The 502,618-nt window shown below is 39.7% G+C and overlaps 7 protein-coding genes and 2 long non-coding RNA genes across 40 annotated transcripts; 3 read left to right on the forward strand and 6 right to left on the reverse strand.

Moving 5' to 3' along the window:
• Positions 1-9,726: 9,726 nt before the first annotated feature.
• SWAP70 (switching B cell complex subunit SWAP70) lies at positions 9,727-45,278 on the forward strand. The gene is made up of 12 exons (XM_039552468.1): positions 9,727-9,882; positions 18,193-18,333; positions 23,061-23,234; positions 31,003-31,230; positions 33,727-33,873; positions 34,128-34,236; positions 35,486-35,667; positions 39,027-39,134; positions 40,314-40,480; positions 41,260-41,458; positions 42,801-42,897; positions 43,220-45,278. The coding sequence occupies exons 1-12, from the start codon at positions 9,784-9,786 to the stop codon at positions 43,327-43,329; spliced, it is 1,761 nt and encodes a 586-aa protein (XP_039408402.1). The 5' UTR covers positions 9,727-9,783; the 3' UTR covers positions 43,330-45,278.
• Positions 30,442-92,705, reverse strand: LOC104688162. Of its 5 annotated transcripts, none has more exons than XR_005601977.1 (7): positions 92,310-92,705; positions 81,249-81,396; positions 64,180-64,315; positions 56,271-56,342; positions 52,317-52,479; positions 48,548-48,644; positions 30,442-30,736 (listed from the first exon to the last, which is right to left on the reverse strand). It is a non-coding gene; the product is annotated as an uncharacterized LOC104688162 (long non-coding RNA). The 5 variants fall into 5 exon arrangements; XR_005601978.1 differs by lacking the exon at positions 30,442-30,736 and adding an exon at positions 44,839-47,395; XR_002044411.3 differs by lacking the exon at positions 30,442-30,736 and having other exon boundaries at positions 44,839-48,644.
• A 5,694-nt stretch (positions 92,706-98,399) lies between these two features.
• On the reverse strand, positions 98,400-332,732 carry SBF2 (SET binding factor 2). Of its 6 annotated transcripts, none has more exons than XM_039552225.1 (42): positions 332,533-332,732; positions 286,370-286,458; positions 231,498-231,635; positions 218,768-218,881; positions 217,080-217,190; positions 214,652-214,757; positions 197,558-197,690; positions 196,455-196,563; positions 195,602-195,715; positions 194,724-194,801; positions 192,889-193,002; positions 192,230-192,358; positions 191,422-191,520; positions 188,994-189,198; positions 186,626-186,735; positions 184,965-185,114; positions 163,474-163,542; positions 147,969-148,139; positions 146,843-147,099; positions 145,419-145,591; positions 145,096-145,169; positions 144,529-144,724; positions 143,741-143,868; positions 141,352-141,527; positions 140,280-140,425; positions 136,298-136,496; positions 134,525-134,721; positions 130,281-130,418; positions 129,266-129,361; positions 125,763-125,834; positions 123,484-123,668; positions 120,967-121,143; positions 117,991-118,092; positions 116,694-116,879; positions 110,652-110,778; positions 109,676-109,803; positions 108,920-109,153; positions 104,614-104,718; positions 103,365-103,558; positions 102,849-102,936; positions 101,265-101,396; positions 98,400-100,981 (listed from the first exon to the last, which is right to left on the reverse strand). In XM_039552225.1, the coding sequence occupies exons 1-42, from the start codon at positions 332,585-332,587 to the stop codon at positions 100,883-100,885; spliced, it is 5,703 nt and encodes a 1,900-aa protein (XP_039408159.1). In that variant the 5' UTR covers positions 332,588-332,732; the 3' UTR covers positions 98,400-100,882. The 6 variants fall into 6 exon arrangements, with proteins under 6 accessions (XP_039408159.1, XP_039408160.1, XP_039408162.1 ...); XM_039552226.1 differs by having other exon boundaries at positions 100,434-100,981; positions 286,370-286,455; XM_039552228.1 differs by lacking the exon at positions 125,763-125,834 and having other exon boundaries at positions 100,434-100,981; positions 286,370-286,455.
• A 714-nt stretch (positions 332,733-333,446) lies between these two features.
• LOC120410005 lies at positions 333,447-374,025 on the reverse strand. Its single transcript, XR_005601903.1, has 5 exons — positions 373,867-374,025; positions 372,991-373,065; positions 342,652-342,780; positions 337,408-337,668; positions 333,447-334,047 (listed from the first exon to the last, which is right to left on the reverse strand). It is a non-coding gene; the product is annotated as an uncharacterized LOC120410005 (long non-coding RNA).
• Positions 338,571-341,486, forward strand: ADM (adrenomedullin). The gene is given in 5 exon segments (XM_019284758.2): positions 338,571-338,709; positions 339,290-339,403; positions 339,686-339,826; positions 340,326-340,458; positions 340,460-341,486. Coding segments are annotated over 4 exon segments (543 nt in total). The 5' UTR covers positions 338,571-338,709; positions 339,290-339,305; the 3' UTR covers positions 340,631-341,486.
• A 125-nt stretch (positions 374,026-374,150) lies between the features above and the next one.
• AMPD3 (adenosine monophosphate deaminase 3) lies at positions 374,151-407,602 on the forward strand. 4 transcript variants are annotated; one of them, XM_039551830.1, is made up of 15 exons: positions 374,151-374,249; positions 377,414-377,639; positions 380,065-380,260; positions 380,706-380,871; positions 382,941-383,160; positions 385,657-385,786; positions 393,779-393,973; positions 394,222-394,353; positions 395,258-395,421; positions 396,542-396,668; positions 397,420-397,583; positions 399,585-399,705; positions 401,613-401,786; positions 402,872-402,982; positions 403,906-407,602. In XM_039551830.1, the coding sequence occupies exons 2-15, from the start codon at positions 377,419-377,421 to the stop codon at positions 404,080-404,082; spliced, it is 2,298 nt and encodes a 765-aa protein (XP_039407764.1). In that variant the 5' UTR covers positions 374,151-374,249; positions 377,414-377,418; the 3' UTR covers positions 404,083-407,602. The 4 variants fall into 4 exon arrangements, with proteins under 4 accessions (XP_039407764.1, XP_039407763.1, XP_010391570.2 ...); XM_039551829.1 differs by lacking the exon at positions 374,151-374,249 and adding an exon at positions 374,535-374,649; XM_010393268.3 differs by lacking the exons at positions 374,151-374,249; positions 403,906-407,602 and adding exons at positions 374,783-374,864; positions 402,010-402,093 and having other exon boundaries at positions 402,876-402,957.
• A 647-nt stretch (positions 407,603-408,249) lies between these two features.
• Positions 408,250-422,759, reverse strand: RNF141 (ring finger protein 141). Of its 11 annotated transcripts, XM_039551841.1 has the most exons (8): positions 422,669-422,757; positions 421,192-421,277; positions 420,570-420,772; positions 418,984-419,092; positions 417,826-418,007; positions 414,721-414,828; positions 409,689-409,804; positions 408,250-409,505 (listed from the first exon to the last, which is right to left on the reverse strand). In XM_039551841.1, exons 3-7 carry the CDS (start codon positions 420,752-420,754, stop codon positions 409,726-409,728), a joined length of 663 nt encoding a protein of 220 aa, XP_039407775.1. In that variant the 5' UTR covers positions 420,755-420,772; positions 421,192-421,277; positions 422,669-422,757; the 3' UTR covers positions 408,250-409,505; positions 409,689-409,725. The 11 variants fall into 11 exon arrangements, with proteins under 11 accessions (XP_039407775.1, XP_039407774.1, XP_039407768.1 ...); XM_039551840.1 differs by having other exon boundaries at positions 408,250-409,804; XM_039551834.1 differs by lacking the exons at positions 408,250-409,505; positions 409,689-409,804 and adding an exon at positions 410,289-413,098 and having other exon boundaries at positions 420,570-420,769; positions 422,669-422,755.
• A 2,847-nt stretch (positions 422,760-425,606) lies between these two features.
• On the reverse strand, positions 425,607-435,892 carry LYVE1 (lymphatic vessel endothelial hyaluronan receptor 1). Its single transcript, XM_010405456.3, has 6 exons — positions 435,373-435,892; positions 431,134-431,293; positions 430,888-431,027; positions 428,331-428,624; positions 427,496-427,574; positions 425,607-426,763 (listed from the first exon to the last, which is right to left on the reverse strand). The coding sequence occupies exons 1-6, from the start codon at positions 435,452-435,454 to the stop codon at positions 426,577-426,579; spliced, it is 942 nt and encodes a 313-aa protein (XP_010403758.1). The 5' UTR covers positions 435,455-435,892; the 3' UTR covers positions 425,607-426,576.
• A 2,681-nt stretch (positions 435,893-438,573) lies between these two features.
• On the reverse strand, positions 438,574-499,967 carry IRAG1 (inositol 1,4,5-triphosphate receptor associated 1). Of its 10 annotated transcripts, none has more exons than XM_019284769.3 (23): positions 499,576-499,967; positions 473,413-473,476; positions 470,754-470,832; positions 469,533-469,718; positions 464,515-464,615; positions 463,304-463,374; positions 461,741-461,914; positions 460,706-460,777; positions 460,181-460,230; positions 459,723-459,764; positions 458,556-459,146; positions 456,612-456,690; positions 454,068-454,188; positions 453,266-453,296; positions 452,020-452,160; positions 449,878-450,009; positions 448,982-449,123; positions 448,004-448,053; positions 446,330-446,437; positions 445,076-445,143; positions 443,547-443,666; positions 442,794-442,925; positions 438,574-441,815 (listed from the first exon to the last, which is right to left on the reverse strand). In XM_019284769.3, the coding sequence occupies exons 4-23, from the start codon at positions 469,596-469,598 to the stop codon at positions 441,575-441,577; spliced, it is 2,532 nt and encodes an 843-aa protein (XP_019140314.2). In that variant the 5' UTR covers positions 469,599-469,718; positions 470,754-470,832; positions 473,413-473,476; positions 499,576-499,967; the 3' UTR covers positions 438,574-441,574. The 10 variants fall into 10 exon arrangements, with proteins under 10 accessions (XP_019140314.2, XP_019140332.2, XP_019140336.2 ...); XM_019284787.3 differs by having other exon boundaries at positions 460,706-460,774; positions 499,500-499,580; XM_019284791.3 differs by having other exon boundaries at positions 438,574-441,812; positions 499,500-499,580.
• Positions 499,968-502,618: the final 2,651 nt, after the last annotated feature.

Here is a 502,618-nt window from a genome sequence, read left to right on the forward strand (position 1 = left end):
TTTTCAGAGGCCTGTAACATCAGTACAGGCATTGCTGTGCAAACAAGCTGTGCTGTGGGTTTGGAGAGCTGTGCTCCTGGCTGGGTGAGGAACTGCCTGGATTGCTGGGCCCAGGGAGTGGTGGTGGATGGAGTTACATCCAGTGGTGGCCGGTCACCAGTGGTGTCCCCCAGGGATTGGTGTGGGGCCCTGTTTAAATGTCTTTATCAATGATCTGGATAAGAGGACCCAGGGTTCCCTCAGTTTGCAGATGACATCAAGTTGTGCAGGAGTGTTGATCTGTTGGAGAGCAGGAAGGCTCTGCAGAGGGATCTGGACAGGCTGGATCAGTGGGCTGAGGACACAACTGCAGGAGGTTCAACAAGGCCAAGTGCCAGATCCTTCCCTTGGGTCACAACAACCCCAGGCAGTGCTACAGGCTGAGGGAGGAGTGGCTGGAAAACTGCCCAGTGGAAAAGGATGTGGGGGTGCTCTTTGACAGCAGATGAACATGAGCCAGCAGTGCCCAGGTGGCCAAAGTGGCCAATGGCATCCTGGCCTCTATCAAGAACAGCATGTCTGGCAGGACCAGGGTAGTGACTGTCCCCCTGTACTAGGCACTGGTGAGGCCACACCTTGAGTGCTGTGTCCAGTTTTGGGCCCCTCACTGCAAGAAAGACATTGAGGGGCTGGAGTGAGCCCAGAGAAGGGCAATGGAGCTGGTGGAGGGTCTGGAGCACAAGTCCTGTGAGGAGCGGCTCAGGGAGCTGGGGGTATTTGGCCTGGAGAAAAGGAGGCTCAGGAGTGACCTTATCACTTCTCTACAACTGCCTGAAGAGAGACTGTAGTCATGTGGAAGTTGGCTTCTTCTCCCAGGTAACTAGAGATAGGACAAGAGGAAACAGCTTCAAGTTGTGCCAGGGGAGGTTTAGATAGGATATTAGGAAGCGTGTCTACTCTGAAGTAGTGTCAAGCATTGGAACAGGCTGTCCAGGGAACTGGTGGTGTCACCATCCCTGGTGTTATTCAAAAGCTGTGGGGATGTGGCACTTAGGGACATGGCTGAGTGGTGGACTTGGCAGAGCTGGGTTAACAGTTGGACTCTATGATCATAAGGATGCCTTCCAACCTAAAGAATTCAGTGGGGTCTGTTCTAGTGCTGGTCACAGGTTTTGTGTGCCATTGTAGGGGTGCCTAGCTTAAACCATGTGACTGAAGTGACTTTAGATATTTTTAACTTTTTCCTGTATGCCAAGAACAGTATTTAAAAAGGCATTTCAGGGTTTTAAAGTAGTTTATGGGAGCAGTAAGAATGGTGAAATTTTATGTCAAATTTTCATGAGCCTTCCTGGTGCCAATGGTGAGGCAGTGAATCCTGGCTACAATGGTGGCTAGTGGGAAGAAGCAGAGAATTTGGGAAGTGTGTGTTAATGCTTGCCGTGAATATTCCCAGCACCAAGTGATTCATGATTCAGATGCTTACTGAGTAAGAAGTGGTATCTATTTTTACTGACATCGAAGGGGGCTTCTTTTTTTAATATGAACAATCTTACAGTAATTTTGGTGGCTTATGAATTTATTGCAAAAGCAGGACTTGGGCCAAGCTTGTCTGTAGTTCAGCAAGTTGTCTTTGCAGGTGGAAGAAGCAGCTTCTCACCTCTCGCAAAAATGTAGAGTTGGATATTAGTTGAAATTCTACCAAGAATTTGGTAGAATTCTTAGTGTAATGGGATGAGCTTCAGCACTTGAAGAGGAAAGCTTTATCTCAGTTTAAGAAGCAAGCATTGCAGTTGTGTGGCAAATGTGTTCTTCAAAATAGCTACATTTAATGTCTAACCATTCTTCTCCTGAATTCAGCTAGCTTAAATTTCCAATACAGATGTAACATAGCAGCTTACCTTATTTGATTAGACTGCATGACTTCATGGAGAACTCAAAGTGAATGTAAAAATATCTGAAAGCAGGTATTTCATATCCCCACCTCCTCTAGACATTTGTCTGCTCCTTTCTCTTCTCCATCTTCTAATGATACATTACTGGACAACACTACCTGCCTGGTCTTGCTCAGTCTTTCTGCATCTTCTGACCAAAGAGTGGGTGGTGTGATGGACTAAAGCTCTTACAGACTCAGTTTCCTGTAAAGACACGACACCATTTAACACTGAAAAATGAATTTCAAGTATCAAGGACTGATTCACTGTTTGGATAATTCATCTTGCAATTCAAACCTTTCCATTGATTGTAGAAATACTGATGGGTTTGCACGCTAAATTATTGAATTGAATCATAAATGCTATACTTCAAAAAATCTTGAGTCACATCTGGTGTTCAAATACTACATGAAATTCTGTTTCTGCTATTACTGTCAAAATATAATTAGAGGTCATCTTTGTATGTTTTTTAATTTTGTTTTTGGTAAGGTATTCCCACGCAGCAGTTCTCTAGAGTTTTTTGATGGTTTTTGTTAGGGTCATTTTTCAGTTTCCAAGTATCCTGTTGCCTATTAGTTGGAAAGGATCTAAATTGCTAAAATGTAGAACCTGAAAAGCTTACTGTCAAGTTGTTTTATTTTGGAAGTCACAGACAAGCTATACTTCCACTTAGAAATGGAGTTAGGCACTGTTTATATGTTCCAAAATAGGATTTCAATGTCACACCTTGCATTACTTTATAACATTGAAAAGTTTCATGAGTAAAAGTAGCAATAGGCACCCTGTCCTTGCTGATCTGGGGCAGGGGAACACGAGGTGTTTGACACCCTCCCAAGAGCTGGCCAGCTGGACCTTGTCTGAATGTGTTCTGTAGTCTCCAGCAACACCTGCTGGACAAAATTGTTAACTGTGCACTGAATTTTTGTCTTTGAAGTGCTTGTGTGCTGGTGGGACACTCGACCCTGATTGCTGGAAAGCATTATCTTGTTCTGCAGCAGTGACTGAGCATTCTTGCCAGCAGTAGCTCAGGTAAGTGTCTTTTAATTTGCACTCCTTTGGCTGTAGAGGCTTGGAAAAGGCACCCTCACCATGTGTCCTTATGTGTTGTTTGGTATGTAAGGTATCCACGTGTTTAATAAACCTCTGTGTGTGAGACCTACAAACATCCCTGCTATAGCTGGGCTTGAGGACCCGGGTCTAAACATGGCCATCAAGAGACAAACCTGGGCTGAGCCCTCCCTCCCTCCAGTGAAGCCTGGAAGCCCTCTGAGGGAGTGCTGCCGAGCCGACCGAAGGTTCTCAGCTCCAGAAACGCGGCACAGAGAAAGCAGAAGGGAACTGGGCAGGACAGCAGTCAGGAAACAGAGGTCCTGCTTCTGTCTGAACAGTTGGAATTGGATGAAGATTCTATCTTCCCAAAGTATAATGGGATTGGGCTAGGGGAAAGGGAGGTGCCCCAAGGAGAGAATATTGCTGTGCCTAATTAAACAGGAAGCAATTTATTATTGTTTAACATGTTGCTCAGAGATCTGAGGTTGTACACGCCTCAAAATGAATTTGAGATTCTGGATAGTCTTGAAAAATCTGAAGCATTGAAGATCTTCCTTTTGCTGCTCATTTGACTCCCTTATAATACACAATAAGAGCATTTAGCATGACATCTGAATTATCATGCTGGTCTAAACTGATGTCTGTTTGACTCAAGATGAAAGCAGACTATGTGGCCTGACTCTGATTAATGATCTTCTGTGTATCCCTAGGGTTGCTGCCAGACAAGTGGGCTAATGGACATAAAACCTGCTGCTGTTACTGAATTTACACACAGGAAGATTCTGTGTGTTCAGCCTGCATCCTGATGGAGAAGATCTTGTTCATCTATTGATTTACAGACAGCAGAAGGCACCACTAATGAAAGTATTTTAGGCAGGTGTTTCACAGGATAGGAATGGGGGGACAGGAGAAACAACTGCTATTCTCAACCTGCAGCTCTTTCCTCTTGCCTCTTTTCACTCTCATCTATGTAGGTGTTAAGATGTTCAGGGCAGAATATCCCCATATATTTTACTTATGGCTTAGCACGTGGGATTTTAAACTCCTTTGGATCTTATAGACATTGAGTCAAGGCTGGATTGATGGGCCAAGGCCACTGTATAAGGTTCAACAAGGCGAAGTGACAAGTCCTGCCCTTGGGTCACAACAACCCCAGGCAGTGCTGCAGGCTGTGGGCAGAGTGGCTGGAAAGCTGCTCAGTGGAACAGGACTTAGGGGGTGCTGGTCAACAGTGGTTGAACATGAACCAGAGTGTGCCCAGGTGGCCAAGAAGGCCAATGGCATCCTGGCTTGTGTCATAAATAGTGTGGTCAGCAGGACCAGGGCAGTGGTTGTCCCTCTGTACTGGGCACTGGTGAGGCCACACCTGAAGTGCTGTGTCCAGTCCTATGAGGAGCAGCTGGGGCTCTGTAGCCTGGACAAAAAGAGGCTCAGGGGAGACCTTATTGCTCTCTACAACTGCTTAAAAGGAGGCTGTAGCCAGGGGAGGGTCAGTCTCTTCTCCCAGGTAACAGTGGTAGGACAAGAGGATATGGCCTAAAGCTGCTCCAGGAGAGGTTTAGATGGGACATTAGGAAAAATTTCTTCACTGAAAAGGTTGCTAGGCATTGGAACAGGCTGCCTAGGGAAGTGGTGGAACCACCATCCCTGGAAGTCAAAAAACATGTGGATGTGGCACTGAGGGAAATGGTTTAGTGGTGAACACGGCAGTGCTGGGTTAACAGGGGGCCCAGTGATACTGGAGGTCTTTCCCAGCCTTAAAGATTCTATGATTCTGACTGTCTTCTACATTAACCCTGCTTAAGTGGCTTTTTCCATTGCTTATTTCTCCTTCTGGTTCCCATCCCAAAAGATGGTATCAGATGGTTACTACACACACAGGATTGAATTTCCTCTTCCTCTCTGCAGGTAAGATATCTGTGGTATTCTGTTCTATGGTGAGCTCTAGAACTTGATGAGAAATACCTTATCAGCTGAAAGTGTAGAGTAAGATGTGTGTTACCAGGGAAGAACTGAAAGGTAACCTAATGTTTTATCCCTTCATTACATTTGTTTTCTTAAGTTTAAATAAAAAGGCATGTATTGTGCACATGTGTATAAATAATAGAAAACCATAGTGAAATAGGCGTGTCTTGCTGTAATCCCTTTAAAGTTTGCTGTGGAAGTCTTAGAAGTGAATGAAAAATTCACTTTTTTTTTTAGGAGAGACTGAACTGCCATTCTGATTCAGCATCTAATGCTGCTTCCTGTTTCACCTCAAACTACTAAAGTATTTTAAAATAACAGAAAAAACAAATTCCTCAGATGGCATGAGGATTGGGTCATGCTATAATGTCAAATATACTTACTGCTTTTTACACTCTCCCCCAATGTTTCCTTGAGATGTTTTATGACAGGAGTAGTCTATTCAGAACTAACACATTGATAATAAACACTAGCATTTGCTTCACTTTTCTCCTGAAACATTGTTGTGAAGTGGCAGATACTGGAAACACAGTTTGCTGCAAAGTTGGCTTAATGGTCTTCAATTTCGGTTTGCTTCCATTTAGTTTTCCTGTGGAGAATGAAAACGACTGGTCTAGCCGAGGTTGGGAAGATTTTCCCTGGGCTAACAATGAGCAGAAAACTGAGTTACTGAAGTGCTGGAATTCTTTCCTTGATGTCAGTTTAACTGACTCAGTGGCATAAAACAAAATTAGTAACGGTTCAAGTGCGTAATCTTTCCTCTGGTTAGAACTTCCCTGACAAATACTTATTATTTGGCTAACAAGGAGTAATTAAGCTCCTGCAAAGAGGACCAAGAGAAAAGTGATTGACCCCTTAAGGCTGAGCCCCAGCAGGGTCTAACTAAAGCTCCTTCCTGAAACTGTGAGTCACTCTGTGAGACTGAGCCAGTTTTCCCTCCCTTCAGTCATGTTTTTAACTGTGGTGAGGAAACAAAATTAGAATAAGTGCAGATTTAAAATAAAGTTGCTGAGATCTCAGACAACTTTCAGGAAAAGCAGAAGTGTGTGAAGTTGCATCAGAACTTGCTTTTGTACCACGCAAGCAATTTAGGGTTTATGTAGTGCTATCAAGGGTTTCTTGGTTAAGTGTGATTGCTGTTAATTAATGTTTAATGGATTACATGTCAATCTTATCTTCAAAGGTTCGGAATGTAAAGTCTTTGATAAGCAAAGATCCAGACTAGCATATCAAAATAGAAGGGTTGCTTAAAATAACTCACACTTTGGGTGTGGATACACAGGATAGTCCTGTAACTTTGTCAAAGCTATTTTGGGTAAGCATAAAAAACAAAGGTTTCGTTCCACAACAAGTTTGTCTGCATATGAACTTCACTTTAACTGGTTTTGCTCAGTTAGTTCAATCCTATAAAAACGGTTTTAAATATGAGTATGACTATATAAAATCATATACTAGGTTTATGCGTAACTTTTAAGTAGCCTTTTGATTAACCTACCAAGTGCTGGAGCAGCTGAGATTTGTATAAACCACTCATTTTAATGAAACATTTAAGCATGGACTGCTAACCTAGTGACCTAAATGGAACTATTTATATTCTGAGTGGAAAACAAATCCTGTTCTGGCAAAGGATGTTAGCATGTCATTTAAATCAGGAATAACAGAAGCCAGCAAAAAGAATGAAGAGAAAATGTAAGGCAGCACACAGGGTTTTAGTGGGGGGTTTTTGTGGAAGTTTTTTTTTGGTTGGTTGGTTTTTTTGTTGTTGGTTGGTTGGTTTTTATGTGTGTGGGTGTGGTGGAAAGGTTTTGTTGGTCTCTACAATTTGTGGGGCATTTTGTTTTGATTTTGTTTTTCCACTCTATTGTTTTTACCAAAAATTCAAACTGCCAAAAAAAACCACTGTATGCTGTTCAAAGCAAAGATTAAGTCTGTCATTGAAGATTCATGTGTGAACTACATTAATTGCTTTTCTTCAATGACTTTTCACAGAATCTAGCTGTATTTTAATGCACTTTAATAAGGATGTTCTGATTTTACTGGTGACCTTGTGGGTGCTCAGCCACCAATTTATCTGCATATATAAAAGTTATCTCTTCCCTTCTTAAGTGGAATAGCTGTGCTCAAATTGGAGAAATGCTAATGTATTTTAAGATGGCAGATGTTTCTGTATAGTAACAGCTATAATATTAGCAAATCAGGTTCATTAGGAAATTTAATACAAATAATTTTTGATGTCAATCATATAGTTCACACTGTCTGTCTCGAGGAAGGAGCATAAATAATTTTTTGTGGATTCCAAAGCCTTGAATAAATTATGGAGAAAAAGGTTAAGAAAAAAGAGGAGGGAAAAGGCTGTTAGGATGTGTTCAGTGAATAAGGCAGGTTGTGTTTGACAATTGACTGGGAGACTATAACATCTCTAAAAGGTGTTTCTGAAGAATAAAAATCACCTGAAATCTGTGGATGATTCTAGTCTCCAATTCACCACATACAGAAAACTAATCTTGTGAATTATCACCTTTGAGAATTAGAATTACTTCTTACAGTGAACTTTGCTGTCTGCTCATCTGCCCTGGTCCTGGCCAGAAGCCCGTTGTACCTGGAGGATCAGTGATCCACGCAAGTTAGGCCCATGCCTTCCCAGCTTGTGCTGAGCTGTGCTGTCTGTCCAGCTTGGCCTCCAGGCCCACGGGGGACAAATTTCCCTGGCTGATTGTCCCACAGGATTTTTTGGGCAGCTCCTACATGGTACCTGTGATGACAGTGCTGCATGCCCTGCACTGTATCTGAAAATGGCAGCAAGGGGTTCTGGTGTGAACATCCTTTATGTTTGGCAATAGAAACAATGTACAGAGTTGTTTCCTTCTAAGAAAATCCCGTAATAGCTTGAATGACTGAAATGGTGTAACTTTTCCTGGGTAGGATCTGCGTGACATGCTGCACCTGGTTGATGCTGCACAGCCCAGGCTTCCTGAAGGCATGTAAGGTTATCTACATTGTTCTCTCCATTATAATGTTGGCTGCAATAAATGGCATTTTAAGTTACACTTCAGAATTTGAGTGCCTTTCTTACTGGAATCACAATAAACCAGCACCACCTGGTACAAAACAGTTGTCAAGCTGTACCTGCCAGAACTATTTCACTTGGAGTGCTCTTTTTGTTCTGATGATGCAATTGACTGAGGACTAAAACTGGGCAAAAACTAATTTTTTTCCCCTCCTGTTTATTATGTGTCTTGAGTTTGGGATCTTAATGATTCTGTGTGAAATCCATGAAAATAAAACCTTAGCGTGATCATGGGCTGTGCTCTGTGAATGACAGTCACATGCAGTGTTCAAAGCAATGTATGTGGGTTTGACACAGACAGAAAAGTGTGAGCTTTTCTATCAGTTGCAGGAAACAGTGCATGCAAGAGTCTTATTTCTCAGTCTTTGTCAGTCAGTTAAGTGTTAGAGAGTTTTGTACCTTCTGCTGCTAAGACCATGTCCATCATCCCTCACTTCTTCTCACTCATTGTCCTTTTCTGCAAAATAAGCTCACAGAGATGCTCTCAGTGGGTGGATCATATTTGGGCCTAAGGCTTCAGTGCCTTTGGGGTTTGGATCCTGGCTGTGTTGCTGACATGATTTATGGTATCTGCTGTCCAGATTGAAATGCCAAAGACATCCATCAAGTTGTACAAAAAGGCCATTCTATCCTTCCCCTCCCAAAGTTGGCCTGAAGAGGTATTTTTGGCTAAGGAGACCAACCAACACACCACTTAGCCAAAAAAATAGGGAAAAATACATGGAAAAAAAGACCCTTGAGATCACAGCACATGCATCATAAATAATAATTTGCTTTTCCTACAACATGCAGAAGAAATGATGCATAAATTCATTTTGTTTTAATAATCTCAGCTGAAGTCCTTGCACAGCTGCTGCCCTCACCAGTGCTTATTCCCAACCCACAGCATTAAAGAGGACTTAACACAAAAAACCTATACCAAACACCCAAAAACTCTCAAGAAAACTTCCAAGAGCACAATTCCTTCCTCGTGAACACATTTTGTCTGGCTTCTGCTCTGGAACTAGTGAAGAAGGAGGTTTTTTTAGCTCTCCCCCTGCACTGGGATTGCAGTGCACTCTCTCCAGCTGTGCGCAGCCTTCCTTCCAAGCTGCTTTTGGGGCAGAAATATTCCAAGAGGAAAGCTACTCTCCTCAGTGCTCACGCCTACTGGGAATATTGGACCTGAGACTTTCATAAATTCTATTCACAGACTCAACTGTATTCCTGTCCTTCAAAAAACCCCAGTTTTCTGGAGGGAAGTATTTGGAAAGATAGAAAAGTATCAGGCTCACTGTTATATTCACGACAGCTTTCATTACCATGCAGTACTTGTTTTATCTATCTAATAGCACATCACAGTGACGAGACTGTTTTATTTGCTATCTCAACAGAGGTGAAAACCCTGAACAGTGTTTTAACTGTACTGAAGAGCAGCACGGTGACAAATGTTAATTTATTCATCCACGTTACAGCGAGCCATCAGAAGTACACTGAAAAGGAGAAAATCCAACAAGCACTTTCCATTTAACAGTGCGCATTTTCCTATTAAGAAAAAAGGGCAGACCTGCCATAGGAGAGAAAGCTTCAGAAGGCCAGAGAACGAGACCCGGAGGCGCAGGGCGCTCCCGCCCGAGCGCTGCGCTGAGGGGGCGCTGAGGGGGCCGCCCCCGGGCTCCGCCGCCGCCGGGGCGGGACGCGGCTGCCGGGGCGGTGCCAGCGGGGCCGGGCCGGGCCGGGCAGGGCCGCGCCCCCGGGGCCGGCGCAGGCCGGGCACAGCGGCGGCGGGCGCGGGCCGGGAGCGGGCTGGCCATGGTGGGGCTCAAGGAGGAGCTGCTCAAGTCCATCTGGCACGCCTTCACCGCCCTCGACCTCGACCGCAGCGGGAAGGTCTCCAAGTCGCAGCTTAAGGCAAGCGGGGGGCGGCGAGCCCGGGGGCGCGGGGCCGGGCCCCGGTGGGGTGCGAGGGGCCGGGACACGGCCCGGGCGGTCCCCGGCGAGCGCTGACACCGCCGGCACTGGGACCTGCCTGGGGCGGCCACCTCCTGGGAAACACGGGCACTCGCTTTCGGGGCTCTCCTGGGCGCTGTAAATCGCGTTTTTCCGCACCGGGGCTGCGGTTCGTCCCACGGCATCGCTGTCCCTGCGGGCCCTGGACACCTCCGTCCCGCGGGAGCGCGGACCCGTCCTGGAGCACGGGCGGGCTGATTTTCATTCTGCCCAGGGAAGCGCTCCGTCCTCCCCGAGATGTTAGTGCACAAACCCTTGTTGTGCTTCTGGTCCGCTTTCAACCACATGTCCTTGCTACCCTTTCTGGCCAAAATCTTTTCTGGGGTAGCCACAAGGTCCCATCTATAGGGGTTGGCTGCGTCCAAGTGAAATTCACAGCTTGCCAAGGGGAGAGAGAGGTTCCACAGTGCCCTCTTATTTGGATATAAACAGGGGAATTAGTCAAGAGGCTCCAACTGTGCCATTCTTTCCTTAGCTTATACGCTGAAGTAGTGTTTGTGCTCTTAAAAGAGCTCTCAGGCAGCTCGCTGAATCCAGTCCCATCTTGGCCCTGCTTTATGGGACCATCTTGGCCTGGGAATAATAGCAGAAATCTGGCTAAATAAATATTTTGAATAAGAACGCAACACCTGTTGACATTCGAGACTGTGGGTCCTTGTGCTCGGTGCTGGGGCTGTGTGGGCCACAGCAATTAGCCGAGGTTTGCGCCTTTTGTGGGATTAACTCCACGAGAAACAGTGGCTGTGCTGTGGTGGTATTTCCAAGCGTGGCTGGTCGCTCATGGACTTTATTCTTAGCATTATGTAATGAGGGTCCAGAGCAGGCAACACGTTGCAAGCGGCCTGTTCCTCTTCTCCTTTTCTTCTCTTGGGGTGCTCAGGCCGTGAGATAGAGCTGAAGTCAGCCAGAAGTGACTGCGGGGCAGGAGTTGGGCGAGAGGCCAGACCTGGCTGTGAGCTCAAGCTGAAAATGTGTGCAGGTTCTGGGTTTTTCACAGGGGGTGTCAATAAAAGGGAGTATTTGTGTTCCACTGTTGCAGGACGAGCTGAAGCAGGTTGCAGAGAAGCTTTTTTTTATTGTCCTGCTCTTTATAGGAATCCTGTTTTCCTGTCATGCTGCCTACCACACCCTGTGTGCTCTGTGCACTCACCTGAGGGTGTCTGCAGGATGTGTTGTCATGCAGGCCAGTGGAAAACCTCTTGAGGTCCACATGTGCTGGGCTGAATGAAATGGCTAAAGAAGCTGTCAGTGTGTGGTGGGCTGGTGCAGCTGCTCTCCTGGTGTCACCGCTCAAAGATGAAAAAAAGTAGGGCTTTGTGTGTCTGTGCACTTCTGTCTGTGACATAAAGGCTCCTATGGGAAGTGTCAGGTGGAGGATCTGGGAGTGCAGAAACAAGCCTGAAATGAGGCTGCCACCTTCTCCTGTGGCCACCAAGAATTAGTTTTCAGGGGACACAGAAGGGGGTTGAGGGTGTTCTTACATAGACTTTTTCTGGCAAATTATGAATGTGGTGTCAAACTGATGGTTCTGCTGAGAGAAGAGCTGTGTATGATGGCAGTACCTCCACATGGTTAAAAAGGGCAGGCAGGACAGCAAAAGAGAAGTTCCTGTCTGATAGAGATAGGGCTATATTGTCTTAAAGAATGTGTTTCACAATGAAGTGTTTCTCATCATCATGAGGAAGATTTAGCACTCTTGTAAAATGGAGAGATGGTGCTTGGAGATGAACAGGCTAGTAGAGATCTGTGACATTAGAAAAATATGCTTAATAATTTAGTGGAACTGCTGTTTTAAAAAAAAAATTATAAAAACCTATTATTTTTTTGTGAGAATGGCGGTGTTGTAACCTGCTGAACACTTCCCTCCTCAATAAGACAACTTCCTGGCAATGGTTTGTGTAATCCAGTATAAGGTGGATGCCATCATGTTGCATGTAAATTCCTGAGAATAACATGTTTCATTGTTAAAGGCAGTGATTTCTAGTTACTCTGCCTAGAAGTGACCTTTGAGCCTTCCATAAAAATAAATAATTAACTTTAAATACTATGAGAAGAATAAATGTGTGTGTGATCTGTAGCTGAGGCCCTACTGTGAAGGGTTTGCATCACACATTTGTTTTCAATAGATCTAGAGCAGATGGATGGAAGTGAGTCAGTTGGGTCTGTTTCGTAGTCTGGAGAAACAGCAAATACTCGAGGGCAAAAATGGGACTTGCTTGGAATAGTAAGGGTGTCATGAGATATCTTTTATCCATTTGTATCTTCTGTATATGTTCTGAGCTGCTGAGAGAAGAGACACTTAAATCAGTCCTCTGTGTCATTTTGAATATTATCTTCTTCCAGTATGCACTGATTTTTTGTTTGTTTGTTTGTTTGTATTTTTCTACTTTTTTTTTTAACTGGTAATCTTCAGAAGTTCTACTGTTACGCTGTCTGCAGCTCTTAGTATTTTTTTCTACATCAGCAGAAACATTTGTGTATTCTGTTCTTAAATAAATCCAGCTTTAAAGCTGGACACGTTTATTGTTTTGCCAGTGTGTTTTGGCACATTCAAACACTGATACAGCAAGGCTCAGGTGTAAGTTCCGTGTATAATGTTACAGCTGCTGCTGTGATTCCAGCATGAGCTACATGCAAATTACCTCCTTTCCTACATTTAATTTCATCTTTCTTGCCATCTGCAATTTAAAAATTGTTTTAAAAGTTTCTCTAAGGTGTCAACATTAAATCCACTTTTCATCTGGATCTTGAAACCCTGTGGTTTTAAATATAGTTCCATTTGATAGCCAGCAGAACTGATTTTAGTGTGTGTGTATGATTGGATCTTGGAAAGAACACACACTGATTAGTTTTTACACCTTCTCTCGAAGCTCTTCCGTACGTTGCTTTGTGTCTTGTCTCTGCTTAGGCAGTGGGTTTATTTTGCTGTTCTTGTTTTGTCTTACATGCTACATTGGGGTGGATTTTCTAACTGTTGGGTCTTGGATTCCTGGATGATATCTGCAGATTGTGGATGGTGAGCCACTTGAATATCTCATTCAGGCCTGTATTATAACTTTGGGTGACCAAAGCTACTTGTCAGGCTTAGAAAGTTTATCCTGGTCTGTTCTCATCTGGGGTGTTATAGGGTTATTATACCTCTTAGCTTTGCTTTGCCTTTCCACTAAATGTGAAGTCAGTGGCCTGTGGGAAGAGGAAGAATGGTGTAATCAGGGTGAGAGGGATGGTCTGACCGGAGAGGAAGACCTTGAACAATGTAGCGAGGCAGGGGCAGGGTTGGGAGCCTGTGCCGAGTGGGCAGGACCCCGGCCGGACAATCGGCTTTGTACAGCGGTGGAGGGTGGTAGGAAATTAGTCACCGTGACTCACAGGGAGAGGGTCCTGCTCTGGTGCTATCAACGGGGCTCAAAGTGTGTGTGTTAGGATAGCCATGAGGAATCCTGTCAGTGAGGTGTGAGGGAGGGATGCTGCTCTGCCAGGAAAGCCCAGGCAGCCTGTAGACTAAAACAGGGAGCATGAGGAAATGATGGGGCCATGACACTGTGCTTAAGAGGAGCAGCTCCCAGTGGATCAGCAGCCCTCTTAACCTTTTGTCCCAGCAGTGTACCCAGGTGGCCAAGAAGGCCAATGGCATCCTGGCCTGTATCAGCAATAGTGTGGCCAGCAGGACCAGGGCAGGGATTGTCCCCTGTACTATGCAGTGGTGAAGCCATAACTCAAGTGCTGTGTCCAGTTCCAGGCCCTTCAGTTTAGGGTGTACATTGAGGTGCTGGAGCATGTCCAGAAAAGGGCAACAAAGGTGGTGAAGGGTCTGAAACACAAGTCCTATGAGGAGCTGCTGAAGGAGCTGAGGATGTTTAGCCTGGAGAAGAGGAGGGTCAGGAGTGACCTTACCACTCTACACCTGCCTGAAGAGAGACTGTAGCCAGGTGGGGGTCAGTCTTTTCTCCCAGGCTACCAGCAACAGAACGAGACCTTAAGCTGCACCAGGGGAGGTTCAGGTTGGACATTAGGAAGAATTTTTTCACAGGGGGGCTGATGAGCTCTAGGAATGGGCTGCCCAGGAGGTGATGGAGTCCCTGGAGGTGTTGAAGGAAAGACTGGATGTGGCACTCTGTGCTATGGTCTGGTTGACATGGTGGTGTTTGGTCATATGTTGGACTTGATGATCTCTAAGGTCTTTTTCAACCTAATTGATTCTGTGACTGTTTTGTCAGCTGGTTTCAGGGAAGATGTAGAAGAAAGATGCAGTGCATGGAATATGTTTACAAGGAGCTCTTCCTAAGCGCTGGGAGCCACAGGACAGAAAGGCAATTCACTTGGCAACTTGGGCAGATGCAGGCTGACACCAGTATGTGACTTGGGGCCAAGGGGGATTGTGCAGACAAGGAAGGCAAAAGGAAGGGTGAGGTTGTTGAAAATGGTGATGAGGGATGTGCAAATGCCCAGAGGCGAAGGAGTGAATGAAGGAACAGGAGCTGATGTGGGTGAGGGGCACAAGAGTCAGGAGCCTGAGCTGGTGGAGGCTGGACTGGAGCACACTGATCCAACTGCAAAAGAGGCTGCTGTGCTCACCCTGACATTAAATAATGAGGCTCCAAATGGGGTGTCTGCTACCTGAGTGGGTAAGGAAGCTGTACCTTGGGGATGGGGTGATGCAGGATATGGTGTGCTTATGCTGTACCTGGATGAAAAGACCTGGTGTTTGTGACAAGGGGCTTATATGATGCTACTTTAACACTGGTCATAAAAGAAAAAGGGAAAGTACTTGTGAGTAGCCTTATTTTGGCTGGCTGGCTGCTGACATGGATGTTAGGGAGAGATGAGCCAAGAATGTCTTGGAATGAATTCACACGAAACCACTGAATGGAGCTGCCAGGATCTGTGATGCCAACATTTTAAAATCTGAAAAAGAGATGGGGAGGGGGAAGACTCCCCCTGAAAGATGGAAAAGAAAGAGAAAACTACCAAAGAAGCTGACAATAGCTGCTGCAGGATTAGTCTGCCCTGGTAGTGCTCCCACTGTCATCTGGCCAAATTTTTGTCACTGAGCAATAGTCTAGCAGATCTTCCCTCTCCTTGTAGAAATGCAGATCACTTTTATGGACATGGTTAAATGGAACTACTCAGATGGTAACAATTCAACACGTGCTGAAAGTTTTGGAAAATGGGAGCTCAGAGGAGAGCAGCTATGGCAGAGTAGACCTGAAGGTAAAGCAGCATGAAACGGGGCATAAATAAAGTAAATGCAAAGTCTGTGATGACCTTTGGTGTTCAGCTTGCTTCTGTTTGTATTTGGAACAGAACACTTTCAGTGTTCCCAGGGAAAGATGGGATGCTACTAGGCATCTTACAAAACTTTTCCTTGAAAATGAAGAATTGCACCCGGAGTGCACTGGTGCCATGAAGCTCGTGCAGGCTGCTTGTGCTGTCTCACACTCCAGTTTGGGGACCCCCAGTGTACCCATGTGCTGCAGCAGAGATGAGTCTCTGGGCTGGGGCAGGAGTTGGCTTTGGCATGAAGGTGAATTGTTAAATGTGGCATCCAGGGCATAATAAATGCGGAAAGAGAAAGCTGCCTAGCAACCCTGTGGGCACTGGGGGATTAATCCTGACTGGTGCAAAACTTCCTCATGGTTGATGTAGCTTCTGCAAGGCAAGGTGATTTTTTTGTACCCCAGTTAACCTACTGCTCAGCTAGTTGTTGTTTGTTTTTTTTATATTTTAATTGTTAATTAACGTAGAGTATCTTCTGGTCCAGATAATGTGATTTGAGAGAACAAAACCAAACGAGACCTCAGGGCAGAATTTTTCAGGCTTACCCTGCAAGTGAAGAATTCAGCTGGCGCTTGGCCGCGTTAGAGAACGGCAGGCTTTGGCAGGCACCGAGGAATTTCCTGAGTTATGAAAAGAGGGCACTGGGCACAGGAGAGATCACAGATAAGGCAGATCTCAGAAAAGAATTGAAAGTGGAATTCTCTCCTGGTAAATTGGTCACTTGATGTGGAAACCACCTAGGTTTCTGACAACCCAAGCACAGCAAGAAGGCCAAAAAAAGGAGAAGACAGATATGTAGAAAGGACATGATAAGAAAGTATTTTACTGAGATTTTTAATTTACTTTAGTAGTAAGCTGCAATCCATCATGCTTTTAGAATATTTTTATTAGCTGAGTATTTTTTTAGTTATAGTATTAGCAACTACAGTGTTCTTGGAAAACAGTGATCATCTCTATCTCAGAAATTCAAGAATCCCTCAGGTTTCTATAAATAACAACAGAAGCCTTAAATAGAAGGGGAAACACACATGATAGTACGTTTCCCCAACCCCATATATAAATCACGTCACATGGACTCAAATACTTGATCTGATGTGGTGGTTAGAGACAAGGATAGATTGAAGTGAAATATACTGTTGATGGAGAGTGGTGTGAAATGTGATAACTTCTAAATGCTCTTTAGCTGCTTTGGGAAGTGCAGCTTTTGTTGTGCTATGGCTGATGCTGTTGTTTAACTGTTTTTAAATTTCTATAGCTTATTAACTGTACTATCTTAGTGTTAGCATACATCAGTGAAAATATGTATTTCTCATGGAAATATCTCTTTTTCCAAAAGCAAGTTTCACTTCAGAGGTATGTAGAAAGGAATTCTCCTCTGAACTGAGTATACATCTTGGGCTATGTTTGTAGTATTTTCTGCTAACTAACACTTAGATTCTGCTGTCTCCTTATCACGCATCAGAATAGTAAATGTACTTTTTCTTTTTTCTCGGGGGCAGGTGGGTGGGGGAAAGCCCAGACATTTTAAGTGTGTAGCTTTGGTTTGATTTCCTAGGCTTTGACAACTTCAGACTTTCACTTCTTGTTTTACAGCTACTCCATCTTTGACTGCTTTATGTCTACTCACCTAAATAGGCATGCTTATAACTTTTCTGCACTTTTTTTTTTTTTTTACTGTTTCCTCTTTGCATCATTTGGGTCTGTTTTTTAAAATTCTGTAAAACCCGCAAAATTCAGTCACACTCTGTTCCATGAAGTTCTTGATTTAAAAAAAAAAAAAAAAATCACTGGCAGCATACCTTTTCAAAAGATGTGATCTGTTTTACCTCTGTAATTTTGTTTAGCTGTATTTTTTGCCTTTGTTGCATGTTTTCCATGCAGACCATGGCAGGGCATGTGATGTTAAATCCTTTACGCAGCTCATGTAGGTGGTACGTGATCTTCAGAGGCTCAGCTCTGCATCTTGCCAAGGGAGAGAGCTCCCCAGTGCTTGAGGTGCAGTGGGCAGCCTGTTAAAGGTCTGACCTGACTCCAGACAGGGTGAAAAACAAAGGGAGGGATGGTGCTTTGCTTTTCCTGTGCTGGTGGCACAGGAGTCGCTGCTGCCCAGGCTCTGCCTTCCTGTTAGTACTGAGGTGTTGGTCTGTGCTTGCAAAGCTCAGGCTGAAGAAGTTGAGATGTGCTGGCTACCAGTTAGTTTTCAGTAATTCAGTACTTCCTTAAAATTAGTCAAGTGTGTAGTCTCTTCTTGAAGGTCATTTCTCAAGAACAGACGTGAGTGCTGGTGGGTGTCAAGTTCTTGAGATACTTCATGCAAATAGCTTTTTAAAATAAAAATTTGAGAAGCACACCTAAACCGTTCCCCTTTCTGTAACATTATTTTTCTTTGCCAACTGAAACATGGGGTCAGTGTTGAGATGCAGCCCAAAAGCAAGCAGATGAGATTAATCCATAGTTAATGCTTTCATCTGAATAGTAATTTCTTTGTAAACTAAGGCTACGTATTGAGTTGTTTTCTTTGTTACTCGTTTTCATTAGGTATAAATATTTATAATTTCAAGGGCTAGGTGTTTGTGGTTGTTTTGATAGCTATCTGACTTCACTCTGCAAATATTACTCTGGTGTTCCTGCGTGCCTCTCCTGGTTTGCAGCTGCATGGGTATATATGTACAAAGGGGAGCTTGTGTAGCTGCATTTGCAGTTCTCTAGGGCTGGACCTCTCTGTGCTCACATTGCCTCTGTAACGTGCAGCTCTCTGAAACCATTGAATCAGGATTTCTTTAGTTATGTTTTGCTTTCTGACAAAACTGTGGGGCAGAACTTGTGGTGACATCAAAGTGTCACTTTGCACATGGCTTTGGAGTCACAGGTCTGCTCTGGAGGGAACATGCTTAAGGCTGACAGCAGTGTTACTGGTTTCTCTTCTGTCCTTAGGTCCTTTCTCACAACTTGTGCACAGTGTTAAACGTTCCCCATGATCCAGTGGCCTTGGAAGAGCACTTTAGGGACGATGATGAAGGACCAGTTTCCAATCAGGGTTACATGCCTTATCTAAACAAATTCATCTTGGAAAAGGTAAGTTTTGAATTCTCACATTCTGTGCTTTCAGCTTTTGTTGTTAGAGTGTCTTTGCAGTAACTGGTGCATGCAGGAGGCTGCTGCTGGTGTGAAGACAATGGTTGGGAGTGTGTTTGTGGGGTCATCATAGGGCGGCTACTCTGGAGAGCCTGTGCCTAAAAATGGAAGGGTGCACTGTTCTCTACCTCCTCTCTCCTTGGTTTCTATTTCCTGTTACATCTGGCCCTTGCCTAAGCTGTGTTCATGCAGAACTGTGTTCATATTAGTAGAGCACCTCAGGTTGAATTTATCTGAAAGTGTCTGGGAGCTATAGGTTGACCCACTTTAAACTAGAGCTGTAACAGAATATTGTCACAGCCTCCTTTGCAAACAGAAAGGGCAAAAATATCTTCACTGTTTGTCACAAAGTATTGTAATAAGTAGATCCTTTCAGAGAGTTACAGTGGGTGACATTAGGGCATATTGTGAAGTTTTGTCTTGCAAATTCTTTCCTTACATGTCTGAGCACTTTGAGTCTTCCGTTGTGCCTTGTTTCGGGAGAAACTCTGGAAAGACAGCAGGGTTCCCCCCGCCCTCTTCTCCATCATGTTCTAAAATAGGTAGTCACTGGGTTGGAAAGTTAAAAAACCCCAAACAGTGATCTTCCTGCTTTTTTTCTGACTTCTGTTCACATACTGGGCTGGACAGCAAAAGCGGCTCATGTGATGTTGGAAGCATCAGCTTCAACACCACTGATTTCTCATACACTTGAGGGCCAACCCCAGAAAACCTCAAACTTTGATGTTGTGGCTGCAGAGATACAGAGCTGTTTGCTCTATTTTGCTATGTGAAAAAGTCCTGAACTGACATACTGCTGAGAAGTCCAATGCTGCAATTGCAGATGATGCAAACTCCTCAGCCCCATTTGCTGATTATTGCTCCTTCATTTAATAGCAGTGGGAAATGTGATATATATATAATGCAGTCTGGCAGCTTATATCTAGCAAAGACTTACCAGCTTTTCTGCCTCTCTAGTCTGTGTTTCTCTCATACCCAAAGACTGTGAGAGACACCCCAAGAGTGTCCTGTTTGATGTGTGGGAGTTGGCCTTTAATACATTTAAAGGTACCTCATTAGTGTCTTGGTTGTTTGATGCTGAGGAATCTTGCTTTGTCCCTAAGAAGTTGTAATCTCATCTTGGCTGTCTGAGATCCTGTAAGATTCAATGGAGACCAAGCAGTTTGTAGACAACTTCTGGGAAAAAAGAAAAGGCCTTAATTCATTTTGACCAAAGGATTACAGTGGGAGAGGCTGAACCACAGTGGGTTAATACTCTTTGTAGGCAGTAGCAACCCATTAAATAAAGAAAACCCAAAAGACATATGTATGGCTTTTTCAAATATAAAAATGCTTAATTGTTAAAGGTGTTTATAGGGATAATAGTTATGGAAATTAAGAGCAAAATTGCATTTAAGAAACACTTTTGTCTGAAAATGACAGACCTGGCTATAGCAGTAAATAGATATGAAAGGGGAGAGCATGACTGTGTGTAGTTTCTTGGTTTTATTCATATACTGATCTGGCTTCCAGTGATTGCCTGATATATCCATATCATCAGTTAATCTTAAAAGATGAAAGGGTTAAGGAACAGGATTAAACTACCTGTAACTTCCTGTTATTTGATCCTGACTAAATGCTTGTAAACAAGAAAATTAGTGAAGTTGTTTTGGCAGAAGGCTATCTTTTTGGACTGGAAAAATCTTGACTGTGACTTCTCTTCTTTTAGAGATGAGTTTACATCAGTGCCAAAAGACAACATGCAGAGGGATGAAGTCACTGATTCATAGTATGTCTCCTTTGTTTAAAACAAACAAGCAAAAAAAAGCAAACAAGAAACTCCTTCTTTCTTTATTTTTCCAAGGCGTAATCTATTCTTCTAGATGGGGTGATTGTAGAAAAATCACTGTTAGTATATTCTAGTAAGCAAAGTTACTAAACGAGTGATGCTTTATACCCCAGATACACAGGAAGTTCTCTCAATTTCCAGTCATGCATCTTATGGTGAATTAATTGATTCAAGCAAGAGCCACTGGCTCAAGGGAGGTTTTTTGATCTTAAGATATTTTGTTTTAAGACATACATAAAATATTTAAAGAATGACTTCTTAAATTTCTTTTAAAATAGATATGTAACTGTGACTTAGAATTTTATTGAGAGGACTTTGTAACCTCTGGAAATAACTTCCATTGTATTCTTAAATGCAGTTGTAACTTTTTGTGGGTTTTTTGTGCTGATTTACCCCTGCAATAAAGCCTCTTTATATAGAACCAAGAAATCATCACGAAAAGGCATCAAGAAAAGACAATTGTCAAGAAAGACAAGGTAGTTAAATGAGGTACATTCGCTGCAACTAATTTCCTTTATCCACATAGTTAATTTCAGTAAATAGTTTGAATAATTAGTATTGCCTAATTGATGATTTCTAGTGTTATGCATCTTGTTATTCAGCAGATAGATGTATCTAGGATTTTCTTGCATCTGAAGCAAAATCTGTCCTGTTCTGTAAATGTCTCTTTCAGGAAGGAGCTGTGATTTGCCAATACGATGTCTTCATAATTTGTTTTACTTGGTTTATTAACCATATTTTAGCATGTTCTGTTATTTACAATGTACATCTTTAAATACCAATTGAAAATGTTTCCTTTTCAGTGATAGCAATGGTGGTATTTTACAGCAGACCTTATTTAGAGCAGGGAAGGGTCATGGTGGGGGGAGACAAAGAAGGACATTGTTCAAACCTCAGGTTATCTCATCTTCCAGGCAACTTCATGAATGCAAGTTACACTACCAGTGCTTGTTATATTTTTGGAACTGTTATTTTGGAGAGCCAGGGTTTGTGTGCTGATGTAATTATTGTCCTGGATAATTCCTAAACAGTGTCTCTGTTCTGGATGACACGTGGGCCCCACAAAGTCCATTTCAGAATCAAGTCTGGATTGTGAAAAAAGGGCTTACATGTCTAAAGAGGGACTGCTGGCACCACAGGACCTGTTGCCCTGGGGTAAAATGGTTCTGAAGCCTCCTGCTCGACTGCCACACAGTCCTGGTGGCAGGGATGTGCTGCAGGTGACCTGTGCTTTGGCAGGAGTGTCTGAGGCGCTGCAGTCTGGCTTTGCTGTGTTAGCAGAACCCGTGCACCACTAGGACATTTCCAAGGTGGAACTGCTCACCATCAGGCTGGGAAAAGTGCTTTTAGAAAAGAGGTCATGGTTCATTGGGCAGGGTGGGGAGGACAGACAGGAAAACCACAGGCAGGGGTAGCCAAGGAGTGAAGTGCTGGTAAATAGAACGAAGAAGGAGTCCAGACTTCTTGCCCTCCATCCAGAGGGTGTTTGTTCATTTAGTTGGTGTTTCATTTGAAATCCATGTCTCGTGTGCAAACAAGACAGATGCTGAAATTGTGGCTGTAGTAGCTCTGGCTCCTACAGCTGTCATCTAATTCAAAGGACAGCTGTAGCCTCTTGCATCTCCACTCATGTTGGTGGCCTCTGCAAGCATGCGTAGTCTATGGTTTTCATTCATAGTCTCACTTTTATGCCTGGAGACTGTTCTTGTCATCAGGTTGGTTTCTTGTTTACTTCTGTCTTTCTTTTTTTATCTTTTTTTCTCTTTTTCCCCTCCACCCACATCAGTTCATCGACTTCCCATGTCTGTCGTTGACTGAGCCAGTGTGGTGTGGTCACTATATTTGACCACTTACCAGACTGGATAGGAAATCATACCGTTTGCATCGGTGTTCTTGAAGCATCTAAGATTTGTGGTTTGGCTTATCCTGAAAAAAATCACTGACCATTACTGGTCTCACTACCACAAGAGGTAGTGAGAACAAGAACCTGTTTTTTAGACGTTTTCCAAAATCTCAAAGGGGTTTCCATTACGGTGCCAAACATGCCTTTATCAGTTACACATTGGTAAAGAAATAGCATTGCTAAGTTGTGGGGAGATAATAAATAGGTTTAATGTATAACTTAAATGAGGGTTTAAAAAGAAAACAGTAAATCAGAGCTCTTGCTTATATAAATAATTCACAGATCTGTAGGTGCAGCTGCTAGGTATGACAGAGGGTAATGAAAACAAGAGGAATTTTGGTATCAATGAGGTGAAGATTTGCAAGCCTGAGAAAAAGCAAAGATTTTAAGTGGATTAGCATTTGAGGAAAAAATTATTCTGTGTTCATGAGTACCCTGCAAGAGTTAGTTTGAGTAATATGAAGTAAAAAACATGTTAAAGGTCCTTCCCAGTTGTTGCTCCAATATCCCTTTTAGCATATCCACATGTAGATTTGGCTATCCTGCTTTCCAAACTTGCTGTATAACATCTCAGTAAGTCAGTGCAATAGGAGGGCAGCTGGAACTAAGACAGTTCTGGGGATGGTTTGGAAGCTGCGAGTGATGTGCTAGAGGAAACATAGAGTGCAGTGTAACCTCTTTCTCATGGAGTCAGGGTGCAATTAACTCAACCAGAAATTGGAGGTTGGATGTCAGTTTTTCTAGAAGTTCTTTATTTTACCCCGTGCAGGAAGTCAGACTTGGTTGCTACAGTGCTCTTTTTGGGCCTTGATGTTTTGTGCAAACTGCAATTTTCTCAATGCTTTTTGTATGATGAAACCTGATAAACTTTGTCTGCTATTCTGTGCCATTTGTGCATATCAATTTCTTTGTTGTTGTTCAATTTCTTCTCTTTAGGTTCAAGGAAACTTTGACAAAGTTGAATTCAACAGGATGTGCTGGACTCTCTGTGCTAAAAAGAACCTCTCTAAAAGTCCCTTGCTGATTAGCGATGAAGACGCATTTAAAGTGTGGGTTATTTTTAACTTCTTGTCAGAGGATAAATACCCTTTAATCATTGTACCTGAGGAGGTAAGGAACAAAAACTTAAGCTCTTTAACACCAGTTTGCTTAATGTCCCAGTTGAACTATGTTAGTGTGGTACTCTCTAGAGATTTAAGAGAAAATATCATTTAATATAAAACTTCTTTCCACTCTTTCAGTGTTGTAAGGCCTCAGGTGCATTTCTCTGTCTTCCAGGGTGCGTATATGGGGATTTCCACAGGATACTTGAGATATTGATAGCTCTGTGTGCCTGTCATTTAAACAGCCTGGACTAAACAGGATAAACAGGACATGCATGGATGTGATCTTTCATCATTGCACTTGCTTATAGGTGGTTAAAATTTTGCAAGGTCAATACATCAATGTGATGCTGAAAAAAAAAATGCCCCCCTCTGTTATGTGTTACTGTGACTTGCAAGATGAGTCTTCAGTCTCATGTCACCCTCCTGATGAAAAGGCCAATACAAGCTTTTCTGATGATGTCTGTTTCTGATCCAAACCAGCTACCACCTGTTCACTCTTGCTTGAAAAGGAATAATACCAGAGAGATCTCTTTATACTTTCAGTTCATGAACAAGTATCGGCAGCACTCAAATAGGTATTTTAACCCTAAAGCAAGATTTTGGTATCTCCACTGTTCTCCCCTTGGGGATGGGTGGGGAAAGAAGCAAAAAGATCAGAACTGTTGGCATAAATAATCCCTTGCAAAACTGTGTACACATATTCCAGTGGTTTGCAGTTCAGCACTGGAGGACTGAATAATAAATATTTGCAAATTGTTGAACAGCCAGGGATCAAAACAGTCCTGTTAACACGCCACTGACAACGTAACTGTTGGACTCCAAGGTGTTGTGCCAAACCCTCGAGTACAGATAACTCTCTTATCAAAATAAACTGTTCAGTCTTGCTTTCTCACTCACTTTTTAGAAGGAGACTTTCACTCTACATTTCTGGTTTTGCCAGACTGGCCCATGCCAGGGCCCTACCTGGCATGCTGTATTTCCATGAGAAATGAGACAGTCTTCTTGCTTGCATTCCCATTTTTTTCTGTTGCTTCTGGGAAACAGGATCATGGTTATAGAAGCTAAGACAGCTCCTTTCTTAGTGGTGCCAAATTTGGCTTGGTAGGTCAGAGCCACTAATAAATGCCAAAACCAGGACTCAAATCCACGTCTCTGGTTTGTCAGTATGTTCCCCACTGTGCAGCCTGGCTTACCTGTGGGCAGACATTTCCAATCTCCTAAATTGCTGGCATGGTTCAAAGCTTCAGCCCTGCCAGCTGTGGGGCATTGCTCCCCACTCCTTCTCCACCAAGCAAGCCCCAGATTGGTGCTGCTTTCTGTAGCTGCTGCCAGGTAATGGCAGCGTGTCTGTGTATTGGCAGATGTGCTGCAGAGTCAGCACTGAGCTGAGGTTTGCCAGATTTCCAGATTTTTTATGTGCTGTTGTTTGCTTTCCTTCCCGTCCTTAATGTCCAGGTTAACCTGTATTGCTCTTCTACTTGGATTATTTAAAAAGTTCTGATTGTGGATCTATGTCTGCATCTCCTTGATTACAGCAAGACTTAAATGGTGCAATTTGTTTAAAGAAAGCTTACAGAGCCTGACTGACAAAGAAAGGCTGCTCTGTTCTTATCATATACAATGCCTGTATTCACTCCACCTTCACTCAGACCACACAGGTAATGTAATCAGCCACCGGAGGAATGCTGTCTGTTGAACACACTCCTTTCTGGTTTGCATTGGTCCTGCATCAGGTTCTCTGCACTTCTGGAAAATTTTGCATTTACTCATATACTCTTGGCACAAAATTCCCAAAGTAAAAATGCAAAGTCTCAATTTCAGTCAGTTTTGCTTTTTCTCAGATGTTTTGTATCTGCCTTATTTACAAAATGGCTTGCAGGTCATATATAAAATGAGGGGATTTTTACAAAGTGAAGAAGAGAGGAGAAGGGGAATGGAAGCCCTGCTGTTGGTGCTGTTGATGTTTTGCTGAGAGCAGTGTAAACCTCTCATGTGTGACTGCAGCTTCCCACCCAGGGAGCAGGCTCTCCTTCCCTGCATGACTGCTGCTCTTATCGTTGGCTGAGAATATTGCAACACACAATCTACTGCAGTTTCTGGCTTAGAGATCCAGCTGTTTGTGTGGGATCCAGCTGTTTGCCCTCCTCCCTCCCTTCCACATTCTTGGCTTTTGTTTTTCTTTTTTTTTTTTTTTTTTTTGTTTGTTTTCCACTTTATAAGTAACTGAGAAACTTGCCACATACTTTCAGGTTGGAAGGGTGATCCCTTGAAGATTTTTGCATCCTACCTTGTGGATGGCAAGACTTCTTAGGTCTCCAGTGAATGTACTAACACAACTTCATGTAGCTGTAAGGATGCCTTTTCTTTCTCCTTGGAAGGGCTGTTCTTTGAGACCTGCTTGGGAGTCTGAATTTCCTCTTTTTTTTTTTTTTCTTTTTGCAATTTTTAAAATAAGTGGTTTCTGCAGTCATTTTATAGATTTCATATCTCCTATCGGGAAAAGCCTCCTGCTTGAGTGCAGTTTCACCTTATTTGCAGTGTGCTGACCAAATATTGAAGCTGCTGTCCTTCCTTCTTGCCCATGTCATGTACTTTTGCACTGGTGCTACTGTACTGGGCCTTTCATATTAGACAGCTGAAAGTGGTGGGGCTGTTACCCCCAGCTACAAAGTGTAAAGTCTTGATTCCCTGCCCAAGTGTTGAACGGGCAGCAAATAGAGAATGGCTGAAGCTCATCCAGAGAAGGGAAGAGAGGCTACTTTGGCAAGGATTGGGAGATGCAGGCTGAGAAGAGCTTTAGAAAGAGCTAAGTGAGGAAAGGAGTTACCAAGAAAGAATTTGGAGCAGTGGAGAGGTGACACAAGGGCCAGAAGCTGCTTGTTTAGCAGAGGCCAGGCTGAAAGCCAGAGGCAGTGACTGGCCTGTGCTCCTCACCTGCCCTGGAAGCAGGGAAGTCAGCCCTGCACTTGAGGGAGATAAGGTTTGTAAAATCCAGTGTGGGGAAGGGCTTGGGTTGGGATGTGCAGTTTTGGAATGTGACTTCAAGTTTGAGAGGATCCCTCCGTGTTATGGGGAGAAGTCAGGTGACACAGACAGGAGCTGGTGGCTACTGGGAGCACTGGGCACAGCTGGCCTTGCACTCCAGTGTTCCTTCTGCTGCCTACTGGTGGGCAGCTGGGAGCACTTGGGAGAGCTGGGAAGGAACAGAGATCCACGAATGTCTATTTTGCAAAGGTGCTCATGTGCCGAGGCAGAAAGCGGGGGCCAGGTGGGAGCTCCTTCCTCTCCCCACAGCCAGGTTTTCCACTGGATCATCTGGGATGCAGACATCCAAGCATGTGTTTCCTTCAGCTCTTGCAAGCATTACCTCTTCCATGAGAAGGATAAAGTAAAGGAAAAGGAAAAAGGGTAGAGAGAACTGAAGCCACAAGAGGAGAAATATTTCTATTTTGTCATGAGCTTTCATTACAACTCCCCTCTTAGTTGTTACAGACTCGTGTGTGTCTCGGTATTTTTTAACTAGACGTTTTCTGCTTTATAAAAAGCTTTTCAAACACTTCCCCTTTCTTATTTCTGTACATGTGACTGCAGCCTTGGGAATGCTTTATCGCCCGAGAGCTGTGGTGTGTGGTTAGTTGTGTTTCTGGGCCATCCTTCCTGGTGAAACTCACAGATACACACACTGCAAGCTGCATACTCAGTGTTGTCATCCACTGTTCACAGTTTGTTTCAAATAAACCAAGCATATTTTCTGCTTTTGGCTTCATGAGGAGAGATTTGTACAGTCATTTTTCACTTGTCCTTGAGTCTTCAACTGTATTAACACATGGTATTTCCAGTCCTCCTGAGAGGACCAACCCTTGTGTGGCTTTTTGTGCATTTGAAAATGAGGTGATGTTTTCTTAGCCTGAGGAGGTGAGAATCTGATCCAGTGGTGGTTCTTCTGGAGGCATTTCTTGCAGAGAAAGTGTTTCTTATGACCACGCTTTCTTCCTTGTTTTGCATTCTAGTACCAGAAACTGAAACAGTGTGTGAAATACTGGGAATTGACCCTTGGCCCTTCAGAAATAACATCAAAACTGATACAAAGAGGATGAAAGCTGCTTGTGTGGGATTTTAATTGACCCATGATCTCTAAAAGTTTATGACTGTGGTTAGGAAGATTTTTAGACATTGAAGACTTGAACCAGTTCTTCCCATTTCACTGCCTGCTTCTGTGATTGCTGCATGAAATACAGTTTTCACCTTATGCAGCAGGTTGTTTTTTGGGTTGACCTTTACTATACTTAATACTGGTTTAATTTTGAAAAAAAGAAAGAAAGAAGGTAGTGGCTTACACTGGATAAGGAACACGGTTTTTCTGGTGGAAAGGAAGAAACAAATATTTGACTTAAATGTAAGTGATGTTCTGATGGGATGAGGAGAATGGGTTCATGATGACTGTGAGAGGGGATATGATTGCTTTCATGGCTGTTGCCCAGTAACATATACTCCCACAGAATTTTGTACAATGTGAGTAGACTTTCAACATCTGCTCTGTTAAAATCATAAACCTTATTTGAATAGTGTGAACCAGAATAGCCTTGTCCGCTGTGCTCTGCCAGGCATGAAGGCATTATTTTTCTTATTCTAAGAGACCCACTCATATAGCAGAATATGTGAAAAATCTGTGATGCTTTATTCCCTATGGAAGAAGGAATACCTGGATAAGGAAAACAAATAGGCACTGAAACATGGGGAAAAGAAAGTGCCCTCTGAAAGAGGCACCCAAACAGACTCATGTTAGAGCTCTGTTCTTCATATTATTTTTGATTTCTCTTGACAAAATTCTGGCTGAAAAGTTTCTGTTGATTTGAGATGGAAGCTGGTTTTAGTAGTGTGGAGCCACTTGGTCCCTACTGGTGTATGTAGTGTTAACAACTCCCTGGTATTTTTGCACCTGTGTTTTGCATATTTTTGACCTGAAAGCAAGGTCCCATCAGAATAGCAGCAAACTTTGCTTCACTTTTGCTTTTCAACATTGCTTTTTAACCACAAGAGTAGGTTATATTTGAGACAAGAGACTTAATTTGTCAGTTATTTGCTGTGTTGACATGTCTCTGTGGAGGAGGGGAAATGTCATTTGCTCTCAGAGGTTCCTCATTTGAGCATGTCTCTATTTGCTGTCACACTGGTGCAACTTATTTCTTTGTATTTACCTCATACTTCCATATTCATACTGTGCAACAGTCACTGTTACTGTTGAGCAGATATATCAGGTTAACTTTTTCTGGGGACTTTGGTTAGCCATCTACTTAACTGAATTCAAGATAAACCTTGAAACTTTTTTTTTTTTTTAATTTTAGAAATTGAATTGTAAGATGCACAGGCCATTTTTAAATTAAGAAGAGTTAATGTATTTTAAAATAATGAATATTTTATGTACTTTAGTGGGATTATAGGAGATTTCTGGTCATATCAGTGACTTGTAGATGGGGGTTAACAGACTTAAATAGTTAAATCTATTCTGTGAACCAAAATAAGATAAAATGTGTACAAATGACATTAAAGGAAACAATGTGTTGGGTTAGTTTTAGTGTATTATATGGTAACATGTACTAGCCAAGAGTTTGGCATTGCTTCATTTCTGGACCATTAGTTTGATCCACATTTTATTCATATGTCTTGAGCAGAAATGAGAAAAAAATAATTCAGGTATGCTCTTTTTGTGTGTGTATTCCATTGGCTGCAAGTGAGACCTGGTACTTTCAGATAATGAACCAAAGGAATTTGAGAGCTGCCATGCCTCAAGCAGTGTAAGAGGTTGTGAAATTCTGGAGCAATGCATTTTAAAGTTAGAGTTCATATTTTTAAATTTTTTTTTTATTATTACTGAGTAGCATTTTGGCAGTTATATTATCTACCTAGTTAAGCTTGAGTTGTTTTAGCTTTCCTTCCAGCTAAAGTCCAGGATTGTAGTTCAGAACTGATGCTGCTCAAAGGGAATGAGCAGAGTGGCAGAATGTGCTTTGGATGTGGGTAAAAATCAAGGCTTTAGGAGGTTTGCTTTGAAACAGCTTTGCAGTGCTCCTGTTCTTGCATGCTGTGGAGGCTTTTTTTGGGTTGCTTTTTTTTTTTCTATGAAACTTGTCTGGAGTAGGAAGTAAGCTGCTTCCTGCCCTTAACTGAACACTGAGGATTTATGGTAGTTGATGGTTGAAAGCCTTGAATTATTTTTTTAACTTAAGGATTTTGGAGAGTGAAAAATCAGCAAAGCTTATTTTAAAGACTGTGAATTTGGATGCCACTTCTGCAGAGGCCTCTGTTAGACCATATCTCTGCTAGTAAGAACTGCATGAGGAGCTAAAAAATACTGAAGTGCCTTACTTGGTGAAGCTGAAATGAAAGACAATGCTCTCTACAGTTTCTGGAGGCATATTCTGTGCCTGGCTGGGCTGTCTTCTCCTAAGAGAGGCTTGAGGAGGATGTGACAGCCACGTCTTGGAGGTGTATGCACTTCCCGTTCATTCAGTGGAACAGGAACTTTCCTCCTGGCCCTGCAGCAGCTTTGCAGCTTCTCCATTTTGCTGTAGCATTACCCACGTGCTGCTGGAGTAGGGGCTGTGAGACCAAGAGCAGTCACTCAACTGAAATAGTGGGAAAAGCACATCCATCTGTAGGGTGAATTTGGGAATTTACTGTTCTACTACACACTTGTGTTTCCTGACTCTAGACATGAGGGAAGGGATTTGGCTGTACCAGTTGCAGGAGAGAGAAGCAGCAGCCACAGTATTAGCACTTGTGCTGCATCAAAACCTTGAGGCCTGGGAGTCCTTATGGTGAAGTGGGGGGGGGTGGGGGGACAACAGGATCACTTCTTTTTTTCTTTGTGCTCCCAAATCTCTTGTGTAGAGACTTGTGCTCAAAATGCTGTTAGACCAGCTGAAAGGTGACTCTGAGCTGTAGCAGGAAGGCCCTCACCAATCATCTTGTTTAGAGAGTTATTAAAAGCATTTTGCATGTGCTCAAAGCTGTAGATGGGGTTAGTTTAAAATACTGCAAATGAACAGTGATGAGTTTAAAACCAACGTATAAGGCAGGCTAAAGAACCCCAGCCTTCTTTGCCTCTTTTTCATTCTTGTGTTTGTTTTGACTAGTGTTACTGGTGTTACTGTCCTGTGCATGGTAATGCTTACAGAGCGATGAAAGATTAAAGGACAAGGAGAGTTTATTTGGGAAACAATAAAAGCAGATGTGAAAGATTTGTTCTTTTATTTCTCTTGATAGAACTGCCAGGATTGTGTCCAGGGATGGAGTGCTTGAGAGCTAGAGAAGAGGGGACAGGTGTAGATCGTTTGGTCATTTTTCATTTCACTTCTTGTCCAAACGGCCTTCTTTTCTTATTTTTTTGTAATTTGTTTGCTTTTTGCTTACAGGAATACTTCCTGAAACTTCGTGCTTTCTCATGCTTCAGTCATCACAGTATGGAAGCTGTTGCAGGGAAGGTCCCATGTGTTTTGTAGGAATCTGAAATATTAAATGAGGCTGTCAGGTTCAATTCTTTGTTTTACTTTGGAGAGAGTAGCTGTGGGACGGGCTTGGCAGTCAAGAGTTCAGCTGAGACAGGAACTTAAAACCTTTGTTAATTAAACCACCTACGTTTATGGGCCTACATGTGAGCATAGGAATCTCGCTGTAATGAGAGTCTCTGGAGAAACTTACTTTACAGCTCTGAAACACTTGATTTCCAAGCCTGCTGCAAGTGATGGATTTCTGTTTGTGTTTCTGCACAGATTGAATATTTACTTAAAAAAATCACTGAAGCAATGGGAGCAGGCTGGCAGCAAGAGCAGTTTGACCATTACAAGATTGCTCTCAACACCAGTCGAGAGGGTCTTTCTGCGTGGGAGCTGATTGATCTCATCGGAAGTGGGCAGTTCAGTAAAGGAATGGACAGGCAGACAGTGTCCATGGCAATCAATGAAGTCTTTAATGAGCTCATACTAGATGTACTCAAACAGGTAAGAACCACAGAGAGGGGTAGAATGTTTTATTGCATTAATTAGAAAATGTTCAATTTGTACTCGAATTTCGTTACCCTATTGAATGATGAGCAGGAGGAAATTAGGTAAATTATCCATAAGGGTTCTTTAATATGAGCTTATTTTTATAAAAGAAATTGTACTACTGTTCAGACTGTTGTAATTGTAGCAGTATTACGAGTGAGTTGCTTCTTGGGAGAGCTTGCTTTTAGAAAATGAAAGAAAGAAGTGGGCTCTGACTTGAAATATGGCCTTTTTATATTAGTATCAGCTGCTTGTTAGTTCACAGAATAGCTGCATCATGCTCTCAGTTCCCAAACTGATGACAGCTCTTCAGCCTTTGGAAATGCTTTTCTGCAGTTTCAGTTATGTTGTAGGAAATGCAGCTGTGCTGGGCACCACCTCTGTATTCAAACAAGAGGGTCTGGGCCAGGGTATTCTCTAGCTGAAATGTTGGCTTCTAAGTTGCCCCACTTCAAAAGGGCAAAAAGGTGTGGAGGAACCAGAGGGCTCTCCCTTCTTGTTCTGCTTAGCAGGCTACATGGCCAACAAGTTATTTACCTGCACTCAGACTCCAGAAGTCATGCTGGCCTTTGTATTCTTAGCCAATTTCTTTCTTCAGAATTACCAGTTTAGGAATGCCTTTAAAAATTGCATTTCTTTCATGGGAATTGTAAGTACCACAGGGACCTGAGGGGTCACACCTAGAGAGCTCTTTAAAATTGACTTTTACCTGACAAGAGAATTTTTTTAGTCTTTGATTTCTTGGTGAGGAGAGAAACAAAGGCTTTCTTGGCAGGCTCTCCAAAGCTATTCTGAAGAAACCATCAGAAAGTCTTGGCACAGGAAATTATTTCAGAATACCCACAGAACAATGCAAAAGTCTATTTTTGTTAACTGCTGGTTGCCTGTTGGAGGTGAGGGCTGGGGACACACACACACACATAAAGTCAAGTGAGGGCAAAATGAAGTCATTCTGCTGTTTGATACCATGAAAATAAATTAACCAGTGTCAGTTCAGTCCTACTTGAAACTTGTGAGGAAATTGGATTTCTTTTCAGTTTTGATTCTGCATTGTGTGTCTTCCCCCACACCATTTTTTTGTTTTGTTTTGTTTTGTGTCTCCTTTCTTTCCTCTCTTGGAGCCTGGGATTCTTTATCAAGGATGTCTGAGTGCCTTTGAATGGTTCCTTGACACTTAAAAATAGTGTCAGGATTTGGCCCAGCGCCTCCTGGGCATCTGGGACAGTTACTGGCCCCATGGAGAGCAGAGTTCCCTGTATCAGTATCCTGATACCTTGTTGATTCACAGAATCATCCTGTTTATTGCAGTAATCATATAATTGCCTCAAGATATTAATTAATGATGCATGGTCTTGCAACCAAGCGTCGTGCTACCGTTTTTATTGAACACATCCTGGATCTCCAAGGCTTATTGCAGGTAGCAGCAATAGTTAAATCTGTGATATTTAGTGTTCTGAAAGATGTGTCCTTCGTGTGATAATAGTTGGTGTGGAAAAGCTTGTGCTTTTCAAGAGCTCTCAGTGGGCTCTTGGAAGATGAGAAGCAGCTGATACTGAAGTAATAGGTAAAGATTTTGCAGAAATTTGCGGGGAAAGTATTAGTCTGACTTGGCTTTGAAAGCAAATTTGGTAAGTCAGGAAGGGAAAAAAAACCCTGGCTATGATTTAGACTGTGTAAAGCATGAAAGACTGAAGCTGCAGGAGTCCTTCACATGACCTTGCAACCACCCAGAGCTCAGACCGGAGTCTGGAGATGGCAAACAAAGCTGTTTCTCTGTGCATTCCTGGTTTGGAGCAAGGGAGTGGGATGGCACATGGGAATAGGCAAGGCCTTGGCTCTGGACATGTTTAAGTGGCTAGAAAAGCTGAGCACAGATAAGCTGTATATGTAGGGGGTGGTTTGGGCTTTTGTTTGGCTTGGTTTGTTTTTTAAACAAAAACGCTTCTTCAACTGTTCTGAATGTTTTCTTTCTCCTCAGACCTGTAGAGGAAGATATCTTTGGCTTAAATATGCCACAGCACATTTCTTTATATCTCTGGTTTTTTTTAATACAAGCACATCTGCATGTATCAAAAACTGGTTTAGATGAAAGCCATTACAGAAAAATGTTCCTTGGTCTTCTTTCCAACTCCTTCATCCTCTTAATCTGGAATGTTTTGAGTGTATTTTCTGTATGGCTTGTTCATAGCTTATATTGATGTTGATGTTTCAGTTTCATCTGTGATGTGATTTTTTTTGAAGTTAGAAGTCAGACAAAAGTATGTAGGTATTTAGGGAATATGATTACAGAAATGGCAGGTATAGCTGAAATACTGGCTAACTTTGTAAGTATTTGGGGCCATGAGGTAACTTTTCTGTGTGCTCTAGTGGGTCTTTACACCTTTACATAACCGAGAGACCAGATGGTTCATCAGAAGCCAGGCATTTCAGCTGATCTGTTGCTTTTAACAGGGCTATATGCTGAAAAAAGGTCACAAACGGAAAAATTGGATGGAACGATGGTTTGTGCTAAAACCCAATATTATTTCCTACTATGTAAGTGAAGATTTAAAGGACAAGAAGGGAGACATCATACTGGATGGCAACTGTTGTGTAGAGGTAAAACCACTCCAAACACTATGTATGTCTCTAAAGATAAGAATTAATCCTTTTTTGTGGGGGATTGACTCCTGATATCTTTTAAAAGAGATTTTTTTTGTTTTATATAAAACCAGTTCATAAACATCCTTTTAATAAAGGCTATTAGTGCTGGTGTTTGTAGCTCTGTGACGCAAAACTGCATAGATGCTGCTTGACTGTATAATTTAGATTTCAGTGTTTGCAAAGCTAATCTTTATTGTTACCCATTGTAGGCCTTGCCTGACAAAGATGGGAAAAAATGCCTTTTTCTCATAAAATGTCTTGATAAAACCTTTGAGATCAGTGCCTCTGATAAAAAGAAGAAGCAGGAATGGATTCAAGGTGAGGTTTCAAAAAGTCTAGATACGTGAAAGTTAAGGTTAGTGGAATTCTTACAGCTGTGCTTTACTCGAATTTGAAATTTTTGGTCTTGGGATTTTTTGATGTCTGTGTTTTGGGCACATGGATCTTTACGGGGCCTGAGACTCAGGAAGGACTAAGGATCCAGGTAAGGGAAATTGATTTTTGTCATGTAGGTGCCTCAATTTATGCAGCCATAGCCAAACTAAAATGATTATAATAGTTGTTTTTTCTATCTTGGCTGTAATTCTAGGAATGGGGAAGGGAAGCAATCTTGTAAATTGTTGGTTTTGGGGAGAAAGGGAAAGTTTGTTCATTTTGGCGCCATTAAAATACTGGCTTTGCTTTTACAGTTTTGCTTAAAGCCATATGTTTTGGTGAGCTGAGAATAAGGCTGGGAGTTAGGGCTTGCTCTTCTATTCCCATGGTAAAATCATTCCTCCTGTGAGCCTTCTCAGATATGTGCTGTGTGATGGGTACATCCATCTGCAGAGCAAGACAGAAGCCCTTGCAAAGCTGTTGTTGCCAATGCCATTGAAGAATGTGCACCAGTTAAATATTTGGAGCTGTGGGCTTTCATTTGCACTTCCCTCTTTACCTGCAGCATGTGTTTCATTGCACCAAAGTCAGGTGTATGACAAATGATTCAAAAGGAGGTATTTTTTCATGGTTATGGTAGGTGAATAAAATACCAAAATCATGTGCCACTCCTCAGCTTTGCTGTCTTAAATATTTCCTCATGGCATGTAAGTGAATGAGAGCTACTGTCTTACTGGGAGAAAGTTTTCCCTTGGAATATCTGTAAGAATACAGGGTTTAAGGTTGGCTCTAGGGAAGACAGATAACATCCTACTTCTTGGTTAGAGTCACTGAGTCTAGGTAGTAAGAAATCACAAAGTTTTGGGATTTTTTCTTGTAGCTGGGCATATAAGGGATGCATATGTCCATGGCCTGTTAAAATCAATGTTGGAATTGATATAATTCAGTGGAATTGCCAGACCTTACCCCTGTGGCACGTAGCCAATGCTGAGAGCTAAGTGTCTCACTTTTGGTTCGTGTTGACAGCCAGCCTGATGAGAATTAGGACAACTGACAACAGTTCTTTCTGATTTAAAAATACATTAAATCCCCAACACAACAGACAGCACAGCACCACAGGTATTCATTCATGAAGTCTGTCCAGAAAGTTGAGCATTGCCCTTCAGTGGTGCTCTCTTCCTGTCCCTTCCAGCCATCCAGAGCACTGTGAACCTGCTGCGGGCGGGGAGCCCTCCTCCCCACAAAGAAGCGCGCCAGAAACGGAAGGAGCTGCGCCAGAAGCTGCTGGCTGAGCAGGAGGAGCTGGAGCGGCAGATGAAGGAACTGCAGGCGGCCAACGAGAACAAGCAGAAGGAACTGGAGACCGTGCGGAAGGTGGGATTGGGAGCTCAGTCCCTGTGGTTGAACTGGGCTTCTTGGAGAGTAACTGGGCATCTCTGTCCTGTTCAGGCACATTGAGCAACCTCCTCCAGAGGAGCTGCACTTGTTTCAGGCCCCTCTACTGAGCAAGGGATTGTCAGGCTGGTGTAGAACCTGCCAGCTCTGCGGATTGTGTCTGGGGATGGGAGAGACCAATATTTTCAGTTGCTTTGGGGTTTTTTGTTTTCCTTTTCTGTCAGACACATCTGTCAAACCTGGGGCTTTCCATGAAGATTTTCTTACATATTTTCCCAAAGTTGTCACATGATTTGTTTGTTTATGGGAACTGTTCTCTTCCCACGGATGTAATTTCTATAATTTCTGTCTTTAAAACAAAAAGATGTGGCATTTCTTGCTGTGAGAGCTTTTAGTGTGGAGTGTACCTTGAAAACAGCTTAGAACCCAATATTCAAATTCAAACCCTCCCCACTTGCTGCCTCACATTTTGGCTGCTGAGTCCCTGCTGCTGCAGCCATCCAGACGTTCCTTTGTGCTTACTCTACAGGTCTCTACTACCTCCTTAAATTAATATAAGTTTTTTGCATTCACATTTAGGACAAGTCTGCATCATTTCTTGAGTTTTTCGTAAATAAAACCTACTAATTTTAGCCCTTAGAAAATCTTCAGTGATCTTTGCAGCTATAAATATTGTGAGGGTATTAAGGGGTTTGAGTCTACAAAGCAAATAAAATAATTTTTAAAAAAGCATTTTTAAAAGTCTTGTCATTGTCACAATTTGTGGCAAGGAGAAATTTGTCTTTTCCAAAATTAATCTTGCACTGACTAGTACTGATGTAGGTATTATTCTGTGTGCCTTCAATGGAGTCTGACAGTGGAAAACCACTTTTTAATTTAATTTTGGCCCCTGTAGTCTACCGTGTGTTTAAGATTCAGAATGCAAAATAGACAGTAAAGGATAGCCTGTGTTACCTGCTACTGGTAAGTAATGTACCTGTTAACAGAAATCATAAGGTTGGATTTCTGCATTGTTTACTTTATGGAAAAATATTTAGGGGGGAGACAACATGAGAGCAACCCCAAAGGAGCAGTAGGATGTTGACAGGCTTCAGGGAGTTTTATAGAAATTAGAATGGGTAAACTAAAGAGAGTTGTGTCCAGAAGCATCTCTTGAAGTGGGTTGAGTTAAAATGACTTCTCAAGGAAAGTAGCTTAGGCTCTGACATGAGCTACTGCACTTTGCTTAAGTGGAACTAGGGGGGAGGTACATTGTTGGAGGAACTGAGAGTGTTTGATTAGTTAGAAAAATGTTCTTCAAGGAAAAAGCTTTGTAAATGCTTCAGGAAACTGGATTGTTCTGGGAAGCTTAGAGGTTGATTTGCTCCTGATGGCAGTGAGCCACCATTTATGCAGCATCTGCCAAAGTGTGCTCTGGGACTGGTTTGTATTCTCGTAGCTCCTGCAGTAGAGTATTTCAAAATGTCTAAAATAGATTTTTTTCATATTTTTAATGGAATTTTGACATGTGCACATTGAACTGACAGAAAGGTAAGGTTTTCTTTGTGTGAGAGCATGCCCAAATGTGTGCACCCTTTCTGTTTCAGTTTGGGGTCTTGCATGGGCTTTGGAGACTGTGCTATCTAACACCTGCTGGGGATGGTGTGTTCCTGTTGATTCCCCCTCCAACACTTGTGGCTTTTCCCTGACCTGCACAGTTCCCAGTAACCTACCTGCCAGGAACAGCTGGTGGTGGATTAAGCAGGAAGTTGCTGATACTGAGTGGACAAACAGCATTTTCTTGCTAAGCTCTCTGGCACTGGCCTGGCACCTGCCCTTGCCTGTGACTCTGCACGTTCACCCTCTCAGCTCAGTACTGGCAATGTTTGTTTAATTTCAGAGTGGGGAAGGAAATCTAGAGGAGATTTCACTTAAATAGGCATCCTGGATTTGACCACAATTACATGCTTTTAAATGTCCTGGCAGAGGCGGAGCGCTGCTTCTAAAACACTGGCATCATTTAAGCCTTGCAAAGGGGAGCAGTTCTGTGCTACGTTCTGCAACATAAACCCAGAAACTTGAGCCTTCTCCTTCACTTCTTCCCATTTATTTCAGACCAGAGTGATGTTACAAGCACTTAAAAGAGTGAAAGTTTTAGCTTGGCAGTTTTAATCATTGGGGCATCTCATAAGTTTGTCTAGGTTGGTGAGGGAGGATGGTTTAAATGGGGTACCTTCAGGAGCATTACAGAATCATAGAATGGTTTGGTTTGGAACAGTCTTCAAAGATCATCCAGTTCCAGTCCCCTGCTGTGAGCAGAGGCACCTTCCACTAGACCAGGTTGCTCAGAGCTCCATCCAGCTTGACCTTGAACACTGTCAGGGATGAGGTATCCACAGCTTCTCTGGACAAACTGTCCCAGTGTCACCTCCTCTGGGCTTGGTCCAACAGGTCCATGTCATTTTTATGTTGTGCCCTGCCCTTACTAAAGGTCTGTGGAAACATTTTCCACAGCCCAGCATATTAAGAAAGAAGCATCAAGTAAGTTTCTTAGGAAAATTTTGTGAAAGAATGGTATTGTTTTCAGTATTGGTAAAATTTTGGCTAGTGATTGAAGATTTCTAACCTTGCATGGATTGAAATCCTGATGAAAGGAAAAACTGTGACCACTGTCTTTATTTGCAAAATCAAGATTGAACAAAAGTAAAATAAGATGCAAGAAGGTGGAAAGGTACCAGCATCTGTTTCTTAGGCCTTAGCTAATGTTCCGTCTAATTTCAAGTGATGATTATCAACCAGGATTTTATTTACCTTACTTGGCAGTTTAGGGGATGTTAGAGGGATGATTCACAATGGCACAATCACTTATTCTAGCCAAAGTTAGTGGCACTTCTGCTTTCCCATGACAATTCAGTGCTTCTCATTTCTGTTTCTGTATGAACTCTGTGCGTGCTGGCATGTTTTCCCTATTGGAAGTCCTATGCAGTCCTGCCTGAAATGTGTTTTTTCATAATGGTTTTCTATCCCATTGAGGTAGAGAAAGAAATACAGTGATTTCTATCACTTGAGCAAAGCAGGACTCAGAGGAAACTTGGAGATAGTCAGGTAATTGCCTTTACATTGGTAAATTTAAAATTATTTTGCAAACAATCAAGATAGACAATTATATTTAAAGGCTGAGAATAGTCTCAGACATTAAAAAACCCAAGCTGGTGCCTTCATGATTTTGAAGGCTTCTTCCATTTTTGTTAAAACCAAAAATTGTTAAATCAAGTTCCATTCCCTCAAAATGATTTAGTTTTGCCAAATTGGTTTTTTCCTTCTTTTCTTTCCCCCTACCCCCCACCCTTGTCTTCCAGCAACTGGAAGCAGCAGCTGCTCGTGCTGCTGAGGAGGAGAAGAAAAGACTTCAGACTCAAGTTGAATTACAAGACCGCTTCAGTTTGGAGCTGGAGAGAGAAAAAATGGTGAGTAGTGCATGAGGGGTTTTGCTGCTATTACACATGGGGAGTCGTGTTCAGCAAGGGCTTCCCTCACAGGCAGCCACTGAAAGGATTCTGCACATTTTGCAGGAGGCTGGAGAACACCACCTGTGTTGCATTTATTTGAGATGTAGGAATAAAGTATTTTTACTGGTGAATTCAAATACTGGAACAGCCCAGCTACAATTTGTACAGCATTCAAAAGTTAAATACTATTGGAAAATTGGGGAAAAATTGACTGTTTGAAGGATAAATGCAGACTGAAGTTCTCCTTGCAGTTTTCAGAGATGGAGAACCTGAGACCAGTACTTGCTGTATGAATAAGCAAAATGAATCAGGCATAATCAGAATGCATTTTATGTCTTCCTAGAACAATTGCTTTTTTATGCTGTGTGTTCTTTTACAATTATACACACAAATATAAAAAAAGAAATATTTTTGCTTTACAATACTGTTACTACTCAGCTACACTGAGAATTCCCCAAAGAACTGGTTTTCAGTCTTCAAGGGCTTTGTCAGGTTGTTCTGTTAGCTGGGGAAAAGAAGGAGAAAAAGTAAAGTGGATGTGATGGGACATCTCAGAACATTAATGCACACAGTGCTGCTTGATGGGCTGAGCGTGAATTCCTGAATACAATCCCTTTCTGGGTCACTGGGATTTGGGTCAGCGCAGGGGAGCAGGCTGCAGACCAATGGGGCAGGACATGCCAACCTCCTTAGCTGTTTTCCAGCCCTTTATCCATCCTGTGCCATCATCCAGAGACGTAAGTGTATGAGATACACTGCTGCCAAGGGAGGGAGTGAAAATAGTGCCATTAAATCAGCCTGACCTTTGTGTCTGGCCTCTCTACAACCTTTGTCTTCTTCACTTTATCTGTAAATTAAGCAACAAGATCAAGCTGACTGAAATTAGGTTTGAACCCCTGTAAAAATCATGTGCTGCAGGAAGTAGGGCAATGTAAGTAGCCTGTATTATTATTTTTTTTTTAAATGCTATTAGTTCCGTATCTGCAGATCTGGCCTCAATTTTATCAGTTCTGCTCTGCAGACAGCAGGAAATGGTTTGTCTCTGAAAACATAACCTGAGGGAAACCTGGAAATTCCTTTAAAAATTGGAAACCTGAGTCGAATTGTAGCTCATGTGTCCTAAATTTATGCTACTAGGTAAGACAAAAAATGGAAGAGCAGGTTGCTCAGAAATCATCTGAACTGGAACAGTATTTACAAAGAGTACGTGAACTGGAAGAAATGTATAAACAGCTACAGGAAGCATTGGAGGATGAGAAACAGGCACGTCAAGATGAAGAGACTGTGAGGAAACTTCAGGCCAGGTATGGCTTTGACCAGGTAGAAAAGTCTTTCAGTTCCCCACCCCTCCCCTGCCAATAGTGAGTACCTGTGCCATGCTACTAATGACTGTTTGCCCCTTGGGTATGCTGCTGGAACGGGGGACTACCTTCAAGTCCAAACACAGGACAGGTTTTATTTTTCCTTAAGATATGAAGGCTGAAGCTGCTATTTATGATTTTTAGAATATGTCTGATTAGCCTTTAGCAGAGGGCAAACTCAGCAATTTTGGAAAAGCAGGTGCAGCTATTTTTCCATCAGGTGTTGTGCATATCAGCCCGTGAAAAGCTGAGATCTCTCTGTACAGGCTTTTCAGTTGTTTATTTTACAGAGCAGTAACTGTAAATACGACTTTCTGCTGTGTTTTATCACAGGTTCAAACTGTAATGATAAAGGGTTAAGTTTCCTCTTCCTCACAGGGGCTTTGTGGAGTGTGGTTTTTTTCTTCACATATTCAGTCCTCCTAAGACAATGAAGATAACTTATGCATGCTTGTTTCTTCTGGGGCTCTGTGCTGTGTATTTGCATTATTGACTACATTTTCTGAATAGCCCTTTGTAGCAGCCAGACTGCTTGCACTGCTGGCATGACACTGAAGGCAAGCCAACAAACAATAACTTTTTCCCTGCTTCCCAAGCTTTTTTTTTTTTAAACAATATTCTCTTTCCCTTAAAAAAAGAAAAAGAGGAAAAAATTAATTTTGCTTCCCTACGCAGATACAACTTATGTTTAAGTGCAGTTAACATCACAATCCCCATTGCAGATTGCTGGAAGAGGAGACAGCAAAGAGAGCTGAACTGGAAAAATGGCATTTGCAGCAGCAACAGACCATTCAGATGACAGAAGCAGAGAAGCAAGAGCTGGAAAACCAGCGAATGATGAAGGAACAGGCTCTTCAAGTGGCTATGCAGCAACTGAAACAACTTGAATTGGAAAGGAAGGAGGCCCTTGAGCAATATGAGGTGAGCTGCTCTGGTCATCAACCTCTCATCCTTATCTGTAGATTGACTGAATTTGAAGTTCTTCAATATTATGTTTCTTTAAGGGTTAGTATGGCACAAAAGTTAAAATAAGAGGTAGGATGGTTGGGTTGTTTCTGTTTTTTTCTAGTTTTTACTCGGTTTCTAGACCAGTAGATAGATTTGAAGAAGAGGATCTGTTTCAGACACACCTTTGAACCTCTTTTATTTATTTTTGTCCTAATTTGCGTGCAGGCCAGCTCAGTCATATCCTGAAATACTCTGTACATTTGTCTTCTGCTGCAGACTCCCTTCATGTGCAGTCCCACTGCTGCCATAACTGGGTGCATTTTGCTTCTGAGTTAGTAATTCTTGCAATGCTTTGATGATGTCATGGCATGGTATTGTCTTCTACAGATGAAAAGTCAATGTGTTACTGTTGGCACCTACTCCTCAAAAATGTATTTAAGTACTGAATGGATGTCAAGGATAGGTAGGAATTAGCTCAGATTCTCAAATGTGCAGCAGTGCCTCCTGTCCCAGATGCCAGGCCTACTCTCTGCTCCACCGAGTGTTTTTGGGGAAGGTCAGTAAGTGTTCATGGAAGAAATTAGAGCCAGAGTCCAGCAAGTACAGAGGCTGAAGTGCTGTACACTTTCCAGGGCTAGAGAGGTGTTGATCCTGCATTTATTTAGGTCAGGAAAGAAAGCCTGGCTGCGTTTGTATTTAACAGGGAAGGGTGTTTATGGGCTGAGCTCTGAAGGACAAGCCAGGGAGCTGTCTTGCCTGGCACAGAACACAAATGCTGCACTCACTGCAAGCAAGGGCCCAGCTGGGGTAGTTGTGGCCACTTTACAACTTCCCAGGGTGGTGTTACATCTCACACCATCACAGGATTGCTTCTGGCTAGTACTTGGCTTTTTTTTTAGGTGACATCTCAGGCTTTTTGTGTGTGAAACATCGTTTACTACTCCAAAGGAATGGCTGAATACAATAGACATATAAAACCACAAAAAATTCCACAAAACAATTATTTTAGAAATAATTAAACATTCTAGCCTTCTATTTGGAATTGCCCAAAAGACCAGTCTAGGCTTAAGAATGAAGACTGTCTTCATTACACAGCTACAGAATCTTGTAAAACCTTGTTATTTTGGGATTCTGGTTTGACACCTTTTTTTTGGGGGGGGGTTGTGGTGGTGAATAATTATTTAGGATGGTTCCACACTAAACAGAGGGCTGGGCGAATTAGCATGGTTCTGGCTTTTGGTTTGAAAGGTGTTTTATCTGTTTATATGAACAGACTAAGTTGTTGTTCTTTTCAAGCGGGCTGTGTCTTTTTCAGGAGGTTAAGAAGAAGTTAGAAACGGCAGCTAATAACACCAAGAGTTGGAAAGATAAAGTAGCTCATCATGAGGGATTGATTCGATTAATAGAGCCAGGTGAGTTATCAACAGAAGAGTTACAAAAATATGTGTTCATTCTGTCTCATGTACTTACATTATCTGGTGATTTATTGAAGTCTGCCTTTTCCTGTGCCTTACTGGTTTCGCAGCAGCCTATAAGTATCACCCTTTGTGACAACTGCTGATGGTAACTTTCAAGCCTTTACCTCTACAGGTCCTACTACATTGGTTCTTTCATCATTATTGTTTGTTTCTTTTATGTTTAAAACAAAGCAAGGATCAGCCTGAACATTGCACTGTTAGTGTGTGACATCCCTGTCAGAATTGCCTTACTCAAGTATTGCTCTCTGTCTTCCAGGCTCCAAGAATCCTCACTTCATCACAAACTGGGGCCCAGCCGCCTTCACTGAAGCTGAACTGGAGGAAAGACAAAGGAGCTGGAAAGGGAAAAAAGCCACTTCCGAGTGACAGTGGCAGCTGATGTGTGGCCCAGAACAGGAGCCCACCTCCCCTCATTCTGCTTTGCACAGAGCAGCCTCTCGCTTACAAAATTTAGTTTGCTCAGCAGGTTGGGCCTTTCTGCTCATGAAATGCTGTTTACCACGCTGGAGTGTCTGCTCAGAGCTCAGCCATTACAGTGTGTGGTGTCTGACAGGATGTGCTGTTTTCCGTCACGTTTCCAAGACTTTGCAACTGAAGATTTGTACTGAAATGTAGGTTGTGACAGAGTTGTTCCTATGCTAGCCTGTAACGATCTGACAGCAGCTAACCAGTCAGGCAGCAGCACTTTCATTCCAGAAAGTGAGGGAAGCAGTTGTTCCACTGGTTCAGTTAGTATAATTTCAACCCAGGATAAATCAGTCCTGGAGGTTGTGTCCAACTCTGAGATGGAGCATTACCTTTCCTTCCACTGAGCCTCCTTTCCCTTTTGCTCTGTCCCTCTGTTGCTCTCTGCACGGTGCTTAGTGCTCAGACACATTCCCTTGGCAAGGGGGGGCTGGCATCACTGGGTACCTGCTGCTTGCTTGGATTTGGTGTCCTGTTTCCTTCTCTTTGCAGGAATCCAAACAAAAGAACTGAGATAACCATGTAGAAAATGCTGCTGTAAGACATTCGGAAAAAGTAGTAGTGCAAGACTGGTTTTGTACTGTCTGAAACTTGAGAAGTGCTAAATAAAGCCTTGAGAGTTGTCTTCACAGTTCAAAAGATGCAGTTTTGGCTTACAGGTTTCTGAAGCAGATGAGTGGAAGGTGGTAGCACACACAGGACAAATATACTCTGTGTCAAGGCTGTGTTTGTGCAAGAAATCTGATTATAACATCCTACCATTTTTAGATGTAGCACTTCTGCCTTACTTTTAATTGGAGGCCAGATTAAAAAAAAAAGTACGAAGAAAACTTTTTTCTTTTTAATAAAAATGATAAATGTGTAGTGATACTGCTTTAGAAAAACCCAAGTAATTCCTGTCAATAAAATAACTTCAGTCTTTCTAGTCCCAACGTTTCCCAAAGAGCTTGCTCTGCCTCACAGTTCTCTCCTGGGACAAAGCCAGTTATTTGTGTTTGTGTAGGGAAAAGGAACAAGCCCGTGACTTTGCTTTGCAGATCTCCCACACCAGGCATTGCTCAGTAAAGCAGGATTCCTGCCAACTTGTACAGACATTTTGAAACCCCTCTCCTCGAGGAGCAGGTGCCCACTGGTGTGGCTTGTGAGCAGCTTTGACTGTCCCCCAGCCATCCATCCCTCACCTGCTTGTTAGTTCAGCTACATGTTAAATTATTTGTAGTAAATAGAGAGTAAAATTTTCAGGAGGATTAGCAGTGCCTTAGTGTGCAGCACTGTGATACTTGGGTCTTGGAAGAGCAGAAGCTGTACAGAAGTGGTGTCCAGATTTGGAAGTCAATAGCATTTTATTTGTCTATTAACTAAGACTCACTCAAATACTGAATCTTCTCAGACATTTATTCTCTGGTTATATTTTTATACTAATTGAAATCTTTAATGTTTCAGTAAAGGGAGTGCTGATTAGAATGGCAGGAAAATCTAGGATCTTCCTATTTATACTCACTGTACAGGAAAACCATAGTTCCTTAAGCTTGATAACAAGGCCTTTTTTAAATTGATCACATTTACAGAAGCAATGTGAAGAAAAATCCAACCACCTGTAATAGAATTACTAATGTACACAAGGTTAAACTTTGCTAAAGGAGCTGGAACAGTATTTATAACTACCAGACATTTTATGTGGAGAGCAGAAGGGATATTGGGGCTAAACTTGTTTAATTTTTCTAACAGTCTTTATTTTGGACAACAGTTTTTTAAGAACACCAAATGATGCATGTTTTCATATTTTTTACTGTTCTTTAGATTTGGCTGTTTAATAAAGTAATATAAAGTCATTTACATTTCGGAATTAATGGATGTCTTTTTGTCTGGATTTATTTTGGGCTGTTGGAGTTCAAAATCCAGTAACTGCTGTGTGGAAGAAGTTTAATGGTTGGGTCGGTGGTCACATGGTAACACACACAGACTTTGTTTTAGCAGCGCTCCTGCTCTTAAATGTTCGTATTCAGTACACCTTGATGCAGTCTGGGGCAGGGGCAGGGCAGCTCTTGGAACAGCCACACAGCCCCCCCTCACAACGTGTCAGCCCTGCCTGTCTGTGTCTCTCTGTCTGGGGTCAGCTCTTACTCACTGGCAGAAGAGGAAATGAGACAAGGTTCCTTTTAGCTCTGTCGTCCCGCTTGCTCTGACAAATTAAGAAAGCTTTGTTTAAAGCTTTGCTCAGTAAAGCTGGGGGCAGTGGTTGGTTTAAAAATTAAACTACTTGCATGCTGAGCAAAAATACCACTTGAGAATGAGCCCCTTGGAGCGACACTGAGCAGCATCCAAAGGGAGCACAGAGCTGTGAGTCACCACCGATCATGGATCAGGGAGCATGGAAAGCTTCATCCTGGTGTGCCATCATTTCCAGTGGGGCCAAGGGTTACAGCTCTCCTATTCCCACGAACCAACGAGCCCCCTCAGGGTGAGGATCTGACCTGTGGGGTTAGGGATGTCTCTGGTCTCCCCAAGAAGCCCTAGCTACACCCTGGGCTTACATAGAGGTGGGGGGAAAGCTGTGGCTGCTGTTCCTGAACCTTTGGGAGATGCACTGGAGGGCTCAGCCCACTTATTTTATCTGCCAGATTCAGGTTTAATTTACCTGCTGCTGCTGTAACAGCCCTGCAAAACACTACCCCAGTGCTGTGCTGTTCCTTCTAGGAAGAGGATGGGGTTTGGTTTGGGGTTGGTTTTTTTGGTTTTTTTCCCTGTGATCATTTTATGGACCTGATTTATGAGCCATGCACACTGGATCACACATTCCCAAACTGTAACAGGCTGGCTTCCAGCAGCTCATGTTATTCCTGTTCCACTGTCCTTCATGAACAGTCACAAAAGCAAAGCCTCTGTGGGGGAAAGGAACAGTGTCTTAGGATAGAAAGTGTATCCTAGGGGTTGGGGGGGACCCCAACCCCAAAAGAAGCACCTGTTTGTGCCTGTTAATGGCAGGGGGTTAAGCAGGTGATCATTAAGGCCCCTTCCAACTCAAGGCATCCTGTGATCCTATGGCTCAGTCACGCAGAACACCTGGAACAGGAGCTGCCCCATCCATCTCAGTAGAAGTGAACGGAAAATAACTGCTCTGATTTTTATCTCAAATATGTGAAGCAGTTACGCAAACAATTTTTGAACGAACCGGTGCAGGGCCAGGAAAGGGCCACAAGGCCTTTCAGCTGCTTCGGGGAGAGAGGTCATTATTTGTTAGCCGAAGGAAGGGCTGCAGAAGGGCGGCAGGTGTGCCGTACACTTGTCCTCTCACAGAACGACGAACTCCTTCCACACTTCACAAGATTTTTAGGGGCTTTCCCAGTCTGCCGGTACCATACTGGTTACTCGATAATTGTGGCTCTCCCTGCTTTTTTGTTTTTGTTTTTAATAAATCTTTTCGGGTCACTGTGGCAGCCCCTGCGGCCCCCGCCCGGCTGCCCACGCCGGCGCACGGAGCTCGGCGCCGCCGGGCAGGAGCGCCCGGGCCGGACCTGGGGCTGCCTCATCGCTGGGCTCCGGCTGCCACCTCGTGGTGGCCCAGCCCAGCGTCGCCCGCCCGCGATCCTGCGGTGTTCCCGGCCTGTGGAGGTGTCCCGGGACAGCCACCCCCTCCCCTTTCCCTCCCAGCAGCGGGTGCCAGGGAAAGGGGCTGTGCGCCGAGCCTGCGGCTGCAGCACCATCACCACCTCCCTGCCGTGGCCACCGCAGCTCTGTCCCTGCTCCATGAGCCCGTTCGGTTCCTCTGCTAGCTCAGTATGCCCACAGGCATCCCGTCAGACTAGGAAAAAATGATTTTCTTGTTACCACTGGCCTCGGCGCTAATTCAGACGTATTTTCCAAAGAAACCCCGCCGCACTGCAGGAGGACAACGTGTACAGTGGATACAGCATCCCGCAATCTCCGCAGGGGCAGCTCGGGCTGCCATGCGGCTTTCCTTAGGGTGCTAAGGCAGAGCAAAGAAAAATCTGTGAGGAAGGCTGCTTCCCTGCAAACAGCGTTTCCCCAGGTGCCTGCGTACATGCCCCGGGGCTGCAGGAACGAAGGACGTGCTCAGCATCACGTACTCCTCTTTTGGGAGCAGGGCTCGCGCTCATCCCTTCAAGCCACAAACAGGGTGGGCGTGTGTGAGGAGAGGGTATCAGCCCGTGGTGTAGTGCTAATGCGGCCGTGAGGGCCAAAATAAAATGCAAATGGAAACTTTGTGACGCTTCGCGAATTTAGAGACTATTGTGGCTTCCACACACTTACTGTGAACTCCAACTACTCGGAAATGCCAGGAAGCAAAAGTGAAGAAAAGCACCGTTTTATGGACTTGCTTCCTGAGTATGTCAGAAGTACCCATCCTTCAAAAAAAAGGAAGGTGCAGTGGTTGTTTTAACACATAAGATGAAACAGTATTTGGCAAATGTAGCTGCATCTCACCTCCAGAAGAAATTAAACTTGGAACAGGATGATGCAAAACAGTTAAATTAGAAACATCCTGAAAAGCCTTGAGAGGGAGATTTAATGAGGCAGTTTTTAACACCCTAGAAAAACCAATTGACAAGAGCCCTTCTTCTGCCTTTTTTCTTATATTTTAGCCTAATTGACAGAGGAAATGTAAAAGGATATGAGCAGCAGGGTCAGAGGAAAGCCCATGGCAGACTGGGCAGAATGTTGATAAAAAGAAAAAAAGAAAACATGATCTCCAGCACAATTGCACTCACTTTCCCCCATCAAACATTACTTTAAATTCCTTAATGAATAAAACCACCAAAAAAATAACCCCTTCTGCCCTACTCAGCCTGGTCATAGCTCACATCACTCTTCTGCCTGCCAAAGGATCTTGATCTAGCATCAGCTTTACACATTGTTATTAATATCATTGCTAATTAATAGAGCTTCTTGCCATGGCTGCAGCACACAAAAGGCTTTAACAGGATCTGGGCCTAACGATGTCTTCATGCAAACACTCAGCTGCTGTTATTCTTGTTATATTTTTTCTGAGCACACATTGATATCTCAGATGGGATTAAAAGCTCAGGCATAGTCATGAGACAGTTTCAAAAGCAGCCTGGACTTGGTGTTGACACAAATTATCTGTTTCAATGCCTACCTGAGCATAGAGATTTCTCTTCCCACTCTGAAGAGGCTTGTGCAGCTCAGCCCTGACTCGAAGTGCAAGTGCTGGGGTTCTGGTTCCTCAGTCCTGACTAAAAAAGAAAAGAAACTCAACAAACCACACTTTAAAAACTTTTTTATGGTCAGACTTTTCTTAGCCATTTTCAGAAAGTCCCTCTCACACTGGGACTGAAGTTTTGCATTTGTAGCAGTGCAAGGTTGTGTTCTCTGAACCATTTCCTTTGCCAGTGATGCTTTGGGCCATTTTACTCTCTCCGAGCCATAGAGTCAACCACCACATCTCTCTGTGAGGGAGGACCATGCCCCTTTTTCACCCAGGCTTTCCTCCCAGCCAGAAGGATTGTGTGGCCATGGGCTGCTTTTTCCCAGACAGGAGGTGGGAAATGACAGGAGCAGGGTACAGCCTGCTCACACCTGGGCCCCATCAAAAGCTGAGTGGTGTGGCACTGCTCCCTGTGGGGATGGAGGTGCCACCTTCTGTGTTTGCTGGTTTGCTTTAGCATGGCCACTGCCTGCCTGTGAGGGTTGCACGATGTCCAAGGGGGTCTCTGCTGGCTGATGGAGCTTCCTGGGGAGATGGCTGGCCCAAAACAACCAACACCTCAAGCCTGGTCTCACAGAATAGCTGCACGTGGTCCCTCCGGCAAAGAAAGCCACCTGCCCGTGCTCCAGCACACTCTCCTCACTGTCACCATGACAGATGGCAAGAGTCAAGCCTACAGCTGCTCTCACTGCACCTCCAGCCAGCAAATCCTTCCCACCAGCAGGAGAAAATCCAGAGCCTATATTCCTTGAAATCATGCTTCAAGGAACAGCACAGGCATGGGGTGTGGTAGGAGAACCAGCCTGTCAGAGGGAAAGGGGACAAGAAAACACTGCCAGGCGCTGAACACCCGTGCTGGGCCAGGCTGCTGTGAGCGCAGAGCAGGGAGCAGTCCTGCACAGCTTCGAAGGCAGCTCTGTCTCTGCCTCCGCCCTCGCCCTGTTCTGACCAGTCCCTGCCCCTGGCGTCCCTGGGGCTGCCAGCAAATCTGAGGTGCTCTGTGCTGCAGGCTGGCACAGATCTTGCGGCAGAAAGCTCCCGATGAGCGCTGAGCCCGGGGCAGCCTGTGCCGGGTCCAGGGGAGCGTCTGCTGAGCCCACACCACCTCCAGGAGAGCAGAGCTGCACAACCACGCTCTGTTCTTCCAGTTTTCCATTCTTTTCTCATTTTCATCTCGCCCCTCCTGATGAGCCCCAAGTCCCTACGTGCCGAAGCAGGATGAGAAGACTGACACGATTTTTCCAAAGCCCCCGGCGAGTCGTGGGACCCGCAGCCCAGGGCTCCGCCAGCTCCTGCCCCGGCAGGCCGGCCAGGCAGCGGCAGCTGCTCCCCCAGAGACGGGGAGAACAATAAGAAATACCAGATCTGCCGCAGGAATGCGGGAGATACCGTGGCAGGGGGCCCTGAGAGTCTGGGCAGGATTTGCTCACGGCTTGGCCGCAGCCCAGGGGATGCTACTCAGGCCGCGCTGTCGCCGGCCGCGGTGGCGGGGGATGCGCGGGGGATGCGCGGGGGATGCGCGGGGGATGCGCGGACCCCCCCGGGCGCCGGACACCAGATGGCAGCCGGACACCGTCGCACAGCCCCGGAGAGCCCGGGGAGCTCGGCCCTGCTCGGCAGGCTCCTAATGAATCACATCTGCGGCTCCCGCCCGGGGAGGCAGGGCCGGGGATGCGGCACCGCGCGGGGGTTTCGCGGCTGAGCCGGTCCCACGCTCGGAGCCGCGTCACTCGTGTACGTGCAGCACCACACTGCTGCTGCTGCGGGACGAACCCACACCCAGCAGCGGCCAAAACCTCTGCCCGGGGCTGCCTGACCTCCAAAGGAAGGAGGGAGAGGACTGGGAAGAGGATGACCAAGGCTGCCAGCACAGCTCGGGGGCTTCACCCAAGGCTGTGCAGCCGCGGTGCCCTCTCTCCCTCCTGTGGGCACGTTGTCACCCTGAGCTGCTCAAGTGACTGAAACCAGGGTCTGCACCCGCCGCTGCCAAGGCCTGACACGCCAATTAGAGAGTCATTACTCTGTTGGGTAACATTTTCCCTCAATGACTTAGGAACTTTAACCCAATTTTGAAATGTAGGGGAGGCTAAACTAGATTACCTTAGCTCAACTGCTCATGTCATAAGCCCTTGAGAAGTGGGACTGGAGAGTTTTTCCTCCAGAAACCTTTTGTTGGCTCACAAAATCCTCGTTTTTTTCTTAGCTCAGACACCAAGAGGGGGAGTTTTCAACTTCCAAAAATAAATCAAAGACACCACGATGCCTGTAGGGTATTTGTTTCTCCATTGGAACGTGAACCTGGTGGTTTAGTTTAAGGGAGGCTAAGCTAACTCTCACATTTTCTGCATTCCTCTTTTTCCTGATAGATCAAGATCGACAGGTTTGAACTGTTGTTTTAATGAAAACCTACTACTCCTGAGAGGGTTTCCTGTTTTAGAAAGATGATATTTCAGAGCTACAAAATTCCAAACAATTTGACTTGCTATCACCTTCGTCAGGTCCCTTAACCTCCTTATGCCTCAGCTGGGCATTGATGAAAGGTGGGTGATTTTTATCCACTAATAAAGAGACATCTACAAAATCATAATCCGTCCCTAAAAAGAGGGCTCTTTAAGTGATACCCTAAAGCTGTGTCCACAAGGTGCAAATCAGAGATTGTTGAGTGAGGCCTTGGAAGGAGCCACTTGTACCAGGGCACGACCAGAGCCCCTGGCACCAGCCCCTGCCAGCCCCTTGTAGAGTCACCTCCAGCTCCTCCACCTTTATTCCTGATGCCTGGCTGCCAGAAAACCTCATCTGCGCTTTTGGGTAACAACCACAAGTTGAAGCAGCCTTTAGCCTCTAATTAACTGGAGTTAAATCACCACATAGCTACCCCCAAAGTTTCATGGAAATTAGGCCAACACTCCAGCCAAGTCCTCTTTTTTCATCTCTCATCTCTCATTCAAGCTGCTGGTAGGTTTCCCCCTCCCTTGTGCATGTGGAACCCTGAAAACACTCTGGGGTAAATCTAAATATGACCAACCTCAACAGTGCATCTCTGGAGAGTTTTCAGAGCTTAAGCTCTGCAACTCAGAGTAAGTTTGGGGGTAGGTGCAAATCCCTTGTTGAAGGTTCAGGTATTTGTTTTAAAGTTACAAGTACAAGAGGACTCCCTGAATAAATTTTTGGTCCAGGAAACTGAGCTTCAGCTCCCAGTTTTGTTAATTCTGCAATCCAAAATGTTTTCTTTGCTGTTTTTTTCCCCTGACTTTTAAAGGCAATTAGGATTTTCCAACTGTTCTAACAATTTAGATGCTCTAATATGTAAAAACACTTTCTTGTGTTACAAAAGTTTCTCCAAATTGTAAAACGCGTTACAAAGGGGAGGGAGCCAGCCCCATGTACACTGTCTGGACTGCTCTTCTGGCAGAAAATGACAGCTGGCAGTGTGCAAGGCATGGAAAAATAACTTATCACCCAGATCCTTCAAACAGTCAAAACCGCCTTAGCTGGGCAAACCGGCACTGATTTCTCAGAACTAATCCCTGGAGGTACAGGTCTGCTGACGTCAAGCCTGCTGTGGTTATTGCAGGGCTCACAGCCCTTCTAACATTCTATCTGCAAGCCCCAGTCCAGCCCACTGCACAGAGAAGCTCTTCAGAAGTTTCTGATAGGGGTGGCTGGGACTGTCGAGGGCCCTTGACGCCTCCCCACTCACCTGCTCCAACTGTGCAGCCGAGGGTTTTAGGGATCTCTGAAGCTCACACTTCAAGAAGCCAGCTGTTGTCCTGCTTGACGCAGAAATCCTCCTGGAACTTTGCTGCTTCCTGTCCGAGCTCCTCTTTTAAAGCCACATTTTCTGCCTGCTATCCGAAAGAAGCCTATAATAAAGGAGAAGACAGCAAAGCTCAGGAAAGCACTTATCTGACATGTAAAAGCTCACAGGTGCAACAGGAAGGGATGCACATGCCCATCAGGAAAATGGGAAAGGCATTAATGATTTTCAGAGCTAGATTCTCACTTGTTATTTCTCTCTGGCTATTATTTTTGAAAGACTTGAGGATTCCTTTTATCAGGGAATGTTTCTGGAAAAGTTCTTGCAGAAAGAGCTTCTTTTTTTTTTAAATCCCTTTGCATTTCAGGTAGATGAAGCACTTCATAAGTACTGCTCAAGCGCAGGAGTAACTGGGATTTTGGGGGATGCTGAGACTTATCAGCTTGCTGGAGCTGCTGGAGCAGAGCCAACAGCTGTGATGAACCAGCCCTGTGCTGGTGGTGGGATGGTACATCCCTGCCCCACAGACCTGCCAGTGAGCTGCTTCCTTCTGAATGCAGAGCTGCACGTGGCCACATTTTCTGCTTCCCCCGTTCTGCAGCGCAGACATCCCCCGGGGTCCCAGAACTGCAGGATGAAAAAGTCATCCTTCCTTCTGGCCTGGATCCTGGACAGACATGTGCACATGCTTAGTGCTGAGCATGTGAGTAGCAACACTGATCTCCATGGAGCAATCCGCACGCTTGAGCCTCTGCACATTTGGGAGCAGGGGAGAGGAGGACACTGGGTTCTCTGGTTGCCTGTTTTACATACCACTCCTGGAGATCCCACCCAAAAGAGAGCTGCGCAGCAGGATGGCGCTGAGCTACACAGCTATTTTTATTTCCATCTCTTGTGGCCTTGCTGAGCCCTGCTATGAATTATCTGGGATATCACACCCCAGACGAGTCCAAACAACAGGTCTTGCTGCAGACTGTCTGTGTTTAGAGGGATGATCTAGTTACTGCTTTCCCCCCACCCCGTCTTCTTCCTTATTCCCATTAGTGACACGCTGGCTGCAGAGAAAAGTTATTCATGCTCCAGAAATGTAATATTTACTCAAAACAATTTTTATTTGGCTTGGCTTCTTCCCAGTGCCATAAAGTGATAGCCAGCCCCAAGTGCTTACATAGACAACATGTGCATCTGAGTCATATTTATGATCCCCGTTATAAAAAGCACACAACCTTGTTTTTTGGTGCAATAGGATGGGACTGAAGGCATCAGCACATCTTGAGCATAGCCTGTCTCTGGAATCTGCAGAAATTTGCCATGCTCCAAATTTAGAACTTGTGGGTGGAAGCTCGGTCAGGAGCCAACTTTTTATACCATTACATCACAGGAATTGAGGGCTTCGTGCCAAGGATCCAAGGAAATTAATAAAGAGCAGAGGCTGTCCAGCTGTTTGAATTTAAAGTCATGGCAGAGAGGTAATTATTAATAAATATGGCTTTATTCGGAACATCGTAATCTCGTTGCTTAAATTGAACATATCCCCTCTCTTTACTGCAGTTTACTATTCTGTTAGAACTTGCAAAGACAATAGGAAGGGATTAACATCTGTAAGAGAGAGGCCCAGGGAAGCTGGGATCCTTCTCGACAGAGGCCACGCTCCAGTGATGGCTCTCCAGCTGAGCACCGCTCCGCCGCTGCCAAGGGCATCGCGGCTCCCCCGGCTGCGGGAGGGGGCTGGAACGTGGCGTGCATTCTTCCAGCTAAAACACACAAGGTCTCCAATGGACGGGGATCAAAGCCATAGACAGCTAATTTGAAGAGAAATTCAATTTGTTTGACCTCCCTGTGCTGGGGCAGCCAGTGCAAGCTCAAATGTCACAGCCTCCAGGGAGCTGATGGTAAAGCACGGGGCCACGTACCAAGAGGCACAGGGTGACCTGAGCGACCTCCCATCCTGTTTAGGATGCACCGTGTGTGCCCATAGCCCTGGCAGGGCTTGGTCCTGGGTGCAGAGTGTGGCTGGGCTTGGGGAAGGGCCGTGCTGGTGCTGGGAGGGGGCCACTGCCCCGTGCCCCCACAGACTGTGGAGCCCGGGTCTGCCACATGCCGCTTTCGGCACCTCAAACGCACAGCGCACACGACAGGCACCTTACAAGCCCCAGCCCACAGCCCCAGCAGGACAGGCTCTGCAGGAAAACACCTGGCTCTGCACACAGAAAGGGGTCGGGGTCCCAGGGCTTGGTCTGCAAGCCAAGGGCTGAGCACAGGCTTGTCATGAAATACACAGCCAGGAGAATACAGCAGTGTCTTTGGGAAAGGGGCTCCCCTGATGCTTAAACCACAGAAATGTTGGTATGCAGCTTCAGAGATTTACAGCTTATACTCTCCTCAAGGGTATGCAAAAGCCATGAGTAATTAAAAATATGGCTCTGGGTTCTCTAGGAAGTTCCCTATTTCCATTTTACAGATAAACAAGCTGAGGTGAAAGCAACTGAAAGCTGCTTCAGTGGAACAATACTGCCAGCAAGCCAAACGTTAGAGTTCCCCGGGAGATGTTCCTGCACCCACAGACACCTCGTCGTGCTTGCACATGTATTTCTTGCAGCAGCACATACCAAACAGGTTTATGCATCCATCCCTCACCAGGAGCCAGTACAGCAAAGACTGGGACTTGCAGCTTCCAACAGCCCCAGCTTTTGTCTAATCACACACACACACAAAATATTAAAAAGTATGGTTTAAAAACCATAACCAGCAGGTTAAAAAAAAGTAAAAAATAACCACTTCAACGATGTGATCACAGGGTGACAATTTCCACAAAGGAAAGAAGACAGTCACTGATAGGGATAAAAAGCAGAAATCAAGTCAATTAAATTCAGTGATCTTAGAATCACAGAATAGTTTAGGTTGCAGAAACCTCTAAGTCATTCCTCACTTCTTAAATGTGGTGTTTCCACCAGCAACACAGGCATGGGCACGCAGGGGGTGTTACAAGAAGTCAGGCTGCTCTAGATTCAACAGGCTCTATTACTGGATAAACCTCTTGTTTTTTACCTAGAAAAATAATGATGCCAACCATTCATTCCTGCCAGAGAACCTCGGAGAGATCCTGGCCCTGCTCAAGTACAATGCTATGCATTTTTTGTCTCAGCATGTAGCTGCTCATGCTGGACTGTGTATTTTATGTTTCTGTGAACAGCTGTGAACATCTAAAGATTAAAAACCTCAGGTTTATTAAACATCCCACTTATGGTCAAGAGAAGCCCCCTGTGACGCATGACTCACAGAGGGAAGCTGGGACACTGCAGTGGGTGAGGAGAGCCTTTGGCTGCTGCTTCCCTGCAGGGTGGGAGACCTTTCTGGGTTCTTTCTGGTAATCTGGACTGGCTCCTGGAGCTGGCTTGTGCATGCTGAGAGCATTTTACATGGCTCTGAAGCTCCACCTCAAAACAGAATGGCATGAAGAGACTTTGAGGAGGGACAATACAGGGTTTTCCTCAATGGCTAAAAATACCTGTAATACAGGACTGAAAAGGACAAATGGACTTCAGTGATTGGATAACTTGAGGAAAAATTAAAACAAAAAATTGTTATTGGGGCAAAAAACTCCCCAAAAAGTATCACCAGATATTTGCCAGAGCAAAAAGGCAAAGGAGTCTTTATTTTCTACATGAGTGCCCCATGGTAGGTTTAGTTTGAGGAGTGAAGTAGCCATTTTACCTGCAGTATTATGCTGTTTGGTACCCCAAAGCTTGTTGGTGTGTGTGGTCCTCTTGCATGAGAGAGTCTGCAAAGGCAATGCCACTGCTCTTTCCACATGAGGATAAAGGTGGAAGAAAAATGTCAGCAAAATGAGCAGCCTTAGGGGTATCATCATGCACCCGAGAAGCTGGGAATGCCTACCTGTCAGGATGCTCATTGTCCTCAGCCCTTCCTTTCAGGTTCTGCAGGACAGTAATCCCACTTCCTGGAGTGCTGCATTAGACAAGTAATTGTAGTTAGCAAGTGATTCTATGGAAGTAGCTGAAACACTTCAAGCTATAGCCCAACAAATTTCTAACCCATGGCTAATCTCCAACTCTCTTCCCACCGAAGTCAGAAGAAATCCCTCCTGCCCCATCTACAGTTCTTAGAAATGCAGCCAGCATTTAAAATTTTGGAGATCGTGCCCATTCTTATAACTGGGCAAGAGTCAGATTTCCATAATGCTACTCCTGCTGCAGAGACACTTCCTTCCCAGAAGTTCCCTTGTCTCCAGCAGACCATCCCTTATTTCACTACTAGTTCTAGATGCAGCCAAGCATCATCCTATTTAAAAGCCCTCTTCCAACAGCGGTAGCAATAAACACATTTGGCCAGCTAATTCACCTTCTGCAGTCACGGAGCTGGACTAACAACCTGCCATATCTTCTGGCACTGTAGCTTGTAAAACCAACTCCAACTGGTAGCACAGAAGCATAGAAAACATGGAGAAGGGCTTTATGAGACGGTGGGTTTGTGGCTTCTTATTTTGACTTGTTTCCATGAGATTCTTTGAAGTCTCAAGCTGGAATGAAGGGACCTTGGTTGCGCCTTATTTTCCAGCAGTTTCTTTCAAAGATGAGTCATTTGGAAAGCACGGAAAGTATCACAGTAATTGCTTTGATGTCTTTAATAGAAATTTGGGATGGATTTGAAAGCAATGAGGGAAGTGCTGTTATTTCCTTTTGGAATGGCAGCCTGACATGACTGGTGCTGTTATACAACACAGCGACCAAACAGCAGTGCACACGCGAGCCTGGCAGCGGCCGAGGAGCTTGTCCTCCTAATCAAGTTTAGATCTGGATGCTGATGGACTCAGCAAACAAACACTCATGTTTATTATAACAGAATGAACAGAATGTACTACAGAGAATATGACTCACTTTTCCATAGGACGCCTGTCTATTCTCCGGGTTTGGATAAGGAAATGTTGCACCTCTCGCTTACAGTTTGTTTTACAAAGTTTTAATGAGCCTGTCCCAGTGAGCTGTCACCCTGCCACATAAAACCTGATCCATTTGCCTTTGTGAAAATAAGTGTGGCTTTTGACAGGACACCCTGCACTAGGCCCTACTAAATCAGCCAGCCAGACTCACTCACAGGTGGTTTTAGTCTGGAGTGCTTTTTGAAATGAAAATATGCAGCCAGCCTCAGCAGCATGTCGGCTGCTTTCCCTTGGGTGACAGGCTGTCCTGCTGCATCCAAAGTACCCCTCCTCCTCCTTCTCTGCGGGACAGAGCCTGCCTTTTAAAACCATGACTTTCCGTAAGAAAAGAGTTTGTTGAAAGCAGAGTTCGAGGAAGGGGCAATGAAGAAATGATCACATTTTTAATTCAAAACATGTAAAACTCAAAAAAAGCTGCCTATTAACTCACAGGAAATTCTGATTAAAGTAGGTGTCCTTACAGGACCCTCCTGCAAGAAATTCAAATGAAGGCAAGGGAAGGGAAAGAGATTTTTAAGTAAACAAGTGAGAAGAGCCAGGGAAAACAAGAGAAATAAGCAGGGTCTCAGGTGGCTGACTTGGCAGAGTGGGGCGTGAAGGAAGGAAGAGGCTGTGGGACAACGAACTGCTGGCGTTTACAGTAGTCAAGAAGTCTCCAGAGTTTGTGACTTTAACCACAAGTTACTTAACAATACTGTATGCTCATTCTCCTTCACATCCAGCCCCAGCCATGCCAGTAAATCCCTCTCCTAGTCAAGAGGGGGGATGCAGGTTCAGGGTGGTGGGGTTGGACAAAGCAGAAGGACTGGCAGAAAGGGTGTTTCACTGCCCCCTGAAATAACAGGAGTCATGATGAGAAATGATGAGCTCCTGGCTCAGGTCTCAGTCCCTGGATAGGAGAAGGCTAGTGAGTAACAAGTTTGGGACGCAGAGGCTGCCCTGTGGTGTAGACAGAGCCACTTACAGCTAGAAAGAATTGTTTTTCCGCCTGAAGTCAGTGAAGGCCTTCCAGTGCCAGAAGAGAGTCATGACAGAAGAGAAATGGTGCATTTGTCACTTCCCAGCAATGGGTGCAGGAAAGCAGAGGATCCACTAGTGAAGAGGTGAATTTGAACTGGCACTTCAGAGACCGACTTGTTGCTGTGGCTTTCTACCAGGCATTGAAAATTACTGTGAAAGGTACCCTTGGTCCATGTCTGTGGTGGAGATTAGCCTGGGGAATATTTAATTTCTGAAATGGTTTTCCGACTTGCAGAGTCTTAGCTAAGGTTAAAGACTGCTCAGGTTATATATCTCATCCCTATGGGAATTTGCATGGATCTGCAAATGCATTGTTTTAAAGCTACCAGCTGCAATAATGGAGAAATGAACTGAATGACAGAAAAAACCCCTAAAATAGTTACCATTAACCCCAGGAGGGCTGGGGGTGTGTTGAGCTGTGGTTTTCTGTGCTCGGTAGCGATGTGTCATCATAAAGAGCCTACATTCAATAGCAGAACAATGCTGTGCATGGTGTCACCTTCCCAGGGGTTCACTGTGCAACAGCTTCTCCAAACTTCTCCATTTCCACTGCTGAAGCAGCTCATTAAAAAAAAATCCTCATACAGCTGGGAATTATAAAACTCTACAAGAGCCTGTGACGCCGAGGACCTTTGTTTGGAGGCACACCTCCGTTTCTAGTGCTTTGGAAGCTGGTCTTTTCCAAAAATCTTTCTATAGATACTAAAGCAAGGATGGATCTGGCCACAGTCCATTCACCATGAGTGATTATATCTTAAAGGGATATTCCCTCTCTTTAAAAATTCCAATTCTTCACGTGTTTCTGGTTAAAAAAACCCAGCACAGAAGAACCAACCTTTGTGCCTATGTCATTGTCTTAGCTGTATGAATTTAAACATTCCATTGTAAGCTAAGATTATCTTGCCTCTTGCCCATTGAGACATGTGGGTTTGGCTTTTTAAGACTCCATAACTAGCCTGCTTGAACCCTGTCCAGCAAGTTTTCATCTAAATTGATTAGGACTTGGAACGTATTTTCTTGGACAAATTGTGGTCTAATGAATAGAACACTCCCTCACAGCTGTCCTGCCAGAAAGCCAAGATTTTTTCTGTCTAAAAATCATCCCAAAGTGACCCTTAGATAAAGTTCAGAATCCATTTTCATTTTTTTAATTAAGAAAAGGTTTGCTTACTTCCATTCCATACATTTCAGCGCTAGGCAGCTGACACACGATTCCCACTAAACATTTTATTTTAAAGAATTTGGTTGTGATGTCAGGTCTGCCACAGACAATACATTTCTAAACACACTGTTTACATTAAACACAAAGCAAGAGGATGGTTTTAGCAGGAGGAGAAGCTTCTCTCATCCCGGTACCTGTAGATGGCACATAGAGCAAACTCAAGGTCGGCTCTGCTCTCCACACGATAAATTTAAACATTAATGAAGACAAACAGGGAATATCATTGTAAAGCCTCACCCAAGCACCAGAGATTTCCACAGTGCCCTTCTCCAGGGACAAGGCTCCCCAAGAGACCCCTCCTCATTCCCAGTAAGTGCCTTCATGAGCTCACCTTCAAGTCCAAGAGTGGACTGGCTGGGAATTCCTGCCATTAATTAATGCTGGCCAAAAGAAGACAGCACTTCCCCTGGCCACTCCGGGGTAAAAGCTGTCCCACTTAGGATGAGTGCACCTTTTCTTTTTAGCATTTTGCTCCGTAGTTGTTCTCCCAAATGTCCCAGCTTGAAGCCTCAGTAAATGTTTGTGTTATGATTAGCCCATCTGGAAATTTTATTCTATGACCACTCTCATGGTAGACAAGGAGGATTTCATTCAATCCAGAATACCCGGTGGACATCCATGGTTACATCATATTCCTTATCTCCTAGCAAGAGTATTTCTAGGAACCAGGAGTACAATTTGAGACAAGATCAGATTCTTTCTAGTCTTGCAAAAGATGGTTCTGACCCATGTGGAAATAATGTGTCTTCACCACGTTTTCAGGACTTAACTGACACGTGATGCTCAGAAATTAAATATATGTGCAGGAATTTAAAGGAACTGGTCTCTCAAGAAACACAACTTCCCAAGTTTTTAAAGATTGGTTATATCTCTAACAAGATATAGGAAACTGAGGCAAAGTCATTTCTGCTCAGTCTTGAATGGAATTTGGCTACTTCAGCTACCAACTATGCTCAGAGAAGAAAAGTAAATGATGAGAAATTGCTCTGTTACAAAAGAAATGAGCATCATGGTACTTCTTGTGGAAAATGGGTCATAAAAAGACAGGACACATTGGGCTGCACAAATTTACCTGGAATTCCCCAGAGAAGATGGTAGCTGCTGCAGTTATTCTCCAGTGCCTTTACTGAAGGTTGGTTCAGTCACAACAATGTGATTAGTCAATATGCATCATTAGATAGCAAGATCTTACTTAAGCTTATGCTGCTTTGACAGACAGATGCAGAAAAATATCATGCACCTCACCTAAAGTCCATGTCATCTTTGGCTGTGGGCGAAGAAAACTGGGTACATCTGCAGCCATTAATTTGAGCCCCATTTTTTAAATTTCTGTGTGCTCTTAAACCATTAGAACCTAAATATAATGACAAGGAATGAGTACAACCAAGATTTGCTAACACTTTATCACACTGTATTCTGCAGCCTCTATTGTCTGGAGATGTGGTTATAATGGGCAGATTATACAGCATTAAACCCTCCTGAAAGCATAGACAGAAAATATGATATAATCTTGCTCGGAGCAATTATCTTTAAACACAAGAACAGCTTCAGTGCCCAGTGGAGAGTGGCAAGCGAAGTTATGAGCCCAAGGCAAAACAGTGACCAGCTGCCAAGAAACATCCTCGTTAGCCTTTGTTAGAGTTTGCCTTTTTAAAGTCATTGTGCAGCATAATTAAGTTGGTAACATGCAGATGAGAAAGTGGAAAAAAATGTGAAGACATAGGGAGATGAAATACTAAAGCACTGAAAGATGTCACCTCCTCTGCAAAATGCTTATATTGTGAAATAAAAAGAGAAGAAAGAACGAGTCATTTCAGGATATGTCTGGAATGAGAGATAAGAGAAGAAGATTACAATCTCCTGGTAGTCTCCCACAAAACCTCTTCATTTGCATTCTACATCACAAGGGCTGACTACCAACACAAAGCAAGAGGGCAAGAGGGCAGTAATGGAGAACAGACAAGATGAACTGCAGCCTAAGAAATGGGATTTCAGGACATGGTGGCTCTTTCAAGACCCTGAGAACTTGATCCACATGTTCCCTGAAATGGCAACAAAGAGAGCTGAAGGCTTGATCAAGCCTAAGTCGTGAGAGAATGATTAACTTGGAGATCAAGGATGTACAACGGGCTAAGAAAGCAGAAGAGGGAGCAGACCTTGAGTCAATCCTTGTGATCACCCTCTGGTGGCTCCTGTGTGCTACCAAGTTGATCACAGGCTTTAAGTCTTTTTTGGTTGTGTTCCAGCTTATTAAAGACTCTCAGTTCCTCTCACTGCTTATCTGCTTTGCAGTGTGGGATGTGTGAGTGGTTTTGTGACATTATTTAAAGCTTTTAAGGAGAGACAGACAAAAACCTTTAGATAGAGACAGCAAACTGTTTCTCGAGTTGAAGGGAAGATTTCAGGCCAGATCCCAGCTATCATGTCCAGGTTAAGTTCCCCTTGCACCATTTCCGATTTGGGCTGTCCTGGGGAGCAGCTGGGAATTTCCTGTTCCTGAGGTGACCCACGGGTAGCATAAGGCCAGACGAACCCAGACTTGTGCTGCCTGCTCCCCCCTGAGAAAAAATGGGGGCTCCCCAGCTTCTGGTGACAGGAGGGGACAACAGGCGTCCACTGTTGTGGTCCCCTGGCTAGGAGCCCAGCAGGCTGAGGTTCCAAAACGTTTCCTGCCTTCACCTCTGCTAAGAGCTGTCTCAGTGTGCCTGGAAACACAGGTATTGAAAAGGGGAAAGAAGTGGGATGCTACCAGGATTTGTGTGGCAAGCAGAGGGCTTTGCCCTGGCTTGTGCTCATGGCATGACTCAAAGGCTGGCATGGAGTGGCCCCCCTTTTCCAGGCAGACAGGCAGGAGACTCTGGCAGCAAGACCAGGCATTGCATTCCCTTTAACTCTTACAGACCCAGCAATTAATCAGCACCCAGGAGTCACATGGATTGCCAGCATCCCTGGCTTAGGCTGGATTTCCACTGTGCTTAAATGAGTTCTGCCCAGGGACTCAGTCTCCAACAAAAATCCCCCCAAAACAGGTGCTGAACACCAGATACACCAGATCTAAGCTCTTGGTGGGTGGTGTTTTGCAAGATCCATCCTTGCTGATGGACTGCACGTTTGTACCTCTGTGTTTGGATGGAGGGACAGAAGGGTTACAGGAAAGGCACAATCCAGCATGGTAGGGAATAAGCCAAAATGTCAGGGCTAAGCAAGCAGAACAGATAACCAGAGAGAGATGGGAATGGAGTAGAAAGCTCAGAATTATGGACAAATTAATGAACCAGGAGTACTGGAAATGGGAACAAGCTGTCAGACCTTCATCACTTACAAGGACCAACGAAAATATCATAATTTCTGATGATTTTGATAGAAATAGAGTTATGCAAGACTGATATTGTTAACAATGATTTAATTAAGACTCTGTCAGCACTGTCAAGCCTAATTAACCTGGTATTTAGCCTTTTATAGGAGTTCATAAAAATGTGCCCTGCACTAAAACCCAGTGTTCTATAAATGGTCCCAGTCCTAGAAGGGTCATCTTTTCGCACAGCTGGCTCTAGAGAGCATCCCACTAAGGTGCTAAGATATCTCTCTCTGAAAAGATTACAAGTTCATGCTGCATTCCTTGCCCACACAGTCCTCTCCTCAGAGTTTGTGGGAATCTCAGGTGTCCAAGGAATGCAGAGTCAAGCGTCCTGGCAGCATCCCATCACCAAAATTATTTCACAGAGAATTAATCCCCAATTCTGTCACTTCTTGTCATGTGAGATTCAAATCTCTGCATTTGCCGAGCTGTGATGAGCATGGAAAGGCAGAAACTACACAATGGACTTGCACCACTTGTGAACATTTAGGTTTCTGGGCTGGTTAGTGACAGAAGCAGTTCACTATGTGGAGGAACAGGCTCCTCTGGATGTCAGCAAGAGCCTATGGGTAGAGTATACCACAAACCTCAGCTGCTGTCATGGCTATTCACGGGGGCCACAGAACCTCTAGCACTACCTCCCGCAGCTGTGGGACGTGTTTCTCCGTGCCTTGTGGCAGCAAGCATACAGCAGCCTGGAGTCACCAGTGAAACCAGTTAGGTCTCTAGGGGGCTCTCTCAGAGGGTATTACAGATAAGATTCAAAGAGAGGCTGAAAAATTAATATAAATGAGAGCAAACAACCAACACTCCCAGAAAATCCCATGTTCTGCAACTGTTATTGCTTCATCAGTGACAGGAAAGAGCAGTGTTCTAAAATAGGAGTTCACTTAATTGAATTTCCCTTAAGGCGCAGAAAATAAGCTTCCATGAAGTGGTATCAATTGTTCAACAATAACATGTTCTCCCAGCTGAAAACTGGGTTAGGAATTTGTATTGTATTTTCACAAAACATAATTCCTAGCCCAGTTTCTTCCTCCTCCTCGAGATAACCAGGCAGACTCCACCTCAGTGACCACTGAGTTAGACTATGTGGGTCAGTCAACACGTAACCAATGTTCAGCTTCTCCACACTCCTACGTAACAGAGCCTGCTGGATCCACCACGGGGCTTTAGACACACAAAGCCATTAAAGGAGCTGTTTGCTTAAACACCTTTGCATTTAAGGGGTTTTTTTTGTAACTACCTCTGTATCTTTATCCTCTGTGCTGGGGTGCGAGGTTCATGACCGTGTCAAGCCCAGGTGAGGTCAGCTGCACACAGAACTCACATCCTTGTTCCTCCTGGGTTACAGGGCAGGCAGAACTGTACAGCTCAGGGTGCTGGAAAATACAAAGAAATACTCAAAAGCTACAGAGCAGTGAGGACTCATACCTTTTTCTGGTCATACAGAAAGTGTTAACAACCAACACTCATGTATTTACGTGTGAAATATTATCTTTCTGAAAGCTTGTCATAAATGTGGCTCACAGTGCAGGGATGGCCACGCTTTCCAAGTCTGTGCAGCAGGAAGAACATTTCCTAGGGAATAAGGTCAAAATATTAGCATTCAACTGAATCAGTACGGGCCAAATTAACGAAGTTACTGCTCCATCACAGACTTCCATACATGAAACCTGAGAAAGCGGTTGTATCAACAGCACATAAATCCATGGCACTGGTCAGCAGAACGAAAAACCCAACCTCCAGTTTCAAAGTTTCATTCAGCTTTGGCACAGAAAGGTTAACTGTTGTTTACACAATGCCTCTGAACAGATAATGTTAGTTAAAATGTTTGCATTCAAATCTTATTACACAGTGCAATAAGTTTGCTTTCTATGCAAACACTGCGCATCCCGTGCGGAACAGAAAGCTGGGGGGGCAGACTCTAATGAGTAATAGCTCAAGCCCATGGATCCTTTTAAAACTAAAGGCAAGGAGGGGAGAACGTTTACCATCTCCAGACTCCGTGTGTGTCCATCTCAAAGCTTCTTCTTATTCTCCAGGGATTTGCAAAATTATGTGTTTAAATATTCATTATCTTTCTACTCTAATACTGCTTAAAACTCCTTTTCAAGCCCAAGGATGACATAGCCAGTGGATGAAAATTATATTCTGTCAAAACAGAGTCTTGTGGCAGCACTGGGTAAGTCAAACGCCCTGATGTGAGGGAAGGCAGCTAAATCATCCATCCAGATGGAAAATGTTGACAGTCCCTTAACCAGAGCATGTCTGCAATACAGAGAGGTGTGCAATTTGGCTTTGTTCAGCAGACACCATGGAACTATTTATTCTGTCCTCAAGCTGAGCAGGAAGTTTATTAAGCTCGCCTGTTTCTGGACATATCACCTGGCTGCTGTGTTTGCTGTCGGAATGCAGAGTTGGATGGGCCCTTTCTGCACTGACGTAATGCACTGCCATGAGGAGGATTTCTCTGCGAGCCTGAGACCTATTCCTCTGACCCCAGGAGCACACTGCATGTTGTGCATCCAATTCCTGACAGGAATGCTTCATTTTGCTCTTGAGCAACCATTTCTGAGCAAGCCAGGAGCAGAATCCAGCTTTTCTTGGCTGAAAGAATTGGGATGTCCCAAAATGGGGCTTTTTAAACAGATGAGTGAAAAAGCAGAGAGCCCAAAGGACCATCACTCTCCAAAGAAAATCATACAAATCAACAAGGAAAAATTCCTCTCCGTAGTTAGACTTTCTACGATGGTCAAACAGCTGTGTGTTGTTGGGCTTAGCTCTGCTCCAGCATAGCCCTGAATATCCGTTCCACTGTCTCAGCAGGGTCCCAGGGGACACAGCGAGGTCCCTGGGCCTGCCTGTGCCAGAGGCTGAGCAAATCCACTTTGAGTGTGCCCTAGGTTTCCTGTGGGACACTGCCTTGGTCGGACAACTGCTCCTTGCACATCCCCTCCTGCTACCCCAGCGCACCATCATCCTCCCTCCCCTGGGCTGGATCTTCCCCTCTGCTGGGCTTGGCTGAGCTGTGGCTTCCTGCCCTGCCAAAGTGGTGGCTTGCAGCCCAGCACAGCTGCTGGGGACACCCTTGTGCTGCCACCAACTGCTCCAGCAGGCTGGAAAGCTGCAAATGTGGCACTGCTTCCTATGCAGGGGAGCTCCTACCTTCCCCCAGGCCCACGATGTTTGGGGGGTGCTGGACAATGGTTGGGAGCACAGCATTATATCCATCTGGAGGCCCAGGGAAGAGAATGGGGGTGATGACCAAGCTTTTCAGACTTCACGTGGTGAATCACCAAGTTCCCCTGCAAATGCATCAGAGAGAACAGGGGAGCCCTTGTTCTGTAGTTCCTCTTTTCTGTGCAGTGAGCTGAGCATGACCAACCCCTACTCACCAATATAGGCTGTGGGGCAGAATTGATTTTTCCCCACTTTATCTGCCCTCCAGAAATAACTAACAGTTCAATATAAATCCCAAATAATTTCCCTTTACCCTGATGAAAGTTTTCTCTTGAGAGCAAATAATGTTTTCAGGCCACTCTTAACACCACCCAACATGCATGTAAAATTTTGCTGAATTTAGCCAGCGGACATCTTTTCAAAGTGGATAATTTAAAAGATGTCTTGTTTTCAGCTATAACAGTACAAAATACACTAGGTACTTTGTCCAAAGAATCCCTCCCAGATTTACAGCAGGCCAACTGGATTCATAAACTGTTCACAGGCGAGTAATCAAAGAGATTTAAAATAGGAAACATTTTCTCCTCTGTTTGTGCTGAGTTTTTTCAAAGTCAGATGGCAGATACAACATCAGCAATGCATTTCTATTACATATATATAATATGTAATTTAGACAAATGTATAAAGGACCTTGTCTGGCACTTCCTAGCAGCCTGCAGAAGGTCATTTATGAGGTAGGCATTTTTTGAAATATGAATAGGGACGCACTCATCCAAAGCACACCAATATTTTTGGCTTGTTCTGAACAGAGAAACTTTAACTGCTATAAATATTTCAAGGAGGCTGGATATCTCTTGAGATGGAGCATTACATCTTTTTCACTTCCAGCTTAACATGGCGTAAGCAGGCAAACCCCAGCATTTGTACAGGCACGTGAACCCAAGTGCCACCCCTCAGCACCCCTTCGTGGCCTGATGCTGTTGTAATTATTCCTTCTGTTTCTGCACCCTGCCTGCTTGGCTTTGCATTTTGCTGGACCTCAGAGTCACCTCCATGAGCTACCACAAAACACAGGTCCAGTGGGTGTCACTGAGCCCAGCCTCCTGCTTGAAGCAGGGCTGTCACCAACACAGAGCAGAGCCACAGGTTCAGCTGCTGTCCCAGGCACCACCGGGAAGTTTTGGCATAAAACCTGCAGCAATATTCAAACTTCAGCCCTGCCTGAACTGGTGGCCACTCTAGGGACCACTTGAGCCTTTACAGTCCTGACAGGAGTCAGGAATTCCCTCCTCTGAAGAAAAGAGTGGGCAATGAAGGTCCTCAGCTACACTGAAGTGGCTATTGCTTCACCAAGCCTGACAACGTCATGGGTTTTTACAAACTGTAAAAACAACCAGATTCCAAGCTTTGAAGTGGGGAGAAAAGCTAACTCCATGCTATAATTACATTTTATTTGGACTTCTCTTTCTGTACACGAGAGCAGGGGCTGAAAACACTTATTACAAAGCGCAGAGGAACTTAAAGCACGCTCTTATTTAAACCAGCCTCTATCACTCTTGCTCAAAACAAATACACAATAGAGATAGAGTTTTAGTGTAACAGGACAATGTTTTCAAATTGCTGTCCTGCCTGTTCTCTTTCCAGAGGATTAACATCCACCTGTATGAATGTTTAACCTGTGCTGGCAGGAGGGGGACTGGCAGGGTAGGACTGCATAGGACGCTGCTCCTGTTGTGTTCACCCAGCCTCTGAGGCTCCCCACTGAAGAGTAGGCAGCACTGGTACCCGTTACATGAACACTTCTCAGCAGGTTCCTCATGCAGCTGCAACCAAAGAGGAAAGAGGATGCCCCCTGAGCAGCCTTCTGGGCAGGCCAGGTGCTAAGGAACAGACTTGTGACTTTTGACTGTGTGATGCCCTCATTTTGCTCTGAAGTTTCTCACCATTAGTCGTAAGTCCTACGCATTCCATTTACTTGCATGGTGAAAAGGTTTTTAGAGCAAAAAAATTTCAGATACTTTCTGCAAGTTCATTGAAGTTCAGTAAGCTGTTTCATCTCAGTGGTAGGAACATGTCCACTTCAGCTGGAAAACTTCCTGGCAGAGAGCAGGTCTTTAACAGAGGAGTCAGTACTTGTCAACCATGCAGGAAGCTCGAGAACTCCCTTCTCAGCAAACCTTACACCTTCCTCAACACTCACTGTGCCTCTGCACATGCCTGCAACTACATGCCCCAGAATAATATCCTAGTTTAAAAAGTTTTGGGGTTTTTTTTCCCAAGTTTGAACTTTGGTTTTGTTTTGAAACCTTCCCCTTTTTTTCCTGACTAATGCAGCTCATAAAGGAACACCTCCCTCAGGCCAAAAGCACTGAAGATGCTTGTGATGATCTGCCAAGGTTTTAACAAGGGTGTCCTCAGCACCTCGGAGCTGCACATCCATGGAATGTGGCCCATATTAATAATACTTTAACTTCTCTCAACATGCTCAGAGACAGCGTTGATGCCAACCCACAGGTTCCCAGGGGCAGAATGACAGCATCCACACGGGCTATTAACCTGAAAGACAAACGTTTGCATTTTTTGCTAATCCCCTCAAGTACTTAGTATTTCAGAATATCTTTCCTCATAGTCGCCCTCACAAGACCGTGGAATTACTTATTTTAGACTGAAGGAGGACAGTCATGTGATGGCATTAATTGTGAGACCTGTCACTTGTTTATGACTGTAGCACTGCTGGTACAAAGCAAACATGCCAGATTTACAGTTGAAGGGCTTTGCCCAGGAAATTGCTCAGACACATGCAAAACCTCACCAAAAAAGAGCCTTTGGGGGATGTAGGTGTGAATAATTCACAAAGTGCCTGGGGAGCATTCCTCTGCACATCCAGGAGCCAGCTCGGGAGGGATGGACCCTGCCTGTGCACCCTGCCTCTATCCTGGGGCAAGCCAAGGAGCAGAGCAGCCCTTCCCCCAGTGTTACAAAGGTATCAGCTGCTTTCAAAATACTGTACTGACATTCCAGCTGCAGGAGTGCAGGTGACCACTGCAGAAAGGGGGCCAAGGCTTAGTCTTTTCTACGGTAGATGCCACTATGGCATCGGGAGAGATGAAGAACCTCTCGATTTGGACATATACTTTTGAATTACTTCATCAGAAGGAATATTACGGGCAGCAGGGATCTAAGAGAGTCACGTAGCCAGGGCGATTTTATGCTGCTCTTATTGGAAGATGTTGCAACAAGATACTCTGTGCATTGTTTACATTTCCAAAATGACGAAACCAGAGGACAGAACAAATGATACTAAAACCCTGGGCTGCTTCATGTAGTTTCTACACCTTGGCAAATCAAGGTCAAAACAAAACCCCAAAATGTCTCCACATCATTTTCTCCCCTCTCACCAGGGGGTAAAGAAAGATTCTTAAGTGCTGTTAAAGGATGAACTTTTAGCATCACTTCCTCATCTCCAGTTTGTTAAGAGAACACAGTGGTCACCCCCCTTGTGCCTGGAGAAGAGAGCTGTCATGGGAAGGCGAAGAAAATACCAGCAGTACTGAGAGAAAGAACAGCAAGAAAGCAAATTTAGTGTTACAGACTTGTTGCCAAGTGGAGGCAAATCTTTTCTTGTTGACATGACACAGGCTTTACTCTTGGGTTAGGTGTGCTGTGCAGGAAAGAGCTGGGATCCCCCCCAGCTGCTCCACTGCTCTTGGTCTGGTTAATCTCTACCAGAAAGACACTTGCCAGCCCTCTCCCTTTTCCAACCATCATAAGTATCAAGGTTAAAGATCAAAATTTGAAAACAAAACATGTTGAAAGACTTGTCTTCTCTGCAAGTGAGAAGAAAGTATGTCTAACTCTCCAGTCTGTATGCTTTTCAGTGTGGGCATGCTGCACTATCAGAGTTTACATGATAGTCTTCATCAGGGCATCACACCACACCGTACAAACCAGCCACACGTTAACCCTGCCAGGCAGGAGTAAATGAACATCTTCTGTATTTCACTGAGCGGAAGATTGAAGAACTGGAGAAATTTAGGGATTTGTGCAGGATCACATCGAAGCAACAGCACGTGAAGGGAGCATCTGACCAAAGTAATGCGGATGCATAGGAAAAAGTCCAAACCCCACTTCAGAATTTGTCTAATTCCCATGGGATCACAGGCCCTAACATTTCATCAGGTCAAGCAAGTCACAGTCTGCTCAAGGATATACATTCCTTTTTTATCATGTAACCACTATGTGACCCTGACAAGAAGTTCAGAGGGTTCTTTTCTCTAGTGTAGGCTCTAATTGCCTTTCTTAAGGGGAGGAAAAAAAAGGAAACAAGACCCAGGTAAGCATACAACAACAAAGCAATCCCTCCAGCCTCACTACACTTCCCTTGCAAACAGCATCAGTACTTTTCTGGTCAGGTACATATACTTTTTACATACACTGTGTAGGTATAAACTTCATACATACTTTTGTGTTCTGGAACAATAATAATTTATATTCAGGGCACAGCCCAAGCAAGAATCTCACAATACAAGATAATTATCTTGCTACAGTCATGCACCAAGAAGCAGCTACTCTAGCATGGAGTGGGAGTATCCCATCTAGGAAAAGGAAACCAGAGCTTGGAATTGAAGATGCCATGGGGCAGACACCCAGTCCCAGAAGGACATTTAGTCCCCTTTAGTGCACAGAGCTGTGCTCCCCTATGAACAGTAGCACTACACTTCCCTTTCTAGGCCATGGTGGAGTGAGGGGCATGCAAGGGCTGGTCCTGATTTTGGTTCTAGGAACGTTGCAAGATAAAAACCATGTCGGTTTAGCAGTACTAAAGAATAATAAACTAGGCATCCCAAAAAGTCTATTTGTTTTGAGTAACATGTCTATTCCCAACATGTCTATTCACAGTCTTAGTAAGTGACAGCTTCTACCTTTTGCAGTCAGTGGCGTCAGCAGATGTTATGAATTTAGCAATCCAACATTTCAGTGAAGCGTAAACAAATTATAGTGAACAAATGGTCTTGAAATCTGAACTCAGAGATATTTTCTGTAACTCAGAACTTGATAGGGTGTGCTTACAGACCTAGCAGGGAGCTTCCATCAAACATTGTAGAAGCTTATGGGAAGTGCAGTCCTCTCATTTGCAGCAGATGTACTTCTTGGGAGATTCATTCTTCTTAAGCAGAAAACATTTTAGCCATTTAAAAACCTCTTAACTTTAAAGCTAGCAGGCATTCTGACACTGCATGCAGAAGGCTGGATTCTCACTCATTTCCCTGGAGTCTTGAAGACTGCAGCCAAGCACATGAGGATGCCAGAAAGATGCCTCCCACAGACTTGCAGGAACCCTTCTAGCTTTTTAAAACCTGAGAAGACCTTTGGTCCAAAGCTTTGCAGTGTGGAGTTCCCAGAAATGGCAACATGCAAAGAAAAAACACCAAGCCCTGGAGAGCTAACCTTATTAATAATCCGCTTCTCCCAACTTAAAGTTGGTTGGGATAGAAACACTGAATCTCAAACCCAGGAAATTATGAGTGTGAAGCTGTCATGCCCAAACAAGCATGGCAGAGCTCCCAGTGACTTCACACAGTCAGCTCTCAAGTTACAGAAGTTGGAGCTGGATTTACAAGTGGCATCAACCAAACCTCCAAATCCAGATCCTGGGGTATCTTCAAAACCTAGACACAAAGCTTGTGCCTTCTGCCATTGGCATGGACACATAAACAGTCAAAGGATGGAATGACGCTCTCGGTCCTCTTGGGTGACAAAGTGCACACTCATTGGAAAGGTCAGAGACTGAGAGTCTGTTCTGCACTTTTATCATACTTGAGGAGGAGACATGGGTGGATGGAGAACTGACTGCTGCCAATAGAAACATTGTTTCTTATTCACAGGGACATGCAGCAGCAAAACCAAAATTACTCAAAACAAATAGTACTGAAATTACTGGGGTCAAGGACAGTGGAGCCAAGAACACCCACGAAGGGTGGGACACAGGTACCTTACATCATCCTGACATTTAAAAGGGCTTTTTAGGGTTTAACTCTCCTGGTCTCATGAAGAGAGTCAGTGGTGTGAGAAAAACCTCTCCTTTCATCTTCTGGAGCTCTTTGAAAGGAACAGCCGGTGTCTCTGGTTACGAACAGAGGCTTTTCCTGCAGAGGAAGGCTCCAGCTGCAGAAGCTGCCAGGAGAGCCACACAGCAGCGGCAAGTGCAGCCACCACAGCAAAGGAGTGGCTTTCCTCCACCCATCAAAGCACTGCAGTAACTGGGCTTTTTGGCTGTGTAGTGGCTGCAACTGTGCGAGCCACAGGTGCTGACCCAAACCGTGGCAGGCCCCTGAATTTGCCCAAGTGTAGCTTTGCCTGTTATAGCCACAGCATGGGTCAAGCCATGGGCATGCAGTGTGTGTGCAGAAATGCACTAAAAAGTTTCAAGCTACCGTCCCAAGCAGCACAGCAACGAGCCCATCAAGGTCCCAAAACCACCCTCTTTTGGGCTCTGAACCTCAGTGGGCCCAGCGTGGCGAGTGCAGCTATTCCTCTGCTCCCATTTGCTGCAAAGCGAAGCAAAGCAAAGCTTACACAAAGCAGCTAGTTCAGAATCCCAGATTAGAAAGTGTCACCAGTTAATGTCACCTGATGGCATTGTTTAGCTAGGGGTATTTTTTTTTAACTGCGTGTTTATAGCACTCGTTTTGATAGAGTAATCACAGCACTTAGTGTTGGCTTTCATCTCCTTCATGTGACTCACCCCTTCCATTTTCCAGGGCTCAGCTGTGATTACTGGAATGGTTCAGCTATCTGCACTGGTGCTACAAACTGGCCTGTGCCACCAGGCTCAGATCTGGAGCAGAAGTGCTTGGAGTAGGTGGGAGTTCAGATCAGGAGGGTTTAATCACCCTGCCGAAGGGGGACTGGCTCTTATCTGTGCAGCTGGCTCTGCTGCCCGTCTGCTGACTGCAAAGGGACAAGGGCAATCTGGGGCTTAAAAGGTAGATTTGGCCTCAGTCTCATCTTTAAATATGTATGGTCAGAGATATCTTTATTTTACAGATGTGTATAGCTCTAAATATATATATATTAAGAGATACTTTTGTTTATATATCTACATAAATACACACAAGGTTTTGAAAGCTTCCCCTCTCAAACAACAAGAGAAAAATACCTTGTTTTGGACATACCAAAATTTCCCACAGGAGTCTGGAAGAAATATCTCTGTGTCCCGACTCAAAAGCATCCAGAGAGCCCTTGAGGAGGTATTCCCAGGTGCCAGGAGCTGGCAGTGCAGAGCAGAGGCAACCAGAGCCCCCCTGGCTCTGCCCTCGCACAGAGGAACCCGAGGGTGACAAAGCAGCAGTGCCCCTTGGCCCCAGTAATGAGGTGGGTGGCACAGCAGCTGCATTGAGCAACATAAAGGTGGTGGGGAAATAATTTCAGTTTCCTGTAGGGTTTCATCATTTTACATATTTTTGCATAAGCCAGTATAAAGCCTCTTGGCTTTTTCCAACAGCATTAGAAGCATAGATAAACATGCAGATTTCCATCAACACTCCTTGAGCTCACTTTCTTGCCAGTTTTCAGGAAAAACTGCCCATACATTACTTGTCAATTTTTACAGAATTTTGGCTCAAATATTTTTAACTGCTTAATACAGATCACATTTATTATCACCATCAGTGGAAAATATTATCTTCCCAGATTTCCTGGTAGTTTAAGCAGTGGGAATAAAATTAATTCACTCTGCAGTTACACAGATATGTAAATCCATTACAAATACAGCACTGACTGCATTTTCTCAAATTCCTATGCCGTTTGCAGCTTTGTTTCTGGCAGCACCAATATCCTTCTGCTGATGATTGGATTGCCCTTCAGCCTCAGAATAATTCCTGGAGTAAACCTATTGATTAATGCTCTTGTGACATACTAACTCATATGGCACTAGGGAGCTATTTTTATTGCTGGAGTCCATTTGTGCCTCATATGTGCACACATTTTGAGTTCACATTTGATGCAGTTCACAAGCTGTCCTACACTTTGATGATATCCATCACCCACTGCAGCTCCAGCACTCCTGTTAAATTCCATTAAGCACTAGGGGTCAGTCAACTGTATCAGAAACATAAAACAATTTACTAAAATATACATTTAATGAGGCTTCTGGGAGGGAAAGAATGACATGTACGAGCTACAGTTTTAGGAATCAGACCTAAACCTATAGTGGATATGATCTAAACTATGATGAGCCTCTGACAAATCCTCAGCATAGCCCCATGCCTGGATTTGATCAACATTCTATCACATGACCTACATTGTATCATGTGTTAGGACTTAACCTGTAGTTGTAACTTACCATGCACTTTCTCTTTAGATAAAAACAAACACCAAAGATATATAACAAATACATCAAACACCCAAAAGCTGTTTGTGAATTCAAATTTTGTTGCTGCTACTGATGAGCTTTCTAGCAGTTGTGCAGAAGGAGATGGGAGTTCAGTTTTCTTGCAGTGAAGCTGGAGGCGGGTTCCCACCCCAAAAACCTGAGTGGTTTTTGCCAGGCACCAGCCACTGTGAGGAAAAAATGCACAAAAGCAGATACCCTGAGGACAGTGCCAGCAGGACAAAACAGAGCCCCAGGTGACCCATGTGCTCACAGAAACCCAAACCTTCCTGCTCCCTGAACTGGGATATACCTCCAGTAAAACCCATCACATCACAGCCCTTTGCGGGTGCCACAGAAGAAATCTGTCCCTGCTGCAGGTGATTAGGGAGCCAAACAGGACCAATGTAACAGTGAAACCCTCAGGCTCAATACGTTCAGCCGGGGTAGAGGGGCTGATCAGTGGAACAGGATGCACACACAGCTGAAGGTGAGAATGTTTCTACTGTGTCAGAGCTCCTCTTGCCTTACCAGCTGTATCATTAAGGCATCCTGGTGGCAGGTAGCCTACAAGGGTATTCATCTACACCATCCCCACCCTCTGTTTTAACTAAAGGTGGTATCTCTAACTTGCTCCAACTAGAGGCCAGGCTGGAAAAAGTACAGGTTCTCTGGATTCCTCCTTACGATGAGAATGACCCCTTCACTTGCTCACATCCAGTGCGATCCAGCTGCTTACACCACCCTCCTTTTAACACTTCCTCTGTCGCCCACCCTCCATGGCCACCTAAACGAAGGTTGCAGCACTGCAGTAACCAAGCAAAGAAACAAGCTCTAACTGCAGTGGCAAAGCAGCAGCTGAGGATCAGAAGAAAACCAGCCAGAGTTTGCAAAAATACAAATGATTCAAGGCACGAGTAGGGTTTCGCATACCTCTTTCTGGGCTGCTGGGTCAATTAACTGTTGTGCAATTCGTGCTGACTGTAGTTGTTGGGAAAGGTAAGAGAACCAAACAATAGGAGTAACCTTAAGGAAATCTAGTTTAGGGAAGAGAATTGCACAGCAGTGCAGCTCTCTCGAAGTGACTCATGGCAGGCAGTACCATTCTGAGCCAGTGGTGTCCTTTCACTCCGGTGCAAAAGCTCTGTTTGTCCGATGCCTTTTGGAAAAGAGATACCTGCTTAAGTGAGGACAGCCGGTACCAATGTGCAAACAAGCACCACTCTGCAGGCACAACAAGCTCTGTAAGAACAGATGCAGACATTAGTCTGATTTGCACTGAATTTTACTAAACTCCTCTCCTCAAGGTAGACCAATGCCCCTCTTTCTTTAAAGGCAAAAGCATTTTGAAAATGCCTTGCTGTCTCCAAGACTGGGAAGAACCAGAACGCTAAAACAAAGGGGGAAGGGGGAGCAACCCAAGTTCTTTGTTCCAGTTGGCATGAAAGAATCATTCTTACAATAACTTATTTTCTCCTTCCCCCCAACAGCTGACAACTCATGGCAACTAAGGACAGGGCTGCTATTGTCGTTAAGCAAATACTTGTCCAATCTACGTAGGAAAAAGAAGAGCTCCAGAGATGACGACATGTTCAAAATGCTCAAAATGCTTGCAAGGGCATCCCAGGAGGCAAATAAAGAGACAGAGCAGTGGAGGAAAGGGTTCCTGAAGCAAAAACAGGGGACAGAGAAGTGGCCTTGCAGATGCAGCTGCTGCAGAGGTTGAAGAGTCAGACTGCTTGACCCAGACAGGGACTCAGGCTCTAAGAGTCACCACAGATGCCAGACTGCTGTCATCCTCTGCAAGGCCCTGCTTCTGCAACCACGTTTTCTGGGGCACACCACACCCATCAGCATTCATTTCTGCATGAAGTGATGGCAAAAACTATTCTGAGCACTGGGAGAGCCCCTTTTCCTGAATCCTACCAGTAGGACAGCTTATCTCAAGCATTCAATGACCAGTGTGCACTGAGGACACATACTTAAGCTCTTTCACCAAAAATTGTTTTAAAAACCTGTGAACAATCAAGCAAACAAACAACTCACCACACTCCCACACAAAATGTGTTTATTGTTAGAAATCTCCTCTTTTGGTACAAAGCCTGAACTCTCCCCCATATAAAGCATTTCTGCATGTTCACCACTCCAGCCACACACTTCAGGGGAGGATGGGGGCTATACATCACAACCTTAACATGCGGGATGAGTTCCAAACAAAGCACAACATACATTTTTCCATAAGCAGTCCTAATCCTCAAAGCAGGAGCATGGATGACTACAGCCCAGCCTTGGCAGCATTTGTTTAGTGGTTGGAATAAGGGCAAGTCTGCCTTCAAGGTTATCAGCCTCTTCCCCCCACCTGTCCCATGAGGCTGCAGCCCTTCCTTTCATGACAAGTTGTGCAGAAGAGCTCCTGCAGTCACACTGGAGCTCGGTGGTGATGTGCCTGACATGGAGACAACAGGGACACAATTGTGTGTCTCCTCTGCAGCGCCAGAGGCTGCAAGGCCAAGAGTCGCAAGCGTGGTTGTGGGAATCCTGATACAAGGGGCTTTTCAAGACCCTCATGCCTTAATACAGGTGAACCTTCAGCTGGGCAGGCTTTGTGGGCCCTTCTTTATGGAATTATTCCAGAGGCTCCAAGCATAAGCAACAGAACCATGCAAATCAAACAACCTGGGGGCTCCCAAATGCACAGACTTGCAAGTACCAATTGTGGATTGTTCAGCCCTGTAGAGGGCTTTGGTCACCAGGGATTTTACCCGTTTGCAGTCCCAGATCTACAAAACTAACCTGCTGCCAGTCACCAGGTAGAGTCCAGGCAGACCACGCTCCACAGAGCAAGGCTGTCTGGTAGGGGCAGGGGTGACATCCCACATGCCTGGTGCCAGACTCCTCCTTGGCTGCCCTTATTGTCCTGGTCCTGACAACTTTGCATGTCTTCAGACGTGCTTGCAACAGCCTGTTTATATTCATCACCACGAACATCTCGATGCTTGCCAATGTTTTTAAACTGGTGCTGGCTGGGTTGCAAAAAACAAGATGGATGTGAGGATAAGACGAATCATGAGAATTTCAATTTCACTCCAAGCCTCAAAATTCCATCTTCTTCCAGTTGGATGCCACAACACACAGTATGTAAAGTCCCGGGATTTTATACACAGCAGTGGCAACGCATCTGGGGAAGCCTGGCTCAAGAGCCCAATACTTCTTTAGTCACACTGCAACACTGGATGGTTGTGGTGATCTGCAGCTAAGAGATCTTCTCTGGCTGCAGAATGGCAGCATTCCCTGCACAATGTTTGTGGATGTACAAGTCAACTCTACAAAACCATTGTGGGTATCTTGTTACCAGCCTCATGCAAACACTTCAGCAGAATGTTGGCTACAGACAGCTGTGCTCTGGCAGCAATGAAGTGGTATATGCAGCACCACAAGAGAGCACAGACACAAAAAATGGCTTTTATTATGCTGGCCCTCAGTGATGCTTTTGCAAAAGGAGAAAAAAGAAACCCAGCATTTTCAGTCTGATAGATTTTGTTTCTGAGAACATTATGCTTCAGTTCTCTTATCAACTACTGAAGAGTTTGGAGCTTCTCAGATTGTGAAATACCTAAAAAGCCACAGCAGACAGGCACTATGCAGATAAACAATCTCAGCACAACAGCAGCTGCAGAAAGACAGTAAACATGGCCTTCTGCAGCTAAACACTGTAAGACAAAAACAAGAAAGCATCCATGATTAGGGCAATTTATAGCCTAAAATAAACCTGGAGATTGATGAAGAACACGAGACCGAGAGAAACCATTCCTTCCATTTCACCAGTTTTGTAATTGCTTTGGAACGGGAGAGGAGAAGAATTTAAGAGATTAGGGGAAAATCATTCTTCATTCCCCATGAGTCTGATCCAGAGCTTATTGAAGTCAATTAAATGAATCCCACTCCAGGTCCACTGGACTTTTTCGATCAGGCCGCATGAGATGATTCCTAAAGCGGCTGTGCAGGAAGGATCAAGTTTGTTTCAGAAAAATATATTTAATTAGCACTTTCTCTTAAGGTAATCACAGACCCCATGAGGCAGTTGAAACTCAATGCATCTAGCCACAGCACTCAAAGGTGAATTGCTGTGAAAAGCATCAATTTAGGAAAACAACATTTGTTTTCAACATTTTTCCGCCCATTTACTGCTGACATGCCCAGGATGATCAGAGGTGATAAAAGAAAATAGTGCTGCTTTCTGCTCCTTCTCTCCAGCCCAGTGAACCTGCACATTTGAACTTTCACTGTGTGCAGTCAGGCTCGTTCTTTCCTTGAAATTTTGTGTTATTTCCTTTAAAACAGTGAGGAAAACCTGCAAATGTGAAAAGCTGATAGCACATGACAAAAATAGGAGAATCCATGTGCAGATTTGACTTAAACTGCTCTTAATTCAACATTTACAGTTGTTTGGCTTGTGAGTCAATGATGACTCTTTAAGTTGGAGTTTCCCCTGAAATTCTGCCTTTACAAGCAAGTTTTTTTTCAGGCCTCTGTCCAGAAGGGGAAAACTAATGGTTCTTGCAAACATTATCTTTTGGGTAATGTTTTTGGTTTGTTTTGTTGGGTTTTTTTCCTGATACAAACCTTCTGAAACAAAGGCCGAGTCAAGAAAAATACTGGTTTCTCAGCTTCCATTATGGTAAAAGGGAATGTTCTTCTTTAAGAAAACAAACTCACAAAAACATAAGCAAAAGAATCCCCCAGAGATACACTGTGCACAGTGAAGAAATGTTCAGCAGTTCATGCAGGTGACTTCACTGGGTCAGTAGCTGCCTGTGTTCTGAAGGTCCTCGACAAACATTCCTGGCTTTAACCTTTCCAGGACTGAATTAAATTCTTGTTGTTATCAAAATTAATTAAGATAATTTTGAAGATTTTGTTATTTTGGAAAATAAACATTTATCCTCTTTGGAACAGATGGTCTTCCAGATATAGCCAGTCCTATGACAGAGATATTGTACATCTCCATCATTGCTGAACTAACAGACATGTTCATTTCTTCATAACCTAAAACGTTCATAACGTATGTGGAGCACAAACTGCCTCCTATGTCTGTACTCAAAACAGGTCTTAGAAACAGTGATGCTTATGGAAGGAAATAATTTAATTATGCCTATCTCAACAAGGTATCTTTCAGCAATTAAAAAAGAAAAAAACCCAGAAAAATTCATGTTCTGTTCTGACTCTAAAGTTAGCACTGACTCCTGCTGCTAAGGTTGGTCTCAGGTTTCATCTCCTCCAGAAAAACAACTAACAGAGCTGGTTTCTTGAGGCATGTCATGTGTACACTTACTCCACTATCAGGGTGACTAATCCCTACCCACACTGCCCAAAACCTTCTCATCTTGCTTGTCCTAAACACACCTCTCCTGATGCACTGACAGCATCCCAAACTATTGTTACACCACAGAAAAGGATAGAAGCTCATAAATATCTAAACCCCAAGTGATTCTTTGGATTCTTTGTGCCCACATGTCCTCTACTCTGAAAGCTCAGTTGTGGCATGGAAGTGAGTGCTTGGATCCCATGGGAGTTTGAGCTGCCACTTTATACTGCTGGCAGTGTGGAGGTTTAACCTGAGGGGGGATGCAGCCATGGCCTGCTGTCCCATCCGGGAGCAGGGAGGGAGGGCACAGAGTGTTCCTGCTAGGTGATTCTGCCCTGTTTCTGAGTCCAAGTACTCTTATGGAAAGCTGTGCACTTGTATCTCCTCCACTGCCAGCAAGGGAACTGGCTGTGTTTTTAGGGAAGGATGAACTTGGAAAAGGACCAGAGTGTTGGAGTTTTGATGGGTGCTTTAGCGTGGTGGATGCTGCTTTAGCACGGTGGGTTTCTTCCCCCCTGCCCCTTTTCAGCTCTTATCCAGAAAACCCTGACTGTATCCTATGAGATGGAGGTCCTGAACCATAAGTTTCAACTCCTTCAACTAGCATTATTTGTGCATTCATGACCCATTCTATTTACCCATACTCACAGCAATCACTGCACTAGAAAATAATATAAAATTTGGCTGTGTTTCCACCCTTTCTTTTTATTTAAGTGAGAGCTCCTGTTAAGACAGAAGTAGCTCCTCTTAAATAGTGCAGGTAAGGATAGGCAGCAGGACTCTTAAGAGCCCCCAAGGAAGACAAGGAAACCAGAAACATTTCGAGTCAGAATCCTACTTGTTATTAATTCCTGGCTTTTCCATTCTGGAGAGTGCTGTACATATGTAGTGCTGGAGCAGTATATCTTCTTTTTGCTCAGGGCTACCAAGTCTGGCAATCACACCATTGAATCAGAGGTTTACTATTAGCTCTGCATTAATGGTGGGCTGGCCTGCAAAATAATTTTCAAACTGGGGCAGAAACCACAAATGACTAGGGCAGAAGTAGTTGTTATACATGAATGATAGGTCTTCTGATCTTCCAAGACCATTTTCAGTTATTGTTCAAGATTTCTGGAAGACTTTTCACCAGTTGAACTAAGGAGTCAAAATAATGGTACATTTGTGTATTCCATGTGTCTGGTTTTTGTCAGTGTACTTGCACACATTTCATTTTCCAGGACACACTGATTCTGGAGAGACAGCAGACATTTGAGAAGGCTGAACTGAAGTGCAAACTGACCAATAGATTAAAGCAGCAGAAGCTGCAGAGGAGCCAAATTCCTACAAAAGTGAAGACATAAGAGAGAAATAAAAAGAGGCTAAAAAATGCAGTGATATAGGCAGTTAGTCTTACCTATTTTGGGTTGTTTTAGTTGCATATCCTTAAGTATTTTTGCAGGAATGTGTAACCTTCTTGGGCAGGAGGAAGAGGAGGGGAAAAACAAGCCTGCTGGGTTGGAAGTAGAGACTCTGTGCAAAGATTATTCCCCAGGCATGTCCTCCTACAAGAAAACACACAAAGTTGCAGAACTGTTCTCTTGGGAAGATGCAGCACTCTCAAAGCAGGTGATCAAGAGTACTTCTGGTATAGCTTTTTATTTGCAATATTCCTGCCAGCACAGCCCCATTATTGAACTTCCCCGCTGTCCTGATCTGGTCTGTCTGCTCTGATATTTTTAATCTGGAAAGTGATTGCTAAATCAGAAACATAGTGAAGAAAGAGGGACATGCCATCAGTCTCCATGGCCTGTTTGAACTTCGTACTAGTCTGAACAACACTGACTTGCCAATAGGATTCCAAGAAAGCATGGAGGCTGCTTTGTTTTTAAATTTGCTAGGGAATATGCTTCTCAGCTGCTACACAGGAAGCAGTCAGCCCATCCATTACAATTGTTTTCTTGAGACCAGATTTGAGGTATGTTACGAAGTATATGAGGTATTTTATTAATTATGCAAGATCGGGAAACTAGCTGAGTTTCTTTGAGATCCCACACATGGGCACATAAAGGACAAACAAAGTAAGTGCTGCAAAAGACAAACATAAACATGCCTGCAAACACAATTGTTCACTCTGCCTCGAATTACAAAACAGCATTTTTCACATGGCTGGAGTCTTAGGTCATAGCAAGTGTCAGTGGAGAAGAATTCAGAGAGGTGAGGATGCAATATTCTAGAAATACGTCTGGTAGGACCTGGCTTTGGAAGTAACTTTTCTCAGAGAAAAGGCTTTAATAATAAGCAAGTGTATCAGATTTCTGCAAACACACTGTTAAGGTCGGCAGAGCAGCTGGCAGCAAGGCGAGTTCTGTGACCTGCTCCTGAACCCTTCAAACTCATTTCCTGTCAAACATCAGACCCAAGAGGACAAGCAAAAAGCTGTTAAGCTCTTTTCTAGAAGAGTCTGAGATTAGAATTCCAGTAATGGCTCAAATTCCTTTCCAGTTGTCCTGAACTGGCCACTTGCAGTGATTGCTATGCCGTATGGCAGCGCTGTCCTCCTCTGGGGGAAGGAGGAGAGAGTGGGGGTGGAAGGAGGGGTGAAGCCATGGAAAATAGGATCCAGCTTTTCCAACAGCAAACAGGGGAGTCAGATGCGCCATTCATTTAAATAAATTAGAGCTACTTCCGGTGGATGGCAGCAGGTGGTGGGGATTGCTCAGCCTGTCCTGGACAGCAGAGGTAAGCCTGGATGCCTTGTGCCTCTTCCCAAAGGCAAGCCCCCGATGGTCAACGCGCTCAGTCCGGTATAGGAAACACACAGCTGTACAGATTTTGTGGAAACAGCTCATAAGATCACAGGTAATACCACTTCAAGATCTTCCTCTGTCCCAAAGTGGATCCAACAGTACAGAACACAAGAACTAAAAAAGCCTAGCAAGGAATATCTATCCATTTTCTTCTGCACAGAACCTTCCCAGTTTTCTGCGCCAGCTCTGCAAGGGAGTCCAATGTCACAAGGAGTCACAGCAAACACTACAAATGCCCTTTGGGTTTATTTGGCAAGACCATTCTGGAGCCAAATTCTTCCATCCTGTACCATATCAATGGACAGAAAGGTATTGTACAACACCAGGAGAGATCTCCTTTCCTTCCATCTTAAGGAATCACCAGTATTTCTCCCTTTCTCTTTTTTTTAAGTTTACTCAGCTATCATCAACCTTTCTGTAAGCACCTCCATCTCTATGACAAAGAAACCAAAATTAAGATGAAATCTTGATTTTCCATGTTTCATAGTTAAGAGGCAGAAGGGATCTGAAAACAAATCTGATAAACTTTAATTTACTGCATCTCAGTAGCTATCTTCAATTTCATCTTCCTTTCCAATTATACTGTTATAAACTAAACAATATATCTAAATATATAGCAGACTATTTGTACTAAGATGTAAATCCAATAATAAAGAAAAATGTTAAGGAAAACAAGAGAAGTAAACTTGCAGCAAATTAATCAAAACATTTGCTTTCCATGTGGGTGAAAATGCGAATAAATCATTACAGGCAGACTTGCTTGTGATTTTGTTTTTGTTTCTTTATTATTCTGTCTACTATTGGCCAGAGGCTTACATTCATTTCTGGAAATGAGCCAGCTTCTGATAAAAAGTACTTCTATAGCAGGTGTATAAACTGAACAAATTCTACCATCAACAAAAAGTTAATATTTGGCAGGATTTTTGGATTTGGGTCTGTTTCCTCTAGTCAGTTCATTAATATAAAGTTTAACTGCCTTCCTTCCTTAACCCAGAAATAGCAAACAGCCTCTCCCTTTTCCCCCCAAATCACACAGCTCCTAATCACTGGTCTGTGTCCCAGAGACTCCACTGCTGCACACAAATCACAACGGCCACCACACAATCCTTCATGTCAGAAAGGCTGGGGAATGCTTCAGCGGGATTAGATGCGTTTTCCAGATTTACTGCTGAAAATCATGGGAAACCTAGGGACGAAGAGACAAGCTAACATTTTAGTTGAGCTTAGTGGCTCTGAATTGGCCAATGCAGCTGCTGGCTGAGCAGGGGCTGACCTGCAGCCAGCACGTAAAAATGCAGGGCTAAACAAGGAACAAATAAATAAGGAAAATGCCACCCTCGGAGAACAAGGCTTGAGCTCCTCTGGACAAACCACAGCGTAACAAGATCAGCTCCCTCATCAAGGGCACAGCCAGACTCTGCTTTCCCCTCACAGGCTTCCTTTCCTGAAAGCAAATGTTCTGTTTCACAAATCAAGGTGGGATTCCTACATATTGGAGCAGCCTGATGAACAACTACAGCCTTTACCAGTGAAACCCACAAGGCTCTGACTGGGAATCTGCTTGTCCCCAGTATTTATTACAGGGCTCTCAACCAGTGTCTGCTCTTTCCAAGCATTTTGGTCTGAACCTGAACTTCACAGGTTCTTGCCCGTGAAGTCCCAGATGTGTTCAGGAGTATTCCTGTACTTTGAAAAAGCTTGGGTGCATGTGGGGCACATCTCCAGCGTTCACTTAAATTCAATCAATTAAGAGCAGTCATGAACTCTCTCAAACAGAGAGTGTGCATAAGCAGAAGTTTATACCTATCGGGGTAGTTTGAAGAAGTGTACAAGGACAGAGATTTATAATCAAATCCTGTAGAATGTACTGAAAACTACGCTCCCAAGATACTAATCACAGAGCATCAGCAGGCCTGGGACTCCAGACAAAAACAAGTTTTTCTTTCACTTATATAAATCATTTTGTAGCAACCCAATCAAAAACTAAACTTAACAGTGCCAGGTCTCACTGACCTCAGTCCAGGACAGCGGTAAATACATGTCTGCCATAATTAAGTTCCATTCGAGTTAACAAGTCAAAAACATATTTACTGCTGTTTTGAATGGGAACATTTGCATTTTCATCTATTCTTACAATTAGGGCCCCATGGAGAGCTAAAAACAATTCCAAACTCGCTATCAAAGTATAAATAAATTGGAGCAGCACTTCTCTGTGTTGATATGGCCAAGGCATTTATGCTCAATCAACCACAAGCTATCTGAGGCTTACCCTAGAAAAAAAGATATCAGAATAAAACTAGAAGCAAACTCTGCACTGGAGCTGCATTTCAGATTGTAGTAAAAAATGTTCTTGAAAACCACCAGGCTACATTGGGTAAGTTATTTTGGAAGGCATTACAAACCCTGGTACCGACTCACAAGATCAGTCCTGTTCAGACATCGAGGTACAACTGAGCCCCAAATGAGGGGTGCGGCCGAGGGGAGGAGCACAAGTGGCTCAGGAGGTCAGCATGGAACTGTGTGCTGATCAAAACCAACCAAGACAGTACCTGAAGACTTTCCACATGTCTAGGTAGTCCTGTACCAACATAATTAATTCGATGTCCTTTTTTACTGCTTAGCAGCCTTCAAAGAAAAGTAACACTTGGGGAGGCCCGGTTAAAGTTGGGATTGATAGCAAGCCCTGCAGTATTGTGCAGGAACAGCTTTGTAACACCCTGGATTACTCTGGAGAACTCTGCTGGGAGATGGTACATCTTAGGGTTCTGCTTGTTCTGGCTGACCAACATAGGAAGGAGCCATACAAATCAAAATAGGAATATATGCAGGGTGTTTGAAATTTAAAGGCTGCCTCACCCAGAATGTGCAGAGTTGGAAAGGACCCACAAGAGTCATCGAGTCCCAAAAATAGGGGGAAGGAAGTGGAGCATGGCTGTGCTCCTGTCCCTCCTGCTTTTGAGCAGAGTGGATGCCAGCTGCCCACAGAGCTGAGAGAGGAAGCTGGGCTGCGGGTAGAGGCTCTACAAGAAGATTGTTTCTGTCATGAACCTTGAGGGAATTGGCATGGATAAGCACTGGTGTGATTACATACCCCAGCAAGAATCATAGTTCATTAAATGAGGTTACTAAAAGAGGCAAGAAGAGGACAAGGTTAGAACACTGCAAGACCCAATGACTATTTCCACATTGAAGAGTTTAGAATAATAGCTCCTGAACAAATTGAAAACAAGAAACTGAATTAGGTTCAGATGATCTTCTCCTGAATAAACTTCACTGTGGAAGATTTCACAAGGCACTGCTGAAGCATAAATATCCATACCCAGTGTAACAATACATTCATCTTTGGGGGTGGGGCGTGGAGTGGGGAGAAAAAAGCCCTCACAGGTCCAGACAAGGTTAGATCAGCACTATTTAATATCATCAGTGAGAGCTAAACTGAATCTATTACCAAAGGCCATGTGAGTGTGTGAAGTCCTTCACAAACAAACTAGGTTCATGCAGTCTCTTTCCCTCTTTCCCTCTCTCCCCCCTGCCCAAATTTGATGTATACTCTACAATAGCACTGACATTTTGGAATCCAGTCTTACAGGTACGTAAAGGTTTGGCATAAAAACAAATAGTTGTCATCTGGAATAAGACATCTGGGAGACTTGAGGAGCAAGTTAATAGGAATTGGTTTTAGTCTTCAGAAAACCTATGTTTTTTAGGAATTACAGAGGTAGAATTTAGGATTAGTTGTTCCTGTTAAACGGCATGCAGTGAATTCCACTCATGAGTATGAAAGTTACATTGTATCTGAATATTTTGCAAAAGTTTCTGAAGGACCTTGTCTAAAAATCCAAAGTAATTTCTAGGAATTCTCTTGAAAGCCTTAAGAAACATACTCTGCAGCCCTAGGATTCATGTAGGAAGACATTCATAAAGCTAACCTCTCAAACCTTTTGCTTTTAACTTGCCATCTAAACAGTGTTTGTTACACTCCAGGGCAGTGTAGTAAAACAAAAACTTCCAGTGGTATTTAAGTAGAATGTTCGTCTTCCGAAGAGCAGGAGTTTGGTTGCAAACCAAATATTGCAGCACTGCCATAAATGCTCTATAGCAGAAATTTTATTACAGCAGAGATATTATTAACAGCAAAAGGAATTTTTAGGTCAAGAGTGTCTCTCCAATAAGATTCCTAAAGACAAAAAACCCCACATCAATGAAAACAAGCAAAAATTACACCCAAATCCCTCTCATCCAAGCACTCAGCTCCTATAAGGTCACATTTGCAGTGCAAAAGTTGTTCCATATTAAGAAGGGAAAAGAAGTCTCAAGAAGAAAAGTAATCACAACCCCAAAGTGGCAGTCACCTTCACTGTAAATTAGGAGACCTCCTCTGTACTTTAAACTACAGCATACAAAAAGATAACTGCAGAGAGTGAAAAAATATACTGCATTGTTTGTTGTCTTGGTCTTACTGCACAAAGCACTAGAAGATCTAGAACAAAGGGACATAAATAATTTTGAAATATGCCAAAACTTTGGAAATGCCCACCCAGAAAAACTACACAGAGTGTAAATTTTTGCTTTAGTCAAGCCAAGAACTTCCCTAGATAATGACAACAAGATGAGAAACTCAGGATAATCAGAACAAGTAGAACATCTGGATAACTACGAAAAAAATGTAGGAGTAAACTATTACATTGCAAGAGTGAAAGCCTGACCCTGGTGCATAATTTTGTAGGACATTAGGGACTGCAAATGCTCTCTGGTATTATGGACAACAGTATTTTGTTATGGAAAAGGCAGAAGGACAGAGTATTTGTCCCTATTGCTGAGCAGCAGGCGTGGTATGCTTCCTCTTGAGGTTCCTCTGTATCCATGAACAGTTGCAGGCCCTCATATCATGTTCCTCACTTACAGAATCCACTGCAATGTTTCAGCTTCCTCAAATCTCATGGTGGGATACACACGTGGTTGCTTCCTGAGATAATTGACTGCTAAGATAAAAAGCAGATAAAGAGGACAGGAAAAAAGATACAGTACAATTCTCTGCTGTTTCTGCTTCTCAGTTCACAAGATCCTCCATTTGTCCCTCTACAAAAAGTGGTTTCAGATAGCACTTCCAGAACTGGTTCTGTTCTCTATGGGTTAAATAAACAAATAATTCATATTCAGCTGGAGGTCGTAAAGGCTTGAGCAAATTCTTTACATAAGATAAAGTTATTATTTTGCTATGTGTGTGGGGTTTGGTTTGGTTTTAAATCAGGAAGCTGAACTTCATGATGTCTCTGTGTCTTTGGAAAAATGAAAGAAAGAACAAACCTGAAAGGTGGGGCTGTTCAGCCTTGGAGAAAAGAAGGCTCTGGGGAGACCTTACAGCACCTTCTAGTGCCTAAAGGGGCTACAAGAGAGCTGTAAAGGGAGTTTTTAGAAGCGCATGTAGTGACAAGACAAGGGGGAATGCCTTCAAACCGAGGGAGGGTAGGGTTAAATCAGATATTAGGAAGAAATTCTTTACTGTGAGGGTGGTGAGGCACTGGCAGAGGTTGCCCAGAGAAGTTGTGGATGCTCCATCCCTGGAAGCATTCAAAGCCAGCTTGGATGGAGCTTTAAGCAACCTGGTCTAGTGGAAGATGTCCTGTCTACAGTAGAGGGGATGGAACTGGATGGTATTTAAGGTCCCTCCCAAACCAAACCATTCTAGGGCTCTTTCCAGTGAACAGAGCCACAGACCCCTGAGAAGGAATGTTTATAACTTTCCCAAAACCAGAGTTAAAAGGAAGATGTGCTACTGTTTCTACATTCTAAACAGTGGATATTCAAAAGGAAAAAAATGTAAATTAAATAAATGGTTCCAGCATGCTGAGCATGGATGCCAAAGACACAGAAGCATTTTTGTGGTGTCTTGACAAAGCAATTTTATTTGTGACACACTGTAACAATAGCCCAGAAAACTTGAATGGAACCCCAGCACCGACCAATACAAAGCCATGTCTAAAGAGACAGCAACGCAGGATGTGCATTGCAAACCATATGAAATGCAATGCAAATAATTTTTCAATGCAAACCATATGAAAAACGTCCATCTGAAGGCTCTGAGGTAGAGAAACACTGGCAACACTGAGTTTGAAAGTATTGCATGTCCTGCTCCCACAGTAAAAACATTGCTGGCAAACCCTGTTGGCAACCAAGAGGTAACAGGGCCTACGTCACATGGCACAGCCCTTCAAGCTTATGTAAACACCAACCAGCTCCACAAAATATTTGGAATGCTGATTTTCTTTGCCATAAAACAGTGTAAGTTACATCACGTGACTTCACTGAAGTTTGGTTTGAAGCAGAGCAACAGATCTGAGCTTTCCTACACTTCTAAAGAATTCTTTGGATTTGAACTGTGCAGTTGGCCTGCAGCTTGACAGGAGGGATCCATCAAGTTTGGCCCCACGTTGAATCATGACACAAGGAAATGTCTCTGAGTTACTTCTCCAGGTGGATCTCTCACAGCATGGAGAGCAAACAGCCCTGCTGAAGTTCCTTTTTAGCTTTGAATAATTGCACTCATCTAAGAGGCTTTACAGGAACAAGAGAGCTGCCCTGCCCTTCACTTCAGGAACGGGGCCCTGTCCTATGCCCTGGGCCAACCTCCATTTTCCAGTACTGGAGCTGTCCATCCTAAAGTGTGCAGTGGCACTGAGAGCAACACCAGCACACCGTGGTGCTTTTTGCAGGAAGTCAGCACCACTGGACGTCTCCTTTACGTGCCTGTGCATGCACATGCAGCATGAGAAATAAAGAGGAAGAATTAGATGTCTGCAGGCAGCTTCAGGGCTCTGCTGACCCAGGGGCAATTGCTCATTACACATAGTAATGAATTTTGTACACCTCATACCATACCTGACAGCTAGGAATATATGCTTTACTTATGAATAGTTCCAGAGATAACTGGGAAAAATTTTGCAGCCAATACTATAAATTATGGCTCTACACCAGTTTATTTTGAGCCATGTCTCTATAGGTAAGTGTTGAAGGACTGAGTCACATTTAACACAGCAAACATAACCAACCTGAGGGAGATGTCTCCTTGGGCTGTGCTCTCAGACTGCTGAATGCTGTGACATGAAAGTTTTGCAATATTTTACAGATAACCAGATCACACTGCATAGGAAGCACTAACCAGTTTCTGTAGTTGCTGCATTACTGAAGAGCCACAATCCAACCAGCTGACTCTGCAATAAAGTAATTTCTGCATCATACATTCATCTTGATTACAGCTTGTAACAAACAATCTCATCATTTCTTTTATGAAATCATAAATCCACCGAATTAAAAGCAATTTATGGTGTCACGTCCAAACCCATCTGAAGTTTCCCAGCATCCCATGGTTATTAACATGTATTATTTTTGTTCATTTTCCAGAACACGGTATTTTGGAAATTATGATGGTAAATCCAGAGAGGACAGAAACTTTGCTCCAAAGTACTCTGCTGAAAGAAAAGCAACTTTAATAATAACAGCAAATACTGGTTTCCATGTGACCAGAGCTCAAACTCAATTTAACAGATATGATAACCTTCGTGAGGGATGGAACCTCTGCTTTGCTGAACTCAGGGCAAGCTTTGCCAAATAGTTAAGCAGGCCATAATTTCACCCCCTGAAAAAGACTTCAGGAATAACAGCAAAAAAACAAAGGAACTAAGAATAGCCCTTTTCCTGGTCCCACATATATGACAGCTGTTCAGCTGCACGCTTTCCTGAATTTTGCTACCTATGACAGCAAAGAAATGGGCCTGTCAAACAATGTGCCAAGAAAATGGAGAGCTCCAAATATTTTTATCGTTGACAATACTATTCAGGAAGTTACTTATAAGTCAAACTAAGTGCTGCAGTATCCAATATATGCTGTTTATATTCATGTAATCACAGAGAAATGCTCTAGTTGGCCACAGTATCACTTAAGAGCAGAGCAATTGATCCCTTCTGAGAGTCAGCTACATCCAAAAGTGCTGCAGTAAAGCAAGGAAAGATTCATCTCGTGGAAGGTGCTTGGCTTATCTGAAATTACTGCTACAGCCATTAAAACACAGTAGCTGAGGGATATTTAAAAAGTGTTTTAAGATGATACATCCATCCTATTGCACAGAGAAAGAGGGCTGACTGCAGGTTCAATCCTATTCCATGCCTCCCAAACCAGCCATCTAAATGGAATTCACCTGCCATTTATAGGTAACTTCTCCAGTTTGCCACACACTAAGTTTTATCATGGTTTCTAGCATGAGCTGTTTGGATGGACAGCATCATGTTCTGCCTCAGTTGGCACGTCACACACATGTCAAAGACATATGAAATGCACAAAATGCAAAATATGCTCATATACACTCCCTGGATCAGAACAGAGGAATATCTTATCTCTTCTTCCAAGCACAGGAGATTTCTTGCTGCTCATAATGGTAACAGAATTTAAAAAAAAATAAAATCTTTTCAGAGACAACAGAAGCATGTAATTTTTTCAGATAAAACATAAGACATAGTTAACCAGAGGAAAAAGCTGAGTACCCATCAGTGCTTTCTAAGACACTGTAATGCAAAATGAGTCGACTCTCCTTGGCTGGGAGATGGAAACGTTTGCATCTGTGAACAGTCAGTCTGACTTCAGTGCCTCATGCAGCAATTACTTACACATGCTTTTAAAGCAAATTACAACATCAAAATATTCTCCATCACATTAACAGAAATGTCCAAACTGTCTGTTATTCTACACAACTTCAACATGTTTAGAATATGTGAGTATTTGGTATTTTATTTTAATGTGGAAGGATTCCACTGACATGATTAGGCTCAGAGGTATTTCTGATCTACACTAAATCCTTTGGGAAGTTGAGATTGGATACAGAAAAACTCTGGTGTAATGTAGGGATTAGATGCTGAAGGTGGGTTAGCTTCACTTACCTTCTCCAGTTTGTTTCATTTTTATTTGCTTATTCTGGAGCACTTCTTTTCCACAGAGGCACATATGGAACCAAACTGTGCAATAATGTAGTAAACAACAGCTGCAGCCACCTTTTGGCTTGTTTCTATTTCTGTAGCATATTAGCAGCTTTTGCTAGGACTTGGCAAAGCTGCAGGTGTTACCACTTAAAGGGAAGGGAAAACACCTCTGAATTTACCTCAGAGTTGACAGAGATCAGCTCCAGCAGGATGCACTATCCACAAACTCTGCATAAAAATTACTGTGAGAGACCAGTGCAACACATCCCAAACACTCCATCGAGTCCAGCAGCAGGTCTTGGGACAATTATTTGACTAATAAATACAAACTTCCAGCCCCAGGGCCAAGTTCATCACTTGGAGCGTGTCATTTCAGTCTTACCCCACACACTTCAGCACTCTCTAGGAAGCAGGCTGAAGGTGACATGCTAAATGGCACACCAAAAAATCACCAGGGAATTCCTCATTCCACATATAGGTCCTTTAACACAAGGGACATTTGCTAATGCCTTCCCAGTGCAGGCTGCAACAAACTGCCCAGAGCAGAACATGCCCTCAAGCACAGCAACATCATATTCCCAAAATACCACGCTAAAAGACTGCTGCAAACTGAGCTACTGCTGTTCAAAAGCCTTCCATATTTTAGCAGTTTCTTGATGAAAACAATTCCTGGAATTGCAGCATCTGTCAAAACTTACCTTTTGGAACCTCCTTTGGCAGAATCCTGCTTAAAGCTCTGGCAACATGGTGGCTTCTGCCATTTCATCCATCCAGAATGTGCTTCTGGCAAGGGTGTTAATCACCTGTGGATCTCACGGCAATCCTCTTTTCCCCCTCAGAGTAACAAAATACCAATTTAAATAACATATACTGATATGGTAAAATTAATGCAAATCACGTTTTTCTACCCCAATTTTGTTCTCTGTCTTTTCCTTCAGAAGAAAATGTTGCCATGCTCCTGAAACGTAATTCAAATGCACTGACCCCAGATAAAAACAGAGTTTCTAATTTCTGTCCTTCCTGGGTTTGAGATGTTTAGTGTTTCATTCTCCCAGGGTCTCTGCCAACCTGTGCAATTCCAAGCAGCGTGGCAGCCTTTTTCAAGTTCTGTAAGTAAAGAACAATTTCCCATTTCCTCCCTTTGCCTGGCTGCTGCCCTGCCCACTCCTCTGCCCCTCTCCTCTGCCCCTCTCCTCTGCCCCTCTCCTCCTCATTCAATGCTACCAAGGCAAGGGCAAAGGGTTTTAGGATCTACTTTACATTTTTCTTATTTTGCATGTGTTTTATTTGTAAATGCCTTCTCCTAAAGGCCTGGACTTTGCATTTTATATAGAAATGCAGGTTAACACTCATAATTTAAAAGTATTTTGTACCACATAAGTATTAATTCAGCAGTAACTAATTCAGATGTTGGCTGCTCTGAGGGTTTGTTTCCCAAGCACTCATCTCCCTTTTGTAACTACTATCCATGTTTCTTCTCAAAAAAGGACTACAGGTTTCTCTCTCCTCTCCCATTCTCTTCAAGCCTTGGAAACCAAATTTTGATAACACTAATTTCTGATTTTGCAAGAAATCCTGTATATTAACGGTCCTCTTTTTCAAGGGCCGTATAACTATTTCTTGTTGAAGTGCACAGTGTCACTGGGCTTTTGTCTTTAAAAGGAACAGCTTCACCTAATGCAGCAGAAGCTCAGGTTTGTTTTAACCACATATTAGCAGTCCAAAAATTAAGTGTTTGTGTTACCTACCAAGTTCCTTTAAGAACAGCAAAGGTAACAGTTCTAAGTATCATTACTTTCCTCAAGTATTTATTAGCACTGATATTTGAGCCCACTTTTACTGCCATATCATAGATTTTGCTTTTCCCTATGAAATGGAACAGGCATGTTTGCTGTGTGGCTTCGCGTGGAAGAAACATTCAGTGGATGTACCAAGGGAGATTTTGTTTTAGGTGTGCTATTTGTGTTTCAAACTGCTAGGAATTCTGTCCTACAGGAAATAACAATATTAATTACATAATATCTCAAAATAACATCAGCAATAATTAGTAATAGGACACAGCAGTGTAACAGCAATTTTTGGTCAGACCACTGGTCCATTTTGTCTTCTGTACTGTCTCTGACAGTAGCTCATGCTCAGCTACACTGAAGAAAGCCAAGAAAATTTATAATCAAATTGTTTTGGTTAAAGCAAAAACTCTGTATTATTATTTATTCCATGTTTGAGAATACCCATATAGCAGATAAGTATGTTACATCATGGAAAGAATGGCCCAAATTTGGAAATTGAAGTAGAGACTTGACAGTACATCCTTTGTACCCATCTCCAGCAGCTGATAATAATTTGGCCGAGTCGGCACTTGACAAACAAAGCTCTGATGTTCTCGTGGAAATACACTGATAGCAACATTAGCAATGGTATTTCCAAAGACCAGAGTTCAACATACTTGATGCTGGCTTCACATTAACCTCTTTCCCCAGTGCTGTTAAATCTAATTCCAAAGAGTGATAATCACATGTCAAATGCTGAGGGTGTTTGAAATCCAGGCTCAGATCCAGTGTTATCCCTTATGGCAACCCAACAGACCACACTCAGTCACCAACCCCGTTTCCCTGCTCCCCACAATTCCAAAATATAGATGTACAGCTTGAACTAGCCACTAGTTTCAGAGCACTTGGAAAAACAAAGGGCTTTTCCCTTTTGGCTTGCAGCATATCAGAGCACCTGCAAGTATTCTAGGCACCCCTGGGGAACGAGTTAACACGGATCATCTTTGCTTCTCAAAAACTTCTCAGCTAAATTTAGATGTGATCAGACAAGTAAAGGTCAAAAACAAAACAGGGAGTGAGACAAGTGTGGAGAGAGGTTTTGGGGAACAGATAAAGCAACAGCCCAGTAGAAAGCGAAGGAGATGGGAAGTCTTCCTTTGCTGCTGGAGGTGTGGGTCTATGGGATCCACTTCCAGGGTCTGCTTACCTGCAGCTCTTCCCATTTGCACTGCGAGCTCTCCTAAACTCCACTCGGCCACAGGCACTGCCTTTTTCCTGTCTAATGCTCTGATCCCCTGTCTAACAGCTGAATATGCACTGAGCTGCTCACATCTGCTGTTTCCATCTCTGCTTTACACTGGCATCAACTCACTGCTGTGTCAGGCACCAGCAACCAGCCAGGGCTTGCTTTTCCCCTGCCCTTCTCTACTTCCTGACATCCATAGTTTTCATAATCTCTCTTCATCCTGGCTTGGTGAGAAGAGTTTGACCTAAAATCCTAACTTCTAATACCCTCCAATGAGAGCAGTAACACAGTCACTTGCAATTTTGAGTGTCACTGGAGGCCTCATCGCATGCTCATGTAACTCAAACTTACAATGAAAATTAACAGAAATCACTGGGCTGCAGTCCCAATACAAATTGAAGGATCTCTGTCTGTTTGGGTTGCACATGTGTATTTTTCAAATAAAGTTATCAGCTTTCTTGAGATATTATCATGAAATAAGAAAGTTGTCCTTATCTCAAGTATTATATGAATTTCATTTAAAAGAATTAAATATGCATAATGTTTCACTGTGAAATGGTGAGCAGGTCTGAGAAAAGCTAGAGTGGGGAAGTTGCACAGAACTGTGTTTCCAGGCAATAGCTGAACACCATAAGGCAACAGGCATGCAGTGACCTAGGCCAGGGGAGAAGTATTTTAAAATTGAGGCCTTTTGGACAACAGCTAAAAGAATTTAGTGGTAGCCCATAGCAAGCTGCTAGGGTATACAGGACCTTATTGACAGCAATGTTTAGTTTAGATAGCAAAAATGGAAAATCTGCTTGCATGACAAAAACCTGTGTGCAGTAGTCTTTGAACTAAAACACATTCAGCATCACAGGAAATAGCTACCTGTTTGGGTTTTGTTCCTAGGCTGAGAAACTTGGTACATCTGCCGCTGTGGGGTCAGCTGTGTGGTTTTAACAACTGAAACAATAACTGATAACATCAGTTTATCTAAAAAATTATTTTCTCTCCAGAAATTTGTGTCACTGAAGAAACAAAGTCTCAAAGGCCTATGCATGAATAAGGGCATGCAAAGCATAGATATTTCTGGTTAAAACCAGATGTCTGATTGCTGTAGCAACAGAATGATACTTTCTGAGACTGTCAGAAGACCTACAGCCTGTCCTGACACTGCTAACATACATCACACACACAGAGTGGTCAATGACACCATCCCACAGACCAAAAACAGCTCCCCAGTTTATTCCTGGCTCTGGTTCATTATCACTTGATGGGATATTTTCCAGCTTTTCGTACATACTCATACCAGATACAGACTTACTGCAAGCTTTCCTTTCCAGTCTGGGGCCTGAAGTGGAAGAAACCAAGTTAATTTTGACTTAAATTTTGGCTGGTTTTTGGTCAGAAACAGTTCTAAAGATGAAGAAAAACAGTTGTTTTAAGTAAGAAAAGGTGAAAAGATTTTTGAACTTAATTTCATTTTACTTCAAAGTAAATATATGAATTACACTAATTCAGAAGGCACTGAAAATGAGAGCTGTTTGAAAATTTAAAGAGAATATAAAAAGAATCTTACAGGCATCTCAGAGAAACAGGCTGCCCAACTTCATCAGAAATCAATGGCAATTTCAGTGCTAATTTTTGTTTCAAATTCCAATCCTAAATCATTTGCCTGCATGGAACACTACGAAGATTTGAATGCTTTCTACTAAACAGTCAACGTGGTTTTGATTGAAAAGTTAGTGCAAGCACTTGCTTCAACTAGTGCATTAAAATATTTAACATGAGGGATAGTGTGAGCACAGCAGAAGAAAAAGGAAGTTTTAACTATAGTGATGGCACAAAACCTCTGCAATATAAGCAAAGCCTGTGCATGCAATTACTTAAACCTGAGAGTGATTTTACCTGCACTATTGCTTACTATACTGAGCTTCATTCATATTTATACACAATTTTATGACATTATCATTTCGGACTTACTGGAGGTGTTGACGTGAACAGGGATGTTGCACCTTGTATAAATCTTGGACAATTAATAGAGACTTTTAACACAAATGGACACTACCAAGTTTTGGAGGTCCTGTCTGGTGACAGGCTTGAATTACAAGAGTTCTGAGTAGAACAGTGAGAGAAATTCATTTAACAACAATGTATTCATTGGTATTTACTCAACACACACTGATAAACAGGACATTCGTTAACCTTAAATTAAATCAAGACAATGCCTCAGTTTCTTCTGGGTGAGTACAGGGGCAGGAAGGAGCACTATTTAATACCTGAAACAACGGCTCCCTTTGTATCTCTTTCCAGGATGGCATTGTGGTCCTTTCAGCCCAACTATTTACATCTCCTACTATTGCCTGTTTTACAGATAAAAGTATCAGCTCTCTATGAATCTCCTAAAAGACACTTAAACACAACATCTTCACCAAACAGTAGACAAGGAAAAACTGAAAACATGACAAAATTAAGCCACATTTCCTATTCATAAATGTGCAAATTCTGACGCCTAAGCAAAATTTGCAGAGAAAGGAAGAATCTTGAACTATATGATGCAAGCTGAAACTGGATAAAATGTAATTTCCCACTGGATGTTGACTGGTAAGTGAAGAGAGGAAACAATAGTGAACTTGCAGCATCCTTATTGACAGTCAATTAATGATAAATTGGGTGGGAAAAAAAATCAAAGATGAGAATTTCCTAAATGAGAATGTGGATGCTACTACTGCCCTTGGCTTGCACAGCAGCCAAAACTGGGGAAGAAACTGATCAAATACAGACAAACCCCCAGAAAGTAGGTGTGACACTGATACACAGCATGAACTTCAGCATAACTGGGGAATGGGTAGATTAATTTCAGTTTTCTGACTCTCCAAAGCAACCACAGGATAATCATGAACAGACAAAATATTTGGATGATCACAAATATGAAAAATGAAAAATGTGGTGCAGCCACTTTGACATACTCCAAGAATATTACAGGATGAAAAGGCAAAATGACAGCATTTGGATAACATCACCACATTTTTGTTATGTCTGAAATTCACAAAATAGCAGATACAAATCATGTGTGTGGGATGTGACACAAAATTTTGAACATTTGCTCTTGGGTCTGTTAGCTGTTTGTGTACCATTACATAACCAGTGACCCACACGTGTGGCATGCTAAGTATTTTATTTTTTAGTGTAGTAATTCTAAGGCTCCATCAAAAGTAAGGGTTTTTATAGAAAACACTTGTTAGATAAGAAAGAGAAATCACTGATATAATACCCCAGTATCAACTCTTCAAAGCTTCAGCTCGCTTCATTCCTCCACCTACGCTGTGGATGTTTTGTTACTGAAGGCAGAGAAGGGCAAACAATCCTCCCCCCTTATGTAAGACCTGTTGCAATTCTCTTTTCTACAGTGGGAATGTTGTGATACACAGTATGGGAATAGCGATGGGACACAGCAGAGGGAGCACGTCTGCCTCATCCCCAACTCCTGCATGCGTTCCTTCTTCTGGAAAATCTTCATGGAATATGAAGTTGAATCCTTTTGTACACAGAACTTCTCCCAAACAAATTCTTGGCTCCTAATTTTCTGCTGCTGCTGGCACAACTCAAACATACTGGCAAACCCTGTAGCTTAAGCTATGCTGACTTCTCCACATTTTCTCCAAGTCTCTGTTGGAATCTTTATTTTGCAGAGGAGAGCCCCTCAGGGACACTGCAAACGTTGTATCTTCACACCAAGAGCCTGTTTCCTACCATTCCCTTGGATATTCCTTACACAGACACCACAAATATCACATCTCTCATTTCAGCTTTTATTTGGGTATTTTTAAGTTAAGTTGCTCAAGTCCATTTTCCATCAATACAGACACTAAAAACTGACATCAACATTTAAGGCAACATTAGCATCCATGCCAAGCTCAATATGCAAACCACGTCATGTAAGCACCACAGCATCCCAGAACTGCCACAGGTCCCCTACCTCCGTCACACGTTCCCTTTCCGTTTGGACTCTGCTATCCCACACAACACCCAGGAATTCCATTTCGATGCACAGTCTCAAGTAAGACCTTGCCATTTTTTGATAGTTTCTTTTTAAGGAACTAGATCATTTTTGCATAAGGTGATATGAGTGAGACACGTCTCAGGGTGAAAGTATGCAGTTGACTTACGTTGCAATACCATATAGAATTTTTTTTTAAAAAATATATTTAACATCATTATTCAAAGACTTTAGTATGAACATTACACATATTTAGCCTTTGGGTAAAGGCTATACACTGAGACTTGTTAGAATGATAATTTTGCTTTAAATTCTGATTTCTTTAGTGTTACTGTTGACAAGGGTTTGCGTTAGGGATGCCCAAGTGCAACTTTTAGGTATGAATATTTACAAGTATACAAAAGACCACATAGTTTTTAATACACCCACTATTCTTAATACAGAGTAAATAAGGATTTTTCTTGTGCCCGTGGAATATTTCAACAGGTGGGTCTTGCTTTTTTCTCTTTTACAGTAAAAGGAAAGGTTTTACTTTTCCTTAAGGAGTGTATTTATTCCAAGATGGTTAGCATACATATATCACATAACATACAAGAGTTAAAATTAACTAGTTACAAAATAAGCAGTGGTATGTATATCTTCATATAACCTAAGAACAGGATCAGTATTTTACAAAGTACATATAAAAGTACTTCATATACAAAGAAAAATACAAATGTGCAAACACCATTGTCACAGGTGGAAATTTGTCAATTGAAAAATGCTAGAAAAATCCTTCATATTTTTGTTTTGAAATTGCAAATGCATTAAAAACAGCTGCATTTCCTATTGTGTGTGGTGAGAAATCTGTGTTCCTTTCTGACAAAATACATTAGTTATAAAAAAACCCACAAAGTTTAATAACTGAAAAATCTTGTAAGTATAGTCAGTTTGGTTAGGCTGACATTAAATTACAAGCAGAACATCTGGAAAAATGAGAAAATAGTGAATCATATATACAGACCCTTTGTAATATTAGTGTGCTATTTAACATATTAACATTTCAAAGTAAAAACAATGGCTTAATTACCTATATATTCTACTCAAAGTCCTCACTATTCGTAGACTGTAAAATTTCTACTAATTTGGGGCTATTAAAAATGTTTTGCCAGGATTTTAAGCAGAACAAACACAAGTTCATCAAAAGTAAAAATCTATAAACAGTCTTCCAATTAATGTGCAAAAAAATGTTTAAAAAGTATCAAATCACGACACCTCAAACTTGATTATGTACATATTTAATACCTGTAAATGCTGTTAACTAGCTAGTTTTGTTTTGTTCTGCTATAAATAACTTACCTCTGTCCTGCAAAATGTCTGCATTGTAAAGATTTCAGTGCAAGTGCTTGCTTCATTGTTTAGTGCATTATCATGTTCGTTATTCTTTATTTTACAGTGAGCAGAACAGCATATAAATTAACACATACAACTCACACACAAGAGATCCTTCTTCTACTGAATTCCTAGTTTGTTGTTTTCCATTTCTCCAGGATAGTTTTCTTTCTCCAGCCAGTTTTCTTTCATTTATCCCATTGGAATTGCAAACAGAATCTAAAATAAAAGTCTTCAGGTAATCCCTAGAATTTGAAATTCCATTAACAACATTGCAGAAGCACTCAGCAGAGCATGAGATTAGAGAATGACCTGCACACTGAGAAGACACTTGAAAGTCTGGCATCAGCCAATTTCACTTTTTTGGTCTTTAAAAATATCAACTGTCTATAAACATTGGCAACCTGGTGTGTATGTCACTGGACTCACAAGCTTCATTTATTTATTTGTTTTTAGGAATTGTAGACATGTTCCCTCTTATTCATGACTAGCTTGGAAATAAGAACATTCTGCTTAAAAATCTAAATAAAGTGGAAATACACTTCTTGCTGAAGGGAAAATTTCTACACTTTCCTTTGGACAGGTTTCCTAACAGAATAGCTCTGAAATGAGAAAACCAGGATTAAATGATAGTGCAAATACAGCCCACTTTTATAGCTAGGAATTGTACTGAAGAAAGAGGAAATTCAGGATAAATAGATTATTATTTTTCCAAGTCCTCCCTGGAGAGAAAAAAATAGCAGTTACAGTGGTTATAATTATTAAACAGAAAAGAACTTATTATGAACTTTTATGGCTGAAATGTAAGGAAGGTGGGTTGTGTGTCAGTAACATTCCAGAACTCAGTTTCTTCCAGGAAGAGGTGCTTTAACAGGACTTTATCATGGAACATTTTTCTCCTTTCTAGGCATCTGAAATGCAACTCTGGATTCTGTCCATCCATTGCTGAGCACTCTGTGCATCTTGGGCACAAAAATTATATACACGTTTATTTGTCTTTAGCTGCAAAGGAAAAACAAGGATACATAGACAGATGTCAGCACATGGAAAAGAAAACCTGCAAACTTTAAACTGTAATACTTAATGTGCTAATTGGGTCTGAATGAACAATTTTTGAACTACTGCTGTTGAGAGTGATGCCAGCTACATAAAATTTTTTTGTCTTGGGATGGCACAACAGCTCCTTCCTAGCTCACACCTTCCAGCAGGACTGGAAACAGTAGCTTAAACATATCAAGGGAAAAAAGTTTCACATAAAGATCAAGTAAAGACCAGATATACTTACATCAAAAAATGCCTTTTCACTGGCATGTTTTGGGGCTCCAATTGTTGGAGAAGCAGGAATCACAGTTTCCACTTCTGCAAGGTCTATGTGTCCCTTACAGCTCGTATCCTCACCAGAGTCATAGTATCGCAGCTGGACCACAAGAGAACAAAAACATCCAGACATGCTTTTAGATGGACCTTTCAGTTTAATTCCCTTTTCCTGGATACAGCCTGGGGGCATGGAGTGGTAAGATCGGGAGGCACAAATATTACTAGGAGCTGAGGAGGTGGGGGAAGAGTATTTTGTCACCAGAGCTCCAGAGCAGAGAAGCAAATAGTCATGGACTGCTCTGGGCAGAGGACATGTGAGGCAGGAAAGAAGAAGCATTTCTTCACTGGGCACTACATAAAACTAACACAAAAGCTTTACTTCACCAAGGTGTTGACAGAACATTTATTCTCTGTATTTCAAGAATTTAAAGTGATCAGCAAAAATTTAAGTGTAATTTTTGGTAATTATATACCACATAGAAAGCTCACATTTTCCTATACTGCATATAGTGGTTGAATGAAGTCTGTGCTTTTTTTTTCCTCCTTGCAAAGATACTCTGGTATGAATATTAATCACTCTTCAAACTGGGTTTCAACATGCAAACAAGTTCCAAAAAAAAGCCCCCGCAACAAAACCCCAACAACTTCCCACAAACCAATGCAAAGCAGTAAAACAAAACTTTACAGCAAAGGTCAAAGAACAGAATTCCAGCTAGGATTGATCTGTATTACTTGTGCATCTATCATACTCAGAAGGATATTTGGTTATACAAAAAATTTAAAGTATTTTTTTCTCCTGCAAAATGAATATCTTCTCCTATATATAAGATATACAGGATATATTAGGAAAAATAATTACAAACAGCACATTTATTGGTATTTACCATAGTGATCTCGAAGTACTCAATTAGCATTTCAAGAGATGCCAGTCTTTATCTATATTACATATTGTTAAGTGTATTGACTATAATAAATTAGTATTTTTTAAACAAAAGCATACATGAGTCTGAGAAGTTACAACCCCCACTGGGTGGAATATTTGGCTCAGAATATTTTACTGCCTGATGACCCAACGTTATTTGAAGTACATGAGACCATAAATTTCTACTGCAGAATTCTGGCATACATTGTAAATTGGATAAAAAGTTTAGATCAGCATATGTCTATTTTTGGTGCTCCTTTTTGTACAATGATTAGGTAGAACACTTATGAATAATTTTGCTACTAAATTACTACATGACTATGACTAACCTAAAATACTCTTACATATTTTAAAATACTCTCATGTATTTTTATAAAATATTCTTAAATGTTTTTTTTTCTAAAAAATAAAAGGGAAACTACCAAACCCCCTGTGTCTGCTCAGAATTCTGTATGAGCTACAAGATAGATACCCAAGATAAACATAGATAGGTCTAGCATGATGCAGCACACATCACACCTGAAAATCATCATTACTAATATTGTTTGTAAGACCAATCTATTCAAACCTAGTAAATAAAAAAGGAGCAATGTAATAAGAAAAAAAGTCCATTATCTGAAAAGGTTTTACCTGGTGTTTTGTCACATCCAGCACAAACCAGCGAGGCTTCCAACCTTTTAGTAAGGCTCCTCTTTTGTACAGCGTACCTTCAAAAGATCTGAGAGGGACAGAAAATACAGATAGCATGTGATTCCATAATATGGATACTGCTGACAACTAAAAGCCCCAAAATGACTACACACATATTAAACACTTATTTTCCTGCAGGAAAACTAGTAAGATTTAAACCAATAGTTTAGCTATTGGTAACTGTGATACACCAATAAAACACCCTTTTAGTACTTTGGATGCATTAAATGTACAACTACAATTTGCTTGCATATCTAATGAAAGGGAAGGGTGAAGGATGCTGGTAGGAGACAGAGGCCCACCCACTGAGACAACTAAATGTAATCAAATTCAAAAAGAAGAAATAAGGTAGCCACAAAACATCCTGTGCACTGGAAAATTTAATTTCTTCCTAAGGCACAGACTTGCATCAATCTAATAAAATATTCATAAATACTGTCTGATTATTCAGTTTACCTATTTTCATCATTCTTTGATGTGAAATGATTGTACAGCGTCGTTGTTCTTCTGTCTACTCCATTAGAGGGAGAGATGCTTGAACTCTGCTCCTCACCCAGCCCACTGTCAGGTATTTCCAACAAAGACCTCTTTTGATAGGAATGTAGATTAGGTGACATCATCCCTGAGGAGCCAGAAGGATGTCTCCGGAGCTGAAAAAGAGGGAAATAGAAGAAAAAAGGTAATGCAATGTGTCTTGCATTGTGAGACTGTCTCAGTGCCATACTGATAATAAGTACATGGTACAACATGTAAGTTGGGAACTACTGTGAGGCCAAAAAAAGTCTTCCTAATACAAGTCAGTGCTGCCTCAGAGAAGAAGCCAGAGGGATGGCAATTCCCTGCATTTCTTAAGCAGAAGGGTTCACAAGGTGTAAGAAATCAGTATTTCAGAAAAGCTTCAATCTATTCCAGTGACATACTGTTGAACAGTGTTTGCCTTGCTTTCTCAGAAGCATCTAAAACTAAACAGACATTTGGATACAATAAATTTTCCTGATTTCAAAGGGAAGGAAGGTGGGGAAAGGAAAAACTACAGCTTCCAAGAGCTACTTTACAGATCCATGTCATTTTAGTAGAATCTTGATAACCTGGAACAAGAAGGATCCTGAATTTGGTCCTAATCTAAATGACAACACTCTACAGATACAGTAGCTCAAAAGCCAAGCTCACAAAAAGCAGTATCTAGCATTATTAGAGGTGCACACAGAGAGCAGAGAGGCAGACCCTGACTTAGAAAGTATCTATATTGTCAGCTATTCTTGTTACCACAATCAGGAATTGGAAACAGAAGCATGAGTATTTCCTATCTCTACTTAGAAACTATAACTCCATTTAGCCATGGAAATACCTTTATTTATCCCTGAAAACCTGTGATATCCTTTTGGCTGCTTTCAGGAACTGAGCTTTTTTTTGTACTTCAAGAATCTTTTACATATCTAAAATCATACAATTGTGCATTAGTAAAATGCTCATTTTATCTGTGTGTCTTAATCTACTCTGGAAAAGCAATTATATGAATAGTACAAGTAAAAATATATTTTTCAACATGAAGAAATAAAAAGCCAATATCATGGGTCAGAACAACATATTCAGTTTTTCAAAAGCAATATTTTACTCCAAGAAATACAGTGATTTTGTCAGTGCCCCAGGTAGCCTATACAGAAGGAATGGAATTATTCTATTGGACAAGTTCTTTTCTACTTACATTGTCTTGTCTGGTGTCATCCTTTAGATTCATTTTGACCCTTTCCCACAAAAGCTGCCACCTCTCTGGGCTCTGATTTAATTTACTTTCCAACCTTTCGATTTCCTGAAACAAGTAACAAGGGTTTCCTTAAGAATAAACATTTCTAGCTGATCAATCCCTGGCAACCATTTTTATACAACCATTCTCTCATCAATGTTTTCACACAGTGAACCTTCAGGCTGTGTTGCCCAGTAAAGCTCAAAAGCCTTTGTCATATGAGCTATAAACTGAGATCCATCAGAATCAGGAGTCAAAGGCACCCAAGGACTGCATCAGCCACATTGTTCTTCCTGCATGTCCCAGCCTGGAGGAGCCATCAGGCTTCCAATTCTCCCCCAGTTCTCCTGAACACACAAAATTCAACACCAACTGCCATAACAGAAACACAACACTGATAAGGACAGGCTGTATTTTATAAAAATATTTACAAAGAACAAATTCTGTGCTGTGACACCAACACTGTACATTGCCAATATTAACATTTACCCTGGTTTATAAAATGTGATACAAAGCTGTAATAAAAGAAGGAAATGAAACAGAAAGATTTATTCAATTTGGATGCCAAACTGTAACAACATGTTCTTGTTGTGGAACTTGGGAATATGACCTATGTTGATAACCTCCAGTTAGGGTTATTTCCTGTTAATAAGACAGTGAAAAGTTAAGTAAAAAGAGGCAATTTTATTAGTTTATGTTTACCTGTGAACACTCACTGATATATTTGTCAAGACGTTGATGTATGGTCCATATCACTTGCCATTCTTCCTTCCTGCATTTTTACTTTCAGCAACTACTCATTATGAAAATCTGATTATTCATGAAATAAAATTAAAACCTCTATTTTGCAAATTCAATTAAGAATTAATGATAGAATAAAAAATTGCCACAGGACATAGGCCCCTCATGCTATATAGAAGCCAACTAAACACCAAGACATTTATTTTCCAAGTAGACAAAGTAAGTCTCTACTTACTTCTACTCTACCTAATAATTAAAGTAGATTTCATAATTTTGTCCAATTCCTATTGGCATTTTGATTGAAAAATTCTTCAAGAAATTGCTATTAATTGAAAGACAGAAAATCATTATACTTTTAAAGTAAGAAAACATTTTGATCAGGAAATTAACTTCTGAACTGAATTTTGAACTCTTAGGTGAAAATAAGAAAGCTAGCATTTTAAAATGTAACAGGAACAAAATATTTCTACAAACTTCTCCTTGCTGAAGCTAACTTAGAAAACTCCAGAGTGAAACTAAATGTAAGAAATGTGGCTTAACAGCAAGAATCAAACCAGAAGTTGTAAATACTGAAGGTAGCTGAAAGTCACATATGCTCTCTTTCTGCTAAGAAATAAAACCAGAATATCTTTGTTTGGAGTATTGTCACAGGTAGATAAAAAAATAAGGAATGATGAACACAAGCCAGACTAAAGGCTTCTCTAGATTACTTGTTTCTCTTTCCAAGTGCTGAATGGAAAACACTTCTGGAAGGGAGACATAAAACTGAATCAATTTACCACACACTTTTTAAAGTAAAATCTTTTCCAAATTGCTGCAGAAGGATATAAGCTCTTTATTGCTGTCAGTTAGTCAGGTTTTAATCTGATCATTCTCTTTCTGCCCTAGTCTTGACTTCTGAGTATGAATCCTTCCCTGCAGAATCTGGAAGTAACTGAAACTTGTAACTTAGCAACTGGGTCACATTCCTTCTTTTTTGGCTCCATAGTGAGTAGTGATTCCAGAACTTAAAATGAAAAACTTACATGAAAAACTTTCAACAATCTCCTGTATATAACTTGAAAAGTTAGGACTAAATTCTCCTTTAATAGACCCCATGTAAAAAACATACATGGCAATAAATCACCAAGGCTTACTCTTGCCCCTTCAGTTTTAAATTTTATGGAAAGCAGCAGATTTTTTTTTTCCCTTCCATGTGTGGAAGGGACTATGAGTAAATGCATTTCCTTGAAAGAAAAAAAATCCTTAAATTTATATCTCTGGTTCATCTCCTGTTGTCCAGGCTTACAGGGACAGAAATATGTATGTATAAAAAGAAAGGTTAGAACAAATTCAAGTGTGAGAATATCCACTTCCTGCAATTAGCAGTTCCAAGCAATTAGCATTATCAGAAGATCTGCTAAATAACCTGCTTTGGAATATCTGAATGGTAGAGACAGGAGTTAAATCTGCAGCAGCTCCAGAACTCTGGAGACTGATCACCTCCTTTGCATCCACAATGTGTCTGTGAATGCACACAGCTTCATCTCTCACAATTCTTAGAAGTACCAGAATCTGATCCAGTCTTAAAAGAAGAGCACCACCATGAAAATTCTGAATTAAGGCACTCAGTAACTTCTCTGTTTCAGCTTTACATCCTGAAGTGCACTATTTAGTTTTCAATTGAAAAATATCTTTAGAACAAACAAATTTGGGATTATCATTATAAACTAACCAAGAATCTATCTTCCCCAGTAATTTCCGATGCTAAATATGGTCTCAGCTGAAACATTTTTTGGATACCAACACATTCTCAGTGGATTTATGATTAAAGAGAGGTCTTTCTCCTACATCAGCAATAGCCCTAAATTAACAACTTGTTTTAAAAGAACGTTCACTTTGCTTTTTAAACTTAGAAGAATATTTTTGTAACCTTTATACAACCTCTCCAAAGTCTTCCAAATGTTCTCTCCATTGCTATCTTTTATTACTATAATCTAATTCACAAATAACATTTAAACTCTATAAAACCTGACCCACTTATCTTTAGCCTATAATATGGCTAATTTCCCTATTATATGGCAGTTTCTCACAGTTGTGGATATGGATAGTCTGGCATCTACCCCAGGAAGAAATGCAGGGGAACATCGTTGTATTCCTGATGTGCTTCTGGCCTCTGGGTACCTGACACCAAAACTCTCTGTACTTTGTTGAAGAATCCCTGAAATGACCCCTGCTGACAGGCTGCTCTTTCTTTTCTTTTGGGAAGTTACAAGCTCTGAGAAGTCCTGACTGTCTTGTTTTGAGTCAAGGGGGGTCTTACAGGAGATTCTTTAAATTTTTTTTTATATTGGGCATTGTTCCTGTGTTCGATCAATTATGATTGGAAGGAGCAGACCAAAAGGAATTTGAGGAATGTGCCAGAATAAAGCTAACTCTCTATCAAAATCTTCAAGGACTCACATCCTTTCAGAAGCTTCCTACATTAAGACTTGCTAAAATCATCTTTTATTCAGGGGAATTGGGGGCCCACAGCATATCCCAATTTTCCAAGCATTGCAATATTGGGCTCCATAACCCCAGCTTTAATGTAAGGTAAAGTCTGCAAAGCGTTTTCAAAATAAAACACTGCACATAGTGATGTGGTTTTGGACATACCTGTGGCTTGAAACAATGGAAGTGAAGAATGCCCTTGTCGTTTTCCTGTGCTATCAGTTATGACGATAATCAAATGTTAGGCTGTTAATTAATTATAATCAACAAACATCTTCATTTTTAAGACAAGACAGATGTTAAATCACTCTAAATAACTACAACAAGTATGATAATGGGATCACTTTTCATCCTTTAATGAAGAAAGGACAAAACCTAAGCAGCCTAAGTGAGACCAAACAAGAAAAAGCCAAAATCAAGCATCTATTTCAGGCACCAAAATATTTTGAAGAATCTAAATTTATCAGTTTGGTTCTAGTAAACATGAATAAACTAAGAGCAATCATCATAGAAAGCTTTTTGGAGCAATTTGGGCCAAGATGTTGTGTTTATGTTTGTGTATCTGTGTCCCAATTGTTAAAATCAACAAGTGTCAGATTCTATCTTCGGATCTGTCCAAAAATCTGGGTTGTTATTTTACCACACACCTACTTTAAAATGAGTAGAAAGAGGTCAAGAAAGCGAGATTCACCATTTGCCCAAATGAAAATAGCCCTTCCTGCATTTCCTAGAGAAGGCAAACTAAAATTTTATTTATTTTTTAAAACAGACAGTGAAAAAAAAAATCCATGAGTAGTTATTAACTACAGTTACAGCGTACTCCCAGGGAAGTGCTCATTCAGGACAACATCAGCTTTGCAGGAAGTCTGATTGACTCCCAGAACCACCACCGTATCTCCAGATCAACCAGTCAGTCTTGCTAAAGACCTGCTTTGACATCTGTCACGATCCTTTTAGTAACAGCATATCTGTAAGGCAATAACTTCAATAAAAAGGAAATATGAATTTCATGAGCACTAGAGAACTTACTGTTCCGTGCAACACAAGTACTTACATTTAAAAGGCTGGTGATGGCATCAGGCTGTATTTTTTTTACATCATCATAACATGGCCACACTATTTTCCTCTTAGTCTGAGAGACTGAACCATCTGTTTGGTCGTTTTCTTCTGAAACACTGCATTTTGCAGGTACCATGGTCCAATCATAGGAAGGACCTGTAGCCAAAATCTCTTCTACATAATAATCCCACTTTTTGAGGCTGGACATATTTACATTTGGCTTCAGTGCCTGTTTGAAACAAAGTGTTGTAACATGAAGGAAGCCTTTGAATTTCAGACTTACAACACAATACCTGTATTTTCCAGATTATTCTAAATTGAATTCTACAATGGGGAGTGTACTGTGAATTTTCTAAAATTATTCAAGACACAGCCCGACCTAGGGGACATACATTATCATACAAGACAGAGATATATATAATGTGATTCAATCAGATTGTTATGAAATGTATCCCACTATGACTCTAAACTCAGTTCCCCTTTAAAGAAAATTTTAATAACAATTCATATAATTTCATGAAATCAAACAAGGAACCTCATTTACTTCACCAGGATGCAAGAATACACATTCCAGAATTTGGCCCTTTAAATTACATTTCCATGACTTTGAGATACTGCTTCAATCAATCAGGTAGGGTCAGTCTTGTCCACCAAATACTTAAATCAGTTAAGAGCAATTAAGATATCAAAATGTACTCAAGGAATCACTCAGAATAACCAAACACCTGTATTTAAAAAAAAATAATCATACCTCTATTTCAGTAGGGGCATAGAGGTAATTGAAGAAAATAGGGCTCCTTTTGTGCATCTTTTCAATACAATCCCAAATACAAATTCCTTTCTTGGCATGTTTATCTCCTTTATCTTCAAACAATGTCCCTGGGGAAAAGAAGAGCAGCAAAAAGATAGCTTTATATCAATGCATAACAAATGCTAAAGCACAGCCTAAAGGAACTTCACAGATTGAAGGTATAGCAAAGTCTACTATCAAATGCCACTGCAACAGGAAATAAATAAAGAAGATATAGAACAGAAATTAACTTTGTTTGGAAATAAAATGGTTGCTCAAGTCTAATCCGCCCCACAGCTACACCAGCTTTTAAGAAAAGCATTAGAATTGACCGTATGCCATGAGAACCGACCCACAAAGCAGAGAATTTTGGAGCAGGTTTTAGTGGACAAGTCCCAAGAACAGCCTCGGCTGTGGTTATGTAGCCTCAGTAAGAGGGCTCTGAGGGCAGGTAAGGCCTTGGAACCAGTAAGGTTGCACATGACAGATGGAGTAAAAAAGAAAATATAAAAAGAGAAACACTGAAGATAATGCAAGAGAAAGAAGTGGGAGGTAATAGATGGAAAGGTTTTTCTTTCTTGAAACTTTATGCACTCTCTGATGGATTCCCAGAGACTGTTTCTGTTAAAAGAAGGTATTTAGTAGGGAAAATGGAACTATGTGGATGAATGGCTAAAAACCCCTGAGGCATGACACTAATTTCTTCCACTTTCTCTTAATGCCATCAGGGGCATGGCTCAGGAATCACTGATGTGGAAAATACTACATGTTCTTGACCTCCTTTTTGCTTTTTAGACCTGAAATGTAATTCATTACATGGTCACCACGCAGTTATTGGACCATTGTAACCCAGGCAAACCTTTTGTAGATCAAATATTGAGGAGAAAAATATCAACAACTATAAAAGCAATATGCAATACACAAAGATCACACATACCATGTTCTAGTCTTTCATAATCTGAATCCAGAAGAAATGTTTTAAATCGATTTGATATGTGATGAAAAGCCAGAAACTTCAGATAATATTGATTGAACTCAAACTCTGTCGGGTATTGGTTATGAATCTAAAAAATAAATTAAAAAAAAAAAGAAGGAAAAAAGTGGATATTGAGGTATAATACAAATAGATATGTAAGAAATAATAAAGTGAAATGACAGCAAAACAATTCCCCCATGAATGCTGAAAACAAATGGCAAGTGTCACACAAATCCTTCTAACATTTTGTCCTAGAATATTTTTTGGCTAAATAAATTAATGTAGTGTCTATGCTGCAGAAACATTTCAGAGCAGATAGAGTGAACTGTATAGTAAGCAGTATTATACTCTGCACAAAGCCCATGATTCTTTCAGGAAATCCAACTGGATATAAATCTTCCTTGATAACTCTTGAGTCACCATGTAACTTCACAGGTAAAGATGCTACTCCTGGATGGGGCTGGAATTCAAACCTTAACTGGAAGGTTTCACAGTGGATTCCTTGCTATTGCTCAGAACTCCACGGGGCAGACACGTAGAGAGACAGTGCTGCAAATGACATTCCATCTACCACTCCTGAAACAGCCAATTTCTCAAGTACTTGCTAGTCCACAGATATTTCTTCCTTTTCAAAACACGACCCAAAATACTGCAGTATGAAAAAAAAACCACACTGAGGAAATGTCTTGCCATTATTCTTCTAAAACAGTTAAAAACTATGTAATTCCTTGAATTGTTACCCTCATTAGGCTATAGCTCTAACTCAGTGAAATGTCTCCAATATGACTCAGGAGCTGATATTTATTTAAGAAAACTATACAAGATTATCAGAATACAGCACTGTGAAATGGCTGGTTCTTCACAGCTGGTGTAAGATTTTAAGCATGAAGTTTAATACTCATGGCAAAAAGAATTTAGCATTAGTTACTGATATTTATACTTGATATCCATATAAAATGAAAGATTCTAAAAATCTTGATGAGAGAGTGCCTGGAGAAATTTCATGCGTTAATTTAAAATTTACTCTTCAAATAAGTTTGACTCATGATCTTTATTTTCAGCAAAAACAAGGCAATTAACTGAAAATTCCTAACTGCAGTGGAAAAAAGTACAGCTTGCAATCGAAAAAGAAATTGCTGACTGAATTTCACATTTGAAGTATGTCCCACTGTGCTTTGCCTAGCTTCACATCAAACCTGTAATATACCTTTAGTTCTGCAATCTTCCCATGCCTTGTATTTAGCATTCCCACCACTCATTTTCCTGTTCCATATTTTCTCTCTAATCTCTTATCAGTTTCTCTCTTAACTTATCAGTTACTCAGTGGGGTTTTTTTCAGTACTGATGGGAACTGCTATTAAGACTACTTGAAGCTCCTTATATTTAGATTTCCATACAGAGCAGCTAAATAAAGGGGGGAAAAAGTGTTCAGCAAGTGTTTTCTACTGAATATACAACAATGACAGGAAAATCCCTTGAAAGGACCTATAAACACCCACACAGCATTTCAGACAGAGAATTTGTTGTTATCATATCTCATTATCTTGGGGCTGGGTATTTAAAATGCTAAAACACTTTAAGATATGTTAGTTCAATATATCTGCTCCTATTTAATCCCCATTTTCCCCCTGATACAAATACTACATTCCTGCACTGATTTGTAAAATAAAGCTAAGCATTTTTTTTCTATGATAAATTCAGGACTTCAATTTCATAGATGAATTAAATATTTAGCCCTCTTAATAAAAAAGATTTTTTTTCAAGGAGAAGGTTTTCTTTAATATACTGTAAGAAGGAAAGGCAACATTCTGCTAGTTGACATGAATTATATACAGGGTCTTAACTTCTGCTTATGGTCCAATAATTATTTTAATACATTTAAGAGTTACAAGAACAAGCTGCTGATAAAATCTTATCATGGATCTTAAAGTTGTGGGTGATTCCATTTTTGAGATTTCTGGATGCACAAATATCGTAATAACTAGAAGTTATTATAATATAATTTACTTTTAAAGAGAAAACAACTATAAAACATTTCTTTGATAGAGGTAAACAATGCAGTAATTGCTGTTGTCTTAATCTCCATAACATATGAACATTCAAAACCTGATTGAACCTATATGTGTTTCTAATATTATGATTAGAGAAACTCAGCATTTTAGAGTCCTTTTTAAAATTACCATGTTCCCACTGAAGTATCTCCTGAATGTATTTAATAATCTTATCGATCTATCAGCCTCCCTTAGTTTTCCAATACATTTTGGTATTTTAGTTGCATTAAATATCAATTTTTACTTAGCATGAATGAGCAATACAGTACTCCCAATGCCCTGTGCTGGTAATCACTAGGAGGCTACTCCTGCAAACACTGCAATAACTGAACACATCTCCCGGGGGAGCAGCACTCACCTCCTCTTACACAGGGCGCTGTAACAGAACTCCTTACTGAGCTTAAAAGAAGTCAGCTCTAGAAAATCATCCGGTTTTGATTATATTTAATAAATTACCAAATAGATTCAGAAGAAAAATAAGAAAAGCTTCCTCACTGACATCACTTGCATAAACTTAGTCTCCTTAGAAGCAGAGAAAGTATCTGCCAGATGCTGCTATTGTGAAAGACTGATTTTGCATTAATAATTCAGCTGACACCTGGAGATATTGGCATAAACAATGACTTTTTATAAGATGATGCAGTTCTAATTTAGGAATCACTGCTTCATTTGTTTTCTCTGTATCTTTAGTTTAACCAATGACATTTAATGCATGTACTGGCTCTGTGGTAATTTTCCTACTGCACCTAGTATATTTCTAAAGGTTAAAAATACTTTGAAAGGACCAAATGTTTGCTTCCAGTTAATGGGTAATTTTTAAAAACTGATCATAATATATATCACTTCAGGGTCAAGTTGCAACCTAATTGGATTCTGTAATTGTGTAACAATTTGCACAGAAACCAATGAAACTTCACAAAAAATTTCAAGCACAGATGTTAAGAAAACTTATTTTTTATGGTAAATCCATACAAAATTTCAACCAATAATTTGACTTCAAAAGCAATTTCCCTAGAATTTACAACCACGCAGTTAGAATTTGGTAACTCAATACTGTGCCATCATCATGAGTTAGAAGAGTAATCTAACTCTAGTGCTAGAAAAGTTAGTCAGAGTTGCATTCTCCATGGGACTGTAAGTCATTTAGCTTACAGATTTTTTTCTAAAAACAGAGAAGTCTATATTATCTATATTACACTGATTATGTTTCCCATGCCCTGTCTTGGATGAAGATAACACTTCAAAAAGATTATAACCCCTACACAGCTTTATCTTTCCTCATAAGAAATTACTGTCTTCTTCAGATTGACAAGCTAAACGGCTTGTAATGGTCTTTTCTACCAAATCTTCTCAACATTTTGGCTGGGAAAAGCAGGCAGGTGCCCAAGAACCCCTGAGCTAAGAGACTGGAAGGGTGGCATCTCCACCAGAGCAGCAGTGCATAGCTCTTGATGGGCTGCAGGAGGTACTCGTCCTGCTGACGCAGCTGCAGCCAGGGGATATGCACACAGCTTCAACTCACAAAGCAGAAAATACAGATCTCCCTGTAAAATGTATCTGTTAATAACCTGTATACTTCATGAGATAGTCAGATGCCTGCTGAGTGATATGCACCAAAGCTGCTACCTGAGGTGAATTACAAAGGAAATGTTCTTATATTTCCTCGACACATTCACATGAGCGCAGCCTGAGGCAAAATCGTACCTGACAGTTGTTAACAGCAGGGATTTATCCCACTTTGCATTTCATCCTAACTTTCCAAGGTGGGATGACTATAATCCACTATTCCATGTCCTTAGAACTGCAGACTGTGTTAACCTTTATTCAAAGTAAAACCAAGAATTCTGCCATGAAGAAAACACAGTCCATTCTACTTCATGACAATAAACTCAAATCCTCGAACTTAATTTTTAACTTTCTTCTGGATAACCCATTTGTCTTCCAAAATTTGTGTCATCTCTGAATCACTTGAGAAAGAAATACTGCATGGATAATTTCCTTGCCTTTCTTAATGACAACTTTTTAAGATTTATTACAGTAAAACTGAAGCAAAGTGTTTCAGGGTCAGAAACAGGATGTAGGCTACGTCTACATTAGCAAGTAATTAGAAGCAACCCAGAGTAGACAAACAGACCGAACTCAGCAGCTGGAGCTGAGGTTCCTGCAGCCATACTACACATTTGTGGTTTTACCCAGACTAACCTAGTCTGGTTGAGTGGATGACTCCACTATACACTGATGTCCCCAGTGGTTTTAAGCTAAGTGACAAATCACTGGCTCAGACCTTCTAAGAGCTAGTGTTTAGCACACACCTGAAACAGAAATTTTGGGTTTAAATTCTTCCCAGAAAAACCTAGTACATATGCAGCAGACCAGCATCAAAAAATAGTAAGGGGAGATGCTGGAAAGATTCACTCCAAATTTACACTACTGCTTTAAATCAGATATAGGTTTACTCCATTCTGCTAATGGATGCTGTTATCCAATCAGCCAGTTTAAGCTTAGACACTGAGAGCAGAGAGAATACAGCACCATGACGAAGACAAATGATTTAATTCACGGAATTGAATGAACCACCAGGCAGATGGGTATCAGTATTACAGCACATGGCAATTTTGTCCTGTTGTAGCCACTGCAACCAAGAACATGGTTTTATTCTACTTCAGAAAAGGAGCAATAACCCTAAGCCTACTGTAAGAAGAAGTGTGACACTTGGGCAGATTGACCTCTTTGAACGAAAAATGCAGTACTGATTCTCTCTAGAGAAATCTCCCAGTTTCAAATAAAAACCAACCTTACGACCACAACCACTGGGAAATGGATGAAACAGAAGATGTGACAAAAATTTCTAAGGTTTTCATAAGGGGAATGCTGTAGGAATCAATGCAAATTCCAAGGTTATGATTTATTAACTTCTGAGACAGCAATAATGATGGCTGTTGGTGTTTAACATTGGGACACAAAGAAAGTTGGGGATTTTTTCCATAACATATTTTTCAGTAAGTCTTCACTCATAAGCTCATTCCTTATCAGTCTGACACAGATATATCTGAAGAATGTTCTCCATTGCTTTTGCAAGTTACTTAATTTGTGGAGTTTTCTTCAGGTAGCAGAGTAAGGCTACTCACAGACTCCTCTTTCACGCAAATATTCCCTATGAAAGTGTGTTCCCAGTAAAAAGGTTGGTGCTTTAACAGTTATTTTCTGTGGTACACAGTCATCCATACATTTTAACACAGGTTAATAATATCAAGGAAACTTTCAGCTTTTTCAGTGAGAAAAATCAGAGAAGTGGGAAAAGAAGGACACATGTACAAGGTGAACTATGCAAGCACCCCTCCTGTATTTGCATACACAGAAACACTGCAAAGAATTTTCGTTTAGTGGTTTGACATGAAGAAAAGGACAGACTTCAGAATTAACCTGAAATGAGTATAATCTTCTTAACCCAACTTCTTCCTACACAACGCAGTTGGTGGTGTCCATCTTCTTCTGCACATGTACTAGACATAAAAATCAGAACATCTCAGAACCCCTGGTTTATAGCTGGCATTACTCCCAGAACTGGTGCAGTACAAGGCCTCTTCAAGGCTCATCATCAGGCACAAGGAATGAAGAACTGTCTAGTCAACATACTACAAATCACACCATTCCTCCTTCTGAATAAAAGACTCTAAAAGCCAGTCATAACTTAAAAAACCTCTATTTGAAACCTCTACACAAATGACCTTAATAGATCCTTACTACCAAGCATCCCTCTGAGTCTGCTGTGTATGGATGGGTCAGTCTCCTCTAGGCAACCATTCCAGCACTTCTTGAGGTGAGATCCATTCATTTTAATAAAACCTAGGGAATGATGTTACTAGTCTTCTCTCAAACCTGTATCTATAACATCTGAAATGACATTTCTTTATGAAACCTTCTTGTAAATGAAAGTTAGAGGTTGGCTTACCTGATGCACACAGTCTAAGAACTGTAAGAAAACAGGAGCAAATCCACTACCCTGACAATTGAGGGTCAGATTACTGCGTTGACTGAATTTATGACCAAAAGAGAGCCATTCTTTCTCCACCAGCATTCGGAAGCCTTCAAGTGTCCTGTAGAAGGGATCACTGAGTAACTGCACCAGAGATACCACCTAGATCACAAGACAGGATATTCTGTGTTATGAGTCCCAGAAGTTAGGAAAAGCCTTTAGTAAATGAATATAAACATTCAATGACCTGTTTATTGTTCAAGAAAACAAAAGCTTTCATATAAACTCAATGACAAGTATTTTATCACATACATTAAGTACTTTTATAAAACAAACCAAATAATATTTCACATGAAAAAGCTTCAGTTACATTGAGACTTCATGGTATCTGTAGAAGTAAAACCTAAGCAGCTACAGACTTGGGAGGTGACTACAATGCTTACTACATTCAAATTGTTTGAAATAAAACCCCTTTTACAATAAACATTTAAAAGATAGTATCTGCTACCTCAGCAAATAAAGCATGAAAGAATTGGTCCTGAGGGCTACTTCAGAGTTTTTTGCACCTGCCAACTGCAGTCTGTTTTTATAAACAGCATCTCAGGAGACTTTAAAATGCAGCACAGCCTTCTTGCACTTCCAGCTAAGTATCTCCCCTCTCTACTCTTCATTGTTTGGCAATGATTCCAATAATTATGGTCACATTCTTTTGTGTGTTTGTTTACCTGGTATTATGATGCTGGCTGCACATGAAGGTTTTATTTACTGGAATTATGGATATCTGTGTTTCTCTTCTAAATTATGAAGCAGCAGCATGGACACAATGCATCTATTAAATCAGGCAGCAGATCTTGATTCACCTAATTTATAGTTTGAGGTGATCTGTCCTTGCAGCAGGTATTACAGGCACTTTGGCACAAATTTAGTGTTCTTCCTGTGTGGTCTCCTAAGATCACTTATGGAAAGTGAATGGAAGAGAACAAATCCCTCCCGTGTTTAAACTGTGCTATGTTTAAAATGATAAATTAACAGTTGTGGCAGTGTTTAGCTTTCATTCTTACACATGGTCAGGTGCAGGAACGCAGATGAATTCATTTTAAGGAACTATTTCATGATGTAAATTGCACATGATTGCAAGGATCTATGCATTCTGGTTTCTGCCACAACACAAATTTATTCACGTCATACCGAATTATCTGTCACTTGTGTAAAAAGGCACTGCCTGTGTTTTTTCTTAATATTTAACTATTTCAAGGTTTTTATAGCAGCTTACTTGAGCAGTAATATCCCAGCCATCTTCCAAACAAACCATAACAGAAGAACCATTTTCCAGGAGTTCAGAGATGATGACACCCAGTTGCATTATCCTGTGAAGCTATAAAGTATTATGAATGAGTAACACACTCTAGATAAATCTTTAGAAAATATAAATAAAGAGAATCTTTTAATATTTAATATTTAAAAATGTATTCCTGGATCTACATATAGTACAGAAAAATACATTGATGCAACTGATTAGGCAACAGTAAAATGTAAGAGTCTAAAGATTTCCACCTGAACTACAACAAAAATAAGGGAAGTTTTGAAGATAGGAACTAAATGTATTAAAGCCAATGAGTACTGTAATAAAATAGCTGTCATAAAAAGGAGAATGGGAACAACACAGCCGACAGATTTACTGGAGAGAAATTCCATCCTGGGCTTAATACTAATATAATTTCCTGTGAAATGTTAATGTTCCATAAAGTCTCTAAGTACTTTGATGGGAGAACCCATGTAAGATATTTACAAGATAATATTACTAATATTCAATCCCATGGAAGTTGGAAATTAATGAATTGAACAATAAAAATAACAACAACACCACGAATAATCAAACCACAAATGTAAAAACAAACTGAGAAATAGTTTAGATAGTTGGGCAGACAAGCAAAAATGTATGAAAAGATGACACTTTAATTATTTGCACTTTAATACTCATTACACAATGATGCTAAAATAAGCAGGTTAAAGAAATTCAGGTGAATCTGAGCGATTTTATCTTACTATGAGACTTCACATTATTATTACTAAAAAGAAAAATCTATATGATGATTTTACCATTTTTGTACACTATGACAGCACTCTTGGTAAACAACATAATAGGTAATACATAAGCAATTCAGTTTTTTACAGCAGAGTGAAACTGTTCTTTTGCAGCACTGAATATAATCCAACCAACAGAAGCAATAGGAAAGATGAAAGCCTGAAAGAAGGAAGAAAACAGTATAGGAAAATAAATAAAAGATGGCAAGAATCATGTAAGATCATTTAGGCAAGGAAAAAAATAAGTTCAGAAAGTACAAAAGGCACAGGAAAGTAAGAAGAAAATTAAATTGAAGAAAATAAGAGGAAAAAAGATCAACCAAACAACAGCTAAACCCTAGAAAATTCATCCATATTCAGGGCAGTCTGTTTTTTTCCCACTTACAAAAACTGCCAAATATTGCTACAGCAATTGTGATAGAAAATCCTTGACTCCTCTGAGCATTCACAGAGCCATTATTTAGAAAAAACCCAACCCAGACAGACTAATTTTCCTGCAATTTTTATAGGAACAGATTGAAAAGAGAACCACTTTTAAAACCAAGCTTGTTTATTCTTCTACACTTTCTTGGGCAATAGAATAGAAGGCAGGCTGTTTTTTCCATCTTTAATGAGGAAACTGATATGCAATCTGGTTTTACAGATTCATTGTTAAAAATGCAAACCACTATTTTTGGTAATTTGTGTTCAGAATATAGGGCAGCACTTCAATTTTCTTCTATGCATTCACATCCTTATAGATAGTTAGTCCATACAGTGTTAAAATCAGTAATGTTAAACTTCTATTGCCCAGAAGAGGAAAGCATAATACAATAAAAACATTTCTGAGATGACAGATCTATGTTCTTTCAGGGGAATAGTAGAAAATGTGCCAAATCAGTCATAATTTAACTTTATCAGTCATAAATTAGCTTTATCACATAAGTCAGATATGACATGATTTAAACCACAGAAATGTGGTTTCAATGTAACAAAGCTGGTGTGCCACATTATGTCCTAGTCCTCAGCAGAGTGATGAACTCAAAGCAAAGAATGATCCCCTCCAATATGCCAAAAGAGAGTAACTCCAGTGTTATCTGCCCTTCATCCCTGGGCTGCTATGTTTTATTTCATCAATTCAATGATGAAATGAAATTAAATTCATTTATCTACACTTACCAACTTGCTCAAACACTCTGTGATTGAAAATGTTCACATGATGAGGAAATCAAATCTTTTTCATGCTCTCCCCCACTTCTCCCCTTCCTGAAAAGCTCGGTGGCCAGACCCAGCCATGACCAGCTCTGCTCACACCTCAGGGAAGAAGTTAAGCCACCCCTTGCAGGACATTTCAACCAAGAGTGCATTTTCTGATGTGTAATAACTGACATGTTTCTCCCAAGTATTTCCTCCTTAAGAGATCAGCAGAAGTTTCTATTCTGCTTTCTGTGATTAATGGCATTCGAGAAAAGTATATTCAGCAGCAGATTCCAAACATAACAAGCAGCTGTTAAAAAACATTCACTGTAATTAAAGTGGTTTTAGATTTACAAAGAGCTGGCTTTCCCACATCCTTCTTAATTTGCATCTTGCAAGTTTGCTCCAGTCTTGCCTTGGTTTGGTTAATATTTATGTAAAGGAATATGAGATAGGGAAATAAAGGTATAGATTCAGGGAGAAGAGCTCAACACACATAGAATCCTCTCTTCCCCACAAACACTTCCCCATATCCCACAACAGATGTTTGCTTATTTTTTAACTTGTGCATACCAAAATTCAGGGTGGGAATACATAGGAAGAGTCAAATACTGGTTCTAAAATCAAAAAGCTCATTTACTGTTCCACACTTTTTTCTAACTTTTAAAATATATAAAATAAGAAAAATAATTGAAAACCAAGACCATGAATTTATTTAGATAGAAAACCCAGTCATCTCTCCTTCGTGTGTTCCATGTTATAAAACATAAATTTTATTATAAAAATGCCTCCCATATTTGTAAATGTTATGATTGTGTTAAAATAATAATGCTTAGGTAATGCCAGAATTGATAACAAGCAAAGTGATCACAATGAGCAATGAACATCTGGTTAGAACACAATAGTCCTCTGTCACAAGAGCTTGGAATTTATTTTGTGTGAGCAGCACTGTGTATAGATTATCAGAAGTACCTGTCAGATAAATTACCTGTGGGAACCACTCTGACTCCCCAAGTGCTTTGAGGAATGTTGCCTCAGAATCAGTAGGAATAGTGCTGGGAACACAAGCTCTCATCAGCTTTTTAAAGCTCGCCTTTGTCTGTCGGATGTCACTGAATTCAACAGGAACAAATTCACAATTCAAAGCAAAATCAAGTTTGAACCCCTGTACGAAAAGGACAACAGCAGATGTAATTTAAAAGGGAAGCATATTTTTCACTGACAGACTCCTTAAATCCCAAAGTCTTGCCTGCTTTATTGCTAAATAATTAATTCCTCATGAAAAATCTGCGCAGCTAAACACCTGCCCAGGATAATAAAAAATATAATAAAAATCCTTGCAATATGTACCATAATAAAGTACCCAGCTATAACCAGAACAGCAGAATGTAGTGCACAGCAGTCATATTTTCAATAATAATAATAATAATAATAATTCTAGCAGTAATAGTAGTGAAAAAGTTGAGTGACTGTTTATATACAACATAATGTGCTGTCTTTAACATTTTTAAAGCAAATCAACAATAAACAAATAAAAATGAAAATATCTGTACAGATGACATATGAACAATGCAGGACACATTTTGGGAGATCAATAAAGCAGAAAAAAGTAACCCCCACACCCAAAAAGAACCCCCATAACTGCAAACCAGCTGACTCATCTAAGGAGACACTGGACATTGAGGGAGTTGTTTGACTGAAGTACCTGGTTCAGCACAGAGCAGCAGCTGGATGGTTTTCCTAGCAGAATTCCTCATGTTTTACTTAACTTACTGCATTTAGCAAAGGAGCAGTAAGAGAGGAGGACTGAATTAAGAGAACAAGTTAGCTGACTAACAAAAACCCCACCAAAACCCAACGGATTATGATGAAAAGCATAATATGGAGAACATTATTAGGAAAAACAATTCTCAAGTATGAAGAGCATCACTGAAGAGGTTCATGCCAAACTTCTTGAGTTTTCTTCAGAAATTGCTTTCATTGAATTAAAGCTGGCCTGCAAATAATCTTCATTAAGCTCCTCCATAGAATGCCAAGCAAAAATGTAGGAAAGTGAAAGCCCGGCTTTAATTCCGTTTATATTTTGGCATGGTTCAAAAATAAATTCAATAACTCAACAATGGTAAGTTGTAATAATGCATGACAAAAGCAATTGAGGAAAATAGCACCATTTCTTTAAAATGTTGTATATTTCTGTTTTCCTCATCAATTTAGGTGACATGGTATTTAGCAGAATAAAGCAGTAGTTTCTGCTACACAACTTTAGATGCGTGATTGAACTCTTCACTTATCATTCATTAAGAAATCAAACAAACAAAAATGGTCGTTATTTTTGGATTATAGCAATTTAATTCTATGTACAGCATGACGCCTCCACCTCCTGATGGAATATAATTTCAGAAAAAAATGAATAGTGATGTATTTTCCTGCTACCAATAATGGTTTTTGAGCCTTTTGTATTTCAAAAAATATGTAATATTTTTTGTATGCTCACATTTTGAATAAGAAAGTAGAAAACAACTGATTTTTTAATCTTTGAACACAGAGATTTAAAAAAAAAATCTGAAAACATTTTCAGAAAACAAGCAAAACTACTAAGAATTAGAGGACATCTGTTTTTCAAGCAACTGAATCTAAAACATTAAAATCTATGAAAAAATATGTACAAAACTGCAGACATCATGGTCCTCTTCATGTATTTAAATCAGAAGTTCTGGGCTGGTCTTACTCTCATCAGTTTGGCTTTGGGTGAGTTTAGTCCTGCCCACAGTAATGAAGGTTTCCTTCTCTGATAATTGCTTCCCTGACTAACAACATTCTGTCTCCTTCATAACGTATTTCAACACATCAGGAAAAATAAAATTGCACTTTAAATTACCGAATTAGCCTGTTTCATGTTTCCCAAAACAGAAACCACTGAGCTTAGGACTCAGCTGAACATGAGATGAGCAGCCAGCGGGGTCAGAGGACAGCAGTGTGTATTTAGGTGTCATTAAGTGTGGCTCTGAAAGCAAGAACTTCCAAATGCAGAGCTCCACTTCTCTCTGGCCATCTGCTGCCCATTTGGATCTCTCAGCTCAACTACACATCAGCACTTCACCAAAAGTGGCAAATAGAGCTCTGTGCACAAAATTTTTGTTGAGTTTGAGCCTGATCTTTAACTGCTCTTCAAGGTAATTTAGTTAATTTAATATTAAATATGTACTATTTTAATATTAAATATTAAATATTTATTGTTGATAGTAATATTTAATATTTTAATTTGGGTTAACTTTGTTGCATTATATAACCACAGAGCTTGATTTCCACCCAGCCCAGGCCCCACTTAGTAATACAACATTAATTGTTATTCTCCATATAGAAATAATTCCCATTAGACTTTACACCTTTAGGACAGTTACCCATGCAGCTTATCTAGAATATTATTTACTGTTTCTAACAACATGAGAGTAATTAAACTCAACCAAATAAAACTATGTTACACATAGAAAAAGACTGCCATTACCCGTAACTGAGACTTTTCTCCAAATATATAGAGGGCTGCTTGTCTTCTCAAAAGCTGACTTTGTAGAAAAGAGCTGCTGCTGTAGGGAGGGGTGTTATCTTTCCCTGCAAGTCTTGCACCAACATCAATGAATGGAGTCTGAGTGTTGATAAATCGGTTGCTTGAACGAAGACTCGCCCAGACACCTTCATAAGGATGAAGAATATTTAAAAACCTCTTTGTGTGAGGCACTGGAGATCAGAATTACTAAGACATATGCTTAAACATGTCACATGCATCCCTCACAGGACATAATTAACAGCAAGTACTGGAAAAAAATTGGTTTGTAACAAAAATTATCAAAACCATCCTACTGCATTGTTGTTTAACTTAAGACACTCATCTAACTCTGTCCAGAGCTTTCTACTGTAGAGGAAATAGTTGCTATGATATCAGTAATGTGGTGATAAATCACAATTTGCAAACAGTAATGTCCATGTAAGTGCATGGAAATGAAATTTGTAGAGGGACAGAAATCAGAAAAGTACAGAAATCCCAAAGCTAGCAACAACATGAGCTTGAAACAGTGCAGTGTGATGTGGAACCACAGACTGCACCTGAAAAGCAGCAATTTTTGAATGGCATCACACCAACATCCCAACAGCACTTTGAGTCTGCATGTTGTACACCTTGCTGCTGCAGCTCTGTTGGCACTGCCAGGGGAGGAAATTCCTACAGCACACAGACATGCTCTAATCTCATCATGCTTGAGAGAGTTTTGGTGATTTCAGTGTAAGATAAAGCAGTGATAAACCAGATTGCCACAGCCTGTTTAGTGCTAGAAGAAAAGATAGGCAGTAAATATTTTTCTGTTTCTTGTACCTCAATTAATAACCAGGATCTCGTGAGATTGTTTTTGTGTGTGCAATATGAGGCATGTGAAAGGTATTGGATTCTCAGAGTATGAATAGCACTACTTGAAAATAAAATCCCTTAAAGTACACTAAATTTGGCATCCAAATGGCAGTGTGAAATTCTTTATCCCAATATGCAGTAAATCAGATTATCAGAAAAGACGCTTGTCCATAAATCTGTGAGGCAAGATATCCAAAAGAGGCACCATAAATACCTCATAGTACTAGAAATTTAAGTACAATAGGACCAACACCCACCCCTCTTCAGGAAAATCCAATAATGTGCACAGTTAACATTTCTTGCATGGAAGAAAAAAAGATGCAGATAACAGTAAATTCCACTGAGATAGCTCAACCAGCAAAATAATTTTATTCTATTTTTTAGAAGCAGGATTAGGTTTCTATTAAAAAATAATTCTGTGTGATAACCCTCAACAGGGACTTGTCTGTACAGCTTAGCTTCTCTGCCCATCTGGCTGCTAGTCTGAGACGTGAGCAGATGAACTGCAGCAACTGAGAATGGCTGGCAAGGAGCTCTGAGTCAGTGACAGCTCTCAGCAGCTCCCACTTCACAGCCAGCCACTTTTATAAAACACCTCATGCAGTAAAGCAGTGTGTTTAGCACAAACTTTTGTTCCACACCTCAGCTACTACACATGAAACAATAAAGACTTTAGCAAGCAGAAACCATGGCAAACACTTAGTAAGAGAAATAAGCTCTCGCTCATTTGGTTTGAAAAATGCAAGCTCCAACACCAGATTGCTGTCCTCAGAGATGAAGTGTACAAAAATACACAGTGACACTTTGGAGCATTTCACAAATGCACCCATCATTAGCACTTGTGGCACATCAAAAGCAACAAAACTGGCTACAAATACATGCAGATGAACATGTTTACCAGCATGGACAGCAGTGATTAAAAGGCACAATTATGTTTCTATTGTAATTTTGCCTAGTAGTTTGTTTGCTTTCGTTATTTGGCATACGCTGTATCATGACTTTCTGATTTGACAGTAATCAACCTTCCCCTGTTCATTAACAGTAATTATGGAAAGAAATTCATTGACTAGATAGTGGTATTTCTTAGCTATTTTACTAAAGCAGTAGGAATACTACTCTTTTCCAGAACTGATTTTTAGCTGTTTAAAACTTCCACAGAGAAAACTTTCTACATACCACTCTGTGTTAAATCACTGTCACTGCACATACATTCGATGGGCAAAAAACCTCCAGAACATAACAAAACCACAACGCTGAACTAAAACCCCCAGAATTTTGTTAATGCAGAAACAAGGCTTTCTGTCAGTATCACTTTAGAATTAATTAGGACACTGCAGCAGAAGATGGTAGAAAAGAATGGGCTTTCAGGACACAGAATACAGTACCTTGATGGACTCTTTCCTTAGTTGCTGATTTGGAATTTGAATGAGTGAAACATTTATCTCTGTACCCAAGCACTGGCAGATAACAGTTAAGACAGAAGGAGGAGGAATGGAATGCACATTGCAGCGAAACACATTGCAGGAAAGAAGAAAAGGGTTACTTATTAATTTCCAAAGATCAAGTATATATTGCATTTCTTTATAGTACATGATTTATCAGACAGCACAAATCTTAGCCATCACAAGACAAAACATCAATCAAGCCACAAAACCAATATAAAAATGGGAAGGAGGTATCCATTTATCAAACAGGAATAATTTCCATTGTCATTGCAATAGCTTCAAACATGTAGCACAGCCATCATGTGCTTTTCCATAATTATAATATCAGAGGAAATGTAATGATTAAATCATTCTGATGAATACTTTATTGAAAGCTTCCATCCAGCTGAAAGCTAGTTTAATTAAAAATCCCAACATAAATGCCTTTTATAAAAAACTGGTTTAGTCTAGGGACATGAAGTACATAATCTGATGGACCTCAAAATGAAAGCAGAATGCATATTAGTTCTATACACCTACAGACATTTTTAAAGGACTGTGTACAAGTATATAATTAAGCAAACATGTAATATCTACCACACAAAAAGATTTCCTCTTCCCTTGCAAAAATCCTCATTTTCAGTGGGACCCTTATATGTTTATCAGTGTATATATCTTTGGCTCAAAACCCACATCAACACAACCAAGTCCTTTTAATACAAATATTCTATTAAATCATACTCAAAATGTTAATGTTTTCTGCTTTGAAAAAAATTCTCTGAGCTGGGCCTGTATTTATTAATTATAAATATCCTAGTATTTTTCCAATAGCAGCAGAACATACTAAGAAAACTTTTTATTCTGCTAAATTACACAGCAATGCCAGGTAAGAAGTGCTGCTCTGCAGAACCACACTATACTTACAAAGGAATACAAGAGGAAAAGCTATGGCTTTTGTGTGAACTTAAAATTCTCATGAAAAATATCAACCAAAAAAAGTCAAAGAACGAAAATATATTATGAAACATAAGTATTTGACCAAACATTTCAGATCAAAACCAACTTGACTGAGCTTTGGGCAGATGCTTCGTGACAATGTTCCAGATAAAGTAAAAAATCATACTTGACACAGACACAAATATTCAGGACAACTGATGACTGTTCAGAAAAATGATGGTTTTAAAAAATGAGAAACACTATTCACGCACTATTCTAACTTGTATTTTAAAATGTATGTATTATAAATGCATTGTCTGGCACAAAAATTAGAAAATGTAATTTTCAACTGGTGTATCATAGCTGAACCTGGCTTTTCAGCCCTGGTGTGTGTGATAATAAACACAAGGAAAGAAAGAGTGATCCAGAATCCAAACCACAAAAATACAGCTATTGTATTTTGCACAGTGTAGGATATAATCCATAGCTGCTTGCTGTTTCACATGTGAAATGTATCTAGCTGTGAAAAAGTAGTGAGAACTTTGTGATAATGGATTTGAGAACAACTTTAGAGACTTTATATACTCTATGTATTTTAGAATTTCTTTTAAAACAATTGTATCAGCTGATCTAAAAAGCCTATTGTTTACTTCTCTCCAGGGAGATATTCCCTTTCTCTGTTCCCTCTTCCCCTGTCAACTTCTCACCTTCACTTGGGCTCCCACTGTACTTGTCAAACATTCTTATGTTTCAGCAAAGTCCTCACATATCCTGCTGAGCTGTGAACAGACACCTTTCAGATACCAGGGCAGGTGTGGCAGCCATCCAGCAAGACACAAGATAACTTTCCTGCCCTCTTCCTGATTACTGCTGAAATTTAGCCAAGGGATTTCAATGTCCAACAAAACAACATGTCTGTGACCCAATACTGCCTTCAGGCTCCTTTTTTCTTCTCTGAGTAGCAACAAACTCATCCTATCACACTTACCACGACCTCTAATCCTAGAAACCAGCAGCAGTTATTTCAGTAATCCCTTTATCTTCAAAAGACAACTTCCACACAGCAACCAGTGAGTTTTCCCTGACTTATCTGGAGCACCCTTGCTGCCCCTCAGCACCACTTGCCTGTTGGTGCTTTTGTGCTGGCACGAGGGGATGGAACACAACCAAACCTCTGCTGTCAGCCACCCAGCACTGCCACTGCTCCAGTGCTCAACCAGGCCGGGCACAGCCACCACCTATCCAACAACTGCAGCCACTATTCCCTCCTGCTCTCTTCAGCCCCAGCTATTTCACCCAGCCAATTAAAATCACCACCTTTACTCATCTCCAGCTACAACACAACACAGTAGCAACACAGTGAGCACAGAACATAAACGAAACTCTTAGATAAGAAATATGCATTTACTACGATTAATGAAAATACACAGAATTCTCCATTCTTTGGCAATCCCCATGTCCTCTCCTGCCCTTCCTCTCTTCCCTTCTGCTACAGTTCTCACATCACTTCCCCATACATCTCTGAGCATTTTCCTTTCTCCCTCCTTTCATGCTCTTCCTTCTTTCATTTCCTTAATCCCATCCCACCTCTTCTGGAATTTCTTCTCTATGAAGTACTTTTATCCTTCCCCATATGAAGCTATAGGTTTTGTATCACACAAGAAGATTTAGGCTGGAATGGGTCTCAGCAGGTCAATGTAAATCTAACTAATTTTAGATGAGGTATCAAAAGAGAAGAAACACAACTTTTAGATATAACACTATAGATACTAGAAATAATTGTAAAGGGAGCCTTCATGGCTAGAAGGTAATAAATCAAATATAAAATGCTTCCTTTTAGGGAATAGATTCATCCTTATTTTAACAAACCTATATTTAAGGAATTTGGTGCACTAATTTATGCACATGTTGCACACAAAAAAATCATAACAATTTCATCAGACTAGAAGTGTAGAAGTAGTTGGAATCTCCTTAACAGAATGAAAGGTTCTTGCAGAAATGACACTGATGAGCCCCTGTAACTAGGCACAACTATTTCCAAAGAATGCACTGTATCTCCCTACTTACAACACCTGGCTGTGTAACTCCCTGCTACTTTGAGTAAAATTATTCACAGATTATTTGTAATGTTATGAAGCATCAGCTAAGCTTCAGACACACATTGGAATGATCTGTAATTGCAGATTCTAAAGTCTATTAAATGCTTATATAAAAATATGCATTTTGAGGCCATACACAAACAAATCAGAAATATGGATGAATCCCAGTTTATTTAGAAACATAATCCCTATTTGAGTGCTTAATTTTTCACTAATTCCAACATGAAACCAATTTTATTTCAATGGTGAGTAAAGGATTTGAACAGAAATTAGATACTTAGATAATGTTACAGACTGAGGCCAATCTAATTTCTGTTTTGTTGTTTCACAGAACAATGAATCAAGAAAGAGTATATGTATTTTTATTTCACTAACATTTTTTCATAATTTATTACTTCAAATAATAGACTTTGAGCTAGTCTTACTAACCTCCTCGAGCAAAGCTATTGGATAGATTTACATCCAAATGTCCTGGCACTACCTGCTTAAACACAGTAGACATTCTTGAAGCCCTCGTTTCAGTGCCTAAAGTCAGCCAAAAAAAGAATAGAAGATTAAAAAAGCTACAGTGTTAATCAGACTAACACTTAATATGACTGATAAAATGCCCCTTTTCACCCAGTACAGCTAATTCTTGCCAATTTTGTACTTTAGATTTATTTTTTAAGACAAATGCGTACATTGGCAACAGTATGAAGGTGTTAGATACAGCTAAGCAATCAACATATTTTACAATAAATGAAGCAAAGCGCACACACTTTGGGATGGTGTTACTTTACAAGAAAAGCCACTGTTTGGCAGTATTAGGCCAATTAAAACCAACTGAGTAAGACAAGACAGACACAATTTCAAGTCACATAGTCCTTCCTGACATGTTGGGGTTACCTTCACCTAAACCTTACCAGGTTTCATCATAAAATAACTGAAATAAAACATGGAATAATTTCTTCATGGTTCCACCTAGGCATAACTCAAAGAGTGTATTTTGAAAGAGTTTACACTGCAGAAAATTTTGGAAATTACATTTGTAGAAACCATTATGAGTATGTAATGCATAAAGAGGCCTATATGCCTTCCATTGCTGCTGCAGCTAAATAGTGTTATCTGTTCTCACCTTGCAACCTCATACTTCCTCATTATATAAAATGGAGCAGATTTTGCATTCTTTTAAATTTGCTAATCTTTTATTCAATATGCAGTTTACTGTTAATTTGTTATAAAAGACTTTACTGTCAGATTAATACTGAAAACTATTTTGGGAAGATCATAAACATTCTTTAGCTACAGAAAACACATTCAGTGAACCTAAGAGTGAATAGGGTACCTGGAAAGTCTAACAATAAAGAAACAACAGAATTCATATGGAAGATTGAACTAGCACCAAATCAGAGAAAAGTCACTTGTCAGCTTAACCAGAGACAAGCACTGTACAAACCAATTTTACCTGGAGACAGAGCAATTGTTGGGCTAACCGTGAGAGTATTGCTGCCATTCATTTTGCAGTGGACAGAGATCACATTCAGTAAGGCTTGTAGGTACTTCTCCTGTTCTATACTGCTTGAAGATTCTAAAGAAGCGGGAGCTAGAGTCACAAGAAGAATGGAATACATTAAAAAAGAAACATACAATTTGTAAATACATAGAGTAAGTGGTGTATTGTGTAAAGCAGAGCATTGAAGATGTCCTAGTTAGCCTATGAAAGGTTCAAAAAGCCTTTCCTTTGATGACAAGCTGTTCATTACCTGGCTGCACAGCAGGATCCAGCAATGTTCTCTTGCACTCCACACAAAGCTGAACTTCTGAAACCGTTACTTCATGGTCACTACTTAAAATATTCATCATCAGCCATTATGTGATCAGAACAGAGTGAAGATAACGCAGCCTTCCCTTCACTCTCCAAACAAAAGGTAACATTTCTAAGTTTATGCTACTTGTCAGCAAAATGTGCAGAGAACAGACAAAACTGTTTCTTCAACAAAAGTAAGTTAAAACCATACTCAACCAGGTCTCCCTCATTCCAGAAAAGGAAGGTTACTTACCTGTACTTGAAGGTTCCTTGGGATACAGTGCCCATTAAAAAAGTTAAGAAACCGTTAACGAAACACAGAAGCAAGGGAAAAACCCCTCAAAAATAATAATTAAAAAAATAATCTCAACCAGAAAACATCCACCCATTGTGTCCAGGTGCAAGGACTTAAGGAAAGGGGATGAAGCTCAGGTCCTGGGCCATAATATGATGATGACATGATGACAAAGTCATGTTCAGTATCAATGAGTCAGTTTATTTTTTTTCAAATGCCAAACAAAATGTTTGGCATTCCAGTTTATTGCAGCCACCTCTGGACTTACTATAAGACAAAAGTTTCATAGCTGCTTAAACCAGGATTTGGTATCTTGATCACAAGAGCCAAGATTTGGAATAAGAGACAGAGTCAAAGAATTTGACTGAGCACATTTTGACAAAACACAATGGTAATTTGTAAATAGTTTTCTCCAATGATGATCCAATCAGATTCTATGCTGGAGACTAATAGACAGTAAGCTAATTAGATGGAGGGGCAAACGAAATTTCAAGATAGAAATTAGTGTCTGAATTGAAAGTACAATTAGGAAGTGATGATATTTCCTGCAGGAAACATCATGCTGCTTCTATCTGACCAAGTGGAAAAAGCCTGAGGAGGAACATTATTTTCTCCTCAACTCCTAAGCAGGATTTACACATCCTGAAATTCCACTGGAATGATCTCTAGGTCCCCTAGTCCTTGAAATAATGCCACAAAAAGTCAATTTAGGTCTTAACAATTTAGCTAAATGAAAAGAAATGAATTGTCTAAATGAAAGGATAATGTCTATACCACTTGCATTTATGAAGTTTTATTTTGTACAGAGTATTGTGTGTGTTTTAGAAAACAGCTTGACTTACATCAAAGTCTGTCATTGAACCAAGCAGATACCAGAATTAAAGAGTGAAGGCAAAAATGTCCTTGTGAAGGATGAGAGATGGAAAATTTGCCCTTCATCCTTACCACACATCATCCCAACACAGCAGCATAAAGTGGTAACTCAAAGCATTGCCCCCTGCCTGCACAGGTGAACTGGGATTTCTATGAAATGACTCATCTTTCAAGCGCTCTGTCACACATGAAGGTCACCACAGCACCACGGATCTAAACAAAAGATGGGGATGGAGATCCCAGTAGCAATTTTATCCCATTTATTTTTCCTTTTATCTCAGGAAAGAAATGCATTGCTTAGTCATACAAGGCTAATATGTGCTTTATATGCCTGGTCATGGGTTGCTCCAACTTCATCTTACAAGTCCTAATACAATCAATAGTCCAGCCTGTACCAAGATAACTGCTCTCTTGGATAGTGTTACTACATCCAAGAAACAGAAATGTTCTTCCCACAGGGTAGCTGACCAATAAATGCTAATTTAGGTGTAGAATGTCATATTTAGAACTACAATGCCCTGCAACAAAATTCCCAGAGAGGTCGAAGTGTAATTCAGAAACCAACTTGCAGGTTTCAAAGAACATTTCAAAAGACTTCTATACTCTCCAGCTCATATTCAAACATCTGTTAATAATCCTTTTTTGGACAGACGTTAGAGAAATACAATTCTGTCGCACATACAGTTTGGTTCCACACAGAAATTAAGTACTGTGCACAATTTCTTTTAAAAATATATTCTGTTCTTCTTATATAACATATTGACCTCCAACTATGCTTTAAAAACTTGCGTAACACACCACGTAACACGAAATCACAAAAATGTTCATTAAGTTCCAGCAGGTCCTCTCTGTTTCCCTGTATCAATCCAGAGCTGACCAATAAAAATCTACTGCTATGAAATCTCTGCTTAGGAAAGAATGAATCTGTCCATTTGAATTTAACTTCAGATTATCTTTGCCCTCTTAGTTTGCATTTTTTGATGAAGACTTTCCTTCACTGTACACAACTCCTGCTGAGGCAGCTGTGTATAACTACCTTTGTTCATCGGTTTTGTTTCACCAAGCTTCAACTTCATTATGAATAAGAAAAATACCCTATAAAAATTCTCCATTTTCCTTGCTGTACCTTCATGAGGAAAGTCTCCATTTTCTTCACATTTTAAAAGAAACAATGACTCCAGAAGGGAGTATCTGTCAGATACAGTTAGTGTCGATCAGTTTATTTACGGCATAATATTCTGCTGGATGTATGGCAATGGGAATACAAAATTAAGAATATAAATTTAATATAAAATTAAGAATATAAAATTAAGAAAAGAAACCACCTACAAAAGCATTACAGTTACACACAAGAAACATGTGTTCATGGGTCAGACTTTGTAGGTCTTGATTTGGAAGGCTCTCCAACTCCCATGCACAAAGAAATGATAGCTGCTACACAAAATATCAAAGAGTCTGTCCTTATATAATTTCGAGACTATTCCTGCAGATTTCTTCCAATTTTTTCTATTTGTACCGGGTTAAAGATGCCTCATCTGTATTTCAGCCAGGACAATCAGTATTAAATCAATTGAAGACTAACATTGGAATAGCCATGCCTAGGATTCACATCATAAGCACGTGGAAGAACTGGTTGTAGCCATTAGCTTTGGCAGCTGTGGTGTCAACTATTGGCAATACTTCACTGATTCATTTTGTTAATCCTTTCAACAAAAACACATTGTAAAAATTTCAATTCATTGCCTTCATTGCTCATCATTCCAACTAAAAAAAAAGCTCCCACAAAACTCGGAAGAGATACACTGAATCAGGGCTATAGCAATGAATATTCAGCAGATAATTAGTGATTCACAAGTTACCCAGTCCAGACACTGTCTAACATCAAAAAATTTTTTCTAATATCTCTGAAATAATGATATTTTAAAGGTGCATTTGATACACACAAAACCTCATAATGTCTGCTAAAAATTGCTCTTAAAAAGTAAGAAAAATGTGGTTTTCATAAAGATACTCTGTGAAGGAAAAATTATGGAGGACTATGTAGAAAAGATTTAAATCATGTAATCTTCAAACTACTTTCATACCACTTGTACACAAGTGTACAGTATGCTTGTTACAGACTTTGAAACATTCTATAAAATACACTGGAGTAGAGTCAAACCTTTTAGTTTCATTTTAGTCATTACTAGGGAGAATTGCAAACATACACAGAACAAAGGAATTTCTTTGCTACCTTAATGAGTTTCTGGTATTCCAATTCGACCTCACATTTCCTTTTTCTCCAAAAAGAAAAATTATGGCCTAATTCTGGAATAATTTCTAAATAACTTTGATTAAAGAAAATACTGACTCCTTCATTCTTGGCATGAAATTAACTCTGAAAAAGCTATCAGCATAAGAGATGGAAATCCAGGCAGTCATAAGTATCCTAAACACTGACTGTGAATGATGGAAGTCAACTAATGTTATTTCCAAAATTAGTGTTGCCCTAATATTATATTCTTCTGAAAAACTAACCATTCTGGTAAATCTTGTGTTGGTCCAAAGTTATTCATTCATATTTTTTGAACTGCTTTCATACCATTCAGGATTTTGACATCCAATAAGTAATAGTATTAGATAACCATTTATATCCTGAGACTTTTGATTCAACCAGATCACTGATTTTCCCCCAGCAAACTAAGCATTTCTATGTGAAACTCCTTCTACAGAAAGCCTGGCTGCATCAACTCACCCGTGGGATGTGTGTTTTGGGATTTGAAGAGGCCCACCACACTTTTTCCATGAAAGCCCCCAGACCTCAGCAGCAGAGTGCTGTTTTTAGTGTTCTTCCAGCAGACAACGGGCAGGCGATTGTGGCGGTAACAGGGAGCCACTCTCTGCAGGCTGCTGTCCTGAACAGACTGAGGGACCACCAGCAGCCCAGGATAACTGCATTGACAAGAAGGTGAAGAAAAAAAAAAAATTGAACAATTAAAATTGCTTTCGAAATGCTCAGCAGCAATGAAAAAAAAACGCGGAAATTACAAGCTGAAAATACGACTTAATGAAAGTACACCTTAATTGAATTGCTTTTATTTTTTAAGTAATTTTCAGTCCAAGCCTAGCAAATGCATGAATTTAAGCAAACTGCATTTCCAATAGAAATGGAATTACGAAAAATTTGTAAGACTATCACTACTAATCACTTTCCATTTAAGATTACATTTTATTTGGTAGTATTTTTCTTCTTCGCACATCTCTTATCTGTCGCTATAATGAAGCTGTATTTTTAAGCATGACAGAAAACATAATTTTGAGGTATGCAAATGATGCAGTAGATTTGACAACTGCATATGAAATACGAGAATTGAAAGGAAAGCATGTTAGATTCCCTAAAGTATCACAATGAAAACAATAGTTTCTGGTTTACAAAAAAGTACATTTAAATTTTACAGTCAGATTCCCTGAAAAAGAGTGCTTGAAACTGGATTTTTGCGTTCTTTTTAAAAGAATACACTTAGAGATTAGGAAATTCACTGATATAATACCTTTAAAGATAGAAAACATAACAAGATGGTAGTTGTGCTCACGTTAGCAAAAGAAGGATTCAAGCAATATGAAATATGATTTTCTATCTTCTCCAAAAAATAAAAAAATCAACCTAAGTGCCAATTTCATATGTTAAGAAGAAACTAAGATGAGGAACAGGAAACACTGCTTACTAAATAACTTTTACTCCCTCTACAATATACACTGTTTCTGCAAATTCAGTTCTTGGACATTTATTGAACTGCCCTCAGACAAAATAAATACACATGGTATTTACAGGCTACACAGTAACCACAGTAATATAGCAGTAGGTAAGCATTTATATCCTGAGATTTGTAATTCATTCAGATATTAATTATATTTCCCAAAAAACCCTAGAGAACGTTAAAAACTTGTGGGTTCAGGGGAGGAAAGAGTTTTCTGCATAATGTTCAAAGCATAACGAAAACAGACAGATGCCATGCCTTCATCTGCATTGTACTCCATGGTGACTAAACAAAACCAGTACTCTAGACAAGTCAGAAAACAAGAAAGGATCTAATATTTTTTTTCTGTGCCCTTCTTCCTGGCAATTCCATTGTCCATAATGAAAGCAATGACCAGCCCAAACTGGCTCTAGAGAATGCAAAAGTCTTCTGATATGACTCATGTAGATAGGCTTTTGTATTAAAAGGAATTTTTGTGGGCAGTGGTAATAAACTACATCAGCTTTCACAACAAAAAAAAAGGACTTAGTAACGCTGATGTGTTAAAACACAGCATGTGACTTTCAGCACATGACAAACTTCTAAAGTAGGTACTTTCATGAAGTCAATTCTAACACATACTTTTTAATTTGGAGAAAGTAATTATTCACAATTGCTTCTGAAGCTTGCTTTAATTTAGGAACAGAAGAGATTTTAAATGCAAATATATAATGCAGACATACATACATGTGTCTCTACTTTCAACCACTTAAGTGAATTGGTAAACTCACCTCCTGCAAAGGGAATACATCCTGTTCAAGGCAGTTATTCTCAAGTATTCTGTTTTTGAGCGAGAAGAATTAGCGCTGATTGTCCCCAGCCCCAAACGCTGATAGTCCCTGAAACAGGCTCTTTCTACTAATTGCTCCATGGTTGATTTTTCTGATGCTTTCAGGGTACCACTGGTGTGCAGCTCGCTGTCATCTGAAACTAAAGGTAAAAATCTTATTGGGGAGCTCAGCAGTTAGACAGCAAACAATGCTACTTTCTTCTAAACAAGTTTGTCCTACTCTGAGTGATGAATGGCAAGATCCAGGACATGCAAACCACAGTTTATCGAATCTATAAACACTAAAATAGTATTTTAGTCAGCAAACCTGACTGTAGCATGCAGTTACCTACTGTGCTTGTGACTGGCATGGCTGACATCTCTGGCTAGAATCCTGGAGAAAGTTATCTCACATACTCACTTGAACTGAAGACAGATAATCTTTCTTTACCAATTTACAAATTCTTTACAAATCCATTACCCATTCAAGATAAAAATCAACAGCATGATTATTTTTTTTTTTAAACTATCTTCAGAAGAGGTAACAATGTCTTTAAGGCTTGGTTCAGCCTACAAAATGTTTCAGTGTGGTAATTTCACAACAGATGACTGCTGGGTTCTGAATGTCTCAATGTCAGACAGCAGCTTTCTTCAGTCGTGCATATCAGCTGCCCTTTCCAAAGCAGAAAAAACTTCAGCCATGAAAGATAAAAAACTGTCACAAGTTCAAACTACTCTGAAATTCAAGTCAAGCAGGGTCTTTGTACAAAATCTGCCACCTGCCCATAAGTGACACTTTCAACCATTTCCAAATACTTCTGAGAGCAGATTTACTGCTCACAGCATGTATCAGTTACTTGCTACCACCTCAAGCATTGAAATATGGGCATATGAGAAGTATTCCTTTATGAATGAGGCACTGAAAAGAATAAAAGGATTTAAACTTAAAGCAGGACTTTACAAAACTGGAATTCCAAACTATTTATAAAAATAAGAATTATGATATAATTAAAACTCTTCTGGCAGTACACAACATTCAGAATTTACAGGAGAAATACCTCTACGATTTTTTTTCTGTGCATCTTAGTACAAAAGCTAAATGAATAATTTTCTTTGCCCTTTCAGCTAAAGAAAAAAAAATTCTCTATTTGATCTAAATAATAAAGCTGAACACTCTAAATCTCTCCTTTTTTTCCTCTTTTATCCTAAGAATCACACAACAAGAAAGAAAGAAGTCACACAACATCTTAAGTATAAAGTGCACTAATGGGAAATGAATTTAATTGTGTTTTAGAAATAATTTTTTTGGGTCATACAAGAATTTGGTATTTAACAGTTTTGAATGGAAAGCTGTAACTGGCTCAGTTAAGATGAAGGTGCATTTTGTGAAATATTTTTTTCTAAATGGATTTTTCTCCCGTGAAAGCAGGTATTTGCAAAACCATTCTCCTGTGCATAAACAGCTAGAAATGAGAGCTCCTATCCATGTCCTTAACCTGAAGAGGGAGATGAAGATACTTTGCTGTCTCAAGATTAACATGATTTATTTGATTTTGAAAAAACAAGGAATAATCCCTCTGTTTTGCTGTTCTTGAGATATGACTTTTTGCAAAAGAAGGTTTCACAGTCTCTTGTTTTGTTGAACATACCAATATGACCACTATAAGAAAAAGAATTTACTAATGACTGAGAGATTCTGAACCCTGAAAACAAAGAGATGAGGAGGAATTTGAGGGTGATTAGGTGTTCATTGGTAACAACTAATAACTACAGTACTGTGCCCAGTTTTGGTAATCACCTTACAAGTTATATGTGGGCCAGCTAAATAAGTCTGAGAAAAGAGCAATGAAGATGATCAGAAGTCTGTCAAGACTAATAAACAAAGAACGGAAAGAACTGCAGATATTTAACATCCAGAAAATAACAGAGAAATATTACAACAGATCATAAATATATTATGCATTGCAATCACAATGAGGGGAATCCTCTCTTCCAGATGTATATAGTGGCAGAGTAAAAGTGAATGGTTTAAATTGATGATGATGTTTAGTCCTGAATCTCAGAAAATTAATGGTTTTCTCCAGCATTAAGGATGGTTAAAGTATTAGTATGAGCTGCCTAGAGTTGTGGAACCTTCACCTTTGAAAGCTTTTAAGAAGAAGTTAGGCAAACACCTGAGGAACAGATGAAGTACGTTGATCTTGCCTTGGGGCAGAGAGGTGGACTACTTGATTTCTTGAAGTTCCTTCCAGCCCTATCTTTAACATTTCTTTCTTAAGACAGTGCATCACCTGCTGTAGATAGTTCATTGTTGGTGGAGCTGCATAGTTTCCTATATATCCGTTTTTGAGACTTGCAAACAAGGCAAAAACAAAGCCAAAGCCACAGCCACAGCAGTCAATATAAAAGGAATTGCAGGGATTAATCCCTGTGGCTCTCTGCGCTCTGTCTGAAGCAGAGTCACTGCTGTTGACAGCTCACTGCCCCTGATGTGCCAGTGCTGCATGAGAATAAAACAAACTCAGCCTCTGGTCACCTTAACGTGTTCCCAGCCAAGACACCTGGAAAGCAGCAGGCCTGAAGACTCACAAGTTATGATTTTTTTTTCAGGGAAGGAAAAAAGTGACTATCGCTAATCTTCTATAGCACCTGTGTTCATGGAAGAATTCAGTTGTTTTGTATACCAGCAATGGAAAAACTCTTAAAACATCATCATCAAGAGAATATGAAGAGAATACAAGTCTCACAGGTACGACTGTGCTTGGTGTCTCTAGGTGAAGGACACAAAATCACCCCAAAATCACCCAGGTACAGCCTGCAGAATTGCTTCTGACCCAAAGAACATGAACATCAGAACACATGCTAACTCAGCACTTCAGGAAGATGCTGGAAATTCAATTAAGAATGTAATTTTTCACTCTGACGAACACACTCTAAAGAATTTCTGTATTTTCCAAACCTTTATTTTTGCCTATTTCTCATCACTTTGTCTGGAATGAAAAAAGACAAACAGTATTTTTTAGCTTGCCTGAAATAGCTTTCTTCCATTTCAAAGAGAACAGAGGCTTCAATCCTGCTTTAGACAACTTTCATGCATCTGCTCATAAGTCACATAAGTTGCCTTGCTCAGTGACCAAATATTCAACAGGAAAATTCAGCTTGTTTGATGTTTGGAAGAAATTATCAATGTCTGAAGAACACTCTTCATTATCTGAGATGCCTATGTTTATTTTAGAGAATGGTACGACAAAACAACACCTGTCTATGTACAGGAGAATCTGGTTCCCTCTAGTGGTTTATTATAAATTAGCAGTGGTCCAGATAAGGATATACACACAGCAGCCTATGGGAGGAAAAGAGGCTTTCTGGGGAAAGTCAAGCTCCACACCATCACACAAACTGCACAAAGTGCCCAAACCCCTTTCTACCTTCTACTCCAAAATCACCTCAACCAAAAATTTGGGAAGTGGTATTTTCAGCAGTAAAGAGTTCTGCTGCTTTCAGGCATCTTTTGTCAGTTCCGCATCCACAAAGTTTCCAATTTGCTCATTCTTGCACCTCACCAGTTACGGCCTTCTCATCACAGACTAATTGCAGATGTCAGATGTCTAGAGATAAATGAAAGCTGCAGCATGCTTCTGTGCTGTTTCATCTCCACTAGCATGAGGTAAAAATGATCTAAAAGATATCATATCTAAATAGTTTGATAATTAAAAAATAATCTAGTACTTTGCTGTACCACTGAATTAAGTCAGCTTCCTCCTCTGCCTCGTCATTGCAAAAGAAAACACTCACTAAAAGTACAGATTTGAAACCCTTCTCTTTCCTGTCTAGGAAGACCCTCCAATTTCTTGTTGAAGGCATTTCTCATTCAATACACCAGAATGGAAGCATAATAGGATAGACTTATTAACCAACATGGGAAAAAAAAGTCACACTCTTACCAGAGATATCATCATCTTCATTCCAGCCAGGGCGATTCCCTCTTTCCTCCACTATTGTGCCTGTCTTCTTCTTCAATAAATACTGGCGCCCAATTGTCATCTTCCCAGCACGTTTTGCTCCCTTCACAATGCTTTTGGAGAAGGTGCTAAAAATCCAAAACAATAAAAGTATTTAGAAAGATTCCTGCGATTCTGCCTAATAGCATTTACAGATTTCTACGACCAACGTAAATAAAATGGATTAAATAATTTTTCACTTAATAAAAACAATTCTACATGTCAGAAAAATAACTTATATTAATTTTTAAACAAAAAATTGTAGTACTTTGCGATACATTTGTGTCTTTTTTGTCTGTTGGTAATGAATAAGCAGATATCACCTTTCTTCAGGTTTTTTTATTTTGCTAGTTATGTGATAAATCTAAAAAGTTGCCAAAGTAAAGGCAGGAAATACAGAAATTACCTTTAAGTTTTAGGATTTCATGACTATCTTGGGCTTCTACTCTCCTGTGTCAACAACGCAATAATCAATAGAGAATCACAGGAGCTACCACTCTGGAATAGACTAATGATGCAGCTGGTCCAGTAAAAATTAATGTGTAACACAAAACTCCAAAGAGGACCCAAAGCTCAAACTCTAAATTAAAAACCAGCAGGGCAAATGCACAGGGTAAAATTAATCCTAATCCACACCAGGCTGTAAGTGGGTAGGCTACTAATGATAAAGTAATGCACAATTAATCTTGTTCCCCGTGTTGGCATAGGTTGCACAGCTCAAGATGCTGCTTCTATTTTGTGTGTTTCAAAATCTAATAAGGTGCTTGCTCAAAGCTACTGCAGCCAGAAATTTATTCAAATAATACAACTCCTATCCCAAATAAACATCTGTATCCTACTAATCTATCTCTTACTCAGGAAATACAAAGAGATGCACAATAGCAATCACTTATTTTGACATTCCTGAAAACTGCTTGAATGATCTGCCCTTGTGCAGAGCTTTCAGACTGTTTAATGTATTTGGCTAATCCAAGACAAGAACATCAGTAAGAAAAAAAAAGAGGAAAGACTGTACCGGAATGAAGTGTTCTTTTCTTTCTGTTTTGGTAGAATTATCTGTGGTGCTGTCTGCCCAGCTGCAAAGGCAAAAGTGCTGAAGATAGACTGAGGATAGCGGAACTTCATCAACTGTTTCTTAAATATTTCCACCACTTCGGGACTTACTTCTTCATCAAATGCTACTTTAATTAACTGTGTATTAAAGACATGACACATTAGAAACGGAAAAAAAATCTGAGAACTTCAGAAATTGAAAGATTCTAAAATGTATTAGGAGAATTCCAATATTTTCTCAGTACTGTGCTCATCAGAAAATACAAATATATGTACATACACCTTATTTATTTTGAGGCCTATTAAATATTTTAGTAATTTTTTATTTCCTATTTTAAATTTATGCCCTAATACTAAGGTATCTTCACTAGGAAGCATCTGGAATTCTCGTAAGATCAAATACAAAATATTTTGGTCAATCCGAGTCAGAGTGCTGGCACTAAGACATCTACAACAGCTCAAATTCTGGTCACATGGGACAGCTTAGCTGGGAAACAGTCTGCCAGCTCTGCCCCTATACTGGGAACTGAGGTTGGTAATGCACTTCAAAGACTCTGGCCAAGCCAGAAATTTCAGCATTCATATGTCACAACCATTATATTTCTATTACTTAGACATTCCAATTTTGACCTCACCTTGCAAAGTACAGAAAACTGCTAATAACAAAAACGTGATAGTGAAATCTGCTCCTTAAAAAGGAAATAACCTTGTGCTATTCAACACTGATCCATCCACTAGACTAAAAATGCTTTCTTGAAAGGTTCCGGGGGGAAAAAAAATCCCATCCAATCGCCTCAGCTGAAAGGAAGTCAACAATTCGGGAAAACAAATAAGAGACAGAAAATACGGAATCCATAAAAAGGCCCAAAAGAACTCTAAGAATGTGGAGAAAGCAAACAAAGAAATATCCCAGAGCTCTATTTCTGAGCGCATACCTAGGCACCTTTTAAATTCCTTTGCTTGCCATCTAAGAGGTGGATTTCATCCTTGCTTTTCCAATTTCACTTGTTTTGTAAATACTTTCCAAATGACTAATGACTCTGTTGTTCTAGGACCTCCTTGAAAGGAGCTCTTCAATCTTTCGGGGTTACACTGATCCGAAGTTTTAAAGACATGAAACAGCATAACTGCACACAGACCCATCTGAAAATCATAATTAATAAACAAAGGGGAGGGGCTATTCCATACTGTATTGAACCCTGGCTGTTACATAGGGGACAGGGAATAAACTGTTTGCTGATTGTTTTTGTTCTCAAAACCTAATACAAAACTATGCTAAACAAAAGCAAAGATGATGTTTGACCCGAATCCAGCTCTGAAAACACTGAGCTGTGTCTGTATTTATCACATCATTGAAGCATGATAAGTATTCTGGTAAAAAGATTTCTGGAAAATAAAAGTTCTCTCAAAAGTCTGCAAGAACAACTTCTTTTTGCTTGTTTTACTCACTTGCATTCCTAATTTTGTGCTCTTGAATAGGATACTGAAGGATGATTAGCTAAATAATGTCCATTATTGTAAGGAATTAGTAAAATGCTATTCTGTTATGTGTTTTGTTGTGTTTTCAAATATTAGTTATTGTTCTCAATGAAAATATGCTTCTGCAGCCAGTCAGCCCAGCAAAGTATTTCATATCTTAAGCACTGCAGTCTGCTTTCAGTCCTTGATATAAAATTCTTTGCTTGGAACTTTCGATCTCTTAGGGTTTGACCATAGTTAAGATCAAAACCAAGAAGGAAAATTCAGGGAAGACTTCAGAGACTTCAGGATTCCTAATTTTTACAAGTCCATCTCTGTCAATTGCCCTGCAATACATATTTCTGTTGAACACACTGATGGGTATCCTAGAGAAAATTCCAGGATATGTGCCCGTCATATAGAGGCTCATTGGTTCTACCCTGAAGATTCCTGAAGTGCAGCTTCCATGTGCAACATACTATGACTTTCTGCCACGGATTTTAACAGAAAGCTGGTAAAGTGACAAACCTTGAGAAGAATGCAATACTTAAAGCTTTTCCATATTGATTCCATGTAGCTGGAGGAAAGAGAAAGTAGGTTCCCACTAGCCTGCCTAGGCCCCTACCTACATGAAGGGATTCTGGACCCAAAACAGCCCTTTGCTGGATCCAAAATAGGTGAGGAAAGCAGTGAAAGAAATCCAGTGTGAAAATAGCAACCCTCTGTAAATATCAAGTGGGCCAAGAAATGCCAGGGTTTCTATGAGTTCTGCGCTGTCTGTTGACCTTACAGGGCAGAAAACTGGACTCTTCACAAATACCAGGGCAAAGTGCTGCTTGTAAATACTTTGAGCTGACTGTAGCCACATAAATTTTCACAAAACTTCCTTTTACCTGAAAGGTGGCTGAACTGATCTGCAGCCCTTCCTGCATACTCTGCTGCAGCTGGTTCTGGATACTGATCTTCTTCTCCTTGGTAACAGAGGCGATAGGAAAGCTCCGGATCACGGTCTGCTCCCCAACTGAGGATACAACACACAGACACACGTTAGATCACAGAATCAGGTCTGCTCTGCTCACACTGCTATTGGAATAGACAAGAATGAGTAAGTACAAAGCAACGTGAACACATTGGTACAGGATTCATTTCAGGCAAGATACCTGAAAAGTTGGTAAATTCCTAAAGCATCATTTGGAATCTGAATGTCTGTTTTATTTCAGCTGTGATTATTAGAAAAATATTCTCCTTCCTTCTGAGTCTTTCTACGTAATGGAAAAGCACCCCCAAAAATCTAGGTCGGTAGAGGGTAAGAAACAATTTCCAGTTTATTCAGATTTCATAATGCAATATATAACTCATAAACAGAAATTATCTACCTATCTATATATTTACATATGACCTTGAACTTTCCACAACAAATTTATACTTCTGAATGACAATCTGCTTAGAAATGGCACATGTTAAATCATGAAAATTCATCATTCAGAAGAGCCGACATATTAAGAAAATACTGAATTTGCAAGCAGTAATTTTAGGTAGAATACCAACTCATGAATATTTTCCTTTCAGTTGTTTCCAGTGTCTGAAAAAAACTGTTCAATGATGTTGATGTTTGAATGGGTTGAAGCTCAAAATACTGCCTATCTGAAGGACCACAGTTCTCACTATTTGGATTTCTTACCCAGCTGATCATGAGGAGTGCCTTTAAATATAATTCTGTAAGTGGTAAGGAACAAAGCTCCTTCAGCAGGGAGGATATGAGGACCTCCAAGCAGTCCTCCTGTGGCTTCCTCTCTGCCATCAGGATCCAGTAGCACACGGAGACCTTCACAAACAAATTCTTCTCCTGGCAGTAAAGTTGGCCGTAGAATTTTGGGCTGATGCAAATAAATGGAAGTGTAAATGTAAATCAGTGTTATACCTCAGGCTAGTAATAATATTTGGTTTTAAAAGCTTCAAAACAAAATTGTTATGACACTGAGTCCAAAGAAGGGAGATGGAGTTTGGACTCAGAGAAGAGAAATGGGTCTCAGAAAGCAGTGGGCATGCAACAGCTTGTTTATGATCAGAAGTCTGGCTCTACTAGTTTCATAAGTTCATATTTCATGAGACCAAAGCCAAGCACTTTATTTATCACTGGTGGAAATTTTCTTTTCATGTTTTGATGTTTCCTCATAACATTACGAGAGGAAAAAATTTGATGATTCTAATACTTGTAAAGAATACAAATATGTTTCATAACACTTGCCTTCTGTATTGGTGGAAGCCTCCTACTCTCACGATGGACAGCCTCCAGAGTCTCTATGTGCATTGCTACAATGCCTGGAAAGCAGTAATACCATAAATGAAGTCTCACACAATGTGAAAGAGAAAGCTGCCCTGTAATTAAAACTCTGATAATTCTGACATTCTCATAGAAATAATTATCTGAGCTCCAACAGCAATTACAGTCTGGAAAAGAAATCTAACATTCTAACTTAGATGAAAGTAACTAAAATTATAAAGTGCACTTGTTTAATTAGGAAAAGAAAAAAGAAAGACTACAAAGCACCTTTTTGTGACAATTCCTACCTGGTATCATGCAGTGCAGACCCTTGATGTGATCCTGTGTGACCCCACTTTCTGTGCAAACCTTGTCAATAAATCTGGTGATGAAGCGCACGACTGCGTTTGCAACATCATTGTTCTCTGAGTCCTCAAACCCACTCTCAGTGTCATAACTCTCTGCAACGCTGCCTGCAATGCTAAAGGCAGAAATAAAAGCAATAACAAGTGTGAACAATTCAGCTGGTGATGCACATATGATACCTGGATAGACAGACAAGCTGTGGGGTTTTTTCCTCATTAAAATTTGCAAACCTTGCTAAAAGCATATGGTGGTACCACAATTATATTGTACTTGCACTGCTAAAACTTCATGAATGATGACATAGGACAATTTTCTCTCCATGAGTCCAGCACAGATAGGGCCACAAGAGAAAAAACATCTTTTTAGAAGTGAGTTCTATGTCTTCTCTTCATAAAGTCAAGTAAAGTATTTGCAACCCGTGATAAACAAATATCCAGTTATTTAGAGAAAGTTACATTAAATGTGTATTTCGGTTACAGAACAAACCAATCAAAAGCTAAAAAGATCATAAGAAAAATTTTTTGTGCATTAGATAAGCAAGCAAGTCAGTGGGAGATGTACTTTGAATGTCTAAAAATGCCTCCCATAATAATCTTAGGGGCCAAATTCATAGATTGCAACATACACCACTACCAGTCTACTGAGCACGTCCTAATGCCTGAGATTAGAGGTGTTTAGTCAGCAGAAATTAGTAACTGCATGGGGAGTTTCATCCTGATAGCCTGTCTTTTACTTGATGTCAGTGTTCTCACATAGTGTTCTATAATTTTATCAAGTGGGAATTCGTACAGAGAGGTGATAATGAAGACAATAAACAAAGAGGGAGGAAGGCTTGTTATGAAATGTCCTGGATTTGCATGCTAGGGAATGAATGTAACTGGTGTTACACTCCTACTGCTTTCTTAGTAATTTAACCTTTGCCATTGTGGTTTAGCCCTCTTGCTTTTTGTGACCTCAGTGCCCTTTCTTCCTTACAGCTGTTGTACAGAAATGCTGATTTTATAGATGCTATACAAATGCTTTCTTGATTTTAGGTTCATACACCATTTTTTTCAAGTTATATAAAAATTAACAGACTGGGTTTGGGGCTGCTGTTTTCTTTCTCACCAAACCACATGTTTGTCTTCAACATCTGCATTACTAGAGTAAAGATTCTTAATGGGACAATACAATGCTCCTTTAAATGCAGGTAAATCACTCCAGACAAAGTTCTGTTATTTGAGAGGAATCATGTTAGACTTCTGCTCTCCTTAACTACTGAACTGGAAAGGAAGTGAAGATACTGAAATAATCTGGTATTTAGAGTAAAGCCATTTTGCAAGCCATGGCCCATCCTGACGGGTGAGCACCAGACTCGGACACCCACCTGTTTGTGACAATGCTGTTGCTTCCACTCTCCCAGTCCCCAGTGGCTGATGTTCTCAGCAGCTTGTTCTTACTTGTATCCAGTGGTACCAGCAGGTAGACCATGAGGTTGGCAAAATGAATGGCCTGGCTGAAAACTGTGCTTTCCTCATTCTGGACTAGCTCCTGCTGTGTCTGTTTATTAAGAGTTGGCCATAACCTCAGCTGCTCAGCAGCCAGGTCCATTGCTGTCTTATCCTGGTCTGCAGGAGTTTTCTCCTAGAAGACACAGCGGAAGAAATATAAAGACATAGAAAATTATAAAGCTAGAACTTAAAAACCAATGCTTAGCCAAAACTTTCTTTATTAAATTGCTAAATAAACTTCTTCAGTTATTTAACGTACATATTCATTTAAAAAGAATGAGCAAATAACTACCCTTAGTAGGGTTTAAGGAAAGTTATGATTATGGGAACTGAGCTTTGAGAGCAGTTTACTGAAATGCACCAGCAGCACAACATAGGCAGATCTAAATAATATCATTTCTTTTAAGATCTTTTTTATGCCATTCAATCTTCCATGTTTCTTCAGAGTGGTTTACTGCTTTTAACATAGCTGCTCTCCTCAGCTTATCCACTTAGCTCACATAAGAAAAAGCATAAATCAGATTGAGAAATAACATGCAGCTCATGGCTCGACCCTGGCAATATTCTCCAAATTCCTAGGATGTTCAGGTGAGGGAAGCTTTTATATAAATAGTTCCAGACCAGCTGAAATATTCATGTTTTTATATGTTGGAGTCCAATTCTAGCATTAACTTGAAGCAAACTAGGTAGATGGCCCACAGTCAAAGTAGAATAAAGAAATCTGGCAGCTGACATTAGTGACCTAAAGCCTGATGCTAAACTAATGAATGACTAGGTGTCTTGCAAATGCTTTTTCCACACTAAGTTGAGCTAACATCAAGTTATAATGCTTTGTAGATAAATGTAAATTCCTATTATTTCTCATGTTATTGAATACTGTGTAATATGGGAAAAAATGTAAGAAAAATACGTAAAATTGAAAAAACTCATAACTTTCTGTAACTTAGGAGACATTAAAATGTGAATAAAAATACTGCTTTAATATTTATTATATTTTCCTACCTTTTGTTTTAACTGTACTGCATGGTTGTCATCTTTGGCTGTAAGGTAGAGGGAACGAACTTGATTCTGCACGTTGCTATAGAAGGTTGTTTCCCAGAACTGTTGGTTAGTCCAGATAGGATGATCTTGTACACAGGTGTAAGCAAACTGACTAACTCCAGGTGCTAATTTCTGAAAGCAAAAAATGTGCAGAGTCAACAAATCAGTCCTATTATACAATTTCTTTTAAAGGCTATGACTTCAGAACTGACACACACGCATATATATATATGTATAAATATGATTAGTTGTACAGTCTGAAATATGAAATGTATCAACTTTAGTACTGCAACATGGGAAAGAGAAATTATCTCCAGTTTTGTGCCATTCAAGAAATTAACATACAGGGAGGCTGTATACAAGTCTAATGCCAGTGCAAGGGATGGTTTTCTTGATTTAGAGTAGAAAAATGGGAATCAAGATAAGAATTTTGTGATAACAGTACAGAACACATTTGTAATATAAAACATCTTCCTTGCCAACAAACCACAGTATTTTTAATAACCTAGCTGTACAACACAGAAATCAGTATTCAAACATATGCAAATTACTTCTCATTTTATTTAGAAGTGAGAACCGCAGTAATGAAATTCAAAGTAATACTAAGTGTCAACTGAGTCCTTCCAATAAACTACATTTGTTGCAACAGCAGAAGATTAGATAAATTGTTATCTTCAGAGTTATTTACTGAACTGTATGACCCAAATTCAGCTCCTGAAAGAGTGCTAATTTGGGTATTTCTTTGAAGTCACAAGGGTCTGGATCACTGTAAAGTCTCAAACAAACCCAGAATTGTTACAGCATTAGTCATTATGAATGAACCATTTTTTTCAAGTATATCTATTTATTTAGGTTGCACAAGTCTCCCAGGGAGTTGTTTAATATTCTTGATAACCACATACAAAGAAAGGAAATTTATTTCAATGACCTGAATTATGAAGAATTAAATCCTTTATCATGTTCTTACTTTTTGATAAAAGAAGGCCACAAAAAACCTGTGTTGTATACTGCATGTAGCAAAGAAGCAGGTAATCTAAATATGTGCTCAGGATTATTTCTGCAGCAGAACGGAAGAATAAAGTACATTACTGGGTGCCTCATTTAATGACTATCACTCACAATACTACCCATACCTGAAACACACATCATATCTAGAATTTAGATTTTATTTTAGTGATTGTGTTCTAAACCACTTTCCTGGAGAGCATGAATACCACTCAATATTTGTAATTGTAGACTTGTACAGAACAGCCAGTACTTACAATACTTCCCTAGCTGGCACTTGGGCATTCAAATGGAAGGGTAGGAAATTACAACCAAAATTTTTGAAGTCTGGTTCACAGATTTCTAGTTTTGCAATTCTTCAAACTGTGTTTTCCTCACTATGCTCTTCCAAGTACAGCATGAACTGAGAGTCCTGATCATGTGCCATGTACTTATTCCCTATCAAAGGTCCTTGAAAATTCTGTATCTGAGGAAATGGTATGTGGCATGCTAATAAAATGTACCCAATTGAAGTGTCTTTTTGTGCTTAGCCATCTAAAAGTGAGCAGTATGATTTTGATTCGCTCATGCAGAATTTCATCAAAAATTCTTGGTAACCTATTAAGAAATCTACATCTGTTCAAATAATGTTAAATGTGACTTTGTTTACTCCATACAGACTGAGAGGGCAGATAGCTGCTTGTTTTAACAGACACCCAAGTTTCAGTTGTGGTGCAGTTTATGGCAGATCACAGGAAATGATAACTGATCTCCCACCCCTGATGCAGCTGTTAAATCACAGAACAGGACAGCACAAAGAGTGTCCTACTGATCTTTGTGGGGACTGCTGGACATCCCTTGAAAACACCTAATCACACAAAAGATACACCACAGGGCCCACAAACTGATCTGGCCCAATCATTGACCTACGTCAAAACCCAGATGCACAAAACCTCTGTTACAGAGGAACAGGGATGATGAATAAATCATGGAATAAAAATATGGACAACATATCTCAAAAGCAAAGATCAGTGCTAAAGCCATATCATGACTTTTACTTGGATTAACTTTTTTTCCCCACTGGCACTGAATTCCCAGTCACAACAGATCTGCAAAGAGGGAGTAGGAATGCCAAGAACAGGGGGAAAGAAAAAGGGGAAAGGAAAAACAAAAGGAAAAAGGAAACAAAAAGTCTGTTCAAGCCTAGCTAGTCGGTAGGGTTAACTCACGTCAATTTGTGCAGCAAATGCCACATGATGAGTGAATTGACTATCAACCTCTTCCATTGCCTTTGATGCCTCAACCCAAATCAGATAATTGTGTAAACTGGGTGAAAAGGGGGTGATCTTTGACACAAACTCAAAAGGAAGTTTAAGCTCCTAACCCTGCGTCTAAAGAAATAAAAACGAGATACATGATTTTCACATGGAATCAAACATGACAGGAAAGCTGAGGGGCTTTTAGATGCTCTTCCTGTGCCCATAATTTGGCATGAACAACCATGTACAAAACATAATTTTTAAACATTGGAGATTTATGTTCAAATACAACAACATAAATCAACACTGACAACAATTCCTAGACCAAATAAAAAAGGTTTATTTACAAAAGCATGAAAGAAAACACATCAAAAAAGCTTAGTGATCATAAACATTATCCTTCTCATCACCTGCATGTGTTAAAACAAATGGCAAAACCTCACAGTGGCCAGAGCACAGAATTAAAATCAGGACTTGCAGTTCCTGGCTCTGCCAGTTATTTGGATTCTCTGCTTGTTTGGGTTAGTTTGTTTGCAAAAAAGGCAAGAATACCAACCTCAAGAAGCACACTCTTGTTCCTATGCAGTCTAAATCCACGGACTAAAAATACTCTTGGTATAAATATAAGCGTTCCATGAAGTTTGCAGTGTCTATATTCTCTACCCTGAGAGTGCTTAGTCAGCCCATTTCCCTAGAATGGAAACTCATCTAACACATCAAAAGGGCCCCAATGTTTACTGCTACATTCAAAAGAATTTGCTCAGAATTTCCCCAATTTAAGGACAACAGTAGTTTCGTGGGTTTTACATCAAGCAATACTACATGCAAAAAACATATCTTCACCTAGCTCTCCACAGGGCAGCTAAACTACACTGATATTTGTGCTCTTTCCCTCTGTCCCAATAACTCACTCCTGCCAGACAGAATGAACACAGGAGGTAGCAAAAGAATTTCCTACTTATAAGGGAGGATTTAGAGACTGATAGCTTAAAAGAGACCCCTGAAGAACATAATAAAAATAGTTCTGAACTCATTAAGTCCTTGTCAGTATGACAAAAAGAGCACTGAGGTGTAAATTGTAACAACCAACAGAACATCAGTTAATTGCTGCAAAGGACACCGAGTCCTTTAAATTGATTAACGAAACTTAAAAACCCCTGAACACTCCCTTCCCAAATCCCCTATGAAACAGACCCTACCCCTCTCAGAATAATTAACTACATACTACAGTTTGTGAAAACACAAGGTAGGCTTGGGACTTGCTTTGTATGACTACACAGGCAACTTCTTGAATTCAAGAATTGTCTTTCCATTATTTCCACCTTGAGGGGTACTGGATAACACCTGCCTAGAATTTTTTCCGTGTTTCCCAACACTGGATAGTTCTGATTGTGAAAATGATACTTGCAGCTCAGTAAGAAATGTGCACCAGTTCCAAGACTCCCAAACTTCCTGTGAGGTGCAGGTCCTCAAAGAGCTTCTCTATAACATTATATTATCTAGATTGCTTGTTTCTGATCACTCACAACTTGCTTGTTGTGTTGATGACTCAGCAGTTACTAGCCTTTACACCACAAAAGCTTAAAAGAAGGAAGCAAATTCATTACAGCAAAGCAAAGGATCCAGCTATTGATTGTAAGGTTGGAAAATGATTTTCAAAACAAAAAGAATAAAAACCAGAATATGAATATTCCTACGACTGCTCTTTTCTCACAGGATTTTGCTACACGTCTCTCAGTTAAGGAAGTGAAGGGGCAAACTCAACAGTGCTCTGTTTTTTAGAGAAATCCAGTTTACTTCAGAAATAAAGTGTCTTTCTGTCTCCAAGTGACAGCCTGAGTTACTGGTTTGGATATATTTGGTGAGAAAATGAAGCAAAACAAGTGAGAAGGAGGGTGTTGCTGAATGCAAAGAGTAGCTTCCTCCTCAGCTCCTCGAGGAATCACTGGCTGTGGGTTATCCCTCTGGCCCCTGTGAGGAAGCTACTACAGCACCTTTGCATGCCAAAGCTCTTCCTCTCCTGTATTGGATACAGTTATCCCTGAAATCTGCAGCACAGGCTTAGAGATCATCAGGACACAGTGGCATTGCTAACTCCCTGTCTCTGAGCTGCTCAGATAAACATCCAGTCAGTCAGCCACCACCGACTGCACATCATGAGTAGGTACCACTTCCTGCAGGCAACAGCTGCCCCTGCCCAAGTGATGCAAATTAATTCTGCAAGTGAACATGTCCTACAAGCCAGTCCTGCAATCACATCTATGCTATGCCCACACAGATCCTGGTAAATCCAAAAAGACTTCAAAGTTGTCCCCCAGCATCAACCCTCATTGACTGACCAGCAGGACTGAGCCTTACCTATGTACTACTTGCAGATAACACATCACAGAATCACTGAATGGCCTGAGTTGGGAGGCACCTTGAAGATCATTCAGCTTCAACACCCCTGCCATGGGCAGGGACACCTTCCACTAGACCAGGCTGTTCAGAGCCCCATCCAACCTGGCCTTGAACACCTGGGGCATCCACAGCTTCTCTGGGCAACCTTCTCTTGTCTCATCACCCCTACAATAAACAATTTATTCCTATTATCTGTTTTAAATCTACCCTCTTTCTCTTTAAAGCCATTACACGCACAAGGGTAATTGTGCATGTATATGTTTCCAAGTCTGACCGTGTGCTGCATGGATAACACAAGTCAAAAAATTCCATTCAATGAATAGTTTTCCTATTTGGTCTAAAGTATAAAATTACGCCCACATGTATTGTGCACACAAATGTGGGGAAAGGTCATTAAAGCATGAAGGAAGAACTGCAAAGCTTCTGTAAATTTCTATTTTACTGCTCTAGAGAAAAAACGTGAAATACTAAATGGAGGTTTGTCTCCAATCTGAATATCTCGCCAACAAAAAAAGAAAACAATCTGCCACCTCTCCTTGCCTTCAGAAAGCCATCAAACCAGACTCAAGATTGACTTCAATTTTAAAATAAAATGAGTAGTAAAGTGGTCCATTACACTGTTTATCTACTATTATTTCACTATGAAAAATAAAAAGAAGGTCAATTCACTCCTAATTCAGTGCTACCAAATCACAGACAGGTACACTAAACCAGCAGAGGGCAATAGAATTCTAGAATTTTGCAAAAATGGGATGTAATTCTGGATGGAACTTTATTTACTGTATACATTTTCTGGCAAAAGTCACTTAAACATCTAATTACTCATGGTCTCTAATCCTAGATTCCTGAAGATCATGTGTAATTTACTAGACATTACTTAAAGCCATAAAGAATACCTCAGATTTCTACCAAGATGTATCAAGATAGATATTTGCTAATACAAAGTTCCCTGTAACATTAAGTAATACACATAACAACACACTTCTTTCTCCAAAGAGATAAAAAGAGATTTAAATAGTTCTGTTATACAAAGAAAGAAAGGAAACTAAAATCATCTAAAACGAAGTATGTTCAGATCCCACAAAAAAAGAGAGAAGACATTTTCATACCAGGACTTTGCAGTCCTAAATAAGGTTAAACTCCAAGAAGTGGATGAGAAACAGTTTGATTTTTCTCCCTCTAAACAGCACAATAAAGTTTTGGCGGGTTAAATCAATTAGTTAAGATACAGATTTCACAAATTCTCAGTTGAGGTGTTGAATCCATCTGAAGAGTTTTTCTAACTTTGACATGGTTATTTTGAAAGTCTCCTACAAAGTCACTGAATCCCTTTGGATCAGGTGGTTCAGCAGTGAGTGTGCACCTGTGAGTGCATTGGAATGGTGGCACTGGCTCTACCCACAAAAATAATCCACAGCAACAAAGTTGTTACCCAGGTCTGTGCTCAGAGACAAATAAACCCTGTAAATGTCCCAAGTTTATGGCTTTTATCTGTAGTCAAATACTGGTTCTTAGAATTATTGATGACCTGATATGTCACTTAAAGCCTAGCTAAATAGCGCAACTAAGTAACCCCCAAGGGGTAATAAAGTAACTACTTTTAAGTTCTTCTGTCACTTCAATCTAGTAGTTCTTTAATTACTATTTTTCTTCTTCTATGGCAGCTTTCTCTGCCTTCAGTGGTCAAAATCCTTGTGAAGTTCTCTCAATATACAGCATTTCCTCATCTGAAGAAACTATTAAAACAATAGTCCTCAAGTACCCTCAAGAGCAGGATGAGCAAATCTGAAAGATGTATGGCTACAATACAGAATATGAATTGCAAATTCATAAAATTTTAAGAGTAGTAGAACTCACCTTGGCAATACAAATTACACGTATGCTACGTGGTTCAGGTGAAAGAAAGAGGATGGGCAAAATCGGAAACCGCATTTATTATGAAGAATTCTGAAAGTAAGGACAAGAAAACTGAACTTGTTGCACTCTGAACCAGGCCATTTGACAGATTAAACAATATCCAGTCTGATCAACAAAGAAAGTGATTGTGGAGGTGCTGAATGGAAGGGCCTTACAGAGCAGGATACTGTAAGGATACAGTTCTGCCACATGGTAAGATGCAGTTTTGGCACGTGCAGTGCACGAGGAAGAGGAGAGCCACATACCTGCCCTGTGAATTCTAACTGGCACAGTGTTATGAACTCATGACAACGAGCTGATGCGGCATTCCCAAACTGAAAGGGCTGTGATGAATCAGAGGAAGCCAAGAAGAGCATCCCACCAAGAATTCCAACTGCAGGTACTGTCATGAAGGGTATAGAAGCAGCAAATGGAAAAAATGCACGGATATGGGTGAAAACAAGAGTAGGAGATAGAAACTTCAATTATGGGCTTAAATCACTTGGATGTGTAAGGAAGAAAAACATTTGTGACACCTCAGTTCTTTGGTCACACTCAGCTAAAACTGATGAGATATCAAGGATATCAACAGACATTCACACAGAAGCAGGCAATACATACAAATATATCAGCAATTTCTCTCCCTTACCATCTGTAAGCATTTGCCCTCCCGTGGAAACATAAAAAAATGCTGCTCAAACCATGATGGATAATAATGCTACAATGAAACAGAACTCAATGAAGGAAATTGTGTTTTCATGCAGAAAGTTCCATTCTACTGGGATAAGGACATAGTGATGAGGAGGCAAAGTGGAACTTGCACATATGGAAAATGCATGGGAGACTGAGTTACTTCATTTACATTCCTTCGCTTTAAGGTCAGAAGCTTTAGGAGAATTTTAATTAAACCACCAGAAATTCTTTCATGGTGAAAATTCTAAGTGAATCAGAATTTCTGTAACACTGTAATCCCCCCTAGAAATAACAATGTAAAGAGAGGGGCTACAACCAAATTAAAATTGTTAAACCAGCGTTACGTATCATTTCTAGAAAACAAGCTCAAGTGAAATCAGTTACGAATGATGTGATCCAGTACTAGTGGAAATGAAACAGAAAGCTTTCTCCTTATTCTAGAAGATACTGGGTCAGTTCCTCAGTTACAGAAATTTACTACAAAATTTTATCTTTACATCTTATTTTAATTGGGGGGAATTTCCTTTTTCTTCTTCCTGACCAAGTACTTCCTCCCACAAACCAGTAAGGACAGGAACTACAGATTGCCAAGTTCTCTTCCATGTTTCCCATGATGTTATCATTCTGGGAAAGCCAGCTTCTTCAACAGAGCAAAGTTACCACAGTAATTAATTTCCTAAATTCCTTGTAAAGGTATGTTAAAAACATTCTCTAGTTAGTCTCTCCTACTAATATGCTAACCTGTTGTATTATACTTTCCTAATTTCCTTTTCCACCACCTAAAAATGGGTTTGGAAGTCAGATATTCTCTACTGCAAAGACATAAAATGTATTCTACTGGCATGTATTATGTATCCATTCAGAACCAAAGTGCACAAGTTAAAATCTTAAGGATCAGAGATGACATTTTGGTGCCTGTGTTTGCAAAGGATACTGCAAAACCACTCGATCACAGCTAACAAGAATCCTCAGATTCCTGTTTTAACTTGAAAAGTATGTTTGCTTTTACAAAAATAATTTACTGAACTATAATATTTGTATGAAAAGAACTTTTAATGGATGTAATAAAAACTTTTGACTGGAGGAGTGCTTGGAAATATTGACAGAACTTTGACCATTGCCTTAAAAATGCTCTTCCATGACCCCACTTATATTCATAAGCACCTGCCAAGTAACCACATTATCCTCTCTCAAAAATAAAACTGCTTTTAGGTCATGTCCATAAAAACTTCAGCATTAATTAACCTTCTGGTGGACACAATCACCAACAGTAACGATGACTATTATGAATAATGATGACTGTCATGAATTATGAACAATAACGATGACTCCACAGCTTCCTTCCAATGCCTCAAACTGCCTGGGTTCAGATATTATTACTTATTTCATTTTTCTGTTCTTTTGTACAAAAGCAACACCAACAGTTCTGTCCACAATTAAGGCTCCTGGATTTTCCAGGAATGCAAATAATGCTCATATACACACTAGATAATGTTGTAAATATTCTTTTGTGCTTCAGCTTCTTCCATATTTTCTATTACATGACACAGCCATGTTCTTTTTAAGCAGGCAACTTAATGTATTTCTATATTAAAGGGATTAGCATTCTGAGAACGGATAAATAAAAATAATTTTAGTACTAAAAATAATGTTACTTAATACTACTTAGTCACAAAAACATTTCCATAGACTAAGATAGTATCAGAACTGGCAGGATAGAGATACAAAAAGAAAATTAATGGAAGCAGACAAAACTCCTTGCCAAGACAATAAAGGAAGTCTTTCACGATGGGAGTTTCCTAAATTAAAGCTAGCAATTCAAGAGTGGAGAATTTTAAAGTAGAAGTGATTTTAACCCGAGCACACCAGAGCAGGACAGAAAGTTTTAGAAGGAAGTATATTAACTAGGTGCAAGAATGAAAACATTTCAGTGTAGAAAGCCAACACATTACAGAAAGTCTTCCTAGCCTCCCAGGAGTCTAAAAGCATGCTGATGATAATGAGAATTACTTGGGACAATCACAGTTGTGCAGAAATTGAAGTTAAGAATCAAAACTCATATTAATTGTAAAAAACCCCACTAATTCTGCTTTTCTAAATTAACTGCATCATCCAATAGCTGTATGCGATTCTCTGGTATTTACACAAATTCTAAAATAAACATATAATATTGTTATAAAGTAACAGAGGCAATGGTAGTATCAAATTTTCCCACTTTTCCACAGCAGAAGTGGACCAATATTCTACTGATTCCAGCTGATACTAACTGTAAAATTTCCCTGATAAAGACATAAAAATGGAAACAACTCTTCACCCACCATCACAGATTTTCCACACTGGCCTTTCATTGGGTAACTTCCCTGTGACTTTGTAGCTGCTGCTACACAACAGAGAGTACATTTCAAATTATGAAGCTTCTGTCACATAACTAACCTTGAATTGGGTCTCTCTTGGAAGGGCAGTTCATGATAATAATTAAAGTATTATAAACTATTCTGAATTTCTCTAGTACTGCCTGCAATCTTCGGAGAAAGCCCTTATCCTTGTAACTGGGAATCTCTCCTACACCAAACAGGGTCTGGAGCAGAGTGGTCATTTATTCAGGCATTTCAAGGAATAAAGACTTTCTTCCATAGAACATCTGCCATAACTGTTACTGAATCCATTTCTGCTATGAAAGTACACAAATTACTTTCATGTCATTATGCCATATGAAAGAGCATATATATCTCACTATGGAAAACATTAGAATTATTTCTATTGGTGTATTAACATGAAATACTTCTGTATCACATTTTATTATTAATTCAACTTTTTACTTAAATTACGATTTTTGTATTCACCTTGAAGATTGTAAAAAAAACCCCCTGGACTAAAATCCTTTTCATCACAAAAATGCTGCCAGGATAATTCTTAAGATGACCTGAATAAATGTTCTGTGCTATATTCAAAGGTTTTAAGTTAAATGATTTACACCAGATTTTGCTCTTTTAAAAACACTGAATAAAGTCTCCTATTTTATGTAATTCTGTTCCGTTCTCAGTAAAGGTACAGGAGCATGGATTACAAATGAAAAATGGGCAGCCATGAAGATGAACAGCCCAATTATGCCATACTGTAAGGATTTCAGTCAGCCCCAGCCCGTAAAGCTGCAGACTCATTTCTCTCATTCCATTTCAAGCGCTACAAAAAAATTAGCATCAGTATCCAACTGAAATTTTATTTGAAATTTTGTGGCTTAGAGCATTAAAATAAAACAATAATAATAAAAAAATCAGTTTTTCCCTCTGTCCCTCCCAAGAATTACATAATTTAGTCACATAAAAATTATAAAGCAGTCTCCAGTACATTTTGCTTAAAGACAAATGTCAATTTGAACGTAATACATCCAAACTGTGCGACATCTTGCTGCATTTGGGTTATTTTTGCCTAAGAGAGATCAGCACTCTCCAAGTGTACATCAAGCCATTAAAAACAACTGACTCAGAAATTTAAATTAAACACCTGTGACTCTGAAAAATAATACTGCTCTGGATACTGCAATGTAAAGAAATGTTTGTCCACAAATGTGGAAGCCCATTCATAATATCGACACAGAGAAAACCTTACTCTCAGAATAGCGTATTTTTATTGTGCCACTTCCTTTATTCAAACACTTCTGAATGCCAAACAACAAAAAATTTGCAAGTGCGTTACTGTGGACTATGCAATGTGGTAGAATATACTCAGAAAGGTATGGAAACAAAGATGATTATATGCAGTTTAACCAAAAAGTTTGAGTTACAAAATTTTGGAAAAGATCCCTGAGAGGTAGAAAATTGTAGTACAACCGGCACAATCAGGTTCAGAGGGGAATGTAACTTTGTCTAACATTCAGTGGTTGAGGGATGCAAGAAAGAATGTCTGATCAGTGTCAAACATCAGCTTCGCTGCAAAGAGAGGGCAGATGGAGAGGTGGCCTCTGCCTGGGGCAGCAGTGGGGACCAGCTTTTGCTCCATGTGGTGTTGTCCAGGACAGGCTGGAACTGGTGCCTGCCACTGATCCTGCCTGGCTGCACTCTGAGCCTCCCAGAAATGCAGCGCGGCGTTCACAACATCCTGCCACCTTGGCAGGGGCCCAGGATGAAACAGGGAATCCAAACCCTGTGAGTTGGACAATGCCAGTTATGCAATCGTCAAATTGTCCTCCTTGATGAGTTAATAAAAGGAAAACATGATTAAAATACGTGCCTTTCCTCTTGTCCTGCCTTCCCGCACGTAGAACAAGAGCTCTTTTCCACAGCACCAAGGAACACTACATTTCCACTTCACACACAGAAGTGACCACATACTGAATACGCATGGGTCACCCGTACCGTGAAAACATGGAAAAATTCTTTTATCTTCACGTATAAATACATTTTATTTATATTGTTTCAATTTTAAACAAAATTCCAGCAGTATTACTAAGGGTAAACTAAAACCTTTTTCTAACCCAGAAGCAAAAATTTGTTTGTTTTTGTGACATTAACAGTACACACCAAAGTCCACTGTCACTGATGAGTCACATTTTGCTAACAGCTTGTGTCCAATATTTAAAATTTTTAAAAAGCATTGGGACTATTTTTTCTAGAAAAATTCAATTATTACTCCAGGCCACAAATATGCAACCAGTGCTGACTTCCTGTCTATGACTTTAATCCCATCAGCTCTGACTTAGAGTGCGATCAAATCCTGCCTGATCAAGTTTCACAATAGATCAGTCACCAGACTTCAGGGAGAATTCTGAAATTTCACCAGACATCCCAAGAGCTCCTAGCACGCTGTACACAGTGTGATGTTTCTTGTAATTTTAATTGGATCTGTGTAGAAATACTCTAGACTAGTTTTTAAATAAGCAAAGACATTAAGACAAGATGGGTTACATCATGCCAGCTTGTTCCTTTCTTCAAATTTTCTGCTGTTTTTCCAAAGATATTTAGAAAATCCCTCGAGGCTAATGCATGACATAACCATTCCAGAATCTTACCAACATCACCTCCAAGCTGTAGTCTTACTGCTCAGTTTCTTAGCTCATCTGCTGAACTCAAACAAAACCACATCTTTCTCATTATTTATACAACTCAAACACTTGGTGGCTGCGCTATGTGCAGTAAAATACAGTAAAGTTGTTTAGGAAGAACAGGTAATTGTTTCATTAGTGCTCTGCTTTGTCTTAGATAAATAAAATGAAACCTAACATTTCATGTACACAACAGTCCTTCCATAACGTGAACTGTGATATTGTGTAACTTCTTTTCACTACTTCATTTGAAGCAACAGGAATTACACTAACAATGAAATGCCGTGACACAAAATCCCACCACAATTTCCCATCAAAATGCTACAGCAAACATAGATGGTAAAATATCAGACTGGTAAAAGTCTACTACATTTTTAGATTTACTACAAATTTTGTCACTGATAACTTGATTTGGAGCACTGCCTGTGCAATTACACCAATGCACACACAAATGAAACCCCGTGTCACTGCCACATGCACAATTCCTGTATATTCCTCGCTACCACGAACATTGTTCAGTCTCCACAGGGGTGGGTGAAAGGAGATTTAATATGCTGCTGGCATTAAACACGGTATTCTGAGGACAGAAACACCAATAAAACAACTGCACTCTGCCAAGCACTGCTTCATGCCTGGGAAGCATCAACACAATCATATGGCAGAGGTCAGATAATTCTTCATGTTGAAGCACAGGTTCATGCCAGGTAGAACATATTCACTCTAGTCTATGACAGAATTTTGAAAACCTCTAGACAGGCTGAAAAATCCTCCAAAAAGTGTAATTTTTTACTCAAATTCCAAACTGAACCTTAAACTGTTAATCTAAATTTTAACTAATCACTGCAAAGTTAGTCTAATAGTCTTATGTTCTGAACAGCATGTCAGTTTGTGTTTAGTATGAATAGTTTTATACCAAAATAAGTACTTTTGCCAAAGAATTGTATCTAATGGGACATACCAAAGGGGACCATCACTGAACCTGAGGATTAGATCTGGGAAAAACAAAATTCTTTTTCTATTATGCACTAACAGCTGGCTTTTGCAAGTTAACAGTCAGGTTACTTTAATTTTTAATTCAGGTCAGGAACATTAAAAAACTCATCATGCTTCTTCCATCCAGGGACTCACAGTTTCCTGAGTGTATTTTTAGAGTTAAATAGTCTAGGCTATTAATAAAAGATTTCAGAGAACTTTCTGTGAGAGAAATGGTGTGAGATCTTGGTACCCCTACCAAAAAATATGTGTATATATGCAACTAAAATGTATTCTACATTCAATACAGACTTTTGCTCTTCTTGATGGTGAAATCAAAACTTCAAGTTTATTTCAACACTCCTGATACTAGATTTTTTAGAAATCTCTTTTTACTGTCTTCTTTTTTTTTTTTTTCCCCTACTTGATAAAACTTTACCAAGGTAGGAATCTAACAAAACTGCTGCAACACCCCAAAATACTCCCTGTACCTCTCAAGGTGAAGAGCTATGTGGACTCTGTTGGATATTTTTATAAGAAAAACTAAAAACCAGAAAATAAAAGAAAACAGAAGTTTCTTCAAAATGTAGAATGTATGCAGTAGTAAGAATAAAATAAGGAAGAGGGAAATTTCTACGGCTCATTAGGTCTTCCCTCAAGTTAAGTATTTGTGGCAGCAACAAATGTGAAACAACAGTTCTGCTACTCAAGGACTCAAAACAGAGTGAACAGAGAAAGATAAACTTGGAACTAAAGACGGGAAAAGTCTATTTGCTGGGATCAAAAAATTTAACATCTCACCATGCTACCTAACATAAGAGAATGAAAATACTCTCTACTGCTTTCCCAAAAGCAGTTGTGGGGTATTATGTACAGCTATGAAATAAAACCCATTTAAATAAAACTTTTTTACAGTTCAAATAATCAGAAGAGGAAAAAACTCTGCCATTTTATGCTCCCTACGTGTTGTTAAGCACTAGTTTAAATAAAAAAGTCAAGAAATCTACACAACTAACTTCGTCAAAATTGCTCTTGTGTTCAACAGATGATTCTGTTTTCTATGACTGGTAAAGTTCAACATTTTTTATTCTAAGAACAACATGACAGAATCTATTTCTAGTTTAAAAAAACCCCAGAAATTGATTAGAATGTATGATTTGAACTAAAAATGACTGACTTATTTCTCAGCTTTTTGTTGCGGAAATCTTGGTTTCCATTCAGCTGAAACAAGAAACGTTCTGCATTTTACTTATGGCTACTCATTAATGCCTCATAAACAATCTGAAACGTGGAAGGTTGTATTTTTCAATTTCTGTATTATTAATGTCTAGATAAGCTGTCACAGCAACTACTGTTTTGCAATATCACAGTGTACCCATCACCAACGACTAAACACTTCTTTCCCAAACTGGGTTGTATAACAACATTCACATTAAACAAAGTCTATTTAATATTGCAAGCAAGTCCACATTCTGAACTTATCTCCTCAGGTATGTACATCCTAAAAAGCAGGACTGGAGCTACCCAGAACTGGTGAAAACAGTACTGTATTGGGACACTGAAACAAATATAGTCATACTACAAGAGTTCTGCTTCTGAAAGAATTACTTACAAAACTTGCATTATTTGTGTTTTTGTATTTACTATCACATTGTATTTTGCCACTATCAAACATTATGCACTTTCCCTCCCAAAAAGAAACCAAAACAAGAAACTGGAAACAAATATGTAGTTAAAACAACTGATTCATAATATTCTCCAAAATTAACAACTACACAGACTGAAAACTTGTACTTTTGGCCAAGTACTTTATTGGCCAATTTTACTACATTGACCATTGTATTATATTGGCCAGTATATGTTTAACATGCCAAATTAAACAAAGTAGTACTGCAATAAATAGTTTTTACAGAGTAACATCAGAAATTACTCTTTTCTATTATTTTAGTGACTAAATATAATTCAGTGATAATTCTGTAACCCATCATATACGCCTGCATTTAATTCTGGGTGTGTCTCATAATCATAATGATCCAACAGCAATAAATGCCATTCTGGAGTAATGTCCATACCAGTCTTTTTGATGATTTCCATTGACATCAACAAATTCTAGAATGAATCTTCCTATCCATCATGTATCTCCTGTCATCACTTTCTCCATTTTAATAAAGTGTGTGTGTAAAAAAATACAAAACAGCAGTGGTTTTCAATAGACACTTACCCTATAGAAGGCAGTCGTCAGGGGCAGCAACGCTGCAGCAATGCTGTATTCTTCTGAAGATGAACAATCCTGCAAGAAAAAACAGAAGAAAATAAGCAAAACCTTTTTATGCACTATAATTTCATTCCTGCCTTATGGAGTCCCTCTGGCATCCTTCTGACACACAATGTAATCTTCAATCATCTGATATCATGTAAGAATAACACGATTTATGAGTGGGTACATATATACATATATGTGTATCTCCTCATGATTTCTCTTAGACAGGCATTGCTGTGATTCTTCCCACTTTAGAAATTTATGAGCCAATTTCTCATTCATATGTCTGAAATACAATTTCACTGACATAGTTTACGTATAATAAGGAAAGTTCTCCTCATCTAGGAAACAATGAAAAGGCAGTTTGCTTCCATTTGGGTCAACAGCAAACCTGACTAAAATGGAAGTGATGTGATGACCAAAGAATGCCCTTTCAAAACGTCTACATGAAGGAAGTGACATTTTTGCAATATGAAATAATCACCTCCACAGTCTCTACAAAAGTTTGGCACAAGGTTAACTTCAAAAGAAGATGAAAACCCATTCTCTTCAAGTGTTTGAATGCCTCATTCAACAGTCAAGTGTGTCATTCATGTCTCTCTAGGCAGAGAAGGGTATGCCAAAGTAAATCAACTAGTAATTGTGCTGATGAAAGTCATGATTTTATTACAGAAGTCTTTTAAAAGAAAGCAGAATTGGAATGTAACTTAATATTTAAAAAACAAACTACTTGAATTTTTATGACTATAGAAAAATAGAACAAAAAATACCCAAGAAAAGTTAAAAATTATACTTTCTAAGAAAGTGATCAGGTGGGTTCTTTTCATCAGCTCTTTTTGCCACCACTAAAGAACACAATAACGCGCATAGTTGTACTAGACAAATGTATCACCATTGTGCCGCTGGATGATGGATGGACAACCAACATTTCCAGAGGAACAATTCATTTTAATATTTTTAACAACCCCTGTTACAGGGGGCACCCTGAAACTCAAACCACTCCTATTAACTGTAACAACTGACCAAGTGCCAAAATTGAAATATCTCAAGCGCTCCTCTGCCAGACTTTACAGTTATGCCTTCATCTCATATCAGAGTTCTCTAAAACAGAACAACTAGCAAAAACCTGGCAAGAGCCAATTGTGATAGCAGAAATATTAAATCTACATTACAAATGCAATCATGTTAAGGATCATTAGGATGTTATTTGTATTCATCTCACTCTTTGCTCTCAAATGGCTGCAGAGTGACTGCGGACTGCAGGTTTAGAACAACAGACCAAAGAACTCATCACAAGACTATTTTACTTCTCATCATTTTAAAGCTTATTTCAACCTTTGTGATTTTTCAGTAACAAATACTTCATCTTCTATTACTTTAATCCAGCTCACCTAAACAGAATACCAATGTCCATTACAGTTAAATACAGCAGCATTTAGAAAACTGCTTACATATATATTCTGAAAAGGCATACAACAAGTTCACAATTGTGAAGGCTCACTTCTGCCCAGAGTTACTGAGGGTTTCAAGTGTGTCTAACTCTGCACAAATGCATGAATGCTAACCATGCACGGACAAGAGTTTGGCAAGTGCTCACACTTCATAACACATCCCAGTCTGGTAGAGGAAAACAAACAAAAATGGACACTGAGAAACTCAATAAATGTTTCAATGATGCCTCTTAGTATTGTGATATGTATATAACATACCCAAATTAGTTTGTAAGATCTCAGAGCATAAGGCTAAAGGACACAGCCTCAGCTGCTTTTAATTTTCCATTTCTCCATTATTTCCTATTGTTATCCATATCCTTAATCCCCATTTGGAATTTAGCACATGTATTTTTAGTTTAATATATGATAAATATTCTTAGTACTTTTTCACTTAACAAGAACACTTCCCATTTAAAATTTGACTTTCCAATCTTTAGGAATATGCAACATCTTTCAAAGAAATACATATCTTATTTCTGTACATGATTATTTATAAGCAGGTATAAAATAATCCATCCTCATTTTCAGGTTACCTACTTAATCCCTTAGCTCAAATTATTTGAAAGAGTTCGGGCTTTTACCCAAAATATACATAAAAATATCTTTATAAAAACTGAGCAATGTATCTTCACCTAGAGAGCATTCAATACTCCAAGAGCTAACATATGTCTCAGAGATATATATCATCACCATATAAACAACACATTAGATTATTTTTCCATTCCTTCCTTCAAGTACGAAATTCTCCACATATTCTATGTCAGCAGTACATGGACTTGGAGTATGGAAGTATTATCTTTTTTTTTTTCTTCTCCAGTATATGAGAAGGCATATAAAGTGATCTCAGTTAGGAATAAATTATAACACTATTGTTTTAAGATGAGTGGAACTAATTAACTGCTCACCTGCTTTGTAGCTGCAAGACAGAATGCCATAGGTAAAAGAGATGTTGCACTGAAATCTCAGCTTCTCAATTTTACAGACAAACCAAAGTACTGGAAATGTCATATATGTGTTGTAGGCAATTAATTTAGACTCCTGAAACAATGCAATCCAGCTGCCTTATATATAATGTCTTTACCAATTGTGAAAAATATCTCTTACTGCTGCTACAGAAGTAGACAAAAATCAAATACCATAAAATAATCAAAGCTGTTCCACCTAATTTGCACAAAATGAAGCTGAAACACATCTGGGGAACAAAAACTATTTTCAGCAAATTAATCATCAAAAAACCAAGGTCCTTTGACAGTGAAATACAGGCTTCCACCATGACATATGCAGAGTACTGCTTTGAATCCATGCCTAATTGAGTGAAAACCTGGCACATTGTTCTGGCCATACTGATCATATATCCAGACAGTTGCTGAACTCCGTAGCAGATTGGAAGATTTACAGGAATTCATGTACACTTAAAATAGCTTTGCTCCACTGAATTGACAAGTGAATAATAAAAGGAGAATATTTTTCCTTACATCACTTACTTTGACAACGCATGTGATTTACTTTTACATTCTAGTCAGTTTCAATATGTAGCAAAACTTTGGTGCTTCGATATTGCCATTAGAATGCAGAGCTGGGAGCTTGGAAGTTACAGCTTCTGACTACTTGACTGGACACATGGGGCTGATATGGGGAAGCACTGATGGCTTTTGGAATCTGGTAGGTGGCTCAGGCTTCTGGTGCTGGAGGAGAGAGTCAAATCTGCTCTTCACTCTTGACTTCAGAACAAGTACTGCGTGGAAGTCTTGCTAGCAAAACAAGGCATTGCACATCATCATGAAGCTGAGATGCCCTCTGCAGCGTGGTCCTAGTGATGAACAGCCAAAGTCACCCCAGGATCATTCCCTGATCTGCTACTGGACATGCAGGCCCAGGTTCAAGAAGGCCTTTAAGCCCCCTCTGATATCCCGCAAGAGCAAGTCCAAGCCAGTGAAGTACAGTAACAGTGCACAAAAATTACCTCTCTTCCTGCATTAAACAATAACTTACACTTAGGGATTTCTGCTTTCTTAGTGACATGATAAAAATCTAGAAGACATGTATGGAATAGCAAGATAACATTTCGGCTGGAATTTTCTTCTAAAATTCATCTTAATAGTCTCTCTCATTAACTGCTACCTGATACAGGATCTTCCTGTGTTAAAACCCATTCTGCTTTAGGCACTAAGCTTTTCAAACAGACACCACATTTTTAATAACCTCCAGAAATCCAAGTATGCCAAAAACTTGGGATCCAATTTTGCCTTACATTCAGGAGCACCATAAATACATGGAATTCCCCACAGGCCTGACTATCACATGAAGTCACCACAGCATGCAGTGAATGCATCCAAACTAAAAAGCTGAACAGGGCAGCACTTGATCCATACCTTTTTGGCAGCACAGTAGGATGCATGCATGCTCTATTAAAAATACTGCTCAAGTAATGCTCAACACTGCACTGTCCCTCTTGAGAATAAGTGAAGTCAATTTTCAGGCGTACCAAGAGCATTCATCACCCTGCAGGACTAAGCTCATAATGAATCCAGAAAAAAAGTGCCAGAAACTTTAGGGTCATACATGTTTTTAAGAACTGTTAAGTCAGCATGTGTAACTATGTGCAGAACATTGGCTACAAATTGCAGGTGAAACATTAGTTACAAATTCAACAGATGACTTCACTGGTGTCAGGATTTAATCCTAATTCTTACAGATATATTATGTGGGCAGGGTTTTACTGAACCACAGAATTTTTATTATTGATGCAGTTTATATTTTGGAAATATGAACTGTCAATCCTAATGCACAGGACTACTATTTTTGTCTAAAGCAGTAAGAGAATTCAACAGTTTAGAAAAACTGCTTTTTTTGCTAAAAGGAATAGGGATTAATCAGGTAGAACTGCAATGTTATTCGTAACTATAATATTAATGAGGTTATTTTTAATTTTCATTAGATAAGCTGCATAAATTTTATTCATTCGTCTACAAATACAATGATAGTTTTGATCAAAGAAAACCTATTCTATGTTAACTGATGTTACCATCAATGTCCTTGATATCTAATCTTTGCAGAGTTAAAAATCCAAGTAAATAAACTGACAATTTCACAATATCTAATTATAGCTAATATAACTCTATGCTGTCTTGAAACAGCTGAAAAGACACAGACCTATCTGGAATTTCCAAAGTAACTTTTAAAAGTATTTAAACCACAAGTTTTAACCTCACAGATAAAGCCATCACCTAAAGCAAGAGTTAAAATTACAGAGTTTGTTGGAATAAATGCCAATATGACAATAATCACTTATACTATCTTTACTAACATCACATAATTAACTCAACATGAAAGTTTAAAATCTTCTTATTGGAATCATAACCAAAATTGCTTTTTTCCGTGAAAATTAATGTGCATTTACTTTCTTGCTAACAGTCATATAGAGCTTTGCCTAGTGAAGTTAGGCAAATCAATGCTAGCTGATGCTCTGATTTTTAGTGAGATCAAGCTTTTCCCTTTTTTTTTTGTTGACAAAGGTGAAATCAAACCTTATTGAAACAGTTACATTTTTATTAAATGGAACTCTTCTGGGACCTGAGAAACAGGATGAAAAGCAGACATACTGAGAAGGTCCACAGAGCTGACTACCTGTTGTCTTATCTCTTAGCAGAACTACTAGAAGAAACTCAAAATTCAGAAGATACTGCCTTACATAATTCTCATTACTTTTAAAACTTCTTGTTTTGCTAAGAATATATAGAGCTTTTCAAAATTATTATTTCACAAAAACCAACTCTTTCTTCATAAATGACCCTAACACATTCAATGTGTCACTCATTAACACAAGCTTTTAATTTAATTTTTGTTCTGCTTAAACACTGCTACAGGGATTCACAATTCATAAAACCAAGGAAAGTACACTCTTATTGTCTATGGTTTCCAGGTTTAACGTTGATCAGAATCACTCTATGGGCTTTTGATGAGCAGCTTCTCACACTGCTACCTGGTCTGACAGCAATAATTGAACACAAAGTCCAGATCACAGACTTGACCTGAGCTCTGAAATTATGCCACATGTAACAGTTTCCTTACCCTCTATGGCCATCATGCCACAGAGTGATGCCAGTGCAGAAGACAAAGGAACAGCACCCAACCCAGGAGAATCCTCACTGATTTGTTTTGACTTTGTGGTCTTTCTGCCTGATTAGAAGCCTTTGCAACGACCATTTAATTAAGGAACCTTTTCTATCAGCAACAGGATGTAAGGTATTGCAGAGCTGCCATTCCAGGCACGAGATCCAGTTTTATTTTAGAGGTATTTTACTTCCTGAAGAACTTCATGTTTGTCTTCACCTGGCCCTGAATTCTCATAAGTTTGCCTGCCCTTGAAGCACAGTGGTATAAGGAACAGAATTCAATCGATGCAGTTTAGATGCAATTACACAAACACGTAGTCTTCTATGATCTTTAAGTTTCCTTTTGCTTTACTCCACACATTCACAAGCTAGCAAATGCAACAGATTTTCTCTATGCAGCTCCATCCTACTCCTGATCTCACAGCAAGTGAAAACAAGAAACAACATTTCACTCAAAGAAGAGCTGTCAAGCCCCCTCCACCCCCACTCTTTCTCAATAAATACATTTCCGTCTAGGCTTGAGTTTAGTCATTTCCTCCTCCTCGTTACAAATTATGTTTAGGAAATCAGGAACCTCAATTTTTATGTGCATAAATTACACATTTGTCACTGTATTTTTACTGTACCCCAAAAGCCTAAAAACATTTCACTTTTTTTGCAAGATACTGATAAAAACAAGAATGCCATCCCTCGCGTCTCAGCACATCTGAGTTTCTTTAACAGAAATGCCATGCATGTTTCTGAATACTGTCATGAGGCCCATGGCAATAAAGTTCAACATACTCAGGCTGTAATCTTCTCCCAAGGAAATGGTTGGGATGCCAAGATGCCTTTTGACTTTTATTTCACAGCAGGGCTTCATTCACAGTGACTCTGTCCAAACCTTAAACTACACCAGCTGTGATACAAGGTCCTGCACAGCAATTTGTAAAAAGTTTTGACAAACAACACTCAAATGATAGAATACACTGCAATTCATGACAAAAAAGTGATCAATATCCATTAACTGCTCAGTTGGAGGGGGTGATTAATTCCTAATATATCTATGAACTGCAGTGTACTCCTAGAGCCCTGGTAGACCAAAGCACTTCTGCAGCCACTGCAAAACATTAACACAGGAAACTCTGTAAACTGCTGTACAGTCAGCCTGTTTAATTAAGGAACAACAGAGAAATGCTTAAGACATTGGAAGAACTATTAAAATAGATGCCATATTACAGTATAGTCCAGTTACATATTAGCAAATCAGTTCACAAGTACACAGGACACATCCTTACTCACAGCAGCATCTCCTCTCCTAAATTATAAGCAAAGTCATAAACTTTCAAATATGTACCAATACATTCATCTTGCTTAACTTAATTTTACTGTTCTTCTCTGAGTTTCATGTGATTTTCCAGTTTCACATACTTTTAATAAAAATGCACCACATCATCAGTGCACATTCTATACAACTTTTACAACTTAACAGGAACGAACTCCTAAAAAAAAAATCAGATTTGTATGGGTAAAAAATTAGGATTTCACTTTAGAAGAATAACATTTGGATAGAAGTGGAATTTTACATCCATCTTCTGTCATGTAATAAGTTGACATTCAGTTCAAATCAGTTACCAAAAAATTTTGGGTCTAGTTCACTATGGAGAAACTGAGCAGTGTCTGATGAAATGTAACTTGGAAGTAGGGCTCACTGAAAATTTTCCACTGAATAGCACGTGATAGCAAAATAATTTTTTATTTATGCTAGAACTCCTCAATGACATCATCTTAGGAAAGAGAACTTCTAATTCCCAAAGTTTTCCCCTTGGGAGAATCAGTCTCTTACCAACTGATTTTCTGGGGAACCAGAAATAAAACCTTTGACAACAACTCAAAGAAGGCAAGGAACAGGTTGGGGGGAGCTACAGGCTGGACTGCAGGGAACAAGTCTTCATACAGAGCATTTTCAGACACAGGAAGAACACAAAAGTGATTTAGAACACAAAGCACCAGCTGACCAAGGAAACTGGATCATCTTCTTCAATGAAATAATGAGCTCTGTATCTGAGGAAAGAGCAGCCTGTCTTTTGCAGGCTCCGTTGGCACCCTTGTGGGCAAGCTGGGAGATAAAGTCTGGATGAAAGAGTGGAAAGCTGATTGCAGCGTTAGACTCAAGGCTTAGCAGGCAGGTGGCTCTGAATCATGTTTTTGGGGTCTGATACTGAGGTGAATGTTTTCACTGACAACCTGGAAAATGGAATGCAATGCATCTTCATCTCATTTCTGACTGACATCAAATTTGGGAGAGTGGTAAATACACTGGAGGGCAGGGCTGCTGCCAACTGGCATCACAGCCTGGCAGACACAGACTGAAAAAGCCTCCTGAACCTCGCAAAGACAAAGTTCTGCACAAGGGACAGGGTAACTCCATGTGGAAACATAAACTGCATATGAACAGCACCAAGAGCCATGTGCTGTGCTATACATGTCAAACCATGTCAAAAATCCTAAAACATTACTCTCACAAAGAGTTATAGCAGGGGCAAAAGAACAAAACAATTAGAAAGTTTATGGATCTGAACCAAGAGACTGAAACTATCAGGAGAGTGCACAACTGAAAGAATCCCAAAAAACCTAAATAAATACATACAGAAAAAACAGTGTGCTCAACCAGCACAGACAGAAATTATTGGCAAGAAAGCTGAAGTCAATTTTATATATCTATATCTACCCTATGTCCAACGCATCCATAGGGTTCTGGCAGGTGCTCCTGGGAACCCAAGCCCATGTTTGCATGGCTGTAGCCCTGCCTCTGGCAGATTTATTTTCCACAAGCTGCCGAAAGTGGGGTCTCTTTCAATATGTATTTGACATCTTGCTACAGGACAGCTTTTTTAAGCCAACCTTGATAGTATTGAAAAGCTTTGCTACAGTTTTGGCAGGGGCACCGGATAGTCTGTGTACAGCTGCACCAAAGGACAGCATGAACAATGACCAGCTGCTCCTGGAAGAAGTTTTCTTGGATCAGCTTTGTTGGTGCAGCTCCATTTCTGGATCCATGAAACAAGTGTCAGCTGCTGGAAGAGGATATTTCTGGGATGACCTGCAATGGCTGCAGAATTTCAAGGATGACAAGGGGCGTTTTGCGGGTTTTTCTGAGGTAATTCTGATTATAAGGTTGTGAATCTTGCATTCATCCAGCAAGGGCTTTTCCATGCTCAGATGACGCGCTGCATTAGTTGTGCTGGTGAACTTGACAGGACCTAAAATCCCTTGCTGCCAACCCTGCTTCCAGACCTCTCTGTTCCTTAATAGACTGGAATGTAAATCTCCTGTTACGTTTCAAAGAGCAGTTGCACTTTTAACAGCATTAATGGAAGCTGTTGTAGAAGTTGCTTAACCCAAAAATCAACCTTGTAACAACAACCAGAATTAGGCACACTGCACATAATGAAAAAACCATGTTACTAGAGCCATTATCAGAAATATCCCACTTTTCAGGAGAAAAAAAATTCCAGCGATAAAGTCATTTAAAGGATAAACAGTTCATAGAAAAGAATACTTAAAGCAAATCTGGGCAACTGAAAGACATATGTTGTGCACGATTAAGTAGCATGATTTAGAGCAGTGTCCACCTTGATTAACACATCAAATCTGTGTGATCAAGGAAGAATGTTGCTACAAATCCTGAAAAGCCCAAGAGATTCAGAGATTTCAAGCCTACTTGATTTAGTAAAGTGCTCCCTCCGAGATAACATCTGTCAACAAAATATATATTCTAATACAAATATTTAAACTATGAAAAAACAAAACATAGAAAATAGAATATTTTTATTTAACTTCATGTTAGGTATTTTAGACAGATTGTACTTTTCAGTGCATGGACAGCAACCACCTCTTTCACAGATACAGACTTTATTTGAAATCTTACATTTTTTGGCTGGTCAATAATAAAAGTATGATAAATGCACAAGAGAGGTAGGAACTGTTTCTTATGAAACATTTATTAAAAATAAATGTCTTGATTATTAATAAAATGTTTGCTTTTCTAAGAATCCAAGTGAAAAAAAGCACAAAGCATTTTTTGTAAGAGATAAAGACAATGGAAGAAACAGTAAACCAATTTTGAACTGGTAATTGTAGAACTACCCTCAGAATTCTTCACTCTTAAAGTTTGCTGAATTGATACTTCTCTCTGGGATTTTCAAATGGCTTCAGGAAGTAAGAAGGTTAGAATTCCATGAAGCAACTGTAACTTTGGTTGTAAAAGTAAAAAAGTAACCTCCCAAAACATACTAGTTGGTCATCTAGCTGAAGAGGCATGTTTGGATGTCCTTGAAAAAAATCCCTGTTCTCTGTAAAAACAGTTTGGCAGGGCAACCACAACCAGAGGGAAAAAGACATCCTTGAGCTCGCTGTGTGGACCAAAGAAGCAGAAGTATACTAGCACTGTCTTCCAGCAAAATTCTTTCTTTGATACAAACTCTAGGAAATCTTGGTATGATCCCTTTCTATCCCATAGCCTTCCAAATCACTGCTAGTAGCAGCATCCAGCTAACGAGCCACAGAGAAAGCCTCCTTTGCCAGCTTTTGGATCACCAGTTCATCCATTTTAAAACCCTGACAAATCTTCTCCTAGGCTATCTGATCTTCCTTCCAGAAGGTTTTGTTCCAAACACCTGTCTGTTTTGTTCTTATCTTATTGACATTTTAAGAAAAAATGCAGAAAGGATAGTTCTGCTATGTAATCACAGGAAATGGCAATGAGAAGTTTAATAAAACTTCTGTACCTTGGGGTACAGCAAAATACTAGTGAAGTTCTAAGTCCCAGCTATAGTCATACTGCTTGAAATTCTTTCCTCACAATTCATGTTTGGAGCTTTCAGAAGGATGAGCCAGATTGCAATGGCTGGATGAAAAAGAACGGGCCATGAAAACAAAAACTTCAACAGAAGTTGAAGCATTAGCAATGGCTTTGGCATCCTAACACCAGCATGACTCCAATTCCAGAGAACACACCAGCAAATCACCAAATGAGTGCAGAACACAATTCTGAAGATCAACAGCTAATTTTTGGACAGCATGGCATTATTTAGTGTACATACTGAATGAAACACACTGTATCAGCAAGAACTATCAGCCATGTACAATAAAGGGGATGACTCAAATGATAAGTATTTCTTATTTGTGTCTCTTCGTAAGAAGAAGTATGAGTAGATATTCTGATGCATTTCACCATCTTCTCATTCCTTTTTTCTTATCTGCAGTTCTAAGTAGCAAAGAAATCCTCAAGCTTTCAGGAAGACCTTCACTATCAGAGTTGACGTGAATCCCACAGTATCCATTACCTTCTCTTTCAATACCATGCTAGTGCTGATGGCCACATTTTGTCCAAGTTCCTTATGCTGCTAAAATTCTGGATCTTGTTCTCTGCTGTTTTACAAGGACATTTTGGTTCAGTCCTGTGAGACATCCTTCCAGATGCTGCTAGTCAACAACTTACTAAAAATTTCAAATACTCTTACTTACCATCCTTCTCCTCCAAGATTCAAAAATCTTCTCCTATGCACAGAAACTAAAAGAATGAAGATCTGGGTTTTCTAAATTAATACACAGGGTGAGAGCTGGGTGCACAAGCATGATGCTACCGTGCCATCTGCTGGAGCCCACTTGTGGAACGAGACGTGACTGTGCTGATGCACTCAAAATTCACCACTGCTTTAACAATAACACAGAGGTGCTACATACCTGGTTTTGATGAAAATCTCTAGAAAATACCTTATCATTAAATTGGTTGGAATAATTAACCATGGTTTGCTGGACTGATTTTGAAATAATCAGTTCTGATGCCTGTTGTTTTCATATGCAGGTTGTATCTTGAATTTGAAATTAGAATATTACAACCAGAATATTATAATGCAGACAAGGAAAAATATGAAGTTTCTACAGAAGAAGTGCTGAAAATCATGGCACACTCATAATCCAAGTTGATTTTAAGTGTATTATTATTACCACCATTAGAGTAAGATGTAGAAAGATATTCCATTCCATACACCTGGAAGGGCTAGAGAATATTACATGCCAATTGTATGGAAGTTCGGTCTAACAAAGGATATGTATTCTCCAAAGGGATGTTTAATCAATTAACATTCCAAGTAAAGGTTTTATAAGGTGTTCATCTGACTAGAGGACTTAATCAAAATAAGTTGCTTTTGTCCTCAACAGTCAAATAATCTACATAGAAAATTGAATCAATTAGTTAATTTACAAGCATTGTGGGACTTTAGACTGTTAAAAGATGCATTTCCAGTTCCAATTCCTAACTCTCAAGTGGAATTTTGGACTTAAGAGTTCAAGAACTGGAGGAGAGGTGGGAAAAGATGGTTGTGGGATTTGTTTGTTTTATCTATGGACATTAGGTAAAGTAATTTTTAAACACTTTGTTGGACCACTAGATACCAAAGCTCACCCCCCTGAGTGCATACAGGGAAGGAATTACTAAAAATAAAAGCATGTTTACATGGCATTTTCCATGCATCCTAACAGCCAATGAATTTAAGTCCTAATTCTGGGCTGTAATATTGAAAAATAATGTCAACAGCTGCAAGAATTTTTTACAACATATGTAGATTGTCAAATGTTCTTTTGTTTACACCTTTAAGTTATTAAAAAAAAGTTCTTAAGTTCCTGTTCCATAATGGCACACACTTTTAATGTAACAGTAGAGGTAGGTCTTTTACTGTGAAGCAATCTATCCTTATGCTTTTTTCCTTAAAAATCATTCTAAAATGTCACACAGTTCACTATTGTTTGTTTGTCATATTAGTGCATTTGTCAAAGTTTACACAAAATACTGACAAAACCGAGAACTGGCCTGTGTTTTATGGTATTTATCTCAGCATCACACTTCAGTTTTTGAATGCAAGCTGCCAAGATCTCAATTGTTTAAACCAAAGGTTATGCAAACATGACAGCAACCAAATTATTAGAAGACTTTGGATATTCCATCTTCTTTCTGCTTTAGAAATGACCATATGCAAAAAATAATGAGGCTCTTACAGCCACTCTTTAGTAATTTTTATGCAAATTCCTGTAAAATCAAACACTTAGAAGCTTCATAAAAGTCCTTATAGAAACAACAAACCAGCTGTCTATATGTCATGTGTCTCCTGGTGGTCAAGGCAGCACACCTCTCTCTGCCTGGGCCTATCACTTGAAGGGTGAAGTGCTGGAGAAGGAAGATCAGAGACCACATTACAGAGGCACTCCTTTTCCTAAAAATACACATGTGCATGTGTGGCCACAGCAGTACAGTCACTGCAGGGTACAGCAAATCAGTACCATGCAGTATTCTGTCACTTACTGTACATGTAACATGGCACTCAGAGCAGATGAAGTCCATGTACACATACCCAACAGTGTTATACACGTATCTAGAGGGAACTATGGACCTGTACTGTAATACACTTTATAAACATACATAATAGCTAAGATAAAACCAAAATTCCATGTGTCACTTCCTTAGTTTTATAGATATAAAACCTGTAAAAAGAGAAGTCATCGATTTCACATAGCTTATTATATTAGCAAAATGCCTATTCTTTCCAACATGAAAGACTTTTTGGTTTGGTTTGTTTTTTACTACCTTTCAACAGTCCACCTCTTTCCCAGCCAGGCTGAACAGCAGTATAACACAATTCCCAATCCAGACTCGTTTTATTTACAGCAGTGAGCAGCATACAAACACATGTCTGCTTTTCATCATGACGACCAAAAATATTCAGAACACAGAGTTATTAGGAACACTTGGCAACCACAAGGCCACAATTAACAGTAATGAACACTTCAGAGCAGGCAGAGCTTACCATGTCAACACTCCAAGGAGCTACATGGTTTCAGTGAGATACCTGCATGTGAGCAAACACAGCAGAGCACATCCTGCACCACCAGCAAATGTGAGAGGGTTGAACAAAAGGCCAGCAACAAGGAGACATCCATGAAGAGTAAAGCCTGAGTAAAGCCTACTCCAGCTGCCCAACAGCTCAGAGACCCATCTGGGATGGGTGGGTTTGTACCACCCTCCCCATCCATGCCAGAGAACTGCTCAGGGAAACTTCCCTTTGAGCCCCAAAGCTCCTCCTCCAGCCAGAGGAGCTTTTGGGGCCACTGCTCACATGTAGTTCTGCTTATTCTTGTATTAAAACCAACACCCCGCTACCATTTGATATTTGTATAAAATATTAAGCAAAGACCCTTAAAACAAGGCTGAACCTGCTCTGGTAACTGCACAGAACTGTAACTAAGGCATAAACAATATCCCCACACCCTGCGGTCTACAAATCAAGTTGTATCTCTAGCGAGTTATACCAAGAGAAAGTAGGATGCTAGCACATTTTTATTCCAGCAGTTTTGATCCCTTTTCATGGTAGCAGCAAGAGACCTGGAGCAAACCAGGGGATCCTCTGCAACCAGAGCCCTCCAGATGCATGGTGGAAACACACATTCATTCACACTCTGAACAGGCTGCTCTGACCAGAGCAGGACCTGGGGATTATTTTGACTTCTGCTTCCTACTGGGTTTATATTTAAGAGCATATATGTCTCTCTGTAGCAGACATGCATCTCTGGATCACCCCTGTGCTCATGCATGCACATGCACATGTTATACATCGAGGAGAGGAGGAAGTATGTGAACACCACATGTTTTGGTGAGAAGCCAGGAGGGAAGGGACCGAATTTGAAGGCAGATGCAGGAATGGACAGCACACCATGGGACTCTCATTTCTGCTAATCCCTCTCTTTTCCTTTCTTTAAGTAACTGTCTTGTGCAATAGTTATGTGGGGTAGGTCCATGCAGAAGTCAAGATTAACAAAAGTAGGGTCTCGGAAGTCTGCAGGACAACAGCAATTTAGGAATTTCCCTGCCACATTCCTGAACCTCATTCCTGAACAGCACTGCTGGCACAGCCCCAGTGTGAAAAGCAGACATGGTTTTCCATTGCCTGGTCATCAAAAACCCATCCTTGCTAAAACCACAGAGGCAGTTTAGCACAGCTGGACACAACTCCCCTGGGGCATGGATACACATGCAGAACCAGCCAGACACCTCGCTGGGGACACCACTGTGCACACTCATGTCCCCAAGGATGCAACAAGGAATTACCTGGACATTGTCACCGACACAGGGAGAGTCCTGGCCCAAAGAATGGTTACTGCCATGCCAAAGGGGTCACCTCCCCTGACACCTGCAGTGTAGGCAATGCTGACTGGCCTCCCAGCAGGGGTAGGCAGTGCTGTGACAGCAGCACACACACACCTACTCCATGATACAGATACACACAGGCAGCCCTGCAAAGAAAGAAACTCTGTTTTCTGGGTTTCACAAAGAGATACCCTTGATTGGAATTTTCCAGGACTCTGTGGCTATCCTCTGACATGGGATGAGTATAATGAACAGTATGTTCCTCAGAGCAAAGAAAGGAAAAATGAAAACTGATCAACAATACAATCTTTTACAGTGTATTTCCTTTTTTTTTCTGGAGAAAGTATGCGAGTACTATCAGTTCAATATCAGTGCCACGATATTCTGGTACTGTGCAATCTCTTGGGAAAGAGACATTATCAGAAAGATTCAGGAATAGCAACTTCTTTTATTAGGTCCAGAATATTATAGGTGGACCCCTAAAAAGTCAGCAGGATGATAAAGCTGTTATTTCTACTTTTTTGGGAATCATGTATCAAAGAAATCAGATGACGTGATCTAAAAAACCCCTACCAAAATCATGTTCAGCACAATACAGAATTAAATATGGAAGCTTGAAGCCAAAGCCTTAAACACTGGAATCTCCTTTTTTTTTTTCCACTTAAACAATACCATGACTACAACTAACATGACAAGAAAGATCAAATCAAACTGGTAATAACTGATGAATTAATAGAATTAAGTGTGGCTCTGTTAAACTCCCAAGATTTCTCTTCATATCAGATTTTCTATGTTTTAAAATATCTTTTAATATTTTCAAATAGGGCTGTTTTTCAAACATGAATTCTGATATTCTGCTTCCAGGAATGCAAGTCAAACTGAGTAATAAAAGATAGGTCATGAAATAAAAGTCCAAAAGGAGAGAAATCTACTGTAACCCTCCAAAAGAAAGATGTTTAGCAACATAGTTTTCAACATAAAATATGAGAAATGCTAGTTCATGTAACCTTCATATTGCCAAGAATTTGAATCATATGACACACACTCCGAGCTGGTTTTCTCTCAGGAATAATAAAATCTTTCTTGTTATTGGACAGTATTTGCAAACCTCTGAATTCTGAAAACTCACGGATAGGTTTTTAAACTTTATCTTATTATAACATTATAACAGATTACAACACAAAAGTTATTGGCTTAAGAAAAATAAATTTAATATTATTTATAGAATGCCACTGTCTTTAATTTTGCTTATCAAAGTTTCTTTCACAACAGACTGCATAGTAAGTGCTATGAAGAGGCCCTTATTACACCAAAGCAATACAGAAGAATCCCAAGCAAAGTTCTAGAGGCAAAATAAATCAATATTATCTTCCATCTGCTTTTGGCCAACGTTGGAGAATAGATCATGGCCCAGATGTGGCTTTGTTGTAACCTAATACAGGTTACATTTTTAATTTTGTCTTGGTTGCTACTAAGATTTCCTACAGTTGTGTTTCATACTGTATACTACAAGTACACTTTTAGAATATCCAATCCAATCTATTTGAAAATAAAGATAAACATCTGGTTATTGCCACTTTGAAAAGCCACAGTGATCTATCAGAAACTACCTAAAGCTCTGAAACAATGACTAATTAGTCTACTATTATTCTCTTAGTTATAGTGGTACTACATGTGTCTATTCACACAGATGTGACATTGGAGCAGGTCCTAAACCCAGTATCAATGCCTGTGGAACTCTCAAATTAAATGACATCACAGGAAGACCTCACTCCTTTCCTGCAGCTAAAGACCAGAATTTTGGGAGTATTTACGTATTTATCAGTTTTATGCACATTTTTCCCATCTAACCACATTTAGCTTAAGAATCCAGATGTCTGGGGCAGATGTGTTTTCCAATTTGACTCACATTTGCCAAACAAAAGCATTAATATGCAGTTAGGCAATATTACTGACCAACATCCTACAAATGCAGTGTTGTACCGCAACATCCTGGAGCTCTTCCTTTGAGATGAAAAGTTTTATCTGTTCCAGCTACCCAAGGAAGGTGTCCCACAGTCCTGCATTATCTGAAGAGAATCTTTTCCCAGAAATAATTGTTTTAAGGAAGATTCATTGCTACTGTTAAATATTTTATGCAAATTGTTTCTAGTATCTTTTTAATATGAACATTGTTTCAGATTATCAAATACCATCCCCCCCAGTGTCTTCAGGCCTCTTCTTGCTTTTTACTACCACTTTATCAAATTAGGTGCTACTTCATTTCAAAATACACTGTTCACTTGCTGCTGCCAGAAGAAAGTCAGAGAGACAACTGAAATTCTGGATAAATCATGATTGCAATAAATGAATGGAGAAGTATGCAAATTGAGCCACGATTTCTAAAGAAGTGTTAAAAATACAGTGTGTTGCTGAAAACGTAGTTACATAGAAGTGTTTCCCTGCTAAAAAAAAAGGCTCTTCAGTTGCAAAAAAAAATTAGGTATTTTTTCTCTGAGATGTCAGCAAATGTCATTATAGAAAATTAAAACAGGAAGTAAAACGTTTGAAATAGCAATTTATGTGTAACTGCAAATTTTTTTGAGGTAACCACAGCAGAGAAAAGCAAGTATAAATGAAAGTGTGTCTAGAACTATAATTTCACACTTTTATCTGTTTGGTATCTGTTTGAATGAACTGAATTGTCAATCAATATATCAAGCTTTCACAACACTGCAGATGTTTTTAACAGTAATTAAGTCATATACAGAACAGAACATAATGCTCCTGCTCCTCTATCAAAGGCATTAATCACTACTGTAAGACAGGCTGATTTAAATGTTTGCCACAGTACATGATTTATCAGGGAAAAAGTCTTACCCAGGGCATGACAATAAAGTTTTCAGCAAGTGGTCAGTGACAACTCCGAGCAGAGATAAAAGCAAGTAACTGGGGATTTAACTGCCCTCATCAGAAGATATCTGCTTTAATGAATGACCAGTACAATCTCCATGTAATTTTGATCTTCCTTACTACTAATATCCATCAGAAATACTTCTCCCATTTCCATTTCAGCAGCAGTAATTGTCAATACTTCTCAAACACAGGAAAGCATGTTTTTAACATTTCAGTACTGACTTGCTGCACATTACCTTACTTTAACTGTATTTGTAAGGCCTCCTACAGTCTACCACAGCTGCCAAATAAGACAGATTAGTATGAGACTCTAACACACTATTCCACAGATCATAGGCCTGTTAAAATTGGCAGGTTCTGCCTGTTACCAGTTGAAAGAAGAACAGTTTGAAAGAATGCCTCTCTTGGACTGAGAGAACTCAAGCGACAACCACCAGAGATGTGGCAAGCCCAAGTTTTGCCATCTCTACAGAAATGTGTAAAATACCACCCTCACTTCCTCCCCATTGCAAAATGGCTCGATCAGATACTTGCGGAAATACAGCCTATGTCATTGTTCACTAAAATAAAATAGCAATTCACTTGAAACAATAGTAAGAATATTCTATTCCTCTTCCTTAATCTCTTCTCAAGTCCTGTGGTAGCAGAAAGATACGAGACCAGCAATAATATACATGGTGGGATTATTACAAGCATTTTGTTAACATACTGCTCTTCATGCACAAAATGAATATAGAGAAGCTCTGAAAAAGGATCTGACCTTTACTTTTATGGACTGCAGTAAAACGAGAGAATAGATTCTATTAAATGAAAAAACCTGACACTAAACAATCAGAAAAATCTTAACTAGCAATGGAGGGCTCTGCATTAGACTAGCAGAGTGCAGTCTTCCTGATTTTCTAACGCACAGCACTTCATAGCAAGACAAAGAATTCAGTCCAAAAGACACTTCGCAGAAATGGCCATCCTGCATCTCTTGAAATTCTTAGATTTTTGTGTCTTTTAACAGACACTGCTTAAATTACTTGGTCTTATGACCTGCAGCCAAGAGAATTCATGTGTCTACAGCAAAATGCTGACTTGCTGAGTTTGCAACAATTCACCATATCAGTTTGCAACAACTTGTTTCATCCACAGCAGAGGTTTAGTGGCTGGAGAGCATCAGATTTCCCACCTGGAGGAGTAGGTGACACTGGTGTGTCCCAGGGCAAACCATGGGACTGGAGCTTGCTGCACACACGTCCCCATTCAGCCCAGTGTGTCCAGCAGGAAGCCAGGGCTCTGCCCACCCTGTCACCTCTGCCAGGGCATTCCCTTCCCTTCCTCTCAGCTGTTGCATCACCCTCTCTGTGCCTCCAGACACAGCAGGATTTCAGTTTGCATCTTGCAGAAGCCACTGGGAACATGCAGTAACATTAACAGAAAAATCTGGTGGTATTCTACAATTTCAGTTTCTACAATTTTCTACAAAAAAGTTCCTACAATTCCAGTAGTTCAGTGAGTACTGCAACCTAACTCTCCCCAAAAACCCCATCAATAATTAATGCTATATTTCCCTAAAGCTTGACTACATCTCCAGTTAAGACCACATTTCTTAAATTAGGTTTTTGTGTCTTTTAACAGACACTGCTTAAATTACTTGGTCTGTGACCTGCAGCTAACAGAATTCATGTGTCTACAGCAAAATGCTGCCTCACTGAGTCCCCCTGCAGCAAGGGCAAACTTAAGTAAGTTCTTGATAATGTGCTTTTTTCTTGAATTGATATGGGGAAGCTCCAAAATGTCAAAATTTACACATTGTTTCAAATAACACACTTGAGCAAAGTGCACAGACAAATTGTAAATCATGTTTTTATCTCAATAAATAACTTCATCTGCCATAAAAGTAGATGTTAAAAATACTTGTTTCTAACTCACTGCCCAGTGTCAGGAGTTCAGATATTTTCATGCTGACCAAGCTTATTCCTAAGAAATGAAAACTTTCATTGCATATTTTCAAAGATATGAAAATATTCTTGGGGGAGACAGGAAGGGGAAGGCATAGAAACTGTGCCTCCTTATTTGATCTCTTTCCCCTGCCTGAGTTATATTTGCTAATTTGATTAAGAAAACAAAAGCCTATTTTAATTTCAGTAACTCTTCAGACACATTGATTTCCTTGAACTTAAGGTCGTTCTCGGCCTTCAAATCAGCAGGATGGAAAAAAATTTTTTCTTCCAGGGCAAAATTGGTTTTTATTATTTTATTAAAAGGTGGTATCAGTATTTCTTTCCTCAGAAAGTCAAATTTCATTCTCTTCTGATATCTGCTTTCTACTAAGATACAAAAGTAAAGGGGATTTGTATTTTGTTCCTATTGTCTAAAAACATCTGGATACTTTTTTAACCCAGAAATGGTAAAAAAAGTAGAAGCAAAATCTGTGTCACATCTAGATAATCCTGCTTTCTGGTTTGAAAGAAAATTTCTAACTCTGGAATACCCAGCAGGTGCAATATTCCATTAGTCATGATTTTGGACAGAGAAATAGAGTTTCATAGACAAATTCAATTTTTCTTCCAATTCTAAGGCTAAATTTAGGGCTTGGAAAAGGTGAAGACCTGTGCCAAAAAGCAGATTCTACGTGCTGTGTAATTTTAGCCAGTCAACTTCAGTTCTCATCTTTTGACTGCAGGTAATTTGCTCCTAAGACCACTGCTCAGACAAAGATGAACTTCTTTCACAACAGTAGAAAAATATCTTACTGTGAACAGCCAAGAAATGCAACACAACAAAACTTGCATTTGATGGTGACCTGAGGTAGCATTTGCTCAGTCAGTGTTAATTTGTTTCCACACTTCAGTGAAAGATGCATTTAGCACCCACCTTTTAAAAAATGTGGATCAACAAACTGCTGCAAAACAATTTAGGTGGTTTTTAGGTTAGAGAAGAGTGGGACTAAAATCAAATCCAAAATTTGATACAATAACTCAGACAGGGTCAACAAAAGAGAAACCAAATGTGATCACATTACAAATGAAGAAAAAATACTACTACACTCTCAGACAGCAGACTGAAAACATGTAAGTCTATAAAATATTTCAGATGATGCATTGAGAACAAGTGAAGGTAAAACAGACCAATTATTGAAATGAAAGTCAAAAGAAGTCACCCACATATTTTGCTTTCATATGTAGCTGCCACCATATGTTGGTGCTTATTCAGCATATGATAATTTGTCAGTAGAATTAACTTTGGAGATGAACTGCAAACGCTTGCAGTGAGTCTCTGACAAACTAAAATGTCACTGTGACAAGCAGAACTGCTACCATGAGCTACAGAAGCAGAAAACATGCTTTCTTCTTAAACTATGTGATGACAAAGACGACAAACTTTGTTCTTTTCAACTGAACAGTGGGTGATAGAACTTTTAGGAATGTTGGGTTGAAAATTACTTGGAAAGGCCAAGACCCACTCATTAAAAAAAGCACTTCAAGCCATTAAGTTATATCATTTCAATACTTACCAAAACTAAACTGTATCTAAATTATTAATAATGGGAATAGTTTTCTTTCTGCTTGTCAGGAAGAACTGTACACACCTGAGTGTTTTGTCCTTTATTCTTTCAACAACCAAATATCTTAAATCCACCATCAAGTAGTATCCGCTACATCACTGTAGGACATGGTCCAGTAATTTAATTATTTTGCTTGCCCACAGCCCTCTAAGCAATTTTGCTTATCCTAATAACAAGAGAAAGACAATCAAGGCCAAAGCCTTGACACACTGTACCTGCAAAGCACAGTTCATCATTCTCACAATGTAGTCAAACTGCTGATGGTCCAGGATTGCTCGGTTTTCTTTAACGTGCTGGCCTAGCTCCTGGGTCAGGCAGTGCCGAGCTGCCTTGCCTTTCAGGGCTCTCAGAGCTGCAGGCAGGGTCTGCAGAGAAGAACATCTCACTTTATGCAAATGAAATTAAATGGCACTACTCATACTGAACAGCATTCATTCATTTTCCATTGAGAAACTGCAAGTGACAGTAAAGAACAACTTTGAAAATTGCCCATTAGCTTGAATATCAAACTTTCACAAAATGGTTGATTCAGCCTGAGTTACCAAGTACTAAATTTCCCCCCTTTTTCTTTTCCAAATGCATTAAACAGCATTTCTCACCTATATCTGTAAATAGAAACCATTTAATATGGACAGGCATTGAATGGATGTGAAATCAGAAATGGATTACTGTAGATGAAATCAAGTGCTCTGTTCTGTACAGCCAGGCCAGGACTGGAGCTTGCCTATCGAGGCTGACCAGCACGTTTTCTGATAAGCAATGAATGGCAAATGGGTTTAGAGGTGTCATACCTCTCATAGCAACGAGGCCACTGGACTGTCATGCAGTTTATCCCAAACCAGTGCCAACAGAATATTTATATCAAAGTTTTAAAGATGCAGCAAATGCTACAACAGTATTTATCAGCTGTGGCCCTTTAGACTGGAGGTAACACATAAGTAAAGAAGAGGCAGCCTATTGGCTAAGGACAAATTTACCATATATAGGGACAAAAAACCCACTGAACTTTCCCAAGTGCCTGGAAATTGAAAGAGGTTAAAAACTACTGTGATCTGCTTGGATCAAAACTCTTAAAGAGTTATAGACTTTATTAGGACTTTTCCCATGTGCATTTTGACACCATAACTCAAGCAAAGCTCATTTTCTATCTTGATCTGCACAGGCTCAGAGATATACAGGTGATACTTCCCAGAGAAATCAAAACATTTCTTAAAATAATTTTACAGTCATTTTCATATGTAGGATTAGATTTGATTGTAAGTTTGAGTGATTGTTCTAGAATCAGTAACTGAAAACTCTATGAACAGAATCTACAAAACCCGGCAACTTCTTAATGGAGAGAAAATAAGAATGTCGAGGACAACAACTCACTAGCACATTTCAGTGAAGACAGACATGCCAAATATTTATATTCATCTCTGAGTTCTATCAAATTACTGATTTTTAAAACCAGCAAAGTTGACTGTACTGAAAATTTCCAAAGAGCATTGGCTGTTAAACAGTGAAGCATATATGTATGCCTTTTGTTTGCATTCCTTCTAATTAATGCTGCTAGACCAAAATGCACCCACCACCTCTTTTTAAAAAAAATTATGTGGACAATACTACTTATAACAGTAATAAATTTTGCAAAAAGGGTTTTCAACTCACCCATGTAGTATTAGAAACAGGTTTTCAAATCCATTAGCCTCATATTACACACAATATTGCACTTAGATGATTATTTTTATTGCTTAGTTCATTCATTTAAGTGGCCAAAATAATCCTTAGCATTTGAAACAAGACTTCAAAATGTACTTTGTGATTAGGCCAGTCTCCATTTGCTCATTAACAGAACAGAGAGTTATTTGGGAGAATTAAAATTTCATTTTATTACCTTTTCAGTCTCCAAAAATTTGTTTTCAAAAATGAACGAGATGCAGTTTCTAACAACTTCCAGCCTTTGAGCACTGTTGAAAACTGTGCTTCCTTTTTCCATTATGGAAACTATGAAAAGAAAGAAAAAGAAGAATATACATGTGTGAAATTACTTCTGCAAGAACCACAAAGAATACCACAAACTTCTTTAAAAAAATAATCACTGTGTCCTCCCTTTTATTCTGTTAAGCAAATACCCTTAGTAGGCAGATGGGATCACAAGATCCTAAATCTTTGGTTTTCCTATACCACCTGAAGAGGAGAGTGCTCTGAATTTTAACAGGACTAGTTGATTCTCTTAACTATTTGTTCTGTTTGTCTCATACAGGCACAAAGAGATTATAACCTCTAACATACTGGTGAAATACCTAAATAAACACAAATTAATAATAAATATGTGTGTGTGTGTGTTCTGCAGTGAGCTACACAGCCTTGCATATTTTGTAGCAGTAGACAACAATTTTTAGATGGCCATGACAAGAATTCTGCAACACGGAATAAAACCTGACAAACCTTTTATCTAGATTCCAAATTGCTGAGATCTTATTTTCTTAATGCACTGTTTTGCTCTTATTTTTCAAGAAAATTCAGAATGTAAGAACTAACATTCTCCTTTTCTCTGTAATATCAAATAAATAGTATCTAAATGCAGAACATGCCTTTCTAGTAGATAATGAGCTACTTGTATCCAAGGATTCTGAGACACAGTTCAGCAGAGAGTGTAAGTGTGAAAGCTGTTCCTCAGGAAAAAAACAGCAAACCCCCTGTTTGACACAGAAATTGACTTATGCAACTTCTTAAAAAAACCCTTCTCTTGCAAACAGCCTTTTGAAGAAAGATAACAGAATACAACCACACCGCCTTTAAATTTTTTAAGTACCAGATTCAATGATACAGTCAACAGCAAAGGCAGGTGAAGAGAGTGCACCCTCTTCTTACATAAACCCAAAGAGAAACAGGCCTAGGCAGGGCCTCAAGAGGCCATCTAGTTCACCCTGCTGTCCCTAGACAGGATCAACACTATTTATGTTATTTCTCATGTTTGTCTAATATGTTCTCAATGTTCTGTGATAACAGAGACTCTGCGGCTTCACAAGAACTCCACTCAACTGCCTCACAATTCTCATTTTACCATGTCTTGCTGACAAATAACTCTATTTCTGTGCTGCAATTAAACCCATTATTTCTTATCATTACAGATTATTCCCCTTCTTTTTCTAACTGTCTCTTGTATAATTGAAGCCCGCTATTATGTGTGCCCTCAGTCTCCTATTTTTCAGTCTAAACAACTCCCCATCTTTCCTTGTAGGTCACATTCTCTGGACCACTGGTCATTCCTGTTGCTTTCTTATGGACTCCCTCCAACAGAACCAAAAATGGAGACAGTCTTTCAGTGTCTAAAAATGGACACAAACACTCCAGCTGAGGTCTTACTGAGCACAATGAAAAGATTTCTCCATGGGGTTCACTGACTGCACTCCTGTTTATACATCCTACTAAGATGTTTGTCCTTTTTGCAGTAGCTTGATATAGTTGGGTCATGTTTGCCCTATGGTCATTAACGTTCCCAAATTAATTTCTGAAGAGCTGCTGCCTAGTCAGCCGATCATGCCTATGCAAGTGCAATCCCTTATTTGAAGAAAAGCAGCAGAGGAGAACAAAACTCAATGGAGTCTTGTGGTTAGATATCTAATTTTTAAAGATGGATTTGAATTCTGATCCCATCCTTCAAAAGTTTCACAAGCTCTGCCAACTTCATGTGCAAGTTTACTAACCATACTGGTTTATGCCATCATTCACATCAGTGAGTATGACTATAACTAATAGAACTTTGTGGCATTAAAATGAAAATTTGCAGGCCTACAATGTCCACATCTGCTCTTTATGTTTAAATATAGGTATATTTATTTTGAGACAGATGCCATCTTTGCCCTTTGCCTTTTTCCAGTAATTTACATGTCTCTCACTGGTATCAATGGAGAAACTCACATGGTTCAAAGCTTGGTTCAGCCAGTCCTACAAGTGTCCTATGGTGATATTTAACAGGCCTAGGTGAGTAGACAGTATCTAGTTTAATTGTTCAATGCAAAATCTAATTCAGATCATATAGTTAGCAGTTATGCCCCTCACTCTCTGGATGTTTGACTTCTTAGTAAAGGCAGATAAAAAATAGCTTTTAAAGCTGCAAAGGCAAACACTGAAGTCTATGCACCAGAGTTTGCTATGATCACTAAAAATACAGCATTAACATAAAATTGGGAGCAACACATTGCAGTCATGCTAATTATCCATGAGAACCAGGTGAGGCAGGGAACAAATGAACATACCCACAGGGGGACCCGCTGGAACCACGCACTTCTTGTCCCCCCGCGTGGCAGGAGGGGCACCCTGACTCCTGGCCAGCCCTTCCTGGAGGAGCTCCTGCACCCGGCCCTCGTTGATCCGGGGGAAAGGCAGGATGTGCACCCGCAAGTGGGAGCCCTCCGTGGGCCGTGGCACTTTCTGGAATGCTATGTGGGGATTGGGGTTCTCCTGCAGGTCAGAAGTAAAAGGTCAAACACAAAATGAATCACGCAGTGTTACCATGTGTCTCATCTAATTTTACTGATGTTTGGAGAATCTCCCCTATCTGAAAGATTCAGAAGTCACATATCTAATGAAGATGACTAATAAAATGTTTCATGATCATATCACCCTTGGCTCATTATCTTTGACATTTCCAACTTTGTTAAAGGCTTTTATAAAATTATTTTTGTCGATGTGCAGAATTCAAAATGAGAGCAAAAGAAAATCACTGCTTAACTTAAGTTGATTTTATGCAGTTTAATGAATATTAAGAAATTGAATGTAAATTAATGTGACAGTCAAGCTCTTCATTAGAGAGACTATCTACCACCACGCACAGGATCACACCTCACATTTTCAGGGGTGTAGTAATCAAACAAAATGGGGTATTTTCATCTCTTCATTCATACCAGAGTTACCACTAGTCACATCTGAATTCACTGATGTTCAATTTTACTCTATGCTGTTACTCATTACTGGCTACACACCACTGCCAAAGAGTGTTATCCATCAATGAGGTTTCTCTTGTAAATGCACAGTAAGTTTGGAAGAAAACTTGTAAACAGGAGCTTAAAACTGTTGTTTACAGGAGCAAAAGACAACAAGGAGATCAAATGCATCAACTTGAGAAACAGCAGTCAAAACAGAGCAGCTCCTTAGCCACATGCATTCTCTGCAAAGGAAAATTTAATGGAAACAGCCAAAAACCCAGGGGGGGTATGAGAGCAACAGATACCAGGGGAAGCAAGGGAGAGAAAGGGAACACAGTCTCAGGAGGGGGTAACAGAGGACAGAGGGCAGAAAATGCTAGAAAAGGAGAATAACTTCCACAATTCATTTCAATGAGAGGAGAGATTCAGAGGAAATACACAGGAAAAGTTACTTGAATCTTGGACATCACAAATGAATGTCAGATGTACATGCTATTAGGCTAATTAAAGGTCTAATGTCTTGGATTTTCCACTTGTACCAAGGCTCATGCCAACATTAGCTCTCCTCAACAGATCTTGTCTCTCCCTTGTATCTAAGCTACAATATTACGACTATTAAAACTGTGAAACAAGATGTCAAAATACATCATGCAGTCAGTTTAAAATCAGACAGCTCTAGGCACAACTTAAAGAAGCAGTGTTACTCATCACCTATATTTAGTTAAAGACAGGTGCATGCACAACTACTAGAAGTCTGACTTCTCAATGCACAAAGTCATTGACTTAGTGATTATCAGTGTGTGCTCCAGTGAAGCCACTGACTTGGTGGTAGTGAAGGAGCAGGTCAGTCACAATGGTATAAATAAATCTCATCATCAGAAAAGACACACAGAACCCAAAAGACACCCCCAAACACCTCAGAACTTAGCAGTATTTGGAGTTCTTGTGGGGTTTTTTACAGAACTGTAGTTGTAAACCACAGTTTTGGGGCAGTGGGGCAAAGAAAAGAAAGGGTGACAAAGGTGTCAGCTGATGGTGTAACAGATAATGAATGCTCTGTGGAGTCTGAATAACCACACAAGTGTGAGGGGGAGGGAGATCAGCCTATGCCAAAAAAGCCCACAAACCCCAAAACAAACAAAAAACCCCAAACCCACAAACAAAAAAACTCACACCACAACCAGCTAAAGATACGGTAAGAGATTTTATAAAAGCACTATGTAAAATAAACATGATATGAAGGCAAAAATGAAACTGGAAATGGTGTTGTAGGAAACCTAAAGAGTACAAGAAACAGGCTGTAAAAAATGAAATAGTGCTTGCTGAGCACGCAAACCAGGGGGACTGGGTCACACAGCAGGAAAGAACTGCTGAAAGTACACATTATGCCAAATTGGATGTATGGTTTTCATATGGAAAACTGTTGAGAGGCAAGAAAAGAGATGTATTTGGCATGGACAGCTTGCAGCAGAGAAAACAGCAGTTTATAGACATTATGTGCATACACACTAAAAATAGATAAGTAGTTGTAGGTATGTGTAAATCAATATTTAGCATCAATAAATCAGTACTACTACACTGAATTGCCTTTGCATCTACAAAATTATAGATCGTTAAAAGTTCCAGGGTTTTTTGCCACAATGTAGATGATGACTACCACAAGCAGGCAGTTCCATTTTCTGGAGACTGGATCTGAGAAATAAGAATTTTCAACGTTACCATCTCAACTCTACAGATGCAGCAGGTACAGACAACTTACATTTTTGAAGAGCTGTTCTGCAAGTTCTCTAACATGCTTTATCATTTTTGGTGGATTGCCCTCTTCAGCTTTAATTCTTTCAACTTCAAAGGCTACCAACTTTTTTTTAAAAGAAAAAGAATAAAAATGTTGATAATTCAACTAAAAAAAATTGTTTCCTATTTAAGTTATGAAATGTTAATCTTAAATTGAAACCAAGGAAAGAAAGCTGAATGCTGAAAAGTGTGTGATGTCACACTGCTCTGGAACATGAGACATTTTCAGTTTCATATGCAGTGTTTGTTACCAGACAGAAAGTCCTGCATACCTAAACCAGTCTTTTCACACTTCTATACCTCAATCCATATTTCTCATAGGTACTACTACTACAACACAGAATTCGTATCAAATTCCATTTTTACTCTACATTCAACTCAAAGCCAACACAGTAAAAACTATGGCATTGCATTGTTGGATATGTATTTAATGTAATATTTCTCAATGAGTTTGTAACATTTCATAGAATATAATTAAACTCCTCAAAATAATTCTGTACTAGCACATGCTATGTATTATGAGGCTGCAGACCTTACTGTAGGAACAGCATTACCGAAGTTTATACAACTATTTAACTTCATACATATGAGGGGGCATAATTTTATGGAAGTAAGCTAGAAATAACTCCTTATCAGAAAATAAGAGCTGAGATGATTAGTATAAACTTGACATAATAAACAGTGGGGATTCAGAAGCATTTCAGTAGTTTTTCCCATGCTGAAATACCACAGGTACACTGTAATTTACTTGGGAATACAGAAACGGTTTTCACCTCATCAAAAAGATCACAGGTCCTGAAAGGAGGACCCCTCTCTGACACAAAGCCAGCAAATGCCATTCCATTGAGGACTTTGGTTAGAAAGTCATTCTCAATTAAGCCTCGCTGGCCCAAGAAGGCTGCCTGCAAGAAAGACAGAAAGAAAATGCACTTTTTTATTAGCATCAAAATTACAAGCAACTACAGCTTTTACAAACTACCAGTTAAACATTTTCACCAGCCGATCAGTATCACTTATACTAGTAAGTGGTACTTTCTAATTAAATCTTTTACTATACACAGTATCTTTTTATACCTAAATTCAGAAATGGAAAGTTGAAGCACACATTTTTTAAATCTCACAGGTAATAAAAACTAGTACCTTCAAGCAATGTCATCTTATTACATACAGAGGTTTTCAAAATTCCACAATGATTCCTCAAATGTTTATGTATTAAATTTAAATGTTAACTCTGTTGTACAGTTCATTGCTGTCCCTGTAATTAGTCTCACTAAAACATGCTGATATCGTGCTATGCCAAAATGATATGCTTACCACATGTAGATAATTTTATTTACGTTTTTAAACTTTACCACTTGTTCAAAAGGCAGGCTTGTGGGAATAACATGGCACAAAGGAATACTGTAAATACACATAACTGCTCCTCCTTTACCTTATGGAAGTGAATGACTGGCTCAGCATGAATTCTGATCAGCTGAAGACAGGACCGGTATCCTTGGAAAAGCTGTGCAAACAGCCTAAGGAAGATTGCTCGCACTTCTTTATCCTGAAAGCAGTCATTGAATATGCTGTCAAAACACCCTCGTATCCTAAATTTCTCCACACTTGCATAGAACTAAATGAGAAATGCCTACAAATTCATCAGTGTAGCAGTGCAGCACATGAAGCAGAGATACTCGTAGAGGTCTGAGGTTGTCTCATAGAATGGTTAGGGCTGGAAGGGACCTTAAACACCACCAAGTTCCCCTGCCCTATCCTCAGATGGCCATGACAGGTTCTGTACACAGCCATCCCTCACCCCTGCTGATCTTTCCCATGCCTGCACCTCGGGCTCTGGGCAATGCCAGGGCAATGGGGGAGTGCTCATGTGGTGAATCACACAAATCAACTGCTTGAAAGAGACCTGATGTGAAACAAAGGAAAGAGGCTATTTTAGCCTGGATTTATTCCCTAAAGCAAGTGTGGCTTTGCAGCAGTACACAAACATTGTCTTCAGAGTGAGCATGGGCAGCAAGGAATAACAGGAGCCTAAGATGGCACTGCTGCTTGGAGGAGCCAGGCTTGGAGCATCCCACCACAGCCACCAGCTGAAGCTCTGCCAGATGAGCAGACTGCTCCAGGTTTGCCCAGCTACTTGTCTAGGACTCTTCCAACTCACATCTTCACTTGCCAACCTTCTGCTGCCAAAATAAGCCAGTGTTACTTTAAAAAGTTTAAAATAGTAGGTCTTTAAACTTCTGGTTTATTTATTTGAGTAAGAGAGTGCTTACATATGCACTACCACGTTAATGGAACTGATGTGGACAGCTGGGGCAGACTTGGGGCAGTGACATCTCCATGGGGCCCAGATGCCACTAAAGACTGACATCAAATCCTGTGCCACCCTATTATTTTATCTCAGCAGCCATGTCAAAAACCTGAGGTCCCAAAAATTGTTTTATGACCTGAGGTTTTATGGTGTCTCAAAAGATATTTTAAATAAACTCTAATTTTAACAGCAAAGAATATTGTATTTACTATCAGGTAACCAGCTAAAACCAACTAACAAGCAAATATAAACTTACAAAATACAGCCTGTAACTTACTTTAAAGAGAAAAGGTATATAGAAGATTATATAAAGCTGGAATATATTACTGGAGTATTTTACTAGATGTCTGTTTATTCTTCATTGCAACATGATCAGTGTTGTTCTATTTTTAACTTAAATTTTGTATGGGTCACTTTACTGACAGATATGCTCATTTTCTGCTGCTCTCTAGGATTTTAACAGGTCCATCTGTACCCTGACTTTTTGAACTACTTGAAAACATGGTAATTTCTTTCAGATTTCAACATAACTCTTATTTTGATACAAAATGATATTAATTTATAACTTCCCTATTCAAAGTGAGATCTTAGCAGAATTCTACCATTAGTTTAGATGACGTCTGGATGACATTCCCTGCCTTCAGCAATTAAAAATCCCAATCTTAAGCAAGAAATAAGTACAAAAAATACATTGTACCACCTAAGAGTTTAACATTTTCAAATAGATCTGCACAAAACCCCCCAATGTGTGTTCTTAAAGTGAACTGGCTTTTGGATTTTATAAAATCTCTAACCCATTAGAATGTTATTGGAGGGCAAAATGCATTTCTTTGCTCCACCAATAATACTATAAAGTTCATGGAAAAGCAAACACAAATTCTTAAAAGAACATTAGTCTAAAATTTCAACAGTTTTCCACTCAAGAAAGTCAGAAGCAGAAAATAACACAGAAATCTTACCAGCATTTTTGAGTGTGACAAAGCTGTTCGAGGGGGAGGGAATGCATAATCTGCTGTTTCCAAATCAGGATGCAAAACCTAGAAAATTTCGAAAACAAAATCTTTTTCCTTCATTTTGCTGAGAAAAAGATAATTTTTTTCTTCTTCTTTCTCAAATTAATATCCACTGATATGGACTACCTCAAGTAATAAATTGAGTTAAATTGTGAAGACTGTATGGAAATAAAGGTGGAATTAACTTCTCAGCTTCAGGTTTCTACATGTGAGCTAGTTTTCAAAACCTATCACAGTCCATGAAGCTGATCAATACCATTAGGGATTTTAGAGTCAATTCAGCTGAAACAGATTAACAGACTAAAAATTCTTCTTTTCAAGATAAGAAGATTTGCTCAGAAGCCTCCAAATAAGGTGATTTCTAATATTACAGTGATAGCAAAAAGACAAACTGAAGTACTCTTTATGGCGATTCCCTAATGTAGAATCCATCATTCCTGAATAGTGAAATAGGGGCATCACACAAATAAACTTTAAGGCTGAAGGGTTATTAATCTGTTAAATTTCAAGAAAATGTACAGTTGAAATGAATTTATAACCACAGAAAAGCAGCAGAACCAAACAGTAATAACGCTGCTCAAATACTCTTATTAAAAATCATTATAAAGGAAAAATCCCTACCTCTTGAACAGCGAAAAGACATTTTAGATTTAAATTACTGATTAACTTGAACTACAGAGAATAAACTCTTCTAAAACCAGGAATGTTGCATGAATCATTCTATGAAATCTCACTTCCAGTGTGTTTGGAAGCTTAATATTGAAATCTTTCATTCATTACAAATAGGTGAGAAGGTGGAAAGTGGGGATTTTATCCAAACATACCAGAGAAAGTGCCATTTGAGTCTGGTGTAGCAGTGGCTCTGGCAGCTGGGACAGATGAATACATTCAGGAATTTTAATTGTTCCTCCATCCAGGTCTGCTATGATTACATCTAACTGCAAGGGACAAATATATTATTGGTACTGCACACAGTGAGCATAGCTTAAGAACATAACACTTCAAATTCCATGACCTGCAAATAAGTTAGAATAAACTAATTAGAACAGTACTAACTTTAATGCACAGAATGCTTATGATACAGGAAATACTCCAAATACTTCCTATTACTGAATCTAGCCATGAAAAATTAAATTAAACCAAATAAAATGAAATTAGGCTAAACTTTCAAAAGTGACTTTTGCTTCTCGGTGTTTCAGGTCTGTGTTCAGAGGTTTGAGATACCTAACATGTTGGCTGTTTGCAAAAGAACACAGTGAGGGCACCAATAAGTAAAATCTTGTGTTTCTAAGCACCTCTTAGTAAGTAACCCTGGTTCAGTTTCTCCAAGGACATGCTTAAAAAGGGTAAAATACAGCAATTGAGAACACACTTGAAAATCCTAACTGAATTGCTCAAACTCAGGACAAATAGATGACAAAGCTGGAAATGGATCCATTCCTTCCCCTCCTGTACTAGAATCAAACATTTCTCTCCTCTACTTTATAGTCTCAATGTATTTACAAAAAAAATGATGTCTTTTCTCTTTTTTCTTCTCCTGATTGTCTAGCCTTGCTTTCTACAGTAATATTTTGAACATATGTGAATTATTCATACAAACATCTCTGAAGCACTCAGGAGCTCTCTGCAGCTGAGCACCAGAGCAGGCACTGACTGTGGGTGGGCACAAATACTCACAAGCTCGTGAATGTCATTGCGAAAGACAGAATGAACACCAATGATGAAAGGTGTTGGGGAGCTGAGAACCTCCAGTAGCTGTGCAGGAAGAATTGGAATATAGGGATAACTGTGAAAAGAACAAATAAAATAGAATAAAAGTTTCTGACTATCCTTTCACACAGGGCAACTTTTTTCTTAAAAAAAATTATAATCTTCCTGTTGGTAATCAGGGACACTACAGTTATGGATAATACCTTCATTTAAAAAACATGATTCGGTTTTGGCCGTTTACCTACATTTCAGCCTTTGATAAAATATCATTAATAATCAAGCTTTTAAGGAAATATTTCTCTTTCATATTGAAATGACAACTAAACATTATGCATAGAAAACTATTTCAAGTATTGTTTACTTGGTTTGATAATTTAAGAAACTCAGCGTGCTCATCAAAGCAACATCAAGAGCTGGATCTAAATTGATCAATGCATTTCCACACCTAATTTACAGTTATTACAAGTTTACATTCATTACTATTTAAACATTAAGAAACATATTCCAAAACTCAACTTCCAGTTTTTCCTTCTTATTCTATATTAAAAAGAAGCCTATCTCTGAGATATTTTAAATAAAACAAGCTATTAAAATATAAGCATGGCCTGAAACATGTGAGTCAGAATTAGATGTCTTCTTCCTAAAGAAACCAAATCGACTGACATGAAGCTTTCCATTGCATAATGTTGGATCCACCTGTGGCTCATAAGAGAGGATCAGTTTGCGGACTTAAATTCATTCTCTGGTGGACATTTGTCAGTGACTTAAAACTCTAATACACAGTACTGAAGCTGCTATCTTTGCACCACAGAATCTTTAGGGTTGTGAGTAGTGTTTCTACCCTACATTTGCAGGAGGGATGTTTCTCCCTTAATTGTTTCCAGTGCCATGATGCAAACAGATTTTTATTAATGATGTGTACGGACTAGGACTTGTATATATGATCATGAATAGCTTTGCTTATTTGAACAAATACAGCACAACTCCTTTTCTTTGGGACAATGTAATATAAGTTACAAAATGAGTTATAAAATTAGTTAATGAGTTCAAAGAACCCAAACTTAACTCACCTGTATTTGAGGGGAAACATCAAAGACTCCAGAGCCCTACAGGCATCACTGAGCCTTTGAAAACTTGCTGAGTGAAAGAGAACCTTATTTTCTGTAAGCACGGCACAGAATAAGCTGAGTACATTTTGGATTCCTTAAAAAGATAAAACAATAAGAAAAAACTGTAACAACATGCCAAAAAAAAAACCCCAACATTAAAATGTACCATTTTCTGGAGGGATTTTCAAAAAGCATATGATAAATGCATAAATTGCCAAGTTCCAAGTTTTTCTACCTTTTATTTAACTACTGCACTGTCCTTCTGTTTTTCAGGTTGCTAAAATACCATCTGAATGTATTTCTATGCTGCAAATATACTGTATTACATCTCTCTTTCAATACCACTTGAAAGGACTTCCACTTCTCAGCACAAATCCTAGCAATGCTTAATAATGTCTTCAAACAGTATTATGTGCATCTTCTGCATAGCCTTCTGTGTATCCAGTACTCAACCCTGGTCACTGATCCAGGCTTAACTTCTAAACCTCTTTGTATCTCCAAGCAGGGGGAAAAAAAATCATACTGCCAAGTTCCAAAGAAAATTACAAGATTCCTAGTGAATATATTCATACTTTATCCGTGGAGAGCATTCCAGGAGTCATGAGGTTAAAAGAGGGCAGTAAGAGAGTAGGTGTCATTATAAAGATACTTTAAGGAAGATCTGAATGTTTTAAAAAGTCCCACTAGATTTAGGGTAAGACTCATGAATCAGATGATGGGATGGTTTTTGGGCTTTTTTAAGACAGTACAATTTACCTAGGAGACAAAGCCATGTGCTTTCAGGGAAAACCAAAAATATATTTCCTTTAAAAAAAAAGTCCCATCCTGAGAAGCAGACATGCCTGACACATGTAAGATATGCTGAAATTTATGAAATTTCCTGAAATATGCTGGAATGTATGATGTTTCCCTGAGGACATGGCTTGTGTTATCAGTAAGACAGCCTGTATTACCTTCCCAAAGCTACTGCTTATCTTGCAATAATGTCCCCCAAAAAGAAGTGTGACTATGGAGAGCCACTATATTCATATGATAATTAACACTTTGGGTTTTTAAAGTAATTTTTATTACATGTTTTGACAAATCACTTTTCTTCCACGATGTATGCAAATTGCCTTGGCTGGAGTAAAGCTCAGTTCATAAACACAGGGGGACAAGGATTCGGAGAGTGCTGTTTGCAAAAAGAAGACTCAATTCTTAGGATGAACAAGTCAAACAACAACGTAACAGCTTGTACTTCCAAACTCCATTCTCCAAGAGTCCTAAGAACCCACACAACGAAAGGCTTGAGACGACTGAGGACAGAAGGCTTTGTTACAAGGCTGAGTGAATTACTGTCGCAAATGTTTGCTATTATTTTCAGTGGCATAGTTAATATTGTGCTAGTAGAAAACAAACTGCTTGGTAATACACATGGTAAAGATGATGATAAAAAGGCCAATTTGTTTCCTCATGTGAATGAAACAGCACCCAGCAGTGAATGGTTAGAAGGGAACTGGAAATAGTGTCTTTTCTTGTGTGCATGCACAAGGGGTATGTACTTCTTTGAACACAAGGTTAGAAAGTGCTGCCTGCTTGAAAAAAACCTCAGTAAGAATTTAAAAACTCAAACTGACCCTTTTATGCAAAACTGCCCTTGTTCTTTTCCCAGAAAATTTTAAAGAATATTTTGGAGCATACTTTTTGTTTTAAACTAAGTTTTTGTTTTCATGACAACTGGGCTTCTCACACTTTCACTCCACGCCAAATGTCTCAAGACATTTAGAAATACATATTTTTTAAACATCTGACAATTTTTTCCCACAATCAAGTACAAAGCTTCTCAAACAGGCCCCTAAAAACCTATAATGTTTTGGCAGGTATTACCAAGGAAAATAATACCAAAAAACCTCACAAATATTCAAACCATTCGGTACAATGAAATGCTCTAAAAAAGCCCTTCCTGTCATCAAAATACCTATAATTGAAAATTCCTCAAAGAGATATTTTCCATTCTGCACATCTTAAAACCCAAACCTGAGTTCTGAAAGGTAAGAGTTCTAAAATATTTTCTGGATTTACTGACTTTAAACTTTGTCTTGCAAGGAATTAGAACATTCATCTACTGAGAAGATTCAATTGAAACCAAGCTGTGTAAAAAACCCAGCCTTTTTAGCCATATGATATTATTTTCCTGTGAATGATGATGATTCAAGAATATTTTAATTCTAACACCTTTAGAAGGCATAAAACTTACCCAGTATCAGCATTTTTAATTTCAAATCTCTTCCGAATACAGGCTTTCTCATCAGATACCAAAACAATACACAATTTTCCAGAGCACATAATAACTGAACACTTTTGCAAAAAATGAAGGGGAAATCAGAATTTTGCTTATGTAGAAAGAGGACACCTGCAAGTACTTCATAGTATTTGAACACACTGGACATAGATCACACTGTCTCTTAAGGACTACTAAAATGACACACTTTTGTATAAATAATAAAGGTAATCTTCATGTGTAGTGTTAAACTGTATCTCTGATTATTATCTATTTTTACCACTGTAAGAAATGGATTTTGTCAGCATCTTCAGTTTACATGAAGTTCTGGATGTCCAGTCAGTGGAACACAAAGTTTAAATTACTAAGCAGTGATGGTACATTTTGTGAGGCTTTCGTAGTTTCACTAGGGAAATTAAGTCTGGTTTTGCTGCATAGTAGTGGTCACAGATAAAGCTTCAGCTTGCACTCCACAGAGGCATTTCTCAACGCATCTTAATTAGCATGGATATAATTAAAGACGACTACTTTCAGCAACTATTTCCCACAGAAGAACTTGATGTCCCACAGTGGAATACATACTTCAAACATTACATCTGGGAGTTGGTCTCCCAGAAGTTCACTACACTTTAACTGGGCATGGAAGGTGAATTTGAAATGTTTACTGTGATATGAATGCACCTGATTCAGCCTCAGCTTTGCTGAGCTAGAGAAAAACGTTGCTTTATTTGCAGAACTTATGGAAGAGACGAAATTTGAGAGAATCTAACACACTTGGACAATAAAACCCAGGCTAACCACTTCCACTGGCTGAAATCTTACAGAGCCCACACAGCTTATTTGTACCAGCGTTTTCCTTCTCTCTCCCTCTTTCTTTCCTTCTTTCTTTCTCTCTTCCTAAATGCTCTGTATGCAATACAGAAAAATATAAAATACATAATATAAAAAAATTCAGTGTACAATACAGACACCTAATCTGGAATTGTCTTATTTTCAAGATGATGGCCACTAACTCAATACAAAATTATTGCTCCACACATACTTCGAAATACATCTTTTCAGGAATATCAGCAGCATAACGACTGTGAGGGAAACCTTTGTCTGATAGAATCAAATAAATTATAAATAGTACAACTTTTGATCACTTTCCTTTTCTAAACCATTTGAGCCATTGATCAAATTATTTGAGGAAGCCACCAAGGTGTTGTTTCAAGCCTTACAAGCTGTTTACTGAAAACAAACCATTCCAAATGACAGCCTGAGCCCAGTTTCCTCGTGCTACAAGACACAATCGTGTCTGTCTGTAACCTTGAACCCTCTGCTGGTCTGCAGACTCCACACTACATCCGATGCTCATTTGTCAGGGCATAAATAGACAACATGAAAAACAATAAACAAGTTGATTTTTACAGATTATTCTTTTGCTGTCTACAGACAGACATCCTGTAAAATATTATACATACGCTGGAAAATTTTGAATGGAGGCTTCCTGACCTTCACTGTTTTCAAGTATTTAAAGAATCTGTAATTTGTACTAAATTATCTGACATCCTCCATCAACAAATGTATCATTCTGCCTGCTTCCTGTTGTTCTAGAATTTAAGTACTTATTTAAGCATGATTAAAAAAAACCACCAAACACAAAGTGTACTTGACAAGTTACTGTCTTCTATATTGCATGAAATCAAAATATTATCACTTGCTTCTTCAGACTTTTGTAAAGAGTTATAAACATGGATTCAGAAACTCAACTAGTTGAATACATTATTATGCCAATACGCCATTCTTGAATTACTGGACACAAGAAAAAGCTTAATAGACAAAATAATCCATAACTTAGCCAGACTAATCCAGGAAATGGGTCAACAAAGCCTGAAAAGCCTTTCTGAAAGGCCACTGGAGACTGCATAGTACAGGTTCTGTGCCAGGCAGTGTCAAGCTCTAAAGATAACTAAGAAAAGAGTAGAGAAAAACAAAACTCTTTTCATATTTATTTTTAGATGTGGCTGCATAGCTCTGCTAATGACCAAAATACAAGCTTAACTAGTAAATAAGGGGCAACAACTGTACTCAATACTCACAGAGGTAATCCTTGCCAAATTACATTCATTTGTCCACCCAAAAATCTCAAATCAATTACACAGAGTGATACCCAAAAGATTGCTACGTCACTCAGCTCAGGATCAATTTGCATTTAGGAAAGTATGCAGGTCGGTTTTTAGGACTGCACACTACATGATTAAACTATAGCCAAGCTTGCTCACAAATGGGGAGCAATGTGGCTGTGCCAGCAGAGAGCTTTGGGAGGGTTAATTTATCCTGCTTTTTGGCTGGGCACCAGAGGACATGAGTCAGATGAGTACCCCAAGAGATTAACTTATTTGGGCTTTGTCAGACTCAAGAGGAGGAGAAGCAATCCCTACAGCACGGAGCCTTCAGCTGAGACGCCCTCAAAGAATCCAGCATTTCACAAATTCATCCCCATTTCTGAGCCCACAGAAGGAAACACGGGTGTGACATGCAGTAATGAAGCCAACCTCCATTTTCAGAGATGCACTTTTGATTTGGGAACTGAACGGAAGGCAATGCAGAATCTGAACCATGAATTCTGCATGCTCTGTGTTGAGAAGGTGGAATGAAGACTGCCCTGCAAAGCAGCGTCGGGGGAGGGTGGGAAGAGGAAACATATAGAAAGATTCTGGTATAAACACCATGAAAGACAACTGATCATTAAAAGCATATCAAAGAGACTGTGACAATGAGGAGATATTTATAAAAAAGATGTCTTCAGCTGATGGATAAATATTCCTACAGCTATCACTCCCCCAAAGTTCGACAGTATCCACTCTGTTCTGTCTACACGGAGTCAAGCAGATGGTTGTGCTCCAAACCATAAATTACACAGGCACAAAGAAACAGGGATTAAGCACAGCATACAATCTATTTAGGAAAACAGTCAGTCTGTCTGTCATCTGCATGTTGATATCACTCCATTATTGCCAATTTCATTAAATCCCTCAGCAGACCTACTTAAAGAAGCACCAAAAGCCATTTGGCTTTCTTGAGCCTCCAAATACAACCCTGCCAGTACACTGAGAGAACATGATCAGTAATTTTTTTTTCAGAGACAATGATAAAGCTAAAGACAATTATTAAGAGAAGATTTAGATAATAAGGTTTTCACCCCTGAAAAAGAGAAGTGCAATACCATTTCTTATGCATATTTTAAGCTTTACATATCCAAAGGGAGACTGATAAGCTCGAGATTAATATGACTGTGTTATGTGAATTTTCTTGACAAAGCAGAAAAGACAAAAAAAGGTAAACCAGACAAATAACCCTTTCATATACAGAAAGTATTCATGTGGCAGGGAGGTAAATGCCAGTTTTACATAAAGGCAGCAAGTTGAATTACACAAACATAACCTGCATTACCAGCTAAAAGTTTGCTACTGATTGTATGTCTGGGCCATATAAACAGGTCATGTTTGATAGATGCTACAAAAAGTCAGTTTAGTTAAGGGGAAGAATCTTCACAGAAATCAGATATGAGACTAACATCTTTTCCTACAAGGAGGGTGGCAAGCACTATTTCTAAATATTGAACTGTTTACTACCAGATTACACCAGAAGGTTTTGCTCTCTTACTGTGTGTTCTTTATATCTGTGCAGGTGTTATCATTTGAGTAATAGTCTATTCTGCTGAAATATGATTTAATTTCATGTCTGATTTCACATCTCATCTTCTGCTTACTTGTTTAGTTATCTAGAAAGGTAATTAAAATAGGAAGCTATTTGGTTTTGGATATTTATCCCATAAATACCTACTATTCCAACCCTGAAAAAAATAATAAATAAAGGCAAACAGTAATCCTTCATAATTACAAGTAATCTGAGTACTAATTGCTAATTACCTATATAATTATTAATATCAGGATACAGAATTTCTGTGAAACCCTCACAGGTCCACACTAACAGAAACTCAACAAAATTCTGCAAAATAATTTTGAGTGGACTGGGATAATGGATACACACTAATGAATTGAAATGCTGCCCAGTTTCCATGAGTAGAGGTGGGGGAGAGTGCTACTGAAATATTCTCACGTTTCTAGAAATTTTTATAGGCGACTTTCTTTCATTCATTCTTTAGAATTGCCCTTTCAAGAATGATGATTTTATTGTTTGAACCAAATATTTTGCAAAACCTTTTTTCCCACATACATCAAAAGATATGTTCAAAAAATAAGTGCACGTTATAAAAATTATTTATAGCAGTTTGATTAGCCAAAATTATCTCTCTGTACTCTAATAGCAAAACTAAAATTGAGATTTGAGAAATTATTTGCAACTGCTGAGATATTTAAGTAATCAAAACTAGAGAAGTTTACCATCTCTGCAAATTGATTCATAGACGGTAGGAAGTAAAGGAGGATTCTGTTCAGCCACCAACAAACATTTTACAATTCAGAAGGAGCATTAAATATTTCTGAACCACCTGATTTGTTTTTAAGATTTCATAATTTGTCTGGATTCGCTTAAAGCAGAAGAAAACATTTTTTAACAAAACAATTCAGAGTGAGGGTAATACCATTAGGATCCTTAGAAAGTAAATAGCTAAGAATGAGAAAAGTATTGTCATTCTTGAACTGTACACAGGAAAAAATGGTCAAGGATACACAAGAAACTGCAAACATACCTGTTTCCTGTCTAAGGACTACAAAGTCTTTCTCAAGGAATGTAACTACAGAAACATTATTTTAACATAACCAAATAAATGCAAAGACAACAAGAACAGATGTGGCTGATCAGGATATTCTGTTAGAGCAATCTTCAGCCACCATTGGCTGATATTCATGGAGCATAAAAGGACGAATATTCAATTGAAGAATTGAGTGACTACGGTGAAACACCGTAACCATGAAAAATATAAAAAATCACTTTATTTTCTTTAAAGATCATGCCTGGATTCTCTTCAAAACATTTACCAAACTTTAAAAATTCTTTGTCAAATTCTCTGAGATTTTCCTGACTTCCTAATAGAGAGATACTTCAGCCCAAACTGCAACTAGAGAGCAAAACTTTATATATTAATTTACAAAAACAAATATATGGAAGCAAATGTCTATAGAACCATTTTTCTTTTCCTCTCACCACAAGTATTAACACTAAAGTTCAGAAATTATAGTTTTGCAAGCTCTTATGATTCAATAGCTACCAAGCCTCCTTCGGAATAGTGAGAAAAGTTCTGCCTGCACTCATACCAGCAAAAATGGAAAGAAAAGCAAGCTGTTCCCAGTAGGCTCCATTTCAGTATTTTCTCTAAGCAGAAATAAACTTCTTTTGCCTTTCTGAAATCTGTTTGCCCATTACTAGATACTTGCTTTTTGGAATTTACATTTTTCTCATCTCTGGAAAACAATAACTTATTTACACTCTTCTGAGAGGTGTTTTCTGAAGCCCTGCTGTAAATAGGAAATTACTCTCTTCTCAAATATCCCAAAACAAATTTTCACCCAATAGTTTAAATAAATTTCATTGAATCGTTATAGAGCATACTGTAATTTTATTTTTTCTCTTATTTGAAATGTTTCCTTTTAAAAAAACAGCTCATTAACTACAGCACTTTATCATATACACAGCTTCAAGTTTATTTACTTATGTCAGATAACTCTTCTTTCTCAGATTTATAATTTGCTTAAAATAAACTACGGCACAGCTTGCCTCATTAAAAGAGAATTACAAGTTCACAGTGGATATAAAGTAAATGAGCATCTTATGTCGTGTGCTTTGCTCTGCTGAAAAACAGTGTACTCTGCAAGAAATATTGGATATAAGAAATACAGTGCCTCCAAGTCATTCCAGACTCCTGCCTTCTGCCAGCTGTCACCACAGCAGCAGCATCTCAGGGGACACTGACCAAGCTCCCAGTGTATCCCGTGTGTCAAGCAAACAGAAACACTGAGCAGGATGTATTCAAGGAATAGTTTGGTATTCCCTGACTGGAATCTGCCCTAATGGCTCTCTCTGACAGGGTTGCTGCTGCTGCTGCTGCTTTCCCTACACCTGCAGCAAAGCTCACAAGAGTGAGCAAGTGCAAGCTGGCAGAGGGATTGGTCTGTTCTCACCGCAGCACTTGGCCATTGGTCTGATTTAACCACAGCATCAAACCACCTGAGACTGCTGACAGAAGACAGATGGGACTCTCCCTCCTTCCACCCTCCAAATATTTTCTGTTAACGTGGTGAGATAAAACTGTTCAGCACAGCTGAGTCAAGCAAAGGAGATGTGGCAGCACTGTGCAACTGGAAGCGGACATTCCAGACAGGACCATCTGCCTGGCAATGTATGCTGCTGGGGAAATGAAGCCTCAGTGACTGTCCACAAAATGCCTTTACTTGGAAGTGCAGAAGAGTCCCTGTATAAAATTCACTATGACAATGTCCCTTTATTTCCAACAGCATCTAAAAGAACACTTTCCTTTTGTTCTGCTGTTGCAGCAGTAAGGGCCCATTAGCAGTAAATGCCACATCAAATCCCTTCATAATCTATTTGTTCTTTGATGAACTACACAAATCTACTTGGAAAGCTTGAATGGTAAATTCTCTTTGGCTGAGTTATGGAGCTAATTGCAACTCACTGGCCAGGGTGGATTTAACCTAAAACTAGAACGTAAGCCAACAGCATATACTCATGTGATGCCAGGTCCCATAGGCTGGAGAGTATACAATTTATTAAGATCAAAGACTGATTAGAAGTGTATATACCTCAATAAAACAGTCTTAATTTAATCACACATGCTGCTAAAAATCGACAAAGGTTATATATGTTCCCACCACATGATGCATGATGTTTCGTGGAAAGGAACAAAATTGAGTGAGTTGGGTAAGAAGTTTGTATGAACAACCTGACAGAGGTAAAGAAACTTCTGGTTCATATCACTGAAATCTCATAACACAGGTAAGATGTGGAAAGGGCACCACATCAACCCTTAGTGCAACTCCCTGTTACAGGTATTACTGTACTGAAAATGCCTGCATTTGGACTCTTCATATGCTCTGCAAATTAAATCTCTCATTCCTTTGCTGCCCTACATATTGAAATATTAAAATATTCTTGCTCTATGTCAAAGACACTAGGATTTTCTTAGTCAACAAGTATAAGCCAGCTCACGTGCTGACTGTGCAGTGACCCTTTCATAATGTCTCCCAGCCATACAAATACACATATATATTCATCAGGAATGTCTTTTTCCATTTATACAGTAATTTGGTATTGTCATCTCTTGGCATAAAATACATTACATGAGAGGCTGAACATTTTTTCTCCCCTAAACCAGAATTAAAATAATGAGAAGTTATTTTATTACAGAAAACATTACTCAAAGTGTCAACAAACGAAGTCAAAAGCAAAAATTCTGCGTATTTTAATATATCCTGGATTTAGAAATACGGGACCGAAGGGTCTATAAACAGTGAAAGAGTCCAGCCTTTTTCCATCATGGCTTTATGAGACAACCCCAAACTGATGAAGCTTCATCTTAAATGTACTGATAATGCTTTGCATTACTATTCCCAACAGAAAGTGTTTCAGGACGTTTCTCGTCCTACAGTTAGAAATCATCTTTTAACTTCCAGCCTTAAATAACTCATGATCTTTTTATATGAGCCTGTTCTTGGTACTCACCTGTTTCTGTAACTTTTGACTTCTCCCTGAACAATACTGATGTAAAAAGCAGCAAATGGTAAATACATATGGTCTATGACATGGAGTAAACTAAAAAGATAGAGTACAGCAGAAAACTCCAACACTGTTCAAAAAGCAGCCTCTAGAAGCCAGTATGAGCTGTAATACGGCCAACAATTTAAACAGTCCTTTAAGACCCTACCTTATTTTGGGATTTATGTTTTCTAAAGGAGACTACACTTTTTAAGCAGCAGGGCGACTGTTACTTTTTATTTTTTTTATTCAGAATAAAAACGTAAAGCATAGCATGTCCTACAAGTATTGTGAGTCTAAAAATTAGCTACCACAAAAATAAACTAATTTGAGGCACAGCATAATGCAGTTTTTCTCCTTTTGATTTGATAGGTATTTTCTAATTATCACAGTAAGGTTATATTTTATGTTGTTATATAGACTAGGCACTTTCACTGTTTATAGCCCCAGTAGCTCACATCATAATTTCTGAGGCAGGGTGTTGGGAAGTGGTAAAACATTGGAAAGATTGTTAACAGATGAAGCCAGCTTTAGTGCAGAACACAGAAACTGATCAGTGTTCATGTCTTAAGATCAAGAAAATCTTAAAAATCTTGTTCTCTTCCCAAGAATCAAATTATACCAGGAAGTCATAGTGCATGATTTCATCTCTTGTAGGACTTGTAAAGCTTGATTTTTAGCAACTTACTGTGAAGAACTAATATCAAAGTACCAGCTCAAGACTTTTAGAAGGTAAGCAGTGAAAACTGAAGAACCACCAGCTGCCAGGGATCAACAGCTCCATAACGGAAGGCAAATATGGAGCAAGGCAGGAAGGGGCAGTGCCCTCACCAACAAGGGGTGCAGTACCCAGAGAAGATGAGTTTGGTAGGTCTGGTTCTGTCAGCCAGACAAGGCCACAGAGATGAGGAGGGTCTGAGGTCAAGTCAGGGAGCCAGGTCAGCATGGCCAGGTCAGGGTGAGGGCCAGAGATGGCAGCCAGGTCAGTCACAGTGACCACAAGGCAAGCCCAGGTCATGAGGATGACCTGAGACCAAGCCAGCATGTGCAGTCCACAGGTGAGGATCCCGGTCAGACAGGTCATTGCCCAGCATAACAACTGTGGCTTGGGCAGGCCATGGGGGCATGGGCTGAGCTTAAGGACAGCACCCAAGACAAGGCCAACAGGCCCCTCCTTTTCTCATGTTTCGACACCCTGAGCCAAAGTTGCGCAGCTGTGCCCAGCAGTGCTGGCCTTGAGCACAGCCCAGCCCTGCCAGGAGGGCCTTGGGGGCTGCCCAGGGCCCTGACATCAGCTTCCAAAGGAAATAGAACTTGTAAGAACCAAGGACAGAGCCTGCTCAACTCTCAGCCTATGCACAGATTTCTTCTGAGAGCAGAACATCTGCTGAATGACATTGGCACAACTACAGAACCATCCTAAAAACGTGGTTTTCACATGTTAACCAAAGCTGTAAAGTGCAAGTCTGTCAGTTTAAAATCCCTCTGCATGTACAAATATCTACTTCCAAACAGAGTTGGAGAAGCATACCATAATTTAAAAAAAAAAAAATTGTTAACTGCCACAGTTAAGATCTTCCCTCCAAACAAATTACAGCATTTTCATTATATTAAGGAAAAAACAAACCTCCATCATTCTTCATGAGTTTCTAACAAATCTGAAAAATTAGTAAATACAGCATTTTTTTTATGTCTGTACACTTTATTACACAACTCAAAAATTCTAAACAGGTATGACAATTAATATATGATCCCATCATTATGTTTTGACTGGATTTATCACCATATAACAGTAACAGGGTTTGGCTCCATGATTGTTTAAACCAACAAAAATCATCTCTGTCAGTGTCACTCCATGGAAAATAATTCACTTCTCTTTGCTTGCTTGTTGTTGATTAATTATTTAATTTTAAGTAGCTCTCTGTGGTATCATAGAAGTATCTGCTCTGATGCAAAAGAAAGGCAAGCAGGGCAAAAGGACAGAGAACACTCCGAACTTCTCAGTCTCAAGTCACAATGTTGAAATTTGGAATTGAATAGTCACATTAAGAAAATACATCAATACTGGAGTGGAGCATTTTAAAGTGCTTGTACTCAAGTACTTCCCTGCTTAGCAACTCTGCCATCATCACAAACATCTGCCCTAGTATTTATATTTTGTGCAATTGTAATAATCTCCAGAAGTTTAATCAATCAATCACTTTTGATATCTGGAATTACAGATATTTAATGACACTGCAGTCTTCGACTACACTGCATTACTTTTAAGTACTTCTTTTACAGGCTTCATATACTGCCTAATGGTACATACAGGATTTCTAGTTAAAAATATTTTAAAATACATGAAAAGGCTGAAGGATAATGATGTTTAGCACTTTCAGTTACAGCACAGTTTGGACAAATCAAAGACAAGCTTGCCAAGCAACCTGGCTCCACCTACCATTACCATTTATCTTCATGCTTTTCACCTGTTTAATCTCTATTCCACACAGCCCTGGATTCCAAAGCACCCTTACCTTGTGTCTTCATCCAGAAGTATCATTACTTCAAAGTATCATTTTTGCCACTTTAAAAATTACTTCTTTTTAACACAAAGTCAGTATGAGATTTACTGAAAATACTTGAGTGGTGAATTTAAGACATGAGGAGGAAAACAAGTACAGGCAAACAAAACAGAACAGGGGAAATAAGGACATAGGAAAACTGACCGGATATGAGACTAAACAAGAAGAAAAGGAAGGAAAACTCTTTTGTCTTTGATTAAGTATTTGGAAAGGAGAAAGAAATTCTTCAGAAAAATTCATTTTCAAAATTTTTCTACTCAGCAGTGTGATTCATGCTACCAGTCCTTGACACATGCAAAAATCAAAAGTGCTGGTTAAACCTTAGCTTCTTGTTTTGCTCCTTAGGTCACTAATTTTTCGTCCTGGCTTCCTTTGAGAAAAACCTGCCTTTTGGGGAAATGGAAATGTATGTCTCAGATCCAAATGACTGAATACATCTCTGCTGAATGCCCTTATGGAGAAGCCAAGTAGGGTTGGAGTCTGGAGAAAAGAGCTTAAGGCAGAAACTTAGGAATGTACAGTTAATGCAGTGAGACAGGAGAGAAATATAACCTAAATATAACCTAAATCTCCTTTGAGCCTGAAGAAAGCTACTGCATTTTGAAGCTTCTATAGATATCTACCATCTTACTACAAGACAAGAAGAAATAGAAGAGTACTGAAATCTTCTTGCTACCATGGTCAATTTTTTAAAGTAACTTTATGATTCCTATTTTTCCACCTAATCCTTTGTTGATTAAATAATTTCTAGTGATCCAACTATAGGCCTGGTTTTTGTCACATTATTCCTATATATTAGGCTTCTTTTAATAAAAAAAAAAAGAAGGTATGATTTAAAATGTCAAACACTGCTGTTCCTTATTACTAAGCTTAAAACCTTTGGGGATATTTTTCCCAACTGTAGTTTAACGCCTAAGCAAAAATAAGGTCTGTTTCCAGATATGCTGTGGACTTGGTAATACAGGGAGGGTCATCTGCTGACACAGTATTATCCTGCCAAGCAGAAAAAGCGTGATGAGGCTACTATTGCACAATATTTCTCAAAATAAACACTGCAATTACTTTTGTGTCTATTCATAGTGATAAATTTTGTCTTGCTGCCCACCTTCCTCCAAGAAAGAGCTATTTTTAAAAAGGTGATTTATATACTTGACAAATATTTTTCTAGCTACTCTTCAATTTTCTATTAATAATTGAGATAGGATGAAGTGACTTGTACCAGCAGAGAAGTAACTGAACGTGTTGTTATTTGACAAATGGTCTGGTCAATATTTGTGTCCGGAACACGAGACTGGATGGGATAACAGCTGTCACTAAAGTACTGAACAGCAGTAGAAAGCTTTTGCCCAGGTCGTAGAGACAAACACATGTTAATCTCCTGTTCCAACCAGGCGAAAGAAACAGAGCAAGTGTGAATATTGTTCCAAGAAGCACAAAAACTTCTGACAAGTTCAGCTGTGATCTCCAGTGGAAAGGATTAGGCCTTATCTTGGGAAAATAAACTTTCTCAAAGGGATGAGCCAGTAGGTTCTACCACACTTTTGGATTCGCTGCCTTTAACTCTTTGTAAGACTACATGAAAGGTGAGAATAAATGAGAATTTATTTAAAACAGTCTGTTCGTATTTCCTGGTCCTCTTTTTTCAGGTAAGAACCATTGCAAACAGGCACGTGTAGCTGTCTTAACAACTTTTTTTAGTAAATCCAAACAAAAACTTGGAATTAACAAGTCTTGGTACTAAGAACATGATGACAGCCCACCACCTACACGGGAATGGGATTCTGTGCTGTTCTGGAAAGTGAGGTACACTATGAAAACACAAACATTTTCTAATTCAGGTCCTTAGAGACACAAGACAATTCTACCATTGTGCTGTATCCCCAGATACTTAGATACATCAGCTGGCAACTGAGGCACATATGGGGAAAACCTCCAAACAACACCCCCAAAACACAAAGAAACGAAAAAAACCAGTGGTCAGAAATAGGAGGTGGGAAAAAGCAGCCTTCTACAAAGTGTTCAAGTACTTACTTTAAAAAAAATCTACCTGCCCACTTAGTTGCCTATTCCTTAACTACTACCAGGCCCATTCCCAGGCAACTACACCACCCTTGTCACACCCAAGAATAGGGAGACACAAAAAGAGGACCTACACAAGGCCACTAGACAAGCTCTTCCTGATAGTTCTTACAGCCTCGTAAAAGAGAAAATCCTGCTACAACAGAAAAGTAGGGAGACAGCTCTTTCTTTGGTCCATGAACTTGCATGATCCCCTTCAGGGAAGCAGGATGTATGCCTGTAAGCTTCTCGTGACCAGATTTGCCAAGTTTTACAACCATGCACTTTCTTCAGTCTCTCCCTTCTTCAGGCCAGTTGAAGCATCACTAACTAGGAAACTGAGCAATGAGTTTTCATTCCTTATCTCCCTTTCTCTCCCCCTCCTTCTGCTGATCTTCATATCCTTGTGTGCACTGTGACTAGAAAGGGCATCTGGTAAGCACAAGCTTACTGACTCATACTTCTTACAGGCCACCAAAAAGCAACAAAGACAGAACCTCCAAATTCACAGGAAGTTGGGAGGAGAAAGTATGACAGAAGAGCAGCAAAACCACAGAAATCAGACAACAAAAAGACTGATGGAGTACAGGAAACAAAAGATGAAATGGTAGACAAAGAGTAAATTGAGGTTATAGATACTGGAAAGTGTGCAGGAGCTAATAAGGAATGATACAAATTCAAAATATAAAGGTAGAGGATTTTTGACTGCTAGCACAACACAATCTAGGAGTCCTGGTTAAATTCTAAACTCTTCAGTTCTCTGCTACAGTAGATTTAGGAATTTACATAACATCCATCTGTATATATTAACCCTCTAATAACATGTGGTTAATGATATTAAATTAAACCCTATTTGTGTGACAGGAATTTTAAAGTTGAAAAGTTTTATAATTCCTTTCTGTACATGAGAGGAATTTAAAAAACTTGCCCTGCAAAATATGCTCTCAGTAAGACAACAAGAGAAAAAGATGGTCCTCAGTTTTCTCTTCCATATATTTGCATTCCCACTCCATCTTCACGGCTTCCCTCTATAAATCTGATGCACACAATGACTTTTCAGAATTGTCTTCATTGTTTTCCTCAGCCTGATCCTGTGACAAAACACTCCCATCCCAATTTGCCATACAAAAGCCAGGTGCCAGAAGACAGGGTAATTACCTAAGAACTAACTGAAAGCCTCACTTTCTTTGACATTTTCTGAACTGTGAATTTATAGCAACCTTCACTTTAACAGCCTAAATAACTGCCTCAAGTGTCACACACACCATACTTACAGAACAACATACCAGACCACATGGTGTAACATGCTGTACTTATGGTACCTCACACCACATTTTATGTCTTCAGAAAAGGGGAAAAACAGTTGGGCCTGTCCATGTTCAAAACATTGCCAGCTATCTGATCAGAGCAGTCATAATGAATCTTGACATAAAAAGCCAAGTAAAACCTTAGGGTGAAGTTAAGTAGCACCTATATACCATGTTAGCCACAATTTTTTTTAAATTTAAATTACCATAAACAAAACTATAATATTCTTTTTGGAATAATATTCTTTTTGGAAGTCCACAATTAAATCATCTTAGTAGGAGATGGCATTGAGCTCATCAGATCTGATACTGTCTGTGACATGAGCCCTTACTGTTCTTCACTATTGTCTTTCTGATCTCCATTCATTCTTACTCTGTATGTGAGAGAAGAATGGATGACAACCTATATCCTGAGGCCATTTGGTTGCTTGGGAGTAAATATGAGGTTCACAGGTTCAGAAAAGACTATTAATTGTGCCTTTATCCATGGCTGCTACAAGTTTATGATTCAAAGTCACTCCACAAACCAACGGAATGAAGACTAAGAGCGTTAGAATTTAATGGCAGACACGAGATCAGTACTGAGGCACCCAGGTAGCAGTGATGCAACGTTGTAATTGTAATGAACATGTAAACATTTGATGAGGATTGTGTTAGAGCATCTTCTTGGAAGATTGGGAGTAACAGACAACAACAGAATTATACAAACTTTTTGGTCACACCAGCTTCATTAAAAACCTCCTTGGTTTTCTTTGGAGTTTGTGCAATATCCAAGGGGAGTGGAGCAGGGAATCTTTTTACATGAAAGTTTTTGTGATTAAATAGGGGCCACACCCACTTCTGCCCCTAGTAACTTATAGATACTACATGGTGGGATTGGACTAGATGACCTTTAAAGGTCCCTTCCAACCCAAACTATTCCATTACTCTCTAATACTGGAGATAACTTACCACAGGCAGGATGTACAAAAGGGTACTATGAATGTCTGATTAGGGGATAAAAGCACAATTTGTCATTCTTTCATTCGAAAGAAATTAATATTTACCATGCAGCTGTCTTAGCACATGATTAGAATTGAATTAGAACAGAAAATACCTCATTTTATAATTTAGAAAAATAATTTCGTTTTCAAAGCAGACCTAGACATACCCAGTTGCTGAAAGAGAAGAGCCACACTGGTGCCTGTAACAGGAAGGCTATCATGCAGAGGAGTCTGTATCAGCTGTCGGTCTCCAGCTCCCAAAGAAAACAATTTCTGTAGAAAGAATTTTTTAAATTTAATTTATATAGAATAAACAAGCTGTCGCCATGCAGATAAGTGATTCATACTGCAAAAATTATTTATTTTGTATACAGAAATTTAAAATCAAATAGAGGTCTGAAATACAATTTGAGGACAGTGATATGTCTCCCTGAATGTATAGCATGACAGTGTCTCCCTTGCACTTACACTTAGTTAAATAGTTATGGCTTTGAAGACAGTTAAAAGTACATTTCTGTTAATACAATAAAAAACCTCCTGGGAAAAAGAAAAGGTTTAAAATCCATTTAAATCAGAAAAATGTACAGTATTTCTAACTGGCTTTCTTTGCTATCTACTGTCTGCATGCACGAATTAAGTATGAACACACTTGTGACATGTGGGTATTGAAGAGGACACTTCTGCTATTCCTGTGTTCCTGCTCTGCACATTAAAGTAGAGTTACAACTTCAGCTACCTTTCCAGCACATGAAAATACCTCCCTTGAGGGAGGCAGGAAATGGGAGTGAAAGGAGTGCATTTGAGTATCGCATCCCAAACAACATTGCAATTGCAAAATACCCTTGCTTTCCTCTGAGTAAATCCACATGGCATTCAAGCAATGAGTGATTTCAAGCAGTTAGTTACCTCTAACCACTAACTCCCATGGGCTGGGGGGTATTTCTGTGTGGTAAATCTTCACTCTGTATGACAGCAAAGGCGGGAAATGTATGAAGGCAGCAAGCTTTAGCTGCTGCACAGCAGGTATTTGAAACCAAAAATCCCCCCAGGAAACCCAAACAAGTCCCTGAGCTGTAGCAGAGATGCTCTGCCCCAGCACTTCAGCAGCAGACCTGGATGGAGGTCAGTAACCCATTACACAGCTGACGATTTCCATGGTGGGAACATGAATAACCTGGGAGGCTCCTGAAGGACTTGTGGAAATAAATGTCACAAGAGTGCTCCCACTCTAAGTTATGTAATTCAGATTCAGCCCTGGAAGCACAAGGCTTTATAAAGGAAAGAGAAACACTTAATTTCTGATTTAAATGACAGTTTGACACTAGCAAATTTAAGTTGGAAATGAGTGAGCGTTTCATTTGAAGAGAGAAAGCAGAAGGGAACAACCAAAGGAGCCTGACTTTTCCTTCCTCTTCTAGCAGAGGAAACAGCCACTGAGAAAAGCCGCATTTATGGGCAGGGAGAAAAAAGAGAGGATAGAAACAGAGCCAGAAGTTCAGGTGGATCACCAAAACGAAAAATACAAGGCTCAAATACCACTGGAAAAGAAGGTTTCTGACACGGAGATAAAATCTAATTACTCCCCTTCAAAAACTAAAGCCTCAGATACAAAACCAGAGAAGTGGCTGTCTGGAGAGCAGTAAGGTAGATCTTGACTAAGCTGACAGGACATTCTGACACTTTCAGCACTAAGAGAAGTTCCAAAGCATCCAGGGCTATGGAAAAACCAGAACAGAATTAGGGAGTTGTAGGATTTCAAGAGGGTTGATAATGCATAGGTTGGGTGGGAAGCTGTGTATGTAATTGACTGTAAAACGTTGCCATTTGCACATGTAGTTTCCAAGTTTGTTTCATAGTAAGGACCATAACTTCCCATCAGTGTCACAGCATAAAGCAAAATCCAAGCACAGAAGACCCAACTGGATTATCAAAAACCCACAAATGTATTGGAATAATTTATATAAAGTAAATCAACAAACAAACCTGACTTTCTGCTCACAGAAAGCACAGGGGAAAAGCTGAAAGAAGTCTATTCACTAGAAGACTTTTTTTTTCTTTTTTTTTTTTTAAGGCATGGGCTATTTGCAATATTTAATTCCTCTGAGGAAACCACATTGGAGTTACTTTTTAGCATTTAAAAAAAATTTGTGGTAATAGAAATTTAAACGAGTTACCAAAGAAGAGACCAGGGGAATCCTGAACTCCATCAAGGAAAAAACATGCATAAATGAACTGGTATGAAGGTTATGTTAGAAAATGGCAAAGAAAGAAAGCCTGTAAAAAAATTTCTGTAGCAAGCAGAAATATTCCTGAACACATTATTATTAAAAACTAAACTTATACAAACTGCTTAATTTGTTAATGTGCCCTGTAAAAGCCAACTCAGTGACAAAATTAACCCTTTGACCTTAACCTGGAATGGAATTTTTGCTGTCTTTAGAAGACAGGCTACAGGGAAAGCACTCACAGGCCACAGGGAAAGCACTCAGCTGAACTATGATCTTTATTTCTTCAAAAATATCTCAAGAATTTATTTTTTGTTTTCTTCATAAATTAAATTAACTGGAAAAATACCCTTTCCCCCTCCCCATTTACCTGAGACCCTCCAGAAGCAGGGACAAGGCATGAACACAGATTTGCAATGAGAGTCTCCAGGGACACATTCAGGCTGTCCACATACACAGTGTAGATCAAACCAAGGCAAGCCTAGAAAGGTTGACAAAAAAATTCAGACTGCTATACAAGGAAGGCAGATGTCAAATTATTTAGAGATCTATGCATATAGGTTTTTTTTTAGTAAGTTCCTCTTAATAGTTTTTCGTGTAGTGAAGTACTTTCCAACCAAAGACAAAGTAATTTGCACAGAGGCAATCATTCCTTTAAAAAAAAATTAGCTTGGCTACTTACAAGGGATAGATGTTCTTTTTAAAAGAAATTCTAGGCATAATATTTTTGCTTTGCTTGTTATACAAGAAGTGCTTTATTATAAGTTACTGTTAAAAATGATAAAAATCAACACAGCTTCATCTGTGCTTTGAACTCTAATGGACCTAAACCTGACTGATTTCCAGGGCAGAACACTGATTAATCCACGAGCTTCTGAGGCTGATTTTAAGATTAGCATCGATGACCAGCAATTCCATATGTTATTTAACTTACATTCTTTATTTTATTATATTGATGTAAATATATTTTATATTAATAGTATACTAATATTTCAGCATCTTTTTTTAAATGGATCCAATTTTAATTGAGAAATCACAGATACAGCTTTAGCATTTTTACTAATCATTTAATGCAGATCAACATGCCATTTCTTATAAGCCGTTAGACAAAAGGAAATAACTGCTCCACAGCATCTTTTGCCTGTTAACTGCTGTAACTTTGATAAATCAGCAAGTATTTCAGTAATTCTCTTCTTAGAAGTAATTCCAACAGTAACTTTTCATATAACACATAGTTAAACAGTGAAACTCCATGCTGTGGGTTGTTGTAAAATATGAATGTTAAGAAAGTGAACTAAGTATAGAAAAACCCCATACAACCAACACCTCTGGTTCAGGATGTCATTTAACTATTATTCACATTGAATTAGGAAAGCATTTTGTAGAATTATTTCTACAGCCTGCCCTATTCTTACACACTTTGCTTTGCATTTGCTATGGGCCACTTTCAGAGACAGAATACTGGGCTACGTGGACTTTTAATCTCACTTGGTAGAGTCATCCTTAATCTCTAAAGACAACTGCTGAATGATTTCCTCCTTTGATCTGTAAACTGAACTTTATTTGTTTCTGTTAATATGTATTAGCTTAGGAGAAATTTAAGCTTTTCATTTATCTCAGATAAGTCATATTTCACCAGCTGAAAGTAATCCAAAATCCTAAATCTCTGTCATGCATCTTAATTTGGTCTGGAAGAGGCTCGGAATTTTGCTTTATATATGGAGGAGAACTAGATTTTCACTGTTAATTTCCAACTATATAGTTAGTCAAATATTGTCTGGTTTTGTCCTAATAACTCCTTTCATTATAGAGTTCATGGAGCCCAGAAAAAAGTTTATCATGCCTTCTGTGTAGTTTTAAAACTGCTTTAACCTACAGGGGCTATTTACTGTCACAGATGTTGAATTTTATCTAGTTCAATCTAAAGCTACTTTTGCTTTTAAATTCCCAAATCAATCCTGAGTGAGGTATTTTAAATCAAAAGTACTGTCACTGTTACTCATTTAAAACCAGATTTTTCTGCTGATATATTGTAAATAGCAATTGCAAGTACTTTACCCTGAAAATTTCTGGATAATCTAGTCTGGATACCAACACCAGACTTTTGGGAGCAAATACTTCTGCAGGCGGAATTAAACCAGACTCCTCTTCACCTTCAATTTCTTTTGTTCCCTTGAAAACAGAAACACTTCAATTAATAAGTAGGAAGAAACCTCAAAACAAAATGTTAGCATTTTTACCAAAAGTTCACATTTCTCACGAGCTTCAGAAAAGACTGCATTTTTTGAAACTAGTAACAAAACCAAGTAACAGGAGCACACTGCAGTGGTTGCCTGAACTCCCTAGAGCTTCTAGATGCAACTCAGTTTATTAAAACTCATCTGGGAAGTCATGCACCAATGTACCTAAATGAGTTCTCTGAGACAGCAGTTTAACAGGACACTGTTTCACATTAAATACTCCCTGTTGCACTTTTAGATAGTGAAGTGGATTGTAGAACAGGATCCTTCCATATCAAAGTGTTAGCTGATTTACAATCTCTCCAAATACAGAGATCATGCATTTCACAAAAGAATGTTTGGTTGTCTTCCTCATATGACTATGATTCAATTTCTTACAGAATTTCCACTAACATTACAGCTGAAATTATCTGTAATGTCATCTCCAGCCTGACCTAGTAAATTTGGAATCTGAAGAAATTTCTTCACAAGAAAACTAATTCAGATTTCTCAAAAAAAAAAAAAATCCCTCACACTTAGGAACCACTAAGGTTAAAAGAACAGAACAGCCCAGTGCAGATAAACCTGCAGTTGTTCGTGATATTGCGCAAGAACTCCTTGCCAGAACTTACTCAGTCACAAATAGTTTATTATTATTCATAGCCAAAACCGAAGATGTCACTAAATATTTTCATTTCTAGAATTCCATATATTCTTTGACAAATTAAGTTTTCAGATGACAGAATGTCCTTGCTTTCCAATTTCTGCATGTAATTCTCTCCATCCCCGCACCACCCACCAAATTTCTTTTATTTGTTCCTCTGACCAAGCATTCTTCCAAGCAAAAATCACTATATTATCTTAATTAGGAACACGAGAAAAATTACTTCCATTTTCATATGACAACATGAAATAACTGCCTTCTATTTCTGTCATGTTGCTACTCATCATTTCAGTTTCTTAAAAAAAAAAAATCCAACATTTCTCCTAAATGGGCGAAACCTGATAAAAATGCTCTTAAATGCCAGGAATGCTGCGAGTTCATGAGCTTTATTTCACAACCTCAATTCAGAATGTACAGTTTCTTTAGGCAAATGCTAACCCATAATTCAGCATTCAAGTAAAAATTATGTAAAAAGAGAGTACTCCGGTTTTAATCAGAATAGCTCGGTTAATACAGTATAACACTTTCATACCAAAATAAAACCAGCTGGCACAACAACATATGTACACAAATATGGGCAAACACTTGGCTTTATACATTAAATCAACCAATTAATTTGCAATGTATGTGCTTAGTTGAGTTTGCATCTCATTTCTAAGATAAAACTGTGGTCCACAAATTCATATGTTTTCACACAAGAACTCAATAGTCACACGTCCCACACAGGTTCATTAATTTTCATCCATTTTAATGCTGACAGGGAGAGCTTTTACAGGAATTACAGTTCCCTCCCCTGCCCCCCTAAATCCCCAAATTTTTAAATTATCAGTAGATGTTTACGGTATCAACCATTCTAAAGAGAAACTATGAGTTCTAGACATAAAGACAACAGTTTCTTGATATCTGACGAATTGTGGACTCTGACGTTAGGAAAAATGAAATTAAAACACATTCCACATTCCTAAAGGCAAGGGAGCATGGAAGCTCTTCCATATTCACATGGTACTAAGATAATGAAACCTCAGGGTGCATAGGCAGGGAGGAGGGTTCCATACAAGACCATTTTAATAAAATCCAGACAACTTCAGATCAAGTCCTTGATCTGAATTAATTCATAATTAGATTTAAAGCTTTCAGGGCACGATAGCAGCACAATACTGATTGATAAAGCATTTACACTCTCAAACCACTCTCTCGTACTTCATAGAAGATTTACAGAAAAATGCAATGTGACTGCTGTGTTACCTCCCCAGCTCAACATTCTGACAGGCACACAGGCACATTATTAGGAGTCAGTAGACTAAGTAGATAATCATTTCAAACACATGACTTTTAACCTACTTTCCAAGCAAAGTATTAACAGCATAAGCATTGTGTACCAATACTAATTACAAAGCAGTAAAGCCACAAATGTGATTCTATTTACACTTTAGGTTGGACACATGCACATTTCATCTTTCTTTATCCCTTTTTTCATCTAAGGAAAAAGTATTCTCTAATAAAAAAGAAAAAAATAGAAGAGTTTGTTACGTTGGGGGCTTTTTACAATAACTCTTTATTCTATATATGCAGCATTCAGTTTACAATTTAACTGAGAACAAATGGATGGTATGGAAAGCCTTGCTAAGGATACACAGACTGAAAGACAAATTTAAATTACAGAATCACAGGGCTACAGAATCATTTAGGTTGGAAAAGACCTCTGAGATCACTGAGTCCAACCTATGACCGAACACCGCTGTGTCAACCAGACCATGGCACGGAGTGCCACGTCCAGTTTCTTCTCAAGCACCTCCAGGGACGGTGACTCCACCACCTCCCTGGGCAGTCTGCTCCAGCGTCTAATCACCTTTTCTTCGGAGAAATTCCTCCTGATGTCCAACCTCAACTTCCCCTGGCAGAACTTGAGGCTGTGTCCTCTTGTCCTGTCACTTGTCGCCTGGGAGAAGAGTCCGACCTCAGCTACACCCTCCTTTTGGGGAGTTGTAGAGAGTGATAAGGTCTCCCCTGAGCCTCCTTTTCTCCAGGCTAAACACCCCCAGCTCCCTCAGCAGCTCCTCATCAGACTTGTGCTCCAGACCCTTCACCAGCTCTGTTGCCCTTCACTGAATTTGCCTTGGTTAATTAATACTGAGATTCCTTTTTTTCCCATTTTTCTCTTTTTATTTCTTTGAAATAAGCAGACTTTGAAAACAGCTGAATTTAGGAAAATGTACCACTAGAGAGCAAACCAGTGCTCCAGTCCTTCACAATCCATTTAGTTTAACAGGTCATAAACGTCTAAAATCTAATCCAGAAATACCTGTGCCTTGAGAAGGCAAATGAATGATTTCTCTTTTTTAACATCCAATTAATAAAGTCCTGAAAAAGACCCTTCCATAGGCTACAAAATAGGTAACTGAGACTGATCTAACTATCAAAGAATTGCATGATGACCTGTGGTCATACATGATTTCACCATGCTTAAATTATTTAGTCCCTTGTACTTAGACATGACTGAAGTCCATCAGGGTCCTGTTCCCTGCCTGTCAAACCCAGAATCCTCTTTTCTTCTGCATCCTGACTTGGTTTCTAAAGTTACAAGTAGAATATAATGCAGAGAGCTGTAAACTGTGGCTGACTTATGTCCTTAGAGCAGTTTTCCCCCAAAAATTACCAGATATTGCAAACCATCACGAAAACTTACATGCAACATCACAGTATTGAATGTTAACATTTATGTCACATGAGATTAAAAAAAAGGCTAGGAAAAATTAAGATAACCAATTTTAAAACTATATACAGCATTACATTCTTGAAAAATTAAAATACAATTAAACAAGTCATTATTTATTGTATAGGTAGAACATGGCTGAGGATATAGCATAAGTTTAAACAGAAAAATCTTATCTGGTTTTACAGCAGAGTGTTTGATTTGTTTACTTGCCCTCTTTTTTTCCCTCTCTTTTTCTGCATTAATTATATATGATAAACACATTTGGAAAATGGTGGAATTTCTTTTGAAGGACATAGGATGCAATTTCATTTTGCTCAACTTGTTTGCTTATAGCTATAAAGTGGCCTCTTAAGAGACTGGCCAAAAAAATGTGCTTGTGTGTTCAGCACACTCAAACCACAGCAATACATATATTTAAACTAAAATGTTTTCATGTATTTTAAGAAATGTTCACACCCACATCTACAGTAAAAAATATATATATAACTCCTGGCACAACACTGTAATCAGTTTAATAATTTTTACAGAAATGAGAGAACAGAACTAGAGAGAGCATGAGTGCATGTACTGCAGCTGTTTGCCTTTCTTCTTTTATAGAAGCATCCATTGAACGTATTTGTGACCTCAAATGATGAGGTAAATTAAAATATACAATAGCCAACCAATTGAACAAACAGCATCCATAGTTTATGAACTTCTTCAATAAAAGCAGCTGAATTAATAAATGCATTAAACCAGCTTTGATCCCTGACTCATAACCAATAGTTTAGAAAAATGCACTGTGATCACCACTGCTCATCATCACTCTGCTATTTATTTGATTCCTTGTTTTCTGAGAACAATTTGTTCCTCAGGTTAGCCAAAGGATGTACATGGTATTATGCCCAAGCTAGACAAATTCAGTCTTATTGGCTAAACATTTTTTAATGAGGAAGGTAACTGACAATTGCAGTCACCAGCAGATCAGGCACGATGCCCCAGATCCTAGAAAAAGGTTTAATACATTCTCAATCGTTGTGGTTAAAATCAAATACTTGTGGAGTTTAGACACATTAAGTAAGGTATTGCTTTGTTTAATCAGTGTCCTTTTGCTCTGAAAATCCCTCTACATCTATAAAAAAAGTGTAAAGCTGGGCACAGTTTGCAGCATTTCATCAAGTAATGAGATAAGAGTTTGAAAGCTTGGTATTAGAAGAAAAAGTATTAAACAAAGGGTAATTATGATAAGAAAATATTGCGTATTTCCCTCAAATAAATGGGTGTTGATCAAGAGCAAAATACTTTCTTAACACCGAAATGTATATTAAATAAATAAAATATAATAAATATTAAATAACTAATTGCATCATGTATGTACAAGGAAATAGGTACTTATAGTCACGAATTAGTTTCATTTCATGTACATAAATGTCTAAGTTAAAACATTTGTGGGTTACCTGATGTCTAATAAAGGCTGATCTTACACTCCAAGTTTTCCATAGAGTGGCAATGGACTATGAAACATCTCTCTGCTTCCCACTCACTTCCATGAAATTACACTCCCTGAAAGCCACATCTGGCTGACACTGGCTGTGTTTCAACGTTGCATGGGGTAAATCAGGACAAAACTAGACATTTTCATATAAGTCTCAATTTCTGCTTAAGAAATAATGTTAAAACTTTTAGAAGAAAAAGGTGACTGATTTTGTGCTACTTCAGTGAAAAACTGCAACTCTTTTAAAGGCAACAGATGTGGCAGCCAAAAAACAAATTAAGCTTTAAAAAACAACTTCACTCATATTGACCTTATCTTCTTTTATTAAACAGAGAAATTAATTGCCAAAATCTAGCCTTCAAACTTTAAGGTTTCCTCTTGAACTTCTGTAAACCTAATTTTGCCACGACAATCACATTATTTTTAGATGTCAGCTCTACTTCTAAATATTGGCATTTAACTTAACCATCTAGCCAAAATCAACATTAGGAACCGAAGTAAATTATTAAAGACCAAAATGACCTACCTGTATGGTCCAAAAAAATTCTCCCTACTACTGAATGTAGCATTATCATCTGTTCCATCAACATGCAACTGAATTACAGCACACATGAACCACAGCCATCCTTCTTCTATCTTTTCACCCCCATCTTCAGAATCTGGACTGTCAGCTCTGATTCATGTTGAGCAGAGAAAAATTAGGCTTATTCCCATGTCAGAGGGAGGAAAACCAATTTAAACTGAGGTACTAACAGAAAAGTTAGAAAACACAAGGCCTTAGGTGTAGCTGTACTGTTCTGAGGGTGAAAGCCAGCAGGCATTATTTGAAACGCAAAAGAAATCTGCACACAGAAGGTGAAGTTAAAATTGTACTTTAATAATTTGTTCAGCCCTAGAAAGAGAACAAACATCTCATATTACAAAACTTGCACTCTAGTACTTCATTACATCAAAACCAGTTTGCCCTATACAAAATTTTGCATTGAAATTATGCCAAGTTCAGCAAGCCTGCTGTTTTTCTACTAACTGCCCAGCAAAGATTTAGAGACCATGCACAATTTCTTATTTTAGGAAAAATTATTTGAAGTTTACTTTAGTAATCTTATGCCAATTACTCATTTGAGACAGATCCCTTTCTCCTCATGTCACTTGGTGTCCGCCTGTCTTATCTGCAGCCAAATACACTCTTAGCTGCTTTATTAACAATCAAAGGCCAAAAAACATTCACCATCAATTAATTTTATTTACTTGTCAGAGTATATAAATGCATGTATCCAATAAATTCTAACACATGTATGAAAGTTAAAATAAACTAAGCTAACTGCTGCCAGAAGACAAATCTGCATCCTGCCTGCAATCTGCTGTACTGAGCTAAAACCACAGGTGAACAGATCTGCTTTGTGGTTTGCCTACATGCACAGAACCATACCACCGCAGCTAAACTTAAACTGGAAAAATTAAACCAGCATAAAAGCCGTTATCTTGATTTGATAATTTCAAAATGGGGACAATACACTGTAGTAATGCACAGTAGGGAGTCTATCAACTAAAAAAGATAAGGATCTAAGACAGAAAAAGACGTGAAGATCATAAACTTAAACAAACAGAGTAATCTCAAGTTTTTATGACAGGTCAGCTTGTTCACTCCCCATGCACTACTGACACTTTTCAGAGTGTCAGTGAAGAGTTTGCAATGCACCTTCCAGCATTACACAAAATTTACACCACCATAATCTCTTAGATGTTCACCATTTCATACACCTCACTTTGAAAACCTCCAGAAGGCGTTGATACTGAGTATCATCTAAAAACACTGAAAGCACTTTGGAACCAAAGTAACCTCATACCCCCACTTTGCACCTTTCAGTGCAGCCTTCCCAGACAAAGTGTCTCTCTGGAATAGGCCATTGGGATGTGCAAGCCCCAGAAGATCTGGGAAGTTCAAGGTGATGCCACTGAGTTGCCCTGCAAATGCTGAAATCCCACGGGGCGTTAATCAACAGCATTAAGTAACTGCTTTTAACGTGTTAACCTTACCACCGAGGAACAGAAAAGAACTGCAGTACCAGGCCCTTAGCAAGAGCTCTGCATAAGCAAACATCATTTCAGAGCTTGGAGTTTACTACACCTTTCTGAATTTTCCCAAACGCAGCTAACTTGATCCATGAATTCCACCCTTTGTAACTTTACACACCTGAACTGCGGTGAGAGGACTACAGACACCTACAAAATGCATGCAGAACAAATGGCAAAACTCACATCTAAGAAAGCTGTAATTCATATCCTATTTTAACTCACTATAATGTTTTATAATAATATAGAACAGCATACGTAGACATACACCAAGGCAAAATTTTACACACACAGATGATTGTTTTGGTTAATTAAAATACAGTTATTTCCTTTGAACTGCATATGGAGAAATGCATTGAAAAGACTTCCAATGAATTGCTGAATTAGTATTACACTGCTGTTTGAAAGTCAGCTGAATCTGATCTCTACTGACAAAGAAATGTCTCTGCTTAAAAGATAGCATCTCCTTGTCCTGTGAGCTGAACTTGGGGCCTCTGTTCAACAACACAGGAGTTAAGAGGACAAGGTGACCTTCACCCAACACAAGTTTTTGTACCCTGGAAAAGCATGAGTTCAGCTTGGGGATGTGTGTGCAAATCCATGAGCCAGGGGATGAATAGGACAGGAGAAATTATTACCAGAGTTATTAAAATGTAAATATGATTTCCTCTGCACAACTGTTCTCAACTTTAAATTCTGGTCTAAAGAGGATCTTAGATGTACACAAGGACATTAAAATACAAGTCTATTTCTTATAAAGAAAATTATCTGCAACCTGGCCTTTACACCAGAATAGAAAGGAAATAAGGCATTACTTAAATCTCTATATGATGCCACAACAGCCATTTTTCAGTAGATTCAGAATGATGATGATGCAACATACTAAACATTGCTTGTAAAATTGGCAAGTTTTTAAAGAAAATGCACTTTGGGGCACTGACTATAAGAAGACACTTTCAGAATAAATTTAACATTTGGGATACTAACAAAAAGTTATTAAACTTCATTTTAGGAATAACAGGCTCATCTAATATCCAAAGGGGGTCAGATTTCCCACACAAAACAGGTACAACTGAACCGAGTGTTCTCATCTTCTGGTAAAACCCAAACATCAGTGACTCATCAAGCAGCATATGCTTTAGCACAGCAGGATCACCAACTTTCCAGTCCAAGCTGAAAAATTGTAACTTTATGAAACACAGTCATTTTGTTGGCAGTTTTTCCCTTGACTCAGGAAATATCTGTGAATGTTGCGAATCTGCCATTTTATGGTTTGGGACTTTTACAAGTTCTTTTTCCTCTTTTTGCAGGGGAGGGCAGAGAGAGGAAGAGAATGTGAATGGCAGGAAACAGGAGAGCTGTGAATTATTACTTATGTCAATTTTCCAGAGTGATATATTTAATCTTATATTTGTGATCACAATGATTTAACACACATATGCTTGAGACAACGCACAAGAATGATCTTGTAATAAGATCTTGTAACTACAATCTTGTAATAAGACTGTTATAAACAAATGTTTGGGGGTTTGTGCTGATCTCACTAAGCAAATTTTCTGTAATGCAAGAAATGCAGTTGCACAGGCTCAATTGCTGGCATAAATCATCCTCTAATTTGTTGACGGTGGGGTTGGGAAGAGAGGGCAAATTTCTTTCCAAGTGCAAAGCAATGTACAAATTGACCATTATGTTCCCAAATTATCTGAGTCAACATTTAAAAAAAAATATTCTATCTGTGGTGCTCTTCCAAACATTGTTAATGGTAAGAAGCACAGCTGAGGTCACTAGAAGTATCTGCTGAGTCAAAAGTATTAAATCAAGTCTTTGTCTGCTAAGTGGTAACATGCAGAAATCGCTGTTAGAAATAAGAACCTCATTTTAGCAAAGTGTGTACACCACACAGAACGAAACATATTAATGTATGCATGTATATGTATACAAATATATACTTTTTTTTTGATGACTAATAAAGCTACAAACACAGAGAAACTGAGTTTTATGGGTGAACTCTGGAAAAATAAGTTATGATTTTTCTGAACACCCTTTGACTGCTCAACAGCTTCTGGCTTCAGCTGCCAGAAAAATAAACTAAGTAGACTATTTTTTTGGTTGATAGGACAAGGTTTTTCCAAATCAATGACATTTCAAGTGGATTTCACACCAATGAGGTTCGAAGTCCACGGAAAAAAATCAAAATACAGCAATGGGACATCACACACCTCCACAACCTCCCAACCCCCTTTAAAAAACCAACCAACTTTCAAGGCACTGTGAGGGGAAGGGAAATAGGGATGTTTCAACTTATTCTCTTCCTCCTAATTCCTAATCTCCTATCCTAATTCCTGCAGATACATGGAAGTGAATGAGGCACCCAGCTCTGTTTGCAAGAGCACCTAAATAGCACCTTAAACCAGGCAGAAACGTGGATAAAAAGCCAAGCATGTGCTGGAAACACAAGAGGAGAAGGAAGGAGAAACCAGTGCAGTATCTCAAATTTCTTTATACTCACGCAGGAACTTGAGGTGGGAGAGAAGTTCTGCACATGGAACTGCTCTGCAACATACTCAGGATGCCTCTAAATGACACCAGCTTTATCACTGTTAACTGGACTGCCTCTAGCAGTGTGTACCCACAATCCAACTTTATTCTCCTGTTAAGGTCAAACTTTCCAACGCTTCATTTTAAACCCAGATGAGGGCCATACCCTTATACAGCTTTAGCAAACATTACTGGGACAATTAATTGAGGCTAGCATCAAAAACCAGAACAATTGATGAAGGATTCCATGGCAAAGCTGTGTCACCTGAAATCAAATAGCACTAAGTGAGTTCTATTCCCCTATTTAATGGAGTGTATTCACCTCACTTGTGGCTACAGATATGGAGTATTTATCAGACTAAAGTTAACAACAATCTTTTTATGTACTATCATACCCTTTTAAGAGCTGATTTCTAATCAAACTGAGCAGCACCCATGCAGATAAATTCTGGGTCAGTCAGAACTGCAACAATGCAAAGGATGATTCATAGATGTCACCAAAGAAAACAGCATTCTGTTGGTCCAGGGGTAAGGAGTTGAAAAGAGGCCATCAGCTGATTACTAGAGCCTGTGCTTTCCTCTGGAAAACTTGTTATGACATGCAACTGCCAAGAGACTGAACTGAATCCAGGACTTTCAGAGACGCCAGGGACGATACTTTTTCCCTGAAGACTACACAGCTTTTACAGCTGCTATATTAATCTTGCACCCTAGGTTATCATGGTACCACTTAAGTATTCCATGTGAGTACAAACTCCTTACACTTTCAGTAGCATTTATTTACAAATCATCCTGTAACAAACAACTGAAGCAGGAATGAAGGGAACCAAAACAACAGAAGTCTTCTTGACTTGAGTCTTCCCTTGAGTCTTCTCAGACTCAACCCTAAAAGGTTTGTATTATTATGCAGAAGGCTCCAAAAAGGTTCGATGGTTCTCTTCTAGCATTCACAAGCTGAGAAATTAGTTTGTTTTCAATTCCCAGCTTAATTAATTACAGAAGCTTCCAAGTGGTTGATTCCTTTTTTTTTTTTTTTTTGTGTGAAGATGATTCTGCCAAGCCAAACATCTCATCTGCTGCTCTGGCTGAATTCCGACCAGTCTCATGTATCAGCAAGGTTTACCTGGTGAAGGCTACTGGGAAAGAAGTGGTTTTGTGGAGTTTTTTTGAAATTTAATCTTCCTTTTGCTTCAGTAAGTTATAACATTCAGTTAAGGAAAAACTGAACTGTATTTAACTGTGCAAAGTACTGTCCACATTTCATTTCAAGACCTGGGCACTGTGTTTCATGGATTGTTTAATGAGGCACGTATCTGAATGGTTAAATCAATATTACTGTCATAGCCCAATGCTCCATGAGCTTAGGTTTCATTACAGATTGTACATGTGCTGAATTCTTGTCTAATGACCATGTAACAGGGCACATTCAATTATTCTCTTTGGGTTTCAGAAAGAAACAGGAAGTTTGGCTATAAACAATGCAGTCATAGAATAAATTTCACCACAGCAAGTTCATCTGAAAAATATGCATTCTTTACAACACAGCCAGGAATGGCATTATGAGAACCAACATCCTGCTGCATTCAGTTTTTTATTGTTTTTTACTTTGGGTTATTTTGCATTAATACTTAGGCAATATAAGAAAAAAACCCTTTTAGTTAATACTGGATGTTTTGTGATGAGCATTACTTCAAAGATGTGGATAGAGAATCAAAAGCAGCTGCTAGAAACCACAGGATAAATAACAAGTTTGCTAAATTTAGTTTATGTTATGAAATACATAGAGTGGAGGAAGAGTCAGCCATTGTAAATTTTTATCCGCTGGGAAAGAATTACTATAGAATATTTCACTCTCTACTTCTAAAATAAAGGAAATATGACAGACGTTAGATTTTTTAAGAGCAATGTGTCAGTTGATCAACACTAAATATACTTTGAGATTAAAATATATCTAATATAGGGGTACATTTCTGCTTTTAAATTCTTCTAAAAATCTACAAAAATATCCACCTAAACTGTAGCACTGCTGAAATGAGAGTAACTATTACTCTCTGGCTTCCAACAGTGCCTAGAAAAAGCACACCATTATTATTATTATTATTATTATTATTATTATTATTATTACTAAAATACATCTTTCAATTACTCAACAGAAAGGGTAACCTTTCAACTCCAGTATTACATGAACATAGTACTCCTGGATTATTAGAAATATTTTCTTAAAATAATCAATAATGATACAGTCCTTCACTAAAAGAACAAGAAATTACTTTACTCAGCTATTTATTTAATCTTAACTAATTCCATTATACTTAGTGCCAAGGTTTTACTTGTTTTTTAATTTTCATGTAGGAAAGAAGGTATTTCAAAACATAACAATGGCAGTCTGCAATTACAGATTGGATTGGGTTTTCCCCAGGTTCTAGAGTCTAAAGATTCCAAGTATTAAATCAGAGCAGATATTCTGTGAAGTACTTTACATCAAATGGGAAACAAAATGTTATTTTTGAAAGCGTGAGGTTGCCAAAAAATAATTAAATACATGTTAAAAAACAAACACTGCCAAGTAGCTGACACCTCAAATCTGACCCAGCTAAAAACTGAATAATTACTCCATCAGTTTTTAAAATCTTGCCAATGCATGCACTTACAGAAATATGGATATACACTACAGCATCCTTGCGCACGTTTGTTCTAATGGAGCAGGCCAGCAGAGGGAGCAGAAGTTAATAAACCTTTTCCTAGAACAAGGCTGAGAATCATCTATGCTATGTCAAACACGAAAGGAAATGAAAGGAACACCATATTGCTTATCCCATTTAAAAAGGAAAATGTGGTGCAGAAAAAGAAATTCTATGACATGTTTTTGGCTGGGCTTTTTTTTTTTGTTGTTGTTGTTGTTTCAAAGCAGATGAAAACTCCAAACACACAAACAAGGTACCTCAAGCTCATCTTTTGCAAAAATACACGGATTTCTGTAAGACAGAAAAATGCACCCTTAGCAGGAACAGCCAAATATTTTCTCAAGTTGCGCTCCATGACACTGATCTATTGTTTGTAGGCACTTCTTTCTGCATTTTTGTTTCTTATTGTAGATCTCTTACCTGCAGGTTAATCTCTGCTTCATAGAAAGTTAGGCAGGAGCAGTAGTGCCTCTCTGAGTCTATGTCAGTCAAAACCACCACGAAGAACGTTGGCTGTTTCCTCTCTTTCGAAAGCTGCCATCCTCCAGGCTGGCAAAACTAAGGAAGCAAACAGACAGACACAGGTAAGCTGTGATACCAATTGTTTTCAGAAATATGAAAAGTATTTCAACATTATCAAGGAACTCATTTAATTTAAAGTGAACATATGCAGGGTTGCAAAATTTGAAGAAAATGGCAAAAACCCAATACGTCTTGAACTTGGTAAGACTGAGAAAAATTTAGCTCTACAAACATCAAGGGAGAGAATAAACACCGTGAAAAGAAAATGTGTTCCTTTAAATACAGTATTCAAGAGCATCTTTGTGGTGTTTAACAGGAAATAACAGGAGTAAATTGACACATTAAGTAGATTTCATTTGGTTAAAAGGTTAGAATATGAAACTAAAATCCTTGTGTCTTAAAACATCTCTACATTTTTAATTTCTTCACTTATTTCACCAATAATTTATCTAATCAAACACAGGTACATATCACTTGCACCCACTTGCAAAAGTATTCAATACTCACTCCTAAAAAGAGCAATATTTTTCACCTATTTATTGATTACCTCTGTAAACTTCATTGTGAACATTTGAACTTTTACATGCACAAGCAGCCTAAACAGAGAACTACAGCTCAACAGCAAAGTGGAAATTGTGAGGTTTTTCTTCCTTTTTAAATGACTAGAGTACAATACCACTTAAAAACTTGTTCTCTATAATGTAATAGTGTGCTGAAATTCAGGGATCAGATTGCTGGAGTTACCTGAGATGGCCTTTATGGAATACTGTACTGCCCCTTTCTTTTACTGAAGCCTGAAGTCACATCCACAAAAAAATCAAAAGTGCATTTTTAATCGCAAAATTACAAACCTAGAATTTAGACAAAAAAGCAGTAACCCCTGTATGTATTAGTAGTAATAATAATAAAAACCCACAATGAGATTCCTAGAATTTTTAAACAATGCAGATACCAAAGGAACCAAAGAGATAGGTCAAAATCTCAAGTTTCCAGAAATTGCTTCATTCCTCTAGACAGATGTTAAAGACTGAAAGAACACAAAGAGTAAGTTGTAAACAAACATTTCCTACAGATTCATCTTTAGAACCTCTACAATAAAACCTGGGTAGTCTTAGGTGAACAGCAATTAAAACTCTGCCTCTGATATACAGTTTCTTTTATGATCCTGGGAAAATCTTCCAAACCAAAATTTTCTCATGTTACATTCTTCAAATTCTAGAGAGTCAGCTTAACACTTGTGAGTCTTTATCCTTAGAAGTGCGAAGCACTCCCTTCTACATCTGGGAATAACTGCTCTGAACATCAAAAAGTACTCTGTGAAAAGACATCCTAGTCATTCCAAGCTAAGCATCCAGTATTAGTCTATGATTTTGATAACACTGGCCTAATCTCCTTTTGTTTTTCATCCCATGTCAGTTAAACATAAGAAGATACTGCTATTAATCTTGCAGGACTGCTATAAAGATAATGTAATATGGTCAATATATACAGACATTATAACAAAAACATCATTAAAAAGTTTGACAATAAAAAATTATTAAGAGTTCTCTATGCATTGCAGAGTTTGAGGGGTGTCTGTGTAATAAATGAAGCCTGGAATCCACAGTTCAACAAGATAAGCCCCAAAACTGTGAATTGCTGTTTGCTCAACAAGTATGAGCCAAAATGCAAAGAATGCAGTAAGAGCCTAATAATTAATAAAACTTTTCTGCAATATGCCATTAAAACCAATTTATCCATACAAGGTAGGTCAAATTAAGGCTGTTCATGCAGAACTAGCTTGGGCTTAAGGTCCAAATGCTCCAGTTTACAATCTCAACACTCCTTCAGATCTGCCAAGTCTCCCAGTCTTGACAGGAGCTCCTTGCTGGTGCCACTGCCCTTCACCTTTAGAGTTGACGCCCCATCTCACACCTGGGAACATCAATCTCTCAGATTTCTGAGTGTCTGGAACTCCTGGATAAAGCCCCACTCTGCCCATTCCAAATCCTACCCTACTAAAGGCACAGAAGCACTTTGGAGTTATTTAAAAAGAACTCTTTTTATTGTAAAAATGGATTATTAGCAGGTCTGCTGCTTAAAATTTATGCCAACATCTGCCCTGTAAACTGGGAAACCCAACAGCTGAACTTCTAACTATCAGAGGAGACTTTTGATCTGGGCAGGCTGCCGTCAACAGCAATCTCTCAATCTATGCATGTCTAAAATCTACTCATGTCACAGTGAGAATTCTTCCCAATTTCAAAGTGATCTTGTGTATAAAACATGCTTCCTAGATTTAACTATTTTACTAGAAAACAACAATTAGTGATTGCTGCTGTGATTCTGAGGAAAACAGCTGAAGTAGAGTACATCCACTGGCTACACGGAGAGTCTGTGTTTTCAAATAAACTAGAAGGAATTTATAAATAAAGAGATTGAGGATAAAGACAACATGCTCCTCCAAGAGATTAAACAATGACTGTTTCTCAGTTTCCTTAAAATAAGGTAATAAATATTAGCGCAATATTTGAAATGCAAGCAACACTGAGAAGAACTTTCCAAATTAGTGTAAATACAAGTTACTCTCCAGTATGATTACCAGCACTCTCTGGCTACTAAGAACAGGAAAATGTTTCCTTACCAAACCAGATGCTATACCTAAACAGACAAAAGCATCACTGTGAATATAATCCAAAGGTCATGTGCTTCTCCAGTAAACAAGAAAAAACCCAGAAGTTTAGGAATGAACATGCTTCCATATTGTTTCACTTATTTGCCAGAATTCTTGAAAGCAGACTACAACTTCTATCAAAGACAGTGAAAATCAGAATGAATCAGGTTGTTCAACTCACTCTTTGTAAGAATAAGCCCCTAATGGTGGGGGAGTGCTTCAAACAGACTCCATGTTACAACTGATCACCTTCTAAAATTTGCTGCAGATATGCAGAAATTGCACCGGAGAATACACAACACATCTTATACTGCAGGTGCTGAAATTACACTTTACACATTGTTTGAACCTACATGTGCCCAGTGATTCAAAGAACTTTCTCTTAATTATTCCCATAAATGCTTTCAGACTAAACAAGAAATGAGACATTTAAAAATGACGTATGGTGTTTTAAACCAGTGTAACTGGGTTTGTTACCTTTAAAAAATTTGTATGTCATCACCACAAGCCTTCTTGCTAAAGTACTAGACATGATTAATCAATGTTTAAAAGTGACATTTCTTTCTTCTGATTTTTATAAGCTAAAAACATCATCTTTGCTTGATTCATGGATTTGTTCCTTCTTGCTAACCTAGAGCCACAGCTGTACTGCTACTGCCTGCCTTGTCCTTCCCTATTAAAAGAAATACTTTGCATAAATCAGCATATCCCTTAGATATACTGTATACAGGTTTGATGTCTAGAATCACAGAATCCTAGGACATCCTGAATGGGAAGGGACAGGTCATTGAGCAGATCATCCTGAGTGCCCTCACTTCAAAAAGGACATTGAGATTCTGGAGAGTATCCAAAGATGGGCTTGAACACCCAGTGGTTTGAGGCCATGACAACTTCCCTGGGGAACACTCTAAAGTCTGTTGAAACATTGAAGAAAATGTTGAAACAGCCACAACTTCTATTAAAGCACTGGAGAAATTAGAATTCCTAGGAAGAAGGCCTGTTGGTTACCGTGAATATGAAAATTAAATATTATTATGATAATGAACAGTAATTATAAAGTGGTCAAGTTCCATTAAAGAAAAATTTTAGTCCTTTGTATCCTTATAATGGCAAAAACTATAATATCCATATCTCAGAAATTACTATAATATCCACATCTCAGAAATTACCCAGCTGCTGAACTACACACTGGAAATTCATAACTTTTTTCTGGGCTTGCAGCCCAAGCACAACCAAGTCCACAACAAAAACTCAAACTAATATTCTAGTTGGGTCTGTGTAGCCACACACTGCTCTCTCTGCACTTTACATTGTTTTCTGTATCAATGATCTGTCAGCTTTCCATCAGAAATCCACCACCTCTGATGGCACTACCGAGGTAGAAAGGGGAAAAAGCTTGTTCAGAAAGTTTACAACATGATACATTCTTTGTGAGTCATCCTTTGAAAGCATTTTGTGAAGGGTTTACACAGAACAGTAGGCAAGGTCTGTGACATACCATTACAGAATCCTGCCCTTAAATAATTATATTTAAAATACATTCTCACACTGTAGTTTTTTCTTCAAAATAGATTTGTGCACTTGTTCCTTGTCAAATAAAATCCAAAGCCATCTAGGATGCACATAAAATAGAAAAGTCTTCAACTCCATTGCCAAGACTTGAATTAAAAGATCCCAAAATGATTTTACAATTTAAGACATCTGACAGAGAATCCACTTTCCTTTTCAATTCAACTCTTTTCAACAAACATTTAATTCTCCTTTGAAGCACTCTAGGCACAAAGATCCATTTTATTAAGCCCGCTTCTGTAGGCTCCTACTATTCAAGTAACTGTGCTTTGTTTTTAACATGTATCATCATCATCTTTCCTGCAAACCTCCCTAAAAATAAAGAACCATGTTCTGGACACTATGTGAAGGAAGTTTGTTCCATCTGGACTTGCATGACCTAGCACCAGCTGCTGAGTATTTCACCATTTCTCCGTTCACTTATGTATGGAATTTTGGCAAAGGCAGTTTTCTTTCTCAGATGCATACCTCTACTTAAAACAAAACAAAACAATTACAGTGCTCACTGGCATGATAAAAAAGCAATGTTACAAAGCTGTAAATATGGAGAAATGCTTGGAGCTTTGGATATCTCTGGATGTAAACATACCACAAAATATAGACTGAATTTTGTAACAGCTTCCTGCCTTTCAATATCTTGTATCTAAGAAACCATGTATTTATGCTTTCCCTGGTCTAAAATAAAACCAGGGCACTTAAAGTACACTCCAAATTATTTCCAGGTAAAAGCCCATTGCCAGTGTTGCAGAATATTCTGATGATCAACTGTAATCAATTAAACCCACTCACAAAGAAATCAATAGCTCTTAATCCTAAAGCTATAAAGAAATATAAAACAAAATAAAGGCCTTTTTTTTTTTATTTCTACCTTGGAATGAACTGAAGTGCAGCATTCTCCATGAGAACCTTTACACAATCACCTTGTGGCGCCTGTGAACTGTGCTGCCTGTGAATTATTTCTATTACGAATAATCCTTCCCCTCCTTGCCTGGGACAGACTCTCCCCAGGTACTGAGGAAATTTCCACCTCAGCTCCTCACTCAAATGCTTAAAGCCATGTGAAAACAGACACTAAGAAACTTCTCCTCAGAGGAAGGATCCTCAGCCACATTCTTGAGCTTCCTAAGGCTGAAAGTTGCTGAAAGATCTCTCAATGGCACTAATCCTGCACAAGTGACAGATGAGGTATTCTCTAATTGGAGCTGCAGATTAAAGTGATCCTCAATAACCAGATGCTCAAGGTTGTCACAGAGACCCTGCAGCAAAGTTCAACAAAGCAAGAAATCTTAAAATATGTGGGAACATCTCAACTAAAACCAGTTAATTCATCCTCCAAAGTCAAAGACAGAGAAGTCTTTTACTGAAATTCAACAAGGTTAATCTCTCCCCTCCACACATCAGTAAATATATAATACTGGGTGCACATCCACACATGCACTTGAAAAAAAAAATCAGTTTCAACTTCATTGCTTTGCCTTTTTAAAACCTCTTAATGTGCAATTTTAAACACCTTTCCTCAATGAGCTGCTATAATGAAAACTCAAACTTGTAAGAGGCATTCGTACAGCAACTGTACTCCCAGTTTATCTTCTGAAAAAAAACTGAACTGGCTTTTCAAAAGAAAACTACACCCACTGGGAAAACAGTTCCTTCTTGTGTTTTCAGAACACTTAGTATCGCCATTCCAGTGGCTTATTTAAAACAATAACAACAAAAATCTGTCAAATACTCTTCTGACCATTTCTGAACAAAACCAGGCTAGACTACAGAAATGGTGATTTATGGGTAAGTATTGCAAGCTAATGCCTTTATTTCAGAAATAGTACAGGATTAATGATGGCATTGAATGGGGTTTTCTTCACAAACAGAACTTCCAACATCTCTATTCTAATGAAGTTTAGTAAGAATGTGGAATTGGTGGGCTTGTGCAAATAATTAAGTTTTTATTTTTTTAACCTATTTAAACAGTGGTCCATCCTCTTGTTTTCAGCCAGGTGTTATCAAAATAATCTTACGGAAATTTTAAAATTCTGAGAACCGTGGACCCAGAATCTTTTCTTACCACACCCACCCCCAGTAAAACACCATGCTCTGGGCTACCTTAGGTAAAGCGAGCAAGATGAAGCTGTGGATAAACAACCAGGAATTCTCAGGTGTACATCTGTACATCAACCCCAACAGCCATACATTAGGTGTCTGAAGCACATACTTTACACCAGAAGATTTTAAGTACCTTTTTTTTTAAACATAGATTTCAAACTTCATCAAAGAGTTAAAAATTCATAATTTAAACTTGGGTCTTGCAACTTAAATTCAGGAACACAGGGCCTGACTTCAGAATTTCTTTTACGAAGCAATCATTGCTGGTCAGCAATAATTGCTGCCAATGGTACCACTGGTCAAAGGAATAAGAGAAGTCTGGAAATTAGGTGTTCGACATGAAAGCAAAAAATACAATTATAATGCAGCAATAAATTCAAGTGAGACATGACTTTAGCAAATTATACTTCAGTCACAGGTTAGTGAATACAGAAGTATACAGTTCAAGTGAATGCCCTGTGTTTGGTTATGAGAAAAAAAGACAGTATAGAAGGAGAATTTCTGATATTTTGAATACTTACAGAAGGACTATAAAAGAATATAACTATCAAAGAAACGGATTCCTTGTATTAAATGCTTGTGTTTTAATTTTCATCACAAAGTAGATAAAGAAGCATCTGTGCGACTCACCCTTTTCAACAACCATTGTTCAGGAGTAGTTTGGAAAATGCATTGTGACACTATAACAATAATTAATTTGTTTTGGGGGGGTTTTCTTGCTTGCTTTTTTGTTTTGGGACTTAGTTTTACTCCTATTTTTAATGACCCCTGATCTTTTAAAAGATTGGTAGTCATCTCAGGTAGACAAACCTAGAAGTACCATTTCCATTTAGAAACATAATTGAGCATTTTATGCACAATTATCAATGAAGCATGAAATATGAACTCTGCCTAATACACTCTTCTTCCTCCTCTTCTTTCTCTCTCTCCTTCCTTCTTTGTTTTTCTCTTTTGGCAGTAGTAGCACTGTGTTACAACAGCAGCCATAAATGTTTTCCAGTCTTCAGTGACTTCCCAACTCATCCTGATGCCTGAGATGGCCACCTGAAAATAGAGACTAGACAAGAATAAGAGAATAAAAGGAGGTTTTATTTGAAGGGCCTTCAAAGGTGCACCCTGGGCAGTCAAAAGGCTACACTCAAGATGGACCCTGGGTCACAGGTTCTTCACACTTTTGTAAGTTTGGTCCATTTGCATATCAAGGTTAATTCTCCAATTATAACTTCAGTTCATGATGTAATTACCCCAAGTTTGCCCCGCTTCAGAGGCTTTTAGTTGACACATTTTGGGGCCTGGTGTCCCTAAGGTGGAAACCTAGAGAGGTTTGTTATGTCTAACCAGCATGAGAGAACAACAGCTAACAGGCCACAAGAAACTTCAGAGTTACACACTAGGCAGTACAGGATTTGCAAAATATAAAAGTTAAAACCTAAGGCACCAATTCACTAGATAAACTGTAAACTATAAACTAGTGTTAAAATACATACAGCACCTACAATTATTGCATTGAATGTCCAAAAAAAATATAGCAGGGTAATTAACATACATCACTCAGCAATTACAAGTGGCACACAGTAAGCTATTTACAGAAACGTAAATTTTTATTTATGTTAATGATTAATCCTACTCCAGACAACTCAGGTCAATGTTCTATAAAATACTACTGTAATACACAAAGTCCTCATTATCTCATTTTTATAGCTCACACCTGCACAATCAGATATTAAACCACACTGCTAACACCATGCTAAAGTTCAAAGATACAGTCTGTTGCTCTCTAGCAATTGTAAAAAAAGCACAAGGAGCCTTGTGCTAATATATGTTAGGATTTTTGCATCCATCATCTTATAACTCCTTAGAATGTATCTGCCAGAGATGGGTTCAAGTCTCAACACTCAGAAAAAAGCACGTGGGTGTTGGGCACAGTGTGTGTAAGCATGTGGCAATGCAGTGTACACTGAAAAGAACGCTGATGTGACCCGACAGAGGCCCAGCGACTGAAAGGCCTGGGACTGCTGCAGCAAAATAGACTTAAGAGATTTCAACAGAGATGCCAACAGCCTCAAGATGACAAAATACAGAACAGGAAGTCTTGAAATCGGCAAATTAGTTAGATGTCAGAATTTGCTCTTAAAACAGCAGAAATTCAACTGGAACATGCACTTATAGAGCAAACCACAGAAAGGGTAATATATACCTAAAACTCCCTGAAAAGCATGTGCTCAGTGCAAACTGATAAATCAACTTCTTTTTGAAATATTCCCCTTCATGATGCAGCTGGGGAAGTTAAAATGGTTTGGCACTCACATAGCCCAGCATGAGCCCCACAGCCATGTCAGTGATGGAAGGTCTGAAGGGAGAGCGCTCCCAGGCCTGCATCCTAAAACCTCCACCTGGTCAAATGCAGCCATTCCCAGCAGCACCACGCCTGACACTGCCTGCTCACCATCAACCTCAGTTCCACCAGACATGAAAGGACAGAGAGAACTAGAGTAGCTCACTGCATCAAAAGCTTGAGTCAGCCAGAACTTAAATTAAAAATAAACAAAGGAAACTATAGAAAGGGCAGTACATTTCTGGTCTGTTAATTTTGGGAATTTAACAATACTTCTTATATGAGTCATATCATTGTTTCCCACTTAAGGTCACAATTGATTTCCCCTTTTGCAGGTGTGAATTTCTACAAGGAAACAGAAGAGTAAGTACATAAACATAGAAAAAATAAATGTGACAAAAAAATCTTGCAAAGAAACATCTTATATAAGTGAAAGACTAGGATGGGAGCTAAAATGAAAAAAACCAACCAAACTGGATTGCAATATGAACGTATCCCACCAATAAAGTTCTGTACATTGGCTGCTACTACTGAATTCTACATTTCCACAGCACTAAATAAGAAAAATATGAAATGTATTTCCTGTCAACATTCTCACCAAGAACACAGAAAAATAAATAGCAAGGAAAGGCAGCTGAAAAGTTTGGTGCTTTCCACTGAGTTTCAGTTTCCTGTGCAGAAAACTGGGATCAACAATATGAGACATACTTGTCCTCTCTTCCCACAACACTGGGGCCTGTATTATATATAATAACCAGTGGGCATTAGTGCTGGCCTGCACTACAGGATATCTCTCACGGGTGTGGTAAGAGAGCGTGCCTGCCAAAAGCCCCACTGTAAACAAAAAGGCTTTGTGCCACTGCAGATGCTTCCATGCACACAGCTGGCATGCCAGGAAATAGCTACTTTGAGCAAGAGACTATTTCCTCCAGGTAAGCTTGCTGAATGTAGCAGTTTCTGCACTATGAGATTCCAAAACTCATCAGAATGAAGCTGGAGAGAGGTTTGGCACTGAGGAAGTTTGTGCTTTTAAGTTCCTATCTAATCATGGCAGCCACTTTTCCTCCCTTTTGGCAGTTCTCCAGTGTACTCCATGTTTGGAGTTTTGCACAATCACCACAGGACTGCAGCTTGCATGTTCTGTATTCTCCACCACATGGTAATTAAAACAGAGCATCAGAAGTTTTTATGGGGGAACAGACTTCTGTCGCAAGATGTTACTGGAACAAAAAAAAAGTTTAGAAGAGAGAATGTGAGCATCTCTGATGAAAGTCAATATTTTCAAGCAAACTGGCTCAAATAACTTGCATGCAGCAGAAAAGAACTGAGGAGCTCTTCACCACTAAATATTCCAAAAGAAGGAACTCCCAGAGGCCTAGACACCAGAGACATCATTTTTATGTTTTAAGAGGGTAAAAAAGAATGTCCATAGGAAATTATTGACTAGTTCAGCACAGGAGTCAACTCAGGTAAATTAACAGACAGCAATTTAAAGCTGTATCAGAGACAAAAATCAAAGATACAAACAGAATTATAACTGATACGTTTCTGTAAAAAACAAGGCATTAAAATGATTTTTGGGGGGTGGGGCAAGAGCAATACAGTGCAGCTAATAAATACAATCTCAACCACTTAAGTCTACCTGGACTTTTTTTCTTCTTAGAAGTGTTTGATTTGATGCTTTGTGGCAATTATATTTTAAAAGCACATTCCATAGATTAAAAGACAAGCCTGTTGACAGACTGGAAAAGATAACCCATCTTTGCTACCAGCAACACACATCAGTGAAGTCACCTCCACTGAAGAAGCATTATCTAATACCCAACTCTGCTCCCAGCTAAAAAAGCCTCATCCTGTCCCATGTGTCCTTAATGGGCAGTCACAGAACTGCCAAAAAATCACTCTGGAACATGATGTAGAGAATACAAAAGAGATTTTTCCAAGTAAGACAAAAAAAGCCCCAACACTTGGGCTGGAAAACAAGTGTCATACCATGAGTCTAAAAGAGCTCAGTTTTTGGAGTTCATTGCAGAGAGTTGAGAAACACACTATAGAGTGCTTATTTGTAGATAAGGTGTTTGCTAGTAAGAGGATTTTAGATAAGTGTTCGGAATTCATTATCATAAAAATTCAAATCTCAAAATAAGATGTCACACTCTAGTCAGTGAAGGGGATGGAAAACAGGGTCAGGTTATCAGAGTAAGCACTATGCTCCCCTCAGCTGGAGATGGAGTCCTTCAAATAAAATTGAACAGCTTTTGGAGAAATTATTTCGTCCATGTGTGTCAGCACAAGTCAGCTCAGACCGATGTGGGCCCTGGAAATCTGTATATGAAACGTTTTGTTCTTTCATTTTCAGGGGCTGAATGTGCTCATAACATTTGAAGCTTTACATTATTATACAACTATAATCAGATCTCATACTTCAGAGCTTCAACCATTCAAGCATAGAGATTTAGGCAGCACTTCCACCTGGATACCTAATTGGACATCCAAGTTTGTGCAAGAGAGCCAGTGGCAGCGATCCAGCCCTTCATGGAGCTGGCAGGTACTTACAGAGAAGTCTGGCTGGCCTGTCTTGCTTATGTGACTATAAACTGCATGCCAAATCAAGGGCTGAGAAGGAATTTTCTACCAAATCAAGCTGAGAGGGATCCAGGGATTTATTTTACTTGTTTATTTTCCTTTGTAGCATATGGCATGTTAGCATCATCAGTGCAATCAATTCCCTTAAACTCAGGAGATGCTCTGGTTTCATCCTAATCTCAAGAACACTATCAAATTGGACAGGACTGAAACTAGCTGGAATAACTAGAATTGCTGGACATGTATCACAAATCAGTGGTGCTAATTAATAGACTCTAGTCAGACTAAATAAGCTGATGTATCACATATGGTCTCCTCTGTGAAGCCAAAAAGAGGGGGAAAAAAGTTTTTTAAAATAAACTGAAATGTTGCAAAAACAAAGTAAACTTCATTGCTTGTGTGCAACATATCCAAAACATTATATCATTTCATACCATAAAATTTGGTTCTTGGAAAATCTTGAGTAGGATTGTATATGAAGGAATAAATATTTTTCAAGTGGATTGGTAGGGATTTGATAATTCTATCTTGTCTTGATAATTCAATGCAAAGTAATTGGTCAGACTCAATATTTGCAAAAGGGTTTAGTGCTTATAAATGCCAGTTATTGGTAACTAATTAAAACAATGCCATGTTAAGAGAACTGAACAATGTAAGCCGGTAACTTCACTGCTCAGAAAAACCATGCATTTCCTCCTCTGTCCCAAGCGGGTTAACAAGTGCAGACAAAACACAAGCACTGCACTTCAGCTGCAGACAAGTGGCCTCTGCAGGGACAGGATGCCCAGAAAGGGCCTTCTCTTTACTTCTTTACTGGTGGGATAATTCCAGTCTCTCATATCCAAAGGGACCTCAGCTGCCCTTACTGTGCTCTGAAACTAAACATCACTGAACATCAACAATTACAGAGCATCTTGTAAAATACAGGGAGCAGAAACAGAAACCACATCTTTATCATGCAAATTGCACAAGAGATGGGGAAAACACATTTTTGTTATTATTATACATGTCAAATTATTATCAAATAATTACTACACAATAGAAGAGGTTACTGAATAGTAGGAATTAATACCTGGAAAATTACATTGTAAAGAACATAATCTCAATGAAAACATTAAATAACTAACATGTTTCCTTCCCCAAATTAATCAAATGTTAGTGGTACTCCTATATATAAAAATAGAAACACTAGTCAACCATGGGGGGTTCCCTTCTATTGTCCCATAAGCATACAGAGGAAATAGAAATATTTCAAGGCATCTGTAATGTCTTACATACTTTGAATAAAATAAAGAGCCAAAACACTTAACAGTACTGAATTTTATTCCAAATTATACCCAAGAGGAAGCCATCTGCAGGAAAAATAAAAAATAAAACAAGAAAAAAAACCCCACACTTTTGCCTTGGACATCACTTGTGCAATACAGCTATCCAAAAGGACAGCATGTTCTTTTAAAAGAATGACAACTTACTCTTTCATGATACAGGCAACATAAAAATCACCTGAAAACGTTTGGGATTTTTCTTAACTACTAAAAATAAATTCTACGCTGTTCCAGTGGAACACAGAAGTACTTTTGGCTCTTTTCTTTTTCTCCTCATCTAAAATAAAATATTACTATATTGGCAAAAGCCATCTCTAGAAGACTCTGAAACTGTCTGAAGTTACCACAGCCAAGCAAACCACTGCTGCTACAGTCTAGTTTGAAAGAAGAATGAAACCTAAGGTCTAAAATGCATTAATAGTTCAACATTGACACGTGCAAGGCCATGAAAAGTTTGAAGCCTTTGCTTTAAACAACAGAAAATGCCTGATAACATTTCAGTAGAGAAATAATAACATACAGCTTAGCAATACACTCAGAGTAACACTATAAAATAAACATAAAATCAAATAAATATAAAATTCAATCTAGCAGGTCACAGTAAAACTAAAATCTGGTTTATCAGGAAGGAGTTTATGAAATGGCACTCCGAGACACAACGGATGCGGGCAGGATGATGACCACGGTGTAAGCGCCGATGATGACAACATCTCAGACATGATGGTCTTGTCTGAGCAGCAAGGACTGCAAAGCTGCCTACAAATATTAGCCCAGTCATTCGTCTCAGGAGAAATGATACAAGATGAGCAGAAATACCCTACTGCAGGCAGCATTTCCTGGTGCATCAATGTTTCCTACATTCCTAAGTCTCCCAAATATGAAACAGATCATACGAAAGAAAAATAATATGAAAAGTATTTGCTGTAAACTCCAAACAAATCAAGTGAAAATTTGAAAATAACTATGTAGCATTGGACAAACATTAGAAGAACAATAGATGAGCTTTGACAATGTGTGTATGGGTTACATTAGAAAAAAAAAGAACCAAAAAACAAGCAAACCCCCCCCCCCCTTCAACAGTTGGATACCAGGAAACATGTGTTGACCTACGACACTTGAACAGCAAACAACAGTGTCCTACGCACAACCTCCAGCAGCACAGAAGAAAAGGAATCTTTCAGAGTATTTAGGGATTCAAGGACCCTGTAAAACATTACAAAAATTTCCTCCTATTTCCATATTTCCTAGTCAACACCATGCGACTTAAGAAACTCTTTCTTTCTCTTACAAAAAGGCGTAGCAGGCAGTAGATACTCTATCTAATGGTTTTGGCCCACACAGATAAACTCAGAGTAGGTTGCCAGAATGATTTTTTGATTATGCACAGATCTGCACCAAAATAGAAACCAACAGACTGTTCTTCATGAAACAGTATTCCCTACCCCCCAGGTTATTTAGGATACTAACTATGTCCTTAAGAATCTCAGCTGCTACAGCTTGAAAACACCAGTGTAGAGCTCAAGTCATAAACACAGGCCTACACATTTCTGCAAGTGGTCAGAAAGTCACTGTACTTCATTCTGTAAACTACATTTCACCCAGAACAAAAAGAATTCTCCATGTAAAGCCAGAGCTATGTGCTTATTTCTTTTTAATTGAGCTCAATTCTTGAATTCATCATTGAATCATAGAATATGCTGAGCTGGAAGGGACCCACAAGGATCATCGAGTCCAACTCCTGGCCATGCACAGGACCATCCCCAAGAGTCACACCATCCCCAAGGAGCACCCTCCACACACTGCTTGAACTCTGTCAGGCTTGGTGCTGTGACCACTGCCCTCGGGAGCCTGTTCCAGTGCCCAATCACCCTCTGGGTGAAGAACCTTTTCCTGATAACCTAAACCTCCCCTGACTCAGCTTCAGGCCATTCCCTCAGGTCCTGTCACGGATCACCAGAGAAGAGAGATCAGTGCCTGCCCCTCCCCCCCTCACAAAGAAGTTGTAACTAATGAGGTCTCCCTTCAGTCTCCTCTTCTCCAGGCTGAACAGACCAAGTGACCTCAGCCGCTCCTCATATGGTTTCTCCTCCAGACCCTTCACCATCCTCCCTTGGTCCATCATCCTTCTTGCAGATAAAGGCAAAGAATTCATTGAACACCTCTGCCTTGACCATGTCCCTCTTTGTGGTGATCATCCTCATCCTGTAATGGGCTGATGTTGTTTTTACACTATTGCCATTAACATTTTTTTAAAAACCTCTTTTTATTGTCCCCCACTGTCCTGGCTAGCTTCAACTCCAGCCACACAAATTTTCTCCCTACAGTGGCAAGCAGCAGCTCTGTATTCTTTCCATGACACCTGACCTTGCTTCCATTCAGCACACACCTCCCTTTTTTCACCTTTTTCCCAAGAGAAGATCCCTGTTCAGCCAAGCCATTTTTCTGCCTCATCTGCTTGACTTGTGACATTTGGGAATTTCTGCTCTGGTGCCCTTTAGGAGGTGATGTTTAAAAAGGGACCAGAATTAATTCACCTAAAAAGAAGTTCTCATCGAGTTCAACAAAGGGAAATGCGAAGTCCTTCACCTGGGGAGGGATTTCTCAAAAGAAAACTATACAAGTACATTGACTTTCTTGTTTCTGTGCAGTGCTTTTAAAGACCCGGTTTTACTTTCTGTGCCCTGCAGATATGGAAAAGAATCCATTCCAGCAAACAAAGATAGGCTGATACACGAGCCTACTCAAAATGTTTGTAACCTTCCCCAAGCAATTACCACGATCTACTACATCATCAAAATTCTGAGCTCTCTTCTCATCATTTCTCATAACAAAACCAGAGAATACTTCATGGTATTACCATGGAACAACTGACGCATTTTAAAAACATTCCCCCATATGTCCGTTTTTCTAAAAAAAATTCGAATTAAACAGTGAATGTACAAAAAAAAAGTGACTTAAGCGGATGAGCACCGGATACAGGAAAGAAAAACATACCACAATACCAGAACAAAATGAGGCAGAGGGAACAGAGAGAACAGTTCTGCCAGGATCTAGACAATGATTTTGGAGCTCTAGGTTACGGGAGAGCTCACAGGCTGGTGTTCTTCATTTGTAAACCACAGCTAAGCAGCACCTCCAAGTCACAGAAGTTGCCATCAAGTGTCACATGTAATAGAAAAGCTGTGAAACAGCTCCCTCCATGCTGCCAGTCACAGAACTGACACCCCCTGCTCTCCATGCACCGATTCAGGTGTCTTACGGTTCAAAACCAGAGAGATAAAAGCAACACTAGGGGAAAAGGGAAAGGTCAAAGACACGCCATCTATTTCATTCCCTTTAATCCAAAAAAAATTACCAATGTACAAAGATCTATCAGCACTTCAGAGTAAGAACTGGATATATAAACATGTTTACAGGCTGAGTGGCAGACCAAAACTTGAGTCATTATCCACAGTCTGTTTCAGTTGGTATTCCCACCCGCATCCAAGGAAATGTAATTTTCTGCCATAGCTGACCACCTACTCTTCCTGTCACCGGTGACTCACATCTTTTTGACCCATTCTTCACTTACCTCTGACACTAAAATTTCTTTATCTTGTACCATTTCCTTTATAACCTCTAATAAATATATATTTTTTTACATTCTATTTATAATTACCTAAGTTCTTCACTATACTGAGGAACTAAAGCACTATAATTTGAACTGATTCTTTTAAAAATCCTGCTCAGCAACTTTCTTTGCTTCAATTACATCTGCTCCTGCAGAACCTTTTCTTGTGTTACCTCTTACACAGCCATGCCAAGATTTAAAAAGCTAGACCAAGAATTTAGGTACCTCTTTCACGAACCTTTACGCTCACGCTTAAGAATAACTTTTTTTTTTGATGCAGGTATTCATTTTCTTCAATTAATTTTCTTCTTTTGTAGCCATTTGGAAAGCTCAAGAACTCTCTTCACTACCTTTTCCAATCCAATTCAGCTTGAGTTTCAACAGCGCTCACTTTGATCAGACACTTCGGTGGTGTCCCATTCATGAAGAGCAACTAATATGCCCTTCTTGAAACTTTTTCCTCAGTTTAGGAATTTCAAAACTGTTTTAAAGCTGGACACAACACACTTCACAGGAAAGCTGCTGGAAAAATATAGGCAGAATGCCATTACTCAAGAAAGAGATTTAAGGAAAACAAAGCGGGTAATACTCCTTTGCATGGACAGGTCTTTAGTGCCTAAAATGGGCATATCTCAATTTCATGTCTCACTGAGAACTGCCATTCCATAAAAACATTCCCCCAAAAGCACAAACAGACAGCATTGCTGTAGCCATAACTCAGTCCTGAGGGAATTGACATCTTTGCCCTCTATTATTGCAAATTTTATTTGATTTTTTTTGCATATATTGAGTATCCTACCCCAAAAAGTCTCAGAGATGAGCAATTCCTTGATAGAATTCTCATCTTGTAAAAGTGAAATTGGTATGCTGCAGAAAGAAAATCAGAAAACCCCCTAAACACAAAATCATATCAATAAGGAACAAACACCATCACATTTAGTACTTCTTTAGTTGTAGAGTACAAGACAAAGATCTTCCAACACACATTAATAACAAAATTATGTACAATTTAAACTGCCTAATGCTTTACACATCTGCAAACCCATCTCCATAGAACTGACACAGCAAAGTGTGACTCGTGACCTCGTGCCTGAAGCACTGACCGCACCCTCTAACCGTAATAACAGTGATTACAACTTCTGGAATGACAGGATGGGATTTGAACAATCCGGGCGTTCTTCCACTGCTCTGGTGACTCTGCATTCAGTAAGGTGCACTCATGATCAGCTAAATGCTTTAAGGCTTTTATATTTTTAAGAACACTTGCTTAATATTCTTGGGTAAAATAACTCAGATCTTCACTAACATCTTTAATTTCCATTGTTAAAGACTTTTCCTTACTTCTTTGATTTCCTTGGTGGTAAAAATGTAGCAAAACACCCCAACACTGAGAATGTGGCATATTCTATCATGTGTATTCACAGCTACCAGTGCAATGTCAGCAGCTTGTGTCTTACAACACAAAAAAACCCAAGGTCTTCTTTTTCTAAACTAAAATGCATCTATTTCTGCGTGATTTAATTTAAATGCCTAGACACGGTGATGTTTAAAGCACAACAGCCAATAAATGTGGTTACGATTAAAACTAGAGTTGCTCTTCCCATCTTGATACTCTTTAGGTCCACTTGTTCCTCAAAACTATCATTCTACTGCCCATTTTCTCCTTTTGCTTCCAGCTGCTCAGCACCAGCCACCAAGACAGCTAACACAGCAAATCAAGCTGTGCTTGAAAGGTAAAGTAAAAAGTACAGCAGAAAACAAAGATCAAGAACAATGTCTTGCTTATAATATAGCTAGAAAAGGAGAAATTTGCAGAAGTAGCTACTTTGGTTTTCAAAGGATTTAAACAAGGAATGAAAAAAAAAATAATTGGGAATCTTTACACTGACTGGAACTCTTCCAAGTTTCTAACAGTTTACATTCTGTCCACAGTGAAGTAGAAACTCTGTAGCTGAGGGACAAAATTATGTATAAAATTATACATCTTTTGATACTGTGAGTAATATATGCACCTTTAAAAAGTGTCCAGTATTAATGACAGCTTGCAACTCAACATTTTGCAAAACAAGTTACTAGAAGGAAAAAAACTGCCAAACAGAAAGCCTGGATCATATCCTTGTTTCTATAAACCCCATGACTTGCTAACAGCTGTGTAATTACCAGACACATTTCATGAGCAAAATGGAGATTTAATGATGCACTTTGTAATTTGATGCCAATATTCTTGGGATTAAAAAGCTATAAATATTCAAGTAACATTAAATGTATCTTCAGTATGCATTTAAAAGTTGCACCATAATACTTCCATTTACTTAACATTTTCGGTAACCAACTTTGCATGCAAAGTGTCATTGACCTATCGCACTACTTAAATGCAACAAGAACTGTTTTCAATTGCTCTAATGGCTTGCACTTCTCTAAAACCATTACAGAATCATAAAATGTCTTCCCTCTCTTTTCTTCTTCTTTTTTTTTTTTTTTAATATTTCACAATTATAGTTCAAAAAAAGAGACAAGATGATGTTCAGCTACATACTTCGCATCTTTCAGCATATCGGAAAGCCATACAAAACCAAAGAACTATTTCAAATCCAATATTTCCACACTGATTTGGAAACTTCTCCAAACTCCAGAAAGTAGGGTATGAACTGATACTACTACTTCCCAGTAATAGAAAGCTGGGAGTGGAAAATTACTCAACTCCCTGAACAACTGACTACATCCACTTGCTAATGATTTACTAGAAACATTTTATAGAAATTAGTGAATTCAGATGGAATATAAAGATGACTTTGCAATTCCTTGCTGCCTAGCAAACCAATTTTACTTGCAAATTCAGTAGCTACTTGTAAATGAGCAAAAGAAGCTTCAGAAAAGTGAAGGAGCAGGGAAAAGCTGTGTATATCATCTGATAAAAGAAGAGGTGAAGTGATTTGGATAGAAAACACTGACATTTAATGCATACTGAGCTTCCTCTACATCACTGAAGTTCCTGCTGAGAGTTGACACTGCTGAAACTTAAAGCTGGTTTCTTAACTCCAGTGCTAAGCACGCAAACACTCCAAAGAAAATTCATTGCTGCTAAGAAAGGAGGAAAACAGGTATGGGTGGGCAATCATAAGCAGAAAAGAAATCAAGGAAGGTGTTTGCATGGTAAAACAACACGTGTTTGATCAGTCACACAGGTGACCAACTGCTGCCTTGGGAACCAGCACAGAACCCTGTGCCCCTGCCACCAATTTTCTGTGTGGTGTTGAAAAGATGCTTCTTACAGGTATTCCCTAATTGGTACAACTGGACACTACAGTCACAGGGCCAAATTCTCAGAAATGCTGAGCAGACATTCTTCTTAAAATGTTTTCATTTGGCAGCAAACTCAGCAATATTAGCAGTATGGAAAAATTGGGTCATAGATATTTGAGATTTGGCAAAGCTGTTGCAGACTTAACATTGTCAAATCTCAATAAAACGATGCCGTGATACGAGCGTTGTGTACAGCAATTCCAGGGAACTGCTCCTGCATCAGGAGCAACAATTTACAGGAGAAAGTAACTTTTGACCCTTCCACAATGGCCTTCAACACATCAGAGGCTGCACAGAAGATCATGATCTAGATTTACCCAGGATCTTCAGTGATCTTACCCATTCCTGATCCCTCTAAGGGATCCACTACTTCAGCAAGAGTATTGAAGTAAAATTGATTCTAATCAAGAGAAAGTTAAGACATTCTAATACTTATCTTAAGGGGGAAAAATCCACACAAAAAAAGGCTTTCTGAAGAGGGAACTGTAGGACAAAGTGAAGACAACCATTTCCAGAACAAGGTTACAGCACCAGTGACACCTCAACACCGTCTCTGTATGGTAATATAAAACAAATAGATTACCTCTATTGGAATAAAAGCTTCACATCCCCACAGAATAGTGAGGAAAAAAATATGGAAATATGATCAAAGTGAATTGATTGTGTTGATGTCTGCTTGAGTTTCTAAGCAAAATGAAAATAAAACTCTTAAAAGATTATTTTTCTAATTTCATTTCATCAACTATGATAGCTTGATGGTGACAACACTTTAGGGGCACCAGACCAACATCGGAGAATTCGTGCAACATGGACTTGGTCATCAATCCAGCACAGCATCATTCTGTTGGTATCCTCTCCCAACCACTTCAAGGTCTTAACAAAGTCTGGAGATGTTCCTTCCCAACACAGGGTGGAAATTAAAATAAAATTAGAAAGACAGCACACTAAGTGACTGTTTGGGGCAACTCTGTCTCTACATTAACATACTGTAACAAAAATCTCATAGGGTTTTTCTCTTTTGACAAGGCTAACCAAAGAGTTCTAAAGACATTAAAACAATGACTGTATGATGTGCATGGAGGACTTGGGGGAAAAGCCCCAGAAATATTATAGTAATTAAACCTCCTCAAGTCTTCCTCACAAAAACAGTTGGCATTGGCAGAAAAAATTTGTCTTGCAGTTAAGTCTTTAGATTTCAGGTCTACAGATGTTTTGCAATGAGCTGTTGACAATATTCAAGTTCCTGCTGAAACCAAAGACAATATAGTTTGAAAAAAGCCAGAAAGTTGTCAGGGCTCCTTAGGAAATGAAGTTCCAATCTAGAGGTGTATCCTCTTTAACAGGACAAGAGGCAATGGGCAGAAACTGATCCATGAGGAAGTTCCACCTGAACACGAGGAAGAACTTCTTCACTGTGCAGTGACTATTAAGCATTAAGCAGATTGCCCAGACAGGTTGTAGAGTTTCTCTCACTGGAGATATTCCAGAACCACCTGGATACAGTCCTGTGGCATGTGCTCTGGGATGACCCTACTTGAGCAGGGAGGTTGGACCAGATGACCACTGTAGTCCCTTCCAGCCTGACTCATTCTGTGATTCTGTGACTCTTTAGCCAGAATAAACAACAAGTCTTCAAGCAACCAATTAAAATTTCAAAAATGACCACACAATCATTTTACGAGGCTGCCATTTGCACCACAATTATCAAGATGAGTAATTAAGTACATCAATAACATCTGCATTCCACTCTTGTGTACCCTTAACACACAACTGTTCTGTTTTATAAAGATGCTTACGATATTTTTATCAATCTGATGTCAAATGGTTGGTTTCTGAAATGAAATAATGTGGCCTAACTGGTCTGCCTGCATGAAACAGCACCAAGGTTCAAACATAATTTTTGGCTACTGAATAAGCAGAGAGATGCATGGACCAGACAACAACTTCTATACAATCTTACACTTTAAAACAACAAATATCTAAAACACAAAGCACAAGAATCTAAGTGAGGTCATAATTTGAAATAATTGTAATAAAGGAAAAATTTCAGTCTTCAAACAGAGAAGATCAAGAAGAGTTTACCGGGACATTCCGGTATCTGAGCTTCTTGGAAAACAGCACACTTATAGGAAATAGATATGAATAAAGATGTAGAGATATGCCAGAAACGAGTCAATAACATCCAGCCAAAACTAGGGAAAACTCTGAAGTCTTGCAATGCTGGACATTTAAAATTCCAGAGGAATTTGCACAAAAAAACCCCAACCTATATAATTTGCAATTTATTAATTTAAATGCCAAAGAGGGGATTGATAAAGTTTGAAAGTAAAGATGTTTTTAGCTGGATAGTACTTTTCACAGGCTAACCAGTTTATCTTGCTCATGAGTCCTCTTTCAGATACATTTGTTAACCATTATTATGAAGAAAATAAGGCAACTGTACGATAGCGTGTTTGTACTCTTTTAAAGCAAATCATGCATATTAACACACTCATCAATTTTTTATGATTTGCAAATTCCACTCTCATTAATAAGCAGCTTAGTTTTGATAAATATGTTGATTCCAACTAACTTGGCAACAATTTTTAGATGAGAACTTTTAGTCATGAGGAACTTCAATGAATTTGTGCGCATTTTTGCAAAAAGAGTGAGTACATTATGAAATCCCCAAGACACAACATGAAGCACAGAACAATTTTTAAAATTAGAAAATAGACAAAGAAATGCCAAAATTAGAACATGAACAAATACCTATGAGAAAACTGATTTGTCCACTGCTTGAAAACACAATACTTCAAATTCCATTCAAAATCCTGAAAACCCATAAACGCTTACTCTAATCTTCACAATGAATTTGGAGTTTTTCCACGAAGAAAATCAGCCAACCAGATGTGAATTCAATCGACTACGTTCCTTTCTAAGCCCAGAAACAAAAGAGAAAAAAACAAACCAACAAAAAAACAACCCTCCTTCAGCTTCACTCAGAGACTCAAGTTTTCTGGTTTTTACCCTGTTCGGTTACAAACTGATAACAAAATTTCTTATAGATCAATAAGACCAACAATACCCTTGCCATTTGGGAAGAACTTTTAGAATGTCCCCAGGGTGGAACTTACTAATTTCACTCAAGAGCAACCTCAGTTCTAGACAGCTTGCCTGAGTCTGAGCATTGGAAAGTGAACGTTGTGGGAATAGTCTCCCAGGGACTGAGCTCATATTTGAGCCTAACAAACCCAGCGAGGCTGTAGCTGACAACGCAGAAACCACTGCAATCATTTCTATACTGCACGTGCCACTGCTCCAGATTTAGAAACACAACACGCAGACTTCCCAACAGATTCGAGGCACAATCAGCCCCAAGCCAGTATCACTTCCCCTGCCCACAGGCAGAAAGGGGTGGGACTGCTTCCTAAAGCAGGCTAACATGGAAACTGGACAGTGACCAATTTATAGGAGCAGCATCAAGGGCACAGTTAATGTGTAACTCAAATGCTCAAAGCTTGGGCAGCTCTGTGTAGGGATATGGCTGTCCAGTGTCAGAGCACCTGTGCAGCCCAGGAAAGCATTTTTACTCTGCTTTCCTGGGAAGCACATCCTAGGTCCCACCATAACAAGAAATTGGTATGCAAATAGAGAGATACATATCTTCTTGATAAATCTTAAGTAGCATTATCAGGTTTCATTGAATATAAATCTGCTTTTAACAGCTGTATTTTTAATTACTGTTTTCCCTTTTGCAAAAAGTGTATCATATGGAACCTTCCACATCATTTGCATTGAATCCCTTTGCTCTTGTCCTAAACTGCTTTTCTCTGGCAGATGCAACAATTCTGTTCCTACAGAAAATGTACCACCAACCACCAAAGCTCTGCAGAGCAGTAAAGCTGTGGCACAAAACCCTAAGAAATAAAACATGGATATAAGAACACAAAGAGAAAGAATCTCAACTTCTCAGCAAGGTGGTTTAACTTCACTCACAGTACAGGAATTAGAATCTCTTCGGTTGAGAATAAAATATAAACAGGACAACATCTCTGGAGATGCAAATCAGACCCCTTTACCACATGTTTTTATGGAATGCAGAATAAAACTGGCGTGCCTTATTTATCAGGTCAGTTCAAATCCACAATTTCACTATGGGCCTCCTGTTCATTATTCAAATTACAGTTTTGGAAAGCCACCTATCTTTGGCAATGCAAACAGCCCCATACAGCACTAAAGCTGACAACAGGATTCATGGCGGCCCAGCAGGCACACAGGTAAATCTCCAAGCTCACACACCAGCAGGAAGAGCAGGAATACCCTAATATGTGGGGTCCTGAACAGAAGTGACCTCAGGAACAAACACTCTCCCTGTCACAACCCCAATCTCTGTTAGACAATAGAGGACAGCACACCAGCCTGAAAGCAGAATCATTCCAGTATGGTCCAATTTCCCAAAAACATCGAGGTCTGCCACCTCCCATCTTCCCAAGTGATCCTAGCGATAACACAGCAAAGTCCTCTAGGCACAAGTCATGAAAACAACAGCCTTTCCCAAGAACATGCTTCTCTTTCAAAACTGAGAAAATGCCTATAGAAAAATAATCTCCTGAACCATGCACAGTTTAAAGTCTGCCAGAGAAGCTAAAGCCATGTTATGCCTTCCCCAGTAAAATGCCTTCAGTGCTCTAAAGGCAGTAGCCCACAGATGAATCCTGGAAAACTGGCAGCAGTGGGGAAGTTTCCTGTTAAGATGTAGAAAAACCAAAGAGCCAGAAGAGTTGAAGAGACATGGGAGATTATCCAGTTTGCTCCGGAATTTCCCCTGAGCTGGAAGAACGTGCATTCTTACAATTGGCTCTGCACTCAGTGGGAGCCAGGCTTGCAGGTCTCTGAAACACCCACCAACCCTGCGTGGAGTGATGGAGAAAGTTATTTTTATTGATCCCAGTACCAGCAAATACAGAGACAAGCAGTGAAAAGGACAGCAATCTTTCCACATAAAGAGCTATTTTTTCCCAAGCAGTTATCTTGATCAGCTAAATCTGAAACATTATTCATCTAAATAAACCTCGAGATGGAATATGCTTGCTAAGATTATAAAAATTGTTTGGATAAGTGTAATGAAAATTCACTCTGGATGGTTGTCAGTGCGCTGCTGAAGGTTTAGCAGACTTTACTAAAGCATAAAATCATCATGGTGCATATTTATCCTGACTAAGAATGTCATAATCTTGCTGTAATCTTTACTACATTCCACAACTTTCAAGGTCAGTCTATCTAGATGAAAAATTAACTTCCTTTTTTTAGTACCAACAGAAGTGCATTATAAATTCAAAAATTATACCACCACTGTAAATTCTGCATATCAGACAGTTATTTTTAGTCAGTCAAACCCAACAGATAGAAAAGTCTTTCTGTTTAATGGGAACCATTCACAGCTATAGAAATCTCTACTTATTAGCATTAACAGTGTCTTCTATCAGTGATGAAGCATGCAACACCAGGCATGCTGGTCACTGGTTCTCCAGCTGCTGAAGTGAAAGAATAAACTCAGGCCCGAGAGAGGAAATGGTGCAACTGGATCTCTACGAAGAATTACACAGGGATACAGCACACCTATCAGCCAACAGTTTAGAGAAAAATAAAATGGCTTTGGTTGGAAGGGACCCTAAAGATCATCTAGGTTGAAACCCCTTCCATGGGTAGGGACACCTCTCACTAAACCAGGTGGCTCAGAGCCCCGTCCAAACTGGCCTTGGACACTTCCAGGGATCAATCAGCCACAGCTTCTCTGGGCAACCTGTGCCAGTGCCTTACCACCTTCAAAGAAAAGAATTTCTTCCCAATATCTAATCTAAACCTACCCTCATTCAAGTCATTCCCCCTTGTCCTGTCACTCACTACACGCACTTGCAAAAAGCCTCTCTCCTTCTTTCTGCAGGTTCCCATCAGGTATGGGAAGGCCACAACTAGGCACCCCCCAAAGCCTTCTCTTCTCCAGGCTTAACAAACACAATTCTGTCAGCCTTTCCTCATAGGAGAGGTGATCCAGACTGTGATCACTTTCATGGCCTCTTCTGGACTCACTCCAACAAGTCCATGTCCTTCCTGTCCTGGGAGCCCCAGAGCTGGATGCAGCAACACAGGTGGGGTCTCACGAAAGTGGAGCAGAGGGGCAGGATCCCCTCCCTCAACCTGCTGGTCACGGTGTTTTTGATGCAGCCATGCTTCTTTTGATGCAGTTGAATGGAAAGCTCAAAGAAGCCAAAGGGTTTGGCACCTTCAGCTGTTTGTCCGCACTCTGAGAGCTGCTGATCAATGAAGCGTGGCTGTTCTGAAAAAGGACAGCAACTCGGCAGGATGCTTTTATGGGTTTCCACACCCCAAAATAAAGAAACCAAGATGAGCTGCTCCAAAAACTTTATCATGGAATTGGTAACTGAACCAGGTGTCAGAGTATAATATTGAGAGGTTCTGGACACAAATGGTGGCTTCATTTAGCTCTATAAACTTACACAGATGACCCATGCAAAAATATTTGCTGCATTTCCTGGGGTTCCTCTCAGTACATTCATTCAGCCTGTCCAGGTTGATCTGAACAACGTCTGCATTTAATTGCACTTCTCAATTTTGCATCATCTGCACATCTGATTGTGCTGCAGTCTGCCTCCTCCAGACATTGTTTTTCACAGTTTTTAATGATGGACAAAACATCTATCTTTCTCCAGGCAACAGGGACAAGTTTCAGCATGAAAAACAGAGACATATGGGAAAATTCAGTAAATTACAATTTTTAGTACATTCTGCTGTTTATATTAATGTCAGACTTCTAAAAGCATAGTTCTAATTTTTGTGTATGTATCTTTAGTTTCTCCTCTTTCAAAAGGACAAATAATTGGGTTATACTTATAAAACAAATAAATTGAAAACAAAAGTTGAAATTAACCACCACACATTCCTCTGACTAAAAATGCACAATGCATAAGCAGTTGCATAAGCAGTACAGAGACAAATAGGCAATGTGACACTATAGAGATTACATTCCAAACCTTGAAGTTTGTTTGTTTGTTTTATGAAGAGCTCCATGATATAAGGAACACTTAATCCTCCAAGCAATGTATGTGCTTAAGAGTATGCCACTGGCATGAATATGTTAGTATGACCACCTCAGTGCAAACCATCAGTCTGTACAAGATAAAGCACTGTAAGCATTTAAACAGAGAAGTTATTTCTAATTAGCAGAGCAGTTTTAGTAGCAATCGTTCCTGCCTGAAACTGATACAAGACAGAAAGGAGGACTGGGTTTTTTAAAATGCAATTATAATGTTTAAAAATATTGGCATTAATAAAGGTTGATAACACTGTGGATTAAAGAGGCAGATTTATGTGAGATTACACACACAGATGTATTCTCATATCCTAAATCTGTCAATTGAATCAAAGCTAGTATGTGATACTCTCATTTGAATGTGATTGAAGAATCAATGCTCTAGATTACAAAACTGAAATTCAGACATTCACAAGAGCATAAAGACAGTATCTAGCTCCACCGAGAAAAGTATTTAGTCTTCTGCAAGAGACTGAAAAGTTTTGCTATGTAGTTAAATACAATGTATACAAGAATTTAAGAAAGCCCCTAAATGTAACCAGCCAGTGTTCTTCCAACAAGAATATTCATCTCCTGCCTGCATTTTTGCCAATGAAAATGAGGCCTGAAAATAATGTGCCTTCAGACAACCTTAGACTTCCTCTAACTCAAAACAGGTGGCAAGTCACAAAGGCTGATCATTTCTGCATGACTTAAACACACACAAGCATACACAGATTGAATTCAGCTCTATAAGTGAAAGAATTTATCACACAAACACAGCTCCCTGTACACTCTTAGCCAAATGCATTTAACCAACACCAAAATTCTGAGCTAACCTGCCACCCATCACTTACCCATGCTCTTGTACTGCCCAACTCAGATGTTAAACACTTACACATCCGTGCATACGAGTTCCTGTTCTGGCACATCCTTTATATATAGACCCTTGAGTTCTCCTACTGATGCCAGGCTTAATGAGGCTTGGAAAAGCTTTGAGGATTTTTAAGGGTTTTCTGGCTGCTGGTGGCAGGCTTTTCTGGTTTGTTGCATTTTTAACTTGCAGCCTCTGAGACAGTAACATGCTGACATAACTTCCTCCCTCCCTGCAGAAAAACTTCCCTTACTACAGTTATTACCACTGTTACAAGGGACTGATGTTTTAAAGACATCCAGCTTTAGGCACAGAGGCAGAGCCAGTATCTTCAGGAAACTACTGACAACCTAAGCAGGGGAATCTATCTAATGAGGAGCATAGGAAGCTGCCCAGAGGAGTTGCTTCCTTGAGACACGAAGTGTCAGACAGCTCAGCTGCAGACTGAGAAGCTGAGCTAACTCATGGGGCATTCCCAGAGCTCTCAGATCCCAGCCCTTGGAAAGGGAAGGTGTTATACTACACCTGCTGAGCACTGGGTAAACAACTGGGAGCATTAAGCACTAACTGCAAATCTCTGCACTTGCTAATGCTTTTGTGCTTTTTATCCAGGATAAGCAAGCCCTGCTTTTCACAAAAACATGTTCCAGACATGTCAGTATTCCATACAGTTAACCTGTGCTGCGAAACGCAGAAAAGACACTCTGAAAAGTAACCTGACTTTGGGGACATCAAATACCGTTTTACAGCACTGAATAGAGGGATTCATTGAGCCTGAGAACTTGAACAGTCTTATTCATTACCCTCCCTGGAGGGCATTTGCATCCTGGGTTACTTAAGGTAATGTGAGGATAATGGAACTGAAGGCACAACCCAATGACCAGAACTACACAGATATCACCAGTTATCAATCTCTCTTCTTTCACAGCCAGAATGTCTTGTACAACAATATCCTGCCATCACCACTTCCCTTCACTTGCCAAATACAGAACAATAGTCAATCATCTGATGATTGAATATTCCTTGATGCGTTCCTCCTTGTTCCTTTCCTCATCCTCAGAACAGAAAGGTCTACAACACCTTGGTCTGTATTTTAGGATGATCTTCTCATTCCATCCAGTTTTCTGAGAAATAATTTCTTTGTCTATCACACACTGCTAGATTAATTACTGGTAAAACTAAAGTGGTCACTCTCTCCTTACAGATCTACTCATTATATTACAAAAGGATTTGAGCAGTGAAGGCCATCCTTAAAGCTAGGTGTGCAAGAGCTACACCCCCAGCAATTCCCAGAACCAAAGATTTTGAGTTCTAACAGCTTCTTTAGAAGAGACACACATAGAAGAAATATTAGCATAATTAAAATTAAAATTCATTAGCAAAAGTAGACACACTTGATGAAAAAAAATACATTAAGAAGCAAAGGCTGGCAGACATTATGTTAGCCTTGGACCAAAATCAAGCAGCAATGACTTTTTCAAGCTTTTAATTCACTAGTTATACCTTTGTGTAAGAACGTCACTAAGATACACACCAAAATTGAAGTCTCCATTTAGGATACAAATTTTTACAAATCCAAATGGTAAAATCCTGTATCCACTAGAAACATATGAACAACATTTATTTTTAATAATGAGAAATTATTCTCAAAAACTCAGTCACTAGTGCTTATCTAAGGTTTCATGGAGTCACACTGATTCCAATGTAATTTCCTACAGACATAGCTGTAAAGCCAGTTTCTGCTCCAAAACAGAAAATTTCTAAGAAACAAACCAATGCTTAATTCATCTATGCCATAAAAATGCATACAGTCATCAGTAACAGATGCCTGCATCTCAGAATTACCTCAAGACAGTATCATGTGCATCTTCACAATGCTTTGCTTTTCTGGCAATGGTGCCAAGTGAGAACCTTGAATCAGAAGGGTAAGCAATAACCATGGCAGTCAGTGGATTTTTTAATAACAACCATTCTCAGCACTGAGAAGGCAACTGAAAATACCTGTTGGCAGAAATTCACTTGAGCCAGAAAGGCTTTTTAAACTAGTTCTTCTGCTGCTCAGAAATGAATTTACTGTATTTGCTGCATCATGCTGTTTCCTAAAATTCACTGTGAACCCCAAATTTAATTGCATCTATCTACCAAGATTGTTTAGTATTAAAAAGGATTTACTTACAGGCATGATTTAAATCAAAAGCACCTCATTCATTGATTAGAACTGTCACTTTTAATAGGATTTCTCCTTTACTTGTTCCAAGCAGGAAGAACATTTATTAATCACATGAGATGCTCAGATACAATTCCTCTAATAAACTCTGACTTATAAATTAAGAGGCTACCACCAGTCTAAAGCACAAAGATGAGCATTAAGTAAGAGGCTGAGGAGGCAGTGTATGAACATAATGTTCAGCTCCAGCCTGAGTCACAAGCAGATACCTCCCTGCAAATACATAATCTCACTGGCTGTTACAAAAGTACAGCAAATACAAAAAAAGTCACTCCCCCACATATGGCATTTCTATCCAAAAATAAATTTATCTGAGATAAAAGATTTGGAAAAATTTACTCTGCTGAACTAAAAACGTTTTGCTTATTAACCTGCAAATCCTTAAACTACTGCAAGTATTTCTTCTATGAAAATGGAAATGCAAGAATCTATTGGTGAAAAGAAGGAACTTAATCTTCTCTTACACACATCACAGGATCTGAAAATTACTACTTCTTATCCAAAGAAAGTTTTTCTGACCTTTTAACAGTGCTTCAAAGTTTTGCCTTCTGACTTTGTAATACAAAGGGAGAAAAATATACCAGGTTCCAGAAGATGAAGAAAGACATATCCAACATATTTATTATACACCTCCACGAGCTTTTCATCTACCTTGTCATACTAGTAATCATCCCCAAATTTCTTGTTGCTATGGTTCAAGGCAACAGGGGAACTATTTGTTTATGCATTTTATTTCCATAATTCCATCCTTAACAAATTTTAGCTTTTGCTTTTTTTCACGAACTGTTGCTTACTAAGCCAGGGATCTTCAACTCTGCTGTCCAAAACATTGCTCAGATGTCTTCTAAATTTGTAAAATTAATTCCTAACACAGCAAAGCTTATGCAGAGTTCATATTACTTCCTTCACTATGCATGGGTTTGCATTCATCAGCACAGAATTTCATGTGCTGTCTTGCTACTCATCCAACTAATTTGCACTCAGCAACATTCTCCCAAGGGTTTTTTCTGATCCCAACTAGATAAATAGTTCTAATATCTGCAATTTTGTTAATCCTATAGATGGTATTTATTGCATATAAACATTCTCATCTCTAACAAGGAACACTTCTGCTGGGATGAACACTTTTGTTTTGCACCTTTTGATCTCTTTCAGCTCTCCTGGTCACTACCTGATTACTGACCGTCCCTTGCCTCATCATTTCCTTGACCTATTTTGAAGGGGTTTGGCAAAGGACTTGGAATCTTCAAATAAACGATGTCAGTGATTCAGCTGGATCCACTGTTTGGTTTATGCACTCAGAGAATATTAACAGATTAGAGAGGCATAGAGAGGCACAGAAGAGAATTTTGTTCTGTATTTTGTTCAGCTACAGTTTTTTAAAACTGCATATTTTAATAAGCAGTCCAATTACAAAATGAAACAACTCCTGAGACCGGAACCGAGGTTCCTCTCCAAATTCCCAAATACTGCAGTCCCCCTCCCCCTTTTCATTTTATTTCACACGATTATTAAAAACTCAGTATTCCTTGTGTGTGTCACTCAACACGATGAGAACGTCAGTTCCTGGAAAAGGAAGAACAAGTCAGCAGGATGCATCCTTCTTTACGCGTACGTTGTTTCTGGGCTTTCCCTAAATAACTTCAAAACCGACAAAAAAAAAAACAAAACAACACCAAAACAAAAAAAGTGCTTTGGATGAGGTGCTGGGTGTGGAAGGATTTACTGAAATGGAATGCAGGACAGAGGAATGAATCCCTTATCCGCTGTGTCACAGACTCCAGGTCACAAGATAAAGGCATCAGCTGCATGGACTGAGCAGCCTTTCCATCTACAGTGCAGCTGGATGCAGTTCTGAATGTGCACTCAAACATGAACAGATTCATAGGGCAGTTTTGCTTTCTGGAACCATTAACTCCTTCTTTGATATCTTCTTTATCTTTATTTAAAACAAAAAATCTGCTGTTTGATCAGTTTCATTAGTTGTTCTGGTTAAGTTCTACCATCTTTTCAGTGCACACACTTCAAAGGTTTGATGCTTTTTATTAATACAAAAGGAATGCACTAAATGGTCTCTTAAGGAAAAGTGCCCATTTCACTTTCCAGCCAGAGCTCTAATCACCTGTGCAATTAAGGCCTGACATGTACAGTACTTATTAAATCACTCAGTGTATTTTATGCAGTAATGACATCCTTCCTGCATGATTTTGTGTTCTTAATTACTAGAAATATGTAAGCAGTAAGTCTACTACCAGGAGCAAGTAGGCAGCTAGTACACATAGCCATAAATTTTTTTGTGTCATGAAAGCATTACTGTTCACATAAATAAAAGACTTAATTCACCATCTGCAAGGTACATCTATCAACTAAAATGAATTCTAACTCTAATGAATCATCAGTAAAAACAGCACCAAAATAACCCCTATCACAGTGCAAAGAAAAATAAAAGGTACCTTTTTTCACATGAAAGATCCTCAAGTAGTGGGAAAATCAAAATGAACTTTCAGAAGTTTACTACAATGTGACCAATTATGGCAAATATAAGTAGTATATAGTGCACTAACTAAAACAACATGTAAAATACTGAATTTTACAACAGTACATAAACAAACCAACTCTTCTGATTATAATCATCACACCAACCACTTACACTAAGATGTTAAACCACAGTTTCAGAAATGCTGGATTCTCATGTTCTAAGATGAGCTTTCTAAGTAGTAACATGATGCTTCTGGTCAAAAGTTTTTTCTGGAATACGTTATAAATGAAAGGAATCTTGGCAGGTCAGTGTCTCACTAGAACGTGCAATTCTGCATGTCATTGCCGCTTGCTTATTCACTGAAACAACAGATTTCATTACCAAACAAGAAAGAGAAACAAACACAGCCTCCTGCAGTTCCTGCTTGAGGAGCTGGTTCACCTTTCCTTTCCTTTATCACAACAGCCATTGCCAAGACCACGTCTCACCGCGGGACAGGAAAACAAAAGAACTGAGGAATTGCTAAGCTGAGCTCAGCTGCCCTTAGTCACCAGTGATGATCCTCCCTCCTATTTAGGCGTTTGTTGGAGCAGCGTTCGAGCACTTCCCGGAAGCTCGTGCTGCATTCCACATTACAGCTGGGACTGCGTTGGAACAATGAGGAGAGTTTAAAAAGTCAAGCAGTCCCTGTCAGACAAATACCTCCACGCATAACTATCTGCTGAACCCCCGGCCAGGTTTGCCCTGAAAGCCTCACATGGAATAAAACACAGAAACACGGTGGATTTTAAAAAAATATTTACATGAACTGCAGATTACCCATAAAGTTGCCTTTATCTAAATCACATTCTTGTTTGAGGCAGGGGGGCACAAGTCTAAGTTTCATTTTCATTTCCCTCATGGAACTTCTAATTCACTGAAATTATTGAAACACAAATTAAGCCTGAAATAGAGTCTTGCCTGAAGCTGAGCACTCCCTTTCTGTAGCAAAAGAAATCTTTTACTACTAACAAATGGAATATTGAGATATTTTCATTGAGATACTTATATTTTCCTCTTTTAATAATGCTTTTTCAGGATGGCACATTAAAAAACTACTTATTTTCAACTAGAAGAAAACATCAGTTGAATCAGATTTCCACTCTAAGATGCAAAACCACATTTCCACAATTTACATCTTTAAGGTATCTAGATATTTTTCAAAGCAATTTCCACAAAACTTTACATAGACATTTCATAAAGGCCAAACATACTGTTTTGAAGGCTGAAAAAAGCAACCATTTAAGAGATTCTCATAGAGAAAAATATTGTCAAAGGCAAGGCAAAGAAAATTAGCAAGTTGACATGCTGACAATTAGACAATTTCTGCTTAAGATTTCTTTTCCTGAGAATAAAATTACTGTGTGATAAAGTAGACAAATTTATTTCTCCAGACTTGGCAGCTGCTGTTTCTGGCATTCTAAGTGCCATAACTAAAAGCAATACACGTGTGATGAAGATAAAGACCATGCTGTACACAGCCACCTCCCTCACCTCCCATGGAAGACACACACTCCTTCTAGAGCAAAATGCGAAAACACATTCAGACCAAGTGTTCATTAAGTTTGCCATTTTTACCTTTGCCTTTTCAGTAGACAACCATGCTCACCCAACAAACACACCACCTACCAACTAATCAAAATGATTTATCGTAAGAATGGCTACCTCAAGTTAACGAAGCATATATTCTGTTTCTAGATAGAGCTGATAGCAGGTCTACTGGGAAGAACTTCCAGGCCTTTAATAACTTTTGATCAAGAGATCTGGCAAGTCAGAAGTGGCATTTCTGCTTCTACAGGTTCCTAGGAACATGAACATCGCTATAAAACAGATGCTGTTGACGAATACCACAAAATCAAGGCACTAAATTACTAAGAAAACATCTTGCATATCTGGCTCTACACATGAGAAAGTGACAGAAACCAAGTGACTGGATGGAGTAATGAAAACCATACCACAACCCATCAATAACTTAAATACTAAGAAGGAAAAATGTATTTTAAAATTAGTTGCTTTCTTCTCCATCTTTTTTCAAATGCAGAGTTGTCAATTAGGCCTCCAGTTAGACCAAAACATTGGGGATTTTGCAATAAACAGGTCTATCTCCTACATTTTTAGAAAAGTACTTATTTCCAACAAGATCTTTTAAAAGGTGAAATGTGCAATTTGGTTTTGTTAGCAGTCCACAGCAGCAAATGCAGCTGCTGTTTGTTCTGTGCAGCTGGAGGAATTCTGCTGGTACCGACAGCCCGACTGATGAACAACATCCAGAATCTGTTCCCAAACGAAGCACCCTTAGGATGTTGGGCAGAGAGCTGGAAAACAACTCTTCAGAGTTACCTGTAAGAAATCAACTACAAAGTTAATCACAGCATGTGTGTGACCTGGCTCACTGAATGTGAGTTACGTGCTGGGATGCAGCTCTGCCCCTCTTGCTCAGCAGCAGGACCCTTTTGCAATGCAGTAGCTGCTTTAACTGAGATATAATCTCACTGCAGTTCTTCCTTCTCCTCATCAACCTCTGCACGCTATGATACATAAGGCTGCTGACAACAGGAGGTCCTAGGGAAGGCACTTCAGGAGCTGTACAGTCCAACCTCCTGCTCAAAGTATGATAAACAGTATGAATTCAGACCAGATTGCTCAGGGATTTACGAAGTCCGTCTTGAACACCTCCAAGGATGGAGACCATGAAGTCTCTTGGACAGCTTATCCCAATGCCTGACTCTCCTTATGATGGAAGCTTTTCCCTTGCTTGGCTTACAACCCCTCTTACTTCAATTTATACCTTTTGCCTCTTGTTCTCCCATCAGGCGCCACTGAATAGAAGCTGGCTCCATCTTCTTGATACCTACCCTCAAATAGGTATTGGGAGGCTGCTGTTCAGTCATCCCAAAGATGTCCCTTCTTCAGTCTGAACAGTCCCAGCTCCTGCAGCCTCTCCTCGTGGGACAAGTCTTCTGGGACCTGACCAGACCATCCTGGCTGCCCTCCTCTAATACAGCTCCAGTTGATGGACATCCTTCTTGTATTGGGGGGCCCAAAAGCAGATGCAGCTTTTTGGTTGGGATCTCTCAAGTACTGACTAAAGGACATCAATAATCAACTCCCTCAGGTTCCTGGCTGTGATCCTCTGAATACCATTTGGGATGCTGCTGGAGGTCTTTGCTGCCAGGGCACGCTCTGGCTCACATTTAGCTTGCTGTCTAGCAAGACCTCGAGGTCATTTTCAGCAGAGACGCATCCCAGCCAGCCAGTCTCCAACATGAAACATGACACGTGGTTCTTCCCTCCCAAATATGGGCTTTGCATTTTTCCCTGATTCATTTCATAATGCTTGCCCTGGCTCACTCCTCCAGCCTACACAAGCTCCTCTGGATGGTAGCCCTGCCCTTGAGTGTTCGACTCACATATCTTCCAGTATCTGCTGGAAGCCAGACCCTTGTGGTTTCTTCCTGTAACCGTGCTAACCAACTTCTACTGACTCCTCCAGCAGAGACATTCTTAAAAGACAATTTACTTCAACCAAGACACAGTTTGGAGCACCAACTGATCAGATATTTGAAATGACACAGTGAAAACAGTGAAATTTAGATGGTAAATACCTGACTAAATGTATGCTTTTAATGCCAACACCAGAAACAGAAAAAGTGCAAGAGAAAATTTTGCAGCCACGAATGCACTACATGTTATACAAAAAATATGCCCCCAGAACTCATGACTGACTGCCATAATACCTGTTAACCTATTTGCAAAACTGATGCTAATAATGATGTTTTAAAGAATGAATTATAATACCAAGAGTAATGAGTAAATTTACTTTTCAAAACACATAAGGAGTAAATTATCAAGTGTTCATAGTTAAGAAAAAATTGAAGTGTTCATATTTATCTATAATTCTAATGTCTCATCTGAAATAATTGTTTCCAGAGCCATCAGGTTTTTGGGTTTGTAATAGAGAAATAGTATCCTAAGCAAAGGAAAATCTTTAAAAAAAAAGGTTAGAAGGAAATACTGCCAACTGAAAGGAAAAAAAAAATCTAAGAAAAATATTCTGTCCAGTCATTTCCAGTGAATCCACATGAAAGTGTTCACAAAGCCCCGTGGAATTGTACATCAACATATAACAACCTTTAACAAGCTTCTCCCCCCTGCTCCATCGTATTACACAAATTCTTATCTTAAACAGAATATAAGACCAAGACTGATTTGATTAAAAATAAAACCAAACTAAATATAAAAATATCAGCTACTGTTCTGAAATTACTGCATTCATTGAATACAACATATTAAGATAGTATATGTAAGACAAAAATAGTAAAGAGCACTCCATGCCTTTATGTTGCTTCCATTTAAAGCATGCAATTACTTATTTATATGCATTTTAAAAGCCACAGTAAAAACACAATAAAACTTTCAAAGTCACTGCCTCTTTCACAACGCAGAAATTCTACAAAGTAAGGGATATATGAAAAAAACTGTCAGATTTTTGTTTTACGTATATGCATACACATATTCATTCAGTCACACTGACTAAAGTCAACTCTAACTGTGACCCACGGCGTTCCAAGGATAAGGTTCATGACCTCAAAGCATTTTAATTCTTTTCTCGATGAGGTTATTAATGTTTACTGTAGTTGAAAACACTGCACATAAATTGCAGTCTTGTGCAAAATTTATGGCATGTGGCAGCAAAACTAGAGCCTGAAATCTAAAAAGAAGAAACAAAACCCCCCTAAAGCCCCAAAGCCCCCAGTAAGAGTACCTTTGTGCCACAATACTGCTACAGCTTTTAAGTAAGATCTCTTTGTTTTCCCACCACAAGTGTGGCACAGCTGCATCCCAAAGAGGATGTATAAACAAGTTCAGACAAGCACTCACATTTAACAGCACCATGTACAGTCTTTCCACTGTGATATGAAAATATCTGTATAATCCTTTGCTAAAACACCTGAAATACCTATCAGAGCAAGAAAAAAATAACATCCTTTTCATCACCTCAGATATTTTCAGGAAATGTACATTATCTTCAAGTAAAACCTGAAGACAATGTCAACATGGTGCAAATACACAATATGCAGTGAAAACATACACAAACTAATTTCAAAGAGGAAGGATAACCACGGGAGGTTTAATATGGGAATTTCAATACTGTTCCTACTGAGGAAAATCCAGGCAATGACAAGCAGCCCAAGCTCCAGAGTTGTGTTCCAAATGAACACAAGTGAGCTGGCCACAGGCTTTTATGAAAGCACACTCTTGCCAGCTTGCTTGAAAAGTTTAGAGACAAAATCCCTGCTTGGAAAAATCTATTAAAACTCTTCTTTTTTCAACATTTCAACACTTTTTAATCACACATTCCTGTATCAGACAGAAATTGAAGAGTCAAGAAAAAAACTGACAGCAAGCACATAAAAACTAAAAGATCAGCATCCACAATAGCCATTTTATTTTCCCTCCTTCTCCTGCCACATCCCGGTGGTGGCCCACATAGTTCCCTTGGTAAGCTGTGCCCAGGCACTGCTCCTTGGAACACGATGCTGCTGCTTCTCTGCCAGGAGAATACCCACGAGTAGCCTTGACCCTCTTTCCACAGAGGACACTCTCACAGTAGGAATGAACCCAGCTTGTAAGGAAAAGCGAGTTCTAAAGGCAAGGGAGTAGGAATATAATTGATTCTAGCAAGAACCTGTAGCAATTTCTTTGCTGGAAGTCAATGTGATAAGCCTCACGTAGACCTGACTGCTCCTAGGAAATGGTGATGAGTCTGAAGCCTGTTGCTGTCACAGTGTATCACCCACCTGTCATAATGATCGTTTGAAAACAATCCATTTTTCCAGGGGGGGAAAAGTCATGTCCAAGATAAGGAAAAGAGAAGCACACATAAACTCCAGCAATTTACATATAAAACTACCTTTGAAAATGATTGAGAAATGTGGCAGAGAAACATGCTAAGGAATAAGGATTAGAATCATCGAATCATAGAGTATTTTGAGTTGGATGGACCCATCAGGATCATCAAGTCCAACTCCTGGCCCTGTACAGGACACCCCAAGAGCCACCACATGCCTGAGAATGTTGTCCAAACACTCTTGAACTCTGTCAGGCTGGTGCTGTGACCACTGCCCTGGGGAGCCTGTTCCAGTGCCCAACCATCCTCTGGGTGAGGAACTTTTTCCTGATATCCAACCTAAACCTCTCCTGACACAGCCTCAGGCCACTCTCTCAGGTCCTGTCACTGGTCACCAGAGAGAAGAGATCAGTGCCAGTCCCTCCTCTTCCCCTCGTGAGGAAGTTTTAACTGCAGTGAGGTCTCTCCTCAGTCCCTTTTCTCCAGGCTGAACAGACCAAGTGACCTCATCCATTCCCCATATGGCTTCCCCTCCCAACTCCTCATCTTCATGCCCTCCTTTGGTCACTCTTTAATAGCTTTACGTCTTTTCTATGTTATGGTACCCAAAACTGCACACAGGACTCGAGGTGAGGCCACCCCAGTGCAGAGTGGGACAATCACCTCAATTACTACTAAGGTATGTTTCATCATGCACCAGAAGGAGAAAGCTTCTAAAAACTGATGATGACAATGGATAAAATAAGAGCAAAGGTAAAATCCCTCAAAGAGGACTAAAAAAACCCCTCTTAGAAGTCTTTCTACCTTAGAGTTCCTTAGAGAGGTTCCTGAGGAAGTTCCCAGAACAAAACTCTATTTTGGAGGGGAAGTTATAGAAGACTTTGGAAAATGAAAACAGCATAATTCCAAGTATTCTGTGTAACCAAAATATAAAATTAGAGAACTCTAAATTGTGGGTTTCAGAAGACAAGGCAAGATGGGGTTATTGGAAGTAGGCAGATGTTTCTTCTGTTTATAAAAAGCATTATCCAGAATATTTGCTTGCAAGTAGCAAACATGCAGAAGACATCAAATTACAGAACTAGTAACCCTACAGAAAAACAAATTACACTGGAAAAGAATCAGAAAGGCTTCTCTACGGCTAGATCATAAATCATCCATCTATTAACAGCTCTTCAACAAAAGTAAATGGATGTACTCAACACAACAGAGTCACTTAGTAAAAAGTCCTTCAGCAAGAACATTCACCAAAAAAACTTTCAATCAAATTAAATTGTCATGGTATAGGAGAACAGTTCTCTTTTGAAGTAATGAGCTATTTTTAAAAGTAAGAATAAATGGTTAGTTTTCCCCATAGGGAGGCAAATTAGATCTCTGCTAGGCTCTGTGCATGTGTAGTAGAGGCTGATTAACTTAGGGTTTATTTTGTTTTCTACAGATAATTTCTGAACATATCACAAACATTCAACAGTAAATTCATCAAGTCTGGGGACAGTAAAAGAATCTGGAACAGTCAATACTAAAGTCTTCTGTGATCGTACATGAGAGGCTCTCACAATACCAAGCAATTGGGTAACGAAGCATTACACGTTTCCTAACTGAGAAGGGGAAACTAAAGCACATGAAAAAAAACTCCTAAAGATGCATATGCAATACCAGACTTTTTGTTACCACCCAGGAAAGGGAACCCAAAGTGTGGTTCACTTTAACCACATTAGCTCAACTACCAACAGTGTAATATCTCCAGTTGTAGCAGAATGAATAGATCTAAACCTACTTATCTGTTACACTGCTAATTCCTGTTTAAAACATAGCCTTCCAAAATCCGTATTGTTCCCACCGCAGTTACACAGACACTTTAGGAAGAGGAAGGTGGCACATGCAGACTAGTAAGAAGACAACCTTGCAGAAATTGTAGCAATGCCAGCATTTTGCCACTAGGTTGAAATTTAAACAGCAAGTCACAGAATCATAGAAAGGTTTGGATCGGAAGGGACCATAAAGATATTCTACATCCAACTCCCTGCCCAGGAACAGGGACACTTTCCACTATACCAGGTTACTCAGAGCCTCATCCAACCTGGCCTTTCAGGGAAGGGGCATCCACAGCTTCTCTGGGCAACCTGTTCCAGCATCTCACCACTCCTATAGTGAATCTTCTTATCATCTAATCTAAACCCACTTCCCTTCAGTTTGAAGCCATTCCCCCTTGTCCTATCACCACCTGCCCTTGTAAAAAGTCCCGCTCCAGCTTTTTTGTAGCATCACTTCAAGAAATGGAAGGCTGCCAGAAGAAGGTTTCCCTTGGCCTTCTCTTTTCCAGGCTACACAACCCCAGCTCTCCCAGCCTTTTCTCACAGGAGAGGTGCTCCATCCCTGTGATCATCTTGGTGGCCTCCTCTGAACTCGCTGCAACAGGTCCATGTCCTTGCTGTGCAGGCGAACCAGAGCTGCATGCAGTGTTCCAGGTGGGATCTCACCAGAGCAGAGCAGAGGGGCAGAATCCCCTCCCTCACCCTGCTGGCCACGCTGCTTTTGCAGCCTCAGCAGAAAGCACACACCCCCTGTGGGCACTGTCTGTCTTACTGGGGGCTGAAATGCGCAAGGGCACTTTGCAAATCTCATTTATGCATTTCCAGATTGCATCTGAAAATAGGTAATTGGCTTTCTCCTCTCCCTCTGGATCAGTGCTGGCATAGAGAACCCCACCCTCTCAAACAAGAAAACCCGAAGTAGGGGGTACCTCAGACTAAAACGAAATGATAGGTAACTCCTGAGCGCTCCATTCTTACTCCATTTAGGGCAAGACATCAAATGCTCTGAAACTGAAAAGGCACATTCTTTTCTGCCACACTTAAAGTCAGTAATCTGAAGAGACAGGAGTCATTAAGTTTCCTTCTTTGAACGCCCTTCAGAAACCACTACTAAATTCAACCCCTCATTTAAATACGGTTTCCACTGTAGTGTAGCTCTTGCAACAGACACGTAAGGCATTACCCATAATAGGTGAAATAGTGCACATAAATATGCTGTTACTTAACTCACCGTAGTAAATTCATACTTTAAAAGGAAAGCTTATAAGCACTGTCATATTTAAGCAATAAGACATAAGAGGGTGTGCATATGCTGTAATAATGACGCACCTTAATAATATAAGAAGTATGTCAACTATTATCCCATACTACACACCCTAAAATGCTTCAACATAGATCACATCTATGTATTTAACAAACGAAATTAGGATACTTAGAAAAGATGTCTATTTAGTGGCTGATAAGCTCAAAATGTTTCATTAAAAAAACCCAGCCAAAACACAAAACATGCCACCAAATAGCTCCTTTTCAGGTAACCATTTCCAACCATTTCTTTTCATCATCAAACTACAAATACAGACTGTTAAAAAATACTTGCATCATTCAATGTATTCAGATCCTACAAAAAGAGGTTAAAAAAGGAAGGAGAGCCAATGAAAAGAATCTCTTGTTTTCTGTAATTTTGAAGTGTTCTTGAAAACCTAATGATGAGTTTTGAAAGAAAAGGTACAGACAAAACCTTTAAATCAGTTGTTCTTTTTTTTGGTTAAACTGTTTCTGCCTTTCCATTTCAACAACCCAAGAAATGGTTCAATAAAAACATCCCACTTAGGTTATCTAATTATCAGTCTGAACTCAGGGTCCAGAGTTAAGTGGTTTTAGCTGAACTCTTACACACAATACTTGCAGTCTAAAGCCAAAGTCAGCACAAAAATCTGACATTTGATTACATTTTACTTAATTATATTATTTTTCACCTTGGATCAAACTGAAACATTTTGGAAAATGTATTATTGAACACTTCACTGAGTACTATCTGCTTAGCCTTTGCCACACAAAATACAAATATAATTATGTTTGCGGCAGCCAGAATAAACTAAACTTAACACTGATGTACCTTCATTTTAAACCAAGCTAAAATATATTTAAATATTTATTAATTGCATATGAGTCCACAGAAGTTATTATTGCAAAAAATTTTTCTCAGGCATAGCAACTCAGATAGTTACTTTCTTCATCTAAGGCATACTAGTACAAAAAACCAACATCAACAATCTTTCAAGCCTGATCAAACTTCACAAAATTATTGTTATTTAATATATTTCCATTCACTTAATTGCTCCTTGGTTACATAAAATGGAAACAGTTTCCCAAATCATGTGACATTTTCACAATTGTATTACCCAAACCCAAAGAAAATTGTAGATATATATTTATTACAATAGTCACTGCTGGAAATGCTGCTGATCTTTTGGATGAAAGACATTCAGACATGAAACAAGCAAAACACATCCTTTAAAGTAACAGTATTGATGAAAGTGTAACAAGAATCAAATCTGGAATTTCAAAATAGAAAACTTCAGCCATGTTTATATAAATGATTCAGCCATAACCCAAAAGAGCAAGTGACTTTTCGGAGTAATTTTTGCTCCTCAGTGCCAATACAATAACTCGCTGTGGGTGCTGAAAATCTGCTCGTGCAGAAGTGGCTGCTCTGAACACACATTGGTCATAGGAGCAAAATATTTAAATTGGGGGGAGGAGGGGAGTGTACTCTCCACCCACTTTTTGAGAGGTCTTGCCAGTTCCTCTGCTTTTTGTGAGAAGCAGATCAAATCCAATACACAAGACATGAACCAGATATGAAAATGGTCCAACAACAAATCTTCAAAATTGCAAATGCCAACAAGTCTCTACAAGTATATTACTGGGCCAGAATGCAGGAAAATCCTTGTGAAATAAGGTTTTCTGGTATGCAGTTATAGCAAATAATCATGAGGTGATGCCGAGAACTAGACAAATCTGGTATTCAAGGAATGTTAAAAACATTGAGGTCACGAATGCACGCTGTAACTTTAGTACTCACTTCTTATCCCACTATTTTGACATTAAATCTAATTCATTCTTCATTGTAAGCTTATAAGCCATGATTTTAATGAACATCTCTCTTGTCCACTGCTATAACACGTCAAAAAGGAAACAATATAGTTAAAAAAATGAAGTGAGGTTGATTCTGCATATGCCATGTACATAACAGGAATATTGCTTGTTTTTAAAATACTACATTAAACCAGAGATCTTTCAGTAAACTAAAAAACAGATCTTCTCCCTTGGATCAAAATTTTGAATTTATTTACATTTTTTTAGAATAATTGTTCCTGCACTCCTAGCTCTGAGGTAAGCCTAAGAAAAAGCACCAAAATCATAACTGCACTGGGCATTTTATTACTAAAAGAATATTTGGGTTGATTATAATCCAGTGTAATATACTGCATGAATCTACACAAAGCAGTTACATAATCCAACCTTGTCCTATGAGTTTGTTTTACACACACTAGAATGGATTTGTGTTGAACTCCTTTACCTAGATAAAGAGCTAAAACTAAGCTCTGAAGACACAGAGACCAGGGGAGAAGAGGGAGAGAGGGACACGACCAGAAAGTTAAAGCCAGTTCTTATATTAAATTCCCCACAATTTATGGCAGACTGACAACAGAAATACTAGCAGCTCAGTAAAACAGCAGATCATTTTATCTGGAGGTGGGAGGTGTGACTACACATTATGTATTATATTAAAATTGCTTTAGTCCTAATTTTATATATATACTACTTGCTTTTGTCCAAGTAACTTGGCAGAGATTCAAATCAGAATATATACTTTCAACAAAAATGAATAAAGACATTTTTGACTTGAGGATAACCAATACTGGTCACTATAAGGGTGTGATCTGCTTTTCTGATCTCCTTTCATTGACATAAATAAAAGATCATTTCTCATCAAGCTTAAGGAACCAGGCAGTGTAAAGGAAAGATGAGCAAGCAGTTTGGAGACACCTGTATGACAAAATCCGGACAGAAAATTTCTTCAAAAGCAACAGTAGTACCTTAGCTAGAAACATAAATCCAAGAAGGGCAGGAGGTGGAGCAGGGGGAATTTGCTTTATTCTAGGGAAACATGCAGAGGGCAAGTGATATTTTAAAGGATACAAACCTGCAAGACTTGTGATATCTGGTCAGGGAAGCTCTTGAGAACAAGTTCCAAACACCATTCAAAAGAAGACTTGGGGGTCAGAGTTCTCCCTCTTTGCCTAGGTTCACTCCACAGCTCAGATTTCATTAACTGCAGGCTGAGCAAGAACTACAACCTGTGCAAGGATCACCATACAAGCAGCATTAGCCACAAGTAAAGCCTGAACTGCCTCCTCTCCAAATCTGCAAGCTGGAGCTTCAGAGATTCATAGTAGCAGCCAGTTGAAATGCTTCATTTATTACTCTATTACTGATACAGAAATAAAATTCCTTTTCAGTTTATGCTGGTATCCATGACAGCTAAATAAAAGTACCTGTTCAAGTGATGCTTTGACAGTGCATCCCTGCAAAACACAGATACTGCAACCAAACACACCCGAGAGAGGTCTCTCTTAGCAACATTACATAAAGTTCTAACACTCCATGGATCAGCTGCACCATTAACACTCATCTTAAAAATCTGCCACTTCTGTAGGTTTTGGCCTGCACTGGCTTATTTCTGACATCCACAGGGCAATGAAGACAGAGAAAGAAGGAGAGGTTTTTCTAGGAGCAGTCCAGGTAAACTGCTGGCAAAACTACTGGCTCCACACTTGCAATTCATTACAAGAAGCCATGCTTGTGGCAGATCCCCACTCAGGAGAATTTCAGTCAAAGAGAAAAATTCTTCATTAGTGACCAGCCCTAAAATAAGCACTTACAAACCACACCTGAATATAGTTATATTTTTCCTCTTCCTCTTAATAAAAACTGTATTTTGCATATAAAAGTGCATTATTTCTTTACTCTTTTACCTTATTATGACCAAACCCAAACAAATATATAGCAAATTACGATTTATTGGCTTTTACTTAAAATAAGATTTCTTCAGTAAAATTCTCATTGTCATTTACCAAATCAGGATCAGAACCATAACAGAAATTAGGAAATACCACACTACTAATGAATAACACAGGAAGAAGAAGGCCATCTAAATAGCCTAGCCACCTTTTTTTATCTTTTAACCTTCAAGTTCATTCATAAACTTCTTCTTTTTCCACCTACAAGTGCCAGGTTTTGTATAAAAGAGAACAATTTGTTCCATGTTACTGGGATATAGACAAGAGTCCAAAAAGGTTGTACAATAAAAACTGAAAATTCCAAAGTGGTTCTGCCAATTCCATGCAATCAGCCAAATGCCAGCACCATCATGCTGTACTGAAATAATATTAAGTAGTGTTTGCATTACAAACAAACAACACCCCAACCTCAGGATTCATAAACTGAGCTCTGTTTGAGACTTCAGTTAGTGGTGGTGCTGGAGACCAACAGGCTACTTTTGAAATTTAAAAAAAAAAAAATTAAAAATTGGTAATAAGCCTCCAAGACCTTTCCCTAGAATTCTGCATGGCACAGCCTCAGTCAGACACTGAAGCACTGGAATCAGCTGCTTTCTGGATCGGTGCCGTGCCAGGTGTATGCCTGCAGCACACACCCCTCTGCCTTGTATGGAGCACAGAAATCAGGATTTACACCAATGGGAACAGCAAAAGGTCTCTGCACTGACCTTTCTGTTTGACTTCAAACTGGATAATGCAATGATAAAATGAGCTGTGGCCCACAGAATGCACTAAATTGTGTAGGATCATCTTAAAATTTATTAATGTTCTTGTCTGGTTTTTGCTGAACACAACTAGGACATACCTTTTATAATTAATTATGAATAAGCACTTACACTATATAAAGGCTTCAAAAAAGTTTTCAAGCTTAGGAAGCCAAGCTTTAAAACCTCTAAGATGATTTAAGCCAGCAGAAGAAACCTGCATCAAAACACAACAAAATTAATGTTGAGTTCAAACTAAAAGGTCAGTCAAATTGGGGAGCTGGGGGAATGTAATGATTTACAAGTACTATTGATTAGAAATTCTCAGCATGAAAAGTATCAGCTTTAACAAAATGCAAGCCATTAACAAATTTGTTCAGAAAAAAAGTAAAATACCCTTTATTTTCCATCAATCTGTTTTCTTGAACTATTAGAAAACATTCCAAAGTGATTTACAGTCACAGGAATCAACTTCACAGATAAATTATTTCTGGATTCCCAGAACACACTCAACAACCCAGTTCAAGTTTCACAATCTTGTATCCAGCCCAATAGACTGTGTTTGATTAGATGCACATCATCTGCCTTTCTGCTCCTTCACACAACCCCAGAAAGGATCGCTCTGTGACAACTGGATATATGGCTATAAATTCAACACACAACTCTTGCTTGCTGGTTTTCTCCAAAACCACAAATTCTCAGCTCCCTGCACAAACACACATAAAAACCAAACCAACCAACCAAAAAAACCCCAGAAACGTTGGTCAAAAAATTGTCTAAATTACAGCACTTCAAGCATAAAAGAAGTTCTAACTTCTTACAGAAAGCTGACAGATAATCTGTAATATGGAGCTGAAACAAAACAGAAATTTTAAATAACAAACTGGTAAGTGGTTCTGGGGTAATTCAGTGGTTTCCTGGATTGTTACATTTGTCCAATTCTCTCTCAAGGAAGATGATCCAATGGTGACATAAAGTTTGCTGCACCGAACAGTGACAATCCTGACAATCCCCCCTAGAGACCAGGTCTCATCTCCTACAGCAATCCACACAGACTTCTTCATTCATCACCATTCTGATGTCCCACTCTGGTACTTTCCCATGGCTCTCTCTGCAGACAAGCAAACAAGAAGCCACACAGAGAGCCAGAGCCTTCACTTTTCACATTAACAAACCTCAGAAGAACCTCAGGAGATTATCCAAGCAATTCCCCTTTCCGTGTCACACTGTTAGCCTCACATATGTCATTCCCCATTAGAAACATACAATACTGCTCAAAATTTGCATTCTAAATAGCATGAGCTCCATCTATTTATTACTGTTGACATCAAATCTCCTTTGCTAGAGAATCCATTCACTCACCATATCCTCAAAGGACAAGGAGAACAGCTTATCCTCTTCATGCTCTTTATCTGAAGTCTTCTGTCTAACCTCTGGCCATCTCAGACAGCGCTTATCTTTTTCAAAAGCTAAACTTCTTTGATTCATGCTGAGCTCAACAGGGTTGTTTGTGGAGACAACAGAGGGAGAAATGCCTGTATAAGACTAACTTGGACAGGTACAGTCATCTGCACATGGCACAAGGAACAACCGGAAACAGGAATTTTGTATAACAACGGATCTGGATGCACACAAATACATCACAATTCATTGCTGTGTGGCTGGGTAAACCTAAAAACAGTGCTGTAAACCCAGAAGGTGCAGCACCCACAGCAGTTTTGACTGACTTAGAAATGTACACTGGTTTGTGTCTTTCCAGATGAACTGTTCTTTTGTTGCTTGCACTCCAAACTTACATGGATTTCTGTTCATATAGAATTATTCTGAAATAATCTTCAGTGATGATCAGGCCAAAGTGGAAGAGGTCACTTAGGCTAAAGAATCTCCTCTGACGTTAAGGACATGCTCAGCTACTCAAAAACATGTGTCACTCTGCAGTCATGTGCTGCATTCATTCAAGTTAACTTTCAAGTATAAACTAATGTTTTTGGAAAAACACAAAGCACATCCATAATCAGGCTATTCATAAAGCTGAAAGTAATTAAAACCATATTTTTTCCCCATAATTTTTGCTCTCACATATCAAACAATAGGATTTCTGCTCTTCAGTTTTGGTTTCTGGAGATACAGCCCATTTTCATTTTCATATTGTGTGTTTGAGATATATGTTGCTCTCCTATTTTAGTCAACAGTTTTTCAAGAGCTATTTTTTTTTTTCTTTTAAACAAGGAACAACAAAAACCATTTAATGCTCAAAATTCAGAACCTTCAGGAAAAGCAGGGTCTCCAGGAGAATTACCACAGACAAGTCTGTAAGTTATAAGGTGAAAATACCAAGACAGAGTTTTGTAAATGTTACAACACCTCATGGCTTAACTGGGGGTTCTAAGAATCTCTTCTGCAGACTGTTACACAAAAACCCCACAAGCAGAGACGTAGTGAGAAATCCATGTTGCAGTCTTCCCTCTAATTTTTAAACAAGATGAGAAAAACTTATGGAGAGGCAAGAAAGACACTGAATCACACACAAAGCTTAGGTGAACGAGATCATCTCATGCAGTCAAGTATCATCTGTGGAGATGACAGATATGAAGAATGAAGAACACCAACTCAAATCATTCTGCGATTCTAAAAACATCTGCACTTCTTAAGAAAGCTTGTAAAAATGGCTTTCTCCTCCAGAAAAGAATTTAAGTTAAAATGGGTAGAGTGGATCTTAAAACACCTTGATAGATACAAAAAGGTTACATATCAATATTCTCCATGAAAGATTAGAGCTGAAAGAGAGATGAAATTCCAAACAGGTGTCACTTCAGCATTTTACCACATCTACCAAAAATGTTGACTGTAGTGCTCTGAAGTGGTTACTTTTCCAACTCAAAACAAGAGTGGATAAAGCATTTTAATTGAACAGTGCTTTGACAGCACTTAGTCAAGTAAGCCAAAGTTATGCTACACAAGGACTACTTGCAAGTCCTTAGATATCACTGTCAAATTATTTTATCACATTAGTCTACAAAATCCAGAAGCTAACATCTATTCAGTAAGAGCTGTGGGATTCTAAACCCAGAATGTAACTGGTTTACAGCACAGCAGAAACACTACTGGAAAATACACCACATTTATGGCATTCTTAAGATGTCTAGCAGAGGCTAGTATGGTAAAAAAATATAAGATGAGTCCAGAAACACTCTGACCAAAAAAAATTGCTGAACTTTTGCTATCATCTGTTTTCTACTAACCGCTGAAAGCACCTGTTCTGTAACATGAGAATGAAAACAACACGATCCACGTGTAAGTGCTACACTGAGCTCTGCCATGCTTTTATTCATTGAAAAATGACATATGTAATGATTCTTGAGAGGTAAAAAAAGTTTGAGGGGAAAGAGGGGCAAAAAACCCCCCACCAAACCAAAATCTCTGCAGCTGACCAAGTGCACTGAAGATTAAATGGATATTGTAGACAACTCTTTATTCAGGTCCTTAAAAGCATTAATGTTTGAGAAAAATTGGCTTACAGATCAGCTAGATAAGACTGAAGCATTTAAAGATTAACTCCCTTAAAACTTTAATCACTTCAGGCCTTAACTGTCTAATCTGCAACACCAGTTGTCTCTTATGTCTTATTTAAAATAAGTAGTGAAATGTTCAAACATCATATTTTTTTCTCAGAAAAGATGCCTTACACCAAGGTGGCAAAACAAAAATAATACTAAGAGATCAGCACTTGAATTTTAAAAGTATTGCTTTTGACTGAATGTGTCATAATTTCCAGAGACTCTGCATTGGAAATTTCCAGAAGTTTAGGAGTTCTGTAAAACTTTTCTACTCTAAAATCTGGCCTACTTTTAAATGTCTTCAGTTGAGTGCAGCCTTGAAGACAAATGAGCTGGGTTTTGGTGGGGGCGTTTTGATAGCTTTTTTCTCCCCATTCCAACTGTGAAGCTCCAACAGAAGTAAATATCAGTCAAGATCTGGAGGTAGAGCTGTAACTCATAAATTATGAATGTCAAAATGAAGTGGAAATCTGTACAAGACTGACTAGGTCAGTCAAAATACAAATATACTTTGAAAATCCCATTCCTTCCTCTCATGCATTTGGGGGTTCTTTTTGTATCTCAGGTTAGCTGGAATTTGAAAGTTGACTTTGGTTTTTCATAAAAGACATACTCCACACCCATTTACAAGGTCCTATCTGAAGCCAATCAAAGGTGCAGAAGTGCTAAGCTTCATAGCAAAGGGCTGTACACAAAGGAGGAATAAGCTGATTCCATCAGCTCCAGCTCCTCTTTTAGAAGGAAGCAGGCAACCTTCCAGATCCCAAAGGGACACATGCAGCCTTTCTTTCTCTCTTAGTCTCATAACTTGTGTAAGTGGTCTTCAAATGGTCGTATTAAATAGCACTTTCTACCAATTAAAAATAAATTTTATAATTTAAGTAATTCTTTGGATAGGTGATTATCTTGTCTAGAAATACACGTTAATTTCTATACTTGCACATACTTGAAATGCAAATTACTAAATCATGACACTACTGCTACCACCACCACCAGTTACAGTGGAAAATTTCCTTCCCTGCTACACACCAACTGCAGAAACATATTATATCCAGTTTAAACTTAAGACAATGTACATTTCTAGGTATGACTTTCATTGGCCTCATTAAGATCAGCCTCCCAACACTGAGTAATGAAGATGACACTTAGTTTAGCTAATTTAGCCCTGGGACAAAAATGACTTTACGGTGTAACATTACATACCATACAAAGCCTCCTCTGATGTATAACTAATTACGATGTCTAGAAAGTTACACAGTGGATTAGAAATAAGAAAAATATGCAGAAATGTAAAGCTAACTCATTCAAACAACATACACTCTCAAGCATTCTTTCTACAAGCAAGAACAAGATGTTTGATTGTCCTAATTTTAAACTGCTCTATATGTCTCAGCTGACTTTACAGGGTTATTTTTAAACTTAAGCTGCATCTGAAACCACTTCTCTAAGACAGACTATGGAGAAGGATACCCAAACATGTTCATTTAAAATATCATGGGGGGCAGCTATCAGACTGGTATGTTCTAGCTGCATTCTTTCAAAAACCAGTGATTGAAATGCTCTTCTGAGCCAAATACTATTAACTTTAAGAATGAGTGTAAATCTCTCTTTACCCCTCAAAGTCAGCTTACCTCTATGGAACTGGAAGAAACTCACTCTGACTTGCATTTGTCAATAAATTGCAGATGGACTGCTATTTGTCAGTAAGCTGAAGATGCTCAGATTCTAAACTGAAATTGTTCCTTGTATTTCTCTTTAATAGCCTACAAAAGGTTCTAGCAAGTGAAAGAAGAGCATTTTATTGGTTCTGAAGTAACACTCACTATGTATGATATATAATATTAAGAAATATCCTACCTTACTCACAGTTACATCACACAATTCAACAAATGGTAAAAAAGTCTTCAGGCCCTTAATAGCCACTGTAGTTATCAATAATCCATTACAAAAGACTTCAGGTATGTTTCACAGCAATTTGCAGGTGGCTTATCAAAGTTTCTGCATTCAGTTTTAAACAGAACAAAATTTAAAGCTGTGAAGCCTTTAGTGAAATGGCAAATGCAAAAAGCACAAGGTTAAGAAAAATCTGTTTAGATAACTTGAGGAGATGCAGACAAGTGGGAGGTGTAAGAAGACACACTGACCAACACCTACTGACAGCATTGTTCCCTCAAGAGAGACTCATGGCTTTGCTCCCCACTGACAACCAGAAGACACAGTTTATTGAACACAACAAATTAAAGTACTTGACTTGAATAAAATTGCATATATTTCTGTTGAATTTTGGACAATGTGTTCACCCCCAATTTTATGTGTTTGTGACCAGAACATGGCTACCATGCTGCTCATATAAAAACAGACACAGTTTGAGTACCTCTTTATCCTTTAATACAGAACACACATACACCAAATACAACACCCTTCAGCCAAGTTTGAACTGCAATTACATTTTATAATGACCCAATTCTCTGCATATTTGTGTCAAATTACCAAAACTACAAATACAGTCAAAGTAAAAGGTGAAATTGGGCCATCATTCCTAGAGAAGATGTTCTCAGAATGATCCCTTTTCACTCAGTCAAAGGCAGGTCCAGTAGGCCCAGTGTGTCCCATGGGAGCCTGTTTATCAAAGCTGGGCTCAACAAAAATGAAAAGTATTATTCAGTGTGGTTTTCTTATTTAACTTTAAAATTACCCACACAACTTCATTCTTTACATTGCCTTAATTTATGTCTTGGAAATCTGATCACATGAATTCAAGCCGAGAAGGAAAGGGGGTATGCAGGGTTGGGCAAAGAGAAGAGCCCTCTAAAAAACTCTCAGAGGATTTTTGTTTATCAGTTTTTGGCTGGAGCTTGCACTAATGGCATCTCTACAAGCTACAGAGACAACAAGGGGTCCAAGAAGGCATTTTCCATCTTAAAGCACTAAAGCTTGAGGGGTGGGGGTGTGCATAGGTCTTTTCCACTATTTTCACCTTGTCTTGTTTCATAAAATGCCATTAACAACATAAATAGGAAATAACTATTAGATCATTTAGGGACACAGTGGAGTTCTCATGTTGGAGGTTTCTGAGGTGAGACTGGACAGGGTGGTAGATAATCTCAGCTATGCTTCCTTTTCCATGAAAGGCTGGACCAAATCACGTTTCCAGGTCCTTTCCAGCCTGGGCTGTTGTATGACTCTGTGATCTGTGAATGTATCACCCATTACATACCAATAAAAATTACCCCATTCAACCTGTCTTATTTGGAAAAAAAAAAACCCCTCAAAACAACCAAACAACTAGAAAAACCCCAGAAATATCTAAGTTCTCAGGCAGAGAATTCACTTTATAAAAGAGCTGAGATCATCACCAATAATCAGCTGAAGGTTTTCATAGCAGGAGAACCATCTTTGACAGAAGACAAGAGTCAAACATCAACTCTCCCTTCAATCCTATCACTAAGCAGGAAAAGCCTTCACCTTTTTCCTTCGTGAGAACACAGTGAAGAGAGCTTGAGATGTTTTTCAGATACAAACCATTGCTTTTTTTTCCATTTAACAGAAACCATATCATTCCATGAAGATTTTTCAAAGGAGAGCAAGTACATTTAAGAGGATATTAACTCAAACTTCTCATAGAACTAAGTGCTATTAATAAATACGTCTCTCTTCAGTCTCATATACATTTGTCAATTATTCTATTCTTACCTTTTATCTCTTTTTCCTTAGGTTTGCCTATTATCCCCTTAATGATATTAAATCTGCCCTTAAGGTGACAAACAGAACATGGTAATGCAGCTTTTCTTCTTTCCTTTCCATGAATTAATGTTGATTCGTGTTAGACTCATCCATAACCTTGACAAAAATTCCTGTCAAAATCTGACTTTCATAAGTGATTTACTTTAGTACTTGATCTTTGCAGTATCTCTAACTCCTCGATCTTCATTAACTAAAATTTTATTTACCACACTTGGAAAGCAGATCAAGACTTGACTGATTTTGCCAACTGGCTGAATCAATGTTCTTAAATTGTCAGATTTTGTTTTATTTGGAAAGTTTAATGTCTTAATGGCTTTGCCTAATGAGTCATTTGAGAACCAATAGAGAAATAACGCTTTGTCCCATCAAAAAAAAAAAAAAAATCTGCCTTTAGAAAGGTGTTTCTTGTAGTGCTAAAATCCTACAATTAAATTTAAATGGGAGGTAACACCCAGGCACAGATTAAGATTCACTGCTTTAAGAGAAGCTGTGCTTATGTATCTCACATCATCACTGGAAGTCAGACCCATTGCTTTCTCTGAGCTAGGTAAGGAAGATCTGTATGACAGAGTAAATTTTACCATGACTCAGCCTCTGTGGTTGTTTGAGGCAAGATCAACCCTCCTGCTTGAACCTCGGAGCTTCCCTCGTTTCAGCAGAGCTCTGCATTGCCAAACCTGGTGTTATGCAAGTGCACCACAGAGGCTGCAACTCCCCATCACGTGTGTGAGAAATTGTGCTCACCCCCATGATCAGGGCATGGCAAGCCCTGAAACCCCAGGCTGATGCCAGGCTGTGAAGAAATGAAACCACAGAACCAGAGAAAATGAGTGCCCGGCCGTGTACACCAGCCCAGTGAGCAAATGCACCTCTGCTGCGCCAGGGAGAGAGAGAGCAGCAAACACCAGAATCCCCTTCCCTGTCCTTCACGGAGAGCACAGCACATGGCAGTGGCATGGAGCAAGCAGCTGAACACTGCCTGATAGGTAAAAGCCTGCTCTGTTTGCTGTATCTGTGCAATAAACTCAGGAAGAGTTGGTGCCTTTGTCCTCTGCAGCTGATTTTGCCCCACAGTACAAAGACTCCTATTGCAACATTTCCTACAGCCCATCTCCTCCTCTAGCTCATCCTGTCCCAGAAGTTACCAAGTTCACGGCAGTAAAAGTTTTACTCTGACTTCTCAGAAACCTAATTTCAGAATATGACCACAGTCCTTCGTTTCTTTTCAGGATTTTTAGAGACAGCTGTTGAGTGAATCCCTGATCCAGACGAGTAATAGACACCTTCTCATTGCATCCCACAATAAGAGACCAAGGAAGGGAAAGAAGCAACATCTTGGGAGTTCTCTCTTTAAAATAGATCCCTGCACACCAGCCTTGCTGACCATTTTAATAAATCCAGTTTACTGGGATACTATATTAATTTCTTTTTTAATCTACATTATACAAATACACATTTGTAATTATTTGAACATGTCAATGAGAAGTCATCTGCCATCTGAAGGATGCTCACAAAAACATAGGGACACAAATAAGCATTTCTTTTAAACACACTGTTTATAAATTTGCAGCAGACATTTTCTATCATTTAGGAATATTTACTTAGCTGTGCATACCAGAACAAATTATCTTCTGTTAGCCAAAATTATTGTTCTTAAACCTATTATTTATCCCCTCTGCTCACATAATTTCTACCCATTCCCTGTTGGGTTAAATAATACAGCTCATTACATGAAGGCAGATGTATCTTCCAACTGCACGTGAAAGGAATTCTAAAGATTGCAAAACGTAATGCAAACTTACCAACTCTATTCCCTGTGGAAAAGGAGTGTCTTCCCAGTCCTTCTGGGGAAATCTTTGTATTATTTTCCCCAAACCTTCTGTTGGTCCTGCTGAAAGATAAAATTCCATTATTTAAAGGCAAACTGGTGGAATTGAAATCACCATACATTTGAGAATACTTTCAAAATATACCCAATATTAGTAAGTTTTTTGACACGAGAGGGAGAACATGATCCTCAAATGTCATATTGCTCCTCTTGCAAGTCACATAATAAATACAATCTTAACATTTTCCAGCAGTAACACAAGGAATCACTACATGAAATGAAGCCATGAGCTGCATCCAGCCTCTGCCTCTCATGCACATTTTCAAAATGACAGATTATTATTGATAATTTCGGTCTCTCTCTACAAACAGCAGTGAGTTAAAAACTAATATAAAAGATAATGTGATATTTTAAAAAGAAAGCAAAAGTTTAGCAAGAAGCAGTCTTCCAAAAGAAGCCTGTAGATTGAAATAAATCTACAGATTAAAGCTCCACATGATTTATCCAGGACACGCTAGTTCCTTGCCAGTATTTCTCACTGGTTTCCTTGGACAAGTCAGCAGTGGTTTTCCACACAGAAGGATGTGAAGAAAAGCTGGTCATTTCTGATAACTTTTCTGATGCAACTGTCTTCTTTTTTTACATGTTCCTTTTTTTGGAAGCAACAGTGCTATAGATGAATTTTGGAAACACCACAAATACACCACAACTGTAGCGCTGTGTCATCCTGAAGGGTACAGGAATGCACATACAAACAGGAGTTTTGTTCATCTCCTTCTGAAGTCCTACAGTAAATATTGAAAAAATCGTAACTTCTTTTTTTTTTTTTTCCCTAAATTTTAGCTCTGGGATTCACCACAGATGAGCTTGGCAAGATGAAAACAAAGTGAAAAGATTCCTAAATCATCGAATCATAGAATATGTTGTGTTGGAAGGGACCCACAAGGATCACCAAAGCCCAAACCCCTGCAAAGTACCATCCCCAAGAGTCACACCACGTGTCCCAGAGCATTGTCCAAACACTGCTTGAACTCCATCAGGCTTGGTGCTGTGACCACTGCCCTGGGGAGCTTGTTCCAGTGCCCAACCATCCTCTGGGGGAAGAACCTTTCCCTAATCTCCCATCTACACCTCCCCTGACTCAGCTTCAGGCCATTCCCTTTGGTCCTGTCACTGGGCACCAGAGAGAAGAGATCAGTGCCTGCCCCTCGTCCTCCCCTCACAAAGTTGTAACTGCAGTGACCTCCAGGTCCCTTTCCACAAGGCTGCTCTCCAGGGTGTCTCATTCTTCAGTCTGTCTGTACATGAATGGCAAAGCTGAAATTTGCAACCATTTAAAATATCTTTTAATAGCTGACCCATCATATCCAATTGAATCATCTTTTCTCTAAAGCTGTATCACAAAATTTTGAGATTAATCATTAAAATTGTTGAACATTTTCTTATCAAATTCTCAAAGCTACAATGTTATGAAGCAATCCAATTTATGTATTAGTAGTAGCAGTCCATATGTGTCACCTCCTCTGCAGACACCCAGGCAGCAGCAATGAATGCATTACTCTCCTGGCTTTACCGTAAGAAACCATTTTCAGTCTGACACAACTCAAGTCTGCTAGCATAAATAAGTGTTACAGTGAAAAAAAACAGGCTTCCTCTAAGCTCCCTGCTAATTGACAGTTTGAGTTTGCTGCTGTCTTAAAACCCACAGTACATCTTACAAGATGTTTAGGGAGAACCAATCCAATGGGTTAGCAAGAAGCATTTTCTCCAGTTTGTCCATATTTACACCTAATGTTCTGTGATTGTCTCTTGGAAATAATCTAGGAACAGATGGTCTCAGTACAATGGACATACAAACTACAGGGAGTAAACTCCCAATAGCAATCTTACACCCAAGGGAGCAGACACTGTGATTCCCACGGGCAGCCTGCTGAAGAACTGCAATCACACGGGGTTAGCTATGAGTTCTGAGATCAGCAAGTGAAAAGCCAGAGGAAGTATCATATTATAGAGAGCTGCAGAGAAGCTCAGAAAGCAGAGCGAGGATGTGCTAGAAACCGAGGAACAAATACAGACACGACTACAGCTGCAGTTTTTGTAAGGAAAAGGAGCTCTCTATCTTTTAGACTGTAATACCTGAACAGGGTCACCAGTCACTGATTCCACTGTTTAAGATCAAGTGTTCCTCTCATGTACTCTATCAAAGCATCTTCTACTGAATTATCATTCTTCTGCCCTACACCATGTCAGCTCAGCATCCTTCCAAAATTAGGAGGCATAAATGGAAAAGCTTCAACATTCCCTCCCTAAACTGCTCTGGGAAAAGCAGTCACACAGCTTCTCTCTAAAGGCAGGCAAAACCACTGCTGCATTCCTGCTTTCTTCTCCAGACATCCAGTCCCTGTTTCCTTCTTTCATGCAAAAAAAGAACAGAACAGCTACGTTTTCAACTCTGTATGTTAGGAATTGGCATGTATTTTGTTGACAGCATGCAATAAACAGCCTTCACCCTCCTCTGTTTTCCTCTTAGCCTTCACCTCTGGTATCCCCCCCAGAGAACTTATCTTTCCTTCCATTCCTTTATGCAGTCACCTACTTGATAGTCACTACTACTCTCTTCTTCACCCCAAGGGGGCTGTTCCTTCATTGACTCAGTGTCAGAACTTCTCCTCTTGCTGAGTTAAAGTCTCAAATTACCACGTTATCTGCTTATCCTAAGTCATATCTCTGTCAAATCTCTTCTTCCTCCAGTTGTTCTAGGGCTGGCAGGTGGCACAAAGAAGGGACAGCAAACAAATGCATCCAAGGCAGCAGTGAGCACAAACACCCTCCAGGCAGAGCACAGCCTGGGGTTGAGAGGCCAACAGCAAGAAAGGGCAGAAGGACCGAGCTGAACAGAGATATCCAGACTTCCTGGAAAAGGAAGTATCAAAGAATTACAGCAGCAAACAGTCCTTGATATGTGTAAGCTCCCTAAGTTTCTCTGTGGGAACACGGGTGACTTTTTTAAACTCTGAATCCAGTTCACAAAAGACTGAGACCTCTGACACTACCAACTACACTTTTAAATAATGATATCCAGGAAGGTAGCTCAAAACTTCTTCTACTTCATCATGTTCTGAAGCTATCAATCCTTCTAGTTCTCTTTTGACTTGACTTTACAAAGACTCTCCCTACATTACAGAATAGGAAGCTCTTAATTCAGAATTAAGAGATGTACACTTTTAAAAAACTTTTTCATATTCTCTCCTTTATGTCAAAAGGTTATCAGGTTTTTTAGGTTACTTTCCTTAGAAGGCCACTAATGTTGGCCACCAGTGTTAGAGTTTACTGCAGGTAATTCCATTTTGCTTTCAAGAGGGATTCTAAACCTCCATAGGAATTTACCTGAAGGAAATGATGTGGTTCTGAACATTTTCTGAAAGCCAGACTCAACTCCTTATGCTGCATGAACTTGCACTTCAGGTCACCTCTGGGATCAAAGAAAAATTACTCCACACAGCCCATGGAGCACCTCCCTCCAAGAGGTGCAGCAACACGTCCCTCCTTGTGTCCCCAGAACCAGCTTTTTTCCACTGTTGGGAAAACACTTGGAAACCAAAAATGCTTTCCATCTACCTCTAGTTCAGGCACAACTGATTTGGCATCCAAGTTCTCAAAAATTTTAGAAAAGGATCCTTTTCAGAACAGCTCACAGAAGCCTCACAAACATTCCAGGTATTAAACAGTCAGACTTAAGGCCCACAGCAGTGAAATTGAATCTTCTGGAAATCATCAGCTTAAATACAGAGAAAGATTAAAATTTTTTAAAAGTTTATGGAACAGTGTGCTAAGGATGTATCATAGAAATGCAACATTTTAAAGGGAAAAAAAGGGAAGTGAATAATTCTGTGTTCAAGATAGGAGCATTAGAAAAGTAAGTATTCACATCCATCAGATATGAGTAAAAAAATAAAAACAAAACACCAACAGAAAAAGCACTGTTAATCCTTCCACAGAAAAATCCTGTGATACAGATTTACAACTCTACTTATAATGCATAAAATCTAACTATTTCACATGATTTCTAAAGTTGAACACAATACAGATAGATGGGAAACACTCTTTCCATCCCACTAAAATTTGGTTTGGCTTGGGGGGGATTGATGGTTTTGGTTTTTTAAAATGAATCTGCAGTCCTTCAAAATTAGGGAAATTCTTCAGGATCTCAGAGTTTTCTGTGTTTGCAATCATGAGGTAGAATTTATTGTAATCTGATAAATTTGAAAAATAAACAAAATTATTCTTTTCAATTACAAAAGTTACTGAGCTGCAAAGTTGCCTTCTTTGTGAGAAGTTTAGACCCAGGAGCACTTGAAAGAATCTCCCGTGCAAGGGAAGACCCAGAAGCTGCACTTCCTTTAATAATAAACCCAATCCAGTACAGTATGCTCACGACATTTTCCCAATACTTTATACTGCAATTACTCTTGATTCTCTGTTGACATTTTTCAATCCAACCAGCAACATAACAGCAGAACTGCAGTAAGTCCCTAAATCCCATGGTTTGGGGTGAGGTGGTGTGGACACTATCTGCCTTCAGCTGACTCTTATAAATCATCCAACTTTCAGCAGAGCAGTTTTGTCTGAAGATAACAGATTATTCAAGAGGTGGCTGCAATTCAACACCCAAGTGAATTTGCATTTTTGACTGCTTTAGCACAACAGGAAGAAACAGAAAAATATGAGGTCATGGGATTTCAACAACAACTATCACTTGTTTCAATATATGCTACTGATAACTACTGACAACTTTGCAAAAATACTGAAGCCACAGAAGGAAAAAATTTTAAAATGTGATTCAGATTTTCCAATTAATAACTGCAGATTTTGACCACATCCCTTCACTGTATCTAGTCTTCTTTCAAGCCCCCTTTAATAATTCTTAACACTAAAAGGATATTCCCTCAGTATCCTAGTGAAATTCCTATTAACTAATGCTAATTAAACAAATGTGACACCACATTAAAAACATGCAGACGGTGAACACCAGTAGTAACCTCCTCAGCTAGTGCCTGATAGTATCTGCTTTACAGACCTACCAAGATTTCAGAGGTTTTAAGAACATTAGGAAGAACTTCCTCATGGAAGGGATGATTAGACACTGGAATGGGCTGCCCAGGGAGGTGGTGGAGTCCCTGTCCCTGGAGGTGTTCAAGGAACAACTGGATGTGGCACTCAGTGCCATGGTCTGGTTGACACAGAGGTGTTTGGTCAGAGGTTGGACTGGATGATCTCAAAGTTCTTTTCCAACCTAATTGATTCTGTGATTCTGTGAACTGTCACTCATTAACACTGACACCTTGTTTTTAAACTGGTAACACAGTTTATTCCAGTGTCAGTGGCTTCAGATAGCCACAGGCAGCGGGAAGGACCTTCATCATCAATAAAAGGAATTTTTGTCTTTTGGTATGCTTTTAATAACGTACAATCTGCCCAAAAACATGGTGGAGAGCTCATTGCTAGCACTGCTCACTGAATTCAAACCAATCAGACAGAAGCTTCTGGAGGTTTCTGAAGCCACTTAAATGCACTACAGACATCACTCAGACAACAAACTACTTAATACAGTATTTGTGTGTGTGAGCAGAGCATGGGCAATCACTGCACATTCACAGTGTGCTCAACGTGAAACAGGAATTGATCTCATTATTCATTATATATACAAAACATGCCTGGCAGTAACAAAAGAGATATTTCCAACAAAACTACTGCCATTATTATTGTTGTTGTTGTTATTAAACACTCACATTGTTATCTTAAAGTCATTTCTACAAAAGCAAAACTATTCCTGTACTTCGACTGAAGTATTTTGCAATTCGTTTCTTTCATTTTGTAGTAAAGTTTTGTCACATAGTGAAGTACAGAAGTTGTAAAGACATTGCAGCCATTTTCAAACAGTAATTTTACACCTACAGCAATTAATTGCATTTTCAGTATGCCAGGTTAAAATAATCATTATCACCCTCATCCAGCAGTTTTTCTACTTTTAAGATGTCTTAACTCTTTAATCCATTAAGAATCAAAGTTGACCACAAAATAAATTAAGCTTCAAATTTTTAGACATTACATTCTTGCTCCTGTACAGTACATACACATAGTGAATTGCCAAGACCAAACCCTGAATTTCAGCCTGTAAGAATTCTGATCAAGCAGTCTATACCTTAAGCTACTAAGGGAAAAGGAACTTTTCTCCCCAGCTTACTTCTTCTGATCTGCCCTCTTTCTCCTTCTCCTTTTCCCATCTTTTTCTTTAAAAAGTACAAACATGCAACACATTAAAATTCTGGCATAATTTGCTGGTTCCTGAACCCTAGTCCCCTAAACTCCCTTCTTACATAAATCTTTCCCCATGAAAGGTCACATGCCATCTCTTGCTCGCCCTTGAAATTCCAGAAGCGAGCTGTTAATGCAACTTACATTCCAAATTAATGAGGACTGTGATAAACTCTGTCTTTTCACTTACAAACCCCTGATAAAAATGCATTTGAGCACTCAGTATTGTTAACATGCAAAGCTCTGAATGGAAGCACTTTGGTGATCTGTTACAAAAGGTATAATTTTCAGGCCTGAAGAAGAATCACAGAACAGATCACAGAGAAAGAACATCAGTAGTTATGCCATGGAAAACAGTTTGAAACTACCACAGTAGATCCTTCATGTAAAGGTCATAAATAATTTCAAGTATTCAGAAGTACAACTTTACATGTTCAGAGTTAGGAACATACTGTCGGTGTGAAAGATGCACAGACAGGTGGCAGAGCACAGTTCCTCTCATCCTTTTCAAAACAGTACCTAGTGCTAAAGACATCACTAAAATCTGCTGTGAAGTAAAATCCTTTTCATATCAAGGTTCTTAACTTGAAAACAGCAGAAGTTTTAAACTATTCAGGATTCTGGTCACTTCTGGGTGTTTTGGAAATGCTTTTCATGGAAGGATGAAGACAACTCATGTTCCATCTTGGGAACAGAAATGTACCTGAGGCCTCCATGTGCCTTTAAAAACATCACTACAGAAATCTTGATGCCAGAAGACAGAAAATATGACAAAAGATATCCCCATTTTAACTCAGTCCCTATAAAGAAGTCAGAGCTGAAATGAAAGTGAATAAGAAGCCAAAGGAGAGCTAATATTAAACACCTAGAAAGAAAAATATTTCTTTGATAGGCCTAAAATACTTGAAATTCTGAAAAAAACCAGTCCAATCCCCACCTGCACATCACAGGCCATGTGCATCTTAAAGTCTGAAGTAGCCTGGACATGGAAGTTTACATAAAGAGCACTTAATTCTGATTTATTCAAGAGAATAAAGATTTTATTGCAGCCTAATAGCCACAAAAGGTTAAACAAAATGCTGGTACGTTTAGGAAGATGGAATGAAGACGGGCTTCCCACAATGACCACAGACACTATTTGTACAACTGGCACAACTCAGAGTCAGTTCATCTTAATCAGGTCAAAGAGATGCATGCAACAATCCCGGGAATTTGAACGACAGCCGTTCTGGAGGCATGCCATATTATCAAGGATGCAACAAATAATGGGATAAGGCGATCCTCAGGCTCTTTTCTTTGTAAACAGGAAAAATTTGTTGAACTTAGTGGGGGGAAAAAAAAGTAGCATTTCAATCTTCCCCTAAATGTACTGGCACTGCTAGTCAGGACTACCTGAAATACTTGGGATGGTCCAAAATCCTGAATGTCTCAATATTTGTTTGATTTTGGTACTTTTGTAATTTGCAGAGCACAGAGAAAGGGATCTTGTACACCCAAGGGTGTACAAGAAACAAGCTCAATCAATACCACCCAAATCTTAGATTGGCACTTTTTTTGCAGGATCATCCTCCCCACTATTGCAATAGATATTCTCCTAGTCAGGTTAACATCTTCCTTGCTCCTGGTCATCAGAAATCAGTCCTATGCTTTATTCCTAAATAAAGGAGGGAAAATAGTCTAGCTTGTATTTTAATTACATTAAAGTAGGAGGGAGAGATGGGAATATGGCAAAACATGCTGTATCTCATTCCACTACATCAATTGGTGTTTCTGCTGAAAGGAGGCTAGCCACTGGTACGCAGTTAGGAAACCTCTAAAACAGATTTTCTAGGGAAAATCACATTTAGGGATGAACTTCATCCACTGAAGTCGCATCAGTGCCAAGTGAAATGAAAACAGATAAATACCATAAAAAGCAGAAGAGGAAGGAAATGGAGAAAAGGGAAGCAGAATGAGGAGGAAGAAGAGGGAATAAATGGGGATGTTACAATCATCACCACACGTTAGAGGCCTATTTAGCTGCTTCAGCAGTGTGCCTCTAATGCTGCTCAGTGTGATACAGCACAAGAGCACTGGCTGAGGGTGCACACAGTGATTTGGTCAGCCAAGACTCCACCAGCATCTAACCCTTCTGAAGAAATGTGCCAAATGCCACAAACTCAGTATTATCCTTGGAAAACTGTCAGTCATGCAAAGTGCTGCCTCATGCTGAAAGCCACATTTGAGAGCAAAACCTTAGTGACCAGTGGCAATGAACTCACTGACACTTCTCAAAGTTCTGTAAAAAGTTACTTGGTTCTGCTGCTGCTGCATCCCTCATCTTTAAGAGCTCACGTGGTAACTTCTGCTACAGCACAAACTGTCCTTTAAAAAGCTTATCTGGCCTACACCTATGAAGGTGCCAGTTGCTCCTAAAGAATCCCCTTCATACCATCATCCTCCACCTTTCCCCAGGATTCCAATTCCCACAATATTTTATCTGGACAAGTTACTGATACAATTAATGCAGCTTGGCTGTAACAGCTGCACCTCAGGACTCTTCCTTTCAAACAGAAGTTTAGGACGTAACACGTTCCTGGACAAACACTGTATTTTTGCTGGGTGGACAGGAATATGGTTTTGCAAAAGCCTTAAAAAAAATAACAGACAAGAAAACAACAATGAATGTTAAGTCATTTTCAAGTAACTCCGTACCCAATGGTTGGCATAATATTCAAGAAATTGGAAAAAAGCTTGGGCAGCTGGCAGGGAGAAAGTTTCCTGCTCACTGACAATTCTCCTTCTTGTTTGCAAACAAATCACTTTTGCCAGCCCCTGCATAGGAAGGGAAGATCAGACTTCAAAATAAACACTCTATGTTAAACAAACAGTCTTTTGAGCACAACGAACTGAAAAAGACTTCCCAGATGTCTTGAAGAAAATATTTGTTATTTATTTTCAAGGAAGGTATAAAAATCAGGATGCCAAAACCATACTCAGCTTTGTACTCTGAATCAATGTCTTAAATGTTTAAAAAAAAAAGAAAATTTAGGCAGCTTCTCAGCTCTAACAAATTATGTTTACTGCCCAGCTTAAAAATAACCCTGTTCTATTTACTAAATATTATTACTATTTCCAATAAGTTACCTTCCTTCTACAACTATCCTTTGGAATTATCTCTAACTGATATACCAAATGAATAAAAAAAGCTCCACGTTGAAATTTCCTGAACATAACTGGAAGATTCTAATTTTACCAAAACAATTTTACATTTTCAATATTGTTATTTTAACATACTAATCAGCACCCATTTCAGCATACAAAATTTGAATACATTAAAAAAACAGCCCATGTAAATACTTCTCTCATACCTTTTTTTACTTTTTGTATGGTTGTTTTTTAAACCAAACACAGATGGCAAGGTTAGAATCAGATTTCAGACATTTACACTCCAGAGATGTAAGTAGCTGTAAATGTAAACTGATTTTGTGGAGTATAAAGAAAAGCTACTCATACTCTAAAATTCAGCAATGAAACAACTTCAGGAAAAGGCTTTCTACATTTACTCTTAAAGAAGTCTGATCACGTGCTAAAACTTATTTTTCTAAATCACTTTATAGGACTACAATAGGTAAGGGAGACTACCTACAACAGTTCTTCTGTATCAGTATTTATTTATAGGATTCATCAACATAAAGATTCAGGTCTAAATGCAGTACTTAAAACATACCCTAAACATGTTGAAACACTTGGTTCACTTTTTATTTTAAGTACAGTCCTGTTTTATCCTCTGCTATGGCTTGGGGTTTTTTTCCTATTATGTAACTTTCTTCCAAGGAGTAGAGTATACAGAGATAATCTGGGGCCATGGGGTGAGAATCCCACATTTATCATTTTACTGACTGTACACTATTTGCTCAGATACACAAAATAACTTCTGGAAGTGTCTCATCATGTTTGGTAACAGCCAGAAAAAGTCATCATTAGATCTACAAACAGCACAATACAGGTAACAATACTAAACAAAATTCAGGCCCATTCAACTGTACATGGAAATATGCTACTGTGCTCTGTTGAAAATGTTGACAATATGGTTTAGGGGTTTTTTGAAATCCTTCTCACTCACACTTGTGTGAACACTGATAAACAAGGTCATAAAGCTAATATAAAGAGAGATTCCTTCTTATGACATCTGGGGGAAAATGAGAGTCATATGACAAAGTGGAAAATGAAATGATGCTCAAAGTAATTTCATTTGAAGTGCCATTTACAGTACCACAATAAATTATTCATTTTGAAAACCTATATATCTCATCAGGAAATTAAAATTTTAGAAAGCCCTTTCAGGGCCTACAGAATATAGAAAAGTTGCAGACTAAATCCTCTACAAAAAGTCTGAAGAAGCTTCCTAATATTGCAGTTCTATTTTCATCTTTAAAAATGCTCCATAACAACTTAAAGTAAGGAGAAAAAAAACCAAGTCAAAAAACCAATCAATAAAAACTACAAAAAAAGCCATGAAAATCTGGATGAGGTGAGGAAGAACAAATAGCACTGCGAACAACAAGCTACTGAAGCCTGAATTCCTAAAGGCCTTGATCCCTCCCAGAATCTCAGTCCATGGCTCTGATAAATTTTTCTTGCTTCTGTAACACCTGCTCCATAGCAATCTGGTGTGCAACACCACTGTTATTGCACTGTAAGCTTTGAACACTTGTACAGTTCTACTACTGGGTCCACCTTCTTCCCAAAAACTTGTCAGAACTCAGTACTCTCAGCATCTGCTGACCCTGAGCTCTTCAGCTCTAACAGGATATCTTCACCCTCCCCCAGCTGGTTTCCTAAGGAAACGAGGCTTCTGCAGTGCACACTGTGTCAGTCCACCAGCTTCTCTCCACTCCCTTCAGCTCTCAGCTATACACACACTTACAATAAAGCAGGAATACAAACCATGAAATATCTCGCTGAGTTACTATTCAATCCACCATCACACTTATTTTTCCATTGCTTATTTTAAGATTCAAGTATGGAAATATTATTTTACAGAGACAGTGTCCCAAATTCAACAAGTTCTTCCAAAACTGATGCATAAGCTAACAGAAAAATATTAGATCTGGTCTGTTTGGGAGAGTAAGAGTAGTAGTAGCTGGGTATACAAGGTGGAATAAGCATACACAAAGTCTGGGGTTGGGTCCTGTGTTGTAAAAGATGTGTAAACTCTTGGACAAAGACATTTTTCTAAGGCAAACAATGAGATTTCCCCTGAAGCTCACATTTGTATCCAATGGTCTGAACAAGTGGTTTTCTTTAAGGGAGGGAGTCACAGAGTTCAAATACAGTCAGAAAGTAAAGAGCTCTGAAATGAAATGTCTCATAAAAAGTATTTGGAAAGAACATTCTAAAAGGAAAGACAAAGGTTTCACATCTATTATATCTCGAAATAAAAAGTGGAAACAATGACAAGCAAGTGGGTTCTCTAACCTATGTAAAGTTACACACTTTCCCTGTTAACAATCACTACGAGCACAAATATTTTTTGCTCGAAAAATTACAACGGTTTGTATAACATCATTTAGACCCTGTCAGAAGGACTTCAAGTATACTTGAAGACTGCAAGAGGAGTCTTATCCCTACCACATTCTGCCAATGAAAAAAGATAAAATTAGATTACCAGTGTGAATTATCACCTGAAAATTCTGCTGATGAGAACAAATGTCACTGTACAAGACCAAATGTGTCTTCTCAAGCGTTGACTTGTTTCAAAGGCACCAGAGAGTCGGATATATCTAATTAACAGGGAATGCAATGTTGCAAAAGAGAAAGCAAAGCACTTCCCAGAGCTGGCTGATAACTGCATTTCAACGTAGGGCTCACCAACATACAGACCCACGATAAGTGAGCAGAGAGGACAGTTCTGAGAGACAAAAAGATGATTCTGGAAAGATTTTTCCATCTCATGAGGAAAAGCAAGCACAGCACCAGAAGACAGTTCTTGCTATACTAAGTTCACATATTTGAAGTAGAAGATGTAGAATCTATTTTTGAAGACTAATCTTTGCTACAAAGCAGACATCTTTTTTCCCCATTTAAGACTGAATACATACAATTCCAAGCCCAAACACAGACTGGGCAGAGAATGGATTGGGAGCACCCCTGAGGAGAAAGGCCTTGGGAGAGCTGATTGATGGGAAGCTCAACATGACCCAGCAATGTGCACTTGCAGCCCAGAGAGCCAAACATGTCCTGGGCTGCGTTAAAAGGAGAGTGGACAGAAGCCACAGGAGGTGAATCTGCTCCTCTCTTCTGCTCTCTTGAGATCCCAGCTGGAATACAACATCCAGCTCTGGGATCCTCAGCATAAGGACATGGACTGGTTGGAGGGAGTGCAGAGGCCACAGAGGTGCTCAGAGGGCTGGAGCACCTCTCCTAGGGAGACACAGATTTGGGGTTGTTCAGCCTGGAGAAGAGAAGGCTCCAGGGAGACCTTCCAGTACCTTCAGGGTGATGCCATGAAAATTTTTTGCCTTTTCTTTTATACCCCTGTTATACCTTTTTACAACTTCTGCATTCTTTGTGCTTTTTGCCTACATTCTTGGACTTGTTTGTCAAGCTAAGAGACGAAACATTTTAGAAGCTTTGTAGTTAGGGATCAGTGTGCCCCAGACCCCAAGGTCCTCTCCAGAACACATTCTGCAAACTAAGATAGAACCATCCAGGGGAAGGTTCCTTGGGGAGGGGGGCTCACTTGAGCCTCTCATTGGGGAAACTTTGATAGATATGCTAATTAGTAAAACCTATAATGTTATACCAGATCTTTTGGGGCAGATTCGGCAGGGTGCATCTCGATGCATATGACCTGGACGTGGTGCACCTAAGGATCCTCAAAATAAATACCAAGGTAAAATCCCTTTTCCCCTTCTGACTGTGTTTGACTCTTGATTTTAAGACCAGGAAAAGGCATCAAGGGGCTACAACAGAGTTGGAGAGGGACTTTTTACAAGTGCATGTAGGGAATGACAGGACATGGGGGAATTACCTTAAACTGAAAGAGAGCAGGTTTAGATTAGATATTAGGAATAAATTCTTTCCTGTGAGGATGGTGAAATAGGTTACCCAGAGAAGCTGTGGATGCCCCATCCCTGGAACTGTTCAAGGCCAGGTTGGAGAAACCTGGTCTAGTGGAAGGTGTCCCTACCCATGGTGGGGGCACTGGAACTAGATGACCTTTAAGGTCTCTTCCAACTCAAACCGTTCTAGGATTCTATGATTCTTAAGGAGAGTCAAGGGGAAGGAATGCAAGAATGCACTGTTTTAAATATAGAAAGTAAAGGAAGTCAAAATGTATGGTTCAGATTTAATAAGCAGTGCTTAGGTACTCATAAGTAGGAAGGAAGTATAAGGCAACATCCCTCAGCTTTCATTTTCCCCAAATTAGCTTGACCTTACAAACTTTAATAGGTGGGATCCTTTTAGCTAAAATGCACCAGCACATGCTGGTACACAGATCCAATAGTGGCTAAAGCTTTTTTTTTTTTTTTTTTTTTTTGTTAGAAGAACAGAATTGTATCAGCTTCAGGTCTGAAATGTTCTACTTCTGGCAACTATACAAAAGAGTGGCATTTGGATCATCTACTACAGTTCCTAAAAAACAAAGCTTTATTTCAAATTTCGTAATAACATCTGCAGTGTTGACTGAGGTGCTTCATTAGATATCAAATACCTATCCCACACCAACTGCAGATGCAGCCCTGAACCTCAGGGCAGAAAACTGGTTATGATCCAGCAGTGGCCACATCATGATGTGTAGGAAAAAGTGTCCATGAGGCTCTTCTGTCATAGGTGACTCACAGAGACAACAGAAGCTTATAGCTTATCACTCCCACTTTTCCCTTTTTTGCCTGCTAAATACATCATTATCTTGGACCATCATATTTAAAGAGAGACTTTTATTGTCAAGTTTTTGACTAAGTTCTCCTCAGCCTAACAACTGCTTCCAAATGACAGTTTCCTTGCACCAGATGTCAGAACACAAAATTAATGTTTCAACTTATAAAATACTTTCCATCATAGTATCACAACACTTCTAGCCAAAGTCAGATGACCTGTGAAAACAGGGACATCCCCATTTAATACTCAGTGAAAGATTAATTACCGAGCACCAGAAGCGACGCGCTACAGCTACGTATGTCCAACTGCAATATCTCCAACTAGGGTGTAAGTCCCTGTGTCCCCACGCAGATAAACTCTTCCAAAAGCCATTTTTATTAATTAGTACTATTGCCACAGAAAACAATTCTTGCCATAACCTGCTCTCAACTGCAGCCTAGTAACAGAGATTCTTTAATAAATAATTCTCTTTAGTTTTGCAGCATTCTTATGTAGGCCACATCTAGAACATGGAGAAGAATTCAGTGCTATGACAGGCACTACACGGTGATTCTCCAAGAGCATTTTTGGTTATGCAACAGTTTTGAAGAAAATATCAGCCAGGAACACTCTTACACGCCTCTGAATTCCTACCAGGATGTAAATTAAATGACCTAACATGAATTCTAACTCACAGAAAGCCTCACAATTCAGTTACTTGACACAGAATAAGACAAATTACTGGGATTGAAACAGACTTCTACACTCCACCCATAATTTCAGGAAACAACACAGGTGGAGAAACTCTCCAGGAAGTTTACTTACCAAGAACCAGAGCCTAAGCAGTGCTCATGCAGTGCTGAATACCTTGTCACCTGAGTCTGGAGAACATTCTAACACACTGTAAGAAATGCATTCAAACAGTCTTGAAAAATAAGATACATAAATACACGTGAAAGACCACAAGGCTAAGCAAGGCCTTGAATTTTCTCTACTCTTTCACAAACAGTAAGAATAGCAGAAGGTCTAAATATCAAAATTTTCTCACCTATATAAAAAGAAATGGATTATCAGTGACATACACGGTCTTTCCTTGGGCTGGAAAGATTTGCAACAGTGGAACCAGAAGAACATAAATATGGCCAGACACCCTGATGTAATTGGGAAAGTATCCAAGAATGTTTGGCTGCAAACTCATTTAGAAGCAGAAGAGCCTCCAGTTGCTGTAGGAAGAAAAACAGATTGATACCCCACTTTCTACATTTTAATTAGAATCTGCTGCTCATGGTTTAGGAACAAGACATCTCCAATTTACATATGAGAGTTTGAAGCTTCACTTGGGTGAATTGCTGGCAAGTGAATTTCCATCTACCTATCCCAAAATCCAATTTGCTTATTAAAAGAGAAATGACTGCATTATGTTACCTGTCAATCTGGTATTAGGCACTGAGGTCGCCCACCCATTTCCAAGAGTGCAGGGCCACACAGAGTTGATGCAAAATGTTTCTTCCAACCAAGACCACAGACCTTGCACAACATCACTGAAAATGAGCTTCCCAACTGTCACGAAACACATCTGATGTCACTTTTTTGGAGGATTCAGGGAAGCTCAAGTGCTGAACAGTATTATAACAACAAATCTGAAAGATGTTGACCCACTCACCAAAGGAGTGCTTGCCAGAAGGACTCAGAACGATTCCAGATACTTCAAGTCATCTGAGGTAACATTTGGTGCAATGAGTCACGTAAGACAAATAGGTCATCTATTTCAGAAGGAGGACATACTGATTTACCATAGTGGTTAGCTGAGTATGCAATCACAGAACCAAACTTACAGACTGGTATCAGTTTTATAGGAAACAGACATCTCCTCACTCAGGAATCAAGAATACATCCAGTTACTCCACAACTTGCACTGGTACAGTGTTTAAGCTTTTGCACAACAACTAACTCCACAGACCAGTATCATCTAAGTCTCTTTTAACAACTCCTGAAGAAATGCCCTGAAGACAACTTGGAAGAAGAAGTAATTCTGTCTGGTTTCAGTGGGCAGGAAGTCAAAGAGGAACAGCTTGATCACTTCAACAAAGCAGTGTGAAATAATCTGACAACCCAACCGCACTGAGGCAAAGGAACAAATGCCTTTGCTGAAATCAGCCTCGTGCTGCAAATGCTTCTGAATCTGGAAGGTTTAGCTAAGAAAGATTAAAGCAAGTGTTCACTTCCTTAAAAAACAGGTATTCCCCACTTACTCTGTGAGCAGCGAAGTAACAAAATTTGGAGACCTTCAGGGACAGAATGTTCTGGGTACAGTTGCAATGAAGTGAATTTCCTTCAAAGCAGCCTGAATGGTGCTGTCTTTTAGATGTATGACTGAAGCACTGTTGATAAGAAACCAAACTTTGAGCTGTCACTCAGCAGTGCTTGCACAGCATCAAGGCCTTCTTTGCTTCTCACAGTTTTTCCTCACTTCTGCCCTTTTGATTCTCTCCCCAGTATCACTGTAGAGGAGTGAGCCAACACCTGGGTGGGGGCTTAGCCACTGCCCAGGGTCAACCCAGCACAGAAGATTCAGAAGGTTTATCAGATTTCCTTTACAGGCAACGACATCCAGGCTGCAGGCAGGTAATAAAACATGACCACAGAGCGTGGTTCCACTTCCACACTGAGGGACTCCTCCTCAGTAGGATCCTTTGTTTATTTAAGCAAGCTTAATCACCACAGTACACCTTTCCCAAGAATAAAGTAATGGTTCTGACACTGACCACTGGAAAGGTTCTGAGATACTAATTCCATGAAGGTGAGGAATTCTCATTGCAAAAGTAAAGATAAACCTGCTTAAAGCAAATTTTTACTATTTTTCTGTGTGAAAGTGTATTGTACAAATGTACGCTGGCCAAATGCCTGGTCTGTAGCCACAGAAAAGGAACACAGGTTCTTGTAGAGGCAAATCCAGAACTCACAGGGAATGAGGACAACTGCTACTGTCACAATTCTGGCTTCTTAGTTCCATTTCCCTGCCACAAGCAGCCATGCCCTCCAAGACATGAGAACACAGCACTTCAAGCGTACATTACCATTGTCTTCCTGAATTTTACTGAATAACACAATGCTGAATAAGTTGTCAAACTTATCATGTAGACAGGCAACATCCTCAAAATGGACTTGTTAGGATAGCTCCACCCAAGGAGCTGGCTGACAAAAACTTACCTACCACTAAAGACAGTGCTGAAGGCTCTGACCTTAGGTCATGTCAACTTGTGACATCCATAGGCCCTTCAATGACCTTTCAAGAAGAAAATCATCCAAGGTAAAGATCTTGCTCACTTTTGTTTTGATGAAAGATGAATGGTGGAGTATCTTGACATTTCCATCTCTGTGGGAATAGGGATACAACACATGTGGAGTACAAGATGGAGTCAGTTCTCAAGTTGCAAAAGAAGAATTTGGGAAGCCAGAACATCTTGGAAAAAGAATAAATATGGAACAACTTTCTGCCACTCTGAAAAGAAAACAACTCACAGCTATGGAACACTCCATCTCCCCAAGGAAGAGCCATGCCAGATGCATTCCAGCTAATGAGTCCATGTGTTTCCTCATTCTCCACACAAGGAGCATGAATGTTCCATCTACAGAGCCTGCACCAGGAAAATATTCCCCTTTCTCAAGCTTACAAGTGTAAGCGGTGTGCTCAAATTCATGTGAGCCACATTCAAATACAGAACTACAAATTCTGTAGAACTTAAAATAAAAAATGCATTATAAAAGAAATATTATTATTAAAGGTCTAAGGAAACCCTCGTTCTGTTTATACACTAACCCTACACCCTAAAAATTTTATCAATTGTACCCAAAAGGATTTTTACTCCTCTGGAACAAAGAACAAAAAATTACAACCAGCGACAACTGTTCTGTACTGGTGTTCTCTGTTATCTTTTGTTCTTATTTTTGAACCCTACAAGAATTTCAATACTGAAACAGAACCAGATGTATCAGACTAAGTCCTTTCATTCTGGCACAGTCCAGCAATACCTGCTTTACAGGAGTAAACATGACTAAACTTTAAATATTCAATCTAGGAGAGCTGCCTATCTATCAGTGACAAGCTGCAGTCACTAGAGAGAACACTTTAAAAAAATTTTTTTTAAAAAGAAAACTGAGGGAAAAAAAGCTAGTCTAGGAAAGAAATCAAAGCCAACACTCCACACTTACCTCCCTAAATGAAAATTGCAACTGTTTCAAAGGAAAAATCACTGGATAGGAGTTCAACTGTGGAAAAACTTACCGGAATATTCTTGCAGAAATAGGAATCACCTGTATATAAACAGCATTGATTTAAGCTAGAATCATCTTTAAGCTGTTAGTCCAAACACACTGAAAAAACCCACAAGAGTGCTATAAATGATTAATGACTAAGAAAAGCAAGGATTGCTTCACTTTTGTATCTAACCCATATGCACATATTGCAAAATGGTGAAGAACTATGGCACACCAGATTTGTTACTATTAAAACTATGCTATCTACAAACAAAAAAAATAGCATTCATGTCTGCAGACAAACTACCATGTCCAATCCCACTACTGCCTATGGCTCTAGCATACCTTCTGTCTCATCTGTAGGTGATTCATGAGTGTCTACATGCACAAGTCAACAATAATTGCAATTAACTGGATTCAGCATATACAATCATAACACTCCACAGAAATGTTAAGGAAGCATTCAGAATCATTACGCAGAACCACAGACATTAATTAGAGTATATTCAACTGCTTTTATTCAGATGTCTGTCACAAAACTGAAACTCCACTATAAATCCTCAATTGGAAGTGGCACTTCTGTTTCTAAAACACTAAAATCAAAATCAGAGCAAACTAGTATGACATTGTTTCACAGATTCTTCCTGCCTGAGAAGGTTATCACTGAGGGCCTCCTGGGGCTACAGGCACCACTGTTTTTAACATGCAACCTCCAAACTCAAGTACTGTGCTATTATCGAGCCCTGCCACTACATGCAAAAGGATATTGAAGTGCAAAAGCCCTACAAACTTTGAAGTCCTGGTGGATTTGCATGTGTCCTACAATCTGAGCATCAAGTTGCCAAATTACTTCCAACTACTCTTAAATGTATCCTTCCAGATCAACACAACTACTAAGAGGCAAGAATTCCTGTGCATGCTGCAAGTGCCATATCAAACTATTCCAAGACACTCTTCCTCACACATTATAACCTTAATTCAGTGTGGATTTTTTTCAGTTTCAGGGTAGTCCTAAACCTAAGAAATGCTGTCACAGAATGACACAATGGGTCAGGCTGGAGGGGACCACAGCCAATCATCTGGTCCAGCCGCCCTGCTTGAGCAGGGTCATCCCAGAGCACACGGCACACAGGACTGTGTCCAGATGGTTCTGGAATGTCTCCAGTAAGGGAGACTCCAAAACCTCTCTGGGCAACCTGTTCCAGTGCTCAGTCACTGCTCAGTGAAGAAGTTCTTCCTCATGTTCACGTGGAACTTCCCGTGCATCAGTGTCTGCCCGTTGCCTCTTGTCCTATTGCTGGGCACCACCAAGCAGAGCCTGGAGCCATCCTCTGGCACACCCCTTCAGACACTGACAGACATTGCTGAGGTGCCTTTTCAGTCGTCTCATCTCCAGGCTGAACAGACCCAGCTCCCTCAGCCTTTGCTCGTAAGAGAGATCCTTCAGTCCCTTAATAAGCTTTGTCACCCTCCCCTGGACCTGCTCCAGAAGTTCTGCATCTCTCTTGCCCTGAGGAGCACAGACACAGCACTCCAAGCAACAGGCACTGTCAAACTGTACAGCAGAGCACGGTGAGTTAAACATGACGTTACCAAGCTTTACTTTTAAAACATCGAAACTCTTTTCTTCTAGAACGAGTTTTTACCCAAATTAGACTCAGGAAATTAGAGTCAATCAGTATGCACTAGACACACAACTAATGACTCAATGCCTACTGTAAAATATACAGATTTCCTAAATCCTTTGGAGAAGTCCTCATCACCTGCGGCACAGGGGAAAACAAACTTGTCTCCGCTGTGGGAAGAACATGATCCTGTGATCTCAGTCAAGCACTTGCCAACAGCTACTGATAACATCACAAATGCACCTACAATGTTCCCCAGAGGAGAGATAACAACTTACAAGGTATTTTTATTTTCAGGATTGTCAGACCAATTTCCACATGAGACACATGCCTTCTGAATTAGCAAAGTGTGCTGCAGCCTCTTGTACCAGAACTTGAAAGCCAAAAGTACGCTGGATAAATAAAACATTTTGTAATATAGCTGCTGAGGACAAATGCATAAAAAGGACCAAACAGATACTCACCATCTCAGAGTTGTATATTGAGAAAGGTTTTGCTACGCAGTTAGATTCTAGTAATACCTTCACACAAGGAGATTTCTATAACAGCAATTTCCACCAGTTAAACTTTATTTATCAAACTGGCAGCCCATGCTTCCTGAAGTAAACACTACTCTTCCCACAGAGCTCTGCACTTTAAGTACTCTTTGTCCTGCACAATGTCATCCAAGTCCCAGTTGTTTTCAGTCCATATTTATATAACACTCAATTAAATGAGTTTTCAAACACTCTCTCCAAACTGTGTTTCTATTTGTTCTCCAGAACAGGAGCCCTTAAAATACTGTCAAACCATTTAATGGCATACATACAAAATCCCACATGGCTCTTACTCCATGACATACTTTTAATCCCTTCCTTAGTGCTCCCACCAACTATCCTCAGAGCAGTTAATTCATAGAGAAGGAACTACCATAGAAGTTTCCATACCTTATTACTTATTTTTACACCGAATTTTCATTTTCAAACCTTTCATTAAATAAAATTTTTCTCATTTTAACCAGATACGGAAATATTTTATGAAATGAGAGATTATGGCTTTTTCAAAAGGATCCTATTCTAGCCTGCATCTGGTCAAACATTGCCTAGATCACCCCAACTACAAACTTACACAGTCAGTATCTTTTTTATTCTTGTACCACTAATACATTTAAGGTAGTTTCCTTACTACCTGTCACCCAGGAATATGAAAAACTGTATTACAAGTTTGTGAACATACAAGATTAGCCTACTTGAAATGTGAGAAACTACACCACCATCACAACTACCATGAGAATTTCAAATAGTTTTTATTCACCCTCACAATAATCCAAGTAATGTTTGAGGTCTTTCTTCCCAGCCCATAATTAACACTGAAGAGGAGGCTGGGGAGCCTGTATTAAGCTATAAATATCTCCATTTTACAGAAGAGCATCAGGGTGCATGGAACTCTCTACCCTATCAGTTTCCAAAGCTGAAAGCCCATTTTGTCCTGACTCCATCCTGAAAAGTTACTGACTTTTCCTAGCACAGAAGCCAGAAAGCACAGCAGGAGAGGGCAGCAGAGGCTGCTGCTGTGTTCCCCGACATCGTCTAGCAAGAGCAAACTCAAATGTCACACCTACTAAGAAACAGCTCTACATCTCAAGGGCTGCATCCTGTACATGCTGACAAGTGCATGGAGAAACAAAAGGAGAGGTATGAAAATGGAAAAAAAGGTACACATCCTGACTGCACATTGTTTAGCTCACAGGTTTTCAGGGAAAAAATGCCTATTGAGACACAAACTCACACACTGTCACACAGTAAACCAAAACTGAATGCCTGTTAATATAATGCATACCTGCTTTTTGTTCACCCATAAACTCTATATTGTGTTGAATCTTTTCTGTTATTTTGACTTTTAATGTTTTTCCTCTTCTGAAAAGGAAAGCCACCAAACAATCACACAAAATCTAGGACAAACTAAACCAAATACCAAAGCAAATAAAGATTTTGCAGTTCTTCTGAATGCATTATCAGCACTAAATTCCCACCAGTCCACAAAGAACATCCTCCAGCCAACTACCCAGAGCATTATGAACCATGCAAAATGAAGTAGGACAAACGAAAAACTCAACACCTTATGAACTTCCAGGTCATCAGTCCACAATCACTACTTCACTTAGCCAATTTTCCTCTATCAAGAACCAAGTACATTCAGAAACAGACAGAGATGCTGAACTGACTGGACAAACATATTTTTGGGCCCTACTGACTGGATCAACATGTTCAGAATGTTATCTTCTCAGAGATGTGATGTGTTGTTAATGCCACCCAAGATGCCACCCATGACACTGTTACAACAGGGACACTACTGCAAGTTTGAAGAACAGAAGAAAGCTCTTGAAGACACCATAGAATTTACTGAAATTCAAAACACACCTGTAACTAAAATCTGACACATATGAAAACCAACTTATGATACCAAAAAAATGTAGTATTAGAAACTACCTTGAGTAATAACTAAACCTGAATAATACACCTCCACAGACTACACAGAAGTGTAGGCTACTCCCAGGCACTAGAAGTTCATATTTTCTTTAACACGACCTAGAAAACAATATCTACATTCTTAGCTAATTTCATGCTGTAAAATTCTGCTTTTCACGGATTTCTGAACATCTACCCAGGTAATTTCAGTGTAATGATTTCTACCTCTAACCTTACTTGTAAGAAATACTGTGAATTAGTAAATTAAGCACTTTATAGCCAGAACAGATTCTTATCTATGGAAGTTATGGGCTGGCAAATCATCATATAAAAGCAATAGAAAAGAAAATTAAACAGCTATCAAAGGCAGTAAGTTCGAATTCCAGCTGTCCTTTCAGAGAATGAGATAAAGGGTGGGGGGAAAGGAGCAGCAGGGAAAAACAGGATCAGTAAGTCAATGAACACAAATGAAATATATGCCACAGTATTTGTGATGCAAATTTGATAATAATACACTCCTCAATAAGCTTCATTCAAACCTGCTTTGTGATTCATTGTCAAACAAATAATTCTAGTGATTCATTAACGAAAGAATGAATGATCTAATGTTGCTTTGAAGTAGACAATGCACACTCTAGAGGAAGGTTGCCATAGGTTTAAAAATAAACATTACCTTAAGAAATGAAACTTTCCATTTCTTTTCAGTTCACAAAAAAAGGAATGGACTTAACTCCAAATAATTTTTAGCTTCATTTTTTTTTTTTTAATTCTACCTATAACATGCTACTCTTAGAGGGGATGCAATTACTCCTTATTAGCTTAAACACAGCATATTTTTTTAGCAACTTCATGGATTCTGATGGACAACCTCAAGGATTTCTCTACTGGATCAATTCCAATTTGCACAGCAACTGCAACAGATTCAACTTCAGCAGCCCTTCTGCAGTTCTTCTGCATGAGTAAAAGCATCAATATTTTACATCACACAGCATTTTACAAAAGCAAGAAAACAAACCCATAAAAGCTGGGTTATTACATAAATATACTACATATTTAAATCAGTGCATACCAGCACGGATTTTTATAGTTTTCAGTAACAGCAAAAAAAGCCTTCAAACCTAAGTCAGGTCTGAAGAGAAAAACACAGAAATATCTGCAAATACCTCCATACATACCAACAAGTTTCATGATTAAAGCTTAGGCATTTGACCTAGACATTTTATAAAGAATAGCCTGGGGCTATTTATCCTATTTGGCTTGAATTGTTATAATGTTTTATTTCTGGGTGAACGGTAGATGTTTTCTTTCCCTTAGTAGCAATAACTTCCAATCATTTAATTACGTTCTGGAGAACAGCTAATGCTGTAGCTAAGCATGCCAAAAGACAGGATACACTTAAAAACTGGCTTCAAAGGACACAAATTAATATCATGAATAAAGGCAAAATTAGGTCCTCATACACTGAAAATAATACTCCACTGGTAACCATCTCAGTCCTGCACGTAAGATGTACAGAACAACCAAAATGACACAACCCGATTTAACTACAAATCATATTAAAATATTATTTTGTTCCTCAGTCAAGTTTAAACATTTAAACAGTGGAGGTAAACACTTTCTCTGAGCACAAAAGAATTTACTTTAAGAAATACCTTTCACATTCTTTAGAATGCACAATGCCTTTGGGATTGTACAAGGGAGCTACTACTTTGTAGCAGGGGAAAAGACAGGCAAGATTTCAACTTCTGATGAATGAAGAGTGTCATATGAGACTAACATGTCAGGAAGTACTTTGACTATTTTTTTTTTATGACTACTGAGATGCAAATTGCACATTATTAAAAAATGCTCACACAGTTAAACAAGTCTGTAACATAACTTTGTTTCTAAGCTACGTACTAAATGCAACCTCCTCCACAATCTGTACAAATTGTTGCAAATTGCATTTATTCTCTCTCTTCAAAGGATGTGGTTTACCAGCACGTCTTCCACATTATGTATGCTTGGCCCAGAGCCCCAGAGCACCAGCACAGGACCAGAGGGCAAGTGGAAGTTGGTTATAAGCCACTTTTCCACTTCCCTTACCCTTTGCCTGGTAGGAATAAAACCAATCCTTGGTGTTCTGCTCAAAAAGCCCAAGGGCAGTTCCTAGACTTGCCCTTCAAGTGGCTCTTACACAAGCTGAGAACTGCCAGGACAGCATGGGAGCAAAAGGGCTTTTTTCAGTGACGATTCATCAGCTATAAAATTACTGTGCATCAACACAATTCCAGCCCTTTGCATTCCTTTACCTGACAAATTCAGTACATACCACTGAACTACAATCAAACACAGCAGCAGTAGCAGCCAAAAAACCTCTCCTTTTTAAATCAATGAATCCACTGACAACCAGGGTATTCCACATCACATTTACTTCTGATGTAATGTGAAATCATCATCCTCATCAACCCTGAATTTCTCTTCACTGGACCTGCAAGATCTTGTTTAACTGCTTTATTCATTACGGAAATTATTTTTACAAGGTAAGGAATATGCTCTACATTTTCAGGTTTATCCTTCTCTTGCTTTTCCAACCTTCCCTACATAACCAGTAGCTACTGGGAGGATTGGGGAAGGAGAAAAAAATCCCTTCACAACACAGATACATCTCTTCTACTGGGACACCTGACACAGGCACCATGAAAAGAAAAAAAATTACTACAGTCTATTAGTTTGTTCAGGATGACAGTATTTTCAGATGTTACCCAAAAATACATCCATACATAGCATGTATTTTAGAGATATTTATCTTAGTGTCTTACTTTTGGAATAAGAAATGATCGTAAACTTAAGACTCAGAATTCAGAAAATACGCCACCTAATACATTGAAAATTGTTTCCGCTGGCCCTTGCATAAAAGGCATTTTAGCACGTAAGCCTGGGCCACAAGAACAAAGAATTAACAGGTATTGTACGTGATAAATATTGTCAGCAAAACCAAAAACTCTATCTCACAAACAATCTGTTTGCCCAAGTAAAAGCTTTTATCACTCTATTACTAGCCATAGTACCAGCACTTCAAAATTTCCTTATCTGATTTTCTGGTTTAGTGTGCCAAATAATTGAAATACGTATGAGAGCTGCTCTCTGAATTTATAAACTGCAAGCTTCTTTACTAATCCAACCAGCATTTGGCATCAGTCTGAAGCTGGACACCAAAAAATGAGCATGGCAGAAAAACACTGTCCAAGACAAACAGCCCTCTCCTCTCTAGCATGTCTCTTCTTACGTACAGGATTGCAGTCGAGCCATCACACACTTAAATGCTTGGGATTAGTTTAGAGAAATGAGAAGTTATGGATGACAAGACAATGTTGTGTGTACATAACCTCTCCTAACTTCAACTCCAGAAAGTCTCCATGGAGACTTAAGAGGGAAAACAGAACCTCTCTGTCAGAATGAAAGAAGAGTCTGAAGAGCATCAATACTAATAAAACAGAGAGAGCTACCTGAAGGTACAACATCAGCTTGATTTCAATTGTTATTAAGGTGACAGCACAGCTCCTACCCACCCTGCTCCCCCAGGCACACACTACCTACACACCTCTATTTTCCACTTCTCTTGGCTTCTCACTTAACCCCAGTCTCAACTTGAGCCAAGGAAATCTTCCCCAGCCCATTTCATTACTCATCTTTTTACTTTCTTGCAGTCACCATGACAAGAGTAACTATTATTGCACTGCAACAGCAAAGTCTGAGTTACAATTCCAGACCCATTTTTCAGTCCTGCACCTCAAACAGTATGGCGCTGAATAAAAGTAGCTTTAAATTAATCAGGAGTAAAAACTTGCTAGATTAGTTTCCTCATTTATTTGTTACTTTCACATATACTGTGAAAGAAAGTAAGAGAGGAAAAAAAATCCACCAATGACTTCTGAAATTTTTCTTTAAGTCCTAAAAGTGCTATGGATAGCAAGGTGGCCCTTGACAGAGTTACTATGTCATGCCAAATCAATTACTATGAAAAAACCACAATTAATATGGCAGCACAAATATTCAAAGGTGCAACTTATAAAGCAATCATTTGTCTTTAAACTGAAGTAATTTTCCATGTACTCCAGCCAGGTTTCAGGTTGTGCCCTACTTAGGCACAGTACAATCATAAAGCACATTAGCTTGAAATTAACAGAAGTGAGAAAGATTTAAATGCAGAGGTACAATGAAATAAAAGAGGAAAAAATCCAAAACAATCCCTAAAAGGCAGCTCATACACACACACACCAAAAAAAAAAAAAAAAAAATCAAGATATTGTGTCTACTGTTTTCCTCCTTCCCCCATCCTGGAAACTGGAAAGCACAACTATTTTAATCTACATGCAGAGTACAGAGCACCAAGTGAGGCACAAACTTTTACTGTGCAGCCTACAGAAGAGAAGTCCAACATGAGACAATGCTCTGCATGTCACTGCCCTATCACTGAATAATATTTAGCAAAAAAGTCTTCCTGACACAAAGGTGAAAACCCTCTTGTGTGGCACAAGCAGGTGCTACCTTTTCATCCTCAAGCTTTCTATGCATCACCCCCTCAAGTGGCTGAACACAAACACTATCAAACCTTTTTCTACCCATTACTTCAACAAGTGAAATGACAGAATCCACCTGTGGGCCTGAAGGCCCCAAACTTCTATAGAAAAGATGCAGAAAATGAAAGAAGTTATTTCCTGGGGTTTGGGGGGGGTTTGTTTAGGGAGTTTTCTTGGGTTTGTTTTGGGTTGGGTTTTTTTGTGGTGGTGGTTTGCGGGGTTTTGGTTGATTTTCTCTGGTGGTATCTGTGTATTTGTTTGCCTTCAAGGTCTCCTTTGGTTTCATGTATCTTATCAGGGCTGGCTTTTGGTGTAGTCTTCTGTTCAAGTGGCAGCAGAGGGAAGTTAATGCTTTCTAACAAGAACAGAAGTATTTTGACAATTATTGAGAAAATCTGCAGTTAGAGAAGAGACAGACCTTCTGCTACTGAACAGCCGTCATTTGTCGCCATTCTCTTGTTTTAGCAAAACAGTCATATAGAAATAATTTATTAGCAGCTGGTAAAAAGCCACTTTTCAGAAATCTCACCTGAAAACTCAGCAGTCATGAAACTGTATCCCTGGCTTCACAGTACATTTCATGCCCTATTATACAGTGAATGGTGTTAATTTTCAAAAGAACTTCCTATATTATTTGGCATCACCATGACTTTCAAGTGCTGTATACACATCTCACACAGAGGAGGCCTCTGAGGACTTGTATTACTTAATAACTAGTAATTTTAATAGAAATGTGCAAAAGGAGCTACAAGGTTTGCACACGTCATCCTGTTACCCTTATCCTGGATTTGTACCTGTCGTTATTTACTCAGCCTCACGGACTTTCCCATTAAGTTGTCAATGGGAAAGTAGAGGAGAAAAAAAACTTGCTGGAGATTGAGTACCTAAACTTCAGTACTTTCAAAGTTAAAAATCGACTTCCAAAATCTAAAAAAAAAAAAAAAAAACAAAAAAAAACCCAAAAAACCACCATAATGTTGCACTAAGAGAAAAATTTAGAATGTTTAGCCATTGCTTTAGAAACAGCAAATCATCTTACAGGTAAATAAAATGGCAGACCCCCAATTTTTCTGATGCAGGTACATTATTTGCTACAGAAAATGGAAAGGAAGTTACAAATTAGGATAACTACTCTCAATTTAAAAGAAGAAAAAATAAAAGTTGTGCTAAACGTCTGGATCCTGACTTATTTTTAAGAGCATCTTTCTCCTCCAGGGGAAAAAAAAGAAAAAAAAATTCCCATTCCTGGATATATCTCCAACAAGAATTTTTCTTGCCTTACTAATCCCACCAGACCCCAACTCCATTGTGTCCATCAGAATAAATAAAAAAAGGCAACTTGGCAACTCCTTCATGACTCAAACCAGAACATAACCAAACAGAACAACGATTGAAAAAAGTTTAATTATGACCTTCAGTTTAAACTGAAGAGGCCAAAGCCACTCCTCTGACGTTCCCCACTAGGACAAAACATCGGTTCAATGCTGCAAGACCTAACAAGGCAGCCCTACAGAAATCAAATAATGGACCTAGAATGTGTTCTGCATTCCAGCAGCATGAATGCCCAAGTTCAAACCATGTTACTTGCAGATGAGATGATACGTAGAGCAAATCTACCAGAGCAACTCTGAACAGTCACAGGAACCTCCCCCTGCCCCCCAACATCCTCACCTACGACAACACACAACACACACCTGGAATTTCTACACACTCTCTTCAGCACTGCACAGGAACTCCACGTACATCTGCTACCTCAGAGCTGCATGTTTATAGGCAGAGTATGAACTGATCAAAGCTTTACTCCAGATTTTCCAGGTCTTTCTGCAGAGCCTTCCACATGCACACTGTACCCTCCCACGACAACAGCCACAGTGGAGACCCTCTGCAGACATCCTCCAGGACATATTCTTTCAGCTGTTCCACTGTACTATCCCACTGACAGGGCAGGATTTGCCTTGGACTGTGCTCACAAAGCTCTATAGACCTCCCCATATCAGAACAAGTTCTGTTGTGACAGAGCAGTATTTTTTCCCTCAGCTTGAGGATTTGGGCTTCATGTCTGGTTAGTGACTGAAAAGGCAATATATTCTGGTTTTTAATCAGTTTTACCCTTGAGATAATCTGGACTATTTTGTGATGTTTCTTTAGAAGCTCTTTATGCCTCCCAACCAAATAATACAAAGTGTAAGTATGTAATCATGAACACTGGAGTAAAGTAGAACATGGAGCATTATGTACAGTGTTTACATCAAATAAAAAGTGCCTTGCATCTTCTCACACATAGTAATCACATATTCCATGTTCCAAAAGACTGTCTTTGCACAGAGCAGCTGAAAATGCAGAATGTTTATTCTCAAGCTCAACTCTGACACGTTTGGAACTCAGCTGTTTCATTACACTAATTTTTTCAGAGTTCAAAGTGATGCTTTGGTATACAGCAAAACATCCAAATGCTTTGTAAAGGAGGATCTGCTACTTCTTTGTCATCAAAAGTGCACATGAAGGATTAAAGTAAAATTAAGCAAAATGCACATCTGTGTAAAACATACAGCAGCAAAAAACAGTCCCTGCTTGAAGCCAAGAAACCAGAAACCAAAATAAGCATGCATTAGTGTATGCATCTTGCTTTCAAATACATGGAAAAAGCCTTCATAAATAACATTCTTTATACAGAAGGCAATGAACTCCCTGATATTTTCAAGGTGAAAGTTACCAAAGCTCTAAGTCTACTATAACTTCAGATGTAGTGTGGGCTGATGTTTTCAATACCAGAGACACTCCACATAAACAGCAAAGTGTAACTTATTAAAGTTGGTGTGATACACTCTGAAGCAAAACAATCATCACTTCTAAAAGTATTTCAAGGTTGGGTAGTTGATCAATAAAAGAAATATTTCCATAATAACAAAAAACCACATTGATTCTTAGTAAAAAAGCACTTGCTTGGAATCAAAGGAAATACATACTTGACCCAGATCTTATGTGAAAGATCCACGTTTCCTGCTAAACTGCAACATAAGTGTAACTTAATGCTGTGTTACACTGGACACACTGTCACTCTAGAGCTAGGGAATTATCACGACCTCCAAAAATTTAAAATTACTTTTGGATACTATTTGCCAACTATGTTAAAAGTTAACATCACCATAAGTTCAAGATATTCTTGCAATATATGACTAAGCCAGCTCATCCGAAATTTTCAACCCAGGGCCTGTGAACATAGGTCAGGCAGCAAAGACAGATAAATCCCTTCTGTCTTCACTTCCTTTGAAATCAGTATATTCACACACATCTCTCCTTCATCTGCCTCAAATCAAAACAATCCTCCTCAAATCTGAAATGTGTAAAGAAGGAATCCTCCCCAGAAGGGCCTTTCTGATAGCCCACGCAGCGACAGTGCTGCAGAGATAACATGCAACTCATTTCTCCAACTCCCCCACATTAGCCTTAAATCCAGTATTTATTTGTAGTTCCATATCACACATCACTGCAAATTCCTGTTTCAGAGCTTTCTCAAGCTACCCACATCTCAACCCAACCTGTAAATATTACTTAGCAAATCTCAACATTCAAGATGTTAGCTCTGCAATTCACTTCCTCCTGATCTACTTTCCAATCCTCTGTAATAAGAAGCTGCCTCAACTTCTAAATCCCTGTTATCTCTCCACTACCTTCACAGGATTCTTCCTCTGTACACTGCACACTTATCTCTAAAAGACCATGTTTGTAATCTCACAGTTGCTCTTCCACTGCCCTTGTTCATTCCTTATTGTTAGTTAAAGCATCGTTTTTCTGTAATGCTTCCTGCCTCTAAGCATTTACAGAGCCATGGTCCTTTAATGAGAGGAACTGGAACATGGATCCACACATGCTCACCCCCCAGCAGATATCATTCATATATATCACATCATCAAACTTCCTGACATCATCCTTGATGTAAAATTTGTTCAAAACCTACAGAATTTTGTGACTGGGAGGTCATCTCAACTGTCTACTACAACATTATTTTTCCCTCAACTTCAGAGCAGCTGCGACAGATCTTCAAGTATTGAGATGCCCACTGAAAGTCCACACAGAATTTTAGACAGTACCCTCCTCACATGCATTAGTTTCTTTTAAAACCGGGCTTAGTTTCATTTAAAACAAGACTAAAAGGACAAAAAAATCAACACAAGTTGATTTCAACCTGTTCACTCAATCCCTAACAACAGATTTGTACTGTACACATATTTTTGCATTGATTAAGGAAGTTTCAAAGCTTTTCTTCTACTCAACACATAAGTATAAGCAATCATAAAGGATGAGGGAGCAACTTTTCTCTTTTTTCCCAGAACTAACCAGCTGCTAAGATTTGTTTATTTAAGTCTGCGTGCCACTGCTCACCTACAGGTGACGAGGAGTGACAAGTCAGTTGGGAGTTTCCCACCCTGTATATTTCCTGTGATTCCAATAGGCTAAAACAATTAAATAATATTTTGATCTCACCAAAGCAAGTTTTTTATACAACAGCTGTAAAAACGCACGTTAACAATAAAAATTTCTGAGTACATTCAATGCTTTCCTCATACAAAACACTTTCAGAACACAGATGATAAATGATGCTTTACAAAGAAGAATGATTCACATATCCTGGTAGGCCAAATATTTTGTCTGGACTGACTATGGACTAAAAACAGAGCAAAAACAAAGAGCTTCCAGTAAGCTGATCATATCTTATGGCCCATATGTATTTAGCAAAAACCAGTTCCTTACCCACGTGCCAGAATGGCATCGATGCCAACATTCAGGCTGGTCACCCTACGTACCAGCCAACCCCACACTGGTATGTGCAAGCCAAGATCGTAAAGCAGCATTAGGTGCTCCCCAGAGAATTTGGCCCTGAGTGTTTAGGCACGTTTTGCTCCACATTCTCCAGTACTCCATAAGCTGGGCATGTGCAGGGGATGGGAGCAAGGCTCCACAGTTACTGGCCTCCTGTCATGCCCGAATTTCAAAGAGCTGGTGTGTCACCACACAAACACCCTGAGTTACCCATGACAGCCCCACAGGAACACTCTGCTGATTGAAGATAAGAGGACTTACCTGGGAACATACTGGAACAGAGATTGAGGAGAGTGGCTCCAGCTCAAAATAACAATAGCCCAGAACAAGGGATCAAGCAAACATCCACAGAATGCAACTCCATCAGTGCCTGCTTGATTGACCCCAAATGAAACAAATCCATGCCAGTGGTCACGCTTACACAAGGGCAAACGCAAGCACATTGACACAGTAGTCACAATCATCTCATGATGTCATCTTGCTCAACTACTGCATGACAAACTTTGTTCTTCACAGCTGCAGACAAGTTCCAAACAACATGTTTTGCTTCCGAACCGAGAACAAAAAGCATGAGTCTACTTCAAACAGGCAATCAAAATTAACACCATTGTTTGAAACACCCTCAGCTGTCCTCGGGTTAAACACTATTTGTTTGTGTTCTGGCTCGCAAAGGTTAACAGTATTTCGTTCCCTCCTTGCCCAAAGAACACAGCTACCAGAGTGACTTAAATTAAGTGGGGATCAACACAAAGAATGTGTTAAATATTATTAAAAATAATAATGCTGTATGCAAATCTCTTTTAAATCCACAGGCATGAAGTTTGAAGCATCACAAGTGTTACTGTGTATTTGTATTTCTTCTAACTCCAGCAATCCTCACTAAAGCTGAACTTGGCATAATGTGAATTGCATTTTGCTCACGTAGCACATTATTTCACCTGATCTCCAAGCATAGCTAAACAAGTACTACAAATGCTGGTAAATACTTACCTGATTGGAAAAAGACCCCAAAAAAAAAATCAAACAGGAAGGCCCAAAATAAATATAAATGTGTCAATTATTATTGTACTTCAGGGTTTTTGAGAGTTCTCTTAAAACCATAATGCAAGAATAAAGTGTGCTTCTGTGCTTGTGCTAAATCACCCATTTCCTTACTGCCATCTCCTGCCCCATAAATAAGCTACACTGCCAAGATTTTGCACATCCAAATGCACTTCCAGTGTATGCACCATCAGCAGTAAAAATAATGTTTTTTAAAATCCTCAATCCGTATTTTGCAATTGCAAGAAACCGAGAGAACTGGTTGTCTGAAATGAGAGCACAAATGAAGAAAACAGTTGAATCCATGTCCTAGCAAACAATTAAATGCCACTTGACTATGGGCCCGTAATTAATTAATAGAACATAACCTCTCCCTTCTGAGGCTGTAGCAGGCCCAGAATCTTAACTGGAGCGTATTATAATGTGTCTGCCACAAAGCCAGGCAAATATTCTCCTAAGTGACAGTAAATCGTGTTCTCACAAGAAAGACTGCTACTTTCAGAGAGGTTTCCTACAGAAACAATGTTTGTGTGACCAATGGCCTTTAATCCAAATAAATAAACACGCAGTGACCCTGATGTGAAGAAAAGTTAGTATTCAAGACACCCTGTTCCTTGTCTGTAGCAGCACTACCAGAGCCATTCCAGATGAAAGACAAAAATGCACAGGAATACGTCACTAGTTCTGTTGTTTAGGAAATAATTTGCTAACTTGTTTCTCAAAGTCCCTGACTCTTAAAATACCACCCTATTTAAATGCACCCCAAACAACCCAAAATTTAGTATGCCTAGGAACATCAACTGAATATACTTTCGGCAAATTTATTCACTACACACACTCAATCATACTTACAGCAGCATTAATTCTATCTCCCAGACATGATATGTGAGTCACTGTGGGGTCCAGTGCTCAGTTTTTGGTTTGGAGTGGGTTTTGGTTTGGTTTTGATTAAAGCTGCTGTAGGCTGAAGCACAGAACATAACTGCAGCTGTTCTTCTAATATATAAGAATATATACACAAAAATATTTTATATATATATACACATACGTTATTTATTTTTTGAAAATGCAGATAATAAACAGAGTAGAGGACAAGATAAGAATTCAAAGTGATCCCAAAAGACCAGGAAAAAGTTATGAAAAAATGTTAAGAGTGTGACTAAGGAGAACTGCAAAGCTGCAGAGTTAGGCCAGAACACCTGACTGCACATACAGGGGATGGCCAAAAAGTGGTTTAGGTAAAAGGGATGTAGAGGTTAAAGCAGACCACAAAGTGACCCTCAGTGTTGTGATGTTGAAAGCTAAAAATAAAAAATAAGAAGTTCAGAGTGATGTCAGTGCATGGAACTGCCCACAAAACCAGCAAGTACCAGTCTCACTCTGTATTTTAGTAAGACTTCATGTAACTTACCACATCCAGTTTGGTCATCACACTTCAAGGAGAATAGTAATAACAGGCTGAAAACTGTACCCAAACCCACATGACTCAAACACTACAAAAACTCTCCTAAAAGCCAGAGGAGCACTGGAATAGACTGACAGAGAAGGTTGTGCAAGTGCTGTTATTGAGGGGTTTTGAGTCAAGATCTGCCCCAGCCAGCAAAGGCTACAGCTAGTTGTGCCTTGGGAGAGAAGAATGGATCAGGCAAGTCCTGGAGATCCTGCCCAGTCTTTAAGGTTCTGGATCACAGAAACCAGGGCTGAACAGGACCTCTAGGATTCACCTAACCCATTCTTGGCCCCTAAGCTGCAAGTCCCAGCACCACAGTGGTTTTGGGCGGGTTTTTCTTACAATTCCACACTGTTTATTTCTAAGTTTACTGATGCCATACCCGACATTAAGCTGAAGTTTTACAGAGAACTGTCCCAATAAATTCCAAGAACTTTTCCACTAAGTGACAATAGCTAAATTAGAGACCATTGCTATGAATTCTTTCTCACCACTGATTGTATTTTAGCTTGTATTTATCAAAACTGCATTTCATCCAAAATTTTAACATTCTAGTCATTCACTGTCATGAGCTCTGTCTGAAGACCTTCACCACAAGCTTTAGATTCAGCTATTTGGAATTACTTTAATTACTTCCTTTTAATAATCTGCAAGTCTCAAGCATTAAGTATTCCACCTCCCTTTTTACTTGATATTTACAAGTTGAACAAAAAAAAGGTCTGCAAAATTAATTTTGGGAGTCCATGCTACCAATTTTGCCCATGAACAGTGACCACTTGCAGCTGTCCTTTACCAGCAGGTCGAGGGAGGGGATTCTCTCCTTCTATTCTGCTCTAGTACTGCATCCACCTCTGGATGCAGTTGGGGGCCCCAACACAGGAAGGACAACCCAATCTAGTGGAAGGTGTCCCTGACCGTGGAACCAGAGGATCTTTAAGGACCCTTCCAACCCAAACCATTCTATGATCCTTTAATCTATACATAACTCTTGAGACTCTTACCATTAAATCAGGAACAGCTTAGACTCAGATATAAAAGTTTCCTGCTAATTAAACTTGGCAAGACCATGTTGACAAAATTCTTGGTCCATCTGCTGTGAAAAAGTGCAGAAAGCATATGGTGCTTTGTACAACTACATTAAGATCACTAAAGTCCAAAGCTCCTCTTAGTAACCATCAAATGCAAAAGAATAAAAAAAGATTCAGAGTCTTCAAAAAACCATAAATCAAATCTAATAAAACACAGAATTTATGTTTTGGTCTCTATTTCCACACCTTTAAAATAACAGTTAAGACCAGGTTGGGAATACATACCAGACTAAGAAAGTAAGTAATAAGGGTTTCCTACTGCTCAGTAACTACTGCTCATTTCTAGACTTCATATAGGGATTTTTAAAAAGAACTATATCCTGACCCTTCTGCTTCAGAATTTTAAAGTATTTTATTAGTAGCCATGACTTAAGTTTCATATGAAACCTAAAACAAGAAGAATTACTGATTTTTGGGGAATCAGGGAGGGGAAGGAGAAAAGAAGTTAGGCATGAGAGACAATTCAACCCACAGACTGTATTATAACTTTAAGACCACTGGCTGAGAATAAATAGGACACACACAACTCAGTTACAAAGGAAGATAGGAGATCCATGGGTTTAATTTTTCAGCATCCTATCCTTAACCATCACAGCTTTGGAGAATGAAACATCTCCGAGTTCATTTCCACAAGACAGAAAAAATGGGTAGAGACCAGTTAAGGCCTTTCTTTAAAAATTTATTATTGTTATTATTATTTTTATCTGACTCTTACCTCTGGGTTTTCTAACTTCAAATAACGGTAAGAATATTCTCAAGAGAACAACAAAGTATGACAACAGCAGTCTTCCAAGTTAGGCCTCTCAAATCCTACGTCACTGCAAAGAGCAACGATCCTCATTTTCATTAGAATGAAGCATGGATGTTAAGTGCTACCTTCTGTCTTCTGCTAGGCTATCAGCAAGAAAAGCAGCTGTGATTATCAATAACTGTCTAGAGACTAGACCAGTGAAGCCACATGTTCTTGAACTGCAATTTTCCAAAAAAGGCCATTTACTAAAACGCTGGCCACACTTTTGTCAATTAAAAAAGAAATTCATAAACAAGCATGTAAACAATTTTTTAAGAATGCAAAAATATCTCACACGGTCAGAAAGGCAGAAAGCATGTTCTCTGAGTTCTTTTCAAAACCACTCTCTCACAAAAAATGAGTGACAGTCTTGCCTCTTCCAAAAAGATGCCATGTGGCAAAAGAGAACAAAATGATAAAAAACAGCCTCCACAAGACTACTTTGTTAAATACATATTATCTCATCTCTTTTAATAATAAACACTATAAACAAAATATTTGGAAAACACAGTGCTGAAACAACAACCTCACAAAAGTACTACAACTTGAATGGACACTGTTTACTCAGTGGCAAACCTGGTATCATTATTTATGCACATTAATCAAACAGGAAAGAGAATCTTTTGAAAGAAGAGTTTTGAATTCCAAATCACAAACATGTGGCTCTCTATGGCTTTGTTTTCTTTTCAGTTGCCTGTAGCTGAAACAACATGCCACTTGCTTTGGCTCTCCTGCTGAATTGCAGTGCCATCACAGCTGCAGGCCTAGGACAACCTGCTGAGGTGCTTTGGGATGTTCCAGCTCTCTCTGCTGCTTCCCTGCTGGAGAGAATCAACACCTCAGAGCTGGAAAAGGGAACATATGCCTTGTGCCTCAACAGCGTCAGCTGCCTCAGCTTAAAGCATGCTCACAGGTAGCTTGAGTCAAAACCTCAGCTCATGAGTGGAAGTAGCACAGAACCGGCACAAGTGTCTAAAATTGCTGCAGGGGCAGCTGCCTCCAGCTAAAGGGCCAATCTGAGACCTTCACAGGCATTCTCTTAACTCACTTCACAAAGCAGACCAGAATTCATCACTGAAAATAAGCATTTCCGTTTTAGTCACTATAAAATACCTAGGGAACAAACATTTCTCTGCAGCACTTTGAACACTTGCATGGATTTCTAAACACAAACTGAATATTTACTACCGCAGAAAACATCCCTTTATTCTGTGTGTATGCCTCGTTATCTTACTTGTTTTGGAAATACCATTAAAAGCATCCATTCCAAACCTTGGGCTTTCCACCACTGCTGAAACTTGCTAATCATGAGAAACACACACTAATTAGCTTCCTATTTTGCAAAAGCAAGCAGCTCCTGAAAGGCATAAAATAATTCAATAACTGCACTTCTAAAAAATGTGAGGTGAATCCCAAAGGCAACGTTCAGGCAGCAGCTCTTCCCTCCCTTAATAGGGAATTCCAAGTTGTTCCTCAGCTGCAGCCAGGCACAACCTATGGCTCAGGCAGAGGCCCCAGGCTAAGATACTTTACAAAAAGCAAATTCTGCCTGGCAGCCCACTGAACAAAATACACTGAAGAAAAAAAGCTCTCACAGACTGAAGATTCTAAGAACTTGCAGCCTAAAAGAGAAAGACTCTAAATAGATTAAATTACCAAAAAAAAAAAAAAAAAAAAAAGGGGGGGAAAGTGTGGGTTTAAATCCGTGTTTTAGGAAGGCAAAGTTATCACCAACTTTTCTTTGAAATCTTCTTTCAAACATTCTATGTTCTTGAAAATATCAAACCTACTACTTCTCACTTCACAAACTATAAAACAAGAAGAAAGAAAATGGAAATCCTCTTGTAAGTTCTTCTAGAATGTTTTGTATTAAACCTGGCTTAAAAACAGCATATACCAACAATATAGACCAGTAACAGCCCAGTCATCACACAAGCTTCATAAAACTACTATGTATTTTTCTGGGAAAATAGATTAATTATGAAGAAACAGCTCTGCAGGAACAAAGTGTGTGGCTTTCCTCTATTTTTAAGCAATTGCAATTTGCATGTTTATGAAAAGCAGTCTCTGTAATAGAACTAAAAAACACAGCTTTCCTAATTTAACCTTTCTTAAAAAGTACAGTATGCCCATTCAACTACATTTTAAGAATTAAAATTCCATTACAGTTGAATTTATGACAAGATCACAACTTTGTCTTTTGAGTCTTGAGTATTTTGTTAGTCACACATTCAGCTTTTTCTTACTGCCATTTAGAATTAGATTTACAGTTCAGAGAACAATAGTCACAAAAAACGATGAATGTCTGAATTTCTTGGTCCAAAACAAAACTGCACATGTTAAACGTACAAATTTAAACTGTGGAAGACTTCAACAACACAGCAGTCAAGCTGAACAGTTTATTGGGCTCTAACTGGTGCAGTTATAACAAACCAAGAAACAAGAGTGCAATGTTTTTTAGGTACACAAATAGATAGCAGCCATAAGCATCGCTAATGGTGCTCTAACCTCTTGTTCTGTAACTATTTTCAGTTATTTTTTTACTTAGACAAACTAAATGTACCAAATAAAGTCTCAATGCTTAACATCTGTTTCCAGCTCAGTTAATTCAGCAAAACTTCACACCAAATACTTCTTCTGGTTCCAAGAAATAAGACTGGGGAGAAATGGATTTTTTTTTTTGCCTGAAGTAAAATTCTACCAAACATTCTTTTAGGCCCAAAATTTACAAAAGGGACAAAACCTGGCCCTGGTGTTCGTGTGATTAATTGAAATTTGTTTCTTTAAAGATGAAAACCGTAAGAAATCCAACTGAGTGGCCAAGAGGACTTCATCTCAGAAAACCAGAGAGTAGATAAAGAGTAGTTAAATTGATACTGAGAGCAAGAGAAGGAAGAAGAAAGTGAGAGAGATGATAAGGCAGAGATTCTTCTGGGGTAAACCTAGAAAACCAAGCTAGAAGACAGAAAGCATTCTAAAATACCAGAATGTGTCAGAGTATGCAGGAAGAGTGGCCAGTGTCTTATGGAGAAGGGTTCCTGCACCACAAGGACGTGATGTGCAACCCTCTGGAGAGTCTGACAACACTCCATACTTCTGGCATCACTATCCACAGCATCGAGCAAAAGGAGCTCAACAAAACCCATTTTCCAAATGCACAACCTTCCACAACTGAAGTCAAGGTTCCAAAAAGAAGAGCTGTCATCCCTTTTTATCCACAAGTATCTGAGAAATCCTCTGCCAGAATGTCTCATCTTCCTTCCAGTTACTATTCCAGCAGTCCCAACCCGATACTCTTACATTTAAAAAGACATTTTCTATCTCACTGAAGATCTATCCAAGCGTCAGATAATGGATTTTCTGGGGTTTTAAATCCTAGGAAACACCATATGAACTACAATAAAAGGATACGATAAGGACATTATTCCTACCTTCTATTTTTTTCCCCCTTGAATTTCTTTCTGAGTGATTGACTTTGTATGCCCAGTAACATTCCTTTGTCTCTTTTTTTTATCCACTGAGGTCTCCCATGGTCCAATGGGGTTTTGCATGCAATTGCCCTGAATTTGTATCCAAAGTTATGATGAGATTGTTTTTTCTGTCCCTTAGCTTTCCTCCACAACAGCTACACACAACCCCAGACCACACTGTCACCAACTGCTGGTTCTGGCTGCTGGAGTGGCAGCCTGTCACCTATGTCCAGCTCAGGGGAAATTTTGTGGTTAGTTACTTTGACACCTTGAGCACAAGACTACTAGAAAGGAAACAAAGAATTCAAGCTGTGTTCAATGATTCCATTTTTTCAGAGTATCAATTTGCAGAAGATTGAAAGCTGAGAATTATAAACATTAGAGACATGAAATCATAATCTATCTAGTCACTAGCAGATAAGCAATAGCCAGCATGCTCTTGGCTCAATGAGCAGGGATTTAGCTGCCAAATCCCAATCAACACTAATTGGATTGTCCTTGACTTCAGAATATACCACTGACACCACAGCCGTCACTTATTTCAACAAACACATATAAACGGAACACAATTCCCAGAACACCAAGCAGAAGAAAATTAAACTCATCAATACTGATAATGCTATTGTTAGAAATAATTTTTTTCACTATATAAGCAAGGAGTCTGAAAGTCTCATGTTACTGCAAAGAGGAGTAAAAGGAGAGATGAACCAAAGGAAAACCTCCTACTCACCAGTACGTATTTGCAGGATACAACTTTCACTGACAGTTATCGAGGCTGAACTGTGAATCTGCTGCTACACATTTTACAAATGATTCCACAGTGACTGTGGTTTTCCTTTGAAAGTACCAGTAGTTGGGGAGGTAGCTGGTACTTTAAATTCATGTCAGAGAACTACCACAGCAGTATAATTCTCTTCCTCACTGTCATAAGACAAGACTATTATGTTTGGGATGTTGGAGAAGTTAAATGTCAAGTCTCATTGTCCCTCCACTGAAAAATATGATTGTGGTTATAGAAGGCCAGGGCTTACGCGGTATTCAGGCTTGCATAACAAACTGTTTTCCATGAACAGGCTGCAGAAAAAGTGCCTTTTTGTCAGCTAATCCACAAAGTTAATCCAGGACAGAACAGGGGAGAGAGAGTTCCTTGAGTGCAATTTAGTCACAAAGATAAGAAATGCTACTTCCCTCAACATAATCTGTGTCCTCGGATTTCAGAACAAACGAAGAAAGCTTACAGAGAAAAAAATCAGCCTCCGTTAATGTTTTAGTTTAAAAAGAAAGGCTGAAAAAAGTATTTTTATTATTGTTGTTACCATAACGGCAAGACTGAGTAAAGAGTCTCAAATCCAAGTTCTTTAGAAATATTCATTACAGACATTTGAGGGAAAGAAGATTTACATGATCTGTATTGATTTTAAGATTTCTCCAAAATGATAACAAATTCATAAATCGAAATCAAAGTAAAATTTTTAGTCAACATTGTGTACTAGAAGAAGCGGCTTGAATACCTTTTATGAAGACATGCTACCAAAAAATACTGGGGGTCTTCCAAGCAGACTTTCAAGAGAGCTTTATCTCACAAAAAAAACCTAACCAAACAAACAAAACAAAAAGAAAACCAACAAAAAAACACCACAAACAAACAAACAAAACCACATGCAATAGAAATATTTTCTCCTCATTCTGTTTCAGCATAGCATTGTGGAATCTGCTGTGTTTGAAAAGTTAACCACAAGGTTTGGAGGAAGAGATCATTTCTTTTACTGGAGCAACTAATCTGTTTACAAGGCTTTTGGGCTGCCATGCCCTATCCAGCCATAGCCAACTACAGTCATCTCCTAGCAATACACAGTCACACTTCTGCATTCTGCTCCAGTTCCAGCACTACACTCGATGCTTCATTCTACTACAGCTACAAGAATTCTTCTGCCACAATAAGAAGGATTTAGTTTCTGTTGCTTTTTTAATCCCTTTGAGATTTCCCTGGATTGCACTTGAATCAAATTAAGCTGCAGCACAGATAAGAAAGCCACTGAAGTAACAGCTTTATTCCCTTATTTTTCTGCATTTTCTGTTCTACAGAGATTGCATACCATGGCATCAAGAAATCATCTACTCCTTATACACACACTAGCTCAGTGGAATGACCAACTACGAATACACAGCGAATACAGCAGAAAATCCTCATGATATTATATTCTTCACAGGCAAAATCTGCTCACAGGGAAAAAAAATAAATAAAAGAATCAGACAATTCCATTTAGAAACTTCTCCCACTCCATCAACAATCGCTTGTCTTGTTTCAAAATCCACCGAGATACGAAGCTATGTTACACAATAAAGGCTTTCCTGAAGAGGAGTTGATAAAAATCAGAACAGAAACAACCACAACAGAGCCCACACATGTTATACCAGCATTTATCAGTAGTGACAACAGCCAAATAAAACTGCTATACTGTTGCAAGCCTTCTGTCCTACACATTGCAACTGCACACAAAAGCAAGAACAAATCATTCCTCTGTCTTCTCAGAGTGACCAAACCTCACAGAAAACATCTTCCTCCACCTCACAGGTTTTCTCCTTTAACTTCTGGGTACACAACAGCATCCTACAGTAAAGCTGCTATGGGTGCATGGGCAAATTAATCAAATCCAGTCTTTGGATCCTCTCTTCTTTATCCTTACCTTTCAGCTGCTGAGCTAAGAAAGACACAGAATGTTCTCTCTTTTACCTTTTCCAAGTATCACTACATGTAAATTCTAGGGATAGATTTATGATTAGGGCTTATACCAGCAAAACCAAAACCAAACAAAACAAAAAGGCATTTTCTCATGCCCTTCTGTGATCTTTGCAAACATCTGTGTTCTTCCTAAATCCCATCCACATTCCATTATTCAAACATATTAAATGGGAATTTTTTGGTGAAGCACATCAAACACACTTCAAATTCCATGAAAAGATACAATGGATAAACAGTAAGGCCTCCTGGGATTTCTTCTAGCTGTTTACCCAGAATGCCTACATTTGGTAGCACCTTTGCTCCTTTCAGAGACTTCTGTAGTGCCTTTTGTAGCTGGTTATGTAACAGCTTTATATTGTGCTGATATGCTGCAGGAAAATGTGGTTATCTACCTTAGCCGAGGTTGACTGCTTTACTGTGTGTGTCACTGAAATCCTTCATGCTTTCACTGTTAGAACAAAAACAGGAGTTTAGTAAAGCTGGGGGATTTGTAAATCTGGTTTCTTCAGCTCTGTCAGAACATTTAACATGCACTTCTGACAGCAGCTACTGCTCAGAACAAGTTCTTAAAATACATAACAGCCATTAGAACTATGATCTATCTAAGCTTAGTTTTATGGTGAAAGACACAGACTGAGCAACTTAAGTGGGAATACAGACCAGTGTACCTGAAACACAGAAAGAGCTGGGTGAATCAGGTCATCCTTTCCAGCACAAAGACTTCTCGGCTCCTAAGTGCCTGCAATTCTACTGACACTTGTCAACAGCAAAGCTCATTCTCTGCTCAGGCAGAGCCTCTGTGCATCTTGCCAACCATGAATAAACTGCCTGTTAGGCAAATTATCCAAAGGCTCCCATTAGTTTCCTTGGAGCATGTAGGAGACTAAGGCACCTCACTAACATCTTTGTGCTCAAGGCTCTAGGACCATTTAGGCTCATATAAATTCAGGGTGCATTGATCTGTCCTCCGGCATGCTCTTGACTCTCCTTTATGCCGATACTGGCATTCATCTGACATCCTGGTGAGCCAACACTGTTTGAAAAACTAGCAGAAAAGTAATCCAAGGACAAAATAATATAGCAACACAGGTAAAACACCCAGCAAGACAGGTCTTTTGGACAGGCCAGCGTCCTAAAGTGAGCTGGAAATGAAAGGAAGATTGAACACAATAGGAACGGCAGCACTAGGACTGCTGTAACATCAATTTACACGGGCCTAGACCAGAGGAGGAACAGACTTTTGTATGTTTGACTCCCAAAGGACACACTCTCTGGTTTATTCGAGGACAATCAACCTGTTCACTTCCCCTGAAGACTATGCTGGATAAAATCTTCTAGCATCAATAACAAAGTTGTTCCACAACAAGAAAAATCTACGTATCTGCTCCTAAACTGCACAAATACTGCATTTTAGACATTTATAGCAAATGTTTTTGAGTAAAGCCAGATAACCTGCCCAGGAAATCAGCACCTTTACCACATTTTCAGGGGTATTGCAGATACTGGCACATGTAAATACATCCATATAAGCAGTGAGAGCAGAGGAGAGCCAGCAGACACAGTGGGCCTTTTCTGGGAGAGCAGTCACTACTATAAACACCCTTCCCTATAAACCACAAGTGTTTATCACCCAAACACTGCTGACACACAGGTTGGGGGGAAGGGTACAGCATTTTTGTTTGCTTGTTTACACAAAGCTATTCCACAGACTATGCCTGGGGAAAAAAAAAAAGAACAAAACACTACAAAATGTAATTACACTCAACACTAAAATCAAGCACATTAAAACCAAGCCAGGAAGTAGCTGCAAATGAAAAAAAAACCAAAAATGGGACAGAAAAAAAAGGAACACACTTAAAAATATAAAAGCTTCAAGGGTAGCTAGTCTATAATCCTAGAAATGTTTGTCTCTGCTTTTCACATAGAAGGAAGCATAACAAATGCATCAAGAAACTACCATTTTATAAGAAGAATAAAGGTCAGTACTCCATGTATTATGGGACTGCATGTGGGGGTAAAGGAATTTGGAAAACAATGCATGCCTAGTCTTCAACAGAATGTTGTTCCTTCAAGCATTTTTATTATGAAGCATTAAAGTAGCAACAAGTAATTTAAATAATAAAGTCTAAACAGTAACTTTCTGGGCATGACCTCTTCAAATTAAGGTTCTGGAGTTATTTCTGAACCTGCTCAATTTCATCCATGCAAGCAATTCTACTAAACTTCATGAGGCAATTTATGTATGGGAAGTTAAACACACACTTAAATGCTACAGATGAAGACATTTTACAGATATAAAGCTTTCCAATGCAATCTATAATTTCTTTTCATGTACTCTGTCAGATTGATCATACCCAAGAAATAAGGAGCCTACTTGCTTTGTCTTCTTAAAAGCACATCTGGGTCTTTTGGTTGCTTCTTCGTTTTCATTTGGGTTCTCTCTACTGTGTCAGGGAAAACGTTCCAAACAGGAGACAGGCAAAAGGGAAGGTCTTTATTTTTAATGTAAAATACTCCCCATTTCACATGTCTTAATTTTGACAGTACAATTAGGAAAAACCTATTATCGAATGGGGTAAGAGGGGAAACCAGGCTGTAATTAATAGAATAATAATTGCAGAATAGTAAAATCCAAGAGACCCTTAGCAGAACTTCGTAAGACACTGCATCTTTAAACAGAGACATAATGGTTTCTCTAAAAATTATATTTCTTTTTTAAAAATACCATAGTCTGAGTTTATTAGCTGCACTTTTAGAATGGACACAGACTACACATAATTGCTACTTCAAAGAATTACTCTGAGTAACAAACTTGAGTGTTGTTTGGTTTATACATAGTCAAATAAATTAGGGAACATTCGACTGTTTAAAATATTGTTTATTAACAACGTACATTCAAAGGATCGTTCTGAAATACCCAGCACAAACACATACCAGTTGACAATCACTTCATTTTCCAATCAGTTTAAACACTGCTTTGAGATCTCTGCAGTAACAAAGCTGGTATCATAACGGAGTTACGTAACACAAACCACTCTCTCTTTGCCCACAAAACGACAGCAGATAACACCACTTCCCTTTCCCCCGAGCACTCAGAACGTATCCCGAGGCTTTAGGAAAAGCAGCCATTCCTGCAGAGCCTCCCGGGTGCAACGACACTTCCCTGGGGGATACGCGGCACCGTTCAACAAGAGATGGATGAGCAGCGAGATGGGGCGAACCCCGCCGCTCGCCGAGCCCCCTCGGCAGCCTTTGTTCTCCCGGGAGGCGCGGCTGTCGCGCCCCAGCCGGCGGGACACAGGTGGGGGCACGGCGGGACCGGCCCTGCCCGGCGGGTCCGGCCGCGGGGCGAGGGCCGAGCCCGAGCACGGCCGCGGGCCCCGTTTGAACCTGCCCGCGCTTTCGGGAAGGAACCGCAGCCGCTCCCAGCGGGCGGGGCGGGCCGGGGCTGCCCCGGCCGGGCGGTGCAGGAGCCCCTCCGCTTCCCCCCTCAAGAAGGGGGATTAACCCTTGGCTCGCCCCGCTGCCCTCACCCCCTCCTCCCCCGGCCGGACGCGCGCCCCGTGTGCGCCGCAGTCTCCTCCTCCCGCGGCCCGGCCGGAGGCGGGCGGGGGCCGGGGCCGGGCAGGAGCGCGGGGAGCGGCCAGGCACGGCGGGGCAGCGCTGCGCGCAGCCACACCTACCTGTCTTCTCGTGGTCATAGCCCACCACGATGAAGTAGTCGGCCAGCCTGGCCATGGCTGCGCGGGGCGCGCCTCGGCCTCACCACCCCAGCGGCTGCGGCGGCGGCTCGGGGCAGGCTCAGCATCCTCTGCTCCGCGCCCGCCGCAGGAGGAGCGGCACCACCTCAGCCATGTTGGAGGCGCGGGCGCGCCGTGCGCCTGCGCGCCGCCTGGACCGCTCGCCGTGACCCCGGGGCTGGGCGGGGGCTGGGGCGGCCCGGCCCGGCTGTCCCCCAGTGCCGCTGCCCCGGGTCGACCGCCGTGCTGGGACGCCGCTGCCAGCGCCGCGATCTCCCTTCGCAGCCCCCCGCGGGCGGGGAGGGCCCGGCGGGGGAGGTCCGTGCCCCGCCCGAGCGGGGCTTTGTCTCCCAGCAGCCTCCCCCTGTGCGGTGCCCGCCCGGGAGGCAGCGAGTGCGGGGCACGTTCCCCTTACAAAAGACACTCGCGGCGGGTCCGAGCGCTCTGCACGCCCGGGGAGACTCGGGTGTCTGAGCGGGGCTGCAGCTCGCCGCTCCCGCGAGGAGCTGCCGGGGCTGGGCATCGCCCCCGCCGAGGCTCCGCGGAAATGGAAGCCGGCGGCGAGATAACGCCGGCCCCGCCAGCTCGGCCTGGAGAATCGGGGCTTGCGCTTCCAGAATGTGTCCCGTTCACGTTTTGTCCGCGGTGTGCGGGACAGGCCGCCGCGGGGGAGGCCGTCCCGCGGCCCCTCTGGGCTCTGCGGCGGTGCCAAGAACGGCGCGGGGGTCTCGGCCCCGGCCCCCTCACACCAGCACCCGCGCCCCGGAGGGGGCTGCGCTGCCCGGCCCGGCCCCGCCGTGCTGCTCCCCGCGGGTCGCGGCGCCGGGGCCGAGCCTGGCAGGGCACTGGCCGGCAGTGCCTCGGCGTGACCCGGGTGGCCTCGGACGTGCTGGCCCGGGCACGGGCGGTGGCCGCCGGGGCGCTCAGCGAGGCCGCGCCGGGAGCTGCCGTGCTATTTATAACGTGCAGATGAGGCAGGCACCTTTTGGACCGTGGCCCTTGGAAGCACGATGCCAGCAGGCGCAGAGATGCTGAGGATAAACGAGCGGACAGTACAGCGCTTGGGTAGCTGGCGGAGCCTGCAAAAGCACTCTGATAAGCTTCTATGTACATCCCGTTTGAGAGCACAGAGAGAAGAACCAAGTGGAGCACATGGGTTGCACTCCAGCGATGAGCTGTTGCGGGTACCGGGCTGGGTGTGGAAATGCAGCAAACTGGATTTGCTCCTGACGATCCATCCTGACGAGGCACCCAGCAGATGGTCATTAGTGGTCTCAGAGACATTTCTGCTTCAAACACGCAGTTCTTACATGTCTTAGCTGGACACACTGATGCAGTGTCTTGCTGGTAAGCCAGATGCAAATTGCTCAGGAAGCTTCAAGCAGTATTCCCGCTTGTGCGTTCTCAGCGGAGGACAGAGGTTGATATCTCCTCGGAGTCATCAACTTCGTGATTTAGCTGTTTTGAAGCAAATGACATGTATAAAGATCCAATCTTAATAAAGTTCCTTGTTAACTTCAGGAGTAAAGAAAAATGTGTAATACACCGAAAAGATTGGCCATACTTTTTGAGAAAGAGATGCACTCTGGGGGGTCAGTCACTTCTTCTAGGTAGGAGTTAGGTAGGAATACCTTTGTTAAATTGTGCGTAGGCATTTTGGTTGCAGGACATAACAACAAAAGCAGGGGATAATGTTCTGTACAGCTAAATCTGGAGGGAAGGCTTAAAGACACTAAGAAATTACCTAATTTGGAGCTGAAATGGGACCTTAGAGTTACCATATCAGCACTCATAAAAATATTCAATATGCAATAACAAATGTCAATGGTTAAGTCTCATTGCTCTTTTAACACAGCACCTCTAGCAGAAGATCACCTCACACCTTTCCCAGGGCATTAATAAATGGTGGTTCAAGAGCAAGATGTTTGCTTAGTGATTTCCCAATACCGCTAGTGCTCACTTTACAGCCTTGCTCCTTCTGCTATCTAGAACAGTACAGCCAAAGTTAATAAAGCTTATAAAGTTTTATTATTTATATTGCTTATAAATGGCACATCTTAGGTAAGGAATAGGAAGTTCAGTTGAGCTTATTTATTTCACAGAGTCACAGAATGGTTTGGGTCAGAAGGGAACTTAAAGATCATCTTGTTCCAAGCCCCCTGCTACGGACAGGGACACATTCCACTAGACCAGGTTTCTCAGAGCCTCATCCAACCATGCCATGAACACTTCCAGGAATGTAGCATCCACAACCTCTCTGGACAGCTTCCCTTAAGTATAGGGCAATCTTATGTTCTTACAGGACAAATGAGGAAGTGGAGCAGACACAGTGTTCACCTAAATTCTAATGAAAAGTAAAATGGAATGCTCATCCAGACCACCAGAACCTTAATTCCCTCACTTGCAGCAGAGTAGCCTGGCTCCTCACAAGAGATGCAGGGGCTCACAGAGGACATCAGGCACACGTCTCCAGAAGCACCTAGTCATGTACTTACCCCAGGGGAAGAATTGCAAGGCTGCAGCCTCTCCAAGAGCCTGAAAGCACTCAAGGGACAATGTTGCCACACTCACATTGTCCACTTGCCAACAACAATGTTTGAACACTCACAATACCTTCTACAGTTCACTCCTCCTTCAGGAAACAGAGAATTCACACTCTGCCTGCAGTCTCTTTATCCAGTGTCACTCCACCCCATGCCAGAACAGGGAAGCAGCTATGACCCCAACCAGGTTTTCCCCTACCAATAGACATTCCCCACTCATTTAGGAGGCTTTGTTTGGTGTACTCAAACCTGTCAGACATAAGGCTCACCAAAGCCCCTCCAATGGGACTACCAGAAATGGAATCAGCCCTTTGTCGCTGTGCCCTTGACACAGAGAAAACTGGCTGACTGCAGGCACTAACAGCAAGGTTTTTCTGTGTGGAGCTTGATTGAGGTTTTAGATCCTTCAGGGGGTGCCAGTATTCTACTAGTATTATCTTTCTGCTGATTTCATGCAGCCTGAAATACATCAGGTCTATTCATACTCATGGCATATGAATTCAGAACAATTTGTTTAAACCTGAAGTGAAACATGCAAAGGCACTTTCACTGGCTTCAAACAACAGTCTTCTTCCATAATCAACCCAGAATATTTGCCTCACACTGATTCCCCATTGATACCCACAGATTTTAGACCTTTTCTTTTGGAATAAACCTCAGCCTGAATAAAATGCTGTATAAACAGCAACCCATCTTCGCCATGTCCCTGCCAGAGCAGATACACGTTGAAAGGTCTCCTGTCCATATGGCAACACCAAGAGGTTGAATGGCACACCCGAGATAAGCAGTAAACAGGTCCAGAAGCTGGCTGTTCCTCCAGGCCAGCTTCCCACGATTGATGGGGCAGCATCTGGGAGACCCTACACTTCACATCACAGACTGGTCTTGCTGAACTGCTTGGCATTGCCTCAGACTCACAGCTTGTGAATAATATTGCAATGGAACATTCTGTGTAACTGTTTTTGGGTTTTGTTTTTTTGTTGTTTTTTTTTTTAATGGAAATAACTCACTATTTATGGAATAATACTGTTACATCAAAGTACCAATTCAGTGACTATTGCTCACGAGAATGCAAGTTCGTAGAAAGAACAAAATGAGCATCTGAACAAAGAACGTGATGTTTTGTGGTAGATTTGAACCCGGTCTACCTGCTGAAGCCCTTTCACAAATCATATCAGCAACAAACTGATCATTTATGTGTCAGAGTTTGCCACCTCATGAATTTGAATGAAGTAGTTTTGTATCACTGAGATGAGAGTTATAGTCCATATGAAGTCACATGAGAGTTGTGTTATTACTGTCATTACTATTCCTAAATCAACGTAGGATTTTTTCTGCATTGTTTGACTAAGAGTATACAAAATACACTTCCCGTTTAAGCCAAGGATTTTAATGAGGGATTTTCCAGCATTTGAGGAAACCTGTGATTTTTTTTTTTCTTTACTGGAATGGGAGACTTAATTTGAGTCAAAGCAATGCTTATCACACAAAACCCTGCCTCCTTATTCGGGAAAAAAAAAAAAAAGTTAGGTTCAGTTTCAACTTCTGCTAATCAAGGAAATGCTTGAACTCGCACGAGCTTGAGCTGCCTCATGAGGTCTCTAAAATCCAGCCATCGCGGGCTGATACAGTCGCGCAGCTCTGGTCATGATACGGCCCCGTTCTAGACCACTTATTTTCGCATTTCTTCCTCCCTGTGTTTTCCCCCCCCAAGCCTCTCGCTCTGCGTGATTGTGCTCCGGAGCACGGTCCGTGGCGCGGGCAGCGGGGCTGCGGTTCCGCGGAGCTGCCCGAGCTGGCGGGCGGAAGGGATGAGGGCGAGCCCGGGGCAGCCCCGCTGGCTGCCGGCGCTCCGGGGCAGCCGCCGCGTCCCGCGCTCGGCCGGGCAGGTGCGGCGGGGAGCGGAGCTGGGCTCGCCCGGCGGCCGGCTCAGGGCCGGGGGAACGGCCTCGCCCTGCGGGAGCCGCGCAGAGGGCTCGGGGCAGAGGGGCGGCCGGCCGGGATGGGATGGGGAGCAGCGACAGGCAGTGCTGGCCCTCCCTGCCGGCCGGGTGGCGGCGGCTCCCGGGCCAGCCTGTCCCGCACAGGTTGATGCAGGAGACAGAAGCCTCCAGATGTCTGGTCGCTGCTGGTGAGCAAGGGGAGGGAGGGAGAGAGCACCTTAGACCGTGCACAGGAAAATTTCCGTCATCCCCCTGCACATACCTCTCCGGGGTGTTGTTACACACCGCGGTTATCTAGGAAAGCACAGAGTCACGAGCACTCACTCACTCACCTGACTTTTGAAACACTTTGCTTGGGGCAAGATTTGAGAGAAGCATCTCACCAGTTCATTCCTTCCTGCCCAGTGTCTCTCTCTGGCAAGGGGACCCCGGCGCCCCAGGGCGCAGATCTCTTGGGGCATTTCCCTTGGTCCGCCGGATTTGCACTGCGACAAGTAAGCGGAGACGCGGTCCATCCGCCGCTGGCTTCCAGCACCCCCTGCGAAGCCGGACCTCTGCATTTCTGAAGCGTCACGGAGCAAAGACGTTAAAGACTGTAAAAAACCCAACAACAAGGTGGTCAGACGAAGGTTTTGCTGCTGGCCAGCCGGGAGGATGCTGTTAGAGACCCCGATCCTGCACTGGTTTAGCTTTCTGACCGGGAAGTAACCGCACTCACGTCCGTGGAGGTTTGCGGACTGGGAATAGCACAAGGCACGGCGGCTCTCCCCGGCGCACGTAACCCCAGGCGTTTCAGTGACCCTGTGTGTGCCCCAAAGCGATACCACTCGCTCTGTTCCAAGGCACAGAACTGGGCTCTAACCTTCATCAGCCAAAACCATTTGACTCGTGATCTATTTGAATCGATCAAGTAAATCAAATACATTTTGTTAGATAAAATACGCAGCCAAGTTGAGTCATGAATATTAATGATACCTCATTTGCCACCTCCTTACTCATGTAAAGAAGGCTGGCATTCCAGTTACTCATTATAATTCACGTTGTCCAAATATGGGTTTATTTCTGAAACTTTGGTACTTGATGGATTTTCCTGGATTTTGGGATGGATTGAACCTGGTTCCCACTCCCCTGCTCTCACCCACCTGAACCTAAGATGTCTAGAAAGAGAAATTATGTTACAGACCGTGGAAATATAATTACATATTGGCAGTTAAACAGTCTGTCCCCAGTAAAACAGACTGAGGGGCTCATCGGATTTTGCAAGTTGTGCCATGACTCGGAATCCTAAAAGCTGCCGTTATAATTAACAAAATACCAAGTGGTTGTTTAAGATAATTTTCAATAATCCTCTTATTTTTGCCCCCAATGTTGCCCCCAGTCCAGGTCAGAATGCTTAAGGAGTGCTTGAAATGTGGGGGTGGGGGGGTGCAAAGAAAAAAATGCTTGGCCACGCCAAGGTCCACCCACTTCTCAGTGCTGCTCTATAAAAGCGAGCAGTGGAGCGCAGAGCTCGGCAGTGATTACTTCACACACACACACACACAAAGGAGGAGTTCTTTGCTCCTCAGGAAACCCTGCAAGCTCGGATCGCTACTACAAAAACATTTGTCTCAGTGGATTATCCTCACTGTCAGGTAAGAACTATTTTTTTTCCATCCTTGACAACAACAAGAGATTCAGGGGAGGTGGAAAGCAAGTAAAAATCTACTAAATTTGGACTGTTTTGAAGAGTTTGGAGTTATGCTGTGGAGTCTTGCACTGGCTCTTGGCATCAGCTGCAGTTTACAACATAAGACCCAGAACTAGATGGTTCTGCGTGTGAAGTAGGAAGAGGAGCTATCAGGGAATAAACTTCCCGGCAGCAAAACACTTGCTGGAGTTTGGAAACGATGCGTCCGATAGCCAGCTCTCTCTAATCTCATGGGTTCGCTAAATCCCAGTGCAAGCCGCTGGGGGTATTCTGGAAATCCTGCTGGTTTTCAGCCGCCTCTGCAACTAAACTCTCGACAAACGTAAACTTTGGAGGCTCTGTTATTTACCCTGTGATAAGTTGTTGAGCAAATATTAGCTTCTGGTTCATATCAGACACAAAGTTCCCGGTAGCCTGGGGGCTCTGTGAGGGAAGGAGCTCTCTGGAATCACCAGGAATAAAGGACAGTCCTTACTTGACTTTTATTAGCAAGCATGCTTACAGTTCTTCTCTTTTCCCTCCAGCAGGAGCCCAGCCAGAATGAAACTAGTTCACGTAGCTCTGCTCTATCTCGGCTCCGTGACCTTCTTCGGGGTGGATGCTGCAAGGGTGGACGTAGCGACAGAGTTCAAAAGAAAGTGAGTATCGGAGCGCGCCCTCTTGCCAGCGCCCCGCGCCGCGCGTGGAGCTGCCGAGCCTCCGCGCCTGGCTCCAGCCGCGATCAGAGGCACTGGATTCCCTGCGGGAATTGCACAGCTCCTTAAAGGCCTCATGCCCTTTCAGGAAACGTTGGGGGGAGGAAAAAAAAAAGGAAAAATTCTCGGCGCTGGCAAAGATTTTCGCCCCTCGAATCTATTTGGTTTGGCTCCCGCCCTGCAGACTTGCGATAACAGGCTCTCCTCTTCCCTGTGTTCTTTCAGATGGACGAAATGGGCACTAAGCCGAGCCAAGCGGGACGTGAAGCCTGCGGGCGTGCTCCGAGGGCTGGGGGCAGCCGCCGACGTGCTGCCTCTCATACGCACCCAGGACGTGAAGGAGGATTCCCGAGTCTCGCCTCCCAGGTAAATTCCAGACCTTCCTGGGCTCGGGCACTTGCTCGAGGCAGTGGAAAGTTTCGGGGTCCCTTCGTTTCCGGGTGTTTAGGGTTATTCTCGCTATAGACCCCCCCCCCAGCCCCCCCGCCCCGGAGGCAGGTCCTGCCCGGGCAGCACATCGCGGTGAAAGCAGCCTCCCGCCTTCCTTTCCCCGCGCTCTTTAGCTGGCGGGAGATAGTAGCGCCTTTACTGCTAAAGTCAGATATAAATAGTAACTTGAGCCCTGGATGCATAGAAAAAGTAACAGCCGTAAACCGGCGGGGCCTTTCCTCTCATGGGCAGCACGCTCTGCTCCGCGCTCCCGCGGAGGGCACAGCCGGAGCTGCTGGAGGGGGGGTCTGGGCACCGTCGGGAGGAGCCCGTCTCCAGTTTGGGGGGTCCCTGCCCTGCCCTTCGTGCCCACCGCGTTCCCCCCTCCGGGCCCCCACTGCGCTCTTCTCATGCCCGCTCTCTTCCTGCCTCGCAGCAACCGGGAGGATGCTCACATCCGCGTCAAGCGCTACCGCCAGAGCATTAACAGATTCCCCCACTTCCAAACAAAGGCGTGCCGCTTCGGGACGTGCACGGTGCATTGGCTGGTCGACGAGCTCCACAGGGCGGGCCGTCAACGATAGGAACGATGCCGCCCCCCCCAACAAGATCAGCCCCCAGGGCTACGGCCGCCGGCGGCGTTCCCTGCCCGAGCACCGAAGCCCAGCGCGCTCCCTCCGCTCCGGGCGGCGCCCTCGGACGCGCCGGGCACAGCCCCTCGCCTCCGTCCTCGGAGTCTGAGCGCCGCAAGACCCGGCCGAGGCCGCCTCGACGGATGGACTGAGGCACGGGCGGAGATCCGCCAGGATTCGCGGAGAGCGCCTGCCCGGGCGGGACCCCGGCGCGCCCTCCGCGGGGGAGCTGAAAGGGCAGCGGACGCTGCGCCCCCCGCCCGCCACGGACTCTCGCCCTCCCCGGGCCGGGCACCGCCGGCTCCCGCAGCCGCCGCCGCCCAGGACGCGAAGGCGCCGCCGCTGCACCCGGGGGGCCGGGCGGCCCTCGCCGCCCTCCCGCGCCCCGCTGCCCCGAGGAGAGGATGCTCAGGGGGGGACCCGCCGGTGGGCGACGGGGCCCCGGCCTCGCCCTCCGCCCCCGAGGGTCGGAGGGTGCGCGTCAGCCGTGGGCAAGGACAGGCCGCCCACATCTGCTCTACCCTCTGCGTTATGTGCACCCGGCAGGGAATTGGACACTCACTAGTCCCTGCGGGGACTGCGATATACTTGAACGTCACAGAGAGGAAAAGTGCAATTGTACGTGGTTTTTGTTAATTATAAGTGCGGTGTGTGTGGATCACGAGATATGCATCGGTATTTAAGATTGTTCTGTGTCATGTCTTTTTTTTTTTTTTGGAAAAATATATTTTATTTTTATACGGTTTATATATATATATATATATATATATATATATTGCATAAGGGCATTTTAAAACATTGTATCCCCTCTATTTTTCATATCGTGAATGTCAAACGTTAGACTCTTTTTCCATACCTTTTTTTAATCTTGCATTCCAGACTGGTGAAAGATATAGAGAATGTATCAGCTGTTCTCCATGGGTAATATGTGAAATAAAATAAACACAATTACATAAAACACTTCAGTTATGTTGTCTTTAGTGGGGGCAGTGGTTAAGATGAATCATTTCTCACTGTGTTCAGTCCTACCCATGCTAACATAGCATGGCAGTCCGGAGACAGACCAAAACTCTTCCCTTGCAGACTTTGTTAGCAGCCACCTTATCTCATCAAATGGAGTAAACTCCGAGCCAGCAATGCATCCTAAAATTCCAGGGCAGGTCTGTCGAGAAGGCTCTAAGGCTCTTTTCTGCCCACATGTTCAAGCCAGGGCTGAAACGTGTCACAGCTTGGATTGATCGTGCAAGTTTATTTTTTGCCCTAATTAATCAGAGAAACAACTGCACACTTCAACATTGCACAACAAAGTAACAGATTTATTGAGGCAGCACGTTCCAAAAATGGTCATGGCAGCTTCCAAGGTTATTTATGTTGAAGGATTTCCTGGGCCACAGTTCAGGTTAAAGTTAAACGGTGACCGGTTCAGTGCAGGGAGAACATTTTGGATAAAAGCTTAGCATGAGGGATTTTGTTGTTTTGTTCTTTTTTGTTGTTTTGTTTTGTTCTCTCTCTTTTTCTTTTTTTTTTTAAACAAATTCCAAGCACAGACCAGAAAACAAATGTGAAACTGAACCTTATTAATGCACCACCAGCACCATCTATTGGTGTCTACTCCTTGCACTCCAAGAAAACAAAGCTAAAACCTAAACAAGTGTATTTGAGTAACTTCTTAGGTGAAACATAGCATTTCCCCTATTTTACCATATCTCTGAACATAGTTAACATGTACAGGAGAGGACTGGAGAACAGCAGAACTAAATGCTGCTACAATAAATAGAGTGGGGACTTTTTTTTTTTAGCCTAATACTAAATTCCTCAGGAACATATATTTATGAGAAAAATTGAAAAGAGCTGGCAATGACGCCTTTCCAGGAAACTGCAGCAAAAACTTGGGTAGGGGTCCGGTGACAAGATACTTGGCCTGTATTCATTATTTCCCCCCTCCCCAACTTTGAAGTTCTGTTCAGAATTGTCTAATTTTAGTTACTTTCTAAGCATTTTCAACTAAGACTTTTGAAATCCTGAGGTGAGTTTTCCACTTGAAATATTATTTTTAAAAAAGAAAATCAAATATAATGACACTTTGCCAGTTTTAATTACCTTTTTGTTAACAGCTGGAGGAGAATTTACCTGTCTCCTGCTGGTGGCCTTCCTGATCCAGATCTTGCAAGATGTAAGGGATGACACAAATTCATGATCATCAGTACAGAGTATAGCTGCCAGTGAGAAACAAGTGGCTATTCTCAGATCATGGAAAACCTGGAAATTAGAATTGTTGCTGTTACAAGTTTTGTGGTGCTTGCAGGGAGAAATTACAATGGCGTGATCCTACTTAATGTACACAGCACAACCAAAACAACGTCAACAGAACCATCCAATTTAACAGCTACAATGTTTTCCTTATATGTTCCACAGTTAGTATTTTTGCCATCTAAATTTGAGACAGAAGGCTGGATTGGGCTACAGTGTGGTTAAGTATGTACTTGCCAACTAGTTACTTTTGTTTGTATTGGTCTTTTTTCTCCATTTCCTGCCAAAACCCCACATAGAGTACTTTTCCTTCCCTCCTTTGCCCTTCACTGGTGGAAAACACTTCACTCAAAGCTGAAAGACCCTGCCCTGAACCAGACAGGGCTAAAATCAGCCAGCTGGTGCAGGATGGCACAATTCTGACCTGACTGGAGTTTAGGAAGTGCAACTTGCATTTGGAAGGACCAAGAGCACCACCTGCCGCGCCTGTAAGGAGAAGCAAAACTCTCTGGTTGCAATAAATAGCAACCAAAGAAAAGAAAGATTGGGTTTTTTAGTTCCCTCCATTCCCCCACCAATCTTTGAAACCGTGTGTTTTAAAGCACAAACACTGCTGAAGGAGACATGCCAGAAAGTAGTGAGTAGCCCAAAGATGGCACACTCTTTGAATGTAAAGAGCAGACAAGGAAACCCTGGAAACACGACGATAGTGGATTTTGGCTAACCTAGGCTAGATAAGCTGGAGAATGACAGAGCAGGAGAATGGCAGGCAGGCACTCTTTCCCATTGCACAGCTAACACCATACCCCAGTCTCAGTTCCAGGTTTCAGGGAATATAAGGTTTATAAGGGGTAGAATATATCAAGACAGCATCCTCCCTTCTCATCCATTTCTGCACCAGCCCCAGGTGTAAGCTGGGGTGAAAGCTCTTTCCAGGTGAAAGCTCTTTCTCCTGCCCAAGCAGGGGATGCTACTGAAAAACTCTGGCTAAGCATCTTTTCACTACATCCCATAAAGCAAAATGTTGGGCATGAATGCCTAACAGTGGCTGAAGTTTATCCATGAACTAGATAGAAATCTCTGAGAAGTGTGAGGATTTGGGATTTCAGGGAGAACAGACTGTGAAACAGCCCACGAAACTGAGCATCCTCCTGTAATTGTAGAAGTTCAAGAAAAACTCTGTACTCAGGTCAAAGCCAGCTTATGCTGTAATGTGACAGATGAGAAGTGGAAGATGTCATCAAATGCGTCCAAAATCAGGAGTATCTGTTTACACACCACCTTAGTTAAAATATTCGTTTCTAAGAACAATCTGGTGTCCCACAGGACAGTATTTCAAAGGCTGCTAAAAACATGACTCGAAGTTCAAACAAGGTTCTAAATTAAAATTAAGTTTTGCAATGGTAAATATGTATTGGAGCAGGAATTCATCCTTGTCCACCAGTCTGTTCAAGAGTGGATGCCAAAGGAGTGGTCACCATTCTCAGCACAGCCTCCACAGTGAAGTGTCAGAAGAGTTCATGGAATATTCTTTATGAGTGATTATTGTGTTTTGTACCTACCCTAGAGACACCCTATGGCAGACAAAAAAATTCTTCACTATAGACAATTTTTCATTACCAAAATGGATTCCAGAGGCTATTTTTATTTCAGAAAGGTTTTTGGGCTTCATTATTAGTTCTATATGGAATGATGGCAAGGTGCCTAAAATGCTGATATACAAGGACTCTCCCATGAAGCCCTAGTGCAGGTCCCCTAACCTGGAAGAGGAAAACCAGTAAATGTTTTTCTTTCTCCAGCTGGTACCACAAAATTTTCTTTAAGCAGCCATGTCACGTCAACAACTGCAAAAAGTGTTTGTTCTCCACTTACATCAGAAAGCGGTCAGAGTTCTTCCACTGTTACCTAGGAACAACTTCTACTGCATCCAAAACGTGGAGACACTGGTGTACTTTCATATGATTATCAAAATCTGCAAAGCATCTCGGTCCGTGCTAAGAAGAACTGCAGTCAGGTGCCAGATATAAACTCTTTCTGCAAGCACAATGACAGAAAGGGGAATACTAATGAATACTTTGGCACATATGAAGCCTTTTCTGGCTCACTGAGTACCCAAAGGACAGAAAGTCATAATTAAAGCCAATAATGGCAACTCCAGACAGCCATCCAAATAGTTTCCTTGTGCTGTCAATTCACCGTTTCATATTATCTCACATCATACTTAAGTAGTGTAGAGCACACAGGCACCAGGAGAAAGAATTCCAGCATGACTGAGTACAACCAATAAGTAAATCCAATTATGCCTAACTAAAATTTGTTTATTGTGCTCACCAGGATTTGCTTTTATTATCCAAATATTTTTTAAGGAACAGGGCTTTTTTCACCAAATAAGTTGTGTCAGCTTTGAAATTGTTTTAATTTTTAAATACTTAATTCTTTGGAGTGAGGCCATGTATCCTTCATGAGAAGAAGGAGCATAATGTGTTCATGAGGTAAAAAACTTTGCTATGTAAAAGCCTTTTTACTACAATGTATGTAATGTATTTGACTAGTGTACTATGTACACTATGTGACTATGTACTAGTCAAAATGCTTGATAATGTCTCTAAATGAAAAACAAATGGTCCCATTAAGACTAGAATCAATGTTAATGATTTGATAAGACTGGAGTGTTTTGCATGCAACATTCCCAGCAAACACAACAGCAACGAGGAGGCCAAATGAAATTTTTAAACTTTTTTTAATTCTGTGATAACTTTTACAAAACATTTAACTAGACCTCCCTGAGTCTCTCATCTACTTACAAAATCCTGGGGTTTTCCAAAGTCAGGAAAGATCTGTTCTACCCACTGAAGGCACATATTTTGTAATAAATTCTGACTCTCAGAATAGGTTTGCAAAATAAGTATTCTTCCAATACTTCCTGCAAGTTGTCAGTTCTTTTCAAATTACAGGCAACTTTTCCATCAATTATAAAACGGTTTATATTTTCTTCCTACTTTTCTAACATGGTGTAAAATCAAACAAACAAATGTCTGGCTCTTAATCTCTGATGTCCAGTGGTATTGGCAGAAAGGGGAGAACAAACAAACCGGATCTTATCTGTTAGTTCAGGAGCAAACTAAGCAGTTCATCAAACAAACACTCTTATTGTCCTTTTAAGAGGTGGTTACTGTGACAGGAGTTCCATGAAGCTGAATCACTCAAAGACTGGAAGGCACAGTGTAATTCATCCCACAGTACAGAAGGGTGTGTGGGCTCCTTATTTCTCCTGACGTGACCCAGGTCTGGTGTCTCTCTGCTGGAAAGCACCAAACTCTCAGAGGCCACCACACTTCCCTGCCTGCCCATGAGGGCTCAGGAGCAGATCTGAGCTGCACACTGGAAGAGGACAGCTGCACCTTGTAAAATACGTCTGTTCTTATTAGAGATAAGGAAAAAGTGAGGGATTTTAAGTCACTTTTTCTAAGTAATTTTTTTCCCGAGGCTGTGCAGACCTGCATCTCATTCTGCATAAGGAACACATTCATAGTCTGGCCCTTTATTGATAAACAACATGAAAAATATGCAACTGGCATATATCATTAGTCTCCTTACTGCCTACAGACATCAGACATGCTGGTGTGATGAACTGGTGAGCCAGATAGGAATCTCAGCACCAAATCCCAGGCCTGAGACTGATCTCGTCTAATTGAAACAAAACTTCTACTGACTTCAGCAGGAAGAAAATCTAAGCCCCCGCTTTCTTTCAAAAACATGTCTATTTTTATACCAAAAGACTGTATTGTAAATTTTGCTTTATACTTCATTTATTCACAATTTCTGGTTTTGAACAGTGAAGAAACTACTAAAAGATACAAGTAAGGAATGGGATCCCTGTCAAAAAGAAGGAACACAAATCCAGACTCTCCATTCAATCTGAAATGAGCTCAGCAATGTATGCTTATTGCTACTGCACTTAAGTGGATGTGGTGCTGCTGGCAGTGACAACTTCAGCAAACATACATGTGTCAAGTGCGTCACTAAATATGTTCATGAGCAGGGATGGAATCCCAGAAACTTCCAGTCTTCTTGTCCAAAACCCAGACTTCATTTTTCATTTAATGCAGTAGGACTTCGGAGTGTTTTAAACACTAAGACTTCATATAGTAGCATTTCCTTCCTCCTCTTTCTTCTCTCTATGTTTAAAAAAAAATCTTGCTACCTATTTTGAAGTGTTGGAAAAGGATGTATCTGGACAGCTCAAATGAGAGAGGGATTCCATAGCTCACAGCAGAGACTGGCAGTCAATCAAAGTGCACACACCAACACTTTGTTACAATATTTACACAAGGCCATCAGTATGTGTTTAATGAAGGATATAAAGAAGTGAGTCCTACAGAGATGAAGATGATTTACTGAGAAATAATTTGAGTCTTCTCACCCCAACCTGATTTAATTAACTCCTGGAAATGGGGGAAAAACAACCCCTTACGTTACAATTGCATGAGGCCCAATAAACCTGATTTATTGTCTTAACCACACTGCAAGACAGACAGAAACAAATGATACGTTTTTTCCATGGAATGTTGTTAGAGTGTGTGCACAAAGATATTTTCCTTCTCCTGGCGCATCTGTACAACTTTGCTGCCATCTGCTGCCTCCTGAAGACAAACAAATCAGTCTCTAAAATGAGAGCTGGATGCCAGTGGCATGGAGCTGCTGCCAGTGGGGAGGGAGCCTGGGTTTAAAAGTGTTTTATAGCTGCCTTGGGCTGGTTACCTAATATGCTGAGTAAGGCAGAGACTCAGATTTTTCATTCCTCCTGAGCTTTACTCAGGAAAAGCAGGAACAGCACAATACCTTTACACATTCTCAGGAGATGGAGGAAGAGACTATTATGTTCTTTTGTTCTGAGCAAGCTGAGGGGCTACACTTTGCCCAGTGGATGCCTGGATACCTCTATCCTGATACCACTTTTGCCACTCTGGGCTACCAAGAGAACAGTAGCAGCATTTTTTGAGAAAATAATGTTTTCAAGGTGTTACACAAAGAGATTAAAGGAGAAAAATTGGCTCCTGTGTTGCAGGAAGCACCTATTTATTGAAGAGTAAAGAAGGCTGAAGTTAGAAAAGACCAGTAGTGCCTTTTCAGGAGAACTCATGATCAGAGAGATGTGCACACGCTCTTCATTTCTAGACAAAGAGCTCTTCCAAAGGCAGGAGTCAGGACAGTGTGCTGAGTCAGACTGACCTGTTTCTCTACCTAAGGCATAAACATCACCATCTCAATAGTAGACTGGTGTGAACTGTCAGCTTCCACGATCAAAGAACTGAAGTTGTACATCTAACTGTCACAAACAGAAGGGATTATCTTCAGAAAAAAAAAAAAAGACGGATCAAAATCACAGTTGTATTTACATTATTATGTAACTTATACACACTTCATGTAACACAAGTACTCTTATTTTAATAAATGACATGTTGCAAAATGTTTTCATTATAACATAATCCAAAACCACTTCCACAACAAGGAAGTATCATATCTGGTATGAAAGGCTGCTTCAAATTCTACCTGAGGAAGCTGGAGACAGTAGAAATGACTTTTAAAAGATTGTAAAGCTCTCTCGGCTTCTATGAAGCATTTTCAAATTTTATGTTTAATCCTGCTGAGTAACTCAACCAGGCATTGAAAAATGAACCTTCCACTGATATATTTCTTTTCATCTCTATGATTGTAAAGTTTCTTCAAAAATTATATTCTGTATGATGCTGATATACAAGATTCAACCCTTTATTCATAATGGGTTTAAAATAAGTAGTCAAAATGGTTTGGAATCACTGCTGGTTACATTTGTTCTCTCCTGGATACACAGTGATTCACTAGTTGGGGCACACCACGGACCTTCAGCCAGGACATTACTTCATAGACTTCATATAGATCATGGAAGCACAGAAACACAGACAACTAAATAAACACACCTGCCCAGGCTTGAGAAACAGGCCTGCTGTCACCTACAGGGCATGGCATTAGTAATAACCATGCAACCCACACATATGTCAGCCCTCTTCCATCACAGGCTGCAGATCACTGGAGGAGGCCCGCGAGTGAACAAGCCCACTGAGAACCTAAAGAGCAGCACTGAGCAGCCAGGGCATCCTTCCTTCAGTCCTGAAGCAAAGGCCTGTGCAAAACTCAGTCTAAACAGTCCTTTTACTGCATAAATAGTTGCTAGGGGATGCCAGATCTCAGTCAAATTAGTATTTTTAAATAGTAGCTCTTATATTTAAGTATGTCTGGAAAGGGTTTCAAAATGCTATTTCAAATTCTGTTCTAGATCGAGTTTTGTTTTCCAGTTAGGATTCCATTTTGTTTTCTGATTAAAACCACAGCAGTTTGAAGACACCAGTTGCTAAATTAGACTGGATTTTAACTCTGACAGCTCTCATGTATTCCAGGTAAATGGGACTGGAGAGGAAAAACATCTGTGATGGAGAAAGGGACTGGAGTTGCGTTGTAGGCCACATCAGAGATGCTGAGGGAGAAAAGTGACCTTCCAGCTCAGTGTCTAGCAGCAGCAAGAAGTCAGTATGTTGGACATCATCAGGAAGGGTACTGAGAACCATTAAGGTGATTGATGAGGTGAATGTGAAGTGTCACTTTTCAAATCCTGCAACATTACAACAGGGAGGAGGGGGAGGCAGTCACTGAAACTAGCAGGGGACTGGTATCACAGATAACGGTATCAAAGCAAATACTACAGGCAACAGGCAGAGGTGTGCTCCTTAATCCAGTGATGCTGGAAGAGTATGAGGAGAACAGACCACAGGAAGTGGCCAGGTTCACACAATGTCCCTAAACAGCATCTCCTTTCACTGCAGGAGACTGGCCCACCACATTGGCCCAGACAGGCTGCTGCTCTAACCCGCTCGGGCACTTCTGTGCTATTCTGGATAAAGCTCCTGTGTTGAGCATCCCCTCCACGCAGGAAAAGCCACCCTGTTGAGCTATATTGGGAATGTGAATGGTGCCTGTGCTGTAGCAGATGACTGGGAAACTGGTTAATGAGGGTGCATAGGGTTAGAAACACACATTTACACCATAACAGATACCAACAGGGCTGTTCAATCTGTGTGTCCACACATCCTCCAGCAGCAGCTTGAAACTCCCTAGGACTTAAAGGTTAGAAGATGTTACCTCTTCTCTGTGAGGCCTTGCAGTGCAGATAACAAAAGAGACTCAAAATCTCTGGAGGCAGAACAACTTGCATTGAAGAGTCAGTAATTGTTACTACTGTCACATGTACTTGGGAGGATTATAGAAACAACTGTTTAACTACTTCAAAAGTGCTGCAGAGTGGAATAAAACATATTAATAGGAACTATTTTTGCCATGTTCTGCTTTCTCTTAATTGCTGCTTGTTTATGAACAGTGTTTCAGTGCTTCTTGTCAACCACTGTAGCAAGACAGAAACCACTTCTTTTGGCTTCAGTTGAGAAGAGAAGAGGTCTGTGATGTGCTTTTTAGCTGAACTGAATGATTCAATAAAAGAAAAAAATGCACAGGTAAGAAGCTGCTTCTTTGCTTTCATGTGTCTTGCATATTTTTGAAGGCACAAGTTTTTGTTGATTAAGGGGTTTTACTTTTACCCTGCTTCCTCACCAGCCTCTCTGCTGATGAAGGATGAATATGGAAAGTGTTGACCTTTCTCTCTATGTTCCAGTTAATAAATACAAATAACACTTTCTTGTATCTGTGCCCAGCTTGGATAAAATGCAGTCTGATAGATATTGTATCCCAGATGTTACATCTGATAATTAGGCAGCTCTAAAATGTAACATAGCTGAATGTTATTAAAACCACTAAAAGAAAATTAAACCTTCATCCCTGTCATATTTTTTTTCGTGCAGGAGAAGACAGGTTTTGCCTTGAAAAGGTCAGAGTAAAGAAGAAGTGTGATGATGTAGAGGAAGGTAACTTGGAATTCTAGCTTGTCTGTATCAAATATTTTGAAATAAACTGCTCATTAATTGCTTGTCATAGGCAAAACAGCCAGTTGGTGAGCTCTGTTGCTTTTGTGTATTCTAACACACTTCTAGCATGATCCAGAAAATCCAGGCAAGGGGTAATATATGCGATTACATGACTTGTTATCTTAAATGGTTTCATATGTGGTATTTGCTCCAGTTATTTGACATGACTCAAGTTGACCTCATTGTTTGTATGCTTGAAAGGGAACAATTATGCAACTACTAAATGGTATGGAAGACAGCAGTGCCATATGAGACGGGAAAGAAAATAGGAATGTGATGTCTACTAAGCTGTCAAAACGTCTGACACCAACATAATAAGTTTATTTTCTTTGTATGGTCCTATACTACAGAGTAATGAAAAAGCTAACATTCATGCTGTAAATCTGGATTAATCATGACAACTTGTAGTTCTTATTGTCATTTGGAACCTACAATTTTCGTGGTTCTCTGTATATTTTCAGACAAGTTATGCATTTGCCAGAATAACAAAAAATAAAATTACTAAAGGAGACAACAGTGGCACTAAAAATAGCATTTCATGACAACGCTGTCAAATGATAACATACATAAAATGATGCACATGTATCTTTAGTCATAAAATCTTTGTATATATTTAATGTGAGTTTGGCAACATCTTATGGAGTATGTTGAAGCAAGTACATCTTTAGTTTTATCAGTGGTTTATAAAAAACACTGATGAAATAACATAGCATTAGTTAAAACTGGACAAGATGCAAACACTGTAACTTTCTTGTTAGTGTTGACCTACTTCTTGCAAAGCATTTGTATTAACAAGTTAGAAAATGAAGGATGGAAGAGTCCTGGAAAATTCACTGGTATCTATTTAATCTGATTTTCAAGTTTTTTATTTCCGTTTTCCTGGCAGCTATTTCACGTTTTTGTAAGGGAAAGCATGTAACATCTTATGAAACTGCAAGGAGTCCTCTGAAAACTATTCTGCTCGATTTTGAACCACCTTGAAGCCTTTACAGAGGCTACAGAACAAGGACATCCTATTGTTCTGCAGCCTCTGGCTCCAGTCTCCTCTTATCCAACATCAGTAGTCAGCGAGTGACTGGCTGGCCAGCACCCAGCTGAACCAGCACAGCCAGCAGAGTGCTGGGGCTCCAAGGTGAGCACTTCCTGCTGACTCCATAACTAACCAGCTTAACAAGGATTGCCACACACTGCTGAAGGTACCTCCAGACAGTGTTAAACCATTCCATAATTAAAGAGTTTATTGGGCATTTGGTACTGATCCCAGTGTCCTGACTAAAGCCCACACCTGAGGAATTGCACACTGTAATTCCCTAGTTCTTCCTCCTCTTTCTGTGTTCTCTATTCCCTGTTCTACAGGTCTCTGGGGATGGTATGCACACTCAAGAAGGTGCTCTACTGAAGAACTGAAGAAAGGAAACTTCAGAAAAAATAGTAAACATCTTTGGCTTTCACACAGTCTTGGCCATCAATATGTGCTGGTTTGCTACACAGCATAATAAGCTTTCCTTGTCCTAGCGGTAGAATCATTGATGCACATGGTGAAGACAAGAGCCTAGAGAAGATGTGTGCTGGTTTGGGGCTGACTGAGGTAATTTTCTGCACAGCGGCTGGAATGGGGCTGTGTTTTGGATTTGTGCTGAATACAAAGTTGATAATATAGAGGTACTTTTGTTACTGCTGAGCAGGGCCTGCACAGAGCCAAGGCCTTTCCTGCTTTTTGTACGGCCACACTGGGGAGGGAGTGGTGGGTGCACAAGAAGTTGGCAGGGGACACAGCCTAGGACAACTGACCCCAACTGACCAAAGGATATTTCATGTTGCATGGCATCATGCTCAGTATATAAAGTGGGCGAAGAAGAAGGAAGGGGGGAGACATTTGGAGTGACGGCATTTGCCTCCCCAAGTCACTGTTACTGTGAGGGGACCCTGCTCTCCTGGAGATGGCTGAACACCTGCCTGCCCACAGGATTAAAGCGGATTAATTCCTTGTTTTGCTTTGCTTGTGTGCATGGCTTTTGCTTTCCCTATTAAACTGTCTTTATTTCAACCCCATGAGTTTTCCAGCCTTTCCCCTTCTGATTCTCTCCCTGATCCCATGGGAGAGTGAATGAGTGAGTGAGTGAGTGAGTGAGTGCTTAGAGCTTGGTGGCTGGTTGGGGTGAAACCATGACAATATGACAAAGTGTTCTTTTGGAACATGGAGGCCACTGCTGACAGTTCTGAGGGAGGCAGACATTGGTGCCTGAGGATTTATTAAAAATTTCCCCAGATGATCTTGCCTCCAGATACTGGTTTCTTTCAATATGTAAGTAGGAAGATCAGTTTTAATTAGCATAACTTTAAAGCTGACCGAAGCAAATACCAATTACTGTCAGTTGACAGGGTGATTACAACTACCTCAGACACATTGCAACAGAGGAGTGGTTGTTTTATTTATGTGTTAGAAGTGGATGGCAAAGGAAAGCAAACATCCTGGTTTCGCTCACAGCCTTGGAATCAAGAGGAAGAGAAAAATATTTTTGCTTACCATGTAGTGTTTTTTTGCTTACCATTTTGCTTACCACATGTAGTGTTTCGTTATGGATTTCCTGGGACTTCTCTCAAACATTCAGTGTCACAGAAACAAGAGATAAAAGTAAATATATCAGATCCCTTAGAGCAGAGGGTTTTTGTCTTATTTGTAGCACTCATTAGTCCAGGTGTTCCCTCCTAAATTCACTGCTATGGCATTCCTTGTTGTAGGTTCCAGAATGATAATCCCAAGCAGAATGCCTTGGGAAGGTAATGGTTTCTCTGCATGTGTCTAGGTCATTCTAACCTACCCCCGTTCCTGTAACATTGTCAGACAACTGGCTCACTGCCAGAGCGCTCAACAAATTTAAAATGCCATTAGAAAGATTATGGTCTATGTTCACCACAGATTTTCTGCAACTCCAACTGTTGCGAAAATGCCTGGAATATTTAAATAGTGCTTGTCCTGGGCAGAGATAGAGCAGGATTTTTGGTTTTGTGGACTCCTGTCTGAAAAGTACCTCCAATCTTTGAGTTATTTTTATCCACGTCTAACTTGGAAGAGTTTTGAAACAGCATTTAGCTAAAAAGGGAAGCTGACATAAAAGTGTGTGCCAACTTTCCAAGTGCTAAATTACAATTACTTTCCTGCCTCACTGCCACCTATGAAGAATGTGGCTACACAGATAACCTAGGGATTGAGATACCAATCTTCAATACAGCTGTGCTTGACAAAATGTTTCACAAACTACAGAATCAGAAAGATGAGCTGGTGTGATGGCACAGTCTGTGAGCTTGTGGGACATCTCTCTCCCCGAATTAAGTTGCTTCTCTTAGCAAAACCTTACTCCTACTGGGCTTGGTGACATTGTTTCTTGTTCCTTGTACTACTGTGTTGTGTACACTTCACAGAACAATACAGGTTCCTTGTTAAATAAAAGTTGTCCAGAAAAATAAATGCAAGTAATAGCACACACTATGGACAACAATGCCTAATCCAGAAGATCTAAGTAGTTGGGAAATGACATATATGACTAAGGACACCTTTTCTTGATAATAAGAATTAAATAAATGTATGCAAGAAGTGCTAAAATACATAGAATCCCAGAACACCACAATATTTAGTATCAGACATATTTAGGTGTGGACTTCTCTGTAAGTTTGTGGAATGTTCAGCTAGAGGCATAAAAGTCCATCTTCATTTGTTTACTATCTAAAAATAGTATCTGTGCCCCTAAATGGATTTCCAAAGTACACAGTTGCTCTTCACTGACCTTTGAAAATTCCAAATGAAATCTGCATGTGTATGGCAGTGTCAAGATCTTACTGTTTTACTTTGGAAAAAGCTGGTTGGAAATTTAAGAAAATGAGAAATGCATCAAGTTTCAATCTATTGTGTTAAGTTTTGACGACTGTTTTTACTATTTTGGTTAGTTCCCCTCTATATACAATTCTTTAAAGAGTTGTATATATGCATGGTTAAATAGGTTAGGTAGTGCACGCAGACATGCCCTTGCTTGGGCAGAAGACTTCAAAATTCAAAATGCCTTGAAACACAAAGTGGTAAGAGAGTTCATAAAGACTGTTTTATATTACAATAGAGAGTATTATATTTAAAAGTTACAGGCTTGTGGTTTACATTGCTCAACTCAACACAGATAACAAAATCAAGCTCAGTTTACCCGCCCCCCCGCCCCAGTCTGTAGTTCTTCTCCAGAAAAGTGCCACCTTCTGCCCCACATTTCTCTTTCTCTCTATCATATGCCATTGGATGGATCTCTTGCCTGTCTTTTTGGTTACTACAAGGCACTGAAAAGAATACAGACAATAAAGAGAAAGACTTCCTGGTCTCACAGCAATATCAAGGCACACTTTAGCCTGGATCAGCTGTGTCAAGGAAGATGCAAACACTTTACCTTGAGAGCTATAATCTCTGCTCCCCTTGTCACTGACCACTGGAAAAAGCCCATGGCTGGTCCTCCTTCTTCAGGGAGAATCACAGTTTGTCTCACTGTGTTTTGCCAGGGTGGACATTTTTATTGAAGCAGTAAACAGAAATGTCTATTGCCTGCAAGCACCTTTCAGTGACATGCTTTCAAACACTTAGGCAAAAAGCATCAGGGAAGATGCAGGTTTTCAGGGGCTGCCAGGCAGGACAAACCACGCGCTTCCTGTGGCTCTGGTGACACGCTTATGTTCTGCTTCTGAAAGCTCTGCAGGAAATGAGGAGACAGAAACCAGTTTCTCCTGGCAAAGAGCAGTTACCCTTTGGAATTCTGACTTGTACATTACAGCAGAGGCTTTGGCTAACAGGGCACTTTGAGGGAATCTCTGTGAACACAGACAGTGCAGTTGGATACCTGTCTTTAACACCAAAACTGACAGACTCTTCTTGGCCTGAGACTGTTACTCTTGCAAGAGTGGAAATGGGAAAACCTGCATTTCTCCAAAATCTGTATAGCCAGGAGTCAGGAGGATTCTTCTAACAGACTGCCAGCTGGACCAAGAATAATGAAGTTCCAAGGTTTAAACAGTGGTCTGCTCTGGCTATTCTTGATGTAAAAAGATACTTTTACTCTCCTCCCCTCCAGTTCAGTCCTCCCACTCTTTAATTTTTTGGTTCCCTTTCTTGGACTTCTGCAGATTAAAATCAGAAAACAAACAGCATCCCTTCCCCCACTTCAGAAGAACGCTTTTTCCTGCTTTTCTTGGCCGATTGCTTCTTTCATACTCCGTGGGTATCCTTGGGATATCTCCCAAGGCAGGCTCTGCAGAAGGCCCAGCACCAAGCAGCGGGGCTGTCTAGTGCCTACCAACACTGACATGACCTTGAGTGGCTTAATTTTATAATTGCTGTCTCTTAGCTAGTACGGGAACTCAAACCAATCTCCAAGTCTTATGACCACATCACAACCTCCTGAAAGGAGCAGATGCTTGCACTGGCCTCAGTCCCCTTTCTGAATGTTCCAGTGTACAGAGCCCATGCTCTTTGTTTTCCATTCATGTGGGAAATCCCAGAGAGCAGAACAAGAGGTTTCATTGTTTTACAAAACTGGTAACACCTTGATAGCTAATTTGGTTTAGGGCAAAAATAACTAAAAAAACCCCAAAGAAACACCCCCTTCACCTATTTCACCACTGTGCTAGAGATCTGTGACTCATTCTCAAATTCTTTCTAGGAGTCTGAAATCATCAATCACTTGCCACAAGCATCTTCTGAGTAACATTAATGAGGGGCCACAGTGTTCTAAGATAGTTGATCTCTTTCTGTAACTGATTAGATTCACAATTAGTTAATTTGTGGATTATACCAGAGATTTAGAGACCTTAGCACTATTTTAAACCCTGTCAACATGATGCTTGAAATCATGTAGTTCAATAAATATTAGAGGAGCATGTTCTGGTAGCTCCTCCAACTTTTGACCAACAACTGAATAGTTTGGCAAATGTTGTTCAGTCCTTCAAACACAGAGAAAAACACAGAATTTGGACAAGAATGCACTTCCACTTCTTGGCCTTATCACAATCTTTACAGGAATAAAAATGCGTCCAACCAAAATAAAATCCATCACAACATTTCCAAAAAATCTATCAGATAGTGCAGGAGTTTGACCTTGTCTGGCATCCAGGTGCCCACCAAGTCACTCTATTGCTTGTCTCCTCATCATGGCAGAGGAGGAGAAAATAAGACAGGACAGAACTTGTGGATCAAGGTAAAGGCAACTTAATAAAGCAAAACCAAAGGCTGTGTGCAAAGGAAAATCAAAAGATTTATTCTCTACTTCCCAACAGAAGGCCATGCCCAGCCACTCCCTGGAAAGCAGGGAGTCACTACATTTAGCAGTTGGTAGATTCAACTGATGGTGGCCTTCAGCTGCCTGTCTCTAGGATTGTCCTTTGCTCTTTCCCACAACAGTGAAATGGAATAATCCATCCCACAACAGGAAAATGGAATAATCCATCCATCCTTGCAAGCGTTCAAGGCCAGGCTGGGTGGAGCTCCGAGCAACCTGGTCTAGTGAAAAATGTCCCTGCCCATGGCGAGGGGTTGGAACCAGATGATCTTTAAGGTACCTTCTCAACTTAAGTCATTCCATGATTCTGTGGTTTCTAAGCTGTTCCACTATAAAAACACTGATTCTGTGATATACAATGTGGTGATTTGGGACCAGTTTTTCATGCAGTTCAACTGTCCCTACAGTAGATGTGAAGATCTTTGGAAGAAGCAAGGCATAGGTATTGGGAAGGCCTCTCCTTGCAAGCTGAATCCCACTATGTCACTATTGGGTGTTATCAGCTGTCTTAGTTTCCATGCAAGAAATTAACAACTTATTGTTTATAAATCTGAACAGAGAACTTAATTCCTCCAAAGATTTGGGACATCAATAATACCTCCCTGTGACAGACCAATGATGACAGTCATTCTTAGGCTATCTACAACACACATTGGCACTTCAAAAGCAGTGAAAAAATGCATTTATGCTGTTCAATTGCTAATTAAAAGTGAAATACATTACCAGATCATTCTCATCTGAAACATAACAGATAATACAACTGGACTACTGCAATTCGACTTGCATCAGAAGGGCCATGATAGTAGACCTTAAAGGACAGCTAATTAACTGACAGACAAACCAGCAAGACGTCAAAGAAATGTTGGTTCTTAACAGCTTTTTCATAATTGTCAGGCTGTAAATTAGAACCCACATCTCCCACTGCCCATCCTCAAGTCCTAAGCAAAAGAGTTATTTTACTGTTCATTTACATAATAAATGAGGTATTGGATCAAATGTTAATCCAAATTTAGACTCACATATCTTATTTGGAAATATGAAGAGAACTGGGGGTCTGACTGATGCCACGTGCATATTGGGAACAACACAACATTGCAGAGTTAGAGAGTTTTCACTAATTTAAATTTTAAATTTTGATTTAAACTGCAAAGTTCATAGAATACTGAGACCAGGGTAAAGGAATATTGGAAGGAAGACCCTCCCTTTCTCAAGGAGGATTGGGTAAGAGAGCACCTAAGCAAACTTGACATCCAAAAATCCATGGGCCCTGATGGGAAGCATCCACAAGTGCTGAGAGCTGGCAGACCTCATAGTGAGGCCACCCATGATCATCTTTGAAAGGTGCCGGTGATAAGAAGAGGTGTCTGAGGACTGGAAGAAATGTCACCCCAGTCTTCTAAAAGGGCAAGAAGGAGGACTCAGGGAACTACCAGCCAGTCATCCTCACCTCAGTCCCTGGAAAGAAGACAGAGCGCCTCATTCTGGAGGCCATCTCCATCCAGAGGGAAGACAAGAAGGTGGAATCAGGTAGATTCACTATGGGTAAATCATGCTTGACCAACCTGATTGCCTTCTACAATGAGAGAACTGCCTGGAGGGATGAGGGGAGAGCAGTGGATTTTGTCTACCTTGACTTCAGCAAGGCTTTTGACACTGTCTCTCACAACATCCTCATAGGCAAACTCAGGAAGTGGAGACTGGATGAGTGGACATGAGCTGGATTGAGAACTGGTGTGTTCTCCGCAAGTTATGGAAGAACAGTTTTAAAGTATTTCATTAAATAAATTATTTACCAGTAAAGAAACTGGGACAATTCTAAATGCTTCCAAAAGCTAAGCATCTAAGATGTTTTATCATATGAACCACTTAATTTATGTCTAATATTCAGAAATTCATCATTATTTCCTCAGTAAAACGTCATTCCCAATAATTCCATATTAATTAAATGTATTATTAATTTTCATAATAATAAAGTACATACTTGGAAGTAAATTGCCATTACATTGTGTTCTCCAGCATTTTGTTGAAGGCGGACTATTTTACAGGCTTTCATTTTTCCTAGGTTATTTTAACTCATTTTTCCTGACAACTGGGGCACACCTATAAATTACTATCACTGTTTGTGGCAGCAGATAAGCACCAGTAAACTCAGTTTAGAGGCTATCTCCAGCCTCTAGATCTTTTTTTTTGATTCACCCACATCTCTGAATTCCTGTCAGCATCAACTTAGAAATGCCTCCTTTTAAGTGATGTTATATTCTGGGTGATCTTTGCTGCTCTCCTGGCAGCTTTGTCATCCCCTGCAGCTCATTCCCTTTCCTTCTGTTTCAGAGTCACTATCCAGGTCAACCCTTTTCTTGCTGAATGGAGCTTACAAGCTCCCTGCAGCACACTGTGACAACTAAATCCACTTAGGATTTAGTCATGAGCCAGAGACATCCCACATCACGCAGCTCCATTATTGCTTCATGCATCAGACATATGCCTCTTGAAATGCAAGAGCAGGAAACTTAATTGAGTCAATTTTAACTTGGAATTTTCTCTCTAATCTAATTTCAAAAGGTTGTATTAAAAAAAAAAAGATATGACTGGTGCTATGTAATGCTGCAAGTTTGTTTCCCTCCCCTAAATAGCCTTCTAATTTCACTGGAATTAATTGCATAAAGCAAACTGGATTTACCTCATGTTCCTCATGTTCTTTCTGTGGATTTTAGATTAGGTATCTTGTGACTTTCTTCCAGTGAGTATGGATATGAAAGATGACAAGGTAAGTGTTGAGCTGAACAGGAAGAACTTATTGTGAGGTGGTAGGCTGAGGAATTGCTTCCCAGAGGATGGAGCAGAGCTCTCTTCCTGGGATTTCTAAAAGTCATTTCAATGCAGGAGCATGAGATTGAATGGGTCTCAGTAGTCAGGAGAACACATTAAACACTTTCTGGAGCAAAGTTCTAGCATACTCTACTCTTTATATCAAATGCTATTTGCTGCCTTAGTGTCACACTAATTAATTTCATTTAATGGCAAATAAAATTATCCATGTTGCTTTGTTTGTTTTGCCATAGTTCTGTAATTGATCTGTTTGCTAAAATGGTGTTGTGTTCAGGTATCAGTGAGATGTGGACTCACCCTCTCATGACGTGTTTTGTGTTACGAAGAAAATTAATTTGGGGGGAATAAGATGACCCTGCCTATTCTATTTTTACAGACCTACTCTATTTTTATTTTTCGTTACTTGTTGGTTTTGGGTTTGTTTTTTTTTTTTTGTAATGTGGTCTCTTCTACAAATAGATACTTAACTGGATTTGGACCTACATTCAGCATTTCTGGACCTTATTCCCTTCACATTTTCTATTGAGATCAATATTCTGATGTGACTTGTGGAGCTACAGGGGTATGAAAGCAGTTTGAGAGAGGTGTCTCACAGGAGCTGAAGGAAGGAAGAAGCCCAAATCGCATCGAAACCCTGCAAGAGCTAAGCCCCAGCCTTTGGTCCTGCTGTTCTTCATTTTTTGAGTTTTATTCATTCTGAAAGGAATTTGTGGTCCCTTGGCAAAAGGGAAGCAGACGGATTCAGAGATGACCTCTGCCTCAGAAAGTGATGATTACTGGAATTTGGGAAGATATACAGAGAAAGGGTGACTCAACACCTGCCTTGTCCTTGTGCACTTTATGTAAGCACCCATTCATTTTGCTTTAGTCATTATGACTTTATAATAACGTTGTTCAATGCTTATGAGATCTGCTCACCAGTTTTTATGCTAGAACATTTTGATATTAATCTAAACCCAGAGTATAAATCCATAAACAAAGTAAAATACACAATCACTTTCATTTGCAGAGGTATTCAGTAGAGAACAGAAACCAATGTGAAACCCTCAGGCAGGACCTTCCCAAAGTGATTTTGCAGGACAAAGGCAGAGAGAAACCCCAAACCCAAGCATATAGAACAGTTAAAACCTTGCAAATACAACACATGGATCCACATAGACCTTGGGAACATATTTTTTGTGCAGAAACCCTGTACCTGTGTACAGCACAGGGCCCTATGACCTGATTTTTGGAATCCTGTATCTGAGGTGTGTGATTTGCTCAGCAAATAGTAACTGAGCTGCTATTTTTAAGCAAGATTTCCCCTAACCTGAGGATGCCTCAGGAGAATCTCAGCACTGGGCTCATCAGCATTTTTGCAGGGCTGGCGGAGGCTGCACTGCTCTCCTGCAGAACAGGGGTGATTAGTGGAAGGAATCACTGCTTCTGTTCGGCAAAAGAAACACCAGATATCTAGGTCTTGTGTTCTACCCCCTCTGAGACCATCTTTTTCCCTCACCATTCCTTACAAATCATTATTTTTCTCTTCAAGGACTGAATCATGGCGCCCTGCCTGTGTCCTTGTTAAGATCTCAGCTAGAAAAATGCTTTTGCTTAAGAAAATAACATCATGGGAAAGGCCATGGCAACACAAACACTTGTTTTGCCAGAACACATTTATACTGGATGGGTGGATAGTTCAGATGGCCATGAACACTTAATAAAGATCATTTTTCTGGTAATTCCCCAAGGCACTTCCTTCAAAAAAACTATTATAGAGAGACAGGCATTTCAGTGGAAACTGCCAGACTTAAAACAAATACGATTATCTTCTTTTCATAATTTTTCCTGTCACCTTAGCAATCTAGGGAGGGCAATTTCTAGTCTAAATAAATTGGATTGTATTATGCCTTTTCAAATCTTCAGTCTTTACTAAGTTTTATTTTTGCATCCAAAATCCTAATAACAGCCTGTAACACATTTACATTCCTGCATTCTTGCCTCTATTTTGTTGGGTACACAGTATTCCTTTTCTTTTTTTTTTTTTCCCCTCCTCTCTCTCCCTTTGGTAATATGACCATTCTGCATTTTTCCAGATTTGGAAAAACAGGAATGTTTTCAGCCTTCAAGTTAGTATTCAAACAACAAGAAAAAAAAAGGCACCTCTGGCCTTCAGGCACGAATTTAGAACATTAAACTACATGCAGAAAGAAGCAATATGAAATCTAGGATAAGGAAGTCAAAACTGTCTAAGAAATTTCACAGATTGAGAGAATTTAAGGGCAGGATGAAACAACAGCTCTCTGAGTTTGACTCCTGTTTGGGAAGGCGATTACATTTTGCCCATTTATTACTATGCTGAGATCCACAGCGCTGTTCAGCTGAAGCATTGCTTCCAGAAAAGTACACTGCTTTGAAGTGAGAACATCAAGAGGTAGAAAATCAGCACTTTCCTTGACACCTATTAATCACACATACTGTTAAATAGCACACAAGCTTCTCATTTGAATTTGCTGCTTTCCCCCTACTGCCCTCAGTTCTTATTTTCCCCTCTTTCCACAATATTAGAGAGTCCTTATGTTGTGATAACTTCACACAAAGGAATTATTTGTGGAGCAATCTACTCACCCTTGGTGCATGGATCTGTTCAAACTGCACCAATGTGTGCCCCCCAAACTGCTGCACTGGATTTCATGTCACTTGTAGCACTTTACTGCCCTTTATTTGGATAACCAAGAAATACAGTGTGTATTCTCCTGAAACATCCTAAATCACTTGTTACAAGTAGATACCACATTGCCTGGAGTTATCTAGAACCCTGCTCTGAAAGCTCCAGGTAGAGGCTCTCCTGTCCAGTCCACTTGCTCCGGTCTCCCTTCCTGCAGCTAATTAAGACTTCCTGTCTCATGTTTCCAGTTTTTTGAAGTTTTGCTCTCCTGAAAAAACATTTGGAGTAAAACATTCATCAAACTTCCTTGTCTAATTGCTTGGTCAAACTAAGATTTGAAACAAAGGACTCCCTTTCACTCCTAATCTCAGATAGAAAGGCTTTTCTAGCAGATGTGGATACACATTCATGCACAGGTATTAAAAAAATACCTGAACATTAAAAACAGGGCAAAAAATTTCCATTACATAGATAACATTCCCTCAAATATCACAACTATGATTATAATTTTTTACCAAGGTAACCTTTTATCAGCTCCTGAATTATGAAAATAAAAGAAACAACACTTCTTTAGCTCCTGATCCTGCAAGGATTGAAGACTGAAAAACCTGTCTGTGAATGGTGTGGGAAGCTGACAGACTGGGGCTCACCACCTCAGACAGTATCTCAGGGCAGGTCTGAGAGAGAAGGCTCTGCTGCCCTGTTCTGTCCTTTCCTGTTGCCCAGCACAGGTCCTTGTCATTGCCCCTGCTCCACAGCTCCTGCCACACATCTGGAAACAACACACTTTTCCTTCAATCTGTCACAGTATTTAAGTCTGCTTAGAGGACAGAAGCATCTGCCACAGGGAGGGAAACAAACAGCAAGTTGCTCTGTCCAGTTCAAAACAGATCCAAAAACCCAGTTCTTCTAAAAGATCCTCCGAGTGAAATGTCAGAGTTGGGCTTTGACATATTGGGAGTCAGAGAAACAAGCAGTGAAAAGGCTGGCAGAACAAACATGGGCATGCAACAGGGAAATATTGCCTTGGCATTGGGGATGTGAAAAGTCATTCTGCAGAGAAGGCCAGATTCCATGTTTAATGACTGCTTGTCTGAATTTAGGACTATGTGATGCACTTAAACCAGTAAAGCTGCACACTGGTATCAGTGGGTACAGGCATTAAGATCTAGAGGATAATCCTATCCTTTTGTACTGCTGTACCTCACTCAGGCTTACAACCACCATCATTTATCAGTTGAGGAAACATTCCCATCTTGACTTTCACTGTAAATTCTTCACTTTGATTTTCTCCTTTACAGTTTTCCTTTTGTTGCTATTCATTCCCTTTCCTTTGGAGTTTTACTCCCTCTAATAACTCCTCTTTCTTCTCATGCTTAATTCTAATTGCCTCCAATCAAAGTTTTGTTAAGCATTCCAAGTCACGCCATTAGATTTTAGGGTTAACTGTTCAAAGACAACTAATGTCATTCAGAATGTTATTTCAAGTTGCCTATTTGTGGAGTCCTGAAGAAAATGCTGCAAAAGTTTACAATGAGTTCATGTGTAGAATATTGTAATGGATTTTCTTCTCTCCAGGGAAGGTGATGGGTGTAACCACTGTAGCATAAGCTATTCCACAATAGTTGCTCTTAAATAACTAGTTGCAGCTTTTAGAAAAGCTCAGAAACACTTTATGCCATGAGAGCTGTATCAGTCGATTTCCTTGTGCAGACAGAAGCTTCGTAAACAGGGCAGCTTGGCACAGGACCTGCTTTAATGTAAACTTTAAGTCTGCAGAAACTGGATATATCATGGGTTTGTGCACTACATCAACTGGGGAAAATGGAAACTCCACTGACTCAGACAGGTCTTTTCTGGTCTCTTTTCTATGAACCACAATGTTGGCTCTCCTCTGTCCCTAATTGTTATATTACGAACTTTCTGGCCTCCAGCTCTTTGTTCTAATGATTAAACAAGACTAACATTTTTTTGAGGTCATAGTGATAATATGATAGTCCCTTTGAAGGGATTCAGTAAATACAATACAGCAGTAGTGCACTGTGGTATTATCAGAACCTTAATTTTGACTTTTGGCAATATTATCACTGAAGAAATGCTGGTTTTAAAAACTTAAAATGTATAGCAGGCAGAAGAACCACCAATAATAATCAAAACAGGTTTATAAAGCACAAGACTCAGTTTCCTTTCCTGAGCACACTGGGCAACCTCTAAAAGGAGTCCAGCTGTTAAGAGATTCTTAGAATCATGCCCCTCCTGCCTAAGATGGCCATCCAGAAGTAGCTTCCAAAAGAACTACAATAACTCTGACTCACTCTGAGATTCCTGGTAAGCAACTGATTTTCAGTAGTTACTGCTGGCCATGTGGGATTGACTCCAGCATTCCTAGGCACCTATGTGGAGATCAAAATAAACCAGCTTTTTTGACAGCATTTGCTTCTTCTTATGGACTATAGAGAATCTTAAAACACCAGCTTAAATTTAGCCACTATCTTTCAAACTTCCAAAGCTAGGTCAGATCAGCTCCCATGTCCAAAGCCTGCCCTACCTTTGAATTATACATATTTTAGATTGCTAAATGGACATTAGGATTTAAATTAATCACTGAATGATGTCTAGCCAATCTATGTGATTAGACCGGACTTGGACAGGAAGAAAAAAGAAAAAAGAAGAAAAAAAGGAGAATGATTATGGGACACTGATTTCTGTCATGGACCCAGGAAGAGGTGGTTTGTCTCAGAAACATCAGTGGCTGTTCCTCGTGTGACACTTTCTGTCCTCTGTCCTACATCTGCCAAACCAGCAGAAGCTGATAGGTTGGCTCAGTCTCTGCTTTGACCACAGTTTTTTCTCCATAGGGCAGCAAAATTCTCTTTTGCCTTTTTGTTGAGTAGTTGATCTGCACTCACATTTGCAGGTTACATTAGGAGAATAAAGCCAGCCCAATTATTTAAACAATAACTATAAAAATCATGTTTCTTTGTCACTAGAAGTTATCCACAGATGCAGAAAATGACAACATTAATATGTAATGGAGGAAAGGACAGTGGATGACAAATGTTGAGCAATTAAATCTGAGCTCAGCACAAGAAATTATGAGGAAAAAAAATCAGTGTAAATTGTGTGCGTGTCTTGTGTGCACGCCGGCACACTTATTGCTGGGGGGAGAAGATAACAGCCAGTGAAGCTTGCTGCACGATTTTAAGGGAAAAAGTATGAAACATGCAATGTGGCCTCTTCCCAGCTTTCTGACCAACTCCAGAGCACTGCATCAGGTTTGATACGCCAGCCTGTCAGAAGGACAGCTCACAGAAGGAAGGTCATGCTACAGAGAAAAACTGATTAAATGTATGCCCGGAAGCAGCAGGCAAGGGAGCAGCACAGCTATTGGAGGGATCTAAATGTCAAGCAGAAATCAAAACGTGTAACTGGAAATTATGATATATGAAAGTGGCTGAGGATAAAGACAAGAAAACCTTTTGTCTAGACTTGGGAGTCTCTAGTGAAGTAATAGAAATTTCCACATACAATTTAACAATTCTGGCACCCATAACTGTACATTTTGTAAGAATCAAGAGCTATCAGGGATTAATATGGAACACTATGAGCTGTTTTCCCTCTGACTGTTAATACCTAGATGTTGCTCTTGCACACACAAGTCAAAGAACCATGAAATTGTGAATTTTAAACACTAGATGGCTCCATTGGCTTTTTAAATGCATCATTTCCCAAGCTTGCACAGAGTTTTGAGAATACCATTCAGAGTTGTGTTCCACTGACAGTCATAGATACTACTCCTACTAAAAAAAAAAAAGAATTAAAAAAAATTGTCTTCAGCCTGTGACCAACATGGAACTGATAGCCAGTGCAAGAGGCAAAAAGCCTTTCAGTTTCTCCACTGTGTTATAATGAATTTTCACAGTTAATTGTGTCCACAGGATGCCTGTGTGGTGCCTAAGGATGGAAAATGAAGGCTATGGATTCTGGCCCCTGGCATGGAGAAAATTGGCAAAAGTGGTTTTAAGCTGTTGATATGCTCTTCCGACCTTCTGCACCCATCTGTGTCACACTGGCACAAGAAAAAGTCATGGAAGCACCCATTCCTTCCTACTGCACTGCAAAATGCTGAAAAGATACCTTGAGGGATTATCCCTGAACAGATTCAGCACATTATAAACTGTTAAAGCACATCTGGAAAAGCAAAGAGATAGAATATATGTGAAGTTTACTCTTGCTCTTTTAGCAAATATCCAGTTTCAGTACAGATTACTAAATGAATGTTTCCATACAGCAAATTTACCTTTCCCCATTGTTTTGGGGTAGCACATATAAGTCTAAAATTTTTACTTCATTCTTATGAGTTTTGAAGAAAAACTACATTGATCTGAAAAAACAAAGTTGAAGAAACACCAATGTGATGGTTTATTTTTTATTTATCTACTCATTTAAGTTCTAGACTCCTCTGATATTTCTGTTTTGTAAACAAAAGGTTGCTGTAGCTCAAAAATTAAATATTAGGGAAGGCAGGCACTGAGTTCAACACCTCTTCTTTTCTTCCACTTTAGCTCTGAGAAGACTGGCTGTGTCCCTACTATCAGCTTATTGTACAGGAGATGACAGGAATAAGCCACTCAAACACTGACTAATCTAGCAGGTCACCTTCCTTTTCACACCTTCTGCCATCTGCTCCAGCCTTTATTGACTACCTGAGTCTCAAAGGGATTTGTTCATGTTGGAGCTGCTCCCTCTGGAAATCCTTTCTTTTCCACTACATGATCCAGCAATGAGTTTATTACATACAGAGACCCTCCCCACAGATCCTGGGCTTTAGGAACACATGAAAAAGGAAAGGGTTATGAAGGTATATAGTCAAAAATGACTCAGTAGAGAACCAGAGCAAAGCCCTGAGCAGAGCACTCCTTTACACCAATCCTTCAAGGTGTCCATGGAATTCAAGGCCTTTCCATGGAGAAAAAAGGCTAAGGAAAAGGCAGAAAAACCCCAAATCAACATAAAACCAAACCACCAACAAAACCCCAAACAAACCACTCACCCCCAACTTATCAGGGTCACTAAATCTAACAGGAAAGGCGTGGAAAGTTGCAGGATCAGAAATCAGTATAGAGAGAATTGAGTAAGGCATCAAGAACAGAAGCCCTGACAGCATCTACTGCTCCATAAAAGTATCCCAAGTGTTCATCACCTGATGATGCTCTGCCTGCGTATGAGGGGACAAGCAAACAGAACAGGCCCCACCATCTCTGCGATCTTCCCTAATATCTGCTAAAGACAGAGTTCTGAGCTATGAGGCTCTTTTTTCTTGCCCTGTTGGCACTTAAGTGACTTGGAAATCTGCCTCTGGACACAGGCATCAGAATCAGTTCCTTCAATTGTGGCAGCAGCCTAACCATAGAGCTCGAGGTACACAGAACTTTGTAATTTCCCTTTGTCCACGGAGGATTAACTTTGCTCCGTGCAATAACTGGGAATTAGTAAAGTCTTTCCTAGACCCAGAAAAGGGCACAACTATGACTTAGATATGTGTGCTATTTATTTCAATGGAAGGGAATGTCCTGCAGGTCAAGGAAGAGGTGGGACTTTGACGAAACCCGAGTGGAAAGAGCCACTGCAGCGAACAGGTCACTGTAGAGCCGGAGAGAGAGATGCCCCAACACCGCCAGCAACGCTTTTCCCTCCGTTAATGTATAGGCTGCGCCGGCACGAACAGGGAAGGCTCCGACAGGGGCGGGAGGTTACGTAAGGGGATATCTGCATTCCTTGCGTAACTCGGCTCTTTACATAACCCCGGCCCCGGCCCCGGAGCGGGGAGGGCGGCACCGGCGGCACCGGCGGAGCGCAGGGCGCACCCGGCACTGCCCGCCCCGCCAGAAAGGAAAGGCGCTGTTCCTGCCTAAAGGAAAAGAAATAAAAAAGATGGGAGATGTCACAGACTGCAGATTCCCATAGCTGATGGGTTAGGTGGGCTTTATGGAAAGAAGACAGGAGTTTTTAAAGTAGTTTTTCATAGAGAATCATGGAACTATCAAGTTTGGAAGAGACCTTCAGGATGATCCAGTCCCCCACCAAGCCCCTGTAACCCCTAAGTGACTAACTCACATCACCCAGATCCAGATGCACCTTGAACACCTCCAGGATGGGGACTCCGCCACATCCCTGGGCAGCCCATTCCAACATTTGGCCATCCTGACAGTGAAAACATAAATACAAGACAGGCCGGGCCATAGCGATTTTACACAGGCAGATTGGATAAAAATAATAAAACAATTCCCACTCCCAGTGAAAATTTAAGTTTCTACAGGAGAATAAGAAAATTCTCTGTTGGATTGCTTGCAAACTGCCTGCTTAGCGCCACACAAGGATCACACAGAAGGTTTATTTGGGCTGTAAATGGTCACTAGGAATCCCCATGTACAAATGAACTCCCGGGTAGGAGGTTGCAGTTTCACTGACACTTGTGAAAGGAGAGACTTAGAAAATACACTTGTAAAACAAAGAGAAAATGGGGGATAATCTGGGGACAGGGAAGGCTGCAGTGCAGCAACACCTAGCCCAGGGTTTATTTAAGGTTACGTGACCTTTGTGTAAAGTCACATCTAAACCACATCTTGCATTTCCCACGTCCTGGGCAGTTATGTGCTCCATCTGCATCCCACAGATACCTGTTACTTGGGAAGGAAACTTCCAGTGTGAGGGCCAAAGAACCCAGATGCAAAGCCCTATCACAAATGATTACAGAAACTTAATGGCCAGTAATAATACAAATGCAGAACTGAGTAGCACTTAACAGAACTATTTGCATTTCCCTACAAACTTAATATGTAAACTAATTCTAAACATAAAGGTTAAATTTCAGTACTGATTTTTGCAGAAATCACCAAATTCAGAATATTTTCATTTTAGGGGTCTCCAAAAGAGACCACAAAGTTCTCCTCTGTGAGCTGTAATTATACTGTTTTATTATTTATCATGCACTGGCAGTGTCTAATTTATTAGACTGTTGCTTGCTGAATATTTTATTTTATGTGCATTCCGAGCAAATAAAATTCCTCATAAAACAAAGTTGAGTAAAAGAGAATTGTACATCAGAGTTGTGGTTAAAAACTATTTCTACTACATTGCACATAACAGATTTGATATGTAACTTTCAGAAAATTCTGTTTTATAAATCAGATTTAAGGTCATTCAGCTACACATACAGGTTTGTATGATGCATTCAGATCTCTCCTTCTTTGAACAGTTCCAGAATTTCAGATAAATTATGTATAAAGTCAGAGAAAGGCAGTCTTCCATCTGGGGTAGCTACTTGCAAAGTCCAAGCTAAGTAGGTTTGAGACAAACTGGTTTTAAACCAGCATTTTACATGGCTGTTGTGACGAAGGCAGTTAGCAGATGCCAGCAAAGAATTCGCCAGCTGGCTGGAAAGAAATTTTTCCAAATATCCACACGATGACTTACAATTCCAAACACACCAAAGAGTCCCATCTTGCTTGTAAACCTTTCTTGTGCAACAAAATATTACAGTATATTCTATTTATAAACTCATGGAAAACGTTTATGTTGTTTCAGACTCCAATTATTAGGACTGTACAGGAAGTTTCCCAGTTTATTTTTAAAGCAGTGGCTGAACAGTCACATCCTTTTGCAATTTCTATGGTTCTCACTTCCATTTCTGGTTTTAAACAAACCGGTTTATACTTGCATACTCTATGTATTTTATTTTATAATAACATACTACAGGACAATTATACTCACAGGTATCCTCTCAGAAAGGAGAATGTCACTTGGCTGAAAACTCCCAAGGAACTGGATTCCACACCTAGAACTCTCAGTTCTAATGTCAGTACAAATCATTCAAAAACATTTTGCATTTTATACAAGCCTAGTAGCATCTTATATGTACATATTCCAACTACTCAATATGAAGTTTACGAAAAACTTGGTCTAATCAAAGTTTCTCCTCCTAGTTCTCATCTCACATCCCACTTTCTCAAATGGCCTTGAACAATCTCCAAAACACAGGAAATTTGTTGCTTTTATTTAGCGTAGGAGCCAAACGTCTAGATTTACAAATTCCTCTTTAATTCAATACTGAGAAAGACCAAATCATCTGTACCAAGAGTTCTCAACTGCTCTAATTCAATTACTGAACTGAATACTCATATGCCCAATTAATTTCTACAGGCTTTTTGAAAAGCAGTGGATAAGAAATATGATGCTTTTTGATTTGTTGACTTTATAAAACTGACAGATATGATTTGCTCTGTATCATTTCAATCATTCAGTGGAGCAATTTTCTCCATTTCTGAATTATTATAATTTGCTATATTATTTTGTTTAAAAAAGGAATAATTCTTCCTTTATAGTATTTGATAAGTATTTGATATGCAATTCAACTGCATTTCACATTTGGCATAAACCTCCCCTCTGACTTTTGGAGATAACTTCATTTAACTTTGAGGGTTTTTTTCTGTTGGAATATCAGTAAGTAAATCCATGTGTGCCAAGCATATCATTAACTGAACTGACTGAAGATCAGAAAAGCAGGTACTAATATTGCTTGGGTGCCACTAATGGGTGCTTTATAGATTGAAATATTTCATTTGATCCATTAGTTGTTTTGTTGTTATCAATATCACAGGCAGTTGTATGAATCTATTTACAAAATGAATTCAAACTCCATTAGCTTTTAAGGCACTACTCAAATGAAAGCAGTCTCTTACAACAGCTGAAACAATTACAAGTGAATATGAGAGACCATTTTGATGAATATGCATTCCAGCAGTAATCATCTCCCAGACAAGATTTGTCTGTTCCTAAAAATAATTGTTAATAATACAGATGTATATTTAGGCATTTTTTACTGTTTTGTTCCATTCCTCTGTAAATGTTGACATTCAAAACTTTATTACATTTCCTCTTGTTAAAATAGACTGACTGCAAAAGAGAAAATACCATGTGCACTGAAATAATCATGAGTTTACTACTGTCACCAAAAGAGTAGTCTCTAAAGTAGGACCCTTAAAGCAAGTTGAAGACGTAATAGAAATACACATTTAAAAAATAATAATATAAATAAATGTGATCAATTGTAACTTGGTAAAAAAAAGTGGATAACTTTTTCTTGTATAGCAAGATTAAAAAGATGAAAATAAATGCATTTTTACACAATGCAAAATTTACCTGAGAGAACCAGGGCTTGCTACACAACAGAAGTGAACTAACACCCAGGTGGCTTCAGAAAGTACTGACATTTTACAATAGGAATCCCAACATTTAAAATAACTCTGGAGACACTTGCACTACTTTCAGTGTGTGGTGTGTAAAAGCATAATCTACCTATAAACAGGACTGGCAGACAGGCTTCCTCATGGGGCAGACAAGGTGCTGACTGGCAGTGTAGGTGCCAATGGAAGAGTACAACAACATCTGTGTTGAAAATACGCTATTTCACTGTCAGCTCAGTGTCACTGCCATTCCCCAAGGATACATGTGAATTGTTCATTATGAGAGCAGAGGGGACAGGAAACTAGGCCCACTATTCAAATGTATGCTCTTAAATAACTGACCATAATAATTGGTTCTGCAAAATGCCAGAGGACTTGAAGTATTCTCTTGTTAATTTATTACCATTACCCTATTCTTACAAGCCACCCTGCTCTTATTACAGATCTTGCAATAATATTTTCTTAATGCTTCAATTACTACAGATGCATTTACTAAGCTATGATCTCATTTTGCTTTTGAAGTTTTCCAATTTGTTACAAAAGGAAAGCTTACTTAAATACTCATGGTTGCCTATAACAAGTGCCCCGTGTCCTACACCCTTAGGGGTTTGCACTTCAGTGCTCACAGAAGCCTTTTCTTGGCTAAGATATTTTTAAGGTCTCCTTTCTGTGCGAATTCTCTGGCTGTGCTAACACGTGAGCTCACACTGCAATGTTCTCTCTCTTCGCTCGGGGCGTACGGAGCTGCCCGTTTGTGTGTAAGAAAGCTGAGGAACACAGTTATCTTCCAGACCGTTATTTTTGCACTGCGGTTGGCACAAAGTCAGCACGAGAGGGAACTCTCGCCAGGCTCTTGCATCCCACAGAAGAGATTAAATCAAGTGCTGAGGCAAGACTCATGTGCCAAGCTGAGAAGAGAAAACCAAGAGGCCGTGGGATACTTGAATCCAGCAGGCAGGGCACAATTATGATTTGGTGTACATCAAGCTTAAACTTCAGGAAAACTGCCATGATAGCAGGCAAGCTTGAACAAGTTCAGGCAGGTGGCTGGGAAAAAGGAAGGAAGCAGCACTAACAGATTAGGAATCGAGGGGTGTAGTGAATGGCCAGCAGCAACAGGTGTGCTTTACTCACATATCAAATGGGCAGGGCAGCTGTGAGTCAGAGGTATAGACACTTACAGTATGTGGTTTTCTGGGTGGCAGATATTTTCTCAGGGTGTTGCCAGCAGCAGCTGATGAAGATATTCGCAATTACTGTGGGAAAAGCACGTACACACAGCATAAGTCTTTTTTCCAAGCTGAGAAACCATGCCTATTTTTGTAGTATTGTTTTAAATATTTTTTTATTATGGCTGGCTCATTTTTGAATGCTTTGGATTGCTACATGCCTCATACAACAGCTGTGGCCATAATTCTTAGCCTTTTTCATGAGCAAATGAGTGTGACTGTGCTGACAGTTGTCTAAGAGTCAAAATATCCGGTCTTCTTTGCGACTCGGACTTAGGATGGACAACTCCTTTATTTTCACTCCATTTCTTCACTAGCTGTGTGAAGTAAAGGAGTTTCTGAAGCCAAAATCCCCTGAGATTTATGCATGGAGCATTTCTATGCCTACCATACTGGGGGTCCACAGGACTACCTGATCCCTGATGTTTTGGGACATCTATTTTTAACTGCTTTTTACACCAACTACCTTCACTCACGTGCATTCCCAGTGCTTTCCTGCATTGTAAAGATACGTTTACATCTAAATGTCTTCAGGTTAGACTCCAAGTATTGTAACCGAAACTTACCAAAATGTCCCTAGAACTTTCAGCTTCAGGGCTGGAATCTCTCAGAATAAGGTCAAATTATTTTACACGCTAATATCCTCATTCCTGCTGAGTCACGCTGGGTTCGAGCTTCACTTATTTGCCTTGGCCTATTTAGCCGGAAAATTTCTCGGGGTTTTGTTTATTTTTTTAATACAGACGAGCACCTGGACCGTGTTGCTACACTGAAGGGCAGACGCTGTTGAAAACTCTTTTGAGAAGGACACATTGCCAGCACACTTACCGGCTGTCATTCTGCACTGGCCTCACGACTTTCTGGTCTCGAACCGAAGTTTGCTACGTTAAAGCGCTTTTCGAGGAGTTTTGAACGACGCGCTCGTGGGAGGCGGCACGGCTGAGGCGAATCAAGGCGGGCTGGGTTCCCTCCTTCCCTTTCTTCTCTCCCTCCCTCCCTGCCGCGCCGGCCGGGGGCCATGTGACAGCGCGACTTCTGCCTTCAAGCCGCCGACGGGGAAGGGGAAAGGGAAGGGGCTACACTTTCCCCGCTGCTCCGGCTGCCGCTGAGACCGCGGCCCGGCGGGGGAGGCGCTGCCCGTCCCCCGTCACAGGTGCAGCGGGCGCCCGCAGCGCCGCGACCCCGGAGCGACAGCACCGGCCCTCACAGAGGTACGGACAGAGCGCCCCGCCCGCCGCTCGCCCCCCGCGCCGGGGCGGGGCCCGGCCGGGGCAGGACCGGCCAGCGCAGCCCCCCCGCCCCGCGGGCTGCGCCCGCCGCGGAGGCGCCCCGGCCGCGATGCAGCCGCCCCGGGGCCAGCCGGGCGGTCCGGCGGGGCCGGGGGCGCGGCGAGCGGGCTCCTCCGCCCGCGGGCCATAAAGGGCCGGGCAGGGGCGGCGCGGCACTGCGGTACCGGGCGGCCGGCGGGTGGATGCGGCAGCAGGGAGCGGCGGCAGCTGGCGGGAGCGGCTCCTCCCCCCCGCCGCCTCCTCCGCCGGCGGCTCCCGGCAGCGTCTCTCGGGCCGGTGGCGGCCCGGCCCTGCCCCAGCATGGCTCTCCCCGGGGCGCTCGGTAAGTGCCGCGCCGGGCTGGCCCGGGGCGCTGGCGGTGACCTTGGGCCGGAGCCGTGCGGGGCTCCTGCGGCGGCAGTGCCCGCGGGCCCGGCCCCACCTGCTCGCGGCGCTGGGATGCGGCGCTACCGGCTGGGCATCTGCGGGGCTCGGAGGCGGCTCTGGTTTTCATGGCATGTGCTCGCTATAGATTCAAGACCATTAAATGCCTGATCGGTAATTGCTTCCTAAGTAATAATTCCTTTTTTTTTTTTTTTTTTTTTAAAGGCAGCATGTTTCAAGAGATACAGCTTTCTTTTCTTCTGCAAAGGTGCAGACCTAAAGAGCAACCAAAGCAGCCTTTCTTTGAGATCGATATATTTAGGAAGAGAGTAGTTACTGGGTAGCATTCATATCCTTCCCCATCCCATCAAAATGTCTAGTTGTTGCTCACCTTGGGCAAAGGGCAGCACTTCAATAGAAGGATACTGGATACAAGAGTCTCTTCCAGTTCAGGATGGCACAGCTTGCTCGAGTATTGCATGAGGTGCCTCATGACTGTTTTAGGTTTATTAGGCTCATTTCAGTGCCATGAGCTAGCTGTGATGTGGGTGAACCTACATTTCAAAGTGTTCTGTGCCTTATTGTCTCATGCTTGAGTGGAGAACGTGAGCTTGGGTTCTGTAAGAAAGAAAAAAACTTTGGTGTCAGTATAGGATTATACTTACATCTATACTTTCTGTCTCTTTACTATCTTATTGTAAGGATATAAAATACGGCATGGTTTCTCATGCTGTGTGTTCCTTATTGCATTTCTGTTTCTGATCACAATTCTCTGGGAAAAAGTTTATTTAAACTAGGAAAATGCTCAACCAATGATAAAGATACAACCAATTGATATTTTTTTCATGCTAGTGCTGAGAATATTTTAATTGCTGATTTAGCAGCAGAAAAACCATTATTGTTTCACATTGTAGTAGTATTGTTAGCACTCCTACTGTACTTGAGTAAGGATAAAGGGAGTTTTTGCCTGGTTGAAGTGGCCCAAAAGGCCCTTGCTTGCAGCTGTACGTGTGGCAGGCACTGCTGCTGACAGCTATGTTCTTCGAGGTCAGGAGACAGACTTCTATGATTTACTTGGGGGTTGAAATTGAGAAACCAAACCTAAGTTTGGATGCTAAGGCATGGTGGTGCATTGTCACTGAATTACTCAGCTAAACATGTATGTATTTTTAAACTTCTTATGTAGTTATACTTGATTTTATGAAGAATTAATACTAATTGCAAAACAGATACTTTCTTGGCAGAAAACAGCACAGTCAAATCCACAGCTGTTCAAAACCAGAGAGTTTTTCTACTGGGATGTGAATGGGTTCTTATAAAATAAGAATGCAAAGTAATGTAGGGGAACACTAAATTGCCGTGTTATGGTCCAATTTAACTCTTGTCACCTTCTCATACTATATTTGCTTTTAGAATAAAACCAAAAATGTTCTCAAAGCAACTGTGAAAACAGGCGGACATTAATTAGAGTCTTTTAGGCTGAAAACAACAGGATCACGTATCAAAAGGATCACGTATCAACATGTGAAACCTGCAGCATTCCTACAGAAAAATTGTAATGGGGGCCCTGATAAGTTATGGCTGAAGTGATAAAAAACTGCCATGCTCCATGCTGACTTCCAGGATATGTCATTATTTAAATGAATACTATATCACAAAATATGTTTGCATTTTTCTAACCAAAAGGGATTCTGAAATGCCAGTTTTGGACCCAGACTTCACATTCTGGCAGTGCTTGGATCCATTTGCTGTGACATGTTCGCAGCTATTTTTAACTTACGTAATAAGAATTTAATCTTATTTGTTACAAACTCCATCATACTGAAGGCATTCAGAAAGCTTTATAGTACACAACAAATAATGCTGGTCAGTAGCTTATCAGCACTGTGTTTTTTCCCTCTGGAATGCTTCCAGTTATGCTAAAATGCACATTGTGGATTGTATGGAACTGGAATAAAAGTAAAGCCAGGAAAATACAGAAGAAACAATATAGATAGCATTTTAGTAGTGATGCTAGAACAAAACAGAAATATTTAGTGATGAAAGGCTAGCTACCTAAAAATGTAAAATGTATTCTTTTTGAAAAGTAATATTTAAATGCCATGTATAAATGTAAGTCCACGACCTATCTGCTTCCCACATGCATTCAGAAGTCTGATATGAACTACTGAAAACAAATAGAAGAGTCACTGAGTTAACGATACTGTCTTTGCTCCTGTTGTACAACCATTTCACTTCACAGAAGTTCTGTGACTTTCTGATTTGTGGAAGGGAGGGGGTGAGGTGGAAATATACAACCTTCTTTTCTAACTTGCCTGTTGGTTTGAAGTCACTGAGCGAGGAAGAAGGCAAGCAACTGAGTGAATGTGATTTCCATGCTCAGTGCAAGGACACACAGCTGAGTATCCATTGTATCACAGATAACTGTCTGTCTGACTATGCAAGTGGAATCTCCTGGTAAATCTCTACATAAGTTGCTTAGGAATTTTTGTGGGTATACCAAGAGGTTCCTGATGCACAAATTAGCATGGCTCCAAAAGTAGAGCTGCTCTGTGGTTCTTGTGTACTGCATGCTAGTTTAAATCCTGCAGAGCTGTTCTACTTTCTTCTGCTTTTGCTCCAAGCTCTGAATTTTGATAGGCATTCCATGGAAAAACCCCCAGTCTCTTGCATATCTTCATTCTTCCTGTAGCTCTAACTTTATCAACTGTGCTCCTTATCAGGCGAGATGCCGCGGCAGTTTCCCAAGCTGAACATTTCGGAGGTTGATGAGCACGTGCGGCTCCTGGCAGAGAAGGTGTTTGCCAAAGTTCTGCGAGAAGAAGACAGCAAAGATGCATTGTCACTCTTCACCGTGCCTGAAGACTGCCCTATTGGGCAGAAGGAGGCCAAGGAGAGGGAGCTGCAGAAGGAGCTGGCAGAACAGCAGTCTGTGGAGACAGCTAAAAGGTTTGTTCTGTAGTTGCTTTCTTAGTGGAAAATAGTTTTTGAAATGAGTTTGAGTTACAACTGAAATGCCTGGCAAATTACTACTTCAGGAGAAAAGTCAACAGCAGGTACCAGGGCCACCTATGTGGTGTCCTTCTGTCCTGTGCAGGAGGTATGGGGATGGGTCCCAGGGAGCTTGGACTGGTGAGGTTGTCTCAGCTGTGTTCCCAGCAATAGCACAGATATTGCTTATGCAAGTTTAATAAACAGCATAGCTGGGTAGAAATGAACACAACCCTACGACTCTTTAATGTAAGAAGAGTCAGAAAAAGAAACATTCCCCCTCTTTTTCTAGTTTCATTAAGAGAAACAGAAAAATTTAACACAGAGAAAAATGACGGTGGCATGATACTTTTTTTAGTCTCTGCATAAATAGATGAAAGCAAAGAATTTATATTTAAGATCAAGGGGTAAGGTAAAAAGTGGTATTGGCATAATGAGGTTATTTGTAGGTTTCCTTTACTCACAGAGATAAAATCTAACCACTGTCAGCCATAAAAGTGCACATTAAAAAAAAAAAAAATTGCATTCTACCTTTGGTTTACCCAGGGCTGTAATGAAGCCAAATTTGCTTTGGTTTGTGATTTTTGTTTTTTTCCCCTGTAAGAGAGGCAGACTTCCCTGATGTCAGGCTGTTCCAGTGTCTTGCCTTCACAGGACTGCTGGGCTGTTTCTGGAGTCACATGAACTCAGCAGCAGCCTGACACCAAATGGGTTGGACGTGTACAGACTCTTCAAAAAGCAGGCAGACAAGAGGCCTTTGAAAGTGATAGCTAAACACACGTACCTGGTTAGCTGCAGAGAGGCAGTTGGGCAACACTTGGAGTCATGTTTCTGGAACAGAAGGGAGAAGAGTCAATTTAGTTAAATTAAGGTATGACTCACTGATGATACAAACTGAGACTTTGTGTTTGGAATTGTGCAAGTGGGTTTCCCAGTTGGCATGTTCATAGATATAAACAGGCACAGAAGGGAAAACCAGATGTTTGCAGTCAAACAAATGTTTGGTATATATTTCTTCCTAAACTAGTGTGTTTCACATTTAATTTGGAAAATTGGTCTCACAGAAATAAACTCAGGTTTTGTACAGGGAGAGGTATTACAGGTATGTTGTTTACATGTGGGAACAGAACAAGTGTTCATCCCTGTCCTGCAGGGTACTTAGTGACAGTGACACAGGTACAACTTGTGCTGTTTCCAGTTGCAGTTGATCCAATGCTGCCTTTCAAAACTGATGCTGATTTCCAAGGTGGCTACAAGTACTTGAGAGGAGGGAATTTGAGTGTTAATTGTACTAGCGCTGCATGTTCCTAATCTTAAGAATACCACAGAAGTAATACGCAGCTTCCAGAAAATGTTCCGGTGTTCCTTTTTCTTTGTTAGTGATTCTTACCAACATTTCAAAGTTTTGGTATCTAACTTACAAAATTAGGGATGATTTCCACTGTGCAAAAGAAATTGATATCACAGGTAGTTTATAACATAGGATTTGTACAGTAGATGAATATTTAAGATACATTTAAGCACATTTAAACAGAGTAAGGAAAATTAATTCCATCTTTAGAGAGATTCCAAAACTCCGCTTGAGGTATTACAATTACTTCACTGAGAAAGACAGCAGTCTTTCTTAGCTGGCTTATCTGAGGTGCACATCTATCACAGCATTGAGGAGAAAAGGCAGCATTTTTAAATTTGTGTGTTCCTCCTGTGGGGAGGAACAGACGACTTATCAAAGCCATGCTGTGATATCACTCTGGTAACCAACATCAGCCTTCTGCTCAAGTCATCAAACACTGCCTAAGGAATAACTAGGTACTCGTCCTTTTCATTACAAGTTGAACTGAATGGCTGTGTGTGAAATTTTGTTGCCTAGTCTTGTCTGACAACTAGATGAGTTTTAAGTCTTCAAAGTTTTGGGAAGAATGAGAAGCATGTGTAGCAGCATAACTTACAGCAATTTCTGTATGTAACAGTTGCTTGTTTCTGTCTGATCCTTCACAAATTCTGATGCTGTCAGTCTCTAAAAATCAACCCATACTAAAGTGAGCACAGTGATCACCTCTTCCTTCTACACAGTGACTTGCTGAAACTGAATTTGTAAGAAGCGAAACAAAAACCTTAGGGCATCTTAGAGCGATTGTAAATAAATTGTGGCATATTGGACTCACGTGGAGGGTACATGCAATTGTGTGTAGTGTAGATCGTGAAATGTCAATAGAGAAAAGCTAAAAGCACAAGTACTTTCTGACCAACATTTTCTCTCTGGTATGAGAGATTTCATTTGTAAAATTTCCTAGGGGGTGACTTCTTTGCTGTAATCAGTTTTCCAGTGTATTTAGTGTTTTATACCATGGCTTATTTTATGTTTTATACCATGAATTCATAGGAAGAAAAGTTTCAAGATGATTAGATCCCAGTCTTTGTCATTACAAATTCCACCTCAGGAATGGAAAGCACCACCGGCCAATCCCGTCCTGTCTCCTGCAACGCCAGTTCTTCCAAGTGCTTTTGTGCCAGTCCAAGTGCCATACGATGTACCAGAATTCCAGAGAGTTTCAATTAGTGGGGACTACTGTGCAGGGGTAAGAAACCATTGTTTTCCCACTTTCTGTATCTAGAGGGTGTAAAAAAGGTCCCATGTAAGTACATGAAGTGTAAAATGACAATATGATGGTTCTCTGCAACAAACTCTAAATTGCTTTGTGAACACAGTGATTTGTAAAACAGTTAAAGTCAAGGCCATGCTGTTTTATACTCTTTATAATAGTCAATTGGATAAAAACATAATCAGATGTTCAATAAATAGGTAGTACATGGTAGGATGAAAACATTTGTGTGTGTTTTGTTTGTATAATGTATTGGGGTTCTGCTTCTGTCACTGGCTTCTTGACTCCTTGGACAAGATCCTTATGGTCAAGCCCCATACATTTATATTTCTGGAAATTCAGTCTCCTTGTTACTGGTGTGGATTTGGTTTGTTGCTAGAACTGCTATTCTTGCCATTATTTATCCAGGTTTTCCTTCCAGGTTACAGTTGATGACTATGAACAAGCTGCCAAGAGCCTGGTGAAAGCTCTTCTCATTCGAGAGAAGTACTCACGCCTTGCCTACCATCGCTTCCCGAGAACAACATCTCAGTACCTGTGCAGCATGCGGGATCAAAAGTGGAAGGTTGAAGATGAGGTGCATCCAGGTGAATATCCTTTTTAAAATACTCAATTACATTCTAAAAAACTTAAACATTATTTTAAAATACAGAATTAAACCCATGCACTACTGTAGTAAAGGGAAGTTGTATTTTTGTGATGATCTCTTCTGACTGTCTTTGTAATTTATTCTGTTATTGAGTGGAGAATCACTGATGGACCTAAGTTATAAATCTTGTGTCTAATCTGGCACTTTGAAGCTGTCAAAACCTAAAAACCAAGACTAGACTCATTGATTACTTTATTTCCTAAGCAAATGGGATGTTAAGTAGCATTCTTGGTGCTCCCCTAGGAAAAAGCCGTATGGCTATGGTTTAAAGTGAAAATTCATTCCTCCTCATCTTGGCATATGGAACTAAAAGGGGTGATGAGCTCATCTACATCATAAATTGAAGCATGATATAGACATGCCAGTTAGCACGCCCTGAGTCAGGAATTTCACAAGCAGGCTACGCTTGCCAGGTCAAGACTGGAAGCTGTAGAGTCATATTTGCTGGGCATTCTGCCTGGGTAAATAAATTGTGATCTCTCAACAAGGCTTATTAGGGTGAACATATTCCCCCACTATGTATGTCACAAATTATTTTTGTCACTTAGGTGGGTTGTGTCTTGAAAGCTTTGCTTGTGCATTAAACTGTTTGCACTGCTCATTTCTGGATTAGGCTGTGAGGAGCAACCTTCGGTCTGTACTGATGGGCCATTGTAGATGTGTCCATGTTGTTGACAACTTATTTTCAGCCTTGAAGTGACATTTTAAATTACCCTCTCTCTCGCTCAGTGGTTGAAAGAGGGTGACTAAATATGTTTTCAAGTGTTTGTTTTCCAGGAAGAGTGTAAAGAGGACAGCATACTGAATATTCAAGACAGGGAAGATATTTTGGAACAGCTGCCAGGGCATTATTTCCAAGCTATTATTAGCTTAATAGCTTTTCTACAGTTATGATTTTAAACTTGCGACACAAAAAATGAAATCTTGTTACACAGTGTCTTAATTAGCACAAGTTTGAGCTAGATAGTTATGACTATTAGAGATAATGTTGGTATCAGTTGATTCACTCTAGGTGAATAAAAGGACTGGTTAATTACTTTTCTGTCGTGGCTTAACTGAACAGGTAAAAGAAGAAATCTCTGATAAGACTGAGCCAAAGAATGTAGTTCAGTTGACATAAATGCAGTCAGGACTTATTTTGTGCTGGCTGCATTAGTAAGATATTGTAAAAGAAGGGATGAATGTTCACAACAGGAGTGACAATGTTTGAGTGTTCACATAAGCTAAATCTCCTAGAAGTATGTGTCATTAGCTGATTCTTAGGAAAAAACTGTGTTACTTTGTAAAGGCTTTACACAACTGTACTGAACAAATCCCAGCTGTGCTTCTGGTGCTTTATGATTTTGTTCATGATCAGAAGGCCAAGGGATAAACCGGAGTTGTGTTGTACTATCTTTGCCTTCATGCTCCTTGCTTCTATTCAAAAGCAGTTAAACATAAAATTGTTTTATTAAAATAATGTCAAACAAAACCATCACCACAGAAAATCAGATGCAAACCAAGCCCTACAAACTAAAAAAACTCCAATCAAAACACAACAAAACAAACTGGCTCTTCCAAACCAACTTCCAAAATTGCTACAGTGAGTCAGAAGGTGAAAAGAAAATAACGAAGGTGAGTATGAAGTCAACAATTATTTTACTGTTAAAAAATCTCAACTGTACTTCAACCATTTAAATACTTCTGCAAACTCATTTTCAAACTTGTTCCATCACACATTAATAAAGAATAGTATTAAATCTGTATGCATTGGTTCAGAGAACTCTAATAACATACAGCCTTTGAATTAAGGTAGGCACGTAGTATAGAGGAGGGCTGACAGCTAGAGCCTGTCAGAATAAGGCTTTGTTGGAACAGCAGATCTTTTACAGTAACTGAATGTGATTTTAATGAAACTACTGAGACCTGTTAGAAATTGAACTTTACAGAAGCAGAAAGTTATTTTTGTAATTATTTTGCCTTTTGTGTAAGTTATTTCTTCTAACTGTAATGCAAATTTGTTTTCAGATTTCCACTCACCCCCAGAAGAAAATGAAGATCCTTATAATCTCGATGATGCTCCAGACAATTTGGATTATGTTATCAAGCTAAAAGGTGGCATTCCCTTTGTTTATGATAACAAAGAGATGATGGAGCTCAATGAGCCTCGGAGTTTGCCATATCCTGACCTGCAGACCTACACCCTTGACCTGAGCCACGTTCTTGCTCTCATTGCAGATGGCCCAACGTATGTTCCTCCTTTGTTATTCTGTGCCCCTGCAGGCTGCTGCTTACCTGTAGCTTAGTACTTCTCACTTCTGTGATATTTAATTCCTCAACATACCCATTCTACAGTAATGTTTTGTTTGGCCTTTCTCAAGCAGTAATGCATCATGAGAAATCTTAAAAGGAAAAAATACAATGTCACCTATGGCTACCTTTCATTTCTTTGGTTTCTTTGCATCAACCATGGCAAAATAAGGAGTTAACACAAAAAAATCAAGGAATTGGCCAACTGTTATGTTGAAATCAAATCTAACCCAAGCTTCTTGAAGCAAGGGAACTGAAACTTGAACATCACCTTTTTTTTAAAAATTTTGTTTTGGCCTATGCTGAACTAGAGGTTTTTGAACAGTTGTCTGAAATTCCTTCATGTCTGTTCTGCTCTGGTTGCATGAACAAAAACTCTGCATATGCAGAGCATACAGATCAGCTCAGCAACATAAATATTCAGTCTGATTTGTTGCAGATGTGAATTAATTGCACATATGCTGCACAACTGTGCCATGCATGCACAATCAAAATAAGTCTGAAATTTCCCAGAACCACCAAATTCCTGGGAAGTCTTTAAAAACTAGAAATGTAACAACTAGTACAGTCACTGATACTCATGACAAAGCAATGTCCTTGCCTAGTGCATGATGAAAGCATGTGCATCCAGTTTTTGAGTTTACTTCCCTAGCTGAGGATTGGAAACAGCACCATCTCTCACAGCCTCAGCACCAGGAAAGGAAAAGAATCCACTCTATGATGGAACTAAGCAGGAACCCAGACTGTTCTTCTGAGCTATTTGCCCTGTGTGCCAGCACTGCATTGCTGGTGCTCCTGCCTGGGAGAGATCATCACTGACAGTGTGCCCAGTTAGCCCCACCTGGTGCATTCTTTCCCCTGTGAGTCTGTCTCACACCTGTGTCAGTCTGTCTGCCTTGTGCAGTGACAGTGGCAGAGCCTGTGGCAAAACAAGCCTGGCCCATTCCCTAAGCCCTTTCTCAGGAGCAAACCCCTGTGCTTCTGCCAGCATTATCAGCTCCAAATCAGTGTCAGCTCTAGCAGGCTTTGGTTACAGTCAGCAGTGGGTGAATGCATTCCAGTTACAGTGCATTATATTCCAAGAGATGGGTAATGAGAAGATAAAAGGAGGAGGAGGAAGACTTGAAACTAGTCATGTGAAAGCCCCTTTAATTTAAAGGTTTAATTAAAGAAAGCTTTAATTTAAACCTTAGACTTCATAGTTGTAGCAGGAAGCCCTAAGAAAGCAGGGCCTTGGTAGAACAAGTTAGAACACTCAGCACTGCGCTGAATGTAGGTCAGTCCCCTGCTCCTTTCACTAATTCCAAGTAAGCTTTTGCAGGTTCTTCCACACTCTCTGATAAATATGCACAACCCAAAAGAAAAAGGTCTTTTCCACAGTCCTGTTGCAGAAGTCCTTATGGTATTGTTTCCCTGTTTGCAGCAAGTACTTTCCTGTCATTTATGCCCATCACATGTGGGGCTGCTCAGAGATCAAGAGCCACTGTTCTTTAATCTTTGCTGTTGGTAAACTGATGAAATCTCACCCCTACTCGTCAGGCTTTTGGTCTTTCAGATAATAGTATGACCCAACAGAGACTTCCTGCAGTGGGCAAACAGGTCTGGATCAGTATTGGGTACTGTGAGACTGGGTTTGAAATAGACTTCCAAAACTGTAATGGGATTTGTGTCCTAATGAGGAGAGATTGGCAACAATAAAGCAGGAAAAAGAAGGCTATTACGTTAACAGTGCTACTAAAACATTGTAGAGTCAATAAGAATTGACAGATGGTGAAGAGAAAAACCATGTCACTGGTTAAAAATAGAAGGAGAAACATGACAGAAGATGAAAGTGAAGATTGCGCTCTGAGTAGGCAAGCAGGAACAAAAAAGCATTATTTTCTAAAGAGGGCACAAGAAATTATTTTGGAAAAAAGTATTTCTACACAATATATATGTTCTTAAGGCATGAAAAATGAAAGCATATTGGATCTTGGCTTCTCACATTTAACTGAAAAAGCAAATAAATTTGGAGGATATTTAAAAAAAATTTCTTAATGAGTAAGGCTGTATGACAAGTTGTTTCTGTTACATATGAGAATGTTGTTCTATTGGAGGTACCCTTTTAGAGAAGTTGCAGTTGACATCACATTTGATTATAGGTTTCATGCTTTGGTCATTATTACTAAAAGGACTGCAGCTTATGCACAGGTACAGTGATGACAAGTTGAAGGACATAACATGGTTGTGTAGAGTTCTGTTTGAGATTTCACTAATAACATTGGTCTGAAATTGGCTTACATATTGTTAACCAGTAGGATAAAGAGAATGGATTTGTCTTGGACCTCGTAAAACCTCCCAACTTTGTTTTTACTGCAACAACTTTGATGTTCTTTTTGAATTTGAAATACAACTAGTTTTAAGTTACAGTTCATTTTTGTGTTTTCTTTTACAGAAAAACATACTGTCATCGGAGGCTTAACTTTTTGGAATCTAAATTTAGCTTACATGAGATGTTAAATGAAATGTCAGAATTTAAAGAACTAAAGAGTAATCCCCATCGAGACTTTTATAATGTGAGAAAGGTAAGTGTGAGAAGGATTAAAGGCATGACACTGTTTTTAGTAGGAGTTCCAGCAATTTTGTTTTTCTTATAGGAGGTGTAGATGATATGCATGAAGTAGTGTGTGCATACCACTCAACTGAATTAAGTTATTTTAAGAATGTTAACATTTTTCTACATGGGAGCTCTCCAGGAAAATTAACTTGAATGTGCGTGGGTTAAGTGGATTATGCTAAACTAATTTGTTTACTTATTCAGAATCAAAGGGGCTTAACTGTGTGTAGATTGCTTTAAAGGAGTGAAACAGAGTTAATCAAATGAAGCTCACTTGGATTATGAATAAAAATATCCATATGGAGGTTTAATTAATTTTAATGAACTCAAAGACATTCAAGTGCATTTTTCTGCTTTCACGTAGGTAAGTCCTACTAGATTGTAGTAGGAACAGCTGTATAGATTTTAGATGATAATTGCACTTCATACTGAAAATAGATGTTTAAATACATGTCAAAAGACCTCCCACAGAAACTAAACTGAGGGTTCATGCTGCCATCAGTATCTGATAAAAAAAGTCTGTGATATATTAAGTAAAAAGATTATCTGAATTGCAGTCTTGGCTCCCTCTGAAATACACTGGGCTATAATTAAGAGACAGGTAGGGGAATCAAGGAGCTGATTTAATTTCCTGACATATTCACACCCAAGGGAGCTGTGTTCTCTTCAAAGCATGAAAGCAACAGTGTTAGGCTGCTTCATTTGCTTCCCTTTTCTGAAGTGGAGAGGAAGTTACCAGAGTTACTGCTTCATTTTGATAGGTGAGATTTCTTCACAATTGTTGCTGGTGTTTTTAACCACCTCAGGTACATTTTGCATTGTTTCTCTATGCAACTGTAAGAGGTAATCCTTATTTTGTAACTTCAGGGTTTACTAATCCTTCTTGTTACCTTTTGGTGAGTACTAGTTCATCAAAAAGTCCTCTTGGGCTTTTCCCTACAATGCCCAGTGTGTTTGCTGGCTACTGAATGTTTGCTACTTTTGTGGTAATAAACTGTCCAAAATAAGTGTTTGGCTGTCCCAGTGTCCATCACGAGGATAGAAGCAGATGAGTTGTCAGGTAAATTCTAATGGATTTTACCCTTCCAACTGTTAAATGTATGGATGGGAGGATCTGTCAGCTAATTCACTCAAGTGGCAGAGACTCAGCTCCCAACCTGACAGTTTTCTTGCATAACCCTGGAAAGACATTTGCTACGTGCCACATTCAGAAAAAACACTTCAGTAGCTGACAGAGACTTTAATAATGAAACACAGGGTGACTGAGACATGCAGAGGTGTGGATCGGGTGACTACCACAATTGGTTTGATTACTGAGAAGTTGTAATTAACAGGATTGTACTTGTTAAGTTTAGCTTTTGATCTAAAAGCAAATGCTCAATGTCTCTGGCCATATCTTAATTATGTTTTAATTACCTGCTGTTGAATAAGTCACTCTACAAAAGGATTCATGTTGTTCAAAAGCCGAAAATGTGCATTGCTTCCCCTCTGGCAACAAGTGCATTCCAGAGAGCAGGAGCCAGCCTGCTCTTCTCTGCCAGAGACCATTCCTACTGCCAGGTACTGCTTGAAACAATTCTTGCTGCATAGAGTTAATTTTGCTTAAAGTACTTTAATGAAGCAGGCCCACAAGTAGTATTTTCTGAAGCACTCTGGAGAGTAAACTGCACTGTAGATACAGTTCCTGTAAGCCCCCAAATAATCTTGTTTTCTCTGTGTCTTGCTAACCCACGTAATGTTTGGAACTGTAACTTCCCTGAAGTGCTTCCTCCCTAAGAAAACATTGAAACACTTGAAACAACACTTCTCAGCCTATGTTTTCAGGATGTCTCTCTGTTAAGTCAATCCTAGGAAATGCTTACTGCTCACAAGGAAAGCAAGGAACAGGGTTCACTTTCCCAAAGGGCTGTTGGTGCAGTTGTGTATCACATCCCTCAGACACAAGTGTGGAGGTCGTGGTACAATCTGCTTATATGAAAGAGCCAAAGTAATGGATGGAAAATGCCAAAATTAGAACAGATATGAATGTAGTGGCAAGGTCAGTCAGTGAATGTGTATTGCTGCATTTAGAAAGGTACACTAGAAAGGTGGCCAGGATTAATTGCTGGCATGACAACCAAACATTACTGGTTTTCCCCTGCCTGCTGCCCCCTTCCCCACTTTTTTCCAGATTTAATAGGAGTTCTCCTCCAATGAGCTCATCTATTTCTTAAAGCCCAAGATAAGGCTTATCTTAAATAAGGGATGTGCATTTTGATATCTTGTATATTGAACTTAACCGGAATGCAGCCCAAGATATGTTTTGCACTGATCAAGCTGGACCTGGAAAATTGCCCTTTACTAAGGACACAGGTATTTCTCTGGACAGACAAGAATCCACAGGTGGTAAGACAGCATGGCTGGCTCCCCTTGGCTCTCCACAGGAGGTGAACAACTGTCTGTGTAGGAAAAGACTAACTTTAGAGGAGATTCTTGACTCTGCCGTTAGCAGGGTTCCTCACATCCTCCAGCTGATGCACAGCAAAGTGCAGGCAACACACATTCCCCACACAACATTGCCTGCATGAAGGATGAAATTAAGGAACAAAAGTTTAGCTCTATGGCACACAAACTGAGAACTGAGTTTTAACCTTTGTGTACCAGGGTGTCCTGTCCTGTATGTGAGGTTTGTTTGAGGAGGGCTTCCCATAGACCTCTGTGCCCAACAATCTCAGATAATTCAGAGCAGACAGTTTTTGGGGTTTTTTCTAAGGTGAAGGCAAGAGGGTTTTTTTACCCAATGTATAGTTGCTACCTTTGTAATGTATATCCATGTACTGGAGTGGCAGATGTCCTTCACTGCAAATAGCTTTGATACAGTTTCTAAAGACGAAAAAAATCACAGCCTAAGCCTCTTAGGGTATTCTTTCTTCCTGTAGCCACTATTTCAGTGTGTCAGCAAACCAGACCTGAGGGTATGTCCTAGCAGTGACTTTTACACATCACGTTCCCCTGCCTGCAGGCTCACTAGCCCAGGCGCCCAGCCTTGTGTGGGGAACTGTGCAGGGAAGAATGCAGTTTCTGCATTCACAGCCCTGCTGAATGCTCTACTGCAATAGCTGGCTGCTGCTGTGACACCCGTTGGATTAGGGTGTTGCAACTGATTTCTTTTTTAATTATTGGTTAGACAAAAAGGAAGTAAATTCTATATGGTTTTTAAGACCACAGAGTTGAAATACCACTGGTTGCACTTGTAAGAAGGGAAGTTAGAGTGGGTTTAAATGCTACTAAATTCTACAGATCTCACAAAATACTGGATGAAATTAGCAGACGTCTGCTTTTTAAACATTTGATTACAAGCCTTGTGAGGGAATGGTGAACCCATGCCTCAACTTCTCTGAGCTTTGATTCATTCTAAGTTTGTTTTGTTTTGTTTTTAATGTTTCTTTTATTTCCCCCAGTAGCTACTTACTGACTTTGTAATGGAATTGTTTCATCATATAAACCAAAATGACAGTGAATGGGAAGACTTACGGGTTAGCATGAGATCCAAAGGGAAAGCTCCTTCAGCATGACATGGAATGGTGCCTTGCCACTGTTAACTGGCAGCAAAGCTGGCTGTTGGGCTTTCAAAGCACTGTGAGTGCTGCTTCTCCCCTCCTGCCTTGCAGAGATGCTGAGGCAAATTCTTGTCTCTATCCTCAGTCTTGCAAGTGAGCACAAAATACAATCAGGTGTAAAGGCATCAATCATTATAATGCAAAATTTCTGTAGAGACCATAAAGAAAGCTTTTCCTCCCTCCTTTCCTTTAGTAATTAAAAGAACAGAAAAAGACATTTGTTTGTCTTCACAGCAGTGTATTTCTGTATTTGTGTGAATTCAAGCACTCTGGGGTTGGATTCTGCAGCCAAACAAGAAGCTGGATACGCAGGGATCCTCATCTCATCTCCCCTGGTTTCTGGGTTGCTCTGCATGGCATAAATATGAATTAGACAAGCTCCCAAGGAGCTCTGCACAGCTCTAGGGACTATTTCTGCTGCCAGGAGCATTCCTGCACTACCCTAGGACAGAGCATTTTGTGCTTCTGCCTCTCATGCCTGTTAAAGAACTGCAAGGAGAAAATCAATCACATTGTATTAAGCTTTGCATCCTATCAGAAAAGCTGATGCAGTATGAATGTACTGACGAGCAGGGAATCTAGCAGTGGGATGAGGAATGATTTCGCTTCAATTCAGCATTGAAGTAAAGCCTGCAGAGGATTCAGTGTCGAGTTCATGCAGCCCAGAGCTCTTGGGTTAGAAGTATTTACAAGTTAAAGTGTATATGTTTAGACAATACAGTAGTTCACAGCTGTAGATGCTCCTAATCCATGCCCTGGGAAAGTTCAGTGTTACTAAAAGGGCTGGCCTTGGCATTTCTTTTTTGCTTATGTATCACTTAATCACTCTGAATCTAGCTCATATGCCTAATTTGGTGCAACACTGTCTCTGATATGCACAGATGAGCGTCCATAAAATAGATCTGAGATGCGTGTTTTGTGGAGATCTGAGCAACAGTGGAAGGAAAGAGAGGGAATGCAGGAAGATAAGAGAGGAGGCAGAGTGGTTGAGGGAAGCTGGTGCTGATTAGATGTGGAGGACAATGGCAACTCCTTCAAGCTGTAAATTCTACACAGATGTAACCTTGCCTGAGAAGGACAAGATTTCACCCCAAAGCCTGCAGAGAGAAGCACAGGGTGGTCAGGTCAGTGAGGAAGGGAATGGAATAGTCTGAACTGAGAATGTGCAGAGAAAGAAAGCCTGGCTTTGTTACATGGAGAATTGCTGAGTGAAGGGAATTCTACATCCTTTTAAGTGCAAGAAGGCTGATGTCCACCATCGCTTGAATGATGGAATTACAAGAATTTAACCTTTATGTAAACAGTTGTTTCCATTTGTTAAAAGGGTGAGTTCACTGAAGGTATAATATTGTGTTCCAAGACAGGCTTCTGTCAGTCATTCTGTTTTTCTTTCCATTGAAGATTAATGTGACCTTGAGTGAAACGTTTTCTGCTGGGGGAGGGGTGCAGTGCAACAGGAAATTTGCTTAAGGTAGTGCAGACAGGTTTTTTTTCCACTAAGGAGAAACTGGGCTGGAATGGCACTATAGTGAATTTGAAAATGCAAGCAGTGTGTTTGCAAATAGAAACAAATAAACCTTGTGATAGGGGTGTGTTACTCATGGTCCAGAAAAGTGTCAGCTTATTTCATGTATTGTATGAAGAACAAAATAGTAACATCTTAAACTGGGATTGGCTTTGTCTATTTTGGAGGAAGGAAGGAGACAAAGGGGGTATTTGTCACCCTTGTATGAATTCAAGCTGTTCAAACTGTTTTAGTAGAAGCCTTTCATAATAAATAACAATGAAATCAGTAACAATCTTTTAGCATGATAACATTTAACATAATGATAACAACAATAATGACAATAATCTGCCTAACCTAATCAGCCCACCTAAGATCTGTCTAAGGGTTCTGTGTTCAGATGCTTCTTTTAGTCGGGATTACATCCTGCATGGTAAAAATGTACAAGAGCATACACGCTAACTATGTGCTAGGGTAGCTCAAAGCTCAAGTCCTTAAAGCATTCCAAAAAGTTGTAATTCTGCTAAAAAACAATAAAGAAGAAAAGCTGTGTGATACTCTTATGACTTTAGACTTGGGTCTTTTATGACTTTTTGTTACTGAAGTTGCCACTTGCTTAAAGGTCAGATTATACTGGGTAGTAAAAAAAGGTAGCTAAAGTAGTGAATATTCTCTGGAAAAAGCACGAAGGAGATTCCAGAAAGGTCTCTTCACTTTTGGCAGATAGGTATGTTAGGTTGAAGGAGGAGGAGGGTTGAAAAAAAAAAAAAAAAAAAAACAAACACGCAGATCTTTGTTCTCAGAATAAACCTACCATGGTTAGCTCAGCTCTAGGGCTGTGTGTGATGTGGTTGTGGGGACTGGAGAAGATGTCACAGGAGCTCACTGAACAGCAAAGGCACACTCCAGAGAATTATTTCTCAACAGGAAGCAGGATTTTAAAAGCAATGTGATCCTTGCACACAAGCAAACAAAAGAAACAAAAAGCCTCCTTACTTTCTGTCCTTGCCCTCCTAACAGCAGTGAATTCATGTTGATTTGCATAAAGGAAGTGCTGTGTCTTGTTTTGTTCTGACTTTTTTCAAGACTCATTAATTCCAGTAGCTGAGCCACTACTGGAACCACTGCATTCTGAAATTCAATAAACTACACTTACTCAGGGTCCTTACACCTGTATTCTCCGCTTGTGACTTGCCTTTCGTGAATATTTAGAGCCTATAGGGCATCTGTTAACTGTTGGTTCACTCTCCCATACAAGGTGACCGAGCCTAGTAGTATTTCACTGTTCCAGGAAGAGTTTACAGTAAACAACATTTGTGCCTAAACCAGAGGATGTTTATTAACCTGAGTAAGCACGTATATAAAATGCACTTGGGTCCAAGTAACTATACAAGTATCCTGAAGAGGGTGATAATATGTTAAGTGGAAGTGTTTTTACTGTTTATACACAGCAGTGTTTCCTGTGCATTAATAATGTACTTCACATTCTGTACTTTGAGACAGCAATATGTTTCTTGCTTCATTTAGCTTTAATGTGTCTGGTATATTTGACTTAGGCAGTGATTAACACTTAAGTGTTTAGGATTCAGTCTCATATCCTGGTCTCTAGTTATGCTGCTGACATTCACAGGGAGAGGCTGCAACAACTTGTGTATATATAACATGCAAATAAAATGACTCCAGGTGGCAAGTGAAGCAGTGGCATTCCTGTGGCCTGTGTGGCATGGCATAAACCCAGGTTTACACTGCAGGAGGGGGGCTTACTGTGCTCTGTGATCTGTTTCCTGCTGATCCTTAAAAGCAGGTAAGGATGTTGGTTAGTTCTGTTGGGGGAATGTGGAACTGCAGAGTCACTGCACAAAGGGGAATGCACTGGGCTCACTTTGTACGTGTCCATGTTTGCAGTTTTCTGGACAGAGGAGTCCTGGATGAGAGTTCTTGCAGACACTGAGGTTCAGTGGCTCCTTAGAGCTGGCTTATCAGAGTATTTGGCTTATCTGAGAAGTTTTTTTAGTGTTACTAACGACTTACACATACTGAAGGGAAAACTTAAATGACAACCCACCCTCCAGGTCTCATGAGTTGTTTCTTTGGATTGTGTTCCAATAGAGGCTGCTCAGGTAGCAGTGCAAGTTTCTGAGCAAAAGCAGACCAGACCTGTGGAAACCATTTGTTTCTTGTCGGTATTTTTTTTTCGACAAAACCTGAAGGAGTACTCTCAGCCCTTCTGTGAATTTGCACTTTCCTTAGTGTGTGAAGAGATCTAAGAAAAGAGATCTGAAAAGTGTCAGCATTATGAGTTGCTGTATTATAATTAAACTTGGAAAAAATGGTGACAAAAATCTCTTGTGTATATTGTTCAGTTCTGCTGACCTAAGATGTTTCACATGGTTGAAATACAAAAATGAATTCTGCTTTTGGAAATGGCTGAGAATTCCAAGGCCCTTCAGCCAGTGACGATAGTTATAACCACAGTCTATAACTAGAGTGGCATTGTTGATTCATTAATGAAGTAAAAGGATACTAATGGATCAGAGTGTCCTTTAAGGAAGTATCAAATTTAATCTGAACCCAGGGTCAGTGATTGGCACTTTGAATGTATCTTGTTGAAAATTTTCCTATTTAAATAGGAAACTATTAATTGAGGGCTACTTTACTTACAGTTATGCTTATTGAACAATTCCACCAAAATCAAAATCTCAGCATTCTGAAACATTTTGATTTGCTTAGGCACTAATCCATTTGTTACTTAAGGAATATTCTAGAAGGCTTTAGTCCCTGTTGTCAGTGACATAGATACTTTGCTAATTAAGTTTATGTAGATGGATGATAAGCATGAATAACCTTTTGATTTCAGGTGGACACTCATATCCATGCTGCTGCCTGCATGAACCAGAAGCACTTACTGAGGTTTATTAAGCACACCTATCAAACGGAGCCTGACAGGATTGTTGCAGAGAAAAAAGGCAAGAAGATGACTTTAAAGCAAGTCTTCGAAAGCCTTCACATGGACCCCTATGACCTCACTGTAGACTCTTTAGATGTCCATGCAGTAAGTCTAGTAAAATGACAAAACAAATGGGAAAAAAGCTAAGTTTTCCAAGTGCAAAGTTCTAATTTCTACAATGTTTGCATGATAACTTACTAAATCAGAATTTGACTTCATGCATTACAGTGCATGTTTGAAAGAAGTTACCACAGGATTTTTCTTTTCTGTGCCTTTTATTGCTAGGCAATCTAATTTGTAAACTATTTTCTGTTCTTAAAACCATGGTTATTTGGGTTTTTTCCCTCCTCCAGGGACGTCAAACATTTCATCGATTTGACAAATTCAATTCCAAGTACAATCCAGTTGGTGCCAGTGAGCTGAGGGACTTGTATTTGAAGACTGAGAACTATATTGGTGGTGAATATTTTGCTCGTATGGTCAAGGTAAATAAGTTTCAAGCTTTTCCAGCTGTAGAGAAATGAAGGTTTGTAATAGATTTGTGATGTCATAATTGTATTTAGAGCTTACACTGTGGTTAAGTGATTCCAAGTATTGGGCTTGCTCCAGCAATTCCTCAGAGGAAACCTCTGCTAAGCCAGCCCCTGCTGCTTTCTGAATAGTTTTATAAGTTAGAAACATACACATAAGCTGTATATGAGTTCAGAGCTGAGTTGTGGGCAGTTTCAAACTAATGGAGAGCAGATGAGGGTCAATTCACTGGTTTAATACTTTGTTAGGATTTAGTTGGCTACTGGTAGTTGCTAGGGAAGGAGGAGCTAGGGCAGTGCCTCTGCATAAATCTGCATCTGCACATGCATGCAACAGGCTTCAAATTAATTTCTTAGAACAAAAAAATTTGTAGTTTTTGTGATGTAGTAGATGTCAGCACTTCTTGAATATACAGAAGTATTGTCTAAAATTAATTGCTGTAAAATCGCTTGCTACCACAGATTCTGGGTCAGATTCTCTATTGTTCTGCATATTTTATGTAGACATTTGCTCTAGTTTAAATAGTCTAATTCTGATTTATCAATCTTAAACTTAGGTCTGACAAAGGTGTTAGTAATGACTGCACAAGAACATTGTCCTCTAAAAGGAGGTGTTAGAGTTATTGCTGGTTATATATATATACAGTTAAGTTATACTCACATATTGGAGAGAGCTTGCTAGGAGAATATTTAGATGCCTAAAATAAAACAGTGGATTGAAAGACAAGAGGTTCCCTTTATCTTTAAAGGGTGCCAATACAGTTATGTCTGCTCTGAGGAAAATGCAATGATAAATATATTTCTAGCTGTAAATGATCTCAGTATCCATATTAAAGCAAATATATTTATTACTTACTAGGAAGTAGCCCGTGAACTAGAAGAAAGTAAGTACCAGTACACAGAACCCCGCTTATCTGTTTATGGACGGTCTCCAGATGAATGGCTGAACTTGGCAAAATGGTTCATTAAGCATAAAGTTTATTCCCCTAATATGCGCTGGATAATTCAGGTTCCCAGAATCTAGTAAGTAATCAGGAGCTCTTGGTAATCTTAATAGTTTGAAATCATACCAATGACTTAATTTCTGATAATATTTAGATGGCTTCTATTTATAAGCAATAGCTTGGGAGATTTATTTTTTACCATTGGTGCAGTTTTCCTGACAGTCTGGGGGTGGAAGACAGGAGATGGGGATTGAATCTACTCTTTATGAAGCTATTCAAAACTACTGTGAATTATTTGTAAGTCTGAAACCAAAAATTACAACTGGGTGAAATCAAGCTGCATTCAAAGGCAAGTTAAAATACAATTTAGTAATGAAAATAAATCAACTCCTGAATTCCATGAAGGAGTAGAAAATGCTCTGTAAAACTGTTATGATCAAGATTAGTGACTAAATGACAGTGAACTTGGAAACAACCCAAGCTTGATGATTTCCCAGCTTGAATCCTTATCAGTTCTTAGTTTTTAAGCATCCTTTGGGACTTCATTTCTTTGTTTCCAATACTGTGTTGTAATACAGTGTCCCCTGAAAATTTTGTCAGACTTAATAGCTGAGCTTCATGCTTTGAAATGTCACAGTAGGAGTATCAGTAGAGAAGGAGCTGTCACAGTCACATATGCCCCCCAGAGTGTGCTTTTCACTGGGGAGAAAGTTTCTCTAATTTCTTATGTAGCAATTTCTTAAATGCATGGCACAGTCAGCACTTTGAACAAGTCATGCACTTAGTGGCACATGGAAGTACCATCCCTTTTTCTGAAAGGCTCACTAAAGCATAGCATTCTACTTTCCTTTGGAGTAGTTACAACTTTAGGAAACAGAATCTTTTATGAGAGGTAGTTCCTTATCTCCTGTTAGTACGTGGATATCTGCAAGGGAAAGGGTCACTGCTCTGAGGCAGCATCTACCCCTGCACGCTGTCTCTATTTTTGGAGCATGTGAGAGCTTCAGCAGAGCCTGGATGAAGCAGAGTGCTAGGCAGTGCAGGAAACAAGAGCACAGAGATGATCTGCCCTGACAGAAACTTTGAAATTTCTGAATCCTGGTGGTACTGAAGCTCTAGAATGTACACAAATAACAGAAAGTACGAAAGTGAAGGACAATACAAGCTTATTAAAGAATGTGTCTATTTTTCCCCTTCAGTGACATATTTAGGTCTAAAAATATTCTGCCTAGTTTTGGGAAGATGTTGGAGAACATCTTTGTACCTTTGTTTGAAGCAACAATCAATCCCAAAGACCACAAAGAATTGCACCTATTCCTCAAATATGTAAGTATGTTTGGGTTTTCTGTCTCACATGAAATAGATCCTCTAGTACTCATATTTTATTTGGTCCACAGCTGTTCCCAGACACTAAAAAAAGCTTCCTTCTCCATAGATTGCTTGTATTATTGTTTCAAAGCCCTGACATACAATTTAATAAAAGTCTGACTGAGGTCCTGTTGTCAGATAAGCTGTTTATTTCCTCAGCAGCTCAGCACCTATTTATTTGTGCTTTCATTAATGACCAAAAATGTTTGCATGCTCTTGTGCATCATCAGCCACGATGGGTACTTTGAGCTGCTTCTGGACTGGCCTCCAAGAAGGAGGCAGCTGAAAGGATGCATTGTTTAGATCCTGATGGATCTCAGGAGAGAAGTGGGGATGTAGCTGCTAGGACAAGGTTAACACAGCCATTTCTGAGTGTGCCCCGAAGCAGAAGAACTCTGAGGTTTGCTGGGAGCCTCTTGCTTTCAGCTGCTTATCAAAGACAACAGATGAGTTCAAAGGATTACAGTCTGGATCTCAGGGAATCTTGCAGCTCTGTAAGCCCCCGCGGCATCCTGAAGGCTTTTGTGCACCTGGGCTTCCTGTTTGTCTCAGAAGAAGGGATGCAGAGCAGCAGGACTGCTAGGGTAGGGAGGGAAACAAAGGAAGAGGGACTGGATACTTTGTTCAAGCAAGTCCTGAAGCAAGAGTAAGTGACACTGAAGTTTGCTTCTAGAAAACCCTAATTGCTGTGAATTTCCTATCCCACCAGGTGACTGGCTTTGACAGTGTTGATGATGAATCCAAACACAGTGGCCATATGTTCTCTGACAAGAGCCTTAACCCTGACCTGTGGACCAGTGAGAAGAATCCCCCATATAGCTATTATTTGTATTATATGTATGTGAACATCATGTTGCTAAACAACCTTAGGAGGTAAGTAGATACTGCTCCCAGAAAATCAGTATCTTGCTCTCAGACTAAGTCAGTGTCTAGATTACAGATCTTCTGAAACAAGGGTTATTTTGAATTTTTTAAAGAGTTGTCACTTGAGATATTTTGAAAAAAATTACTACAGAACTAGTTCAAATGAAATACTCAGAAATTGTAGAAGCATCAGATTAGTATCTTGGTTTGGTATTTGTGTGTATTTTGGGGTTTTTTAACTCCTTAAAGCTGCATATATCAAACAAAACGTAAGAAGGAACCCCACAAAATTCACTTACTGACCTTTGCTTGGCTTCACAGTGGATTTCCAAGTACAATGTACCTGCCTCTTGGTGGCTTGCTATCTCCTGGTCATTTCAGAGACACAAAGTTCTGTTGTGACCCACTGCCTTGGGCTGCTGCATTCAGAGACAGACCAAGTAGGACACAATTACAAGCTGCCCATCCAGCTAACTTCCTTTGGCAGGCTTATTGACTCACTCAGTTTTACTGCTTTTGAGACCAGCATCTGGGCAAGTCATGCAGGGAGTTATGTGACATCAGACTGCCAAAGCAGATTTTGGCATCAGGCTCAGGAAAGCCTGAAATTCAACATCAGGTTATGTTGCTAAATTTGCAGCTGACTCATTGAGTGACCTGCACAACTGACTCCAGCTGAGGCACAGTGAGGTTATCCATTGATATGACAGTGTCATCACTTACCCTCAAGGATTTGATTTATTTAGGTTGTTTTAGTTATTTAGAAAACGTTTGGGGATTTTCTTCTAGAACGTGCACAGATTTATCATTTTACAATTTTATCCAAGTAAACATTTGGAATGTTATTTCTTCTCTCCCACTGCTACTTCAAGCATTAATGTCTCTATCATCCTATTTGATCAAAACTCGTAATACAAACACCCACCTTAAATTACCTTGTATGTGTAACAAACAGGCATAGTTGTTAGTTTTAATTCTGTAATGGAAAGGACACTCTACAGCAGGTAAGTCATCCCTTTCTCCTGACTTCCTTTACGTTCTCTGCAGTCTACATGCTTTTTCTATTCCAAGGACAGATTCTGCCAGCACTTTCTTTTTTACCTCGAGATCATTTCAACCACTGTATTAAAATGCCCCCAGATAATCATTAAATATTCTTTACAGCTAAGTGAGATACTGACAGAATTCACCAATGAGTCACTACAACTGTGTCACCCTGTTCACCCTGTTAATCATACTGAGTACTTGAGTCAACACAGCCCTGACAAGACTGTTTTATATTTTTTGTAATATTAGCGAGGATGGATTACATCCTCACATCAGGAGAAATGTTACTAAATTTCCACCCTAGAATTGCCTTATATTTTAGCACTCCTTGTTGAAATTGTGTTTTAAACATCTCCAGATACTTGTGGGACATTTGTCTGAACTGAGTAACAGGGTCCATTATAACCTCAAACCCAGCATCACTTTTAATGTAGATGATAACATAATTCTAGAAATTACAGTGTGAACTCTGGTGTAGTAACTAACATTCCTGCTTCTGAGGGTGTGGTTTTATGCTACACTTACCCTGGTGAGATGGCAGGCTCTCATCACACTAGTACTGTTAGCTAACTCTTGGCAACATGCTTCCCCTTCCTCATTTTGAACCAGGAATTCTGCAGCCACGGGTTGCATGGGTTTACTGAATTTTCCATCTGTCAGTTCACTCCACTTAAATCCATTCAGTAGCTGTTCACCCAGTGGGGTGACAATTGCTGAATGAGGTGTTCTGGGGAGGAAAGAAGATACAAATATGTCTGGTGGTAGAAGGGGCTTCGCTAGCGGGACGCACCTTTTTGACAGCAGCCCACGACAGGTAGGCCTGATTAGATGTCACATCAAACTGTAGGAGAATGTGTAACTTGATTTTCTTCTTTTTAAATTCACATATTAATGACAGTTATATACCAAAGAGATGAAGAACAGTGCCTTTTTTTCAGAGTAACTTGCTTTTTATCTCCTCAGGGAAAGAGGCATGTGCACTTTCCTGTTTCGACCTCACTGTGGAGAAGCTGGGTCTATCACACACCTTGTTTCTGCCTTTCTGACAGCAGACAACATCTCTCATGGATTGCTCCTGAAGAAGGTATTGCTTGGTTGCTCCTGAACTAATCATTGTGTGCTCAGACACCTGTCACTGGTTCGAACTGCAGGCATCAAACTGACTTTTATCTGAGCAGCCCAAAATTAATTTTGGGCCGCCCCATTAATTCATTTTCTTAGCAAGGCACAAGTAACTCTTCAGTTTGGTCAAAAACTCCAGCCAGACCACCCCAACACCAGAACACGTTGGGGTGTTGGAGGGACTCCAGAGGAGGCCATGAGCACCTCTGGTGAAGCACCTCTCCTCTGAGGAACGGCTGAGAGCATAGGGGTTGTGCAGCCTGGAAAAGTGAAGGCTCCAGGGAGACCTTCTAGCACCTTCCAGTACCTAAACAGGGGTTACAAGAGAGCTGGAGAGGGGCTTTTTGCAAGGGCAGGTAGTGACAGAACAAGGGAGAGTTGATAGAGGGTAGGTTTAGATTAGATATTGGGAAGAAGTTCTTTACTGTGAGAGTGGTGAGGCACTGGCACAGGTTGCCCAGAAGCTGTGGATGTCCCATCACTGGAAGTGTTCAAGGCCAGGTTGGATGCGGCTTTGAGCCACCTGGTCTAGTGAAAGATGTCCCTGCCCATGGCTGGGGGTTGGAACCAGATGATCTTTAAGGCCCTTTCCAAACCAAATTATTTAATGATTCAATGAAATAAATAAGCTCAACTGAACTTCCTATTCTTAAGCTACAAAAAGACAGCTTTGTCTTCACAGGGAAGGTCAGATATGTTCAGATATGTCAAAGACCTGGCAGCACCTGTTTTTGGTACTCCAAGCAGAGCTACTTGTTACTACTCCCTGGTTTAGTCCCAGAAGAACTTAAGGAAAGCTCTCATTTTTTCTCTATGGGGATAAAGGTAATTTTCTCAGATTGGCATTTCTGTACTTCAGGGTTCATTCAGAAGTTCTTTAAGGGTTTGATTATTTTGATCAAGAAATGCAACATAGCTGTTTGACACAACAATATTTTAGACAGAACTCAATTGTTATGACAGAACAAATGTTACAATTCCTGTCACATCAGTTAATAAGAACCATCACTCAACCCCATCTGCAGGGCACTGTTTCATAATTAAAATAATTGGTCAGTGGGTGGCAGACTTGTACTTAGTTCCCTGTAGTCTTTCAGGAGTTCCCTTATAAGTGAGATTTTTCTGCTTAATGCTGGAAAATTCTCTGTATTTTTCAATATAACCAAGAACAAAGAAAAAATCTGCCTAAAATCATGTCTGATACTATGCTCACAAGTAGTAATTCCCAAAATTAGACCCAGACAGAGTAGCAGTAAAGCAGAGTGTGACCAAAGAATTCTCCTCTTCACTGTCTCCTGCGTGGCCTGGTGTGATAAGATGGCATAACAGGTACTAATAATAGTAACAGTAATAAAGGTACTTGTTAGGTTCACAGGTTGGCTGAGGCAAAATAGTAATAAAGATGAGGCGATCACAGATAATTTCTGTTATGTACAACAGCAACACATGACTTCTCATAAATTAAAACTCCTTTTGCTGCTAAAATTTACCTATTGGACTGCAGCTTTGGAAATAAAAAATTGTTTAGCAGTTCTTTCCCATCTGTTTTCTGTGAAGGTATGCAGCTGGTATCAAATGCAGTGCCCATAATGGTCATATATACTTACTAATCTACAGTAATATTAGTCACCTTATTTTTATAAAGATGACACCTATATTTAAGAATGTAAATTATTTTTATAAAAATCAGTAAGATTTAAAATTCAGACTTTTAAATATTTTGTAGAGAAGTCATGGTTTAATGTCAACCTAAGTTTTTTGGTCTTAGTCTTCCCTCTGTAGTGCTGTTTCCATTTTATCCAAGGGAAATCCTGCTCTTTTTCATTATCCCACAGTACCATTAAATGCTGACTGTGTTTTGTTTTGCAGAGCCCTGTCCTCCAGTATCTTTATTATCTTGCACAAATACCCATTGCTATGTCCCCACTTAGTAACAACAGCCTATTCCTGGAGTACTCAAAAAATCCACTACGGGAATTTCTCCATAAGGGACTGCACATCTCCCTCTCCACAGATGATCCTATGCAGTTTCATTATACAAAGGTAGGAATCGCAAAAAGCCCTGGCTTTGAATTTGGCAACAGCACCACACGGGTCCAGACTGACCTGAAAGCTGTTTTATTTCATTGCTTAGGACATAGTGTCATGTCTTTCAGTCACGTCATTCATTCTCCCTCCTCATTCTCTGTCTACTACTCACTGTTAGGCTTCGGAAGGAAATGTCTGATTTCCTAATTATGTTTCTTTTGTACTCTTGCCTCTCCAGTGTTGGCTGTTGAAGTATAAAATGAAGGATGAGGCTGAAGGGAGGTTTGAGCCTTCATAAACAATCCTCTAGAGTGCCAGGAAAGTCCAGTTTCCTTACTCTAATAAGTCTGGGGAAGTACATTATAAAAACACGATGTGGAATCTCGAGATGACATATGAGCTGCTTGCCCAGTGAGCTGAAACAGATTCCTGCCCTTGGGTGGCCTGGCAGGACAGGAGTGCCTGGTCACTGGCTGTGATGCCCTCGTTTGTGGCTGGCACCGATTTGAGCCATGCTGTGCCCAGAGGGGCCCATCCATTGCTCAGCTGCGTGTCCCAGGACAAGCCGAGCTCTGCTGGCCTTGCCCCGGGCTGGCTGCTGGCCGGGACACGGAGCTGCTGCTGGCTGGAGCATGGATGCAGTCACATGGAGTGTGGAGGATCCTCCTCTGGGACAGCCCACTGGGGCCACACCCGCCCGCCTGATGCGAGAGGGCCAGAGCAAGAAATTGCCCTGCTACCTGTCCATGTGCACATTCACTCAAGCTTTACAACTGGGTGCTCCAGGGTGTTTGTGTACCCTGGGGGCTCCTTTGCAATTGCCTAGGAAATGCCTCCAAGGATCTGGACTGCAGGCTGCAATTTCTTAGACTAAGCTAACTGGATACCCAGTGCCTTATTAATTATTAACCAGTAGTCCTTGGGAAATTTGAAATAAACAATTCTTTTCATAGTGATTGTGATTTTTAAAGTTTTAAACTTCTAATTTTTCACAGCTGTCTAAAGAGCATGTATAAAATCCTTAATTAGTAATGAGTACATATCCCCATTTATATCTTATTTACATATAATTTAATATTAAATGTATTTTGGTGCTGCAGGAAGCTCTCATGGAAGAATATGCTATTGCAGCTCAGGTGTGGAAACTAAGTACCTGTGACTTGTGTGAAATAGCAAGAAACAGCGTTCTACAGAGCGGATTGTCAGATAAGGTAAGTATGTCTGGAAAACCTCTTTTGTGAATATTAGGGCAAGTAGGAACCCAGAAGTCAATAGTCTGAACACTGAATAGCAGATGCTTAGTGACGTATTTGTGCACATCCCTGTCCTCTTTTCCAGAAATAGTCAAAACTATCTGCTATGCAGTCTGACATTACAAGTAAAGTATTAACATTACTTTTCCCCATTAGCTTTGTTTTGGAATTCTCAAAATATGTAGAGACACCAGATGCCTGTTTATACTCAGCTCTCCTTCCAGTTACAAACTTAATTATTTTGGTGATATCCCTCTGCCAGTGATTTTCTACATCGTGTCTTAGCATTAAGTAAAAATAAACAGCCTGGCATAAGCAAGGCATGTTTTTGCTTAAAAGGGAGTACTACAGAAAATATTCTTGTTTAGATAGGCAGTCAGATTAAATTCCCTTTTGGCCTTAAAATTCTGTATAGCCAGAACTAGGACTTACTTTAGATCATCCTCTCTTCTATGTCACTTTTGAACAATTCTTTGAAGGAACTGGTATGTGAAGGGGCTTCATGAGTATATTCTGTTGTTTCTTCCAGTATTTCCTAGGGACAACTACTCATTTTCCTCTTGTGCAACATTTAACTCACAAAAGAGACCTAAGCCTCTTTTTGCCCTCTCACATGCAAGATACAGCAAGGAAGGCTGAACACTAACACAGAGGGTTTTAGCAAGCCAGACTGAGTGCAGTTTTGAGTGATTGTATGGATAAACTTTGACCTTAAAATCTCCTAAACTGGTTAAGACTCTGAGGAAGAGTTCAATGCCCAGCTGGTTGAAACTGCTCTTTTCACTTGTACTGGACTCATTCAACTAACAAACACTTATTTCTGCAATAAATCAAAATAGTTGAACTGACTTCTTCCTTTTCATGTTTAATCCCATTCACAGGAAAAACAGAAATTCCTAGGGGTGAATTATTGCAAGGAAGGGCCTGAGGGAAATGACATTCGAAAGACAAATGTTGCCCAGATCCGGATGGCCTTCAGGTACGAGACTCTGTGCAATGAACTCAGCTTCCTGGCTGATGCCATGAGAACAGAAGATATTTCTACTCTGTCCAAGTAGTTACAAACTCAGAGAAACCAGAACATGTCCCTCCTGAGCAGGATAAAATGCAAATTGACATCAAATCATCTGTCTTTGATGCTACCAAGACATAGCTGAACAGTACAAAGGGAGTGTCTGTGGAAGGTAAACAGCATTTGCCATCACCTGTTACTTCATTATTCTCGTTGCAAACATTTTGGTTTCTACGAACATTAGGCTTTTTAAGATTGCTGTAAATACTAAATGCAAACTCAGAATCATGTACTATTTGTTTCATACTGTCTTAACTGTGCCCTGCAGTGTAGCCTGGGAAACCAGAGAGAATATCTGTAATGCATCTGTGCTATGCACCTGAGGATCCTGCAGATGCTGACAGCACACGCCCACCTGGTTTGGTCCTGCAAGTCTCAGTACCAGTCATGGCTTTTAACACTTTTAAGTTTAACCCTTTATTCATTAGCAGTTTCTATGGGGTGCAGAATTTTGAGGCTGCCCTTTTATTCTGGAAGGTGTTCTGACACCGTTTTTAACTCAATGTTTCAGCAGTTATATTGGAAAACAAGAAAAACCAACATCGGGTAATCTTGTTCAATAACTAATTAATTCCTGTTGTTCTGTAGTGTGTCAGTGAAGAACAACAAACGAATGCTTTTTAATCTAGCAAGTGGAAAACATGGTGTCAAAATCGCTATAAAACATTGTAATGAGTCTAATTATATCATGAATATTTTGCCTTGAAAGCTGAGAACACTTTTTTTATTGCTTTGTAATGGGAATATGTGGATATGCCCATTCAAGTTACTTAGAAATTTATGCAGATAATTCTGGTTGCGTATAAAGAGAAATTTTTTACTTGAAAAAGGGAAGTGTTCTTATGAATCAGTGGTAGAAATGCCAGACCTGATTCTGGTCCTACTTCTGACATATTTTTACACATTTGTTTTAGTCTGTATTTTAGTCTACTACAGCTGAATGGGAAGTCAAGCTGTCTATTTATACAGAAGCCAGCCCACTTGAAATCTGTCATTTCAAATCATGGTATGTTATGTTAAACTATTTATTTAGGAGGAAGTGGTTAGTACAATACAGCTACTGGAGTATTTATCACTTTCAATCTTCTTTGTATTTCATCATCCTTATGACACGGTACTACTCCTTCAGAGAGGATTAAAGGTAATAACATAATGGCATCTTTGTATTGTAGAAGCTGCACAGTTTCACACCAAAAAAGACTCGAGGCCAGGGGCAGCAGAGGGTGTGGATGCCTGTGAGTCCAGCACTGCACTACTCAATTCAAAGGCCTACAGTCCCTAAGGCAGGGTCTGAACCCAGGGTTAGATCCCTGGCTCTCTTAATATCCTGCATAGGGATCCTGGGCTTCTTCAAACAGGCATTCAGCATTAATGCATAAAAAGAAAATAACTGATACTGGCCCATCAAGTCTCACCTGACCTTGAACCCTGCATGTTGTGCTCCATCAGATGTCTTGTGCCACTTGTATTTCCTAGGCCAGGCCCTTCTCCTGGAGCTTGGGCACCTACAGCCTTCCTTTCAAGAGCTCTTCGGGTCTCACTTTCCCTTGCAAATGCAGCCAAAAGTGGCAGTGGTGACACCACCAGTACCAAACAACCCATTAATGGCATAAATGTATAGAGGCATTGAAGACTCTCTCCTCAGGCTGTGGCAGTTTAAAGAGATACCTACAAGGGCACTTTTTTTAATGTTCCTGCTGTCCTGAATGGAGATTGCAAGGAAATGGCACTAAAGTAGGGGAAGAAGGAATTCCTTATCACCTCCTACAGCTGTGCAGCCTTGTAAGAACCCCCCAAGAGAGAGAGCTAAACCTAAAGATGTAGGAAGCAGCCTGGAATTAAGGCTGCTCCAAGGGAATTAAGGCACAAGAGGGAGAGTTCTGGCCATCCACTCACCATCACAGTTAGCCAGTGTCATGCAGAGGGCGCTGCAGTGATTGCAGAGGTTTTTCATCCAAAACCAGGGCTGCAGGCAGGTGGTGAGAATTTGACTTTAGCTCTTTAGTGCCCCAGCCAAATATCTGCTATGTGCCAGATTTTGTATTCCTTGTACCCCTAAAAATCATGTGAGACCACGGTATGCTGCCCAGCTGAACGAGAATAAAATTGTTCTGTGTCAGCAGCCCCTGTCAGCCTCACTGTTAGGAACTTTAGCAGCTCATAGAATGCAGTCTCAGAATTGGTGTCATTTGCTTAGGAGTCTGAAAAAGTGGTTTAAGCTGTTTAGCTGCCTCAAATGCAAGTGTCTTGTTTCCATCGGTACAACTTCCTAATAAACTGTTACCAACAGTACACTGTTTGTGATAAACATCTGCATCCGGGCTAAGTAAGCAACGTGCTTGGTATGAAGAATTTCAATTGTAAGTATTTCCATCTGATAAACCTTGCTTTACTTGGGTTGTTTCACCTGAAGGTCGCTATTAGTGCTGCTTTTGTTGTCACTTACATTTCTTATTTAGTTTCCTTAAAATTATACCGAATTTGTGTATGTTTAGTACCTTTTCAGCTTTCCTTACCTCAGGTTCTAATAGATCTGTAGCTGTTATTGAAAAAAAAAGAAAACTGGATTTGAATATTCAGTGAATGGACAGTAATTGGGATTCTAACAATAGCCACAGTAACACATAAGTGGTCATGACTACAAGTTCTGCTTTCTGTGCTTTCTTGTGTGCTGCTTTTAAGGGGAAATTGGGCTTATAGTATTATATTTGGGGAAATACTAACAGACATCCTTTCAAGCTTCCACTACTACATTTCTCCTGGTCATCCTTTAATTAGACAAATGTTACTGAATCCCAAGCTCAGTTCTTAAGCTTTGCCTTGTTTTCTTCTTTTTAAGTTGCACTTTTGTGCTCATGTGAGGCTGTTCAGAGCAGCCTTGTGGGCTCAGGCTGTGGCTGGAATGAAGAAGTAGATCCAGCATGAGTCACTGCTGTACACAGGGACACCAGTGCAGGACAGGGCAGTGGCTGATCCCCCCAGCTGCGCTGAGGTCAAACCTGGTTAGAACACAGCTGGTTTGACTCAGGGCTTGGAAGAACATCACTGCAGGTGGCTATTGGGTAAGCACTGCTGCAGCATGGAAGAATATTCTACTTTCTCTTGGCTTCATTAGGAGACAGGTTCAAATGTTATTCAAGCCTTCCTTAAATCTGTTGGTTAAAAAGCATTTTATACTTTCAATGTGAAATGATTAATTATGGCTATTTGATGTTTACAACCCATCTACCTGAACAATTTCTGTTGTTACTTTAGCAAACTTAAGGCATTTGCTCTGCTAGTGGAGAATACATTTTTTTTCACAGCCCAGAGCCACCTTACTGTCTCCTATCATTGTTCTTTATGTGTGGCTAAACCTTTCTGTTCTCTTTGCCTAGTTAAAATCCAAGTCTGAAAAGGTGTCTGTAGAAACTGCTTTTTCTTTCTGTGCCTGGGTTACATGATGTTTATCTTTTGCCTCTTGTGGAAGCATTAAACATTACATTAATAAATGAACTGTAAAAGAATATGGTTACCAGTTTTGTGTGTACCTCTCAAAAAAATTGTACCTCCTCCAAGTCTCCACATTTAAGTAGAACTAAAACCCCGTGCAATTAAACTGACTAAACCTAAATAAAGCACAAAAACTGAAAAAAAACCCCAGTGGAGATAGAGAAGACAGTAAGCACTATTTAGGAGAAGGGCTAAAGGCTTAGTTGGTTTAAGCCAGATGAGTGTCAATGAAAACAAACCATTCCGACCTGGCCTAAAGTTCTGAAAGTGAAATTGCACTGCTGTCCCCGCCATCGCTTGGTGCCCACCCTGCTTCCCTGCTCTTCCAAGTTGGGCACCAGGGCAGAGCATGCAGCAGCTCCTCCTGATCGTGGAGCCTCATCTGGATATTGAGCTGAGAGTCAAGACACCCAGCCTGGGAGCAGGAAAGCAGTCCTGACACTCAGGGCAGAGCAGTTTAAGTTGTACTGTGATTCCATGAGCATGCACAGCAGCTTTATCTGACAAAACCCAACCAAGAAGCCAACAAGTGACAGATTTAAATAAATAGTATCAACACAGACATCCTGCTACAGTCACCATGACTTTTGAGGAAAAGCTTAACACAAAATAATTCAGTAAGAAAGGGAGTCAAGATTTTTAGATGAAGATTAAATCATCATCTCTTTCAGTACACAAACTCTTTATTTCTGTACAGGAGCAGTACTGGTGAAGCACAAGAGTACAGGTTCATCTGTAACTGAGGAATGTGCCTTTCTCCCCCACACCCCTGAAAGCAGTAAACACCACTGTTAAACAGCACAGAGAACAGTCCATATAATAGCAAGACACCAACACCACTAATTCACTCATCATTGACCATGACTAACAGGGACTGTCTCACATAAAAAGTCATTTTTGAAGATCTACTAAAATGGGTCAGAACCACATCAGCATGGAAGCACAGACTCTTGTACCAAACTCCTACCTTCTTACACATGCAAATTTCCAAAGTGCAGGTTTCCCACTACTTTTAAGCTTACTTTGTGGAAACACCTTGCATTTTTAAATAGCACTTTGAACCAAAGAAGAGTGCTTATTTAATCATGTAGTGGGTCATATTCTTCATTCCAGGAGACACACACTGTGCAAAGTTCTATCCAAGTTCACAAAACTGGTAATTCCTTTTAATATAAACCTACAAACCCCATGCCCAGTGTTTACTATTTGAGTTTTGACGGGTTAGTGAGGTAAGTAAAGATCTGCTAATGAACATCTTGGCAGCTGTGTTGTCCCATCCCTCATAGATGTAACATTGCTGGCTCACAGCAGAACGTTACCTGGTGATCGCACACTGCGGTCACTGGAAAAGCACACAGCCCCATCCCACCTAATTCCAGTGACACATCCCAGCAGGAAAGGTCTCAGTCCTTAAAGAGTATTGCTGTATGATAAATTCTAGGCCTTGGAATCAAACATCTGAAGAAAGGACAGTTAACAAAAATTCAGTTTTGAAATGACTCATGTTCAAGACACTCATAAAGCAGAGTTCTGTTCACCCACTCAGGTGAGGATAAAATCTTTGGCAAGTTAACTTCAAGGATGATTTAACAACAGAAAACCGAAGAAAATACTTAATTACTGTCACATTACTTCCACTACAGAGTGTGTGTGAATACAAAATTAAAGCATTATGTATATGCAGTGTAAGGATTAAGGCCAGCCAGGTTAACCTACAGCTCCTACTTATATCAAACATCCTTAGGGCTTCCTCAGAGGGCTGTTCTTCCAGGATTCAGCTGGATGCAAATCACAAAGAACCACAGCCAAGATGTTCCTTCCAAAAATAATGGATTTGGCACATCCCCTCTACAGGGATTGAACAGCTCAGTTCAAACCCATACACAGAGATCTCAGTGGTTGTCCTGGTTTCCAGAACTGGAAAGAGTATGGATTAGAAAACCTTTCTAATTAGTTACAGAATTTTCTTTAAAGGAAAGAAAAGGAAGTTAAATACACCATTTCCCATGAAAAAAAGAACCATGCCCACTACATTGATATGGGGCTCAAACTTGAAACCTAGTAAATACAAAGGTTTGCTAATTGCTCTGGTACACCTACCTCCTGCTGTGCCTGTCAACTGGTCATTTTATCCATTCTAGTTTCCTGATCTGTTAATGAATTCCTCTCCCATTTCTCCCTTGGCTTCCAAAGATCCAAACAGATAAGCCAAGTAACTAGACAGAGGAAACAGTTACATTAATGACATATTTAAATTCTTATTTAAAAATAGGAAAAATTAAGAAAAAATATTCCAAACCTTAGCATTCTTAAACTTTAAAATACCATCACAACTGTGATGAAGTAACTCAGGGGAAAAAGTGTATCACACTTCTCTGAATATAAAAATCCTTTCCCTGAACAAACCTGCTCCTCAGTACTGACCTTTTAAGAATTAGAGTTGTTTAATTTTTCCTATCACTGCAGAAGGTTCCAATTTATTTGTGTACCTAGAAGAGGTCAAATCAGAGCCAGGGTTTTTTTTTTTTGCAGAGCTGCATTAAGGTACCTTGTTGACACCACACTTTAAGAGAGCTCTGACTCACAGTGCCACACTTTTAACCACACCACCTCTACAGTGCAATTGTATTTGGATCAAAACTCAGTTTTCAGACTTCTGTAGTACTAAAGCCAAGAAATTCCTTCAACTTAAAAGAACTCTGACATTTCTTCCAAAGTAACTTTATTGCACAATTCATACACAAAGTTTAATATAGTGGAATGTTCTTAGCTATTAATATGATCTCTAATGTTTAAATTACAATTTCACATTAAACCTGTAAGAAATGTTCACTTAACACAAGAAAGTTAATTTGTTCTAATGCCCCCCGCCAACAGCTGTTTGCAGTAATTCACATTTTCAAGGTCTAGCTTCTGCAACTCATTGACATGTCCATGCCAATGAATTCCTTTTCCAAAATTGTTTGCTAAACATTGCACTTCAGATTAATACCAACCAGTACCAAATTACTAGGTTTTCAGTGTTAATGTATCTATTTCTCCATATAACATACAGTACATATATTTTACAAGGCACACATTACAGTATCTACATCACAGCAGTGTGAATTACAGCAACTTAATTTAAAAAAGCTGTACAGAATACAAAGTTTACTTTTTCACTATTTAAATAATTTTTGCATTAGTTTATATTGTAATTGTCATTATGCTGCAATTAACAATCTGTTTGCATCATTATAAAATTACATTTTAAGAAGTTCATGTAAGTTCTCAGCAGAAAGTCAACTTATAAAATTTCAGTTCAGAAGTATAATTCCTGAAGTACTTGAAAAATAAAGTTAGCTTGAAGCTTTCATTTAGATGTTCTTTCTGTTCCAGTGATATAAAAAGTTTAAAAAATTCAAAGGTTATTTGAAAGTTCTGAACATGGACTAATGCAAGCTCAAAAAGCAAAAAGAAACTGAACCGGTGCATGATTAGGAATATTTGCACGTTTTAGTGGAAAATCCTGGGCCAGCAACAATTTTCAGCCCAAACAATAACCTCCTTTATGCAACCAAACACTCCATACATTTACTGAAGAATATCTCATTGCTATCAATGGCTTAAGAAAGGGGGGGGGGGGAAAAAAAAAAAAAAAGACTTCTAAGCTATATACACTCCTAAAAGGATTTTTCCCTAGTTAAATACAGATTTACACACTAAGCCATACTGGCTCTCAAATGACAGACACATGAAGAGTACGTTGCTTCTGTCTCTTAAAACCCATGATAAATTTGACAACGGTGTCACAAGCCAAGCTCAAATGGGTGCCATATGCTGTGCACATTCTTTAACAAATTGATGTATGATACAGAAATTTTCAAAATCTAATTAAATTATTTGGTAGCCAATTAAGAAAAATAACCTAAATATGCATATCTACATGTGCACATGCCTTTTAGTTCAGAACCTGTCTGTGACAAAAGGACTTAAGCCTTATGGCATCATGGAATTTTAACAGGTATGGTAAGGAAAAATGCAGCCTTACAGTAAGCAAGATTTATGCTGATATTCCCTCAAATGCTACACTTGAATATTTTAACTTGATGTTACTGAGAAAAAGTAGTGTTTGTTAATATATATATAAAAATTAATTCTCTACAGTAGCCATTCATTTCCATAACACTATTTGTGCACGAGAGGCTTAAGATGGGTTTCCTGAATACTAACAATTTTAGACTGTCTAAACTCAGCTCTTTAAAGATTTTATTCTGCTAGCCACAAAATATTGTTGCACTCCAGCTGTGATACCTCTTATCCCAAGCTGTCACATGCATATCTTGCTGCAAGCAACATTATTGTTGAAGAAGTTTCTCTCTGCTACATAAAAGCATATTGCACTTGTAGATATAAAGTAGAGCACCCTTACTTAGATTATCACTTGTAACTCTTCATATACCTTTTAACTCTGATCTCATCACTTCCAAAACTCAAGAGGAACAGATAAAACCACAGCATCAGACAAAACTACACCTTAAGTGCTAATTCAAATAAAGGCATTCTCTTCAGATACACCCCATGTTTAGAAATAATTTTAGCTGTTCTTTATCAAAAACTACCAAGAAGCTGATTTACTGCTTTTAGGATTGTGTACGAAACTGTTTAATGTTTCCCAGCTAATAAGACTATGCTAAATATCATATTTTAAAAAATATTCTAAGAGATAAGTCTTGTTAGAAGAATAAGGGGAAGTGCACAAGTACATTTACAGACCTGCCTACACTCTCCAAAACAGATTTAAAATAATTAATACTAAAAGTCATAACAGATCAGATTAAGTATCTGTAAACACTAAGAGCAGCAATAACTTCCTACTGAAGAACAGGCAGTGGGACATCTTCAAGTTTCAACAGCAAAATTTCAAATTAATAACCACTAGTGCTAACTCATCATCTTTATTCACATTAGTTGTGAATAAGGGACTGCTTTTAAGGGTAGGAACTGTGAGGTCAAGCCATCTGCCATGGTTCATCTCTGTTGCAGTACACTGTGATGCTCAAACAGCAGTTTGCAGTTGTAGTTGTGCTGTTATAAATTGCTTCATCGAGTAGTTGAACTGTTAATATCAAACGCTGTTGTTGAAGTAAACTTTGTTAATGATCCAAGAGTTTGCTGAAAGAACAGTTTAATAACGAAGACTGCACACACAGAGACTTGCTCAGATACCCTGTGCTTTAGAAGAGCAGCGCAGACTCACGGCAGCCAAGAGGAGAAGGAAAGGACAGACTGTGGAAGAACAGCAAGGAGAGGTAAAACCAGACGGTCGGGAAAACCAAAGCTTCAAGTGGTTCTGCCATGATCAGCCTCGTGGGCAGGGTCAGGGTCTGTGGGGCTGCCCCGCCTCATCCACCATGTTAAGGATGTAAGTGGCAATGTCATCTTCTGTGGGGGCCTCTGACACCACCCAGGAATCTCCTGCCCCGGTCACCTGCCGGCGGCACACAGGACAGTTTCTGTGGCGGTCACTCCTGTTAGGAAGGCACAGAAATGAGTCGTTTTCACTGATGGTCTCTTGCTGGCCAGAAAATGCCAAAAGAGCCCCCAAACAAACAAAACCCAAGCAAAACCCAACTCACTGAGAACTTCAAGAATGATCACAACTGGATCAGACCACCTATCTATTTTGTTTGTTTAAAAACATCTTTCTTTGTGAGGAAGACTTCTGAATGGAGCTCCATTCTTTGAGTGAAAATCTGGAATCCTGTTCCTCCTAATCATTTGCTCAGTTCAGACAGTATGCATCTGGCTACCTGGCCAGAAAGTTTAAATGGAAATTCACTGTCTAAATTAATTCTTCCAATCTTCAGGAATTCAGCTGAGGTCCTTAGAAACCAGTCTCCATAGGCTTCCTAGATAAAGAGAAGAAGGAGCCCTTTTCCTGAGTCATACAGCCCACTGAAGTTTAGAACTGGTCCCTCAGAGTCCCATCCCTCTCCACCATCTTGGGGATCCCAAACAATTATGTTTGAGCTGGGAGCCTCTGTTATGCCTAAATTAAGAGGAGATGAACCTTAAAAATTACAGACAAAAAAAAAAGCATGGTGTAACTGGAACTTAGTGAGGAGTTCAGCTGATTCATCAGCCAAAGCAGCATATAATCCACTCTCCACCACAGTCACTAAACTAAGGCCTGTCTTGCCAACAGATGTCAAGAGATTTTCCCAGAAGACACAAATTACTCATAATATTCTAAGATCCAGTGATTTTTTTACTATGGTTTTTCCTTGTGGAAGCCCAGTGTTTGTTACAAGAGCAACTTCCTCTGTAAGTCTTTCAAAAAGCCACAAAACAAATTCTTGCACACAAATTATGTGTAAAACCATTTGCATTAACTAGCCAAAATAAAGCCTTTAACAGAGCAGGTCTGTGTCCCCTAATGCCAGACTGCCAGGACACTTCCCTAATCCTTGTAGGCCTGTATGGTCAGACAAGAACTATGCTCCTCCACAAAGCAATTTTTCTCTCCCACTTTTCCAACAACTGGTGTATTAGAGATGCAGAAGCTGAAAAGGTGTTCAGTTTGCTGTGAAGCTGAACATTGCAAGGTACATGTTACACATAAATTTGAAGGTGCTGCCATTGAGAAGAAATATCTTTCTGGAAGAGTCTGATATATTTAAATCAGTAAATTGTATGCTATTTATTTGAAGTGAAAGCACAACATATGGAAAAAATTCCCTCTGCTAGTTATTTCCCAAGTAAGTGACAGTCCAACTTGCCTTCATATTTGCATAGTCTTAACAAGCCTTAAATGAGATTTTGTGAAGCATAACATGCCAGCGTCTGCATATACCATCTTCTCGAGTTTTTGAGCAAGACTAAAATTTAATTAATTTTAGAAGAATAAAAAGATGTAAGAAATTACAAAACAAATGCTGAAGAACTCTTTTACATCTCTTTTTTTACAAAACTTCCTGCTTTCCTTTTGCTGCAGTCTGATTTTACTCAGGCTTGTTATGTATCATATGTACATTAGCTTGGAAATATCTTCAGACATTAAATTATATGACAATCATGGAATCTGTCAAACCAAACTGTCAGATAACCTCTGCATACTATAAAATAATGAATATCCTTTAGTCTGTATTACCATTTATCAATGCATTTCTGGCAGAAACTGTGAGCACACGGCAGGATTAGATCAGCACGCCCATCCATGCAGATGCAACATTCCTCTTCATCTGTCAGCTGTTTAACCCTGCAGAAAAGAAGACACTGTTTTCTTCCAGATGTTTGATAGTTATGCCCCAGTAACTACACCAGTTAGTACATTTTTCATAATAATTACTGATGGCCAGAAAGAAACACCTGTGCTTTTAATCCGTGAATGAATCTTATGGCATCCCATCCTATGTCAGCAGTACATGAACTAAACTAAGCCAGAACAGGCATTTATTTTTTGTGTCAGGTGCTTTTGGTGTTGCAAAGGGTTCTGTAAATCCCTTTTCATATCAACAAGGAAGTGAGAGGAGTTGTAACTGCTTCATATCCCATGACTGGGCAAAAGAACAGAAACACTGTTTACATTAAAGGCAGGAGAAGAACCTGCCTTCCCGTCACTGCACGTCAGGCTGAACTAGTTCACAATGAACTTTGCCAAATTTCTGTGTGCTGGTTTATATCCTAGACAAAAACATGCATGGCAAGAGGATCACCACCAGAATGCATGTTCACTCATTTCACGTGGCATCAAAATGCCAGGAGCTGAACTGCTCATTAGATTGAAAAGGCTGATTTTAGCTTGCAGTACGCTCCACATAATTGCTCATCAAATGAGGACTCTCAAGCTGTTACCACAGCTTTTCCAGTTAAACTCCCAGGTGTTCCTGTTGGTGGGGAAGTTTAAAAATTATCTCACTACCCAAGACAGACACTGACATTTTGTATCTTTTTCCCGAATAAGAGATATCTGTATCTAATGTTCTTAGCAGTAGTATCTCAAATACTTGCACCATCAAGATTTCTCAAGTGTGAAAAGGTGCAGAGAACCCTCAGCTTCCACTGGCCTAACCAGACATGTAAAGTTCTCAATTTTATAGTCACAGCTCACTTCCAAAACAACCAAGGAAGTGTTCAGAAATACTTGGGTTTCCAAAAATCCTCATTTGAGGATCCCTGTTCTGACTTGAGGAACAGAGATAGCATTCTAGAAAAAATGGCATTTCAGGAGAGTCAGTCCACCTTATGACTATTGACCAGACCATTTTAGCTTAGGCATCTAAGGGAGCTTGTCAAACACAGAGTATTTTTTAACTGTACAGATTAGGAGGCTACTGGACAGCAGTCAACATGCCTTTGTTTTATTTTTCAGTCGGTCCTTGGGGTTTCCTTTTCAATTTGCTTTTGGAGAAGTTACTTTAAAATGACAGATTTTTTTTTTTATAGATGGTAATTTGCATACAATGAGGACAACAGTTTCCAAGAAGCCTATCTTTTGTGTAGCTCATCATGTTCTTTAGACCAGTTCCCTTTCATTTTCCTCCCCCATGCAATTCTGAGAACTAACCTCTAAAAGCACTTGAATTTTTGAGATTTGCTGGTGTCTATACAAGCAATCATACAAGGCCAATTTATATAGTTAGTGCTAAGTAAGCTTTAGTCACAGGACTAAGTTCCTGAAGAAACAGTAAAATAGAAGTGTGTCAGACTAAGGAAATGCTTGTCCCTTCATTATCAGAAAGCATAAATCACTCAGGCATATTCTGAATGCTCTGAATAGGAAGTGGATGTTGTAGAGAAATCGTGGAAATAGTTCAGGAATAGTGGAAAAAGTTCAGAAGAATCTAACAGATAACACTCACTCTTTTTAGATAGTGAGGGCTAACTTTTCAGAGCTGAAAAATGTCTAAAGGTGAGAACAATTTAGGCAAATGGGTGATTATCATAGAAAAATAAACAGAAGATTTCATTGGTGTAGAATACTTGAAGGTGCTTCAGCCTGTATTTCCCTTAGCAACTTGTAAAACTTGGCTAAGACACAAGCTCATCATACTAGCAAAGTATACTCTTTTTATTTGTGATTAATACTGCCTCAAATGATGAAATTTACAAACATGAAGGGTGCTCACCTGCCTTGTCTCCAAGACTGAAAACTGAAAAAGAAACTCACATAGGAAACCTTTTATCTTCCTCACTGACTTTAGCAATATACAAATTTGTTTTGCCTAAGTATCTTTGTTTGGCTTGTTTGTTTGAAGCAAAAGACCATTTCCAGAAAAACATGTGTTCTGGTATAACCTTGGGAAAGCAATTTTCCTGTTCTTTCTCAAACATGTTCCCAATTTCCAGGAAATTAATTGAATTTAATGAAAATAATACCTTCTGCAATCCACTGACTTAGAAAAACCTGTGGGCTCTGTGGAGTAACAACACAGCTGACCCCTTTCTCATTTCAAGAGCTGAAGTGTGACACTCAGCCTGCTTTATTAAAATACCTGGCTGCCAGCTCTTCGCTGGTTAACACAGAGAACTCTACCATTTACTACCTTTTTTTGTAAAACCTAGCTCTACCTCACTTAAAACTGAGTTAGAACCCTGAATTTATTCAGGAAGTGAAAAGTAAGGAATTACTGGTAGCAGCAACACTTCCACACAGGGAAAAGGTGATTTGCTGTTATATTCAGTTTGAACTGAAGTTATTGCAGGTGTTGACCTCAGACTTTTGTTTTTCCTCTGGTTAACAAAGCAGAATGTCAACATGAGTGAGACAGTTCCCATTTTTCCAGTCTTACAAGTTAAATTATTACCATAACTGATGAGTTTCTAGTGGCAACAGATGGGAACTTTCACATGCCAAAATGTAAGAGGAAGAGAAAGTTTAAGTGGAACAATAACAGAATCCGCTTAAACAAACACTGTCAAACCCCCTGAATTTGTAGCTGCAGCTGATTCCGTTTCCTCCCGTTTCCTTATTCAGGAGATTCAACATATACCATGTTTACATTAGAACTGATCTCTAAAAGGGTTGTTCTGAAGCTAAGGTATGGTAGCACCGTATTTCAGAATTTCACCCAAGTGCACTGCAGCTCCCTTGGTGCAAGGGAAGGTGTCTGTTCATGTTTGTGATGGTACAAAGCCTGCAGCTGCCACGAACGAGCAGTTCTGATCAGCAGGTACTTGTGGTTCAGGTTTTAAGCACAACTCCCTAAATGCTTATGTTGCAATTGGGGTCAGAAGGTAAAGTATATCAGAATACCTTCCCATCCACAAGCTGGCCTGACACGATGACAGAGACATCAAACTCTCAGCAGCTTCTTCAGAAGTATCACTCTGTGCAAGAACTCCTGCTGCTTGACTGGTGATGTCTTTATAAAGTTGAGTGAACTGATACAAGTTCAAGATTCTGGAAGCTTCCACGATGCCACTTGTTTTATTTATCTTAAGATATAAGAATTGTTTACAATTACTTATCAGATTTCAACCTGGCATTGCTCAAAATGTTTTTAAAGCACTGAAGTGTTTTAAAGAAGAGACTGAAGGCAGTAGTCTCCCTCCTAAGTGCCCATCACCCCGCTAGCAAGCTGCAGTCTGCCTCAGCAAGAGTAAGGACTGCACACAGCTGTTACAGCATGAGGAACACCACAGGCAGCACCACAACTTTAGGGCAAGGCAATTGCCATCACTACTCAAATGGATTAAAGTTTGAGTAGGGACCTAATGCCCAAAAAACTGGGCTAAACTTACAACCAAGCACAGGATCATCAGTTATTTGATATTTGAACTTAAAACCGCCTACAGAGATGGCTGCCTTGATGAAAACTAGGAGTAAACAGGAAACTACAAACTGTTGGTTTCAAACAAAGTTTGAGGGTTAGCTTGTTTCACCACATGTTAAGACTGCTCAGTGGATTCAGGATCATTAAAGGACTTTACCTGATACGATACAGAGGGGAAGATCTCCTCAACAGATGGAGCGAATTTCATACGTTTTTGTCATGGTCTCCCAAATAAGTTACAACATTGAACTTTTAGATTGGTTTTCTAAGGAATCAGACTATGTAAAGGCACACGAGCTCAGTTAATAATGCCTGGAAGAGCTGATTAATTTCTACTACTATCAAACTCTACAGTTCCCAGTTTGTTGTACCATTGGATTATTTGACCTCACAAATCACCTGCATTTTGTAACTAAAGGGCTGAAAGTGCTCCACTGGAAGGTATCACTCCTGTAAGCTTAGTTATAAAAATGGTTAACGCGCTGTTGGCAGAAACTTAGAATTTAGACTTAATTTATCTCCAACAGCATCTTTGAATACATCATCTGTATCAAAATACATGTAGAAGGTGTTGGATTTTACAAGTCCTCAAATCTTTGCATACAAACTGCCCATCAAATTGAAATGTTCACACTTACTTTGGTACATATTATCCTAACGATCACCTTCCAGAAAGCAGAAGAATCAGACCCAGGTTGCACTTCAAATAACAGATGTTTGTCTTGTCCAGAAGCCAATTTTGCAGTACTGAAACAAAGCAACATCAGTTTAACAGCATGTGCTGGACCTGCAAAGACCAGCAGCCTCAGCCAAGTGGGATTATTTACGGTTCATTTGTCTGCTCTCTATCCTTAAAAGAGATTTTAGCAATACTGCCCAGGGGCATCAAAGTAGAGAGTAATGACCTTCTTAGCACGTCACTGAATACACAATCCACTTCCATTTAAACTGCACAGCAAACATCAGAAAATGCTGTGCAAGACTTTTGATCCAGCATCAGCAAGCAGGTGTACTTTATAAACATTTAAATTCATATATGCTGTCACTGCTTATTACACTAATCACACAGTCTTGTGTCCAATCTGAAAAGATTACTTCCTCAAAAAGTATGTAGAAAAAAAAGCCTGTGAGTACCAACATATGCGGATGACGTGTATTTTTGTTAGTATATATTAATAATGAGGTAGTCAGGTAAACGTGTCAGGTGAATGTGTCAGGTGACCTGAGATTTGCTTTTTTAATGGAACACAGACACAACGGTCTATTCCATAAGAATCAGAACAAGCTATATTACATTCAGGCTTAAGTAAACACTGGAACAAAAGAAACCACTTGAATAACAGTATTAATTACACTGATACATGCCCAGATTCTCACGCAAAATATCAGGTAATGTTCTTCAAAATCTATTTATGCATCTTCCCAGAAGACAGCTATGTGTTCTTGAAGGTCATTCACAAAAGTATGACCCTCTCCAAGATAACTTCTAGACTGAATATAAATTCACATTTTAGTTACAGCAAACATTACAAAGCCCTTATTGAGTGTGTGTGTGTTTCCACTTCATTTTATCACTCTCATTTTATAATGTAAATACTGGCTAAAAATGACAACACTGCTTTTTTGCTCATTTCCTTTTACTGTCATCATACTGGTCAAACAAAAGGCAGGCTATGAAAAATGTGACAAAAAAGCAGCCTTTTGTTTGGGATTATCTAGGTCACTGGTTTGGGACAGTAAGATACATCTCATCCTTAATGAGGAGCAGCCTTGCATGTCTGCAGAGGTGGCAGGGATGGTCACAAACAGTTCTGTCTGAGGTGCCACCCTCCTCATGTAGCTCTGCTGTCCCTACCAGGCTCCTATTGCTCCCTCCTGACTAAAGTGACAGGCAGAGAGGAAGCAGCATTGCATCTTCATGTGGAAGGGAGAAGCTAAGAGACACAGGTGACACTAACATAAAGATAATGCTTAATCACCTCTTGTGAACTTCTAAGAGAGAGCAACACTTGCTAGAAGAAGAGTATTGGAGAAAAATGAATTTAAGGAGGAGAAAAGGCTTTGGTTTTGAAGCATAATTACAACCATTATAGAAACATCGAGAAATGAAGGAAACATTTCAAAACCATGGGTTGAGTTCTGGCTTAGCCAGCACAGAATAATATATTGCATACAAGGTCTCTGTAAAACATGAAAAAAAAGAAAGAAGCAAAGTAAGGCTTACATATCATTGAGTTCAGCTACTCTTCCCAGAAACTCTTCATAGGTTAGGAAACCACTTTCTTGAACCAAAGAGGCATGCTTTGCTACTTTTTCTGGCAACTTGTTAATTACAGTTTGTGTGTGGTTTGAAATCTGTTGACCCATGGTGAAGTTCTTCACCTCAGTTCTGTAGGGAGAAGTTCTCATTCACTTGTAGAGTCCCTGCTAAAAATATTTGAGAGAGTTACACGTGCTTGTGAGTGGCTACTCCCTTATTTTATTTTTGCCTACAGCAATTATTCCACAAGTAACACAACCTGAACAGTCAGATCAGAAACAATGCAGAACACTTCGAAGAGCGTGGAATGTGGCATTATAATCTTACTCAAAAGGTACTATTTTGCTTACAGCAATACGTTTATTAAACGGGTAATTTTTCACATAGATTCAGCTCCAACACACACATACATAAATACATCCAATGGAATGGAAAAAAAAAATCTTGACAATGGTAAGTTATGACAAACTTTGTTTATCCTAGATATTTGTGGGTATGAATATCAGAATGCCTGCAAATAAGCACATCAATGTCTGTTTATACATAGACATTACATTAGGAATCAGCTTTCTTACATCAAACTTACATCGGCAGATCAAAAGAACTCCCACAGCATTCTGAAACTGGTAAGCCAAGGAATCCATGTCAGTATAAACCAATTTAGAGACTTCCCTATCAGCACAAAACACTCAGCTTTAGGATGTATTACTGAAGTGACTTGCTCAAATGTCTCCAACTCCAACTTAAGTTAATATTTCCTTCAAACTCAAGTATTTTTCCCCAAAAGCCTGCCTAAGGATTTACACCATGCCCTCCAAGTCTTTAAGTCTTTATCCACTTACTCCCCTAGATGCCTCTACATTTCACTTCCCCCAAAATGCCTCTTTGCAGAGTTCACTGTTTGTAAAGCAAACCACTTGTGTCATGCCCTTTTAAGACCTCTACAGATATAGGTGTGCAAGGGCAAGTGAACTGCAGAACATCCACCTAAACTAAAACACAGAGCAATCTGATAGTAACTGTGTTATAAACTCCAGACGAGAGACATCACAGAGAAGCAGCACTTTGCCCTGCAGGTACCCGTAGCAGCACTTGGGCTTAAACCCACCCAGAACAAAATTTACAGCTATTGAGATCTCACCACGGTGTAAGTAAAACACAGGACACCAAGCGAGCTCCTGTCAGAGCATACTGAAGTACTATGCAACTTCACCACAGTAAGCTTCCAATTTATGGTGGGAATTTTGACCAATTTCAATTCCCAGATGCGCTCCCCCTCCAGTCACTCTTCTCCTCCCCAATAAGGCTCCATTCGCCTCCCAGCCCGCTCCCTGGGACGTGTTTGATGAGCACACGCCCAGGCCACACACGTCAGGCACTGCCTATCAACAGCACAACCTGTCACCCTCCAGACACCTCCTCCCGGATCTCCCACGCTAGTGCTCCCCCGAGCTTCTGAGGGAGCACCGTGCCTGCTGCGGGCCTGAAGAGCTCAGCACCCAAATCCCAGCACTGAAAAGTTTGGTGAAAAACATCTGCGAGGATGTCTGCAGAACTGGATATTAGAAAAAGGTTCTTCACCCAGAGGGTGGTCGGGCACTGAACAGGCTCTCCAGGGCAGTGGTCACAGCACCAGCCTGACAGAGCTCAAGAAGCTTTTGGACAACACTCTCAGGCACATGGTGTGACTCTGGGGGTGTCCTGTGCAGGGCCAGGAGTTGGACTTAGATCCCTGTGAGTCCTTTCCAACAAGGCATTTCCTGCTACTCTATGAACTGTTCCCTGTTAGTCACCCGTCAAGACCTGACACGCCCCGCGTCACCCCCAGACCCACGAAGCGCCCCCAGCAGCGCCGACGGGCCCGGGCGCGCCCGGCCCTCCCTCCGCCGGTGCGGGCCCTCAGCGCCGGGCGCGGGACGGGCCGCGCTCAGCCCGGCTGCGTCACGGCCGCCCTGCCCGCTCCCCCCGCCCGGCCCTGCCCGCACCCGCCGGCTTCCCCCCGCCCGGGCCTTGCGCTCGGCGCCGAGAAGCGGCGGGGGGCGGGTCCCACCCGCCCCGCTCACCGCATTCCCGGCACATCCCGCGGAGGAGCCGCCGCCGCCCCACGGGCACCGCAGCGCCCCGGCCTCTCCCCCGCGCCGCGCAAGCGCGCGCCCGGTGGCGGCGCGCGGGGGGTGACGCAAGCGCGCGGCTCGCGCCGTTGCCGGGACACGGCGGACGCCGGGCCGGGAGCGGCGCTGGGAGCGGGACCCGAGGCGGCTCTGGCGGGCCGCTCGCAGCCCTCCTCGTCCTGCAGTGGGCCCCGCCAGAACATCCATAGAATCACAGAATCAATTAGGTTGGAAAAGAGCTTTTGAGATCGTCGAGTCCAGCCTATGACCGAATACCACTGTGTCAACCAGACCATGGCACTGAGTGCCACGTCCAGGCGTTCCTTAAACACCTCCAGGGACGGAGACTCCACCACCTCCCTGGAAAGCCTGTGTCGATGTCTGATCACCTTTCTTGTGAAGAAATTTCTGCTAATGTCCAACCTGAGCCTCCCCTGGCACAGCATATATCCTCTCATCCTATCGCTGCTTTACTGGGAGAAGAGACCTGGCTACAGTCCCCTTTCAGGCAGTTGTAGAGAGTAATAAGGTCATCCCTGAGCCTCCTTTTCTCCAGGCTAAACACCCTCAGTTCCCTCATCAGACTTGTGCTCCCGACCCTTCCCCAGTTCCATTGCCCTTCTCTGGACTCGCTCCAGCACCTCAGTGTCCTTTCTAAGGGTCCCAGAACTGGACACAGCACTCAAGGTGTGGCCTCACCAGTGCCGTACAGGGAGACAATCACTGCTCTGGTCCTGTGGGCCACACTATTATCCATTCTGGCAGGCAGCAGAAGTGCTGTATAGAGTTGGGTTTTTTAAGAAAACACTCTGTAATAGCTGGACTGATGAAAACAGGGTCACTTTTCACCCTGCTGCACCCTCAGCAGATGCACACTCAGTGCTGCACTGTTCAGGGTTACCAGTGCCTTCACTCTTTCCTATGAGATCTATTAAATAGTGATCTAAATGATGCTTTATGGAATCTGAGTGCCTGGCTCAGTGGGATCATCCCAGGCCACAGCTGCTGTGCAAATCCCGGTCTGCAGGGAGGATGTGGGCGGTGGATGTGAATGGCAAAGGTCAATGCTCACTGACCTTTTCACAAAAAAATCCCAACACCCATAAAGGACAACAAGCCATTGAGAAACAGATATCCTAGGACATCCTCTGGGTCATCCATATCCTGATGCTGCAATATTTAATTCTGCTTTTTTTTTTTTTCTTAATTTAAAGAGGAGAAAAGGAGTAGTACTTCCCCTTCCTGCCTGCTTCTGTTCACACATAGACACACGTACTTCCCACGACAAAGGCATCCCTATATTCCAGACAGGGATTGGGCTGGACTGGAAACCTTGTTGTATTTCCTGCAGGCCAAGCACCCCTTTTGCCTAAGGTCAGCAAACATCTGTAGCCTCAGTGTGGGAATCTGAGTGGTGTTACCATCAAGTGACGAGTACAGACTGTGCTCTCCTGCTTGTTGGGATGAGTTATTTGTCCAAGGTACTTGAGCAGCTCCGGCACATCAAGGACCTTCAGAGCTGTTGAGGTGGTCTCATTAAAAAAAACAAAAACCACAACACTTGAGAAAATTCAGAAACATAATGAAGAATTTCTCTTAAGTTTCTGCTACCTCTAGTTAAGGGTTTGGTGTTTGACTCTCTTGCTCTAGATACTTAAATAAATGTTTCCTGTTTGCATTGTAGTAGTGCATCCCTTGCAATTCCATTAAACAATGAGCAGGAATGTTTTGTACTTTCCAATTCCAATGTGACTGAGTTGTGCTCACTACATAGAGACAATATCAAATACAGTACTTGTTGATTAGTACTTTGAGCTGCCTTTATTCCATACAGACCAGTGTAACAGCTCCTTCCACCCTTGTGGTGTTGGCATAAATTGTGTAGAGGAATGGAGGGCAGATCAAACCATCTGCATTGGTCAGGTATCAGTGGGAAAGCTGGGATGAAAGCTAAGTTTTTAAGGTACGTGATAAAATAAGACACTTAGAGGCAAATTAAGGCAATTTAAGGCAATACCTTATTAAATCAGGATAGATTTTTTAGTAAGTAAATGCTTCAGGGAGTAAAAAGCCCTTATTTAGCTCTAAAACAGAAGCAACATTGTAATTATCTCTTGGCTGTAGGGAAAAGAATAGAGAAACAGGTAATTTCTAATCTCTAAAACATGGAAAAGAGAGGCAGAAGTGAGTTAAAAAGAAAAATCCCAAACTACCTGGAATCCTCTACCTTTGCCTGTGTCAAGCCCATTTGCTATTCTGGCACCTTCATGACTGGTGGCTGTGGCCCCTCCTGATGGCCTTACTTGTGCTGTCTACTTCTCACAGAGCACTTCCATTCTGGATACCAGGAGAGATACAAGGTGTTATTGTGGTGTTTTGCAAGGACAGGAGTTGCTTAACTGGGTGGGAGGGCTGTGTCTAGTGCTGTCCTCTGTTGCATGTTTTTCTGCTAATATTCTGCTAATGGACATCTGAAATGAGCAGTTTTTAGAGCAGTACTGAATCACTTGGAGCCATAAAATATTTCTGAACTATCAAAAAACCCCCAAACCAAAACCAAAACCAAACCACAAAAATCCCTAACAAACAAAAACCGCCACAAAAACGAAAAACAACCAAGGGCATCTCTAAGTATGCTGTTAGCAATGCACTGTAACTCACTATCTACTGGGATATATAACCATTGGGCATTTTAAAATTTATCTGAATGAAAAATAGCAAAGTTTATAACCCAATATCCTACACTGTTGAAAACTTAATATAGGTGAGCAGTTCTATTGCTATTTTAAAAATTATTATTATTATTATTATTAAGACTATGTTTTTCAAGCTGCTTCATGAAGGAAAAAAAATCTTCCTTTGGCATAACAGCCTCCTTCACACATAAAGGTAAGTTATCTAAATTCTTTATTGAGGAAAATAGTTGATAAACTGCTAGTGTTGTTCTTTTATAACAACTAATTTCTTCTGCAACATTAAGGTTATATGAGTTCTTTTTACCGTGAGATAGTTTTCATGAGAATACATTGTCCAGACAAACACATCCACCGTGGTTTATTTTTTAGGGAGTACTGTAGACATCCCATGCCACCTGAGACCTTTATTATGAAAGCCACACTTAAAGACACACAAAAGATCTCCAATGTAAGTGTTGAGATACAGTTCAAGGTTTGTTTTTTCCCCCCTCTGTCAAGTATGTGATGTGGAAGAATGATAATGGTTTTAATAAATAAAGCAGTAAATTATGATGTAATGAAGGTATCTAAGAAAGTTATTCATTGCTGTAAATATATATATATATATATATCTGTATAAACATCAGCATCTTTGTACCCTTCCCTGGGCATTTGAATGACAGTGGGTCTTTGAGTTTTCACTCCCTTGTAAACAGAACTGGTTTTTCTGTTTGTAAAGAGATATTTTTAAAAACAGCATGCAACTCCTGAATGGAAATAAGCTAATCTACATGAGGAAGACCTACAGTGTCAGCATTTCATTTTAGGCATTAGGCTATCAGACATCCTCCAGCCAGATATAAAAACCTTTTCATTATATATTGATCTGAATTCCAAGCAAATAGTTAATGTAGTGCACATCATTAATAGCATATTCCTAATTGCTTCTTTATTAAAGATGAAAAATGAGCTGTAATATGGATTTGTAAAATTTATTTCAAGTAAATAAGATAGCATGTTCTTCTGCAAGAATACTTGTTGCCAGAGATGTAATTATTAAAAAACAACTCTCATATGTTAAAGATAGAGAAAATATGAGTATTTACAATCACTTATGTTTAAAAGCATTGCTAAGTTCTGAGTGCTTCATTTTATACTTCCATCAACAACTGTACATTCTTCCCTTTAAACTTCTGCTTCTAGACATTTTACTGTGGCCTCAGGCTTAGTTTTACACTCTTCTACCTTATTTCCATTATTCTGTGTTTCCTTCTCAGGTGTCTGGTCATTTGATTTTGTCTCTTTGAGAGCAGTAGTTACAACTGTTTCTTTTTGCTGATTCTTGTTTAAAAATGGTAAGGTTTTCTTGTACCTTTAAAAAGAAAAAAGGATAGTAAAGCAGAAATACTGACATAGTTTGGTTGTATCATTCAAACAGCTAGAATTTACTTACTCTACCATACTCAAGCAGAAGTCTCACAGAGGATAGTGACATGCTAGATCATTGTGCTTTTTCAAGCAGTGTGCTTTCTAAAGAAATTTTTGGGTATTTTTTAAAAAAACAAACAATGCATATTTAGGATTTGTGGTACACAATGATAAAGCTGTCTGTGCTAGGATATGAAAAATGCACACTTTTTAGTAGCATTTAATGATGCACTGTATTCAAGGTCCTTACTTTTGACAAATGAGTTCAACAACTATTTTTTTCTGAGCAAGATCACAGTCCAATAATAAAAACTTTCACCTTGAGTCTGACATAGAAAAAAAAAAAGGATAAAATTGCATAAACAGGTTTATGTATGAACAGATGCAAATTTCAGTGTTGCTATTTTGACACACTTGGAAATGTTTCACACTAGGCATGATTGACCAATTAAAAATAGGCAATATTTTTTTTTGTTCCTTTTCTAAAGCAGGGAGTGGCAACAACAACAACAAACTTATCTGCATAAAAACTGGGTTTAAGATTTTTTTAATTTGTGCAACACTATTATGTCGTCATCATTACTTCTCTGCTTTTTAGTATATATTTTAAATATTCGGTGATTGTACTCTAGGAGTGAACTCATTCCAAGAGAGAAAGAAAATAATAGCAATTTACCTTTTGATATAGCAGACTGCTAGAACAACTGAAATAATGAAGAAGATGATTGCCAGTACAAGAAGTGCAGTGGGGATACCTGGAGATAAAAGTGATATAAGCACAGAGTTTTTATTTATGTACTTAATGCTGACTTTCTAAAGGCTCATGAGCATAAATCTGGATTCTTCTAAAACCAGTCTAGTGTCAGAATACATCCACATCAACTGAAGAAGTTTTAGGAACATCAAAAGCTGAGTTACTCCTGCTCATTTCTTTCAGGATAGACTAAAACTGGTATTTAGGCCATCCCTGACAAATATTGGATTGGAGGGTTTTTGCAACCTGCCTAGAGAACACATTCTTGTGGTTAATTATCCTTAGTTAGAATGATTTTCCTCATACTTAGTCTGTTTCTCCACTGCAGTGTGTTAGGGTTGCTTACTCACACCTCATATCTCGAGAACAAGTCTCCTTAAAACTTTCTTGGCTTCTTTTGGTTTTATGAACCTGGTGAGTTTTCCATTACACTGAGAACAGAGTGTTTGCCAAGACTTTTTCAGAAATGTATTTACCCCAAATCACATTAACCAGAATGTTAAATATGTTAATATCATATTAAAATATGATCAAAAAAGGATAAAATCAGATCTTAGTTCTACTTCAAAACTATTTTAAAATCCTCTGCTTTATAAGCTTTGTTTTGCAAAACTGTATCATTCCTATTCTGCCTCCAGGTTCAGCTGTATCAAAATGGATGGTGGAGCAGCAAACACAAATAGCAGTGAACAGTTTGACTCCTGACACCTACATAATTAGCTCTTTTCATTAAATGACTGCCACACAAGGCCCTTACCTCCAAAAACAACAGCATCATTCTTAAAGGCCAGATGGGGAGTGTGTTTGGGAGAGTCAGTGGGTGAGTGCTCCTCTGGCATTTGTGTGGTAGGCCCCTCTGTCGGTAAGATTGTTTCAGTCACGCATATGACACGAAATCTGTTTCTCAGGAATTTTTCTGACTCAGTCACTGTCACTGCTGTGATGTTCTCAGCCAAATCAGGGGCTGAATATGCAGTTAGGTCCCTTGATGCACTCGATGAAAGAAATGTGGTTGTAGTTGGGTCTGGTTGACATGAATTAATCTGGACATCTGCAGCAGAGAAAAGAAATACATAAAAGTTGTGTTGGATGCTTACTGCACACACATTTATTGAAATTGTTCCTCAGTCTTTCCCATCTGGAATTTTTTTTTTTTCTGTTCAGAAAAGCTTTGCCCAAACCAGGCATCCCCATTTCAAACACGTGGTTGCAACCTAGATTACACAGATTTTATCATTACTCACATAGTTACAAACTCCTTTGAGCAAGTGTGGCACTTATTTTATGATTCCATACCAATGACTCCACTCCTCATGAAAACTAGTTAGAGTAATACTGCATATAAAACCCAACAGTATAACCTCCCACAGAGCAGAAGGCATAACTGCAGATTCAATGTTCAAAAATATTTCCATGGTATTGTGTGTATGTTCAAAATACAAGCTTGTATTCTTGATACTTTGAAAATTAATTTGATTTCCTGTAAAAAAAACGTAGCCTGTAAGTTTCAAATAAATCAGGCACCAGTGTGAGATAATAAAGAGATTTTATTCTAAGTGGGGAGGAGGGGATAGGAAGTAACAAACTTCAGGTTTGAAGAAAAATAAGTAATTTTCAGAAATTAAGTCGTTTAATAGAAGTGAATGTTGTCTGCATAAAAATGTTGGTGCAAGTGAACTTTTATAGTGAATTGGAAAAGCTGAGTTCTGAATCAGGCTCCTGTGAAAATGTGGAAATTCTACTTTGCTAGTGAAATTCTATATTCTGTAAAGCTATAAAAATTTCACTAAAGTAACAACCAGGTTACAACATAAATAACTGGCAAATGATGTGTGTGCTGTTCTCCAACTGAATCCCCACGGGAAGTCTGATGACGCAGTCACCTTTACAGAATGAAATGCCAAAGGGCAAGGGCTTAACACTTTTTCCACTATGGTTTTCAAGAGGTTTTGGCAATGTTTTTGGCACAAGAAAATTGACAAAACGAGCTTCTGACAAATATTTTGGGTAAGAAATGCCTAGAGCAGGCAACAGTTTGGAAATTAAGATAAAGGAATGCAGAATCATCCCAATGTGAAATACACATTTTTAAATGGTTTTCTAACCCCATTGAGCAAGCTTAACTTTATTCACATACTCTAACAGTATGCATGTAGTTATTTTCTTTTAATTAAAGCAAAACAAAGCAAGTAATTTGGAATTATTTGCTGCCTCTTTAGCATTACCCAATCTACCCAACACTTTTGATGCAGAATACCACAAATTTCATGCAGTGAAACACCATGTTGCACAGGCCGTCTCCCTACAGCTTTATCCTCAGTCTCTTTGGAACCTCCAGTCTTCACAGTCACCAGGCAGGGTCTCAGGTCCTTACATCTTTGCATGGGCATACCTTGCATCTCCATCTTTCTCCTGCTTTTTCCAACCCTTGTTCATACAACTTTCCTGAAAACCTTCATGGTTTTGTACATATTCTCTCGCTCTTGTTGTCTAAAACTCATTGGGCAAAGCCTAGGGACTGACTATAAATAATGAAATGATCCTTTATTTGGTCTAATTATTGGGATATCTGTTATGTAATAACCATAGATATGGGACACAACATCTCTAGTTACTTTTTTCACTTAATACCACAGAAGCCATTAAGAAACTGTATTGATCTATAGTGCAGAGATCTAACTTATATCAAGGCCCAAGTTCCACTGTTGGATCTTCTATCTGCAAATAGTCAATGAGGGGAAGGACAGGTCTTTTCATACCTAGGATGATGCATATTAAAGAGGGCTGTTGGATTTTACTCATTATAGATTGGGATCTAATTAGTTTTATGGTCTCTTGGCAGTTCTGGTTTATAATTTAATTTACCTTAATGGGCACATTTCCCTTTCTAAAAAAAAAAAAAAAAAAAAAAAAAAAATCCAGTTTTCCCAAAGTACCCCACTCTTGGCCTTTTTGGGAGAACAGACACACCGCACACAGACACCCTGGTTAAAGATTCAATTCACTCTCTTTTAAATTATCATGCCCAAATAATCAAAACATATTAAGAGTGTTGTGTCAACATTACAGAATGGTAAAAGCAACTCTTCCTCGAGAGCTTTCATGGCAGCACCAAATTATTAATTGGGATTTACTGAATTCACTTTTTGTATTTCTTGGAAGCTTCTGAGCTAAGAACAGCTTGACAATGTTTAGACTGGGGGGAAAGGGTCAACAAATTATAGGAACTCACTCGTTATGATTTTTTCATGAGGATTTAAAAAAACCTATATAAAGCAAAACACACACAAAATGTAGTTGTCATGCTTGCATACCTGAGGAATTGAAGCAGTAGAGATTAAATGTTTTCTCCTTGCCAGCATTCCATTGCACTATTCCAGTTTTTCCCCGACCACATTTCTGGTTGGATGTTATCCGAGGAATAACAACGAATCCCTCTTTCACCCATCCGAAGCTACAAAAAAAAGCATCAATGCTTTTAGTATGAGTTTTATCACCAGCCTCAGCTGTGTGTGAGGCTGCTCACTAAAGGTGGTGGGCCACTAACTGGTGGCACATACTTGCATGTTTCAAAGCCGTGCTTCAGAGCCTCTTCAACTTGCTGTTTACTTGCCAGCTGTAGACTGAGCTGATTACATCCATTACTTGCTTCTGAGAAATTAGCTTTCTGATCAAGATAAATTCCTATACCCTTGATCCTGCAAGATGAATGAATGGAACCTGTAATCAAGCCATAAAATAGTCAAGGTTAATATTTGAATATTAGCATTTTTTCCTCATGAAGGATTTAAGATCACATTCAACTGAATTGAAATTTTTTTAAAGTTTCTAGCTTGAGGATAGTAGAAAACTAATTTCTAGCATAGAAGACATTTTAAAAATAGAACATATTTTTTTAACACTATAGTCTGGAATTTCAAGAGGTTTGACTGTCATTAGACTAAATTTATATACAGCCTTTTTCCTTTCTTTTCTTTTTTAAAATAAATTAATGCTAGCAGATGCACCAAGGCATTGATTCTGTCATTACACCCTTCTTATCAAGATGGTAAGATATATAATATCAAAGGTAATTGACATAATTTTTCATTGAATTAATGTATCGATAAGAAAAAATAAAGATTTTATAATTCCTGATGTTCCTTATTCCTCCTAAACTCTTTTTTCTTTTTTTTTTCCCTAGCTTGGCATGATGCTTCCCTCCCCCAGCTACTGTCAAGTGTTCCATTTACTGTGTTTGGCAGGGAGCAGGAAAGAGGAGATAGGCCAGGTGAATTTATGATACTTTTCCATGCAGTTCTTCCAGCTTTTTAGACAGCCACAGCTGGCACACTCTTTATGACACCTGCACCAGCAAGTGCATAGCTCAGGTTACACCTGCTCTTCTTTCTCAGCTGTGTTAAGGGCATAGGACAAAATTCAGGATTTGAATAAGGAGAAAGGATATTACTGTTTTGCCTCCATATTTTACTAGGAGCATTTACTAGAAAAAAGGATTTTTTCTTTTTGGGTTATATACAGTAATTGCCCTGTTAAATGAAACATTTCAGCATTTCATGGCAGACAGGTCAGATAACCACCAGCCACAGGTGGTTATCTAACTACCTTGCTCAATATGTTTGTCAGACTGTGTTCAGTAGGTGTGTACACTAATGAATACTTCATAAAATCTATGCTTCAGAATACAGACAATCCACAAACTCTCAAGGGAGGATGAAGTGATGCTGCCAAATCCACCCTATGACTCCTTAACAAGACAAATTAAACTGAATTTTATGAATGAAAAGATAGAACTGGCAGCCAAGCTACTCATGTGATGAGAAGGGGATAAAAGGTGATTAAGCTTGTGTGGAGCAGTAAAAAAACAGGTAGGCTTTTAGCTCCTGCTCCCACTGGATGTGGTAGGGCTGGAAAAGGCTTTTGGAAAATGATCCATCTCTGCCGTCCTCACATTTAGTTTAATTGGACTTTTTAGTAGAGTGATCATTGAATCAGGTGGATTTATCTCAGCAGAGAGGGAAAGCCACTGAATACCTGAGCAGTCCCCACAGACAAACTGTGGCTGCATCCAGCCCTGACCTGAACATAAGTCAAGCCCAAACACATTGAAGGAGGATGCAGAGGAGCCCTGTTGCTCAATTGTCTTGGGGTGACTTTATGATGTGTATCATGTATCGCTGCCCTATGTCCAGAAATTAATTTTGTGCCTTTCTATGCCTTTAAACTGAGCCTGAGAGGGGGGAGAGAAAAAAACCCAGCAAAACTTTCAAAGCAGTTTAGTTTGTTTTCAAGGACACAGATAAAACCTCTCTGCGTTCTGCTGTGGCGAGAGAGAGGAGCGGGGGGAGGCACTACATGCTTTCCAGCCAGCTTTTGGCTTTCTTTTTCTGCAGAGGGAGGCAGAGAGTTGAACTTTTGTTTTCCTGGGACTTCATTTTTTTCCCTTCTTCTCTGCTGGGCAGTTTCAACATCAGAATACATCGGGAGGACTTTCCGCCGAGGCCTTGGTCCTGGAGGAGTGCCCACCCTGTCCCAGCTCTGAGAAGGAAGGGAGAGGCTACCTACGGAAGGACTCTGAAATTTTCCCAGGTTTTTCTCTCCACAGAGAGAGGTTTTATTATTTAGCATTATTATTCTTTTTCTGTGTGTTTGGAGGAAAATTCATTTTTCCCCGAACCTGGTGGGGGAGGGCTGCTTGTAACCTGCCTTCTATCAGAGGATATTTTCCTCCAAATTTGTCCAAACCGGCACATCAGTGAAGGTCTGTGTGCAGTTATCAAAGATATCAAGTCTACCTTATTTAGTCTAGTATTTCCCTATCTTCAGATTTGAGCCAATAAAACTTTAAAAAATCGTAATGTTGAGAAAGAAAGCTTCTCAATGACCAACTTCACAAATTTCAAATAAAGCTGAGCAGCTGAATGAAAGGAATTTAATGAAGTCTTAGAAATTACCTAGGTACTTGTGAACTGCTACAGTCTTTAGTCATTCAATTCCAGGAAAAATATTTTCACGTGTGTATTTCATGGTAGATACACAGCATAATATAGAAATTCAGTACCAGAAAATTAACTTGTAAATTATAAGAAAAGTGACTCTAGGATATGGTCAAAAGTTGCATCTTAAAATCTGCTAAGCCTTTTGAAACAAAACAGTGATGTAAAATATACATTTTGTAAAAGTTAGGAATTTCACAGTGTGAGGAAGGAATCCAGAAAGAGAACAGTAGCCTCTTCAAGTCTTGTCATCACTTCTTAAATCACCTCTGAACTCTGTTCTAAAGATGACTGAGTTTGTACAGGAGACAGACTAGTCCTTCGGAAGCACATTATCCCTTTTGGTCCACAAGCTGCACACAGCTGTGCTTTAAGCTCTGCTCTATTTAGGTAATCTAGTACTGGCACATTCTGCTCAGTATTTTGGTCTTGGGTTAAAAATTTGGTTTACTGAAATAAGTGGGAAGACCTAGACAGAAGAATCTCACAGCAAGACAGAATTGCCATAGAACAGGAAGAAAATTGTTCCGTTTTTGTAAGCTATGGGTATTGGCCTTGTTGTGTGTTATTCCCTTTTTGCTTTTTTTGCAGAGTGGTTGTTTTTTTCTTTGCCTGGTGCTAAACTTCACTCTGATTTATTAGAGTTTCCTTTGGCTGCTGGTGTCAGAGAGCAGCAAGAATGAGGCTGTTCCACAGGGAAAGGGGCCAGGAGCAGAGGGTGACAGGCAGGGCAGTGCCCTCACCAACCAGGGCACAGTCCCACAGCACCTGAACAGCACCACGGTGGTGACAGTGGCAGGTTTCACTGGCAGCCCCAGAGAGAGCAAGACAACGAGTCAGACATCCAGAAAGTCCATTTGGGAACAGCAGGAGATGGTTCTACATATGCCTGAAGTCCACCCTGGGGACAAGGCTACCTACAGCCTAAATCCAGAGTCCCTGTGTGAAGCCCAGTCAGCAGATCACTACAGGAGGGGACAGGACATGCCACAAAACAGCTTCAAGACACAGCTGGAGATCAGCCCTGAGCTTAACTGGAGCCCTTGGAGCTACAAGGGTACAGGAGAAGGTATCCCAAGGGAGGGTACTCCCTTGGAGGGGAGCTAAGGGGCATCCAAACAGCTGCAAGCTCTCCATTTCCCCAGTGAAAATTGTACAGTGTTGATTTTGCTGGAGGACACTACAGTTGTTAGGTACTCCAATCCTGTGGAATTTCAACAGGACTTGAGCACATAACTTACTCAGTCCAGAACTCTTTCAGTAGGTGAGAAAACCAATTGTCTGCGAAAACTCTATATGTTCTTTAACATAAATAGAACAAGCATTAGCTCCTTGAGAATTACAGTGAAGCATCTGGAGGCTTCTGATATACATTGAGTATCTCCAGATATCTCAGCAGCTGCTGCAATTAGGATGGATTGTGTCAAGTTGGTAATGGAATTTGAAAGAGAACTGGTCTCATGTTTTGCTCTCTGAGGATTGTACAAAATTGTTTGCTCTGGTATTTAAAATAATACAAAATAAAGTTACATTTCAATAGATCTGAGCTTAATCCTACATGTGATACCAGATCTTTAAAATAAGCAGTTCTGTGGCATTTAGATAAAAAGGCTTCAGCATTTTCAGCAATTGAATTACACCAACAATGAAAGTTTCCCTATATGCCAGGTTTTGTTGCACTGTATTCTCAAAGCCCTGTGGTTTCCTCTGCCAGAAACACATTTACACACTCTCCTTCCCCACATTTTGGTTTGTAAATCCAGCTACTGTTTTAAAGACTTTAAAAAGTGGAACTTTACATACCTGTTACAAAGTAATTTTGAGCCAGGAATGTCATAACCCAGATGAAAACCACTGCTGAGGTAACTCCAAAATAAGTTGCCATTGCCACCAGCTTGGAAAACTCAGAAAATTAGGAAATTCAAAGTGATTTGTCTCCTGTGCTAAGGAAAGCCAAGGTGTTGGATGCTGTCAGATGATGACTTCTGGAAAGCAACTTCAGCTGTCACTGCACTGCTTCATAGAAAGAATGTCAGAGCCAATGCGTTGACTGTCCCACTCCAGGGCGAGGTCACGGACCGGAAATCCCTAATCACCCCTTCCTCTCGCTTTCATGTAGGGATTGCTGGAAAATTTCATTACTGCTGATTCAGAACATGGCTGAGGAAGGGAGATAAGGCTGTTAGACTGCTAAGTCAGTAAACACTTTGAAAGAAGTTTTTCTTTTGCTATTTTTTCCTGTTTAACTGATGAACAGATCATTATTCATGTTGTCTGTTCATCTGGTAAATAAAACAAGTCTTCTATTGTACCACAATATGCCACACAAGATTTTTCTTTTTTGTTATTGGAATTGGAATGGCATCCATTCCCCACTATCCTATTTGTCATTTTTTCCCTTAGAGATCAAATGCAAAAATAGTTCCCATAACACAGAGGTCATATGAAACCTAATTCTGAGGAGATTTGGAGATACACTACTGTAAATGGGATTCCTTGTGAGACTGTAGGTACAGAGGTGGCAGCCAGTGCCATCACTGATGCCTTTTGTGAACTTCCAGCAAAGAGTGTTTCCCATGGATTGATTCAAAACACAGATGATCCTCACAGCTATAACTTAGAAAACCATCAGGAAGTCTTAGCAAAGATTTTTTTTTTTCAGAGGTTCCAATAAACACAGAACAGGAATGGAGTTCAAGAGATGAGCTTATTCCTTTAGTGTCAGTCACGTCTGCTGTATCTATGTTATTCCTGACAGATGTTTGCCTAACCTGTTCTCAAAGATTTCCAGTGACAGATTCCTAACATTTCCTCTAATGTTCTAGTTCAGTGCCTCACTGCTCTTTACTGTTCAAAGGTATACCCTACTCTAACTTGACTTAGCCATACCCTGGTATAAACCTATCACTTCTATTCCTGCTGGCAATGGACACAGAAGATAGGTTTCTTCCCTTACATTTTGCAAGTATTTTATGTTTTTAAAGAGTTACGTCTCTGCTCCTAGTTTTCTTTCAGCTAAGAAACCCCTGCTGCCTCACCCTCTGGCTCCATTGGCACCTTGCCAATGCCAAGTACTAATTAATAAATTGCTCTACCTGCTTGTACAGTTCAGAATGGTCTCAGTTTGTTTTTTTTTTTTCTTGCAACAGGATGACTTTGTTTCATCATGTTCAATTTGTGATTCAGCAAACTTTTAGATGTCCTATGTCTCCAGGCTGTTTTCGGAGTCCTGTAAACACAAGTGTAGCAGTAGCTACCTCTTTAAACTGGTTTGCATTTAGAAAGTCACCAATTAAGATATGAGATAGCATTAACTGTTAACTGGGCACAGGCACATCTCCTGCAGCAGCATGTAACACAGTTATTAGATGGTGTTCTGTAAGACAGGCACCTACAAGGCCTGAGGAGAATGCTGGGGGTCAGTGAAATCAATGTCTCCATTAGCAATGATAAAATGAAAATTGGATTGTGGTTGGGCTGTGGTTTGGAACAGAACTTGGTAAAACTTGTTGAGATCTTTAGACAAATTTTTAGCTCCAGTTTCTATTCCCTCCCTTATTGTGCTGTACTTACCTGCCCCTACAAAGCCATGGCAATGTCAGATACTGTCATCAGACTGAGCTCTCACTTGAAGGAGGTTTTAAGAGGATTCACTTGCATTTACAAGGTAGAAGCTGAAACAAATAGTTATTCTGTAGCTCTCATGGACTATAGACTGTGGCTGTAAAATACTGAGAACATTAAACAAAATCTTGTCATTGAAAATGCTTACCTTGAACTGCTAAGTGTTTCCTGCCATGAAAACTAATTAATAGGGTTTCTGACATTTTAAAATTGCATGCTAATTGTCCTGCCGGGTCTTAACACTTTGTGCCTACTATCCTCACTGTGGCAAAGTTCCTTTAGTCAAACTCTTGATGCTTAGCAGGATTTTTAGCTGTAAAAATGAGATAAACACCTTCACAACACCAAACAATAATATAAGCTCTCTCACAAGGTCTTACAGATTAGGAGAGGGAGAAAAGAATTTTAGAATGACAAAGCGAGACTGAAATAACTTTGTTTTTTGTCTATTTCTTCCTTTTTGTAGCTCAGCTGTTCCAAAACTGTGTAGAAGATCACTTATCTGGACTGTAACAGTACAAAAGGTCTTTACCCTTTTGGTGTGTCTTCTTCATAATTACTGTGGTAAAAAAAGCAGACCTATACTGAATGATTAACTAGTCTTTGACCTAAATACTTATTGTAACCTATATTAAGAATTCCCAGCCTTTTATGTCAGCATGTTTTAAAATGCTGATGAGGGTTGCTAAACAGAAAACTTTTGATAAGGCAGAACACACGTAACTGTTCTCTACAATCATTTCAAAAGGAACCTTGAAACTTGAACAACAGTAGAGAAAACAAATAATAATAATAATAATAATAATAAATCACATAGAAAATACAAATATCAGGTTTTTTTCATGGAAACAGTAATTCCTTTCCAGGTTGTTGATGTCCCAGAGTCTGTCCCCTGACAGCGACCATCGGAGATTCAGAAGCTGAGCATTGACTCCTACCTGCTGTTCTGGCAAGACTGCTCCCCACAAGACCCAGGCTTCCCAGACCTCCCAAGTCTACAAGGACACGAAGCAAATAAAGACTCCTAACCTTTTGCCCAGAATCCTTTGCTTACAGATTTCCCTTGTGGCTTCCCATGTTCAGCCTCCTGCGTGACACGCGGCCTCCCTCTGAAGCAGGAGCTCCACTCTTTGCATGATATTTCAGCTTCCTCTCTCAGCTGGTTTCTAGGGCATGGCTGGGGTGACCCTGCTTACAAACACTTTCTCCATTGACAGAGTTTGCTCTGTTCTTCTGGACCATTTTCCTGAAGAACTGGAAGACTAAGAGCAAGATCCTTGGAATGTGTAACAGTGTAGACAAGGGAGGACTTACTTCATGAGGACATGGCCATCAATATGCAGACAGACCACCCCAAATCTTTAAGGTAAAAACACTGAGCACTTTGAAACCATAATTTTATTTCAAAACTCAAGTATGTGATACTATACAGTACAATACCAGCACACTTGTGCAAAATCTTACAATATTACAAATTTAAATATGATACACAAAAATAGTGCCCTTTTGAAGTTCCTTTTGCTAGAAACATTTGTGCTGTGCAGGAGAAACCATAAATGTGTCATGTTAAAGCATAAAAATAAATATTGCACCTCAAGAAAACTATTTCAGTGTTAATAGCATAAATAATAGGTCTGTTTCTTGTTATCTGATGTGATCTTTGAACACAGAAGAGGTTGTTTGACTTTTTTTCCAGATAAAGCAAACTAATATCCAATAGATAAAACTGTATTTAGAATAGTTTTTGAGCTTAATCTAGTTTCCTATTAAACAAAAGGTGTTTTAATTAAATAACTGAAAAATACAAGCATAGCTATTTAGTGTGCTGTTAGTCATTGTGATTTGTTATTTTTTGTGGGCAGTTTGCTCAAAGTAGTTATAAAAAGAACAATTTTTTAAAATAAACTTTATCTTCATTTTTGCACCCCCATTAAAATCTCTTGCCTCTTTCAGTTCATTTGGGGCTAAATTATGCTTACATCAGACATGAAAGTAATTCAGTTCAAATCAGTACAACTACTTACGGGACTTGTCCCTTGCGCACTAATTCCACAAAAAGCCAGGGTGCTGAATTTCAAGAGAGGATGGAGATTCACCCACTGACCAATAAAACCTCTTCGCATGCTTAACATTAAGCAATTAGAGGGTCATGTTGATATCAATAACTTTATATGTGTACTTAAAATAAGCTGTTGGACTCACAACAGTGCAGATGAAAATAAAAGCAAATTAATTCAATTACAGGCACTGTTAATTTTTTTTCTTCAGTGCAGCCCAACATTTCCACCATCACATAAATACGTGCCATATTCTTGACATAGAGAAATCTGATTAGGACTATTTACCTTCAATCTTTATTGTCTTATTATTAAGTTATCAATGCTATTTGTAAAGAATATTAAGTTAAAGAAGCTAATTGTAGTAAAGAAGTATTCAAGAAACAACTGACAGGTTTCTTTAAATACTGAAAGTACATGAAATATCACAGTAGTTCTTCACAGTCAGAAATTCTAACTGACCAAACAGATTCCAAGTAGTTTGCAAGAAACCTTCTCCTGTCTTATTCTTTACCAATTGCAATTTAAGACCAAATCACACTTCCCCGTTATCCTTTTTGAACTTCCTTAAGCACACTAATCCTCAATAATATATACTTTAAAACAAAAATTGGGTAGAGACTCCCTTCCCCACACCCAAAAGAAAAAAAAAACCAAATAAAGGTGTTAGTGGTCTGCTCTTTTTTAAATTTTTTTTTTCTTTCTCCATATAAATGTCTCCTAAGAAACATGTGGCCAACGAAGATTCACCAGCAGGATACTTGGTACTAGTGCCAGGTACGTGAATTAAATTTCTGACTGAGTTAGAAGCCTGTTTTCTTTGACAGTTAGCTTGAGGTTCAGTGTTTCCACCAAAAGAAGTCAGGACAATATTGACTGCATCAGAACTGAAATTACAGTACTTCATAACACTCTTATCCTTCAGCTGGAAAACAGACTCATTTCTCAATCAGAAAATGCCAGGAGAATGCAGGACAGGAATGCAATCAAGTGTCACACTGGGTTTGCTATTGTGGCTGTAGCTATGGAAAAACAAACATGGTTCACCTTCACTCAGAAGTGACACTCAGCGGGTACAAATGGCACACCTGCAGTGACATTCACATTCTTGTTTAAGAACTCACAACTGCCAAACTGGCAGAACTGGCAAAAAATCTGGGCAAAAGACTGATCTATCCTGATGTGGTAGTTCAGCTTTGGAAGTGTATCAGATCAGTTTTGGTCTTGGCATCAGATTCTGAAAATGAACTACTGAAAACCTGCAGTGAGCTCTCCTAAGCCCTCCCTGCTTCCATGGCCGGATCCCTGTAGGCACTGGTTGGGTTCTGGCTGTTCTCAGAACTGTGCTCCTGCTGCAGATCTCAAACAACACCTATTTCCAGTGTTAGCAGTAGGGCAGAGTCCATTTCGTGGGATCACCTCTATACAGAGGTTTGAAGAGCTTTTGTTTTCTTTTTTCTTCTTTCAATAAAGAATTGAAGATTGCTTCCCATGTCCAAGACTGTTGTATTTTGGGCTTGGGCAGCACATGGACTCTTCCAGGCAGCTACCACTTTTGGCTGTAACCACCAATGACTCTGAGTAGCATAGGTAAATTTTTTGCAAATTTTTATATATCAGACATTCCCAGACTTATTGGATGATATCAACTGTGCCACCTGGAGTCCATTTTAGTTTCTGTTGAGTATCCCGTTTTAAAAAAGGTGGTGGTCCCATTCTTAAAGTATATCATAAACCATATTTATGCATGTACTTAGCATTCCATTTAAATAATCATATAGATAATTCCTCTTATAAAATTATTTTAGCAGCAAGGAATTTGGTCTTAGAATATAATTATATTCTTCCATGGAAGAGTTTCTATTTCTACCCAATAATAATGAATAAGGAAATTAATTAGCCTCTTAAAACCCAAAGGACTTAAATGCAATTAGTACTCCAACAATCAACAATAAATTCAGGAAATACAAAGTAAAGCACTAACTGCAAATGCAGGTTTTATGATGGTCTTCAAAATGTCAATGTCCTGTGCAAATTGTTCTTTTAAATGTCTTGCTTGTTGCTGATTACTGCCACAACCTTACCATGATTCAACACTACATTATTTGTACGAATCCTTTACAATAAGAGGACAGACAGGAGTATTTATCAGAATGGCTTCCTGGCAAGGTATGCTCACCATGTATCCCAAACCTGGTGGTGGAGAGTAACTCACTTAAGGGATCACGTGTAACAGCCATAGGGATGACTAAGCACTACCTTTAACAACGGTGCTCTACTACACAAACTTGCTCAGGGACCGTAAGGGCGTGGTTGCTCCTTTATTATTCCGTTCGTTGCTCCTGTCGGAATCCTGAGTTCCACCAGGAATACTGATGGGCCGCAGAACAGCTGGCCTTCCCTTCAGGTGCCTCTGACTTTTCATCGCAGGAGTTGTAGGAATGGTAGATTCCCAACACCACAGCAAAAATGACTATTGCAGCCACTACAAGCCACAACACATTCCAGTGTTTGCACAGTTTGGGGTACAGGATATATAAATAATTAACGACGACTTCAAGTCTGCTGTAAAATGAAAAGAAAAATGTTATACATTAATCAGATGCAAATTTATTATCTTAAGCTTTTCAATTGGAAAGGTGTCATAGGTGGTACACCATCTTTTTTCCCCAATACAAATACCTTGTCAAAGAAGAATCAAATTGTAAAGTTCCTTTATGAAGAGCTGTACACTCAGATATTCCAACTCCAACTAGTCTATATGAGAAATATTTGTGAGACAGCTGGAGACTGTAAACATGACTCCTATTTCTCCCACCTGTCAGCTGGCAAATCTCAGAGCTGGATATCATGCAAAATTCTGCACTGTTCGTAGCTTGAGCAACTAAATTCAACATTGGAATATGTGGAAAACATTTCTTTCCAATAATGATCTTTCCATGACTAATGAGATGGCTGCTCTCTGAACGTGGCTGAAATCTCAAATCAACAGCTGTTTATAGCTATAATGGTTATGGAATGGAGATGAATTCTTCTGGATCAAGTAAAGATCCCTGCCTTAACCTGGGATTGGACATATTACTTGCTTTGGCCAGCATTCAGTTCCTCTGCATTGTACAGAGAGAGAGCAGTGGGTACAGATGGATGCAATGTCACTCTAGTGACAGCAATGACACACGGCACAAAGTCAGATTCCTGAATTACAACCTTCATGAGACACTGCATATCCACAGGGAGATGCCTTTTGGCATCTAAAGAACTTTTATGGAGCATTCTTTTACCTCAAAGCAGAAGCAAACCCCATCAAGATGAAGCATCTTGATGTCAGCGTACAGCTTTAGCTGAAATATCAAAATCAAAAGTTTTGCATTTTGCAATTACTTTGTCACAGAATATGCCCTTCTGTGTAAATACTGCTATTTCAAATATGCTTCCCTAGACTGGAGGAAAACATGCCAAAATGAGAGTATAAAACATTTGGTTGGGTACCACAAAGAGAAAAAGTGGGCCCTCTTTTATGGATATATTACACCACTGCCTCACCTGCTTTTCAGATTTTTTATCTCATCTTCATTTTCACTTTCTTCATGTTCATCATGACTTTCTTTGGGTGTCTCTTCATCTTCTTCCTTCAGTTCCTGAAGTTCTTTGGTTTTCTTCAAGGCTTCCTGATATCTTTATCAGACAAAACGTTTATTTCTTAGTCTCAGATGTTGTAAAAGCATGATCTTATTTAATGAAAAATTAGCTGTATGTTTTGTTATATGTAATAAAACACAAGTAGCAGTGTTGCAGCACTCAAACGAGTAAAAATTAGCTGAAGACCACGAGTAAGGCACACAGACAGCCACCCTTCCCTAACAGAGTATTATACTACAGCTAAGGCCAAATTTATCATTTTGAACAAGAAAAAGAGGTTGTAGTCCTCAGCAGAGAACAACTTCTGTCTATTGTAAAGGAGTCAGTAAATATTTCTCTATAATTTTCCATCATTTTCAATATCCTCTAGATACTTTTTTCCCCTGGAGAATTAATGCAAATCAATCCTAAAGACAGATGGCATGTTGGATTCTGCAGGAGAGGATCAAAATTTCTGTCTCACTCTTCACATAATACAAAATTCTTTGCTTGACATTCAGAAACAGATCCCAAAGTTGTTAATTGCCCCAAAACATGCTGTAAAGCACTTTGTGACACCAACAACATGACTACTGTATTTAAAATTAAATTTTAAAAACATATGTCCTCCTCTGGTAGCACATATTTACAGATCTAGTTCACAAAAAATATTCCCACCCCTTGTTATATGCTTCCTCTTCTATCTTGGCTTTCATTTCAGGACTGATCTCTTCCAACCCACTCTGTGTCACCACAGAAGCTGAGGTTTCACAGTCAGGCTCTCCATTTGACTTTCCACTGCCAAGACAAAAGAAGCAGACAAATAGAAAATAACATCACAGAAATCTGTTGTGTTTGGAGTATACTTCAATTTCATGAGTCGTGATTTGTCTTTTTTAATGTACATCAGAGAAATGAAATGTCTTTCAAAAGAAAAAAAATTAAACACCAAGAAAAATATTAGTTTCAGGACGTTGTGATTTAAGAACAGTAATTATTATGTTTCTAAGGTAAGAAAACTTGCATTTTTATTCTTCTTTTAAAAATAAAAAAAGAGAGCCTTTGTTTCCGGGCTCATCCATGACATTTATTTGCTATTCATGAAAACATTTCCCTCAACTTTCTAAAATTCATCTTAGAAATTGTAATCTGCTACATAAGAGGAACATAATAGAAATAATACCAAATACTAATTCAACAAAACATTGGTTTTATTTGCCTTTTAATTATTCTCCTCTGCTGACTTTATCTGTTGAACTGATGCACATGTTAAAAAAAATACACATACCTCACTTTTCTCACTAGAACTTTTATCAAGTAAAAGTTTTGAGCATTTAGCCTCAAGATAAGCTGTTTTATATTGCTCTCTTCCTGCAGTGCTCTCTTGTTATTTATTTGATCTGGGACAGAGAGTCTAAGTGATTGAGACATAACTTAGCAGATCTATCAAACTCAAGGTTTAATAAGCTCAACAGTGGATCCCATTTCAACTTCTGAAATCTCACTCTTTTTTCAGGCCTTATTTTTCTGGCACTACAATTGATGGCTGAATATTTCAACCTGATTGACACCGTCTGTGGGTAATGGATTTTCTCTCACAAAGTCATATTAACAGTAGACATTATTTTCACTTGGACTTTAAATAAACCATGACTATAAGCTTGAAGTGCTTACACATACAAAACTGTGTTGGACTAGGTAATTCTACACTATTAGACCATCTGGCCCATATACACACACTTATGCTCAAACTTGAATTTCAAGTTCTGCCTCTGTTACTTGGTACCATGATTTGTTTTCTTAGATGCAAATATTGATAAGATTTTTTTGGTTGTTGTTTTTTCTCACAGAATTTCTGTCCAGTTTCAAAAGATGGTCTAGATCTTGCAGAGTTCTTTTGAATAGTAGAAACCAGTGCTGTAGTTCACCATTTTTGTTTTCCCAGTTGTTGCATACTTACATTCTTAGTAAAGCACAGAGGTAAAACAAAGACATCAGATAAATTTTGCCCTGCTTCAGCACTAATTTAAAATACATGAAATTCAATATTCTGTAGTGATCTACACAGTCTAAAACCTTTAATTTGCATGTTTAAAGCATTATAATGAAGACTAGTAATATCACAGTATTTGAAAAAATATGATGCTTTAAGTTATCATTTAGTATTAGCATTTAATAGGTAATGAGATGACCTAGGCAAAACTCACTTTTCTAGAAGTGCTGGCAGAGCAGGAGTGGATGTCAGGTTGCTCCTTCCATTACTGGGTGATTCAGACTGCAAGTAAAACACAGCAATAAATGTTACATTCATTAATTAGTTAACATTAATGACTAAATAGTTAAATAACAATTAAAATTCATTAATTAATTTCAAAGGAGTGTTCAATAAAAGGACAAAGGCAGTGTGCTGTTAGGTTTCTTTCTCACACTCATGAGCAAAGTATCTTTAATATGGTGCTTCCACATTGCTCCCATTAACTACAGGGAACAATGGACTTGCACACTAAGAATTTTCTCTGACATTCCCTTCTGGCCTGTTTATTTTTCCCCAGAAAATTCTTTCTCCTTCACATATTGATCACTGAACAGTAAAATTATCCTATTGCTCCTCTCCTATTATGCTAAGAACATTAATTTTTTAGCTGAGTTTTCAATGGCAAATTTTAAACAAAAATAATTCATAATAAACCATGGCAAACAAACACACCTGGTTCCTGAAACAATTAACTCTGAGTACATAATAAATAAATTGCACTAACAGATGCTTTTCTTACAAGTAAAATTGATTTAGCTTCTCAGCAAAACCCTCATTTAAATAACCCTATATTTTTAACAGAAAACTGCATAACTTTAAGGTTATGTTCCATCTTCACTCATCTATGAACAGTGAGTATGCCTTGCAGCTTTTCTCCAAAAAACATTTGTATGGATTTATTATGTTCAGGTTAGAGTCTCATTTAATTTATTAAAGTTTTACAAACAAAAATTCAACACAGAGGCTGATAGCTCCAGAACCTCTAAATTTGTACCACATACATTTCTGTACATTAATTACATTTATTTCTGTTCAGTGAACTTTTGGCAATGAAGAGCAGCAGTCCAGCGATGTTCTGCGGCTTCTAGTTAAAATTTCTCTTCTTCCGTGGACAACTATTTTCACAACTTTTTTCTTGTATGTTACTTTAGATCAAAAGGCAAATTGCCTCACTAATGTGTAATGCCTCTGAATCAGCAGCCTGCCCTATTCAACTGTTTCCAAAAGAATAATTTACTAAGATAGATTGTGAAGGCACATGTCCCTTACACAATAGGAATGACCTCTGTCCATCCCCTTTACTAGGATGGAGTCAAAACGAGTTAAACCAATGAAAAGGCTTCCATTTTTTAGTAACTACGGCTTGGCCCTATGGAAAAGTGGTTTAGACAAAACCTGGTGTCTTTAAAATGGGGGGTTTACTTACCAGGGATGGCATTGAAGGTATAGGTGAAGCTGTTGGTGACTGACCAGGAATGTTCAAGGAGTTAAACTTAGGAACGACTGCAACACTGACTCTTCTCCTGGGCATATTCTGGGAGAAACAACAATTCTTTTATTCTATCATACAACAAGACAGACTGAAGAAAAACTCTGTGGATTAATCTGTGGGGCAAACATGTAGGTCCTTGGGAAAAAGAGAGTTGGGAGCTAAAGTAAGATAAAAGGCTGTTAGGCTGCAGTTTTCCACAGAAATTCCTCTCATATTGTCTGGTATGGCAAGTGCTTAATGTGAAAGGAGGTGTGGCACAGGGATGCTGCTCTTTTCCCTCCATATTGAAAGCCCAGCAGTGTAAATCACACAACAGAAATGTTCTGAGTTTATACTGTCAGCTCTTATCATAGGCCTTTATCTTTGGTTAATGCAGATGCATAATGATACTGGGGAAAGTGCTAGTGTCACAATGACTGGAAAATAATGAAGTCACACATGAAACTCTTGTCTTGCTGTGTACCCATTATGATATGCTGTAGCCACTATGATATATTAATTACATGTAACCCTACTAATTATAATTTGCTGAACAAAAAACATCCATTCCTTCCACAAAAGAGCAGCCCCCTCTCCCCCACCCCTGAGTTGTTAGATAGCATCATGCAACACTGCATATATTTCCCAAAGACCATAAAAATTCTTTCTATGACAAACACATGCTAACTGTAACAATATATTCCAGCTCAAGAACAGATTATGTAAATTTTTGCTGTCGTTTGGTAAGTAGCCAAATGCTTCATCCCATAAAATCTATATAAAATCTATGCTTCCAACTGAATAAAAACATCAAAACACTTACAACATGTAACAGCTTTGTTTTAGTATATATCCAAACACTTCTAAGATTCTGCTCTAGACAACTTTACAGGAAAGGAGTTAAACACAGGTTGAGTGAATACTTAGGAGTCACTCCATGATCCTGGTTCTAGATGAAACCAACCATACCTATTCATTAATGACGGTTTTACTTAATGTGCTTCTGAAAAACTACATAGGGAAGTCTGCAGGCATGGTAGGCAGTCCATTCTAGTGTTTGGGGTTTTTTTCCCCTCCTGTTTATTATTTGGACTTGTCCCTTAAACTTAAATTTAGTATTTTTTTGAGACCTCTGCTTCAACTTATGGGGTTCTTATTCTGAAACCCTGTCTTGCCCTCAGCATGCTCTGTGCTGTAATTCTTTATATCCAACACTCAGAGGTGGCAGGAATAAACTAAACCTGAAGAACTACAACCCAAACAAATAAAAATATGGAAAGAAACAGTAGATTGAGTATAACGCCTATGATCACCAAATTTCATCATGGTCATACTGGGACTCATGCCTCCCAAATCACTGGTTGTTTTAGCAAGTTTTGCGATAGACTTGATCTCCAACACTCAGAAGTTTTGCAGAAATAAAACGCTGGAGTTTCACATCAGGCTCTATTATTGCACAAAGTTGTACTAAATCATGTTTCCAAAATTGCAAAGCATATGCACTAAACTGCATGAACAATACTGAGAATTTACCAGGACAGTTTTGAGCACAGCCTTAAGAACTGAGTGTATGTAGACAAAGAAATTTCACTACATAAAACGTTCATTTTCTTTATATCATAGAAATACCTTTCCAACAGTGAGAGACATGGATCTAGATGAACGAGGAACCCCATCTTCTGCATAGAAACAAAGATAAAGAACAGTCTTAGACTATATCAGTATCTCTAAATAATATTAATAGGCCCCTGCTTGTATTTCAAACTCAGATGCACTGTATTTATACAAGGTCTGTAGTGACCATGTATTTATTTGTCATACAGTCCTCTTCTCAGTTACACCTTGTCCTGGGGTGACAGTTCTCTTCTCAATTACACCTTGTCCTGCACTCTGGTGCCAGAGGAATGGAGGAAAATGCATTGGCAATGTCAATAGTGGTATACCACTTCGCTGCCTTGGACTCCAGCTCGTGCTGGAGCTCCAACATGTCTGGCACAGCAGAGCTCAGCGGTGGAGTCACTTCATTCAAGGCACGATAATCCACAGTCAGTCTCCATTCTCCTTCTGATTTGCACACAGCCAAATGGGACTGTTGAAGGGTGAGTGGGTTTTGCACAAGAAATTTGAAATAATTCCAAAAAATCAAATCATTACTATTTTCACTGAATCAGGCAAAAAGCCCACTATTGGCCTCCATATACAAGTACGTGCAAAGGAAAATCCTCATATTTTAGTTTACAGCAAAGGCAAGAAAAGGTTGCAAAAAGAAAAAAATGTTTTTAATAATGAATTTGCCATCATCTGGACCTAAAAGGTAGTTGCAATAAAATTGTGCAGGGTACATAGATGTGCAAGAGGCCACGAGAAAATATGACTGGATCTCTTCAGAATTTGGGAAGTGGTAGTGATTTCAAATTACTGTATTATAGCATTAAGTATGGCTCATATGAAACATTTTAACTTATTTCTGTAACTTTTTAAGATCTGCTTCTGTAGATCAGAGCTTCATGAACAGGTTTCACGATACTTTACTTTTAATCATTAATAGCACCAACATCTCTCTGAATTAGAGGCAAGACAAACCCTTAAATTTTTATTTTTCCTTACCAGATGCACCATAGCTTCTGCTAGAATTCTGATTGGCAAGTTTCTTGAACTCCATTAATTCAGCATGATCCTTTTCATATGTCCTTTTCAGATTTTCCACGTACTGCATCATTACTTCTGTTGCCTTTGACATACGCTTCTCCTAAGGAAGAAAAGAAGGAAATATCCAGGTAACCTCTACACATCTCCAACACATCATTTGCTTCTATGTGTATGGTCCTTGACAAGGCTAAATCTGGAATAGTTGTTCTTCAAGAAGTATTGGTGCCTCCATGACTGAAAATTCCTAAAGGAGTTAGAAAAAAATGCGCATTCATACATATTTCACAGAATATCATAATTTATTTAGTCATATACCCATACACCCTGCCTGTGTGCCTGTCTGATTAGTTATGTGGTGAGCCACATTTGTTTTCAAACCCTCAAAGGTCTTAGTCACTGGCATCAATCTGGTTACTTTAGAAGGCAGAGGGAACATTCTTGAATCTGGGAGGGTATTGCTGTGTTCTGATTTATACTCACTTTGTTCTCATAGTCTTTGTAATTGACTGATCTATTGCCAAAGGCAGGTGACTGAATTAGATGAGATTTTTGACCCAGAAAAGTTTTCTTGTTTGTGCTGCACTGATTTGAAACTAGTTTCTTGTGCTGCAGCTGTAGTTCTGAATAAAATATGTGCTCCCATTGTACAGATGTTGGATAGCTGAATGGGCAGTCTTCTTCTGTTGGAATTCTATTTCCAGGCTGCACCAGTGTGTTACCTGACACTACAACAGATGTCTTTAATCTGTCAAAACGGCAAATAAAACTCAGAGGGTGAATGTAACCTCTAGCCCTGGCTGGAAAAGAGTGAACACATGGATCCAGGATACAGTTAAACACCAGGATGCCCTCACCTGGCGAACGGCTCCAACCATCTCGGCACGGCTGGAAAGTCTGGCAGCCAAACGCCGCAGCACTGCGATGTCCTCCAGGAGCTTCTGGTAGGCTTCCCTGTGCTCATAGTGGTGCCACAGGTGAGCTGAAGACTGAAGCAAAAATACAGCAGTTTTATCAGCATGTCTGTAGTTCAAATGGAGTGGCCAGAGCCCCAAAATGGGGTAGAAATGTCCAGGCAGAACTCCACAGGGAGAAATTAGCCCCCGAGGGATGCCAGCACTGCCACCACAAACAGACCAGAGTGCTCTGCCCTGTCCTTCACTGCAAACTGCAGCACACAGTTTGAGGAGTTAGAGAGGGCTTAGCACAGCTGCAAGATTTTCCCTTCTGAAATTTATAGTGAAACACGTCTTGCCTCCCATGAACTCTACAAATGCTAAATTCATTTCAACTAGCACTTAAAAATGATTGCTCAGGGGCAAAGGACATTTTAATTCTCTGGGTACAAGGTATCAAGGCCATGCGTGTTCTTTCAGTTCCATGATACTTCACTTATTTGGAAAATAAGACATTATAGTCTCAAGAATTGCAAAGCTACTTTGATAATAAATTGCAACCAAAATTTGACTGCAAGGAGCAAAAAGGCATAAGGGAATATGTTTAAGAAAAGTCATGCACAGAATTTCAGATTTTCCTTTTTTTCTTGGCAATTGTAACGTGCTTATTTTCTCAAGCAAATCAGAAGTTCATGTAGACCAGCTTTCTCTTGAAGTTAGGTCTTTGAATAACACATAAATTATAACAAGACTGATTTAAAAAATCAGAAAGACTGGTAAAACTGTCATTGAGCCATAAAACATGAGCCTCTCCTCCAGAAATGAAGACAAGCTCTCAATGAGATTGGAACAAGTCTAGGTCTAATATGATAGAGTTTTTTCAGAAGCCACCACTGCTTTTAATTGCTTGTTAGTTTATTCCATTGTCCAGAACAAAAGCTTTCATAGGAAAGGCATTTCCACTTTGTTATAAATTTTGTGAAAACGCTTGCAAAAGCCAGACTGTGACGTGTGAACTGCTTAAAGGAAGAAAATCCTAATCACATCCATCCCATCCTGGCAACATGATCCCTGGTGCCTAACTACAGATTCTTAACAGAAATACATGGCAAATTTAGCAGACTTTTTTCAGTCTGAAAACCCTGAGATTTAATAGGCTGTTTCAGCTTGCTTTTTACACAGGGAACAGGGGGAAGATCAGCAAAATATTCAGAACTTTTTGTTTTGTTTTCCAGAAACAATTAATTTGAAAATGGAGATTTGGAATTCCAGGTGAAAAGATGTGAAGATCACAATCTTTCTTCAATTGTGTATTTTCTTATCTGATGATGCGCTTGATAAAGTAAATGGGAGAATCATATATTCTCCCCACTATTTCTCGTAAGAATGGCAGCACCTTCTTGAAATAATGAACACTGGCTCTGAAGCTATTTCATTTATCAGCCTTGTGTCTAACCATCCCTCCCTTTATGCATGAAAACATGCACAGCACGTAAGTTGACACATTTTAGCAATATTTTAGTCATTTCAGTTAGAAAATCCACAGAAAGCTGGCAGGAAAGGCTGAAAACTACTGCTGTAAGGGAACAGCAGGGACAACTGGAAGGAAAGCATACTCAGGCCCAAAACCTGTTCTTGAGATTGTATGTATTCCTTAAGCATTCCTTGCTGTTTCCTTTCACATATCGTGCCTTCTAGTATCTGCAGTCAAGAGGCCTTTCAAGTCACAGATCTCAGGACTCAGGTTTCAGAACATGTTGGTATCTGGACACCTCAAATTTACTGCCAAAGAAGGCTTGCCCAGGAGAGGATGGATCAGTGCTCAAACTGCAGTTTTGAATGCTCTTAGCATTCACAGGCTTATTTCAAGGACTGAACAGCAAATTCCAGGGAAGCATCCTCTAGGCATTTCCAGCAATGCTGGCCCACTCTGGCAGAATATGCCCTCTCTCTTTTAGAGTAGTAGGCAGCTCATGGCAAGGAGTTTGAGCAGCAGAAAATGAAACTTTGCGGCTGAATTTACAACAGTCAAACATATTTGCAATGTGTGTGCACTTTCATGTACACTATAGCTCAGGAAAAGAATTCCCGTTGTTTCCTTACCGTAATGGCAGCTTTAAAGTTTTCCAGTTCCTTCTCAGCATTCTCTTCAGTAAGATTTCTCTCCCTCTCTGCCTGGTGAATTCTAGATTCCAATGTATAACTATCATTTCTAAAGGCCAAGGAGAGTTGTACAAATACATTCTGTTTGGATTAAAAAAAGGCATTTTCCAATAAGTCTCACCATAATATAATTTTCAATAACAACTTATGAATAAGATATGTGTTTAACAAATTTTGCTGCTTAAATAAGTATTGAAACAGAAAATTGGAAATATTTTTTAAATTAATTTTCTTTGAAAAATCACTTCTATTTACTTCCACTAAAATGCAAATAAATGCATTGCTGCCCCTTTTCCTGCATGTTTTTCTGGGAGCTCTGTAGGGCAGAGACATAATGAAGGAAGCAGCCTACCAGAAGCATCAGAATCACAATGGATCTGTTTTCTAGCTGGACTTCCTCCAAGGGTCCCTAAGGTTTTTAAACACATAGTCTGTGCAGAGGAAGCCCAGGGATGAGCTCACCATGAGCATTGTTTTACATAAGGGATAAATGCCTACCCCTGAAGTCAGCAAAAGATTAAGTGCTAACATTTTTATTCTCTTGCACCCTGCTTTTAAAGATTGTTTCTTTCTCTACCAGACTCATTATTTCTTAGGATTAATACCTTGCAAAGCACAAGGCACCAACAGCTCCAGTAGACTGCAGCATTGTAAATAAAGATCTTTTTCTTGACTGGTATGTGATTACAAAAAATAGAAGAAACAAAGCCTGCAAGCTAAAGAGCAACCTGCAAACAAAATTATTGGCTTGAACTGAGAAAGTAAAAATTATGTAAACTAACAGCAGGATATTATTATAAAACTGCCCCAAAGCTCATATTGTCCAATAAAAATGCAATTTAAATTATTTAGTTTCTGGTCTCATTTAATCTCAATTTTTTTACTACTTTAAGTATATTAAAATTATTTCCAAAGTGAATGAGTATTTTATTATGAAAAACACAAATAAATGTTTTGCTTATTCCTATCCTGTCATTTTACAATTTCTATTGCTCATATTTCACAAAATTGTTATTTTGATGGAGTGCAATATAGGGTTTTTTAAATGATAAATATATTTGGGGGAAAAAAATCACCCCATTATTAATCACCCCATTAGAATGAGGATTATAATAACCACCCTTAGACTTAAAATAACCACTTAAAATTGGAGAATATGTCTGAAACAATGAGCTTAAGAACATACCTCAACTTCTTTTTCAGTGAGCGGCGGGGAGCTAGAAATAAAAGCAAGAAATTCACATGTTTATGAGTTTTGTCTCTTAAAACAAAGCTATTCTAATATTTAATTGAAAACAACAACAAAATATATGTTTGAGTTTTATGAGTTTTCCACTACTTTTCGGTATTGAATACAATCAAGCAATGGTCTTTCAGAAGTTCTCCACCTCATGCATCCATTTATATAAAATAATGTATATAAAAATTCCTTCACAATAAATGTTAAATATTTATTTAGTCTGCACAGAGAACCCTTATTGGCTGCTTCAGATGACTGAAGCTCTGGTGGTTTTGGTACAAAACCATGTGGGTGAATGAAGGAATGATTTTTGGCTGAATAAGTTTAGAATTGTTTTAATGTCTTGGAAAGTCCAAATCAATGAATTCACAAGTGAGTCCTTCAACTACATTTGCAGAATAAACTCCATTTCCCTGAAAAGTTGTCACCTGCAGAAAAATTGCAGACTTCTTACACACTCAAATTCTACCATTGGAAAGCATCATCTGGCCTGATTATTTTTATGGGGGAGAGAAATATTAATATTTTCAGTATGAGTTCTTATCTGCAGCAGCAATCCTGGAACCCAGGAGTGGAAAAATCTGTATAAAAATCTACTTGTAGGACCAGTTTTCAGAAAATTTGTGTTGCACATTCTAAGATGCAACAATTTGTGTCCCTATGAATGGAACTCCATAAGGAAGTTGACTGGAAACCATTGGTGTGCCCTCTCCTCAATGATGTGTTTCCCCTTCTAATGAGCTTTTACCTTCCTGGAAGCGATTTGTGCACTCGCAGTTTTCGCAGCAGTACATCAGGAATGCTGGGCATGACATCAGAGCTGTTCTTTGTCTCTTCCTCTTCAGTGGGGGAAGGGAGAGGTGAAGGGCCTAAAGACATTTTCAGATTAAAACAATTATGTTACTTGAAGAGTCATGCATTCCTTTCTGGAAATTTTTAGCTGAGATTTTGTAATAGAATACTGTCATTTTCTAAGGCTATTTAAGTGCCACCTGCCAAGATGAAGTCTAGTATAATGTACTATACTACAGATGTTGTGCACCATTTATTGTTGTAAATTACATCCTGTACCTGTTTGCACTCTATGTTCATTGAAACAGGACATAAAGATTATACTTACATTCTCTGATTCTGTCACTTTCATAAGGACCAAGAAATGGCTAACTTTTTTTTTAACTCATGTTACTCAGTTTCTGTATTTTCATTTTATTTAATTTTACAAATATTAGTTCCTTTATCTCCTTCTATCCTGCCAGAATTTAATGAAGGACTCTCCTGTAGAAAAGGCAGATTCCCCAGTCTGAATCTCTCACTTGGGAAGGAATCTTTGTATCGTTCTCCTGTTTATAAGTTTAACAGAAGGACTCTTAGACTTGCCATGTAATTAGTGTGTAAATCTGGAGAGCATTAACATGAAAGACAGAAAAGGAGATTCTTTCCAACTACATTTTAGTTCCGTGCATTTGCTTTATATTAAAAAATTCCAGTATTTACTTAAGAACAGTCATGTGTGTCCCATAAAATGCAGCCTGACACCACAGTGTTTCCAGATTTAATGCACTCCACTTACCTAAACTTGTGTAGATGCAGAGTTTGTTTACTCGGACGGTGACAGTAACTTGTCATTGATTAAAACCATGATGGAGATAGTACATTGAATTCATAACAGTAATAATGAAGCATCTGGCTATTTCCTATTTTTTAAGCAAAATTACTACTCCAGTTGAAAATGTGGTTTTTACGACAATGTAAGGAAGTAGGTCTCCCTAACAAATTAACTAAGAATTTGACCCCTTGCTTGTTTTCCCCACTGAGGACAAAGAGTTGACCCTTAATGTTCTGGCTACCATTTAGATAACTTACTGGACTATAAAAAGCTTGTGATACTCATGAGATCCATGTCAAGAAGCTGGATAAAATAATGCCTAGCTTTTAATAATGTTTTCCTCAAGATTTCCAAACCTGCAAAAATTATGTAACAGGCTGGTAAAATGGCAACTCCTTTACACTTTCAAACAGAACCTGCTAAATAATTTCTGGGAAATTACATATTAGCAGAATGACAGAAATAATATTATCATATCTAAGAATCCAAAGATGTAATCATTAAATATAGAGGACAAGAAGCCTCCTTTAATCTTGATTAATTCAGACTGAAGATGAGTCTGTTTCCAGACATAACATGAAATGTAATATCTCAACAATCTCTCAGTGTAACAGGAACTTTAAGGCCCAGTGAGCTAGTTCCAGTGCAAATACATGAATTAGTAAAATGAAGAGTATTAAGAAAAATTGAAATTGTCTTTGGATTAAATCTTGAACAGTCAGTTTCAGCTCCTTTCATAGAAACCATCTCCATTTCAGTTAATGTCACACTGAACAAGTTCTGACTTAACTACTTACAAACAAATATATATTTTGGTTTAAGTATTTTAGGTTGATATATTTGGCTTAAGTATTTTAGCTAAGCACTACTGCTATTTAATTCTTCCACATGTTGAATTGTCCTCAGGTTTATATCTTTATCTTAATTTTAATTCTGAATTTTTTAGATGCAGCTACAGGGATCAAATCTTTTTTGCCTGTGTTAGATTGCAAAAAACATTTGGTGGCAGATTTATTTTTCCTCATTTATGTGGAGTTTTAAGCTTTTTCCTTAAAAAAGCATTTTCCTTTATTTTTCCTTAAAAATCACACAAATTGAGGTTAAAAAATCCCACTTATTGTGAGGCATATTTTTCCAATCCTTCAAACACATTTATGACTCTTCTCTGGCCTTACTTTTTCTCATTCACATTGACATGGAAATGTGGACCAGAAGTGAAAATGCCATTTCCATACTTGCCACACATGTACTGAAATAAAAAAGCAGGAATAAAGCATCCCATCTCTTATACTCCCAGGGATCAAGTTCACCCTTATGACCATAATATCTTGCAGAAATTACATCCATTCAATCCATCACTGCTGAAATGTTTTTACAGAAGGTTACTGAAACTTCAGTCCTACAAGTATTAGGTACAAACCAGACTCGGTTCCACATGTGCATCTTTTCCCTTGGTTATAATAATTCCTACAGTATCTTCTTGGTTCTAATCATCAAGAAATTGAGGTACTTCCCAGTATTGGTCTCTCTTGTTCATCATTTATTACTGTTCTCCACGGCTGCTTCAACTATTATTGCAATTGAAGTGAAAGACTTTTTTCACTTTTTCTCCTTGCGCCCACATAATAGTCAGTTATAAAAATCAGTATATAACAAGCACTTCTTCCAGCTTTTATGATACTGCACCTTTTTCCTGTTCCACTGCTTCACTAAGTTCAGGAAGTTTAAGTCCAACTAGATTTTGATTTCTCATCAAAATATGCTCCTGTGAAGAAAGCCAGTAACATTTCTAAGTAACTGAACTACAAATCTCAAATATCCCTGTCACATGAACACTAAAAATAACATTTACTTTAGTTAATAAGCACAATAGAGATGTTTGCATTACATTACAGTCAGATGCTAAGTAACATGGATACTCTTAAATTCACACATATTCTAGAATATTACATATTTCAAATTTCATAAAGGCATTATTTAGAAAAATTCCTGGTCATGCAAACAGAGATTTTCAAAATGTGCTCCTTATTCAAGTAGATATATAGAGTTTTGGTAAGTGAGAGCTTTAGTAACTGACAATGAAAAAAGCAATTTTGGATGTAGCCACAGTAATAACTAAGTATCCCAGATAATAGAAAAAATTCAGAAAATCCTATATATGAGACTTTGCCACTTTGACTTTATTAAGACCAGAGCTTGGGATGCTACAGCTGCAAGTTAATGCTTCACTGTTGCTGTGTTCTACCTCTGTTCCTTATAGGTACAGAAAAATGGACTCTCTAGGATTAAACTTTGTTGTCTTATTTCTCCTTTTATCATCTCCTCATTTTCTTTCATATTCTCACATATGCTTAAACAAACACCTGCTTTTGTTTATGAGTAGATAATTTCTACTGGAGACAGAGCTCAAATCTTACCTAACTGGAATTATAGACCACATTGCAATAATTTTTTGATTCTCTTATTTGTGCTTAACAGCTTCTATGTCACTCAAAATTATAGAATTAAAGAATTACAGAATGTCTTGGGTTGAAAGGGACCTTAAAGATCATCTGGTTACAAATCCCCTGTCATGGGCAGAGACACCTTTCACTATCCCAGGCTCAGAGTCCCATCCAGCCTGGGCTTGAACACAGCCAGGAATGGGGCATCCACGGCTTCCCTGGGCAACCTGTGCCAGGGCCTCACCACCCTCACGGTAAAGAATTTCTTCTGTAATTATATGGCTCAAGGGTCTCTGTAATCAAAACTTCCAGTACATACACACTAAGAATATGTGTTATATAAACAGGAAAAGATGAGTAACTAAGCTGCCATTCCCAAACAATACAATGGGAATGAATTAACCAAAGTGCAGAATTTGAGGTCCTTGCTTGTCAGCCCTATATTCACTACTGGGGGTCAAGGAAAATGTCCTTATTAGGCTGTTCAGGAAAGTACTTGCTACTTCTTTTTTTTTTCTCTTTCTTTCAAAAGTCATTATTAGTAATAGAGACATGTTCACTGCTTTCTTTTGGTGGTTTATAATTTCACTAAATTTCTGCTTTTTTTCTTATGGCTTAATGCTTAACTTTTACTAATCATTTAGAAAATTATTTAACAACAGATTAGTTAATAAATATTGCAGTCCAAATCTATTCTTTTAGAAGCTGACACATTTGCAGCATGTTAGAATTAGGAACTGTGAGTCTGGGCATGCTCTACCTGCCCTTGCTCTCAGAGATGCCCAGTTTTACAGCTCTGGACACACTGAGATATTTTCTGAGAAGGTTCAATAATCAACCGATCATTACAAACCCATTTCCTGTCCTCTGAGCTCTTGCAAATGGAAACATGCAAGAGCACATGCCCATGCATATGCACACATCGAAGTACCACAGTGCACTTGATGCATATTTGAAGAGAAGTAAGAAATAGAATAATTCCTTGGAATTTACTTACAGGTTACAATTTAGTAAAATTGCAAAGGACAAACATGATACAATTCTGTATTGATTATGCCGAAACTGTTTCCCATTTTATCACTGTATGTTTCTTGCAGTGATAAAAATAATGCTGAACATGTTGGAAGTTTAGTAGGGTATGAGAACGACTTTTTAAAACAGGATAGAACTGGTGACCAGGACTTACCTCTCTGAGTTTTGTCAGCTTCTGCATTCGAACTGGCTGAACTTGGATTTGAAGGTCTTTGAATGCTTTTAACTGATTGCTGGATTTATTACCAACAAAGCTTTTATCTTCCTCAGATGGTAATTTTAAAGGGGCTTTCTCTTTCTGTCCAGGCTCCAAGCTATCCCAGGATACAGCCCGTAATAGAGGAGGACGCAGTCCATACAGTTTAAATTCTGGTTTACATGGAACTTTATGGTCCCTCATTTCTGGAACAGGAATTTTTAGCTTTGAGTCCATATTTCCTATTCCTGGTCCTGGTAGATGGGTTCTTAAAGGAACATCATTTTCTTTTCCTTTCTTGAGGAATGATTTTCCAAGTTCATTTTCACAAACATTCATGCAAGTATTAAGAGACATTCTGCCACCATCGCCAGCTGAAGGGGAGCATTTAGGTAAAGTATCCATATGTTTACATGGATCAAAGTTTTCCTTTTGGTCTGAGTGCTTCTCTTTGGAGTTTTCAAAGGCAGCAGAACGAGGAACCAATCTTCCCTGAGAAATCTTTCTTTGATCATTCTGCCTTCGATCAATTAATCCTTTTGCAGCATTCTGAAAGTACAGGGAAACACATGAAACACAGAAACAAGTCCAGATTCCTCTTTTCCCTGGCCCAAGGACAGATTTTAATTGTAAAAAGCCATTTCCTTTTCAGTGACATTTGCTTTTGAATATGTGCTGTTGACAAGAGAAATAATTTTTAAAACGCACTTGAAGAATACTGAATTGGGAATCTCCTCTCTGAATGTTTGAGTTAACCTCTCCCATTCCAGAGTCCATTATAGCAATCCACCTAAAGCCAAGTTCCTTAGCATCCTAATGTAATGGAAGGACAAAAAAACACTGGTGTAAACTAAAATGGCTACAGTAGATACTTTTACTTTACTTATGAAGTTATTCAGTATATTGATTTTAATTGAGCTAGAACAGGGTGCATGATAGGACGGAAAGACAGCTGCAAGCCCACTGTCCTCCACTACTTTTGAAGGTACTTCATAATTTCTTAGAGCAGTGTAATTTTCTTTTCACTCAGTGAACAGACTTCCAGCATTTTTAGTCCCATCCATAAGTCATACGTGTGCTAAGACAAACCAGCACACTGTTCAGCTCTTAATGTGAAACACTTACCTCTGCAGTTTGCCTGTCATCCTCTTTCACAGTTCTGTTATTCTAGCAAGAAAATGAAGAAAAAAATGCCTTACAAGGTTATCTTTCACATCTATGCTGCAAATGGTAGATATAGATATTAATGGCTGAACTCTGAATCTCTTAAGTTTTACATTGCTTGTAGTATTTATTTATGAAATAACTTTAGGGATTAGTTTCTTCATCGATTAGGGTTATATTGGATATTTTTCTATTTTCTACACTTAATAGATCTTTATGATCTTTCAGTTCTTGTTACCTCATGGATTTTTGTCGTCAGAGTAAACATTTATTAGTCCCTCGCTGTACATAGAAAATACCAGTAATCCAATTTTGATATATAAAATGGTACTCCAATTTTTATCAGGGACTAAAAGGGCAGCATATTATAATATAGTACTTTAATAACCAGGTTATTGCACAGACTGTTCAGTTCTTACCTGCCCTGGAGATACTGACTCAATACTAGTGGTTGTGCATGCCTCAGACCCTGAAAGACACACTCAGAATTAGGGCATATCCTGATATTTTGCTCAAGGTTTTTACTACTATAGCATTAACAAACACATATGTGCACAGCTCCCCATAATACATGAAGGACAAAAATTCAAATGTCAAAAATACTATTAAAAAGGAAAAAACCCATCAAATGGATAGTAAGATAGACATCATTAAAGCCTCTCAAAACTTCGTTATCAATAAAATTAAAAAACTAAAACAAGTGACCCCGCAGAACCACAAGAATAAAAATATAATAAAAATATCTATATGCAAAAATATATTTTGTATGCATTCATGGGCTATATCATATTCAGGACTATATGCTTAAATCTACTCTTCTTGAGAAGTAGTAAAGAAATACATTTTTGGTGAGCTCTTATAAGTTAAAGTTTGAGCCTGAAAATGACTGGATTTGATGATCTTAGAAGTCTTTTCCTCCCTTAATGATTCTATGATCATTTTACCTGATGGAAGAGTGAGAGAGTTGCTCCGAGATGCTACGGGTGAAACTTTAGGACTAAGAGTAGGGGAAACTGCTTCATTAGAACAAAGACAAAAACAAAACGAAAAGGTAATTTTACTTTCTAGGCTTGTATCTTCTGTATTTTCAGAATTCAGATGAGATTAAAACATCAATACCATAGTTATCAGTCATATGTTTGTCCAGAACCTGACAAGCCATTTTAATTGCCAGGTTGTACTTCGCAATTAGGAGTTCAGAGTATGTTTCATGTCTTACAGTTGTCAAAAATGGATATTTGTCAAAAATTTCTATTGATACAGGGAATCCTTGTTCTCCTCAGTTTTCTGATACTGCAAGCACTGAGGAGATGCAACACAAGAGAAGATTCAGGAGGAATTTAGGAATAAAAGGAGGTGATGTATAGTTATGGGGGTTTCTTTCCCTCCAGAAAACATCAGCTCAATTTTAAGATAGAACTTTGTTTGAACTGGCATTTCAAAGCAAAATGAAAGTCGTATTTCATGGTAAAATGGCATTTTGTTCCAGTTTTCATATGAAGGGAATTATAATTTCAATTGACATTCCAGAACAAAACATTTTATTCTGCTGTTTTTAAAGGAGGATCCAGTCCATTTAGCTTAGTTTATGGCCATGTTCAGAATAAGAGGCAGTGTAATTGTGTCTGCAGGGAATGCTTTTTCAGCAGGATGAATCTTGCCACTAAAATTTCATTTAAACAACAAATTGTGACTATTTTTCACTTTTCAGTAGGAATAATTCATGCTTTCTTGTTACACTGTTTGCAGTGGGACATTCAGGCACTTAAAAACTTTATACCATTTTATCCTGACTCATCTAAATACAGGGATGGGTCATTTCTGTTTCATGTGAAACTGTGAGGAGGACAAGAGGGATTCTGACCTTCAAATTAACAAAGTGTTTGTAAACAGCAGCAAGGTATAGATTACAGGTGATGTTTGCCTTTACAGATGTTTGAAGGAGAATATAAAATCTGGTTTTCAGGATCAGCTCTTACCTGTGGGTGACTCTGGGAGGCTGCTTCTTGACTTTCTGCCTCTGCGTGTTAGGAACCTCTCGCTCACTTTCTTTGCTTCTTCTAACAATTCAAGGTTCTTCTTTTTGTCTTCCTCTGATATTTTGACATCTGGTAGTGGATCATTTACCAGATCAATCACATGACCACTGTTGTCTGTGTAGAAAATATCAGAATTGGAGCTGCACCTCCTATATTCAGGTATATTGTGGCACATCAGAGTAACAAGTACAAAACAGACCTGTAAATTTGTACCTATAAATTTAGCTTTGAGCTTGCATGTAACAAAAATTAATGTCTGCTCATTTCTAAAGTTGTTACAATCTCAAGTTTAGAGCAAGTCCTGAAAACCACAGATAACCCACTTAGATTAATCACTATGATCAAAAATGCTCTGAATATGTGAAACTGGCTTTTCCAGCTGTGTCTCCAATACAGTTTTTCTCATTTCTAAATAAAAGTGCCATTAGATCCATCTCAACTAACAGTCATGGCATTTCTGTTGTAGACTGAGTTTTTCCATGGAATTTGCATGTTCAGTTTTTCAAGGTTAAGAACCTACAAATTCACCCTCCAAAGATTTATGCACAATAGTTTTAACAATTAATTTAACAATTTATTAATCTCTGGCTTTCAAATTGGTTGAAAACACTATACTTTGAGCACCAATTTTTGCAATTCTCCAGCTTACGGTAAAGAAAGAGGGCAGTCAGTTGTCAGAAAGGCCTTTTCTGTGTGAGTCAGTATAAATGGCTTTTATGAGCATCCAAAGAACAGCTTGGATGAGGAGGAGGAAAGTCATCAGGTAATAAGAGAAAAATACTTTGAAATTTGACAAGAGCCATTACAGAACCATCAGTTTTCAGAATAGCTAAGGGCATAAGTAAGCAGCAAAAACTCAAGGGTTTTTAGTTTGTGGGCGTGGAGTGTTTCACTATTCGTTTTTGATTGATTTTGGGCGGGGGGGGGGGGGGGGAGGAGTGCTTTGGCTTTAATTTCCTTCCATTTAGTTCAATTTCAAGGATGTCAAAAACCATACTCCCTGATCAAATATTCTAAAGCAATCTATTTGCAGTGAAATATCTGTTTTGGTTTAAACTCACATTTGTGTGTTGGAAGTTTGAGAGACAGACCTTCCATGACACTTTCCCTCTGCCAGCAAAAGAGAAGATTTGTAAAGCATGGTAAGTTCTACTTTCCTTAAGCAGCTAAGCTCAAGTGTAGCTAAACCAGTATTACTGAACAGTATTTCGTATTCTACAAGAAATTGAAGCATGTGTATGTCGAGCCTTCTGAAAATGTGAAGCTGATGCACCAATCAACATCTTTCTGAAAGTAGCAATGTGTGTATTTCCCTGAATTGGTCTGTATGCAGTCCACTTACAAACTCATGAGCACAATTCCACACCCCAGCAGTACTCCCTGTGCATGCACTACACAGTATGCACAGGGGAAAACTGCAGTCAATATAGTCAGACTCTCTAGTTAGGTCTTTACTGAATATCTGAGAAAACATCCTAGTTGAAATGAATAATCACTCCTTACCAACAGAAGTCAGTGAACTTGTTGAATTCCTGGTGGCACGGTTAGAATGTCTCCTATGAGGACTCCGAGGCCTAGAGAGAAAAATGGATGAACAAAAATTATGGAATGTGGCATCAAAAAAAAGGCCCTAACTGCCTATAAAAAATTAATATTAAAAAGAAAGCACTTTGATTAAAAAATGAGGACAAAAAGCATTTATTGCTGTTCCTCTCATCTCCAAACAACTGGAAAATGGAGGAGATTGAAGAAAGAAGGAAAATTGCAGAAACTGATCTCACAAAGGAGTTCTAAAATTTGCTATTAGCCTCATCTACTGTGAACCTGGTTTCTCAGAAAAAACTCTGCTTTTCTTTAGGTTATTACCATGACTTCAAAATCATGTAAGAATGGTATATAGAAAAAATTTTTTAAAAAATTTTAAAAATTAGTCTTTGTAAATTGTTACAGCTTCTTAAAATAAGCTTTATGGCTGAAATAATTCTTTAGGCTCTCACATTGACACTGCCATGGGATCTTTCTAAATAGCAAACTGGGTAAAAGTCTCAAACAACTGCAGAAATTTAAATGCTGATCCTGCAAATAATATTTCTTTTAAAGGGCTGCATTTAAATTCTGACTCTAAACTAATCTTGAAGTTTGGAGGAGTACGCTTTAAAAAATGCCAGCAAATGATAGATTTATGATATATATTTTCTGATATGTTTTTTTCCCATATTTTAAGTTTAGTGGCAGCTCAATAAAATTAAAAAGCCTGGGAAGTATGCTTTATCAGAATAAATATAATAACCTTAATTCAACTCAAAACTGAATTGAAGTTTTCAACTTCAAACAGGATTGCTCTTTTTATTCAACAACTTACTTTCACATATGCTTAACCTCAAGGTGGTATTCTTGTCCCATCTATGTGAGGGGGCCCAAAACTGCTTCAAAACTCATTGTATTACAGTATTCAAAGTAGATATTTCAGTTGTCCAACTTAATGAGTTGGGTTGTCAGGCTCAGTATTCTATGTAACTCTACTCTTTTAGTCTCAATTATATTCCTGTTCCCCCACCCTGCACCTCGAACACCATCCTCAAAATGCAAAGGCAATATGACCAAATCACAGAGATAGAGCAATAATGTTTTCACACAACATATATTTCAGAGCAATGTTCTAGAAACACAGCCTGTCAAATTTATGGATGGATTGCTAATGTATTATACAGTACCTGTTAACCAGATTTTTATCAATTTCTACATCTGGCATAACAGCATTCTCTGGAAGAACAATGGAAGGTGTGCTGCATGTTGTCCCTTCAACAGCTGTGTCCTGAATGGTTTGTGACAAATATAAAAACGTAATTAAACAGAAATTCAAGCCACTGAACATTGACTCTCTGTGTGGAAAACAATGTGTATTGTTCAACTTACCTAAAAGAGAATGTGATTGAAATAAGAGAGAATTAGCTCTAATTTGACAAAACAAATGTGAATTAGAAGTCTATACTTACATTAATCAAAAGAGATTATGGACGCCTGGAATATCTGTTTTCTTTCAAAAGTTTTAATGCAAGCTAAATTCAGTAAGCATGGAGCTAATGAAAATGCTTTAAAAAGGCAGACACTGGTTTTTCACACAGAAAACCATTCCTCTAGTGAAGTACATGTACAAGAGTTCAGTGCATTTATGAGCTGAATGCAAGAGTGAAAAGCAGCTCTGTATAACAGGGCTAAATTAAGCACACAAACCCTCCAAATGATACTAACGCATAATGAAAGCTTGAATAAACACAGTACTAAGTGTACACATGACACCCAAAACCCCAGAAAATAAATTTGAGCTATCTTGTTAAGAGTTCCACATGGTTTTCCCTCAAATTACTTACAAATATATTTTTAGAAAATATAATTTCAATATTTAATAGAATAAAATACAATTTTTAAGTGATAAAAGAAACTGGCAAGCTGGTACTGAATATTAATGTGTGCTTGCCTACTTAAAAAATATGAAACCTTGCCTCAAGAACTTAATCCCACACCTTCTGCATAACAACATCATTCAGCTGAAGAAAAGGAATCAGTTTCCTGTGTGATATCACAAATGGAGATGCATCAAGTTGGCATAAAGTACTGTGGATCTCTCATATATGGTAAGAAAATGATTACTTCTACCCCAAGTACAGTATTCAGATTAAAATGAAAAACCAGCTGGAGGGAAAGCTTCCCAGCAGTGGCAGTGGATTGCTGTCGATCGACTTGTAAAATTTAAAGAATAAGTTGTAAATTCTCAAATCCTAATTGCTTCTACTAGGCACTGGTATACACAAGTGTTTTGTTTTCGTTTATTATTTGTAGTCTACAATTTTCTTGAAACTACATCCCAAAATTTCACAGGAAATTTGTAAGGCAGGTAAGAAAAAGCTGTTGCAATAGCACTAATTGAGGCATTTATAGAATGAAGCATGTAATAAGTCACAGTTTAGCAAGTCAATTTTAGACCTTGGAAGTGTTCAAGGCCAGGTTGGGTGGAGCTCTGAGCAACCTGGTCTAGTGGAAGGTGTCCCTGTCCATAGCTTGGCAGTTGGAACTGGATGATCTTTAAGGTCCCTTCCATCCTAAACCATTCTATCCCATTCCATAAGGAAGCTGACACTTACTTGACAGCTAATTTCTATCATTTACCATAGAACTCCTTGCAACATCTCTCACAGTGCTGCATTTTTTTCTTGTTGAAATAATGTGTTTTCTGATCAATTCAAAGAATTCTGGAAGTACTTGGAAAATGGTATAGTATTAAAATACATAGCATAACCCTTCTGCCTCTCAAAGGCAATGAAATATGCCTTGATTTGGACCCCTGATTTACGTTTCTTGATTCTACTGTAAATAGCGTTTTTTTTTTTACTAAAATAAAAATTTTTCCTGCAGCTCCACACTTCTATGCTCATAATTCTCATATGACGTTCCTTGGCAAGTTCACCTTGTCAGTCTCAGGAGAGCAGGTTGGGGAATATGCCAAGAAAGCACTGTGAACATCTAAATTTAAGAAAAATATGCTTGTAATACTGGAAATGTTGGAATGCCAAAGCATATGTGATTCAAGTGTACAAGTAACAATAGCTTGAAAGCAATTTTTAGTAATATCCTTGAAAATGTTAAAAAGTAACAATATATTTTGTCAATGACGAAACTTCAGGTGACTGACCTGCTTGTAGGGCAAAGAAGCTGAATACACATCCACAGTGTTTATACTAATCTCATGACTGCCAAAAAGCAAAAACTTTTCAATGATGTAACAGCAGCCTTGAAGTCACTCGAGCCCATTTTAGGACTAAAACCAGCTCATTAAAAAGAAAAAAAAAAAAAGAAGGAAAAAAAAAGAGATGCTGGAGCCAAGGCTAGTTCAGGTCAGGTTGAAAACATTAATCCTGGTCAGCAGCTACAGGAGGTCAGCATCTACACAAGTGAAACCTCATGGCCCCTGTTGTCCAAACCTACACTGTCCAGGAGAGGGGCAGGAAGAGCCAGAGCAGGAAGCTCTTTGCAGGGCCAGCTGGCTCCAGTCAAAAGGAATTGTTACAGACTGAGAATGCTCAGGCTGCTCTACACAGGTCTTGGAAGAGAAGCTTTAACAGGAAGCTTAAGCTGCCTCACAGTTGTACAACTGCACAGAGATGACACAGAAGATTTCCATCACCCTCCCATTTGTGTGCTTTTAACTGTGCTCCCTTGGTAGCTTCCAGACCCATCTGCTCCTCAGCTATTCCCAACAGCTGCCTCATCTCCTACTACCAGTGGTTCCCTGCTACCCAAGTCTTTGCTTCCTTTTTGTCCCAAGCCCTCCCCCCACAAAAACGTGGGGTAAAACTGACTCCACCTCTATGGCTCAGGTGGGAACTGCTCCACAAGGGTGACCAGGAGCCATCTAGACTTGCAGGGAGCCGTGTGCAGCGCTGAGAGGGTGGCACAGGCGGTTTGGTCCATAACAGAATAGCCAAGAGGATCAGTGATTCTCAGAGCGGAGATGGAACCTGCAGACATTCTGGCTGTTAAGTTCTACCAGGCCCTCACCAAGCATACAGAGAATGTGCTTTTGAAAGTTTTATAATCCAGCCAAATTTGGATGGATTTTTACATTAATGGGATGGGGCGAGGTGGGGGGGGAGGAATACAAAAATACTCTGCTGAAAGACCTACCATGCCAGACCGTCAGATGACTGTCTAACACCTGGATTCTTTAAAGCACTGGAGGAAAAAAAAAAACACCTCCTCTGCCACCCTGGCCATATTCTTAGATATTAATTAAAAGTCTGGACTGAATTTCAGAAAAAACACAGGCTGCTGTAAGAAATACTGAAATGAAAACCCACATTTGTTTTCTCAAAATGAATTTGAGATGTAGAACCCAGGTCTCCCTATCATGTAAAAGGTACTCGAAGCATGCAGAAAGATACATGTGATGTAAGGTTCACTTTCTTTTTGTCAGAACTGTTTTGCAATCTGTGTGCATTTGGGCATGCAGGGAAAAGGTAGGGAAGAATCTCCTGAAATAGAATGAGGAAATTGTTAGACACCAGACAGCACTTTAGGTGAGATGAGATTCCAGACTTGGAAAATTTTGTTGAATGGCAGAAAACAAATCCACCGGTTGTTAGTTCCCTCTGATGCCCTCTCGTTGCTTGCAAGTCCTTATCTCACGATAATAAGCATTTTACTTAGAGTGACTTACAGTCATGCTGTAGAACCTGATCTGCAGCAAGAGCCCAGAGTGACAACAGCTATGAACAAGATCAAATTTTCACAACATTGGCTAGTGGCAAACCTTAACTTAAGTAGGCCTGTGAGCAGTGTGTTGGTTAAAATCCCTCCACTGCTACTTTGTGCCTAAAAATAATCATCTAAAATGAAGCATTTTGCACAGTGAACTGATTCATGAACTATCACATTACCATAGTTCACTTAAGATCTACCTCTAAAAGGCCTGAAAAATGTATTAAAAATGTAATGCTTTTATATTAGGAGGTTGGAAATTTTCTCCCATTTGACAAGCACGTTCAGGATTAGAATCACTAATGTCTGCCAGATTTTCATGTTTTTCCTCTTTGGGTATGTTTCACACAGCAACTCTTTTGTACTAAAATACTTTTCACATAGGTGAGTTAAAAAATTCCAATAAAACATTCTTGAGCTAATATATATTATCAGATGGTAGTCTTGATGAACTTTTATCCAACTGGGGTGTTTATCTCAAGGCAGGAAATTAACACTCAGCACCCTGTGCAGTTTAGATGGAAGACATGACAAATCAGTGCAAAGCTCATTGCTGACAATATTTTCCAACAATGTTAAAGTAGCGGATGTTTTCACCTAAAGTGTGGAACGTAGTGTCCTCAAACCCAATGACAGTTTCACATCTTTAACTGAGGATGTGCCAGACTATAAATCCTCTCTTTCTTTACATCAGTTTGCATACAAATGAATGATTTGGATAATCTGTGATTTCTTAATCACAGTGGGGTTCTTTACTTCAGCTAAGCTAACAATTAAAAAAAAATCCAAACCCAGTTTATTAAAACATAAAGTTACTTTTTATCTGCGATATGGATTATTGAAATGGGGGAAGGCCCATCTCTTATTGATTTTTTATATTTATCTGGAAAGAAAACATGTAAAAACATTTAGAGGCCACAGCAATTTGAGGCAAACTGATGAATACGCCTGGGGAGCACCCACCTGCCCTCTGTATAGTTTCAGTGTATGTTCAGCTACTGCTGTGGCAAATAAAGCACTGGGAAAGACTACAGACCAAAAAAGCCCACTTCCCTCTTTCTCACACACGCGAATTGCATAACATCTTCTATATCTGTAAAAGTAACACTAGTTGTTGAAGTACAAGCCCAAGTTCTGTTCTCAAAGTTTAAAGTTTTCTTTAATAACATCAGAAAGGACATTTTTGGACAGCTTTGATATATGTCTGTCTGTTCTGAGCCATTTATAAGCCTCCAGATCAAAATGATAAACAACTGCTTGAGCAATTTAAGCTTTCATCCCTTAGGCTATAAAATATTTGAGGAACTCTAAGAATATCAACTGGAGGATCATTCATGGCTTCATCAATTAAGCAATACACATTAATACAGAGCAACAATTGGATATAGTTTCATAAACCCCTAAACATACACAAGCAGGTTTCAGCCTCAGGTTTCCAGCAAGTGTCAGAAACACCTCTGTAAGTAAGAGAGCTTACTTTGGCTGGAGAAGTGCTGTGCTGGGCCTCTTTTGCTTGTCCCTTGTCTTCAGGTAAGGTTGGCATGGTGGGCAGCGTGAAGCACGTGGAGCTGCAATGTGGACTAAGAGGACCATGCACTGCTGGGAGTATCTGTTTCAAGTTAGCCTGAAGGCATAAGCGCTGGGAGGCCTCGTGATCTGCAGGCTGGGTTAGATGCCAAAAATACAAATCAAATCCGTTTAAAACTCTATGCTCAAAAACTGAGATCACTTTACAATAACAAGCAGTATTAAGGTTTAAAATTAAAAATGCTATCTTCTGTTTTATTAACTAAAGCTTTCAAGGTCAAGTATAACTTAGCAAATGGATTCAAAATAGACAACCTTCCGTTCTTGTTGCTATTTCCATCTCCTTCCTCCATTTTACAGATTTTCATTTTGTCACTATGATGTGACCAAACTACCTTCCCTAAATATCCTCTAAGAAGTAAACAGCATCCTGGATATCACAGAACAACAGAATGGGTAAGGCTGGAAGGGCCCACAGGTGGTCATCTGGTCCAACCTGCCTGCTCAAGCAGGGTCATCCTAGAGCACATGGAACAGGATTGCATCCAGAAAGTTCTTGAATACTTGAGTGAGGGAGACTGCACACCCTCTCCAGACAATCTGTTCCAGTGCACGGTCACTTGCACTGTGAAAAAGTTTTTCCTCATGTTCAGGTGGAACTTGCTGTGCATCAGTTTTCGCCTTTTGTCCTATTGCTCAGCACCACCAAGCAGAGTCTGGATCCATCCTCTGGCACATCCCTTCAGATATTACAGACTTTGCTGAGGTCCCTTCTCAGTCATCTCTTCCATAATATGCCTTTTAGTAACTAATAGTCTTAATGCTACAGAGCATGATCTCAGATCTCGAGGACCAAAACTGGAACCCCAGAGGGTGGCACTCTTCCTTTGAGCAAGAGCCAGACTAAGGTGAATTGTGCAAAGACTTGGTGCACCTCTGCACAAGACAACAGGGTGCAAGACACTTCTGAAGCAAAACAGCAGAGATGCCCAAAGAGGGGGAAAAAAAATCACTACCTATTAGCTGAAAAATTCTCATTATTAGTATCAAGGGGAGGCACTGCATTCACAAGGATAACATCAGCATGAAAGCCTGTACCAAAGTCTGAGGATCAGCAGCGCAAAGCACAAATCAGTCCTTAGAGTGGCAGTGGATGGGTTGCAATACTTACTGTTGACACCTGCCCAGGGATCAGGGAACTGTCCTCATCAATACATCAGTGTCCTCATCACTGCACTCCCCGGCGGTGCCTGCGGGTCACACACACACAGCTGAGACCACCTGGTGCCTGCACTAGGGACTGCTGGCTACTGCATTGTAAATTAACCTGCTACAGTTCTCCCTTCCATTTCAGGGGCAGGCAAAGAAATGTATTCAGGAACATGTTGGTTTATTGATGTTGCCAATTACATTTGTCAAAATACATCTGTTGCTTTGAAAAAAAAAAGGAAAAAGAGGCAAAACCATTCACAAGAAATACTGAAGCAGTCTCAGTAGTGACAAGTGCCTCACCTCAGCTCTCACAGAAAAAAATCTGTGTTGCAAAACCTACAAAATGTGTGAAAAATTTGGACTACAGAAGCAGCTAAGACCCATGCTTTTATTAGGAAACTTCCAATGAATAAAAAGCTTTAAAAATGGTTATTAAGGCAAAACATATTTAAAGTTCCTAATATGATGGAAAACAGGTATTTATGAGTACATGTATTTGAATAACCCCCCAGAGACTAGACAGATAGCAGTAGCACTGAACATCTGTGTGCTTCAACAATTAAATATTTTTGTATCAAACAACAGCCACCAACTATTAGCAAAACATGAAGATGTTATGGAAGCAAGGTAACTAAAAAAAGTGACATGGACTTGCTTTTCATCTCTGTAACAAAATCCTGACATCCTATGCAAATTTGAGTTTGCAAGAACTCAAATTCAAATAAAAAACAACAACAAGAAAAAAATCTGTCTGTTTATCTAATTCCTCTTAGTGTTTGCCTTATGAATTTATTATGGTTCTGATACATTCAACCCAACAGAATGCTGGGCCTGAAAAATCAGGAATGCTTCGAGTCATGGCCAAAGCATGTTTGCAGTCCTACATGGAATTGTAGAAGCTATTGCACCAAAGTAGTTTATTCCCAGTCTTAGCTGAGTTCTTTGTACATACTAAACTTAAAAAAGTAATGCAAATTATCTTGAAACAAGAAAGAGCTATTAAGCACATTGAGTTTCTGTTCATTTTTCAGATTTAAAAAGCAAAAAACTTTAAAAGAAAAAGAAACAAATCAGCCGGCTTGTCTAAGAATAGAAAGGGACAGATCCTGAGCGGTGTTGTCCTAGAGATGCAGCACAGAAAGTACAGCCAAGGGAAAATGGAGGGTAGAAAGATGAACTTATGCCACTTTAACAACCCCCAGATTTGGAGTGGACCGAGTTCAGGCTGTCTCTGACACAATTATAACCCTACTCTGATTTCCTTACAGAGCTATCTTGCAAATAGGAATAAGCTTCAAATCTCTGTGCTGATCAGTAGGAAAATTTCTTCTTCTGACTTTCCATTTTTTCCTGATGCCACTCCAGAAAACCCCGGTGCTGAGGACTATATTGCAGCAGGGAAAGCTTGCACATAATTATTCATATTCTTAAGCTTCTTAAAACAAACACCATCTTTGCACACCTCAACTGCACAGCTGCAGTCCAGTACACTGCCAAAGTGAGGGCTACTACATATTGGTATTTCAGTATAAGGATGTAGTTCAGTTAATAAACTATATGATTTGGAACTCCCAAATTATTAATTTTTCAGTCTAAAAGCTTAGTTTTAACCTCTGCAGTGTTCTTAAAATCAGTAGTCCAGATTTATTAAAGATTTTATGATGCTTACCCAGCACAAACATCACATATTGTAAATGCAAATGGATATACCACGCTCTGCAAGGAGTTCTGCCATCTTCTGATCAATTACTGCCTTCTGGTACTGGTAGGAAAGGCAAAGGTTTAGAAATGATGGAAACTTAAATGTGAATAAATGTTCTTCCATCACTGCTGAAGTGACTTTATGCCTTTTTAGTTGGGCAACAAAAACAGCACCAGTAAATGTCACGTGGCATCAAAATGCATAGAAATAGGGGCTTTGTGAGAGCACTCTACAAGAATTAGAGGAGCTTGCCTGGATGTCAAAAATGTAGATAGAAAATAAAAAAATGTCCTTGGAAAATTTCTGTCACTGGAAGGTACATTTTTTCTTTTTCAGCAGAGCATTAGGGAAGAGTGTAGCCTTGGAGTTTACAGAAATTCACACCTCTGTGTACAAAACCAGCTGACAGCCCTACAAAACCCTGAGCTAGAGTGTGGAGAACATGACTAGCCTGGTTCTAAGCCTGGCTCACCTGCCAGCTGAATAGCCTTTGGAATCATTAGCTCTGCCAGCTTTATCTCATTTCCACAAGCACAAACATGTTTCAGTCAAAGAAGGAAATGATACATTAACAATACATTGAGGTACCAACTGAAACACCTGTAATTATTGACCCCGAAGACACTGAAAGGAGAGACAAAAAAATACACCTGCACTTTAAAAACAGTCAAGGTGTATGAGCATATATTAGCATCTTAGGCACTGAGATAATTTCAAGATCCTATTATTTCTATTTTGGTTTTTTCTTCATTGATCAAGCTCTGTCTGACCTGCCTCTATCTTATCAAAGGATGTCATGACATTATTGTAGTGTTTTATCAAAGTAAATTATCTCCCCCAAAACTCCATTCTTTCAGAAGCTGCAAGAGCTTCAAAATTATATTTTAAAATTAAATGCTTGTAGAGATTAACTCACAGGTCACAGGTAGAGTGGATGTGGGTGAAGATCCACAATCTCAGTCTGCACGAGCCTTGTGCACCTACAAAATGAGTTAAAAAAACACAAACAAATTACCTGACCTATTTACCAAATTCTGCTCATTCCCACACTAAGAGGAGATAATCTAAAGAAAAAAAAGTACGAAAAAGAAATAAAAGAGAGGATGGAGTGCCTTTTAACATTTTGGTCTGTTATTATAAACTTACTACTTAAAATAGTTAGGAAAAAAATGATCCCCTGAGCTCAAATTTGTAGTCAGATATAGATCAGTGAATGCACAGAACTTTCTTTTACCACTGTGTAGGCTTAGAGTACAATCTCCAGGAAATGGAGATCTGGGAGCTCTATTCCATAAAAGGGAGAAGTATTTAGAGGCCCTTGGCTTTCAGTGTGTTCTCTCTGCAACTCATTTTACCATAGTAGAGAAAGTTAAGTATAATCAGTTAACTTCCCCTGGCTGAGTCACGGCTGAGTCTGTGTCAGCGAAGGCTCAGAGAAAGGTGCTTTACTCCATCTCCACTGATAGCTTGGCACTTGACCCTAAATGCTCTGTCACATCACAGCAAGAGTACGCAAAAAAGAGCGGAAGTAAACAGTTAAGAAAGCATTTTATGAATATTTCTTGACCTTGTGCTGCCTGAGGTCAAGTCAAGCAACACTCATTTGTCAACAACAGGAGTTGCTTGCTCATGGACGCAGCTGAACTGCACAATTCTGAGTGGCTTTTTGTAACTTTTTTCTTTGTTGCCCTGCAAAGTGGTTGTCAAACATTGCCATAATAGAAAGGTATCTTTTTGCACTCCTTTTTGTATAGCTGTAAAAACATATGGGATTCACATAACATTTGGGTTAGGTTTTGCAGCTTTTGAAGTATTGAAACCCAGTAAACTTCAAACAAAGTCTGAGCAAAACAGGGTGTTTTCCTTATGTTTGTACCACAGAAGTGTTTTCAAAGAAAAAGCATGATTACAGCTTAAAATACACAGTGTGTTGGCATACATTAGCCATCACCAAAAATTTTTAAAAGCTCAAACTACAAGACAACAAAATAAACAAACCCCCTAAAACCAGATCCAGAATATCTTAATAGAAATACTTTGAAATTTTGCATTAGGAGTCCAAGATCTTTGTATAATAGGAACATTCACTGGGAAAAGGAAAAAAAACCCACAACTAAAGCTGACTCACGTACATTCTTGCCCTATGTGACAAAAGGTCCTACATGGAAATTGGAAGACATTTTCTCTATTGTCTGCAACACAGGAAAAAAATCGACTAGTAGTTTCCTACTGTATCTCATTTTTCATCACTTACAAAAGAGTGGTTTTTCATGTTAACTACTCAAGTTTGTAAGATATTAAGATCCTGCTTCAGCCAGTTCACTGAACCACAGTCATAGCCCCAGGACTAATATAGGGCACCTCTGTGATGACCTTAATGACCTGAGTCCTACCCACACAAACATCCATACAACTGTACAAGGTAAAATGTGGAAGAAAAAGTGGTGTTTCTCTTTATACGATACAGAACAATTCCACTGGGGCATGCAAAGTGTATATGCAACCACTGTGTGAATTCAAAGGATCTGTTCTCATTCTGAGATTAATTCCTGAGCATTGAGATTAATTCCTGAGACACTTAAGTAATACTTCTTGACAATCAGAACACTTCCAGGTTGCAGCCTCAGAGACAAGGGATAAATGTGAATAATTCTGTGACAAAATTATTTTAAAGGAAGAAACTAGCAAAAGCTGAAGGAAAATAAAACCTCTAAAAACCTTCCCTCAAACTCAGTGGTTACAGACTTCCTTTGAACTACAAGCTACACACGTAGGACTTGATTTACAGAACAGCATGACAGGAAAGAATCTCCTTTTCTGCTTCCTGTTTTCCTCATAGCTCAGGAACACATAAAACTGCATGGTTTTCAATAACCTGCTTGAGTGAGAGAAAGGAAAAGCTAGGTCAGGTGGAAAGTAAAATGTTTTGATGCATGTCCAGCCTGATTTGCATCCTGGGAGAATATCTCCAGTAATGGGTAGTCATGACAGTGCTGAGACTTGAAAACCAAGACATTTGGAGATGAAAGGTGATGCTGGTCCAACAAGACCAGCAAGGCATTTGGTTTGGTTATGTAATAAAAAATTTACATCAGAGTTTAAAGAAATCTGAAAACTAACTCTGAAAGAGTTTAGTGGAAAATGTTTTCTGAGAGTTCTGTATTTAACTCCTGAAGGATCCATTCTGGACCCAGCTTTAGCTTTTCCTTGATACATTAAGAGAAAAAGCAATTGGACCTGATTTTGCTCACAGGCAATCACTTTGACATAGCTAAATGGAAATTTCAGACTTACTAAAAGCTCATAACTGTGTTTGAAAATAGCACTTTTTTCCTGTAAAATGTCAGCTTCATTTGTTTTAGCAATGTTTTTACAGTTTATGTTTTGTTAGCAGTCAGTGATTAGATGTACTTCTCTTGCAGCAGAGCATCTGGAGGAGTGGATTACAACCCCTGTTTTTTTCCTTGCAAGAATCCTAGGCTGAATTTTATGCTGCAGACAATCAGCAAACAGATGAAGAATGTACATATTTTAGAAACACTGAGGAGCAGTATTTCATGAGCGTTTTAGACTAGTAGACCCAGATTTTAAAAAAAGGTATTTCTTTTAAGGTAAGCCTATTTTAGGCAGCCTGAAAATTTCCCAATTACACTTTTTTTTTTTTTTTGGGGGGGGGGGCAAGTAGGAGTTAATGTTGCATAAATAAAACTTTTATAAATTACTCTGTTTTGGATGCAAATTTTTTCTTTTCAGGGTTTTTTTATCTAGCACTAAAAAGAATGTAAAGAAAGGAGGTTATAAGCAGCACTAACTCCCTGTGAAAACAAATGGTTTTAAGAATTGCATACAAGTTCAGGAAAAAAAAAAGTTCTGGTTCATTTGTAGTTTTTATTCATTCTGGGGCTTTTCTTTGAACAAATATTCTTGAGACAGAACTCCAAAATGGTAATTTTATCTGGTTGAATCTGTACCTAAGATACTGGACTCAGCTCTCTTATGAGAAGGATGTCTTACTGACCTCATTTTTTTATCCATCAGTGGACTTTCAGCTAGAAAAGCAAGAACAAGCCAACAAGAAGCACTGTTCAGCTAGGTGGCCTCTAGGAAACCAGTTGGGATGAACTTTGGGGTATTTTAAAATAAAATTAAAATTTTAAAAATAAGATTTTAAATAGTGATAAAGACAGTACATGTGGTATTAAGGAAAAATGAATCCCTGATTTATTCAGTATTATGCATAAGTTAAAGAATTCAGCCAACAGTGGCAAATCTGATGATCAGAAGACTGTCAGATCTCAAGGCATAGTTGCTGTATTTCTTAACTTGCAGATTATTTTTGATAGACTTTAAGGAAATGCAGTTTAAAGGAAGAATGTGAATATAGAGTGGGAGGATATTTGGCATGGAGAATAAGGATTTCTAAGCATAAGGAACAGCATATAAGAAAGTGTGAACATAAGAGTGGGAGAACAGTACACCAAGTGTCTTTCAGGAGGGCAGTTCAAAAGAAACCCAGAGCTAGGAAGTACTTGGAAAAAAACCTGTTACAACATAAGGCAGTGACCTTAAATAGGATAAAATAACAACAACAACAACAAATTATATGTGAGTAAAAAATGTTGCTCTCTTCCTCCTCCTAGACAACTTACTATTTCAAAGAAAATTCGTTCAGGAGGCAGTGCTACTCTTTGTTGCGTGGTGCTGAAGGACCCCTCTGATGGAGGACCTTTGCACTGATAACTCACCCAACAGAAATTGTACCATTCAAAACACCAGGAGATAATAATACCACTCAACAGACTTTGCCTAAATGAGCATCATGTATTCAGTCATAGAGCCACTTGGGTTTCTTTCTTCTACTCCTTCTCACAGATTTGGAGAAACCTGGATATGTTTCTGCTGTCTGGGCTGCATGTATTATACATCACATTCTAGTTACACATTTATTTTTGTCTATGGTGTAGGCAGAGGTGGGAGCTTGAGACGATATTTTCTCAAATTGCCACTTGACTATATTCTTAGTCAATGTAAAAAGAGAACAAATATGTTTGTGTGGAGGGGAGACCAATAAGATTACAGGAAAAAAAATTAGTGTTCCTTGGTGTCTATTCATCCTTTTCTAAGAAAAACCTTAAGGTTTCTACATGAAGTAAAATTTTTGAAAGCAATTTCTACACAGAAACATTCTATAAATTATTCTGCTTTGCGTGGCAGCAGGATATCAACTTTGCATAATTTGAAAAAAACAACTACCAAAGGCCTGACTTAGAAACACAAATAAGTTGAAGGCAATAAGGGTCAAACACTATTGGTTAGTGACCCAGGAGTCTTGTTACTCGTCAAGCAAAAAATTTTCCAAATGAAGAAATTAAACAAAATTCTTTCTTTCCCAGTCACGAAGGGTAATCCCAGAGGGCACACTTTGTTGAACAAACCAACAATAAATAGCTTTCTTTGGGATCTAGAATGCAATTGTGGGCTTTCAAGCAGGGAGATTATACTTGGCTTTCCATCTTACACAGATAAATGGCAAAGCAGCAAAACAAGCATTTTATTCCCACTTTATGCTTCCTGGACACAATCAGATTCACATTTGCTTACTTTAGTGATACATGGACACCTATTTTTGCATTGCAAAAATGAACACATGTTGAAAGAGCATGAATGTGTTTCACTTCCTTTTTATGAGAAAAGAATTATGGATCCTAGTCTACTGATTTTTTTTTCAAATATTGATGTATACCAGGACAAGAATAACTAGAATATCAACTTATTCAAATAAACAGCCATTGTGTGGACTTTGACTGATTATTTTTTTCCACAGATGTGCTAGTTCACTCATCCAGGTTATAATGTCCCAACTTGGATCTAGGGATGCTGCATATTGGGTCACAAGTATTGTTGCTTTTGCTAGAAAAAGTCCAATTTTATTCCTAGAGTACACATTAAAGCTGCAGGCCTAGTTGTCTGTGAAAAAGCAAAGCTCATCATGTCACCTCTTCCTTCCTGCCAGCATATGATGTAGAAGTGTGAAAAAGCAGTAACATCTTTTAATGCCACCTTTTAAGCTTTTTTCCTGGAAACAGACACAATTTTGAAGCCAGCAGCAAGACTAATTTCTCTTATCAATATCTAGCTCTAAAAATAGGCACAACAGGAACAGCAACAGTAATAATAATAATAATAATGATAATAATAATAATATGCAAAGGATGATTGTTCAGTATCCTCCAAAGAGGTGGAGTGGGGGAGGAAGTCCTCAGTGTGTGATTCAGGTGTGATGTCAATGCAGAATTGGAGCCAAAAGCCCTTTCTTTCTCAAAAGATCGATTAATGCAATACAAGATTCTGCAAACACAATTTGCAGAAGGTCTTCTGCCTGTATTGCTGAATCATCTGCAGCTTTCTGTGTGCTGTGTTATTCCTTGCTACTTACACTTCTGGGACCACATTAGAAACACCCTGACAAGAACGCTTCAGATGTAGTCACACAGTGTTATTTTCACACTATGAAGTTCTTACAGTAAGCATTCACAAATGATGTTGTTTTTAATTTAAATTTAATTTTTAGAAGGTGTGATAGGAATAGGCAGCATATTTACAGCACAGTTCAACTTATGTACTATGTAAAGGCAGACTTTCAGTAGCTTGGATAAAGCTTCATTTTTTTTTTAGATTTTTTTGGGTTTTTTTGTACTGGTATTTAAAAGCTAAGACCCACAATATTCAGAGACAGCAAGATCACCTTGCCACTGACGCATTTAGCAAAGATATGCCACGTGCACTTTACTGGCCAAGTCAGCAATATATTGGCTTGGATGACCCACCAATGAGGCACATGCTGAATCAGCAACAAATGCCTCAGAGTCCCTCCTTTGCTAATTGGGCTTACTGAGGCAGTTTTGAGGGCTGCAAAGGTGTTGCATTAGACAGGATGATGTAGTAATTAAGACAGAGGTAAAATAAATACCCCAAACTGCACACATCATACAGAAACAAGCTGTTAGCACAGAGACTCTTTCACCAGGCATGCTCATGACATAGCTGTTCTTATATCTTACAGAGTAAAATACTAATTTGCATTCTTTAAAAGGTTATTTTATAACACAGCCACAGCACTGAGATAAACTTCAGTCATAAATAACATTTGGCGAACTTTGTGAGATGAACCCTTTTGCAAGCAGCCCACACAGTGGTTTTTCATACTTTGCTCAGATTTCTGATCTGAATCGGTGCATGTTCCAAACTCCCAACACAAACAAAGCCTTGAAATCAAAAGACTGAGGACAGCTGAGTTGTGACTGAAACTTTTAGCAGAGCAGTGCATCGTATTACCAGTACAACTGACCAACTACACAGATGCTTCATCTGATTAGTGTTCTGCCTACTGTTCCTAGCTTGAAAATACCAGTATCCCAAAAGGGAGACTTAACCTCAGGTAGCACTTGCAAGCCTCTCTTGGGTAATCTCTGGCTGCATCTCTGACTTGAGAAGTGTCATGGTTCTCTCCTGCTCTTAGATCCCCAAAACAGCTACATGGCCTGAACTCCATGTGGCCAGAAGGAGACTTCCCAGTGGCTGCAGTCAAGAATCCATGGCCAAAACTATAGGGTAAATAATTTGCCTTTTTTTGTCCTTATTTGACACACAGATGAGGTAGCTTCAGGAAAATTCAACCTGAGCTCTTTATTTTAATATGAGGGAAAGGGAGAAAGCATACTGCTTTATCACTTCAGAAAAAAGAGATTTGCTGATTTGCAGAAAGGATGGTCTGAAAATGAAAGCAAGCAGTTTTTTGTGAGAAAAGAGAAGCAAGTCCCCATTTCCTGTGTTCTCGAAGTTCTGCCCACTATCAGAATCCAAAATGAGGGACAAGGGATTATTGCTAGTACCAAAAAATCCAACCAAACAAACCCAAACCAACTCCAGAGCTGCCTTTCCACTACATCACACAAAGTCTCTACCCACAGAATCTCAGGACTGGGAGCACATAATAATGCTAAAAAGTAAAAAAAGGACAAGTCAACCTTTTATTTTTGAGGTGTCCTTAAAAGTAAAGAATTAAATGTTCTCTTACACCACCCACTTCAAAAGCACCACAACCATTCCATTTGACTTTGTCTTCCAGGTATTAACACTGGGGACCTGAAGGAGAATTTAACCATCTACTTCTGGTTTCCTCACTTTAAGGAAATACAGATGTATTCTGCATATGGACTAGACTGAAGTCAGCATTTCCAAATGTGCAACATCAAAGCTTACGTTTGATGATTTAAGTGAATGAAGTACATAATTCCTCTTAAACTCTTCTCAGCAGGAAGAAAAGGAGGCCTATTTTGGCTGCTTGTTAAATTCTAGATTCAGGAGATTTACAATTTGCATTCTAATTGGGAAACTATCCTTATTAGCTTGCATCTTCTAGAAAACATGGTAAGAAAGATAATTTCTCTTTTTCTTTTAGAGGGCTACCATATACAACACTCTGAGAACACATAGTTTGCTAACTTTATTTCTGCCATTTTCAGTGATTGCTCCTCAATACCCAGGACTAGGAAATTTAATAAAAAAATCAAAGCTATCATAACAAAAAAGGAATTTTTATGCATTGACTGGCACATACTGTACCAAAACCCTGCATTTTTCTGGGTAAGTAGACAGTTCAGAAAAAAGCTTTGAGGAAAACAACAGCTCTGCTCTTCTGGAATAGCACAAGCCAAATGTAGCAAAATGTTCCTCATGTCCTTTGTCAAAATCTTTCCCTGATAAAATTATTTAGCCAACACCATTCCATTCCTGATTATATCCAGGAGCTGATCCAAAAAAATAATGTACCAGCTTTATGCACAATCTCATCAACATCTAAAAAAATCCACACTAATTTGGTATGGTTTTAGCAGTGTTGTGCACATGGAGGCCCTAGGAAAGAGATGAGCTTATACCAGAGAACTACTTCTGCAGGCAAAGAGAATTCTGTGCTTTGGGGGTTACATTTTATATACTTTTGACATTTTTACCTCAAAACCTAAAATGAAAATAGGGGATGTGAGAAGGGCATAAAAGGAGCAGAGTTACTCATAGTCTATGAGACTTTGAAAAAACTCCTGGACATGCCATGGGTCAAGATTTGCCACAGAAATATCAGACCTACTGCAATTGTCGTCTGTTTCTTTCAGGGCACTCCCTGCCTGCAGTAAGAGCAGTGAATAAGGCACGGAATTGCAGTTCAGTCCCTCAGTTCACAACCAGCAGTTCAGCCCTGGTGCAAATGACTGAGTTTGTACAATATCTCCTGTTCCATTGCAGCTGCTGAGAGTTTGATATCTCCTGGAAGAGGAGCAAGGAGACAAAGTGGGAAAGGAGCATCAGTTGTATCTTGATACTGAGCTAAATGGAGCTTAGCTCTCTTTCACTGCACTTTATCAGCTATGCCAGAACTCAGTATTGCTATTGTCATTACTAAGAAATTGTGATGTGTATCTAGTTATGCTAATTTTATAACTCTATATATGATGAGTCAAAATGGCATGCTGTATTTGCCTATTTAGAAACAATTTGTATACAATAAGTATGCAGTCTGCATACGTTAGGATTTATTACCTGAACTTTTTTTTCTTTCTTTATATCAAATAAAATAAACAAGGTTGCATTAAAGTAATGGGACCCAACATTAAAACTTTAAAATGGTTGTAGAAAATTGTGGAATGAAAAAGATTCAGTGCTTCTAATATATTATGAAATAAAAAATACAAAACCAGGTAAAGTATTTAGAAAATACCTCTTAAAAGAAGATATAGGAACTCATTGTAATTTTAACAGTACCACAGATCTACATAGATAAAACTAATCTTTAATAGAAGAGATGCTGAAATACCAGTTCTTCAAAAGTTTTATTGTTAATCAAGGTTTTGGGCTTTTAGAGTGCCTCTGGACAACATTCTGGCAAATGCCAAGACAAAAAGCTGTGCATTATCTACCTGAGGTAGTGGAAGGCAAATAAAAAGCCTTAAAGAGACTGAGATAAAGGCACACAGTATGAAGGATACCCATTCTTTCCAAACACCTCCTTCAATATTTTGATGTTGACCTTGAGCTGCTTTGTTTTTCTGCCCAAACAAAACAATGATTTGAGGGACTTACTGCTTTATAATTTTGTTATCACTTAAGACTTCCATCCTAGTTCCTAACTTTTAGATAATAACTGTCCTCGATAAGAAATCAATGTAATATTTTATTACTAAATGGATCCAGATACAAGAATGATAAATTAATACAGGACTGTCCAGCAATCTAAACTTTGCTATTTCGTTAAATGCCTTTACAGAAATCAACATGCATTTTAATACAGGCACGTGTATTTTTCAAAGAGAGGTTTTGTCAAAATTTTTTACCAAGCATCTTAAGGAAACTGCTCTAACAGGACAAAAGAGAAATACCTCTTGTAACTGAAGGAAGAAAATAAAGGACAGAAGTTGCTCTGTGCGCTGCAGAGATTACACTTCCACAGGTAGAGGTGTTCAACATAGTCATGAAGAATCTGGAAAAGTGGATCTGTACACATGATTAAAGACAAGATGGGAAAATCAGATCTAAAGACAGCCAAGGTAGTTTATGGGATACTGAGCACCTGAATAATAAAATGTCAGGTGAAAAAGGCAAATCAATGCACATGAGAAAAAAACAAATGTAGAATACGCTTAGCTAAATAAGAGTCATTATGTTTTACAAGTCAGGAAAGAGAGTAGAGTAATTTTGAATAGTTCTCTGAAAATAGCATTCAGCAGCAGCCAAAAAGGAAAAAATGTTAAGAATTACTAGTAAAAAGCTGAAAACACTATAGAATATGAGCCCAAAACTTTAAAACAGTTCTAGTCACATATCAAAAAAACCAAAAACCCAAACAAAACAAGAACACCTTCCCCCCCCAGTAAAACAGCAACAAACACCAACAACTTAAAACCAAATGATTCATAGAAGAAAGAGTGGTCAGAAATTGCAAATGGTTTCCATGCAAAAAAGACACTTCTGGATAGAAACAGATTAGAAAATGATGAATAGACTGAAGAAGGTGGTCTATTAATTATTTGCTTACAATTGCTCACAGTACATGTGGATAAGGATGTCAAAAGCAGTTATTAGGCAATGGTTTGAGTAGAAAAGAAGTCCCTTCACAACAGTATACAATTAAATAATTGATTTTGTTACTAAAGGAAGTTGTAAAAGAATGGAGACACAATAATTCAGTTCAAACAGAGATTAGATGCATTTAGAGGAGAGGTACAGTGATAATCCTGTAAAGCTCCTGGACCTGGAAAGGCCTGAGCTGCAGATGGCTGAAAACAGTGAGTGTTAAAGAAGGTTTCTGCTTTTGGAATAGCATGAACATGATCCTTATGTGGGATCAGATGAATGGTTTGCAAGACCTGGATGTGCAGCCCTTATGTTCACTGGTGGAAGCAGCTTCAATTTCTAAAAGAAATTGATTGCAACAAAGTAAACAAAGGAAAAGTGCCTTTTCGTCCATCATGAGTAATTGGCAATGCAAAGACAGAGATGGACAGAACAACAGGCAGAAGAAAGCAATGGGAGAAAAGGACTTTTTTTATATTTTTCTAGTTAATACAAACAGTACATGCTAAGATCACAGCCAGGATTAAGATCCAGGACAATACTGTGCTGGATTCCTAAGAAGCTTCCTGGAAGAAGTAAACATATCTCAGTCTGAAGAATGCTTGGCATCTCCCTGCTTTGTCATGTTTTAGATCTTCAGATGTTTTTAAGAGGCTATTTGGGTGGCAGGCCCCTGAAAGTGTTTTCAGTTCTTTAAGATGCATCATACAGAAAGAATTCAATTTCACAGGAGAAATGACAGTAAAGCAGCACTTTTCAAACTTTGCAGTCTTACACATACAGGCACATCTGCTTGCACACACACAAAATGACATTCCCAATTTTTTGGCTGTGTGAAGAAAATCCCATTTGACTTCAATACCTTTTAATAGAAGACATAGGTGCAAACCAAGATAGAAACTTCCTCTCCCAGAAAATCAAGAAGCTGAGACCGGCATGAAGGTTTATACACCACTTATTTTACAATGTTTTATTTACTTTACAAAGTATTATTGCTGTTCTCCATCTTTTTCCTACTTATTATCACTGAATCACAGAACAGCCCAGGTTGGAAGGGACCTTGAAAGATCAACATGCCCAACCCTTTGTGGGAAAGGGACCCTGGATGAGATTATTGAAGATCCTGTCTTACTGTATCTTGAAAACCTCCAGTAATGGGGACACTACCACATCCCTGGGGAGGTTGTTCCAGTGAATGATTTTTCTCATGGCAAAAATGTGTCTTTTTTATTTTGAGATGACACCTCTCCCTGTCATATACATTCAGCTGTACAGCACTGCCTACACTCCTGGTCCAAAAGCCTCACGTGTGGCTGAGTCAGAAAAACCATGAGAATAATCTCAGCTCAAATCAATGGTACAAACTGGGGGAATGTCTTAAGATGCTCTTGCACTCCCACTGGTTTTCTCTCACAGACTATATAGCAGTAGGAATAAATCTATTTTCTGGGATAGAGGCTTGAAGTATCTCTTCTTTTTCTCCATTTCTTACTAGTATTTCTTACTAGTTCAGCCAGTATAAACATCAGGTTTTATTAGGCAAAGAAATGTAAAAAACCAAAATATAAGACTGGTCTAAGATACAGTGGACGGTCGTCTCTCTTGAGATATTAAAAATTTGAAAAAGGCCACTTGACTTCACAACTCTAAAAGTTATTTCACACTGGAAGTATTATTTCCCTTGTGTACCTAGCAAACTGAATTGCCATGGTTTGGTTTGTAGGTTTCAACCTACTACATGAATCTATAACAGAAATTCCACAATAAGGTTGCTTTAACAACAAGGAGATAATATATATATCATTCTAGGTTTTCACTCACTATTGCCAGATTCTCCATCATAGATGCACACGACCAAAACAAACTACATTTAATTCTTCTATAGCAAACTTTGTAAGAAATCTGCTTTCTTTTCCACAAAGCACAATCAAAGCTTCCACTCACTACAGAAAGAGATAAACTTCCAATCAAAGCTTTCAGTCTCTACTTTGAAGAGACAAACTGTACATTTTGTTTGCCTCTAAACCTGCAAGTTTTCCCTGTGCTGTTTTGCTGCAACGCTATTATGCCTTTAACTTTACCAGGTCACACCTTGTCCTCCCATTTTATGGCTTGCAGGACAGGACTAGGCCAGTAAAGTTTCCTATATCAAATCCTGGGTGTACAGATAAGTAAAGGAACATGAAAAACAGTTCTTCCAACACCCAAAATCCAAATTTTCACCTCAGCATCCCTCTTCCCGTTGAAGCTGTCAAACTCAGTTTTACCTTAGGCATTGATTTGTTACCCACTATGAAACTTTATCCAGTTTACTTGTGTCTCTTCATCAATTCACTTAACTTTGCATTAGTCCTATTGCATTAGTCCTATTATAGTTATTAGAGTTGATATAAAGCAATCAAAACTTGGTAAGCCAAGGAAGCAATTGTTGTCTCATAGACAATGCAAATGCCTGCTTTTACTTGTCAACTGGAATTGCTGTTTTCATTCAAGGATTCATCAGTTTGCATGTGGCTGGATACAGTTGCTAAATGCTGATCTGAGATTTCTTTCAAGTGTTCCTACCAAAACCAGTAACACCAAAGTTGATGTTCTCTGCAGGGAAGGATCAAGAGAAGAAGAAGAGCCTAGACCTATTTCATTCTGTACATCATCTTCAATACTATATTATTAAAAATACCACATGCCTTCAACAGATTAAGAGGCATGACAATATGTATAAAGCCTTTTCTGAGGACCCACTTTGGCCTAAGGCCATCTGTCTCCTGAAGTTTTCTGTTTGGTTGGTCGGTTTGGGTTTTTTGTTTGTTTTTGAATCAACTTAAGTTCCTGTCCTAAAATCAGAAATTTCATTTAGGCTCTCTGAATTGCATTCTGCAGGAACCTCTCTCTTCTCAGATGACTACAGGGAAGCCCAGGGAGACAAACTTTGTTAGGTTAAAATTAACTTTTTTTCAAATAATGGCCTTTCCTGAAGTGACTTCAGGTTACCTTCTAAAAAAATTGCTTGAGACAGTGGAAGGAATAGTGAGCTGAAGAGAGACAACTTCTATCCTTCTCTTACTTCTTAATTATATTGGCTAAGAAATTAAATTCTTAAGAATTAAAATCTTAATTCTCTTTATTAATGTTCTCTTTTATCCAAATCCCAGGCTGCAGTAATTAGGAAATCATCTTCCCAGTATTTTTCCTCACAGATCAAAAGAAATAAGAGAGAAATAGAAAGCTAGAACTTAGAACTAGAGTTTCTAGGTTTTCTAGAAACATTTAATGTATGTTCTACTCATCTTTTTTCACACCTTCCCTTAATTTCTTCTTTATACCTAACAACTGACTACAAACAAATAACAATTGCCAAGCTAGTTTAACAAACAAAATATATGCCTATATCTATGTAAAAAATAATTTAATCTATCTAAAGATAAATTAATACTAATGATACCGTTTGATCTCTGCAAATAAGATGATGTCAAATTGTGTTGAACGTTTCTAAGGCATGTAAATATTTTTTTCCAACACAAACTTTTTTGTTGTTGTTAATGTTTCTTAGTTAGAACAATAGAACAATGTTTATTTTAATTTCCATGGCACTTAAAGATGACCTACAAATTAATTTTCTAAGTGTTCCCTCCAAGTATTATGTTTTTGACCTTGTTGAAAACAAAAAAAGTATACTTTTACAGAACAAAGAGGATAAAATTACTAACTGAACATGCCATTTATGTGCTTTTGTTAAAGGAAATATTTAAATTTAAAGTCAGAGCCGGCTATGATTTTTTTCCTAAAATTCTCATTATCCAGTTAAATCAGAAATTATTTTCTGAAGAAACAATGGAATCTAGAAGATAAACAAACAGGGCAACTACAGTACTTTCCATAACAATTTATTTGCCAACCTGAGTGAATGGCACCACACTTTTCTATCATACACACGAAAGAAAAAACCCACTTCAATTCTAAATATGTGTTAAGTGTGATTTTGTACTGAGGTGAAGCAAAAAGCAAATTTTAATCACACAGCTTGTTTTAATTACAATCAGTTCCTTAAGTGAACATACTGCAGAGCTTCATGAATATTCAACGTTAGAGTTACCAATTACACAATATTAATGCTTTTGGCATTAAGATTTAATTTTCTTCATTTTTTGAAGCAGGGTGGAGTAATGGAATTTTATTTAGTTCACTCATTAGGTTCATACTCTGTCTTCATTCGTATTTCTCCAACTACACCAACCCAAAAGTCAGGCATTACAAAGTCACACAACTTTTCTAGTCAGCTTACTCTGCAAAGACAGGCAGAAGTTACTCATTCAACTGACTCTCACAAAGCTACCCAGCTGCAGCCCTTACTATGATGGGTAAATATTCCTGAGGAAGGTCCAAACGTTGAAAACATGCTGAATATGCTTTGCACTAGTACATTATTCCATCTTTTTAACTGGCCAGAACATTGAAATTTCACCCATTTAAATCATTATTTCATAGCACAAATGCAGCAGAAAATAATGGAACCATGTGCTCAAGAAAGTGAGGGATACAACAGTTCAGTTCTGACCTCTTCAAGAGATCTGGTTCTTCACTGTATAACGACATATCTTTCACTGTATCTTACAAATATTTTGGGAAACATGATTTTTTTTTTTGCATTTTGTTTTTCAAAAGATCTGTTTAAGAACCTCAGAGCACTCAAAACACTATGAGTGTAATTCTTCACCACTTTCTAGCAAATACTTGCCAATAGAGCAAAGATTTATACTGTGAAGAAGAAATGATCACTCCCCAATGCACTTAAGTGAAAATGGCCACTGAGTCCTGCTTCTTCACCTGAACTGTTTATCAGATGTTGGTACTGTGGGATAAATGCTGCTTCAGGCTGGATCCAAATTATTAAATTCACTGTAGTAAAACTCATTGTGTTATCCAATAGCAGCTGTCTCATCTCTTGCACTTCTGAACTAAATCTCACTTTTGTCACATACCTGAACCACATTGCACTTCCAGTCACCAAGAATGCACAGTTCCATCCTGAGTTTTATGAACATCCACCTAGGTGGAGCATCCAATTCAGTGGAATAATGTTTGATAGTTATGGACAAAGATACAGCTTTTCGGATATTAATTTGGCAATCCAACAATTATTTTTATCTTCCAGAAACATTTTCTTAGGGTTTCATATCTTCTTATCTATCACCCCATCCATAATTTTTACTGAACAGTTTAATTAAAATTGTTTATAAAGCAGCATTTAATTCAAAAACTAGCAAATGGGCAACATATAGGATAATCAACAAAAAAAAAAAAAAAAAAAAGACTGAAATGTGTTAAAAATTGTCAGAATAACAAGTGACCTGTGCAACTCTCCTATGTACAGGGCTCCTCATCACTGCACTGGATGAGACCCACTAATGAGAAATTAGCCCAACTGCTTCAAATAACAGAAGTAAAATATAAAATGCAACCAGAAAGCTTATTAGCTATCAGAGGAATTTAAGGTCTGGAATTCTCATGGTCAGCATAGTGCCCTGCAGCACAGGTGAAGAAAGGATAATGAAGATTCAGCAGGCTGATGGCTGGAATGCTGTAGGCACGAGCTTCCTGTTTTAAACATAAAGAAACAAGTTTAGTACTATCTAGATCGAAAAGGATGGGATTTTTTGTTAGTTCAAGCGAAATGAACAACTCCTTCCAAAGAGATGATCAGGCAAAGAAAGAGAACAGGATGTTACTACAGATTAATTTCTTTCAAATAATCACAGAATAACAAATCAGTGAGTAACAGAAACAAAGCATTCAGTCAGTTTGCTTAAGAGCAAATGAGATCGCATTCTGCCATTTTTTACTGAAGTTTACTTCAACAAAAAGGATCTCTAGAAATTTCTGAAGTGAGCTGAAGACGGGGGGGGATTTCTTTAACAGGATCACTATCTCTCATTCTGTGAGCATCTGCTTAGTGTTGCTGGTTTTCCCAATGTTACTTAAAAAAACCCGAGAAGAACAAAAATAGTCCTCATCCATAAACCCAATATCTGCATACTCTGAGTAATCTTCAAAGAAAGAGACCAGTATTTTGCTATATATTAAAAACCCAAACACCTAAACCTATGACAGGTGATTTAAAGGGTATGTAAAGTAGTGAGTTCAAGTGAGCAGCGTCCATGATGTGGAACTCCTGGAGTTTTGTCAGCCTTAGAGCTCGCCTAGTGACCTTGAACATACACAAAAGGACATAATTGGTGGAGAAACTGCTTCAGATGCAAGGAAATTTTCAGGGAAGAGAATCTTGAGCCCCAGTTGCCTTCTTTAAATGACCAGAAAGCAGATAAGGGCCAGTCTCTGGGTATTACTTTCCTCTCCCTGGCTGAGCTTCAAAACATCTGTTGCATAAGGAAAGTCTAATTAGAATGGCTGCCTCTAGCCAGATGGCTGACATTTACTTGCCATGGGAAGAACCTGTCCACTGACAACATTCCCATGAACCTGACTGACATGCCTAAACAGCAGGCTGAGCAGAGTCTATAGCCTGTTCCCAAAGACTTCAGAAACCTCAGATCTTTTCCTCAGGCATTGAGGCCTCGATGGAAAAATCTGCAAAAGAGATGAGGGTCTGTGTTACAAACTAATAGTGCTCTGCTCCACTTTGGAAAGCAGACAAACACATGGACTGCCACCAACTATTAGAACTTGGTGTGAAATCACAGGAGTTATCAGCCCGCAGCTTTCACGATCTGTCTCACAGACATTTATGAAATTTTTCCAAAATAAAGATAGCAGTGCACAAACAGAGCATTTTGTAACCTGTGTCTCCCTACATTAAGAAATGAGCTGTTTCTAAGCAGCTGAATTATCAAAACCTGTTCTTTGGGTATTTTATTTTGATGATTTTGTGTCTTATCTCCCTCATAGCAAGCTTAGTTGTCTCCTAGTCTCCTGCCAGTCTGGAGAGCCAAGAGACAGCATTTGCTGTGCCTGGTTTTAAGCTTCGCACATGCCAGGTTGCCAGCTGGCAGATCAAGCAGAATCAGTGATAATTTCAGCTCACAGTGGAGCCTTTACTCTTAGCAGCACTAAGCTGGGTCTCTCCTCCCTTACCACACCACTGATTTTCACTTGTAGGAGCATAATGCTTCTGCAGTCCTCTCCTGCCAAATTCAACAAGTTGGACAAGTTCAAAGGGTACTAGGGGGGAATGAAGGGAGGGCAGGGAAGAAGGGGAAAAGATAGTTGGCTGACAACCAGAAAAACAGCATAATTTTTATTCCAAGGAAAACAATACCAAAAATAGATTTTTGAAAGAATAAATGCATAGCTAACACTTAAAGAAGTGGACAACATATAATGAGAAACATGTCTCATCATTAGCCATATAATACTTTTTCTCTAGAAAAAACTTACATGGCTATGTTGTCTGTTCAGCTCTCCCTCCTCCCCCTGCACTACCATAAGCTGGTGATGAGTTTTAAGCCAAGCTGATGCAGGAGCTGGCAGATACCAGGCAGTTTGTATTTCCATGGCAGATGCAAGTTCAGAAGTACAGCATCCGAAACAGAGACTATAAAAGATATCTTAGAAATACAGAATAAACTGATGTCGTAACAACTGTGGTGAAGGCGTTATAGACACAGTACTAAGGGAAATCAGGTTTCTTTGTTTCAAGTATTTGACAATGTCATGAAAAATAAAAGCGACAGTTTTTAAGTTCCACACATCTCCTCTGTTGTCTTCTCCCTTTCCCCAATTGGGTTATTCATGTGACCACATATTCTCAAAAGTAAAAGCTACAATATTGTAAATGAAGCACAGATGTGCTGGTTTTACAGGCACGTTATGTGCAGCCACAGAAGCATCTCCCTGGCTTGACACAAAAGGATAACCTTTGGAATTTTAATTACACAGGACTTGAATAAACAAGTATCAATAAATATTTATGGATCTAACATTTGGACTCCCCTATTAGATCTGTAAAAAAAAAACCCGAAACCAATCAACAACCAACAAACCAAACCCACAGTCAGTGCTGTTGACATTTTTGTTTAAGGATAAACTCAGGTGATGGTCCAGTACTCCTTGTGGAAGAGCTGAGAAGGAAAGTAAACAAAGAATCCCCATAGAGGTTTAGAGAGAGAAACGCTTCCACACTCATGGGAGTTTGTGCAGCTGTAAAGCTACAAATGGTCACATTTTTCAACACTTAAAACCAAAATTGAAACATTACAATTAAATCCCAAAGATGCCCAAGATTCAATATAGAAAAATACTGTAATGAGATTGCAAATACAAGCTAGTAGAAATGAGAGGGGTGCAACTATGTATGTAACATTGCAACCCTTATTTTGAGAAAAGCTATGATCCATGTACATGGCAGTAGTTTATTCAGTCTTTTTACAAAAATAAAAAAGCCCAAACATACTTGGAGGTACTGCATAATTTAAGTGTGCCTTCAAACTACAGAGTATCATAGTTGCCTCTAAGAATCACTTCATTTACATGTTTATAACACCCCCGAATGAGAGCATTAATCAATAACTAACAGCTGAAACAAAAATTTAAAATATGTATTTCTACCACTGATACATTCTTGATATCAGACCTCTCGACTGGACTTCTAAGAGTATGTTAAAGAAAATACTTGAAACAATTATGTGATTGCTGTGGATCAGCATATGCATACTGACCTGCACCCTGTTCTGCAATTTGAGCCAACCTCATCTGAACCTTGAGGATTCTTCAAGCTAATTGGAATAAAGAGAACCAGTTATTTTGCTTTGAAACAAGGCTCCAATTTCTCCAAGTCTTTCCTCTAACACTCCTCGGGAGACAAGAGAACACGCCATAGAAATGTCTGAGGAAATAATTCAATTCCATAATCAAACTTACAGTTGCCAAAATAACATGCCTTCCTCTGCTCGCTATGTTTTATGAAGGAAGTTGAATTTCCTGCTCTCTTTGAGAAGCAACTGAATGTTCAAGGCTTTGAGCCCCAGAGAGATGTTAAAGATTCCATTAGCTACTCTTTCATTTCTTTTCTTTTGAATAGCAGGGTTCCCATAACTGCCTCAGGAACAAGGGCATTTCACACTGACCACTGTGATATTACAGGGAGGAAAAACCTACACAGGCTGATACAGTCTGTAAGCTGATTTTCACACTTGCTATCATGGGACTGAAGGAATTTAGAGAAAGGTCAACATTTTCAGCAGCTTGTCTTGCAGAGAAATGGGAACTTGGTCTAAATATTCAACATACAAGTCAAGAAGAAGCAACTGAATTAAGTATGGATCCAACTGTCCCGTTTGATCCAGCCACTTTGGGATTCACACACTTAGGACACATTTTGCTCTCAGGTGACACCACAGGGCACCTGGAACTATGGGGCAACTCTGCTCTCCAATACACAGAGCACCTCTGTCACATTCTCAGTCCCACAATCTCCCTGTCCAGGAAAGGACTGGTAATGCACTGTGGCAATTCGTACATCATTTCTGATATTTTTATTGCTATAGCAACGGAGTGTAGGCATTTAAACATAGCAACAGACTTTTTATAGCACTTTCCTGGATGTCAAAATGGCACGTTGTTTTATTTTCCAAGCAGATGCTCAGAAGATAAGTACACAGGATGATTGTACAGTACCCACCTTCAAAAGGAAGCAAAAACCTCCCAGCTTCACAATTTCTGAATCCTATAAGCTGACAGATGAGTGTAAAATATATCGTGAGTTGCAAGGTTTTCGTTGTGAGTTTAAGAGACTTTGTTCTGAGAAAGCATATCAGCAACTACTACCTCAGAATAAAATCAGGTGAAAAACTTGGTGGATCTGTGCCTGTTTTGTAAAAAGCTGTACAAGAAATTCACCAAGTCCTGCTCTGAAGGGAAAAATGTCCATCAACTCTGATCTTTGCCTGTTAAGAAACAGAAAAGGGGAAATTGTCTTCATATTAAGTGGAGCCAGATTCCCAGGAGGGATCAAAATCCCCTGAGACAGACACTTAGCTCATGCACATGAGCAAAGCTCCACACAATCCAAACAGCAACAGTGATTTACAAGAAGGGAGTTTGACCTGCTAGACGGTTTAAGGAAATACAACTCATCATTTTCATAATAAGAATCACAGAATTACAGAATAATTAGGGCTAGGAGGGATCTCTGGAGATCACCCAGTCCAACCTCCCAACCAAAGCAGGGTCAGCTGAAGCAGCGACACAGGCACACATTCAGGTGGGTTTTGAATGTATCTAGAGAGACTCCACGACCTCACTGGACAGCCTGTCCCAGGGCTCTGACACCCTCAATGTAAAGAAGTTCTTTCTCATGTTGAGGTGGAACTTCCTGTGTTTCAGTTTATGGCCATTGTTCCTCATCCTGTCACTGGGTACCACTGGAAAGAGTCTGGCACCATCCTCTTGGCACCTGCCTTTGAGATATTTATAAGCATTAATGAGATCCCCTCTCAGTCTTTCTCCTCTTCTCTGGACTAACCAGGCCCAGCTCCTGCAGTCTTTCCTCATTAGAGAGATGCTCCAGACCCCTCATCATCTTTGTGGCCTCTGCTGGACCCTCTCCAGTAGCTCCTTGTTTTTCTTGTACTGAGGAGCCCAGAACTGGACGCAGCACTCCAGGTATGGCTGAGTAGAGGGGCAGGATCACCTCTCTCAACCCACTGGCCACACTCTTCCCAATGTAGCCCAGGCTACTTTTCTTGTGTGCAGTATTTTTCCTCTGGGTCCTTAATTTTTGCATAATTTCTAAAGTGATTGGTAAAATCACCACTTTGTGTTTAAAGTAATTTCTGAACACATTACTAGACAGGGAAATATCAAACAGCAACAGGACAGATTTCCTGGGGGATCTTTAGGTATTATTCACCTTTCTGTTACAACTTTATGTCAGCCTTGTAGAGAGTGAGATGATTGATGTCTGCCATTTTACCAAGGAAAACATTTAAAATCTGTTAAACAAGAAATGTCAAAGTCTTTCAAAAAAATTAATCCAACAGGAAATATCAAGAGCTTCTTATAAGGGTACAAGGTTGTTAATACTCCAGTGACTCTATTCCATTAGCACATAATATATGAGTTTTGGAAGGGACATTTTAATGCTGTGTTTAATGCAGAAGAGATTTCAAACAGATCCCAAAAGCTCAACATGCAGATAAAAACTGAGTTTTACATGTTGAGGTTTTAGAATATATCCCACAAATTCTTTCTCCTTTCCCTTACAGATATTTTTACTTAATGCATTGAGTAGTTTTCTAGCCTTCCTAATCTTGCTTCAGATTCCTAAGATACTTGGGAATTCTGATAAATCTGCTTGGTTTTTGACAGTCTGCTCCACGGACTATTGCACTTACTAAAACCAGCTTTTAGAGCAATGCTGATAACTGTATCTGTCAAAGAATAGGAGTAAGTTTTTAACTGCAACAGCCCTCAGAGAAGTCTGGATGATGGACACCACTACACTGGCATAAGGGCCCCAGGCACAACGGATAGGTTTGCTTCCAAGGCTTTTCCAGTCTGAGGTGATGTGCAGAACATCAGCCTGACTTAGCACCTCCTCCTGGGACAAACTCCACCCCCACTCCAACTAGGCGCCTAATCATGTTACTGTATTTTCACGAGCCCAGAGGTCAGACACTTTCATTTGCTACTTATAAAGAAAAAAATGGGAAATTCTGCAACTGAAATTGGGAAGCAATTTTCATACATTGTCAAATTATTTCCCTTCCTCTCCACAAGCTCTCCTTGAACTTATGGCCAGACACTTTAATTTTGATTTTTCTGTTCAGCAGTTACAGTACAGTTCAACACAAGTTTGGAAGTTTTAATAGGAAACATCAATTGATATATGAGACCTTATTATATTCTACTACCTGTATAAATGCACCTCCTTCTAAAAGAGACATTTGGGAGAAACTGGGAGAATATTTAAAAATGAAATAGAGGATTTTTCTTTTTCAAAATTTCAGAAAAATATATCATTTTACAGATCTTGTAATTTGTTAGTACAAATTAAGTCCAAAACAAGATGGGTGAAAATAGACCTGCTTCTCCTACTTGGATTGTCCCAACTGACAGAGTCTTTACCTTTGTGGTATTCACTAAGTGCCTCAACTGGCAACACTGAAGTCAATGGAAACTTTGCTGATGATTTGAAAAGCAAAGGCTCGGAGCCAAATTCCCCGTGTATAACTTCAGCCTTCCAAAACATTCTGCAGAATTATATAAACAGCAATAATTTTACTCAGAAGGCAAGTCCCTACCCCAAAGCAATTGCTGTACTTGCCCCAGCAGCCCAGAATTTCTATCATGCATTCATTTCCAGGATGCAACTCATTACAGTGGGTAAGAAAAGTGTGCAACTCCTACATAAAAGGCTTTCCCTACCACCACCGTTTGTTATATCAACTTTTCAACCGCTTTGCTCTTTGCACAAATCACAGTAACTAGTCCAGCGGACTGTGTTTTAGAGCCAAGAGATAGCAGCTCTCTTTGGACAATCACCAGGCATATTTACATGTAAATTAGGGGACAGCAGTGGTTCTAAAGTATGAATGTGCATGACAAAACACAACAGAATAGGCTTTAGCTGGGGAAAAGACTTTCAGGTTTACATATTCACTTGACTTACATCAGCTGGCAGGTTTGCATGCTTCCCTCCCTGCTCCTCTCATCTTCCCCTCTCCCTGCAATTTGCGTTAGCGTAAAGAAAGATCATATTCTACAGGCCTTATTTGTCCAAACCCACAGATCTCTACAGATGTCTACAGGTCCCTGATTACTTGTGATACCTAAAGACTTTGTGTTTTGCACATTTTAAGGACAGGTGAAAGTTCTAGCAGATGGTAAGGCATTCTCGATTTCAGCTATGAAATAGGGGTGTGTGTGGTCTTTGGTATTGGTTTTGTTGTTTCAATCTTTTAGATATTTAATAAATTTGGCAATTCCTAAGTAAAATTTAATTCTCAAATTATTTTTTGAGGTTTTAAAATTAACGATAGACACATTGAAATTAACCTAAAGGAACAGAAATAAAAAGCAAAATACCCATTACATCTACCTATGTAGATTAGAGGATTAAATCCAGAGATGCTGTTAGAGCCCAAACTCTCCATCAAAACCTGGGGTTACAAGCCCTCTTGCTCTAAATAACAAATCCCTCTCCTTTTCAGAATCCTTAGGACCTACTTTCCAGGGAGGGAAACTGTTATTTCAAAGCACTACCATAACAGTCACAGTCTTAGCTCTCCACAACAGCTCTACACATGTACATAAGCAGTAATTCACATCTTGAGTCACTAGTTTAGAAGCCTACAGAGATCCATCACCCACTCAGATTTCCTTTCTGTCAGTGATACTGAGATCCAAAACATCTCTTTGACCCACTTTTCAAAGGAAGCACAGAGAGCACATCACAAGAAAATTCTTCTGCTTAGTTTACAGGAAGGCTGCAAGTTAAGACAGCAAAGAGATCTCTCTGCCCACAAATTCCCCAGATCTTTAAACAGCCCACAAACCTTGAAACAGCAAGGATTTTCTTTCCCCTTCTACTCACAAGCCATTTGATGCCTCTTTTTCCTGGACTTACACTCTTCTCTAAGAACAGCAAATAGATGAGGCAGAAGAACTCCGTGTGATGAACGTACATGTCAACCCTTGAAAGGAGAAGCTTTCACATCTGTCTCTCCCAGTACCAACTCCCTATACCTCACTTGCCGTAGTCTGTCTTAAGTAACTTTTCAAAAAGTTATTTGACACCAAACTATCCTGAAAAGCTGTCAGGAAGGAGACTGATTGAAAAGAGGATGGAAGAGGCTGGGGCTAAACACTGGAGTTATGAATCTGGCTGTTAGATAATTCTTAATTTCCAGTGTTTTGGTCCCAGATAAATAGGACTATAGTTATGAAAACTGACCCTGACATATAAAAACATAGGAGGTAGGGAGGTGTACAGGTTTCATGTCCACAGACAATTTAGAACTTAATCCAGAAGAATGTGAAGCAGATGGATTTCTAAAAGTTAAATACAATTAAAATCCTAGGTACTTATCAGTGCTGATGTTAACACAATATTCACTACACACGAATAAGAAACTTGTACATTTTTTATTAAATTACACTTTTGTCATCATAATATCTTTACTGAAGAACAATTTACACATAGGTACTTTATTATATATTCTAAGTTACAAAATAAAAAAGAATTGCATGGAATAAGAACAATAGTTGTTGAAGTACTATAAGATATATTAGAAATATATACTCGATTCAGACTTGGAGGAGTTAGACACAGACTAGTGTCTAGCCTTTATTGCACTGTTAAAAATAAGTTATGGAAACTTAAGCACCTTCTAGAATACCATCTAAACTTATACATCCTTGCACAAGCTGAAGGGTTGCATAAAACATCGCAAGTAAAGTAACGCATTCAAGACCAACAAATCAGAACAAGGGTCTTTGGAGGCCAGAAATAGAAGAATATTATATGAGCAAGGACCCTCAGTATTCAACATTTAATATACTGGACTGATTCTTAATTTCCACTGTTCTAATAAACTTAGATTTCTATGAGTTGTATCATTAAATTATTAAGCTCCAAGTGTGGTATAATTGTTGATCTGGGATGTAATTGTTGATTTAAAACATGAAGGTCAGCTAGAAGTTTAATCTAAAAGTACTGAGGTGTTCACTAATGATAGTCCAGAGAAAAATAAAAGGAAAGCTATTACAAGTTTTGCAACAAGGTCTGAAATGCTTTAACAAATAAGATTCATTTATCACAGTCTCTTGAAGTTGGATGAAGTAAACTTTCACTAAAGAGTACACAACACCTACCATATGAAATATAAGTGCAGTAACTGTCAGCACTCACAAGAACCCTGTCTACACTCAAAACTCTAAATTCACCCAATCTTTGTATAGCAGAAACTAAACACTATGCTCTGATCACTCTGCAGAGATGGAAATTCACTACTGATTGCAGAGAATTTTTCACCAGCTGAAGTCGTGCTATGCAGATTTGAAAAATCAACTCACACAAGTTGTTACTAATGTGAGTTAGTAACAGAAACCTAAGTCTTCAATTTCAGCTATCACTTCCTTGCACTGACCTCATTCTTTCATGTTTACATCCTGCTGTCTGGAGCAAAAGACCTTAACATAAACATTAGTAAGACAAAAATGTGTTTTAATTTGTCAAGAAAATGAAATACACTTTAGTGCAGGGTACCTACCAAATAGCATAGATAAAACTGAAAACCAAAATATCAGGAAAAGCAAATAATGAGATTTTTCTATACTAAAGGAAACATGTTTTAACATTTGAAGATGTTTGATTTTCTCTGGACAGCATTTCAATTAAACACAACTTTGTGGTCTTAATTTACCTCTAACAGGATTAAACCCAAACACAGACTGTATAAAGAAATGGCTCTGGAAATGCCTTTTTAAAAGATAAGTTCCAGACAAGTAGTTAATCCACCAACATGAACCCCTCCAGCATTGTTAAAAGCATGAGGGAAGGAAAGTCATACAATTAAAAGAAAAAAAGAGAGAGAGAGAGAAAACTTATCTGTTTCTCTGTAACATGTATTGATCCTAACTAAGACTCTCTCTAGCTTAGCACAATACAGATGACAGTATCTGTGAATCAGGTTGTCTCGAATTACTGACTACGTACCTTTATTAATCAGGTCTCAATATAATTAACACAGCTTTTTCATTCTTGTATAGTCCCAACCAGTTTGCAAGAAGAACGAGCTTTTATTGACTACACCCAGTTTTTAAGCAGCTAAAATCTGCCAAAGAGGTAGAATTTGAAGAGGATGGGGGAGAAGAGGTAAAGAACCAGCTCCTTGGTATCATAACAACAAGGTACTGTACCTTTAAGGAGGAAATATGGTTCCGTTCTGTTTCACGGCTGAAAAAGAGCTTATTCCTGGTTATAGAGATTACTTACCTAAAACTTCAGTTATTCCTCTTTTTCCCCTCGGGCCAGCCTCTCTTTCACTCTTGGGAGCTTTTACCATTTAAGGTCAATGTTACATCTGGCTCTAGTAACTAAAGCTGAAGCAATTTTTAACTCGGAGATCCAACAGGCTGCTTAACATTAGAATGAGAGTTTAAATTTAAAGTAACTCTTCAGAAAGCTTTTCTTGCCTCAGAGAATTACAGAATTAAAGGCTTTCCTATTCTGGCATAAGTACTCTGGGTACAACATGATGCAGACATCCCATTAGCATTCTTCAAGTTCAGTGAATATAAGCTCTACTTACTAATTTCTGATTAAAATAGGCAAGTAGGAAGAACAGATGAAACAGTTTACATCATGTTATGTTAACTCTTCGAATTTTTTACTGACACAGATGCTACTATTTTTCATTCCTCTCCCCCCTCCCTTTGTTTGGTCAGAAGGAGTCTAAATTAGAGAGCAAATAGAAGGCATGTGAACTTCTGAAGAACGCTGGCTTCAGTCCAGTCATAGGCTCTGCTCTCCACTTGCAGAGTAGGAATAATTCCCAATGAAGTCCACAGAATTTGCTCGTATCCCATGAGAGAATGTAGCTACAAATGAGGCTTGAAGACAGAAAAGAAACCCAAAACATTTACCACAGTACATTCAGGTACCTACAGAGGAATCACATGCATGTGATTCAGAGCTCTCAGCTCTAAAATTGACAGAGATTTTACTTCAGCCCTTTAGCTACTTCAGACTATTTATTTATGAGTACTACAGTTACATCTACAGATCCTAACGAAGAATTCTCTAATGCCAGGTGCTGGGAAGTTATGAAATGTAATAAAGCTAAACCCTGTCCAAAAATCCCTTCACAACTGAAGTAGAGACAAGAAAAAAGAAGGTGGGTAATGCTAAAAAAATGCAGCAGATTGCATATAAAAGTATTGGGTAGTAAGTTTTGAGGGGATATATTAGAGCTGTTTTAAGAGAAAGCAGCAAACTATACTAAATTAACTTCCTTTTGACAGTGGCTGATAAGAGCAGTAAGGCAGAAAAAGATCAGGCAAAAGAAAGTAAGGATTTCATTATTTGACTCGGAAAGCACAGCCCATAGGGGACTGATCCATGGCTTGTAGGAGAAGTGGGCAAAGATGCGTTGATGGCAACGTAGCACAGTCCTGTAACAAGAAGCTGGGCACCTTCTTGGTGCCACGTCAGATTTCAGCTTGTATTAGAAAGTCTGTTAATCTGCACTTAAGGCATTCTTCGTTCCAAAAATCAACATAGTAAAAAAATGGTTCTGAAAACCTTCTCTAACATTTGTGTTTAAGCTTGTTCCTCACATAATGGGAGTAGCTAGGTTTTTCCAGTATCTTTTCAGGTAGTGATGTCCTTTGTCCACTTACAGTCCTTTACATCATTACTGACTCTGACAAACCATTTTAGCATACCTCCTTTCATCTTCTTGAATTACTACTTCATTACCCACAAACTCAAGTTCTGAAATAGCCTCTCGTGACTCAGCATGGTTTCATTCTTCCATCCAGCTATCTGCAGCTACAGAATTTTTACTCACATCTGTAATTCATCATTTTTCAGTTTTATTACCTCAGAATTTTTAGGCCACAAGTGTCAAATGTTTCATTTGTCTACAACAGAAGTTGTGTTTCTGTTAAATCTGCTTTCATCCCTTTCAGAGCAACAACTGCTTTGAGCCCAGTTTGGGCAAAAACAAGTTGTTTACTGTCTTTTAGCATTATTGTCCTCTGGGAAATAAAACTTTTTGCTGAACTTGCTTGTTTATTGGTCTAGCATTCTACAACCACTGTTGGCCAAATTTAGCCAAAATTTGTTAAAGTAATGAAAGCCTCACAATATTTTCAAGTTCCCAGAGAGCTGACGAAACCAGTGCTTGTAAAGCAGATTTAAGCTACTGCCCCTACTTTGGGGAGAACCTATAGTGGCAGAGTTTCAGTTTTGTTTGGCCCCTCCACTTGTACCACACAAACATGACCCCTGCTGTCTAGGTAGGATTGACGGGACACAGAAGGATCCTGGAGGTACTCACAAGAGGTGGAAAACAAAGCTTCCCTCAGTCTTCTGCTCCTGAAACTGCTCTGTATATTCTGTTCTATAGCTTTGGGAGATCCTTTGCCCAGAGATTTGTTTAATGTGAATGATTTCAGGCCAAACACCGGTGAAAGCTGCTAGCTAAAATCTAAATTATTGAATGAGGGTGTATCAGCAACTAAAACTTAATTATCTTCACTAGATTGTTAAAATTCTATAAAGAAGGCATAGTAACATGTACCATATAATAAAATCATTTGTTTGGTTTGTTTTTTAAGATCTGATGATACCTTTTTTTTAAAAAAACATTCTAATACAGATGGCTGGCCACTCCCCAATAACACAACATATTTATGTTGCCAGTATTAGAGTATTGGATACTCTTGGATAGCATGAAATCATTTTTTATAAGTATTCTGAAGTATTTCAGAGTAGCTAGATGCAGTTTTCTGCAGTTACATATGGCTTGGTGGTTATGGGATGTGTGTGCCCCCATCCCACCAGTTAACTTACAGTTTTCTTGATTTTCACAGCTCTGTGACCTATGAAAGCAGCAGTGCAGGAATAGCAAATTTAAGGTAACAATGTTAAGTTTCATGGGTTGGGCTCCTCACGTTCAAAGATTTTTACTTGTGCCTTTGAGGAGATGAAAACCAGCCCTAATGACAAGCACTAAAATCTTTGCCGTACTGAAGCAATGGAGAGTTCTGCCTCTCAGGCTGAAGCAAAGGTAAGAGTCATACATGAATTTCATTTTTGGAGCACAACCATTTTCAAGCACAAGCTTTGTCTGAGCAACAGCAGAAAAGTGATCTAGCTACAATCTTTTTTTTTTCTAGTTTTGGCTTTAACTGGGCAGTCTGGGAGATAAGAACTTAAACAGAATATTTGTGTAGAAATAGTTGAAGGTATCTTCATTTGAGCTTTTGAGAATTCTCATATTTATTAAGATTTACTTTTATTATTATTATTA

This window comes from Corvus cornix, chromosome 5 (assembly GCF_000738735.6).
Source record: "Corvus cornix cornix isolate S_Up_H32 chromosome 5, ASM73873v5, whole genome shotgun sequence".
NCBI lineage: Eukaryota > Metazoa > Chordata > Aves > Passeriformes > Corvidae > Corvus > Corvus cornix.

Coding starts and splice junctions, on each gene's coding strand:
- SWAP70 (XM_039552468.1), top strand. CDS start 9,784: ATGGTGGGGCTCAAGGAGGAGCTGCTCAAGTCCATCTGGCACGCCTTC. Junction 9,883..18,192: donor TCTCCAAGTCGCAGCTTAAG/GCAAGCGGGGGG, acceptor TTCTGTCCTTAG/GTCCTTTCTCACAACTTGTG. Junction 18,334..23,060: donor ACAAATTCATCTTGGAAAAG/GTAAGTTTTGAA, acceptor TCTTCTCTTTAG/GTTCAAGGAAACTTTGACAA.
- SBF2 (XM_039552225.1), bottom strand. CDS start 332,587: ATGGCCAGGCTGGCCGACTACTTCATCGTGGTGGGCTATGACCACGAG. Junction 192,359..192,888: donor CAGTCATTCACTTCCATAAG/GTAAAGGAGGAG, acceptor TCTTTCTTGCAG/GCAGCCTTCTTGGGCCAGCG. Junction 134,722..136,297: donor ATGTATTCCCTTTGCAGGAG/GTGAGTTTACCA, acceptor TTGTCAATGCAG/TTATCCTGGGCTGCTGGTGG.
- AMPD3 (XM_010392508.3), top strand. CDS start 374,819: ATGGCATGTGCTCGCTATAGATTCAAGACCATTAAATGCCTGATCG. Junction 374,865..377,413: donor GACCATTAAATGCCTGATCG/GTAATTGCTTCC, acceptor GCTCCTTATCAG/GCGAGATGCCGCGGCAGTTT. Junction 385,787..393,778: donor ACTTTTATAATGTGAGAAAG/GTAAGTGTGAGA, acceptor TTTTGATTTCAG/GTGGACACTCATATCCATGC.
- RNF141 (XM_039551832.1), bottom strand. CDS start 420,754: ATGAGAACTTCTCCCTACAGAACTGAGGTGAAGAACTTCACCATGGGT. Junction 414,829..417,825: donor GCCAGCTTGTGGATGGGAAG/GTATTCTGATAT, acceptor TCTTTTCTGCAG/GGTTAAACAGCTGACAGATG. Junction 413,099..414,720: donor CAGAAATGCATTGATAAATG/GTAATACAGACT, acceptor CCTTCCTAACAG/GAGTGACCGCCACAGAAACT.
- LYVE1 (XM_010405456.3), bottom strand. CDS start 435,454: ATGGCAACTTATTTTGGAGTTACCTCAGCAGTGGTTTTCATCTGGGTT. Junction 431,294..435,372: donor TCAAAATTACTTTGTAACAG/GTATGTAAAGTT, acceptor GCTTGATTACAG/GTTCCATTCATTCATCTTGC. Junction 427,575..428,330: donor TGATGCTGTTGTTTTTGGAG/GTAAGGGCCTTG, acceptor TTTTATCTCCAG/GTATCCCCACTGCACTTCTT.
- IRAG1 (XM_019284769.3), bottom strand. CDS start 469,598: ATGCCAACCTTACCTGAAGACAAGGGACAAGCAAAAGAGGCCCAGCAC. Junction 461,915..463,303: donor AAGTTCACTGACTTCTGTTG/GTAAGGAGTGAT, acceptor TTTTCTACACAG/ACAACAGTGGTCATGTGATT. Junction 445,144..446,329: donor TACCTTCAATGCCATCCCTG/GTAAGTAAACCC, acceptor TTTTACTTGCAG/TCTGAATCACCCAGTAATGG.